General features: G+C 51.1%; 4 protein-coding genes and 1 pseudogene across 18 annotated transcripts; 1 reads left to right on the top strand and 4 right to left on the bottom strand.

The window, feature by feature from the left end:
• Window positions 1-8,626: 8,626 nt before the first annotated feature.
• Window positions 8,627-85,588, top strand: APBA2 (amyloid beta precursor protein binding family A member 2). 5 transcript variants are annotated; one of them, XM_045824752.1, is made up of 15 exons: window positions 8,627-8,755; window positions 29,519-29,629; window positions 46,242-46,298; window positions 55,294-56,266; window positions 62,675-62,755; window positions 63,891-63,927; window positions 73,205-73,350; window positions 74,177-74,212; window positions 76,534-76,620; window positions 78,073-78,258; window positions 80,896-81,075; window positions 81,691-81,903; window positions 82,618-82,737; window positions 83,937-84,077; window positions 84,247-85,588. In XM_045824752.1, exons 4-15 carry the CDS (start codon window positions 55,334-55,336, stop codon window positions 84,316-84,318), a joined length of 2,232 nt encoding a protein of 743 aa, XP_045680708.1. In that variant the 5' UTR covers window positions 8,627-8,755; window positions 29,519-29,629; window positions 46,242-46,298; window positions 55,294-55,333; the 3' UTR covers window positions 84,319-85,588. The 5 variants fall into 5 exon arrangements, with proteins under 5 accessions (XP_045680708.1, XP_045680709.1, XP_045680707.1 ...); XM_045824753.1 differs by lacking the exon at window positions 8,627-8,755 and adding an exon at window positions 8,997-9,122; XM_045824751.1 differs by lacking the exon at window positions 8,627-8,755 and adding an exon at window positions 21,144-21,408.
• Window positions 85,589-85,731: 143 nt separating this feature from the next.
• On the bottom strand, window positions 85,732-275,668 carry FAM189A1 (family with sequence similarity 189 member A1). Of its 7 annotated transcripts, XR_006784031.1 has the most exons (12): window positions 275,224-275,668; window positions 194,291-194,347; window positions 129,531-129,641; window positions 113,823-113,957; window positions 105,796-105,903; window positions 96,710-96,870; window positions 95,785-95,920; window positions 92,705-92,780; window positions 90,738-90,956; window positions 89,291-89,350; window positions 86,853-88,385; window positions 85,732-85,872 (listed from the first exon to the last, which is right to left on the bottom strand). XR_006784031.1 is itself a non-coding variant. In XM_045824756.1 (11 exons), exons 1-11 carry the CDS (start codon window positions 275,440-275,442, stop codon window positions 88,078-88,080), a joined length of 1,590 nt encoding a protein of 529 aa, XP_045680712.1. In that variant the 5' UTR covers window positions 275,443-275,668; the 3' UTR covers window positions 85,732-88,077. The 7 variants fall into 7 exon arrangements, 6 of the variants coding, with proteins under 6 accessions (XP_045680712.1, XP_045680718.1, XP_045680713.1 ...); XM_045824756.1 differs by having other exon boundaries at window positions 85,732-88,385; XM_045824762.1 differs by lacking the exon at window positions 275,224-275,668 and adding an exon at window positions 268,371-268,453 and having other exon boundaries at window positions 85,732-88,385.
• On the bottom strand, window positions 134,956-136,612 carry NSMCE3 (NSE3 homolog, SMC5-SMC6 complex component). Its single transcript, XM_045824763.1, has one exon. It carries the CDS (start codon window positions 136,498-136,500, stop codon window positions 135,592-135,594), a length of 909 nt encoding a protein of 302 aa, XP_045680719.1. The 5' UTR covers window positions 136,501-136,612; the 3' UTR covers window positions 134,956-135,591.
• Window positions 275,669-293,067: 17,399 nt separating the features above from the next.
• Window positions 293,068-372,272, bottom strand: LOC123809588 (tight junction protein ZO-1). 5 transcript variants are annotated; one of them, XM_045824734.1, is made up of 28 exons: window positions 371,760-372,272; window positions 354,899-354,955; window positions 344,932-345,056; window positions 344,141-344,243; window positions 338,941-339,217; window positions 335,676-335,779; window positions 334,923-335,091; window positions 333,952-334,099; window positions 325,981-326,120; window positions 324,866-324,971; window positions 322,615-322,765; window positions 320,549-320,657; window positions 319,337-319,556; window positions 318,883-319,067; window positions 318,686-318,781; window positions 315,585-315,667; window positions 314,692-314,902; window positions 314,322-314,422; window positions 311,007-311,357; window positions 310,443-310,682; window positions 308,937-309,809; window positions 308,672-308,769; window positions 307,095-307,322; window positions 302,566-302,735; window positions 299,882-300,359; window positions 298,252-298,469; window positions 297,078-297,221; window positions 293,068-294,612 (listed from the first exon to the last, which is right to left on the bottom strand). In XM_045824734.1, exons 1-28 carry the CDS (start codon window positions 371,784-371,786, stop codon window positions 294,518-294,520), a joined length of 5,307 nt encoding a protein of 1,768 aa, XP_045680690.1. In that variant the 5' UTR covers window positions 371,787-372,272; the 3' UTR covers window positions 293,068-294,517. The 5 variants fall into 5 exon arrangements, with proteins under 5 accessions (XP_045680690.1, XP_045680691.1, XP_045680692.1 ...); XM_045824735.1 differs by having other exon boundaries at window positions 297,117-297,221; XM_045824736.1 differs by having other exon boundaries at window positions 297,138-297,221.
• A 4,616-nt stretch (window positions 372,273-376,888) lies between these two features.
• LOC123809852 lies at window positions 376,889-377,055 on the bottom strand (annotated as a pseudogene).
• Between the last annotated feature and the right edge of the window lie 33,621 nt (window positions 377,056-410,676).

The raw sequence follows: 410,676 nt of genomic DNA, 5'->3' as shown, positions 1-410,676 counted from the left end.
CAGAAATGTGCCCTGGAGGGCAGAGTATGGGGGAAGGCTAGGTATTGCTCCGTTGTTGGTGATAGCGAATGGTTGGAAGTGCCCTAAAGGTCATCGACAGGGGAGAGGTCATTATGCGTGAGGGGACACTCATATCACGGGATTCAGTACAGCCGTGAGAAACGCCGCAGTGCTCCGTGTGCCGGCGTAGGGTGTTCTTTAAGATGCGTGGGGACGGGAGAAAAGGAAGTAGCCCTCGGCGTGTGAGCCAGCGTGCATCCGGTTGTACGCGTGTGTGAGGTCTTCCTGGGCGGGCACACCGGAGACAGGGGAGGCGAGCCGTGGCGAGGGCGTCGCGGGTCTGTGGGGACCTTCCCCTCTGTCCCCGGGTGTCCCGTTACAATTTCAAACCATGTCACTGTGTTACCCACTCAAAAAGTAACTACGTAAAAACCGGTAAGATGCGTTACCTCGGCTCCCACAACACTGCGCCTGGTGCTTAGTAGCTCTTTGGTGCTCGCTGAATGAATGAAAGAAACGTGCGTCCCCTGAAGCGTGCGCTCTGTGTTGGCTCCCTGTGGCTGTGCGGCGAGGCACCCTCAACTTGGCGGCGGCTGAAATCCGTGCAGTGTCCCCTGGTGTCTGTGGGTCAGGGCTCTGGCATGGCCTAGCTGGGCGTCCCCGGTCGTCTCCTGTGACCTTGTAGTTCAGCTGACTCCGGAGCTGCAGTTACCCGAAGGCTCGGTGAGCCTGGGCGGTCTGCTCGCAGGTTCACGTGCATGGATTCGGCAGTGACCTCACCTGGGTTCCTCACCACGTGGCAGCCGCCGAGAGGGAAGGGGAACAAGAGAGAGCGTCCGCTGGGGAAGCAAGTCCTGTCTGGTAACCCAGTCTCAGCAGTGACGTCCCCGCACCAGACCGTTGCTGCTTCTGCTCACCGGACGCCGGTCGGTGAGTCCAGCCTGCACTCGCAGGGAGGGGACCCCATCGGGCATGGGCCAGGAGGCGTAGGCTGCGGGGGCCTTGAGAGCCCCCCCCATCGCAGTTCCAGTGGCTTGACTGGTTGCTCTGTAGGACGAAGTCTTTCAGGAGGCCTGGCCAGCCAGCTGCCCGTACCTCCCCGCCCCTGCAGCCTCCTCTGCACGAGCCTTCCTTCAGTTCCTCAAACGTGCCTGCCTGAGGCCTTAGCACGTGCTGTTCCCCTGCCTGGAATGCTGGCCCCAGTGTCAGGGGAGAGCATGCCCCCCACCCTGTGAGCTTTCATGGCACCATGTGCCTGCCCTCCATTGCGTTTAATCGGTGGCTTCCCTCCACTTGATGGTTGCATTCCCGCCTGCCTCTCCCGGGAAGCTCCGAGAGGAAGGGGTAAGTGTGTGTGTTCACTCTTCACTCCCCCCAGTCTCCTGCCGCTGACTCCCACTGGGCAAACCTCGGGGGCTGCCAGAGGCCTGGGGGGCCGCAGACACCATCCGCAGAGGTCAGCTTGCTGGGCTCAGAGCAGGACGGTGGTAGGAGGCAGCGTCTGGAGGGGCCAGCGAGGAGGCAGTCCCCCCCAACCGACACTGCTTCAGCCTCCTGTCTGTTGTTTGGACGAAGGCGTCTTATTGGCCCCCCATCACTGCAGGGTCAAGGCAGCTCAGTCACAGTCAAGTCACCTACTTCCTAAAACGCTCACCAGCTTCGTCTGCGTGCGGACGTGAGGGGAAAGGGGGCGGGAACGCAGAAAGCAGCCACCTGCCAGGGACTGCTGTTCTGCTCGGTCTGGACACACATCTGGGCCGTCTCTCGCCGCAGCTGGCGCCGCAGCTGCGCCGGAGTCATTACGAGATTAAGTGTGTGACGGTCTGCTGTCAGTTTCCAGGGTGCGAGTGCCATCTACTAAAGAGGCAGAGCACGCGGGCCTGTGACAGGCGGCCCCCCGGCCCCTTCCCGGTCTCCGGCGGTGGCTGCCCTCCGCCGTTTTCTTGTCTGCTGCCCTTGGCCCTCACCCCGGTGGTCACCGAGGGGCCACCCGTGTCTACTCCAGTGACACGTTCCAGAACAGGGAATCCCTGCGGGGCAGGTCACGGGTGTGGGAGGCCTGCTGTGCCTCAGAGCTGGGCCCCAGCTCCACGCCCCCGACAGTCAGCCCTGTGGTCGAGCACGGCGGCGTCCCCTTTTCTCAGAACTTTCCAGACCCTTCCAAAGCATTAATGTGACCTCACAGCCGACGTCGGGAAGTCTCCACAAGGTCTTGGCCTTGCCCCTTCCCTAGTTCACACGTGACCCCTAGCAAACGGCCCGCGGCCCCACTAGGGGAGAGTCAGGGGCAGAGTCACAGCACATGTTTGTGGCCATGCTGCAGCGTGGTCCTCGGGACACTCGGCCTCCCCGCCCATCAAGGGACCCTGGGGGCCAGGGATGGCTTCCGTCTGGACACTTGGCCGCTACTTATTTCATTCTTCAAGGTCCTTTAGCCACTGCCAAGGTCACCACTGTCCTTCTGCTGTGATAGCAAGCAGCCCCCCTCCCCTTGTCTGTAGCGGTTCAGTACCACTGCTTGGGGTCTGCCATCGTAGAGCTGCAGTCCCCCACGGGCCCCAGGGACCACCACAGCAGGGGCGTCACCCACCGTCGGGCCTGGCCAGCAGAGGACAGCAAGCACAGCGTCCCTGAGCAGCAGAGAGAAGGCTGCTCTCCTTAGACACAGCATGGCGGGCCGGTCCCATGAGCTGGGACCGGACTCCGGCTCTAACAGACCCAGGCTTCGGGGCTTCCTGCTCTATCTGAGTCCGTCCAGACATCGCACTGCCAACCTGAGGGTCTTCCTCCTCTCCAGACCATGTGCACGCCGAATGAGACGGTCAAGGTTTTGTCTTCCACTGACACTGTCCTTCTGCACCTTGAAATGTGTCTTAAATATCTTCCACGCGTTTGTGTGGTCAGTCAACCGATCTTCATGGAGGGCTCCCTCTGTGCGGGGTGCTGTGTCAAAGCCTGTAGGGGGCGGTAGGGGGTGGGGAGGGGAAGGTGGGGGAGAGAGAGAGGGAGGGAGAACAGTGAATCAGATGCTCGTGCAGACAAAGAATTGCAAACCCCATGAAAAGTCATGAAGGAAAATGCTAGAATGGCATTTCCGAGCAGCCCCGTGGGGTCGGCAGTGGGGGGGGGGGTGGTAGCAGGGGAGGCTTTTCTGGGGAGTGAAGGGCAGGAGAAGAGAGGCAGCCGAGAAGCTGGAGCCCTTGTCAGGGAGGGGTGTGGGCCCCCGCCAGGACGCCTGGCGTCTCCTGCCCCCAGAAGCTCAGCACCTGGTGTGTGGGAGGGGCCACGAGCCTGCGCCCCCACGAAGGCTGGGCTTTCTGCAGGGAGCTTCTCTGAGAAAGCAAAAAAAAAAAAACAAAACCAGAGAAAGAGTCCAGCCAGAGCGAAAGCAACCCTCTGCAAAGAAACAATGCCTTCTCAGCGTCCCTTCTCTGGAAACTGTGAGGCGGCTTCCCAGAGCCTCTGCCTTCTGCGTGCAGTGTTCTAGGAATGTTTCCAAGACGCTGGACAGGCCCAGGACGGGCCAGGAGCCAGTGCGGGACCGGAGCGGGGGGGCGGGGGGGGCGTTAGGGGGAGGGAACTGGTCGAGGCCGCCTCAGGAGCAGTGGGGTGGGCCCCAGGCAGAAGGGTCCAGAATGGCTTCCCTGCGGCCCTTCTCACTGGGGGCCCATCTGTCAGCCTCCTCGTCCCCAGTGCCAGCGTCAGGGTTTGTCCATCTGTCCATCAGCACTGCCATTCTCCAGGGCTCAGCCAGAGGAGCGGGAGCTCAGGGATGCTGTGGAGGAGGAGCCCTGAAGCAGCAGCCCCCGCTCACCTCGGGCAGGCCCAGCGTTTGCACTTGGACATGGGACGGTCAGCTCTGGGCCTGGGGCTAGCGGGGAGGGGCAGGGCCTGGGCATCACCAGGGAAACTCCCAGGTGCCACTGTGTGATGGGGTAGCCGTGAGGAAGACCCTGCCTCCCACCAAATGGACCCAGAAGCCGGGGTCACAGCCCTGCCACTGGCTGGTTCTGTTTTCTCGTGTCATAGAAGTGTGCCAATGCTCCTTTTCCTTTGTTTGAAGTCGTTCCCTGATTGTGATGAACTGTTATATGCTTACAAGATTTTTCTCCTGTAAATAAATGGGATTAGAAGATACCACAGCAGGGTCGCTCCGTCTCGGCCCTGCTGACAGCTTGGCTTGGCCAGATCGCTTGGCGTGTGGGGACCGGCCTGTCCTATGCACTGTAGGATGTTTAGCAGCGTCCCTGGTCTCTAGCCACTAGATGCCACAAGGATCAGCCCCGTCCGTGACAATTGAAAGGGGCTCCAGACATCGCCAGACATTGCAGAGTGGTCTGGGCGAGGCCCCAAGTTCTGATGTGGGAAACGTGGTTAATCCGGTGTAAACCCAGTCCAGCAGGACCAGAGAAAGGGGAGGGGGCTCTGAGCTGGGGGGGCAGGTCACTCAGACCGGGGTCCTTAAAGCCATCACCTGAGTCCAGGCGGTGTCGAAGGTCCCTGCAGAGCCCAGCGCCACGTGTTGCAAAGCGCTCCCTGCATCACCCCCTCCCTCACCGTCAACCCCCTCCCCCCTGCCCCATGATGCTGTGGCTCAGGCCCAGCGAGGTCTGTGGCCCCCCAGCCACTCAGTCCAGATGCAGAAGGCATCGCCCCAAAAACCTCCCCGAGCCTCCGCCTCCATGGGCTTTATGCATTCAACCCTTTTTGTTTTGTATTCAGTTCTCTAAGTTCCTTCTGAAACGTGCTTCCAAGGTTCCGGAGGTGACCACGGGAGACTGTTTCTGGGATGGAAGGAGGCCCCATGTGACAATAAATGCCACCACTCTTTCTGGAATCTTGTGGCTGTGTTTCTCCCTGTCCTTACTGGTGCTGGCGACAACATAGAAATCGAGGTTCTCACTGTCTTCCTGCCCCCTGGCTCTTCAGGTTACAAGGGGGGGCAGGAACTCAATTCAAACAGACTTAAACATTGGTCTGTGGCCCTCGCTGAATGGTTCAGGTGGTTGGAGCGTCATGCCAATTTGCCAAGGTTGCCGGTTTGATCCCCAGTCAGGGTACATACAAGAGATGAACAACGAATGCATCGATAAGTGGGATAGCACATCAGTCTCTCTCTCAAATTAATTAAACAACAACAACAACAACCGCCTAGCTGCAGGGAAATCAGGCACGGCTGGATCCAGGACTGCCACCCTCAGCCCTGCTGGCCTGTAAGCTGAGCCCCACTCTCCAGTAGGCCCTCCTTCACCACAGCCTCTGGCAGCCCCGGGCTTGACCTTACTGCTTCCAGTCTCAGTACAAAGTGAGTCCCTCTCACAGTACTGCAGTCAAAACAAAACAAAACAATAAATGGTCTTTACTTTTTAGGAAGGAACTTTGCTTCCCAAGCATCAAAGGCATTTCCACACTGCATGTCTATGTCTCCTGAAGTAAAGCCCCAGGCTGTGGAAATACCTGAGTGCGAGAACCGGTTAGTGAGCTTCCGGTGACATCCTGACTGACATCCTGAAGGTAAGAGAGTCAGAGACCACCATGCAGTGGCGTACGTCCCATTTCTTCCTGTGCCTCCTGGGCCTTGGGGACTTTGGAGGGTGACTTCCTCACTTGTCCCCGAAGCCTTGCCCTGGCTCGTGCTGTGCTGGGACCACAGTTCAGACGGGGCCCCAGGCTTGTGGGTCAGAGAACTTGTAACTACATAGGATGGAGGGTGAGGGTTCACCTGCTTGGAATTATCAAGACCGGTGAGCAGCGAGACCCCTCGACGTTTGTGCCAAGCAGCAGCTCTACGGGAGGGGAGCCGTTCTGCCTTTTGCAGAGAGAGCACAATGTCTTTGTCTATCAAACGCACTTATACGCTCAGCCTAGGAGTAAAAGAAAGGTTAATATTCTGCCGTTCAGGAGTTTTGTAAGGGAAAGTCTCCCGGCCTATAAGGCAGAGCATTAATCTTCTTCTGTGTATAAGGAAGGCATGCATTATTTTTTTCAAACTAACCTACGGTGAGCACTGAGGAATTGACAAATTCTTGGCTTCCCTGGACAAGCGCCTTGCAGGAAGTCTGGCCTGGAACTCCTATGGGCTTAACGGGATTGGCACCGTGCCTGCAATTCACAGGTGTCGCCACCAGGTGGCGGCAGGCAGCACAGCCTTGTGGTTCCTTCCACCACGCGGTCACAGGGGTGTCCCCTGTGTTTCGACAGAGGGTCTGTATTTTTTTTTTTTTTTCATTTTTTTCCCCTGCAGAAAAAGAGCAAAGATTTCTGTGTCTGTTACTCCCCAAAGAGTCAAGGACCAGGGTTATGAGTGATCATTTAAAGTTTTCTCTTTGGCATAGATAATACGTATTTCAAATTGTGAGCGCATACAAACATGTGTCTGCTCACTCCTTTGTGGTTTTACACACTTGTTGGCACATGACTTCCGTCTGCTCCTCGTTCTCTGGTTGACAGCACGTCTTCGAGAACATTCCACATCAACCCCACGGTCCCGCGCTTCCTCCTTTTATGACGGCGTACTAGTCTGGTTGTGTGCCCACATTTTTAGTGTCATCATTTCTTACTAGGGATAAGGAGGGACATCTTTTCGGGTGTTGAAAAGTCATTTGTGTTTCCTGTGAACTGTCAGCTCCTTACCTTGGGCTTGTTTTTTGCCTACCGTTGTTTTTCTCCTGCTCTATTTCTAGATGCTATCGACATGTGAGGGAATGAACTACTGGGGATGGGAGTCGCAGATACTCTGTTCCTGGTTTGTTGTTGACTTTGCTTATGGCGATGGTTGCCATGGCATTTTTCTGAAGCCACATTTGCCAATCTTTAAAAAAATTTTTTTTTAATATTTCATTTATTTCTAGAGAGAGGGAATGAGGGGGAGAAAGAGAGGGAAAGAAACATCAGTGCGTGGTTGCTTCTTACATGCCCCACGACTGGGGACCTGGCCCACAACCCAAGCAAGTTCCCTGACCGGGAATCGAACCTGCCAGCTCTGGTGCATGGGGCAATGCTCCAACCAACTAAGCTGCCCGGCCAGGGCTGGCTGTCTTTCACGTTGTGGCTTTCAGTTTTGCAGAATCCCGAGAAAGCCTTGTGCCACCCCGAGAGTCTTTAAAAATTTGCAGAATAGTGATGGTTTGAGCCCACCAGATTTAGGAGGTCTGATTGCAGCCAGGCAGGCCCGTGCCTGGGGCCCTGTGGCCTGGGGACCTGAGCCAACATTGCTCCTGCTTGTGGGATGGGGGCCTAGAGCTGGCCGAGGGCAGCGCTCTCCTGAGGCCGTTGAAGGGAAGCGCACAGAACTGGCAGCTCGTCCACACCCATGGACAGGCAGACCCCTGTGGGGTCTGACCATGCTGGATGAGTTGGGAGGACGAGAGTGCCTGGGCCCCACACTGAACGTGGACGGCCACCGAGTCGCTTCTCCGTTGTTGCTCTCTGGCCACGGGCCTTCGGAGAAAGCTTGGGCGAGAGAAGACAAGATGAAGCTGAAGGTTTTGTGGGCTGGGTGACGAGCCTCAGGGCCAAGGTGGGAGTGGGTGGGGCACCTGCCCCCGACCGGCCTCTGGGCCCTGTCCTTGCCGTCTCTGTTTGGCATTTGGGTTGCAAAGTGGGCCCACCAGGACCAGCCCGCCAACGGGAGAGTCAGGGCCTGTGGATTGGTGTGAGTGGTTTTTGTTTTTTTGTTTTGGATGGGGGCGTGAGGGGGTTGAGGAGTGGGAAGGATCCCCAGAGCCCAAGGCCACAAGAAGTCCACACCGAGTCTGCTGCAGTCCGGCTTAGGGTGCAGCTGTTCCGGCCAAGCCCCCACCCATGGCCTCCAGGCCTCAGCTCTGCCTTCCTGCCACAGGAGGAGGGGCCCCCTCACCCCACCCAGGCCTCCCCTTCTTTTTGTGGCACTCCCCCCCAACCCCCACAGCTGCACCCCCATCTGGAGAACAAAATGCAAATGATCTGGACTGGGGGGAGGAGGCACCTGAGCCCCACTCAGACAAGGCCCCCTGGGCAGTGCGCTTCTCTGGGGGGAACCCACCGGTGACCACGTCGGCAGGCCGTGGGGCTGAATGAAAGGGCAAGAGGGGTCAAAGGTGACACCAGCGTCTGTCTTCAGCACGACCTTCAAGGGCTTCCAGGGACAAGTTGTTCACACTGTGTGGGGTGGATCACCGACTCTCCCGGGGTGTGTGTGGGTCTCGGGAAGAGGACGTAGTTAGCGCCCTCTCCATTCAGGATGGGAGGGACAGAAAGGCCTGGGGTGAGGCCCTGTGGTAGTAGGAGGTCAGCAGCGAGGGCCAAGGCAGCAAAGGGTACTAGTAATGGTGATGAGTGGGACCGGGGACAGGGAGAGAAGACCTGGAATGCAATCCCCCAACACCGGGATACTACGGGTGGGGGATCCTCCCCTCGCAGATGGGGCTTTCTGAAGCTGCAGTCCCCGAGGGCTTCTCCTTGGAACTCCCCACTTGTCTCACGGCACCGCACAGAGCCGAGCAGGGCGCGGTCGCCACGGCCCCTTCCCGCCGTACGCGCTCCCGAACCGCCAGGGGGCAGCGCAGCGCGCGGGGCTGGGTGCGGGCACAGCAGAGCCTCGCCGTCGCCGGCTCTACGCGCCAGAGGACCAGACCCTCAGGCTCCGGATCCGGCAGGTCCGGGGCGCGCCCGGGAATCTGTGTGCTCCCCAGGCCCCAGACGGTTGGGCCCCGCAGCTTCCAGAGCCTAGGCTGGCCCGGGTCCCCGAGATCTGCCCCGCAGGACCCAGCCCCAGGTGCGCCCCCCCCCCCCACCGTGCGACCGATTGTCCCGGCGCCGGGCTCGCGGGGAGGGGGCTGGGCACGACTGCATCTTTGTCCTCCGTTTCTTTACGCCGCGCGGGTGGTCCGCCAGCATTGTCCGACCCGTGTCCCGGGCGGGGGGCGGCGGCAGAGGCTGGTGCGGGGCTCACGGCAGAGGCGGCCCTGCGTGCCGCACGCCGCGTCCAGGGCGCGCCCGCCGCTATCCAGTTTCCCGGGCTCGTCAGCAGGCGCGGTGTGCGGCGCGGCGCGGGCGCTCACAAAGGGCTGCGGCGGCGGCGGCCTCGCGGACCGAGCCGGCGGGGGCGGCCGAACAACCGCGCAGCCCTGTGCCCGGGCCAGGTAAGCGAGGGCCCCGACTGTAGCCTGGGGCGCGGGCGTTGGGGGTACCGGGGTGAGGGGAGCTGTTGCCGCGGCCCCAGTGCAGTCCTCCGGACCTGGCGTGGCTGCGGAGAGTGCAGGCAGGCGCCCTGGGGGATGGGGGCGCGGACCGGCGCCCCCTGGGCCGAGCCGGTGTCTCGCGCATCCCGGGGGACTCCTCGCGGACGAGGGGCGCTGGCCGCCGGCGACTATTCGCTCGGGTTCCGCGCGGCTGGGGTCCCTAGTGCCAGCGGCGGCCCCGCAGGGCTCTGGCACCAAGTCCCCTTTCCGGATGGCTACTCCCGAGTTTGGGGGTTCGCTTCGGGGTTCCCTCGCTCCCGGGAAGCCGAACTCTGATCTCCCCCCTCCCCTCCACCTTTTTCCTTTCTAATGAGGCCCAGCGGGAAAAACTCCTCAATTAAAAATTCCGCACACCTGGTCCTCTGGGCCTCCGGCGCGGGCCCGGGGCGCGGCGGGGTCCTGCCGGTTGGCCTGGCTTCTGCCCGCTGCTGCCGGGAGATCGGAGCTCTGACGGTCCAGGCCGACATCCGGCCCTCCTCCCCGCCCGCGAGCTGGACTTCGCGCCGGGCGGCGGGCCTGTGTGCTAAGGCTGGGGTGAACTGGTCTCGGCGCTCAGGGGTTCTGGGGGGTTCTGGGGGGTTCCGGGAGCTGACCGACCTCCCCTAGTTTCCCTGAGAGCGGAGGCTGAGATGGACGCCGCTAGTCTGAACTTAGTATTTACTTGCAGGAGGAAGACTTCATTTTTTTTCACATCTGAGATTTGGCCTTTTGGGGACCAGATTCAAATCTGTGGCTAAGCCGCCTCCCCCATGGCCTTGCTGACGGCGAGGCGCCCCAAACTGGGGCGTCTCCTTCCAGGGCTGGGGCCTGTGAACTGAGCACTCTCTGGCCTCTGCAGCCTCCCCCCCTTCCCCTCGCCACCCCCCTCCTGAGATTTCTTTTCTCTTGCTCTTGGAGAAAGGACAGTTGCTTTAGAAATCGTGACCTGCAGGCTTTGAGGGTGCACAGGAAACATGTTTTCCCCAGACACACTTGGAGCTGCTCTGCAGGTGCCAGAGCTGGTGGGCGGCCCCATCATTGTTCAGCCTTCTGCTAGTGGTCCCCCTTCCCCTGGCCCCTGAGGTGAGGTGAGGCCGATGGGGGTGCAGTGGGGCGCTTCCCCTCCTCTCCCAGGCAGTCCACCAGGAAGGGGCAAAGCCTGGTTCCCTGCTCCGGAGCTGCTGGGGCACCCTGCCCTGTGTCCTCACTTCCTGGGTGGCTGGAGAGGGCTCCTGGGTGGTGAGAGACCCAGCGTTGTCCAGGGCATTGGGGAGCAAGTCGGAGCTGGCAGGGGTCTGGGCAATGGCGCTAGTGGTGGGGCACCCCGAGAGTCTTCTGTAGGAGCCCGTTTCTCTGATCCCTGGTCTTTTTTTTCCAGGAGCACAGTTGTGCCTTTCCAAGTCCAGGGTCCCGGGTCTCTGTGTGGGGGATGAGTGTGGGCTGGACCAGATGGTGGGGCAGCGGGGTGGGGTGTGTGTGTGTGGGCCTGAGCGGTGAGGTGGGTGCTGGCCGGAGGGCCGGGCGGGTAACAGCCCCCTTCTTACTGTCTCCCACCTGCGCTCGCTGCCTCAGACCCCTCAGGCCCGACACGTGGGCCGTCCTCTCGTTCTTGGGGCTGCCCCTTGGAGTGCGTCTAACCCTTAAACACACACACGGATTCGTTTCCCAGGAATAATCGGTGGGGCCGGGTTGTGAAACGAAGCCACATAAATAATCCAGTTTGCCAACCGAGCGAAGGAGTGCTCGATAAAAATAAAAGATAATTGTGAAAGGCACCAGTCGCACCCTGGGGAGCTGACGGCGCTCCGAGACACCTCGATTTTTCCTAGACACAGCCGAGGAGTGCAGAGGGCGCCCACGCCCACGGGGAGGCCGCCGCCCTGCTGGGCTCCCCGGGAGCCGGGCAACCGACCGTGAGGCTTGTCTGGGGGGCCGGGGCAGGGCGGGCAGAGCCCGGATGCACGGCCCCCCGCCCCAGGCCTCAGCCCCTCCCCAGCTCCCGCCCCTGTCTTTGCTTTTGCATGCCTGACCTGACAAGCACAGGTGGGGTCCCCGGTGGCCCCAGGGTCCAAAGACCTGGAGAAAGCTTTATTGTCTGGGCGAGTCCCACAGGGCAGGGGGGCACAGGGGCCTTGCACACATCAGGGGACTTCCGAAACAAGTGGCGGATGCCTGCATGCTTTGCCTGGCGTCCCGGCCTTAGAGAAGCAGAGAGAGTGGGAGACACGGCCTTGACCTTGCTGGGTGGCTGCGACAAACGGGGACATGTGGGGACTGGCGGGAAGCGGTGGAGGCACTGTCATCAGCTCCGTCCCGACGTGGGTCACGTTCGAGATGACTGCTCACCAGAAGGTGGCCCCGGTGCCCGGCTGCGGGTGGCTGGGCCCCATGCCCACAGTGGGGAGGATTTCTGGCCCCTCCCCGCCCCTGAAGCCCCCGCCCACCACCTGGGCCGGGTCCAGCTGGTGCCTCAGAGCAGCCTGCTGGCACAGGCTGAGTCAGCTGTCGTGGGCGCAGTCTTCTCTCTCCTGTCCTGCCGCCAGCCCTCCACTGGGCCCCTGTCCTCTCTCAGATGCACGAGGGAGCCGGGGGAGGACAGGGACCTCAAGGTCACACAGCCTGTGGGGCATGAGAGTTCCCCTGGGGCTTGGGAACCCTCCGTATTGGTGGGGTGCTGTTGCCGTGTGATTTAGGATTTCTGTCCCAGCAATGGGGTTACCCAGGTGGCACTGCGGGGCTGCCCAGTGGCAGGTGGGACCCAGGCCAGGCCCGCTGTCCCTTGCTCAAGCCTTCAGTGCCTATTTCATACCTACATTCCTCTGCCTGATTTTTGCCAGTTCCCTCCCTCTGTCCCCAGCCGTGGTCCCTCCGAGCTGTCCAGGCCCCGGACAGGCTGGCTCACTGCTCAGGCTTGCCCTGCGTTGTCCCACCCCATCCCCACCTGCCACCATGGCCCCAGGGCCTTCATGCCCATCCGTGATGACCCTGCCGAATGTGGGTTCTCTCCCTCTCCTCCCCGGGCCCTACCACTGGCCAGGCTCACGCTGACCTCAGGGCCTTTGCACCTGCTGCGTCCGCCCCCTGGCACGTGCCTGGGCCAGCTGTCCCCCTGGCTTTCTTCCTCACCTACTTCAGTTTTCTGTTTGCAGGCCAGCTTCCAGACTAGGTGACGAAAACTAGTGTCTCTTCCCTCTTTCTTGTGAACCCTGCGTTCTGTTTCTTCGTAGTACTTAGCGTGCAATTGTTATATAGACGCCATCCTTGTTTGTTTATGGTCTGTCTCTTCCCGCGCCAAGGTAAGGACGTCGCTCACCCCTGCATGCCTGGCCGCCAGAACGGTGCCTGGCTCCTCGTGCGCCCTCAGTGCCACGTGCCCGGTGAAGGAAGGAAGCAAGCCCCGGGAATGTGGTTGTTCCTTCCCGAGAGAGCGTGGCTCCCCGCTCCTCCTTCCCCGGGTCCCCAGGCCGGAACTGAGTGGAATTCACATTTGGAATCCCTCCTAGAACCACGCTCAGTGGGCAGGCAGGGTGGAGCCAGGGGATTGTCCAGCTGAGGTCATTCGTCCTGTGGGCCAGAAGACAAGCCGGCCAGGGCGGTGGTCCAGCCCTAGGAGTGGGCATGCCGATTCTTCACAGAAATTCCCTTTTTGGGTCCTCGGTCACTGAGACTGCCCGCAGTCCGGCTGTCCCCACTGTCGGAGCCCGCTCCGCGTTGTCCCTGCAGTCACCTGGGGCACGGATGCGCTGGGCACGAGGCACCCTCTTGCCCAGGTTCCCTTCCTCCTCCATCTGGATGTTTCTAAACTGGTCTTGTACCTTCTGTCACACCCAGCGCCTCAAGGCTCCCAGCCGCTCTGCCTGTCCCCGGTTGCCAGCCTTTCCTTCCCGGCGCCTCCCCCACCCCACTCTGCCACCTGAGCACCGGCCTTGCCGGGGAGGGTGCAGGAACGGTTTCTGGGGGCGAAAGGCGCTGCCAGTCAGGCGCAGAGGGCGCATTTGGAGTAACGAGAGCTCCGTGCGGACCTGGTGCTACCACTCCCCCTGGGGCCTTGGGCCAGTCGCTGGCTTTGGAGACCCCTCCTCTGCATCTGCCATCGTATGTTGTCCCTACTGCCACTGTCACTTAGAGGCAGAAACCAAACGCAGCATCCAATGGACACGAAATAATAGTTCTGATGGCCAGGGTGGGGCGTCCCTCGGGTGGTGCCCGTGTGGCCTCGGACCTGTTGTGGCCTCTCCCGTCTCTCTGGGAGTTTGACGGGGCAGGTTTGCTCGCTTCAACCGCAGCCTGGCACGGAACACGGAGTTGGCACTGTGTGAGCTCGGCGTGCCGACCCAACTTAAGGCGCCGTCTGGAGTTGGAAGGGTCAGAATGCAGAGGGACCGGCGCGAGGTCGGGATCCCTGCGCCTGTGGACTGCAACGGTATTAGCATCTCGTGGTTTTTCTGAAAATGGAAGCGCCCCCGACGTTCAAAGGAGGCTTTGGATGGAGGAACCCGCCGGAATCAGCCACTCGCTGTCGGGCGCTTTCATGTGTGGAGTCGTGGTCCCCCGTGTTCTCCCGCCAAACCCAAGGGGCGGTCAGGACGCCAGGGACCGGGCAGCTGGCACTGGTCCCAGGTCGCAGAGCATGCCGGGACTTCGGGCAAGCACAGGAGTTTCGGTCCGCACAGGGGCAGGGCCCAAGGCGCATGCGCTCTGACGTTCTCCACGGCCCCAGCAAGGCTCTGGGGCCCCGTTTGCATCGGATTCTTTGATAAACTGGGGACCGGTGGGGGGGGCGGAGGAAGGCACGTGACAAGGACTTAGGACCACTTGTGTGACTTGTCCAGGGGTTCATTTTCAGCACGTGTCCGAGAGCCTGAGAGCTGGTGACCAGGGACGTCAGCACTGGGCGGTGGGTGGAGAGTAATGGACATGTCCCAGATGATCAGGGGACCCTTCCTGGGGGCGGCGCGGGGGCTTGCGAGCGGATACTGCCGGCGGGTCTGTAAGGTGTTCTCCTGTCCCACCGGAGCTGACATCGATCCTTTGCGCTTTCTGCTGCAGAATCAACTGCGCAAAGAGACAGGAGGCTCTGAAATGCTCAGGGTCTTGTTGTGGACAAACCCTGTTAGTAAATAGCCAGCGATTGTTAGATCGATACTGGCATTTAGGGTTTTCAGTTGGGAAATGGACTTCCGTCTGCTGTGTGTGTATATATACGTGTTGCAGCTCTAACTGTGGATTTCTCTGAACTGTGTCACGCATCGCTAATTTAATCTGAAAAGTAATGCGTGGTTTTCCCCAATTGGTTTGCTTCTTGGTCGCCTCGGAAAACCCATTGTTCCCGACACGGGAGCCCTGCTGAGTGAGCGAACACGTGTGTTGAGGAATGATGGATTTCTCCGTCGTCCTGGCAGCAACCCTGTGCCTCGCTCAGAGAAAACGCAGCTTATGCCTCTCCGTGTCTGGGTGGAATAAGCAACCTGTGCACTCCAGTGTCTGTCCCTGTACCCCGGGGCTGGCCACAGCTGTCCCGAGTGGGGTGGAGAGGTGTGGGGCCTGTTCAGGGATTGCATGTGGGTTTCTCCCTAACTTGCGAGGCCTTGGACGCCGGCTGCTACCTGGAGCGCTCTAGCTGGTCCTGGCTGGTGACAGCGGCAGCGGGTGGCCGACTGCTGGCTGACGGATCCTGACCACCGGTCCTCGAGCCACCTGCCTGGCCTGCCTGCTCCCTGGAGTCCCCGAGGCGGGGGTGCAGCAGCTACCCCTGCAAGGAACCACAGGAGCTGCAGTGCCTTTCTTCTGGGTGCGTGGACGGCGAGGATTCTGCCTGTGGCTTTTCTTGGCGTGGAGGGAGCGTGCCCACGTAGGACAGACTGTGCCATCTGCTCCCGTTCTTGGGGGCCGACTTGGGGCTGTTCCTTGGGTGGGGAGCTCCGAGAACAGGCGCCCCTCTGGACCAGGAACTTCTAGTGGTGCTTCTCCTTCGGGTTTGAACTGACTTTTGGTTTTCCATTCATTGCATTTCATCATGAATGGTTTTCTGCTTGCTCATGGCCGGTCTGTGCTGCGTCAGCAGTGATGGCAGGGGCGGCTGCCGTGGCATGGCACCCAGAGGGAGAGGCACCGACGGTGGGGAGCCACCTCGGGGCCCTGAGTGTGGCAGCACCCTCCCACCCCTTGCTGCGGGAGCCCCTGCCCTGACTCTGCGTGCTGTTCCTCCTGCCCACTGGGGAGGGCGGCTCATCTAGTGGTGGGGATGTCGTTCTCTGGGCCCCCAGTGACAGCTCCTGACCCCATCCTGGGCATTCACCTCTCAGGTTTTTGCTGTGCAGGGCCTCTGCAATGCCAGTACTGGGGCTGGTGCCCGTGCCCTGCACTATAGTCCCCCCAGGCCCCTTTACTTTTCCAGGAGCTCATCCACCCACCCATCCACCTACCCACCCACCCACCCACCCACCCATCCACTAATCCATCCACCCACCTCCCCATACACCCACCCATACACCTACCTACCCACCCATCTACCCACACACCCACCCACCCATCCACCCATTCACCCACCTACCCACCATCCACCCATACACCTACCTACCCACCCATCTACCCACCCACCCACCTACCCATCCACTCACCCATACACCTACCCACTCGTCCACCCTACAGGTCTCTCCTGACCCCTTTTTGGAACTGGGTGAGGTCAGGAGAGAGGGGCCCTGGGAGAACGTGGGATGACATCAGAGCCTGATTCTGGCTCAGGGTCCACCCCCCCCGCCCCAGCAAAGCAGCAGCCAGAAGGTGTGAGGGTCCCAGCATGGGTGGGGGCGGGGGCGGGGACCCTGTCCTGGAAGAGTGGGTGCGGTGCCCTGGGGGCAGAGGGGCAGCCCCAGAGTGAGTGGGGCGCACAGGAGGAGGGCTGAGGGTTTGGCAGCAGGAGTACATGGCTTGTGCAGGTCAGAGCTGGAGACGGGGGCGACCATTAGGGCCAGGGCCCCTGGTGGCCCTGGGGGAGCCACTGCTGGGGCAGGGAGCCCAGCGGGAGGGTGACAAAGGCGTGCGGTGCCCAGCGACCTCCAGGGGAGTGTTTTCCACGAACGAGCTCCGGAGCCAGTTGGAGATGCGAGAGGAATGCGGGGAGGAGGGCGGGTAGGATGTGCTGGGGTCTCCAGGTGAGATACACCAGGAGGGACATAGCAAGGGACCAGGCAGGCGAGCCGCATGTAGGGGGCACTTGGAGGGCCTTTGGGGGAGGTGTGTTCAGTTCCTCGAGAGGGACAGGAGGGGAGGAGGGCGCAGCGACGGCCCTGCGGCTCTGGGCCCCTGGGGAGGAGGCGGCAGCTGCCAGCCACCGAGTCGCCGCCTCGCTAGTGCGGACGTTTAATTTTACCCTTTAGAGATTTACAGGCTTTTTGATTAAATTGCCATAGTTCTCCTACAAGAACGACACAATCCATGACAAACCATAAATCACGTTATTAATTTGCTCACGTGGCGTTAACCTCTGCGGCTCCTCCGACTTACCCCGCTGACTCCCTCCGCAGGAGGACGGCGGCTGCGGAGCCCGAGAACCTGGTTTCCGGTTGTCGGTGGGCGGGGGAGGCTGGAGGGACATGGGTCGAGGTGGCTGTGCTGCCCGCCAGGTGGCCGTCCTTGGCCTTTCTGGGTGGGCTGGCTCTCATTACAAGGGTCACTCCTGGTGGCAGTCTAGCTCTTGACTCCTGGCTGGCTGTGCGGAGGGCAGAGGTCACGGGGAAGGGGGGGCGGCCAGAGGCTCCTCCTAGCATGGGCTGTCGTCTTAGGGACCCGGCGAGGGTAGCCGTGGTTTTCTGAGAGTTGGAAGGGCCCACCTGGATGCAGCCTGTACCTGAAGCCCCCCCAGCTTGGAGGCCCCCTTGTGGCCCAGGGTCCTAGGTTTGCTGTGGTGTTTGCACAGGAAAGCAACAACTGGGGGTGGGGGCGGGGAGCCAGCGCTGAGTTTCCGAGACTTCTCAATGACACGGAGGCCAGATTGGGGCTGACAAGTCAGATTGTCCACCTCCTGTGCTGGGGGTGCTGGGGGCACTGGGGCACTGGCCTGGGGGCTGGGCACTCGAACCTGGGCTCACGCCCTGACCCTTATTTACACAATATCGTTTCCTGGTGATTCGGCCCAGGGATGGACGCCATGCCCCCTGTCCCTGAACCCCCGTTCCGCTGGGGCGCTCTGCCCTCCCAAAGGCGTCAGCCGCCCAGAGAATCCCAGGAGAAGCCGTGGAATTCTGCGGCCCGGGAGGACCCTTGTCCTCCTTTTGCAGAAACAATGAATTCATGGGTTCGCTCTGTTGAGCTGCATGGAATTTTTAAAATTCCTCTGGTTGAAGAATCTAAAATGGATTAGTCAATTCTCTTAAATTGGACTTTTAAGCAAGTTCTTGGGGGAAAAAATGGACTGTCTTCTGTGTGTGGAAGCAGATTCCGTGGGAACCTTCTGGCAGTGAATTTCAGAGGGCTTGTTGGTTTAGTTTCCGTGTCAAATCCTGAGTCTTAAAAAGCCAAATGGGCTCTGGCAGGTGTGGCTCAGTGGACTGATCATGGGCCTGTGAATCAAAGGGTTGCTGGTTCGATTCCCAGTCAGGACACATGCCTGGGTTGTGGGCCAGGTCCCCAGTAGGGGGCGATGGAGAGGCAACCACACACTGATGCTTCTCTCCCTCTTACTCCCTTCCTTCCCCTCTCTAAAATTAAAAAAAAAAAAAATGACACCTTAAAAAAAAAACAAATTGGGGGAACGTCAGGCAGGAGACCCACCTTTCTCTGCACAGGACCTCTCCCTCCAGGCCAGCAAACAAGGTAAACATCCTTCCTCACCTGAAGATGCCAAAAGATGTCAGAAGAATGGAATGAAACACGTGTGATTTTGAACGTTTTTGGGGGGTGTATGCTGTCTGCTGGGATGTAGAGTTTGCAGGTATTGTTTCATTATGGAACAGTAGAAGAGCTAATCATAAGAATAAGAGACATGCCATCTATTTTTAAAATACAGCTGACCCTTGAATCACTCAGGGCTTGGAGGCACCGATGCCCCATGCAGTTGAAAATCTCCATGTGACTTTGACTCCCCTAAGAACTTAACTCCTAACAGTGCGCGTAGCCTACTGCTGACTGCAAGTCTTACCAATAACACAGACAGTCGGTGATTACATATTATACATGTTAGATACTGTGATCTTAACAGTACAGTCAGACAAAGGGAAGAAAATGCTACTAAAAATCCCAAGAAGAGAAATTACATTTACAGTACACATTGGAAAAAGTCCGCGTGTAAGTCGACCCCCGCCGTGCAAACCCGTGTGGGTGAGGGTCGCTGTGTTGCCTCCCGGCGTGTTTCTGGCCGCGGAGTTTGGGCTGGGAAGGACCCCGGCCTCACGGACGGGCAGGCGTCTGACGTGCTCGAGATCTCGGATTCCTTGGGCTCTGCTTCCACATGAAACAGATTGTTTTAAATGAAAACGGTTTCTGGTTATAAAGCAGTCATTGTAAAAAGCCCAATTTTATAGAAATAATATAGAAAATGAAAGCTTTCCCTCCACCCCCATTCAACCCTTGCAAAGACAACCATTGTTAACAGTTTGATTCCTACCATTTCTCTTTCTTTTTTTTTAAAAAGGATTCTATTTATTTTTAGAGGGGAAGGGAGAGAGAGGGGAAAGAAGGGAGAGTGTGTAGGAGAGAAACATCGATGTAAGAGAGATACATTGATGGGTTGCCTCTCACGCACCCCCTACTGGTGATCTGGCTCACAACCCAGGCATATGCCCCAACTGGGAATCGAACTGGCGACCCTTTGGTTCAGAGGCCAGCCCTCAATGCACTGAGCCACACCCGCCAGGGCCAGATATGTGGAATTTTTGATGTCGTCCAATCTCTCAGGCTCTTCTCTGATAGCCCCTGAATTTTGCCTCTTACTCAGAAAAAGAACTTCCCTACCCTAAGTGTGTATAAATACTCCCCTGTATAAATATGTCATTTATTCTAAATATTTCTTCTAAATATTGATCATTTAGATTTTTTACCTCTTTTATTCATCTGGAATTTACTTTTGGATAGGGTATGAACTGGAGATGTAAATTTTTTTTTAGATGAACATTCAGTTTCCCAACATGATTTATGAATAACCCATCTTCATCTCTGTTTTGAGATGCCATGTTGGTTATCGATCAAGCTGTTTTGTGTCTTGGGTTATTTCTACCGTGATTCTGGACTCTCAATTCTCATTTACTGGTGCGTTCTGGTGCAAACATCTGTTTAAATTACTCTGGCTTTTTGTTGCACTTTGTTCTCTTGTAGGTTCTCCTTTTTCAATCTTTTCTAGCCTTTCTCCTCTATTTCTTCAACTAGATGAACTTTAGAATAAGCCAAGTTCATCCCGAAGTCTGACTGGGATTGTGATTGGGATAGTTCTCAAGGTTTCTTTGGGGGAGAGGAGACATTTCTCTGTTTTCTCCTTCTCTGGGTGTTTGGATTTACTCAGAGGGCCTTTGCATCTTTCAGCCGTCATTCATGGCTTTGCTCACATGGTCGCTCGGTACGTGTCCTGTGAGACTTAGGGCTGGGTACTTCATAGCTCCAGTGGCTCTTGTCGTGGGGTTGTCCCGCCTCCTGCCTCCTTTCCTACCTGAGCGTGGCTGATAGAGAGAGCTGTGAACTTCTCAGTTCTAGCCCGTCTAGCCCACACGCTGACGACTCTTGGTTGGTTTAAATGGCTTGCTAGTCCTTTCTCTTGGATTTTCTAACTGGGGGCTCATTTGCCAATGCATTGTGTCTCGCCTAAACTGGCGGGGACCCAAGAAACAGTGGTGGCTGTGTGGGTGCACGGGCAGGGGGTGGGGGTCGAGGGAGAGAGGGTGAGGTGGGGCTCGGAGGGTGCAGCCCTGATTCTCAGCTCCCCTCTGCAGGTGGTTTGAGCCCCACAGGTGACTCAGAAGCTGGGTGGCTCAGTGAGGTGGCCTCCAGCAGGAGGGTGTGGATCTTGGCCAAATTTCCACCAGGACCCCTTGGCCCGGGGCAGGCCCTGGAACCTGTGATGCCAGTCACCCTTAGGAAGTGAGTGGGGGTGGGGGGGGAGGGGATCCCTCCCCCTGCCCATGTTCAAGCCATCAGTTTCTTGTCTTTCATGCTCTCACCTTGGCCTTGGCCGGTCACACCCTGCAGACCAGCGGTAGGGAGTTGCTTTGTGAGATTCCTAAGTTATTTGCACGTCATTGAGCTTTTGCATTTCCTACCGGTAGGATCTTTGCAGAGGCGCCCAACCTGCAGGCTGCATGCAGCCCAGAATGGCTGGGAATGTCACCCAACACAAAATCGAAAAGTTACTTAAAACAAGATTTTGTGTGTGTGTGTGATTATGTGTCGCAGTGTATTTAATGTGTGACCCAAGACAACTCTTCTTCCAGCGTGGCCCAGAGACGCCAAAAGGTTGGACACTCCTGGTAGGGCATGGTAGCTCTCAGTACCTGCTAATGAGGTGTTTGGGACAATGGATGCTATCTTTCTCCTTTTATGTGGTAAACCTGCCACCTGGCGCCTTGAGGATGGTCACCCCGTGCTTGGCACTTTGGGGGCTGGCAGGTGCCGGGACGGATTAAGCCTGTGATGGGGCTGGACCTAAGGGGTGACGGGACCCCATGCTGCCCCCTGGCGGTGGTCGGGGGCGGGGGTCCGACTCTCCCAGTGAGATCCGGGCCCAGCAGGTGAGCGTCTGACCAGGAGGCGGGGAGCCTGGGAATTTTTATTTTTACCCTCATCCCACCTGCGGGGAACTCGTTCCCAGGTGAGGCCCCTAGTCTCCCGTTTCTGGCCGGGCTCAGGCTCGCTTCCTGCGCTCACAGGAAGTGACTTCTCAGTGCCACACAGAGAGAGATGGTGGGTGCCAGGGCCCTGAGGGTGTGGCGTCTGACTCCGGGCTGGGGGGTGGGGGTCCCCATTTCTTGAGAAGGGTGTGTTTGCTGGTCACTGGGCATGACTTCTGTTTCGTTGGGGTCCGTCCTTCCAGTTGGGACGGCTCCTGGAATGCGTATTCTCCGTGATGGAAAGGGGCGCGGACAGCTTTTTGCAACGGTGGCTTTGTCAGGTGCCCCTGAACCAGAGAGGTGGCGCCCTCAACCCCCGCGGGAACCCAGTGAGCAAGGCCTGCCTGAGGACTCGTGGCGGCATTCTGTTTTGCCGCAGGGTTCAAATCTGCCGGGTAAGTTCTGGGCTTCCTGGTGCGGGTCGGGTCTAGTTCCTGCGCACGGTTTTCTGGGGGTCCGTGCAGGATGTGCACCTTCAAACCCGTCTGACTCTTGGCCGCAGACCGAGGGCGGCGTTGAGAACAGGCTGCTGTTTACAGAGCTCCTAACGGGGGCGGGTTTTGTTTCGAATGTGCCGACTGTGCCGGCGTTTCACTTCCTCCGGGTGACTGCGCGCAGTGGCCCGCTTTTTTGGCGTTTAATGGAAAATCTGTAGCAGAAACCTGCTTGCCAGCCCGACCCCCCTCCCCCACCCCCACCCCGTGGCCTGGGCGGATCCCAGCTCACCACCGAGACCACCTGCGTGCGGGGGGCGGGGGCGGGGACAGACACAGTCCACTCAGGGCGCACGTGGCTTTGATTAGCCTGCGGTCTGTCCACACGTGTGTTGCATTCTGGGTGGAGTTGTTCAGCTGTCAGTCTTCGGCAGGGGCGAGGCAGAGCGGCACTGACGGGCTTTGCCGCGGCCAGAGATGCTGGGAAAACAGGAGACACGAGGGCTTTTCTCGCCCGTGGAGAACGCAGGCGAAGGGGTTTTCAGTCCCCGGCACTTGGACTGTGCGGTGAACACCTCCCCAGCACACCTCTGGGTTAGTTGTTTGGCTAAGAGAACCCCCGCTGTCTTTCTTTAAAAAAAGAGACTATTTTTAGAGCGGGTTTTGGTTCACAGCCAAATTGAGAGTCCAGTACAGAGCGTTCCCATACGTCCCCGTCCCCAGCGCATGCGCAGCCTCCCCCGTTAACTATAGCCCCCTCGGGGACAATCGTTCCAGCGGATGCACCGCATCGGCACACCACGGTCACCCCAGGTCCATCCCATTAGCGTTTGCTCTTGGGGTTGCACGTTCCATGGGTTCAAGCAAACGTGCACTGGCGTGCATGCACCATCCCAGTACCAGGGTGCCGAACAGAGTAGTTTAACCCCTAGCCACCCTCTGGGCCCACCGCTTCACGCCCTGCCCCAACTCCTGGCCGCCACTGATCTTTGCGCATCTCCACAGCTTTGCCTTGTGCAGAGCATCGTATAGTTGGAATCAAACAGGAAGTAGCTTTTTCTGATCGGCTTCTTGCACTTTCTATTGGGTCGGCCAAAACGTCTGTGTGGTTTTTCCTTTAAATTAAAGACACATTTTTCATGGCCACTGATGACTTTGTTGATTGAGGATATTTGGAGTATGTCTGCTATCTCCCGCTATTGGCTTCTGGTGGGGAGAGGCTAGGGGTGCTGCGAAACACTTTCCTATGCATCAGACAGCCCCACAGCACAGAATTATTTGGCCAAAATGTCAACAGTATCGAGAAGCTTTGCAAACCACTTTAGACACACTCCATCAGTCACAGCACCTTCTCCACACACTGCACAAATCTTTTTTTTTTGCATTTCTGTTGTGTTTTTGCCTTTCTTGAAATAATAAAGCATAATATGCCAAAAATGGTGCATATCTTCTTCCATCTTCAATGTTAAAATGGTAATTTGTTTTTTAAATGCATGCTGATATGACAGCTGTCACACACAATCTAACAAAATTGTTTGGAATGAAGTTAAAGACAGCAAAGCACTATTAGAGCCATCGTACAGAGAAAGCTGAGCGCAGTTTTCAGCTGACCGAATATGACGCATTCTGGGACTTTACATGGCTTGATAACTCATTTATTTTTATTGCTGAATAAGGTTCCATTGTCTGGATGGACCAGAGTTTGTGTATCCATCACCCACCTGGGGACATCCTGGTTGCTTCCAGGTTTCAGTGGTATGAATAAAGCAGTGATAAGCACCTGCGTGCAGGTGTTGGTGTGGACATACATTTTTGGCTCCTTTGGGTGAATACTGATGAGCGTGGGCCCTTAGATAAGAACGTTTGGTTTTGTAAGAAGCTTGAAACTGCCCTCCAGCCCTGGCTGGTGTGGCTCAGTGGGTTGAGCATGGGCCTGTGAACCAAAGGGTCGCTGGTTCAATTCCCAGTCAGGGCACATGCCTGGGTTGCAGGCTAGGTCCCCAGGAGGGGGAGTGTGAGAGGCAACCACACATTGATGTTTCTCTCCCTCTCTTCCTCTCTTCCTCCTTTGTCTAAAAATAAATAAAATCTTTAAAAAAGTTAACTTCCCTCCACACGGCTGTACTGTTTTGTAGAGCTCCTATGGCCCCACATTCACGTCTGCCTGTGGTGTGGTCGCGGCCCAGGTTTTGGCCATTCCCACCGGTGGGTGGTGGAACTGCACTGTTTCAGTTTGCGTTTCTGTGGGGACAGATGAAGTGGAACACCTTTTCATACTCACCATTAGCATGTCTTTCCTGGTGAGATGTCTGTTCATGTCTTCGGCCCCAGTTAGAATCAAGTTGCCTGCTTTCTCATTGTCGAATTTTATGTGTTCTTTGTATATTTTTGGTAATGGTTCTTTATCAGACATGTCTCTTGTAAATGTTTTGTCAGTCTTGTCATTCTCTGGACCTTGTCTTTTGCAAAGCAGACACTTAATTTTCAGGAAGTCAAGCTTGTTTTATCTTGTATGGATTGTGCCTTTGGTGTTGTATCTAAAAAAGTCCTTGTCTGCGCTGGCCAGGTGGGTCAGTTAGTTGAAGTGTCCTCCCATACACCAAAAAGGTCGTGGGCTCGATCCCTGGTCTGGGCACATACCTAGGTTGTGGGTTCGATCCCCAGTCAGGGGAGGCAACCAATTGCTGCTTCTCTCTCTCTCTGTCTGTCTCTCTCTTTTTCTCTTTCTCCCTCCTCCCTCCATTTCCACCTTTTCTCTTCTTCCCCTCTCCCCCCTTCCTCTCTCTCTCAAAAAAAAATCAGAACATATCCTTGGGTGAGGATTAAAAAAAAAAGTCCTTGCCAAACATATGGCTCCCTAGATTTTCTCCTTTGTTATTTTCTAGGAGTTTTATAGCTTTGTGTCTGACATTTAGGTCTGATCCACTTTGAGTTACGTTTTTGTGACGTCTGTGTCTGGATTCCTTATTTTGCACATGGATGTTCAGTTGTTCCAGCACCGTTTGTTGAGAAGACCATCTTTCTTTCCTCCATTGTATTTGCCTTTGCTTTGTTGTCAAGATCAGTTGAGCCCCAGCCAGGTGGCTCAGTTTGTCGGAGTGTCGTCCTGTGCACCAAAGGGTTGCAGGTTCAATTCCCGGTCAGGGCACATACCTAGGTTGCAGATTCAATCCCTGTTCAGCATGCATATGGGAGGCAACCAGTCGATGTTTTTCTCTGACATTGATGTTTTTCTATCTGTCTCTCTCTCTCTTTCTCCATCTCTCTCCCTTTCTCTCTAAAATCAATAAAAATATATACTGGTACTCAGGCAAAGATTTAAACGGAAGGATCAATTGACTATTATTACGTGGGTCTATTTCTGGGCTCTCTATTCTGTTTCATTGATTAATCTGTCTCTTCTTTCACCGATACTGCACTTCTCGAGTAGCGCTGGGGCTTCACTGGGAGTCTTCCAGTCAGATAGGGCCAGTCCTCCAGACTCGTTCTTCTATTTCGTGTGCTCCACAGTCTTCTGTCCCAGTTGCTGCAACGGTCTGCTTTCTTAGTCGTCAAAACCACGGCTGGTTCCAGCCCTGGCTGGTGTGGCTCAGTGGGTTGAATACTGCCCCACAAGCCAAGGACCGCCGGTTTGATTCCCAGTCAGGGCAAGTGCCTGGGGTGTGGCTCGGATTCCCAGTTGTTGAGCGGGGGGGCGCATGTGAAAGGCAACCACGCATGGATGTTTCTCTCCCTCTCTTTCTTCCTCTCTTCCCCTCTCTCTAAAAATAAAAACAAAAAAACCACAACTGGTTCCAAAAACGTCATCCTTGGAAATCCTGTGTATCCATGAAGCGATTTCTCTTTTCTTACATAGTTGCATCCATTTGAAAGTTTATATTGATCCTAATAGTGTATCTGCTTGAGATATTTTGCATTCAATGAGATGGGCTTGATATGTGACATTATTTAAAAATTCAAATATTTAGAGTTCCGAGGCTCTTAGGTCTTGATTTGGGGGGCATGTCCCACTTTCATAAACGTGATTCTTTTCCCCAAAAGGAAGGTCACTAAATGAATCGCTCACGTTTTCTGGTCTTTCAGCAAGAAGCATTGATTAATTGTGTTGAGAAGAGACCCACTAGCTGTTGTGGTTTTCACGGTGACTTCATGTGACTGCCTCTGAGATGCAAGGTTCTCTGGGCACCGCTCCACTGTTTGGCGCTGGGACTCCGGGGCACTGAGGGCTGATCTGGGAGGGAGGGACCCTCGAGCTGAACAGTTTGGGCTCCACTGGCTGCCTTTCGCTCCTGAGCCAGGGCGGCCGGATCCCCGAGAAGGACACCGGCAGTTAGGTCTTGCTGGGGAGGACGGACACAGCCACCAGCCCCAGAGTGTGTGGCTTTCCCTGAGCAGAGGCAAGAGCGCCACGCTGGCCCGGCAGCTCACACGCAGCTGTGCAGCTGCAGGACAGGGACGAGATGCACCAGCCCAGGCTCCTCCGTGGGGTCAGGGGAGGCGTTTGACTCCATGCACGTCTCCTGTCTTAATTACAGTTTGGGGTAAGGACAGTCACTTGTTCTGCTTGCAGCTGCACATGGATTCTCCTTTGTCCGTTTAGTAGCACTCTTAAATCAGAATACATCTTTGCTCGAGCCATTTGGAAGCATTTCACATTTAACCAGAGCAAAGGTAGCTGCCAAGACAGTCCCACGCCCACCCCAATGCCGTGGCCTTGGGGCCCACCCCCTCCACTGTCCCGAGCCCGTCTAGAAGGGTTTGTGCTTCTCATTGGACATGAAGCTGTGAGCCAGTGCAGGTTACAGATTCACGTTATTCACGTTCACTTCGGTGGCCGTGGCCCAAAGGTGGATGTCAAGGCTTCCTTGCTCACCGCCCAGAGAAATGACGAGGCTTCCCTGGTGCTGCTGGCTCCCGAAGGATTAGTGAAGTGGGGCCACATTGGCTTTTTTAAGATTTTATTTATTTTTTAGAGAGCTGGGGAGGGAGGGAGAAAGAGAGGGAGAGAAACATCGATCTGTTGCCTCTCGTGCACCCCCTGCTGGGGACCCAGCCTACAACCCAGGCATGTGCCCTGACCGGGAATCGACCTGGCGACCTTTCAGTTTGTGGGATGATGCCCAACCTACCAAGCCACACCAGTCACAGGGGGACCATATTGTTCTAAAAGAGATTTCAAGACCATCCTCTTTGGAAATCCTACATAGCAAGGAAGTGATTTTATTTTCTCTTTTCAGGCCTCTGAGCTGTGTCTGTTTGAATTTTTTGCTTCATACCCATTCCCTGTCATCATGCATTGGCCTGGGCTGTTTTGAATTCTATTAGAACAGGCTGGATGTGAAGTGATTCTAAAGACTTTTTATTGGCGTTTGGAAGACCAGGAAGGGTTCCCAGTGCTGGTATTTGGGTCATGGCCATGCCACTGTGCATCCGTTTGTCACTGCAAGGGAGGCTATTTTCGGGAAGGGCCCGACAAGAGGCTTCCTGTTTCTGAGAGTCTGCTAGGGACCTGGAGGCATGGGTCACTCAGAGGTCTGTCCTGCTGCGCGTCGGAACCCGGAATGGGGGTGCCGTGACTTCCGCGATGTGCCGATTTGGCATTGTGGGGGACTGACCGGCCTCCCCTTTTCATTCAGGATTGATTGGCTTTGTAAGAAAAATTCTGGCACCACGTCCAGTTTTAGAGACATGTCCTCAAGGTGGGGGTGTCCTAAAAAGGCCCAAGTTCCAGCTGCTGGCCACATGATGCATAGTGGGCAGGAGTGGGGGAGGGTGCCTTCTGGCCCCCGCCCCAGGCCGCCCCTCTACCCCACGCTCCCTGCAGAGGGACCCTCTGCCCCACACTCCCTGCAGACGGGAGCCCAATTTCCACCTTCTCAGAAAATCAGCGCCTCCGAGTGTCCCAGCAGGTGGGCGTCGCCATAACTTATTGAACCCCGTTCCCGTTTATGGGCACTTAGATCGCTCCCAGTGTTTAAAAATATTGCCACAGTGAAATCCTCACACAGACACCCTTTATTTCATAGGTACGTGATCATCCTGGAAATGGCATTGTTGGGTAAAAGGATGTGCATTTAAATTTTTTTTTTTTTAGATTTTATTTATTCTTAGGGAGAGAAACATGGCTGTGTGAGAGAAACATCCACCGATAGCCTTCCGCACGTGGGCCTGCCTGCAACCCAGGCTCGCCCTGACCAGGAGTCCAAGGGTGACCTTTTGCTTTTTGGGGTGTCGCCCAACCGACTGAGCCACGCTGGTCGGAGTGCGCTTTTAAATGTTTTGATGGAGAATGATGACTTGCTCTTCTGAAAGGCTTCCTTGGGACTCTGCCTAAGAAGAAATTTTTTAAAAAGGAGAAAGCTACTGAAAATGTAATGCGTCACCAACAGCCAAACAGGGTGGCACTCCCTGGGGCCAGCAGCTGTGAAATGTGGCAGCCCAGAGAGACCAAGGACCCCGCCCGAAGGTGACGTGGTTTCTAAGGTGTCCTGCACTGTCTGCTTGGCCCCCACCTCCTACCCAGTAGAGCAGTCCTGAGAACAGAAGGTGATGGAACACATCCTGAGAGCTTACTAGCGCCCCTCGATTTGGAGCGAGGGCGACCGTGATGGCAGGTGTGGGAAGGATGCGCCTGGGGCCCAGCGGCCCTCCCCAACTCTGGAGGAGAACGGGTCCTCCTCCGCGGCTGCTGCCCGGGGTCTGTTCGCACTGCATGCTGGGAGAATCCCTTGGCTCCATCGGCCACTTCAGCAGGCGGCTCCTCAGTTGTGTCCAGACTCGTATCGGGCTCTCTGAATATCAAGTACCGTGTTTTCAAAAATTAATAGGTTTAATTTTTCTCAGCAGTTTTCAGTTACCTTTTTATAGGACTGCACAAGTGTCTGTTGAGTGTTGACCGAACGTGCCTGCCTTCACAGAGCTTACCCTCCAGGGAGGGAGGCGGATGATAACCAAGATAAATAAACAATATGCCCCGTGTTAGGCGGAGGCAAGTGCCACAGAGAAGCATCCGCCAGGGGAGGAGGCCAGGAAAGGCGGTGGGCGGGGTGGCGGCTCTCGGTAGGGTGTTCAGGGGGGCGAGGGATGAGCAGGGAGGGATGAGCCGCGTGAGGGAGGGGAAGGCGGGAACCAAGTGGACAGCGAGGGGGATGGCCCGTGCAAAGGCCCTGGGGTGGCACCTGTCGGATGTCCTTGTGTTTGGGGGTAGTGAGAGAGGTCAGGAGGGGAGGGGCCGGACTGCGACAGGATAGGGAGAAGGGGATGGGTGGGGCCTACACCCCAGTATCTTGGTGCTCTCATCCTTCTCTGAGGAAAGGAAACTGAGGCATGGGTAGGTTCCCTAGTCTTCCCAGGCTGTATGAGGCAGAGCCAGGGTAGGAGCCAGGGTGCCTCTGTTGCCTGCGAAGATCCAGGGTGGCGCCCTCTGCGGGCTGAGCACTGGCGCCTCCATGCGTCAGGGAGGAGGCAGTGTCACTCGCACTCCCCATGGCTCTCCCTGTGCACCCACGCAGCGCACGTGGTCTCCCTTTCAAAGGGCCTTGTTTAGCGTCTTTTGTAAGCCCTCCTCCATGTATAGCGCACAGGATTCTAAGATAAGAAATTCAAATGATGGCAAGCCCTTCATCTCCTGTCGCAGTTTGCTGCTTTGGAAAAACAAGTCGGGAACACACCTCGGAGAACGAACGAGTTTCATTTCCGGTCAGCGCAGATGGGGCCTGAAATATTAACACCCCAGGTTCCCCTCATCATTCTCCAAAAGGGTTGAAAAAATACACCCCCACGCTTGGGCCCCAGATCCTCAGTCACCTGTGCCGGCCGCCCTTCCTGAATAAACGCGGGGGAGGGGAGGCTCACGATCCGCTCGGGACTCTGCTTTTCACAATGTTTGGTGGCTCTGCAGAATCTTGCAGTTCCGGTCCTGGAGCTCCGAGCTCCCTTTGAGAGTTACTGCACAGGCGCGTTTCTCCTTTACTTTTGAGGGATCATTTTGCTGGGCAGAGAATGCTAGGTCGGTGGTTTTTAGTATAGCTTCCGTGGTCACCCCGCTGATGCCTCACCTTTCTCGTTCCAGGATCTGAAAGATTTAAGCGCTGCGGAAGCTCGTGCGGGCACACACGCCTGCCGCCAAGGCCAGGACCGTCCTGCGGATGGCCGAGAGTCCTCTGGGGCCTGGAGATTCGGGGTGAGTCGGGCCTGTGGCGGTCACGGAGTGCCTCAGCCAACGTGCCATTCTTCTGTGCATCTCGCCCCGTCTGAAAGGGGGGCTGGGGGACCAGCGGTGCGTTCTGCTGCCCCTACCTCTCTCTAGTAAAAGCCTAACTAAGTGTTGCTGCACTGACGTTTTCCCACCGTTTTCAGGGGGTTTTTTTTGTTTGTTTGTTTTGTTTTGTTTTGTTTTTTTTACAAATCACCTTTGTTTTGGGGAGAAGGACAGAAAGGACTTCAGGGTAAACAACCGCACACAGTGTACACGTGCTTCCAGAGACCCAGGCCCGTGATCGCCCTGTGTGCAATGCCTTGTGTTGCGCTCTGAGCTTTCCCTTGTTTCTCCCACTCGCTTCAGGCTGCAATTGTTCTTCATCTTCTTTCCTGACGCAGAAGCACGGGTTATTGATTTTCGATCTTCTCTCCTAATCGAGACATTTAATGCTACACGTTTCTCTCTCAGCATGGCTTTTGCTCCATTTTGGGAAGTGGGATTTTCATTTTCATTTCGTTCAACATTTTTTTAAAAAAATCTTCACATGCTGTCTTCTTTATAGGCGCACATGTTATTTGGAATTAACGCTGTTTGGTTTCCCAGTCGTTGGGGATTTCCCCTATCTGCCTGGTATTGATTTTTAGCTTCATTCTGTCCTAGGCTTGTGTTTCTATTTTTTTTTTTAAGATTTTATTTATTTATTTTTAGGGAGGGAAGGGAGGGGGGGGCAGAGAGAGAGAGAGAGAGAGAGAGAGAAACAGAAACATCAATGTGCGGTTGCTGGGGGTTATGGCCTGCAACCCAGGAATGTACCCTAGCTGGGAATCGAACCTGGGACACTTTGGTTCCCAGCCCGTGCTCAATCCACTGAGCTACGCCAGCCAGGGCTTTGTGTTTCTATTTTTAAGAAACTGAAGGAGTGCTCCGACGCCCCAGCTGCAGTCTGAGTGCTGTGTCCTGCCCCCACCCCCTTCCGGGGTTGACATCCCGGCCCCCTGGGGAGGGTGGTATTGGGTTAGGAGGCTGAGTCCGCACGATGAAATCAGTTGCCTTATGGAAGAGCTCCCCCTGCCACGTGAGGGCACACACGGAATGTCAGTGAGACTGTCCCATGGCTCTGAGACAAGGTTCTGGTCAAGTCCTCCCCCCAGGCAGCTGGCCTTTGTCACGGAGGAGGCTCTGGTGTGCTTCTTGGTGGCGACTGTCACCTCCCTCTGCCAGAGCCAAGAGCAGACATCAGACGTCTGTGGTCCCTCAGATTTCGGGGCAGAGGACGTGGCCTGTAAACTCAGTTCACAGATGGGTCCACAAAAAGCCACTGGTGTTCAGTCCTCCCAGGTTTGTCCCACTGCACGGGTGGCGGGATGGCGTCCAGGCTCTGGACACGTGAGCGGTGGCGCCCAGGCCTTCCCCTGCTCTGGTCCCCTGTCGCCCCCGGCATGGTGTTCTCTGTCTGGCGGTTCATTCATCGGTGGCCTCTCTTCCCCATGAGAACGTGAACTCTGGGGCACTGGAACCCCATCCACCTGCCCCCTGTCGCCCCCAAACCCAGAACAGTGCCTGGCATGCTCCGAGAGCGAACAGACTGAAAGAGAGAGAGACAGCCAGGCCAAGCTACCTGGTCGCAGGCGGCCAGCGCTGCTCTGGGGGTCTTCTCTCCTGCGCTGTGGTGGCGGTGACTGGGAAGCACAGAGGAGCGGATGTGCCTGGGCGGTTCCCGGGCATCCTCTCAGGGCAGAGAAATAGCCCACCGCTGCCCCTGGAGACGCCCGATGCTGATGCTTGCTCGCCTCTCCCAGGGGCCAGTGGCGTGTCTTTCTGGGCCTCCCCGGCCAGCACAGGAGCACTTGGGCTCCCTATGGCCGCGTCTCAGCTGCCAGCTTTCTAGCCCTCCCCCCGTGGACTGACCTTCGACCCCGCCCCTCCGCCGCCATCCCCCACACTGCGCTTCTGGGGTTGCCTTCTCGGGCCCTCCGCCTGCCAAGAAAAGCGAGAGCGCCCCATTCTCCTTGTCTCGTTGGCGCTCCTGTCACTAGTGCCAATTTTCACGCACAGATTTCCAAACCGTCAGCCATCTGTCCTGCTCTTAATGACAAATGTCACGGATGTTATTTTCCTGGCGCTGTCGGCGGAAGGGGGAAGCTGTGTTTTTCTGAAGTCCACGGTTCTTGCGCGAGGAAGTGTGACTGGCCGCCCACTCCCAGACATGAAGCGGCGTTCATGGCAGTTACTTTTCGAGAAGGAGGGCGCGGCCCACTTAGGTCTATGCAGAGAGAAGCTGGGTGAAGGCAGCAGCAGCAGGAGCTGACACGGAGGCCCAGAGGCCGGTCCCCACCTGTCCCGGAGGCCCTGCCCTGCCAGTGCAGCGTGAGGCTGCACCGGGGTCTGGGGCCACCCCCTCAGGCTGGTCGAGTTTGGGGGCTGTTTTCTACCTTTTGAAGCTTGTGAGGCTGGTGCTGAGCTGTCGGTACCGGGGGGTCTGGAGTCGCTGCTCCGGAGGTGAGACAGGGCCCTCTATCCTCCCGATGGGCCCAGTCCCCCCCAAAAAAGGTCCCCCTGTTACTTTCTCCTGGTCTTACGTGGGCTGGGACTTTGGGGAAACTGGCGTGGGAGGTGGGTGAGTGGGCGGGTGGGTGGTGTCAGTCAGTGGAGGAAGTGGGTGCTCTGGAGCAGCAGGACGGGTCCCACTGAACCTCCTGTCCCACAGCCGGTGGCCTCTGGGGGTGGGGGAGTGGAGGGACAGTGCATCTGTGTCATTCTGGAGTTCCCGGGCTTCAGAGGAGGCCCAGGAATGGCTGGTGACAGGGTGGCGGCCGTTGAGTCAGAATGGACGTCATGCCTCCGTCCTGGAAAGCAGGGCCAACGCAGGGTGGGACCTTGCATCCTTGTCCCCGAGCTGGTGCTGGTGCCCGGGGGTCAAAGCCTCCCCTCACTTTCCAGGCAGCACTGCCCCTTCGGGAGGCGGCCCAGGAAGCACTCCCATCTTGCAGAGCTGGGAGAGTGATGACGGTTTGCGCAGTGTGCTGAGGGCGCTCCGCATGCCGCAGGGCCCACTGCTTCTCTCGGTTCCTGGAGCTCAGTGGCCTCTGAGGGTTCATCGGGACGTTGCCGTCTGCATTTGGCTCGGAGATGAAAGCGCTTTATGTTTATTCAAATTAGGAGTAATTTAAAATTACAATTTTCATCTTAATTGTATGTACTTGAGGATCCCACTTAAGTCTCTGGAAATAATTGCAGAGTAATATTTTGGGAAGTTCTATGAAAATGCACAGATGTTGCAGCGGAGGAAGGTCCCCGTGGGTGAGCTGCAGCCCCGACGGAGAGGGCGTCTGGGACAGGTGCGCCTTCCCGCCCCTGCCTGGCTCTGGGCACAGGGCCCCTTTCAACACCTCCCTTCCAGGGCGGGTGCTGCCAGGTCCCAGGAAACGGAGGTCGCACAGTCACTGCGGCACCACCAGTCTCTACGCTCTGGTGCGGCATCTGCGGGGAGGCAGAGGGGCAAGGGAGGTGGGAGTAGCTAGGGAGGGGTCATGTTGGCAGGTTTCTGGAGGTTGCCCTGGTAGGGATGGGAGGTTGCCCTGGTGGGGATGGGAGTTTGCACTGGCAGACAGGGCAGCAGGTTTTCCGGGAGCTTTTCTGCAACCTGCAGCTCCCAGTGGGCCTGGGGGTCCCGCACAGCCCACAGGGCAGAGGGCGCTGGCTTCTGTGTCCCTGTGAGAGTGCAGGCTCTGTGCCCAGAATTTGTGGGCATGGTGGGGGGCTGACCCGTTGCAGAGGGGTTTAAACTCGGAGGGCTGCCCTCCCTGGGCACATCCCAGAGGAGCGCCGAGGGCCCCTTTCCTGCTCACTCACAAGACATGGGTGCTGGCCAGCCACTGGGTGGCCACGGGGCCTTGACCAGTGTGCCCTGGGACCTGGTAACCCAGAGGGAGGGTCCCGAGGGGCTTCGTAGTCTCTCAGCTGTCAGTCCTGGGCAGTTCCCGCTGTCCCCTCCCTCCTGCCATCCTGCACAGCAGCTGAGCTGGGGCAGCCTTGGGAGCGGGGAGACTCTCAGCCCGCTGCCCAGGAAGGACCTTGGGGCCAGGCCCGTGACTCCCAGTGACAGAAGTGCTTATGTCTTGAATTCGTGGCTCCATCACTCAGCCATACTCTCGACCCAGCTCAGGGGAGCCGTGGCTGCACGTCCCGGAGTGGAGAGGAAAAGCTGGACGAGCACTTTGCAGAGCAGGACAAACAAAACACTTGGAAGTTCACAGGAGTATGTTTAGGTATACAAAAAATACGCCTGGACGCCTAGTTTAGGGAGTCAGATGTGCAGTTCACATCACCATGAACGTGCCTCCCCGCTCAGCTCCGTAAAACGCACTGAAGTGCAATTACTGTTTATTACTTTAGGGCATGTTCTGAAAGCTTTGCTCTGTGTCTGTGCCTAAATGATATTGTTTTGCATGTTGTCAGGCTCCATCAAAACCATCTTTTACTGTGTTCCTGCAACTTGAGTTTTCATTAACTGAGAACTTTTCCCTGCGTTTATCTTCTCAGCAATCCCGAGGAAGGCAAGAGTAACTATTTCTGTCGTTTGGATAGAGAACAGGAGGACTTACAGCAATAATGTGATTTTTTTTTTCTTAAAGGTTTTATTTATTTTTAGAGAGAGGGGAAGGGAGGGAGAAAGAGAAGGAAAGAAACATCCATGTATGGCTGCCTCTCCCGCACCCCCAACTGGGGACCTGGCTTGCAACCCAGGCACATGTCCTGACCAGGAATCGAACTGGCGACCCTTAGGTTTTCAGGACAGTGACCAACAGTCAGGACTGATTTTTTTTCCCCTAACTTCAAGGAGCTAACCAAAAAAGGCTCTAATTTGCCATCTTCAGAGCCCCAGTCCATGTGAACGGTGAGGTTTATTAGGGATGGGAAGACGAAACTGGTCTCTCGGTCACTTCGCGCCCCTGTCCCTCCCTCCCTTTGCTGGGAGTCTCAGAGGCCTCCATCCTGCTTGGCAAACTGCAGGATCTTGGTAGGGCGAGGCCTCCCGCGGCTGGCTCAGGCCCCGCCCCCTTCACGCCCTGCCCTCCAGCGTCTGTGCCCACATCCTCCACGCTCCTCCTGAGACTGGAAATAACACCCCCTGCTCACAGCCTCCCCCGCCGCCGTTCTGCGGCAGATGCCACCCCTGGAGCTGCTCTCTGCGCCCAGCACCACTTCCCGCTCCGCCTGGGCCCTTTCCTGCACAGTCACGGACGGCACGTTTCTCTCCAGCTGAGGAAAGTGGGGAATGGTTCTTGCTCCCCTCTCCTCCTCCGCTACTGGCTTTTTTTTTTTTAATCTTTGCTGTACAACTTCTGCAAAGAGACATCACTGTGGTTCCTCCAGCTCCTCCCATCCCGTTTGCTCTGAAACCTACTTCACTTCGGTGAGACTTTGGCCCCTTCTCAGACACCCTCCTCAGCAAGGTCACCGAGCATCTGCAGGGTGTCTGAGCCAGCAGTCAGGTCTTGGCACCCCCACACTTGACTCGTCGGAACATGTGTCTTCTGGCTTCCCTAGGAAATGCTTCTGCCCTTGCCTAGGATTTCCCTTCCACGTCACTCGCACCCCTCAGGGACCTGTGATTGCTGACGTGTCTCCAGGGTCAGTTCGGGGACCTCTTCTCCGTGCGAGCCACACCCACGCCCTTGTTGATCTCCATTCTTGTCTCATTACATCCGTCCATCCATATGCTGAGAGTCCCAAATGTATATCTCAGCACAGACGTCTTTCCCGAGCGCCAGACTTGTGTGTCGAACTGCCCACAGGATGCCCCCTCCCCGGAGGTCTGATGGACGTCCCCGTGCTTCCCGTGCCAAGCCATCCCCCAGGCCCCTCCCAGCACTGGTTTCCCGACTCATTAAATGCCAGCCGCATCCCTCAGGGGCCTGGACCGGACTCTGAGTCAGCCACCTGTGCCACCTGCCCTTTCCCCCCTGGATGTCTCATCAACCCCCGCCCCCTTCCCCCGGACGTCCTGCTTCTACCCTGACCCCACCCCTTCCCACCCAGGCCTGTGTCCCCTCAGCAGCTTTAACACTTAAGTCGTGCCTCCGTCCCAAACCCCCAACACCCTGTCTCACTCACAGTACAAGCTGGAAGCCCCTCGGCTTCATCCGCGTTAACTCTGGCCTGCTCATTGACTCTGGCCTGCGCCCCCTAGCGGGGACGCCTGGAAGCTCGGGGGCTCCGCAGGCCTCGTTCAGCCCCGGGATCCCAGCCGGCACACGGCCCAGCCTGGCCGGGCCGGCGCAGTGGCAGGCTACCCTCAAGGGCGGTCCGGCCCTCGCTGGCCTCGCCCTGGTCCTGGCCGCACTGAAACAAACCCAGGTCGCTTCTTGCTCCATCTGCTCTAATGTTGCCACAACGCCCAAACCTATCCAGGACTTGGCTGCTTGTGGGTGTCCACCCGGGAGCGGTCCCTCACCCTGGCCCCCACACTGGCGTGCACGTGGACACCGTGTGGTCGCCGGGTTTCCTGCAGAGTGAGCTGGGCCGAAGCCCCAGCCGCCCCACCAGGCACCCCATGGTGGGCTCAACCCCCCCGGGCCGTCCTGACTTTGCTTACCTGTGCGGCCATGTCACAGTGACTAGACAGCCTAGCATTGCAGGTCTTTGTCGGACATCTCGATTTTAAAAGCATGTTAAAAAAATACATTTTCCTTCAAAAACACATCTCATTTCACTACCTAGGATGTAGATACATTGTAGATCTCGAACAGAAGTTTCATGAGGCCATTTTTATACTCGCGAGAGCTGATGTATTCTGTACAGGGTCCGACTTCATTGCGAAAGTTCTGGTCGCTGCCCAGTAAATGCACCTCGTGATTTGCCTGCGGGTCCCTGGCGGCCTGTGAGCCGGGGCTCCCCTGCCTGCTACAGGTGACACTACTACCCGGGCTAGAGAGAGCCCCGGTCTAGCTCAGGTCACACGGTGCACCTGCCGAGGAGCCGAGACCAGGGCCCCGACCTCCGATTTCCATCCTGTGGCTTTTTTTAGGCTCATAATCAGTTTGGATGATGGTGCCAGTGTGGCTTCTTTAAGCTGCCCCGGGGGAATGGCAGCTGGAGAAAAAAACGGCATGGCAGCCGCCCACCGGCCCTATTTAGGGAAACGCACCTTTTCTGGGATGAGCTCTCCTGGGTAATTGATAGGGTCTAAGAAGCTGGTTGCATAGTCACTGATTCAGCTGCAGGTGACAATGAATAAAACATAAAATAGGCGATTCCGTCTGCAGGAGCAGGTGAGCTATTTGAGGGAGCAAGTATATTCCCCAAGGAGACACCCAGGGGCCTCGGGAGGCGCGCCAGCCCTTGCAGAGCCAGGAGCGGCTCCCACGGCTCCCACAGGGTGCCCCAGGGGCAGAGCTGTAGTGCGGGGGAGGGGCCACGGCCGCCCACCCACTAGGCGGGCTGTCCTCAGGCTGGGAGGGAGCACTGTGGGGCTTGGCCCATGTCCTCTCTGCACCAAACCATCCCCAGGCCTGTGCTCCTGCTGTCCCGCAGGCGGGAGTTAGAGGAGCTGAGATGGTGTGGGAGCCTGTGAGAGCCATCTGCAGACTTTTTTTCTTAAAGATTTTATTTATTTATTTTTAGAGAGAAGGGAAGGGAGGGAGAGAGAGAGAGAGAGAGAGGGGGAGAGAGAAAGAAACATCAGTGTGTGGTCGCCTCTCGTGTGCCCCCTACTGGGGACCTGGCTCACAACTCAGGCATGTGCCCTGACTGGGAATGGAACTGGCGACCCTTTGATACATAGGCCAGCACTCAATCCACTGAGCTACACCAGCCAGGGCTACCTTGCATTTTCCTAATGACTAATAACATTAGACATCTTCCCACAGGATTATTTGCCATCTGTGTATCCTCTTAAGTGAAATACCTTTTGTGCCTTTTACACATTTTCCAATTAAATTTTTTTTGTTAATTCTGAGGGTTCTCATGTATTCTAATTGCATGTCCTTTTGTTGGGTATATAATTCACAAATGTTTTCTCCCTGCCTGTAATTTGTCTTTCCTTTCTCTGGACATGACTTTCGTGAGACAGAAGCTTTTAATTTCCACGAGGTGCAATTTATCAGCTTTTTGTGAATACGCTTTTGGTGTCAAGGATAAGAACTCTTTGCCAAAACCTATGTTTCAAAGTTCTATGATTTTTTTTCTAAAAGTTTTAGGTTTTATATTTAAGTCCATGATACATTTTGAGTTAATTTTGATGTTAGGTGTGAGGCTTAGGTCAAAGTTAATTATTACTTTTTTTTTTTTTTTTTGCCTGTAGATGTTCAAATGCTCAGCACCGTTTATTGAAAAAGCTCTATCTCCCATCCACAGAATTGCTTTTGGTCCTTTGTCAAAAATTAGTTGGGCATATTTGCGTGCATCGATTTTCCTGCATTCTCTATTGTGTTGCATTGATCTATGTGTTTAGTTCTCTGCCAATTCCACACTCTTTTTATAAAAAAAAAAATCCTCACTTGAGGATGTTTGTTGATTTTTTTTTTTAGAGCAGAGGAGGAGAAGGAGGGAGGAGGCGGTAGGGGAGGAAGAGAGAGAGAGAGAGACATCCATGTGAGAGAGAAACATCGATCAGTTGCCTCCCATACGTGCCCTGACCAGGGATCGAACCTGCAACCTTTTGGTGTGCGGGATGACGCTCTGACCCACTGAGCCACCCGGCCAGGGCGCCCCAAGGCTCTTGATTACTTTAAATATACAGTGATTATGCCTTCATATCAGGCAGAGTGCTTTCTCCCACTTTATTCTTCTTTTCCAAAAATATTCGGATACCATAGGGCTTCCATCTTTCCCCGTTAATTTTAGAATGCTTGTCTGTAGTCACCAAGAAAACCTGGCTTCTGGAAAACCGTCGTAACTGATTAATTGGCCTGGAAGGCATTTAAAGATTCCCCGACCCAGGCGGCTGCCTTCTCCTTCAGAAATACCCGCCGTCTCTGTCGTGCGCTCCGGTGATCTGGGCCGCGCCCCCCCACCCTGGACCCTCGGAGCCCCACGAGCTCCTGGGAGGGTCCTGTCTCGTGCCCGGTTTTGGAGCCTCGCGCGGCGATGTGCTTGCTTTCCAGCTTTTCCTGACACGCTCTCCTCCAGAGTCTCCTCTCGCCGACTGGAAACACCCAGGCTTGACCTGGACTTTTTCCCACGGAGGCTGGTGTGGGGTGTGGACGCCCCAGGGTCTGCAGTGCTGGAAGGAGCGGGCTCCAGGAGGGCTGTCCCCTCAGTGACCTTCTCCCCCAGCAGCACGTGGAGAAGCCGCCCTGTCACCCTGGGGTGGGCTGGTGGGGCCTGGCCCGGGGCCAGCTTTGGGGCAGCTTTCGGGCAGCTGAGCTCCTTCACCCCCTGGGTGGGGGGACAGCCCTCCAGGACCCCCAAGACAGAATCCTGCGTCCTACTGGGAGCCCCATGTCTGGGGGGTATGGGCCCAGGGCACTTGTAGGAAGGGGCCCCACTCCAGGCCAGGGTCTGAGCGGTGTGCAGAGGCCCCTGAACGCCCCAGGCACCTACCTCCCGTTGGGTTGCTGAGCCTGCTCTCAGAGGCGCAGCATTTGGGGAGAGCAGGCAGGCTCTCCGCAGGCCAGAGCCTGGCTGCTGCGTCCAGGGTGCACGGGGGGCCGTGTGGGGGTGCAGACTCAGAGAATGGAACCGTTCCTGGGTGCCGGTGCTGGGCCTGGGCCTGGGGTGTTCCCTCTGAGGGGTGACCGTGAGCAGGAGACAGGTATGGGTGTCACTGGGGATCCGTGCTGGGGGCGTGGTGGAGAGCGAGTGGGTGGTTTCAGGCTTGGTAACCAGAGCCGGCCTGCGCCTGCCATTCAGAGCCTGCCAGTGCCACATTGTGCCCCAGCGCAGCCCCTCACTGTCCCTCTTGCACGGGGGGACACGAGGCCCAGGTCTGCTGAGTCCTGAATCAGCGTCCCCCTGCTGGCCTCCTGGCGTGGCCTCTGGGCCGTGGTTTCCGCCCTAGGGCATCAGCTGTTGCCCTGAAAGCCGGGGAGGACTGAGGAGGCCGTGGGGGCCCAGCACAGGGCGGGACACTCTGGTCACAGCATGCGGGGGGAAAAGGCAGGCGGGGCTCAGGCTGGGTCTTGGGCTCAGAAGCCTGGAGAGTGGGAGGGGCCCTGGGGTTGTGGTGGCCATGGCAGTGGGGGCGCTGAGGGACAGGGTGACTTTGGGATCGTGTGTGAGCTGGGGCTCCACTGGCCAGGAGAGGAAGAGGCGGCAGAGGGAGGCCCTCGGGCATCCTGGTCGTGGGTGGCTGAGCACAGCCTCCCGGTCCCCGTCCCGCCCTGCACGGCGGCAGCTGAGGGTGGCTGGGCACGGGCCTCTGCCGCCCCTGCACCACTGACACTGTCCCACTGTCCCCTTCCCACTCATGTTCATCCCTACCCCCTCCCTCCTGCTCGGGAGGGCCAGTGGAGAGCTGTGGTCTCAGCAGTCGTTTTCCTAAGAAGTCAAGGTCAAAAGGAGAATGCTAAAAGGGTGGCTTACGCTCCCCTGTCACCTCAAATGAGTGTTGTTGTTTGTTGTTTTTTAAGGAGAGCAAGCCCTGGCCAGGCAACTCAGTTGCTTGGCATTTTGTGCCGCACACCAAACGGTTGGGGGTTCGACTCCCAGCCGGGGCACATGCCTAGGTTTCACATTTGATCCCCGGCCAGGGCATGTGCAGGAGGCAACCAATACATGTTTCTCTTCCACATCAATGTTCCCCTCTCTCTCTCTCTCTCTCTCTCTCTCTCTCTCTCTCTCTCAAATCTATGAGCATGTCCTTGGGGGAGGATATTTAAAAAGAAAAAGGAAACTGCTCTTGGAATATGTCAGGCATCACTGTCGCTTTGGCAGTCACTGCACGGCAAGAAAAGCGATTGTTTCCATTAAGTTGGATTTGGGACACAGTCCTTTCTGAGCGAGTAAATGGAGGACAGCAGCAGCCCACGTGGCGATATTCTGGCTGTCGGCTCTTAAAGAGGATTGAAACTAAGTTGTCTTAGCCATCAACAGTTCCGTGGGGCTTCTTCAGGGCTGACAGAGGCCGACTCTGCGGGACCTCCCTGGTTCCGACTGGGTCAGCGGACTCAGGCCAGCTCACCCACCTCTAAGAACTGGAAGGCGCCCTTGCCATTCCTGGAACCTGTAGGAGACAGGCAGGCGGGCGGACAGACACACGGACGTGGTGTGGACCGGGCCCCAGCTCCCGGGCAGCCCCGCCCTTGCCCGATGGCCTCAGGGTGGGAAGGGCAGTGCAGGGGTGGGTCACCCTGGTGCTGCTGCGCCCCACCGGGCCACACACCCACCTGCCTGCCAGGCCCACCAGGACGGCCCCTCCGCCGCAGGCCCATGCTGCCTGAGCCCCAAGTCTCCCTCGTTCCATGTGTAACTAGAGTCGGTCCCTCTGCCCCTCCTCCCCGGACCCTGCACCCCTTCTATGGACCCGTCTGGAGTTCCTGTGTCCCTGAGGGGAGCAGCCACCCCCGATCACCCACAGGGGTGACGTGCAGGCCTATCCTGTGTGTCCCCATCTCACTGTCCACCATTTGGGACAGCCAACCAGACTGTTGACCTGAGCCTGGTCTTTTGGATTAAATTTTTACCTTAAAATACTTGCCCTACACAGGAAGGTAACCCAAATAATACGTACCCACAACCTGCTCAAGGTGGAGATGGTTACTGCCTCGGTTCTCTTCCTGTGTGATTTGGTGGCGGAAAACAGTCAACATTTATGATCTTGTGCATAGATCCGCTGGGTGAGGGGTCCCGGGGCAGCTCCGAGGGATGATCCTGGCCGGGGCCGGGGCTGAGACACAGGCCAGGGCCACCATTGGCTGAGGGCGAGGCCGGGGGCTGGAGGGACCACGTGGAGATGGGCTTCCCAGGGCTGTTGGCAGGGGCCTCCGCGGCGCCTGCGCCAAGTGCTCTCTCCGTGGTGCTGACTGAGCGTCCGCACGAGGCGGCCGCAGTGGCTTGTGTGACCAGCTCCCCCCAGTCCCACCTCGCCACTTCCGTCTTACCCTGTCGCCTACAAGCACGTTGCTGCGTCCAGCCCACAACCCAGGAGAGGGGGACGTTCACCTCCACGTTTTGAAGGCAGCGTCCGAGAACTTGTGGAAGCGTTTTAAAGTTTTTCTTATTCACTGATTTCAGAGGGCCACCAGGGTAGACGGCGTCCGTGCCACATGTTCTATGACTGGTGCTGCTTCACAGAGGGGTCCTTCGGTCCTCCCAGCGCCACTGTGAGGCTGTGGCACCCCCATTTCGTAGATGTGGACACTGGGGCATCGGCAAGTCCTTCAGGCTGCACAGGAAGTGCAGGAGCTGGCGTGCAACGCCCCCCCCCCCCGCCCCGCCCCGGGCTCGGTCAGCACCGCGGAGAGCTCCACACGCTCGGCGCCTAGGCAGTGCTGGTGGGAGAGCGGGGTAAGATGTTTCCAGTGCACGTACCACAGGAAGGCTCAACTGATACACAAGGAGATCCCACGACGGCGTGAAGAGTGTGAGGTGGTGATGCTCAGAGTAATAAGTACCTGGGAGAAAGGGGGGCGTGCCTTACTATCCCCACTTGGGAAAACGATTCGGCTGCTTCCAGTAAGTTTGAGGAGGCGTGTGCGCTGTCCCCAACAGTTCTGATCCTTGACACATGTTCTGGGCACCTCTGGCTTTTGGCCACATAGAAACACACGCAGGTGTCCCTCACAGTCTTGATTGTGGCAGCGAGAAGCTGGGAACCGTGGGAACCCCCAGCGATGGAACGTAGCAGCTGTGTGGTCCTGCAGTGAAACAACACCCAGGGGCGAAAAGATTCGAACTGCAGCTGGGTGTTCACATGTGTAAATCTCACAAGGGTAACATGAGGGGGAAAAGGGCAAGTTTCAGAAAAGCACACGCAGTTCAATGTCACCGGCACGTGCAGAAGTAACACGTGCAGGCAAACCCACAAGCACAGTGAGTTACAAACATGCTAAACCACAGCCAGAGTTACCCATGTGGGGGGGGACAAGGGGTGCAGTCCGCCAGGGGCTTCGACTCCCCTGGGAGTTGTGAGGGTGTCAAATGCGTCCATAGGTGCTGGCCGGGTGGCTTGATTGGTTGAGGCATCATCCTGATCCACCAAGGTTGGGGGTTTGATCCCCGGTCAGGGCTCAAACAAGAATGAACTGATGAGTGCGTCAGTAAGTGAGGAGACCTACGTCCTTATTTTCCAGCCTGGAGATGGATACAGGTTGGGAGATTATTCCCCAAATGACCGTGCATCGCCGGAAGAGCATGCCCTGGGGTGTGTGTCGAGAGGGACAGGGGACGCAACCTGGCCCCTGGTGCCTCCGGAGTGGGGGTGGGGGGGTGGGGACGTGTCCTCCTGGGCAGGAGGTGTGGCTGGGCCATCTCGGCTGAGAAAAGCCCCATGTTCTGAGCCGTGTTTGCCTTTCTGGGTTCATTCCGGCGGCAGGGAGGGAGCAGACCTGTGAGGTAGGGAGACCCCAGGGAATCCCAAAGGGCCTTTTCCTGTCCCTGAGTTCACGTAGAGACACAGGCCGTCAAACCCACGCAGCCCTGTTGGAACCGAGGGGTCGCGAGAGGCCGGGAGAGGGCTCTGCAGCCCAGAAAAGCCCTCCTTTTCTTTGGAGAGAATGAAAAGTGGTGCTGGGCCTGAGTGGTACTGCCCTTGGCCTTGAGTTACACTTCTGCTGCTGCCTCCATTGCCTCAGGGAAATTGGAGACAGACGCACTTGCAAAGAATGCTAATAGAGGGCGGAGGACAGGGACCCAGAGCCCCGATTCCCCTGCTGGCCACCAGGGGCGCTGTGGGATGCCTGCCGATACATAGACATGTCAGGGCAGTGTGTGAACTGAGCTCAGACATGGGCCCGCTTCTGCATGTGGAAGAGCGTTGTGTAGGGGGCGATGCTCTGCTGTCCTCCCAGAGCGGGCCGAGGACTCTGTGCGTTTGCAGGGGGCCTCCGAAGCATGGGGGCTGCTGGGGCTACAGATGAACAGGACTCTGCCCTTTCAGGGGACCTACAGACGGAGGGCCGGCGGAGGAAAAGCTGGTTCCTTCCTCTGGGGCGGGACACCCAGGGGGCAGCAGGCGGGCCTCAGCACGGGGCAGGGGAGCCTGCCACGCCCACAGATGGGCTCGGGGCTCTGGGGGAGGAGGGAGGAGCTGGACTCCTGGGCAGGTGGGCGTGCTCGTGAGCGCTGGGAGGTTCAGGCTTCCGGGCTGGTCCCTGCTGTCCTGCTTGGTCACAGCTGCCCGGAGCTCTGGACAGTTGCCCAGAGAGGACAGCGTCTTTCCGTCTGACCCGCTGGAGCCTGCGGACGGAGGATGCATCTGAACCTGCAAGAATTTGTATGGGTTCGCTTGAGCCAAACTGGCGGCAGTTGCCGGGAAGCAAAACACCTCAGTGGGTTGAGAACATGCCCCAGAGACCAGGAGTTCTGCACCTGATTCCACACGTCAGAGTCGAAGGGGACGGTGGAAGGGGTTACATGAAATCCACTGGTGATGGGGGAGGGGGGCGGGAGAGAGCAAAGCAGGGAAGCCTCTGAGATTGGGGGAGAGGTAAAGTGGACACACAGGGGCCTCTCTCACGTGGGCGGGTGCAGGACCGTTCACAGTCAGCATCTCCAGCACGTAGAGATGGTATGCGGGGGACCAGGTGACAGCGCGGGGCCCCGTGGTCTCCGCTCTGCGGGGAGGCTGTGCCCTGAGGGGTCTGGGCAAAGGAGATTCCCCTGACATTGCAAAGGCGTGTTACTGTGTTAGCACAGATGCAGAAAAGACAGTAGACAGGCTCGCTTAAGGTAAAGGGTGAGCCCTCGCCGGTGTGGCTCAGTGGGGTTGGGCGTCCTGCAAACCGAAAGGTCACAGGTTCGATTCCTGGGCAGGGCACATGCCTGCCTGGGTTGTGGGTTCAGTCCTGGTTGAGGTGCATGCAAAATGCAACCTATCGATGTTTCTCTCCCTCCTTTCCCCTCTCCCTAAAAATAAAATAAAATCTTAAAAAAATAAAAGGCGAAGACTGACCACTGTCAGGGGAGATACTGGCCTAGACAGGACTCCCCCCCATGACTCTGGCTTTAGGTAGGAAGTTTTCATGTCAGACCATCCGGTGCGGTTCCCTTGGTCTCTGAGTTGGTGAGGCCGCCGCCCAGGCCTGCCCCGCACTGGTCAGGTCTGGCATGTGGCCCCATTTGCAGCCACAGGGTCCCAGCGCTGACTTGTGCTGGAGGGAGGAGTCGAGGCTTCATCCCCCAGCTCCCCGGGTGGCAGCATTCTTGTCCCTGGACGCAACATTTGGCATCTGCACCCTGCCGGTGTGGGTGCCGGGGGATCCCCCCAAATTCCATAATTAAAACCCCTGCTAGAAACGTCTGTCTAGGGACACGGGAGTGATTGTCGGGCTCCGCTCGGCAGGGACAACCCAGAGTCTGTTGTCTGCCTGGGCCGATCACGGGCACGCCGCCGTGCCCTGTGACGTGGGCCAGGATGAAAGCGGACTTCCCAACAGGCACGGCTGTCTGTGAGGTGCTCTCCGCTGTTGTTCCCGGCGAATGAGCCTGCTGGGTTTGAAAGGAGCCCCAGATTCCTCCATGACTTGCCTTTCTTTAGGCAAGTGGGGGGCAGGAGAAGAGGCTCTGGGATGTGATATTTAAGACCAGTAAGTCCCTCCCTTCTTTTATTTTTTAAAGATTTTGTTTATTTATTTTTAGAGAGAGGGGGAGGGAGGGAGGAAGAGAGGGAGAGATACGTCAATGTGTAGTTGCCTCTTGTGTGCCCCCTATTGGGGACCTAGCCTGCAACCCAGGCTTGTGCCATGACTGGAAATCGAACCGGTGACCCTTTGGTTCGAAGGCTGGTGCCCAATCCATTGAGCCACCCTAGCTGGAGTCCCCCTTCTTGCACTGCCCCAGGCTTCCTGTTCCTCTGCTGCCGAGCCCTGTGAACCCCTGCTCCAGCCCTCCACCTGACCTTGAATCCTCCAGTCCACTGGCCTGTCCCTCCAGCAGTCGTTGGCGAAGCGCTGTCTGTCTGAGAGAAGTGTGGGTCCCCACGGCCTCTCCTCTGTTCTCTTCGTGAAACCGCCTGGTCCGAGAGGCAGGGTGGGCTGTGAACCTGGACGGGGCAGCAGAGGGGCCCTGCCCTTCCCTTCTCCCTCTCCCGCACCCCCTCCAGCCCCCAGCGGTGCACCCTCCTCTGTCTGAACGTGTCCCCAGACACCGACTCTGCCAACCAGTGGGGTCAGGCTTTGTCCTGGGGAAATGAATATTCATGAGGACTTGGAGGCGCTTTGTTGAAACGCTGGGTAGCCTCTCCCCCCTCTGCCTCCCTTTATTGGCCCAAGGCGGTGTCCTCGAGCAGTAATCTTGCAGCAGCGAATGGCCAGAGCAACAATTTAACGGTTTGTGTTCAGGTGATTCCTGGCCACCCCGTTGGAATTGTCCTCGGCTCACCTCTGCAAAGCGGTGCGCTCACTCGCACTCCCACACGTGAAGGAGGTCTCCGCGCGCCTGTGTCCCTTCCGGGACACCAGTAACTTTCTCTCTTCGTTCTGCTTTATTCCAGAGAGATTCCATCCCCGGGAGGCCACCCCCGACAGCCCCGAGCCACGCGACGTCTTCGGTAAGAAATGCAAGCCTCACCTGGCGTGAGGAATGGGATGTGTTTTTGTTTGTTTGTTTTCTGGAGCGACACTGCCCCTCAGGTGGGCGGGGCGGTCCCCACCGTTATTTCCTGGGAAGCCGTGTGTGTGTGTGTGTGTGTGCTCGCGCACGTGTGCGCTTCAGCGCTTGCCTGACCGCTCGCTGGGCGTCTGAGGCCGGGGTTGGATCTGCAGCCGAGGGCCCGGGGAGCCCTGGGCCCCCCGCTGGGTGCCCCAGCACCCCAGGATGACAGCAACATCCCCCACCCCTCCTCCTTACCCCACCGCTTCTGCAGAGCAGTCTCCTCCCTGAATCCGTGTTCGCATCTTCCCACCCAGGTTCCTATATCACAAGTAGGTCCCTGTCTCCAGCGGTAGGTGCCAGTGGACGCCTCTCGCTACCCAATTTGGGCCGCGTTGTCAGTGTGCCGGAAGTCCACCACCGAGAAGTGACCGGGCTCCTGAGCGGAAGGCCGTGACTTTGGTTAAAAGGAGCTTTCCTGATCTCAGGGATGAGGGACGGCCTGTCTGGCTGTCACCCTGCGGGTGAGGCTGCACCGTCACCCCGGTTGCACCAACCCACCTTCGGCGTTTGGCTTTTCCTCCTGCCCCGGGAGGGCCTGCGGGAGCAGACGTGCTCGGGTCTCTGCAGATGGCAGAGAGCCCTGTCCAGGGGAGACCGGTGGGGGGGTGGGTCGGCACTGCAGATGAATGGATACATTCCTTCTTGGGCCAGAGACACCCCGCGGCTTGGTGGTGGGCCAGTGCGGACTGCAGGCGTTTGAGGAAGAGGCGAGAAGGCCTGGTCAGGTGCCCAGAGCAGGCTGGAGCTTCTGACACAGCCCGTGGGTTCTTCTGCGTCCGGGGAGGAAGCCGAGGTGGATCGGATGGGGCGGCAGCGGTGCCTTCATCTGTTTCACTAGCTGGTTCCTCGTCTCTGCCGTGTCTAGGTGGCTGCCCGCACTCGCTGTGCTGTGCCTGGGTTGGCGTCCCCTGCCAGCACACCGGGCAGTGGCCTTGTCACAGAAGTGCTGGGTGGGTTCTGGGTGGCTTTGGGGTCCGGGGCACACGCACGAGGCACTGGAGACATGTCGAGCAGCCAGCCCCACACAAGGCGGGATTCGCAGGAATCGGTGATTTCTGATGCGTTCGGGCAAAAGGATAAAGGAGTGCTTTCCGGTTGTCAGTTTTTGAAGTTAGTGAATTTATTTCCGTGCCCTCCAGAAGGCCTTTCCATCCCGTCTGATTCTCTGTTTCCAGTTGTGAACATCTTTCGGCCTCAAATGCATCAGCCAGCCTCAGTGGTGGAAACGCTCATGCGTTCCCGGGGGGGGGAGTGGTGTCCTGGGAAGGGAGGGGGTTTTGCTCTCAAGTGGCAGGAAGGCTGGCCGGTGCGGGAGCTGCCCCTCGCGGGCGGCGGTCTCACCGGGACAGTGCAGTTCTGGTGCCCGGGGAGCCCGGGCTCACACAGCCACCCCGAACCTCCCACCGCCCTGAAGTCGGCTTCTCCATGTTGTCCCCGAGGGGACCGGGGCCGTCCCTGGTTCCAACGCAGCCACAGCGCAGGGCTGCAGGCACCTCTGAGGCGTGAGGTGTTTTGTGCTTTTTGAGCCCGAGAGAGACCAGGGCGTTCCCGCGTGTCCCGGAGCACCGTTCAGGCGTCCGTGTCCCTGGCGGCAGACAAGTGTGCGGTGCCGTCTTCCCCGTGGCGCTGGCCGTCTGGCCGGGGCTGGGACGTCCCTGAAGTGACGGCGCCCCTCACGGCTCTCTCCGGCCTCCCCGCAGCAAAGCCCATGTCTTCCGGGAGAGAAACACTGCACCGAGACGGACGCTTTTCTGTCTTCAAAACGTATTTAGTTATTTTCCTTAGAGAGAGAGGACGGGAGGGAGCGAGAGTGAGAGAAACATCGATCGTTTGCCCCTTGTCCATGCCCCGACTGGGGGCTGAACCCACAGCCCAGCAGGTGCCCTGACCGGGAACCAAACCGGCGACCTTCTGCTCTGCGGGATGACGCCCCAGCCACTGAGCCACGCTGGTTGGGGCTGACGGATGTTTTCCAGCGTCACTGACTCTGGGAGGAGAGGGGAGACCTGGGTCTGTTTGCTCTGCACTGCAGACGGGTCCCTCGGGTACCAGGGAGTACTGAGACCTGGAGCGTGCACCCGGCGTCCCTCCCGGGGGGGTCTATGTGTGGCCGGCGGCGTCCACAGGGCCCTCGTCAGGGCTGTGAGGCCGATTTCTCATCTGAGGATTTCTCTCCCCCTCGAGAGACAAAGCTCATGGGCCGCCCTCTTTGGGGGCCCCCGTGGGACACTGAAGCCACACTACAGCCTGGCCAGCACCTCCCTGCCTGACCACTGCCCTCTTGGTGGGCCTCACATGCACCTGCCCGTGAGCCAGCCTGTGCGGCCTCCGGTCTGGGGCCTCGAGTGTGGGTGTGCGGGACGGGGTGTCTGTGGTCACCCTGGGGCCCTGGCTGCTTGCAGTTCCGGAAGGTGGCTTGTCGTATCCATGAAGTGGGGCTCGTGATATTTTGGGGGGTGGCAGTGAGAACGAGCCACATGGTGGGTGGGGCGTGCACAGCCCACCGTAGCGCCCCCAAACCATTAGTTCCCTTCCTCGGAGGAGGAGGAGGAGACAGGACGTGAAGCTGGTCGGTGAGAGTTGCATCCGGACATGGTGCGTGTGGTTGCAAATGCTGGAAAGTCCCTGCTCTGCTGCCTAAGTTTTTTTCTTAGTTGCACATTAGGAGAGAAAAAAACTCACCACTGACACCTTTTGTTTTGTTTTGTGGTTTTTTTGTTACAAAATGAAAAATGTGTTAAGAAAATAGCCCCACGAGCTGCTACTAGGCAGGGCCCGGCCTCGTTGGTGTGATTCAAGGGAAGGAGGTCAGCCGTTCCGGGATGCGGCTTTTTATGAATGGCGTTCAGACCTAATTAATTCCCTCCCGTTCTGAGTAGTGGCGACACGAGTGTCGGAGCCGGCATTCTCACGCCGAGTCCCGTGGGGTCCCAGGAGGGGCCCGTGGGCCCGGGAGCCCACGTGTGGCTCAGGCCGGGACCCGCCGTCCGTGTGGGAGTCCAGAGCGCCCTGGGAGAGGCTGCGAGAAGTCCTGCAGGGAAGTGACCCAGCTACGGCTCACTCGTCATCTTCCGAGCTGATTCAACCTTTCTTCTTACTTACTGATTTTGAGAGAGAGAGAGAGAGAGACAGAGATCTGTTTGTTGTTTCACTCACTGATGCACTCACTCATTGGTTGCGTCCTGCATGTGCCCTGGTGGGGGATCGAACCCACGACCTTGCTGCAGCAGGATGACGCTCTAACCACTGAGCAACCCACCCAGGGCCCACACTGCTTTTCACCACACGTGCTCCCAGAACCCGAGGAGATGCCGACTGAAGTCGGAACGATTCTTGTACCGTAGCTGGTGCGCGGGCTGGTTGCTAAGCAATGTGCATGGCAACCGTGAGTCTCCCAGGACGATGCTGCTGGGGTCTCCGCTTGGCCGAGTGCACAGCAGAGGGTCCTTCCCATGCCGTCTGGGGCTGCTACGGGCCCACTCCTTTCTTGGATGACAAGTCACTTAATGTCTGTCAGTCACTGGGCACATTTTCAGGGGAGGACCCCCAGACAGCCCCTTGGCCCTGCCCTGCTTTGCCGGGAAAGGGGCTTTTCACCCCGGGGGCCTCTGTGGTTTTGTCCAATGAAGGATGGCGGGAGGGGCCGGGGAGCTGTGTTCTGTGGGGCAGCGTTCAGTTGTGCAGGGGAGGAGCATCCAGTCTGGGTTTGGATGATGGCGATGGTGGCACAGCGGAATGTCCTTCCTGCGCCCAGACTGGACACTTGTCAAAGTTCAAATGGTCACTTTTTAAAAAAATACTTGTTTCTAGAGAGAGGGGACGGGAGGGAGAAAGGGAGAGGAACATTGATGTGAGAGAGAAACATCAGTGTGTGGTTGCCTCTTACACGCCCCCTACTGGAGACCTGGCCCACATCCCAGACATGTGCCCTGACTGGGGATCGAACCGGCGACCTTTTGCTTTGCAGGATGACGCCCAGCCCACTGAGCCTCACAGCCCGGGGCAGGATGGCCACTTCTATGTTGCATGTCTTTCACCACAATTGCACGGGGAGGGAACCCAGCTCCGTGCCCGGCAGTGGACCCCAAAGGGCATTGCGGGAAGCCCAGGGCCAGGCGCGGGGGCGGCCCTCAACTGTGGGCTCTGCCGCCGTTCTTCCTCGGAGCCCTGAGTGCAGCCCTCCCGCCATTCCAGGATGCGGTTTCCGGTCTCTCCTCTCTCCCACCGCTGTGTGGGTGTCACTGTCACCGGGCCTGCGTCCCCCTGCTGCTTAGTCCTGGGGGGTGGGCAGCTGTTCTCTGGTGGTTTGAGCAGGACAGAATATATATGTGTGTGTGTGTGTGTGTGTGAGAGAGCATGTGAGAATGTGTGACCAAGGGTTCATATATCTGAGTCTGGGTTTGTGTGTGGTGTGCACGTGAGAGTGGGGGGGGGTGTGTGTGTGTGGTGTGTGTGTGTGTATAGGAGAAGCTGGCTGGCCCTTATTTCCAGAAGCAGGGCTGTCAAAAATGACCCCCGCCTGGCGACCCTCCCCAAGTGGCCTTGACCCCAGGGGTCCCTGGGAAGCCCAGTTCACAGACATCAGGGCCGTGCTCCCTGGTCGGGCAGCTCACTTAGAGCGTCATTGACCCGATGTGCCCAGGTTGCGGGTTCGGTCGCTGGCCAGGGCGCCTGCAGGAATCAGCCAGCAGACGCATTAATAAGGGGACAGCACATCCGTGTCTCCCCCACCCCTGCCCCCTCTCTCTGAATGAGCGAGAGAAGCAGGCAGGGTAGTGCTGGTGGGGCCTGGGCAGCAGGCAGGGCTCCGGCTGCAAATGGAATCCGAGGACAAACACTGACCCAGGAGGCCCTGCCCGCACTGTGGTGCCGGCTCAGGGCTCCACCCGGTCGGGTCCCCTCCCTGCAGGGACCCGCCGCACCTGCTGACAGAGTGGTGGACAGAGGGCGGGGCCACGGGGTTGCTCTGTGCGAAGCCTCGTATTGGATACAGGGGTCCCGGGGTGTGGGCTTGTGGTGGGCACCTCAGTGAGCACAGCTGGCCGGCTCGGAAGTGGTCGTGACCAACCCCGTCCCACCCGTGGGTGCAGAAGCTCCGCCTGCCCCTCGTCCTGGCCAGTGATGGCCGCGGTCAGTCATTTCAGCTTTATTCTGGGGGACACATGGGCGGGATCTCTGGCTTTAATTCTTACTTCATTGAAGACTAATAATAAATGTTCAGTGTCCCTTTGGGTATTTTTATTGTCCTTTTGGTCTTTTTTGTGTCGGGTTCTTGGCGCTTTGAACAGTTTCTTTACGTATTCGGTTCCCAAGACGTGGGCTCGATGGACGTGCCGCCCATGTTTTCCCATCTCTTTGCTCCCTCTGGGAGGCAGCCTTTGATCAGGAGGAGCCTGGCTTGTGCCTCTTTCCTTCCATGTGGTTGCGCCCGGCGCCCTGTTTGGGGGCCCATTCACAGCCCAAGTCGGCTTCTCCCGCGTCAGCTTCTCCCGCTCCACTGTGCGAGTGTCGCCTCTAGGCCTGCCGTCCACGCAGTGTGGGGTTTGTGTGGACGGCGTCACTCACACGCCAAGACTCGTTTTCCTTTCATTTAAATTGTTTGGTTTGGTTTTGTTTTATTCCGTCACCATGTGTCCCCTCACACCGCCTTCTGCCTCCCCCCGCCCACTCCCCCCCCCCCGTAGTCACCGCACCGCCCTCTGTGCCCAGGAATTCTGTCTCCTTTTTGCTGTTTTTGATCAATTCCGCCACAACCCCCGCAGCTCCCCCTCAGAGCCGTCAGCCTGCTCCCTATCTGTGAGTCTGTCTCTGTTTCACTCCTGGTTCAGTGTGTTCACTGGATTCTGCATACAAGTGAGACCACATGGTCTTTGTCTGTCTGTCTCTGACGGGCTTGTTTCACTCAGCACGATGTTCTCCAGGTCCCTCCGTGCTGTTGCAGAGGGTGACATTTTCTTCCCTTTTACGGCCGAGCGGTGCTCCACCATGTGAACGTCCCGCAGCTGTCCCATCCACTCCTCCCCCGACGGGCACTCAGGCTGCTCCCAGATTGTACCTGTTGGAAATACCACGGTGGCAAACACAGGGGCACGTTTATTCTCTTGAGCTGGTGTTGGGGTTCCTTCAGACACACTCCTGGGAGTGTTGGGATCACCAGTCGTAAGGCAGATCCATCTGTAATAGTTTGAGGTAACTCCGTACGGCCGTCGGTGATTATTTAGCTGGCCCTGCGCCGTTCGTTTCCGGTCTGCCTTCCGTAGCCGAAGGTCTGATTCCGTGTTTGGAGCTGGCCTCCCGCCTGCCCCCCCTTCCCCCGCCCCCCGCCCGTGCTGGAGGTTCCAGTATTCAAGTCACCTGAGCCATGCCTGGCTGGTGATGGGATACAATGTGTATGCATAGCTTGTTGGATCTGGTAATTTTTCAGTAGTTTCTTTGCACCTCTGTTTCAAGTTGAATGGCCTGTAATTTCATTTTCGTTGAATGTCCAAGTCTGGTTCCGGCACCGAGATGACGGCGGCCATTCAGAGCACGTCGGGGGGGGGGGGTGGCCTCTCCCTCCTCCACGCTCCCCGGGAGGCTTGGGGTGGCACTGGTACTGGCTTTTCGTTGCTTCATTTGCTTCAGTGCTTGGAAGAATTCCCGTGGGAAGCCGCGTAGGTGTGAAGTTAGTCGAGAAGAAGGTTTGTAATTAGAGATTTACTTTCCTTAGGAGATAACAGAACCACTTGGATTTTTACATTTCTTCTAAGGTCAGTTTTGCTAAAACTGTATTTCAGTAATTTGGTCACCTCATAAAAATTATCACAACGATTAGCGTTAAATTCGTAATATCCATTCTTGTCTTTTACACGTGACGGCACCATTTGCTCTCTGATGCTGTAATTAAACGGGAGGATCGTTCCCCTCCTGCCCCCGTTTTCCTGTCCGGCTGGAGATGTCTAATATTAATTTCCCCCAAGAATCAACATTCGAGTGTGTTGATTTCTTTCTATTATGCATTTTTTTTCTTCCCTGCCCTTGCCGTTCTTATTTGCTTCCTGCAGCTTTGTTTGGGTTTCATCTGCTGTTCTTTTCAAATTACTTGCGAGTGAGTGGCTCTCCAGAATGTTCCTTTTCCCAGCCTGGTCTTCTGATGAAGGAATGGGAGGTTAAACATTTCCTTGTAGGCCTGCTTTGGCTGTCATACACTTTTCATAAGAATTGGGATTTACCCTGGCTGGCATAGCTCAGTGGATTGAGCTCGGGCTGGGAACCAAAGTGTCCCAGGTTCGATTCCCAGCCAGGGTACATTCTGCGGTTGCAGGCCATAATCCCCAGCAACTGCACATTGATGTTTCTCTCTCTCTCTCTCTCTCTCTCTCCCCCTCTCTCTCTCTCTCCCCCCCCTCTCTCTCCCCCTCTCCCCCCTCTCCCTCCATCTCCCTCCCTTCCCTCCCTAAAAATAAATAAATAAAATCTTAAAAAAAAATTGGGATTAAAAAAAAAACATAACATTTACCATGCTAACCATTTTCGAGTGTACATATCAGCAGTGCTAACAAGATTCGCCTCGTTGGGAAGCCCTCCCCCAGGACCGTTTCTCCTCGCAAACCGGAAACTCTGTCCCCCTTAAACAGCCTCCACCCCCCCACCCGCCCCGGCCCCCCCCCCCCGGCAGCCAGCACCGCACAGCAGGTGGGGTGGGGCAGAGGTGGCACCTGCCCGAGGGGGGTCGGTAGGGCTGTGATACGTGTGCAGCCGTGTGTGGTGTTAACTTGGACACTTCCCCTGAGATGGGCGGTGGCGTGCTCGAGCGTGACGTTGGCGTGTTGCAGAATGACCTGCCAGTGGTTCTGGGATGAAAGACTTTGCAATCCAAGGGGGCCCCGCCCGTTCCAGCCGCCCGAGTGGGCGGCGTCTCTGTTCCCCAGCCCGGACGCACACCTTCATCGGTCGTTCTCTCCCTCGAGTGGCGTGAGAATCTTCCTCAACTCTCCGTGAGCGGCAGAAAAAGCAGGTGTTCGTTTGTGGGGTGGAGGCCTGCGCGGTCGCTCTCCCGTGTGACCCCCCGCTTCCGGCCCCGCGGGCAGGCGCTGCCCCCCGCCCCCGGTGTCCCGCCCGGAGCCCCCCTTCCTCCGTGACGCCGCTCCCCCGGGGCCTGAGCGTGAACCAGCTCCGAACTTACCCAAGGGCCTCCGGTGTTCCCCTTGAACAGAAGGGCCCTCTCTCTTCTACCCAGAGTGCCCCGTTTCCTGTAATTCTGCGCACCCTCCAGGGGTGGGGCTGTGTTCCGGGGGTCCGCCTCCCCGGCCGGACCTCACCCGCAGAGGGATCGAAGGAGTCGGAGGGGGCGGGGGCTCAGCACCAGTCTCTATGGCGCTCTGTCGGAGGGTCCCTGCCAAATGTCCTCTCGCAGCGAGTGCTGCTCCGTTTGGGGTGAGGGGGGCGGAGAGGCCTCGTGCACCGGGGAGGGTGGGGCGCGTGCCTGCCGGGGACAGGGAGCGCGTGGTGGCCTTCGAGGGTCCTCGGGTTTAGGCTCGGGAGACGTAGAGCATCTCCTCGTGGGTCTTCATCGTGTCTTCTGGAAAAAAGCTGCTCTTTGGTGTTGAGAAACACTCCCTGACCCTTTGACCGGTTTCCTGGTCACGCGGGCCACCCAGACGTGGGGGGGCGGTGGGGCTGGTCGGTGCCGCCCGCTGCGTCCCCCTCCCCTCCCCTCCCCCTCCGCCGCGAGTGTCCCCCTCTCTCTCTGCGGCCTGGCCCTGCCTTGTTCCCCACAGACCGCCAGCAGGTATGGGACGCCGCATTGCGTGCACAGAGGCGCGCTCGTTACCCGGGCTCCGCAGCGCCGCAGCGGGTCCCCGTGGCTTTGTCGGGTGCTGACGCTGTTCTCTCTGTCCTTCCTCCCACAGTGGCTGCCTCCCGGTGACGATGGCCGCGTGAGCGTCCGCCATGGCCAACCGCAAGCGGCAGAGCACAGCGAGCAGCATGCTGGAGCACCGCGCGCGGCCGGGCGCCGGGCCCCACGGGGAGGAGCCCGAGAGCCAGGATGCGGAGCTGCCGCTGGAGGCCTACGCGCCCCCGGGCCTGGACCTGGCCGCCCTGCGGCCTGAGAGCCCCGCCCCCCTGGCGCAGGACGGCCTGGCGCACAGCCCGGATGGGGACTCCAGCTCCGACTACGTGAACAACACCTCAGAGGAGGAGGACTACGACGAGGGCCTCCCCGAGGAGGAGGAAGGCGTCACCTACTACATCCGCTACTGCCCGGAGGACGACAGCTACTTGGAGGGCGTGGACTGCGACGCGGACGCATACCTGACCCGCGGCGCACGCCCCCTGGACACGGATGAGTGCCAGGAGGCGGTGGAGGAGGAGTGGACGGACTCGGCCGGCCCGCACCCCTGCGGCCGCCTCCCCGTCCCCGAGGACGAGGCCTCCGAGCTGGGGGCGGCGGACCAGGAGGACGGCCTGCCCTACGGCCCCGGCGAGGAGGCCTACCAGGACTACTACGCCCCGGAGGCTAACGGGAACGCGGGCGGCATGTCTCCCTGCCGCCCGAGGCGTGGCGCCGGTGACGCGGAGGACCAGGAGGAGGACATCGACCAGATCGTGGCCGAGATCAAGATGAGCCTCAGCATGAGCAGTATCGCCAGCGCCGGGGAGGCCAGCCCGGAGCACGCGCCGGTGCGGGGCCCGGAGCCGGGGCCCGGGGTTCCCTCGGAGGCCTGCCGGCCCGGGGAGGCCAGCCGCGGCCCCAGCAGACACGAGGGGAGGCCCAAGTCGCTCAACCTGGCCCCTGAAGCCAAGCTCCCTGGGGACGCCCAGAGAGGCTTCAAGACCAAGCCCAGGACACCCGAGGAGAGGCCACAGTGGCCCCCAGAGCAGGTAGGACTCCGGCTGTCCCCAGGGAGGGGGCGGGGCCCCCAGACACAGAATGTTCTGACACAGCCCGCTGTTCCAAACATGTTCTCAGTTCCACACGTGTTCCATTCCATGCACGCGTGTGTGTTCTGGTCACGCAGGGTCACCTCTCTGGGTTGTCAATAAACACTGGGAAAGGCTCCCCAAGGGGCTGATCAGTAGCTCATGCTGCCCAAAGGCACCCCCTCCCCCGACCGGGAAGGGCTCCAGTCCCCAGCCCGCTGTCCCAGACCTGCCCATGGTGCGGGGTGGTCCCTGAGCCCGCCACTCCCACCAGGCAGCTCCTCGGGCCGGTGGGACGTGGGTGAGGGAGCGCGTTTCCCAGGGGCCGTTCCACCCGGGCGGAGCGTGGGGTGTGGGGTGTGACAGACAGTTAGCTGCAGGTGACCGTGTTGAAAGTAGTGCTGTGAAGGGGTGACGGGGTCCGGGAGAAGCCGTGCCTGCCGGTGAGCCCGACGGCATTGAGCGGAGCCCTACTTTTTAATCACACCAAAGTCCAGTGCGTTTTCTCATAAACGCACCCGGAAAGCTGTGCCTCTCAGACCCGTGTAAAGAGATATGTATGCGGCTGCTTCTGTGGGCCCCTGCAGACGAGCTGCTCTCGCGGTGTCTGAAAGCCTCGTCGTGTGTGTGGTTCCCCGGAAGAGCGTGTGCAAGTTTGAAAAACAGAGACAGAGCTAGTGTTTGGGAGACGAGTCGCCTCAGGGTCCTGTTAGATTTTCCGTCCAGGCATTCGATGCCTTCGGTTCTTTCTAAAGGCTGTTAAGCGTAAATTATCATTTGTGGCAGTTCTGCGTGTGCTGTGGGCCCGTGAGGTGTTGGGGGGCTCCCCCCAAGGGCAGGCAGCTCGGGGACCACAGACTTTAGGCCAGAACACCGCCGGCCCCCTGCAGGGATGGGTGGAACCGATCTGGTCCCCCCCCACCTCGCCCCCGGCAGTGACGAAGGGCCCCAGGGTCGCCGTGGCTGCCCGAGGCGGGTGGTGCCCTGCTCTGTGCTGTGACCAGCAGTTTCCGTGACGAAGTCCTTGTGAAGAGAGAAGGGTCCTCAGAGCGCGCTGCGGAGCGGGTAGGCTGTTCTCTGGCTTCCAGCGAGCCAGATGCCGACAGGAATGAAGGGCGCAGGACTCTGGTATGGAGGCGCCGGGGACGGATGGGAACAAGTGAATGGGGTTGGTGGGGGTGGGGGTACATCCTGGGCCATCGCTGAGAATTCGGGAGGAGGTCCTTTCTTCCAGAAAGGCCACCGAGTGGGAGAGCAGGTGCCTTCGGCTCCTAAATTCTGTCGCCTTGAAGCGAATGTTCTGATCCAGCTCCCAGAAGGGCGGTTTGGGCAGGTCAGCTCTTGCAGAGCTTTTCGGTTCTATTCGCTCCTTCATTCGCAAGTCCCTTCCTCGAGGGGAGAGCCTGGCAGTGTCCGGGCCAGGGCGGGCCAGGCCCTAGCCTGTGCGGCCGAAGCCTCTTCTGAGGGCTCTGGCCTGCTGGGCCCTCATATCCCGCAGACCCGGGGGGCTCTTTGGAGTCTGACCCAGAAGAGCCGCTGGCCACAGGCCTCATCTCCGAAGCAAGGTTGCCTGACACAGGAAGCACCCTGGGGTGCGTGCTGGTTCCCGGCTTCATGCCACAACCGGCCTCCCCGAACGGAACCCCCTTCTTTCCCTGGTAGAGCCGTCCAGGCCTTGGGCAGGTGCCCTGAGTCCTGTGCCTGCCTTTCCGTCCCCACTGCTGTCTGCACGGTGAGTGCGGCACTGCTGAGAGTGACGGCTGCTGTTAAAACAAACAACAAACAAAAAAAACCCCTGGCCCCCTGGCCAGTGTGGCTCCATTGGCTGGAGCGTCTTGTCATGAACCAAAAGGTTGCAGGTTCGATTCCCGGTCAGGGCACATGCTTAGGTCGTGGGTTTGGTCCCTGGTTGGGAGGCAACCGACCAATGTTTCTCTCTCTGTCCGCCCCTCCCTTCTCTCTATCGAAACAGCAGTGGGCGTGTCTTCAGGGGAGAATAAAAAAAAAGTCACATCATCAATATTTCCGAGTACTCGCAGTTCTCTCCGTGGTCCCCGCCACCCCACAGCTGGCCCTTCCCCTTTCCCAGCGTCCCTCCGCCCCCGCGGCCCCGAGAATAAAGGACGCTGTCGCCGTCGTTGCCCTGCAGACGTGGCTCTGCCGCCCAGCTCGCAGAACCTGACGCCCGTGCACTCCCCACGCGCCCCACGTGGTTTTTGTGACTCCCTGACCGTGGGGAGTTCTGCTCGGCCGCGTGGGCGGCAGCACCTGGTCACCTGTCTGTGTGCACGCTGGGCACACAGGCGTGGAGAGCGTGTCCTCTCCCACACGGGAGCTGTGTTCGCCCACGGCCATGGGAAACGTCCGCGTTGAGTTGGCATTTTTGTGCCCAGCTCTGTGGTCCCCCGCTAGCCGGCCCCCAGGTGCTGAGCGTGGACGGAAGACCCTGGCCTGGAGTGACACCCCCCAGCTCTGAGACGTGCTTTGGGGGCCTGGCTGGTCATCGGGCGCCTGCATTGTGGGGGGTTCGCCGAGCGGTGCCCTCCTGCCCCCGGGGGCGCTAGTAACGGCGAGTCCGTCCAGCACCAACAACCCCAGTCCTGCAGGTCGGTGGCGTGGCCAGGGCCGGCGGCCGTGTGTCCGGCTCCGGCGAGGCCTGGATGGGTCCTTTCAGAGAGGGGCCTGTCTCGTGCTCCCCTGTGGCGCCCGGCTCGAGGTGAGGCCCCCTGAGAGCGCCCGCTCCACATCCACGGTTCTCCCTCCCGGTGGGCGCGGGACGCTCTGGGCCTCGGCGAGTCCACGGGCCGCGCCCCAGGGGGCCGGCCACACGTCCGGCTGCAGAACAGTCGAAAGCATTCGATGTTCGTGATGTTCGGGGTGGCACATTGTGTGTTTTGATTATTTGGGGTTTTCGTGGTTTCCGCTTGTTCTTGGCCCCGCCCAGTGCTTTCCAGAAAGAGCCCGCTGACGACAGGAAACCAAAGAAAAATCAACGCATCGTGGCCGCCTTCACACACCAGCGGAAGTGCGGTGGGACCCAGGTTCTCCCGGGTCCCGGATGCCGTCCGAGGCGCTGCCCTCGCCTGGAGCTCGCTCCCACAGCCCCGCAGAGCCACCCCTGCCCCTCCCCCTCCCCCACGCAGATCGGCGCCTGCCGCCTGCCGGGCACTGGGGGTGCACGGCTGGGAGTGGCACAGGCCCGCACGGCAAGCCCCGTGCTGGGGGAGACAGGCACGCAGGGGCTCCCCGTCCGGTGGGGCGGAGCGGCACCCAGGGGTCCACAAGGTCCGGGCCAGCCTCCGGGGACGGGCTGCAGCGTGGGGGACAAGCGAGACGCTCTGGGGCTCCGAGGGGGGGCTTCGGGTACTCAGCCAACCAGGCGGGACGTGGCGCGGGGCACACGCGTGTCCTCTGCACGGAGCGTGGTGGGGCGGGATCGGGATGGGACGGGGGCTCTGCGGGAGAGCGCGTGGCAGGCAGGGGACCGGGGTGAGGCTGGGGATGGGAGAGGGACGGAGGAGGGGCGTCGGCCGGAGGGGCGGGGACGTCGGGAAGGCCGAGTGCAGCCAGGCGGTTTTGGGGAGACCCTGCAGGGTGGCTCTGGGGAGTCGCAAGGGCAGGGGTCCGTATGTGGGGGCAGGAGGGGCAGCGAGGTGGCACCTGTGAGGACAGGTGGGGGGGACCAGGCAGAGGCCGCCCCCACACGAGACCCAGGAGCCAGAGCCACATGCGGCTGACAGAGCCCATGAGTCACAGGAGGTTCCCCACCGAGTGCGGGGCTCCGGGGGAGGGGTTGGAAACACCCCTATTTGGGAAGAGAGACCACGCTGCCCAGGGCGAGACTCAGAGGTGCGTCATGCCCCCGTGGCTCGCCCGCCGGCGGTGTGACACCGTGGCGACGGCAGGCAGCGGGTCTGCACCCCAAAGCATGGAGGCTGAAGCCCAGGCTGGTCATGGGCTCAGGAGGACACGGGCCTGAGGTGCCAGGAGGCTACCCAGGAACTGGCAGCCCTGCCTCAGCCAATCCCGGGGCCGGCCGTCCATCCGCACGGCCGAGGGTGGACCCAGAACCCGCCCAGGCCTGGTCTGCTGGTCGGTGCTGCAGTCGCTGTCACGGAAGAAAGGCTGGTCCTTTTCCACCTGAGCTCCCTCTGGGGCCTGGACTGTGGGGGCTGGAGGACGCTCGGATGGGGCTCATGGGAGCCCTCTGCCTGGCTCCGCGGGGTCAGCAGGGAGTGCGCGGGCTGGGCTGGTGTCCGATCCAGGCCTGCATCTGGGCTCTCTGGTCGCTGTTCGTGTTAAGAGACACCCCGCCCCCCCAAGGCGGCGCTGTCCATGGTGCTGACATGGCGCTGTCCCTGGTGCTGACCCGCGGTCAGCTCCGCTGCAAGGTTGCCCCCCCTGCCCTGCTCTGCGTGCAGGCCAGCGAGCCTGAGCTCGAGCTTGGACGTGGGGTGCCGCTCGGCAGACAGCTTGGGGCACAAGGTCGGGGTGTGTGGGGGGTGTCGCTGCCTGTGTGTGTGGGGGGGGGGTGGTGCCCATGGGCCCTCCTCCGTCCGCCTTCACTGGCCCCAGCACTGGCTAAGGCCCCTCTGATGGTGCCCCTGGGGCCTGGTGGCCCAGTCTGACACTCCCCACCTGCACCTCGGCTCTCCTGCCCGCCGTCCCCAGAGCAGCCGCAGCAGGAGACATCTGTTCCCGACTCCTCGCCCAGCCCGGCTGTGTCTGCTGGCTCCTGACGGTCAGGCACAGCAGCACAATCCCCCCTCCCCCGAGAGTCCCCACCAGGTGGACTCATACTGGGCCCCCCCTCCCTGGCCGGCCACCCAGGGTTCCGGTGCTCTGGGGCACGCCCCTGCACGTCCTGTTGCAGTCATGGAAATGGACCCCCTTCCTTGCCGCGGTCCAGTCCCTGCCACGTCCCTTCCCTCATTCATTCGTTCGTCCATTCAGTCAGTCATTGGAACCCCGGCACACCAAAGCTAGCACAAGACGTAGGAAAGGGAGCCTTCCAGAAGGGAGGGGCGACCCAGCTGCTCACCAGCCCGAAATGTGCTCCGGAGCCAGGACACGGGCGGCTCAGGGCGCCTCCTGCTGCGCGAAACTCGCACATCTGCTGCCTCGCACCTCCCGCGGGGTTCGTCCCCACTCCCCCCGTCCCTTCTGAGCACCAGGAAGAATGGAAAAGAGCAAGTGGGCCCAAGTGGGTCCAACCCACTAACTCTGGGCACTTTGGCCCACGTTCAGAGCTCACGGCCTGGGCTGTTTTTGTTTTGTTTGTTTTTGCTGTGTTGTGTTTCTGGTGTCTGTGGGATTTGTGCCGCAGCTAGTGATAAAGCAGGAGAGAAAGGCTCTTAGATAAAACGGAGTTTCACCCATCCTTTAAAAGGACGGAGCTCTGGCCGGTGCCCCAGTCTGGAGGAAGCTTGCAGACACCACGGGAGGCAGACCCTGCGGAGTGCGCTGTGGGCAGTGTCCAGGGCCGTGGAACCTTCGTCCGACATGCCCAGAGCCCCAGGCCCCGAGCCCCCCATCCCTCCCCCAGGGATGAGAATTAGAGCGGTAGATGGGGTCCCCCCGGGGTGGAGCAGCACAAGCCCACCCCTTGCCTCTTTGGAAACAACCCTGGCTCTTCAGCCTGAGCCGTGGTTGTCATGGTGACGAGTGGTCCAGAGGGAGTGCGAGGAGATGCCGACAGGGAGGGAAGCGTGGGGCTGGCAGGCGTTTGGGGCCAATGATCCTGTGACCCTGTGTGGCCCGGGAAGGGGCACCTGTGCCATTTGCCGCAGGGGCACCGCGCGCCAGGGGAGCAGCCGCCCTTGCCTGGCCTCTTCCCCGGCGCATCCGGCCGCCCCGATGAGAATCTTCTGTCGCCGTGTCTGATGCCACTTACATGAGGCTCCTCCGGTGGTCAGATTGGTGGAGACGCCCCGGGTCGTGCTGGAAACAGAGTTCGCTTCGGAGGGGCCGGCTTTTCAGCTCCGCTGGACGAACAGAGTGTGGTGTCGGACGGCGGGGGTGGTTGTGGGACCGCGTGCACGCACCTGGTGCCGGGACCGTGCGCTTTAACGTGGTGCAGGTGGCAGAGGTTATGTGACGAGTGTTTTACCACAACCAAAAACAACACATTAGTGAAACTAGAAAACAGGACTGAAATAATATTTTAGAATGAAAGGGGGGCACGCGTCGTGAGAGAAAAGGCTGACTAACCGCCCCTGCAAACGCGCCCCCGCCCCCGCACGTAGACGCACGCACCGGCGTGCACCCGCGGCTCCCGGGATCGCGTCCCCTCGCACCCGGGTCTTGCTCCGCGGCCCGCGTTCCCGACGCCGGGAGCGCCGTCCTCATCTTGCGCTCCCCCGTTTCCAGGTCTGCAACGGCTCGGAGCAGCCCCGGAAGCAGCAGCGCTCCGACCTCAACGGGCCGGCGGACAACAACAACCTCCCGGAGGTAACTGCGCGGGGAGGAGCATCCCGGCCCCGGGGACTGGGCCCGGGGTGGGGCTGCCCGCCTGTCCGGTGCCTTCCAGCGGGATCCAGCCCAGCTGGGTGTCCCTGGAGCCGGAGGAGGCGGTGGCGAGGGCAGCCGGCCCGCCGGTGCGGACTTGCACCACGCATGTTCATGGGTAGGGGGTCGTCAACGCCCCCAGACTGGACTGAAGCTCATTCTCCCCATTGTCTGACATGCTCTAAACCCCAGTTTTTTCCACCATGGTACTGCCAACATCGGGGGCCAGGTGGTTCTGTGTCGGGGGACTGCCCTGTGCCTTAGGGGTACTTAGGGGCCTTCCTGTCTCTGACCACTGGATGCCAGTAGCAGCCCCTCCCCAAGTTGTGACAATGCCGGTGTCCCCTTGGGGAGAAAGCCATCCTGGTTGGGAAGGAACCCTGTTCTTCCCAGCAACATGAGTTTACGAAACAGCCCCGTACAAACAAACACGGCCACGGCAGAGGCTACGCCAGAAGTAGTAAGGTGGTTTGGGTGAGACTGTGTGACGCTGATGCAGTGCCGATGGCCCCGTGGGGTGGTGTCCAGTCCCCTCCATCTTGCTCTGACAGCCGGGCCTGGCAGCTCTCACGCCCCCTTACCCCTGGCGGGAGAGCCTTTGGGTTGGATGGCCTCTGGGTGCCCTTCTGGCAGTGACACGCTCATCTGAGGGTCCCCAAGGGTTAAGATGATGGCCTTTAGTTTTCCACAATTAACTTACTAATCCTCACCCCAGGATTTGGTTTCCTGGATTTTTAGAGAGAGGGAGCGGTAAGAGGGAAACACCAAGGGAGAGAGAAACAATGACTGGTTGCCTCCCATACACGCCCTGACCAGGGATCGAACCCGCAAACTTTTGGTGCACGGGATGACACTCCAAACCACTGAGAAACCTGACCAGGACTCTCTCTACTTAAGTTTTATGCATAACTACGGACACTGGTTTTCCCTTGGGCGCTGGTTTTCCCTGGGCAGTAGGTTCCCCACGCGCCCTCCTGCCCATCACAGTGAGACTTCCCGGGGAGTCCGGTTGTCGGGGGTGCGGCCTCCGCCTGTCCTGCAGGCCGCCCGCTCACACCTGTTGTTTCTCTCCTGACAGACGAAGAAGGTGGCCTCCTTCCCCAGTTTTGTGGCTGGTAAGTGACTTTGAGTTTTCTCTCTCGGGGACTGGAGGAGGGGCGGGGAGTGGGGGGCAGCTGCACTTTCTGTCAAAGCAAATGATACTGTTAGCTTTTCGGGGACCGGGGGTGGTGCAGGTTCCCCTGCAAAGCCTGTGTGGAGAGCGCAACTCCGAGGTGGGGAGGACGCCGGGAGTGGAGGTCCATGCGCATTTGTTTACGCAGCGCCGCTGAAGCCTCTCTCTGGTGTGTGTCGCGGGTCCGGTTAGTCGAGGCACAGCCCACCGGGTAGGCCACGCCCTCCGATTACTCCGCCGCCACTGCGGGCTCGCACACACGGCCGCCGAGGGTTGGACTGAGAGACTGAACGTGTCTGCACCAGCAGCCAGCTACGATTGCGCACTTCTGATGAGAGTGGACGCCGTAGGTCTGAGTGCGGGCTGCTCCTCCGGTTTCCGGCTCTTCCCCTCCACCCTCCTGTCCTGTCTGTTTGGAAGAGGTTATTGTTGCATTTCAACATTTCTTTAAAGCCAAACGGATTGACCCATTCTGTATCAACCTGGGGGGCGTGGAGCGTACTTGCTGGGCTTTGGGGTGTGCCAGGTAGCCTTGGGGGGCCCCACAGGAGGTTCCCCGATTCCATGGCGAAGAATCCCCTACGTAGGGTCTCTCTCTCTGCCAGAAAGGTGTCTCCTGCCCTTGCGACTGCATTACCTCAGACAAGGTCACCTTGGTTCTTTCAATAAGCCGGTCATTCATTTTACGGAGGCAAATGGATCTGCAGAAACTGCAGACCTTTCTCACCCCGTTTTTTGTTTTTTAACCTCACAGCAGTGCGTTTTCTGTGGTCACTCCTTTCCTGTGGTCCCCACCCCCAACCCTGCCCCTGGGAAGTGTCAGCCCACCCTCCATCCTTAGGGCCCGTTTCTGTTCCGTGGTGTTCGTGCACTGGTTGTGGGTTGTTTTTAGACTCCCCATGTGGGTGAGATCCCCCAGTGTTTGTCTTTCTCTGTCTGGCTGACTTCACTCCATGTGGTGCCCCCTCGGGCCACCGTGCTGTTGGGAATGCAAGATTCCATTCTTTCTTGGAGCGGGTAACACCCCTGCAAGTATGCGTGTGTGTGTGCGTGCGTGTGTGTGTGTCTGACTCCTCCCTTCGTTCCCCTGCGGGCACTCACACTCCGCTGTCACTGGTAGCGCGGCTGTGGGCACTGGGCTGTGTCCGCCGTTCTGAGTGCGTGTCTCTGTGTTTTGATAAATACCCAGAAGCGGCGTGGGGTGGGGTATATGGTGGCTCTGTGTTTGACTTTGTGAAGACCCCCCGTACTGTTTTCCGTGGCTGCACTAATCTGTAATCCCGCCAGCCGTGCACGGAAGTTCCCCTTTCTCCACGTCCTGGTCAGCACTCGTCTGTGGGTTTACGGGTGGTGGCCACTCTGACGGGCGGGAGGTGACAGCTCAGCGTGGTTTTAATCTGCGTCTCCCTGATGATCAGTGACACTGAGTGTCTTTTCACGGGTCTGCTGGCCGGCCATGTGTCCCGTTTGAAGGAGCATCTACTCAGGTCCTCTGTCCGTTTTTAAATGGGTTTGCTTGTTGGGGTTTTATGTTTTGCATTAAGTTGTATGTTGTACATTTTGAATACTAACCCATATTCGATGTTTCATGTGCAAACATCTCCCCCCCTTCAGTGGCTGTCTTTTCATTTCGCCAACAGTTTTCTTCACTGTGCATAAACTCTTCAGTTTGACACAGTCCCCCTGGTTATTGTTTATTTTGTCTCCCTTGTCCAAGGAGGCCTACCAAAAGGATACGGCTGAGTGTGATGTCAAAGAAAGGCGTTTTCGTCCACTTTGAGTTTACTTTTGTGTGCAGTGTGGGAAAGTGGCACAATCTGTCCTTCCCTCCCCTCTCTCTCTTCCTTGCTTGCATGCATCTGACCAGCTCCCTCTGCACTGCGTACAGAAGAGACCCTCTCTGTTCCCCCGTGTGTTCTTGCCCCTGCTGCCACAGGGGGACTGATCGCAGAAGCAGGTTCGGTCGTGGGCTGTCTGTCCCGTGGGCCTGTGCATCTGTCTGTGCCGGGTCCCTGGCCTGGGGATGACTGTGGACCTGTCGTGAGTACACACCAAAGCGGCTCTTCTTCTCCGCAAATTCGGCGCGTGAGCCCGTCTCTAGCGCTCCACTGGGCATGAATAGGTTGAGACGTGTCTTAAAATAGTGGCTTTTATTCCCTGGTAGGGGTTTGTTAGGGTTTCTGTGGCTCGTGTTTGGGTCAAGACAAGAATGAAAAGTGAATTCGACCCTGGAAGTCTCCTTGTCTCTGTGCATCCCAGACCTGGAGTCCCTCCCCGTGGAGGAAGCCACTGTGAGACATCTTGTGAATCCTTCCAGGAATTTCCTGGACGCATGCAGGCCTACATACAAACCTTTTGCTTAGACTAGACGTCTACCTGGCCTCTGGGGTCTGCACCTCGCTTTTTCATTTCCCAGTAGATCTTGGAGACGACATATCGACCCCCCAATTGTTTCCGTGACCGAGCAGGGTCCCGGGACAGGGACGAGTGACGGTGGTAATTAGTCTGCAGTGAGAGCGGTGGTGAGTGGCCTCGCGGATGTGTCTTTGCGCTCAGGGGCGCGTCCTGTTAGAGCCCCAACAGGCCAGCAGCCGCGGACTCAGACCCAGCTGGCCGGGCTGCCCCTCCAGAGCAGGGGGCGGGGCAAGGGTGGGGGCCGGGCAGGTCCCGCCCTCGGTCCGTCTCAGTGCGGCTCCCCGACGCCCAGCACCTTCCACCTGCTGGGCCTTCGCCCCGGCGGACCGGTGACAAGCCGGGTCTCGTTCCCTCCAGGTACCTGGCTCCCGTCGGGGGTGAAGCCAGACTCCTCACTGCACGTTTGCACGCGGTTTGCGGTTCTCTTCCTGGGCGGCGTCGGTTTCCTCTCCTCTGTCGGGTTTCGGTTTTTCGTACTGACTTGTGCTACTCTTTCCACAGAAAGGAAATGAGCACTTTGGTGTTTTTTGCTAACATTTTCCTCAGGTTACTGTTGTCTTTTATGATTTTTTTTTTGGGGGGGTACATTTTCTATCTTGCTGAACATTTTACGTAGTCAAATAGACTTGTCATTTTTCCCTGCGTTTTTGAGGGTAGTGTGACCATCACGCTTCTAAGATTTATTTCCTTAAATCCTTATCTGAGGACAATGCTTATTGATTTTACAGAGTGGGGGAGGGAGGGAGGGAGAGAGAGAAACATGGATCAGTTTTCCCCCATGCGCGCCCCCCTCCCCCCACGGGGATCCCACCCACAACCCAGGCCCGCCCCCTGACCGGGACGGAATCCTTTTGGTTCACAGAACGATGCTCCAACCAACCGAGCCACACCAGCCAGGGCAGATTATTTTTTGAAATAAACTTTTATTCTAGAACTCTTGTGATTTTATTTTAAATTACTTAACTGTTTGATTTATGTGGAATCTGTAGTCGCCCGCACCTAGGTCTGTTTCTGGCCCTGTTGCCCCCATGCGCCCGCTCAGGGGCCAGGCCCAGGCCGCGGGGGTCTTGCAGGGACCTCAGCGCCCCCGTGTGGCCACCCGCCCTCACCGCGCCGCCCTGCTCATGGCGGCCACGGGGCCTCGCGTGTAGTTATTTTTTTCTAGAAATTTTAGAATCAGCTTACCTAGTTACACAATAAAAATTCCTGTTGTTTTATTTCATGCCATTTTATTTCGGTTCAGTTTATTTCATTGTATTTTACGCGCGCCATGCATTACCATGTCGACGCAGGAGAAAGCACCTGCGTGACTGTATAGAATGTTCCATCCCCAAAGGGACTTCGCTTTCCGTTTATTCTGGGTTTGTAATCACTCAGATTTCATTCATAAAAATTCAGCTTATACGTTGTGAGTTTATTCCTTGCAGTTTTATTCTTTTCATTGCCTTTGTAAACCTTATTATTTTTGTTTTACTCTTTTTTTCTAACTGGTTGCTATTTATAGCTCCAAAGAAAGCTATTGGGTTTTTTTTATATATTAAATTTGAAACCATTGCCTTCATGAGTTCTTATTTTTTAAATGGATGTTTAGTTATTTTCTTATTTTTTTTTAGGGAAACAAACTTATTTATTCTATTTCTCTACGAGTAAGAATGGTTTGTGCTGTTTCCCGTCTTGCTCTCTGTTCTGTTTCCCTCTTCTGTACTTGGCTTAGGTAGAGTGCGAGGAACGGTGTAATACATAACAGACAAGAGTGACATTAAAAAGTGACAGGTTTTTGAAGGACCCACCCATTTAATTACATCATAAACAACTTCAAGCATATGCAAAAGTGTACCTGACTAATGGACCATGTTTAAGGCTAATGCGTTGATACATACTGGCCCTTTCTCAGGACCACACATAGTTTTGACATTTGTCCCAGACCCTCGTTCTTGAGCACACAGACATAATCCCGCCTTTGTGTTAATCCACGATTCACACAGCAGCCTCAGAGTAACCGTCCCAACACCCAAGCGCACCTGACTGCAGGTGCCGCAGAAGATCGGATGGCCCTGACCTCGGTCTTTGGCCCGCAGCCCACGAGGGCGGACCCTCAGACCGCCGTGCGCTCCGAGATCGTCTGAACTAGTTCTCCTCCGCGTGGGCTCGCCCGGCCTGGACGCGCCTCCGGATTCACGCTCCTTTCAGCGCCCTTGACCTCCGGTGTGCGGCTCCGTGAACCGCGTGGCTCTGGAGTGAGGTCCCCGTGGCCGCACGTGCAGCGACGTCTCCTCCTTCCCACTGTGGACATCGGTTTTGATGTTTCCCACGTTTGTTTTCTAAGCCTGTCTTCTCCTTTCTTAGGCAGACGGGAGTGAATTAGACGTCCTTGTCTCCGTCTCGGGTTTTGTACTCAATACGACATCCCGGAGATTAGACGCAAGGCCCACACAGGCAGTGTATGCAGGTCCCACCCTGGGCGGTGGTGGTTCCCAGTGCGGGTGACTGGGGCAGTTCCCAGGTTCTTTCCCCTGTAGTGAGCAGCCCCCAGCATCTTCCTGTTTGTGCCGGGTTTGCGCTCCCTCTGCTCCCGCGACCCCCGCACGCCTGTGCGCAGGGCCTGTCGTGGGCAGCCTGTGCGTGGTACTGAGTCTGACTTCGACTCCGTGTGATTGCTTCTCTCCCGCCTGGCAGCCAGGGGCTTTGCTGGCCCGTGGGGTGTCAGCAGCCCATGCAGGAACTGTCAGACCCTTTCCACGGGGGGTCAGCCAGCCCGTCCTGCAGACCTGGGCACAGCCTCTCGCCGGGGACCGTTCTGTGGGTCTGCATGTCCAGACGGCGTCTTCTCTCTCCTGTCAGCCTTTCAGCGTCACCAGTAACGGGGGGCTTCTCGGAGGCACGCCGTGTGGCGGCGTGGGGGGCAGGTGGGACCCTTTCAGGGCCTGGACACCACGCTCCGGGGCTGTGGGCAGCAGGCCCCCCACCCGAGGGCCTGTTTCTCAGCCCTGACATCCCCCACTCCTGCCCCTCTGCCCCTTCTAGTCCACCTCCCCAGGGCCAGCTCTTGCGCCGATCTGGTGACCTCTCTGACGTGTGGCCTCCACGCTCCTCTGGCCTCACCTCCAGATGGGCCACCACCAGCGGCCCCCCTTCTCCTGGTCGCGCCGAGGCCCCCCTGCGTGCTGGGCCCTCGCCCCCTCAGGCATCTTCTCTTTTCTGTCTCACCCACTTCCCCTCCACTGGCTCCGAGCACGTCTGTCCTGTCCTGGGTCTGTCCACAGCCCCCAGGCTCTCCTTAACCGGAGTTTGGGAGTGGCTGCCCCAGGGTCCGCACCTCCCCCCCCCCCAACCCCTCAGTTCACCGGAGGCTTCTGCCTGGTCTTCTCTGACGGCTCTCCAAGGTCATGACCAGCTTCCTTGTCACCCTGACGGGAAAACAGGAGGGCTCTCTGTTCTCCCACTGGCAGCTGGGTGTGCGCCCCCACCCCCACTCCGTGCTGAGGCTCTGCTCTCCTGACCGCTGTCTGTCCCCTGTCTGTCTCCCGGCTTCTGGGCTGCGGGTTTGCCGCCCTCTGCCTGCCCATGGGGCGTCACTGCTCCGCGGGGCTGGCCCTGGGCCCCCGCCTGCCCTGGGCTCCCGCCTGCCCTGACCATTCGGCCCAGTCTGCAGCCCCACTGGGCGCCACACCCCGTGCATTCCGGCTCCCAAGTCCGGCTGCCTGCTGAGCTGCTTTCGAAGGACTCCCGGCTCCTGCAGCTGAACCTGCCCGGAATTCCCGCCCCTAGCTCAGCCCTCTCACTGGGCCCCTCCCCCATGAGTGGCAGCTCCGTTCTTCCAGTCCTGATTCCTGGCCCTCCTTGTCCTCTCCTGGCACTGCCTCTGGTCTTCCGGTCCTGTTGAGAGCATTCAGCCTGTGGTGCCTCACAGGTCTCATTGCTGTCACCGTCACCGTCTTCATCGCCATCATCATCACCACCCCACCACTTGCCAGGACCCGTAGCAGCCTCAGCTGCTCCCCTTCCTTGCTCTCTGCTGTCCGCCTCTCTGCAGCCAGGGTCACTTTCTGAAGCCAGTGTAGTCGGGCCACTTCCCTGACCCACACCCCGTAGGGACAGCACTGGCGAGGCCCCAGGGCCCTCACATCTGGCTGCTGCTTTGTCTGTGGCCTCGGCCCGTTGCAGCTGCCGGCCTACGCCTACCCAGGCGTGTGCATCTTCTGTGGCTCACCTACGGCACTGTGCTCCCCGTGACCCCAGGGCCTTTGCGCCTGCTCCTGCTTCAGCCCAGAAAGCCCTCCTGCTTCCTCCTGTGGCTTGTTGGCTCCTGTGCGCCCTGCAGACCTCAGCCCCAAGGGCAGCCACGCGGCACCTCCGAGGGCAGGTGTCCCTGTCACTCCTTCCCCGGCATGGTGCCCTTCCTGGGGTTCGCCACCGGCCACCCTGGTGCTTTCACTCGGCCCCAGGGGCCGGCCTCAGCCTGTGAGCTCTGTGTTTTCCATGGAGCACCACCCGTAGACGGGGCCGGGGCTCCGAACCGCGCAGTCCCTGCACTGGCGAGGGCGATCCTGGGCAGAGCCACCGACACGACTCGGGCTGTCCTCGCGGGCGCAGTTGGGGCACGGAGGCCCGCCCCGTGGGCTGGAGGACTGGGCGGAAGGAACTGGGTGGGGCTACGCCTGGAGGCCCTCCGGGGGCACGCCACACTCCCAGCCGCCCCCTCGAGCAGCCTGGGGGGAAGCAGGCACTGGTCTCGGGGCTCATGAGACCCCCCACCCCGCGGCCAAAACAATCATTGGAGACTCTGTCCACACCCACCTTCAGGGGCGGCAGGGGCGGGGCTCCACACACTGCTCTGGGGGTCCCCCACCCTCACCCCCTTCCCCGAGAGAAGTCGAGAGTCTGCAGGCCTCGGGCGCTCAGCCGAAGGCTCCATGGGGGGGGGGGGTCCGGGCGCCTTATTCTTCCCGCAGACACATCCCACTCACACCCGTGCGAGTATGAATGTCGTCGAAGGGAAACAAAAAGGAGGGACCACCACCCTCTGGGGAGGCTGTGTCTCTCCCGATCCTCCATCTTCGGTCCTTTGACCTCCTGACCCCCGCTGGCGGTCCCGGCTCGGGGGCAGCTCACGAGCTGAGCCCAGTGAGAACAGTTTATGCTCTAAAGGGCCGGCCGGCTGCTTTCGCGCAGTGACAGAGCCGTTTGACTTTTGCATCCGCCTTTGTGACCGCAGCTGAGGGCTGTGTCTGCGGGACCCCGCCGCCCTCCCCCCACCGCATCGGCTGCCCTGCTGTTCTCTGCCTCCTGGTTTTCTGCCCTGACATGGGGGGGCGCCAGGTCCGCTGGGCAGGCTGGGGCACCTCGGGCCCCCTTTGCAGGATGGCTTCCTGTTTGAGAATGAGCAGGACGGAATGACAAGCGCCCCCTGGAGGAGGGCTGACTGCTGGGTGCAGGTGTAGCAAAGCCCTGACCCCTCACTCGAGTCTCCCCAGGGAGCAGCTGCCTGTGATTGTGGGGTGGGCACCCTCTGCCCACACGAGTCCGTGTCCCCAGCTGGGCCCAGACCTGGGGAGGCTCCCTGCAGGGCGCACGGGGCCCAGCTTAACTCAATCTATGGGGGATGGGGATTGCAACGGGTACGGGGACTTCAGGAAGGGCCAGTGAGCTGACCGAGGGGCTGGCAGATGGCAAGTTCAAAAACAGTGGCCTTGGCAGGTGGAGGTTGATCGGAAGGGAAGGCCTCGCCCCCACCCCAGGGACTGGGGGCCCATGGGGTGCCATGCCAGCCTGCACTCCCCAGATAGGCCATGGGGACGCTTGCCAAGGCCTGGTTCTGGTGGCGGCTGAGGAGAGGGGGCAGTTACCCCAAGGCTGCTGGGACTACCAGGCCTTTCCTGCAAAGTGACGCCATCTACTGGTCAGTAGCAGTCACTGCAGGGAGGAAGTGACTGGCCCCACCACAGGTGACTGCTGGCAGATGACAGACTCCAGGAGCTGACTGGACCCAGGGCTGCAGGGGGGGTGGGGGGCATGGGGAGGGGTTCCTTCTGCTCTGTGCTCCCAGCCCTCCTCAGCTGGGGGCGGGTCTGTCACCTCTAGAGCGAGGACCGAGGCACAATTGCTGTGGTGACTGCTTCCACGCATCCGCAGAGCCCGAGAGGGTTCTGATCTGTCCCTCACAGAAAAGCCCGCTGACCCCTCGCGGCAGCAGCCTGTCCAGTGCAGATCCACTCACCGCGGCCGGCTGTTTGCATGTACATGAGTTAATTATGCATGAAGTTCAGAAGTTCAGTTCGTTCGTTGCCCTGGCCACAGTTCAGGCGCCCAAAGCTGTGTGTGACCTGCGGTCCCGTGTGGAACAGTGCAGAGATGGGACATTCCCTGTCGTGGCAGAAAGTTCCGGGGACCGCGCAGGCGTGGAGGCAGCGGGTGGGACCAGCACCGCGTGCACTGGCCGCACCGGGGGTGCGGAGGATGGCAGGGCCCAGAGGGCTCCGGGCCAGCAGGAGCCCCGAGAGCAGAGAGGCAGAGAAGGCTCTAGAAGAATCAGAGGGTGACAGGCCGTTTCTGTCACCATCCTGAGTTCTACAGGGTTCCGGGGAAGGCACAGGAATGCTGCCGTGTTGGGGAACGGTAATCTTCTGGAATGGGAGGCCCTGGCTGTCGCCTTGGAGGTGGCAGAGCCACCTGGGCTCCAGAACTGTCGTCCTGACAGAGTTTGTGCACAGTTTTCTGACCCGAGGGCTGGCTGCGCCGCGGGCCGTGCAGCCGCCCGCCGCCCTCCTCTGTCCCGCGGGCGGAGGCTGACCGTGCCCCTTCAGTTCCAGGGCCCTGCGAGCCGGAGGACCTCATCGACGGGATCATCTTCGCGGCCAACTACCTGGGGTCCACCCAGCTGCTCTCGGAGCGGAACCCTTCCAAAAACATCCGGATGATGCAGGCGCAGGAGGCCGTCAGCCGGGTTAAGGTAGGGGCGGGGCGGGGCGGGGCGGGGCCAGGGCGCAGGCAGCTCAGACCCACCGCCCTCCGCAGGAAAACCTGAGGCGCCCGGCCAGGCTGGGGTGGGCTTTGGCCTCAAGCAGGAGGGCCCTGGGCTAGGGCCACAGGGCAGCTCGCTCCGTAAAGAAGAACTGCCCCGGTCCCTGCCCCCTGGGCAACAGGACGTGGGGGAGAGGGTACTGGGAGGTGTGCGGGTCATACGACATGGTATGTGGGGTTCGAGTTCCGGTCCGACAGCCTGGGCCCTTAGCGCCTGTTGAGGTGCCGCCCGTGGAAAGGGAGACAGACGTCACCTTTCATTTCACTTCGTGACCTCCAGGAAACTGGGGCCTACTTGAGCTCTGGGTGTGGCCGGGCTTCTGGCCAAGCCAGCGAAAGTCATGGGGTCGGGGTGAGGGGTGCGGTGGACTGCGGTTGCTGCGCCCCTGTCGGGTGACGAGCTGCGTCAGCCCCTCCCCTGTCCTCCCTGTAGACACGACCTCTTGTGAGCGAGGGGAAGGGATGTGGCGCCTGAGCCCACCAGAGGGCAGCACTGAGCCCGCCCACGGGCCCTACGGCTCTGCAGGCGGGGCCACTCTGCCCGGTGCTCAGTCCCGGGGGTCGGCCCCGGGGGTCGGGTGCTGGAGGGATGTGAGAGGGTCTCTCCGCGGCGTGCTTGCCCGCCGAGGGGCTGGCTGCTCACCTGTCCCTGGGCCGAGGTCTGAGCCCTGGGCTGTGGACCCCAGAGCTGCCGCCCTCTCCTCCTCCAGGCGCCCACATGTTTGTCTTTGTTTTCTCTCTTGCACGCTGCTCAGAGGATGCAGAAAGCTGCTAAAATCAAGAAGAAAGCGGTGTGTAGGCCTGCGGGCCTTCCTGTGTTTCTGTGGCTTGTGCTGTGTGGGTGGCGGGGCGGGTCCCCCCGGAAGCAGGTACCATGGCGAAGGGCGTTCCCTCCGCCCTTGTGGGTAAATGCTAGACTTTCGAGTGAAACCACACTTTTTCTTTTAAACCCTCTGCTGACGGAAGAATGCAATCACGGCCCTTTTGTCTTTCTCATCTTCCTTTGAGGCTCTGAGTGCCGGAATGTGCTGGAACGTGGTTAATGTGGCGCTGTTACTGTTTTGCATAGGCGTTTTTAAGTGTGGCATTTGCCTGGGCCTCCTGCAGAGAGTTAATTAAATTGTTCCGATATTTAAAGACTCATTAAGTTTAATTTACTAAATCTGGTGGATGAGAGGTTCAGTTCTCCCAGGAGACGCCGTCTCCAGTGGAAATCTCCGGAGTCCGGACAGACTCTCAGAAAGCGGCCACCTTCCCTCCCGCGTTTGCAAACCTGGTCATGCAGTCAAGGCCGGGCACCTTCTCACTGCCCCCCACGCACACCCGCCCACCCCTGCACCGGAAGTAGCAAGTGCCCTGTGGGAGAAGGCTCCCAGCTCCGGCTTCTGGCTTGAACAGCGAGCCAGGAGCCAAGTTGTCTGGGGGTGTGGCCAGAGGACCCTGCCCGGGGCTCCCTTTGCTCTGAGGGGACATTTCTGTCCCAGTGCGACAGGTCTGGGTGCAGGCAGACGGGGCTCCGAACAGCCTCAGCTGCAAGGCCGGCCCATCTCCCCCCGTGAAGGGCTGGCTGTCCCTCTTCCAGGCAGGGAGGTGCTCAAGTTCATTGTCAAGGACCCCTTTTCTGATCTGCCCACAGCTGGCCAAGCGAATGACCACAGGAGGTGCTCCCTGAGCCCAGGGCCCCAGCAGAGCGCCCACCCCCCCAACACTCACTGGTGACTCTCGGGGCACGGTCCCCACCCACAGACGTGCCCACCCCATTGTCTGGGCCCCTCTGTAGGATCCGCTCTGTCCCGGCAGAGAGTGTGACCGTGACCTGGCCTGGTCCCTGTCATCAGGCAGGGCTCAGCTTCCCACGGTCGCTCCCCAGTTTGAGCGCAGGTCACGTTCCCCCCAGAACCATCAGGACGACGGAAAACCAGAGTCCCCCTGCCCCTTCTCTCCTTCCGTCCTGACCTGCTTTTCACCAAGAAGGATCTGGGCTGAAATGCCAGGAGATAACCTTTAAAAGCATCCGGATGCGGAGTGTAACCCGGTTTGTAAGACCGGGGAGAAAGGGACCCCCCTGCAGTCCCGCAGACTGGTTTGCATGGGCATGTTGTGGATGCTCTCGTCTTTAGAGCCGTGTAAGAGCAGTGCCACCCCGTGGCGAGCCCAACGGCCCGGAAGACTCCCCCCCAACCCCGAACACAGCAGAAACGCAGATCTGTCTCGGTGGCAGGGGGCTGCCGCCTGCCACCCGCCAGACTTGAGGAATTGCTGGGAGGGGCCTTTCTGAGTCTGGATTTGCCAGCGAGAAATTAAGTCACAGCTTCTCGCTCTCTGGAAGCGGGGGATGCAGTACTGCAGGCCCCTGGGTGACCACAAAGAATGGCTCCCCCCCATCGCAAACCAGAGGCGCTCGAATGGCATCGGCGCCCCGAGGTAGTAATCAGGGTCCCCCGGATGCGCCGACCCACTGGTCGGGCTTGGGGGGGACCCGAGTCCTCCCCAGGCTGCTGGGACTTTTCCTGTGCTCCTACGAACGGCCAGGCAGTGAGCATACTCCAGGAGGTGACAGAGCGGGGGCCCTTGCGTGACAGCGTCCCTAGGAGGGCCACATGCAGCCCGGGTGGGGGGCTGGCTCCCCTGAGGGTGCTCGGAAGGCGGGGACCGAGCCCGCTCACGGGGCGTGGGCACGACTGGCTGCTTCGATTGGCAGGAAATGCTGACGTTGGAATGCAACTTCTTTGAAAACGTCTCCCCCGTTTCCCGGGGATACGCAGAATCCCAGATCCGGGGCACGGAGTCTGGGGGCGCAGAGCATGCCTCTGCTGAGTCTGTCCGGTTTCGGGGGGCGGAGGGACTGCCCTCTGGCCGCTGCAGCGCGGGCCCTGGGCGCCGGGTCCCCCTCCTGCTCGGCTCCCGCCCGCCGTCCCTCCTCCCTCCTCCTCCGGCTCCCCGCCTCCCAAGCTCTCTCGCTGCGGAGCGCACGCCAAGGCGCTCGCACCGGCTCCCCGAAGGCTGCCCCACGCCGCGTGTCCCCGTAGGGGCGCTCGGCCGTGCTGGCCCCGTCGGGCTGTGTTCAAGCTGGGGCTCCTGGTCTGTGACCGTGTCCACTGTCCGTCCTTAGAACTCTGAGGGGGACGCGCAGACCCTGACCGAGGTGGACCTCTTCATCTCCACCCAGCGGATCAAGGTGTTGAATGCGGACACACAGGTGAGTGTGTGGAGGCTGCTGTCGGGATGCGTGCAGCGGCCTCCCGACGCCCCACGTGGGCTCCAGGGCCGGGTCTGGCTGTGGGGCAGGGTGAGTGTGGGTGGCCGGGGTGGAGGCCGGCTGGGCGGTCCTGCGCTGTGGCCCAGCTGCCCCTTGGAGGTGCTGGGCCGCCTGTTGGGCACGGGCCACTGCCAGCCGAGAGCGTGTCCGAGGGAGTTGCCGCAGGAAGGTGGTTTGACAGCCTTGCAGCACCAGCCCAAGGGCTGAGGAAGGGACAGGGGTCAATCAGGGCGGAGCAGGGACTGGCAGCCACCTTGGTAGGAGCCATATTGTCCCACTGTTGTGTTGGTGGGCGGCAGCCCTGCTGGCGGGTGACCCTGCTGGCAGGTGACCATGCTGGCAGCCGTGTTGGCGGGTGGCCCTGCTGGTGGGTGGGCAGCGTCCTCCTGTGAGGACAGTGGCCGTGCCATCGGCCTGAGCTGGGTGGGTCCTGGAGAAGCAGCATATTCCCGACACCTGGAGATGGATTCGGGCACCTCTCGTGGTGGCCAGGGATCGGGAGGTGGTGAAGAGCCCCCCCGCCCCAAACTGTCTGGTTCTGGTGTCTTGTCCTGAAATGTGGGCCCTGTGGCCACAACACCCCCCCCACCCCACCCCCATAGCTTTGGCTGGACAACAACCCCGCTCTGTGGAGACAGACGCGGAGCGGTGCTCTCTGCAGAGACGGATTCTCTGAGGTGGGAAGGGGCCTCGGGGGCTGCAGAAACTCCGGCCTTCTTTTGTGGGCCGGGGACAAAGGCGTGACAGACTGAGCGATTAGTTTCCCAGCGCCAGCGCCGGGGCCGGCCGCCTGGTCAGTGGGGAGCGGGGTGAGGTGTCAGAGGACAAAAGCCATCGGGTGACGCCCCCCGGGGCCAAAGAACTGAGTAGGAGTCCGGTGCCATGGTGTCCCCTGGCCGTGCCCAGGCAGCCTGGGCGCACTTGAAGGACGCGCCCATGCACAGCACCGGCCTTGAGGTGTCCCCTCTACTCGCCGGAGGTCCGGGCCAGGCACACACCTTGCGGGGAGGGGACCCTCCCCCATAAGCACAGGTGGCCTCTGCTCGGGTGGGGACTGGCTTCTCTGTGGGGCAGGCCCCCCGCTCCTGACGACGGCCCGTGCCCAGCACCCTGCTCCAGGGGCATCCCCTCGGGAGCTGTGAACTAAGGCCTGGTCCTCAGCCTGGGGCGGCTCGTCCGTCCAGGGGGTCTCGCAAGGGCTGGAGGTCTCTGTGGGTGTCACATCATGAGGAGGTATCGGTGCCCCTGACTTCTCGGGGGCGGAGGCTGGGGATGCTGCTCAGCCGCCACAGTGCGCGGGGCAGAGGTTCACGTCCAGAGTGGTCCGGCTGCCCCCCACCTCCCCGGCAGCCTGGCGCGCTCCCTGACTCGGACCCCGCCCCGGCCCGGCAGGAAACCATGATGGACCACGCCCTGCGCACCATCTCCTACATCGCGGACATCGGCAACATCGTGGTGCTGATGGCCCGGCGCCGCATGCCGCGCTCGGCCTCGCAGGACTGCATCGAGACCACGCCCGGCGCGCAGGAGGGGAAGAAGCAGTACAAGATGGTGTGCCACGTGTTCGAGTCGGAGGACGTGAGTCGCCGCGCCAGCGCGGTGGGCGGGGCGGGGGCCGCCCTCCCCGGGCTGGGGACCCGGGGCGTCTCTGGGGGCGTGGCCCGCGGGGCGGTGGTTTTCTAGCTCTGAGTTGGCGGAGGGCGGGAGCACGGCTTTACGTCGCGTCCTGACGCCAGTTCGTCGGGCGCTGGGTCTGGGCTGGACCGCGGTCAGACGTGCGGGACAGCAGCGGGCAGAGACCCCCACACGCCTCTTCCCTCCTAACACAGCGCGGCCGCGGCTCACTCTGCCGCTGTTGGGACGCGGGACGCGGTGTCGGCACCTGCCCGGCCACTGTGGCTAGCTCTGCTTTCGCTCCAGGTCACTTAAGGTCCTAGCGCGAGGAAAAGCTATTCGGAAGTTTAAAAGGCGGTAGACTCGCTTAGGGACCGGAAGGCCTTGCAGGCCTTGCATGGGGGCGGGGCGGGGCGGGAGGTCTTTCTGGGCCTAGAGGCAGCACAGGGACAGAGAGGGTGCTGCAGCCGGTCCCTGCGCTGGCCCCGCAGGCGGACCCGCCTGAGGACCCCGGGAGGCCGCTGCCGGCCGTCCCGCGGGGAGAATGTTCATGTCGCTCTCCCTCCAATGCGGACACGCGGGAAGGGCGTTCTTGCTCGCGTCCGGACTGGAGTGTGTGTCCGGGACCTGGCACCGCGGGGGAGGCGTGTGTGAGGGCAGGGCAGGCACAGGCAGTCACCAGCCTGCTTGCTGGGACATTGATGTCACCAGAAGCGCTCTGAGGCCGTGGCCCATGTACAGGAGAAGTTTAAACTCAGACCCCTGGTTCGCCCACCCGTCCCCTCCCCCATGTGCGGGTGTCCGGGACACTGGATGGCGCTTTGCTGTGGCTCTGGGCTGGGGGGGCAGTGTAGAGACCTGGTGGGAGGGGCTGCGGGATGCCGCCGCGCTGAGGGTGCGAGCTGGGGACGCTGCTGTGGCCGCGCCGTCAGCTTGGGGGGGACAAGGCTGAGAGCTGGGGGTGGGGGGTGCATCCTTGTCCCTGAAGGAGCGAGAGAAGGCCCACAGTGGGGTGTGAGGGGCGAGAGTATGGGACCCGGCTGGCCTGTGACAGCAAATGGGACATTTGGGGGAAATGGGGGACAGCATTGAGGGCCCCGGCAGGGCTCTTCCAGCCTTAGTTTCCCCTCCAGGCCAGGGGAGGGGAAGGGCACAGGTGACCTCCCTGCAGGAGGCCACCTCTCGGGCCGTGCAAGGTCCCCACCTGCAGGGGCCAGGCTCCGGGCTCTGGCTGGGAGCTGGGGGCAGGGAGCCAATGGCATGTGCAGCAATGCTTGGGGTCCTGGGCTGCCCCCCGCCCTGGGGGGCCCTGGGGTGGTGGCCTCGCTGTCTGCAGGAGCGTCCTGGGGTGGGGCTGGCTGTGCCGGCAGGACCCAAGGCAGGTTCCGAGGACAGTGGAAGCTGCACTCCCACCCACCTGGGGCACTCCCAGACCACCCTTCAAGCCCGGGTGCCTTGATGTAGACGGGCCCGTGGCCCAGACAGCCACCAGCAGCAGCCCTGTGACCCCAGGGAGGCAGGGCTGGTCCTGGCCTCCTGGTCCCTGCTCTGCCCTCCCCAAGGCCGTGTTCTCAGCGTCTGTGGGGACTTGGCGGTTCTCAGATGTGTGCAGGCTGTGGCGTCCCCGGGTGCTGGCCCTCTCAGGGCAGCGACGTCAAAATGCTGGTCTGGGGAGGGAACCGGGCGGGTCTGCCCCCCACCCCGTGGTCGAGGTCTGCTCAGGGAGGCAGGGCCGTCCACCGCAGGGCCTGTGTGGGGCCTGCTGCCCTTCTGTGCGGGGCCCGAGCACCTGCCACACTGTGTGGGGTCCCATCCCGAGTTGTCACTGGTGTTCGGGCCCTGCTCCCCCGGGGTTTGCTGGGGGTGCCCATGCAGGGGCCCCCTTGGTGGCACTGGGGAGGTGGGTGTGGGTAGACCGGAGCTGCTGGGTGGGAGGTGGCCCCGCTGGGAACTGAGAGGCCACTGAGAGTCCCCTGCTGTCACAGGCTTCACAGCTGTGAAGGTCCCCAATGCATCCCAGGGGTGCGGGTCCTCAGCTCGCGCCTCCTGCCAGCCTCCCCATGCCTGCGGCAACAGTTGGTGTCGGACACGCGGAGGCGTCCACACGTGTGGTCCTGCTGACGCAGAGCGACTTGCCCGTGGGGCCCCCACTGGCCTCAGCCGTGCAGGAGGATGGACTGGCGGTTGGGCAGCTTCCCGCGTGCAGGCTCCCGGAGAACCCGGGCCCCGTGTGCTTCTGGAGGAGAGGGGTGCAGACCAGGGACGGGGCGGTCAAGAGGGAAGTGGCACCACACTGATGTCCGGCAGATGACGTATCGTCTCTGCAGGCTTTATTCGACTCTGTGCTTTGTCCGGGAGCCTCTGGGGCTCAGAGCAGCTCCGGGGGGTGTGTGGGGGGGCAGGCAGGATGGGGCCCTGGCAGGTGCAGGCCTTGGATGGTCCCCCCCGGGGAGCGGCGTTGGTGGGAAGGTGGCTTTCCCCCACAGAGGGTCCCAGCTCCTCTCCTGGGGGCCACGCAGGCTCTCATGCACGCCGTGCTCCCTGGGCCGCAGGGCCTGGCTCCGTGCCGGCCGCTGAGGGTACCCCACCCGCCCCCCGCAGGCCCAGCTGATTGCCCAGTCCATCGGCCAGGCCTTCAGCGTGGCCTACCAGGAGTTCCTGCGGGCCAACGGCATCAACCCCGAGGACCTGAGCCAGAAGGAGTACAGCGACATCATCAGCACCCAGGAGATGTACAACGACGACCTCGTGCACTTCTCCAACTCCGAGAACTGCAAGGAGGTGAGCCGGACCCGGGCGCGGCGGAAGCTGGGGCGCAAGCAGGCCGAGGTGGCAGGAACCCCCCCTAGCCCCCCATCTCCGCTGAAGGCTGAGCTGCTGCCCGACCTGCCTCTCGCTCCTGCCTGGGGAGGGGAGCACTTGTGTGTGAAATGAGGTGTTGCTGCAACAATCAAACTGATTACCATCAGCCTTAATGACCTTGAAAACGCGCCTGCCAGTGCTGGCTGTGCACCCGGGGGAGGTTTCTGAGCAGCGCAGGAGGCAGCTCGCAGCGGAGAACGGGGTGCTCTGCTGGTAGTGGGGGCCCCCAGGGGTCTGCTGAAGCGGAGGAGCTCAAGCCCTGGGGTGGGGGTGCGCATGCGCCCTGGCGCTGTGGGATGGGTGGGTGGGGGGTGACCCTGCTGAATGCGGGAAAGGGGCCGGCTTCTCGTTGGGCGGCCTGGGCGGCTCCGAGAGCATGACCCTGGGAGCCGAGGGGAGGGAGGACTTCTCTGGACGCATGCAGGCTGGGTCTGCGGACACGCCCGTGTGGGGCGGGGGCCCATGTGGGGCAGGGGCAGGCAGCAGTCTGTGCCTGGCTCACCCGCCACCCCCACTGCCGCCGCCTCCTCGCAGCTGCAGCTGGAGAAGCTCAAGGGCGAGATCCTGGGCGTGGTGGTGGTGGAGTCCGGCTGGGGCTCCATCCTGCCCACCGTCATCCTGGCCAACATGATGAACGGCGGCCCGGCCGCCCGCTCCGGGAAGCTGAGCATCGGCGACCAGATCATGTCCATCAACGGCACCAGCCTGGTGGGGCTGCCCCTGGCCACCTGCCAGGGCATCATCAAGGTAGGCCCCCGCGCCCCGCCCTCCACCGTGCAGGTCGGAGAAGACCCCAGGATGCCCGGACCTGGGGGGCACGTTCAGTCTGCCCAGGACTTTCCCAGGAGCCCTGGGTCCCCGTGTGGATCCAGGAGGCGGGCTGTCAGCGAGAGGGGCCGCACTGAGGGTCTGACCTGTGAGCCTGCAGCTGCAGACCCTGTGGAGGGTCAGTGGAGGGGGCACAAGCCGGTGGCCCCGGGGCTTTGGCACCTGGTCACTCTCGGTCTCACGGAGCCTGGGTGCGGGGGTGGGCGGACAGGGGGCCCCGGAGTGCTGTGCACAGCGGGCTGCCCTGTGGTCCCCACCCCACTGCGGCCTTGGTGCCAGAGCCTGGCCTCATGAGCTGGCCTGTGGGTGGTCTTGTGGACAGCGGTGCCGGAGGCTCGGGTGGCCGCCGCCCTGGGGCACTTGGTCACCACCCTTCCGGGGGTCACACCCGGCCCACAGAGCAAGCAGAAGCTGCAGCCTCGGGGAGCCGTGGCACCTGACCCCTCCCCCAACCCCAGGCTGCAGCTGGCCACGTCTCGGCGTGGACACCAAGTGTTCACTGAGCCACGTGACCCTGTCCCCACCCCAGCCAGCACTGGGCCATCACTGGGGGACTCAGTGGACAGGGGTGCTGGGGCAGGTTGTGCGCGGTGTCACAGGGGGCCTCAGCCAGCTCTGTCCCCGTGCTCACAGGGTCTGAAGAACCAGACACAGGTGAAGCTCAACATCGTCAGCTGCCCGCCAGTCACCACGGTCCTCATCAAGCGGCCAGACCTCAAGTACCAGCTGGGCTTCAGCGTGCAGAATGGAATTGTGAGTCCGAGCTCCGGCCTCGGCCGCCTCCACCCTGGGGTCTGGTGCAGGGCGGCGGGCCCCACCTCGGCCGCCACAGCGGGACACACACGGCCAGTGGTGGCATCAGGTGTCCATGCACTCATTTGTGCGCCGTCGTGCCCGACTGTTCAGACCCGAGCTTGAGGCTCCGTGCTGGGCGCTGAGGGGCTGGAGGGCTTCCTGGAGGAGGTCGCCTGGGACTTGAGAGCACGTTGGTCTGCCCCCAAATCCGAGCCTGCTGCTCAGCCCGGGGCGCTTTAGTGTGGAGCTCCCAGATTCGCTGTCCTGCGCTGGGCCAGGGTTCCGGGAGGACCCCAGGAGGACCCCGAGGGCGGTGGCACAGAGATGGAGCTGGGAGAGGCGCAGGGCGAGGGCGGTAGGCCCGTCTGTCCCTCCGGGTCAGCGCGCACTGGCTGTCGTGACAGACGGCCCCCACTTCCACACACCTCTGGCCACGGTGGGCCCCGCTGCGTTTCCTGGCGGCCAGCGCGGCTAGGCCCCCAGCTCCTCTGCCAGGGATGTTGGTCCAGTCAGGGAGTGACACTGTCTGTCACTGTTGCACGGGGAGGTGAAGTCACTTGTCCCGAGGCTCCCAGCGGCCAGGGGCAGGACTGGCCCTGGGGACAGCGCCCGCCGGCTGTCATCAGACCCTCGTGCACCGGTCAGGGTGTCAGCAGGCAGGCAGGCGCGGGTGCGCTGGCTCCGGGGAGCAGCACTGAGGCTGGTGCGCCCTTAACTGTGCCCGGGAGTGCCCAGGGCCTCCCCGGCCGGCCGGTCTCTCCTCCGGCTGAGCCCACAGGGACCACAGACCACGCTGTGCCATGCAGCCAGGCTCCCTTGAGTCCCTGGGAGAGTCTGCTGACGTCTGAGTTAGTCTGGCTCGCGTGCCTCTTCCACTTCCGGCTCCGCTGCACGCAGCCCACGAGGCGTGCATTGGAGGACAGGCCCCGGGGGGCCCAGCGCTCGCTGCCTCTGTCTTCCCACAGCACCAGCCAGTAGATAATACCTTCGTTCTGAGAGGGGCGCCCTGTGACATTAGGGCCCCGTGGCTCCGGGTCCCTACCACACACGCCCGCCCCCAAACTCCCACCGGGGAGCGGGGGTGATGGGAGGTGGCTGTGATGGGTGGGGGGAGCCCCCGAGGGGACGGCGAGCTGACCTGACAGTCTACTGCTTAGATCTGCAGCCTCATGCGGGGAGGCATCGCCGAGCGAGGGGGCGTCCGCGTCGGCCACCGCATCATCGAGATCAACGGGCAGAGCGTGGTGGCCACGGCCCACGAGAAGATCGTGCAGGCGCTGTCCAACTCGGTCGGCGAGGTGAGGCTCTGGGCCCCTCAGTCCAAGGGGTCACCTCGGTGCGGACCACGGTGGGTGCTCCTTCCCTGGAGAGGGAACCCCTCAGGGTGGGGCTGGCACACCCACGGGTGGTGGGGCCGGGGGAGGTGGCAGGGAGGGGGGATCACAGTGCGCCTCTCGTTGCCGGCAGATCCACATGAAGACCATGCCCGCCGCCATGTTCCGGCTCCTCACGGGCCAGGAGACCCCGCTGTACATCTAGGCCCCGAGGAGCAGGGGCCGGACTTGCCCCCGCAGCCAACCCGAGGAGGCTGGCTCCCCGAGGGGCGCCCTTGCCCCCCTTTTTCATGACACGAGGGGCACGTCTGTCGGACGAGCGTCGCAGGAGCCCGTCTCCGCGCAGCAGCCCAGGATCTCACCGCGTTCCGACCCGTCTCTCCTCGCGGCTGACCAGGTGTGTGGGTCCCTCTGTGGCGTGGCGTGTCTGTGCTCCCGGAGCTGGGCCGGGGGTGCCTGACGGCCCCTGGAAGGGCTGATGGTACCGCTGCCACGCCCGCGGGAGCGAGGGCGCCGTGACTTGAGGTTCCGGGCTGCGACCGTGTGGAACTTGGAGGAAGGAGCCGCTCCTGGGTCACACAAAGGGTGACAGCCACGGCACTGCATCGCTGTCGCTCCTGAGACACCACCGCAGGGTCCACTTTGCATTCCGACAGGCCGCTCTTCGGACTTGAGGGTCTCCAGGTGGCCCGAGCTCACCTGCTCCCTGGACCCTCCTGGGCACACCCCACCTCCAGGGACACGGGGGCGGCCCTCTACCCACACACACGCGCCCCCCCCAAACACACAGCCCTCCACCACCCCCGGGCGCCAGTATTGGAGCGCGTGCAGGTCGCCGCCGCCGCCAGCCTAGCACGGCCCCACGGGGCGGCACGAGCGGACACCACGCTGCCCGGGTCTCCGCCCTGGCCCCGGCCTGGGAGATACACTGTGACTAAAAAGCCTTACCACCCTGAAGCGCTAGGACCCCCGTGTCCCAGGACGACCCGTGTGTTGCATGCAGCCGCCCTCGGGAGACTCGCTCACGTCACTAATAAACGCGAACTCACGATGAGGAGCCGTCTGCCTGGCTGGTGTGTCCACAGACAGGGAGGGGGCGCTCCCAGTGGCAGGCTGGTCCTGGTGACGGGGCCCGGACCTGCCCCCCGGCCCACCAGTGTCCCCGGAGTGAGACGGGCTGCTGACCGGCTGCACGTGGGTCACCCTGGGTGAAATGGACACTCCTCCCTGGAGTGCTGCGTGCATACGCGTGTCTGTGTGCGTGTGTGGGTGCACGTAACAGGCGGACCGCCGTCCCCGGCGGTCTCCCTACCTGCAGGTCTGGGCAGCCTCTGGGCGCCAGGGGCCTCTACGGCTCTCGCACAGCTTGTCTCGGTCCGGGGTCACCTGGCGTGGGGCAGGGCTGAGTGTGAGCCTGGGGGCCTCGGGCGGCCGCACTCCCTGCTGTGGCGCCCCCCAGGAGGTGGGGGCCCCACACAACCACACACGCTGGACAGTCCACATCTGTGAGCTGGGAGGCTGCACGCCTGCCCTCCCCGCCCCGGGGCCCGGCTCCCCTGCAGGGCCCACGGGCGCTGAGCCGCCGTCTCTGCCCCACTGAGACCTCAGAGAGACGGGGGCCGGAGAGAGTTTTTATTAAAACACCGACCATTGTGAAAACACCTTGAGGTACATTAAATAAATACAACCTTCCAGTGTACCGATGGCCCTCCTGGGGCTTGGAAACCATTTCCTGTAAATTGTGCCTCGACAGCAGCATCTGTGAAGCGATACGGCAGGGGAGGGGCAAACGTACGTTTGAAATGAGCGTTCCGTGACTCGGTTTCTCGCAGGCAGGGAACTCGCCCCGTGGTGGCCAGCCGTGGGGGGGACCTGAGGCCCTGGTGGAGGGAGTGCCCCCACCCCCAGAGCGTCTCCCCGTCCCCAGGCCGGGGTCAAATAGAGTTCACACAGGCTGCGGTCCTCCCCTCTGGGTCATGGGAGGGGGCCGCGAGAGCACCCAGGCCTGTGTAGACAGGGGTCCCTGCGGGTGGGGGTCAGCCATCCCTTGGTGCCCCACCCACGTGGTCCGGGGCTCCGGCTCCCAGTGCCGCTGAGCAGAGCAGGGCTGAGGGTTCCAGAGCCGGTGAGTGGGGTCCCGGCCTGTTCTGACTGCACCCCTCTTCCCAGGACCTTTCCCAGAAGCCTGGGCCCTCAGGCCACAAGGGACCCGGGCTGGGGGAGCCTAGCTGTGTCAGCGCAAACCCAGACCTGAGCCGAGGGCTGTGGGCGGGGCCCCCAGAGGGGCTGGGAGCGTGGGCTTCCGGCCAGACACCTGCTTTGCCTTTAAGGGGCGGCGGGGGCGGAGGGCAGAGAAGGAGGGAGAAGCAGCAAATGACAGCACCAGGCCAATCTCCTGGGGGTCCCCTCACCCCGGTGCTCAGTAGGGACAGTGTGCTGGGGCGAGCCCGAGAGGTGGGGGTGGGAGGGGTCAGGGCTGGCCGCCAAGCACACAGCCCCCGGGGGCCCGGCCCAGGGACCCTGGGACACAGGAGGCACCGGACAGGGCCTCCCCCAAGACCAGGGTGTCGGGCGCTGCCGGCAGACCTCAGGGGATGCCCCTTGGAAACGTCGCCGAGGGACTGGCTTTGGGGGACTTGAAAAGCCCTCCACTGAGGAAAATTAGAGAACAGACTTCCCGTGTCATCCTCTCAGTAAAGTGTCCCGTGTTGTATCTGAATAAAGTGCTCTGAAGTTTACCTCCGGGCCACCTGTCTGGTTGTCGTCAGAAGGCGGGACCCACAGCTCCGGCTCTCCTGCCCGTGGGCGGCGGTGACAGGTCAGTCCAAGTGCCCACTGCTGAGGGCACAGCGGCGTCCTTCCCGCCTCCATGGTCCCTGGTGCCACAGGGGGCTCAGCGTCCCCTCCTCAGCTTCCAAGGACACAGACACGGACACCAAGCACAGCGGGCACCGGCCAGCCCTCCTCCTGCCAAGGCTCGTCGCCTTGTCCCTCCAAGGGTCCACTGGCTGCAGCGGAGGTCCAGGTGCTGGTGGCGGCTGTTGTGGGTGGTGCAGCTGCAGGCGTGCCCCTGGCTGCAGAAAGTGCTCCAAGGCTACCGCTGGGCAGTGGCCACCACTAGTGCTGCCGAAGTGCCCAAGTTCAAGGTGCCCCAGCTGCCGGCCAGAGGAGGCTGGGCCTGCCTGCTCCCGCAGACCCGACCCGGTAGATGTGTGCGCGTGAAGACACGGCCGGGCCCCCAGAGACCCGCTTTCTCAGGAGACGCACAGGTCGGGGACACCAGGCCTCGTCCCCCGGACACCGAGAAAACCCGGAAAGTGGGCTTCTCACCAGGGCTCGCGACTCTGAATTCAGTGACGTGCATCCGCTGCTCGGTAGCACTTGAGCCAGTTAGTGCAGAGGGCGCTGGAGGGGGAGGCACTCCACAGGGGGTGGCACTCCACAGGGGGTTCCCACAAACCCCTCGCCACACCCGTCACTGCCCGGCCACAGCAGGCCCTCCCTACGGTGGTGCGCGCGGCAGCCTACAGTCCCTCGGGCGGCGCGTGGGCCCAGCGCAGACGCGAGGCTGAGGACCCAGGGAGAACAGCGCACGGGAACACAGCCTTGTCACTGGATGTCACCCCCGTCCCCTTAATGCCACGGCAAACGGGGGTCGGGGGTGAAGGGAGTCCGGGTTCCACGGCCCTGGGTTTGAAAACACTGTGTCTCCATTCCGTGACTGTCACCTGCCACCAGGTTCTCGTGGCGCCGATCAGTGCAAAGTGCCGCCTGCTTGACAACCGTAGAGTCCACGAGGGACAGGAGAGGACCCTCCTGCTCTGCGTCACCCCCAGGAAGACAACTGAGAGCGGCAGCAGCAGCCCCCAAGCCACCCCGTGGCCCCCTGGGCCGCCGGCCTCTCCCCACACGCGCACTGGTTTCCAGCAAGGCTGCTCTGCTGCCCGCCTGTCCGAGGCCCCGTCTAGACTGGTGACCGCTTCACACCCGGTCCAGAGCAGCCGCGTGGACGGTGGCACTCCTCGGACGTTACTGCCGCGTGCCGTGTCTCGGGGGGTAGGGCGTGGCTGGCGTGTTCCAAAAACTTAGCCACCGAGACCCTGGCGTCTGCATGGGCTGTGCCGTCCGCCGCCGAGCGCGGCCGCTCTTTGGAGACCACCCGTGAGGCCTCCGGCACCACGTGCTGCTGGCTTTTCCAGGCATCTGGCTCCAGGGGAGGCACAGGCCGGTGCCGACGGGCACAGGCAGGCGCGACAGAGTGAGACCGGGAAACTAAAAGCCAAGGGAAAAGATAAAAACCTGAAAATGGCCGGAACAGAAACAGCACAGAAGGCAGCCGTTCAATAGTCTTTAAAAAGCTGACGCAAGCATGCTAGGATTTCGGGTCCTGGGTTGGCGACGGGGACATCCCTGCTTCCTGTGTCCCCTCTGTCCCCCTTGGGGCCTGGCCCCTCTCAGTACTGAGCTAAGGTGGGATTGAACTAGGGGGCTGCAGCTTCCCGGAGCTGGACAGGTGGAGAAGGGCCATGTAGAGCAGGGTCCCCCTCCTGACCCCTCTCTGCTAGAATCTTCGAGCTCACGGGGGGCCGGGGTCCCTCTCGACCTTCCCGGCTCTGTGCCCTTCACCCTTGTTGGTCTGATGGGGTCTGCAGACAAGTCTGCCTGGAGGCCAGAGCTCAGTGAGAGCCCCGCCGCGCACAGCGGGCAGATCTGAGGGCCCCTCCCAGCGCCCACCAGGCCAAGGGCCCACGGACGAGTGCTGGTCTCCACTTTCCCAGGGGCAGCCAGTGGTGGGCAGACGGCGGCGGCCTACTGGCCAAAACCAGATCAAAGCCCGACTCGCCCCGTTTCAACTCCCACGATAGAAGCGCTTGCTGGTGGGCTGGGCGTTTCCGGGTGGCAGCCAGCCAGCCCGACCGCTGGGCACGAGACCCTGACACCCCGCAGGTGGGGACAACCGCCCCTCAGGGCAGAGCCTCACAAGCACGCAAGGCGGAACATGCGGCCGCGTGCGTGTGACCTCACAGCCTCTGGTGCGTCCCACGTGGGCGGGGCTAGTGGGGCCCTGCTTCTGGTCAACGCTGTGAGGAGCTGGATGACCAGTCGTACCCCCCAGCATCCCCGCTGCCCCCGATTCACAGCAGGTGTCACGCTGTTTTAGAAAAGAAGCGTCTCACCGGTCCCCAGAGCAGCCGGAGACGGTCCTGCGTCAGGGTCCTGGTGGCGGCAGGCATCGTCTTCGACACAGAGCACGCAGCGCACGCCCAGAAGGGAAGAGGAAATTCCGGGTCACGCCACACCTAGCCTCCCGAGGCTGAGACGTGCACTTGCGATGCCAGCCCAGCAGAGGGCGCCCCGCCACGGGGCAGGCAGCGTGGCAGAGAAGGCTCGGCCGGCCCACCCGGGGCGTGGCGCAGCAGGCCAGGGCCACAAAGCAGCCAGGACCCGTCATGGGGCACCACTCGAGTCTGGGGGCCTCCCGGGGCCTCGGGGGACACAGGCCTTTGCCGTGCAGAACACTAACCATCCCACTGGCAACAGTGTGGGGTGGTGGACGCAAAGGTGGCGCTGAGACAACTCGTCACTATACCACCTCTTCTCACCATCCCTGACACCTCCTGGTTTGAGGACAGCAATGTCACCAAGGGGGGTAGACCAAAGAGCTGTCGGGGCCACAGAGCAGGGCTCCACGTGCGTGGGGACCTTCCTGCCCCTCCGGGAGTGAACCTGGGCTCCAGTCTGCTCTGGGGGCAGGGGCTGGGCCTGGACCACAGCGTCAGAGGGGCCGGTTGGGGCGGGGCTTCTCTGTGGGAGCTGCGAAGGCGGGGTGGGGGGGGGGGTCGTGGCAGACAGGACTGCCGGCCTGCGGGGGCCGCAGGGGCAACAGCAAGCGTGTCCAGACCATGACCGACTTCTGCGGGCTCCCGACCCCTTTCAGGGACACAATTTTCCGGGGGCCTATGCCATCCAGGGTTGAGGGGGGCAAGACAGCTCCTCAGGTGAGGCTGGTCCAGCACCCACCGGACTTCCCCTGGGGTCATTTACTTCCACATTGTGACAAAGTCCCGCGACAAAGGCCACCAATCTCCACAGCAAACACACGGCCATTGTCTCCACCCACAGCAGCGACCCAGGACCAGGTGCGGGCTCTCCAACCTCAGGGGCGCAAGAACCCCCACACCACATGGCCCGGGCGTGGTGCAAAATACGAATTCCTGGGATTTGGAGCACAGGGCTTCTGGGTCACGCCCTACAGCCCCAGGGGGACACTGCACACTCCATGATTCCAACCCCAGCTAGGCTGATAGCCACGCATAGCCTGGCTCCCTGCCCTTCCTGGGCCCCAGGTGGGTGTGCGCCTGGAGGCTCATGTTGAGGCCTGGCTCCCCGACCCCATGGGCCCATCACCCCCAACTTCCCACCTCCCTTCCAGGGCCAGAGCAGCTGGGGCCCCAGACTGCCCACCTGCCTTGGGGATGGAGAACATCAGACCACGGTCTCAGTGTGGCCCCTGGGCAGGGCCCCCAGGGCCAGGCCTCGACTCTTGGGGGTTACTGAGGCCTGAAGCATCCAGGGCAGAGCCAGACGCATGCTAGGGACACGGGTGGGCGGTGTCAGCCATACCTGCTGCCCAGGATGAGCATGAGGTGGGGTCGCTGGTGGAGCGGGTCACGCGACTAGCACCCAGACGTGCCCGTGCACCCCGGTCAGGGCCTTCGGGGCATGCGAGGCTGGGGTGGGGGACTGGTGGCGGGGCACCCGCAGGGCCATCAGGGGACAGGTGGCTTGGGTCTGGTGCGGTGACACCCTCAGATGCTGAGAGGCTCGTGCTGTTGGCAGTCACTGTAAGGCAAGGGACACCGAATCGGCACTGGCCCGGGTGACCACAGTGCCACCCAGTTCGGGGACAGAGCCCCATGCCCCTTGGGGCAGAGGGTGCAGAACAGGTGGAGCCCTCCCCGGGACACACCCAGTTACAGGGGGAGAGGTGACACTGAGCAGGGCAACAGGTGCCCCGTGGTGCAGGAAGGTTGGGGGACCAGACCGTCCCCCAAGAATCATTCTGGGAGGCATGTGGGTGGGACTGCACAGCCCACGGTGACTAAAAGTCAGACGCCAGACACAGCCCTACCCAGGCAGCCCCTGGCAGACCCCGAGTTCAGACAGCAGGGCAACAGGATGCTGGGCAAATAGGGCCGGTGCGGAGAAAGGTGGGGGCGCCAGGGGTCCCAGCCAGGCCTGGTGGGCACAGAGCCTATGCCCTATGCCCCCCATGGGGGTGCAGCCCTGGTCAGCAGGTGGGGCCGGCTGCCCACCTGCCTGCCTGCCCACCTGCCCTGGGGATGCCTGCCTGGTGCTCCAAGCTGAAGGGCCGGCGGCCTCAGCAGGCTGAAAATGTGCCAGCACGGCAGACCCCCTAGAAACCCTGCGGGCGGACCTGGCTGGCAGGGCTCGGACAGGCCCACAGGGAACTCGGATGCTGCCAAATGTGGGAGCACCACTGTCCGCCTGTGACGACGCACGGGCCGGGTCTCACCCCTCACTCTCCGGAGTAGCACCCAGGGGAGGAGAGGACAGACCCCGAGTCTGTTTGAACAAGATCCCCAGCAAACCCGCTCACCCGTTAGGGCCCAAGCAGCTGTCCCCTACCCCGTTCTCTCTGCCCCGCTCACTGTCCGCCTTGGCCCCTCGCAGCAGATGCTGCGGACAGAACAGGGAGCGGCCGTGTAGAAACTCAGAAAGGTGACCCGGAGGTCCGATACATGTGCGCAGACAAAAATTCTTCAGGACAGTCACTCCCCTCCTAAAACACCGCACGAACAGGAGGAGGAAATCTACAGACACAGATGCACCACCTCGGGTGGAGAGAGCCTTTGTAAGCGCTAGAAACTACACGGGAAAAGCGTGATGACTTCGACGACGACAAAGATGGGGACCTGGGCATGGCCAGCACATCCTGGGGGCCAGGCACGTGCACACTGGGCATGTTCGGAAAAGTGTTGCTCTTGCACAAACTCTCACATTTCTGTTTAATGTTTAGTTTGGTGTTTTTTTTTTTTTAAACAAATCTACAAGAAGAAGAAACTGCAGGAGTAAAAAATGGACCAAAAACTGACATATGAAAAGTGCTCAAACTTTAAGTAGAGTGTACGTCTGTATACATACACCCAGGTTAAAAACCAAAGTTTGCCCTGGCTGGGTGGCTTAGTGGGTTGCAGCGCCATCCCATGCACCAGAAGGTTGCGGGTTCGGTCCCCGGTCGGGGCGTGTACGGAAAGCAACCGATCAATGTTTCTGTCTGTCTTTCTCTCTCTCCCCCCTGATTTCTCTCTTAAAAAAAAAATTAATAAACATATCCTTGGGTGAGGATTAAAAACAATTTTTTTAAAAAAATTCAACTGAGAACATTCTGAGACCTCGCTGGCCACGTTTCTCCAGCGGGAACTCGGGGGTTCACGTGGCTCACAAAAAGGCGGCAGCGACCTCCGTGCCCGCGAGAGTCAGACCCGGACCCAGCGGAACAGCGGGAGGAGGAGGCGTCCTGTGAAGACTCTCAACTTACTACTCCCAATGCTGATGGGCAAGCTTACCTCGGGCGCTGCAGCCTCCAGTGGCGCCTGGGTGCCGGGGACTGGTCTCGGCGCCCTGCTGGTCAGCACTCGGGAGCTGGGGGTACAGGCAGAGGCGATGAGCGGTGAGTGGGAGTGGGCCTCAGAGCTCAGCTCCCGGGGAAATGCTGAGAGACGGGCACTGAGCTCTCCCCTTCTCCCCTAAAGGCGCCGGGTGTGCGGCTGAGGATGCACCTTCTCCAAACCTTGTTCAACCAGCACACGCCCGTTCCAGGGCCCTGTGCACCCTCAGCCCCTCGCCTTTTGTGTAAGGGCTGTTTGGGGGCCGCACAGCATCCTCCAGAGTGACCGCAGGCAGGAGGTGGGACAGTCCCCGTCCTCAGGCATAACCCTCTCCTCTCAACCACTGTCCCCTCCGGCTCCCACTCCTGGAAGACGGTGGCCACAGGAGAGGCACAGTGATGGCCTTGTCACGCTCCGGGCCACCATGGTTGGGACCCAATGTGGGCACCTCACAGTCTTGGCCCCCTTGGGTGTCCAAGTCACCCAGCACTCGCATGGGCCGTCTGCTCCCTGGGTCTCTGCCCCAAGGCCGCCCCCCTGGCTGAGCTGGGGCTCTGCGTCCAAGTTCAAAGGGCAGGGGGTGGGGGGGTGGGGTTTCCGGGTTGAATGCAGCCGGAGGCAGCCAGTCAAGGCGCTCGGGCAGCTCCCTCCTCCAGTGAGTGGGCCCCTTAAGCCCAGAGAGGCCGCGGGAACATGAGGGGCCTGTCCTCGCCTCTGGTCAAAAAAAAAAAAAAAGCTCAATCCTCATGCTATTCTGGGCCCGTTCTGGGGACACTCTTGCAGGTCATGAGCTCTGGGGGACGGCCGGGGAAGGCCAGGTGACCAGCCAGTGCCCGCTGCCTCTGCTGCCACTTCCAGGGGCCCACAGGCACCGGCACCGGCCCGGGGTCTGTCTCCACCTCTCCTTTCGTTCCCAGGGTGCCGCCGTCCGTGGCAGGCGTGACCGTGCCCCCAGTGCCCAAGGGGGAGAACCACCTAAAATGATCCCAATCACACACGAAACACTGCACGAGCACTCGCCTCCCTTTTTACCAAAACCGCTCCGTGCCAATAGCCAATTCTGGAAATCTCTGCCCACAGCGCCCTCCAAATCCCCCCAGAAGAGAACAGCGCCCTGAGCTCTGTTTCCCTTCCATGGAGGCTCCCACAGCTCACCTCCTTTTGACTTTATTGATTGATCAATTGATTTTTGCAGGGGTGGGTAGTGACTTCAACAATCGCTACCCCAGAGAAAGCTCCTGGTAATAAAGCGACAGGGAGAGAACAAGAGGAACGCCTAGCGGGCCGGGCCGGGAGGTAACGGGCTGCATTTCAGGTTTGGGGGGCACGCCCCCGGCTCCCGGCCCAGGGTGGTTTTGGGAGGAGACCGCCTGGCTCCCGGAGGTGCGTCCCAGCAGCTCTCGCAAGCAGGGTGAGAGCGAAGGTTTCGTTTGAACTTGGCCTTCCCCGATGTCCAAAGCCACAGAGCCGTGCAAAAGCGGGGGGAGAAACAGCTATTCGGTTCGTCCGGCATTTTTCATTAAATATAAAGACAGTGGACATGGTGGAGAAAAAAATACCCACTTTTGTGGCCCAGAATTTAAGTTGAAACTTGAGTTTAGCAACAGAGGCTCAGGATGAAGCTCTGGCAGGAGGGCGGGTGACGGGCTGTTGAGGAGACAGGCCCCCTGCTTTCCCGGACAGTCTCTTCTGACCAGGTACCGGGACTAGAACTTCCACTGGGCCCTGGCTGGGTGGCTCCGTGGGCTGGAGCGTCACCCCGTGCACCACAAGGTTTCGGGTTCAATCCCCGGTCAGGGCGGGTTCAGGAGGCAACTGATCGATGTTTTCTCTCTCAGATTAATGTTTCTCTCTCTCCCCTCTGCTCTTAAGTCAATAAATACATGCTCAGGTGGGGGTTGAGAAAAACAGAAGCCGACTGGCACTGAGATAAGTGAGCCAAGCTCTCCTCCCCCACTTCTCTCAGGAAGCTCCGTGGCCACACACCCCTGCACAGGACGTTCTGCCCACAGGGCGGGACCGCACTTGTAGATGCAGCCGTCGCTGAGGCTTCTGGAGGCGCTGTCCCTACTGTGGGCGTGTAAACCCCTCCACACCTGCAGAGGTGGGGGGAGGGGCAGCACCTCCCCAGGGGGGCGGCTGGGCAAAGGGCAGGCACTGCCATCCGCCATCTGGGTACTGGATCTCAAAGGGCAGCGACAGGGGTGACGAGGGAGGCCCTGGGCCGGGTCTGCGGCCAGCACCGCTCCCTGGAGGTGACCCGGGAAGGGACGTGGGTCAGAAGCACTCCCCGGCTGCCGGGAAGCCCGAAGGCGTGCGCGCCTGGGCCCCCGGGGACCTCGCTGGTGGCCGCAGGGTCGCCTCTGCCTGGCGTCCGCCCGACCTGGCCCGGCTCTCAGTGTCTCCTCAGTTCTCCGCACACGTCCCTGTGCAGCCTGACCGCCGTGCTCGCCACCCCTGAGGCCGCCCCGAGGGCCACCCGCACGGCCCTGACCGCCCTGTCCTGTGCTGGCTGCCGTGGGACGCTCCCAGGCATCCGTGTTTCTCTGCCCTGGCCGGCGCCCTTCGATATTCAGCAATGACCGTGACGATGATGAGAGTGCCAGAGGCAGGCAGGTGCCTTTCGGTGACTGGGGGCCTACGATGTGCTGAGTCCCAAACACCCTGCTCCATGCCCGCTTCACAGATGAGGCTCCGCCCACTTATCCCCCCCCCAGGACCCACTGTGGGCTGGGCACACCAGGCCAAGGGCAGGGCCACGGATCCCTCCGCCACCAGGTGACCATGACGACTCGGAGCCAGGACAGGCCAGAGTCCCCTGGGTGTCTGTGGCCAGAGCCCCACGGTTGGAACCTGTGCCAGCAACGTCTGGGCAGTATCCCCAAACATGGGCTGGTGGGAACCCCGGACCCCCCTGCAGGGGGCCACGGGGAAGAGGCACAAATATTGGGGCGGGGTCCCCAGGCTGCCGGAACCTCTGCAGGTTCCACTCTGCAGGCCTGGCCTCCTGGGCGCAGGGAGCCGGCGGGTCCTCTCACCTGGCTGGCTGGGGCCGGGCCCACCACGGCCTCGTAGGGCGGCGGGAGCTCCGCGGGGTAGAGCAGGCCCGGGCTGTGGATGGCCACGTCGTACAAGGCGCTGAACGGAGAGGGGGCGAAGTCCAGGTGCAGGCCCCTGCGGAGGCGGAGCCGCGGGGCGGTCAGGCTGGGGGAAGGGGCTGCAGCCCCTCTCTCGCAGCCGTCAGCACAAGGCTGGCTCCTCAGCCCCCTCCTCACACCCCCACTGTGTTTGGGAAAGAAAAGCCTAGTTCACTGGACAGCGTTAGCTTTTGTTTTCTGGAAAGACAGCACCGTTTTTGTTTTCGGTCAACCCGAGGGCCCCATCCATTCAAATTAAAATGACCCTACAGCTGATTCCATCTTTCATTAAAATTTGCACTTTACGGTCATTCAGTAGTGGTTCTGGGTTTCTTTCCTAAGGAAACAGCGGAGCCGCTTCTGGCTGGCTGGCTGGGTTTCTGTTTCATGAGTCTGCAAAGATGCCAACAGAAACTTCTATCTCTGAGCTGCCATTCTCTTCCGGGCCCTGCTCTGTTCCCCAGGCAAACTTTCGTGGCCCTGGCCAGTGTGGCTCGGTTGGTTGGAGCATCGTCCCACAAACCGAAAGGTCGTGGGTTCGATTCCCAGTCAGGGCACGTGCCTGGGTTGCGGGTTTGATCCCTGGTCTGGGGCGTACCAGAGGCAACCGATTGATACTTCCCACTCGCACCCATGTTTCTCTCTCACTTCCTCTCTAATCAGTAAGCATGTCCTCAGGTGAGGATGGGGAAAAAAAAAAACATGCTTTCGTAGCTTGCTTTCCTGTTCTCCACTGAAAATGGCGAGACCTTTGCCACTTCTCTCTCCCCCAAAGGGTATTTCCCGGCCCCCCTCACGTGGCACAGGCATTGGTGGACAGACGTACCTGTGGGCCTCGGCCGTGGGCGTGCAGGTGTACTCGGGAGGGTAGTAGGGGGGCGGGGGCAGAGGCGGGATGAACTCCTCGAAGTCCAGGGTCTGGTGGAGGACAGTGCCGTGCGGGGTCGCGCAGGCCGGGCTGGTGGAGAGCGCCCTCTGCGGCAGGAACTGAGGGGGGGATGGACAGAGAGAGTCAGAATTACCGGGGACACCTCGTGCGGTTTGTGACTAATGGCGCTAATGGCGCATAAGCTTTAATTTGGAACTTGCGTAATTTAAACAGTCAGGCCTCGGTGGCTAAACACACATTTTAAAATGATGGCTCTGTGGGGAAGGCCTCAGTGCCGGAGCCTCTGTGTGCTTTGCTTCCCACGCGGTGGCGCAGGAGGCCTCTTGTCGGAGGGGAAGCACAGCCCGGGGGGGGGGGGGGCCTGGATTCCACTCCCACCGCTGAATCTGACACCGTCAGAGCCCATGGGCCGAAGGTGTCTCATGTCCACAGTTTAAGACAGCACTGCCACCCTGCCCGGAGTGGCTCAGAGGGCTGGGCATCATGTCACAAACCCCAAGGTCACAGGTTCGATTCCCAGTCAGGATACAGGCCTGAGTCATGGGTTTGATCCCCAGTTGGGGCACGTGCAAGAGGCAATGGATCGATGTTTCTCTCACATCAATGTTTCTCAATCCCTCTCTTTTCCACTCCATTCCCCTTCCGGCCTTGCTTTAAAATAAATCAGATTTTTAAAAAGGAGAGAAAAAAGACAGCACCTCCTACAGTGCAGTCATGAGAAAACACCAGACCTTCAGTGTGGTTGTCTCTGTCGCCTCCCAAATTTCTACAGTGAAATCAATTCGGGAAATGCCACCCACCCTACCCCCGCCACCACCCCCGAGCCCCGCAGCGTCCACTAGTGAGTTTAAGGCCCTGAGCAGACCTGCGCCAAAAACCCCGCCCAGGGGCTACCCCAGCAACAGCACGATTCCCAAATACTTCATCACTCGTCCCTTTCGGCACATGGTGCCCATAATACTCTGCATTTCCAGGGCACCTGCACACTTTGTAAAGTTCTGCTTGGAGGGAAAAGGACCCTTCGTGTGCTCCGGAATGTTCCGCAAGGGGCAACCTTAAAACAGAGACGCTGCTGCTTGAGGAGCAAACTGAGGTCAAAATCAAACTGAAGGAACGCTGTCTCTGTCCGGTTTTCTGTATCTGCCCCTCGAACGCAAGGATCGATAACTGTTTCTCTCTGCACCCTTTGGTCACGGGTCCCCAGAGGTTAGCTGGTGCCTGAGACGTCCCTCCAGGTCCAATCTCTAGGTCACTGTGAGTGATTACAGGTGCAAGGAGGCCCCGGGCCACGGAGGACCTCCCGCTGCCCAGGAGCGAGGCAAGGCCTCCGGGTCAACAGCATTGAGTGGAACAAGTGCAGTCCCATGTGGACACGCTGAACTCTGCCAGTGCCATGCACGGGATGCAGGGGCCCAGCCAGGTTCACGAGGAAGGTGCCATTTGAATGGGAGTAAAGATCAGTGGGACTTCAGGAGGATGGCTGGCGGGCCTGTGCTCTGGGCGCGAGGAGGACTGGGGAGCTGGGGAGAGACGTGTTGAAGAAAAACACGTCTGCATCAGGCTCCAGAGGTGCATCCCTAATTCTGGGGGCCCTGGGGAGCCAGCAAGGGTTCCGGAGCTGGGGGGAGCCACACTGTTAAAGCTGGGTGGTGGGAAGGGCCCTCTGGGTGGGGCGGCCTGGCATCCACAGAGGTTGGAGGGTCGAATGCTTATTTATGCACGAGTGGGGTTGAGGTCTCGGTTCTGAATACGATCAACTGCTAGGGTGTGGAGAAAGGGTGGTGGCCTGTGTCTCAACGAGGGGCATGTCAGGCTGAAATGGCTCCTGCGGGTCTTCTGCACACCCAGAGCACGTCTGGGCCTCTGCTGCTACTCCGACCCACAGCTCTGTTTGTTTAATCCTCTGACACAGCCACGTGCTGAGGGCACCGGGAATGTAGCGCTGCCGTCCTCCGCCTGGAAAGCAGGTCACCCTCGCGCTCCTCACACAAAGCAGAGCAGCCAGCACGAGGCCAGATGCCTTGAAGGTCCAATCGGGAACTAGCCTGCACTGGGCTACCAGAAACGGGAAGAGTCACTGGCATGCTCTGAGTGCTCCAGCGTGACACGCAGAAGCGGAAAGGCCATCCCGTGAAAGGTGCAGTTCCCCCAGAAACGAGGGGAACGAGCGTTGTCACCCGAGCGGGAGAAGTGCCGATGGTCCCATTAGCGGGTTGAAACCAGCCAATGCCGCTGCCCAATGGGGGCTTTTAGAGGTTAAGCGACAGGCCCTGCTTCTGCTCTACACGGCAGGTCACCTTCCCGATGGTGTGTTGGCCCCACCTTTGTGGAGGCATCTCAGGCCCAGTTCATTCTGGACTGAGCCTTTTACCCTGGCTCCTCAGCCCATGCGGTGGGAACCTGCAAGCCACACCTCCCCCCCTCCCCCCATCAGTGTCTGTTTGGCGAGGCAGACTCTGTCTGGAAGCCCCAGATCACCAGCTCTGCACTGTACTCAGAGACCCTGGGCCTGGAGGTCTGCACACCGCATTTCCCGACTCCCTTGCAGCTAGCTTCCTATTAGGTTCTGCCAGCAGGGGGCGCTAGAGGGAGTCTGGAAGGCAGTGGGGGGCAGGGAGTTCCTCCCCGACTTTTCCCTTTCTGTCCTCCCAACCCCAAAGGATGGGTGGCAGCTGCTTCCCCAGTTGCTCAGCGCTACGTGACCTCAGGCCTGAACCCGGGTAACCAGCTCCCCACAGTAACTGTGCTGAAGTCCCAGGGGCCTCAACCCGATGGCTGGGGTCTGTCTGTGTCGTACCCACTCCGTGTTCCCAAGGCCCAGCCTGCTCTTGCAGGCACAGCAGGTGCCCAATGAGCACCAGCTCCCCAGCGGAACGCCCCCTCCCCGCCAGAGCCCCTGCCGTGCCTCCCCGCCTGGGTCTTTGCCTCTCGATTTCAGCCTCCTGTCCCCAGAGACCCTGTACTCAGAGACTCCAGCAGAGCTATTTTTAGAGCAGTCCCTCACTGAAAAACCTTCCACGAGACCTCTGCTCCCGGAACCCCATCGGTCCCCAGTTCCCGCTGACCAGACTGTGCTGAGAAACGTCTCCTCTGCTCTTTGAAGCATCATCCCCAAGTGCCAAACACACCTTGTTCCTCCTCCCAGATCCCCACAAACTGCCCCCCCCCCACCCCCGTCCCGGCTCCACACAGAACACCCTTTGGGAGGCGTGTTCTGGCAGAGAGCGGGCTGCCCGGAAATTCCAGCCCGTTGTCTCTCTGTCCTGCCTGCCTTCCCTCACCGGCTCCATGCCCCTGGGGCAGGAGCTGGAGGTAGGGGAGGGAGAGAGACAACACTGCATGGTCCTTTGTGTCTCACCACATTGTCGTCTGAGTGCCTGACTGCTAAGTGCTGTTTCTCAGTGTGACCCCATCAGGCTGGGGTGGGGTCAGGGGTCAGTAATGCGCTCACGGTCCTGCAGGCCCTCAGTGGTCACGCCACACACTCCCCAGCCTCACGCCCATGCGCCCACCACCGGGCTGGGGCCCGAGGCTGCACTTGGGCGTGATGGCTAAAATATAAGCCTCTGAATCGTGGCTTCTTGCCCAGCTGGCTCTGCCTGCCCTGGGCCATCTGTCAGAGCCTCGTGTGACCCCTGCGGTGACCAGGGACGCCTCTGCCTGGCCAATGGAGCATCGTCCCTGGCCTGTCCTTGTCATCTGCTAAAGGGGAGCGTGAATTCAAGACCCTGCTGGGAGAAGCCCCTTCTCATGCCCCTGCCCCGGAAAGGAGGAAACCCCAGCTTAAGTGTCCACTGCTCTCCACGTGCATCCAGGACCAGGCTGGGGCTCTGATGGGACCTGGGGCCATCTGGCTGCAGCAGCTCCCCGAGGCCCAGTTAACAGCATCTGTACAATGTCGTCCCATCGGGACAGTGCAGAGTCTGGGGTCCGAGGGGCAGTGTGCAGAGGTCAGCGGCCCTCGGGCCCGGTCTCAAGGCCCTGCCTGACCACTGAGGGCCTGCAGGACCGTGAGCGCATTACTGACCCCTGACCCCACCCCAGCCTGATGGGGTCACACTGAGAAACAGCACTTAGCAGTCAGGCACTCAGACGACAATGTGGTGAGACACAAAGGACCATGCAGTGTTGTCTCTCTCCCTCCCCTACCTCCAGCTCCTGCCCCAGGGGCATGGAGCCGATGAGGGAAGGCAGGCAGGACAGAGAGACAACGGGCTGGAATTTCCGGGCAGCCCGCTCTCTGCCAGCTCCAGGTCCGGCCCTGGCCTCCTCTTCCGCGCCGCTCCAGGCCCCTGGCTGCCTCTCTGGTTCACTGGGGAACAGAGTGGGAATTCTCCCCACGTTCGCGCCTTTGAGATTTTCTGTAATAAATGCAGGGGGAAACCCCTTCCTGTAGTCCCCGAGCCTCAGAGGGAGCTGGCGGGACTATGACCACAGGAGGTTTCTTAACCTCTCGTTGCCCACCCACCGATGAGCCCGCCAGGGGCCCTGCTGCTTCCTGGTCCTGCCGCCACCCCCGGGCCAGCGCCGCACCACCCAGGGCTGAGTCTCCAAGCCAGTGAGAGTTACCACTGGAATTCATAACCATCTAGGAGTGCAGACAGGACAACCTGCTTGATCTGTAAGAGCCAAGTGGTGTGTTCCGGAAAGACCCTTTAATAGAGGGCAGCTCAGCAGAAACTGCTGCACGGCGGTCGTCACGGAGGAGCTCCCCAGACAACCGAGGGGAGAGCAGTGAGTCTCACTGCAGTCGGAGGGAACGGGACCTGGTGCGGTTTCTCTGAAGTTTGTGCAAGAAATGCAGCCCGGTGCACCAAGTGGCCAGCAATCAAAGAGAACACGAGGCCTCTTGACGAGACGGGTGGACACAGGCTCATGTGCATATTTAGAGCCAAAGGAAGATGTCCGTGCTGTGGACACATCACTGTGATGACCGTCTGCTGTGATTAGTTTTCTGGGCTCATCAGCCCCCAGCGGCCCCTGTCTGATAGGTGAGCAGCACCCACCGCCCAGAGACCCTTCTGTTGAACCCGACCGCACGGAAGGAAGACGCGGCCTCCATCGGGGCTGGACCGGCACTGGGGTGACCTTGGGAGGTGAAGATACGGGTGAACTTGACTGACACTGAAGCCGCTGCTGGGGGTGGGGGCAGGGTAACATCCCTCCCTGACCCCTAACTAGCTCTGTGGGCGTGACCTCGTCTGTGAAAGGCACAGAGTCCCACCTGCCTTTTCAGAAAGAGTTCTAGTTCACAAAGCGCACAACGAGAAGCAAGAACACAAATGACGATACTGAACATGAACTTCACAAGCTGGTGCCCGATGGCGGTGAAGGTTCGGCGGGCGAAGGTTCAGCCTGCAAAAAGGGTTCACCCCAAGGTGCTGACCCGCAGAAAGGGGAGGGGAACTCGGGTCCTTCCCTGGAGGGTCAGCCCTGCGCTGTGAGGCACCGCGTCGCGTCTGTAGGGGGGAGCTCCTGTGGCCTCTCATGCATGCGCCGTGCCGGGAATTCGTTCCCTGACTTCCCATCTCTGTGGGTGGAGAGCGGAGCTGAAACTTGACGGTACTCACGGCGATGTGTGCAGAAAATCCCTAGAATGTTCTCAAGTTTTCACCCCAACCCCTTGCACTTGCCTCGCCCCCGATCTCGACTGACAGTGACAGACTCGGTGACGCTCTTTGCCCGAGTCTTTCCCGAGTGCTCCGTTCTGTTGCGGTAGAAATTAATCACCTTTCCGGACTTGTCCTTCCTGGGTTTACACGGAATATGCACTTAGAATCCGAATACCACTGGCAAGAACTGGTGTGGGGACAGACAGACTGGTCTCCTGGACGGCTTGTGACCAGACTGCTGAGACAGTGAGCCACGGGGGCTTCTAGCAGGGGACAGTGTTGAGGGCGGAGGCGGCCGGTCGCATGGGTGGGCAGAACCCTGCCACCTGGCCCGTGGGCCCACCACGGCTGGGTTAGGAGAACTGCGACCGCCTTCACAAGGCCCTTGCCGGAGCGCCACTGGCAGCGGCATGGCCAGCACCCGAAGCCAAAGCCAGGGAACAGCGCCCTGGAGGAACCTTTGCTCGCACTACGCACTGGAGAAAATGACCCGTGTGAGGCCTCAGGGAGCAAGGCTGACGCTCGCTGCTGCTGAGGGGCTGCCTCCCGGAAACCCGGAGCGTCCACAGAGAGAGAGAGAGGCGGCCCAGTGACGCGCCACGTCTCCGTGAGGGTGCGGCGCAGCAGTGAAAACCTCTCTCTACACAGTGACCCCGAGGGGGTCTGTGATCACCGTGGGTTGTGAAATCATGTCACAGAGTAACAGGCACGGTGTGCTCCCGTTCTGGCTGAAAGGAAGGAAGAAAGGGGAGGAAGGAGGGAGAGGTGGAGGGAGGGGAGGAAGGAAGGAGGACCATTTATACGTGTTAGTCACGAAATCTCAGAAATCAGGGAACGCAGGGGAGGGGTCGTGGCAGAGTTTCCTTAGAAAAACGGGATGGGAGAAGGGAGACCATTAACTATGTGTATCGCTGTGTTTTCCTTGTTTCACTGATTGTATATTACTTCTGTAATTAAAGAGTCTAATGAAATGAAGTAAGGAAATGAAAGTCAAGTACATCTCAATAAAGCTGGGTAGGAAAAAAAAATGTTTTTAATTAAAAAGAGCTTCTCAGGCATCTTCACGAGCCACTCAGTTCCGGGTCCTAACCCTCAGGGTGTGACCGTGATGCCGTCAGCTGTCCCACTTCTGGGGTGCAGCCTGGGAGGCCAGCCCTGCCCCTGACCCACGTGGTACACAGCGACTCCACGTGGCCCCCATGCCTGCGCAAAGCCCCACCACACCTACTATCTCGTGCGTCCTCTCAGCGGCCCTGGGAGGACCGCGCAGCATCAACGGTCTTTTTAGAGCCAAGGAAACTGGCACAGATAGGCAGTGATGTGCTCAAGGTCACGCCCCTGGTCCCATTCGCGGCCACGGTCAATGTCACCAGTTCTCTCTTGTATCCCCTGTGGCTCTGCAGGTTGGCAGTGCAGCCAGGCCCTTAGAGCCCTGCCTGTCCCATGGCCCAAGGTCACAAAAAGGGAGAGGGACTCGCCAGCAGGAATCTCATTGATTTCTACTTCCAGGCCAGCGTTTAGCAAACTATGTATTTATTTATTTATTTAATTTATAAAGATTATATATTTATTTATTTTTAAAGATTTTAATTATTTATTTTTAGAGAGGGGAAGGGAGGGAGAAAGAGAGGGAGAGAGACATCAATGTGTGGTTGCCTCTCGCACACCCCCTACTGGGGACCTGGCCCACAACCCAGGCATGTGCCCTGACTGGGAATCGAACCCGAGACCCTTTGGTTCACAGGCTGGCACTCAACCCACTGAGCCACATCAGCCACAGCTAACTTATCAACCATTTAGCAATGAAACAAGCTGCAGCTCTGAAGCCGCTGGTGTAATTACGACGACACACGACGCTCTGCTCCCACACAGTGCTTCACAGTTGACGACCAACCACCACCAGGGACCACGGCGTGTACCGTCATCACTGCAGTGGCCCAATGACAAACTGACGCTGCCTCCACGTCAAAGAACAAATTAGGTCACACTTATGGGGTGCTCGCCAGGTGTTCCCTTAGGTCCGCATCATAGCTGAGGACACGGGTTCTGGGAGTCACCTGCCTCACAGGACGGGTGGGACTCTGCCCCGACGCGGCTGGCTTCAGACCCACGCTCCTGGGCCCAAAGGACCCAGACCCCGTTATAACTGTATCCGCTATTCTAGCTGCGACAGCCTTTCTCCTTCCTAAGCCGGCAATTTCCACGTTAAAGCTTCAAACCTGGGAGTGCAAACTTGTAGCACTTCCGACGCTCTGGTTCTGTCAGTTTGGCAAACTGACGTGACATTTACAGATCGACAGTAAAACCCACGGAGGTGGCGAGACCGCGGGGCAGTTAACCTTTCCCCACGCTAGGCACTGGAGAAAAGCCCCTGTGGGAGGCCTCGGGAGCAAGGCCGCCGGCTCACTGCTGCTGAGGGGCTGCTCAACTAGACGCCTCCGGGAAAACGGAGCCCGCAGGGAGGCCAACCGGCAGGGAAGGCCGTGCGGTGCGCTCTGCGCACAAGCAGAGTCAGTGCGGTTTCAACGTCAAGGTAATGACGCCCGCGCCCAGCCCCCACGGCCCCGAATCTCGATGAACTGATGTAGCGCCACCAGGTGGATGAGAAAGGACACACAGTACAGGCGACTACAAGAGCAGCTTACTTTTTCTTTCATGAGATGCAGGAAACATTGGAGGGGGAGCTGGGGAGGTCCTGAAGGGCAAGTCCAGAGAGACAGAGACGGAGAAAGAGACAGAGAGAGAGAAAAACAGAGACACAGACAGAGAGACAGGCAGAGATGCAGAAATCGAGAGAATCCCTACCCCTAGCATCACAGAACACTCTCTTTCCATCAATTCTCCTTATTGTGCCAGCTTTGGCGGCAACACACTGAACAGGGGGCTGTGCCCGTCATTGCTGAAGTAACAAAGGGCCCTCTTCAGTTGTTGAGCGTGTGCTTACAAACGTGTACTGGGAAGAGTGTGCCCTGTGGGCGGCCTCTTTGCCACCCTGGAAGACCCTGACCAGAGGGTCAAAGGGTGGCTGACCAGCAGCCTGCTGCTGGGGTGTGAGCTCAGGGTTAAGGAGCGTCTCTAAAGAGCACAGGTGAGCAATTTCTTAGCTTGAGAAGCCTTCCTCTTCAGAAGAGCCTTCCTGTATCAGGGGGCACTGCGGCTGAGGAAGGAGCCTTGCCCTGGAGGTGCGGAGGCCGGAAGATGTCTAGGCCTGCAGAGCTGTCCCTACAATTAGGGCACACACCCAGGGGCAGGGCTCTGTCAACAAGAAGCTCCCACAACACCTCAAATAAATACATCATGGCACTAAACGTGCTAGTTCTCTGCAGCGTGATGGGGCCTCTCAGCGTCTCCCAGCACCAGGGGCTCAGGGCGGCCGAGCTGCGCATGCTCAGGAGGGAAGGGGCCACTCACCATCTGCAGGACGTCGGAGGAGACCATCTGCATGCAGCACATGGCCGTGGCCAACGCGCACACGATGGTGGAGAGGACGTTGAGGGCGCACACGCTGAAGAGGAGGTCCTGGGAGAAAAGACGCGGGAGGGAGATGGTCAGCCTCGCCGTGGGGACCCAGACGGCAGATCTCTGGCGTTTCTGTCAGGGTCCAGAATCAGTCTGCCAATGGCCTCCACGTCATGGAGGTTTGGTTTTGTGATTTCCTTTTTTTTTTTTTTTTGTCTTCAAAACTGGCCTTTCCATGCCTGGGTAGTGAAACCTCCGCAGAAGCCCAAGCACAGGGTTGGGAGAGCTTCCGGGGTTAATAATGCACCTGGGACACTGGGGAGAGGAGTGCCTGGAGGGGGCACAGAAGCCCTGCCCCTTTCCCCATGCCCCTCCCCTTCCCCATGCTCCGCCCCTTTCCTCACGCTCCGCTCCTTTCCCATGCTCCACCCCTTTTCCATGAGGCGGGGCCCAGGCATCTCTTCCATCTGGTTCCTAAATTACAGCCGTTTATAAAAACTCGGTAATCTATTGAATAGTAAGTGAAACAAAAACAAAAAAACTGGCCTTTACACAGAACCATTTTTTTCCTACAGTTCTAATCAAATTCTTCTTAGACCCTAAATCATGTATTTTACAATTTTGGTAATTATTAGGCAGACACTAAGAAAACCTCGAAATGGCCATTATTTAAGGAGGCGGGCAATCTTTATGAATCACACAACATAACTGAAAATCTGATAAGTATTCATAATACTTATGAATATAAGTATTATATTCATAATACTTATGAATTATGTATTTCATAATACATCGCCACGTTTTTAAAATGGAACTTTCTATCTTGAGACGACAGAAGATCCACATGCAGTTTTAAGGAATAATCCAGGGAGACCCTCTGCACCCTCAGCTCACCGCCCCCACCACCCCCTGGATGGAAACTCCTCACAAACCATGACGAGGGGTCACAGCCAGGACGGACAATAGTGTAGTCAAGAGACGAAATACTTCCATCACCACAAGGACCCTCCACACACACACTCTGTTGCCTTTTCTAGATGCCCCTACCTGTCTCTCTGTTCCCACCCAATCTCTCCCCAACCCTGTCCGCCATGCGTTTGTCTCTATTTTTAGAATGTGTCATCTCAAGAATGGCAGGTAGACTCAGAGAGCACGTAGCCTTCCAGAATTAGATGTCTTCACTCAGCGAATTCCCTCAAGATTCCTCCAAATTTTTGCAAAGCTCATCCCTTTTTCTTGCTGAGCAGTATTCCACGGCGTTAATACACCGCAGTGTAATCATTCACCAGTTGAACAACATCTGGACATTTTTTTTTACAGTTTGGGTTTATTACACATAAAGCTGCCGTGAACATTTGTTTACAGGTCTTTGTGTGACCATAACTTTTTATTTCTCTGGGATAAACGTCCATGGGCACCACTGCTGGCTCCTGTGGGAGCTCACGCTTAGTTTTATGAGAAACTGCCGAATTATTGAACAACAATAAAAAAATTTTTTAAAAACCTGCCAAATTGTTTTCCAGAGTGGGGAAACCATTTTACATTCCTGCCAGCAATGTGTGGCTGACCCAGGCTTTCCGAATCCTTGCCAGCATTTGGTGTCCATGGACGTTTATCCTAGAGAAATAAAAAGTTACGGTCACACAAAGACTGTAAAAAATATTTTTAAAAATATTTAAAATATTTTAAAAAATATTTTATCTATTTTATTTTATTTTATAGAGAGGGGAAGAGAAGGAGAAAGAGAGAGAGAAACACAGATGTGAGAGAAACATCAATTGGTTCCCTCCCGCACACCCCCCAATCAGGGATCGAACCCACAACCCAGGCTTGTGCCCTCACTGGGGATGGAACCTGAGACCTGTCACTTTGTGGGACGACACCCGACCCACCTAGCCACACCGGTCAGGGCAGCGTGCCTGCTTTGTGGCCCCGTGATGTTAGACTCGGGCCCTGGACCGTGCCCTGACACTGCGTGGGAAGAGGCAGTCTGCCAGGGCCCCAAGCGTGCCGGCCACTCTGGCTGGATGTGCCCAGGACCGGGGTGTGCCTTGTCTGCCCCTCCCCTCGCCCATTTCCCAGGGCTGGGTTTGCAACCACAAGCAACCTTGAGGGAGCAGGTACCATCTCCTCAGACAACGTGCAGTCTCACCGCAGGGCCGAGGCTCCCCAGGCTCGGTATCGCCGCCTGGGAGCAGCCCAGCACACGCGCAGGCACCCTGAGGGGCCCTCCGCACCCTCCCCTGGGATGTGAGGGGCCTGGGGAATTGGCTCAGACCAACGTGACGTTCTGGCTACTGCTGCTTCCGTATGTAAGGAAAAGTCTTTTGTCTCTGAACCAGGAGTCTCGTGCCTTCAGCCAGGGAAGCCACCGTCAACTGGAACAGGCTAGTCCGTTAGCTTCAGAGCAAGGAAACAAGCTCAGACTCCACACTGTGTCCGCCAGTGTGTTTCCATCTCCAGCTTGAGCAGCCACGCAGGGCAGACACGCAGCTTCATGCTCTTCTCTCTAGTAGACTGTATCTCACTAGACACAAGTAATGGGTAAATATCTGTCTGAAAATTTATAAAATATTCCACTGTTGCCCTGGCCGGGTGGCTCGGTTGGTTGGAGCATTGCCCTGTACACCAAAAGGGTGTGGGTTCAATTCCTGGTCAGGGTACAGGCCTAGGTTGCGGGTTCAAGCTCTGGTCGGGGCATGTACGGGAGGCAACTGATCAATGTTTCTCTCTTGCATTGATGTTTCTCTCTCTCTGTCTCAAAATCAAGAAGCATATCCTTGGGTGAGGACAAAAAGAAATATTTCATTGTTCTCTTCTGCCTTTTAAATTCAGACTAGAAGGAGATGATGTGTTTAATTTCCTCATTTCCAGCCACACACAGAGAACAGTCCACCATTGCCTTTAAACAAAGGAGCGCATGAGCAAGACTCTTCAAGAACTCTGAGCAGGCGTTCCGGTCGGCAGTGGGACCGGCATGTGTGTTCAGTCTGTGACTTGTTTTTCTTTAAATCAAATTTCTCGAGTTATGAGTACTTCCTGGAACAGATTCCAGGCCATGTACTCTGTCTCTGCAGAAAGCCGCTCTTGCCCGCGGAGGTCTCTGCAGCTGACCTGACTACTGATCCTATGAAAGGAGCTAGAATGAGGCTGTCCTGTGGGGAAGGTTCATGAATCGCAGAGGAATCTGTGGAGCTGTCATTTCAAGACGTAAACGCCCCACTTAAGATCTCTGCAAATGTAAGTCCATTTGGGACTTCCTTTGAAGTCTCGGGTGCCATAAATCACCCAAACGCTACCACAAGAGGACAGCTTCTCCTGCAACAAGTGCACTTTTAACGTTCAACGGCACTCTGAACTTTGAGAAGGACCCACGAGGAGATTAACACTCTCTCCACAGCGGTGCAGAACCAGGCCTCACCGGGTCAGGTGGCCTGCCCTCTGGAGCGGCAGCACTTAGCCTGCAGCTGATGGGTGTAAACTGCCTCAGCTATAACCCATACAAATAATCGTAATTCATAGGCTACATATTTTCTTACTGTTCCATTAGGTTGTTTGCTTTTTTTTTTAATCCTCTCCCGAGGACGTGCTGGCTGATTTGAGAGAGAGGAGGGAAGGGAGGGAGAGACAGAGCAGGACAGAGGAGACATCGGTGCGAGAGAGAACCATCAACTGGCTGCCTCTCGCATGCACCCCGACCAGGGACCGGACCCATGACCTTCCGGTGTACAGGATGGCTCTCCAACCGAGCAAGACTGGCCAGGGCCAGTTTCATCCAGTTTTTTAAGATCAAGAAAACTATTTGCGCCTGGTGCAGAACTCAGCATGCCATGACTCCTGGGAAGCCACGGAGAAGTGGGGTGGGGACTGGGGCCCAGACCACTGTGGCTCTGGGTAAGTGGGAATAAAGGATGGAGCTGACCCCGTGGGAATCAACCGCACTGGCTACACCGACACCACGCAAGAGCTGGAGCATCACCTGGATCAGGGGCAGGCAGGACAGCCCCATCCCCGACAGAAGAAGAAGAAGAAGGCTACTACCCCCCTCTCTCCACCTGCCCTTGCCCCAGAGGGACCAGACCCAAGGCGGAGGGGACAGAAGCGCCCCGGACCTCTCCCCACAGATGGAGGGGCGGAAAGAGGAAAAGTGGGACTGAGGCCCCTCCCCCGGGAAGGAAGCACCGAAACTGCACATGGACACAGCTTTGAGTGGGACGAACGTCAAGAGCTGAAAGTGACCAGAAGGTCAGAGAGACAGCCCGAGCAGCTCCTTAAGGAAGGAGAAGTGCCCTGCGCAGCCGGCGGCAGCGACGGAGGGACGCCAAGGACTCAGGGCACAGCGGCGGGAGCTCTGTGAGGCACGGGGGCCCCACGCCCATGAAGGCAGAGTGAGGGGTCGCCGGGAGGAGGTGACTGGGTGCTTATGAAAGGTCTGCAGCCCTGGCGGGTGTGGCTCAGTGGACTGAACTCTGGTCTGCAAACTGAAAGGTCAGTGGTTCGGTTCCCAGTCAGGGCACATGCCTGGGTTGTGGGCCAGGTCCCCACACTAGGGGGTGTGTGAGAGGTAACCACACATTGATGTTTCTCTCCCTCTCTTTCTCCCTCCCTTCCCCTTGCTCCAAATATAAATAAAATCTTTAAAAAAATTAAGAAGAAAGGTCTCCAGTGCTCCAACCCAATCAGTCACTGGTGGAGAATAACAGTGGGCCATGAATTGTTTTCTCTGTTTTCACATGGAATAATTTGCATTAAAATTTGTTTGGTAATCCTCACCCAAGGACATGTTTATTGATTTTTTTTTAGAGGGACGGAGGAGAAAGAGAGAGAAACATCAATTGGTTGCCTCCTGTATGCACCACAACCGGGGATCGAACCTGCAACCTTTGGGTGCACAGGACAACACCCAGACCAACTGAGCCACTTGGCCAGGGCAGAAATTTTTTTTGGAAAGACAAAACCCAGCAACTCTGCAGCTTTAAGATGCTGAGAGACCAGTGGTGACCCAGGCGTGGGAAGGGGCCCTCATGTGGTGCTATGGGGACGTTCACTCACTTAACCGCCATTGGCTCCCATGACTGTGCCCCGTCTCAGACCAGCATGGTCCCCGAGCGGGCAGAGAGCGGTGCAGGGTCTCCACTCGCAGAGCCGCCCCTCATGCACCTCCTTTGTGTGGGGACTGAATGGCAACTTGGCCTGAGCCTGCTTGAAAGAAAGTCAGAATCAAAGGAACTGACTGGCAGGCCCTGTAAACCCACACAGTAGCAGGCCAGGGACCACGATGGACTTCAGGAACTGGGTCCAAACAGCAAGTGACTGCCCTGTCGGTATTTACTGATGTGGCTTTGATTATGCGGGGCTGCCACTGATGAGTCATCAATCCAGCCGCTCAGCACCCCTCTTGTCGAGCCCCAGGGGCAGTGGCTGCCCAGACGGCCTGGGGGTGTCCACCTGTGCAGACGGAGGTGGGCCAGTGAGGGCGCCGCAGAGATGAGCCCCCAGACGGCCCGTAGCCCTTTCCCCCAGGACAGCTGGCGCCTGCACGACCTTCCAGGTTTCCGAGGTAGCGAGGGCGCGGGAGGGGGGTGTAACAGGAACACAGGTGGGGGGCGCCCCCCCAAGATCATTCAGTCACTCACAGAAACACAACTAACGTCAAAGAGCTCAGACTCCCAACCAACCCCAAGGGTACCTTCCCTGGCACAGTGTCCACGAGACACAAAGTGTGGGTAATTCCTAACTTCAGGCGGAAATCAGGCACGGAGTAGTTCTCACCAGAGGGCTGGAGCCTCGAATCAGACCATGAAGAGGCCGATGAGCATGCTTTGGCAGTCGACCCAAAAGAGCAAGCACGGGAACAGAACCCCAGGGTCACGCCCCCCTGCACCCTCTTCTGCGAAGCGTCGGGAGCATTTACGCGCTATAGGAAGGGGCTGCCCTGGAGATCTGTCCCGCGGAGGAGCTGTGCGTGTGTGTGTGTGTGTGTGTGTCCTGAGTTTTAACACTGAGAAGCATCGCCAGATCCCTCATTATTGCGGGGACAGCGAGGCTCAAATAAGTTTAAGAGCAATGATTCCATTAGAACGTCCTCACCCCTAATTATCAGAAAACTAGCAAGTGAGGCACTTGGATCTGTAGAAATCTCAGAGGCACTGGTGTCGGACCCATCAACTGAGGTTATATTGCAACCAACTACCCGCAATTCTAAGGAAGGACAGACGCCCCCGTGGACAGACACGAGGACCAGCCCATTTGGGGCAGACGCGGTCAGACACCAGCTCTAGGGGCCGAGGTGGACGATGTGCAAGCCCCTGCGGGTGACGGGGCGGAGACACGGAGGGGGGAGTAAAAACCTCGGCTGCAGAGAGGGAGTGTGTCTGTGACGGGCTCCTCCGCAGACTCGACCCCGCTGGGGGAAAATGACCAAGGGCGGTTTGTCTTTGAATGCAGGGCTGGTTCACCCTTCAAAAGCGATCGGTGGGCTTCCCCGGGCCAGAGACCAAGGGAGGAAAAGCCAGATGAGTATCTGAGCACAGGGGAAACTACTCTGACAAACCAGACAGCCCTGGACAGCCCTTCACGACAGAAACCGCTGGGAAACCAGGAATAAGAGTGTGGCCTGTGGCTCCATCCACGTGAGTCTGCAGAGCTGTGAGGTCCCCGGGGAGGGAGGGGGTTGTCAGATGATTTTAGGGGTAGCTGCTGCACTCTAAGCACAACGACCTGTTGTCTGGTTGTGCTTTCACACATGGAGAGAGGTGGTCCCGCTGAGCACGTGACTCCAGGGTTGTCAGAATGAGAGCTCGGGGTGAGCGCTGCTGCCAATGTCCCCACCCCCGGAGGGTGGGAAGGCGGGGTGGGCCCTGGGCACTGGCCGTGAGCAGGCCCAGGGTGCAGAGGGCCAGAAACCAAGGCTGTGGAACATCAGAAACCAGCTCGCACGGAAGAGAGTGGGCCCCTGCATGCTGCTCTCTGGGGCCCTCTGACCCTGCCGGGCCGGACTCCGGCGGGCTGCTGGGGCCACTGAGTTTGGGCCGCTCCTCCCTGAGAAACAAGGCAGGGTGCCCACTGTCCCCCAGAACTTCAGGCACATTCTCTGCCTCTGTGCGTCACTGCCGGTTCGCCAGTGGGTCTCACAGCACGCTGGAGTGAGCAGCGAGCTCACCGGGACCGAGCTGTCACCCTTGCCAGTCACGCCGACGGAGGACCTGCCCCACGCACCCAAGGACACAGAGCAGCCCTGTCCTCCTCTCTTCCCAGACTCCAGGGCGGCTTTCTGGGGGCTCCAGTCCCCCCACACACTGCATTCCCTACACACGTATGACAGAGCTCGGGGCACGTGACTGCAGCCACATCGTCTTTAAAAAAGTGGAGTGCACTGTCATTCAGGGAAAAGAGAAAAACTAGGTCCACTGTTCACATGCATTGTTAAGCAGTCAGTTTTGATTTCTGGGAGTTAAAAAGAGAAACACTCGCAGAAAGAGAAAGAAAGGAACAATACAAACAATTTCCTATTGCATTAGAAAAATCAAAGAAACCAACAAGAAAAATAAGAAAATTTCAAAAAATCAAATGCTGTCCATAAGACTAGGTTGCCAGGGGAAACCATACCACTTCCATTTCCAGATTTTTTTGAAAAGGCGAAATCCACAGCCGCCTGCTCCCAGCTGGCGGGGCAGCGAAAACGTGAGACAGGCCGTGGACTCCACCTCACCCACATCTGCAGAGCCTTTCCCGTCCATTCAGGGCCCACTCCACACACGTGGGAGGCGGGACGGCGACGTGGGAAAAATGGGAAAACCAGACCCAGCAAAAACGACACCCTGCGAGTGGGAAATCGACACCCCTGCAGAAATGCTCCCTGGACAGAGATTCCCGCCCCTTACCCAAAGGAACACGCGCATGAATCAGATTCCCCTCCCCCCCCCCACGTCTGCAATGCCCGGGGGAGACATGCACGGGGGCGGGGCCCGTGCCGTCACCTTGAGGGTCAGCCGCACGGCGTTGCAGTCCTCCCGCAGCGGGTTCAGCTTCAGCGTCTCCCCCAGGTTGCTGCAGCCGGCCGACTGGTGCTGCGTCTCGCAGCAGACGCACACCTCCACGCTGTCAAACTTAATCTGGACAGAGGAACACAGAGCTCACAGTTACAACGGCGTTCCGCCCCGGCGGGTGCCCGCGAGCCGCGAGGGGACGCACAGGTGCCCGCGCCTCAGCTCAAGGCATCCCGATGCAGCGTACATCGTGAAGCCAAAGTGACTTTTGTCGTCGTTGCTGTCGACAACACCATGGGAAACACCGGGAGGAATGCCTCCAAATTCCTGTTTTAAAAGCAATTGATACAAAAGAAAAATCAGTCGATTGGAAGAAACCTAAGCTGGACTGTTGGACGAGATTACAGATGCATCACAGAAAGAGATCGAGGTCCAGGAACAGAGAATCCCTCACGCGGAGAGGCCCATGGGACGTGTTATCCTGGCTCTGTGCCCTGGCACATTCTGCTCCCGGGGTCAGCCAGCTCCCGGCCTGCTGCACCACCCATCTGGGATGAACTCCTGTTCATCCCAGAGTCTTTCTCCGGCTCTCCCTCTCCGGGGCTGCCTGCCTCTCCTCAGAGCCCCGCCTCTGTGGGAGACTTCTGCTCTCTCTGGCCGCACTTCCTCGTGCCCCCTGGGCCCCCCAAGGGCAGCCACCACATCTCGGTATTCACGGTGTCAACGAGCTGTAGGCATTTGAAAATGATGAAGAAATAAAAGTGCCATGAAAAATTTAAAACCATGGAAAGATGAAAAGAAATGCAATTCAGGCCCTGGCTGGTATGGCTCAGTGGATCGGGCACTGGCCTATGAACCAAAGTGTTGCCAGTTCGATTCCCAGTCAGGGCACATGCCTGGTTGTGGGCCAGGTCCCCAGTAAGGGGCACTCGAGGGGCAACCACACACTGATGTTTCTCTCCCCTTTCTCCTTCCCTTCCCCTTTGGTTCGCAGGCCTGCACTCAATCCACTGAGCTACCAGCCAGGCTCGTTCTTGCATGTTTAAATGTCGGTCACCTTCAAAGCACTCTCCATTTGATACAACACACCTATTGAGACAGTTTTGCCCACTGCTCAAAAGTTTTGAACTCATCAATTTTAAGTCTTTTAGTGCTTTTGGTACTTTTTGTTTCACCTCTTCCACATCGGCAAATGGTTTCGCTTTGAGGACTTTTTCAAGCGGGGAAACAAAAAGTCACTCAGGGTAAGTTCGGGTGAACAGGGAAGGTGGGGCAGGAGCGTCAGGCCATTTCTGGTCAGAAACTACTGAGCACTCAGCGCGGGGTGGGCATGCACACTCGTACATCACCCATCATGAAATGAGCAAACATGTTCAGTCTTCAAAAACCATTCACTCAAGCCGAATGCAGCCTCTCACAACAACGCCAGCTGATGCACTGATCCAGATGGGTTCCTAGAACACTCACCTAGATGGGGAAGCCTGTCCTACAAGGGGCCCGCCCTCCAGGGGGTAATTCCAGTATTTTTTGGGTTCCCTCCACTCCTTTTATACCTCATTTTTGCTCTTTTAATTTCCTAAAATCGCTCTGATTTTTTTTCTGGATTTCTACATGTGTTAGAGTAAGTGGGGGGTGGGCACCGCAGTCTGAGGAAGAGAAGTGTACGGGCTGGAGGCCGAGCACGGGGAGGTGGGCCTGCACAGGCACCGGGGTCCGGGGGCAGTGCCTACAGCTGCAGGGTCAGCAGGGTCAGCTGCAGGCTGGGCTGCACCTCAGCCCAGGGCTGAGGACGGGGCTTCTCTCAAAGCAGTTCTGAGATAGGACCTGGGCCATCTTGCCTCTCCTGGTTGTGCGGCCCTCCACACTCAGCCATCCTGAAGACTCCGTGAGCTCCGTGGGGTCCTAGGATCATGCCTTCTAAGGGAAAGCTACCTCGAGTTGGGTTTCTTCACAGCTGAGGACCCTGCCTGGACAGGGGGGCATGCTGACTGCACCCCCAAGAAAAGCTGCGGTCCTAGAAAGGCCAGTCCTTCCCGGGGAACGCACCTGTGGGCCGGTATTCCCGTCACAACGCCAACAGAGTAGGTGGAGCTGGACAAAAGTCTTTTAAAGAAGGTATGGAAGAATAAGTTACTACTATTCAGAAAATTTGAAAATGAGTAATATTAGGAGGACTAGATGCCTTAACCGATGTTGAATTTATTTTGAAGGTGCTTAATCAAAACATTAAGTGGGTGGTCTTGGCCCAGTGGTTTAATCGGTTGCAGTGTGGTCCCGGACAACCAAGGGATGTGGGTTGATTCCAGGTCAGGACACAGGCTTGGGCTGCGGGTTCCGTCCCCGTTTGGGGTGCAGATGGGAGGCGACCCTTCGATGCTTCTCTCTCTGTCCCTTCCTGTCTCTCTAAAATCAATAACTATATCCTTACGTCATGATTAAAAAAACACATTATGTTAATGGTTTAAAAATAGCTAAAAAGTTCAATGAGATAGGACAGCTTCAGAAACCAAACCAATAATCTGCAGGAACCTAGTAAATGAAAAATACAGTATTTTAATTCAGTAGGAGAGAGAGAGTTTACATTAAAAGGGGGGCTGGTAAAATAGGGTATTCATCTATGATTGTCTCCAGACATGTAAGACTAAAGTATATTTGACTAAGACTCTAAATAAAAACAGTAAAAATACAGGAAAATGAAAAAGAATGGTTGCGTAAACATGGAATGTGGAGTTGTCCCAAAATCTCAGAACTGATAAAGTCTCAGAACGAAAGACGGACCCGGACAGTGTCTCCAGCCAGCCAGGCCCGCGGCTGGAGCTGTCAGGAGACACGCCTTTCTCACCGAGGCCTCTACGCTTCCTGCTGGGGGTCTGCAGCTCAGGGCGTGTTCTTACAGACGGACAAAAAGTTAACGTCTGCTTAGCAGCATTAGGCATGAAGGGATGAGAAATGAGAAGAACATGCAAATAATAACTTTGTGCCAGTGAATCTGAACACCTGGGAAGAAAAATAGATGATTTTCTATGAAAATAGGAAGTAATAAAACTGGCAATGCAAAAAAAAAACAACAAACCCAAAACAAAAAAACAACAAACAGGTTTACAATTGAATGGACTACAAACCATAGAAAGGCTCTTACCAGCCAGCAGCCGGGGACACTGAGGTGGCCTAAGCTACCTGCCCTCGCCTTGAGATCCACAGCGAGGGTGAAGTCCCCGCGTGTCCCCCACCCATCAGTGGCTCCACTGAACAGCCCCCCGGGGCAGAGTCCCAGGCCCTGGTTCTCGGGCCTTCCCCCGGGGGCCGAGTGCGTGCTGGGCACCCACAATGCACACAATGGGGATTCCCTGCCCAGAAGAATGCTTCTGGCTTCAAGGCTGATCAGCTCGTCAAAAGCAGCCACGAGAAAAGCACAAAATGGCCGTTTTCCTTTCCTTCTTCCCACGGGACTAATTAGCACACGGGAGCCCAGTTCCCCTTGGGCAAGTTCATGTCTCACATCGCCCAGGGCGAGCAGCCAGGGCTGGGCCGCATCACCGGACTCTGGACCTGGGAGGGCTGCTCTTGGCTTCAGGGGGTCCCTTCCTTCCTCTCATCTGCTGGACAAAGCCCAGCTCTCCTTATGTAGTCTGCTCTCCCACGCCTCAAAACACGCAAGGAATTGTCTCAGACGGTCACGCCTGGCCCTTGGAATTGACGAAGAAAGGACCCAGTGTAAGTGGCAAGCCCGCCTCCCTGGGGGGTGGGGGGAAGGAGGAGAGAGACTGCACTCGGCTGGAAAGCACAGCCGATCACGTCCCATAACCCTTCAGTGACCCGGGCAAACAGACATCCAAATAAATCTTCCCCCTCAGTATTTCACTGAACTGGTCATTAATTCTGAGAAAAAGTCTGGAAATCTCCCGATGAGTTCTCTGACCCCGACGTCTCGGTGTGCGGGAGGGCTGACAGATTTATTTCGGGGATGGCTCTCAGGGTCCGGGGCGCCAGGAACGACGCAGCCAAGCTTTGCAAATGAAGCCGCTGTCATTTTTCACGGGTCTCGTCGGGGCATTTCACAGCCAGGCGCCCCTCTTATTTATGGCCATCAGCCTGTCCAGGAGTGAGAAGGGCTGACACAACAGGAAGAGGGGGTGCCCCCGAGGCTCTAACAACAGCATAAATGAGACAGACGGGTGACCTCTGGGGAGTTCCCAAAGGCAGGCAGGCGGCCGGGAGGCAGGACCCGGAGGGAGGGAGGCGGGGCGGGGAGGAGGAGAGCTCAGGGGGTTGGGCAGCGAACCCCAGGGACACCCAGTAGGCATTCTGTCCCTGAGGGTCACTAACTGGCCGAGACACAGAGGAAGCAAGGCACGGGGGACAGAGTACCTTACAGGGTGGCTGTCACCTACAGAGTGACCCACGACAAGCCACAGGACCTCTCCGGGCTTCAGGTTCCCGGGGTCACGGTGAGAGCATCAGACGAAGTTAAGGAAGTAAACACAGTGCAAATGCTGTTCGGTGTTAGTGTTATTTTATTATCTCAACTGTGAAATGGGTTTGCAAAAACTTGCCGCTGTTTTCGAATTCATCGAGGGTTCTACCGCTGTGACGGACCTTCTCCTTCATCCGGTGACACCAGATGAATCTGCGCGCTCGGTCCAGGCCCAGCCCATCCAGAGGGACCCCTCTGTCCCGCAGGGTGCCTGCCAGCGGGATCCTGAAACACGCGTGGGCCCCGAGGAGGTGGGGTCTGACAACCTCATGCGGGTGGGCACTCGAGACCCCAGAACACCAGTGATGGGTCTACACCACCACGACGCTGAAAACATCACGCCGAGTGACGGACACGAGACATGAAAGGCCACACGGTGTACGACGCCATTCCCACGCAGAGTCCAGAACACAGAGGACCTCCAGAGACAGGGAGGGGGTCTGTGGGTGACGGGGTGGGGTGGGGGGATGGGGACCCGACACCTGCAGGTGATGGGGTTTCCTCCTTGGGGATGAAAAGTTCCAAGATGAACTGTGATGACTGTACCAATCAGGGAAGGTGCTAAAAATGACTGAACTGCACACTTAGAACAAGTGAGTAGTATGGTGGATGAATTACATCTCAAAAAAGTCTTAAAAAAAAAAAAAAGAAAAATTGCAAGCACATGGAGATTACCGACTAACAGTTTTAAGGGTTCCAACCTCTTTAACATTCTGCCAGATATTTACTCTAACACAGGAAGTCTGGGAGCAATGACCTCTGCCTCTGCCACAGTGGCCTCCTGACTCGGACACTGGCCCACAGCGCCCACGGCGTTGTGGCTGAGATACAGGACAAACCCGCGCAGATGACCAAGTCCTGTGGAGGAAAAAGGATGGTGTGGCTTCTCTCTCACGGGGAGAGCGCCCCACCCTTGCCTGAAGAAGCTTTTATTGGATTCAAGTTGCACAGGAACATAAGGTGTATACGTAAAGCTCATTAATCATTATCAGGCAGTCAGGATCAAACGATAGATAATATACAAAGAACTCTGAGGGCCTATTCCGAGTCAGGGTCAGATAGTTAAATGGCCATAAAACTTTGGGGAACAAACTCCCTTCCTGCCGGGATCCTTATCATTTAATCCAGAGCATTCTAAACAAAGCAGGTTTCACAGGATTTTACAAATTCTTTCTTAGGCCTGATCGCCTGGGGAGCCCCTGCTTCCCAACACAGGGCCGCACCCACAACTGGCATTATTTCAGGCTTAAGTCAGGCAGGGGAAGTAAGGCAGCGAAGAGATTAGGAGACTTCTTATAGATAGAATGAGGACTCAGGCTGTGTCAAAGCCAAGGGGCAAGGGTCCATCACCCATTTTCTATAGGCCCCAAGTCCTTCCCTGGGGGGCCCCATGATCATGTCTGTCTTAGGTCATCCCTCCCTTGAGGGATCTTACCCATCTTACACGTGATTCCCGGCTGATACTCATGTAAGAGGAAAGGACCCTTTAACGAGGAAGCCAGCCAGGACACCCGTTGGTTTAGAACGTTTTCTCTGAGAGATAAGAAGATAATTGGTAATGGATTTCTTACCAATTTTTATTTCCCGGGAAACGTGGATTTTAAAAAACTTCATTAGAATTGAACTCTCCACCTTTAAACTGGTTTTTGGTTTGGCTCTACATTGCTTTCCTTCTATTTGACTCTGCCACAGTAGCTTGGCAGTCACGACTGTTCCGTGTCTCCCCATTTCTCTCTCCGGGCACTTGAGCGCATCGGAACACAGACGCGTGTGGGGGAGAGCTTCGCGTTGCCGATGGGGGCACACGGGTGCAGCGCTGCTTTAATTCCGCTCCGAAACGGGCTTTCTGGGTCAAAGGGCGACGTCCATTAAAGAAAAACCCCCTTCAAGCCCCAAATCGGCTGAGAAGCTAGGGTTCTGTTTTGCATGTGTACAAAACATCTAAGGGAAAAGTTATCTGATCCAAAAACTAGATCTTTCAGTAGAGCGCTTGTTACGTAAATTATACATTTAAGCCTGTAACCTCCCCTGATCTTTGTGTTGAGGGGGGATAATAAATGCTTTCCATTTGTGGCATCAGAGATTTCACCCTGTTTGTCTCTTATATCACTGCATTCTTTCTATTTGCTCATTTCGCTGCTGCCTCTGCAACAGATGCTCAAATTAATTGTGGAGCGGTAAATCTATCAGAGGAACAGGCTTTTCATCTCCGTCGTGCATGCGCCATCCCGAGAGAGAGAGAGAATCTAAGGAGCGTGGGGTCGTGAAGGTGCCAAGGGCGACACTCCTGCCAGGGAGGGCACTGGCAGGTGAGAAGGCCAAGGCCAAGGCCAAGGCCACGGGTCCTCTTCACAGGGCATGGGGACTGGCCCTACAGTCCTGGGAGCGTTTATGAGACCTTTTTGTTCAAGTGACACGTTCGAGGACAGCACGCGCTGGTAAGCTGGCAGTGCTGGCAGCAGCCTCCCCAAAGAGTATGACAATGAGGTGGCTCTCCTCGAGACAGTCTTGTCCCCCGAGAGGCGGGCAGCTAGCTAGCTAGGAAGACTCCTCTTCTGGACCCACACGGGCGGGCTCTGCCTTCCTCTCCTGAGATTCCTCTGCTTTAATTATGCAGATGTGCATTTTTAGGCCAGACTCTGAAATTTCATTACTTTGTACTATAATCAAAGCTGGGGAAAAAAAAAAAAAAAACCTTAAAAAAGCCAAGCAGAGCTCTACACGGCTGGCAGGAATAAGAGAAAACCGTGCCGGGTAGCAGGAAAATGAAGGGCCAGTTGCATTGTTCTTCAGAGAGACCCAAGCAGGCACGCTGGCCCCGCAGCTGTGCTCGGAGTAACAAAAAGATTGGAAAAAACCTGCATGAGGTTCTGGGCGCAAATTAACTCGGGGAATGGTGTTTTAAAAAATTAAACAGGCCTCTCTCCTGAATGACTCTTCAGACATATCACAGGCCAGTGCAGGGTGTTGTCACTCTCCAAGAAGCTGAGGGACCACAACCTTCTTCCCCTCCTCCCCTCCCCCTCGGTCCTTTCTAGCCTCACACCCCTTCGCATCTGGCAGGACTAATGCTCAGGAGCAGCGCCCAGAGGGGTGGGGAGGGGTTCGGCAATCCCTGTGGGGTCCTCGCTTTGCCCTCCCCACCACCAGTTTTTAGGGGCAGCCCAATGGACCCCCCATCCCGAGGCTCAGCCCCACTCCACAGCATCGCGGCGCCCTTTGCAGGTGCAAATATCTGCCAAGGAGTACGTGCTCCCTCCTAGAACACAACACACACATCAGCCAATAAACTACACCTTCTTACTCGTTTTTTTTTTTTTCTGGTCTCTAATCTAACCTAAGAGACTGTGGCAGCCTGGTGACCTTCAGAAGGATACGTGAAAGAATGTTACCCATGGCGGCCTGGTGTGTTTCTGGGTGAAACTGAACACACTAGAGCGCTAGGCCCCCAGCTCGGCCTTTGAGAAATGATCGATTTCAGAACTGCGAAAATGTCCACTGGGGGGCGCTGATCAAATGAGGACTGAGGGAGGAAGGACCTGGGCAGGGCTGCCCAACGCTCAGTCACCCCAGGGCTAATGGACACATTTGGTATTTTTACTTTCTTTTCATCTTGGGGATAAAAGAGGGGACCATCACACAAAAAAAATCTCAGTTCCTAGCTTTCTTTGAATAGGTTCCAGGTTCACGAGGCCTTCGCGAGGAGCTGTTCCCTCAAAGCAAGGCCTCCGGCTCCGGGCTCCAGTGAGTTTGAGGCTGGCTCCGCCCCCCGCGGTGCAGGGGTTCGTTTTCTCCCCTCTGGGAAGTGAGGCGTCCTCCTCCCGCTTTCCACCTTCCACGACGTGGACCCCACTCCAGCCCCGTCATTTCGTGCCCACTCCTTGTGTTCTTGCGAGTTTGCTCCCTCTATAAATGAGCCTTTCCTGGCATGCCAGTGGGGTCTTGGGGGACGCAGATCCTAGGTGCAGCTGAAGCAGCTGCGTGTCACTGTGCTACTAAAACCCTGGGTCAAGGGCCGGTTTTTCAAGGGCCACTTTTCCTTCTAGAGACCCCCCTCCAAGCAGATTTTAAAGCCCTGTTCAATACAGCATGGGCCCAGCAGGCCGGGAGGCAGAGGGTACAGAAAGGTCACCTGAAAGGCTGGGCCTGGAGACGGGGCCCCCAGGTCCCTCCCCAGCCTCACCGATCCACACCCTGCACAGCTCGGCAGGAGGAAGGCAGGCCTTCGGGGAGGGCACACATAGCTGACGGAGGGTGAAGAGGGGGGAGGTCCCCCAGGATGAAGGGAAGCCTGGAGCTGCTGCCCAGGCCTGGCTGGCTCCCTCCCTGCTGTCCCCAGGCACAGGCGACCCCAGCCCTAGGCTCAGAAGACAGGAGGAGTCCAGCCCAAATGGGAACAAGGACATCGGGTGTCTCCCGAGGAGTAGGAGCCCCTAGATCTGAGTCTATGATGTGGGGAAAACGACGGCGAGCCTTCAAGTCCCTGTTAAACTTCTGCGACCAGATGTTGGAAGTCGGGTGGCAATCAGGTCTTCCCACTGCCTACCCGGGTGGATGTGCCATGGGGAGCAAACAGCACCCGACAGGCGACCAGAGACTGCAGAGACGGTGAAACGTCACCGAGCGTCCCGACCACGAAGTCGCATCGACAAAACCCCCGGAGGACAGCACGGTGGTGTCCCTGGGAGGCAGGCGACGAGTCCAGGGGAGAGAAGTGTAAGGGACGGAGACCCTGTAGTCACGGGGTCCAGGGAGACTGAGGGACACAGGCAAGCGCTGACACTGCGAGGTCCCCGCCCGCAGGGCCCCAGCTCCCTGTGGCCTTCCTTGGGGCCCTGTCCCTGCTGCTCTGCTCCTGAAATCCTCTCCCTCCGCTGCTCGCAGGGCTGCCTGCTTGCTTTTGCTCAGGTGGCAGGTCCCATGCTGCTCTGAGCTCATCGCCCCTCCCTTGCTTCTGGCCCAGTCCCACTTCCTGTTGTCTGAAACCACCACCTCCGCCTGTCTGTCATCGACCTCTCCTCTAGGAACACACACGAGCTGCACACGAGGAAGGGGCGGAGCCAGGGCTTCCCACTCTTGTCCCTGACACGTTCCTGGCATCTAGGGCATGTCAGATGTGTGGCTCTGCCTTTGTACAGAGTGCAGTGAACCAATAAATTTAAGAATGAATGAACGTACATGGGACTGAGAAATATGCATATGGACCCGTGATTGGCTTTAAACACACCAATTTTCGAACTGGCTGGGTGGCTCAGTTGGCTGGAGCATCCTACCATACACCAAAAGGCTGTGGGCATTCAATCCCCAGCCAGGGCACATACCCTAGGTTGCAGGTTCAAACCCCGGTGGGGGTGCTTATGGGAGGCAACCAACTGATGTTTCTGTTTCTCTTTCTCTCTTCCCTCCTACTTCCTCTCTGCCTAAAGTTAACAAGCATTTCCTTGATTAGGATTTTTCAGGAATACCGGATGTGGTTTTGCTGAGACTGTTTCCTTTGCTGAGAAACTCTGGGGTTTGGAACCAACGTTCAAACGGCAGCTTTAGCTATGAAACATTTACCGATGACAATGGCAAATCCATGTGAAAATGAATCCGAACAGAATGGCATTAGTACAAAAGGACAAATTCTGTGTGATCATGATAAACCACGAAGAGCAGTTAAAACGCCAAATTGGCTACAAAGCCAAGAGAGGCCAGGACCCCCCTCGCTCCATGATGAGTAGAATAAAAGGCTACGTCTCTTGGCAACAACGGAAGCCACAGTGAAGGGGACGACCCACCGACAGACCAGCCTCGAGAGGGGCTGTGGGCCTCCAACTGTGTTTCCCTTCATCTTTTAGCCAAGCGGTTCTGAGAGTCCAGCCCAGGGCCGTGTCCTCTTGTAATTCATTATTCATCCCAATGAAGCTAAATCAAGGTTGCCCTGGTGACAGTGGGACTCCTCTGAGGGCTATGGCAACATAATTAGCGTTGGCTTGGTTACCAGATGCTTTCCATTCTGAGATCAGAGTGCTGGCCATCCATACGGCTACAAGCCTCAAGAAGAAATTCTAACAGGCTATGGGAAGATGGAGGTAGTTACCAAATCCGCACAGGTGCATTCCCAGCAGACTTACGTGTGATAACCCGAAACGGTAGTTAGCTCAGGGGGCCTTTGGCAGGTCGGCCGATCAGACAAACGGTCACATGTAGGGACCACGCAATGCCACCCAACAATGAAAAGGAACAGACTGATATACCCAGCAACTTGGATGGATCTCTATGGAATGACGCTGAATGAAAAAAGCCAGTTCCAAAGGGTTGCAGACTGATTATTCCATTTGCGTAACTCCTTGGAAACGACAACATTCTGGAGACGGTGCACAGATTCGTGGTCGCAGGAGCTGAGGTCAGGGTGGAAGGAAGGTGAGTGTGGCGTTAACAGGATCAGCCGGAGGGGGGCCGTGGCACTGACACAGTTCAGGCCTTCGGCTCAGGTGGTACGTACACGAACCTACGCAAGTGAGAAAAGTGCCCCTAACTTGGTGCACCCACTCACACAGGCAGACACGTCAAGTGAAAATGGGGCAATCTGGCTTAGATGGGCTGGTTGTACGTACCAAGGTCCCTGTTGTGGCTGTGACACTAACAACTTTGGGCAAATCTACAAGTGTCTCTGCAAGAGTTTTCCATTTCAGAGGACTGGCCACAGGTGCCCAGATTCCACACTGTTGCTGGGTGCGTCTGGGAAGGTATTCGCCAGTGGGGTTGGCATTTCAGTTGGCAGACTCAGTGACGGGAACAGCCCTCCCCAAGGTGGCGGCAGTGTCCAATCCCCTGGAGGCCCGGATGGAACTAAGGTGAAGAAAGGAGGAATTCACCCTGAATCTCCTGCCTCGCTGTTGGGCTGGGCCACGGCATCTCCTCCTGCCCTCAGGCCGGGATGTAGTCCTGAGGGGCCTTCGGCTTCCCTGGCTGCCAGGCCTCAGGCTCAGACTGAGTGAGGCCGGAGGCTATGCTGGGTCCCCAGCTTGCAGACAGCAGGACATGGGACTTCTCAGCCGCCGTGGTCCTGTGAGCCAACTCCTCACATAAATTTCCTATATAGTTCTGTTTTTCTGGAGAACCCTGACTAATATAACACGTTATATTGTGTATAAGGATACAATAGACGTAAACAACCTCAAGATCAGGAAAATAGTAAAATGTATGTTTAAAGAAAGAGGTACTGAGTTCTAATTATACATTACCTTTGTTTATAAAATAACATATTTAACTGTAAGTTCTACAGTTGCATTTTTCACCATGTCCATAAGCCGGTCCCACAGCCTGGCCATTCCTGCCTCAGGAGACGCTGGGGCACACCACAGCGGGGAAGAGCCCCCTGAGAGAATCAGCAGCCCTTCTATGTCACCCAGGTGAACTTGGAAAAAAGAAGGTGGGGATTAGAACTCCCAAGTACATTGACCCTTCTTCCTTTGCTACCAGAGGCTTTTCTTTATCACCGGTTCTCCTGGACCTACGGACAGCCCTTTGTTAAGCTGCTTTTAGGAAAAGGGCCGCATGCTGGCCTCCCCTCCCAGACAGCGGGTGCTGTGCTTGGGGGTGCACGCCAGGGAGAAAAGCAGACGAAGCCCTCCGATCAGAAAGAGGCAGACAAGGAAGTAGCAGGTGGGGATCTGCTCTCCATCAAATCGCCTGCCCAAGTGTCAGGTCCCCTGAGGCCACCCTTTTTTTGTTCTGGGGGACACAGGTACGCAACACGCAGTGTGGGCGGAGACTAGAGAGACGCACAATTAGCCTTCAGATCACAGGTACAGTGGGATCAAGGGCCAGCCAGGTGGCCCAGCTGACGCGGATGAATCGCGCTGTCCCTGCGGGGTGACGCATCTCACGGGAAAGGATTTGGGGTCAGGAGAACACTGGTGTGCGCACGGGGACCCTCGACGTAAGCCACGTCGGTACGTACTTCACAGAAGACATTTCTCCAGTACATAAGCCACGTTGGTACGTACTTCACAGAAGACATTTCTCCAGTACATAAGCCACGTTGGTACGTACTTCATGGAAGACTTTTCTCCAGTGATGTGCCTGATATGGCTGGACAGAAGAGCTCACACTTCTCAGAAAACTGCCTACTGTGTTCACCTCCTTTTGTTGCGATATCAAAGCTGTGGATCAGGTTCCCTTCAATTCTCTATTTCAAAAGAGGTATTCAAAGATGTGCTTTAACTAAAAATGAACGGGATATAGTCTTTACCTCTACTGTCCAAGGCTTCTCCTCCATCTCCTTCGCTCTCTCTCCCTCTCTTTTTCTTTTACCCTCACCTGAGGGCAGGTGTATTGATTTTAGAGCGAGGGGAAGGGAGGGAGGGGGGGGGAGAGAAACATGGATGGGAGAAACGTGGATCGGTTCCCTCCCATATGCGCCCTGACCAGCACCGAACCCACGACCCAGGTACATGCCCTGACTGGGAACTGAACCCGCAACCTTTCAGTTTACAGGACGACACTCCAGCTGAGACACACCAACCAGGGACATCTCCTCTTTTAATTGTTAGCATAATTCTACAGTTCCACTGTCATGTGAAACAAAAACTCCATGATTCATGGAGGGTGAAGAGCACAGGGCACAATCTGATGCCAGCACCTGCCAGCTCCGCGACTTCGGGAAAGTTATGTGACCCTCAAGGTCTCCGCTTCCTCACCTGGAAGCAGGGATAACAGGCGGCCTGCCTCCGAGGCACAGTCGTCGGGAATAAATTAGAGAGCCTGTATCACGTGCTCAGAGGTAGCACTCCTCGCAGCTCTCCTCCATCACTCAGGGGTCCAGAAAGACCGATGGGCCTATCTGCGCATGTGCGTGCGTGAGCACGTAAGCACGTATGATAATGCCGGGAGAGCAGGCGCTGGCTAGCCGTACTGTGACCACCCAGCACACATCTCCTGCTCCCCCGCTCCCTTAACTTTCTGTATGACAATTACTTCTTGGGTCCCATTGCCGGGACAGAGAAGCCGATTCTTTCTGGTCCTGGCCAATCAGAACGCCGCCCTCTGGCTTCTGCGGACAGAGCGCGAACGAAGAGGTTAAGGACCGCTGGGACGTTTCACGGCTGCAGACCTGCACACCGGTGAGGCCGGGACTCCTGCTACCGGAACATGGGACCCCTCTCCGGCTCAGGCCTCACACCCATGGCTTCCGAGCTTCACCTCTAGGCCTCGGATAACCTACAGGCCCGCCGTCCTTCCAAGGAAAGCCTTCCGGAGCTGTCCATTATTGTACCTTGTCACCAAAGAATAATTCTTAATAATTCAGGTGGCATCTCAAATCACCAGGGAAATACTGGGTTACTCAAGACATAGTTTTAGGAAAGCTAGCTACCCACTTCTTGTGTGTGCCGGGGGGAACTTAAATCCATCAAATGAATTCCAGAATATTAACAGAATTAACTATATGAAACGGCACATATAATTGGGGGAGATTACTCGGGTCACGTGATCTTGGGAAGGAGGAGATCTGGTGATTGGTTCCAAGGGACGCCCCCAAAGGAAAACGTTCATAGGTTTGAATACACAAAAATTAAAATTTTTCTAGGTTGAAAAGGCGAAAGATTTATACGATCTGAAGAGAAACCAGAGTATAGGTCAAAAAATAAAATTAAAAAACAAGTAACAATCCAGGACACGTATTTGAGCTATATAAGCTGCCGGACTCAGAACCGTAATAAAGAATTCTTACAAATCAATAAGATAAATTATGAAATCTAAAAATGGGTAAAGGTCCTAGTCGATTCACAGAAGAAAAAACGTAAATGGTGCATATGTATGTATATATATATATTATACATAAATATAAAATTGTGTATATAAGTCGCCCCTTTCCTACCCTTTCATGCAGAATAGGGAACAGGGAAGCAAGCCCTGAGGCTAAGGCCAGGAGAGAGCCTTTCCAGACTGGGCACTGGGCGTTCCTTGGGATCTGGACCTGCAGGCTTGTTGATTCATCTCCCCAATCACTCTGCCTCCCTTGCACTGGAAATAGAGGGTCAGAGAAAATGGCCAATCCCATGGACATGGCCAGAGTTTACCATATTTATAGCATTTAGTATTTCGGAAGCAAGAAGCTGATTAAGTTGCGGGTATAAGCAAGTCACCCTTTCTGATAGAGCTGGGGCTCCAGGTTGTGAGAGTTCTTAGCAGTCTGGGGCATATACTGCACACACAGGACACTCTGTGTACATCATGTTGGGATGCAATCTGGTCAGTGTGGTCCAGGCCATACTGAACAGCAAATGACAAGATGAAGCTCTCACAGTTCGTTTTTGGAATTCATAGCTGTTTCAGCACCGAAACTAGGCCAACTTATACTAGACCCGCTGGCTTTGGTAGGTAAGGGATGTCAAAGCAGCAGCTGCCTGTCTGGACCCAGACAGCATGGCCCTGAGAAATGGAGACCTGACCTGGCTACAGAAAAGCTTCGGTGAAATGGTGTACAGCCTCTCAGAAATGAGAGCCACAGGCTGAGCAAGTTCATGGGCGGCTGGGAAGGAAAAGTGTGGCTCTGAAAGGGAGCCCTGTGTTGTCTCCAAGATACAGAAACAGATGCTCACGTCCCCATACTCAGCAGCCAGTCCAACTAGACCCTTACCAAATGCAACCAGGCATATGTCAATTTCTGCCCCAGCCGGATGCACGTATTACTGTAACAGGAGCCAAATCATGGTATGGAATGATGATTCTATGCAACAATTTTATGATCCCCTACAATGTACGTAGCACACTGTCTACAGTTATCCTAGATCTAAAAGTTAATTCTCTTTTAACACTGAAATTCTGAGACCAAAATTGTTTTGATGCACTTCTCTCATATATATATATAGTGGTATATTGGCACTTAAAATGGACTTACAAAATTGATTTCTAAAAACCCAGGAGCGAAAAATCAATGCAACAAATGCTAGAATAGGATTGTTACTAAAGAGATTCCTTCTGCAATAGCACTACACTGTGATCCTTAGAAATATGCTGTTGTACACTTATACAAAATATGCTATTAATACGCTTGTACAAAGGCTGTACAAGTGCTCATTTGTGAGAATTTTTAGAAAGGAGTCAACTTTAATTCCCTGAGCAACCATGAACTATCCTAATAAATCCAAGGATGCAATCAAATGATGTTCAAAATTACCTTCGTGCAAAATGAAAGCCTGTGACCTTCGTCAAAAGGTTTGCGTTTCATTACTCACCAACTGACAGCCTTCTAGGGAGCTGACAAGCTGAGCGTTCTGACAGGAGAGGATGGAGCCGGCCAGATTCAGCATTACGCACACTGCAGAGAGCAGCATGAAAAAGGTGATCTGGAAGCGAACCAAAGAGAAAATTGATTATTCACCAGGAGAGGCTCCAAGGAAAAAGGATTTGGCTGTAAAAAAAAGAAACCCTTTCCGTTGATCAAATAATTCCACGTGCAACCTGTTTTAAAGGAAAGCCTTGTTTCTCAAGAGTTCAAAATCTTTTCCCTTAAATCAAATGGAAAAAAAAAAAAGCCATTGTCCGTGACCAAGATTTGATCTGAAATCTGTTGTAAAAATATTTTAGAAACTAAACTTGAAAATACTATACATTACAGTCTCAAAATAGTTTTAGAGTCTCAAAAATAGCAACCTATAAATTACTTAAAAAAAAACAAGTGAAAGTTCATTTCTTAGAATGCCTTCGGTATTATTTTTTGTTACTCAATTACAGTTGTCCCACTTTTTCCCCCTTTGCCCTCCTCCGCCCAGCCCACCCCCTACTCCGTCAGTCAGTCCCCACAGCTGTCCATGTCCATGGGTCATTCATACATGTTCTTTGACAAATACCTACCCCTTCTTTCCACCATTATCCCCTGCCCCTCACCCCTCTGGTCACTGTGAATCTGTTCCAAGTTTCCATGTCTCTGGTTCTATGTATTTAAGATATTTTTAATGGAAAATTTCATACCTACGTTTTAAAGCCAGAGAGAGCCGCGTACTGAAGCCCCAGGTACCCATTAGCCACTCTCAACAATTAATCAACTCAGGATCAGCTGGGTTTCATTTACACCCACTACCCTCCAGGAATTTTTGCAGCAAATATCAATACTGTATGATTTCATTATTAAATATTTAAGTGTCTATTTCTAAAATAGCAACTTTTAAAAAACACACCCACTGTCAACTTTATAATTCATTAGAATCAAATATTCAGGTTTTATATTTCTTTAATTACCTCAAAAACTGTTTCATACTCTGAACCAGGTTGCATCAGATATAAAGGAGTTCCGTACTGAATGTTAGATATTTTTAAATTTATGGGTGTTCCCCCTCCACTGTTCTTTTTTTCTTCCTTGAAATTTGCTGAAGAAACCAGTTCAACTGTCAGTTTCCTGTGCCCTAAACTTTTCTAATTGTCCCCCACCATTTCATCTATCTTCATCCTCTGTATTTCCTGAAATTTGGTTAGGTCTACAGGCTTAATCAATGTTGTAAGGTGCTACACACACAAAAAAACACAGCCCGTACAAAGTAGAACACTGATGATTTTGACACATTAATATCCAATCATCTGTATGACAAAAATAAAGTGGAAATGTGAGAAGGCATTTGCAGTAGATGTAACAGAGGAACACACAGAACAAATCAGTGGGAAGGTCTAGCAGATTTTTAAAAAACCTGATGGCAAAAAAAAAGAAAGAGAAAGAGCAGAAGATGCTTCATAGCACTAGTAAGCAAGAGGTTTAAGTCAATACTACAATGGAGTGCCACTTCATACCCACACAATAGCCATAGAGACTAAATTTGCTTAAGGTGCAGGCGGGCAGGTCAGTAAAAAGGACTCTAAAACGTGGGCAAGAGTGTAACTTAACGCACCCTCAAGAGCAACTGGGCAGGGAATGCCTCAAGTCTGCTGCTTGTTTTTGGCTGGAGAAACTCTCACCCAGGCCTATGAGCTGTATATGCCTGCAGATAGCAAAAGATTAGAAATGACCTGTCTAACCTTTAGGGGACGAATAAGCAAACCGTTCAACTTTCCCGCATGACAGAACAATGAAAATGAATTAATTAGATCTACCTGGCTAAATCTCAAAAACAATGTCAAGTAAAACAGCATGTTGTAAAAGGATACGGTATAGGACCAATTTTTAAGTTGGAAATGCTAACAAACCACTACCATACAATGTTCGTGTGTATGTACATATAAAGTATTAAATCACACAATAGTATGACATCCACCATCTTTAGACACCTCTGGGAAGGGTGAGAAGAAAAGGTTTAAGGGCTTGACCTGGCTCTGTAAAGTTTTTTATTTTAAAATCTGAAACAACATGGTAATTCACCGATAGTAAATTATTAACGCCTCTCTGACAAAAGTGACACAACAGATAAATGACATAACAGATAGTGGGTGCTGGGTTATGATTAACTTTCACCAGAAAGATGAAAATATACCAGCATTAGAACTCAGCAGAGGGAAGGCAGGCAGTCACCCCCGAGGCAAGGGGGGCAGTAAGCAGGATGCTGAGCCAGAAAGAAAAGGCAAACAAGGAGGGTTTTTCTTCAAGAACCAGGTACATTCCACCGATTAAATAAATGCAGACTCTAATTCAACACAATTAAATAAAACCCAGTGACCTATCACACCCCTCTATCCCACCACATACCCACCACAGACTCTTCTAGAATATTTCAAGGTGAAGGTGTTGATCAAGTACACATATTTTTTCATGGTTAATTTGCAATATCTTCCACCCCCCAAGCAATTACACTTACTCACCCACTGAATATTTATTTGCTGAATGCCTGTAAATAAACAGTGTTCTGCCAGAAGCTATGGAGGAACACAGGAGACCACGAGCTGTTTTCTGCAGGTTCATTTAATCCATGTAACTATGATGTGGTCATTATTTTCCCCATTTTACAGACACAGTGAGATTCAGAGAGTGTATGACCTACCCCAAACCACCATGCTGACCTAGCACGGGCCACAGTTCAAATGCAGTGTGTCAACCTCAAAGCCGAATACCCTTTTCACTACCCTACAGTGACCTCTCAAAGCTGGAGGGAGACCTAACATCTACCTTCCCCGCTCTTCCTGTTTTATATGCGCTATACCCACCATATACCATGAATTATGTTTTTTCATAAAACCATATAATAGATTAAGAGAATACTGTCATAACTTTTGAACCAGTGATTCTAATTCTAGGAATTATCTAAAGCAAGATAATGAAAGAAAACCTTTAAATTTTTTTCAACTGTTCCATACCAAAATAAATTTATTTTTTTTTTTAATTTAAGGAACAAAGTACCAACTAAAATCCTGGGCCAAGATGGAGGTGTAGGTAGACACACTGTGCCTCCTTGCACAACCAAAACAAGGACAATAACACATTCAAAAGCAAAAAGAACAACCAGAACTGACAGAAAATCGAACTGCATGGAAGTCTGACAACCAAGGAGTTAAAGAAGAAACATTCATGCAGACCTGTAGGAGGGGTGGAGATGGGCAGCCAGGTAGGTAGGACTCGCAGCAAGGAGGTGGCTGGAAGACCAGGGGGTCCCACATTCCTGTGCAGATAAACCGGGAGGAACAACTGGGGAGACAGACTGCGCAACCCAGGGTCCCAGCACGTGGAAATAAAGCCTCAAACCTCTAATTGAAAACACCTGTGGAGGTTGAGGCAGCAGGAGAAGCTCCCAGCCTCACAGGAGAGCTCATTGGAGAGGCCCACAGAGTCCTAGAATATACACAAACCCACCCACCCAGAAGGGCCCAATTTGCTTGTGGGTAGCAGGGGAAGTGACTGAAAACCAGCAGAGAGGGGAGCAAGAGCAAGCTGCATTGTTCCCTCTTGGACCCCTCCCCCACATACAGCATCACAACCCTGACCCGTGGGTTACCCCGCCCTGGAGAACACCTAAGGCTCCTCCCCTTACTATGTAACAGGTGTGCCCAGACCAAAAAAAAAAAAAAAAGGCCCAAATGAAAAAACAGGTCAAAGCCCCAGAAAAAATATAACTAAGCCATGAAGAGACAGGCAACCTATCAAATGCACAGTTCAAAACACTGGTTATCAAGATGCTCCAGGAACTCACTGGGTACTTCAACAGCATAAAAAAGACCCAGGCAGCAATGAAGGTTGCATTATGTGAAATAAAGAAAAATCTACAGGGAACCAACAGAGATGGGCAGGACATCAGGACTCAAATCAACAGTTTGGACCAGAAGGAAGAAAGAAACATTCAACCAGAACAGAATGAAGAAACAAGAATTCAAAAAAAATGAGGAGGGGCTTAGAAACCTTCAGGACATCTTTAAACATTCCAATATCCAAATCATAGGGGTGCCAGGAGAAGAGGAAGACCAAGATATTGAAAACTTATTTGAACAAATAATGAAGGAGAACTTCCCCAATCTGGCAAAGGAAATAGACTTCCAGGGAGTCCAGGGAACTCAGATTCCCAAAGAAGTTAGACCCAAGGAGGAATACACCAAGGCACATCATAATTACATTAGCCAAGACTAAAGGTAAGGAGAGAATCTTAAAAGCAGCAAGACAAAAGGAGAGTTACCTACCATTAGACTGTCAGCTGATTTCTCAAGGGCAAGAAGGGGTGGGAAAGAAATATTTGAAGTCATGAAAGGTAAGGACCTACATCCAAGATTACTCTATCCAGCAAATCTTTCATTTAGAATGGAAGGGCAGATAAAGTGCTTCCCAGATAAGGTCAAGTTAAAGGAGTTCATCATCATCACCAAGCCCTTATTATATGAAATGTTAAAGAGACTTATCTAAGTAAAAGGTCAAAAATATGAACACTAAAATTACAACAAACTCACACCTATTAACAACCAAACCTAAAAAACAAAACAAAAAACAAAGCAAACAACTAAAATAGGAATAGAATCACAGAAATGAGTATCACATGGGAAATTATCAGGGGGGAGTGGGGGGAGAGAGGGGAAAAAGGGACAGAATAAGTAGCATAGATGGTAGGTAGAAAATAGACAAGGAGAGGTTAAGAACAGTATAGGAAATGTAGAAGCCAAAGAACTTTTATGTACAGCTCATGGACATGAACTAAAGGTGGGGGAATGTGGGTGGGAGAGGGTGTGAAGGGCAGAGGGGAATAAAGAGGGTAATATGGAACAACTGTAATAGCATAATCAATAAAATATATTTAAAAGATAAATATTATTCCTGCTCTGATAAAAGATAAAATAAAATCCTCCACACCAGGCACTGTGCCAGGAACTGTACATATACTTCCATCTCCAACTGTCACGTGACAGCACCAGACAGGCATCATCAGGCCACCTTACAGATGGGGAACCATCTGTGAGTTAAGTAACCTGCTGAAATTCCTGTGGCTAATTAGGTGGGGGGGGCAGAATCTGAAGCCAGGTGACTACCTGCTTCCCAATTAGTTGGTCACTAAAGGTTTTAGCAACTTTCCTGTGACCACCCCCCCCCGTCAGAGAAACATATTTTATATGAGGAACCAACCTGCATACACACATATATATAGAAGCAAAACTTCTACAAAACACTACTTACCTGAATATGCAGCATAAACTGCCTTTTTTAAAAAATGCTGGTTTCGAGTCATGAAATTTCTCATGACTTATGATTTTAAAAATGCACAAGGCTTAATTCCTTCAAAGATACAGTATTTATTATAAGTATAGTACAAAAAAAATCTAAATGGAACTACAAGGTTAACCACAGAGCTGAATAATTATGCATGTAAAAAATTGTTATTTGGCTAAAACACATTTTTTTGAATGATGTATGTTTATATAGGTAAATAACATATAAAATAGTTGTGTTGACCAAAAAGGATATGAACAATTATATTTTTATTGTTAAGTTATAAAGCTTTTTGGTTTTCCTTACAAACGGGGGTAGTTAAGAAGCCATGTAATATCCACTTTGCTTTTATTTTCTTGGCACCAAAGCACTTGACCGGTGTCTTTTGTTCTGATCACGGTGCAGTTTTCCAATTAGTTCTATAACGCTAGCCAAATTTTTACACCAAAAAACCCACACACAGAGTAAAACAAAATAAATGCTCTCCTCGTATTTTTATAAATGAAAATTGGGAACCAAATACTTTTTACCAGTAAAAAAAAAAATCAAAAAGTAAAAACCACACACGAAAGTTTGCAAACATGTCCGAAAGCTACACAGATGTACGCGTTACAGAAATGCGCTGCCTCCTGCCCACACCCCTCCAGGCCTGGGCTCTCTGACCCCTGCCCAGGGACTCCCCGGACTGTAAGATTTCAAGAGGAGGGGGCCGGGGCGCTGGCCGCAGGTCTGGCCCGGTCCTCCTCATCTGCCAAAGCCTCGCAGTACTGGGCCGGCCAATCTTTGGGGTCCTGGTTGTGGACTTTGGCCACGAACTTGAGCACCTTCATCTTGCTGGTCTCCAGGTTGGTTCGCGGGCCCCACTGCAGCTCGTAGTCCACCGGATCCGTGTGGGGTATCCGCCGGTACTCCAGGTAACGCTGCCGCACAAACTCTTCCGTAATGAGTTTCTTTGGGTCTCCGAAAATCAGGTGCTTCTTTGTGGGGTACACCCCGAGGCGACGCAGGAAGTCCCAGACTTCCGTCTCCTTGACGGTGTTGCCCTTCATGAAGATGAGCCCCAAGACGATCATGAGGAGGCCGGTGGTGGGCGTGCCCTGGTCGCCCCTCACCTCGGCGTCCTCCTCCACGGGCTCCAGGGTGTTGATCAGGATGTAGCTGTTGCTCTTGGGCTCCAGTTCCACCAACTTGTACCCGAACACGTACTCGAGGCGCTCGGCGGCCAGTCTGAGGAGGTTCGGAAACACATCCTTGTAGTCCCCGATGACGTGCTTCAGGATGTCGGACCGCTTGATGGGGATCTTCTTCTGGTCTTTGATCAGCAAGAACTGCACCAGCTCCGCCACCTTCAGCTCCAGCTGCTTCTGGGTCCTGGGCCCCACCGCGGGGCCAGCCTCGGCCCGGCGGGCGCCCTGCGACGAGGACCCGCGAGGCTCCTGCGAACCGAGGGCCCCCCGAGAGGTGCTCGGGGCCTCCTCGGCGACGCCGCTCCTCGAAGACCGGCTGTCGCCGCCGCTCCTCGAAGACCGGCTGTCGCCGCCGCGGCCCCAGTCCCGCTCGGCCTGCGAGCTGGGGCGGCCCCGGCTCCGCGGTTTCTGCAACATGACGCCAGCGGGGGAAGACCGGGGCGGACTTCAGCGGCCGAGCGGGGAAGCTCTCAGTAACGGGAACTGGCAACTAGACAGGGGCGCGCGGCGGGAATTGTGGGCCCGCGCCCCGTACGTCTGGGCGGGGCCACAAAGAGCGCGCATTGCGTCACAGAGACTGCGCGATGCGTCGGAGGCGGAGACTACGCGTTGCGTCATGGAAGCGACGCGAGGCGGGCTCGGCGTTTCCGCGGTTGCAGCGCGTTCGCGCGCGTCTCTGCGGTTAACCGCGGTGGTACTTGTTAGGCTGGAATTAAAAGTGTCGCCTTGACCAAACCATGCCCGTGGAGGACAGGCGCCGAAACTCCTGAACAAATGTGCGGCTAGGTTCAGACCCAGGACAGTGCGATAGAGGACGAATATCAGTAGGGTTAAAATCGGGAATGTTTTTAGATGGAACGCAATGAATGGGAGAAAAATAAGGTAGAGAGGAAGGCAAGAGCCTGAAAGTAGAGTGAAAGCACTTCCTTCTACACAGAGCTGGACGAACGTGAAGAAAAGACCTAGGGGACGCCCGGTTTGCTTTGCTTTGGCCACTCCCTCCCTTGCTCAAGTTTAAACCCTCCCAACCATTACCACCAGTTACCTTCTCATGCCACTAAGAGTCTATTCTTGGCTCGCTAACAGAACTTTTCCCCATCTTTTCATTGTTTCGGTATTTATGTTTTTGCATTAAACTCCCATCAGCTAGACAACTACAACCGAACCACCGCTTAAAGTACATTTCAGTGAAGTGTTTTTGCTTGGTCAAATGAGTTTATCTTTCGGAAAGCACCCTATCATGTAAACTGCCTTGGGCCCACAACCATAATTATTGCAGAAATGGGTAAGAAGGATGCTACAGAAACTCGCACTCAAGAGATTACCATTTAATGTTGGGCATTGCTGATCAAGTATTGCAATGATGTGGATCTCTTAAATTTAATTTTTACTATGTCAGCCTTATGGGTCGATGAGAAAGAAAAGGGTACCAAAGGGTATCATCTCTCATAATCTGTTATGTGTGCAGGTGTGTGTGTGTGTTTTAATTGTCAACTCGAATAGCCAATATGAGCCATTTCATTAACCCAAACTATCTGGAATCTGCTATTATGAAGATCTTAGCAAATGTGTTCCTCTTCTATTTTCTGACTCACAAAGAAGAAACTGAATTTCCCTGTCTTTTTTTAAAGCTACCCAGAAAGTGGGTAAACTCTTTAATGAACCAAATCAAACTCAGTTCCTCTTTAATGCAAATATATTCAAAGGAAAGCAATTCAAGAACATATTATTTGAATAACAGCATCAAAACACAATCTTATTACAAATTTCATTAAATGTTAGTCCCCTAAGTTTTTGTTTGTAATTCAATATGAAAATGCAATCTTATAGTGGCACTAGAATTGCAATATGAAATGCAAGATGATATTCTATGTTATCATGCAAGTATGCTAGCTAAAATCTGGTAAACAATGAGTAATAACTTTCTGTTGTACACAAGATCTAACAATATACCCCCAAGCATCAGTCTTTATGACAGAAGCCTACTAAGAAAAACAAATATATCATCACAACATTCTTTTTTTTTTCAATGAGAAAATGCATCTGCTTCAATTTACTTGCAAATTAGAATTTGGACTCAGGTTCAAAGAATGCTCCCGCAGTGAGAATTCTGTGAAAACTCTCCCCCTTCGAAGGATCAGTTTAAAAAAAAAAAAATCAGCAACCAGGAGATAACAGAGAAATGGAAAATAAGATGAAAGCCAGTGCCCACCACTGGGCTGGTATTTTTTTTTTTTTCTTGCTGAGGTGTTCACTTAAATTACCACGCAGGCTCTGGGTCAAGCTACCCCCTGCAAGTGTGTGAATGAAAATCAGCAGTGTCTGTCAATAGCATCTTTAGCCAGACAGCCGATCGTCATACTGGACATGAGTGAGAAACGGTAACAGTTTTAAGTCTCTAAACGCCTCTCTTCACTGTGTCCAGAAGAATGTGAGGGAGACAATATAAACAGAAGCTGACTGTACTAGAATGAAGGTCAGGCATTGCATGGAGGAGTCATCCAGATGCACAGTCCACCTCAGACACACGAAGTCTTGGGTGTTTGGGAGAAAATGGTTGTGGCGATGATGTTAATAACAATAGGAACACTAATAATATAACAATAGCTACTGATTATTACAAAGGGAACTGTGGTTAGACCCTATTCTAAGTGGCCTTCATTTAATCCTCACAACAAACTTAGGAGACACATGCACTCCTAAGGTTAGGAAACAAACCTTACTCCTTTCTGGTTCCAAATCAACGAAATAAGAGCCAGGCTTCAGGGCACTAAGTGAGACAGGTTTGCCAAGTACCTAGTACAGGGCCAGGACACAGCAGGTGATAATGATTTGCTTCTTTCCGGGGGGGTTAACGTTACGGAAAACGTCCATAGGCTCCACAAAGCATGGATACACAAAAATCAGGGAAAGGTTTGAAAATAAATATATCATGGTATAAAGTTATCTTCTTTTAATTTTTATTTTACTTATTTATTTTTAGAGAGAGGGGAAGGGAAGGAGAAAGAGGGAAACATCAATGTGTGGTTGCCTCTAGTGCTCCCCCTACTGGGGACCTGGCCTGCAACCCAGGCCTGTGCCCTGACTGGAAATCGAACCAGGGACCCTTTTTGGTTGGCAGCCCTCACTCAATCCACTGAGCTTCACTGGCCAGGGCTAAAGTTATCTTCTTTTAAACATGAAATTCAATGTTTATTTTCTTGTTTTGGAAGATAAATGAAAAGGCATATTTTGAATCACTGTTAACATCACAGTTACGCCCTGATGCCGCAGTTATCCACACGCAAGTTTTCAGTAAATTCAGCGTGATTTGAATATGACATTTGCAACTTTTCATTCAGCATGGAAAGTAATAAAGACGAGTGGTTAAAAAGAGAGAAACATTTTCAAAGACACCATGTTAATGACCTTAACATTTTTATTACTAGACCCAAAAGAAAAAAATTAAACGTTCTTTGAGGCACTCTGGCCAGGTAGCTCAGTGGGTTAGGGCATTGTCTGGATATACCAAGGTTGTGGGTTCGATCACCACTGGTCAGGACTCATACAAGAAGCAACCAATGAGTGCATCAATAAGTGGAACAACAAATCAATGTTTCCCTCTTCTTCCCTCTCGTCCCCTTCCCCTCTCTCTCAAATCAATGAATAAATTAAAAAATTTAAAAATTCTTTGAGGCAAACACTAAAACTAGTTAAGATTTCAAATGCATTGAGCAAAGAAATGCCTATGACCAATTAATTGCCCTTCAGATGTCTCTCCGTAATTAATTGCTTTATTCCCTCGCCTTGATCGCACACGCCTGCCAAGAAGCTCTGTCTTTATTATCTACTGAATCCTCCTCTTCATTCCCTGGTATTTCTTGCAAAACTGAAGGAAGGTTTTATATTTTCTGACATTAACCTAGTGGGAGAAGCAAGGACTTCCCGGGAAGGAAAGCAATGATAAGACCACGCAGCCGCCGTGTGTGAAGTGGCTTTGCTGCCTGCCCCGCAGAGCAGACCGGACAGCACGTGAGCAAAGGGGTCGGAGGTCTGCAGGGAGCAGGTGCTCTCTGGGTGGGTGGATAGTAGGAAAAGCAATCCAGAGTTTATGTATATATATTGTATATACATACACACATATATTTTAACCTCACTTAAGGATATTTTTTAAATTATTGATTCTAGAGACAGAGAAGGGAGAGGCAGGGAGAGAGGAGAGAGGAGAGAGAGAGAGGGAGAGAGGTAGAGAGAGAAACATCAACAATGATCAGTTGCCTCTTGTACGTGCCCCGCCCAGGGATCGAACCCACAACCTAGGTATGTGCCCTGAGTGCGAATCAAACCCTCAACCTGTTGGTGCACAGGACTAAGGTCCAAGCAACTGAGCCACCCATTCAGGGCAGCCATCCAGATATTTGAATGGTTACAATAAAATCCCTGCATGAAAACTGTACTTCAACAACAATTAAAATAAAAATAAATAAATAAATCCCTGTGTCCACTCACTCGTAACAAAGACCCATTCTGGGGAAGTCCCAGATAAAGGGCTGCCTAGAACGACATGCTGTCCTGCCGAAAGAAGACTAAGTGGCCACAGAGCTGTCCTTGGCTGGCGGAAGGGGGTGAGGAGGTGGGACTTAAACACAGCTCTTCCCGAGCGACCATGGCAGCCGCCTGACCTACAAGCCTAATCTTACTTAGACTCTCTTTTCTAGAAGTCTAAATCTGCCAATTACCCAGGGCCTTTGCCTTCTGGAAATCACTAAGATCTTTTAAGTTGTAGAATTACCAACACATAAAGTCTCAACAGTGGCCAATACGTTTCTTTTTATTTGCTTCGTTTTTACCCCCTGGGAGACCCAGATTGCTGCTCTGCCTGGCTCTCCTGCGTGCACGTGATGCAGGCCAGCCACCGAGACTGGTTGAGCACTCTCTTAGGGATTCGTATAGTCTCGTTGAGCTAATAAGCTGAAGGGTGGGAGCCCAGCCACCTCTGCCTTGCCTTGGAAATAGTCTGCCTCAGGGGGAAGCCACCTCAGAGGCGACTGAAGAGGCGGAAACGGTTCCGATGCTGCCAGCTGAGTCCCTGGTTCCTCACTGCTTAGAGGTCGGGAGGCTGGGGCTGCCGAGTTTCTTGGAGCATCTATCTGCTGGCGACACGAGGTTTTGAACCTGGCTCTGTTATTCTTTGAAGTGACACAGCTGTGTGACTTCTAGGACACACGGAGGTCTCCACTTAAAACCACTCTGTGGCAATGAGTCTTCAACAGTGGCTGAACCTTTGGAGGAAATGGGGGCTCTGGCCATTCCTGCTGTTCCCTGAGTGTCGTCCTGTGCACCAAAAAGGTTGCAGGTTCAATTCCTGGTCAGGGTACATCAATACCTAGGTTGTGGGTTCATCCCCGGTCCAGGCACACGCAGGAGGCAACCAGTCCATGTTTCTTTCTCTCCATCCCCACCTCCTCTCCCTCTAGAAACAAAACAAAACAAAATTGACACTGTCCCGGTCCCTACACCACCCCTGCCCTATCAATTGTAAAATGAGACAACGTGGTTGGCCAACCCAGTTGCCCCTCCCCCACAAGGGAAACCGGTCCACACTGTCTGCTTCCGTCTCTTCTGGTCGATCTTCCACAGCCTGAAGGGGTCTACAGCAGTCCTGGCCACCAGCTGGCGCACGCCGGCACCGGGGAAACCCCTGCCCAACAAAACAACCCAGAGAAGCACACTCACACGCCGCCACCTCAGAAGTGCAGGGGTTGGAAGGAAGGAGACAGCCAAACTCTAGAACAGATGGCTACTCTGGAGCAGAGCTGATAGAGGAAAACAGAAATAGGCTGTACAATAAAACACAGCGAGAACAGAAGGAGGCATTATTGCGGCACGACAGAATGCTTCTAGAGCAGAATAATGCTTTTTAAATGGAACACGTTCGCAGAGGTACTGCAGCGGAGCACCGCCCCTGCTGAAAACCAAATTACTGTTTCAGGAGGCCCCGCTGAAGGCTGTGTCCCACAAGATGGGGACCAGAAGTTCGTGAAATAAAAGTCACAAGGGAAATAGCAACATATAAAGGGTAGAAGCAGGAGGCATCATTTGCAAATGATACAAGTTGGGGAATAAGAAAACATACGACAGAGCGAAAAAACCACATCAAAGAAAAAGCAACACCAGGCCCCGGCCAGGTAGCTCAGTTGTTCCCGTGGTCCCCAAGAGGTCCAGGTTATGGGTTTGAGCATAGTCCCCCATGGGCCAAGTTTGCGGGTTTGATCCCCAGTCAGGGCACATACAAGAATCAACCAATAAGTGCATCAGTAAGTGGAACAACAAATCCATATTCTCTCTCTGTCCCTCTCTCTCCCCCTACCTTCCCTCCCTCCCTTCTTCCCTCCCTCCTCCTCTCTCTCTGAAATCAATGAAAAAAAAAATAATAAAAGCAACTCGCATCTTCCATTTGAAAAGGGCTCTGAAATGGCAGAATTGACATGCAGCCTGGCAAAATTTCTGAATGTCAAGAAGGGAAAGAAAAATCATACAAGCTTCCAGACAAAAAAGAACAAGCTGTTTGCAGAAACAATCAGTTTAATGTCACATGTCTCCACGGCAATCCTGGAAACTAATGGACAAGGAAATAGCACTGAGTGAGTAGGGAGAAGAAAAGAACCGCCATCCACGGATGTTCCCCCAGGGCACGATATTATTATGTCCGTCCACAAGAGTGGATTATTGGACGTGCCGAGTGGCAAGCGTCTCCCTGGGGGTCCAGTATATGCTTGCCCAAACCTGACTAAACAGGAACCCAAAGGGAGGTGGAGACAGTGTTGGGAGCAACTGTGAGGATGATCTTACAATGTTCATTTTTATACCTTAATAGACAACGACAATGTAAATGTAAATCACACTATCATTGTTGCTAAGGATTTTTTTTAAAAGATCTTATTTTTAAGAGAAAAAGGAGAAAGAGAGAGAGGGAAATATTGATGTGAGAGAGAAACATCAATAGGTTGCCTCTGTTACAGACTCCCAACCAGGGACTAAACCCACAGCCCAGGCATGTGCCGACTGGGACTCGAACCGGTGACCTTTTGCTTTGCGGAAAGATACCCAACCCACTGAGCCACACTGGTCAGGTTAGGATTTTTTTTAAGACTCTTTTTATGTTTCATTTACATTAATTAGTTTTTTTTTAAAAAAGATTTTATGTATTTATTTTTAGAGAGGGAAGGGAGGGAGAAAGAGAGAGAGAGAGAGAAACATCAATGTGGGGTTGCTGAGGGCCACGGCCTGCAACCCAGGTATGTGGCCTGACTGGGAATTGAACCTGAGACACTTTGGTTCGCAGCCTGCACCCAATCCACTGAGCTACGCCAGCCAGGGCTAGGATTCTTGAAATAGAAGAAAAACCTGGGTTCAGCCTGTACCCAGCCCATCTCAGCACACTCCAGGAACAGGGAAAAAATGAGGGAGATGGAGTGAAAGAAAATTGGTCCTCAGGGTCTGTTCCAAGTGGGGCGAGGTTAAGGAGGCACTGCAAATTATTTAGGGTAGGGGGGGTGCTGTTTGTCAAGCCCTGACCCCTCGGTCCCAAATCCACCGCTCTCCCGTGCTGTAAGCTGCTTGTCTTTGGTCCGGTGCCCTCCTGTTGGATCCTTCCAATGAGAGGCATCGGGAGGGGGCTGAGAAGTAGGGCAGGGGGAAGGCCTTGCTCCTTGCCGTGTGCTTGCGATTTCTGCAGTGTGGGCCCAGCAACACCCCCGCCTGCCTCCAGCCTCTATCACCACCAACCCTGTGCCCTCACAAAGGCAGGGACAAGAGCTAGGCATGCTCCTGCAGGTGTCAAAAGGACAACAAGAGAATCTCATGCATGGCGTCTGCTGACACTTGAGAACAGATGAAACGGGCAACTTCTTAGAAAAGCGCAATCCAACAAAACCGGTGCAGGAAACACAGGAAGTGTGGGAGGCTATGGGATCAGTCACTCCCAACCTCCCTGCAAGGGAAACCCCAGGCCCAGACACACCCACGGTGGAGTCTCCCCGACACTTAACAGAAGTAACGCCGGCCTTAAATAAGTGCCTCTGGAAAAGAATGAAAGGGCCTACTCCCACTGTTTTATGAAGAAAATCTAAGCTTAATATAAAAATCTGGCACGGACGTTTTGGAAATGAAGATGCAGGCTGAACCCCTGAGCCTCTGACAGATGAAACCAAGAGATGCCGCAGAGGAAGGCGAGTTCGACCTGGGAAAGCAAGCTGGTGCAGGGTCAGTGGAGAGGATTCATGGTCTCCACAGAAGGAAGGACATCTCTCCAATGGTTATCTCAAAGGAGACAGGACAGTCATAAGAGAAAACACAACATCTATCCATGATTTTTATTTTAAAAAATTTTAACTTTATTTTTAATTGTATTTTTGTTACAGAACAGACCTGTGGGTGGTGGGAGGGGGTGGGCAAGATACTATTACCGAATGGGACCCCCTTCTCCCAGGGTCCCCCTGTACTAGGTTCGCCTTGCCCACTGCCAGGCAATTATAGCTCTCAATGTCAGAGATTGGTGAAAAGGAAAGGAACTATTTATTCAAAAGTTATATAGATCTAGGAGTAATGACTTGATGTCTTCATAATAATCCTAAAGTCTCTTAAAACACCCACAGACACACACAGTCCTTCCTCCCCCACTTTGCCCAGTACAGGTTACCATATCTCAGGGAGAAAAAAGAACTCCGTGGCTCTGGCAGCCCCTGGTTCTTCCCAGTAATCCGTGCTCAGATGGCGGGCCTCCCGAGGTTCCCAGCACCATCCACTGTGCCACCGGGATCTCCAGTTCTCAATCCAAACCCATGTGGCACCTTCTCCTGGCCCACCAGCAAGAGCCCTGTCACCCCTTCCCTTCCTGCAGCGTCTCTCCTGCCTTCTTCCAAACTGCTGAGAGAGAGCTCTGCACCGCTGCTACATCTTGCTTTCCGGTTTCCTAAGCTGTGTGATGAAGGGAGCCCCAAAGCCGCTTGGTTCCAACTCTCACCAAACCCGAGTGGTCCCCTAACTTTGCATGGCTGCTGAGTCTGGATTTAAATCTCAGTGCCAATCTTCCTCTGCAGCCCCATTTCCGACTCCTCCCATAATCGGCTACACCTGCTAGCATTCCCTTATTTTTCCAGCCTTTCTGGGCTGCCATAGTAAGTCAGGGCAGGCGTGGCCCCATGGCACGGAGCCAATCATCTCCAAGCTCTCACGCAGGCGCTGTAACCAGAGGGAGCTGCCTTCCAGTTGAATCCTGGGTGGAAGCCACTGCCCTCTCCCTGGCTCAAAGCAGGGCCATGGCTATTTAACTATCCATGAAACCAGTCAAAAGTTACAGATCTGTTTAATGGCCATTCCTGAGGTTATTTGCAAAACTGTTGCTATGCAGAACTGCTCTCAATGGCCCTGCTCCCTGTTCAGACATGTGGGGGTGAGGATATCCTACATTTTTAATATTTCCCGGATACCCTGAGTTCTAGACCCCGTTACAAATTCCTATTTGGGGCCCCCCCCGGCTGCACCATGTTACACTTCTCCATCACCACTTATTCCCCCCTTCTAACCTCCTTTCCTGCATTTCCATGCTTTTTAAAAACCCTAACCAAGCAAGAAACTTAGCAAATCAAGACAGAAGGACATTGAAACAATCACTACAGAAATAGCTGCAGGAAACCTCACGCTTTCTTATGAAATATTGAAAATGCTCCCTCTGAGATCAGGAACAAGACAAAGCAATCTGCTATCTGTCGTTTTACTGGAGGTCCCAGCCAGGGCAGTAAGAAAAAAGAAATACAAGTTAGAAAGACTGAAAAGAAAGAAATAAAATTATCTTTCCCCCCAACAAATAACATCATTTTATATGCAGAAAATTCAAAGGAATGTACAGATTAATCATGAACATTAATCGGAGAATCTATCAAAGTAGTTAAATGCAAGGTCAACAGACGTAAGTCAGTTTTATTTCTATTTTATGACAAACCGAGAATGGAACTAAAATACACACCACATGTGCTACATTTCCTCAAAGACAGCTGTCCCACTGCGTCCCCTCCCATGTGTCCCGCTAGACTGCAGCGTGGGCGGCTGCTCCGCCCCCCCCAGAGGTACGGATGACTTCTCCACCCCCTCAAACTCGGACTGACATTGTGACTTGCATTGAGCAACAGAGTGTAGAGAAGTGACATCCATGTCTTCTGCTTTTGTCCTGCTGGAACAGACCCTTTCCTAGCGCTCTCCTCACCCTCCTCACCGTGTGCAGAAGCCCCGCCCACCTTAGCCTGCAGCCACGTTCTGGATATAAGAGTGAGGCCATGTGGACTGGCAGGCTTCCAACAGCCATCATCGGGGCCCTGTGACAGGGGGGACTCCAGGCAAGGGCAGCAGAAGTAGTATCCGCAGAATCATCAGGAGTGAGAAACTCTTGTTGTTCTAAGCCATTATGTTATAAGGTGGCTTGTGGCAGAGCAACAGATAACTGACACACTCACTATGCACAACTCGCCGAAACAATGATATACACACATGCGTATTTTATCAGACTAGAGTCTGATAAAGGACATGCAGTGCCTCTATTCGGAAAATGAGAAAGTGAAACCAGGTGAAAACACCAGGAAAAAAAATTAAAAAATAAGAGAAAATGATAAAATGATAAAACATTATGGAGAGACACTAAAGATGACCTAAATAAATATTCACAGACTGAAAGACACACACACCGGTAATAAGTATGTCAACTGCCTCCGTATTGATCTACAGCTTTTACAGAATCCCATCTAAAATTCCCACAGGATTTCTTTGTAAAATTTGACAAACTGCCTATAAGTTTCATATGAGAATGCAAAAGGCCGTGAATAGCCAAACAATCGTGAAGAAGAAGAGCAAAGTGCTTACCCTGTTGGACACCAGATTTACTTACAAATTTATGGTCATTAAGGCAATTTGGTACTGACGCAAGAACAGACAGAAAGGGTGGAGGATCCAGGAAGTGACCCATCGGCACAGGAGGATGACATCACACCGGCACAGGAGGATGACATCACACCTATGCAGGAGGATGACATCACACCGCAGCAGGAAAAGGACTATCCTTTGGATAAACGGCCCTGGGTCAAGTGGATATTCCCCTTGGAAAAGTAAGACTCCATTTCCTGGTTATAAAAGTCAGTTCTCAGTAAATTTATAGTTCTAGGTATGAAAGGGAAAATAATAAAGCAACTTAAAGATAATGCAAGAGAAAAATCTGTGACCTTCAGGTAGCAAAACTTTTTTCTTAAGATGCTGAAAGACCATTATGTATGCAAAGTGTATATGTGGGTATATCTGCATATGTGTGTTATGTGTGTATTGTATGAACATGTGTACATTGTGCATGCACTTATCTGACAAATTACAGATAACTTGGCAAAGGGCTCGTTTCCAGAATGTATAAAGAACTCCTGAAAACAAATGAGAAAAATGCATACAACACGAAGGAAAATGGGCAAGAGTTCTTATTGGTCCCCGACAGACAAAGGTATCCAAATTCCTAATGAAATGTGAAACGGTGCTCACATTAATAATCAAGCAGGTGCAAAATACAACGGCGATGACGTACCACGACTTGCCCGCCACGTGGCTGAAACGAAATGACGGTGACACAAGGTACAGGTGGTGTGGGGAAGGGGCAAAGCATTCGGACGCCGCTGGGGATTATGGGAAGGGCAGGGCCACTGTGGAGAACTAATTGGCATTATCTGCTCAAAGTCCCTGATCTGCATCAGGTAAAAGCCAAAACCCTTACGATCATCCACCAGCCTGCGCTCGAGGCAGCCCCTGAGCCACCTCTAATGTCAACGCCTCATGGGTCCCTCCCAGGCTCCCTCCAGCCACGCACCTCCTTGCTGCTTCTGGAGTGTGCCCAGCACGCTGCCACCCCAGGGCCTTTGCACAGGCGGTTCCTGAGGCCTGGATGGGATGTTGCTCCCCGGGTAGGTGGTCACACGGCTCACTCACCTCCTTCAGGTCTCCAGCACAACGGAGTGCCTCTCACATTCTATTCAACAGCACCCCATTCCTCCTATTCCCTATGTCCTTCCCAGCTTTCCATTATTATTATTATTATTATTATTATTAATTAGTTTAAGTCCTCACTTAGGGATATGTTTCTTGATTTTAGAGAGAGAGAGGAAGGGACAAAGAGGGAGAAAGATTGTCCGGTTGCCTCCCGTATGCACTCTGACCAGGAATTCAACTCACAACCTAGTCATGTGCCCTGACTGGGAATCGAACCCACAACCTTCTGGTGCATGGGACGATGCTCCAACCAACTGAGCCTCCTGGCTACGGCTCAGTTTCCTTGTTTTTCACTGTAACACTTACTGGCATGTGCCATGTGATTTATCTACCCATGTTTCTATCTCCCTGAACTAGACAACGGTTTCGTGAGAATGTCTATTTTGTTCATTGCTCTATCCCAGCACTCAGGACATTTCCTGCCACACAGACGGGGCTCAAAAACATTCTGTTAAAGACTGACCACCTGAGAGACACCTGAAATGCTGATTGACATGCTCTGTGCTCAGCTGGAGCTGGTACACTGGCTTGCCTCAGTGGTGGGTACCTCTGTGTCCCCAAACCTATGGTATTTTTCACGTTAGCCATGCATTTCTACAGAAAGGACTCCCTCAGCCCCAGCCAGAGGATGCTTGAGACCTGCAGCCAGTACTCTGGGAGCTGCAAGGAGCAGGCAGAGATGCAGATGGAGGCGTGGCCTCCCCCTGCTCTCCCAGACTCTCCCTCAGCCCCACGTGACAGAGACAGCTGGTGGTCACAGAACAATCATGTGCATGTGCGTCCCTACAGTTCCCGCATCCCTTGCAGATGCGAGGGACCATGTGGCCGAGTGTGGCAAATGGGCCAGTAAGCAGCAGGATTTTGTCACCTCTGGTCGGAGACGCTGAGCAGTGGAGAGGCATTCTGCAGCTTGTAGGAGACATTTGGTGAGCAAGAAATGAACAGTGGCTGTGCGGAGCCATTGACATTTCAAGGTCTTTGTTATTGCGGTGTACAGTATCTCATCCTGACTCTTTTCCGTATGTCCTCACCTTCCTGCCTGAGCTGCAGCTGCCTTCTCTGCAGCTTCCTCTAACTTCTCTCTTCTCCCTTCTTTACCTCTGGGGGGTAAAGAAGGGCAATTTCTTAAGTGCACAGTCTCAGCTGGGGATGCTGATGGGTTGGACTACTTATCACACAGCCTGGAAACCAATGCTCTCATTTTGCCTGGCCCATATCCTGCCTTCAGAGACATCCAGTGCCTCTAATTTCTGAGACTTTCTCAGGCCATAATGTAAAAGTCAGCCTGGCCCCCCTCCATGCACCTCAGAACTCGGCAGAGGGGAGAAAGCAGAAAATTCAGCCAGCTGCCAGCCAACGACACACTGTCCATCCTTCGGAAATGCTGCCCACATTTCCCATCTGCTCGTTTCCTCTTTGTGAGTTGGAATTATTTTTATTCTTTTTTTTTAAAGACTTTATTTATTTATTTTTAGAGAGGGAAGGGAGGGAGAAAGAGAGAGAGAAGCATCAATGTGCGGTTGCTGGGGGCCGTGGTCTGCAACCCAGGCATGTGCCCTGACTGGGAATCGAACCTGCGAACCTGGGTTCGCAGCCCGTGCTCAATCTACTGAGCTACGCCAGCCAGGGCTGAATTATTTTTATTCTTGTACTTTCATTTTACCGGTGTTTCAGGAGGAAGGCTGATAAATGTATATTTATTGACTACTTATTTACTTTGAATATTTATTGTGTCCGTAATGTATATAATTATACTTAGTCACAAGACAAAAGGCAAACGCATATTAAGTAAGTTTGTTCCAGGTTGTACGTAATCACTTCTCAAAATGATATCACAATTCATATTCTTCAATTTCTTTGACTCGACTACCACACTAAGAAATCATTACTTTCCTAAAAGTAATTTTAAAAAATATTTTATTATTTTTAGAAAGAGGAAGGGAAGGAGAAAGAGAGGGAGAGAAACATCAATGTGTGGTTGTCTCCCACATGCCCTGTACTAGGGACCTGGCCTGTAACTCAGGCATGTGCCCTGACTGGGAATCAAACCAGCAACCCTTTGGATTGCAGGTCAGTGCTCAATCCACTGAGCCACACCAGCTGAAGAGATCTTTATGGAAAATATAAAACGTGCTCTTCTCTGTCCTCTGGCCAGCGATCCCTGCTTCTGTCCACCCTGCCCAGTCTCGTTCTGTATTATGTTTATGGGTATTCACATTTTTTTCTAAAATGCATAGCTTATTTTCCTTTTTAATTAATTCTATTTTTATTAATTCAAATTTCTTTTGAAACCCATGTTCCTTAGAAACCTAATTTCTTTTGAAACCTAAAAGGCATACACATGTCTTTTTTTTTTTTTAATCTCCCGATATCTCCTCTCCACTTCCTCCTACTCCATCTCCTCCGGTAATCGCCAAAGTGCTGTCCATGTCCATGAGTTTTTTTCTTTTTTCCTTTTCTTTTCTGCTTATGCCTTAAGATATGTTTTCTTAATTAAGAATAGCCATAAGTCATCTGAAAAACACTCTCTATAGAGTCTAAACTCAAAGATCAGTTTTGGTTGGAATTATCCCTGAGAAAAATTGAGCGTCTCCAAGCATTTGCCTGCCCTGACCAAAAAACAAACAAACAAACAAAAAACAAACCAAACCACAGTAACCTGTTCGGAAGATGTAATACAAATCTAAAAAACCAAATTGACTGCACACAGACATGGAGTAAATGGGGGATAATAATGACATTCAAAAGGGACTTTTTTTGCCTCGTTTTCAGTGAGGACTCAGGGCCCCTGTTCCACAGGACAGCAAACGACGCAGCCCCTGGCAGGGACCCCCCTGGAGGGCCGGGTGGGTTTTGGCACCTCTCAGAGGTCTTGGGTGGAGTGGGGGCAAGATGAGTCAAAGTCAAAGCAAGCCCCCCTAACTCTGCTCAGATGGTCTGCCCTCCCAGGATAACCTAGAGTCAGGTCAGCTGGGGTCACTGGGTCGCCCTCAGCCCATGAACCCAATGCAAGGGGCCCTGCAGACAAGCAGGCACCACAGGAAGCAATCCCGGTGCGATGCCGGTCTTAAGATCGTGGAAGGGCAGATAAGGCGCTTCTCTGATAAGGTCAAGTTGAAGGAGTTCATCATCACCAAGCCCTTATTCTATGACATGTTAAAGGGACTTATCTAAGAAAAAGAAGATTAAAAATATGAACAGTAAAATGACAGCAAGCTCAGTTAATAACAACCACACCTAAAACAAAAGCAAAAGCAAACTAAGCAAACAGCTAGAACAGGAACAGAACCACAGAAATGGAGATCACATGGAGGGTTAGCAACAGGGGAGTGGGAGGAGGAGAGAGGGGAAAAAGGTACTGAGAATAAGTAGCATAGATGGTAGGTAGAAAATAGGGGGAGGGCAAGAACAGTATGGGAAATGTAGAAGCTAAAGAACTTATGACACATGGACATGAACTAAAGGGGGGAATGTAGGTGGGAGGGGGTGTGCAGGGTGGAGGGGGGTGAAGGGGGGAAAATGGGACAACTGTAATAGCATAATCAATAAAATAAAATTAAATTAAAAAAACAAAATCGTTCTATCACTGAAAAAAAAATCGAGGCATTTGGAAATCAATGTGGTATACTTGACTTGGGGAATAAATGACTGGTAAAGTAGATAAATAAACATCAAAATAGGGAAGATTCCAAGACAGAATGTTCTGGAATTGCAAGGCTCCCAGGTTGCTCAAAGATACCAAAACCTTTCTTCTTCCTTCTGGGAAACACCCTACTTGCACCAGCCCCCTTTTTCCATTTTCTGTGATAGGCATTTAAAAGATTGGCAGGGGGGCAGGGGAAAGAGATGTACTTATTTCTGGCAAGCAGGAGAGGGTTATAAATATGCCCATTCTGAAACTATTATGAGAGCGCTTCGTTAATTTCTCATTCATTTGAAGATCGAATATAAAGTAGTCTGGCTATGGATGCGCTTAAACTTTATCACCTTCCAGGAGAATTCTTATTTGCCTTCAGTATAAGTGACCTGCGAATGCCCATTAAAATAGCAAATTCTCATTTGCTGCCGTGTAAGTGAGCCGTGTGTGTTTTCAAACCCGAGCATCTGTATTTCCCCCCGCCCCAGCCGTATCCTACTTTAAAATGTTGGTCAATGAGGATGTTGTATCTCAAACTGCAAAATGCAAAGATGGATGAAAAGCTCGTTGTGATACATTTAATATACTTTTGGATTTTTCTTTTTGTCTTGGTAATCAAATGCATTTCCTAAAATGGCTTTTCTTGACTTCAAGAAAGAAAGAAAGAAAAAGGAAGGAAGGAATTTTCTTTTCATTTTTCTTGTGGGGTCTTATCAGAAAACAAGCCTCCAGCAAAGCCTGTGTTATCTGAGGCATCTGCAGAATACAAATGGAGCCGACACCACACACACACACAGAAAGCTCGGGGAGAATGGACGTGGGTTTAGAGAGAAACACACAGTCAGACAGAGACGCAGGGCTACCAAACTCCAGCTCCCACGAGGAGTTCTGGTTTCACGGACAATCACACCACCCTCTGAGGCTCCAGACTCAGATGTGACCTTTAGCAGGAAAATTGTAGAACTCTGCCCACTTGCTGAGAGTTTTTCTGGCCATCTGGTCTACTATAAATAATAGTAAGATCACAGAAAAGCAGACAGGACAGGGAACCAAGTCCTCTGATTATCAGAAATTTGTGTTGCCAAGAACCTGGAGGGCCCACGTAAACGTTTTTCTGCCTTGGCAAAGAGAAAATACTGAGAGCCATCTAATCTTTGTTGGATGAAGTGAGAACTTTCTGTGCTTCAGGGAAGTCCCTAAAGATTAGCAATGATTTTTCTCAAGTTTTGTTAAATGAAATACCTTTAAAATTTTTTATAGCAGTTATTTATTTCAGAGGTGAGCACTGCAAAGAAAAACTCCTTACGTAGTCCATAATCTTACCACCAACCCTCGCCCCCTGAAAAACCTTCTGGTATTTTAAAACAAAAAGGAGTAGCAAAATGAAAAGATTCTAACTGTGCGGAAAAACACTAAATGAAAAGGGGAGGCCTACTGAGTTGCCTGTAGTCCGACCAACACTTCCATCGTGGACAGTGTCTGCTGACACCACGACTGTGTGTCCACACAGAAATACTCATCTATGTAGAAATTATTTTCCAACAGACAACAAAAGGGCATACTGGACTCTGTCCTGTACCTCGATCTTCCTCATAATAAATCTTGTGTAGGTTGATGGGTAAAACGCTCATCAAAAACATGTGTATATCAACAACATATGTATCTACAGCTCTGGCTGGTATGGCTCAGTGGATTGGGCACTGGCCTGTGAACCAAAGGGCTGCCAGTTCAATTCCCAGTCAGGGCACATGCCTGGGTTGTGGGCCAGGTCCCCAGTAGGGGGCGTGAGAGGCAACCACACATTGGTGTTTCTCTCCCTCTCTTTCTCCTTCCCTTTCCCTCTCTTTAAAAAGTAAATAAAATCTTTTTTTTTTTTTAAAGACAAAGGGCATAACCCTGCCTTTTCTATACACTGGAAGAGTTCGTGTTCAACGGTACAATTTCTTCCTTCAGTGTTCAGTAGAATTCCCTGGTAAAATCAATTGGGCATGAAGTTTTCTTTCAGGGAAGGTACTTAATTATGATTCAACTTCTTTAATAATTAGTTGATTGATCCCTGGCTGGGTGGCTCAGTTGGTTGGAGCATTGTCCCATACATGGGACGTGGTTGTGGGTTCAATCCCTGGTCCGGGCACATACCTGGGTTGCAAGTTTGATCCCTGGTTGGGGCGTGTATGGGAGGCAACCAATTGATGTTTCTGTTCCTGAATCTCTCTCTTTCACTTCCCCCCTCGTCCTCCTCCTTCTCTATTAAATGAATATATCCTTGGGTGAGGATTAAAAAATAATAATTAGTTCATTGAAATTTCACATTTCTCTTGTGTCCGCTATGGTTGCTTGTATTTTTCAAAGCATTCCTCACTTAAAATTTTCAAATGTATTGTCATAAACAGGTTGATAATACCCTCTCATTATCTTTCTAGTGTCTCTGTAAGAATCTTAAGTGATATCTCTTTTGCATTTCTGACATTAGTTATTTATGCCTTTGGCTGGCTTTCTTCATCAGTCTTATGATGAATTTATCAAATGGAAGAGTCAGCAACTCATCTTCTTTTGCCTTGATTCATCCCTTTCATTGCACGTTGAAGTCTCAGTTCATTACTCTTTGTTCTTTATTATTTCTCTGTCCTCTTTTCTGGAGATTTAATTTGCAGTCCCTTTTCTAACATCTCGAGATGAATTGTTGCTGTTAATTTTCAGCTTTGCTTCTTTTCTCTTGGATACTTTCAAGGCTATGAATTCCCTCGACACACAGCGTTACTCGTGTGTCGTTAGTTTTGATACGATCGTTCCATTCGAGACATATTCTAATACGGGCTGACACTTCTTCGTTGATCCGTGGGTGATTCAGAAGTGCAGTACTTAATTTCCAAGCACAGGCGGGTCCTCTTACCTTTTGGTTTTTATAGTTCTGGTTGAATTGCATTGTCCTCAGAGACCATACTCTCCCCCTCTCTCAAACCTTTGACATTTGTTGAAGCTTGATTCACTGCCCTGTGTGTGGTCCATTTTTATACACGTCCCCCGTCTTTAGAAGCCACACGCTGCTGCATCCTTTCATGGTTTCATCGCTAAATGTGCATCTCAAGACACTGCTGTTTATTCTTGCTCCTTCAAAAAAATCTTAACGCCTGTTGGTCTCTTTCAACCTCCACCCCTCCTTTTGCCTTAGAGTGTACCTGTTGAAGAACCTCAGGCATTTCTTTCTTTTTTAAAGATTTTATTTATTTATCTTCAGAGAGAGGGGAAGGGAGGGAGAAAGAGAGGGAGATAAACATCCATGTGAGAGAGATACAACAAGCAGTTGCCTTTTACACGTCTCCAAATGGGGGCCCAGCAGGCAACCCAAGCATGTGCCCTGACCAGGAATTGAACCGGTGACCTTTCGGTTCACTCAATCCACTGAGCTGCACCAGGCAGGGTAAACCTCAGGCATTTCATATGACTTATAATCCCCTGTATGGACTCACTGACTGTTCATTTTGGTGCCATTCACAATGTACATTTCTCCTGTGTATTTCTTGTAAATAAGCTACAGGACCTAGAGGCCTGACCGGGCTCAGCGTTTTTTCTCTTTGGTAAGATATCCTGTTGATATGTTCATTCACAAAAAGACATGTCCAGTCTGCCTGCCAGTGCCCAGCTTCCTTAATACACTGGAGGTTGCTAAATCCTGATATTCTAATTTAATCATTGCACCCTCATTTATTAGCCTGAATTCTTTCATACAGAGATGGGACTACTTGTCTCCTCTACTTGCTTATTTCCCTTTATTCTCTTCAAAAGAATAAATCGGTCCTCTAGCATCCTCTAGGGGTAGCAGTTCATTTTTTGTGTGTGTGAAGATCATTATGAACTCCTAGATCAAAACACACTGAACATGTTTCATTCCTCTGCGATTGTATTATTCTTTTTGATATACATGCTGTCTGCATTTAGCTGGGGAAAGCTTACCATCTGTCTTTTGTTGTGGTCTTTTTGGTCATTTTGGTTGTGGGAGACTTGTTCTCTAGTGAATTCATCTAGTAAGTTTTGAGTGTATGCTGGAAATCGTGAATGCGACGTTGAGTCTGCATTTTAGTTTTCTGCTTCAGAGAATGCTGACTTTTGTTCCACCAGGCAGCTGATTTACTAGTGAATCAGCTCAACTCTTCCCAACTGGTTTTGGAGATTTATTATGATGCGTCTACAGCAGAGGTTCGTCAACTTTTCCTCTATAGGCAATATTTGAGGCTTGGTGGGTCACATATGGTCTCTGTTGCATGTATTTTTTCATCGCTATTTTAAAAACATATTAACACTTTCAGCCCTGGTTGGGGACTCAGTTGGCTGGAGCCCCGTCTCAATACCAAAAGGTCATGGGTTTGATTCCCAGTCAGAGCACATACCTGGTTTGCAGGTTTGATCTCTGGTTGGGGCGTGTATGGGAGGCAGCCAATTGATGTTTCTTTTTCACATTGCTGTTCTCTTCTCTGTCTCTCTCTTTCTCCACCCCCTTCCATTCCTTCCTACCTCTCTAAAATCAATGAGTGTATTCTTGGGTGAAGATGTAAAAAATAAAAAAACACAGCACTTTCAAAACATAAAAATCATTCTTAGCTCATGAGTTGTACAACACTCCCACCAACTGAGCCACACCAGCCAGGGCAGTTCTCTCCATTTCTGATAGTCTTAATTGTGAGGAATATACAAGTGTACGACAAGAAAACATTTAAAAACCAATGTTTTCAGCCACACAACTTTAGAACTGAAACATACTTAAAGAACTGAATCCTGGGGGCAGCTGGAACAAAAACTTCCATAAGCTGCCCTGGCTAGTGTGGCTTGGTGGATGGAGCATCGTCCCACAAAGCTAAAGGTCGCTGGTTCGATTCCTGGTCAGGGCACATGCCTAGGTTGCAGGTTCTGTCCTGTCAGGATGCGTGCACGGGAGGCAACCAATTGGTGTTTCGCTCACATCAATGTTTATCTCCCTCCCTTCCCTTTTCTCTACAAATAAATAAATAAAATCTTAAAAAAACACAAAACTTCCCCATTTTCCGTGGGCCCTCACCAAGCAGCTTTGGTTCAGAGCACCATCCTACTATGATGAGTACCAGACCTTGCTCCCTGCAGAGACCCAGGCCGGCACCACCAGAACCAGCCTCTTTGGAGTGCTCTTCGTGGAGCCTGGGTGAGGGGAGTCCCCAGGCTACCTGCAACCACCCGTCAAACCCACCGCTGGGACGTCAGTGCCCCACAGCACCCCAGCTGGGAAGATCCGAGTCGGCCAATCCTCTACTAATGGCGCTTTGGTGTTTTAAGCCACCCAGCCCGGGAGACTCCGTCACAGCAGCCCTAGGGAGCCAATGCACTTCTGCCCCAGGCGTTGTCGTCATCGGCACCCACTAAACTCATGTCCTATTTTATGGCAAACGGACACCTTTGTAATACTGAGTATTCGTGTCTATTGTCCCATTTTTTTAAAAAAAAATCATGTTTTACGGTTTTCTGTAGAGCTTCGGAGTTCTTCCTTTCCTACAGGTTCATAATACTTCTTGTTAATTTTAGGACTAGGTATTTTACAGTCTTGCTATTTCAAGAAAAGGATCTCTTTTTATAACAGGAGAAGCCGCCTCCACAGCTTCCGCCCTCTCACCGGAGCTCCGCCAGTGCGCGAGGGGAAGGGGGAGGCGCGGGAGCGCGCCGGGAGGCTGGGATCAGGAGCGCGCTGAGCCCCGTGCAGAATCCTAATAGTTCAAAGCTGTGCAGTTCAGGCTACTTCGGCTTGAAGGCTCACCAGGAAGCTACAGGAATCACTACAGTGTGGTATCCACGAAGGGTAGACACAGATCATTGGAAGAGAAGAGAGAGCCTAGAAGAACTTTCACACACACACGTGACCGGTTGTCCCTTGCTAAAGCTGCATGGCGATTCAGTAGAGAAGGAAACACGTTTCAAAACAAAACAAAACAAAAAAAAGTGCAGGAAAAACTGGGCGACTGAAAGCCAAAAGATATAAACCTCAAGGTACACGTGACATCACATGCAAACACTAACTCGAAAAGGTTCATAGACTTAAATGTAATATGCAGGGGTGTGGCACAAATAACGCCCCTTTTTAAATTACAAACTTTTATTACAAAATCATAAGCATGCCATTCTGCAACAGGACAATATCACACTCAAGCACACCATAGGACATTTTAGGTGACATGTTCAAATTAAAACTATAAATTATCACACCCCTATTACTACCCTACCGACCACACTCAAGCAGGCCTCGCTTCTGCAGGACCCTGCATAAAACTAAAAAACTCTCAGATAAAAAAAAACCAGAGAATCTTCACAACTGTGGTGAGGCAAAGAGTTCCACACTACAATACCAAAAGCATGGTCCTTAAAAGAAAAGAAAATGTTAATTCCTTGGAAAAGAAACAATCAAAACATAAATTTCTCCTCTGAGGAAGACAATGTTAAGGAAAAGAGCACAGATCTGGCAGAAATGCTTTCACATCACATAGTTGAGAAATGACTTATATCAAGAAAACGTCAAAATTCTCAAAATAAACCTCCGAGTATAAAAATGAGATAAAGCTACACAGGTAAGAACACAGATAAGAACACAGATGTCAGTGATGGGCAAAATATGCAGATTACAGCCACAAGGACCCACTGCCACACACACTTACTCGCATGATAAGACAGACTAAACTCAACGAGTCTGGGAGAGGAGGCGGAGCAACTGGAACCATTAGACACTGCTAGTAAGAATGCAGAACGGCCAGGATGGCCTAGCTCAGTGGATTGAGCACGGGCTGCGAACCAAAGTGTCGCAGGTTTGATTCCCAGCCAGGGCACGTGCCGCGCATTGATGTTTCTCTCTCTCTTTCTCCCTCCCTTCTCTCTCTAAAAATAAATAAATAAATCTTAAAAAAAAAAAGAATGCAGAACGGTGCAACCACGGGTCAACTGTTCTGGCAATGTTTTACATGATTTAAGTAACCTTTACAATCCAGAAATCCTACTCCAAGGTATGGAATTGGGAGAAGTGAAAATGTATGTCCATACAAAAACCCACATATACATGTCTACAAAAACTTTATTCATCTTCACCCAAATGTGGAAATAACGTAGCATTTTTAGAAAGATTTTATTTATTTCTTTTTAAAAAGAGGGGACAGGAGGGAGAAAGGGGAGAAATATCAGTGTGTGGTTGTCTCTCATGCGCCCCCTAGTGGGGACCTGGCCTGCAGTCCAGGCCTGCGCCCTGACTGGGAATCAAACCGGTGACCCTTTTGTTTGCAAGTAGGCACTCAATCCACTGAGCCACAGCAGCCATGGCAAATGTACTGTATTAATGAGTTAAGGGATGAATGCATAGTACCTAGCAATTAAAAAAACACAATTATTCATGTACACAGCAGCACGGATGAGTATCACATGCACTGTGTGAAATAATGGAGTCTCGCGAGAGTTCATGCTGCATGAGTCCATTTAGATGGTGCTCTGGAAGAGGGCAAACTATAGGAATGGAGAGAAGCTCATTTGTTTCCGAGTGTTAGTAAGAAGGTCAACGTTTGACTAGGAAGGGGCAACAGAGAATTTCTTTAGATGAAATTGTCTATATTCTGCCTGTAGTGGTGGAGGTTATGCTAATTCATGCATATGTTAAAATTCATGGAACTGTACACCAAGAAAAGGTGAATTTTACCATATGTAAATTTAAAAATATTTTACATTCACTGCCATAGTTATAAAAATATTTGATATCCTGCCCTGGCCAGTGTGCCTCAGTTGGTTGGAGGGTCATCCCGTAGACTTAAAGGTTGTGGGTTTGATTCCCAGTCAGGGGAAATACCCAGGTGGTGGGTTCGAATCCTAGGCAGGGTGCGTACAAAAAGGCAACCAATCAATATTTCTTTCACACTGATGTATGTCTCTCTCTTTCTCTCTCTCTGCCTGCCCTCTTCCTCTCTCTCCAAAAGAAATGAGAAAATAACCTTACAAGAGGATAAAAAGATTTTTGATATTCTGAGACACTCAAGACCCACAGTGTCTGACCATCATTGTAGAACTGCATATTCCTGGATGAAACTGGAGAGCACAAAGAAAATCTCAATACAATAATATTTTCCCCATATTTTTTTATGCAGCAGGAAAGAAAAAAAGCTACTTCAACTCTTAACCTTTTAGCTTTGAAAATGTAGCTTTATGATTTTAGGTGTCCTCACTGATTTTAGGGAGAGACGCCAATCACCTGAAGGAACAGGCTTGTTGTTTTAGAAGAAGCAGTGGTCTCTCTCCTCTGGTGCTCCCACTAGGGAACAGAGCCCCTCCCTCCCGGATTCTCACCTCCACTTCCGCTCACAATCTCCACTCATTTCAGGAGGAGGAAGCAAAGGAGAGCGAGGATCAGATTTTGGTGCCTAAAAATAACTCGGGGTAGGGGGCCATTGGGCCATTTTCAGGAGAGGTGGTTGGGCGGTCAGGCGGCCTTTATGTAGAGCTGCCATTTGAGCAGCGGCCTGCAAGAAAACAAGGAGAAGGGCGGGGTAGAATCCCGTGAAAGGGAGTGGCGGGTGGGGAGAAGAGGGCGCACCCAGACTCTCAGGAAGCGCGGCAAGTGGGTGCCCAAGGAGGAGCAAGAAGGTGGGCGTGGCTAGTGCAGAGTGAGCGAATGGGAGGGGCTTTGGGGATGGGCGGGGGACAAATCCCACAGAGCCTGGTAAGGCACGATGAGGCGCTCCAATGAATAATTAATAATAATTTATGAGACTAGCAGCCACAAGACACTTTTGAGTTGGGGAGTGATGTGATGTGACTTGGGTTCTTAAATGTTCACCAAGGCACCCATGGGACTCACTGGCTGAGACCAGAGCAGAATTAGAGAGACAGCATCATGGCTGCGTTGTTCCAGCTAGAGATCATGGTGCTTAGACCAGGAAAGTCAAGGTGGGATGAGGAGAGGTGGGGGGGTGCTGGACATGTCCCGAAGGTGGAGCTGGGAGGGCTTGCCGACGGACCTCGCTGTGGGAAAGCGAAAGGGGGACAAGAACAACTGTTGAGTTTTTGGCCTGGGCGACCAAGTAAACAAATGGCTGTATCAGTGACCAAGACGGACATGGGTCAGGAGGAACAGAATTGGTTGTGAAATGAAGAAATACGCGTTGGGTGCGTTCCATGTGAGATGCCTACCAGACATTCAAATGGAGACTGCGGCTGGATACAGGAGGCTGGAGCCGGAGGAAGAGGTGGGATTAGAGATGGGATTTCAGGAGAAGGGTCTGGTTGAAATCACAGCAGCGAGAGAACGTGGGTAAGGAAGAAGACTCAGGACTCAGCTCTGGAACACACTGCCCTTTAGGGGAAAATGCCAGCAGAGAGGCCGAGTTGGAGGCAGTGGGTGAGGTAGGGGCCCCTGCAAGACTACTGAGCTGGAAACCATGAGCCTGAGACTTGACATTGAACTTGGCAATGTGGTGATCATGGGGACCCAGGAAGAGTGCCAGGACGTCCAGGCAGCGTTGCAGGGACCCTGTGGGCTGCTGCCGGGACCGGTGTCGGCATTCCTTTGGGAGGGGAAGTGGTGTCCAGGCACAGCAATCTTGGGGACGGAGGACAGGAACAGACATGCCGGGTTCCCCAAATACGGGGTGCTGAGGTGCATGTCTGTTCACTCGACTAGGAAAGGGAGTGAAGATTCTGTGTGGCTGGCAGACTTAAGAAACCAAGATAATTATATTTATGGAGAAGAAAGAGGCATCATCTTTTCAAGGAAAAAGCTAAATATAACAGGTTCAGATTACCATGTGACACGTCCTGGCTTTAATTAACTCTCAGAATTCAGCACACTTCTAAAAAGATAGACTCTTCTTCCGATCACATGCAGAGCCTATTTTTTAATACTCATCTCACGTTTCTTTCCCCAACAGCGAGTTCTATCAAGGGCCCTACGGCCAACCGGGAAAACTGACAAATAATGTTTTTTTTATTTTTAAGTTCATTTGTCAAGAACCCAACTGTTCAAAGTGGCAGCTCTCACCAGCTTTCTGTAACTAAATGAAAACAGTGCATTTCACATGTGCCTCTCCACTAAAACCGTACAGGACATTCTGTTCTTTCTTTTATACAAAAACCAAAAACTAAACAGGATGACCCCTGGCCGGTGTGGCTCAGTTGGCTGGAGCATCATGTCGTAACAGAAAGGTTGTGGGTTCGATCCCCGGTCAGGGCGCATAGAGGAGACAATGGATGCTTCTCTCTCGCATCAATGTTTCTCCCTCCCTCTTCCCCTCTCTCTCTGGAAAAAATGAGGAAGTGTCCTTGGGTGAAGATTAAAAAACAAACAAACAAACTAGATGATTACCTGATCCAGAAGAATAAAAATGCGAACACCCACCATTCATAAGTTGATCACGTTATTTTTGCACGTAAAATACTCCAAGTCAAGAGACCGGGGCCTTTGGCAGGGCTCAGCCTGCTGGGCCTTGCCCCGCCCTCTCCTGGGGGAGGAAAACAAGGCTGGCAGGCAGCAGTGTCTTCAACAGGGAACGACACACCAACGTGAAGGTCGTCGGGTAGGAGTGGCACGCGTGGGAGCCCAGGGACACTGCTGACTGCGTGACATACAAGCGAGCCAGAGCGCAGCAGGGCGTGTGGGCAAACAACCCGCCCCTCCAGCGAGCGCGCAAACAAACAGAACCAGAAGGACCGCGAGAACAGCGCTGGACGGCAAGGACGGAAACAGAAGCTCCCCGAAGCACTTCGCGGAGCCCGAGGTCCTCATCGGAACACACGTCCAATACCAGGAGGCCTGGGGGTGATAATCGGGCGGATGACGATTACAAGAGACTCGAGACGGAGCTGAGGAAAGCAATTCCGAAGTGAGAATTAAGCCCGCGCCGCGGCACATCTGACACATCGTTTGGAAGCGGCGAGGATCCGAGGAGACAGGAGCGAAAATAACAGCAAAACCCCGGGGGGGCGGGGGGGGGGCAGCCTGGGATCGCCATGGGGATTCTCTGGAGGAAGAAGGGGACAGCAGCCAGAAGACAAGGAAGGGGGTCCGGGGGTGGGGGGGGGCGGTTGGGAGTTTCTGTCCTTAGTTCTAGAAACCAGCGTGTCTCATCATGAAGGACACCCATCTGAAGTTTACAATTAGGTTCCGTTTCACTCCGGTGCTGTTCCTCTGTTCCTTTCAAATTCAAAACAAAACAAAACAAAAACAAAAACAGTCGTTTAAAACACACATTCTGTAGCTCGTGTCTTTTATGACTACACCCATCAGGGGATTTCTGCATTTACGGCCGCGCCCTGTGAAATGCCTCCCATTTCTGGGTGGTGCAATTCTGTCAATGCATTGCTTCCGTTGCTGCAATTTTCTGTATCGCTTGGGTGCCCGAGAAATGCACTGTTTTGACATTTAAAACTGTGATCTTTCCTGTAAAAGGAAGAACACGCACCCAACATTCCTTCAATAACTCGTACACCGAACACACCTAGCACAGTATGTTACGCAGCAAAGAGAGTTCAGCCAAACCAAGACCTCGCCCAGCAGCAGATAAACCCATGAAAGGCTGCAGCTTGGAGAAGACCAAGGTCGATCCAAATGACCCCCAGGATTCAGCAGTAGGTTCCCAATCAAGGGCTGGGACAGTGTGTATAGTCTGCACACTTATGTGGACAAGCATGCATGCATGCCTGTAATTTTAAAAGGAAAGTATAAAGCCCAAACACACAAGTGGAGGTGGAGAAGAGAGGAAACAGAAACTGGTAAAGGGGGGAGTGGACAACTAGAATCCTCCAAAAATACTCTATGGTATGGGTCTGACCTTGTAACAGCCAATGCTCTATTGTAATCATGAAACAAAATGAGACCAAAACTTAAAAAATACACCCTGGCTGGTATGGCTCAGTGGATTGAGTGCCAGCCTGCGAACCAAAGGGTCGCTGGTTCGATTCCCAGTCAGGGCACAATGCCTGGGTTGTGGGCTGGGTCCCCAGTAAGGGGGTGCTGAAGACGCTACCACACATTGATGTTTCTCTCCCTCTCTTTCTCCCTCCCTTCCCCTCTGTCTAAAAATAAATAAATACAACTAAAAAAAAAAAACAACCTTAAAAATACATCCTGAAAACCAAGAGCAAAATGAAACAAGCTGGTGCACTCGGTTGTTGGCTTTAACCATGGACAGTGGTTTTTTTTTTTTTAAAGATTTTATTTATTTATTTTTAGAGAGAAGGGAGGGAGATAGAGGGAGAGAGAGAAACATCAATGTGCAGTTACTGGGGGTCATGGCCTACAACCCAGGCATGTGCCCTGACTGGGAATCGAACCTGCGACACTTTGGTTCGCAGCCCGAGCTCAATCCACTGAGCTACACCAGCCAGGGCTGGACAGTGGTTTTAAAGTGGCCGTAGTAAGCTCAGTAGCCACACCGTGTCTGCCTCGTGGCAGGTATCCCAAGGCTCTACCGAGGGATGTGTGGGCTCCAGCAGCCCCCTCGACGGGTCCGGGAAGGAGAAGTAGAAAGAGAGAAGAGGCGTAAGAGACGCAATGACCGAATGCAGAGAGAGGAGAGAGAGGAAGAGAGACACTGAGAGACACACAGATCCACTCAGAGAATTCCTAACGGGGGCGATTTGATCAATGGGCAAACTGCAGGTATTTAGTCCACAGGACAATGGCATGGTGACTACAGTATTTTTTTTTTAAAGAATCCTTTCTTTTAGAGATACAGACTTTAGTATTTTGAAATAAAACGACATGATGTCCCAGGTTTGCTTGAATAACCTGTGGAAGTGGTGGGGGAGGGGTAATGTTGGTAAGACAAGAATGGGGGGTGGGGCTGAGCTTGGTTGTAGCTGAGCGGCTGGGGCATAAAGGTCCAATGCATTCATTCCCTTACCTTTGCACGTGCTTCGAGTCTCCACGGGTAAAAGTTTTAAAAAGGACGAAAGATGTAGGTTCAGATCCCAGCTCTGCTCCTTAGTTATGTATGTACCCAATTTTTTAAAATCTCCGGTGTTTGGGGAACCTCACTTTCTTCATGCTTCTTTTTTTTTATTTTTTAACTTTTCTTTTTCTTCCAGTTCCTTCTTTTTTGAGAGGACACCTACACCCAAGTCATAAGGCAAATCCACACCTTGACAAAGGCCCAGCACATGTTCAGAACTGAACAAAAGCTCGTTCTTCTTTATACTTACACAAATACAAATCAAAGAAATATGTAAGTATCATTCAGTCAAATTACTGAAAAGTTTATTAGCCCTGGCTGGCCTAGCTCAGTGGATTGAGCTCAGGCTGCGAACCAAAGTGTCGCAGGTTCAATTCCCAGTCAGGGTACATGCCTGGGTTGCAGGCCATGACCCCCAGTAACTGCACATTGAGGTTTCTCTCTCTCTCTCTTTCTCCCTCCCTTCCCTCTCTAAAAAATAAAACAAAACAAAAACAACAACAATAACAACAAAAAACCTAAAAAGAAAATAGTTTATTAAACACAAAATCAAGGTAAGACTACAAACGATGCTTTAAAGGACAAGAAAAAAAAGAAGCATTTCAGTTGGATAATTACACAAAATGGCAATGTTAGAATGAAACTAAATCTATGCCCAAGTGGATCCTTCACCTATTGCCACACTCAAATACTGGATACAATGGAGTTGCTTTTTAAGATTTTACCTATTTATTTACAGAGAGAGGAGAAGAGAGGGAGACAGAGAAGGAGAGAAACATCCATGTGTGGTTGCCTCTCATGTGTCCCCTACTGGGGACCTGGCCTGCAACCCAGGCATGTGCCCTGACTGGGAATCGAACTGGCAACCTTTTGATTTGCAGGCTGGCGCTCAGTCCACTGAGCCACACCAGCCTGGGCACAATGGAGTTATTCTGAGTAACATTCATAAAACTACATATAGTTACTTCCATATATAACACTGAATTAATTTGTGGGACCACAGATGTTATGCTGTCTCTTGTTCCTAAAACTTTGCTGACATATTCAATCTGTTGTTCCATAAAAAAACACACACAGTAATCAGAGTAGGTTAATTAGAAAGTCACAGGCAAAATACTGGTCCTTTTAAAACACCCTGGAAAAGAAGATCATTAAAAACGAAGAAATATTTTCATACAAATAGTCAGGGACAGACCTGAAAGCATTAGAAACTCGATCTGTATACCCTTGAGATTTACATTCAAAGACAATCAAATTTAAATCCACCACGTGTGCGAAATGGAACAAGACTCTCCCATTAAAATTACCATGACTGCTGGTTTGTTAAAACGTTCGTGCATTAGACAGACCAGCGGAAAATTCGATACTATGTAATTCCGGTAATGTTCCTGCCCAAAAACACACGGGTTTGACCACAGAGCAAGGAGAGATGACGCTGTGGACTACTGTGGGTCATCTGCGTTACTGCATCAGAAGCCACGCCCCCCCCAAGCGGCAGAAAGCGTCAGCGTGCGGAGCCCAGAAAAGCCACGTGGGATGCAGGGGAGCATTTTCAGCACGAACCCCCAGAAAAGACCTGAGGTCGAGGGCAGATGAATAAACTGGGTGACGTGACCAAACCAGAAATTGTCACACAATGACGTGTGTCACGGGCGTGGCTTTTCTACGGGGCCACCTGAGTCATTTTGATAAGAGTGAAATTCTTTTGAAAATGGGTACTCACTGAGTTCCCCCGACAGCACCCCCTGAACTTAGCTCTTGTAATTAACAAGCAACTCCAGAATCGAGGTGTGAATTTTCCTTGGTTCTTGACAGCTGTTCATTCATTGATGGCAAAATCCTAGCCACACACTTAATCATGTTCTATGGGTTGGCTTTAGCGCAAGAGATGCAAACTGGTCATTTTTATTAGGTGGAAACCCATGTCTGCAAACGGAATGTTCTCTCTCCACGAACACGTACTGCCTGGTAGCCCTTCCCGCTACAAAACTGGTCCGAAAGAGACGCCCATTTGCTAGAAATAACACTTAAATTTCAAACCTAAAATGGAACTGTATGTCCCCTAAAATACCTACCCCCTTTTTTTTGAAGCTATGAAAAGTAAGAATGCCTCATTTCTACACCTGCTTTGTAGTCTCCAGCTGTTACAGAGCCCTGCATGGAGGTGCCAGAGGGCTCCCTCCGCTGCTGTGCGGATGCTGGAGACAGTCGCAAGTAGTAACGCAGCTGCCTTGTTCCTCCCTTTGAAATGAACGGAAATATGAGAGACTGCGCGAGGGCTTCCACACCAGACACAATTAGCATACGAAAGGTACCCTTCGAGTTCTGGAAACTGGCAAGACTTTAGAATCTCAGTGCCAGGAACCCGGAACAAAGAACGAAAAAGCATGTGTTTGTGACACCGTCCAGGTCTTCCAAATTCTAGTCACTCTGGCTTTTCCAGGGCCTCACGTTAGGGAAAGCAGAGCGGGAGCGAGGAGGCCTGGGCCAGACCGCTGCTTTAGAGCACCAACGAGCCGTCTTGGACAAGAAGCTCAGCCAGCCCAAGTTCCTTCTGCAGCCACACAGGGATGCTTAGATCGAATGAACTGCGAGATTGCCGGCTGAATCCCCAGCTCTCCCCTCTCATTGCCGAGAAACAATGATTTGCTCAGTCACGCCTACAGAGTGAAATCTTCTTGAAAACCCTAAGCAGAGGGGTTTGGAGAGCGTCCAGGTTGCTGAACACGTGCACCTGGAGAGGCAGGTGATGGGGTTTTGCTGTTTCTCTGATTTATGCATTCATTGGCTGATTCTTCTATGTGCCCCAACTGGGGATCGAACCGGCAACTGTGGTGTATGGGTGTTACTGGACAGGGGCCTGGCCCTGAGCGGGGCTGCCCAGGGCCACCTGCAGTGTGTGGGTTCTTGACTTCATGCAGGAAAGATTTCACAACACAAGTCCAGGTGACCATGAGGATCCGTTTATTGAACCTGAGGACAGTGAAACAGGGAGGGGCTTAGCGTGGAAGCTGCATCGGGGGAGCCCAGGCGGGGCTGCCTTCGCCCCCTGGGACGTCAGAGAAGAGGGGCCTTGGGGACAAGCTCAGGGGGTCAGCCTGGGACGAGCTGCTAATGGCCCCTGCCTTAGAGTGTAGGAGACGCTCACCTGTGAGGAAAGACGTAAGGGCAGGAGAGGGGGGAGGGGGTGGGGGCTGCCCCCCAGAGGGAGCGCCTTCCGCCTTGGGGACCCTCTGCCCTGGCTGTAAACTGCGCGTCCACTGTGTCCCGCTACCTGCCTCAGTTTCCCTATTCCACTCGCCAAGGAGTGTTCCTAGCTCCTCCCTGACCTGTCTCGTGGGGACCGCACTCTCATGGACCAAGCTCCTCGGCCAGGCCGGAGCTTTGTCTTTTTATAATCAACGCGTGATATAGTAAGTAAACTGTTCTCTTGAGCTCTGTGAACAATTCTGGCAACTTCGAAAACTTGAAGAGGGCGGGGGGGACCCCTAATTTGTGACTGAATTGCCCACAAGTTGTAAATAACCCAGGACCCACTACTCTCGACTGGCCTCTGAAGTGGGGGGCTGAGTGGTTAGCCTATGGGGTCCGCACTGACCCCGGGAAGTGTCGGGACGGAACTGAACCGCAGGACACCAGCTCGTGTCCAGAGGGGCAGGGCTGGCTGTGTGGGAACCCCTCCCCCCACATCTGGTGACCCGAGGTCCAGCACTGAGAGAGCAGAGAGAAGCAGCCGAGTTTTGCTTTCACGTGCAGAAATATCTACAGGTGTGAATACATGCACGTGTTAGTACACACACACACATAGTTCCATGTGTTGTTAGCAAAAGCCCCTAGAAGCACCGATCCCCAGAATCAACAAGCATACCCCAATTTCAGTCCCTAACACTACTCTCCAATAAAAGGGCTCCTTGGAGAAACAGCTGCTTCTAGGCCTGGGGCAGGAAATACAGAAGATGATCCCGGATCATTGTGTAGTAACCAGAAAGTAAGGAACTGGATGGACATCACCTCGCAATAACACTGTGCGCACGCGACCAGACAGGGGGGCTAACTAGAACAATTTCGGCAACGTGATGAAGTAATATTAGACCGTAACCCAAAGTACGAAAGAAATGCCCATGCGTTCACAGGGATATAAATAAATCATTGAATAGATACATAGCTGAGCGAGAAGAGACAAGTCTCCCGTGCAGAAGAACTACAGTTGCTTTATGGGGCTGGTCTGCCTTCATAAGGTATAACCCCCCCTCCTTACGACTGAGCTGCGTGTGACAAGGGGACACTCCCAAAGCGGACGGTGTGAAGCCGAGAGAATGGGGCAGCTTTACAGGGGGGAACCCTACAGCCACGCAGCCCCGACAGTGCGAACCCTCAGTAGCAAGTGGTGAATGAGGGCGGCGCTTTCCTCTCCAAAGCCACCGCCCCCGGCTGCTCGTGAGAAAACCTTCAGAGGCATCGCAGGAGAGGGTCGCCCTGCGAAATACCCCCGCGGAGCCCTCGAAACCGTCAGGGTCACTGAAAACCAGGCCGGACGGAGAGACGGGCACAGGCGAGAGGCCCCTCATGCAGACATGATGCCGGGAGGCAAGCTCTGGTCCCGAATGTGATCCCGGAGGGAAAGGAAGTGGGTAAAAAACGGAGGAAATCTGAATAAGCCGGGGACTCGAACTCGTGAGAACATATCGGGATTGGCTCGTTGATTATAAAAACAGAGCGCACGGTCTTCATGGAAGATGTCGGGAATTCTTTACACGCCGCCCCCCACCCACCCCCGCCATTCTTCTGGGAGCCTAAGACTGCTCTCAGAGACTATTTCTTTATTTTAAGAATGGAAACCGCCATCGCGAAGCGGCGGTGTCTCGGACAGCCACGCCCCACTTCGGGGGTGAGCTGCGTCTGTAAACTGTCTGTTGCTCGGGGAAACCCTGGGACGGTGTGCCCACGACACGCGCACGGGGCAGGCGGGTGAGCGTGAGCTGCCTGCGCTGGATCCAGTCCCCAAACGCAACGGCAGAGCGAATGCTCGCTGGATGGAGGGAAAAAGAACCTTAGGGAGCAGGTTAAAGCGGGGGAGGCTCGCTCTCTGTAACAATGACATACCCTGAGGGTTCCACTGTGACCTCTCGGCGTGACCCCTGAACTGGGCACACGAGAGGAAACACGGGTGCCCCCGCACGGGCCAGCGACAGGGTTGTGATCGGTGCACGGGCCGGAATGCAGGCCGAGCCCCCCCCCCACCCCCCGCCCCATGTGGGAAAACCTCGTTCCTCCCCAGGTCCCGTCTTCCCACCTTCACCGCTCAGCGAACACAAGCACGGGAGCTTGGGGGCCGCCATGGCCTACAGTCCCCGCTCCACGGGAGAAAGGAAGGGGCCCCCAGGGACCCAGCCGTTCGATCTGTGCCATTAGCTTCCCTGTGCCGCAGGGAGCTTAGCGCTGGAGAAAGTCTAAGTAAGGGTAGAGACTGCAATACCTAGAACCACGATAGACTGTTCTGGAAAGAGCTTCTCCAACATTGTTATCTCTCTTCTTCCATCATGACCAAGTGAATATGAAAACCTAAATTGCATTTTTGGGCAAATCTACTAAAAAAATAAATACTTATCATGCCCTGGCTGGGTAGCTTAGTTAGAACATTGTCCCGACACACCAAGGTTGCAGGTTCGATCCCCAGTCAGGGCACATACAAGAATCAACCAATGAATGCATAGATAAGTAGAACAAAAAATCAGTGTTTCTCTCTCTCGCTCATCAACAAAATAAAATAAGTGAAAGTGAGCAGAAAACTCTGAAAGATAAGATGCTATAAAAATTCAGAGAAAACACAATTAGAACTTAAGACTCCACTATAATTCTGCAGCTGTAACACTAGGTTTAAAATGCAAGATCCGTGGTTACCTCTAGACTCAATTATTTATACTGATTATTTACAGGTAGCTCTTAATGGAAGTGGCCATCAAATGTTTTTAAGGAAGAAAAACAAGGAATAAATTCTCATTTGGCCGAAGAGCTTTGGGGTAGTATTGATGGGCCCAGCTTCTGTTCAGTCTGTGATGCTGCAATGAGCAAACAGAGCTGGTAAAAAGCCAGACCGCTAACAACCCCGCCCTGCACCACGAGGCTGCACTTACCCGCCGTGGTTAGACACGCTAAGTGAGCGTGCCGCACTTTTCTAAAAAACTCTCATGCTTGGGTTTGACTCGAGAGTCTCTCCAAAACTCATTCTAATTAGTGCACATGGGCAAGGTAGGGTTCACGGCTAGAAATTGGGAAGAAGGTCGAAAAATGCCTCTGATGAGACCCACTAGGGGGACATGAAGAATGACATTAAGAAAGGGTTGTCGTCCTGGCTGGTGTGGCTCAGCTGGTTGGAGCATTGTCCCATAGACCTAAAGTTTCCAGGTTTGATTCCTGGTCAGGACACATACCTAGATTTTGAATTCCATCCCTGGTCGGGACGCCTATGGAAGGATACCCAATTGATGCTCCTCTTTTGCACTGATGTTTCTCTCTCTTTTCCTCTCTCCCTTTCCCCCTCTCTAAAAAAGCAATGAAAAAAAATGTGCCAGATGAGGATTGAGAGAGAGGGAGAGAGAGGGAGAGAGAGGGAGGGAGAGGGAGGGAGGGGGAGAGAGAGAGAGAGAGGGAGAGGGAGAGAGGGAGAGGGAGAGAGAGGGAGAGAGGGAGGGAGAAATGGCTGTCAGTGTGATTCTGAGAAACCAGGAACTGTCTGGGAAAGTGGTCACAATCTGCCTTCAGAACAGAACTATAATGAATATCAAAAAGCTATGAGAAACAGGAAATGGAATTCTAACCTCAGACCTGAAGAACGTGGGTCCACCCAGGAGCCTGGGAGGCACCTTAGCAGAGACCAGCAAAGAAGGAGGCATTGGTGACTGTACCTTCAGCACTGGCTGCCTGGCCAGTGCCAGCTCTGCCCTGATGCAGGCCCCCCCCGCCCCCGCCCCGAACCTTACAGAAGCCCTTGATCCCTTGGCTGACACCTCATGGGTGCCTGGGGTGCCCAGCCTTGGGGATCGGGGTGCATGTGCGCAGGCAGCAGGCATAGGACCCCACTCCCTCCTTCCTGATTAGTATCACTACTTTCCCAATTTCCCTGATTTGATAACATTTTATCCCTTTTCTCTTATTCCCAAGGAGAAATCACCAAAGTTACTAGTGTTCAGAGGCTGGCCTCTGCTATGGGCTGAACTGCGTCCCCCCAAACTTCTTGCGTTGCTGTCGTGACCCCCGGGGCCAAAGAATGTGGCCTCGTGTGCAACCTGGGCCTGCAGTTGGTGTTGGTTGAATGATGCCAGAGCGGGGAGTGTGCCTTGATCCAGGTGTCCTTTAGAAAAGGGGAAATTTGGACACAGAGACAGATGGTCACACAGCGAGAAGGCCATGGGGACATGCAGGCACATACTGGAGCGACGGTGTACAAACCAAGGAGCCCCAAAGGTGGCAGCAAACCAGCAGGTGTCAGGAGAGAAGAAAGGAACAGATTCTCCCCCACAGCTCTCAAAGGCGACCACTCCACTGCCACCTTGACATCAGACATCCGGCCTCCAGGACTGTGAGACACTCGATTTCAGCTGTTTAAGCCGCTCAGGTTGTGGTACCTCGTCATGGAGCCCTACCCAGCAAAGAGATACAACCAACAAGATTGACTTCAGTTTCAGAGGTGTTCCAACAACTTCCCCGGGGCACACTAACCCAGCAGACAAGAGGAGAAGGCCATGGGAAGACCCTGTCACTGCCACACCCAACAGTACCTGTGCAGCACCCCTGGGAGGCCCCCAGGCCTTCAACGCAAGAGGAAAGGACTCTTACAACAAGCTCAGAGGGGTATACAGCGCCCCCTGCAGATACACTGCATCATCTCAGATGTGCCAGAGTTTTACAAGGTAATAAGCATCTCATAGTGGTTTTCTTTCTCCTATCAATTATTCTAGAAGGCCTGTTTTTGCCATTAGTGATTTCTAAGGGCCAGGATGCTATATAGCCTCTGCTATTACATTAAGCATTTGAACAATCTTTTAAATATTAAAACAGAACTTGAAGCTGAATTTCAACGTAGTTCATTAAAACACTTGAATGCTACCATGTAAAGGCATGTTTTGGAGTAACACAGAAATGGCTGCCTCTCCCCCGATGGGTGGAGTCTAATTCCCATCCCCTTGCATGTGAGCCACGCTCTGTGATTTGCTTGATCAAGAGAATGTGACGGAAGTGAAACTCTGGGACCCAGGAGGCTGAGTCACAAAAAGCCTGGCAGCTTCCCCTTAGTCTCCTAGGATGCTTGCTCCTGCAGAAGCCATAGAGCAAGTTCAAACACCACAAGACCACCATGTTCTGGGGAAGCCCAAGTAGCCACATGGAGAGGCGACGAGAAGACAGCAAGGCAGCTTCTTGGATATTCCAGCCCCAGCAGACGGGACATGAAAAAGAACCAGGAAACCCCAGCAATGATCAGAACCAAGCCAGCAAACAAACACACTGCCTGCTCCAGCCACCTGGTCAGGCTCCAGTCACCGTTAAAACGCTCCGCCGTGCCCTGCCTAAATCCCTCACTCACAAAATCATGAGCAGAATAAAAAAGGGGTGGTCATTTCATGCCACTAAGTTTCCAGGTGGTTTCTGGGGCATCCACAGGTCCCCGAACACCCTTCCCGTGAGGTGTTTTTCTTTCCAGACTCTAACAGATGTCGGTGGGTTTATCCAGAAGTCATGGGGTAATTGAAGTTCCATTTAAGATGCTTTTTAAGGAGTGAGTGGGGCTAATACACCTCCTTGCTACAAAGGACAGAGCTATCTTTGTCCATCTGCATCTCACACTGCGAGGTTGCCTGGTGCTACACGTATCTCGTGTTTATACTTTCTAACAGCTGCCCACTTACAGGAGAGACGAAGGCGGGGTCTGAGATGAGCGTTCCTGCCGCCCTCACCAGCCAAGTGTGACGCAACTCCAAGGCGGCAGTCAGAAATTCCAACGGAAATGCACGCGGGGGTCATTCATGGGCTTCGGGGCTCTGATTCCCACCAGGCGTCAGACGCGCCGAAGAAAATGGGGCCAAAGACCACAGAAACATCAGTTCTTTGGGCTCAGCAGGGCCACAGGTCACCTGCCCGGCCACCGCTGCAAACACGACAGCGCCACCTGAGCCAGTAGCTGCCTCCCCAGCCCCTGCCGGTGGTCTGCACAAGCTTTAGAGGCAAAATGCCTTCCTTCTGTCTCCTAAAAATATCCCTCGCTCAAAAGTCGCCCATTTTCCTACCGTCACGTGTCTGAACCGTACAACCAATGGTATGGGGACCGGCGGGATCGGCTTTGCAGACAATCTGCACCACATTGTTTTCCAAGCAGCAGCGAGACCGGCGGTACCATGACCGGAAACTGAAACCTAAACCACCAAGGGCGCCTGGCAACCTGAGCGCGCCTGCGCATTGGGGTGTGCTTGTCTCCTAGGCACCGCGACGCAGTCTCCTCGGTGCCTCACGCCCAGCCCAAGTCATTCCCACTTCCGCAGACCTTCGAGCCTCTCTCCCTGGCCCTGCAGCGGGTGTGTAGCAGAGCACTGCTCACAAGGAAGGTCTACCAGATGTCAGAGCCTAGGAGAAGTTCGTCTAGAAGGCTCCGACCTAACGCCGCCACCCCCACAATGCCCAGGCTCTCCCACCGGTACTGTGGTTCTCTCCCCAGCTCCCACCCTGGCCTCTCGATCTGCATCCTAGACCCGTCTTCCCGGGTCTTGGGGCAAAACGGCCAGGATTCGCAGGTCGGGGGCTGTGCGCTGAAGTGCTGTTAGATTTCTGTTTTTCCGTCGGTAGGGAAAACTGTTTTCAATTGTGCGCGGCAAGGGAAATTGATTGGAGATTATGAATTTCCTGCAGCCTTCAGAGAACGGTGTTCTGTAGCTGTGAACGGCAAACTGGCCAGGGCTCCCCGGATCGATCCGGAGTAACGTCCAAAGTGTTAAGTGAAATCACAGAGCCGAGATCGACTGGATCGTGGAAGTTCTCGTCTGTTTACAATGAGATCAGAAAACAGGAATCCCTCCCACTGGATCCGTGTGTCTGCAGGCTCACCAACCTAGGTTAGCGCGGGAGGGAGGGAGGCTGGGTTGGCGCCAGGGGGAGAGATGCCCGCCCCCTTCTGTAGACCCTCCCTGCTGTCTGGTCACAGGGAGACTGTGTTATGTTTGTAATTCACAGTGCAGGGACAGGGCACACAATGCAGAGAAATAAATGGCACCAGCATATGGCCAAAGAAGTCAGCGTCCACCTTCCCTGTGGATTTCCAGACTTTGAGATTGACTCTGAGGGAGAGCAGTTTCCGAGTTGAGCCAAGTCGCAGCTCTGCCTCATGGAGGCTGTTGGCCAAGCTCTTCACATAGATTGACATTGTTTCTTAAAAAAAAAAAAAGATTCTATTTATTTTCAGACAGAGGGGAAGAGAGGGAGAAAGAGAGGGAGAGAAACATCCATGTGCGGTTGCCTCTCCCATGCCCCCTAGTGGAGACCTAACCCGCAACCCAGGCATGTGCCCTGACTGGCACTTGAACCCTCGACCCTTTGGTTTGCAGGCCAGCACTCATTCCACTGAGCCACACCAGCCAGGGCTGCACTCAGTTTCTCCAACTGCCCTGTGAGGCGTGCCATGGACTATGTCCTGTTATAGGTGGGAAACTGATGCACAGAGGGAGTGGCAATTTCCCGGTCAATGGTAGAGGTGCGACTCTGACCCAGGGAAACTATGATAAAAAACACGAGGTTGTGACACTTAATAGGTATGCTGACTTGGAGGCAAGTCACTCCATGTCTTCAAGGATCATCTTCCTTACCTGTCCCATGAGACTGCGAGAATTCTGAAAGGTGTTATGGGCACCTGCGTGTGTGGGCACCTTGCCTGCGCCAGCGCAGACGTGCTGCAGAACCAGGGATGCTGTTACTGCCACGGGTTGAGCTGCTCAGACCCACGGGGAGGGAGCCAGCGCTGCTGGTGGCACCAAAGTGGCTGGCATGGGACGGCTTAGACAGAGAGGTCACGGCAAGTGCCACAGGTCCCCTGTGTCTAAAGAGTACAGGGAAGGTGGCTGTGAGCTGGGCAGGGCTTAGAATGGGAGATGGGGCCAGGAAAGCCGATGGGCATGACCTCACTGCTGGAGGCGGCAGTCCCCAGCCAGGACCCTGGGCACAGAGGGGAGCCTGAGGCAGGGAGGTGAGTGGCTGTTTCTCCCGGTCACTTCCTGTGCAAAACTGCCCCACCCCTCGGCTCCCCCCATCGCATCAGGCATCCATGCGACCGGGCTGACTCACAGCCCGGCTGCCGGCTCAGCACCGGCCCTGCTTCGCCAAACTGTCCGACTCGTGTTCTTAAAATAGACGCAAACTATTCTTCTTTTCACACACGTGCAAAACGTCCTGCCCTCCTCTGTCATGGCAAAATGAAGGGGTTCCAAAATATCGTTTTCCAAATAAAGCAACTGCGAGGGGCACAGCAAACGTTTGCCACTCACACTAGAACGTGGACGACTGAGTCCCAGCAGACGCTGCTCCCCGATTACTCAGCTTCCAAATTCCTGCTGCGTGCACCCCCATGGCCTCAGGGCCTGCAGCCAGCCCGTCCCCGGTATTTGAGACCAGGTAGGGGCCTGTGGCAGTGATTCCAGGGCCGGCCTCAGCAGGTCGGGTCCTCTCCTGTTTCTCCAGCTCTGTCCCGAGTCCATCGCCTGCAGAAACCTTGGGGCCAGGTGCCACGTTGCTGACTTACTCCGATGCTGCCCGGGGCCTCGGTCCAGCCCCGGTGCAGCGGGGAGGGGGCCGGTGAGTGTCAAGCCCTTCTGAGAGGTGAAAGCAGGAAAGCAAAGGGGAAAACCAGGAGGGAAAATAAGAATGTGTTCTAGAGCTCGGGGAAGGGGAGAGGCATGCACAGGGACTGAGCGCATGTGATGAGAGGGAGCCCCTCCAGGAACCGGCCCCACAGCTCTGGGACGTGGGACGACCTCTGAGGCGAAGACAGGAAGGGGAAACGTAGGCCCTGCAATGCTCGGTCCTTCCCCCGCCATATGTCACCGGAATATTTCAGTCATTAGACCCGAACTAAATAGAGACGTAATTTACCAAATAATGTTTTAATGACAACGGCAGTGGCACCCAGCCGCGCTCTGATTTCTGCGCAAGTTCAAGATAAATGACAGCTCTGGACGCTGCGGAGAAAGATGTCTCATTAGGACGATTTGCAAATGTAAGGAACTGCCAGGGGAAGCCGTGTAGACTCAGCGCTGCAAAGTCAGTCATGCGCTGCGGAGATGACACCACTGAACAACAAACAGGCGACAGAAAAGCCGGTCCTGGTATTCATCCCCCCAACACAGATGGTGTCTGCCTCAGTCCTGCCCTGACTAAGGCAGGGAAGGCCATGTCATTGCCATGGCCATGTCTTTGCCTTTATGTGTTTATTTCTTTAATCCCCGCCCGAGGATATGTGTATTGATTTTAGAGAGAGAGAGAGGAAGAGGGTGAGAGAGAGAAACGTGCATCGGTTGCCTCCCCTTCGCATTCCGACCAGTGATGGAACCTACAACCTTCCCGGTGTGCGGAAGATGCTCCGACTCACTGAGCCACCCGGCCAGCGCTCTTTCCCTTCAGATGCAGCCACGAGACCGTTATTTTTTGCCAAAAAAGATCCTCTTTTAACTAAGATTTTATGTATTTATTTTTAGAGAGGGGGAGAGAGGGAGTAAGAGATGGGGAGAAATAAATATGGATATGTGAGAGAAACATCGATCAGGAGCCTCTCATCCACACCCCGACCAGGGACCGTACCTGCAACACAGGTGCGTGTTGGGAAAAAATACCTGTGGTGAGTGGCAGGGCATAAACGAAAACGCAATAAACCTTTTTCTTTCCACATAACTGTTAACGAGCCTCTTAGTTGTGCTCGAATATTTTAACATAAGGCAGCAAGATCATTCGGCATCTTAGACCTGGAGACCCACAGCTCAAATATTTATCGACTGCAGTTGCAATGAAAAAAAAAATATCAAGCCAGAGGAGCAAAGGCTACGGGATGGGATGATGCGTAGCCGAGAGGGCCACTCGCAGCGTTCCCCTTCGTCACGGACGGAGGTGGTGGCCCTGCTGAAGCCAGGTGGTCGGGCTGGGGCTGCTATCCTTCCTACAGGGCCGGCTTCCCCGACGTTCAGCAGGTCCTCACCCTTGGTCTGCAAAACCTGCTCCTGCCAGGAGACACCAGGAGGGCGTGAAATCCTGATCCGGGTCCTGTGGTCGATGATGGGACATGAGCAGGCCTGGTGTCACGTCCGCCCCACTGCAGACACCACACACGAGTGGGACTGCGCCGTCCTGAGGAACATAGCAATCGACACGCATGGAATGGCTCAGTCGGACTCGTGCCCCAAGCTACACTGTACACACACACACACACACACACACACACACGAGCCTCAGCCGTGCATGCGTGCATTGGGGCTTTGCAACTCGGCGAGCACGGCACCTGTTGGCAAGGGCGCGCTGGCGGCCCGGGATGTAAACTCACAGCACAAGTGACAGCACAAATTGGAAGCATCCCCCAGCTGCCAGGGACGGGAAGACAATGTTTCAGCTTCCTCTGATACGACACGCTTTTCAGGGATAACAATGAATTCACAGCAAGGCAAATTGAGAGCGCAGTGCACCGACCCGGAGTCAATGAACATGGGGCTGTTTTCCATTTCCCGCAGACACCGAAGGCAATCTCGCCCCTGGCCGGCGACACTTCCGAGGGGCCCCCACCCCCATATCAGGAAGCACAACACTCTGAACCAAGCTATACATGATTTATTATTTTACACAACTTTTCGAATTAAGGGCATTATGTCAGGTGAAATAAGCCAGTCAGAGAAAGAATCTCATGCAGGAAATGAACTAACAAGCACAAGAGAGACAGACTCATAGACAGAAAAGGGTCAGGGGGCCTGGGGGAGGTGGAGGGATTGGCTGAAAATAAAAAAGAGAGAAAAAACTCATGGACACGGACAACAGTGTGGGGACTGCCGGGGAGGAGTCGGGGTGGTGGGGGAGGTTACGGGGGATGAATGGGGATGGACGGAGACCTGACTTGGGGTGATGCACACACAGTACAGGGTACTGATGACGTGTTGTGTGGAATCGTGCACCTGAACCCTATATAATTCTGTTAACCGGTGTCACCCCCATAAATTCAATGAAGAGGAAACAAAAACAAAGACCAAACTAATTTATCCATTTTACAAAATTAGGTGTGACGACAGAGTGTCTAGTTGATGAATTAAGGAACTGAGATTTAAGTATAGTACTTGATATTATGGAGGTAAACAGTGGAAGCGAAAAAGCATACGGCTGCATTAGAAGACAGTCTAGCCTTGACCAGTGTGGCTCAGTTGATGGGGCATCGTCCCACAAAGGTCGCGGGTTCAATTCCTGGGCAGGACCTGTGCCTGGGTTGCAGGTTCAATTCCCTGTCAGGGCTTGTGCGAGAGGCAACTGATCGATGTTTCTCTCTCACAGTGATGTTTCTCTCTGTCTCTCTCCCCCTACCTTCCTCTCTCTCTAAAAATAAATACATTAAAAAAAAAAGAAGACAGTCTATCTTCTAGCAAATAAAAGGTCAACCCATAAATGTGTAAAGGTAATTAAATTTTTAAAAAATGGTAATACGGTCACATTACCTGGTGACATGGATGTAACCCCCAGAAAAAATTTAAATAAAATTGTGAAATTTGAGCCCCCAAGGAATGGAGGCGGCAGGGGCAGAGGACAGTGACCTTGTGGCCACCTGTTTGGGACTGGCGTTTACACCTCATTTCCTACTGAATCCTCTGCCTCTTACTTACTCACCTGTCGCAATTTAGAACATTCTGTCCACTAAGTCTTTCTGGAATGCACGCTGGCCATCCATCTTCACCCAATCTGGGGCCCGACTGTTGCCTTTCTGATACGTTTCTGAAGCAGCAAGTATTGCTAATTCTACTATTTTTCTTGGAGGGGTATCTTTTCCTTAGGCGCTTTGCCGTGTTTTACTTTTCAAATGTAAATCTTCAACCTACAGGGAACTTCCTTCCCCATCTTGTGTGCGGCACGTTATTCTTCCTCTTTTCTCTCCTGCAAGGCCAGCTGTACACCCGGCTTGGGTTGAAGAGCTGTCCATCCTGGTGGAACCAGTTTAAGTAACATCATTTCTGCAACGAACCAAATGCCGACACCTGTGAGTCTGCTTCTGGGCTCTTTACTCTGTCCAGTGGGTCTGTGGGGCTCCCCCTGTACTAGCACTGAGCCATTGTAAATATTATGGCTCCATGATAAATCTCAGGACCTGGTACCCGAGTCCCACTTACGAGATCTACTTCAGAATGGGCTTGGCTATTCTGGGACCTTTTACTCTTCTGTATGCAAACTCTTCTGTATGCATTTTAGGAGGACCTTATGAAGTTTAGAAAAAAAAAAATCCCTCGGAGGTTTTGGCAGGAATTGCATTTAGTTTAGGGGTTCATTTAGAAGGATGTCATTTTCCTCACACCCAGCTTACTAGCCTGGAATATGCTCTGTCTTCATTTAATTGAGATTTGTGTGCCCCTCAATGAAGGGATTTGTATCTTTTATTACATTGAACTTTAACTTTTAATTAAATTTTTTAATTACAGTTTTAAATTGGTTTGTATGTTTACATGTAAAAGCTACTTGTTTTTTTGTAATTTAGTCATATCTAATCTTCTTATGGGTTCTAACAGTCCGTGGGTTTTCCTAAATTTCCTACGGAGATAAAAAGTTTGTGAATAACGATAACTATGTTTTTGTTTTCTTTTTTAATTCTCATACTCCTGATTTACTCTTTTCTTGGCTAATGGCGTTGGCTAGTGTCGCCAGGACAAAACGGAATAGCAGGAAGAACAGCAGGCCTTCCTGTCTCGCTCCCAATTTAATTTCAAACATTTACGAAGTTTAATACGGCATATGCCACGGGTTTTCTGTGCACACACCCTACCAGGTTACAGCAGTTTCTTCCTACCCATGTTTTCTGCGGGTTGTTTTTATATTATGAGGTTGACTGAATGCTTCTGCAACATTTATTGAGAAAAATCATATGGCTTCTCATCTTTAATTTTTTAATATGGAGAATTGGTGGATTTTAAGTCAATCCACTCTTTTTTCCTAAAATGAAATGTATTTAAGTTATAATACATTTTAATGTAAGTCTCTAGAATCGATTTTATGTGATTTTTTTTTTTTTGCCATCTTGTTCATTAGTGAAACTGGCTTATAACTTTCTCTCCTCTACTTTTTTATATCTAGTTTTGCTACTTGTTAAACCAGATTAAGAAAATAAGTCAAGTAGTATTCTCCTCTTTTTCTATTACTATTTCTTAAAGTGTCATTAAAATTCACCTGTATAAATAAGCCTGATGTCTGCCAGGAAACAGGGAGATTTTAGATCTGAGTTCTTTAATGCTTATTTCTCTATTTCAGTTTTCTATTTCTTCTTACATTAATTCTGGCTCCTTATATTATTTATGAAACCTAGCCATTTAACCTAAACTTTCCAATATATTTGCATAAGATTGCTACTTATATAAGGTCTCAAATCCCTTCTTTAGGTTATGTTCCTTTTTAATTCCTCTATTCATGTTCTCCATTTTATATTAATCTGTAACAGAGATTAATGTACGTATAACTCTCCTCCAACAATTTTTGGTTTTTTGACTGTCAGGTTTCTTGGCTTTTAATTTCATTACTCTTCTTTTAATCTTAAATTGGGGGTTTTTTTGGTGACTTGATTACAAACAGGAATTTAAAGTTAACTCTGTTGTTTTTCAATTTTGAAAATTAAACTCTGAAAAATGAAAAAACAAAAAAACCTGGACACCCCCTTCCTGAAAAAGTTGTCAACCCTTACTACTTATTCAGTAAGAGACAAGGAAACTCATCAGTATTTCATTTATTCAACCATCGTGACATCTTTAGGATGATCCCTATACTGATTTAAACACTGAGGGTGTGTGAGATAAAATCCCACTCCAAGAAGGATACAAATGCAGAATTTTAAAAAATATGATTAAGAAGATCAAGCAGCATCTAACAGTCATTTCTTTGTTACTGAAAATGTGCCAGGCACCGTTCTAAGTCTTCCACATGGACTTTAATCCTCAAATGATCTGCCATAGAAGGATGAAAGGTACCATTATCATTATTCCCATCTTATAGGTGAAAATCCCCAGGAAAGAAGAGGGTAACAGCTAGCAAGCAGTAGGCATATACCGCAAATCACTATTAATAGCAACGAGCACATTACGTGTAATCTTGTGTCTTTCATGGGAGTTTCGTTATGTTATTAACAGTTATCAAAGCAGATCAAGTGCTGTGATTATTCGTTTCATGACTCTTTTTCGTGCGTGTAAGATCACATTTTAAAGCCCCCTGGTTTCAGGAATGCAGGCGTTCTCTGCTCCTGGCTGTCTTTGCTGACTGCCTCTCCCACGTGGCCTCTCTCTGTCAGCCGTCAGATGTGTATCGTCAGCTCATTCATCATCTGACAGATTTACTCACTCGCTCATCATCTTGCCATTTACGAGCCTGTCCTTCCGCATCATCCTCCACACCCCAGCTGTCGCTCATTCTGACATGCCAGCTGCCTGCCAACCTTTGCCAGCCACACCGGCACTTTCCCTCGGTCGCTGCCACTCTCTCAATGGGTCAGGTCATTTTATGCCTGTTTCCTTATTAGCTGGCCTTCGAAGATTCCCTGGATTTTTTTTTTTCTTCTCATTCCACTACAATCACTTGGTTCATTTTCTTATTATCAGAGGAGATTACCCATCCCTTGTCATCTGACAGCTTTTCCCATCCCATTAGTCAGGAGGCATACGCTGGGTTCTAGCTCTTGTCTCACTAGATTAAACGCTTCCACGTTTGGCTCTGTGTTAACTGGCTGAGAATTTGCATGAGGGTGACATTTAAATTAGCATGTATTCACTGCGACACGTGGCTATCTGGAATAAAATGCCCATTTCCCTTTCCTAGGGAGGGAGACCTAGGATATCAACAGCACTTTGCAGAAGATCGCGTAGCAGCCTTGAGAAAGCATGTTTTAAATATTTAATGCATTTCCTCTTATTGCACAAAAGTGGGGGTATGTGATCTCCCAGGTTGTTGAAAAAGACTCTCTCTTCAGTCTCCCGTGCACTGGTGCACGTGGCGGTGCGTGTATTTCAGAAGGCGAGACAGAACCAAGTTCCACACGCAAAAGGGAACTGGGCATGAAGAACACGCCCCTCTCCCACGTGAGCCCCTGAAGGGTCCTGCCTGGATAGGCTGTGTGTCTATGCATGTGTAACTGTGTATGTGTAACTGTGCACTGTACATGCATGTATATATGTAAGTATGTACGAGAACGTGAACGTTATAAATATTCCAGTTTTCCCCATGAGTGATTTCTAGTTTCATACCACCGTGTTCAGAAAAAGTTCTCGGTATGCTTTCCATTTTCTTAAAACTTCTAAAACTTGCTTTGTTATATATATATATATATGATTGATCGTGGAGGTTGTTGGATTTGTGCTTGAGAAGAATGCGTCGTCTGCTGCTGACGGACGGAATGTCATGTGTACGTCTGGTAGGTGCCTTCGCTCTGAGTGAATCCGTTTGCTCTACGTTAGGTTTGTCTTGGTCGTCATGTATATGTTGGTTAGGTCCATTTGGACTTAATTCAAGTCCAATGTTTCTCTATTGATTTTCTTTCTGGATGACTGATTCATTGCTGAAAGTGCGGTTCTGCCCTGGCTGGTGTGGCTCAATGGATTGAGTGCCAGCCTGTGAACCCAAGGGTCACCGGTTCAGTTCCCAGTCAGGGCACATGTCTGGGTTGTGGGCCAGGTCCCCAGTAGGGGGCATTTAGGAGGCAACCACACATTGATGTATCTTTTCCTCTCTTTCTCCCTCCCTTCCCCTCTCTGTAAAAATAAGTAAATAAAATATTTTTTTTAAAGAAAGAAAGTAGGGTTCTGAGGTCCCCCACTATGACTATTGTATCGGTGTCAATTTCTCCATTCAGTTCTGTTAGGATTTGTTTAATATAGGGAGGTGCTCCACTGTTGGGTGCATACATATTTTCAATCGTCATATCCTCTTGATGAACTGACCCCTTTATTCAGATGTTGTCTCGTGACACTTCTTGACTTACAGAGTATTTTGTCTGATACAGTGTATAGCTACACTCTTGTCTCTTCTGGTTTCTACTTACATGGGATGTTGTTTTCCAGCCCTTCCCTTTCAGCCTACGCGTGTCCTTAAAGGTGAAGTGAGTCACTTGTTGGCCTTATTGTTTATATAGTGGGTCTCACTTTATTATTCACTCATCTATTCTATGTTTTTATAAAGATTTTATTTACTTATTTTTAGGGAGAGGGGAAGAGAGGGAGAGAAACATCAATGTGTGGTTGCCTCTCGAGCGCCCCCTAATGGAGAACCTGGCCCACAACCCAGACATGTGCCCTGACTGGGAATCGAACTGGTGACCCTCTGGTCCGCAGCCCACACTCAGTCCACTGAGCCACACCAGCCAGGGCTCACTCTATACCTTTTAATTGGACATTTTAATCTATTTACATTTACAGTGATTATCAATAGGTAAAAACGTACTAATGCCATCTCACTAGTCATTGTTTTTGGCTGATTTTTTGTTGTTGTTCCCTTGTTCCTTTCCTCCTCCCTTGCTGTCTTCCTTGGTTCCTTTGCAAATTTTTTATTCTCCATAGTGGTATGCTTTGATGCCCTTCTCTTTGCTTTTGTGTATCTAATGTGGGTTTTTGCTTCGTGGTTCCCAGGAGGCTCACATAAAACATCTTACACATATAGTAGTCTATTTTAAGCTGATATCAACATAATTTGAACCACATACAAAAACCCTATCCTTTCATGCCTCCTCCCAGCATTTTGCTTCTGATGTCCCAATATACAACTTCTGTACTGTGCACTCGTAACGAATTACTAGCCTTGGTTATTTTTAATACTCTTGCCCTTTAAACTTTATACCAGAGTTCAGTGATTAACACACCACAGTACAGTATCAGACTGTCCTGAACTTGACCGTACACTTGTTTCTGCCATGTGTTTTATGTTTTCCTATGTTTCCACGTTACTAATGATTGCCATTTCATTACAGCTTGAAGAGCTTCCTTCAGCATCTCTTACAAGGCAGATCTAGTGGTGATAAACTCCCTTGGCTGTTGTCTGTCTAGGAAAATCCTCCCATTTCCTTTACTTCTGAAGGACAGCCCGGCCAGGAAAAGTATTCTCGGTTGGCAGTTTTCTTCTTCCGGCCCTTTGACTGCATCACCCTGCTGTCCTCTGCCCTGCCCAGTTTCTGCTGAGAAATCTGCTTATGATGGTCTGTGGCAGTTTCCTTGTACGCGAGAATTTTTTTCTCCTGCTGCTTTTAAAATTCTCTCTCTACCTCCAATTTTATTGGTTTAAATTTATTTTTAGAGATAGGGGAAAGGAGGGAGAAAGAGAGGAAGAGAATCATCCATGTGTGAGAGAAACATTAATCAGTTGCCTCTTGCACGCACCCTGCCCAGGGATCTGGTCTGCAACCCAGGCATGTGTCCCGACCGGGAATCGAACCGGCGATGTTTTTTGCTTTGTGGGATGATGCCCAACCCACTGAGCCATGCTGGTCAGGGTTCCATAATATGTATCTGTTACTCACATAGCGGGTAGGTACAAACATCAAGACCTGTGTTTGTCGACAATGCCAGATGTGTGAGAAAGGCAGATCGTTTCATACCTTCTCCTGACATCAGTCTGCCAATAATCAATGTAATCGATTTAAAAATTTCTATTAGTCCTTAGATCATACTGTGCCTACACAGTGCTGTCTTAAATCAATTTCAATCCATTTTTCTATCAACTGTTAAAGTGAATACAGCAAAATAATCAAATTTGATACCTTTGCACCTACTTTTCACTCCTACTCAGAATTTTTGCATTTTAATAAAAATTGAAACCTATGATAATTTAATACACAGAAAATCAGGGTAAAAGAGGAAAGTTCCAATATTACCATCACTTACTGCACAGCATAAAAGAATTCAGAGAGCAAAGACAAGGTCCATGAGTAATATGCTTCATTAAAAGAGGCTGGACATTTGAAAGAAGATCTGATAACTAATAGCCTATAAGTTACAATGTTTAAAACCTGGATAAGTACAGGCGGTTCCTCAGAACAGCACATTAATTTCACTTTCAATTAGTACAGTTCAGCATTTTAGTCTTATGACTTGTATGCTTGGTAATACTTTGAAAATGAACTGTGCCACAGACATGTACATCACATACTCCAGAGCCATAATAATTTTTCTAATGCTACATCTTTATAACAGTAATTGCCTTCTTTCTGAAAGAATACGCATTTTGAATCTAGAGACACTTCATTTATTACTTTTCTCATATTAGAGCTACCTCAGCGTATGAGATTTTTTTTTTTTTTTGGTCTTAACGACTTTTTTCTATTAGGAGCACATGAAGGCTCCAGGGCAAAGGAAGTGCATTAGGAAGGGAGGCGTTTTCGCGGCGGCGGAAATTTCTAGGCCGGACGTCGGACCACTGTCTCGTCAAGAACAGGCCACACAGGGAGAGCCACCGTGCGTCTGAACGAGCGATGCTTTCAACACACCGTCACGTGCAAGAGGCTATGAAATCTGCAGGACTCGTCATGACTAAAGTGAGCTAAAGTGCCGACACAGCAAAACACATACAGGAAGCACATCACCAGTCATCACACTTCTTCTCAGTAAGGAGCCGCCCTGACCCTCCTCCCTGGTCCGCATCTGCCAACCACAGCATCTTGCTTAAACCACTTGGACCACGAGACAGAAGGCCTTCCTTTTTTTTTTTTTTTTAATCTTCATCCAAGGATATGGTTCTTGATTTTAGAGAAAGAGGAAGGGAGAGAGAGAGAAACATCGATGTGAGAGAGAAACATCTATTGGTTGCCTCTCGTATTGGGGATCTGGGGATACTGGGGAGCTCTGACTGGGGATCGAACCCGCAACTTCCTGGTGTATGGGATGATGCTCCAACCAACTAAGCCACCCGGCCAGGGCGAGAAGATCCGCTTGCTCTGAGAGTACTCCCTCATTTCCAGACCATAAGCATCAGGTAGGTGATCAGGTCAGTGTTCAGACAAACGGAGGCCCTAGAACCCGTTGGGGTTGAGGAGATGGCTACTGAAGTATCACCAGGAAGGGCTTCTCAGAAGCCGCCCCCCCACACAGGCAGGGCTACCGGGGCAGCCGCCCCTGTCCCAGTGCTGGCAGTGCGCGAGCACTGGCGGGAGAGGAGATTCAAGCACCAGCGGGTGTCTCAACCATCTCCGCTCCTCGCTCCCCAGAATGTCTGCAGTTGGATTTACTCCCAGACCCTTGGACTTGGCACTTTTCTTGCTTCTTGGATTTGCTTTATGTTGGTCCACGAGCCTACAAGGACTCCCCTGAGCAGCCCACCTGCCCAAAGGCCGCCTGCCCAACAGGTAGGCTGACCCCTGTTCTCACCGGCAGTGGTGGTCTCTCCCCACTTCAACTGCAGTGCAAACAGGTCACCAAGCACAGAGCAGGCCCTCTGCGTGCAGGTGGACCCAGAGCGCCCTGTGCAAGCTCTGCCAAGTCCCGCCCTGGCAACTGGGGCCGATGACCTGTTGCTTCTGGAAAAGACGCGCCCTTCACTTGCCTTGCAGGTCTGTCGTGAGCTGGCGTGTACAGATAGCACCGGGGCGGCGCGTCTTCCCTTCACCTTTCTAAATAAAACACTGTGACCCAGCTCACTCCCTGACCTGCCAAGTTCTAACCGGCAGCTATTTCCTCTTATTATCTTCTATTGGCCTTTTAATACTTGGTGGCTGTTCAGATTTTTTCCAGCTCGGCCCACTCCCTCATCTGGATCCTACACTTCTCGAAGGCGAGACCACGCCTGGTGCTTCTTTGCTGCCACCTCATCACCCAGCTCGGGGCCTGGCGCAAGGTATGATAGTTTTCTGGAGGAGGATGGTGGCACGACGGGCTCTGAGCTTTACCGTGGGACCATTGTGAGACCTATTATGTGCTGGCCACGCCCCTCACATGTCCGGACAGACAGAACACACTGCGGGCTATGGGGCGTGCTGCCGGGTCAGCGCAAGAATACACGCGTCAAGCTCACCCACTGAAGAGCCCCAGGAAACACATCAGCAAAGCACCAGTGACCAGTACCGGTGAGCTCTTCTCTCCTGGAAACGTCCTTCAGCTGCGCTGATGCCCACACTGGAGAGACTAAGGGGTTTGTCATAATCAAGGAATGCATCAGGGTTGGGGGTCCAGCACATGCAACGCGCCTCATGGCATGTGGACCAGTCCGCGCGGATGAGGAGCAGACCCGCTCCATCTGAAATATAGACACATGCGCAGAACAAGTGCACGCCCCCATCCGGAGGCGCGCACAGGGATACCTATACAATGGACACCTGGGTGCTCCTGCAGCCTCCTGAGCACCCTGAGATGACCTCACCCAAAGAGACCTCACCGCCCTCTGGTCTCTTCCTCTCTGCGGAGAGTCATTTTCCCCAGACGGGGCCAGGGGAGTAATTCACATTTTCTGAGAAGGGTCTCAACAGCCATTCAGAAGCAAGAACCAGGGAAAAGCCTATTACAGTCAGTTCTACGTACCGTTCAAAGAAATGCATTTCATCCATTATGCTTTTAAGCACACGACGACCTCATTAGGTGTCTTGGTTTACCTTGGTTTTTAATCTTCTTATCCAAGCTCACTGACCCTCGCAAAGAAAATGTTTTGTTTTGTTTTTTTTTTCTGTACTGAAATGATTGGGGTAACACTGGTTAATAAAACCCCGCAGGTTTCTCTGCTGTTGCTGTTGTTGAGTTTAGAGAGAGGGTAAGGGGAAGAGAGAAACAGTGATTTGTTGTTCTACTTATTTATGCATTCACGGATGGAAACTGCAGTGTTGGCATATCGGGACGATGCTCTAACCGAGTCACCTGGCCAGGGCCAACCACACAGGCTGCAAGTGTAGAATTCCGTAATTCATCATCCACACATCGCATCGTGCGCTCACCACCCAGACTCAAGTCTCCTTCCCCCACCACGCATCCCCCCTTTGGCCCCTGCCTGCTCCCCCAAAACCTCCCCCTCCCTGCCACCCCACCTGGCAATCACCAAGCTGTTGTCTGCGTCTTTTCCCCCCCCAAAAATAATGTCTCATTACATTTTCAATTAAATATAAGCCCGATGAGCCAACATAAAAGAACTGACACTTAGAAGCTGTGACTATAAATGACTGTCATGTTGTAAGAAAAAGGGGTCTTTCATCAATGAGCATTTTCAGTTTCACTGGGCCTTGAGTGGTTTCCCTATGTCATGTTTTAATTCATTCATTTTAGTCTCGATTCCTGGTTAGGCTGTCTTTCCCTGATGAAATTTAATACTGTTGGTGAATTTAAAGACAAGCATATTAGTCTATTTTTACACATGAGATGGGGGTTTTAGAAATTCAAGCTGCTTTCTTTGCAAAGAAAAACTCTGGCTTGTTTGTTTTCTTAACTTTTAATATATATTTATTGATTCCAGGGAGAAAGGAAGGGAGAGAGAGAGAGAGAGAGAAGCGTCAATAATTTGCCTCCCATACATGCCTTGACCGGGGACCAAACCTGCAACCGGGGCACGTGCCCTGACCAGGAATTGAACCCACGACAGTTCTGTTTCCAGAATGAAGCCCCAACCCACTGAGCCACACAGGCCTGGGGCTCTGCATGCGCACTCTCCTTTCTTGTCCTCGTCAGCACTTAATGAATGGAGCCTTCGTCTTCCATGCGCTCAAGCAAAACACACTCTCTTGAAGAGAGGCCACATTCGTGGCTATAAGAAACCCCCAGAGTAGATTTATAACGAATTTTCTGAATAAATAATGATGTTGAATACATTTACATGAAATATATTAACCTTTCACTCATCTCTATTTTTCAGTAGCGTATTGAAGTTCTACTTGCGCTCCATTCATGGGCTTGAAAGGAAGCCCTGCGGGCTCTCTGCGACTTGTATTAAAGGTTAAAGTGATTCAGAGTCCCCCCCCCCCCCACAAAATATGGCCGACTAGATGAATGTGCAGTGAGACCAGGACCGGATTTCCGATGCCACGGCAGGAAATATATGTGAGCGCAAAAATTCAGAGACACTTTAAAAAAGAAGTTAATGTATGCTGCAGAAGATTTTTAGCTTCCTTCCATTGGAAACCGATCAGCATATCAATGAAGGGGGGGAAGGAAACCCGTCCCAGCCCAGGCCCTAGTCCATTTGTCACACGATCCAACCCCTCGGCATCTGCATAGGTCATCAAACACTGCTGTGGAGGAAAACAAAACAGAAATAACAGAATTCAAGCGGAATGGAAAAGCAATCAAAGCTGGTTTTTTCCCCGCCCCCCATCGGTTGTCTTTAGGTTTCCAATCAGGCTGACACTATGGTAAGAATCGGGCCTGGTTTCTCCAAACCGAGGACTAAGTGTCAGACACTTGTCCCCACCGCTGCTGGGACAGCCCCAGTGACCTGAGCTGCAGGGGGCGGGGCACGTCCTCAGGGGCACCCAGCATGGGGATCCTGGGGCCGCCCCCCTGGGTCCCTCAGGACGGCCCCTGCCCCTCCCAGGTCCCAGATGTCTGCTGGAACTAATTCAAAACTCTGCAAGCCCCCTTGTTTTGAGAGAAGGAAGTAGAAAAACAAAAACTCTTCCCCTCTTTGCCTGCTTCTTATGAACAAGGAAAGCAGGAAATAAATGGATTGGACGTGGAAGTGTTTTTTGTAGCCTGGACCTCCAAGGAAGCTGGATGTCTGCCTCAGTAAGCCACAGAAAGACGGTTTTTGTCTGTTTGTTTGGGGGGGGGTTTGTTTTTGTTTTTTTTTTCCCTGTTAAATGTGAAGTCCTCAGTAAGGAAGACTAGTGCAATGATTAATGCAGGGGCCCAGGAAGCCAGTTGGCCTGGGCCGGTGACCCGCTCACCCTTTACCCCCCACACGTGTCCTCTGCCTTGGTCCCTCCTTTGGGTGCGAGGACAACAGAGGGACGCCACCAGGGTGTCGTGACAACTAAGTGTTAGCAGGTGCTCCTCAAGCCTGTCCGCTCTCTCCCTCCCTCCAAGAGTGTGCTATCCCTTTAAGAAATCCCGCCACTGCCTCTTGGGGGGGAACCAGTTAAGTGTTGAGACTATTTCAAAAGGGCCGGGCACACAGTGTGTCGTACATTCATGCCTGCCTGCATGGCAGCGTTCTGCCGGGTACAGTGCGCACTTGTCTGCCCAAAGTGTTGAGGGAAAAATAAGGGTGCACGTTATGCACGGATAGTACTGAAATACCTGGTATCTGTTCTTATGTTTTGTAATTATTTCCTATACCACAATATGTTGAAAAATAAATACTAAAATTCCTTTATAATGCAAAAAGCAAGTATCTAAATAAATAAATAAGTGAATTAAAAATTAAAACGAAAGATTTTTTTTTCCTGGAAGTTTGGGCCCAAAATGTGGGTGTGCATTGTATCGGGTAAAATATGGTAAACAGAACTGACGTGATAGCTCTGGGGTCGTACGTGTTGTAATGACTGTGGTGGTTCTGGCAGGCAGGCAGGGTGCAGAAACACCAGAAGAGCCTGGCTGGCATGGCTCAGTGGATTGAGTGCTGACCTACGAGCCAAAGGGTCGCTGGTTCAATTCCCAGTCAGGGTGCATGCCTGGGTGGCAGGCCAGGTCCCCAGTAGTGGGTGCTCGAGAGGCAACCACACACTGATGTTTTTCTCCCTTTCTCTCCCTCTCTCTTTCTCCCTCTCCCTCCCTCCCTTCCTCTCTCTAGAACTCAAGGGCGCCTTCCGGGTCCACCTAGGAAACCTAAGGAGGTCCCTCCAGTCAACAGGGACCCCCCAGTCCCACAGATCCCAAAGGCGGCCTTCACATCGCGGGCAGAACCACTCTGGGTGCGGTGCGGGGCAGGGAAGTAGGAACTGCAACACACATCCCCTCCCGGGGGGAGGGGGGGGACCACCAACCACACAAACTGCCCACATCACCCACATGGCACCTCTTCCTCTTCAATAAATGTGAGCAGAGTAATCACGGGTGGGCTAACCTCAGAGCACAACAAGTATCGCCAGTAAGGACGTGGGCGAGCCAAAAGACCAGCTGACCTGGGGGTGGGAGGGCTCGAACACAGCTCAGAGAGGACACCTGACGTGGAAAAGGTTCCCATCCATGCCCTTGTGGGAGACTGCGCCTGTAACACCGGTGCTTCGAGGGCCTGGAACCCAGCGCCATGAAAGGGGGGCGATCAGAGAACAGCTGGGAGGCCTTCCGGAGTGATGCCGCCGTCTGTCACCACAGAAACCTGAACAGAGGGGGCCCACAGCCCAGGGCCCCCACTCTCTAGGTGGCCTGGAAATGTCGGCAGAGCTGGACTCACTGGTCGTGGTGGGAGAGCCCTGCGTGGCACCAGACCGATGGCAATGGGCCCACCAAGCAGAGGTCGTGGCACTCCCTGTGTGAGCCAGGGGGGACCTGGGCACAAAGCTCCCGGTGTGTACGGGTGAGGACTTGGCCGACACACAGCCCGGACGGCAGACTGACACCGAGTGAAGCTGAGATGCCAGACGGCCGTGGCATCTCACCACAGGGCAGGCACCGGAACCGCTTGCAGGGGTGTCCAGCCCCCTCGGCCCACGTGCGGCCCAGGAGGGCTGTGAATGCTGCCCAACACGAAATCATAAATTTACTGAAAACATGATGAGATTTTTTTTGCTTGTTTTCGCTAGTGTTTGTGTATTTAATGTGTGACCCAACAACTCTTCCTCTTCCAGGGTGGCCCGGAGACCCCAAAAGGTCGGACAGCCCGATTTCCATGATTAAAATACAAGCAACCACAGGATGTTTCGCTGGGTCTTTCAAGAAGTTATCTAATCGGAGCTACGTAACCTGGTGCCTAGCAGGCATGTGGCATCATCAGAGCCTTTTATAGTGCAACGTGAGGAAGACAGTGGTCTCAATCCCAGGAGACACCGAGCATGTGGGGGAAACGGCCATGGGAGTGTGAAAACACACGTCCCTCACTGGCCCGGCTACCACTCATCCCAGCACGCAGCCAGGCTCCGACGGAACACCGTGGGAGAGAAGTCACAGCATCTCCCTCCTCCTCCTCCGTCTCTCCGCTCACTCGCCAGGCTGGAGAGGGCAGCGTCCTTCCCTGTCCTCATTGCACAGACTGCTGCCTCCTTTCTCGTCCTCACTTGAGGATTTTTTATTTTTCATTGCTTTTAGAGAGAGGGGAGGAGAGAGAGAGAAGCACTGATGCAAAAGGGAAGCAAGGATTGCTTACCTCCCACATGCGCCTGGACCAGGGATCAGTGCCCGGACTGGGGATCGTATAAGTCTGGACCTGGTGTCACAGGTGTCCACACCCAGAATGGAGATCGAATCCGTAACCCAGGTATGTGCCCTGACCGGGAATCGAACCTGTGACCTTCCGGTTTGCAGGATGATGCCCAACTAAAGTGAGCCACACTGGCCAGGGTGAAAAATTCTACTTAAAAACATTTTTTAAGAGGGAAACTGCTCATCTGAGCTGACACAGTGTGGGAGAAGAGTCTCCACAGAATTTATGCCCAAACTCTCTTCTCGGTACCTGGAAGCCATCACGGTGGCTCGCATAAAGCAGGAGGGATTTACAACCCGCGTATCTGAGCTGTTTTCTATTTCCATTACTCTCTGGTCCGTGTCCTTATCTCCAGGTCTAATCACTTCAAGAAGAGATTTTAAATAATTGATCACTACAAAAGGAGGAAAAAGCCACGCCGTCTCTTTCACCATCCATCAGGGAATGGGAAAACCTCTCCCTTTAGTACCGACGCGGACACATAAATACATTAATGTAGACACCGAGGAGAACACGCCGGTGAATCTACAGACACGCGTCCGCCCGGGGTGCTGCTGGGAGGGAGAAGCCACATCCTCTGCCCAGGCCTCCCCAGCGTGAGGCCTGAGCAGGAGGAGAACCCATCCTCAGCAAGGGCACTGCTTTCTTCACCCCAGTAAACGCCACCGGCACTGAGCGGCACAGTCTCCAAAACACACACAAAGCTGACATCTCTTGACCTCTGTTCAGACACGTCCTGTGTGTGATCACCCACAAGCGTACGTAGGTGTACGAATGTGTTCACGCGTCTAGATGAATCGCTTCCATGTGCACATATTAAAAGGCCTGTGTTCGCGGGGTGTCCTTGTCCAAGGGCCCCCAGACGGGACAAAGGGAAAGAAGGAGGCACACAAGGCCTTAGGCAAACCCCCGAGAGCCCCTCTGGGAAGTAGAACAGGCTCGGGGCTCATTCCCGACGACACTTCCAGAGAGGCCCGAGTTCCCCGTCGTGCGGAGAAGCCAGAGTGCTCTGCCTTCACGTTCAACGCACTTCCCTCTGCAGCCAGAGCCCCATCCCAGGCCGCCGTGGACACGGGGTGCGACTTACCACAAGGGAGAGGGGTCTCTTCCAGGAGACGACGCCAATGAGTCCTGACAGCAGCACCTGGAATGACAAATGGTACGGGAAGGTGAGATGCCAAGAAGCCTCTGGCAACCAATCAAAACAGGATCTCGTGTTCCAGCCTGGAGAAGGATCGCTGCCAGGCCGAGGTACCCACACCTGAGCAGGTGATGAGGAGGAGTACAGGCTACCTGATGCACCCAGCCTGCAGCCCCCAAGGTTCCTGCGAGGCGAGTGCTCGGGCCCACACGCCCCTGTGCTCCAGGAAAAAGGCATCCACCAGGCCCTTACGCCACTCTGGCCCTGGAAGTTATCTGGCTGCACAATCTCAAAATCACAGACAGCAGAGATATTCCCACGCTCGGGTCACTGGGCCACCTGCCTTCTCTACAGGGATGGGGACACAGGAGGACCCCTTAGCCAGCCCACTAATGCCTCCTGCAGTCATTCTCCAGCTCGCAGGCCAAATAGCACACCTGCTCTCACCCTCCCCAACCCGGCCTCCCTCTCGCCAGCTCTTCCTTCCACCTACAGAAGCACCCTCCTCCTGGTCACTGAAACCCTGGGGATGGTCCCCTTGCCCTCACCCGACATCCCACCAGGCACGGTGCAGAGGAGGAGGAGGAGGCTGTGGCTCCCCGCCCCCCCCCCCCACCAGCCGCAGGGCAATACTCTAGGAGACCTGATCGTAAGGATCGTCCTGGTCTTTTCATTCAGGGTCTCCTTAAACATAAATCACCCAGCTTTCCATGGTGGGTGCAGGCTAGTCAGTTGGGGACCAAACTCGAGGGGCTTGGGCATGTTTCCCTGGGAGGCCCGATGGACTCACCCCAGACCTGAAGGGAGAGCGTGCTACTGAACTGGCCCACGAGGATCCTTGGTGACAGACGCCACTCATCCCCAAACATGTCCGCGTGGACCTGTCGCCCCTACCCCACCCAGCACAGCGCTGGTCTCGGAGGCTCCCCGGAAGCTCTGGACAATCTCTTACACCTTCACACCAAGAGCTTTCGAACCAAACTCACACAAAAATGAAACAAAACACAAACGGAAGAACCAAAGAGAGCTCAGCAGGGCTCCTTCCCCTCCAAGCATGCACACATGCATCCTTCCTCCACCGCACACCGACGCCCAAACGCAGTCGTCGCTGACTCAAGGCACTTACGACCATCTTGCCCACCTCCCCAATCTCTTGCCATGGTGCCACCCCCCTCGTATATTTCAGCTCCAACCCCCCCCCCCCGCAACCCAGGGAAGTCAGTTCGTGTCTCTCTGAGTTAAGTCTCACTTGCACTTCTTCTACGATGCCCTGAAAACCTCTCTTCCCTTCTGTACCTCACACTTGACCTTCAAAAGAGATTCAATTATCATTTCTGCCCTGGAGACGATGCTCGGCCTCTTGCTGTCTCTCATGTTGGCCACTTCCAAGTTCAGGAACTCACCTCCCGACCCCCCACCCTTCTCTTGATGAACTCCAAATTTCTGCCCATGACACCGTCCTGCTCCAAGCTCCCCATCCAGGCCAGTGGGCCGGTTGTGGATGAAACTGGCTCAGGCCTTCTCAGCATCTCTCCACGTGCCTGTTCCTCTCCGTCCCCTCGGCCGAGCCAAGGCCCTCACCTGCTCCCTCACCTCTGTCCCGCCGTGGAAGCTGTCCTGGACACGCCAGCAGCTGAATCTCAGCTCCCGGGACTGACCACCGGGCCTGCAAGAATTCGGCCCCCGACTTCCCACCAGCACCTCCCTAAACAATACTCCAGTGCATCCAGGCCACTCGGGGCAGCTGGGGTGACCTTGACCATGGAGAAGACCTGCATGAAAACCACTGCCTTTGTCCCTCAGAAGGCATCGAACTCTTGGAGGCTGTCTGTGCTCGGCATACCCCTTCCTGAATATCTCAGCATCCCGTCCTGGTACCCCAGCCCTCCCCCTTTCTCTCCCCTCAGACTAATGGCCCTGGCTCTGACGCCACCATGTCCCCAGGAAAAGTCCCCCATGGAGTGCCCCCTTTATGCTCCCTGCACACCAACATCAGCCTCGCTCAGACTGAGCCAGGGCGGAGGGTGGGAAGGAAGACCTCCCAGGAAATGTCCATGCGCTGCCGTCTGCTTCTCCATGTCTAGCGCATGAAACGTGACCTTCTCTTCCAGACCCCTCGCTCATGAAGGGCCTGAGAGTGCGAGAGTGCCCGGGGCCCCACCACGTCCCTAAGCCGCCACCAGACCCCTGAAGCCACCTTCCGTGAGCTCGCTCGGAACTCCGTGATCTCTCCTAAACTGAAGTTTACGAAACCATCAAAACTCCACAGTGGCCCAGGCGCTTGTAACAGGGATGTCATTAGAAACCCACAAACCTCTAAAGAGCCGGCATTTTCTAAATGCGAAGGACGTTAATGTCACCGATTTTAGGCTGCGGGTACGAATCCTTGACTTTCCCCACCTTCACGACAAAGTCATTATTCAAGGGACCAACCCCCTGAAATCATGTTGCTTCCAAGCAACGCGGATGGTTTGCCCGTTGAAGACAAGTGACACGTTTAACTATCATCGATAACTGTCATTGGGATTGCACCCAATCCCCTACACAATGACACAGAAGCCCATCAAACTCAGTGTGGTCTGCAGGTTCTCAGGTGACCCCTGACGACCCACGGCCTTGTACAAAGCCCCCCCTTCAGTGTGAATACGACGGGCTCCCTAGTGACACCTTCAATTGGCGCTGGCCCGCCAATGTCTTGAACGCAACCTTGTGAGACTCTGGCCAGTCGAGCCCAATGTGCCATGTCCACGACCCGAGAAAACTGCAAAATAATAGACGGGTGTTGTGTTAGGCTGCCAAGCTTGTGGCCGTTGCTACACTTTGATGAAAACTCATGTCTGTGGAAAGGACGAATGTCTGCGTCCTTCCCAAACCCACCTGTTGGAGCCCTGACCCCGCCCCCAGCCCATGTGACCACATTGGGAGACGGGCGGTAAACTGGGATGGGAGGCGGGGCCATCACGAAGGGGTGGGCGGCCTTACGGGAAGAGAAAGAGGAGGTGATCTCTGTCTCTGGCAACGCACACCCTGTGGACGGGCCAAGGGAGGACATGGCGAGGAGGTGACCGTCTGTGAGCCAGGAAGACACCCGCCCGGAACAGGACCCAGGCGGCGCCCTGGCCTCAGGCTTCCAGCCTCCAGGGCTGTGAGCAGAAACTCTGCTGTTTAAGCCGCCCAGGCCGTGACACGCAGTCAGGGCAGCCCAAGCGGACGAACCCACCGATGCATCCAGAACGGAACCCTAGTTTGTTGGCCGCAAAGATCCGCTCCTTCCCCGTGTCTGCCCGGACTTCCCCGCCCCTCCGACCTAGCCACACCGGCACGGGCTCTGAGGGCAGAAATCCTTCTCAAAGCCCAGAGGATGGTGCGCCTCCACCGGGAGGACCCCGGCCCGATCCTGGCGACTAAGGGGAGCAGCGTGTGCCCCACTCTGAAACGACCAGGTCTTAGTTTGTGCTATTTTTGCTCCAATCCAGCGACCAGCCAAGGATTCTCGGCCTGTGCTGACGTCTCGGCCATCCCGCGGGTTCATCCTGGTCCGCTCCTGCGAGGAGCCGAGAAATGGCCACACCTCACAAAACCTTTCTCCTGCTTCCTCTGCCAGGACCGTTATTCAAAGTCCGCAGTTTGCAGAGAACAAACTCGAGGAAACGGAAGGCAGTCGGAGAAGAGGAACGTATAATGAAGTGGCTGGGGAAGAAAAGCCAGAAAGAGCGGAAAAGGCTGACAGATGCTCGGAGGGAGGAGGCCTCACTTTTCAAGCACCTGCGAGCTGTCCTGGGGGCAGCTGACTCACTGCTTTCTCCACTTGTCATCTGGCCTTAACAGAGACAGGAGATGAAATTAGAAGTCAGGAAAGACTTCCCGCTCTGGCGGCTGATGCAGGGGGACCAGAGACGACCGGGAAGCAGTGGCCTCTGTGGAGCCACAGGGCTGCCCTTTTCGGGCGTGCCACAGGACACAGAGGCTTGAAACACATCAGCTCTTTGAACCTGCTCCTCTCCAACTGAGAAGTTCTTTCGCTGCCTCATGTCAAGAGTTTCCTTGAGCTCAGAGGCACCGTTTCAGGCAGGGAACTGCGTCCTTCAGAATGCAGGCTTGAGCGCGCTAATGACATTGCAGAGTTCGAGAAACATCTGGCAGGCGTGCCCGGTGGCTACAGGGGGAGGCGCTTGCCACCGAGAAGCCAGCATCTGGGGAAGGAATTACGGGCGCAGACATGCAGCAAAGAATATTCTGAGCTTCCCGGATGAAAGAGAGTGGATCATCAGCCTGTGTCCCCCAAAAGCCTCTCACCCTGCAGACCTGTCCGTGTGCCAAATTCTTTGTCCTGTTTCAAGGAGTGGGAGACCCTCCTCCTTTATCCTGCCTCGAATGTGTTTTCTCTCCGCCTGGTTTTCTTTGTCTGGGGCTCCCTGGGGACCACAGCAGGGCTCACTCAGGTACCTGGGCCCTCCGTCCTCGGTGGCCTCATAGGCTGCGTGCTGGGACATGCACAGCTCTGTGCGCCCACCTCCTTCCGTCAGAACCATTCCCCGTGCGCCCCACGCCCTCCCAGTCGCTCAGGGCCAGCCTGGGGCTCCGATGTCCTGTGAGAGGGGTTCCACCGCAGGCTGCGCTCCCTCCTCAACCTCGGAACCTCCACCAGAACAGGCACCTGCCTTCTCAACCTGCTCCCTCCGTGGGAGAAAAAGATCTCCACCGCTTCCATGCATTGTCCAGGAACTAGACATCGGTGACAGAGACAGCCCCGCAAAAGGAAGCAAAATTACTGAAATGTAAAATGTTTAGAAACACAGTTGACCTTGGAAGAACCCGGGTTTGAACTGTGTGGGTCCACTTATACGCTGGGTTTTTTCAATAAATACTGTAAAAGTATTTTTTTCTTCCTTATGATTTTCCTTTTCTTTTCTTTAATCCCCACCCAAAGACATGCTTGTTGGTTTCTTAAAAAGGGGAAGGGAGGGAGAGAGAAAACCATCAATCAGTCACCTCTCACATGCACACTGACTGGGGACCGAACCCACAACCTACGTATGTGCCTTGACCGGGAATCGAACCTGCGACCTTTCAGTTTACAGGACGACACTCGACACAATTGAGTCATACCGGCCAGGGCTGGTTTTTTAAATATTTCAACAAAATTCAGACTCTATTTTTTATGAAGAAAGAGCTCTCCGTTTAACAGCACAAGGCAAAGATGATCATGACCACCCCACATATTTACAATGATTCTGGAAACACTAGAATGGGATGCGGAAGAATGAGATGTCCCCACCACAGTCCCCACCCCGTGTACGTCCCCTGCAGAATCGCTGACCCTCGAGTGTGGGCGGGGCTACGATGGATTTCAGGTCTGGTGTGGCTCAGCTGGATGGACATCACCCTGCAAACAGGAAGGTCACAGGTTCAATTCCTGGTCAGCGCACATGCCTGGGTTACGGGCTTGGTCCCGAGTTCAGGCGCATACAACAGGCAACCAACTAGTCGATGTTTCTCTCCCTCTCTTTTTCCTTCTCTTTCCCTCTCTCTAGAATCAATAAAAGAAAAAAATTACTAAAAGAAAAGGACGATTCTCCCATGTGGGCCTGGCCTCACCAGGGGAGCCCGTTGGGTCTGGGCCCTTCCTTAAGTCAGAACTTCGAAGCCCAAGGGAGAGACAGTGCTGCAGACCTTGAAGGAGTAAGGTGCTGTGGCATGAGAGGGTCTGTGGGCACTGAGAGTTCTCCGGAAAACAGGGACCTCAGCTGTATGACGACACCAATGCCTCCCCCCCACACACACACACAGCCTGAGGGACCGTGGAAGCAGATCTTTCTCCTCTGCAGGAGGGAACAGCACCCCCGCCCCACCCCCCGTGACTGCAGCCTTTACGCCCAGAGCAGAGGACCGAACTCACACGTTCTGGTCTCCTGACCGGCGGAAACCGTGAGGCAATAAATCTGCCATTTTAAGCCACTCTGCTTGTGGCAGTTTGTTATGTGGCAACAGAAAACCATCACAGCTGGCTAATCAAATTAAACAAGATAAACAAAGGCATGTTTTCAGGATTGGAAAGAGCGGGCAAAGGTTATTGCCGCTGGAAAGTGATTCAACTATTGAAACTAGAAAACTCCAGGAAATTAGAGGAAAAGAATAAGAAGTCATAAGGGAATTCGGTATATCACCTGGCTACACGATACACATGTTCAAAAACTGTAACAGCAGTGGCATTCATTGAGCACCAAGTGTATGCCGGACACTTGGCTAAGGTTTTACACTTTAACTCTGGGTCAACCCTCAATCTTGACAACCGTCAGAGGACTGTGTGATCTGGGGGCCCCTGCACAGATGACAAATTAAGGCACAAAGTCTGCAGGGGCTCGCCCACATCCCCTGCGAGGCAAGACTGGTTAGAAGAAGAAAGAAAATTAACGACCTCACTGACAACACCAAGCAAAAAGCATAATGTCTTAGAACAGACAAGACGCAGAAGAGCAATATCAAGAAAATCTTAAGCATCTAGTGTAACAGACATCATTATTAGATGCAAAAGAATTCTCTTTTTTAAATAGAAGGACCAAATTACTTTTAAAAGGGTAACTTTCTGTGATCTTCATCTTTAATCTATTAAACGTGCTATGCAAATGCACTATGCGTGTATGATGTTGGGAATGACTTTGAACTCTGCAAACCGTCTGAACCAGTAGTGACACAGTTGCTGAGAAGTCCAGCTCTTCATCAAAGTGTCCTGTATAATTTTGAACCTGGGAAAGGACCTGGGTGTGTGTGTGGCTTAAGGGAACTGCCCGCATTGGTCGGGCCCCTCCCGACGGCTGCCGTGAAGTCACGTGATGGGAGGCTCCACGCCAAGGGGGAACGCTGTTCACGCTGCACAAAAGGAAGAGAAGCAGCACAGGAAAAGCAGGCTGCAGCGGGGGTAACTCCCCTTGTGTTGAGTGAGTAACACAAATGCCAGCGCAGAGGTGCATCAGGGAACCAGCACCGAAGCCCAAAGGAGATGATTACCTCCGGAGACTGGCATTCTGATTTCCAACGTGTACTTCTTTTTAAAATAAATTTTTGTTGACTTTGGAGTGAAAAAGGAAAGGAAGCAGGGGTTGAGAGAGAGAGAGAGAAAGAGAGAGAGAGAGAGACAGAGAGATCAATTTGTTGTTCCACTTATGAACCCATGCATTGGTTGATTGCTGTATGTACCCTGACCAGGGATCGAACCCACAACCTTGGCACATCAGAATGACACTTTAACCAGCTGAGCAACCCAGCCAGGGCTCCTCCTTGTACTTTTCCATTTCCCGTGTTTTGCACAGAGAAGAGAAAACCTGTGGTTAAAACTCCAGCCCAGGACAAAAGGTTCTGCCTTCTGAGGGGCCGGCATCTATATGTCAGTGGGAGAGAACTCCCTGCCACGGGTGGGGGTGGGGCCGGGGCCGGCCAGTCCCCACCTTGCCCTGGAGGGCCCTTGGCTGCAGAACTGAGGTCACGGCTTCTGCAGGCCTGTGGCTGCCTGGCTGAGGGAGCAGGCAAGAAACACCAGAATCCCACACAGTGACAGGGTCCAAGGTACAGGTGGACTGGTCTGCCCAGAAAGGTGCCAGCCAGGTGGCCCTGGTCAATTCCACAGGGGCTGCTGCTTCTGGCTGGAGAACAGTGAGGATATAAGACATACATGCATGATTCAAAGCTGAAGTCCAGCCGGCACCCACACGTACGCACGAGCCTCCTGCCCTCTCCTCCTCTCCAGCCGGCAGGGGACAGGAAGCACCGAGCGGGCAGGTGTATCGCCCAGTCCCAGGAGGGAATGGTCCATAAACCACCGGCACGCCATTTTGATTCTCTTTTTTTTAGAAGTCTCCTCTTGGCACAATAAAAACAATGTATTTGTTGACACAGGACATTAATTCCATTAAAAGCGCGTTAAGTGTAATGAAAAGCTATCAGAGAATAATTACGCCTGCGAATTCGCAGACCCGCATCAACTTTTAAATCCGCTGGAATTGCAATGGGAAGTGTACCTGTCTGGTAGACAAATGGCTCCTCCACTTCCAAATGATTATGAATAAAAGCCCACTGCACTCCTGTGATAAACCACACATTACTTATGCAAACTGTGTTCTTTAAAGGTGCCTTTGCCTGGGTTTTCCTGCAGCCTTTCTTGGAATCCCTGCCCTAAATTCACGAATATTCACAGTTACCTCTTGGAGCACCCTCTGCAGTCCAGACCTGGCCACTGCAGGGCCCACAGGCTGCCTTCCTTGCCTGGTCCCTGAACTCAGCCATCCGGAGGCCCTCAGCATCCCACTCCTGGCTTTCCAGAACACCCTCCTGCCTTGGCTGTCCCCACCTGACCTCTGCAACTGCCCCTTAGCAGGAGCTCCCTCACCCCCCACCCTAAAGTCCCATCCCTTCCCCTCCCCTCCACATACCATCTGCCCTGGGGGAGCTGGTTTCCTCCCACCTGTCCGTCCTTCCGTCTGCCCATCCTTCTGTCTGCATCTAAACCCCTTGTCCCAGCCCTAGTGGAGACCACCTACAGGGAGCCTCGTCAGCAGGTCTGATTCCAATACGCACAACGGTGCCACCACGTCCCCTCAGCCAACCAGGACCCATCAGAGGCCCATAGTTCCCACAGGTGTGCTTGTCAGACACCCGGAGCCCACCCTACCTTCCCTGACCCTGCGTCACTCTCAAATCCCACCTAAGGCAGGGGCATCCTACTGCCCAACTCACACGGGGCCTCATCTCCAGTCCCCAGCTCTTCGGCCCACCCCTCCCTGGCTCCCTGGCACCTCTCACCTACAGCAGGTATCCTGGCCCTGGCTCCTGTCTGCACCTCTAACCTGTATTCCCTACAGCAGAATCACCTCGTTAAAATGCAAATCTGACCACATCACTCCCCCCACCCCACACTCTTCCCTTCTGTGCTTTCTTCTGCCCTGAGGGTAAGTCTCAAGTCTTTCAGGATCAGAGTGTCCCTGCCCACCTGTCTCCCCTCATCCAAGCCCAGCCATTGCCACTGTGGTGAGTCAGCTCCGTCTCCCCTCTTCATGGCGAATCACCCGGAAGTTCAGCCTCTACGAGCTCCAGGACTCCAGAGCGAGGCTCTCAGGGCCCAGGCCCCTGCCTGTCTGCCCACTACACGTCTTTCTCCCATGGGTGGCCCTCACACTGACCGGGGGCCCAGGCCGCAGTGAGTTTACAAGTGATGTCGCCCAAAGGTCCAGGCGCAGCTGGACCAGCAGCCTGCTGCCGGCACGCATGCCCAGCTCTGCAGCCACGCAGGGGCGGCCTGGCCAGGGCATCAGCGTCCTGACTCTTTCCCCTTTCCTGTGTCACCAAAGCCATGCCAGTCCAATGTGTAAAAAAACCAGGAAAGTCAGAGAAGCCAAAGGAAGAAAATGAAACCACTCACTTCTCGCTACCTCTCCGATTTCTCTGTCCTAGATTGGATGGTGCCAGATTCTGTTTAAATAGGCGCCTCTAAAAATGGGGGCCCAGTGCTGTCCCTAACCTGCCCTCCCTAACACTGTGAAGTCGCCTGACCGTGACATCAAGCCCTGTTAAGTGTCCACGCGCATTACTTCCAGGGCCGAGCGGCATCCCATTCATAAACACGCCTTCCCTGGTTTAAAGAGCCAGCAGCTGTTACTCTATAAGCCTTTGAAACCACGAACATTAGAAGCAAAACATTTTTGAACAAGCGTATCCATATACGAATACTTAATTTTCCCGACCTAAGTGATTCTTTTACATAATCTGACAAGCCGTCCTATTCCCTAGAGAGGCTGTCGGCTATAACTGTGGTTGTTTCTCCTAGTATTTACTTTCAAACTCAACTTGATGTTCCGACTGCTCCCCGTGACAGCTGAGGATTTTCACTTCCCCGGCAGACCCCGCCCCCACACCCGGCAGAGCCAATGCGGCTCAGTTTCAAACCCCGCCCCCACACCAGGCAGCACCAATGCCGCAGCTTCTCACCCTTTCTCAAACCCCGGCAGTGTGGTTCTGCTATTTCAGCACCAAGGTCTGCATGGTCACGACCGCGTAAGTTCTATCCAGAACAGAGCCACGAGGAGTGTTAGGATTCCAGTGCCTTTTAAAATCACAGACAAGATGTAACTGCCGCTCATGTCCCCCGTCTCTTGAGTCTTCTGTGTCTCTGTTGTAAATCCACCCCAAGTCTTCTACACACCTGAGCCTCCTCCCTCTGCGTCTGAGCAGTTTTAAGCGTCCCGTCTACTTCGGTTCTCTTGCATGCGTCTGCCACCCGCTCCTCTTCACCGAGCCACCACCATGGCCTGGGCCACTGCGGCTTCCAGAAACTCCCCTCCACCCTGGACTCCCTTCCTCTGTCCCCTGAGTGGAGCCAGTGGGGTTTTGTTGTTGTTGTTGTGTTTTGTTTTTGTTTTTTTGCTCCCATGTCTTTCTGGCTCGTTTTTCTCACAAATGTACTAGCAGACCATCCAGTAACTTTCAGAGAAAGGGTTCCTAGCAGGTAGAACTTTTGGGACTCTGCACAGCTGAGATACAGGGACAGAATTTCGAGGCTGTATCGAAAATGAATTCCCCTCCAGACTTTGTTAACGTGTCTGGTCTTCACAGCCTCTTCTGGAATCTGTTATTTCAACATAGCTTCACGCCCACGCTCCCAGGTCAGCTCAGAGCTCCTCAAAGGCATTTACATGGGGGAGTGGGTTCTTGTTCAAGCGGTATCTCTCACCTACCCTACCCTGCTGTCTGTTTCTCTGGATTTTGTCGTTTAAATCCCTACACAAGAAGCTACAGTTTCCAAAATACACCGCGCCCAGGCTCACCCATCACAGCCCCCACAGGCAGTGCTTGCTCATGAGCCATCTCCCCCCGCCACCAGATTTCGTCACAGCCTTTAAAGCTTTGCCTAGACTTCCTAAAACAGTGCTGAAGGGCACCTGGTTAGCCTCACGGAGTACAACGCAGGAGACAACTCGCAGCGTAAACTCGCATGATGAGTGTCTCCTTAGGCATCGGCAGCAAGGTACACACTGTCTCCCCTTCCTCCAGACACAGAAACCAGGTCACTGAGATGGGAACCAATCTGTTCAAGGAAGCGCCTCTTGTCCATTGTAGAGTCAACACTGGAAGCCTAACCGATTCCATGGAAGACTCAACACTGATAAACTGACAGGCTATACCATAGAATCAAATGCACACTGAAGGGCCCTGGCCAGTGTGGCTCAGTGGGTTGGGTGTCATCCTGCAAAGCAAAAGGTTACCAGTTCGATTCCCAGTCGGGGTCCATGCCTAGGTTGCATGTTTGGTCCCCAGTCGGGGTACATACAAGAAGCAACCGATGTATCTCACATTGATGTTTCTCTCCCTCTCTTTGACTTTCCCTTTCACTCTCTCTAAAAAATAAATAAAATCTTTCATTTGTGATTTTTTAAAAGCTTTTATTTATTTATTTTTAGACAGAGGGGAAGGGAGGGAGAGAAACAACAATGTGTGGTTGCCTCTTGTGCGCCCCCTACTGGGGAGCTGGCCCACAACCCAGGCATGTGTCCTGGCTGGGAATCAAACTGGTGACCCTTTGGTTTGCATGGCCAGCACTCAACCACTGAGCCACACCAACCAGGGCTAAAAAATAAATAAAATCTTAAATAAAAATCCACACTGAAGATTGTTGTAAGTCTCCAGGCCCACATGCAGTAAGCTGAGTTAAAAAAAGAAACTTTTATGTGGGTAAAATATATAAGTAGTGTGTATTATCTTGCAAATAGAATTCAAACGTATTTTCCACATAAATCATCTCAAATCAAGATTTGATTTTCCCTAATAGCTCTGGTCTGAAAAGAATACTTTTGAACAGGAGCAAAAAGACACGTGCATTCACGGCTTCTTTAATTGCATTTTCCGCAAAAATCTGCAGTTCTATTTTTAATATTTGATTACCCCATCAATAGAGCTACGTTCCACAAAAGCAATTACGTTTTGCTCAGCAAAAAACCAGAATGGAATAGTACGTGGCATACTAAGAGCTGTAAGAATAGAGGCCATTTAGAACACTTTCGAGTAACGATTCAGACAACAGAGTCGGCATTTTCTGCAAACACTCTTTAAAGACATACTATCGCGGGGTCTGCTGCAAGGTTTATGCGATGCAGTACACAAACTAAAAACGCACAGGGAGCCCAGTATTTCATCAAAACATTAACGACAGGGTTCTTATCACACACTTCCCCCTCACCAGCTCACTCCACGGCTGGAGCGGCATTGAACTTAATGTGCTTTCCTTTTCCTGAAGGGCTCTTGTCCCGACGTCTACAGAGCAGTCAAGTGGAATCGCTGAAATAGCACAGAAAAGGCACCCAGGTGGCAGCCTGCTGCTGTGACCCCAAGAGGTGACGCTCATCTGCTACATCGCCACTCCCAGTCAAGTACACGTGGGACCCCAGGACCCTCCTTGATTCCAGGCACCGTGACTTAGAATTTGTGTTGGCATGCCGTAGCTGCCCTGCGGGAAGGCCCCACACAGACGGGCTAGAGAAGGCAGGGATGCAATCATGCTTGATTTCTGCTTCTAAAAGGCGGTTTGTGGTTGTCCAGGGCTTCCACTTCTGGGCAGGGTGAAGTAGTTAGCAACATACCAGTGTTCTCATCAAGAACAACGCAGCCATGGCTGGGTGGCTCAGTTGGTAGGAGCATCATCCTGTACACCAAAAGGTCATGGGTTCGATTTCCGGTCAAGGCACATTCCTAGGTTGCGGGTCTGGGCATGTACAGCAGGCAACTGATCGATGTTTCTCCCTCACATTGATATTTCTTTTTCTCTCACCCCTTTCCCCTCTCTCTAAAATCAATAAAAACATATCCTTGGGTGAAAATTAAGAAAAGAAAGAGACAACTTAGAAGCCAGTACAGAGAGACCATCTTTTACTATTTAGAGAACAATCGAGAAGGGGGTGGGGCTAAAGGAAGGAAGGAGGATCGCAAAGGCCTCGTGAAGACAGATCCCTAGATTCCCTCTCCACTTACCCTGGCAGAATTACGTAGGTTTGTTCCCTGAAAAGGTTAAAACATAAGGTCTGTAGCATGGGGACCGACTAGCAACAGTTCACACTAAGCAGTGTAAGCCACGAGGGCACCTGTTGAAGCCACGCCCTCTGCCCCTGCAGCATCATTTTAGAAAAAACTAACACAGGATATGTGCCACCAAAACAAGGGAGGAAAGCCAGAAAGAGGAAAACCTGAAATCCAGAAAACAGGCAAATGCAATTCCAAAGAAGATGGCAAAGGAAGCTTCCAGGATGACAGCTGTGTAACAGGCCTGGGGAGTCACCAACTCAAGGGAAGGGAGTGAGGTGTCCTAGAGGACAAAGGGAACAAACAGAGACATACCTGCTGAACCTGGCTGTGTGCAAAACTGTACTGAGAGGCTACAGCCAGGAGCGGCACTGAATGGCTAAGCACATGAAAAAGCAAGGCAAGTATCCACTCCAGGAAAACGAAAAGTGAGTTAGGCAACAACCACACATGCCACATAGTTCTTCTGCAGTCATATCTGCACTCACGTGGGAGTGTAAACCCAAATACTAATTTAACTGAACTAGTAATATACCCTGTCTGGAGAGTGAAGAAAAGGGAAGGAGAAAGGGCAGTGAAGTAAAAAGGTAAATCCTCGTTGCCCTAAGAAGTCGCCTACAATGACGTCTGAAAGTGATAAATGGAAAAGAGGAGGATTTGTACCCAATCAGAAACGTGAAGGTGTAGTAAGGGCCCGGGTAAAGATATGAGTCAACGGTGTTGCCTCTGGGCTGGTTAGAGTAGGGAACACCTGGGTTTTCCTACTTCTAATTTGACTTTTTTTTAAATCCTCACTTGAGGATATATCCATTGATTTTAGAGAAAGAAGAAGCGGGGGAAGGAGAGAAAGAATAAGAAACATTGATCACTTGCCTCCCATATGTTTCCAAATGGGGCCAAACCCACAACCTAGGTACGTGCCCCAACTGGGAATCGAACCCACCACCTTTTAGTTTATAGGATGACACTCTAACCAACCAAGCTACACTAGGCAGGGCCCAGGGCCAATGTGACTTTTTTTTTTGTTTATTTAAACTATGTCCTTCTTTTATGAGATGACATAAAATTTGAAAAGAAGTATATACGTATTTTTTCTTTTTAGTAACGTAAAACTTTAAATGTTCAAACCATCTAAAGTTAACACCAGCATCTATAATACCTCCTAAATTATGCCCAAATGCCCCAATTTCTCCAGTTTTCATGACACCACGGAGAAAAGCAAATCTGATTTTTCTTCCCCCGAACACCAAAAGGATTAAGATCAGTTGATTTCCTCAATTATTATATCATGCGCAATGTACTAAGTTACTGGACAGCAGCCAACACCATTCCAGATGCTGACCACAGCTGGCATGAAGCCCGGGAAAACACCTCAAAGTGAGGCCACGCCCACTGAGTGGCACCTCTCACCTGGAAGCAGGACCCCCGCAGACCTAACCTCTGCTCTCCCGCCTCTTGCTGGGTGTTTGCAATCTTGTGACATTCTCAGGGGGGCTGCTAGGGCTGAGCTCAAGTCCTTGAACTACAGAGGGGAAAGAAACGTTCAATTCTTGTCTTTGGAAAGAAGAGGCAGCAGGGTGAGATCCAGGAGTTTAGAGGAAGAAAAGCCAGCAAGTTGGTGCATTATATCAGAGAAAAAAAAGAAACTAAGATCCCTGGCAGCTAGAAAGCCGGAGAACTCTAGAGATTTCTAACGTTAAAGTTGGTGGCTCTCGGCGATGCGAGGGAAAGCCACCAGCCACTGCTGTCTCCCCTACGACACCATTAGGAGATTTGTCTTTTGGATGTTCCCCAAAATATGCCTTCATATGGATAGACAGGGGTGGAGGGAAGGTGACAAGACTCTCAAAGGTTTTTTGAGTGTCCAAATCGGATAAGACAGGGCAGTGCGGAGACAACCCCCAAGCGTGGGGATTTGAGGGGTTGGGCCTCCTAACCTGGGGGAATTAGAAAAGAAAATACAGAAAAGCTTAGGCCATCTTGGCAGGTCCCAGCCAATCGTACTGGACCTTGGATGGAAACAGAGCTACGTAATCAAATGAATACTTGGGGGCTAGATGAGTGAGTGTATCTCAGCATGTTCCCCACAGGATACTGGTTTCTCAACAAACGCACATAAACAACGGGTCCAGAGTCGATGGTATCTGAATGCACGACACCGCGCACCTTGCTCGTGAAGAGGCGACGTGCACTTCAGAACAGCGAACCCTCTGAGTTCTATAGGGTTCAAAAACGTGACCTTAGAATCTTTTTTAATGTAAAATACATATTCAACACCTCGCAGAAGCCGCCCCTCCCTGCACACGCTACAGGAAGTTCTGGTGTAGGAAATTGCAGTGAGAATTAGCAGAGAGATATAAGGTAGAGTGGATTTTTTTTTTCCAAAATGGAAATAGCTCTGACTATATAAATAATACATATCCATGCTGCTAAAATTAGAGAATATGAAAGATTATAGGAAAGAAAGTGAAATGTACCCACACTACCACGGGCAGACACAGACCAAAGGCGATATTCTAGTGTGTTTATCCCCAGCTCTTTTCCTATTCATAAAGTTCATATAAAAAAAAAAGACCAGGTTCACGGGAAGGTTTTTCATTTCAAAATGTTTCGTGGACACCTGTGGACAGCTATCCTCCAATGGTGGACACTCAGGCTGTCTCCAGATGCTCTTGGTCTCGGAAACCCTAGTAGACACTGCAGGCAGCCTGGACAATGAGGAACCCACGCGCATTAATAACCGGGGTAACTGCTCCGTGAACCGTCGGTTTACTTGGTTTGCTGTTAGTTAACCACGAGGCAGGCCACAAAGCGGGCCGGTGCCCAACCCGGTGTCTCGGAAGCTCACAGGCGCAGCTCGAGTCCTGTCTTTCCAGCTGAAGCCTTTCTGAGAGTTGTTCTCTGCAGAGTCCCACCAAATCCTTCCCTAGTCCCACCGTCACTCGTCACAAGAATATCATCAGCCCTGGCTGGCGTAGCTCAGTGGATTGAGCATGGGCTGTGAACCAAAGTGTTGCAGGTTCGATTCCCAGTCAGGGCACATGCCTGGGTTGCAGGCCATGACCCCCAGCAACCGCACATTGATGTTTCTCTCTATCTCCCACCACATCTATCTCCCTCCCTTCCCTCTCTAAAAAATAAATAAATAAATAAAATCTTTAAAAGAATATCATCAAGTCTTTTTCGTGTCTGTGTCTCCAGGTAGCTGCTTGCCAACCAACTCATGTTCTTCCGATGCGACCGACTCGGTGAAGTCTACGTCCACCATGGAAACCCGTTTAAGATGTTTCCAAATACCTCTGAGGATGACCATACTTTAATCAATAGTCTTAAACCCTCTTTATTCTGCTTCAAATTATATTTATAACACATTCTATTTGATCTTATGTTCATAGTGCTCCTCTCTTTTTCTTGGCCCTGTCCATATATATTTATTTCCAGATGCCTCGGCCTGTTATTTTAAGCATGTTTTCTTGCTCAGCAGCATCCGACTGACTGTGGCTTTTGCCCCAGTCCAAGAGCACTGTCTTTTAGAATGGGAATGTAATGTAAGCAACTTACATTTACTGGGATGTAGCTAACATATCTGCTGTTTTCCCCTGCTGCCTTATTTTTATGTTTGCTTACTATAGTTTTTCTGTCTTTTGTGTTTCTAATTTTCCCGTCTTTTGCTATTTTGGTCAGCTTTTCTACTGGCTCCTTCTTTTCTTTGTCTACTCACTTGGAAATTATATATCTCTTTTCTATACAAACTTTTAAATACCTATTTGGAATTATATACCTAACATGTATAAATCAACAACATATATACCTACAGCCCTGGCTGGTGTGGCTCAGTGGATTGAGCACCTGCCTATGAACCAAAGGGTCACTGGTTCGAGTCCCAGTCAGGGCATAGGCCTGAGTGGCAGGCCAGGTCCCCAGTGGGGGCCACATGAGAGACAACCACACATTGATGTTTCTCTCCCTCTCTTTCTCCCTCCCTTCCCTCCTCTCTATAAGTAAATAAATAAAGAAGTAAAATAACATATATACTTACAGGTTTCATATAAGATGGCAAGATTTTTCTGCTCCACCTTATCTCCCAGATTTTCTTGAAATACCATGTTATCATCAACTAGTCAAACTTAACTTTACATTTTATTGCTTTGATGGCTTACTGCTGCATTATTTATACCAGTACTCCTCATTTCTTGATTTATTGTTATTGAAAAGGTTTTACATTTGGCTTATGCACATCAAGTAATTTCTTCTTTCAGAAACGGAATGCAGAGACTTGGAATTATATTTCCAAAGATATCTATTGTTTGCTCAGTTACATGAACAAGCTTAGCAATCCCACATATATAGAAAGCCTAGAGAAATTTACTTCAATACTGTTTTCTTTCTAAAACAAATACATGTTGCCACATTATCTTCTAGCACTTAGTGTTGAGGGTTCTAGTATCGATCAAATCCTTCCGAACGTGGCTTTTTCCTTATGTAATGCTTATCTGTGATTTTTTCATCACTGAGATTCAGAAGATGTACCAGAATCCAGACTAAAATACCCACTATACGTCAACCCCATGCCTTGTGCGTACCCTCTCTGTTCCTGGGTTTTCCCCCTATAATTCCCCTTCTCATCCAAAGCTGATCCTGCAGCGAGTCTTCGAATCCTCTCATCCAGCCCCGCCCACGGTCGCACATCCACATTGTCTCTCCGCCTCCCCTGCATTTCACAGTCTCTTCTTCTGCCACGTGACTTCCTCCTGGACCGCACGGAAGCCCTGAATCAGAGTCGTTTTTTCATTTGGTCCCATTGCTGCGTTTCACTGGGTGCCGTTTGCTCCCATTGCTTTCTGCAGCAACGGGACGCTCACAGACGGGCCCCCTCTCGGGGTCCCGGGTCAGACTCTCAGGGGTGGAGGCTCAGGCGGTCTGCCGTTCTAGCCCCTGTCCCCACGGTTCCTATGACCAGCGGAGTAGGGGAGTCGTCTGTTCTCGAATTGGAAAGTAGCTGCAGGATAATGATTTGGGCCTGGAAGGCTTTGAGAAGGGAAACATGAGAAGAAGAAGAATAGCACACAAAATGTGTATATAGACACTTATAAATATACCACAGCCCTGGCTGTGTAGCTAAGTTGGTTAGAGCAGCATCCCAATACACCAAGGTCATGGGTTCGATTCCCAGTCAGGGCAAATACAGAAATCAACCACTGAATGCATCAGTAAGTGGAACGATAAACCAATGTCTGTCTGTCTGTCTGTCTCCCTCTCTCTCCTTTCCTCCTTCCCTCCCTTTCTCTCTAAAATGAATAAACAAAAATTATTAAAAATATATCTACACACAACAGAAATTTCTAGTTCATTCTATCACATACAGCCAAAGAACAAAAAAAACCTGGAACACTCCTGAAGAAGTAAGTTCCGCTCTGCCACCCCTGCTGGAGACCCACACGCCCACGGACTTGGCTCGGTCTTCCCTCATTGCTCAGTTTCAACAGACGCCAAGTCAAAGCCCTTGTGGTTAATCCCGATTGCTCGATTCTGTTCCACCTCAGTACAGAAGGCTCGGCCTCTGACATACGTTGACTCTTTGGTGCTCAGTGCACACGGCGTTTTGAAGGGTTTGTTATTGTTTAGGAATTGAACCGCCAGCCTTTTGGTTTGCAGGACATCACCCAACCCACTGAACTGCGCCAGTGAGGGCCCGAAGTCCTTGATTGTGGTCCCCAGCGCCCTGCCCTCTGCTTCCCTCCTCCTTCTCTGACTCCCTGCCTCCTTCTTTCCCATCTGAGAACCTTGCAATGGCAGAGCACACCCCAGTCATCCAGGAAGATGGCCCCATCTCAAAATCCTTAGTGTAATTGCACTCACAAAGCGCCTTTGGCTGTGTAAAGTAACACATTCACAGGGGCCAGGGATTAGGAGGTGGCCATCTCCTAATCTCCAGGGACCTGCACCTTTAACCAGAACCACCAGAAAACCCAGAGACAAATACCGAACTAGACGTCACCATGCGGGCACCAGAATGCATTGTCTAGGGCCTCTTCGCGTTGGAAGTGCAAAACCAACACCAAGAAGAAGAAATTCACCATCACGTGAGCAGAATGTTTTCTGGGTCATTACGATGGTAAAGTACAGATACGCACCTAACCTACTTATTATATGAATTAACTTTCAAACAGAATATCAAGTGAGAAAACAAACATGTTTAAGGCTCGGTGGGGTAAAATAACAACCAAAGCCAAAACCTGGGATGTGATGTTCCTAAAGTCCCTGGAAGTCTGATTCGAGAAGGGCCCCGTAGTTAGCTTTGTAAATTCCTAATCAGTTCTTTCCTGGGAAGCTTTTGGACAACTAGAGTCTCATGCACCCCAAAAATATTATTTCCATTTTTGAAAGCTTCGCCTCCCCAGTTTTCTTAAGCTATTTTATTTTACCAAAAGCAAACTTTCTGCACTGGGTACATATGCGTGTTTGGGAGACAGGACGTGGAACAGTCAGGGTCCTCAGTCCATGCCCACGGTTCCCAAGGTGTCACTATTCACGTTGTAAAGAGCACCCAGAACGGACAGACTTTATAGCACGAGGGGTTCCTATGCTGCCGTTCACCTGCTGATATAAAAGTTAGTGTGATGAACAGGTTAAGAAACAGCGTCACATTCAGAAACCATGAAATGCAAAGACGGAGCCGTCAGCCACCCCTGATACTTGCCAAGTTCAAAGTTTTAAATACCGTCGTGGGGGTGGGGGGGCGCAGGATGACAGGCAGCCACCTTCACTGTCCAGGGAGTCGCCGAGCTTCGCTGGGTCAGGGGGCCACGCTGAACTCGCACTTGAGGGATGCACCCTGCTCTGTGTTCACGCTAACGGCCCAGGGGATGGGTCTCTCCATCTCAGGCTTACAGTGTCAGCATTGACTGCGGGGATTTGGGCGTCCCAGGTTAAAGCTGGGATATGCTGCCCTGACCAGTGTGGCTCATGGGTTGGGTCTCGTCCTGCAAACTGAAAGGTCACCAGTTCGATTCCCAGTCAGGGCACATGCCTGGGTTGTGGGTTTGGTTCCCAGTTGGGGCATGTACAAGAGGCAAGCAATTGATGTTTCTTTCTCACACTGATGTTTCTCTCTCTCTATCTATCTCTCCCTCCCCCCTACAGAATCAATAAAAAGAACAAAAATTAAATAAATAAATAAATAAATAAAGCTGGGATATGTTATTTATATGCATACTTACATAGCACTTTTTAAAACTGATTTGAGAGAGAAAGAGATTTGTTTCTCCACTTACTGATGCATTCATTGGTTGATGATTCTTGTATATGCCCTGACTGGAGATCGAACTTGTAACCCTGGCATATCAGGATGATGCTCTAACCAGCTGAACTACCTGGTCAGGGCCTCTGCAGCACATTTAACCCATGGAAAATGTCACCTTCTTTGTTGGCTTCAGCCCTTCCTCCCCCTCTGTCCTGATTCGGACGAGATCTGGTGGGAGAACAAATCAGTTTGTGATTGAAACCTATAGAGTGCAAAGGTCAGAAGCTGTATTTGCCCGGGTCTCCCCAGGAGTAACCAGGTAACAGCTTCAGAACAGCACTGACCAAAATACCCAATCCCATGACTGAGGGTGATGGGCGAAGGAAGAAGTCCCATTAAAGAAGCCAAAATGAGGGGTCACTGAAACCAGCGGAGCTGCTTCAGTCCCCCACACCTGGTAGAAGGAGGCCATGAACCCCCACCTGCACGGAAGCGGGACACAGACTTTCCAGTCCTGTTTCACCCGCACTGTCTCTGACCCAAAGAAGCCTGCGTTACAGACCCCAACCGCCCTGGACACACTCTAAGGAGAAGTCAATTTGGAGGGAAAGTGGAGGAAATGTAGAGAGTGGGAACTTCCGCTGACCCCCCTGTCCAGGACCCAAGCCCACTCGAGACTTGGCGAGGGGCCACGGGGAGTCACAAAGATGGACGTTGTGCCCAGGCTAAAGGGGCACAGACAAAGGTGGCCCCTGATGTCCCTAGATCCAACTGATGACCGGGCCAAACCAACAGCAACCTGGAACTGACTTCCGGTGATCTCAACGACACAGGAAGTAGGGAGGGACAGGAAGTTTTTGTCCCCCGGAGGTCGAGATACTAACGGCTTGTCCTCCTTGACAGATGGCTCTTTCCCTGGCTGGCTCTGTCCATCAAGCAGGTCTCAGTTCAAAGGTCACCTGCTCACAGAGAGACCTTCACAGAGCCCCCAGTCCAAAGCAGGGCCCACATTCCTGTCTACTGCATTGCAGTTCAGTTTCCTCTTCGACACATTTCTCCGTACGAAACGGCTTCCTTAACTGTTGCCTGCCCTCAGGCCCCAGAATGGACGCCAGCCAGGCAAGACCTGGTCTGTTGAGTCTGACACCAGGAATCGCCAGCTCCTATTGTAGGAGCAGGTGCTCAGACCATTATGAATGGATGGCATGGGTGGGTGGATGAATGGATGGATGAAGAAATGACGGAAGGAGAGATGGATAGATAAGTAGATGGGCGACTGGGTAGATGGAGGGGTGGATAGGTGAGTGGATGGACAGATGGATGGAGGAAGAGATGGGTGGAGGGATGATGGATCTATGCACGGGTGAGTGAATGGGTGGACGGGTGGGTGAGTAGAGGGGGTGGGTAGATGGGTGGGATGGGAAGATCACTGGAAGGAAGAGAGGGAGGGGGGCTGGGAAGAAGGAAAACTGCACAACTCACTCTGACCAGACCTACCTCCACGTTCCTGGAGTCCACCAGCTCCCCCCAAATACCCAAGGATCCACTTTGAGTCTGGGTGGACTGACACACGGACAGATGGAAAAACAAAATGGAACTGTGCTAGAGGTCACTGGGGTCGCCCCTATTCCTACTCTTCTGAGCTCGCACCCTCTCCAACATCCTTCCAACATCCTTCCAATCCCCCCCTTTTGCTTCAGTTAGCCAAAGCTGCCTTCCGCTGCTCGCCCGCGCATCCGCCGCTTCCAGCGGTGTAAATACAGCTAAGACTCACTGATGCGCACAATGGGCCTGAACTGTCCTTCACTCTTTCTGTCCATCTGCAGCTCCATGTAACCACCACAAGGCTCTGAAAAGGGAGGTACTGTTACGACCCGGTGTTTGAAAGAGGAAAACCGGGTCTCAGTGGCCAGGAAGCCTGTGTTAAGGCCACACTGGGTAGGGGCAGCGGGTGGGGCGGGGTGTGAACTTGGGCCATCTGGGCCTAGCACCGCTGGGTGCCAGAGGTCCCCTCTGGCTATGCCACTCTGGCCCCTGCCGCTATGGTTTCGCTGTGCTGACACCGAGTTGCATAAAGAAAGAATTCCACATATCGTTTTTTACAAATCTAAATTTTTATGGCATGGGTCTACTGGGGTGGGGGGGGTCCAACTCTGTGTCATTCTGAATCATTTACAACCACTGACAGTTCGGGGAATCATTCCCCTAACAATATAATTTTACAACTCTCCCCAGAGAAATTTTTACAGGCATGGATTTAACAGAAGCATAACCCACAAAATAAGTTATCTCGTGGAAACCTCTCCCCAAAATTTATATCACATTAATAACCACTTTTTTGTTGAAGTCATTTTAGACTGAAGCAAGTAGCCTCATCAGCTTGGTTCTCGTCTTACAATTCCTGGTATTTCCAGGAGCAGGACAGAGAGAGCACAGCCCAGGAAAAATCAGTGCACGGGTTTAAAAGGAAAATAAATCTCATAAGCCTATTTTTACCCGAGGGGAAAAAAATACTTAATTACAATTTTTTTATAAGGCCAAGGAGTGGGAGGTGGAAGCAGAGATCAACCCATCTCCTTTCACGCTCGGTCTCAGAATCCTCATTTTCTATTCCCCGAACTAATGAAATGAACACAAAACGGCTCTGATTAGGAAGTCTGAAATAATGGAAGCGGCGAGGCATTTGCATTTTCTTTCCATGCGAACAGCTTTTTCTTTTTCTTTTTTTTTTTTTTTTTGCTAGTTAGAAAACCCATGAGAAATTGCAGGAGGGTTCACCCTTTGTGGCTCCCACGTGGCTCTCTGGCTGTGAACCTGCCGCCTGCCTGCGACACGCCCCCTTTCCAGTGCGCGGGCGGAGGGGCTCGCGTCACCAGCGGAATCAGCGTAAGGCTTTCTCAGCGCCTCAACCCTCGTTCCAAATGCAAGGCCCTCTGTCAGTTAAAGGTGGACTACTGCCTATTCCCGCACACTGCCTCGATGGGAACTTTTTGTAATGAGAACCAAACACACATCCAGCCCCGGATCTCGCCCTTCCCCTCCAGTCCAAGGGCACTTGGCCCGGGGAGCCCCGCCCTCTGTCTGTCCAACCGCACGAGAGTCCGAGCCTGTGTTTTGGTTTTGTATTCCGGTTTGCCGGTCTGTGCTGCCCAGAATGCCGTTCGCCGGGTCCGCACGTCCCCAGGTCTCCGCTGAACCCTCACCTCCACTGGGCAGCGGCCCCAGTGCCATCGTGTGGGTGTTGGCACCACCTTAGGTCATCTGCCTCGCGCCTGTGTGCAGTGTCCGGTCCAACCCTCCCCGCCAGGACTGTCAGCCCCACTCAACTTGGGGCTCTGAGTCTCTGGCACACATAGGTCTCCGGAGACAGTGGGTGAGTGAGGCTGTGGGTGTCACACGCAGGACAGCAGCCCTGAAAGTAGGCTGGAAACAGCGTAACAGCTTGCGCCTACCGGGGTCGGGTATGTCCTGTTTGTCCAGCCCTCCCCTCCCCTCCCCTCCCCAGACCCTGGGATGCATGCTGCAGCGGGGAGGCGCCCTCAGCGATCCCCACAGGCCAGGAATCAGGCTCCCAGACAGCTGGTCCACCACGGACCTCCCGCTTCCTGCCTCACACCTGGGCGTATGCCCCACTGCTCACACCTGCGGGTGACCCCTGCAGGTAACTCAGGCATATTCACCTGGGCACTGCACCCCAGGCTGGCCTCCGGCACCGCAAGGGAACATCCGTCCTCCACCTCTAATGAAGCTTCAATGAGCAAGGACACCCTGTCTTACTCATACTGAACCCCGGCACACATGAGTCTCAGCCATGCCCGCAGCTCCCCACGCCTGGCCCTCTCAGAGCCTGAGGTGCCCACCTGCCCCCCCCACCATGCTCCTTTCTTAGGGTCCTGGCCCCTGGCTCCTGAGACCCCTCCCCCCAATATCACTAGCATGAGTATCTAGTTCAGCCAGCCCCAGTGACCTGGGCCTCTGCGGGACATTTTCACTACAGTGACTGACCAGAATCTAATGAGGAACTGAACCTGCTCCTGCCTTAAAGGGTCACAGGTACCCCCTTCCTTTCTGATGTCCTCGTCTTCTTCTAACACAGCAGCCAAACTCTCCTCTGCCCTTTGAAATCCTAGACAGCAGAGGCAATTTGTCTGCGTTTTCTTCTTCTGACCCTTCGGGTTAATTCCCATGTCCACAGAGAGCGTCTGGTTTATTTAATGATGTAAGTGTAACACACACAACGAGATAAAAAAAATGCATTCTCTCAAATCAAGAGAAAATACTAACTCCCAGAAAGTTCCTTTGATTCCAATTTGGCTCTTGGTGACCTCAAGGGAGGACCCCCAACCCCCACCCCCGATGACGGGTTCTGCAGGCCGGCCCACAGCCCGTCCCAGCAGCCGCTGGAGGTGAGGGGGAGGCTCCCCGTGTTTCCCCCCCGCCCCATCCCACTGCCCGTACCCGGGGGGTTGGCATCGGAGATACCAAAGGAATCTGTCACACAAAAGCCGGGGACTCCTCCCCAGGGGAAGGTCCAGCCCCCCTTGGACCCTGAGGCCTGTACATCCTCCCCAAGTAACTACTGGGCCCCCCTCCCCCTTTCGTAAAGAATCAAACAGCAATCCCTGTACCCTGTGGCCTGAGCCACCGATCTTGTCACTCTGGCCCCACCCCCTGCCTTCTTCGTCATCACTAGACTTGTTACTACTGGACATTCTGTTGTAGATTCATCTGACTTCTCGCTGTCTCTCCCAGGGAATGTGAGCTTCAGGCCGCACTGCCTAGAGAGAGGTGGCCCAGAAAACCTGCAGCATGTACCGACAACCGTGTGGTCGCTGTAGCTCTGGCTCGCGTGTCGTTTTAGCGGGGGACCCTGATCTCTTAGGACGTCTACAATGCCCGGCAGGCTTCCAGAGAGCTCCGCTGGGCTGCCGCCACGGCAGACTTCTGCAACCCCTGAGCAAACAAACCTTTCCAGCTTCGCTGTTTCCGCCTGGGAAGGGACTGGTCGTCTGAGGCCGGTCTGGGACTCGTTAAGCCTTTTAAAAAGCCGATTCCCTGACACGGAGGTCAACACCGTACATTGTTTCCTTGGCCGTCCGAAACGGGCCTCATGTAAGACATCGTATGATGGCTGGGTGTGGGGGTGATTAGAACCGCATTCTTGCCTTTCATCGATATCCCTTCTCCAGTGGCCCCCCGCAATCCGCAGTTTGGGTGACGGGCCGTGGAGAAGACTGGACATCCCTGAATGGATCTGGTGCTACAGCAAGGTACCCGAGTGCATGCAAGACACCTCCACGTCCCGCTGAACAAGACAGACAGCCATAGAGAAAGCAGTTTCCCTCCTGTGAGTTCGACCTGAAGTGTAAGTGACCAAATTATTGGGTTGGCCAAAAAGTTTGTTCAGATTTTTCTGTACGGTGGCTCTAGTAGTGCTTAGCTCTCTTTAACTTCATTCAAAAACAACTGTTAGATTCGACTGTGACAGCTGTCTTATCAACATGCATTTTTTTTAAAAAAACCACCAAAATTGGTGAATTTTTGTGCAGCCATTTTAATATTGAAGACGGAAGAAAATTTGCAACATCTTTGGCGTGTTGTGCTTTATTATTTTAGGGAAGGTAAAAACACAACTGAAGTATAAAAAAAAATGTTTTGTGCAGTGCATGGAGAAGGTGCTGTGACTGATGGAACGTGTCCAAAGTGGTTTGCGAAGTTTCTTGGCACTACTGACATTTTGGCCAAGTAATTCTTTGCCGCGGGGCTGTCTGATGCATCAGAAGGTGTTTAGCAGCACCCTGGCCTCTACCCACTAGCAGCCAATAGCAGGACAGAGCCGATATACTCAAAATATCCCGAACAATAAAGTTATTGGTGCAAATGAAAAAGGTGTCTTTAACTTTTTGGAAAAATCTAAATAGACTTTTTAGCCAACCCAATACTTCCGACCTTACAGCTTATTCTTTGACCATCAAGCTGAGGTTTGAGGACACGTGGGTGGTGGCCCAGCAAGATGCCACATTTGAGAAATGACACCTCCCACGGTGCGAAAGGCTTGTGTCAAAAATGAACACTTCGGAGTGGAATCCAGGTAAACGGTTCAACCAGCAGGAATGGGGCTGGGGAGGGTAATGGGGGTGGTCAGCAGCCCTGTGTTTCTCAGAATGGGAATGGTGGGTCCCAGGGCGGCTCCGATGGGGCCCAGGTTCAGAAATGGCTCTCAACTCCGTGATGCCTGCCTCCTGCCGCCCTCGAGCTGCCGCCTGTCGGGGGCGCTGAACAGCCTGGTTTCATTCTTCCCCTGTTTTCCCGACTCACTCCACCCCACTTCATGAACACGTGTCCCCCCCGCCTTTTTTTTTTGAGAGAGAGAGGAAAGGAAGGATGGAGAGAGGGAGAGAAACATCAGTGTGATTGCCCATTGTGTACATGTCCTGACCAGGGACTGAACCCACAACCTAGGCATGTGCCCTGACCAGGAATCGAACCGGCGACCTTCTGGTTTCCAGAACGACGCTCCAACTAATTGGGCCAGGTCAGCCAGAGCTGTTTTCTCCTTTCAGTACTGCGATCCTTCCCCATTTCCCTTTTTGGGAAGATGACCTCTGTTTGGTATTGGCAGGGGTGGGGCTGGTTTATTTGTTTAACACAGTGATTTTTCCACCGTGATGCTGCAAGAATTTTTAAAGTATGCAGTCCCTGACTCTTTCGTCCTGGGCACTGACCTCTTTTTCTCTTAGATGGTCAAGGTTAAAAATGTCAACAGCCAACACAACAATAGCCATCTGGTATGAATCAATCAGAATGATACCTATTTTTTTTTGTCAGATTGGCAAAAAACATTATCTATTTTTTGGTGTGCCACAGAATTTTAGTGATTGGTTCATGTGTGCCTATGAGATGGAAGAAGTTGAAAACCGCTGCCCTAGAGAAATGAAAATGTGTTCACAGACAAACTGGTACGTGAATGCTTATAGCAACGCTATTTGTGGTTGCCCAAAAAACGCTGGAAATAACCCCAATGTCCTTCAGCGGGTGAGTGGGCCAACTGTTACATTCCCGAGATGGAACTCTACTCAGTAAATAAAAGAAAGAAACCATTTTGCACAGTAACAATCTGGACGAATCTCCAAGGCATTATGCGGAGCAAAAAAACCGAGTCCCCCAAGGCTGCATACTACAGCATCTCATTTGCATGCCTCTGCAAAGCTCTCTTTTCTGAGGACATGAGCCCAAAGGTCTATATTTAAAGGGGGAAAAAGCACCATAATTGCGATGTGTGTGCAACTAACTATAAAACATACAAGTTAAATAAGTGAATGCTCACATTCCAAAATAAGCTGATTATTTGGATTCTAAGAGATTAGTCACCGGTTGTGAATACGGAGGCAAATGAAGACATGTCGAAGGATCGTCTTGAAAACACAGCCTTCAGTCTGTCGCCAGCGGCCTGTTCTCGGAGTGACGGGAGAGGTGGTATTACATTCCTGCTCCGCCGACTCACAATTCTGGAACTAAAGCTCGGGTCTGGATAATTAATAAAATCACCCCTTCTGCTCGCTCTTGAGTGTCATTCCTCAGGGTCACACCCGCGCTCGCCAGTTGTAATCATTTACTGGAACCAGCGTCTCTGCGGCTCATCAGCCCTTCATGAGTGCCTGGGGGTTTCCGAGGAAGGCAGTTCCCTCTCCAGACTTCACTTGGGGTGTTTTCCTGATGGCAGGAACTCACGCCCTCATCTAGTAAACATTTAAAAGACTCTTTAACAATCCCTGGCAGGTGTGGCTCGGTGGGTTGGGCTTGGTCCCGCAAACCAAAAGGTCGCCAGTTGGATTCCCAGTCAGGGAACGTGCCTAGGTCACAGGTTTGGTCCCCAGCCAGGGTGCACACAGGAAGCAACTGATCAATGTTTTTCTCTCACATCAATGTTTCTCTCCTCTTTTCCCCCTCCCTTCCCCTCTCTTTAAAATCAAAAGTAAAATTTTAAAATATATGTATTTAAAAGACTCTTTACCAGTTCGGTAGAAACCCCTCCCCCCTGCAATAAAAAGAAAATAATTGTTTTAACTGGCATTTCTCTGATTGCTTGTGAGGTGCAGCACCCGTCTGGTCATATGCCTTTCCTGCCGCTTCAGGGACTCGCCCAGCGAGTTTCCACGGGAGTCTGCTGCACGCGGCGCCTTCGGATGTGCGTGCCTGGGCTGTTGATTAATGACCGCTCTTAGTGCGATGGGGACGGGCGGGCAGGGCGGCAGTGCGATGTCCTGACTCGCCGGTTCCGGTTCCGGGCGCGGCATCTCACACACACACACACACACACACACACACACACACGACGCTAATGGATTGTGGTCGGCTGTATCCGTCCTTCCCCTGATTGCACCTCCCGCTGCAAGTGGGGTGTGGCGGCCCTTCCGCCGGGGATCCAACCCTGGCGCCCCTGCTTGCCATCTGGGGGACCCTCTCTCCACCTCGTTTCCTTGAATAAAAGTGGAAGATAACGAGCGTGCGTTTACAGTTGCCCCCCCATCCAACCCCAGTCCACGGGGGAGACGTTCTAAGACCCCTGTGGATGCCTGAGACCTTGGGTAGCACTAAACCCTGTGTACGCTACGTTTTTCCCTACACACACATACACCCATGATTAAGTTTCACTTATAAATTAGGAACAGTAAGAGACCGACAGAAATAATCATAATGTGTAATTACAGCAACGCACTGTGACAGGAGTTATGGGGCTGTGCCCGCGCTCCCGCGCTCCCGCTCTCCCTCTGTCTGACAGCGGATCTGGAGACCCAGCCGCCAGCGGAGAGAGTAACAGGCAGGAGGCGCAGACAGCGTGGAGACGCTGGACAAGGCGGGATTCACGCCGCGAGCAGGATAGAGCAGGACAGCGAGAGAGTCCACCAGGCTACTCGGAATGGCACACAATGTATAACTTCTGAGTTATTTCTGGCTTTTCCCATTTAACATTTTCAGACCAGAGTTGGCTGCGGGGTAACAGAAACCGCGGGTCCCTGGCACCGCACGAACCAAACCCGCGGAGAAGGGGGAGATGCCGCCTGCACAAGGCTGGTGTGTGGCAGGCAGCCTTGGCCCTGGCGCCCAAGGACGCCGCCTCCTGGTCCAGCCAGCGAGGACCGGGATCCTGCCCACAGCTGCTGTGTGAGCTTGGGCCCAAACCTCCCCACGGCGCCATGAGATGTCGCAGCCCCAACAGACACCTTCACCCGGGCCCCGACCAGAGACCTGGATGAGCCGTGACGAGACTCCTGACCCACGGACACTGCGAGGGGATAAACGTTTCTGGTTCTAAGCTGCTAGTGCACAGGCTGACTGGCCACAAAGCAGGAGATAAGTAACACATAACATACGCAAAGTACTTAGCATAGCAATTATGGTAAGGCTGTAAAGAATAGTCTAACACTCGGCCATTCCTCCCATGAAAAGCTGGAATCTCACCCCCACCCTGACCCTGGGCTGCTGTGTGACTTGCTTCCCCTGAAAGAGCAGAGGTAAGCGGGACACAGGGGGAGAACAACACGGAGTCCCACCCCCTTGCCCCAGGCATCCCCGAGGGGTGCACTTGAGGTAAGCCAAAGTCATGGGCACGGCCCCCCGGATCCGGGTCTGCCCTGTACCGGTCTCACGGTATTTCAACAGTCCTAGCCAGAAATATGCTTCTACACAGAAGGACAAGTTCTCCACTGAGGGTGACACCCTATGTGACAACGTGACACCATCCTTTTACAGGTCACGCTCTAGTTCACGGTCGGAGGGACGCGTGCCTCGGATCTGCAGGAGACAGTCCCTCGGTCCCACGAAGAGCACAGTCTGTCGCTGACCCCACTGGGCGTTTTCTCGGTCTGCTCTTCATCCGGTCAAGGGGACGGACCCAGACCCGGAGGCAGCTCACAGACGGGGCGCGGGATCGCCAGGCGGTCTGGTGCTTCCTGTCGCACTTCCTGTCACACCTTCCCGGATGCACAGCTGGAGGACCCACTGCCTCTCTCTCTGATGCACCCCATCGACGGGGCTCCCAGGAAACTACCATCTCCCCCCCACACTGCCGCAGGCTCGGCCCGCCTCCACCCTTCTCCGGCCAGAGTACCAGCCTCCGCCCCTCAGGGCAACCCGCCACAGTTGGGGAATACAGTCTCAAAACAAACTCGGAAGCTGAGATGGGAGGGACAGGATCTATGGCCAAGGAAACCTATCACATTTCTGGTGCGGCCCTCCTTGCGGGGAGAACAGGGATTTTCTTCGGTCGCCTCACTGAGGGGAGACCTCTGCTCCCAGGGCCGCAGGGAGCTGGGCCAGCCCCACCAGGCCAAGGTGGGGTGCTTTTCACAAGGCAAGGGGCTAAGGACAGCCCCTTTCCTCAGGTGTCCATAGCTGCGGTATCTTGATCAAAGTAGAAGGCATACGTTAGGTTTCATGTGAATCACCGTGTTGATTCGGGAGCTGCCATTCCTGGGCAAGCTGGCGAGACCAGGGCAGGGGGGGAAGCCAGGGGTCCCCATGGAGCCTTTCCTTCTGATCAGCCCTTGTTCAGCAACTCTCCCATCAGCACAGTTCATAGTCCGTCACTTGACTAGAGAAGCCAGTCCCCTTTGTTAGTACAAACGCCGCAGCCTGGACCTGTATTAATACGACCGCACGGCGTTCAAAGTCTTCAAGCGATCCGCTTCCTCGTTTCCACTGGAAGCACCCGAAGACAACTCTTTCATGCCGAGTGTTTCATTCCCAAAGTCTGAAACGACCTGTGTGTCCCTTCCTGTTCTGAAATGATCGTGACCGGCTAGGGTCAAGGCCTCAACATGGTTGGAGACACATGGCAATTGCACAGAGATCACTAGGATTGCCCTGAGCTTACAACGCAGACCAGGGAGCCCAAGACGCCGGCGGGCTGACCACCTTGAAAGGAAATGGCCTCCACGCCGGCATCCCATGTTTTCCAGGCTATGTCATGAATGACACTGAGAAGCCGGTCTCTGGTAAGTTCTAAATGGACAAGAAAAAAAAAAGCTTGCCAGCTGTCCGGCGATTTCCTGGTCACCGTCTCGTCCTCATTTAATGGGAGACTTTCGTGTGTGCCTCGCTGCCGGGCATTTCCGCGCAGACGAGATTCTCTCAAGGCAGTACCGATCCCGACAACAGCCGGCTGGACTCTATTTCTTCCTGTTTTCACGGATGCGGCACATGCCTGACACTGCCCTATGGTGGAAATTTATTGCCTGGTGCCGTGTGAGCTTCGTGATGAATGTGTTGTCACAGAGCACGTCGCTGACCAGCCTGTCTTTGCGTTTTGTGAACACCAGGTTTATTTAACCCTGCTGCCACTGAAGGGTGTCGCCCCCATACAACGGCGGAAACTGCACTCTCAGCCAAGGCTGATACCGACAGCGATGCCTCAGAACACGAGCTGGTTCTCAAACATGTTTCTGATGGTCCAAATATCCCAATAGTGTACCCCGAAGCGGGTCAATTATTCATTTGGTGCTTTTTTAATTGTGGCACAATACATATATGCTATAAAATTTACCACTTTAATCATTTTTAGGGGGTGGGAGCGTTCGAAAACTGGGTGGTGGAGTTGACCGCGCAATCACATAATTTATTAAACCCATCAAGTCTTACACTTAGGATAAGTGAATAGTGCAGTTTGTAAACCATAGCTCAATAAAACTGATAGATAGATAGATAGATAATGGATAATAGACAGAAGTGGCCAAAATACCAAGATAACACTGATTGGCAAGTTTCCGATTTTTTTTCCCCTGACACCCAGTGGAAGATGAGTCTGAGAACAAGATGGGGCCAGTTATAAAAAAAAAAAAAAGTAAAATAAAAATAACCACCACATTTGAGACCCAGCAAGCCCACTTCTGGAGGCACACCCAAAAGAACTGAAAGTGGAATCTCAAATAGGCATTTGCACACCCACGTGCACAGCGGCATCCCTCACACCAGCGGAAAGGCAGAAACCACCCAGGTGTCCATCCACAGACAAACAGATGAGCAGAATGTGACCTACACATACAGTGAAGTATCATTCAGCCTTTAAAAGGAAGGGTGTTCTGACACGTGCTTCAACACGGACGGACGTGAGGCCGTTAACGCCGAGCGAAATGAGGCAGTCACTAAAGGACGGATGCTGTTCAAGGTTTCCCGAGTCATCAGATGCAGAGAGACCGAGAGCTGAGGGGAGGTCCAGGGATGGGGGGAGGAGGGATGGAGGAGTTAGTGTTTAAGGAGGACAGAGTTTCAGTTCTGCAAGGTGAGAAAGTCCTGGAGACGGATGGTGGTGATGGCTGTTTGACAGTGTGAACATACTTAATGCCACCGAACTGTATGCTTAAAAATACGGGGGAGCCCTGGCTGGTGTGGCTCTGCGGAATGAGCATCCACCTGTGAACCAAAGGGTCACTGGTTCGATTCCCAGTCAGGGCATATTGCCTGGGTTGCTGGGCCAGGTCCCCAGTAGGGGGCGCATGAGAGGCAACCACACATTGATGTTTCTCTCCCTCTTTTTCTCCTTCCATTCCCCTCTCTAAAAATAAATCAATAAAATCTTTAAAAAACATAAAACATTTTAAAAATATGAAATAAGTTAAACAAATGGGGGGGGCAAGGTGTAAATATGATCTGAAATGAAAATAAACTGTTTTATCAACATGTCCAAAATAGAACTTCTCTTTTTTCTTGAAAAGATGGTGAGTTTGGTTATGGATATGGTACCACAATAAAAAAAAAATAAGATTTTTTTCACACACACACAAAGGAATAAAGCCAACGAGCCTAGCTAGCTGCCTCTGTGGACGTGGGTGTCCCCGGGGTCGAGGCGTCGTGCCCGGGGGGCAGAGCACGGATAGCCGTTTTCATTATCAGTCCCCCCCACGCTCCGTGACTTCGGCCCTGTTGTATACGAGATGGATTTTTTAATATTAATTCTAAAACATAACGGGGAGCCGCGGGGATGAAAAGAAATGCCGACAGAGGAAGCCGGGCCTCAATAAGCCTGATGTCAATCATGGGCCAGATCTGCGGGGATTATCTGAGCCGAAGACTCTGGAAGGAAGTGCCAGGCCAACTCGTCTGGGTTTCTCTTTAATAATAAGATTACTGCATTGGTGTCTTAGAGGAATGCTGAGCAGATGAGGGCCTTTATTTCAGCAACGTGCTAACCCATGGGGCAGGGCAAGCACCCGCTGGGCAGCCTTGGGGGGCGGGGCTGGGGGGCCAGGGCACGAGGCCTGCATCAGATCAGGGGCAGGTGACTAGTTCAAGGCCAGGAAGGGCTACGACACCAAAACCGGGCCTGGGCCCTCCAAAGCCAGGACCAAACTGAGAAGAGATCATCTCAACAACAGGCTGGAACGCTCACTTTCAAAGCGAACAGATGAATTCGTCTGTGTGACAAATGTTCTGCATTTTGGTACGGAAACTCACGAAATTCCATGAAAAGCAAGCAGACCATGGGGCCCTGGGGGGGGACGTTGGAGGCTTTAGGGGACCACCCCCCCACCTACGGCAGTGGGCTCTGCTGTGGGGGGCTGCCCAGAGCACAGTGAACACAGTTCCCCTGAGGTCCCTCAGCCCCCTTAAGCCCAGTGCTGTGTCCAGAGGGACAAGACACTTAGAAGACAACAGTTGAAAACCGGTGATAGGCCTTTGGATGTGCACGGTGGACCAGAGCTGTGCAGGGAACGGGGTGCAGAAGGGTCCCCCCATTTCAAGGGGCCTCCGTGTGGGAAGGGGAGCTTGGGAACCTGGTTCTGCAGGAAGAACCAGGGAAGTTGAGTCATGGCGCAAAACTAAATCTGGGGCCCTGACTGGCGTGGCTCAGTGGGTGGGGCATCATCCCACAAAGTGAAAGGTCACGGGTTCGATTCCTGAGCAGGGCACATGCCTGGGTTGTGGGTTCCGTCTCCAGTCGGGGGTGTGTGTGAGAGGCAACTGATCAATGTTTCTCTTCTTGCATCAATATGTCTCTCCTCTTTCTCTCTCCCACCCTCTCTCTCTAGAAGTAAATGAATAAAGTCTTTAAAAAACAAACAAACAAGCCTAGATCTGGGTAAAGTTACTTCTGTGAGCACTTCCCACACACACCCTGACCTCCCCACACACACCCCGACCTCCCACACACACCCTGACCGGGGACCAAACCTGTAACCTTTTGGTGTACGGGGACAATGCTCCAACCCACTGAGCCACCTGGCCAGGGCGCATATTTACTCTTTAACCCCTTGCTTCCTGAACTGATTGTCCCCTATAATATAATCAATAATCAAACTCAAAGAAAAGCTATTTCAAACAAACCATGAGTTCTTTAAAGATGACAGTCACACTTCAATGGTTTTACATTTCAAAGAAAAATGCCATCTGTTTCAAACAGAAATGAACCGCCTCACACTGACACCTAACTCTTGCAGAGAGGCCGGTGGGCTGCCTGACGGTTCCCGGAGTCAGCTCTCAGGTGCGTAGCTGCTCCCTCCCCATGTGTGGCGCAGGGTCACAAAGCCGGACGGGGCCCAGCCTGGCTCTGCCCAATACTGACGAAGGGCCTGGTTCGTTAGTTTGCCCAACAACTATTGACCAAGTATCATCTCAGTGCCGGGCGCTGTTCTGTGTCCCGGAGCTTCTGCTATAACCCAGACCGATGCACAGTGACTCCAGAGACACAGGTACTGAACAGCCCAGGAGGAGACAGACAAGGCCGGCCCAGTGTGACCCATGGAACCAGGGGCTGGTGGCTGAGGGTTCCTCTAGGCTGCGGGTTCCTCTAGGCTGCGAGTGCCGGAAGGGGAGCTCTGAGAAGGGAAGGCAGTTCAGAGGGAGGCCGGGGGCTGGCTGTGTGAGGCTCAGGAGCTGTTGGTGGGGGGCAAAGACCCCCGGAGACAGGAAGAAGCTGGTGTGAAGAGCAGGGCAAAGGGCGAGGAGAGCCAGTCCCGCAGGGCAGGACTGCCAGGTGCAACAGAAAGACAGAAGGCAGGGAGAGAGCACTCTCGAGGGAGCTTATGCACAGGAACAGTGAGGGCGGATTTATGTCTCTGTGGCCACGGCTCGGGCTGCCAGGCGCAGGAGGTCCGCAGAGGGGCAGGCGGAGAAGATGCCGAGGCCCTGGGTGCAGAGCAGCAGCAGCAGGATGGGACAGATGGGACAGATGGGACAGATGGGACAAGGGAGGCCGACTGGGTGCGTCCAGCAGGCAGAGCCCAGGGTGGGGGGCAGGGGGAGGAAAAGGGGGAATCCAGATGCCTCTTTGGTCTCTGAACCATGGACAAGTGGCGAAGCCATTTTTTGAAGATGCACCAAGAAGTGTCCCGGACACAGCTGAAGTCCAATCAGCTGCTAAGATGGTTGTTGCCAGACTCGTGGTCCATGCGCGTCCCACTCAGCAGGGATGGGCGACGGCAGGACGGCACCGTCACCTTGCAGACTGAATGTTCTGAATAAAGCACGTTCAGCAGTCTGCCCCTCACCCCAGGTGTCGCTTTCCACGGTCCCAGTTGCCCACAGTCAACCAAGGCGCGAAAATATCACATGGAAACTTCCGGAAACGAACAATTCCTAAGCTCTAAATTGCACGCTGTTCTGAGTGGTGGGATGAAATCGCACCCCGCCCGGCCCGGGACGAGAACCACCCAGCATCTCCGCGCTGCATGCGCTCCTGCCTGCGGTCACCACGTAGCCGTCTCTGCTACCAGACCCACCGCAGTGGTACCACGGCGCCTGGCCGGAAGGGGGCCCACCGCACGCGGTGCGATGGCTGCGCCATTCACCTCCCCTCCCCTCCTTGCTAGGGCGCTTCCTCCTCGCTCATCATCTCAACAACCAGGGTGACACGGAGCAGTAAGATATTTGGGGAGGCATCCCATTCCCACGGTTTTTATCACAGTATATTGTTACCAGTGTGCCTCTCGAGTATCAGGTATTGTTAACCTCTTCCTGCACCTCAGCTATGCATGAAACTCTATCCGAGGTAGGTTTGTAGGGGGTTGGCACTATCTGTGGTTTCAGGCATCCTCAGGGAGTCTCAGAACATGTCCCCTGAGGACAGGGGCGGTGATGGTATGATCCTGTTTGCACGGAGGCAGCTAAAATGCTAAGGAGAGGTCCCCATGGGCATTCCCGCCCCAGTTATGGGCCCTTCTGGAGGCTGTGTCAGAGAAATGAAATGTAGGGACCGCACTGTGGGACGACCACATTGTCCTGTGTTCATCACGTCACTCCTTACAGGATCACCCACGTTGCCCTTAAGAGTTCAAGTTGAAAGGCCAGAAACAGAGCTACCCAGCCCGGCCTCCCTTCCAGACTGCTCAATCTGCAGGGGGAGTCATTAGCTTTTTTCCTTTTAAGATTTTATTTATGTTTAGAGAGAGGGGAAGAGAGGGAGAAAGAGGGGGAGCAAAACAATGTGCGAGACAAACATCAATTGGTTGCCTCTCTCAGGCGCCCTACTGGGGACCTGACCTGCAACCCAGGCATGTGCTCTCACTGAAAATGGAACCAGAGACCTTTCAGGTGGCAGACTGGCACTCAATCCACTGAGCCATACCAGCCAGGGCTGGACTCACTAGATTTGAAATACATGCTGCTTGCTCCTGCTCCTGCCTCCTAACTCGGGGCACCCACATGCTTCTGTCCTGCCCCACCCCCTGCTCAACAAACCCCAACCACCTACCATGCCCGGGTCCAGCTTGCCTCCTCCTAGAAGCCTTCTCTGATTGTTCCTGCCTCCAAACCATTCACCTGTCCCCGTGCTGACGGAACCAACACCTAGAGGACCCCACATCACCCCAGACTGCTCATGGCTCCTTCTCATGAGTACAGATGGCACATGCCAGACAATACAAACAGCTCAGAAGCAAAGATCATTTCCCCAAAGAACCTAGGACAGCGTTTCTCACTCGGGGAGCAACCCCCTCCCCCAATACTGACTGACTGGTAGGCGCTTACAAAATGGGGAAGCCATAAATACTCCTGAATGTATATTGAACATAACCGAGAAGTTCCAATCTGGCAACTGTTCCTGCTACCAGCTGGTCCGTGAGGGGGGATCTAGCTTGCCGTGGTGGACCACCCATCACGCCCAGAGTGAGTGATTAATACAAGGGAAGACAGATAAGTGACGCAGGTGGGTGTTTGCACAGTCCATTAAACTAATTAGTGTGGCTTCAACCACATCTAAAGTTCTTTCCCCATTACTATTTGGGTGCATTTTTATTAAACTTCTGAACGTAATTTTTAAAATTTAGTCCTAATCATTACCCAATAAATACATTTTCTTTACCACTATATGATGATCAAATCTGTTTCTGGAAGTGTAAAAGGATAAAGGTTTTCTTACAGAACCCTAGTTTTCAGGGTTACAGCAAAGATGTGTAAATATAGTTTTTTTAAAAAGTTCTTCTAGCACACAGTAATGTCTCTCCAAGGACCTGCAGAAAAGGCCACGTGAGCAACCCTGTGAGGCTGAAGGCTGGGAGATGTTTCTTTCCCCAGGCTCAGGGCTCAAAATAAGTCTGGCGCTCTCATTGAGTGAGGGCGAGCGTCTCCAGTGGCCGCCCCGCCCCCTCCCTCCCCCTCCCTCCCCAACAGAGTGCCTTCCGGAAACTCTGGCTCCCGCTGCAGCACGGATGAGCCTGGGAAACGCTGTGCTAAGTGCAACAAGCCAGTCACAAAGGACAACTCTGACCCCACTTCTCCGAGGCTCCTAGAGTTGCGTTCCGTCCTAGAGACAGGACCGAGAACGGTGGCCGCCAGGGGCTGGGGGAGAGGAGGACCGGGAGTTAATGCTTCACAGGCGCGGAGTGTCAGCTAGGCACGATGCCCGGCTGACGGACTGTGGGTGCGGCTGCACAGCAGTGCGAATGCACGGAGGTCTGTGCACTTGGCCATGGTTAGGTTGGCAGTTTTGCTCTGTGTATTTTACCATCATCAAAATTTTTAAAAAATAAAAAAGGGCCCTGCTCGGTGGCGCCATTGGTTGGAGCATTGTTGGTGCAACGAAAAGGTGGTGGGTTCCCCGCCCAAGTCAGGGCCCGGGCAGGAGGCAACCAATCCATGTCTCTCTCTAAGGAAAAAAAATCAATAAATATATCCTTGGATGAGATTTTTTAAAAATAAAAAGTTAAAAAATTTTAAAAAGGCCTCCCAGCCCCCAAGGCTGCCTCCACCAGAAACCTCCTGGCAGGAGCCCAGCAAAGCCTCTTCCGAGACCCCGCCCACGCGGGAGTCTCAGGGGAAACCATCCGCCTCCGACCTCTCTGCACGGCTGCCTTCTCCTCACCACCAGGAAGTGACGGGCTCTCCTCTTCCGAGATCAGTGCCCACGGGTGTCAGAAGTAAGAGCCAACACCACTGATGTTCTACGGGTGAGCAGCAGGAAGTCGATACTATGTATGCTTAGTACAGCTTTAAGAGCCCCAGAATGGATTTTTTTTTTAATCACTAAGACAAGCCTCAGACAAGAACCAAAGATTGGCGATGAATTCCACAAACCTTAACAAACATGCCACAGAAAACCACAGCGTGCCTGTGAACTCTGGCAGAAGAGGGCACAGCCGAGTGGGGGTGGGGGGCAGGGGGACCAAGGGGGTGAGGGAGGTGGCGGCGTTTCTGGTGTGGGGCCAGGCAGAGCCAGTGGACTGACTGGCCCCAACCCTGGGCCCCGCATGCCTGGTCCCCGGCTCCATTCCACTCATGGGCAGGCGAACGGGTGGGTCCCTGGGTTTAATCTCAGAGCATTTCCCCAGCTCCTCTGCAGACTCTGTCTCAAATCGCTGCCTCCCACACACATCCCCTTGCTGCAGACCGCCTTTCACTGGAGCCGCCAGGTGCCTCTCCCTTCAGCCATGGCTGACGTCGCTCGATGACGGTGTCGGAGCCCAGCTACACCTCAGCGTCCTTCTCGATCCTTCCAGGACCTGCTGGAAGCCACTGCCAACTGATGAGCGACGGCACACAAGGTGACTGGTGCAGGTGACTGTCCTGAACAGGGAGGCATGAGATGGCCAGCTTGGTCAAGGAGACACAGGAGGGTGCTTTGCCTTCAAGGTGTCTGAGATGAGACAATTCCTCCAAGACGATGCTAACCCTGAGAGGCTGACCTATGGCTGCCTTTGACCCTCGTCCTAGGTCATTTCATTACTTCACTGCTAATTCATGTTCATTTCTGGACACCCAGTCAGCATTAGTAATTGCTGTCGCTCATAGAGTCACTTGACAAACACCCTGTTAGCAGCCATTGTTAGGCGTGATCTTACAGTGTCTTAACATATTGGCTGTTGTTGGTTGGCTCCTGGTGACTGCCAGCTGGAAATCAAGCCACGGTGGGGTGGTGGGATTACTCTGCCTTTTCCCACCGAATCCGGAATCCACCAGGCAGAGCTCAACCCAAAGCAGCGGCTCTGGGGGGGAAAAGTCACGGGAACCTGGGGCTACTCAGGGCCTTCCCCACAGGGCGTGGGTTCATCCTGAGACACGTGCAGCGTTCGAGAAGCAGACACCAAAATGAAAGAGCGGCCTATGAGATGGAATATAATATTTGCAAAGTACGTGTCTGATCAGGGGTTAACATCTGAAATACATAAAGAATTCATCCAACTCAATGCCAAAAAAACAAACAATCCCATTAAAAGTGGGCAGAGCGTCCGAACTGACATTTGTCCAAAGAAGCCACACAGAAGACCCCAACAGGGTCATGCAAAGGGGCTCAATGTCATTGACCATCAGGGAAATGCAAGTCCAAACCACAGTGAGATGTCATCTCCCACCTGTCAGAACGGCCGCCATCAATACATCCACAAACAATAAATGCTGGCGAGGATGTGGAGAGAGGGGACCCTCGTGCACTGCTAGTGAGAATGTCTAGTGATGCAAACACTAGAGAAAACAGTATGGAGGTTCCTCAGAAAATTCAAAATAGATATGATCCACAATTTCCATTTTGGGGTATTTGTCTACAAAAATGAAAACACTAGCTCAGATATCTGCACCCCCATGTTCGCCGCAGCATCATTTACAATTGCCAAGACACGGAGGCAGCCCAGGTGTCCATCAAGAGACAACTGGATAAAGGAGTTGTGGTCCAGATGGACAAGGGACTATCACTCAGCCATAAGAACTCGTGAAACTTTGCCGTTTGTGACAGCACTGATGGACCTGGCAGGTCTTGTGCTAAGGGAAGTTAAGTCAGAGAAAGGCAAGTACATGTGGTCTCACGGATACATGGAGTTTAAAAATGAACAACAGCCAAGATCATGGATTCAAAGGTCAGACCAGCCATTGCCAGAGGTGGTGGGTGGAGGTGGGTCAACACGTGTGAACCTCCAGCTACACAATAAATCAGTGGCGTGTGACGTACAGCACGCTGAGATGGTGAATACTGCACTGCATACTTGACAGTTGCTGTTAGAGGAGATCTTAAAAGTTCTCACATCAAGAAAAAAAAATTATAACTGCGTGTGGTGTCGGATGTTAACCAGATTACGTGCAGTGATCACTTCGCACTATTTACAAGTATCCAATCCTTATGTTGTACACCCGAAACTAATGCATTATAGGTCAGTCACACCTTAATTTAAAAAATAAATTAAAAAATAAACAACAGACAGGCAGTGTGGGGCGGGGTCGACAGGCCAGTGTTGACCGGCGGCGGCCTGCCTGTGCCCCAGTCCTCACCGGCAGGAGGCCAGTGCTGACTGCTGCTTCTGAGCATGGGGCTGGGACGGACACGGCTCTCCGGCCAGCGCCAGGCTCACAGTAGGCGCCTGACCCCTGTGAGGTCTTCAGATGAGGGTTACGACCCCTGAGCTGAGCGGGAAAGCCCACAGGACCAGGCTGTCCGGCACCGCCCTGCGCTCCGCTCAGCCTCCCTGGCCACCTCCCGCGCCAACTAGACACCCGCAGGGACGCAGAAGGACTGTCCACCCCCCAGCTCTGCGGACAGCAGTGCACTCGGAGGTGTTCTGCGGCTGACTCCCGCGGAGGCAGCCAGCAAAGCAAAACCGCCAGGAGAGGAAGTGTGGGAGGCAAGGCGCTCAGTAGGGGCCACAGCGGGGAACTGACACCCCACCCCCCCACCCCCCCACCCCCCCACCCCCCGCCCCTAGGGCCAGACGCAGCCCTGGGTGTCCCAACAGGGAGTGAGGAGCAGAGCACCCGGGAAAGGAGGGCCCGCCCTGGACCCGAGGGGACAGGAGGTCGTCCTGGAACAGAACGGGAGTCCTGTGAGATCTGTTACGGCTAGGGACGCTCACCCTGGTTCCCCCACGCCCGCGTCAGCCGTTCCGCCTCCCCAGGAAAACCGTGTCTGGAGGAAGGCAGGCTGACCCGGTAAACCGGCATCCCATTTCACTTCTCAGGAACGTCCCTGCCCGAGTGTGCGCCTCTGTCCCCCGCCACATCGATATCTATCCTGGAGACAACGGCCTGTAAAGAAATACTCACAGACGAGATAATCGCATTTGGGGAAATGGGACGGATCAGCAAATGAAAACAAATGAAGCTTACAAAATGTCAGCAAGCAGGAGCCTGAATTCCGGGGATTTCAGACACGCCCCTTTTAGACAGCAAATCACACTGTTCGGGGTAAAATGCGAGGTCTGTCATTTGTGTGACTACAGTCTGTCATTCTGTTTATCCTGGAAATAGTGAAACTGGTTATTTATATAATGGGTATTTTGATAAAGCATTGCGAGCATTTTATTATATGCTTCCAGACTCAGAAGCCAATGAAGAGGTGAGTTCTCAGCCCATTCCTTCCACAAAAAAAAAGTCTATGTTCACATTTCTTAGACTCACAGTTTCCTTATTCTCAGAAGGTGTTCTTAGCTGCTGTTTCTCCGTCTCTTCACCAGCAATGGGTTTTACCATTTTTTTTTTACCTTTTTGACTTGAGAAAAAAAAAATCAATAATAATAGCAGTAGCAGCCTCTCTGTATGAACTGTTCACCATGGTTCAAGCATTGTGCTAACAAGTTTTGCATAAATTATCTGTTTCCTTCACAACAATCCAAAGAGAATCAGGGATTACTGGGCCCACTTGCAAGCAGAGGCTTGGAAAATTAACGACCTCGACATGCCACAGACCACATGCTCAGGGCTGTCAGGGGTGACAGAAGCTTAAGTATGCAAAGTGCGGGGGTGTCTGGAAAACAGGGTGTAATCTTGTCATCAACTTCACTGACTCAATTCCCAGGAGTGTTTTATCTGGACTCAACCTATATCTCATGTTTATTAGCCGTTTCTATCTGTTTTTTTTTATTTGTATGTTTGTTTTTGAGGCAGAGGGAGGGAGAAAACAGGGAAGAGAAACATCAGTGTGAGACAGAAACATCAATCAGTTCCCTTGATACACACCCCCCAACTGGGACCAAACCCAAAACCCAGGCATGTGCCCTGACTGGGAATCGAACCGGCGACCTTTCAATTTGCAGGAAGATGCCCAACCAACTGAGTCACACTGGCCAGGGCTGTTCTTTTTTTAACTGTTCATTCATTATACTTTTACTGATTTTCTGCTCACATATTCATTTTTTTTCATATTGTCAAATTCAACATTTTAAGCACTTGAATGCATTTCCTGTCATAGGCAAATTTTTTTTGTTCTGAGCTTTCTGTTTGTATTTAAATTTGTTGAAGTACCGGGAACACAATTAATAGCTAGCTGGGACCATTTCCCTTCATTTTCTTTTAATAGTTTCCTTTATTAAAATTTCCTTGAAAGCTGTTTTTTTTTTCTGATTCTCCCTTGGATACAAGTCCATTTAGTGTTTTGCTTATTCTTAAGAAAGTGTGATGGTACCTTTTCATAAAAACATCAATTTCATAAGATTTCAAATGCATCAAGGCTGCACAAACATTTCTTACATCTAAATGCTTTTCTCTGAATTACATACTCCTCCTTTCAATATATTTTACTTGTTTCTCTGCGTTTTGGATAAGATTTTTCTTAAAACACGATTCTTCATTTTACTGGCCCTTTTGAAGCACAAGATGTTAGGTTTATTCATCGATTTTGTTGTGTTCCTGTCTCCTAATTTTGTTCCCTTTTTTTTCTTCCTTTTATCCTCACCTGAGAACATGCCTATTGATTTTAGAGAGAGAGGAAGGAAGGGAGAGAGGGAGGGAGAGAAACATCCATACGAGACAGACACAGCATTCATTCGGCTGCCCCCCGGACAGGCTCTGACCAGGGACCGAGCCTGCAGCCCAGGCACGTGCCCGGACGGGGAATCCAACCCATGGCCCTTTGGTATTTAGGACGAAGCTCCAACCAAGTGAGCCACATGGGCCTGGGCCATTCCCTGATTTTTCATCTCCAATTGTAGCTGTACTCCTCCCTCCTCCTATTTTTACTTAGATGTGGATTATTGCTGCTGCTGCTTCTTTTTTTTTTTTTTGGTCTAATTTATTCAAGAGGCATATTTGATTCATTTTTTGCAATTTTTCTTGTTTCACCATAATAGCACTGAAACCATCAATTTCCCTCTGAGGACATATACAGGTGGGGCAAAAGTAGGTTTACACCTATTTGTATGGGAAACAATATAATAATTAATAATACATGAAAAAACACTGAGTTTGGCATACTCGCAACTGTAAACCTATTTTTGCCCACTGCTACATATACGTTTGATAGAGAGTATTGTTATTTGTTGTTTTTTAAATTTCATTCCCTATTTGGTGTTTATTATTTCCATGTATTTTATATTTACACTGCAAAGGAAAGCTTCCTAAAACAATATTGTTTTGTGTACTTTATATAAACAGTATGGTGCTATTTTTTTTTTTTAGTCTGAAATGGTGTTTTAAGATTTTGTTTATTTTCAGAGAGAGCGGGAGGGAGGGAGAGAAACACTGATGTGTGAGAGAAGCATCAGTTGGTTGCTTCTTGCACGCCCCCAACCAGGGACCTGGCCCACAACCCAGGCAGGTGCCCTGACTGGGAATTGAACCGGTGACCTTTCGGTTTGCAGGCCAGTGCTCAATCCACCAAGCCACACCAGCCAGGGCTGAAATCTCAGTTTTGATTTCCCCTTTGACCCAAGGGTAAATAGGGCTTAATGGCTGCTGTTGTTTGTTCATTTTTATGTGTGGGTTTACCTCTTTAAAAAAGACAATCGGCTGTTCATCCCTTGATTCAATTCTAGCTTTATGGCAGGAGAGTCACAGACATACAATGTCTGTATGTTGGAATAAGCTGATGTTTTCCTTGCGACCTAGAACGTAATCAATTTTTAAATGGCTCATCAATACTTGAAATAAATGGGTATTTGTCTGCTGGTGGAACAGAACATGGTGTAGAGCCATTCAATTGTCCTTTGCTGTCGTAAGTCATTTACCCGCACTCATTTCATTGTATCTGCCAGAGACAGAAAGGCGCACCTCTCAGCCCACAACTGTGCCTTTGTCCACTTCTCACTGCGTTTTCAACAGTTTCTCTCTCATGTGTTTGAGGCTGCATTTTTGGTGAAGGATCAGGGCGACTTCATCTCCGTTGCAGAGTTCACCTTTGGCTCCCATGACGTAACCCTTCCCGCCCTTCCTGAGGCCTGCTGCCCTGACGTCATGCTGGTCTTGCGTACCTGCGCCCATTAGGTTGGACCTTTCTTGGTCTCTTGCTTCCCCCCATGTCGCTGTTGAAAGCCAATGGCTCTGGCCATCACCTGCCTGTGTTTGCTGCATTTCTGGGCCCAGAGCTGAAAGGCAACTGAGGCCCGGATGTCATCTCCAGGGAGGAGAGGCCCAGGACCAGCTGCAGGGTCTGACGACCCCTGTCCTGTCACGGACCCATCAGTGGGGACCAGGACCTGAAAGGCACACACCTGGAGAGCTGATGCGCATCCCACTAAAACCGCCCCTGAGATTCCCGCCTGCAGGAGAGAGATAAAAGCCTCAGGACAAAGGGCCCAGCCAGCCTGTCCCTCTGGGGAGCAGCTCGCACCATCCCCTCACACTCTCTCTCCTCCACGTCTTTCCTCACCGGCGCGAGTCTCCTACACTCTAAGGCCATGGGGAGCTGGCAGCTCGTCCCAGGCTGACCCCTGAGCCTGTCCCCAAGGCCCCCTCTTCTCTGACGTCCCAGGGAGGGAAGGCAGCCCCGTCTGGGCTCCCCCGATGCTGCTTCCACACTAAGCTCCTCCCTGTTTCACTGTCCCCAGCTTCAATAAATGCATCCTCATAGTACCCCCCAAAAATAAAAAAACTTATCTCGACATGTTATTGTCTGACTAAATCTGTTGGGGAGCTTAAGCCATGAACTGCAGGCAAATCTACTCTATGTAATACACTCCTCTTCCTTCTGTCAAGTTTCATACCTGATTTTTTTTTTTTATTTCCCCAGATTCGCCATTTGTAACAATGTTGACTTTCCTATGCTTGCCTTTCCCTTGCTGGCTGTAGTCTGGGTGTGTCCTGGGAATGACCCCCCAACACTGGTGCGTGATTTCCCCCACTCCTCACAGCAGCTGAGCCCAGGCCTGTGGGGGCCAGGCTGGGCCACTGGGACTCCCTCTGGACATCTGCCTTAGCAGAGTGGAAGGACCCGAGCGCCCCAGCCGCAGCGCTCCGGCAGACGGTGGGCAGGGCCTGGGTTCTGTCCGGCTCCATACCTGCCTGTCCAGCCCGGGTGACCCGGGAGGGGGCAGGGCGCAGAGGATAGGTCTCCTGCTGGAAGCACAGCCCCTACTGCCTGTCCCCTGCCTTATCCAGGGGCTCCCCCGTGGGTGCTGGGAGGCTGCAGCGTTAGGGCACATGGTAGGCTAAGTTCTGCTGGTTGGCCTCGGTGGGCTACCTTCAGTGACCCCCAGAGCATTTCGGGCAGGACCCGGACCATCAGAACACAGGAAGGGACAAGAAGACTTCAGTGAGGGAGAAATAATCCGGTGCGCTTCAGAATCCAGCAATCTTACTCTCCTGGGACCAGGCAGGCTCACTGCTCAGGCAGATTTAAAGTTAGCACAGCCCTGGCCGGCTGGCTCAGTTGTGTGGAGCACTGTCCGGTACACCCAAAGGTTGCGGGTTCAATTCCCGTGAGGGCACATACCTGGGCTGTGGGTTCAATCCCTGGTCAGGGCGCATACAGGAAGAAACCCAATCAATGTTTCTCTCCCTCTTTCCTCCTCTCTCTCTAAAATCAATAAACATCCCCTCAGATGAGGAGTAAAAAAAATAAATAAAATGAGCGCAAAGAGGTAACGAATGAGATCGGAGTTTGGGCCACAGGAAGGAACACGATGGCCGAAGTCCCTCTGGAGCCAACGCTGCCCCTCAGTCTCTCCCCAAGGGGCTGCAGCAAGGACGGGCTGAAATGCCCCCTGGGGGCAAGAGGCAGGTGGGTGTCTCATTTTTCCTGGGGGCACAGGCCATACAACGACCACTGAGGGCTGAGAAGGGGCAACCAGCACCCTCGCACACCACCGGAGGGAGGGGACATCAAGACGACACCAGGACACTGGCACTAAGCAGGACAAGTGCACGCCTGCACACCCTGTGCCCCGAGGTTCCGCCGCCTCCCACACTCCTTCCAAACGGGGGCGCGTGTCCACCCAAGTCCACCCATGAGCATGCCACAGGCGGCACCAACCTGAATCGGAAACCCCCCAGACGCCCGCCCTCAGCAGCCTGGTAAATAAATGACGGGGTCGCCCCACAGCGAGGGACATTGCCGAACCACAGCCCCACCCCACACGGTGAACACATTTCACTCTCACACACTGCTCCACGGGGAAAAAAACAGACGCTAACTAACACGTTCTCTGAGTTTCCATTTCTAGGAATCTCAGAAACCGGCAAGACTGACCTAGGATGCCAGAAATCAGAACAAGGGCTGACCTTGGGGTGGGCGAGTAACAGAAGGGGGGCTCCCGGGGACTGTGTGAGGGTCTGCGTCTCGATCTGGGCGCTGCTTCTGCAGAGATGTTCATCTTGTGAAGAACACACCCAACAGCTGGCACCGTTCTCTGCGTGTGTGTTAGACTTCCACAAAACTTCAACAAATAATAATAATAATAATGAAGGCTAGGAGAGACCCTGTTGCTAGGAGACCAGGAAGCCAGGATTCTGGCTGTGGTTGTCGGCCCTGGGAGCTCAGGGAACGCACAGGCTCGGATGTCTAGAAATGTCTCAGGGGTTCTCAGTGCCAGAAAACCCCCGGTCTGGCCCATAGTGGCTTCCTCGGTCACCTGACACCTGCCAATCGCCACCCTGAGGGCCACGGGACGTGGTTGTGAGAGACATCCGGGAGGGACACGGCCTGCCCATCTCAGACGTGTCTGCGGAGAGCGCTCACTGCAGGCAGGGCTGAGGCTGCTGAGGACCCAGCCCACACCCAGAGCTGGGGAGATGCACGGCTGTGCCCTCCTGGGGAGGGGGTGGGCACACTTCCGGCAGGTACGCACATTCTTTTTTTTTTTTATCCTCATCTGAGGATATTGTGTTCATTGCTTTTAAAAAGAGGAAAAGAGAGAGAGACGTCGACTGGTTGCCTCCCGTACGCACCCTGACTGGGGATTGAGCCCACAACCTAGGTGGGTGTCCCGACCAGAAACCAAACCCACAACCTTTTGCTGTACAGGACAACACTCCAACCAACTGAGCCACACGGGCTCAGGGCATTATGGACACTCTGAAGGTGCACACTGGGAAGAATGGATGGTGTGAATCTCAGGTAGCCAAAAAGGGACATCTCTTAGAAACACCCGTTTCTACCGCACTGGATCCTTCCTCTTCTTCAGCAAAGCCGCCTGCTTCCTCTGCTCTGTCCAACGAAACCTCAGTTCACCGTCATGTGGAATTTACAGTGTCTTGGTTGCCACTTAAAAAAAAATAGTATATTTTCCCCAACAGGATAGATCAAAAATATTATTTCAATGTGTCCATGATATAAAAAATTATGAATGAGATTTGTACACTTCTTATGCACACCAAGGCTCTGAGCTCGGGCAGGTGCTTTACGCACACAGTACATCTCCATGTACGGTTTCAGTTTCACGGGTTCATCCGGGGACATAACCAAACAAGTGTCAAAAATGTATATGTAAGGCCCTGGCTGGTGTGGCTCAATGGATTGAGCATTGGCCTGTGAACCAAAGGGTCGCCAGTTCGATTCCCAGTCTAAGGTACATGCCTGGGTTGTGGGCTAGGTCCCCAGTAAAGGGGCTCATGAGAGGCAGCCACACATTGATGTTTCTCTCCCTCTCTTTCTCCACCCCTTCCCCTCTCTAAAACTAAATAAATAAAATCTTTAAAAAAATGTATATGTAAGACTGTATCCAGGGAAATAAGCAAGTATTGAAAATGTACACACAAGAATGTTCACTACAATAATAATCAAACAAACAAAAAGTGGAAACATAAACACACACTCAGAGAAATAACCAGGTGTCCAGCCCTAAGGGTTCTGCGAGGAAAGACAGCAGGACCAAAATGGAGTCACTTCTGCTAAGCCCCACGTCAGCAAACAGAGACCGAATTACATTTCCATCTCTGTCATAAATAGAATCTTCAACCAGCCAATCAGGAGTCACCTGCTCAGCACTAGCAAGGCCACCTGCCTGCCAGACCGCTGCCATCCCCTAAGGAAAGTGACCTTGAAATTCACCAACCTGCTTTCGTGCCCAGGAAAACATCCTGAGACCCGCCCTCTCCTGCCCATAAAGGTCTTCCATGGTACAGCCCCCCGGAGCTCCTTCCTGCCGGCCAGACTGGATTCTGCCCGATTCACGAGCCCCGACATAAGACCCTTAACGCTGACTCCACTGGATTTTGTTTTTTAACAGTTGCCTTTGGCCCATCTGGACATCTGACTCTCAGCGTTCTTCCCTCTCCGGGTGGACAGCCTCTGGGCAGCGCAGGGAGGCCGTGCGGCTGGATGGGCTACACCGACCCTGGGACTGAACGTGTCAGAGCTGATACTTCCCAGGCCATCCCAACTTCCCAGGGTGGGGGGGGGGTGTGAGTGGGACCCAGACAATCCCACAGCTGCAGTGTGTCAGCTGGGCAACTTGGAAGGGAGCCAAGGACCCTGGCGCACCATGACAAGGAGGCGAGGTGCCCCAAAGGCCTGATGAGGACGTGCCCAACACAGGGGTCCCACGAGGAGCCAAGGGGAGCTGAGTCACCCAGGCCCGGGGGACCAGTCTACATGCAGCCCTGCCTAGCCTTGGGCGTGGGGGGTCAGCAGTGGGACAGCAACAAGCAGGTGGAGAAAGGGGTGCTGCCTTGGGGGTCCTCAGCACCCAAGGACACCGTGTCAGGCCCCTGCTCCCCACCTCCAGCAAGGCCAGAGAGCCAAAGTGTCCCTACAACCTAATGCCCTTCTGGGCAGGAGCCTGCCTGCAAGGAGGTGGGAGGCTGCTGAGAACTTGGAGAAACTCAACAGTCCCTGCCCGGCAATTTTCAAACCCAGTCCTGCCTCAGCCTCCCCGGGGGGCCTCATTCAAATGCAGACCCTGACTGCATCTGTGTGGGTGAGGCCCCAGCCCCTGCATTTCTAGCAGATTCCCACCAACGGGAGACACTCCCAGTCTACGGGCCAGAGACACTCTTAAAAGCCACAAGACAGAAGAAGTGACTCATCACAGGTCGGTGATCCACAAAAACATTACCGGTTGATTTCTTATCAAAAACCACGAAGGCCAGAAGGCCATAGGATGAGGTTTTTTTTAAGTGCTGGAAAAAGAAAAAAAAATCTGTGAACTAAAAACTGTATATCCTACAAAACTATCCTTCAAAATAGGAAGGAGAAATTAAGAGCCACGTTGTGTATGATTCCAACCGTTTCAAAACATCCAGAGCAGGTGCGGAGGGACCGACCGCCGATTGGCGGTTTCCGGGGCTGGGGGCGGGGCAACGGGAAGAACGTGCTTATTTATTGGCAGGTGCGGCGCCTCCCCTTGCTGGGCGGCGACAGTGTTTTGGAACTACGCCGAAGTGACAGTTTGCCCACAAATGTGAACGTACTCAATGCCCGAGAACTGTTCACTTCAAAATGGTCAATTTCAGGCTATGTGAATTTCACCTGAAAAAAAAAAGTGACCACTGGAAATAACATTCCGGGGGCTTCGGAAGGCTGGACAGAAGTTTCCAGGACCCAGTCTCGGCTGGGGCCCCACGGACGGGCCTCTGTTCACCCCCCTCCTGGGTCACCTGCCGGCCTGGGGGCGTGTCTGCGAGGAGGACGCTGGTCTAAGGCAATACGCTCGCTGGGCGTTTCGGATAGACCAAAAAGCCACAGGATGTACCCGTATTCTGCCGCGTATAATGCGCTCCTGTGTATAATGCGCACCCACATTTTGGGCCCAAACGTTCAGGGGAAAAAAAAATCTTTCATTTTAATGCTTTAATTTTTTTATCTCTTTATATTTAGATACTTGATTATTGTACTGTAAAGGCATTTTAGCATTTATTTTTGAACATATTATGGTCCAAGGAATTTCATGTAACAAGTAATTACCAAACACGAGAACAGACACAAAGTGTTTCGGGTGTGACCCATGTGTGAAGCGCATCTTTATTTTTCCACTCAACGATTTGGGCACAAAGAGTGCATTGTACGTGGCAAAATAGGGTAGATGACGCTCTGTGAAGATCAAAACAGTCCAGGATAATTAGTGGAAGTCTTCAGAAAACTTTGCAATCCCCTTAAATATGTTGAAAGTAAACGTTTCTGGATTATTGGAAGACCACGCCGTTGAGCAGTGGCATCCACAAGCACCCCGCACTGCAGAGTCGCAAAAACCTGCCCCTCAAGGAAAGGCAGGGGGAGGGAGAGCTGCCCACACGGTCAGAATCGACGTTCTAGGAACTCGACACACCACCAAAGGCTCACAGAGACCCGGGGGCTGTCTGTGCAGGAACAATGCCAATGGCCGTGAGAACAGGCATCTCTGGGCCACCCCTCACGCCCCCGAGGTGGCCTTGCACAGAACAGAAAGGAGACCTTTTACAAAAAGGAGTGTCGTTATTTCTCCTGCCACGCCTGGGGAGGCTGTCTGGAAGACCAGATCAAAAGGCTATTTTTAGCTCCTCTGCCTGGGAGGTCTCCCAGGCTAAAAGCTGGTCCCCAGGGATGCTTGTCCGAACATTCCTAGGTGGGCACTTCATTCTCTGCTTCCTGCGATGATGTGTAACAGTTTGGGCAAACGATACACTCACCAGAAAGCTCCGAACCAAAGGCTGGGGGAAGAGATGTCGCAGGAGTTTCGAAAGGTTTTGGAAGCATTCCTGGGGACACTTTGTGCTCACAGCTGCCCTCACAAAGAAAACTTGAGAAGGCACTAAGCTCTCACTCCGGGCTGACCTCGGGGCTCTGCAGGAGCAGGGCATGAAGGCTAGGTCAGAGTCCCCAGCCATCTGGCTGGCTCCGGGAGGCATTCCCCAGCCTGCACGCACAGTCCCTTGGCAAAGGCTGGGAGGCTGTCTTGGTTGCAGGTATTTAAGGAAACTGACATGCCAGCGGCCACACACAGTAAGAAATAAGAGGTGTCACAATGTATTCAGAAAAATGACAAAACAAAGAATGACTGTAACAAGTAGCTACCACAACAAACCCCGGCGGGAGGGGAGGATATGATTTGCAGAGTTATGACGTGACAACATGAAACACTGTCCACTCTTCAACGAAAACATGTGAGGCATGGAGAGAGAAACAAGAAAGTATGGTCCAAGCCAGAAAAAAAGTTGATTAAAAAAAAAAAACAACAAAAACCTGTGTCTAATGAAGCACAGACCTTGGACTTACTAGACAAAGACTTTAAATAAGCTATTTTAAATGTGAAAGCACTAAAGGAAACCCATGACTAAAAACAAAACAAACAAACAAACAAACAAAAAAACTAAAGGGGCCTGGTGGGTGTGGCTCAGTGGAATGAGCACCAGCCTGCAAACCAAAGGGTTCGTAATTCGATTCCCAGTCAGGGCACATGCCTGGGTTACAGGCCAGGTCCCCAGTAGGGGGTGTGTGAGAGACAACCACACACTGATGTTTCTCTCCCTCTTTTTCTCTCTCCCTTCCCTTCTCTCTAAAGATAAATAAAATCTTTTTAAAAAACTATAAGTAGCAGAACAATGTCTCACCACATAGATAATACACTAAAGGTAGAAAATGTAAAAGGAAATTAACAGAAATTCTGAAACTGAAAAGTACACCAATGTTCGCAGCAGCAGGCCTCATACAGCGAATAAGTGGGGACAACATGAATGTCTATGAGTTGACAAGTGATTAAACAAAGTGCAGAATGTCCACGGAATGGAATGTCATTTGCTATTAAAAAAGAATGATATCTTGTTTCATGCTGTGACAGCGATGAACCTTGATAACACCATGCTACATAACAGAAGCGGGATATGGAAGGCACCTATTGTATGATTCCATTTATACGAAATGTCCAGAAAAGGGAAAATCCACAGGAACAGGAAGTAGATTACTGATCGCCCGTGGCTGGAAGGAGGGAACATCAGAGGCGACTGCTAATAGTTACGGGATTCTTTTTGGAGTCGTAGAAATGTTCTGGGATTGGAGAGCAGTGATGAATGCACAGCACTAGAATGCACTGAAAATCACTGCATTGTACACGGTAAAAGGGTGACTGTTGCGCTATGTAAATAACACTTCAATGATAAAAAAACAAGATCATTTTAATCAGCCATGCTAGAGGGAAGAAATTAAATATCTCTGAGAATCGAGAGAAAACAAAATGACAATCATTGTCCTATGATTAGAGAGCGGAAGAGTATATGGCAACATAATATAGGAAAAAATGTAGAAATATGTATCACAGAGGCATCTGGCAATTCTTTTAATTTTTTTCAAGTGTTATTTTTCTGGATTGCATAATGTCTTTGGTACATTTTAAACATGTTTTAAGTTTATAACTAGAGATTTATTTTCTCCTTCTGAATAAATACCCACTTTCGTAACTGAATTTGTACGTATAATGTATTCTTCTTGTTAAAAGATCTGTAAGCACTGGGTCCCACAGAACAGGGAGAGGAAGTGGAGAACAGTGACTCTTCTCGGCCTCTAAGGGGAGCACAGACAGATGAACCACCGCCCAGATGTGGCTCATCCGATCAACCACCGATGAACAACGTGGGGGTTTTAGTGGTCTTCAAGTGCCCACCACCCAGGACCCAGGCCTTCTACATCTGGGTACGGGCTCTGCTGACCCAGTCCTCCACCACCACACATGCTTCAGGCCCCCAAAACTATCATTTGTCTTGGAATCAACAAATACAGAGCATCTAACAAGCCTGTGCTTACTGCTTTAAAAGACAGAGAGGAATGGAAACATTTTCAGCTTAGGGGAGGACAAAAGCAAGCCTAGGTAATCACACCCAGCAATAACACCTACATTCCCCTTCTGCCTGTCGCAATGATCACCCCTGCTGCTCTGGACTGAATGGTGTTCCTCCCCCCTCCCCCAGGGAAATTCCCTTGTTGGAGCCACATCCCCCCAGTGTGATATTAAAGGGCGACTGGGGTTAGACAAGGTCAAGAGGGTGGAGCCCCATTGTGGGATTAGTGCCCTTGTCAGAAGAGGAAGAGACCATGCTCTCTCTCCCTCTCCCCACCCCCATCACGTGGGCACAAAGCAGGAAGGTAGCCATCAGCAACCCAGGAACGGGAGCTGACTGTGGGCTCCCCGACCTTGGCTTTCCAGCCACCAGGACTGTGAGAAAGAAACACATGTGGCGTAAGCCCCGCCCTCCCATCCGTGGTATTCTGTACGGCCCCTCGAACTAACTGGTACGCCTGCCGCCCTCCGTGATAACTGCACCAGGTCACGCACGCACCCACCCACCCACCACGGGGGAAACTCTCAGCACTGTAAGCCACTGCCGATCTCCGTACTGCCGAAATTTTGCCCAGAAACAGCGAGCCCCCGTGTTTTATAAGAGCTACAGGGGACAGCCAGCCAAGAACAGTCTTTTCTCTGAGCTATGAAGTCAGGTTCTCTAAAAAGTCAGCCTCTTTTCATCTGCGGTGAGATTTTCTTTCCAGACCCCTCTTGAAACCTTTCCTTCTGTGTGATGTCTTAGCCTCAAGTACCAAACCTCACAGAAAAGCTGTTTTCCATTTGCCACTGGGTTTCAGATCTGCTCTCCGTGACCTTTGAAAAGGGCAAACGGAGGAGCCTCGGGCCACCTGCTCTGAATCTCACAGCAGCACAGGAGCCAACTGACACACTGGGTTAGGATACGTGGCCCCCGGTACCCTGGAGCCACACGTGACAGACATCTCTGCCAAAGTGAACACACAGGCTGAAACTTCGAAACATGAAGCCGCGAACCTGGAGGTGCTCTGCCTGAAAAGGGATAGGAAACCCCGGGGTTCCACAGAACCTCGTCTGAAAACCACTGATCTCCGCTACCATCAGGCAAGAGCCAATCAGAATGCAGGGTTTTCCCTCTGCAAGAGCCAGGCCTCCTCCACCTTGTCCACGGGGTGCAGGGTGGAGGGGCGGCTGGAGTACGCCCAGAGTGACGTGCACACACCGGTGACACTACAGGGAAACGGTGTGACACAGCTTGAGGATGTGGGGTGAACAGGCAATTCTCACTTGAGGGACACTTTCACTACGTTCATTCAGAAACAGTGAATACCAGGTCCAGTTCACACACCAACAACGTACTTTCCATACCCAGCCCTCAAGCTGTCATCCTCCCCGGATGCAGATCCTCAGCCTCACACACAGCCACCTCCAGGAGCACCTCCAGTCCACGTTCAGGTCTCTGGGGAGCGGCTGCGCCGAGACCTGGGGCACAGTTATGTAACCGACACATTTATCCAGGGCCTGCTTGGGGCCCAGCGCTGGTCTGGACAAACGGCGAACTAAACAATCTCACCTCCCTGGGGTGTACATTTGAGCGGGGAGAGCTCCTGGATAAGTAAGGTAAGCGCATGAGAGAGTCATGAGTGCTCCAGGGAAAAGGAAAAAAAAAACAACAACACAGCACCACAGAGGTTGGGGGAGGAGGCACAGAGTGATGGAGAAAGTCTAGGTTTGGTTTTTTGTTTGTTTTTTTGTCCTCACCTGAGTTCACGCTTACTGGTTTTAGAAAGAGGGGAAGGGAGGGAGGAAGGAAGGGTGGGAAAGAAACAGCAATGTGGGAGGAAAACATCAAGTGGTTGCCTTTTGTACACACCCCAACTGGGGACCAAACCTGCAATCTAGACACGTGCCGTGACTGGGAATCGAACCCACGATCTTCTGGTCTATAGGTGGATGCTCCAATCAAGTGACCCACACTGGCCGGGGCAAGTTTTGTTGGGGTTGTTTTGTTTTTTATTTTTTAAATAGTGGTAAAGAACACATAAAATTTACCATCCAAACCATTTTCAAGTGTCCACAGTTCAATAGTGTTAACTTTATATATTGTTGTAGGACTTTTTCATTTTGCACAACTTAAACTCTGTACCCACCGAACTGGCCCTTGCTCACCGGACCCCCCAGCCTGGGAACCGCATCCTCCTTTCTGTCTCTCTGGCCTTGACTGATGCAGGGACCTCCTACATGGCGGAATCACCCAGTATTCGTCCTTCTGTGACTGGCTTACTTCAGTCAGCATGTCGCCAGGGTTCATCCAGAACGGCCTTCCTTTTTTAAAGCTGCATAATATTCCACCGTATGGACCTATCACATTTTCTTTACCTGCTCATCTGTCAGGGGGCACTTAGGTTGCTCCACCTCTTGGCTATTCTGAATAATGCTGCCATGACCATGGGGAGGAGACACCCCCTCGGACCCTGTTCTGGGGAAGGCGTGGCTTAAATGCAGCAGCCAAGGTGGTTCTTATGGAGACGCTGGTATCTCGGGAAAGACTTGGAGGGACAGAGAAAGAGGGAGCCATGAGAACACCTGAGGGCAGGGTGCGGTGTGGGGTGGGCCAGGGCCAAGGTGAGAGCCAGGAGCCTTCTGGTGCAGTGGGAAGACCACCAGGAGGCCTGAGAGCCTGGGGGGAGGGGTGAGAGTGAGCACAAGCGCCCGGGTGAGGAGACCTGAGGTCGGAGTGGGCAGATCACACAACGGGAAAGGGGGCGGAGCGCCGCGGATCTTGAGCAGCAGTGACCTGCTGATCTGGATATTTTTAAAGTTTTCCTTATCAATTTGAGAGGGAAGGGAAAAGAGAAACGTCAATTTGCTCTTCCACTCACTGGCGGATTCCTGTAAGAACCCTGACTGGGGATTGAACCCGCAACCTTGGGCGACACTCTGATCAACTGCGCTACCTGTCCAGGGCGAATGTCTGAGTGCAGAGCGTGGAGGAGGTCCTGCACTCATCAGACGACGGTGACGGGGGCTTGGGCCCCCAGTGGCAGGGGAAGGAGGAGGACCTCGTGTTCGCACGACAGAGTGGCTGACGCAGGTGCGGGCACAGAGCCCGGTGCATAGCCCGCGTGGGTGCAGTCCCCACCGGCCGGGGCAGGGAGCGGTCAGACACAGCGCCCAGTCTGGGGCGCTGACACACGCCCCCCTCGCTCCTGCCCCTCTTCAGCCACCTTTCTCAGGCATTCACACCTTCTCTGTCCTCCACCCACTTTAGCCTCTTTCCTGCCCCTTGGTTATCAGTAGCTGTACCACCCACACCTGCATTTTCGGAACGACCCCCACGGACATCTGAGAACTCAAAGCCTCTCTTTTCGGAGGATGGGTCTCTTCAGGGCCCAGGGCTGTGCGGGGCAGAGGGCACTGAAGGAGTAAGGGATGCCATGGCAAAGCTACACACACACACACACACACACACACACACACACACTGTCCCAGGCACCTGTCATTCCCCCCACCCCTGCCCCAGAGATACCTCCTCCTCATTTCCACCTGCCACCCCAGAGGGCCATGCCCTCCTCGGGGGGCCCCACCACCCTGGTCTCCCAGGACGGAAGGACGCCCCCTCGGAACTGCGAGGTCAGCATGAAAACCCACCTCACGGGCTTCGTTCAGAGTTCTGGGAAGAAAAGTCTGACACCTGCTTCGGGACTCCTAGGAATTCAGTGAAGAAGGCCATCCTGAAGTCCTCAAGGAACACGACACGACCCTCTGAACTAACTGTCCCGTGAGTGTGGACGGAGCTGCAGGACACCGGCTGGACAGTGCAGAGGGCCCTGGCCTGCTGACCACAGCTCCCAGCTGCGGGCCAGGGAGCCTGCACCCCGACAGTAAGATTCGCTATGAGGCGAGTGTATAATGAATGTCAATGAGGACTGCTTAAAGCAGCATCTGGTGTTCTATTCAACCTCAGAGAACTGTGCACCCCTAAAGCCAGCGCATTCAAACCCAACCACAAGCAGAAAGGAAAGAGACAGGAATAAGTCTCCCCTCTCTGAACAGGCTCCTTCTTCAGTCATTAATTGGAAGACAGTTTTGCAACTCAAAAAACAAACAAAAAATTAATTTACAGAGACTGATTTCAAAAGTGAGCTCATCCCCTCCACATTTATTAAACCCAAGTGCTTCCAGCGGGCAGGGTCAAGGTGCTCAAGCAGGGCAAAGGCCGTTCCAAGTACCGAAGTATGAGAATTAATTGTTCAAGTTTGGATGCCAACGGCAACATTAGAATTCCAGGTACGTGATATAATGCTACACTGCGCGGGCGGCAACGGAGGCAGTATTCTTACAGATAAAATGGAAAGACCCTTGCAAACATCTCAATCACCTGATAAAAGAAGAAAATGGGTCGCCACTCAGTTATTACAGGGGCAGGGTCCCTCTTCCAAAACCGAGGGTGGCCCTTGGGCTTCTAGGAGGTGGTGTCTCCCTGAGGCAGCCCCTGTCTCCCTCAAACAGTCCCTCCAGCTCCCACTGACACACTCCGGGCTCCAGGGCAGCCCCAGACCAGGGGCTACCCCCTCTCCCTGCCTCCCGAACAGAGCCAAAGGACAGCGACTCCACTGTCAGCAAGCGCCTCTGCTCTCCCTCCAGCCTGCTGGCTTCCAGTCCTACCCCAGTCTCTGTCTGTCAGCCCCACAGCCCCAGGGAGCCCCGGCAGCCCCAGCCTCCCACACGCTCTTCCACCCCTCCCGTCGGGCTGCATCACCAGCCTTCTACAACGGTCACCAGCGATCTCTGTGTTGGGAAATCCGAAAGGCACATTGCTATTCTTTTTTTTTTTTATCCTCACCCAGGAATACATCCAATTTAAGAGAGGAAAGTGGGTAGGTAGAGACAGATAGACAGACACCAAGAAACATCGATTGGTTCACTCCCACGCGTACCCCTACCATGGATCAAACCCACCACCTAGGTATGTACCCTGGCTGGGGATCGAACCTGCAACCTTTCTGGCTGGGGATCGAACCTGCAACCTTTTGGTGCACTAGTGTACAGGACGATGCTCCAACCCACTGAGCCACCGGGCCAGGGCTGCAATGCTATTCTTTTGCTCAGCTTCTCAGATGCCATCAACGTAGTTGCACACACATGCCTTTGGGTCTTATTTTCCGCTCTCAACCTCCTTAACGCCCCATTCTCCTGCTTCACCCTGATCTGGTCGCACCTGGTTGGTTCCTTCGCTGGCTCAGCCTGCTCTCGGGCCTATTAAATAATATTAGGATCCCCCGGGGGCGCTGGCAGAGCCCCACCTTTCTCTGCTCCCTCTCTCTTCCTGCCCATTTCTCCCCCTGCTCTCACAGGCATCTGCTCACCTGGTTCCACCAAGCCCACCTTTCCTGGCTCTCAGGACACTTCTGATTGGCCCGTGAGAACTGAGGAAACGATGCATTAAAAAGAAGGTTCTGTGGGAAAGCCAGCTTGACAAACACCGCTTCCCACGACCCTCTTCTCAACGCCCTAGTAGACAAACAAACATGCCTACAACATCCTTAGGAAAACAGCACCAGGCCAGTCAACTGGTTCTCGCTCCTGTTTCCACCCCACTTATCTAGCACAACTTCTTCTCATCCTCCCTTGCGGACATCAGGCCCCGAGTGAAATGAAACCCGGAATTCGCTACTTGACTCGCAGGTAGTTCCAAGGGCACCTGCTTCACCTCCTCACCCAGGGGCGGATTCGGAGAAGTGCCAACAGGGGGTCTGCAGACCCACTGGCCTTGCAACCTCGGTTCTTCACGGGCTGCGGAGAAGCTGATGAACGGCGCAGTCCTCACGCTGACCAGTGTAACTCGGGGGGTCAGCGTCTCATTCCGCAAAGGGAAAAGCTGTCGGTTCAATTCCTGGTCAGGGCACATGCTTGGGTTACAGGTTTGGTCCCCTGTCAGGGCGTACAAGAGGCAACTGATCAATGTCTCTCTCTCATATCAATGTTTGTCTCCACCTTTCTCCGTCCCCTCTCTTCCCTCTAAAAATAAGTAAAAGTCTTTTTTCCAAAAACAGTGCAGTCCTCTCCTCTCAAAAACACATAAGCTTCTGTACATAATTTTAGCGGTCCACCTCTCAAGCTCATTCCCTGGCCTGTGGACTCAAGCTCAGCCCCCAGACTGTGGGTTCTTAAAGGCTCCCCTTGACTCACAGTAACCTCTGACCTTAACCTCTGACCTCTCAGCCTTCCCAGGGTCACTAAGGAGACAACAAAGGAGGCCCGATGCCATGACAGCGTGCATTGTGGCTGAGGCCCCTCAGCCCACTGATCAGCCTGTAGGAACCCCGGATCCATGCACTGAACACACGTTTACTGAGTCTACATTCTAGGTGCCGTCCTAGCTGGAGAGGACAGATGCCACGAGCCCCGCCCTTGGGGCGCAGGGAGCCCGGTGAGGGGTCAGCCTTGACACTGGCGGGCCAGTAGTATCATCTTTACAGCATCTGACATTCCAGTTCCTAAAAGTCCCATCAAGACTCAGAAATGCCTCCTTTGGAATAAGAAGTCACAGTCTCAATGTCAAGGGCTAACAAAAAAAAAAAAAGGATGAGTTAGAAGAGCAGCCACATGTCCTTCTAAGTCAGTGAAGCGATGCTCAGCCTCCCGCTGTGGTGGAAATCTAGCCTCTGTTACTACCCAAGTGACAGCCACACACTCCTGCCGAGCATGCCTACAGTCACCACCATATGGCACGATGGCCCAGTGCCCACTTCAGAGATGAGGAGCCAGTCTCAAATGGTAAAGGACCCAAAAATAAAGATGTCAAAACAGAGCTCTGAGAGCGTGCCAAACAGTACTTCCGCAGCAAACTCATCTTCTGATGGCGAAGCAGGTCCAAAGGTCCCCTTGCAGAGAACTGTGACTCTCGGAAGTCGGAGAACTAGTTCCACAATGACGCTTCTGTGCCAGAGCTCTTTGGTAATGCACTTCATAATCCATCTCTGCATTTGAAAATTACATTTTGTTTCAAATAGCAAAAAAAAAAAAAAAAAAAAGGAATTGTCTCAACTCCATCCATAGGATGATTACATAGATTATGTTCATAAAATAGAGCACTATGTAGCCATTAAAAATAACTGGGTATGCCCTATCTGGTGTGGCTCAGGGGATTGAGTGCCAGCGTGCAAACCAAAGGATCTCGAGTTTGATTCCCAGTCAGGGCACGTGTCTGGGTTGCAGGCCAGGTCCCCAGTAGGGGGAGTGTGAGAAGCAACCACATGCTAATGTTTCTCTCCCTCTCTTGCTACCTTTCCCTGTCTCTAAAAATAAATCAATAAAATCTTTTTAAAAAATAACTGGGTAAAAACATATTATTCAAGTGATGTGGACTGTTGTGTCTGCCCACAACTCCAGTTTTATCAATTCTTGTTTATTCCGTGGGGTTCTCCTTGGAACTTGCAATTATACTCTTTCGATCCCCACCCTGGCCGCTGCGATTGATCCGGGGAGAGAAATCATGCTAAGAAACAAATGCATTACCATCTCCCTAGGTTTTCCAGCTAGAAAGCAAAAGCCTCTTGCGTGTCCAGTTATACGTTGCGGGCTTGCGAAAGCCTCCGGGACAGTAATCCACATGAATGTGGGCTGCGTGCTCCTGCTCGTGCGCATGCGCACAAAGCGGTCCTGGTGGGGTGCGAGGGTACGTGCGCATGCGCACAAAGCTGTCCCGGTGCAGACGTGGAAAGAGGTACCTCACCCGGTTTCCCATAGAGTGGAAAGCAGAGGAAGTTCCACTTCATCGTGAAGTTCCAAAGAAGTGTTAGGATTATTGGTGCTATTTTCCTTTCTCTTCTGTAGGTAGCAAACGAAAGCAACGGCACCACAGTCTCTCACCGACAATCCCCTGAGTTGCATTCCATGACTACAGTTATGACTCAGCTCTTTGGAACGGGAAACGCATTTTTCCAGAGAAACCGTGCTATCAATAGCTGAGGTTCGAGCCCAAGCCAAACCCGTAGACGCTTATTTAAACCGTAATTTACTTTTGGGAAGTCACGTTTTTGTTCAAGTCCTTCCTATGTGCCAGACAAGATGTCTTCCAAAGACACTGACTCACTGAATTCTCAAAACAATTACCGATGGGGTTTTATTTCCTAACCAGACACTTACCCACCGCTCTGCTTTCCCAACTTAAGAACCCCAAGGGGAAGAGCGAGCAGGGGTCCCTTCCGGTAGAGCCACCGCTGTGCCCGCCACCACCTCTATCATCTGCGCAATAACACTCGCCGCCATTAAACCCCGCCCCGTCTCTCCCTGAGGCTGGGCTCCACTCCCACCCACTCGTCTCCCACCTCCCCACCCAGCTCCCACCAGCTTCTGCCCCCCACTGCTCCCACCGATTTGTCCTGGTGTCTGTCCTTGCCGAACGCAGTGCATACATTTCCGTCCTCTGGTGTGCTGGCCTCTCAGCGGTGTGGGGCCCTGCTGGTCACTCCCTGCCCAGGCTCCTGGGACACGTCTCTCTTCTCCTTCTCCTCCCACTTCTTGGTCCTCTCCTCCGCCCTCTTCTGCCCTCATTTCCTCTTCCGGTTTTCCTTAAAACACCCTTGTTCTCTGGAGCTTTGCCCTCAGCCATGAGTCCTGCTCATTACATGCGCTATTTTTTAAAAAAATTTTATTTATTTATTTTTAAAGATAGGGGAAGAGAGGCAGAAAGGCAGGGAAAGAAGCATCCATGTGTGGTTGCCTCTCACGCACCCCCTAGTGAGGTCCTGGCTTGCAATCCAGGCATGCGCTCTGACTGGGAATCAAACTAGCAACACTTTGGTTCACCATTGAGCATTCAATCCCCTAAGCCACACCAGCTGGGGCAACACATGTGCTTTTCTTGGGTAACTGCATCTACTTCCTCAGCCTGAGTCACCACCTCTGAGCAAAGGTTCCCAGATCTTCATCTGGAGGAACTACCGAGAAAGACCCACGTGGTCTCCCCAGGGGCTCAGCCATCTCAGCTCTAATGCTCCCACACTGAATTTAACTTGCATTCGCAGCCATTCTTCCCAGCTCCACTCCCAGCCCAGCGAGAAGGGCCCCACGATCCTCGCTGTGCCAGACTGCACTTCCGAGTTCCTTCCTGCACATCCTTTTATGACGGGAGATTGCCCCCAAGCCCAGAATTTATTTATAAAAAATTGTGTATTTATTCTTCCATGTTTAAACTTCAGCCACCTTCAAAGGACTCTCCATTTGACGCGATACACCTATCGAGACTTTCATGCACTGCTCAAAACAGCTTTTGAAGTCATTGACTGATGCCTTTTAGTGCTTTTGCCATATTTTTTTTGTTTCGCCACTTCCACATCGGCAAAATATTTCCCTGTGAGCTTTTTCATCCAGGGAAACAAAAAAAAAAGTCACTTGAGGTAAGATCGGGTGAATAGGGAGGGTGGGGCACGGGGTTTCATGCTGTTTCTGGTCCAAAACTGCTGAACACTACGTGCAGGGTGGGCAGGTGCACATGTAAATCACCCATCATGAAATGAGAAAACGCCTTGAAAGAGTCCTCAAAAAAAATTCACTGAAGCTGAACGCAGCCTCTCACAACAACGCCAGCTGGTACACTGACACAGATGGGTAGAGGGGAGCAGGCAGTCTCGCCTGCCACTGATTCGTTCAAGGAACCCGTTTTAAATGCCTGCGCTCTCTTCCAGCAGGGCTCTGTCAGCCACTGCGCACTCTGAAACGGACCAGGGAGACGTGAAGCAGTTCAGAGTTTCATCCTGGGAGCACTGAATACTTGAAAAGTGGGCCAGCCCTGGCTGGTGTGGCTCGGTGGATTGAGCACTGGCCTGTGAACCAAAGGGTCGCTGGTTCGATTCTCAGTCAGGGCACATGCCTGGGTTGCAGGTGAGGTCCCCAGTAGGGGCTGTGTGAGAGGCAACCACACACTGATGTTTCTCTCCCTCTCTTTCTCCCTCCCTTCCCTTTTCTCTGTCTTAAAAAGATAGAGAGGGAGGAAGAGAGGAAAGGAGGGAGGGCAGTCTACCTTGATGAGAGCCTGGGAAGTCAAGCAGACTCCTGGCCTGACCTCCAAGTTCAAGTTCAAGTTCCAGAGCTCTGGAACTTGAAAGAAAAAAAGCAGGGCTGACCTGGGAAGGGCTGAGGGATCCAGTGGCTCTCTGAAGTGTCCCCTGTTTAACGTTTATCCTATAGGTATGCAGAGCGCTTTTGAATTCATTTCACTACACCGTGACCTGAAGAAAATAATTTATTCAGAAAGCTCCGCTGGTAAACAAAAGGCTCAAGGAATGATCTGTGTTTACTGCAGCTCGCCAGTTCACTTTCAGTGCCTTCTGCGGGAATGAAATGTAGGTATGTGAAAAGGAGACAGTGCTTCCCGACCCGCAGTATTCACGGCTGAGATACACGACTAAAAAATTCGCCGGATGATTTAGGCATCGATTCAGAATCGTGGGCCGAAAACATGGTCATACCTTCCCGCTGGCAGACGCACAAAACTGCTTCCTCCCACGCACTTGTTTCAGCGGCCACAACACCGGCTGTTCCCGAGAGAAGCTGCCGTCGCGAGCTGACTGCTGGTCACTGATGTGCCAAACGGCATCATCATCTCACCGAAAACTAGAACCTCACTTCGACAAATAGGCTGCCCAAATGAAGTTAGCTGAACCAATGCTTCAACCTCAGTCTCAATTTCGTTGCTTACTGATTTGAGAGAGAGAGAGAAAGAAACACTGATCAGTTGCCTCCCATATGCAACCCGATGAGGGATCAAACCTGTAACCTAGGTACAAGTATGTGCCCTGACTAGGAATTGAACCCTCAACCTTTTGGTGTAGAGGACAACGCTCCAACCAACTGAACCACCTGGCTGAGGCCCTACATCTCAATTTTTAAAACTTCCTGTTTGTACTATACTAGCCAAAACCAGATTTTGATTATTTTAACAAAAAAAGAGCTTCGCCTGTTCGATTCCCAGTTAGGGCACATGCCTGGGTTGCAAGCCATGTCCCCAGCAGGGGATGCACTAGAGGCAACCACACACTGATGTTTCATTCCCCCTCTTTCTCCCTCCTATCCCTCTCTCTCTGAAAATAAAGATTTTATCCATTTATTTTTAGAGAGGGAAGGGAGGGGGAAAGAGACAGAGAAACATCAATGTGTGGTTGCTGGGGGCCGTGGCCTGCAACCCAGGTATGCGGCCTGACTGGGAATTGAACCTGCGACACTAAATAAAATATTCTTAAAAAAAAAAAAAAAAACTGGGGGGGGTGGAGATACCACCCATGGAATTTATCCCTACTAGATTTAAAGCCTACAAAGTCCAAGATCTCCTCCCAAATTAAAAGCAATTCTCAGACTGAAATACTACTTATCAAATATAAATCTCACTGGCATTTCATAGAAAATAAATACACAGCATTCAAGAGAAGGGTCAAGATTGGAACCAAGATTCTCAGCTATTCCACTGAAACTCAGTTACACAATTACCAGCTGGGATAGCAGACCCTTCCACGATGCTCCGGTCCTTGTGGACAAGAAGGGCTTCACACGTGCTGAGTGTGTGGTCTGGGTGCTGTGGACGGACCACATTAGTGAATTCTCTCTGACTTTGGACTTCCCACAGGACCAGCTCCATATCACCACTCAGTTGCAGAAAATGAGGCTAAGTGGCTCACCCAAGGCTGCCCAGGGAAGGAAAATCCAGCCAGGTCTAAAGAGGGCTCCAGCCCAGGCTGGGTGGCTCAGATGTTTGGAGTGTCATCCCATAGACTGCAAGGCCATGGGTTCGGATCCCAGTCAGGGTTCCAGGTACCCAGGTTGTGGGTTCGAGTCCCAGCTGGGGCACGTGCAGGAGGCAACCAATCGATGTTTTCTCTCACATCAATGTTTCTCCCCCTCTCTCTCTCTCTTTCCCTTTCTCTCTCTCTAAAGGCAATGAAACAGTGTCTTTGGGTGAAGATTAAAAATAGTAATAATAAAGAGGCCTCCATTCTTGCTAGTGTTCCTAAATCCACAGCACACCAAACTTCAACTCTCCGGAAAATTTTTAACCAACCTGTCTACGTTTTCTTATATCATAAATATTACATGATTTGGTCTTAGGAACTTGAGGAGAAGATAGCTTCCATTTTCCTTTCAAAGTTACCTAGTGGGGAAAAAGAATGCCATGTTTGACTTTTGGGGGAAGAATTTTAAATCCAGCTTCATAAACCAGTTATACGTCTCACGCTTAGAAAAGAAAAACATTTGCTTTCTTTGAATCTGTAATCTGTCTTTAAAGTTTGTAATGAAGGTGACCAAGAAGGTTGGCTTGATTCTATTACCAAAATAGTCTAAATTTTTCTCTTTTTTTATATTATTCAAATTTCCTGTAAATGGTGGTTAACTTTAATTAGAGGTGTTTACAAAACACTTTATTAAACATAACTTCTACATTTTAAATTTTTATTTTATATGTTAACTTTATATAAATTTATATTTTTATTAAAATGTTTTATTCGGAGTAATTTTATTCTGTACATTTAAATATTTAAAAAACTGATGGATGTTCCTCTAAGGAGCTTATTAATTTTACAAAATACAGGAATACCAGAGAAAGAAAAATCAAAACATTCTCCTAGTCAGATAAGTAGATATTAGAGTAAGGACGTTTGCACATTCAAACGTGCTAACTGGCACGTGGAACAAAATAACTCATGGTTAGTAATCAATTTCGTACAGACAGGAATTGGAATGGGGGTGCCAGGGGTCGGAGGCAGGAAGAATCAGGGGTCACCATGTAAAGGGTCTGTAGTTTCAGTTTTGCAAGATGAGAAGACTTCCGGAGGTTGGCCGCACGACCGTGCCCAGTGGATTTAACACTACTGAGGCGTACCCGTAAGTGGTAAAGATGATACATTTTATGGTGCGTGTATTTTACCACAATTATAAAATTTAAATAAAATTTCAAATTTAAAAAAATCTACTGTTAGGTAGGACGGACCACTGGTCGTCAGGAAGAGCCTGCTCCCGAGTCGGCTCTGGTGAAGGAACACCTCCGCCACAGTTACTCGTCATTCCCCAGGCAGGTGAGCAGCTCTTCACTGGCACGAGGTGTTATGTCGGCAGCGAAGCAGAAGGGGGCAGCACTGAACGAGGCACTGAGTTTCCTTCAGTCCAACACGTGCGTTTCTTCACGTGCTAATGGGTCCTGACCTTGAGCGGCCTCAGACGAACAATGTCAAAAGCAACCTGTGGCCAAGCAGGGGTGTAAACTGAGGAACGGCCGGGACTGCCTGAGCAGGTATCAACTTAACCAGGCAGGAAGGTTCCCAGGGACACGTCTGCATGGGTGGTGGTTGGGGAGGGGGGGGTGCATTTGAACTTGAACACCTACCTGTCCCATGTCAAATGTCTTCAGAAACGCTACACTATGATATGTATCGAAAACTAACTGCTATCGTGTGGGCAGAAGGCTGCCCTTCACATGGCTAAGTTGCACAATGAAAAATAAGCCACAAGCGCCGAATCTTCTGGACAGATCGGAATATAACCAAGGTCAGGACAGGCTGATGAGGCTGACCCATACACTGTAACAGTTTTCTGTCCAGAGTTCCAGCGGACTCTCCTGAAGGGCTGCTTAATCTCCGCAGATACATAATGCAAAGCGGAAAAAGTCAAATTCAGAGATGAACCACAGAGAAAACGCAGCCACCCGGTAAGTTTTAATGTGCCTTGACATTACGCTGTCAGTCCTAAAAGGGCATAAAAGGTCAAGACCACGAGCATGGATATGACAAGTATCCTGAAGAAGGCTGCCAACGCAATCCTCGACGGCCAAGAGAGATTAGAGAAAAAACTGCACCGTGAGTGAGAAGAGAGTCTAAGACTCAAACGGAGGGGCCAAAGAAGAAATCTGTCCAGGGATAAACGTAACTACCTCTGGTTGGACATTTTATGGAAGGTTAGGGTTATTATAGTATTTCTTTTTACCAGAAAGATGATGCTTAATAGAAGGAGGTCTTCATAATAGAGGTTTTATTCTCAAGTAATTTATTATGTGCTGGGCCAACTCATTTATGGCACAATGACTTGTAAAGGCCACCTGCTCCCTCAATTTTTATTATGAACCCAGTGCAAACTCTTCTGATAAAGGTAAAAGACACTTTTTTAAATTAGTCAAATATGGGCACTGTAAATTCAGTTGAATACTCCTAACAAACAACTGAAAACGTCTCGCAATATAAATGCTAAATAGATCCTAAGCATTGTTTAACATGTTCAAGATGGTTGCCTCTGGTGTTGCTCAGTAGATTGAGCACCGGCCTGCGGACTGAAAGGTCGCTGGTTCGATTCCCAGTGAGGGCACATGCCTGAGTTGGGTTGCAGCCCAGCTCCCCAGCTGGAGGCCTTCGAAAGGCAACCAATGCGTGTATCTCTTGTACATGTCTCTCTCCTTTTCTTTCTCCCTCTGGTTTCTCTAAAAATAAATAAAATCTTAAAAAAAAAAAGATTGTAGATTGTTGCTTCCTTGTTCTTGCCATAGATGAACTTCCCTTAAAAAGCTAACATCTGAAGACTTTCCGGGACTTTAAAACCACTGGACTGTAAGCACATTGCAATTTCAAACAAGATTCAAAATCTTCTCTGTCTCTCGGTGCATCTGTCTTTCTCCAAGGCCCAACCACTAGCAGGTTCATTCAGTCATTCAGGCAGCAAATGTCTCTCCTAAGTACCTCACACATGCCGCCGGAAGAGATCTGAAACACCTCGCTTCCTGAGCCTCTTTTTACAGCCGAGGAAATTGAGCTCAAAGGGAGTAAGTGGCCGGCCCGGGTCGCAGAGCGAGTAACAAGGAGAAACCGCAGGAGTGACCAGGTTTCTCCAGCTCCAGCACGATGCCTTCCCCACCCCGCGTGCCTCCGCCTCCACGCTCCCCCCAGTACAGAATGCTGCCGCAGCAGGTATTTTTGTCACAGGGGTGGTTCAAACATCCCCCCACCACCTCTGGGGAATGTCCCCCCAGCGTTCCTTGCAGCTAGGGCTCAGGCTGGTGACGGCCGTGCCAACCCGGGAGCCGTGTGACACGCTGGGCAGCAGTGGGGGGAGGCAGAGTCCACAGCATCGGGTCCCCAGGAAGCGCGGGGGCGGGGTGTGGGTGGCAGGGGATGCGGCTGTGCTGCGCTGGTGGCTGCAGAGCTGCCTCCGTTTGTCATGGCCCAGAGCTGCCAGGGTCTCCACCACGGCCCCGCCACCTGGGGTTTTGTAACATTAGCTAAACTGGACTGTTCTCTGCCACGAAGCGCCCTGGCTGGTACCCCACTTGTGCACTTTATACCCTCCTATGCTGCGCAGCGATGCCTGGGAGCTGTATTCCAGGTAAACGGAGACCGGTCCTTTTTTATGACTGAGACAGCGCTGGGCCTGCTGTGCGTTTACCAACCTGTCCTGAATTGTCAAGTGCCTCCTTACTTTGAAGAAAATAAATATTAAGAAGGTGGCACAGTAGGAACCAACACTGAAATATCCTTTCCCCAAAACCTAACAGAGTAAAGCTGCACAGCAGGACCGCGTGGCCCCCAGCTCTACCCTCCTGGGAGGCAGGAAGCGAAGGGGAAGAAAATAAAATCTCACTCAAGGTCCCAACTTAGAGAGGGGCCGGGATGGCAGCTGCCTGCAGAGAAAGAGGAGGGTTTCCTCCAACACCTCCATTCCGGGCCCCCCCACCCACCACCCAGACGGAGACGAGGCTGCCACTCCTGCCGGGGACAGTGGGCACGGAACCACACACAGAACGAGGACTCACCCCGGGTCTCGGGGAAAGAGGGACCGGGGTGCCGCTGGCCCGTATGCAGACAGGCGCGTGTCCGGAGCTCCCCCAAAGCTAACAGGGGCCACTATACCTGCCCGCCCCCCCGTGAGACAGCAGGGCTTCCCCAAGGACGGAGAGTCGTCCCTTCCCCAGGCACCGTCCTCAGCGGGGTGCCCACGGGCACAAGGACAGTGTGGCCTGCGGGCCAGGAGGAGGGCCTGTCCTGGCCTTTGCCCCGAGGAGCACGGTCCCTCCTTCCACGGCCGCCACCCCAGACCCCTGCTCTGCCAGCGCCGAGGGCCACCCACGAGGCTTGAACACACCGATGATAAGAAAGGAGTAGGTAGGAGTCCTCAGTCGCTGTCACAGGCTTCCTGCCATGCTCTTTGCTCTGATAAAACCGTAAGATCCAGGACTTCTTGGCCTTTGCATAATTCAACCTCAAAATTTCCCGATAAAAGGCTGAAGTATGAAGCAAAAAAAACAAAACAAAACTATCTCTTGCACACTCAACTTAAGTAAACTACTAGTGTTCGAAGTCCATTTGCTTTTGAACAAGTCTTTCAAAATGAACCAGAGACAGAAAGGTTCCAAAGGTGTCTTCCTGGGGGTCAGCGTGGGGGGGGAGGGCAGGTGACGGGGTTGGAGTTGGGGGGGCATGGGTTTCATGTTCGGGATCAGGGGAGCAGGTGATGGGTTCAGGATGGGGGGGGCTGGGGTGGGGTGGGGGGTGACCAGGTAGGATGTGGAACTGAGGCCTGGGACAACTGGTGTCATCAGTAAGACGCATTCATAAACATTTACACCCCATACCACACAAAGGTAAAATACATAAAACAGCGTCTGAGAAATACAAGAATTCAAGAAAACAAAACAGAGGGATGATTTTAACGCACCTGCCAAACCCTGTAATATATTACACAGACAAAACAATAAATAAAATAGTAAAAGATTCAAACCTGAAAAAGTGAACCATGTACTGATGTCTTTAAAAAACCATTAAATGATGAAGAGTAGAAATTTCACAGCCACACTCACCGGCCGTCATGCCGCCCAACCTCCACCTCTCAGAAAGGACTACAGACTGATTAAGAAACATTCCTCCACGGAACCCCAGGATCAAAGAAAAAAATAAAACTAACATTATGGCCCTGACCAGTGTGGTTCAGTGGGCTGGGCACCCTCCCACAAAGCGAAAGGTCATGGGTTCAGTTCCCGGTCAGGGCACAGGCCTGGGTTGTGGGTTGGTCCCCAGTCAGGGAGCGTGTGGGAGGCAATCCATCAATGTTTCTCTCCCTCTCTTTCTCCCTTCCTTCCCCCGTCTCTAAAAGTAAAAACAAAATATTAAAGAAAAAGCAAACTATAAACATCTAAAAATTAATGAAAGTGGGAGAACTCCATATAGAAATATATGTGCTACAAATATACCTACACGCAGAATAAAACTTTAACTGTACACCTGCCTTTATTATTTTAAAAATATGACTATATATTAAATACACAACTGAAAAATCCATGAAACCAAAGAAAGCCAAATAAAGCAGGGGTGTAGCAGGGATCAAAAGTGAAAATTGATGAAGTAGAAATTGTTATAATAGGAAGCAAGTGACAATTTTTAAGGAGAAAGAAACATATAAAACAGAAAATCAAAACTCGCCGAAGAAGACAAGTTAAATAACATGTAAGACAACGAACGGTCACCAAGGATCTAGCATTCAGAATGACTCCAGGTTTACAGATGAGCTTTCTGCCTTGCAGAGCACACACCTTCCCTCTGCTAGTGCGCGGAGAAATATGGAAAGCTCACCAATTTCTGTTTTAATCCTCACCCGAGGACATGCTTCTTGATTTGAGAGAGCGAGACAGGAAGGAAGGAAGGAAGAAAGGAGGAAGGGAGGAAGGGAGGGAGGAAGGGGGGAGGGAGGGAGGGAGGAAGGGGGGGAGGGAGGAAGGGGGGAGTGGGAGAAGGGCAGGAGGCGGGGAGAGAGAGAGAAAAGAAAAACATTGATTGGTAGCCTCCTGTACTTGCCCCTACCACAGATGTAACTCAAAACCTAGGTATGCACCCTGACCAGGAATCGAACCCGCTCCTTTTGGTGCATCGAACAATGCTCCTACCAACTGAGCCACCCAGCCAGGGCAGGAAAGCTCACCAAACTAGTTTACAAAGCCAGCACAACCCAGGTCTTCATAAAGATAGTGTATGCTTATGTGCCTGCATGCACACAGACTCCAGGCCAACTGTTCTGTGGCTGTGGAAGCGAAAATCTTCACACCCTAGCACGTGGTTCCGGCAGCATGTTCGAAGAATGTGATAAGCATGTTTCCAAAGATCCAAGGATAATTCAACCCGAGGAAATCTATCAACCTCTTTCGGCACGTCAGTTACCGAAACAGGACAACCAAGAGATTCTGTACATGAATGGCTGCAGACATCTGCAAAATTCAGCAGTCAGGTCTTGTAAGGATTCTCAACAGAAGGGAACTGCCTGATTAAAGCACATGGAATTGTTCCTAATTTGAAGACTGGCCTGGAAAGCTGGTGGGGAAACGGTCATGGAGAACATCTGGGGGACAGCTCATAGCATTGGAATACGGGCCGTGGATAATGTTGTGTCGATCTTCATCTCCTGACTTTTGCCATTGCCCCGTGTTTATGTCATGCCCCCGGAGTTGGGAAGTACTTCGGTGTGAGAGGCCAAGGGGCAACAGGTCTGCACTGCACCCAAAAGCGATTCAGAAAAAATACGTGGATGGATGCATCTGTCGGCCAACCCTCCGATCAGTTTAGGAATCTGGAAACGATACAGGGAACGGGGCACAGAATGTTAATAGCTGGTGAACGTGGTTTAAGGAGAAATGAGATTCTTTGCACTTGTGTTGCGACTTTTCTGCATGCTGGAAATGACAGCAGAGTTGAAGTCATCAAAATTATCTATTAAGAAATGAAAGCAAACATCAGATGAAAGCAATGAAATTAAAGCTATTCCCACTAAAATCAAGAGCTAGACAGCACCGTCTCCACACTTTCAACACTAAGGTTTCAAATAAGGAAAAGGAATAAGAATATGAGACAAATATTGAGATGTGAAGAATATTGACTCTAAAGAAACAAAGCTATTTGTCGACAATGGGAATATAGATATGGAAAGCAGATACATTTACTTAAAAATGGAGGAAATGAGCCCTGCCTGGTGTCACTCAGTGGACTGACCAGCAGCCTACGAACCAAAGGGTTGCAGGTTCGATTCCCAGTCAGGGCACATGCCTGAGTTAGGGCCAGGTCCTCTGTAAGGAGCACGTGAGAGAGGCAACCACACATCGATGTTTCTCTCCCTCCCCTCCCCTCTCTGTAAAAATACATAAGTACAATCTATTAAAAAAATTAAAAAATAAGAATGGAGTAAATGAGACAATTTCTAAGGAAGGGAGAAAGAAGTAAAAGTCAGTAGTTTCTTTGTACAGACATAGTAAGTACTCAAGAAGGGGAAAGTTCCTGAAGAAGAGGACACGAAGCTACACAATGCAACCTGGATACCTTTAACCAGAAAGGTACGGCCTGAGCCTTGGCCGGGCGGTTCCATTGGTTGGAGCATCCTCTAGTACACCCCATGGTTTGGGGTTCGATTCCCAGTCAGGGCACATACGGGAGGCAACCAACTGATGTTTCTCTCTCTCTCCCCCACTTCCTCTCTCTCTCAAATCAATAAATACATCATCGGGTGAGAACTGAACAAAAATAAAGGCAGAGACAAGAGTCTTATGATGAAACCTGAGAACACTTTATCCATTCAAGTAGTTACTATTCACGCTGAAAATGCTCATCAGGAGATCCAGAATATGGACACACAGCATTCTCGTATATTGTGAATAAGCAGGATCACATGATATGTCTACCTTGTCTCAAAAGAGGAAGCCCTGTGTTCTGTTTATTCAAATTTGCCCGGTATGGGGTTTTCAGTCCTTTCCTTTTCAGCCTTTCTAAATCTCTTCAGTTTAGGCCCATCTCTGGATCTTGCCTGGTTAGTCAACCTGAAACGCTTTTTTTAAAACTAGGTTAATTCAGCCCATTTACATATTAATACTGTCTATATGACTGGCATCAGCTTTGCCAGGGTTTTAACTGTAAATTTAAAACCACAAAAGAAACAGAATAAAGAATCATGATGCACAAAAGAAAAAGAATAAAGAATCATGAAACATTGATGCACAGCCCTGACCTGTGTGGCTCAGTGGGTTGGGCGTCATCCCTCAAACCCAAAGGTCACCGGTTCAATTCCCGGTCAGGGCACGTGTCTGAGTTGTGGGCCAGGTCCCCAGTCCGGGTGCGTGCAGGAGGCAACCAATCAGTGTTTCTTGCACACATCGATGTTTCTCTCCTTTCTCCCTCCCTTCCCCTCTCTCTAAAAATAAATAAATTTTTAAAAATCTAAAAAAAAAAAACCCCAAAAACCCCACACACAGACACAAACCCCTTTAGAATGCAGGCTGCTGTGTGCTCGCTCGTCCTCTCTGCCCCCCTCTCTAGGTACGTGGGAAGGCCCTGGTGCTAGTTACTACTTTTACATTATTACCTTATATAACCGCCTTAGCAACCTCTTCTTTCAGACAGTTACTTGTTACTATGAGCAATAACGCAATTACCTGGTGACTGCTTCTTCTTCCCTCCCTCCCCTCGCCAAATCACCGGCATTATCCTGTGTCCAGCTTCACAGGCTCAGATAAGCTTGCCCTTCCTCCGCTTGCTCGGTCCGTGTCAAGACATCCTGTTTGGTCGCTCCCTAACACCCACGGCACAACCACAGAGCGTGCTGGACTCTGCCCTCGTCTCCTCCCATTTCTTTTCCGCTCCATAATTCTATGGAACCAGAGCATGTAACACTTATGTGTCCATTTGCCCTCCTCCCCGCCTTAGCACTATCGTTTGGAGATAAATCTAGTCATGGTGCAGCCCCGGAACTTAGGAAAAACTTCACCACTTATCTCCTAGTTCTCTGAGGTTCATTCTCTGGTAAACTCCTAAGAAAGGGCTCCTGGGGGTGGGGGGGCAATAATCCTAGAGTTCTTGCAAACTCAGAATCAGTGTCCTTTACATGGAAAGGATGGTGATCTGGACATAGGACTCTTGCTCACTTAGTAACCACATTAAAAACAATGAAGCTCCAGCCCTGGCTGGTGCAGCTCAGTAGATTGAGTGCCGACCTGTAAACCAAAGGGTCACTGGTTCGATTCCCAGTCAGGGCACATGCCTAGGTCACAGGCCAGGTCCCCAGCAGGGGGTACATCAGAGGCAACCACACCCTGATATTTCTCTCCTTCTCTTCCTCCCTCCCTTCCCCTCTCTAAAAATAAAATCTTTTTAAAAAGAAATGGTAAATACAATGTGGACTATTCTTCCACAGCTGAGTTCTTTAAAGCAAAAGCACAATGCCATCTGAGTTTTCAATATAGGTAGACGTGATACATGAAATAAATTATATGAGATATAACACATGAAACAACTACAACATAAGTAAGGGACATAACTGGTGATGAGCTTTCTATATCCCACTGGAAGTGGTAAAACAATGATTCCGTGAAAAGTTAAGGATATGCACTGTAATCTGTGGAGCAACAACTAAAAATACTGCACAAAGAAATACAGTTAAAAACATGAGACATGAATTAAAAGGCAGTGATTAGATAAGATTCCAAATAAACCAAAACAAAGCAGGAAAGGGGAAACAGAACAACAAAATGAGGAGGGAACAAAAAGGAAAAAAGGTAGATTTAACTTACAACATATCGGTAATTGCATTCAATATATCAATAGAGACTGGCGGAGTGGGTCTTTGTACAAAAAGACCCAACTATGTACTATCTATGAGGAACTCATCACAGTGATTAAAGTGAGTTAAGAGCATGGTAAGCGCTTTAAATATGAAGGAGATACACCATCGAACAATAACCAAAGCAAAGTCAGAATGGCTATTTTAATATCAGACGAATTAGACGTCAGAGCAAAAGAGAAAAGTGATCGGGGATAAAAAGAGACATGATGTAATAATAAATGTGCCCATTCACTATAAAAATATATATAACTACGTATGGTGACTAACGTCAACCAGAGTCACCGTGTCCACCCCTCGACAACGCACACAAACACCGAATCACCACTGCATACCTGAAACTGACATAATGTTGTACGTCAGTTACACCCCCACTAACAAAAAAGAGTAAAACGGAATGGCGTCCCAAAGCAGAACCATACATAGATTTGTCTGAAGGCAAATAAACTGAGGGTGTTTTTTTCATCCCATGTGCAAAATCAATTCTGAATGAATTAAAATCTGAGTATAAAAAAAAGCAGGGAAAACACTGGAAGTAGATTTAAAAGAATCTTTATGAAGCCCTGGCTGGCATAGCTCAGTGGACTGAGCGCAGGCTGCAAACCAAAGCATCGCAGGTTCGATTCCCAGTCAGGGTACATGCCTGGGTTGCTGGTCATGGCCCCCAGCAACCGCACATTGATGTTTCTCTCTCTCTCTCTTTCTCCCTCCCCTCTCTAAAAGTAAATAAATAAAATCTTTAAAAAAAGTAAACAAAATGAGCAAATTTGTTAAAAAAAAGAATCTTTATGGGACCTCTATAGGGACAACCTTCTGAACTGTAAAAGAGTACAGAAAAAGCTCTGAAATTTTCCAGGTGGCCAAAGACAGCAAAAACTAAGCCGATTTAGAAGTGTAAAACTGCAAGAAAATATTTACAACACAGATGTAGCTGTGACACTTCAGATCCAATGAAAACAATGAAGTATTTGTCTTCCATCAGAAAGAGGAAAATCTGAAGGACAGCTAACATCCTTTGCTGGGGAGCAGGTGCACAAGGGCACTCTTGTAGCGCGTAGGAGTGGCCGCAACGCCATGTGGAATTAGTAAATCGAAACCTAAGGACATCCCAGATTTGAACGCGCTCTGACTAGCAATTCCACTCTGGGGAATTTTACGCCCAGAAAACAAGCGCTGGCATCTGAGGTTCGAGAAGCAGCATTGTTTGTAGAAACACAGAACCGATACAATCGGAATATTCCCAGGAGGAGAATACATGAATATGTTATAATAATAATTCATACCATGGACTCTTACACAGTCATTAAATATAATGGGAATAATAATAATAGTGGGCTACAGTGGGGAATATCTCTTCCATTCTAAATAAAACAGAAGTCACCCAGTAAGGAGTGTGGTGTCCTCTTCGTTCTAAATTGTTTTTTAAAAAAAACATATTCTAGGTATACGTACATTCTAATATATTTTTATTATAAAGGGAAGTGTGGATCGCAGCGAACACTCCAGTGATATAGGTGACCTCTGGGCACAGAATCAGAGTGGAAGGCACTTGTCTCTGTAAGTTTGTGTGTACACGTCTTTGATTTTTGTGATTGCGACAGGCACAGGTTGCTTTTGAACTATGAAAAAACCCACGGGCGTTGCATCCACTGGCGTTGCATTTAAAGGAAAAAGATAGATTGACACAAACTCACACAGACACACATACCCCTAACGCCAGTGTCGCTATCGGCAGGTGAACCCGGCAATGTGAAAAAAGCCCAGTGTGCTGGCCTCGGATGTCCTAGGCATTAGAAACGTTTTCAAAGGAAAATCATGACGCTGCTCCTTTAAAGGAGAATCACGCAAGATTGTTATCCACCCTGCTCTGTTAACCTTCCAGTCTGCCAACAGAGCCATCACCTCTCCAGAGGGGTCAGGCTTTCAGCCCCAGCGTCCCTGGCGTGAGTCCTAGCTGGATGGCAGCTCAGGCCAAGGACCCCATTGGAAGGGGGTCCTCCAGTGACTGAAACAGCGGCTGTCCCCAACTCTGCCAAGGTTTCTCCCCCATTCCTCAGTCTTCCTCAGCTTCCCTAAGGTAACGCCTCCCCAAGCTTCTCTCTGACTCTGCCCCTTTCCACATGCGTTTTGCACTGTCCCTAAGAAACTGGGGATGTGACCTCCTTGCAGAGGCTTTACCTTGGACCCTCTCCCACTGGGCTTGATCCAGTCCCCTTCTGCCTGCCTGGGGTGGGCAGTTAAGCCCAATGGTTAGGAGTACAGCCTGTCAAATCGGCACAACGGAATTCAAATCTGACACCAGCCGCTTCGGAGCTGAGTGACCTGGGGCAAGTGTGAGGTCAATTTTCTGTGTCCCCTTCACTGGGCTGCGTGGGTAGATGGTAAGACATTATTTTGAGTGTGAGTGGGAGGGTGCCCAGGGAAGAGATTAGCACCTGCATCAGGTGACTGGGTCAAGAAGGTCACTCTAGCCGTGGTTGGTGTGGCTCAGTGGACTGAGTGCTGGCCTGTGAACCAAAGGGTCGGTGGTTCAATTCCCAGTCAGGGCACATGCCTGGGTTGTGGGCCAGGTCCCCAGTAGGGGGACGCGTGAGAGGTGACCACACATTGATGTTTCTTTCTGTCTATTTCTCTCTCCCTCCCCCTCTCTCTAAAAATAAATAAATAAACTTTTAAAAAGGAGAAGAAGGTGGTCCTCAGCAGAGCGGGCTGGCACCACCCAATCCTTCAAGGGCGTGACTCAAAGTAAACACAGAAGAGCAAATCCCCTCTCCGATGGAGCGGGGACACCCGTCTCCTCCTGCCTTGAGACATCCGGGCTCCTCGTTCTCAGCCCCGGACTTACACCCCCGGCCCTCTAGCTGGTGGCCTCGCTCCAGGCCAGCTTCCTGGTTCCCCAGCCTGCAGACGGTGGAGGGTGGGACCTCCCGCTGCCCTGCCACCCCAGGCCTCTCCTCCCCCTCCTGTGACGTGCGCACAGGTGTATACATCCCACAGGTCGTTTCTATGGAGAACCCCAACTTACAGGAACTACTTAAGCCCTCGGCAGCGCAACATATTCCACAGAAGATGCCAAGACTTCTCAGGGCCTAGGCCCAGCGCCGACACCACCGCGAGTGTTCATGGAACGTCCCCAGGAGCGCGAGCACCAGGAACCGCCCAGGAAATGGGCGGCTACCCCATCTGGGCCCTGAACCCCACCGAGCAGGGCTGGTTGTGAAGCCGGCCGCCCTGGCCACCATCCTTACGTGAAACATCTCCTTCCCAGGTGGTGTCCCGGTGTCCAGGCGCAGCGGCTGGTGTTACCACTCACAGCCACACGCTGACATGAAAACGTGTCCCGACCGCACTGGAACCAACCCCTACCTCTGCGAAGGGCAGAGACAATCAATACTCGGGGAAAAAAATGGTGTTTGCTGGTATGAAAGGATTTTAAAGGTGCCCGCGGCAAATCCAGTTTGAAAAGTGAAAACAAAGCCCTGGCTGGCGTAGCTCAGTGGATTGAGCACGGGCTGGGAACCAAAGTGTCCCAGGTTCGATTCCCAGCCAGGGTACATTCCTGGGTTTCGGGCCATGACCCCCAACAACCACACATTGATGTTTCTCTCTCTCTCTTTCTCCCTCCCTTCCCTCTCTAAAAATAAATAAATAAATAATATTAATAAAAAAAAAGAAAAGAAAAGTGAAAACAAGCCCAGGAGAAAATGAAAGGAAAGGCAGGGGCCTGGGAGGTGGCCTGAGGGCAGAAGGGATCTGAAATCTCTAACAGGCCAGCAGAGCCCTGGTCGGGGGGCTCCTTTGGTTGCGGCTTTGCCCCTTGCACCGAAAGGTTGTGGGTTCGATCCCCAGTCCGGCCTCGAACGGGAGGCAACAACAACAATATTTCTCACATCGATGTTTCTCTCTGCCTTCCTCTCTCTCTCTAAAAGTGAACCAACATATCCTCGAGTGAGGACTTTTTTTAAGAGTTGGGTTTTTGTTTTGTTTTGGTTTTTTAAAGGTAAGCAGAGTCTTCTGTGTTCATTGCTGTTCCCCAAAGCCCCGAGGCACGTCCGCGAAGAGCACACGTTTATGGAATCACTCTCAACCACCGGAAGCCAGAACTGATTTCCACCAACAGCTGTTGAAAGTACTAACATTGGGAACGCCAGTCGAATTCTCGTTTCACGTATTTCTTTTAACTCTTTAGAACGAAATGGAGCGAACGTACATTTTCCCACAGGAACAGCCTTCCTGTGCTGTCCAATGCACGTTTTCCCTTTCAGGTTTATCATCAAAAGGCAGCCCTTTGGGAGCCCCGAACCCTCGGCTGAGGGTCAGTGGCAAGAGAGCAGCCGGCAAGGGACCCTAGCCAGCCTGCCCCCTGGAGGCGGGTTCCAGCGGCCACAAACCTCGGCGCCCACGAGGCGGACCACACGGAAACAAGACATACTAAATCGTGCCAAAACCCGAGCAACAGATGTGTGAAGACCAGAGAGTGGCGGGTCCGAACGCCAGCCCCCGGCCTCCCCTCCCGGGTCCGGACGCGCACAGCCGAGGGCGCTCTCCCTCGGCGTCTCCGCCGCCGCCGCCGCGCGAGCCTCTCCCCGCGGGTCTGCAATCGGCTCGGGAAAGCGCCGCCCCCATTAGGCTGACCCGCCACCCCTGGGTCGATCGGCGCGCCCGAGGGTCCGTGGGGCTCCGATCTCCTTCTAAAAGCCACGCAATGGACTCGGAGAACAAAGGCCAGCGGCGCCAAAGACGGACAGCACCCACCGGCAAGGCCGGGGCCGAGTGTTTAAAAGGCAAAACTCCAGAACGAAGAGCAAACACTCGGCGCCCAGGCCGGGTCTGCGTCTCCCGAGGCGCCGCGTCGGCACGGACTGAGCGCGCCGGGAAGCCCGCGAGGACGGATGGGCCCCAAACGCGGGGACGGAGGTCGGGAGTGCGCGGGCGCGCCCGTCTATAAACACCCGCGCCGCGTCTCCCTGTCCCGTTTGCACGGGTCCGATCCTTGTAACACGGGAGGGAGAGCAGCTCTCACCAAAAGGCTGTAAATGGCGAAACACTTAACTGGTGGGGACCGTCAGTTAACGGAGGAGATTCCTGGTGGATTTCTCCCGCGGACGTTCGTCCGTCGCAAGCTTCTCCGAGGTGGGGTCCGCAGCCTGAACCCCGCCACCCTGGTGGTCTCCGCGCACACGCCCCCGCCGCCGCTGCGGGTCGGCTGCCGGGTCCCGCCGCCCGCGGAGCCCGCAGGCCCGACGGACGCGGGAAACGCGAAGTCCCCGCAGCCGAGTCCGTGGGCGGCCGCCGGGGGGGCGGGGGGGGAGGGGGGCTGCGGCGGGTCCCCGCGCCCTCAGCAACCCCCGGGCGAGGCGCACGCGGGGCCACAGCCCCGGACCCGGTTCACACCACCCCCCACCCCGCTCCGGTCCCGGCCGCTCGGCTGGCGCGGCGGGTCCCCGGTCCCCAGCGCGCAGGGTCCCCGAGGGTCCAGCCGCCGACCCACGCGCGCCCGATGCCCACGGTCTCCCGGCGGAGGGCGGGCGCCCGGCTTGTTCCTCTAAGAAAAGTAACTGCGGGATCCGCGACGGGGACGGGAAAGGACGCCTCGCCAGACGCGACGGGGGTCCCCGGAGTTGCTGCGCCCGGAGTTGTGAAGTCGCCCGCCCGGCCGCGACACTCACCGAGAAGCCGGCCCAGAAGGGGCAGGAGTGGCGGACGCGGGCCGAGGTGGTGAGCGCCAGCGCGGCGAAGCTGACGGCCACGATGAGGCAGCCGAGCGCCATCTGCGTGGCCCCGAGCGCCAGCACTATGCGGGAGCGGCCCGGGCACTGGCGCAGGCGGGACAGGCTGCGGGGCAGCGCGGCCGGGCGCGGCGCACGGGGACCGCCGGCCGGAGGCATCGCGCCCGCGCCCGCACGCCTCGCCCCGCTCCCGCCGGCCGGCGCCGCCTCTCCTCACAGAGGGTCTGAGGCAACTTGCGCCGGGCGCGGGGACGGGGACGGCCTCCCTGCGGGCCCCGGGGGCTGCGGCGGCCGCTCACCGGGAACCGGCTGGGCCGGGCGGGGAGCCGCGCGCCCGCAGCCCCTGCCGGCGCCCGTGTCCATGCCGCCGCCGCCGCTCCGCAGGGCCGCCCGCCGCGCGGCGCTGCGCTGCGCCTTCTCCCGCCCGCCCGCGCGCTCCCCGGCCCGAGCGCGGGCGCGAGCCCCGCCGTCCCCGGGCGCGAGCCCCGCCGCCGCGCGCTGCGCCGGCCCCGTGCGGGCGGGGAGCGGATGGGCGCAGGTGCGGCGGCGGCGGCGGGTCGGAGGCTCCGAGTGGGCGCCGCAGGCGGGTCAAGGGCGAGAGCGGGGCAGCCTGCGCGGCTGGCGGCGATGGAGGGGCCTGGGAGCTGGGCCCGCGGGCGGAGCCGGAGGCCGGCCCAGGAGGGGCGCGCGCACTTGGGGCGGGGGCCTGGGGGAGACCGCGGGGGGGGCTGGCGGGCAGCGCAGGTGAGGGCAATTCCCACGCGCTCTGCCCCAGGTGTGGAGGCGCACCCTGTCCAACGCGTAGCCCGGAGGTCCGCGCTGCCGCAGTTCCCCGGCGTCCGGGCCTGCCCCTGGGCGCCGGGCCCTGAAGGACGCGGCTCTGAAGCCTCCCCGAGTGCACCACGACGTCTCTCACCCACCTGTCACTGGCAGGGCTCCGGATGCAAGCAAAAAGTTTGGGCCTAAGACGAGTGACCAGGATAAGGCTTTAAATACCTGCTTATCGGTTTCCTTGGAATGCCAGGAGAGCGTGCAAGCTCTGAGGGCCACATTTCGCCTTGGGGCGCGGTGGGGGAGACGACTGTGAGACTGCACGGCCGGTGCGGGAAAGGCCGCGTGGACCCCCGCAGAGACCCCGGAGTGTTAGGAAGTCGGAGGGATGAGACACAAGGTGACAAAGTTCGCGGCGCTGCTGCGGGGAAATGGCGGGCTCTCCGTCCGCAGCCCGAGGCAGATCTCTGACAGCGCCCGGGGTGGGTGAGAAACACTGCAGCCTCCGGGGGCTTGAAATTCCCCCGTTAGAGATATGGATTCCTTGGGGGCTTGGAGAGCCTCTATTAAAATGCAAATTCCTCTGGAAGGGGCGATAGCTCAAGTCTCTATCAGCCAACACCTTGGCGGGGATGGGATTTATTTTCCAATTTAATGGGATGGCCGAGGGAGGCACGGGGTGGTGGGGGGGGGGGATTCCGCAGATGAAGTGGCTGACCTCGAAAGGCTGGCCGGAGGCCAAGGCCGCTTTCTCCTCCGGTTCGTCTCTACAATGTGGCCGAGCCCCTCCCGGCGCCACTTAGAGCACGGATTTCCTGGAGGCGCTTTCCCTCTAGAAATCCGCAGGGCAGCGAGGAGGGCCTGCCCGCCAGGAAGTTCTGTTCTCCTCGTGGTTACCTGGTTGGTTCGTTCATTCATTCATTCATTCATTCATTCATTCATTCATTTGCACCTCCTACAAAAGACCACAAAGGGCCCTCTGAGCACCGGGTACTCTTTCAGATGTTATGAAAAATAGGAAGGTGCCTCCAAAACTTACACGGAGAATTTACCGTATGACCTTTGTGATCCAGCAGTGGCACCTCCGAGTTTGTGCCCCAAAGGTAGAGGGACTCAAAGAGATACCTGCATTCCCAAGCACTCGTAGCATCATTCACAACAGCCAAAGGGTGGAAATAGCCCAGATGTGCATCAGTGGATGAGTGGATAAACAAGATGCGGTGTGGTAAAAAGGTGGGAAATTCGGACACAGTCTGCTGAGCGAAACCAGTCACAAAGGGACAGGAGGTACTAGTGACTTTCACAGACACGAGAAGGCCCCCGCTGGCGGCCAGGGGCTGCAGGAAGCGGTGTGGGGAGTCAGTGCTGGAGGCGGACGATGGGAGAGTTCTGTGGGTGGATGACGACGATGACGATGGTTGCACAGTGTGACCATCCTGAATGCCACGCCACACGATTACTAAACACTGGAAAACGGTTTTCCGGTGGAAATTTTTATCTTCTATTTTACCGCAGGGAGAAAAATACACAATGAAACACCACTTCCCATCCACTAGGATGACTGTAACAAATTATTTTTAAGAGCCTGCAAATGCCAAGTGATGGCAAGGATGCAGATAAACCGGACTCCTGTTCCGTGCGAGTGGGAATGGAAATGGTGCAGATGGAAAATAGTCCAGCTGTTCTTCCACACTAAGTACAGAAGCATCCCATGACCCAGCCATGCCACTTCCAGTGTCCTCTGGTCCCCTCCGCCAGGTCCGGGGCGCATTTGTTCACACGGTTGTACATGGATGTCTTGGAAGCAGCGCAGGTATCTCTGGACTTTGACAGAGAATAAAAGTGTATGAAAACTTGGACTTGCCCTGACTGGTGTAGCTCGCTCCACAAACCAAAGGGTCACCGGTTCAATTCCCAGTCAGGGCACATGCCTGGGTTGCAGGTCAGGTCCCCGGTTAGGGGTGTTCAAGAGGCAACCCATCCTTGTTTCTCTCTCAGGTTGATGTTTCTCTCCAGCTCTGTCTCCTTCCCTTCCCCTCTCTCTAAAAATAAAGAAAATCTTAAAAAAAAAAAAAGACGAACTTGGGCTTGTCTTTGTCCCTTGGGTAATAAATTGTGTAACTCATTGCCACCTGGGAATCAATTTAACCAAGGAGGTGAAAGACTACATTGGAAATCATAAAACATCGCTGAGAGAAATGAAAGAAAACCTAAATAAATGCAAAGATACCATGTTCGTGGATAAGAACACTTAATATTAAGGTGTCAGTACGCAAGGTGTTCTACACTTAATTCGAGGACAATTCAATGAAGAAACATAAGAAACCTAATTTTTAAAAATCATCACCCTAGAATGTTTCGTTGACTTTTAGAGAGAGGAAGGGAGAGAGAGGGAAATATTGATGTGTGAGAGACATCAGTCGGTTGCCTCCCACATGTTCCCTGACCGGGGATCGAACCCACAAACTTCTGGTGCACAGGACAACACTCCAACTCACAGAGCCACCCCACCAAGGTGGAAGAGATCTCATTTTGACAGGCTTTAATACTTACCGTGATAGTTTATAGGTTCTGTGATGACATTTGAATAAGACTGTGATGATAGAGAAGCATTTTCGAACCACTAAGGCACTTTGTGAGTGCTGGGTGACATGATTCTGTTAATAACGAGTTCCTTACAGACAGAAACCGCTTTATCCATGCCTGCAATCCCGTAATGCACCTGATGGGAGTCCTCAGCAGGATGTGGGCTCCAATTACTATCCAGTCAATTGAATTCTCCATCTTACACTCTCTGTTAGAATTGAAGTTTTCAATACTTCTGAGCTACTGATGAGAATTTTGCGAGAGGCCCCTGAGAAACAATAATTGCTCAGGGGAGGCACGAGGCTAAGAAGCGAGTTCCACTTAAACCCACTCGACTAGCAGTACTGTTACATCAGGTTCCCAGAAACACATATATAATAATTTCATTAGACTAAGCAGTTATGCACATTCACACACACTGACGCAAATGTGATTATACAGGGGAAAAAAATGTTTGGCCTTTAGGGAAAATGTATGAAAATTATGAGTCAAGCCACGTGAGAGTTGATCATGCTCATCCATCAACTGCACAGAAAAGAGCGGAGCAGAATTTATCATTGGGTTTTGAAGGGTGAGAGTCACCTTCAACCGGAAGTCCTTGAAGAGCTTCTTCTTTTCTTTTAAAGTAAGAAACGAAAGGAAAACACTTTGCTCACGGATAAGTGGGACGTCTCTGGGAAAATAAGCATTAGTGTCGATTACGTGCTGGTCCTCACTTTTCCCAGCAACAGCGTGCTGCTGAAATGTAAAATTCTTAGGGGTTATGCTGGCCTCTCTCCTGCAGGTGAGCCGTGTGCGGTACGCAAGTCACAGGGGGGCTTGGACCTCGCAGCAAACCCCTCTTCCCTCCCTGAGCCCGCCGGCGTTTCCCCCAGGCCCCCTGCTCCAGCCAAACCCTGGCCTTCGCTTTCTGAGCTTCCGCACATTAGTGGGTCATTCCTGCTGAGCGCGACCTACTTCAACCCCTGTGCAAACTTTACACAAATGCACTAAAATTAATGGTGGTGGTTGCACAGCTCTGCGGACACACTAGAAACTACGGAATGGCACGCTCCCCAAGGGTGAATTTTGTGGTATGTTCTGTTTCAATAAAGCTGTGATATTTAAAAAGACCCAGTGAGTATTAGGAAGAGTGCAGTATGTACCAGTTACGTACTGCGCTATAGAGTAAGCAGTTGGGTTCCTTCAAAATTCTTTTGTTGGAACCTAATCCCTAATGTGATTGATATTTGGAGGTGGGGTCTCTGGGAGGCCCCTCCCCTCATGAACGGGATTAGTACCCTTCAAAAGGGGACCCAGAGCACTGTGCCCTTCTGCCAGCTGAGACAGCAAGAAGAGGGCCATCTACGAACTGGGCAGCTACCCCCACCAGACACTGAATCTGCTCGCACCTCCCTCTCGGACTTCCAGCCCCCAGAACCGTCAGAATTATATAAATGTCTGTGGTTTAGAAGCCGCCCAGTCTGCCGTGTTGGACTCTAGCAGCCTGAACGGACTAAGGCCTCGTCTCACGATGTATATATAACACGACTGTCTTTCAAATCGGAGGCTGAATGCGGAGAGCAAATGCTGCTTTTGGTGATTAATTGGCTGTAGTAGTAGTATTCATGTTCCGATAATTCATGTTATTATCACAAGGCTCTTGGATGCATAATAGCAGAGTAAGCAAACAAGGAATTATGGGATATTCTAAATCTGTCATCCCGCCTGTCCCGGAGAATCAGGATTCTCAGTATAGAAGAAAGGAGTTGGAGATGTAACACGGGCCAGGTTACAGGAAAATCCCACCATTCTGGCTTTGAATTGGAAATAGCAGTATGAACTCCTGTGATAGTTTCTCTACCTGTGTAGGGATGTGTGTTTCTTACCTCTGTGCACTGAAAAAAACACTAAAAAAAAAAACCAAGTAGCAAGGAACATCCTAGGGCCCCAATTAATGGTCTTGATATATACCATGTCTCAGAATAAGAAACGTGTATTTCCAGGTTGGACCGTATCGGACAGCAGAACGCTGTGAGACCACTAGAGCTGCGCCGGCAGATGCAGGAGCCAGTGTTAGGTGCTCCTCCTTGCCTCACTGGTGTGTCAGTAAGGATGCTCTCTACAATGCGCCAGACCTAGCACCTATGTTTAAATCCGTACGTTCCTAAGGGTACTTAAAAAATAAAGCTCATCGCCCTGGCTGGTGTGGCTCAGTGGGCTGAGTGCTGGCCTGTGAACCAAAGGGTCACCAGTTCGATTCCCAGTCAGGGCACATGCCTGGGTTGCAGGCCAGGTCCCCAGGAGAAGGCGTGTGAAAGGCAACCACACACTGATGTTTCTCTCCCTCTCTATCTCCCTCCCTTCCCTTCTCTCTAAAAATAAATAACATTTTTCTTAAAAAAAAAAAAAAAAGCTCATTGATTGTCCTCAGATGAGAGGAAAACAATTCATCACTTTGAACACTGGCAAATGGCAAGCACATAATTAGGCATTTATCTTGTCTTTTCTATATGGAGTGTGTGTACCACTGGGTAACCAGACAGTGGATGGGGGGAGGTGTCATTGTATAGCAATATCCCCACCAATAGTTGAACAAGAAATACTGAATTAAAGTATCACCATTTTGCAACTCAGAAGGAATTAATAGAGGGACTGACAGCTGCTGACATCAAAAAAAGAGGGAGGCTTGTCCGGGTGGCTCAGATGGTCAGAGTGTCATCCTGTATACCAAGAGGTTATGGGTTTGATTCTTGGTCAGGGCACACATGGGAGGCAACTGATCAATGTGTCTTTCTCTCTCTCTTCCGCTTCCTCTCTAAAATCAAGAAACATATCCTCTGATGAGGATTGAAAAAAAAAAAAAAGTGAAGACAGGACCTGGTAGGCTTCCGGATGAAACACAACATCACTCATATCCTGTGAAGGGGACTCAGCCTGACTCCCATCCAATCTCTGGACCCAGCTGCCGATTTGCAGAAAACTCCGAAGACAGATTCACCGTGTTCAATGGCACCAAGGGACTTAGCAAAACCGAGACTGCCAGATGGCCTGGGTTCTTCAACAGATCAACTGGAGAGAAAAGAAAGGGATAGAGGGAAAACCTACAGAATAAGAGATCAGAGAGCCTGGCCGGGTTGCTCAGTTGGTTGGAGTATTGTCCCGATACATCAGGATGGTGGGTTCGATCCCCAGTCAGAGCACATACATGAATCAACCAATGAATGCATCAGCAAGTGGAACAACAAATTGATGTTTCTCTCCCCACCCCCCTAAAATCAATTTTCTTAAAAGAGATTTGAAAGACACACTTTTTTTAAATGGGCAAGAATAACTACAGTGTCAAGGGATAAACACCAGAGTGATAAAACTATAAAGAACTGAAAAGCAGCGATTACTGAAAGTCAGACGGTGGTGATTGCAGGAGAAGAGGCTGCTACTGCAGCAGGCACAGACAAAGGATTCTGGGGTAGCTGGCCAAGGTCACCTTCTTGACCTTGGGGAGTAATTCCAAGGCCACTCACCTTGTAATAATTTATCTAGCTGTCCACTTGATTTGTGTGGATTTGTAGATGTTTCGCCTCACCTTAAGGTTCTGAAAACCTCTCCCCCGAAAGTGTGATTATTTGCAATTTCTGATGAGAGCCTCACCTTCGTGGCCTGTCCACGTTCGCCATGACAGTCCCATGCCAGGGCTGTGGGGCCTGCATTTGGGAGCAAGTTCTCCAGCAGCTCAGTACTGTGTCTGACATCGCAGAACGAAGACGTGTGTGCTGTTCTGGACCGAGCTCCTGGACGACTTCATCCACCTTGGACAAGTGGCTGCTTTTGACAAGCCGTTGCTTTTGACAAGCCAGCCCTCTGTGTGATGAGCAGAAGCCGAGGCTAGAACACCTATTCAGCTGCCTCTCCACAACCTTCTCAGATGCTGACATATACCGCCTGCCCGCTGTGGATTTATCACGATTAGGATGTCAATGCTATTCCTTCCAGACTTAATCTACAGATTAGCCAAAACAGGCAGCCGTGATGTGGGAGACGGGGGGGAGACAGTAGGCTGGGATTCCAACCACCTGTCTCGACCAGCAAGTCTTCCCAGCTACGGGGGTGGGGGGCGGGGGCAGGCCTGCTCATGTTCCTGCATCCGGTGCCTCCAGCAGGAAGCGGCGTGATCCACGGGGTGGCTGCGCAGCTCCGCGCAGGCGATGGGTGAAAGAGCAAGCTCTACAACCGACGCAGCTCACACGCCACCCATTTCTTTCTCTGTGTCATCACCTATGACTTCATAACAGCTGGCGTGACAGCTCAGCCCCATCAAACACAAAAATGACCCAAAGACCTCAATGTCCCTGAATGTCCTTGCAGCCAGGCCACTAGGAAAGGGAGAATCGGAGAGGTCCAGTCTTGAAACCTGAGGGTCTCAGGGAGTGTCAGAGCCATTGGTACCCAGACTGTCGTGCTGTGGCCCTTCTGAGGAGCCAGGGGTTCGAGGCCAGCTCCAACAGCTGCCTGCGGACCAGGGAGGAGGACAAACCGGCAAGACTCTACCCGCTTCCCCCGTGCCCTCCGGAGCAGTCTGCATTTCCCAATCTACTCCTTGGTGCCCTGAGAGTTTATTTTGCAGGTTCAGAAAAAAACAGCAAACAGACAACCACAGAAACGAACCTGTTTTAATTCTCATGTTGCAGGTGGGAATAAAGACCCAGGAAATGTAAGAGACCTGTTCGATGTCTTTCAACCAGAGACGGGCAGGTTCCACACCTCTGCCCTCTCCAAGTCTCTCTGGGGCGTCTTCTGGATAAAAACACGGAACCAGCAGCTGGGCACCCCGTCATGCCCGTCACCTGTGTAAAGGACATCCCATCAAGGGGGCACAGCGAACGGGGGGGGGGGGGTCTGCACATTTTGCACCTTCTACTCGGCACAACAGTGTGGTGTGGGCTGACCTCAGCCCTGGCTGCAAGGAGAACCAACTCTGAGCGCCAAGTCTCATGCTTTTGTCCTCTGACCCCTTGCAAAGTGCCCCGCCCCCCCAGCCCCATTCAGCCACATCTCAGCTCTGCTGGAGAGACTGCAGGGAGTGTGTTTCAATACCTACAGACTGGTGGGGCCCCGAGTTTTTCCAGTCTGCTGCGTCCTCCACAGTAGGTGGGATTGGAAACTGTAGTAGCGCATCCAGGCCACTAGGGTACCACTTAGGAAATGACTTCCTCAGCAACACGGAGTAAATTACCGCGTTAATATAGTAAAAGTAGGCTACGCTTTGGCAAATGGGTGTCTTGGGGCGGTGGCGTCTTTTGCTGAGCAGAATTTAGTGAGTGATATCCTGGTGACCCAGAATCCTAATGCCCCTTCTATGGATACATGGGGCTGTGAAAAGCACAAAGCTTGCATGTAAAAAAACAAAAACAAAAAAACCCCCAAGACTCAGTTGAATTATAATTTTTGGAGACAGGAGACCAAGGATTTTTAGGAGGTCAAACTTGCCCTCCCTGTATTCTTGACGGATGACTGCTTAAACCAATACAGCTGCACGTATAAATGTCTCTGGAATTGCATACAAGATCCAGAACATTCCACAGCCTCCCAACTTTCAGGAAAGATCAACTTGGAGGAGAGGAAGAAGGAAGGACATTTTTGTGTGTTGCTACTCCAGGACGTTTAAAGACACCACACAAACGGTTTTTAAGGGATCCAAATATTCAAAAACACGCAGATAAGAAGACTGACTTTATAAATGCGCCAACGTAAATTCTTGTTAATATGCAAGGAACGCCCCAGGGGACCTATAATGTGATTCTCCTCAGAAGTTTAACAAACTGCCGTGTAAATTACTAGCTTTAATACTTTCTACATTAATCTTATACATTAATTAAATCTTCAGTCGGTACTTTTTGTTCTCTTGGCGATCTCCCTTAGTCACTATTAAATAAAATGTTGTTTCTCTTCCTAAAACACCCTTTGAAAAAGATCTTTCACAAATGTTCTAATCTACCAAAAGATTCGAGAAAAATCTGTCTCTGAGAGACACTGTAGCAAATCAATTCCTTCTAAAAGAATTTATGTTCTTGAAATCAGTGTCTAACTAGTTTTTTAATCTTCCTTTGAATGTACAAGGGTGAGTGGATGTGGAAAAGGGGATGGGGGGATAAATGGTGATGGAGAAAAACGCAATAAAATAAAAAAAAATCCACCAATGAATGCAACCATAAGTGGAACAACAAATCGAGGTTTGTCTTCTCTTCCTCTCTCTCTAAAATCAATCCATTGATCAATCAATACAACACCCACTTATTACCTCACAGTATGTAGGTCAGAAGCCCCGCTGGCTCAGCTGGGACACTGCTCAGGGCCCCACGGGCTGGCACCAGAGGGCCGGCCGGGCTGGGTTTTCATCTGAAGGCACGAAGAAAGAACCCACTTTCCGAGCTCACACAGGAAGCTGGCAGGATTCAGTTCCATGCGGTTGTAGGACTGACATTCCAGGCTCCTTTCTGGTTCTGGGCCAGGGGCCGGGGGCCACCACATCCCTGCATATGTGGCCCTCCCCACCTTCCGCCAAGGATGGCACCTAAATTCTTCTCACTCACGTAATTTTTTTGTAAACCCTCGCTTGAGGATATGTTCGTTGACTTGCGAGACAGAGAGGAAGAAACATTGATGTGAGAAACATCAATCAGTTCCCTTCCATACATGCCCTGACCGGGAATCGAACCCACAACCTTTTGGTTATGGGATAATGTTCCAACCAACTGAGCCACCCAGCCAGGGCACAAATGTTCTTTCTAAATGAGCAAGGTCATTACCACTGAGGTTATGCAGTGACTACATGAAACTGTGTAAGAGCAGAGGTAACATTCCACTCAAAGCTGGGGCAGCCCAAGTGGTGGAACTTGAAGTCATTACAAGCCTCAGTGTCAAAGAGTAAAGGTCAGAGCACAAAGGGTAAGGGTCAGAGCAATAACAAAATAATACATGAGGCATGCCTGTCATGAACAAATTGTATCAGTGTTTCTTTGGATTTCTTGTTGATAAATAGTGTTAAGTCTTGTGGGTAAACGGTTTTTAAAGTACCTTATTTTTATCCTTTGCCATAAGAATCTCATGATTGTAATTATTCTGAAGCATTAATATTTAAATAATTAAGAGTGTGGTTGTGATTGCAGCATTTTTTTTTTTGCTGATTTGTAAAGAATTCTTTGTTTAATGAAAATTAGCAATCAAGTCCAAAAATGTTCTTAGGTGTTAATTGAGGGAGGAAATTAAAAGTCCATTCAGAAGAACGCAGAAAATTATACCCTTTGGGAAGAAGAAACTTGATGTCATAGAATTCAGACACCTTCCCTGTGGTTTAATCTAGCTGACCTAACTTGTCTGAGATCATGCTTTAACATTGGACTGCAGCCCGGACCAGGAAGGCTCAGTGGACTGGGCACTGTCATCCCACAAAGCAAAAGGTTGTGGGTTCGATGCCCAGTCAGGGCATATGCCTAGGTTGCAGACCAGGTCTCCCACTGGGGGCGTACAAGAGGCATCAAATTTTTTTTCTTTTTTTTTTTTTTTTTTGCACAGGAGGCATTTTTTGATGTTTCTCTCCTTCTCCTCCTTCCCTCCCCCATTCTCCAAAAATAAATAAATAAAACCTTAAAAAAGGAACAAAAAAAGACCTGAGTATAAATGACAGAGGACCGTGTAATATTAGGGTGCGTATTCGACTCCAGCAGGACGCATAATGAGCCACGAACATCTGCGCAGGTTTCCAAGAGTCTAAGGCTGCAAGGCACAGAAGTCATAAAACCATTAGTGGCTTAGCGTCTCCATTTTCCTGTTAATGGTTAAGCTCAGGGACATTTTTAAATGCGTGTAAAAAGTATCGCCCAACGGAATAAACTGACCTTATCCACCTGAACATAAGTGTGATCAGTGACACACTCATCAACCTTGGAAACACTTGTGTTTTCATTTACTCCTTATCCTCACCTGAGGACACGCTTATTGATTTTTAGAGAGCGGGGAAGGGAGGGCAGGGAGAGGCATGGGTCAAACCCACAACCCAGGCAGGCCTGTGCCCTGACCGGGAATCGAACCCATGACCTTTCTGTTTACGGGACAACGCTCCAGCCGAGCCACCAGGTCATGGCAAAACACTAGTATTTTCCACGTCCATGGCTACTTAAGAGATCAGAACGCTACTTACCTAAAGAAAACACAGATGCACGACTGGGCGCTCTCAAAGCTAGGCTACACACTCAAGTGAGAAGCCCTGGCTTCCGTGCTCAGCCTCCATCCTCTGGGCGCCCGATCGCCAGGGGAAACTGCCCGACCCCACGTCCTCTCTCATTTTCCACATGGTCGTGGCTCGTCCTTGCGCACTGAGCTCCGCACAAGGAGTCCTCAGGAAGCAGAGCCTCGTTCAGCATTAAGGACAAACACAGCAGCTTCAATGCCCAAAACGCCACTTCCAGAGCAGCTGCCAAGCGCTTTCAATCTAGCCCAAATGCAAGTATTGCTCAAGCACCTGGGGATCGAGTACCTTCTTTATTTTTATCCTCACCCGAGGGCATTTCTTCATTGCTTTTAGAGAGGGAGAGGAGAGAGAGAAAACGTTGACTGGTTGCCTCTCATACACACCCTGACTGGGGACTGAACCCGCAAACTTTGGTTTGCAAGATGACGTTCCCACCGACTGAGCCACTCGGCCGGGCCCTGGGTGTCTCCCTTCTCTAGCCACTACACTCCCCTACAGGGTGGCACAGAGCGCCCTCTCTGGGGAGCACAGAGCATCCGTTTGGGACTCCCTTGCTTTAGGGCTGGAGATGCTGGAGACCCTCGGGGGGACACTCACGCCCCTCTGACCCCACTTCACGGGAGAAAAACTGGGTTGTGTTGTCAGACTGTCACTGAAGTCCTGTCTGCAGAGCTGCAGAGACGAGCCATGTCAATGCTGGGCCCCATGAGCTGGCCAGGTTCTCTCCCTGCTCAAGAGGCGCACCAGCCACCAGGCCCACCTTCCCTTACACAGGCTGCATCCCCCCTGTCCTTTGGGTCAAAGGACCCGCTCTGCATGTTTGAAGGTTCGAGACGGTCCATCTGCGTGATGCAAGTACAGACATATGCGTTTAAGGAACGTGAGGAACACATTTCAATCATCTTTTGAGAGGAAACAGAAGTTGTTTTTGTACTTGGATGTCTAATCAGCATTTTATTTATTTTTTATTTTTTTAAAAGATTTTATTCACTTATTTTTAGAGAGAGGGGAAGGGAGGGAGAAACAGAGGGAGAGAAATATCAATGTGTGGTTGCTTCTCACGTGGCTCCCCTGAGGACCTGGCCCACAACCCAGGCATCTGCCCTGACTGGGAATTGAACCGGCGACCCTTGGTTCTCAGGCCAGCACTGAACCCATTGAGCCACACCAGCCAGCACTCCCTACGGTATTTTCAACTATTATATGCCTTTGGCCATCCCAAACAATAATGGCAGCTGTTGAAATGAGACTCTCTACCCATGCAGCTAAAAACTGTCCAGATAAGCAAAACCACCCACTGGCAGAGAAAGAAGAAAATAGCTAAAAATAAGAGCTTGGCTGAAACAAGACTGCTCCATACTAATAATGTGGCAGAAAAAAAAAAAGGTGTGATTTCTTAAACAAACTGCCCATCATTCTATGAATAGAAGAGGGAGCAACTGAGCTACAAAACCAGGCCCCCCCCCCACAGCCACCTCCCTGCCTCCATCCATCCGGGTCATCTACGGGCAGGAAAACGCAACATAAATAAACAAGAACAATAACCAAAGGAGCCCAACACCCACATCAAGTTACAATAAAACTAAAACAGAAAAGGAGAACCAAACGCTTTTGGCCACGTTGGCAAATAGTGTGGCAGTCCCTCAAAAGACTGGACGTAGAATTACCATATGACCCAGCAATTGCACTTCTGGGCATGCACTCAAGGGAAATGAAAACACGCATCTGTGCAAACACCGGTACCTGGGTGTTCACAGAGGTGTTACTTTATAAAAGCCAGGAACTGGAAGCAACGCCAACGGGCGTTAACTGGTGAGTGGGTAAACAAGACGTGGCACATATCTACACATGGAAGTCTATTTGGCAGTAAGTAGGAATGAAAGACTAATTCATACTAGGGTGTGGATGACCGCATACTGCATGATTCTATTCATCAGACGTGTCCAGAAGAGGCAAACACACAGAGATAAAAAGTAGTTACATTAGCGCTTGTCAGGGGCTGGTCAGGAGACGGAATGGGGAGCAGTCGCTAATGGGTGGGGGCTTATTCTGAGAGTGACGGAAATGTTCTGGAGTAAGACAATGGTGCTGTTTTCGCAGCTCTGACTACACAAACCACTGCTGAAGAGCAGACCTTACAAGTAAATGTTGTCACCTGCAAATACGGTGTGAAAAAACAGTTGGAAAAGACCTTCACTTACAAAGAAAAACGTGTTTGGGTAGATAAAAACCCACCCAAACAAATGCAACCGCTGTGTCTGCCTCTTGGCTGCAAACCCACCTCTTTGCCTCTGCCTTATTAAAGGTCAGACCCTGTTTCTGGATGCGCTGCAGAAATAAGGGAGTTTAAGTTGTAATTTCCGTAACAACAGTGAAAGCTTATACAGCGGGTGGGTCAAGTACTTACTTCACTCACATTTTATCCTTTACATTTCCACAAACCAAACATTTCGAAAGGTTATAGTCTTGTCCCAGTAATTTAATTTCTAAGAATTTATCTCAAGAAGGAATAGAAGGCACACTTCATAAAACTGAGAAAAAGATTACTTACTTAACGGCATGGCATTCGGTGAATCATGACGCGTCCACAGGAAGGAACCCCGGGTGCCGAACGCTGGCTTAGGAATGTGTTTAATATCTCAGAAAATCGTGGAAGATCCGAAGTGGGAAGTGTCGTTACGTTCCCGTTGTCATAAAAATGGACATAAAGAAGGCTCAGTGGAGATAAAAAAGACTCAACAGAGATACACGAAAATATTAACTGCGGTATCTGGGGATGGGGAAGTAGATGCACGGATTTTCCTTGTTGATGCTTTCACTCAATTAAAGTGTTGTATTTTGTAATTAAAAAATAAAAAGCTCTTTACGAAGACAAAGAAAAAAAGAAGTGTTACCCAGCGTGCACACGTATTGTGGATTTCAGGGCGAAGCTGCTGGAGCCGGGAAGAGTCAGGTTCCACACCCCACGCCGGTGGTGGCTGCAGAGGCCCAGGCAGCAGATGGTGGGAGGAGCCGGCCCCATGGAGGCCCCTCAGAGGCTGGCTGATGCTGGGCACCTGCCACCCCAGCTGGGCAAACGGGCCTAGGGAAGTGAACGGGAGCCGGGCAATGTCCCCCAGCTCTGGGGCCCAGGCCTTCCATTGAGTGAAACAGCTTTACTCACATGCACACTCACACACACACACCCACATGCTGCCGCACACCAGCTTCAGCCTGCCCTGCAGGAGGGCACGCACTGCTTTTCAGTGGGGCTCCCCACGGACTCGAGTTCCCTCCAAACGCACAGGAGTTGGAGGCTCTGGCGAACTCTCGTAGGATCCCTTCAGGAGACCAGCAGGTACTGACTGGTGCCTAAGGGTTTGCTCAGCTGTCCAAGGTTTATCCAGGAGCAACCCTTGGTGGGTTCCTTCCGGGCTCCTGCAGAAGGGACGGGACACCGCCCCCTGCCCCACCCAGCTGACCCAGCCTGGGATGGGGCTGCACGGAGAAGGCATTGTTTCCCGATTGTCTCATTCTGGACTGTGCTGGCTTCAGCGATGTGTCCCTCACCCATCCCCTGTTCCCATCAACAGCACAGCCCTGGCTGCACCTGGGAAGTACTCTCTGCAGGACCGGGAGCTGAATCCCATAATGCCTGGTGGGCATGAACCGCTTTGCTGACAGCCATACCCCAGCCCATCCCAGAGTACATGGGACACACACAGTCATCGTAAGCTGCCTTGCAGATGCCACTCAAAGTCACACCAGCTCTGCTGTCGACAAGGGGGCTGACAGCATCTACTTGTGACAGGCCTGACACTCGGATTTTCAATGTCTTATTTTGAAGCAATTTTAACCCAGGTTAAATGCAGCTTGTCAAATTCAACTTCAAGTCAGAAGCCCAGGCTGGGGCCGGAGCTGAGAGTGAGGATGGCAGTCGGGCTGGCAGGCAAAGGAGAGGGGACGTAGGTGACAGGGAAAGGGGGCCTGAGCACCCAGACAGGGCTCCAGAGCTGAGCCCGCTCTGCTGCAAGAACAGGAACCCTGAGGTTGGATGCACCAAGGACTTGCTGGGGGAGCACAGAATGGGGGCTCCAGCGTCAATTCCCAGCCATTGGCTTGTTTGGGGAAGACCCACCGAGTCCTCAGGGTGGAGGGACAGGTCGTCAACGCAGGATTTGGGTCTTCACAGGGACACAGGATGCCCCTTTAAAACTGAGTATGCCCTTGACCTCCCTTCCCCTCCACTAGATAGATGAAGTTGCTAGACTGGGCGTCTCTGTGTTAGAAGCCAAATGAAATGACCCCGCCCTGAACGAAGAGTACCAGGGAGCCCTCTCTAAGAGAGTGAGAAATGATGGTATAGGAAATAGTGGGGGCCCGCCGAGGGGGCCCGTGGAAGGGGTCTGCCAGGCACTGAGGATGCTCAGTGGCTTCCTGCCCATGAAAGGCTGGCATTGGGGGCGGGGGGCAGTCTCCGTTCGCAGCAGTGCGGCTTTCGTCTGCTTTGCTGTTCAACACCCCCCGCCCCCGTTTCATCTGGGCCTTTAGTAGGGAAATAGACCTTTTCACCCACAAACTGGTTCCAGACCCGAGTCCACGTTCTCATCCTTCGGGGGCGCCTGGCTCGGTTCAGATGGGAGATCCCAGGGGAGGAGCCCACCACTTCAGGGCCCGGGAACCCGAGACCCCCCTCTTCACAGGCAGCGCCTGGAATCCCTGGTGACCCTTGAATGTTACCAACAGCACGCCCACTGTGGCTTCGTGAGACCTCACCACTGTCCCCAAATAGCACCCACTACTTAAGGTCTTTTCTTCAGAGGAAACCAGTCATCAGCTTTTCAAAGGGCTCACTGATCACCCCACCAAGTTCAAAGGAGAGAAACCGAAGAACAACACTGCTGCATCCTTCCTTTCCCTCGTAAACGTCAGACCACGTGGGAAACCCCAGTTCCAGAAAGGCTGCACCAAGGGGTTTCCCGGCTACTTGATCAGAGTTCCATCAGATGTTGCCACGCCCGCCTTGGAAGGCACTACACTAAGGGAATGAACAGAGAAAAACCTTTGCAAATCACACCCCTGACAATGGATCTGATTCTACACAATGGCTCTCCACACGGTAGGAAAAGCCCATGGTAAGAAACGAGGAAAGACTTGAACACCAACGAAGAGATACGGATGGCAAGGGAGTGAAAAGATGCTCAGTGGTGCGAGCCACTAGGGAGACGCACGTCACGGCCACCACGAGCCCACGGGGCGGCAGGGAGACGCCACTGGTGGGGCGCTGGACCCTCGAGGGCTGCCGAGCGAAGAAAGGTACCCCGGGGAGCAGGTGGAGCTTTCCTACCAAGTCAGCCACCCCTCCCCATCCGAACTGGTGATCCTACTCAGGTGTTTATCAGGTGAAACAAAAAGGCAAGTTCACACAAAAACTTGGAAGTGAATATTTACGGTGGCTTTTTTTCATAATGGCCAGAACCTGGGAACGACCCCGAAGGTCCCCAGCTGGGGGATGGGGACACTGTGACGCGGTCACTGTGTCTGTCAGTACCTTAATAAAATGAAACAAAGCACACTAGGGCACAGGTGGCAAACACAAGGCCCGTGGGCCGAATCCGGTCCTCTACCCTGTTTTATCCTGCCCGGCACCTTGTTTCTACCTGGCGGCAGCTACGAGCTCTTGCTTACCTGTTAAGAAGTAGTTACATGTATACAGCCCTAAAATGACATTCAGCCCTTTGAAGGCAACCTCAAGGCTGAAGGGGTCCCCAGGAAAAATGAGTTGGACGCCCTTGCACTAGATTGAAGTTGACCGTACAGCAACGTTAACAGGGGTGGCAGTTAAGTAAACGTGGCAACCACACTGGAATAGTTATCACCATTAAAAATCACTTTCTTCCTCCCAAAGCAGCGACAAGAGAAAAAGCCCATGTCCATGTTCTAAGGCAAGAGCAAGATAGAGAACATACAAACTGGTCCTAAGGAGCGGACACCCCCCCAACACACGCACGTTTACAGACACTGTGGGATGCCTTCGCCCATCCGCAGGCTTCTCCTCTTGCTCCGCGTCCAGGCTTCCGTGACAGGCCCTGCCCACCAGACAGGACGCACCGGCCACGGACACACACACACTCCACAGGCGCCCCACCAGGCCTTGGCGTGGGCAGGTTCATGAAGTTGCACAAAACCAGAAGTAGTGGGCAAACAGACCAAACCAGCACTTTATTTTAAAAAGTTTTATTCTGCAGATTTAGAAATTTGAGAATTTTTTTAATAACCACAAAAGAAATTCAGTCACACCTAATGATTAACAGAATGTAGTGGTGTATTATCCAATCAGAAGTCGTGCTGATGTGCCATAATAAATTGTCTATTAGTAAAAAAATACACTTTAGGGCACAGCATTGTATCACAAATTACAGTAGGGATATTTTGCAAGAATTTAATCAAACTAGAGAATTCTGAGTAACTTTATCTTTTAAATGCAGCACTTAAAAATGTAACAACTCTGTGCATTCTTTTTCTTAAAAAAATGACCTTGTGTGTGTCATAAAAATGCTGCGTTATTGCTGCAGAGGTCAAAGTTCAAGGCTCAAGAGGTACAGGAGAGAATACAAAGGTAGCCTTAAGAAACTTGGTTTTGTTTATGTATAAAAAAGGTCAAGTTTATAAAAGTTAATTTACAAACCAAGAACAAAAGTGGTATGCACGCATTATGTACAAGCATCCTTAAAACATCAAAATTTTCAAATGCGTAGCCAAAAAACAAAACCACAACTGCCCGTTGCCAAAAAAGAAAAAAAAAAAAGATAGGAAAAAGCAGTTACCTAAATCACACCATTATTTCCGTCTGGGCGATCACACATGTCTGAAACCACCAAATCCACAATTTACTCAACCTGTTTCATGATTCAGTATCTGGATGCGCACAAAAGCCATAAAAACTTAGTGATACATAGAGAGAACGACCTAAGAGTTAAAAACAGGAGGGTAAGGCATTCCTGCTGGTTAGTATGTCTGGTGACACGGTTAATTTATAGAGAGATCCAGAGAGGCCACGGAGCCAGTCCCGCGCTTTGGTGTCCTTCCCTAGGAAAAATGTGTTTTCACATACAATCAGTAATTGTCTTCACTTGACCCCCCCACCCCCGCCCCAAAGCTGTAAATTCCCCTTGCTGTACATTTCTGTTAAATCCACTACTCTGGTTATATATTCCAGGTGCATTTTTAAAATGTGTGCATATTGCCTCATGCATAACAACATAAAGTGTGGACGCCAGGCCAGGGCCACGACGGAGTGGAAGCAGTGTACTTTGGAAAGAACAGGACTCAAATGCACCCCCTTCACTGGCTGGTATTTTAACGGAAATCAATTTTGTGAAGTTAAGCAGTGACCGTAAAAAAGTACAGTAATCATTGTGTAGCAAAATGTCTTTGAACCTCGCACCAATACCAACAGTCCTTCGGGCACAAACACGCAGGTCGCGGCACGCCGTCTGCCCACGTCTCAGGAGCGTGCGCCGCATCTTCATCAGTTTGAACAAAATGCTTAATAACAACAAACCGCAGATCGAGTCTAAGGAGAGCACAATACTTGATAGGGGGGTCCGTGTAGATTTAGTAAGTTTACCCCAGTTCACATGATTGAATCACGTTCCTACAGGCTAGGAATTAAAAGTGGTCGATCAGGACAGAAACGCAGTTTGCTCCAACAAGGTAATTGGGGTCTCCAGGAAGACACTTGTTTTGCCAGGTTTTAGGGTCACCTGTGAGAGAAAAAAGTTCACGTCATTTATAGTTGCTGGCTGCAATGCTTTGTAACCACAAGGCAAAGATAAATACACATATTTAGGTACCAGTTTCTTCTACTTCTTTATCATTTTGCACTGACATCCCAATTCTACATGCTAGATGATGACTAGAATTAGTGGGGCACTCACACAGTAAGACATTAAAACACTGAATCATTACACTGTAACCTGAAACTATTTATAACTAATATAATATTGTATACAACTTGACTGAAAACAATTAACTCCTAAGTGCTGTATGTCAATGAAGAACCACTGGAATCTAAGGATTCAGAACTTTTGGATTTCCCTTTCAGTATATTTTCACGTTCATGCTTCTTCAGAAGATGAAGAAAGCGTAGGGTCCACGTGCCGGGGACGACTCCAGCTTGCCCGAGCCCGCCTCATTATCAACAGTATCCTCCTTTCACTTTCCAAAGTCTGGACAATAATTTATATGATCGCCCATTTCAGCTGAGTGTGAGGACACATTTCTCACACTCTACTACACACCAACAAATGAAAGACCCCCCCGCCAAAAAAAATCAGTAATCTGGACCATCCTGGCAGCCAAACTCCGCGTGGAGCTGTGTGGCCAAGGCCGACGCTGCGAGCCTGTGGCAGGGCCTGGGTGCTGGCGGTGCTGGCGGACTGACACCCGCAGCTGGAGCACAGAGTCCCGGGAGGGGGACACTGCCTGCGACAAGGCCAGGATGGCTGTGTGTCGCTGGTTTCCAAGGTTAAGTGGCTTTGAAAGAGGCTCACTTCTGCTTCCCTAACAGCATCAGCTATCAACCAGGAGCTCGGGACAATGGCTAGAGGTGATTCAACTTGTCACAGCTAGCAGCCAGTGAGTGGAAGCCGGGGAGGCCACTAAACATCACACAATGCACAGGGATAGTCCCCACAACAAAGAATTCTCTGGCCAAAATGTCAACAGGGCCAAGGGCAGGAAACCCGCCCCCAGCAGGTCGCAAACCACCTGAGTGACACCTGAGTGGCACCCGGCTCAGCAAGAAGCCAGAGTTTTGCGGATCCCATTTCTCAGATACATGTGGGCTCACACAACACTATAGATAACACACTCTTCAGGCAATGAGCTGGAGCTATAACTCCTTGGAAGTAAATTAAAAACCTTATCTTTAGGCTCAAGTTTTCAAATAGCCTAATTTGTACTGGGATTAAGGTAGTAGTTATCAAAACCCACCCTTGACTTCTTGAACAGAATTTAGAGTAGCGAACTATTCTACAGCCACATGGCATTTCATAACGGTACATTCCTCTTCTGGGTGAATATGCTCAGATTCGAAACAACTTCTTCCTGTGTTAATCTAATAAAGTAACTCATGTTTTGTGGCATAAAACACTGGGGTAACAAATGGAAGAATCACTTAGGCTTCATATAATAGCTAAAAAAAAAACCCCACTAACAAACAAGGGGCTACCACAGACAGGGATCTGAAGGACCCTCACCCTAATTTGGCTTAGAGGACAATCAGAACTCATGCTACAGCTCGACTTTCAGAATATACTTTAAACACCATTGTATTAACTCACTAATTCAAACTAATAAAATGTTTCTCAGTGGAGTCCCTGAGGAAATAGCTTTTCTATCAAGTGTGTTAAAATTAATTCTTCCCAGAAAATGGGGTTACTTGGGAATACACACTTATATAATCTTTTGTCTTGCATAGGATTAAAATATTCTCCTATAATCTTTACACTATAAAACCCTATTTCCTAGTGCCCCATGCTAACACTGCATAATGCCCCCCTGATTTACCAAAAATTCAGAAGCGGGATTATAAATTCATATTTTTCTGTATCAGCTCAATTAAAGTGATCTATGCCAGAAACACAGGCAGCTCCAACTGGTCACTGCACAGTCACCCCCAGGAAGCAGGAAATGTGAAAGTGCAACAGAAGCTTTGATATTACGATCGGAAGGACAAAAGCCACGTGGAAACAGCGTGGACAACAGAAGTGATTTAGGATTTTGCATTGGAAACCCGGGGCCGAGTGCAAGCACAGTGGAAGGTCTCCTGTCTTTCAAGCTGCCCTGGGACAGACAGACTTTGCAGGCTGAAAAATTAAACAGTAACCAGTAACAGAAATGAATCAAATCATTGTAGCAAGAAGGTGAAAATGCCTGTGTTATGGAGGCAGTGTCGATTCTCTCATTGCACCACAACTGCGACAGAAGAAACGCGTGTGTCAGCCTTCGGCCACACCCTCAAGTGTGAGAGGCAGAAATGCCGCCCTCCCTGTCCGTTCACCGCTCAAGTACACGCAGCACAGAGGGGTGTCCGCAAGGACCGAGATGCCCACGGCTGCAAGGACAGAGGCAGAGGGCTGCTTCCCACACCGGGAGCTCCACCAGCCCAGGGACTAATCAACGACAGCACCCAGAGCCCCCAAAGGACAGAGTGAAGGCAGCATACCCGACGAGGAGTCGGATGATTTTAGAGCAAAAGACCAACCGTCAGGAGTCATGGACGCACAGTGTGGTAGGCGCAGCTCCACGGGCTTCAGGAACTTGAGGCCATGGGGCCCACACATCACCAGTGGGCTCAGCAGGGTCTCACCTGGAAGCGGGGAGGGGAGGGGCAGGGTTAGATGGCGTCTTCCTTCCCCAGCACTTCGCCTATGGCAGAACTGACGCAGAAAAACGGAAAGGACGCCACGTGTATAGTGTTAAATTTCCTCGCAGCCACTTGAGCCCACTCTATCCCCAAATCACGCCGACGTGCCATCAGTACACTGCATGTGGGAGACCCGGGCCTGGGGCACTGCTGGCACACTTTACTTCAGAACGGCCCCATTTCACGTAGCCACAGAGCTGGGGACACGTGCATGAGATCGCAGGTTCTGACAGCGTAAGGTACTGCCAGGCGTACTTCCTATACATGTTACTTACATCTCGGGTTTCTGAAGCTACAGGCTTGGTTTACGGGGTTGTCCAGGACCAACATACATTAGCATTCTGGCAAAATGTGAGCAGGTGAACCTAAGTAAGGCAGGGAAGCACCGCTTGCAGGTTCTGAAGGAAGTCGTGGCATGGGCCACCGTGTCACTCTGACCGGTATGGGCAGACAGGGAAACCCCAGCAGCCCTGAGTTCCGTAAGGAGCTCCGAAACACGGGCCGTTGTGCCTGACAGGGGCCCTGCATGCCTCTGTTGAGGTTTCCCTAGTGCTGGGTCTGGGCCAGTGAGTCAGACCTGCCCCGAGAGGCTTACATTCCACAGGCACAGAGCAAGGCCACACTCGGTGGGTGGCACCTGGCCCCTCTCTGGAGATGGAAGGGATGAACAACTCACAAAGCTGGGGATGTCGGTGAGAACTGCCCGGCACACTGAAGGAGGAATGGCCAACGGCCCACCCCCGGCCACTCTCAGGCAGGAAGTGAAGCACACTGTGGGGAAGGGCCAGGGAGCTCACCTTCACCTCCCCGGCCTTCCTGTGGGACCCCCACCACGTGCCACCATCAGGTGCCCCCCCCGCCAGTGCTCTGTGGGGCCAGCAGGCAGGCAGAAATGGGGTCTGGGTGGTCTGCTCAGCAGAGCCCGACGAGAGCTCACTGGCCACCCACACCCTGAAGACACGGGCACCGTTACCTTTCTCTTTATCGAGAGGCGGCAGGATGCTGTTGTCCCGGCAGACCTTGAAGTAGATCTCCTGCTCCACGCCCTCCGGGATGGCCCCCTGTGGGATGATGATGCTCACTCCCGTCTCTATGGAGCTCAGCACCCCACCGTTGCTGTTGAACACGCCTCGGGCCGTGGCCACCACCGTGTGACCGTCCTCGTCGTCGTCCTCCTCCACCGCCGAAGGGCTGAGGGTGCAGAAACGCCCCGTGAGCAGACTCCCGGCACGACGCAGGCACGCTCGACCACTGTAACCGGTGGTGCCATTGTATTTCCCTTTCTCCATCTGATCACCGAGTTATTGGAGCTTCTCCACCAAAGTGCACAGAGCCCGATCCGGTGCTCACCCGACTACTACAGCTCACAGGCAAGGAGCAGCACATTTAATGTCCACACAACTGGCGTTTGGAAGGACAGGATGGCAAGCCACGGTTCCCTCTTAGCATTACATGAGAAAATGGTGCACCTCACAACCGACGGCACCCGAGGCCTCATAAAATGTACTCATTAGGTAACAAACCCCCGGGGACCTGAGGAGTGCACACCGTGGCCTCTCCCTAGCACCCGAGGCCCACACGCCCTTGCTGGCAAAGAGGCACGGCTGCCACGGTTCCATGAGGTGATGAAGATCAAGCACCCACAGAGAGTAGCACGTTAACAAAGAAAACCAAGGGCGGGGGGATATGGTAGCATGGCCACTTCGGCAATGGAGACTTTTGAGATTCACTGAAGTGAAACTGTGAGCCAGGACCTAACAGGGAGCAGAAGATGGACGGACAACATCGAGGTACACGTGAGCAGGACAACTCTGCTCCTGCACTACCGGGGCATCAGGGACGGGTACCCACACCCGAGGGAGTGCTTTCCCCCAGGCCCCCTCCTGGGAGGGAGGCAGCCCTGCTTAGGGCGCAGGCCATGGGCTCCTGGCTTTGGGTCCTGCCTGTGAGTGCTTCTGCTCGGTCAGTGGGTCTGGGGCTGCGGTGAGCTCGAGTGTGGCCGCTGGGCCTGGTCCACACCACAGATGACAGCACAGAGGGAAGCTGCAGAGTGGGGCTCCTCACAGGCACCCCCTCTCTTGTCTGCTGAGACAGCTGACTCCTTAAGACTCTAAAACAGGTGCTATTGCTTAACAACCACTTTGAGCTTATTATACCTTCATTTCTGTTTAATATCAGTGCTGAATACACAGTGGATGAAAAGCACAGACGCTTGTGTTTTTGAGGTCAGAGGTCATGGGAAGCCATGGGTGTTAAGGGTACGGCCTAGGGCTGGAGGACCAGGGCCCAGGTCTAGGCTCCTCAAACCCTGGCTGTGTGAGCTTGGGCAAACTGCAGTGTCACTCAACCTGAGTGCCTGGTAAAACAGGGCTAATGACAATACCCACTGACCACACAGGACCCTCAGCTTCATTATCCTACTGGCGTCGTCCTGGGCCTCTTATAGGACCTACGCATCAGCATGTGTGGCGGCACTGTGGTCAACAGCGTTCGGTTTAAAGTCTGAGTAAAAGCTGAGTCAAAGTCAACTCCCCAACCAGAGAAACCACACTGACTCACGTCAGACAGATCACAAGGCCAAGAGCAAGGCACAACCCTCTTACCTCACAGGAACGGCCTTCGGCCCCGAGCCGACATTGTTTATTTGGTACTTCGGCTTGTCTGCGTGGAGGGAGAAGGCCTCGACGCCGCCGTCGAACTCAGGAGGCGGTGCGGAGCTGTGCGTTTTCATGAGGACTTTCGGAGAAGAGGGGACTTTTGAGGACAAGTCGGGCTTGTGTGCAGTCTCACTGGGCAGAAGGTTGTGACTGAACTTAGGGCTTTCAAACTTGCGCTCAAACGGCCGTGCGGAACTTGTGTATGGTTTGGGGGTGAATCGGTTGTATGTTGGGGCAACTGGTTTCTGAGTCTGCTCAGTTCCGTTCACTGGCGCTTTCTCTGGGAAACTTTTCTGGGGGTAGAAAGTGGACTGAGCAGGATCCTCTCGGTTCGGTGCTCTGAACGTTGCTGGCTTATTCTGAGATGGAGGTGGATCTGGTTTGGACACTAAAGAATTCTGAAAATCCAACGACACTAAATTACCTGGGAAGAAAAAAGAACATATAAGCCTTTTTCAAACTTCTTAAAAGGAGGTCTTATAGGCCCTCTGGCGTCTCCTCATCTTGACTTGCCCTGGTGCAGAAGTCAAGGCCTAGTTCAGGGCCACCACAGTCGGAGGGCAGCTCGTGAGCACTGGTGGCTGTATGTGACGCCGAGGGCCCGGCAGGTGGCTGGGACACACGGTGCTGTCAGTGCACCCTGCTGCCTTGGGATCAGGGCCACGCTGCTGAGGGTCCTGGCCCCTCTCTAATGTCCATAACAAATTAGAAGCAGAATGAAAAAAAAGGCTATGTTAAAAAAATTAGTACTGAAAACTCACCATAATTAGAGTCATGAGAAAAGCCACAGTTTGAGAGAAGCTATTAACAACAACATGTAATGGATAAAGAATTAAGACCCAAAACCCATGAATACCTAAGAAAGACACAGCCTAACAGGAAGATGGACAAAGACACGGACAGAAGTGAAAACCAGAATGCCCAGTACTCATGTAACAAGACTCTCACCCTCGCTAGGAATTAGGAAAATGCAAGCCCCGAACAAAGAAACATGAAAAACGATTTCACACTCATTAGATTAGTGAAACTTAAGTCTGGTAGTGGCCAGGGTTGGCAAGATGCAGAACAGAAAGAATTTCCACGTCCTGGGTGGGAGTGTGCAACAGTCCCAACTGGACTGCAAGAAGTAATTAAGGAGAAAAGACCATCCACGCTCTACGAGCTCTTTCAGAAAAGAGCAAAAGAGGGAACATGCCCTTGCTGAACACACAACCTTGATACCGAAATCAGGCAAGGACATTGTAAGAAAAGAAAATTACAAACCCAAATTCCTTAGGAATGCTGTAGTGTAATTTACTCCATTAACAAAATAAAGGAGAAAAATCTTATGAGCCTCTTATTACAGGCAGAAAAAGCATTTCACAAAATGATTTCAGCAAATAAGGACTAGAAGGGAACATCCTAAACTGAATAAAAAGGAAGCTACGAAAAACCACAAAAAACCCACGGCTGACACCATAAAAGTGAAACAGTGAATCCTTTTCTCCCCGAGACAAGGAGGCAGCAAAGATGTCTGCTTTCATCACTTCTACTCAATGTTTCAGTGGAGGTCCCAGCCCATGCAAACAGGCAAAAATAAATAAATAAATAAATAAATAAATAAAAGGCGCGCACACTGTAAAGTAAGAAATGAAACTTTATCTGCAGAGGTGACAGTGTGTAAAGAAACCCTAACGTGAAGTTATGTAAATCTACAACTACAGCTTGTCTGGTTGAGACTCGGCCTAGAATCTGACTCCTATATAAATAGCACAAGTACTGTTTGTTTCGTCGTAGCAAACTGTCAACAGAAGGATAAATTGCGGTATATTCTAGGGGTAAAATATAGCTTATTTATTCTGGGGGAGGGGTTGTGGGTGGAAAGACCAAATAAGAACAGGGGTGTCGGGAGGTGGAGGGGGCAGTTTTCATTTCAGGGAGTGTGATGAAAGGCAGAGATCCCAAGGTAGTTCCGGGAGGCAGCAGGGTCAGAACAAGGGGTTACCGAGGGAACAGGCGGCCTGCATGAGTCTGAAGCAGACGGAGGAGTTCTGTGAAGGGGGTAGTGCTGCAAGAGGCCAAGAGAAGGATGAGGGGAGGAGGGAGGAAGAGGAGCTGGGCCCCGGCCCAGGAGGAGGGTCAGCACGAACAAGGGAGATGGCTAGTGCTCGGAGAGAGGTGGGGGAGAGCGCACAGGCCAACGTGCAGCGCCACGGCTATTACAATGAACACCCTGGGGCTCTGTTCCCCACCCTGAGGTTCTGCTACGGGACATACATGTAAAAGGCAAGGAGCAAGGGATACATGTTAGGTGAAGCTTTACATCTTTCCTGTCACGTGTGAAGAGGGAACAAACAGTAACTTTTACAACACCATTCAAGTATTTAGATCAGACATACTGGAAAACACTACTTCCAGAAACTGAGCTATGCTAATAAACCAATAAAATCTATTCGGCAAAGGATTGTCCAATATAATGCTCACAGTCGTAAATGCAAGTGATGCACTTTTAGCGAAATCCTTAGTTTTCCTTGTTCCCAACCTAACGATTTTAGGTATTATGTCTGATATGAAAAACCATCAGAAACAAGAACTTAAGTTTGTAAGTATTACTCCATGACCGAGGTGACGCCAACCTCCAAGGGCCCTACCTTCCCCGTGGGCTCCCTTCGCATGTGTGTGCAGCAAGGAGCTGGCAGCGGGCAGGGCAGGCTGGGAGTACTGCGCAGGCAGCGGGGGCGGTGGGGGCGTGGCCTGGCTGGGGTCGTAGCGTTTCTCACCAAAGGGCCTATCCACGGCGTCCGCCTCGGTAGACTTGCCCCTGCAAAAAAAGGAAGACAAGGCCAAACCCTGAAAACGGATTCTCACTGACAAAGCAAATTCTCATTCTCTAAGTATATCCAAGTTTTTTTCTTTAGTCCCGAAATTTCACAATTTAGTCTTATGATATGGGTAGCTCCTCTACCAAACTAGGTGAACAAATTCAACCATTCGTCAACACAAGAGATGCAGAGACAGCACAGATACTTTGAGAATATCAGGAAAACATCCAGAGATGGCAACCGAAAGGCAGATGAAATTCTGGGTATACTTGTAATAGTTAACTGTGTCGTTCACAATTTAAGATCTTGCAAATATTTTGGAAAATACTTTATGGCCCAAATGGTCCTTAGGTTCACCGCTGATTTCGTCTGTAAGGTGCCAAGGCGTGGCCCCTGGCTCCCTCAGAGCATCAGACAGGATGTCGGACGGGGTCAGCCAGGGCTCCTAGTAAAGGGCTGGAGAGTGAACGGCTGCGGCTCGTGGGGCCAACAGGTCTCAGCCGCAGCTACTGAAACTCTGCCCGAGAGCGGCCAGGGACCATGTGGAAACGAAGGAGCGTGGCTGTTGGGGCCACCAAAGAACGGGCAGCTTCCACTTTACAGTCTGCCCTGGAGGCACCAGGCCCATTCTCTAGTAACAACAACTAGGGGAGCAGACATGCTTCATTGTTCAAAGCTTACTGAAGTCCAACTGGGCCATGCTTGCGTATTCTCTCACGGTGCCAATCGTTCATACAGGACGTGAAATGCACACACAGGAAACCGTGGAAATAGACCCACAATTGCAACACTGCCATCTAGCCCTTTGCAGAGAGCCAGGCCGCACTGGCTTTATGTGCACGAACGGTGACACGGACATGTGCAAGGGCCTCGCACAGGAGACCTTCACTGAGGAAGTCTGGCTTTATCATGAGCTTTGACACTGAGCTGTTATCTCGCTTCCCGCACCCAGACTGAGCATTTGAAGACAACGTTCCAATCCGGAAGTGCACATAATGCCAACGACACGGCGAGAGACACCTCACGTAACAGCCTCACACGAATGCCAGTCTTACCACTTGATGCTCCTTCTCAAGTAGTCATAGCTAGTGTAAGAGCCCAGAAATCTAGGCGACGGCAAAGTGAGCGCAACAGAAAAATGAAAGAAAACGGTCAATCTAACTAAGAAACTTGCAGCAAACGCGACTCAATTGTCATTGCAAAGTATCAACCAAAAGACAGGCACCCACCACTTCAAAATAACTTGACCCATAAATGAAACTATCCCTACCTCCATTTAGCTAGGGAAAGGACCAGTAAACTCAACCACAGTTAACTTGGGTCCTGCCCCACCCCTACCTGGTCTAACTGGTGTTCTGAGTACTGGTCCACTGCCCCCTCTGCCCACTGTTGCTGTAGCTGCCAGTGCTGACCCAGGAATGAACCCAGTGAAGGAGCAGTACTCAGGATAACTGGCACGTTCTGAGTAAGTGAGGATGAGATGCTCCTTTAAAAGTAAATGGCTGCCCTGGCTGGCGTGGCTCAGTGGACTGAACGCTGGCCTATGAACCAAAAGGTCAGTGGTTCGATTCCCAGTCAGGGTATAGGCCTGGGTTGCGGGCCAGATCCCCAGTAGGGGGATGTGAGAGAGGCAACTGATAAACACATCTCTCACACACTGATGTTTCTCTCCCTGTCTTTCTCCCTCCCTCTCTAAAAATTAAAAAAAGAAAAATTAAGGGCTAGGGAAAAGAGATCCCTGAAGTGAAAACAAAGGAAGAAGTGATAGTCAGGTTCACAGACCCCCAGCAGGGAAAGGAGAAACGGGCAATGGGAACGTGCACCCCTCTGAAACGCACTCCAGTTCCCACGCACGTACTCCTGCCCCGCAAGACTGAACCCACCACCAGCCCTCAGGGTGGGGGGAGCCTACCTGCGGAGTTGCTGTGCTTGGATGTCACAGCTTCTCTCGTTTAGTGTCACACACACACATACACACACACAAACAACCCTATGCTACTCTTACACTTAGTTCCTAAAAAGTTGGAAACTACCAATGTTTGTTTTAAGGCCTGGAAGTCCCACAGCAACCTGACCCTGGAGAGAGAGGGGTCCGAGCATCAGAACCTGCAGCTTCCCTGGAGGAGCTGACACCATCTCTGGGCCAGCACGTGCGCACAGGCCCGGCCTGGACTCCGGGGGGCCCTGACCTGCTTGGAGACGCTCTCTCCCAGCGTTCCTGCTTCCAGCCCAGCTCTCCACACTGTAAGGCAGGGCAGTGTCTCCTGGCTTTCTGGGGCGCCTGTCCTGCGCCAACAGAGACTTCTCCGCTCTCTAGTTCCCACCACTGGGGGTGTGCTTTTAAGATGAATACAAGCATATATTGTCCAGAAGATAACTTGGCTGTTTTGCTTTAGGAAATAAAGGCCTGTAGGCAAAATGCTGGTAACGGTAAATAGTCTTGAGGTGCAGGACAAAGGCAATCCCATGTGCTAAACCATTTTCCTATTGTTCAAGTTGTACTAACTGGTCAGAAGAGCAGCAGCGACAGCAGAGAAACTGCCCGTGACCCGCACAGCACCGCTGAGGAGGAGGGAGCGCACACCAGTGCCCATCTCGCCCTACTCTCTCCCTGCGTCCTGGGAGCCCCCGCCCTGCCGGCGCCATCCCCTGCGCCCTGCTGGCGAGCAGCTAGTGGTGGCTGACACGCTAGGGCACTGCGCCATGCGCTGAGCCCCGTTCACTCGGCGAACTGTCCCTGAGCCCCCGGCCACCAAACCTGCTGTGACAGTTTCCCATCACAGACGCCTGGAGTCTTCTGCCTGGAACACCAAATGAACACACAGCCAAAAACGCCTTGCTAACTGACTTTCCGGCAAACCTTTGTAGACCTAAATGTATTTTTTAATGGTATATGGTATTTAACAAGTAAGTAAAAGGATAAATAAAATCTCTCTCCTTAAACTCCAGTCCCCGGACCCTCTTCTGACAGGAATGAATGTGTTGAATGAGTTAAGCCGAAACAGTGACAACAAGCGCACCCTCCTACCTTACCAAAGGGGAGCTCCGGAGGCTCAGGGCTGAGCCCGCCTCGCTCTGCACGTTCGGGACACACCAGCGTTTCCCTAGCGTGCTGTGAGGGGAGGCTCACGCCACCGGCCTGAGCCCGTGTGCACAGGCTCAGCAGGGGTACGTGTGCGTTGTCATGAACTGCTCCCTCTGTGGACGAGGACTTAGAAGGATGACAGTGCAGAAAAGGTTTTAAATCCTCACTTCCAAGGATGTCTCAGGAAAAAGGGGCCGGTGACGGCTTGTTGATGTATCCCCTTGGCCCCGCTGGACCACACACGGTCACAGAGTCGTTCGAACACTAATGCAGTGGCAACACTAATGCCACCAGGAAGGAAACTTTCACACGTAAGGCCTCGAATCAGTTTTTTAAGTTAATTAAAGAGATGGGGTCTTACTTGACAGGGAACTCGGGTGTCCCTGAGCTCAGATGCTGATCCCCTCCCTCCTCCAGCCCCAGGGACTGTCCCCCGACTCGTCTGTCCTCCGTTCTTGGGGGCTGCTTTTGTGGATGCATGAACCCACCTGTGCCTCTGAGAGCTCACCCCCTGCACTCAGCACCAACCTCTCTGTCGCTCGGGGCTCAACCAGGGAGACAGAAGCAGCAGAGACAGGGACCCAAGCAGGCGCACATGCGTCTGTGCCCTGACAAAACCCACAAGGAAGAACCACCGACCAAAAACCCAAGAGATGAGTAAACAGAACGAAAGGAAAAGGGAAAGGAAAGGAAAGACTGGGGGTCAAAAACGGGGGTTCAGTGCCAGCTCTGTGCGTCACGTTGCCTCACGGAGCTCGGTTTCCCTGTGTGTAAAGCTGGACAAGAGAGCTCTGAAGTGCCCCCAAGATCCAATAATAAAAAAAGACAAGCTCTCTCTCTCCTTGAAAAAATATAACTCTATTCTCTTCCTTCCAACAATGTTTCCTCAATACATCCATTTTTATACAAAAAAATAAATAAATTAAAACATAAAGAAAAGAGCCAGCATTAACTGTGCTGCACAGAAGGGAGAAAGGCTTACGATTCACCTAAAAACCAGGGTCTTCAGTTTATTCTCTCTTCAGGTTTCACCATCTTTCCCTAACGCAAAAACTTGCTGTATCTGCTGCCAGAGCTTAAGAACAAACTCCGAACGCATCCTAGAGCTAGAAGCATATGCAGTGCTAACCTGCCAGAGTCTACAGAAAGTGTAAAGTACACTTAAATATTTCCTTCAAAATATACTGAACTTCAAGAAATCAATTCCTCTTTACCCAAACCTTTCTGTGCCGTCTTGTTTTCAAAACGGGAGGTGTCCCGTGAAACAACTCACTTCGAAGAGTAACTGGACAGGGCTGGCGGAGGCTGAGAAGGGAGCGGCTTGGCCGGCTCGGAGAGGTGGCCGGCAGGCATGTGCACAGGAGGCTTGTTCTCAAAACTCCTCCGGTCGAAGTAGGAGAGCTGTTTTCGGTAATACTCTTCATCCTCCTCGGGGTCATAATGGTTCGACCGGACGATATCTTCGGGGGGCTTCGGCTGAGGTTTCTGAGGTTCTGGGATCCTGACAAGGAACGGCAAACAGAACAGCTTTCTCAGTGCCGATTTCACAAGGAAAGTGGACTCTGCGCATCGTTTACCTCGACCCTCCCGAGCTGCGACTGCTCAGGACCCAGCCAAGCAGCACGACCGTCGAAATGGACACTTGCACTCCGTCTTCACACGCCGTGCGCAAAAGGCAGCCCTCTTCCAGCCCGCGAGTTCACGACCACCATCCAGTAAACCCAGTAACTGTCTGGTTGGAGGCCTCACAGCAGGTTACAAGCAGTTAGTCAGAAAGAGAAGAGGAAGTGGGCTCCACCCAGGGAAGACCCTCTCGAAGTACATACACCAATGGCAGCGACAAGTAATAACCGAGAGGGTTTAACAACTTTTTAAAAAAGACTTTTTAGGAACTTTCATCTGAGATCAAGGAATGATCCTCACATAAGGACACAGCTCTGTACAGTCCGAAGTTCCAGAGAGCACAGGCAGCAGAGGAGAAAGTACATCATTAAGCACGCTAGTACACTGTTACTTGCATTCTGTTTAGTACATCTCAGAAACTTTGCATCAAAACAAATGAACTTAACTAGGTTTTACACCAAAAAAAGGGGTAAGCGTCAGTTCTTACGTATTTATTTTATGCGACACAGATCATATGCTAATGAGACTGGCCAAAGGAGACACCACAGCAGCTCACATTTTGGTGAGAAACACCCCCGTCGTCAAAAACAGAGGACAGTGTCTATGTGCGAGTCCCTCTTCGTCACAGGCACAAATGTCAGCACGTAAACACACGAGTGAGGCGGGCGCCCGTCTCCACACCCAACCTTGGGAGCAGTGCTGAGGCCCCCGGGGAGAGCGCAGCGGGCCAGGCCTCTCTCCCTGGGCCCACCCTGTTCTGCAGGTGCCCCAGTGCAGCTTCTGCCTCCCTCCCCTCGTGGTGCCCCCACAGCAAGCACATAGCATGTGCTCACTAAACAATGAATGTGTTACTTCCACCAATCTGGGCTGTTTCCTTACCTCTCAAAACTGAGAGTTTGTATGTCTGAAAACACTTTTAAAACTAAAAAACATGATGCAAATATTAAGGCTTTAAAATTCTCATTTGAATGATCTGCTGGAAAAATGTGTTTTCACAACACTGGTTCCCCAAAGCCACGATGTAGGCCTGTCCCAGATGCGTAACACGGACAGGCCTTCCTTTCTCTCCCCCAGGGCCACTGCGCCATTGGGAAGGCTGGCAGTTTTCACATGAGGACGGGAGAGTCCTGTCGTTCCTACACGGGCACCCTGAGAGGCTTGCCCACTGACTGAGAGGGGTGGACTCCTGGCCAGCCCCATCCCACTCACACCACCAAGGGTACCCACCTGTACAGGGTCTTGTCGTGGTCACTGAACTGGCTCTGGGGAGTGGCTTTAGGGCCAATGATGGGAGCGCCTGGAGGTTTGGATGCTACCTCTGGAGGCTGCAAAATAAGACAAACACGCCGCAGGGACAGCATTACCAAGCAGGCTGCACTGGGGGGGAGGGAGGGCCCCCGTAATACTGCTTGGGGGTGCTGGGAAGCATTTAGAACTGCCTGTCACCAAATATGCTGGGTACCCTGGGCAAAGAGGCCCCAGTCACAGTTACCTTAAAGCTGGCCGTGTGGTTTTCATCCTTCCTGCTCTCCAATGATTGAGACCTTTTGTTTTCAAACATCTTCACCCTGGTAAGCACAGACTGGGGTTTCATGGCCGGGTCTTCCTCCTCTTCGGTCAAAATGGGGGGTGGAGGCAGTGGCTTGGTAGAGGACGGCGGCACTTCCGGCTTGTGCTGAGATGGGGGCATCAGAGGAGGGACCCCTGCAGCACCGTGGACAGGCTCGTACTGGCCTGCTGTAGGGGGAAACCCCTGTGCCGGAACCTGCTCGTAACTCCGTGGGTACTGGTCGTAATACTGCTTGGGCTCGGACGCCTTGGGGCCTGCAGGAGCGTAGGGCTGTGCATCCGGCCTGTATCTGCCGTGCACGTCATACCCAAGAGCGGCTGGCTCCTCGTGTCGGAGGGTGGAGGTTCTCGGGGGCTGGTCGTAGCGCGGCCTGCTGTCGTAGGGCAGAGGACCTGGTTCTTCAAACCGTGGGAAATACCCTCGCTCTGAGGACTCTTCGGGGTGCGGCCTGGAGTCCAAGTCTCGAGAGTGCTGAGTGTCAAAAGGTGGCCGAGGCTGGTAGGGCTGTTTCTCGTCATAGTAAGACCAGTGCTCTTCATACGCAGGGACACGCTCTTCAAAGCGCAGGCGGTGGTCAAAGTGCCGAGAAAACTGGTCTGTGTAGCTGGAGGAGTCGTATCTGTACGTGGGCTGCTCGAGGTCTCTGCTGGCTTGCTTCTCCAGGTAGTGGGGCTGTGGCTCGTAGCTCAGGCTAGGCTCCTTGTCCGGCCTCTGCCCTGGGTGACCAACCACTGGCTGCTTCAGAACATGGTTCTGCCTTATCATGTCCTCGGGATATGGGTCCTTTCTGTACACCTGTGTAACAAGTTCACAGGTAAGTATGCAGTCTTGGTTCTAATTTGGGTCTATTTTAATAGACAAAACTATGGTTTAATATGTAAAAACGATTATGTTCTACCATTTATTACCAGGACAGAAAGAGATTAGTGGAGAAAGCCAGTTTACATGAAAGCTCAAAATTTACAATGCAGGTAAGGGCTTTTATGTTCTAGCATGTGCTAAATGAAAAGGGAGTGAAAAGCAATTATTCAGTTTAGTTGAACACTACTAATGCACTAAAACACTGATTCCCCTTGATTCTCACACTGAAAATAAAAATCAGAAAGAAAATTAACAGAAGCAATTTATAAAACATAAAAATGTCTACGATGGGTATCGATGACATCGTAAGGAAATCTGGTAGATACAGAAAATCCCAAAATAAAAATAACAGAAACATGAAGCAAAACCCCAATTAAAAGGCCTGTTTCCGAATCATGTGTATGCCACCAGAAGCCATGCAAACTACGAGACGCAGACGCTCTGTGCCGACGGCAAGCGCTCTGGTGTGCACGCCCACGGGGACACAGCGGAGGGACAGCGGCGGGGGCCCAGGCGACCGTGGGCCGGCGGGCGGGGAGCGCGAGGGCGGCGCTGCAGCACAGGTACCTGTGGCGGGTCTGCGCGCGGCGGCAGTGCGGCTCCGCGGTCTCCCGGCACTGCGTGGGCCGCCTCGGCACCCGGTGCTCTGGGAGGGTCGGCCTGTGCTGAGTGAGAGGCGGGGGGAGCAGGGGCGGGCTCCTCCAGTCTGACATGAGTTAATGTTACATGAGGGGTAACGGCAGAGGCTGATGGTGCTGGGTTTGTTTCAGGCGAAAGGTAGGGGACTGGAGATGAGGCTTCTGCTTTCTGTGAAGTGTTTAAAATATTTTAAATGCTGTTTCATTTACCACTAACTTCCCACCTCTGCTTATCATGGTTGGTCAACATACATTTTAAGTGTGCAGAATGATGAAACTATGACTTTAGGTCCTACGTTTCTAGAAAATTCAGTATACTGTTGTGTAAGAGGAACACACAGAGTTTAGAGTTAAATCCTTGGTGGTCTCATCGCAAAATTAAAAGTTAATTCTTAATCTGGAGAAAGGACAGAATATATTCTTTAGCTAGACCGCCACTCTAAAATTCCGTAACGCACCTCTAACTACAGAACGCTGGGCGCTTGCTGCTTACCTGTTGAGAGGCTGTTTTAAATCCGGGGGAGTCTAGTCTATGGATGGGCTGTGGCTGCGCTTGTGGTGAGTAAGGAGGGTGTGTCTGGCTTTCGTGGTGCACTCCAGAGGGGTCCTCTCTCACAGGCTCAGAGGACCGCGTAATGGCAGACTCCGGGGGAGTCCCCACCTCATCGTTAAGGGTTTCGTCTAGTTCTTGATCAGTGTAGGCCCCGCCTTCTGTATCTGTGTCTTCATAGTCAGAGGTGTGTCTACTGTCCGTGCTATACATTGAGTATTCACTACCTGGGGCTGACAGGTAGGACAGACGGTCGTCATGCAAATCAAGGTCATCGCTTGTCGCACCATCCGCCTGGGTCAAATAAAAGTAAATTGAAAAATTTATTCGGCAGTTCTGTAAGAGATGGCCCTTCTTTACAAGGAAGATGGAACAAGGTATTGCTCTGTGAAGAAATCACCTAGTTCTCGAAGCTTCTGCGGAGGAAAGGTCAAGAAGATTGTACAAGCACACATGCAGACACACAGAGCGGCCTCGGAGACCCGCGGGGCGGGGACGAACCAAGCGCTGGCTGGCAGGTCGGGACCCAGCGGGGCTCTGGGGCCCAGCCCGGAAGACAGTGAGGTGACCCCAGCACCACTCAGGGTCATGAAACCTACAGTCACCGGCCTGTCTGCCCACAGCCAGGCAAGGAGACAGTCAAACCAAGCGCACAGGAACAAGGACACACTGACAGAGCACGCACAGGAGGACAGCCATAAAAGAAATGCCCCGGTTCACGCTGGGGAAGAGCTGAAGCTTTGGTCAAATGCAATGGAAAAGCGTCGCCTCCGTGCTGGCTGCCGCCCTGACAGGGTCTTTCTGCCACTCGTCAAAGACGCAGCAGCCCACGGAAGGCGAGAGGAAGGCAGTTACGCTTCTCTTTCACAAGTAATTGAGAGCTGAGTCCGCGTGTCCCAGTCTTCGCCGTCTTCGGAGCGGGCCAGAGAGAGAGGAGCACTGCAGGGGAGGGGAGTAAAGAGCTGCGCCGACAGGCTGGTGCTGCGCACTGATCTGGAACTAGCGCCTGGGTGGGACACCATGGTCCCCGAGACCCTGCTGGACACGGTGTCCGGTCAGGCACGAGAGCTGAAGGATGTGGAGCCCAGAATTCAGACAGTCTTTCCTCCATGTCAGCATGGACTGAAGGACAAAGAGAAGACGGGAGCCACCTAAATGGGGCTTCCCATGCAGTCCCACGCTCGCTGTGTAAGAGCAGGACCCTGACCACGGCCCCCGTGGGAGGGAAGGCCAGGCTGCGTCAGGCCTCCCTCGGGCTCTGGTTTGCACCTGCTGGGCTGGGACAGTGCGAGTCCAGGCCACAGCAGAGCGTGTCCCCTGAGGTCTCCATGGCTCTGACTCCGAGATGCAGCTGCAGAAGAGAAGCCCCGCTGTCTGCTGGGGTCTTTACCTTGCAGGGTTCTGGGGGGGCTGCTGCCCAGCAGGCAGCCAGGGTAGTAGTTAAGGCATCAGGAAGAGTAGCTTGGAACTCACCAGAGCACTTGGCTCTTGCCCTGGTACGAGGTGCAGAAGCAAGCAAGAACCACAGGTCGCTGTGGACCAGGAGATGGCCTACGCCTACATGTTAAGAAAGTTTCAGGATGACTTTTCTTGGTTTAGTGGGGATCATACAAGACTGTACCAGACCGTGCACACAGGAACTCTTCCTAGGCACTAATTAGATCAAAGCAGTTAGCTCAGGAAAGTCAGCGTGAAATGAAGTGGTTTTAGTTGAAAAATCTTTTCAGGTAAAATATACTTGAATGAAAGAGGGTGGCAGAAATTAAGCTCGATTTAAATTGTAACAACTTTTTCTGACTTACAAAACACATCAATCTCTCCTTATAATAAATAACCTACTTTCCTCATGTAAAAAGTTGGGAGACTTAGACCTTTACTTTACATCTAAGCCAAGAAAGGAAACATCATCTCAAAGAGAAATGATAAATAAAAAAGATTTGAGGATTTAAAAAACCTCTCAGGTAGGCAGGCAGTAGGCTTTGTGCTTTTACGAGCCAATTTCACGTCGGGAATCGCCAGCGCAGGCTGTGGGCAGGCTGCCTGACAGAGGGTGCGGACGGAGCTGTGCTGCCGCGGGAGAACAGCGCGGAGCGGGCTGCGGAGCGCAGTGGCTGGCGTGTTCCCACCCTCATTTCCCTCTCAGGTGCCCCAGCTGATGTGTCAGCTATTCAGAGTGCGCTGACAGGTCTCATATGCACAGTTCCCCCACCCCCGGGGTGCTGACGAGAACCAGGGTTCTGGCGCTTTGCCGAGGGCGGGAGGAGCAGACGCCACCTCTAGGTGTCACAGCATCTGTGCCTGCAGCGGCTGTGTGCGTTTGGGACAAGGGGACGGTGGCTCTGAGCATGCAGCATGCACCGTCAGAGCACCTGTACCCACAGCCAGGCAGAGGACAAAGGGGTCATGCGGGGGCAAAACACAACAAAAACCAAGCCAACAAAGAAATGTGAAGAACAAAATAAAAAAGCAGACATTCTCAATCTCCCCTAGCAACCGAAACATATTAATATTGTACTGATCTCAAGGTAAAAGTAAAATCAAAAGGTTCATTCAAATGTCACCTTCGAGAAACCTATTAACTGTCCCCCAAAATGAACACACCTTTCCCATGAAGATGGCTCTCAAGTCACAAGGAGGGACAGCAGAAATTAGATATTTTAGAGCTGGCCATCTGGACACATATAAGCTAAGTTTAAAGCCAAAAGGACGTATTGCTTTGTCCAACATTTCCTTGGCTACGTTGTGAGAATGTTAACAGGTGCTGAGTGAAGAAATAAAACCCACAGGTGAGGACGCGTCCATCTGGAGCACGCAGGGGAGACTGTGCTCCCGCCAAGGGCTGCGGTGGCAGGCCCTGCCCTGCCTGTGGCACCCCCCTCTCCTCGTGGCAAGCCCTGAACTTATCGGCCGAGGACAGCATTTTGGGAAAGACTCACCTAGTACAGGCGACTCCCCTCCTTGTCAGAGGAGGAACCTGAAGCCAGGTTCAAAGTCACTCCCCAGGCAGACAGGGGCCAAGCCAGAACTCAACCCTGCTCCTTCTGTTCAAGTTCAGGAGCTCTCTTAAGGGAACACCACTTAAGTGGTCATTCAATAGTTGGGAAAATTTCTGAGTATCTTGTTATCAAAAGCAACTCCCATAAGCCCTGCTTACGAATTATAAAAACCTCACTAATCAGAAAACAAAGTAACTCACAAATCTCTGATCAGCCGTATAATTTAGTAAAGCAGTTTAAACAGCAACAGGAAATCTCTCACCTTTCCCTCGGAGACCCACACCAGCTGGTTCTGCTGTTGCTGAATCGCATCCTTCAGGGCGCCGTACCACCCGTCGTTCATCGAGTTTAAGTTGATGGTAGCTGAAAACGAGTGAGCAACAGCACTTTACAGTTCGCACGCTGCCTAGAGGCCAAACTCGCTGAGCCCTGCCAGGGCTCCGCCACCAGTGCTGGGCGACATGGAAGACGGTGTTCGAGGACACAAAACTGAAATTTCTATCAAGCACAAAACATTTGCTCTCAATCCAGGCCAAGGTTACGTAAGTTTTCATACTGGGACAGCACAACGTTGGTGTCTACAGACTGCTGCCCAGACGCTGAGGCCGAAAAAAGGCCTTTTAAATACTCACTTGTAAAAAGATGGTGATTATTTTTACGCAGTTTATGAGACCGCTCATATAACTTCCTGGCGCTTTTCCGAGACTCTGGACATAACCTCATTCTCATCGTCTTCACACCCTGCTTAGAATCGGGGTTAAGGAACACCACAATTGGGTACCACTGGGCGTAATTCAGACGATCAACTGCATTTGGTGTTACATCTAATAACGCGTGTTTGTCCTGGAGACAGAAGGAAGGAGAAATAAGGAGGTAAGACACACCTAATTAAGAGTCATCGCAGGACAAGTCACAACCTGAACTGCATCCCAGTGCAGCGGACCTTCACGTGCGCTCCGGGGTCTCAGGAGCACATGCCAGACGTCTGTACTCAGAAGGTAATTCAATTACAACTGCTAGCCCAAATCAGAAAAAGACAAACAGGTAACTAGCTCACTTTTAAGATAGCCCTGGGGCTGTGTTTGATTAGATCAGTGATTTTCAACCTTTTTCATCTCATGGCACAAACTGATTACTAGAATTCTGCAGTACACCAAAGAATATATTTTTTGCTGATCTGACAAAAAGCAAGCATAATTTTGATTCATTCACACCAGACAGCTACTGTTACATTGACTGCTGTCATTTTTTATGTGATAATCTAAGAAAAAAGAGGTCATGCAATATAAAGAGAGTCTATTAATATATACGAATATTTTAACTTTTTTGTGGTAATCAAAAAATCACCTTTTGATGCATGTACTACTAACCCTTGAAAGTGGTTATTAACAGCTTGAGGTATGGCATACCAGTGATAATTTTAGAAAAAAACTACTTTCCACTTTCAAATTAAACAAACCTCATCCCACTAAAAAACAGAACATTTACAGCTTATAATGAAATGGGTCAGTGTTTAGTAACTTACCTGATCTATGATTTGCTTTATTGTATGAAGGCGAATAATGCCCGAGCTGCGCTGGTCCGTCCCAGCATCGCGTGGTTCACTCTCTGTTCACAAGGTCAGGACAAAGACAAACATGCGAGTTCCACTGGTTAGATCAGAGTTTCTCCATGACAGTGCTCTACCGACACCTGGGCTATGTAATGCTCACTGGGGGAAGCCCTGTGTGCTATGGCCTGTTTCGCAGAACTTCTGGCCCCCACCTCCCTTTTGCTCCCACTGTGACAACAGAAATGTCCCCAGATGGCCAAATGTCCCCAAATGGGGCAGAAATGTCCTGAATGAGAACCACTGGTTTGAGCTCGATGCTTTCCAATGATGCCCGGGATTCAGAGAAGGCAGGTGAGGCATGTGACTCAGGCACAAAATTTAATGGGGTTCCTCCAAGACCTCAGTAATCATGGAGTATTTGGATACAGTAAGTTCAAAAAAATCAAAATTAATTCTCTATAATAAACAACATATCAAAATTTCAAAGAAAATCTGGAAATGGAACTTGAATGAAAATTATTTAAGACTGTCACTTGGCTAACAGAGATCGTCAATTATGGCAATTATCTCAATTAAAAATGAGATTAAAAAATAGATTTATAAAATAATATTAAGCTTCCTTCCATTAAAGCCAGGAAAATGAAATTATATTCTGTGTTTCATATAAATAAAGTAGACTTACAATAATGACTTTTAATATGAGTATTATTCATGTTTTACAAAAACTTTCAATCTACTTAGCTGTTCTAGAAAAAGAAATTAACCATTAGAAAAATGCAAAAATGTGTATACAGAAATGCATTTTGTTTCTTTTGCCTAGGGCTCTAATATGGCTTGACACAGCTCTGCTTCCAAACCTTTCCCACACTGTGCACACACGAGGAAACGCCAGCGTCTGTAGGGCAGACTGAGATGCACCGAGACAGCCCCTCCTGGCCGCGGCCCCCAGCCCCAGCAGGCTGAGTCCAACACCTGGGCAGGTCCATGACCCATCGGTGATAATGCTACCGAGGACTGGCTGGGCAGTCCAGGGTTAGGGCGAACGGGGAACAGAGAAGGCTGCTCATGGTTTCGTGTTGGCACCTGTCCCTCCCTGCTGGTACATCACATGCCCCCTGGGGCTTGAGTTGATGTGGCACCTAGAATCTCAGAGGTCCAATTTACATGAATTTCTTCACTAAAAAGGCACAGCAATGTTTGTGACCCTGGTGACAAGCAACGTGTGAAAGAAAAATCAGATCCAACAAAGGCAGCCATTTGGAAGGACAGAGGTCACACTGCGTGGTGAGGGGAGTGATTCTAGGCAAGGAGACTATGGTGAGACCAAAGTACACTGGCGAGGAGGGCGGAGCCTCCTATCTGGTGGACATACAAGAATACAAGGGAGAGATCAGCTGGGAGTTTGGGCTGGAGGAAATCTATGAATTCCTAAACTCAAGGACTCTCTTAGATCCAAAGATGATGAATATAACTAAGCCATCTGAATCCCTTTTCTAAGAGCCTGGCTGAGGAATAAAACCATTAAACCAAGCAATTTCCCCTCAAGGGAGAGCTCTGTAAATCTTCACACTTGCTTTCCCTACACGTAAAAACCCGACGTCTGGTCACAGGTGAGGTTACCACCTACTTAAGGCAAAACATCATCTACAAACAAACCATGGCCAAGAGGAACTGCGTGGGGAATGAGAAAGAAACGTTTTCTAACTTGCTCAAATTTTACCATTATTTGTTTGCAAATCTGAATTTCAGACAGTCAACACCCTCATTCAACCTTACCAGCAACCAAATGAAAAGGAGCTCAACAAGGCAACATTCTCATTCTCGGAACTAGCGCTCACGGGTTTAGAACAGTGCAGTGGGAACAGGCCCGCCCCTCCGGGGTGCAGTGACACCACACACAGCAGCAGCCCCGGAAAACATGCACGTCCTACGGCTCACCCCTTCCTGTCTGTGGGAATTCTGTCGGGAAAAGCATCACCAACACGGGAAAATCTACCCTTTAGAAGTCAAATCCTTCAGAACACAAGGCAAAGTACACCGAGCAAATAAAACATGGGCAGCTTTCTACACCCTTTGTGATAACATAAATTTAAAACAAACTATACAAACAACAGAAGGCTGACCACACCATATATTAATTGCAGGATAATAAAATATGATTATTAAGAAGGAAAACGGTATAAACTTTTAAAAACAGTCTATATAAAACTTCAAAAAATAGGTCTACAAAGGGCGGGAAGGATGGAAAAAATACAATAGGGTAAAGTTTAGGGCAATGGTAATTTATGTCAAAATTAATTTTTTAACTTCTCCAAATAGAGAGCAATACTCTATAATTAGAAAATAAGTTTAGGCTTTTACATGTAATTTATGCAATGTAAGTTATATATAAGTTTTTACATATAATTTATGTAAGCCTAAGTGGTCATACGGAAGTTTGCATACTTAAACCACCATAATAGCCAAACTATACAAAACTACGAAAGAATGTGCAGGCAAAAGCACTTAAAGCACTTCATGCTCAAATGTTTGCACTTCTCACTTACTATAAATGTCTGCAACAACAACTGATAGCATGAATCATGCTTTTATTGCCCTTTTTAAATATTTGAATATTTCTGTTAGCTTAATGGCCACAAGCACTGGGCTGGGGCCAGAAGGGCTGGGTTCAAAGCTGAGTCCCGTGGCTCAAGGGCCGGGCGTTGCCAGGGAAGGCTAGACCAAGCGATGGGTGGCGTCCCACTGTATCCCCGAGGGCTCAGGCTGCTCCCCGTCGGCAGGAGTACTCATCCAGGGGGGATTCTGTTAGACGGGCTAAACAGCATCGTCTGCTGGGCAGTTTTCTTATAAAGCCCAGAGCTTCGGAAATAGGAACTCATTATTAAAGGCAAATGGACGAATGAGGACCCAGTCACTCGGGTTTCCCTCCAAGTTAAATAAAATGGAGTAAACTGCAGTTTCTCTTACATCAAGTTCTACCTCCCTTAAGTGAATGGATCAGACCCATCTTTCAGAGGAGTAACTAGCAGAGGAACCCCTCCCCCTCCCCATCAGTCAGCTCTGAAGCTACTCACTCGCAATCTGATAAACGTCTGGCTCTTCTCGGGCCAGCTTTTCTCTGGCCACGTCAGCTATGGGTCCGAAGATGGTCACGGGCCTCAGAAACCCAGCTGGGGAGAAATGCAAAAGAGAAGGAGCACAGCTTACACCTTTTCTTTCTCGGCACGCTGACACTAAAGGGTATTAGGTTAGTCTGTAGAAGACAAACCACCTTCTCGAAGAACGACTCTCTCATAGGCCGGAAACTTCGTCTGAACTGGCTGAGCTGACAGATCCTCTCTGCTTTTCCGGAGGTTTCTCTTGGAGCTGCGAAGACCTCGGAATCTCCAGAAGTCAGCACGGTCTCCTCCTGCGGTTTTTGGGAGGGTGTACTGCACACTGGCTAACTGCTCAGCTCTGGACAGGAGATTAAAAGAAAACACAGGTACTTTAAGAACACAAAATGGAAAAAGACCCACAAAGAACGAGATGGCAAAATTCTGGACAGAACCTCCCATGTAGTTTACATCTTAATGATGGAACTAAAATAGAGGAGGCTGGAAAACAATTATAGCTGCGACAAATACAATGAAATCTAATTCTTTACATTACCCAAACTTCCCAGTGGGACAGAAATCTGTCATCGTCATGCAACTTGTTCTGAGGAGCATTACAGATATCCGTACCTGTTCTTGTTAGGGATGATGCCTCGCTCTACCTCCTTGTGGTTTTTGCCGATTCGAATCGCCAGCCAGGAGCCCAGTTTTCCATTGTACAAGGTGTCCACGACGCGGAACACCTCTCCTTTGTTAAAACTAAGTCCATAGGGAGATTCCTTCTCATATTCAAAGTGGGTTCTAATGTAGAAAGAATCTCCTACATCTGACTCTACGATGCGACGATAAACTAAAAAGAATCCAGAGGAAAACAACATTATCAATAGCTGGAGGGGTAAGAAATTAACCTGAAGAGGACCCGTGACGTGAAGACGCTGTCGGCAGTGTTACTGACAACAGCTGCAAGAGTGGCTGGTGAACGCTGCACTGCTGGGCACGGCACTGTGCTGAGTGCTCTGCCTCAGGTGCGTCACCGTGACCTCATGGAATGCAAACTCCCAGCACCGCCGCTTTGCCCCTGACAGACTGATGCACAACCGGATCAACAGCTTGTCCAAAGCCACACGTGCTTTCTATTTGAACCACCTTATTTAAAGGTGCAGAGATACAGGTATCCCATTTTCTAAATGAGCTGCTCCCAGATGAGGGGCAGTGTTGCCCACCCCCAAAGGGGGTGTGTGTTTCCTGATTGCTGTCACTGCAGGTGTTGGGAGGAGGGTATGGGCACTACTGGCATCTAGTGGGTAGAGACCAGGGATCCTTCTAAACGTCCTGCAACGCACAGAACAGCCCCATAACAACAAACTGTTTCACCCAAAGCATCAACACTGGGAGGGTGAGGAACACTGTCGTGAATGAACAGTGCCTCCGTTTAATCACAGAGAGGATCCAGCATTCTCTTGAATTAATGCTACAAGCATCAGAGACTACGGCCTGGAAAACACCAGCACAAAAATCGGAAGCTGCCCATACACACTGCTGTGTGGTTCTGACGGCTGATAAACAGATGGGACTCTCCCGTGCCTGCACTGGGCTGGACAGCACCCTACTTCGTCACAAAGCCATGGCAGCTGGGTGGTCCCTGTTGCTGTGCTGTGCTAGTCAGCACGGTCAGGTTGTGAGCCTCTAGGGACTTACAATAAACTCTCTGTGAGATGAGCAAAGTCATTTGTCCCTCAACAATGACTGACTTATTTAAAAAAGCTGAAATTAAAATCCCTACTTAAGTCCCCAAACTTCTTTCTACAGGCTTATTTCCACCCTGTCCTGGCAGTCGCTCACCGTCCTTCTTCTTCTGGGCCAGTATGGTCACCTCCTCGCCCTTCGGGAGGTCGAGCAGGAAGAGGACGGCCTCCTCTCTTATGATGTTTGTGAAGTCCACGTTGTTTACCTGTTGAAATGCATTTCACAGATTACTGAAATATCTGTGCCCACAGGAAACAAAGACTCTCAGCGTCCACCTAACTTAAAAATACCACAACTTCAAGAGCGTAAAATGTATTTTACTTTAAAGAAAAGAATATACTATAATTCAGAACTAGCAGAAACCAAGTAAACAAAATGAGTAAAGGTGTAAATGCATCTAAAGAGTAGTCACCATGCATCCTGACATTCAAGACTGCCCACCGCAAACTCTAACCCATTTAGACCAAAAGACGACTTCTAATTCCAAGTATTTGTTATCACTGGGAAATCTCTGGCTTTAACATTTAAAATTCCAAGTTCTGTAAATGTGAAAGAATCCTACATATCTGTTATCATTGGGAGATCTCTGACTTTCAAATTTAGAAGTTCCAAGTTCTGTAAATGTGAAAGAATCCTACTTCGCTAGTCTCTGCAGAAGCAATGAAAAGGAAACCAGATGGAGGGAGCTAGTATGTGCACCTCGGCACCTCCGAAAGAGCACCTGTCAACACACAGAAAGAGCACCAAGTGGACAGCCACTTGTACCAGAAGCTCCGAAGGACCGACAGGGACTCGTCCACATGTCACGGGCGAATGTGTACATAAGTGCAGGTACATGTGCTGCTTTTCATCTTCTGGAAGTTTCCCACATTTAGGAAAAAGTCAACATGCACTGCTTTTATGATCCCAAATAAAAAGACGATTAAGAACTATTTTAAAAACAATGCATGCCCTGATTCCCTTGAGTGTAGAATAATCATCAGAGAAGGTAGGAAAAGAATTAGAAAAATTAGAGGAAGACCAGAATGGCAGAGTCAGGGAGTCCAAGGAAGAAAAGCACTTCAAGAAGGGTAACTTAAGACCTTCAAAATGCAGCAAAGAAATAAGAACAGCGAGGGCTGCGGCTGACATTAGGTCTCTGACTGCTTGTTCAGTGGCAGTCAGGGTGGAAGCCAGGCTATGCAACGGTGTGACAGTGCTGGCTGGAAAGAAAGTGGGGGAGGGACTGAGGAAGTTCAACAGTCAAAGGAGAGACTAGCACGGTGGAGGAGAGATGAAGAGCCAGCGGAGGAATAGAAAAACACACCTCAGCAAGACTCTGGGCCGGGAGACCACACCCAGGATGCGGGTAGGAAGTCGCCAGAAGAGAAGGGCAATGACAAGGTGAGGATGAGAAGAAACAGAGCAGATGCAGAAACGCACACTTGACAGATTTGACCTTCTGACTGAAATGGCTTACCCACCAAGAGTTAGGCTATTTTAGAGAGAGAAGAGATAGGTAAAGATGTTCGCATGTTACTGGCCACATGGCCACGAAAACAGAAGAAAGGAAAAGCCCCCACAGGTAGGCTTGCATCTCCACAGGGCTCCTCTGATGAGTGTGGGGCGTGAAGCCTCAGAGCCAGGGCAGCCCCGCACTGCCTAAAGGCAACCCCACCTCCTGCGCCTGGGCCCTCAGCGGGGCACATGGGGAGGCCCCCCCCGCCCCGCCCGGGGCTGTGTGGACAACTGCCACAACCATGCGGGGGGCGGGGGGGCACGGCGGTGGGGGGAGCAACACCTGACTGCTGGCCTACCGGTAGGCAGTGGCTCAGGGCGGAGTCCTGCCAGCCTCAATGCTGAAATGAACTACAAAAGATGCATATCACAGGGTCTAGGGCTTACTTTGTTTTGTAGGTTCTATACCACCAATGACTAAAATGAGACCAAAGCATCACAACTGTGTAGTAACACAAACACAGCAATTTTAAGAGCAAACGTGGGGACAGGAAGTGACAAGCCCAGCACACCTAAGACCTGATGGATTCTTAATCTGAATGTGTCAGCGGTTCAGGAGACTGCCACGTAGGTTACGCTCTACTTACTGTCGTAGATTTGCTATGTGAGGCCCTTTTCTGCAGACCGAAGTATTGAGACCCATGTGAGTCAGTGTGCGGACATACCCTGAGAATTTGATCACCCTCTTCTAAGCCTTCTTTGGCTGCAGGGCTATCTTCTAGAACGCCAGCTACAAATATTCCGACATCATTTCCACCAGCCAGCCGCAAACCCACACTATCTCCTTTTCTGAATTTTACCAATTTCATGCTGGGCCTGTTGAAACAAATATCTCGTTTGAAACAGTTGACAGATGCGTGAGGAGCTCTAGCAAAGGGCTGCAATGAAAACCACATTCAGACTGGAACAAAGGGCCATCATCTCTGTGCTTTCCCGCACACCACCAGTTTGCTGGGTACAATGGAGTTTAGTGTCAGAATTCCAAATCAGATTTAATTGCATTTTCTTTTATTTTCTGATTAACAGAGTAAGTTTCAAAATATCCAGGTTTGATGGGCAAGCATTGCTTTACATACTCATTTCTAAAGTTACTTGATAGAAACAGTGTTGGCCAATGTTTCCCAATACAGGGTGCATTCCCAACAGCTAAAACCACTCCCATTTTTTAACAGTCCCAATTCATACCATACCATCTCTACCGAGTAACTGAGAGGTACTGCGTTTTACAGGTAGAACCTGAAGCATGAGCTGCTGCAAATGTCCCCAACACCAGGGAGTAGGACCCAGGCTCCACACACTGTGATCTCCGCAGCCAAGACACAGGGGAGTGGAGACTTCACAGCCTGTGGACGCTCTCGGCTGGCCACAAACAGCACGCACTTGGCAGCCCTCTGCATCTGCAGTGAACGCCTGGTCATCGCTTGGCGTTCCCGGGCTAGCCCCGTGTTCAGTCTCCACCCCTCTGTTGCTAGAGGCAGTGGGAAGGAAGTGATGCACGCACGGCCCTCTCTAACTGGTGTGGGGTCAAAGGCCTCTGACACCCCTATGACCCAGCACTGAAGGATGCTTTAGGAGCACGGCTGGGCAGAAGCAGGTCCCAATTATAAATTTCCGAGGGTAATTAATTACAAATTACATACATAACTACAAACTACCCTTCTAGGTTCCATAACTGTCCCACATTTTTCTGCCTATTTTGACGTGAAGTATAGAAAAAGTTCCTTTCCTCTTCATTCAGTAAGTGACAATGAGCTAATTATCAGAAACTAACAGAATCTAACTAAAAAAAAATCCCTCCCCTGAAATGAAATGAATGGATGAATGGGCTGAGGAAAGAGAAGTCTAGTCCTTCAACCCCCTGCAGACCACCTCAGCTTTCAGAACCGAGAAGGCATCCACGATTGGTGTCCTCATCTGGCCTCACATCAGCTGGACACAACCCCGTGCGGCTGTCGCTATGATGCAATCACTCACTGCCCAGGCTGGTGGCACCTGGTCTTACTGTGAAGGGTGCGGGGCCCTTGGCCATGAGGCTGTCCTTGCTTTCCAGCGAGCCAAGAGCTCATCGTAACAGACTCATCTTCCTTATGACCTAAGTCCCCGGAAATTCTCTTCTAACACAGACCCATCTACTGTGCCTCAAAAAGCAAACAGGCGCACTGCAGCCTGCCCCCTCACGCACAACCTGGCCGTGAAAAACCACTGTTTGAGGACTGCTTTAGGCTCAGCCTCACAGTGTTGTGTTGGGTCCCTTTTACCAGAGAGGCGACAGAAAACTAACTTGATAATCACGATGGTTTGAATTTGGCTATTCAGTTTACATCTCAATCCCATCAACCATAAACTATAAAGCAATACAAGGTGCAGAAGATAAAACACCTAGAGATGCCAACTAATCTGGAACGGGCTCTCAACCGGCTGTGACTTTGCTCCCAGGAAACATCTGACAGTGCCTGGAGACATTCTGGTTGTCACAACTGGGGGTGGTGGGTGCTACTGTCAGTTAGAGGCCAGGGATGCCACTGAACAGGCCACAATAAACAGTTCTCTGGACAAAATGTGAATAAGGGAAATGGAGAAGCACTAGGATTTTTGTTTTGTTTTTAACGCTAGGGCAATAGAAAGCTTGTGAAAAATCTGATGTCTAAAGAGACAACAATTTTACAATTTTTTAACTAATGACCTAAAAACTAGGTAGGAGATGGTGGTAAGAAAAAAAGTAACATCCAGGAAGCTTCCTTGTTGTTCTTTAACTTCTGATTCTATCATATAAATAGATTTTTAAGCCTCCTAATCATAGTATTAATGGTATACGGTATTTTTAAAAGTAGATGAACACGGTTTGCAACTGAACTCTCACTTTAAATAACACTTAACGCTGCGAGAGAAGACGACATGAGTTTAAAACCACATTACCGAAGAATCCCATCCTCATGGGTGGAATTGGGCAGGACACCGTCAGACGGACTGACCGGGAGATCCACATCCGGCTGTCCAACCTGAGCATACACAGGCTTCGGTTCTGGAAGAAAGAAAATTTAAATTGTGTAGAAGTCATTTATTACAAAATGGAATAATAATGTAAGCAACCAGTAAACAAACAGAAGTATCTACAAAACACGTGCGTCCAGAGAACCTGATATGGAACATATACACTATACGTGTTTGGTTGTCAATTCTAGTGTCTTTATAATAAGTATGTGTGTTACACAATCACCTGTGACTTCCACAGAAACAGCTGTTCTGAAAAATGGTCTCAAAAATGTATTCCTTTTCTAAAAAATATTTTCTTTATTTTTAGAAAGAAGGGAAGGAGGGGAGAGAGAGAGGGAGAGAAACATCAATGGGTGGTTGCCTCTTGCGAGCGCCCTACTGGGGTCCCAGCCCACATCCTAGGCATCTGCCCGGACTGGGAACTGAACAGGCAAACCTCTGGTTTGCAGGCCGATGCTCAACCCACTGAGCCACACCAGCCAGGGCTGAAAAATGTATTCTTGAGAAGAGTAACAGAAGAATAAGAATGTGTGGGAACCTACATTTCAGTTAAGGCTGTCAAAGCAGACTTCTTTCTTCCCTGTGGTAAAATTTATTTCTAAATATCTACATTCCCGCCACTGAACATGCAGATCAAAAAGAAGGTTGGAGAAATGGAACAGACAGTACCAAAGTCTTCAGGCCTTTCAAGCAAATCTTGAAACCTTGCAGATTCTTATGTCCGATCTCATACACAGCACCACAAGTGTTCATGACACTTTCAGTAAGCAAGTAACTTAAATTTTTTTCTGAAACCATGAACAATTTCTACCTCAAAAAGAAAAGTCCATGCCTACTGACCCATGCCAACCTTCCACCCATGAAGAAAATGCCGAACGTCCGATACAAAAGAATTCAAACACAGGCAGCAGTAGTTGCAATAATAATAATATAATAGTAGCGTTAGCACTAGCAGCATCTTTTACATCTCCCGTAAGTCCCATGAATACTTTAGTCTGAGTGAAAATGCCTTTGGACTCAGTATCTTGAGGGCTCACCTGGAATAGTAGGTGCTTGCTTCTCATTTCTTTCAACTACGGCTTCCTCCACTGCCTTAGGCACATGGTCATCCGCATGCTTGACAGGAGTTGACGCAGTCCCGGGTTTAGAAGCTCGCTCCTCCTCTCTGCTCCGGAGACTACACATTCAGAAAATGAAAAAATCATAAGCCTGAAGATGGGTGTGAAAATCATTTGTAGGAGAGCTTTAGAAAAAATGACACGGGACTTGCTGTAACAGTTCAAAACAGTATTACAGACTGGTCATTAAAACTAGAGCGGTGCTGCCAGAGAAGCAGAAAAACAGATTGATGCGACACACAGAAAACGAAGAAGTTCACCCAGAGCAGCAGCTGACTGGAGCGGCAGTGCAGAACTGCTGGGAAGAACGCACTGCCTTTCACCATGTTAGGACAACTGCCCACCAACTCGAGAAATTAGATCTCTGTGCCCACTAGTGACAGAAATATAATTCATTTCAGATGGCATAAAGTCCTAAACATAAAATAGTTTTTAGAAATTTATATCACTGAAAATAAAGAACTTCAAAAGAAAGACTCAATGCACAAAAGCTATGATGCACCATCAAAGGTGATTACATAAAAAGTTAAAATGCATGCAAATAATTGGTAAAAATATATGTTTTGGGTTAAACCAAATGAAATGAGGTTGGTTTCTAGTGCAAACAGCTGAATATCAGCAATTGCATACAGTCTGACTTAACAACATACAAGGATTTGATATTTAAAACACATAAAAATCTGTAAGTCAGTTTAAAAGACACAACTGATGGTTAGATGAGGAAGCACTAGAAAGAACGGGTGCACAGACAGACAACACATGTGCACATGGGCTTGGCCTCAGGAGCAACTAGGGAAATGCCGGTTAAAATCACTAGACTCATCTTGTCACTCCCAAGAGCTTTCCCGTGACATCAACGGCAGGGAAACACATGGAGAAGCAGGAACTCATACAAGGAGGGTGAAAACCAGTGTAAATATGTGTAACTGTGCGAGGGTCAATTGGTAGCTATTTATCAAAACAAGAAACACAAACATGCAACACCTGTAATTAATTCCACTTCTAGGTTTATCCTAGAGAAATGCATACATTTCTACAACATTTACAGAAATAGTTACATGGCTATCAGTTCTATTAGCAACAAACAAAATAATTAAAACTAAATCTCCATCAACAGGTCCCCCCCAAAAATATACAAGTTGAGCCAAGGAAATCCATACACTTTTTTAAAAGAGGCCAATAAATATACCTCAAATAAAAATGTAAATCAAGCCCTGGCTGGTGTGGCTCAGTGGATGGAGCGCAGGCCTGAAAACCAAAGAGTCACTGGTTCAACTCCCAGTCAGGGCACATGCCTTGGTTTCGGGCCAGGTCCCTAGTTGGGAGCATGCGAGAGGCAAACATACACTAATGTTTCTCTTCCTCTCTTTCTCCCTCCTTTCCCCTTTAAAAATAAATAAATAAAATCTTTTTATTTTTTTTAAAAGATTTTATTTATTTTTAGAGAGGGAAGGGAGGGAGAAAGAGAGAGAGAGACAAACATCAATGTGCAGTTGCTGGGGGTCATGGCCTGCAACCCAGGCATGTACCCTCACTGGGGATCGAACCTGCGACACTTTGGTTCACAGCCTGCGCTCAATCCACTGAGCTATGCCAACCAGGGCTAATAAAATCTTTTTTAAAATATTAAGATCTACAATTTAAAAAGGTATCAGGTATGGAAGGTTTTACAGCCAAGACTTCCCAACCTCTGAAAAATAAAGTATTTCCTATTCTTCCTAGTATCATTGATCACAGGAAAATATAGAAAAGTCGCTAGTTCAATTTTAAACACTTCGTATTATGGAAAATTCCAAACACACATAGCAACACAGAACAGTATCACAAAAACGTATGTACCCATCTTTAAACATTTTCAACATTCTGTCAATCAGCAATTCAGTGTGAAGCTAACAGAACCCTAACACCCCAACCTTGATAGTGACAATACAAAAGGGAAAACAAGTATTTTAAAGTAAGAACGGGGAAAAGTTCTAAGCAACATAATACTTAAGGGAATATAACAACGATTCAAAAACTACTGTACTGTGACCACACAGAAGGGTGATTTCAAGACTTTGTGGCTCCTTCAACATCAGGAATCAATCGCAAAATTTATTATTACATCCAAATATTAAAAAAAACATTTTAGTGTCAGTAACACAGGCATGTGAAAAGTTTAAGTCGTTCCTAATAAAAAACATAAATAAAGCAAGCTGGCAATGCAAACGATTATGAGACTGTTTTCCAAAACCAAGAGCCAGCACCGTGTGAGAGAGGGAAACGCCGGGGTGCGCTGAAGCCAGGAACGGCGCAGCGCAGCCTGCCCGCAGCAGGTATTTACCACCACAGTGACGACTCAGATGGTATGACCAGGAGACAACAGGCCTGAAGTACCGGGGGGAAACTTCAGTGAGCATGAAAGAATACTAGAAAATTACTTGAATTAAGAGAGTATTACTTAATTTTAAAAAATCAGATTTTTCTCAGTATCCTCAACAACCAAATAAAAATGGAAAAAAAATTGCCAGAAATGATACCATCACAGATCATACAATTTCTAGATAAAATTTGGACAATTTTAGATTGGGGAAAGCTGCCCTAAATAAGCAAGATAAAAATTGAGAAGTCACAAAAGAAAGATAAAAATATTTCACTAGATTCGATGTTAACTGCACAAGATACCATGAGGACATATTTGCAATACACTCACAAAAAGAGCTACTGCTAACTGGTGAACAAACAAAAAAGAACAGCCCAGCAGAAAAACGAGCGACAGAAACAGACAAGCACTGGACTGAGGAAGCGAGACAATGAAGGGTCCACGGTGCCGTGGAAAGGTGCTCAGCTCCATGCGTAGTCGGGGGGGGGACGACCTCAATTTACAGTAAGGAGATGATGCCGTGCAACCATCAGATTGGTAAACAAGGAATTCTGAGAAACAAGTCATCCGGAGTTACAAGTATTTGAAAGAGTAATCCAGTACAATATTATCCAGGAAAATGTTAAAGGTAACACCAACACCCTCTTTGATGACTTCAGAAATTGTTTAAAAGGGCCTGTCTGTAAGTTCACGGACAAGGATGATTATGCAACGTTGTCTCCATGGGCAAAGACCTAAAAATGGCCTTTCCAAATCATGGGACGTTTCTCATCAAAAGAACAAGCGGGAAGATGATCACCTCGCACTGCTAAGTGAAATAACTAGCTGGGAAATAATGAGCAGAGCCTGACCTTTTTAATTACTAAAACACACACACACAAACTCTGCATGTGATGCCGAAAGTGTCTGAGGGTGAAGAAGGCTTAACTCGAGAGCAGCGAGAACTGGTGATTTGACCTATTTTCACAAGCACACATTGCTCTTTAATTGAACATAAAATCTAAAATAGTAAAGTAAGTTACGAGTGTGCGCAGGGACATGAAAACGGCTCCAGGACACAACGTGAAGCAGCACAACTACAACTACACACACCGTGCCACGCCCTGAAGTATGAAAGAAAACCCGCCCTAGAGCAGGCTGACACGCGTGCACACTTATGTCCCCACGTGCAACGCCCTACATGGATACAACCAAGCCAGCAACAGCGGCTCACCCTGGTGGGAGAAGCAGACGAAACAGCAGCCCAGTGGAATTTTAGATTTATCTCTGATATTGCTACTTTTATAAAAGACTACTTACATGTTACTTACAAAGATCAAAACAACTTAGATGCTTAAAGAGTAAAATATTTTATAACAACGTTGACTTTAAAGTGACAGTATTTTTAAATGGAACTGTGTTACTTTCAACAAATAATCTGGCTCTATTCTGGCACACTATTAGCAATCTCTTATCAGGAAAACGTTTCTTCTCTGCCACCTGCCTGAGAGAACAAAACATAAGCACTTTTTATAGTTTCTGTTTTCATATTCATTAACTGCTCTGGGGAGCATGCTCTAATTTTAAATTGCATTTACTAAATGAGCGGCACGTAAGTAAAAGTTTTTTAGGAAAAAACTCTAAAAGCCAAGCTATTTTTTAGTTCAGATCAGAATGTACAACTTTTAAATGATACAAGGTAAAAAATTTTAGCCACTGCTTACCTAATAAGCTCACATACAATTAGTCTAAGAATAAACAAGTACGATTAAACTTTATCCCCAAACTAATCTGGGTGCCTCAGAATATAAAGGGCAGGATAAAACAGTATATTCTCCCCGCAGTCTTTGTGTTAAAAAATGCAAATGCTATTTATACCTATGAACATTTTGAAGAGAATGAGATTAAAGAATTACATGATTTTAACAGTTCAACAGATCTCTGCTGCCCTGCAACAAGGAGACTAAACTATATAAAGACCCCAAAACAAGCATTTCAATTAATTTTTTTCTTACCTGCAATTAAAAAAATAACACTTTAAATTTAAAATGTGACCAACATTAGTTGACAACCGCATTTCAAGAATGTAGAGTCAGTTATAAAGTTTTAATCTGAATGTCCTCCCCACAATGACCAGTGTCATTTGTGGGACGACGCGGCTCTGGCCCCGCACCCCACAAACCCTGCCAGCACTTGCATCTCCGACTCATTTTCATACCATGCTGCCTTTCACCTTTTCCCCCTTGTCATACAATTATTGTAACTTAGCATTTCAGATGATGGAACTCACATCATTCTGTTAAAATTTTTCATACAATTAATACTTGAAACATCAATGCTGTTTTAGTGCATTTCTGTTATCTACCAAAAGATGGAGGCATTATGCAGCCATACACGCAGGCCCAGAGCTGTGCTATTAACAGAATTATGAAGCACGTCACTTACATAATTTGAAATATTCTAGGAGCCCTATCAGTCCTTCGTGTTCTTCACACAGGCACAAGGGGGCTCTGAAACAGTGCTGAATGAAACACGAAACCACCATCAAGGTGCACGGAAAATCAGTATAATTGTTCTCTCTACACATACATTGTTTTTTACTTTAAACACAAAACTGTTTTAACATTCCAGACTAGGGCTTGGCAAACTCCACCCACTGCTGCCACCTCTTCGTCATGTTCCTGAAGGACAGGCTCCAATAAAAGTTTATTTGCAGAACTCGGCAGCGGGCTGGAAGTGGGCCGCAGGCTGGGGTTGGCCAGCAACAGCGAGGGTGTGCGGCTCAGAGGGCAGCAATGTCAAACAAGCTCCTGTGTTTTTCTCGGACCTCTGTCCACGTAACTGTTGCTCTCTAAGAACATCACACGAAGCGACGTAAGTAGGTCATGACAACAATGGGACGCTTTGTGGACTTTCGTCCCTCAAGGTTAAATGGCAGTTAGCCGTCACTTTCCTTCTCTCTCTACACCAGTAAGGTCAGAGGCCTGAAAAGCCTGAAGTTTTAATCCTGGCACCAATCTCTCCCATGAACTACACCTCCCTGGACTTCACCACTGCACCACGGCCTGAGTTCACCTGCCGACATGAGGAAATCTTACAAGTATTAGGTACTGGCAGATGTGAAAGGTCACTCCTCCTCCAAGTGATAACAGCAGCTAACACCTGGGTCGGGCATTGCAATGACTCATTTAATTCTTGCGACTCTGTGGTGCAAGGCCATGCGTACTTCCCGGCCAATGGGAGAGCGAAAGCACCCTGAACAAAAGTTTCAATGCCCTGAAAGCACGCACAGCAGGCGGGCCTCTGACCGGGCCGTCCAGCTCTGACGCCCAAGGACATCGGCACACTCCACTGCCTCTGACGAAGTGAAGGTGTTATCCTCCACACAGACCCACATGGCCTGGGAACACACAGAAACCTAGGAAGAGATTTTTACCCAGCCAGACCTCTTTACAGTCTAAACTGAAACTTCTCTCACAGAGGGCAAGTCACTTTGTATCGCTTCTATAAAAAGGGAATTTAACTAGCATTTATAAAACAAAGACACCCGTACAAACAAAACCACAAAAAGTGAAAACCTGTGTGACAGTCCTGCAGTGTTTTTACACTAGCGTCTTCCTGTTCTCGATGCAGGGTGCCCCGAAAATGAAAACGTCAGCCACATGGATGTGGACTTCCACACTAACTTGTGGAGAAGTGCACCCTTAAAGAAAACAACTGGCACTATTTTCATCCTGTCTACAGGCAGGTGACTGCATTTTCAGGACTTAAGTCCCCAACGTGAAGGTGTGGGAAGAATACAGAGACTGCTGGTCCTCGGCAGTGGCAGTACTCTCTTTCCTGCAGCGCATGCCACGTGCTCTAATCAGAAGTTCCCAAACCTGGAAGCGCACGGAAGAGGATGACACCAGAAACTTAAAGACACAGGCAAGTGTCCCTTGCCTGTGTGTCAGATGAACTGAGAATGGGGCCCAGGATTCTGTATTTTTATTAAAGAACTGCACGTAACTAGTGTCGTCCATAAGAATACTTGAGGTTCCCAAGAGAAGTAAAACATCCTACTATAATATGAGAAAAGTTGATTATTTTAAAAAACCTCTTCAGCTTTAAAGTTGATGTTCCAGTTGCCAAGTGTTTAGAAAAGCTAAATGAGAAGGAAATGTTGAGATCAAGAAGAACTTTCTAAGATTTAGAACTAGCTTACGATAAAAACAAGTGGCCAAAATTTCTGATGAGTATTTCTTTCTTTCTTTTTTTTTTTTTACCGGAAATTCCTGCCCAAACTGCTGGAAGCCAGCATGGCTCCCAGGGGAGAGAAACACGCAGGGCCGGGGCCGCCGCCCGAGGCACCAAGGGCCCCGGCCCCACCGCTGGGTCTGTGCTGTGGCAGCCAGAGCTGGGCAGCTAACGCAGAGCCCTGCAGCAGTCCATGTCAATCGACTCCACGAAAAGCCACTTTTGCATGTAACACACTGTACTTTGAAAGAAAATCATTAAAACCAGAAAATAAAAATCAGGTTTAATGTGATTTGTGAATCTAAAATTTGAAGTGTAGAGAAAATCAGCTACATGCACACCGAAACACAGCAGTGTACGGCGACTGTGCCACTGCAGTTCCCGACAATCTTAAAGATACACTAGGCGCCTCTGCTTCCTCCATTTACCGCTCCCTCACCTCTGGCCTCCTCGCCCTGAGATCTGGTCCTCAGCCTTCTCCCCACCCTGTTTCTCCCAGCACGGTGAGTGACGTGGCCTGGGGTGATACCTCTATGCAGGTAAGTCCCCCACCACCAACTCTAATCCTAAACTGGTCAGCTCTGCACTCGAATTTCCAAGTGCCTCTAGAAGATCCCCACGTGGGCTGCTGTCAAACCACAGGTCCACAGGAGGCCTACACAGCCCCGGGAGTGCCCAGAAACTGTGTAAAACACTCCATGTATGTGTGCACGTGCACTTTCTGGAGATAAGGGTCGCCACTCTCTGTTCTCGAAAATGTGTGTGTGGCCCCAAAGACAACATCAGCTCAGGTAAGCCACGTGCTACCAGCACAGCAGACCCCTGGGCATGAACACCGCTGTATTCCTGAAAGGGAAAACTGCGTCCAGGTTCATCTGCTAGTCAAGGACCCCCGCTACAGTGAACATTCCGAGCAGTGAAGCACGGAAGCTCACTGGCTTCTTCTAATGCAGTGGGTCGGCAAAGTGCAGCTGGGGGCCAGCTTGTTATAAAGAAAGCTTTACCGGAACACAGCCATGCCTGTTCATTTCTGTACTGTCTCCGGTTACTTCTGCGCTACAAAGACAGAGATGACTAGTGACAAGAGAGAGTATGGTTCACGTGCCCAAAATATTTACTATTTGGTCCTTTCAGGAAAAGTCTGACTGACTTCTTTCCCTAGATAGGAAATACCTACACTGATAAAGAAAAACAGACATGATCTCCAAAAGAAAATAACCAGAAGAAAACCCACCCTCGCAGCTTTGTCAGCAAGACCAGGAACACATGCCAAGCCCCCGGGACCCCTTGCTGTGGCCTGAGGGTGTGATTACCTGCCACTGCTGGGCCGCTGCGGAGAGTGCCGGGAGCGGTCAGAGGGCTCCGCCCGCTGGTCCGGGGATCGTGACCGGCTGTGGCGGGGAGGCCTGTCATGCGAACGCCCAGAATGATCTGATGCCAGTGACTGAATTTCTGAAATGTCTGTGAAATGAAGTAAAAGAGTACCATTTATTTTCCAACGAGCGTAATAAAATATTCTACAAGGCATTACTCCAAAGACAATGGAGATAAGTAACTAAATGTAATTCCATGGAAAATGGTTGATTCAAGCAGTAACTTCACTGGCCACTGATCAACAGTGGTGTGCTGTCCGCAGGAAAACATCTGTGTCATGACAACGCAGATAGACCTTGAAGGCATTCATTAAGTGAAATAAGTAAGTCAGACATAGACAAATACTATCCAACCTCACTTACATGTAGACTCTTAAAAACCAACCCCACGAAACACAGAGAAAAAGAGACGAGATGTGTGGTTACCAGAGCTGGGGGCAGGAGTAGGGAGAAATGGAGGACGGTGGTCAGAAGCCTCTGCAAACCTCTAGCTAGAAGGTAAGTCACTACAAGGGGTGTCCCTGTGCAACACAGTGACTGCAGATAACCCCACCGAGCGACACACAGGAAGTTCTCAGAGAGCAGCTCTGAGAGTTCCCTTTACAAGGAGAAGCCTTTTTCTTTTCTTTTTATTGGATCTAGAGGATCATGGATGTTAACATATTGTGGGAATCATGTCACAATATACACAAATCAAACCATCATGCCATATACCTTAAACTTATTCAGTGACATGTGCTTATTATTTCTCAGTAAAACTGGAAAGAGCGAAATTAACCACACACGTTTGTAATTCTTGGATTTTGAGGGTGGCTTGCATGCAGAGAACCAGTTCACTCCAGCACGTCCAGCCTGCTGGCCCTGTAAGGAGGGGTCCCTTTCAGGGTCCTGCCCACCCGAACGGCACTCACCATCTCTCTCGGAGGCGTTGGCAGAGTGGACGCTGTCGGACAGGTCAGGGACGTTCAGCAGGGTGGCCCGCTCGTCTCTCTGAACCACCATTTTCAACTTGCCCTTCGACCTTTCTATCAATGTCTTCGCGTCTGTCAGTGACATGTTTTCTGTCACGGTACCATTTATCTGCAACAGAAAAGGAAGTACAGGCTGACAGTGTATGACACGAACATGGATGTTCATGTAAGTCTATTGTGAACAGGAACAGCTACACTGCTCCCTGGCTCGCTGTGAAACACAATGCATTCTCTTCACACTTCCCGGTATTATGGAAGTCCTCCTCCTTCCTGAAATACTCAAATCTTTACTGCACTTTCTCTGCCAGAAAGCCCAAACTAGCACCCACCGTCCCTCCCCCAAAAGCCTGTCACTTTCCATTAGTTAAAAGTAAATTAATGAAGTCAACATTTCAAAAGTATCTAGAGCAGCTGTCAGAGCCACTTACTGTGTAAGAAACGTATCCACAAAGCAGCTCCTACTAGTGACTGATATAAATCTGCGGCCATTAATTCTCTCGGGATGGCTCTGAGCCAGAGAGAAAGGCATCAGTGGTGACAGAGACAGATGGATCAGGGCAAGTTACCCAGCCCCCAACACTGATTTTTAGGTCTTTTTGGAAAATTGCTTCAAACGTCAGCAGAAGCTCTATGGTCCTGCTAGAACGTGTTTTCTGTTTCGGTTCATTAAAACTCAAGAATAAGAGCGTATACCTTCAGTACAACATCGCCTTCCTGGATATTGCCGTCTCTTGCTGCCAAACTATCTTGTGAAATCTCCTTTACAAATATATGGCTGGCCAACCGAAGACCGTATTCTGAAATAACACATTTAAATGTCCTTAGTGTAATATCCTAAGCACTTCAATAGAGCTGCAGGACGAACAATCACGGCCGGAAGAGCTCTGAAGTACAACCCATGACGAGGTCATTCTCAGCCGCCCGCAGAGATGCCGCTCCCTCCCATCACCAGAGCGCCTGCGGTCTGCGGTGTCCCAGGAAAAGCCGAGGGCCAGCACGCGGCTCCACAAGACTGACACGCCGTGCTCCGCTCTCCTGACTGAGGGCAAGCCCCAAAGAGAAGGTCATTTCCGTCCAACCAGCTTCTCAAACTTTAATGACTATAATTCTAAAAAGCGCTCTGGACAAACTCTGGAAAGGCGGACGATTCTCATGCTGACCGGCATTACCAAGCACAGACCGTTTTTGTTTCCTAGCTCCTATGGCAGAAGTCTTCCCTTCCGCCCCCAGACCCCTGCGGCACCAGGACGACTCCCAGACGGGGGGGCCTGTGCTGCAGTTAGAAATGCCACTCCTTTCCCTCTGACGACCCACCAAACAGCCCACAGTGAGGCCACAATGGCTGCACCCGTGGGTGAGGGCGCTGGCTGGAGTCGAGGAAACTGCCGGGAGAATCCAGAAAACTCTCCAGAACAACAACTGCAACCTAACGTCACAGGAAAAGGACACGTCCCGTCTGCCAGGAGGGAGAAGAGGACTCCTGAGTCTCACCACATTTAAAACAGAACAAAAACCAAGATTGGAAATAGAGAACCTTTTAATATGAGGTAAGAGACCTGCTACTCAAACTCATGGAAGTTCCACCAGGTAGTTCAACTTATGGAAAATATACACAGAGTGCTCACAGCAGGGACAGAATCAGCGAGAGAAAAGGATTTTCTGGGGGATCCAGGCAACTAACCACACGCTTTAGAAATAAATGGCTGTTATTCCACAGAAGAGTATGAAAAAGACTGTCCATATTCAAGATTTAAAAGTTGTAAATTATCAATACAGAGATGACTCCCAAATACTCCTTATGTATTAGTTTATTCACTTATTTGAAGTACTCCCTTGAGTAAATATGGAACTGTGGCTAAAACACAGCAAATGAGCGAGACAACAGCTGCGCCCTGGTGAGTTCCACCGTCAGCAGGGGGAGATGTCAGCACAGCAATTAGCAGTGTGGGGGGGGGGGTGGGCAGCACAGGGCTCCAGGAAGGCCCCCCACGGAGGACTGCTGTCCTCAAGCCGAAACTGTACCTGAGACACACTCAAGGGGAAATACACCAAACCTGGAGGCTGAGGTGCATGTGTGTGCATGCAGCATGTGCTGTGGCATGCGTGTGTGGTGGGGAGGTGGTAAGACAGATGGGTATAAACAAATGCACCAGAAGACATGAAAGAAAGCCTTAGGTCTGCTGAAGTCACAGGGCAGGGCAGCTGGGACTGAGAAGTCACGAGAGGGGGGCAGGGAGGGAGAGAGAGGGAGAGAGGGGGAGATATGAAAGGAGAAGAATTGCAGAGAATATCGCCTTTGTGGGCAAGTCTGCAGAACCCACTAAAAGGGATCCAGAGACTACTTTATGAGACAGGACGAGCCCACCAAAGAGATGATGGTGCTCAACACACGGACGTGCTACCTATGTGAGACGTCAGATATGTCCGTTAACTTGATTGTGGTGATCATTTCCTAAGGTACATGTACACCAAACCATCACGTTGTGCACCTTGAGATATACAATGTTATAATTTACATACAATGTCCATTAAGCCTCAATAAAGCTGGAAGAAAAGAGAGAACACTAGCTTGGATGAGGGTGGTGGTGGAGGAGAGATGCAGAAGCAGGGCAGTTCACAGTTAAGAGTGGTGTTTAGGAAGCCGGACGTATTAACTGGACGTAGGACAGTGAGGAGAAATGTCAAGAATAACTACCACGTCACCTGTGACGGGCTTGAGACACCAGGGAGCAGGGAATGTATTTGGTGGAATGCTCCATAGGAAAGACTAAGACACACTGTAAGAGGGAGATGTGTGGAGTCCGGGGACCTACGCAGACACCTGGAGGATGCGCCTGGCAGTCAGCTGGCTCACAGGGCACACACACAGGCTCGGGCTGCAGAAGTCCCGTGTTGCCGTTCTCAGAAGCTAAGCCAGAAACGGCCCAGATGAGACTGCCTAGAGAGGCTCTGTTAAGTGGAGAAGATTCTAGAACAGAAATCTAAAAACATTAAAGGGTAGGATGAGGCGAATGAGCCTGCCAAGGATACAAAACAAGGGAGGACCCCAAAAGGATGCCGTATCACAGAAGCCAAGAGAAGACGTTATTCCAAAAACCAGGGAGCGGTGAGTGTACAACATGACTGAAAAGGCAAGTGAAGTAAAGACTGACCATTTCCACTGGTTTAGCGCGAACAGTTTAGGGAAGAGCACAAAACAGACCCAGAGAGGGGCGCAGAGGGAGTGTCTGATGCAGAGTGTGACTGCGGAGCCCACTGCAGAGGCGGGTCGGGGAGCAAGCACTAGGAAGGGGTGCATCAAGGTCTGGCAAACCAGATCAAGGTGAGCCTTTGAGTATTCTTGCTCTAACACCTTGCCGTCAGAATGATCGGTTGTAAACGCTTTCCTGCACTGGCCAGATGTGCCCAGAGCAGGAAGAGGCCACAAGTTATGCATTTCTAGCAAACGTGACTGAGGGGAGGCAGCTGGCCTTCGCTCCTGATTTTTTTGAGACCTGCATTATAGAGAAATGCCCTATAAGGGGCTCCTTCCCCCCAGTCTCTCTCCATTTTAAAAACACTTGCCACCCACCCCACCTCCAATACACAAGATTTCTCGCCAGGGTTCTGCTACTACTTAGCTGATCCTAACAACTAAGTAAAACACTGCATTTCAACTTGGTCACAGTGTGATCTTTCTTGTTAGCCTGATCTGTACTTGGCTGTTCTAAGCACAAGAAATCCAAAGTCCAACCATGGACCATCCATCTGAAGTACTATCCACTACAACAAAACGCTTCCAGAGGAGAAAACAGGGGATTTCTGAAGCCTGACGTAACAGGAGCTGCCTTACAGCAGCAGGACACGAGAGCGAGGGCAACAAAAGGCAACAGAAGCAGACACGACGGAAGGACAGCGTCCACTGAAGCCAGCATTAAGCTTTCCCCGTGCAAACGATCACCAGGTTGGGGGAGAATACCTTCATTCTTCCGGGACTTCACCAGCGTGACTTTGGTGGGCTTGGCAGGCTGGCTGGACGCCACAGACCGCCTGTCAGAGCGCGGGGACAGACTCCTCTCCCTACTCGCGCTTCTGTCCCTTGCCCAGCTCTTCTCGCTCCTTCTGTTGCCCAGCCCCCCACGGCCACTCCGTGGGTCGTGTGCCTCCTCATCATAACTGTCTTCTTCGTTTTCAGATGCTGGTTCAGGGTCAGGACGACTGACAGGTATCTGAACTTTCTTCTTCCTTCGAATGGTCTACAGGTAAAAGCAGATTATAAAAGAAGCTAATAGGTTTGCATATCATAGAAGCTTTCAGGTCCTAACAGAAAGGAAAATTACATTTTTCTGGTGCCATTTAATTAAACCAATTATAAATCAGAGATATAGTGCACAATTACGACAAATAACTAAGGAACACATTCTCGTAATGGTTGGGTTTTCTTCTCTCCAGATCAATAGGGCTGCTGAGGAACCAAATTTGAAATGGTGGACTGAATGAAGTCCTTACTTTAATTAATTCAGAAAGACCTTCCAGATGTAATTTCACAAGCTTGAAGGAAAACTAATAATTATTGGTGGTCTCCATAAAAAATGGGGCATTATATTCCCAATACCGAAAATATACTGCAGCTGCTACCAAACCACAGCAAACTTGCAAGCCCAACTTGATTTTTTAAAAATCTGAGAATCCCTCCGTATCGGAGCCCATGATGGTCCTGCTGGACCTCCAAGAGATCCTTTTATTTCTACCTCCACACTCACATTGGACCTAGCAAGCTGGAGCTAACACCCCATCACATCGCACCAACACAAACTGCTGTCAGTCCTGCATCCCTCCAGGCTGTGATTTCTGGTCTCCGTGTCAATGACTTCTTCAGGTTTTCTTTCCTCAATGACTCCAGTAACTGGATCAATTTTCCCTGTCCACGTATTTCCTTCACTTTCTGTAGTTCAAGGTCTACATGCATGACTTCCTGATTAAGTGGCCTCCCGTGCCCGGTCTGCACTTGGCCTCCTCACACTGAGCCACGCCGGATTTCATCAGGGGTCTCTGAGACCTTGGGTACCACTCCTTGTCTTTCACTTCTGACACCTTCGCCTCCTGACACCCTTCTCTGTCTATCTCATTTCTGGTCCCTCCGTCCTCTCCTGTTCTCTCAGCCCATCAATCCCCCTCCTGGTTTCACCACCTCCCATGGTGGCAGGTGATGTCACATGCAGTATTTAAATGGCTTCCTCCTGACCCTCAGTCACCCGCCACGACAAACTCCAGTCCTCAACTACCTTCCCGCTCAGATGGCTGCATTTCCACACTTTTCTGATCAGCTCCTCTACAAACTCACTGTACTGGACAGGATTCCCCATACCCCTGAAACGCTGAGCTCTTTTGTTTTCCCCCTCCAAATACTCAGACACACCCCACCTGGACAACGCACCCAAGAAAATTGTATTTCTACACCCCAGACTTCCCCGTAGAAATGATGATGTAGGACACAGGTCTAAAACCTGTAGTGTATTTGGAATAGTACGTGAGTACGTGTAAAAAGGATCTGGGACAGCTCAAAGGATGGATGTTCCTCTCCATCAGCTGGAAAGGTAGAACTCTGGAAGCTTGGCCAAGTATTTTTTGCTCTGGGGCGGGGAGTTGCACAGGGAGGTTGGGTAGAAGGGTATTTCAATCAGTAGAGAACAGTTTGTTCATCTCTACACTGGGAGAGACTGGACCATGTCATTAATTTATGTTAAGTTTTCACTGTCATATGATGTGTAGAATAAAACCCCAGGGTGGCCTTTCATTGTAAGATGTCTTTCTTAACTTATCCCTGGCCCTCACCAGAACCTCAAGGTCCTCAGAGATGGGTTTTGGTTTTTGCAGTTCTGAGTAACCAGCTTCCCCTTCCCCTCCCTGGCCTACTAATCTTTCTTCTTCCCTGTGCTCTTACAGTATAATGGTGGTTTGTTGATGTAATTATTTTTTTCATAAGCTTAGAGCCCTTTGGGCATTAAGCTCAGTAAATGATTTCTTTTCCATTGAACTAAAATGTTAGTACTTCTTCACTAATATAACTACCATAAATATGCTTAATTTTGTTTTAATGATAGGTGAAGATAGAAATATTGCTTTTAACACAGTGAGCATGTGTAACTTTTACTAAAATTCTGAACATACTAAAAATCATTACAAAGCAAATAAACGGGCCCAACACCTTCCTTGAGATGCCTCATCTCTGTGAACACGTTGGTGTGCATGTACGTGGGGGCGCAGCAGCTCACTGGGCTGCACGTACTGCCCACGCCAGTCGTGGCGGGCGTCTCGGGGTCCAGTCTTCAGAGTTAACTTCTCAGGAATGGCTTTGCGCAGTCAGAGGGTGTGAATGACTGTTGATGTGTGGAATGACAGATGGCCCTTCAGAAAACCAGTAGGGCATTTAGATTCTAACTTCATCAACACCCTTTCATCTTTGCCAAGCTGACAGACTAAGCATAATATGCAAATCAAATAGTTTAAAATGGCAAGTGAGTGTGATCATCTCATAGTGTATACATCGCCCATTTGTGTTTCTTCTTCACTTATTCGTATCCTTTGCACTTATATTGTGAAGATCGGCATACCGGAGTGCTGTTTTGTTAGCCTTTTGTCTGTCCAGGAGGTATCCAGTCATGTGACATGAAAAAGAGACATTCATTGAAGAAGATACAAAATACAAGAAACACTGTACATAGGACAATGACACCTCAGTCCCCTTCGAAGTAGGCAGCTTGGGACCTCATGGTTCTCCCAATCACCATCAGCTGCCCCCTCATATTTTCCTGAATCTCATCAATGGTCTGAAATCTCTGCCCTTTCAAAGGTGATTTTAGTTTTGTGAAAAGCCAGAAGTTGCAGGGCACCAAATCTGGGCTGCAGGGGGGGCCGAGTCACCTCAGTGATTTGATGTTCAAATCACCGCACGAGATGTGCACGAGATGTGATGCACAAGCGGGCATGCTGTCGTGATGAAGCTGCCGATATCCAGCTGCCCGTAACTGTGGCCTTCTGCATCATCTGAACAGTCTCCATGGAGGAATGTTCAAACTTCATGCAAAATCTGATGCAGATTTGCTGCTCTCCTCGCTCAGTCACGTTGACTGCGATGGCCACACGGCACAACCCCCCACTCAATGGCATGTTCCGCCCCCACTAAGTAGTACAGTGAAGTCGTCAGTGTTCACACACGTGCATTCCAGTCCACTCTCCTTGGCTGCCAGGCTACATCCTTGTCACGCAAATTGTTCTCATTATATTAACAATGGCTGGACTTTCACTGGACAAATCTCATGTACTGCATGGGTATTTTGCCTATTTGCTTTTGTGGTGTGTATAAGTTGTCTGTGGTCATTTTTTGTTTTTTGTATCATTTTGTTTGAAATGGGAGTTTTTTTAATTTTTATGTTGTCCTGTCACTTTCACTTATTTGGTCCTACCTTTGGTATTATGCTCACGAAAGCATTTACTTTCAATAGATTATAAAAGCACATACCCTGTATTTTATTCTGGTAATTACATTTCACTGTTTTATCTTATACTGATTCTTTAATTCAAATAAACTGTTTTGAGGTAGGTATTTTTTCCCTAAAATTTGCTTCAAAATTTTAAGTGTTAACATCAAGCATCATTGCCACACTCGTTACACAGAACAGTATGGGGGACGCTCACAGCCGCACACACAGGGAAAACACCCAATTTACCTAAGCTGCTCGCCTCGGAATGCGTAGCCACCGTCTGAAAACACTGTGAGTCATGATGATAATTCAAGGATCAGCAGTAAACTCAAGAAAGCTAAAGCTTATTTGATTTATAGAAATTAGCAGTTTGCTTCTGTAAATACTAAGCTCATGTTACAAAACTGCCGAGAACCTCTACCACCCACTAGCCAGTCTGCGTGTGCACCGCAGTTTGAAAATCGCACTGATGGTGTAAAAATGCGAGCACACGAGGCTGTGCGAATGTGCCCGACGGGATGTCTGTCACTTGTAATGCACTGACTGAACACGGGCTCCACTGGGGCATGAGAAACGCAGCACCCACGCTGGGCGGCACCCTGCGCAGACAAGAGGCCCCCAACTGTGCGGCACAGTCTCAGGGAACACCGCTGCTTGACCCCTGACCCCCAACAGCTCCCACAGGTCAAAGCACAAGGCACTCCCCTCTCTCCCTCCAGCCTCTCCTCTCTGCTGGGTTCTGAGTGTCTGCTGGGAAGTCGAAGGTCATCAGTAGACAAGGCAGGCCAACCACCTAGCCGCCAGCCTCCTCCTGCTCTGTGCACCAGAGCCGAGGCCACTACAGGGCCTCACTCAGTCCCTTCAGAGGCCACACGGGGCAGAAATGGGGACGAGCAGAGTGGGCGAAGCAGCGACCATGCTTCTGACTGTGGACGGCATTTGAAATAGGACCTTTACATGGCATCCACCTACTTTACTTCTGTCTGGAAGCCAATGTCAAGAGCTAATTGAACTTCTTTTCCCTTACTTAAAGAGAAAATTCTCAGAGAAACGCTAAGCAGAAGAGCCTACCTACAGACTGAACCAATGTCATCAAGAGCACCCTGAAAAACTCCACGAAGAAACCCTTACCACTCCCCCTCCCGTTGAGCTGCCGCGCAGTGACTGGGAAAGCAGCCAATGGAACTGTGTCAGAGGGGAATGGAGACCCTGCCCATCCCACACGGCCTCCCACAGAACAGAGCTCTCCAGGGCGGGTCGGGAGCAGGCTTCCAGGTGGCAGTATGCGAAACACAGTTTATTCTCGTCTCATTCTTTATTAATTATTGAATCACTTCCCATACGAACTGTAAGCCTCCTTTTTCCCACCCTTTATATTTCAAACAGGCTACATGCCAGGATTCACTCCAACTTAAGGACCTAAAGAGAAGGAAACCTGAAGCCGTAGAGGACAGTAACCACTCAGCCTCTCCTTCAACTGAAAAAATCCTGGTATCTGAACTTTGAGAAAATAAACACACCAGTGACAAAACATATCGCCAGTATCAGAAAAAAAAAATTCTTATAAAGACAGCTAACTTCAGAACTCCTGGCCCAGATTTCACTTTCTTACAGAGGAACAATACAGCCAACACCAGGCACGTTACCGACAACAGAGTTGGCACCTTTACTGAATCAGAGGTAGAGGAGACTTACAATTTTTGCATTCTTCCCACTTTTCCTTAGTTGCTGAACAGCAAAAGCATGTTCAACGTTATCCATTGAAACTCCATTAACCATCGCAACACGGTCATTTTCCCTAAGGAAAGAAGTCACAGAAACAACACATTAGAGAGAAACATACAGATAAATTTGTAAAGATATTTTCAGTGTGCGTACTTCTAAAAAATATTCCAATTATGGGCTAATTAATCTATTTGTCTTCAGATCAAAGATGAAATGTCTATTTACTTTCAGATCTCCCACAAGCACGTTTAGCAAGTAACTAACCACAGATCACTGATTTTTTTTAAATTAATGTTTCCCCAAAGGACTGAACAGGTACCAAGATACACAAAGTAACTTTGGCAGTACAAGAACAGGGCGTAAGTGATACTGTATCATAAAGCTGAAAGTGGTTTTCTCCACTCAACATAATAAACACTCTCTTTCCAATTTCCTTTTAACCTTTCTGATGCTACTCTTACATTTTTGCTAATAATGTATCTTTGCCTCTTCTTATTTGATAGTCTTACTGAACAACAAGGGCAGAACTCTAGACGAGGCGCTCCTAAAGGCTAGATTCTACCCCAAACTGAGTAAGGGTGCTCTTGTCCCCATCTTTCTTTTGACAGGGACCTTCCTTGTACAGTAAGTACTCTAACTTCCCACTCAGGGTCAAGGTAGAATAAACGTGCATGAATGTCAAGGCCTCCTCGGGCAGTCATGAAACGAACAGCGTGCCAGCAGCCTGCCCCCAGCTGCCCCGGGGGAGGACACCCACTTACTGCAGCTGCCCCTCGGCTGGGCCCCCTTTCAGCACGTCGGATATGACGATCGAGGTTTCCCCGCTCTGAAAATGGGGGTTATCTCTTCCACCGGATATTGCGATTCCAAATCCAAATCCAGGAGCCTAGAGCAATAATTACAGTAAAATGTTACTGTTAAGAAAAGTAACTTCATTACGTCATACTCTGCAAACTACAAACACTGAAATGGAAAGACGACAACCTCGTTACATCCGTGATGCACACACTCACCTGTAAGACTACACGACGGAATGACCTATCCTGGTGCGGAAATGCATGTCTCTGATAAAGTAAATGGCACGAGACAACAGTAAAAACTGCCAATCACATGAATGTTCTTGAAGAACTAACATATATTTTAAAGTTCTGAACGCCGAAATGCCGAGCTGTAGCTCTGATGATCAGAAGGGTTCCTGAGGGGCCTGGCAGTGCCCCAGTGTGATCCACACACACACAGGCCACTAATGCACAGAGTGACGGCCTTCTCTTGCGCACACAGCGGTGCCACTTTACATAGTAAAACACCAACAGCTGTGGAAATCGGGTGCCATTTCAATTTCCTTCAATTACACCAAAATCTCTTTAGAAGTTGTATGCTATAATGTTTTATGCACATTGTGTACAACAGAAAGAATACAGTAATCATATCGAACATTTTAAAGTATATTTTCCATTAAAAATGATAATAAAATATTTACTTCTAAATGAATTGAAAATCTTTACCAGAACAACTGACAGCCCTGCAACTGAAAAAATTCAAAATATTTCCAGGTTATTCCTAATCTCAAAGAAATCCACACCATCCCCTAGAGTGAAATGAAGAATTCAGCGTAGTCTAAAGAAACACCAACTTCCCCGGAAGCACTAAACCAGATAAGGTTTTTCTACGGTGTATTCTACACATGCCAAGGCACCTGAGGACAAAGGCCATCTAGTCGACAACAGAGGAGACCTCCTCACCCAAAGGGGACTGGGCGTGGGTCACAACCTTCACTTCCACCCTAAAGCCTAATGAAGTGACAAAAGAAAAAAACTCTTCTTAAAGAAGAAAACCAGCAATTTCGCTCCTGCATGCCCAAGAAAAATGGAAGCATGTATCTATACAAACACACCCACATGTTCATAGCAGCAGCATTTACAGTAGCCCCACAGTAGAAATAACCCAAATGTTCACCAACTGATGAATGGATAAATAAAATGTGGTATGTTATTACAATGGAATATTATTTGCAATAAAAAATGGAGTACTAATACATGCTATGCAATACACAAACCTTGACAACATGCTATGTGAAAGAAGCCGGTCATAAAAGACTGTATGTAGGGTAATTCAATTCAGATGAAATGTCCAGAAAAGAAAGGTCTACAGACAGAGCAGATAGAATGAAACAAGACCGCTATCCTACACCACACAAAAATTAACTCAACGTGGACTAAAGGCTTGATTGAATGCAGGACCTGAAACTGTAAAATGCATAAAAGAAAGCACAGGCACTAAGCTCTCTGATACTAGTCTTAGCAACGTTCTTATAGCAAAGGAGACAAAAAGAAAGTAAACAGATGGAAGTTTACCCAACTAAAAAGATTCTGCATGGCAAAGGAAATAATCAATAAAATGAAATGACAACCTACTAAATGGAAAAAGATGTTTCCAAATAATACATATGATAAGGAGTTAATATCCAAAATATATATTTTTAAAAAAAACTTCACACAACTCCACAACAAAAAAAACCCTGATCAGAACAATGGCTGAGGATCTGAATAGACATTTTCCCAAAGACGACACAGAAATGGCCAACAGGCACATCAAAAGATGTTCAACATTATTAATTACTAGGGAAATGCAAATCAAAACTACAGTGAGTTTTCACTTTGCACCTGTTAAAATGGCTGTTACCAAAAAGACAAGAAACAACAAGTGCTGGCGAGGATGTGCAGAAAAGGGAACCCTTGTGGACTGTGGGTGGGACTGCAAACTGGTGCAGCCACCAAGGAAAACAATTAAGGAGATTCCGCAAAAGATTAAGACTAGAACTATCATATGATCCAGCAATGCCACTTCTGAATAGCCAAAGAATTTAAAAACACTAATTAAAATGCTATACGCACCCCTGTGTTCACAGCAGCAGCACTATTCACAATGGCCAAAATATGACAACAACCTAAGTGCCTATAGAGGGATGAATGGGTAAAGAAGAAGACACACACACACAATGGAACACTATACTCAGCCATAAAAAAAAAGACAAAACCTTGCCATTTGTGATAACGCAGACAGACCTCGAGGGTATTATGATAAGGAAATAAGCCTGATGGAGAAAGACATACTGTATGATTTCACTCGTATGTGGAGTATTAAAACAAAAACAAACTCACCGATGTAGACAACAGACTGCTTTTTTACCAGAGGGGGAGGGGTGGAGGGAGGACACCACGGGGGAAGGGGGTCAACTGCATGGGGGCGGACGGACACCAGACCTTGGGTGGTGAGCACACTGTAGTGAATACAAATGTGGAATTACAATGTTGTACACCTGACACTTATATAATGTTGTGAACCAACATTACCGCAATAAAAATAAACAAAAGACAATGAAACAATTTACCAAGGCCACATGAGATGTTGAAACTCATACTTGGAGAAATTCCAATTGAAAGCGCACAGAGAAGGGTAAGAATCAAAGCCGGGCAACACCTCCCGCTGGGGTGCTGCAGAGAAGTGGGTGCTCGCACAGCCTGCGGATGGGCACCGAAGGGCCTACAACTCTTCAGGAGAGAAATCTGGCAACACCTAACAAAATCACTACACTCACCTTTAGACAGTGTAACCTGAAGATACACATCTCTAACGATATGAAAACCCACATGCACACAATTATTTATTGCAGACTGTCTGTCAGTGCAGATACTGGGGGAAAAAAACCTAAATGCCCACAGTCGTGGACAAGGGGACTGTTCTTTTGCGTTCTTTTGCTTTTTGAAGGCTGCCGGGCTACTCTTTCACTCCATACACGGGTATACTGTGCACTTCTGTCTGGCCCAGATCACTGCCTCCACGCTGCTCAAGCACTGAGTGGGGCGCATAATCTGCTGAATCAGTGTTTGCCACAGCTCGTTTAGCGACTGACTACCCGGGAAGCCTGGTTTCCCACCCTGGCTGCAGAGAACTATCGCTGCAGAACGGTTTCAGAAACGCTTGCTGGTGCCTGAACCCCTGCCCCACACCCACTAAGCTGGTGACTGTCACAGGCACCCAGGGCCCAGAGCTCCAGCCTTAAATGTCGTGTGAACAGCAGAGCAGGGCAGTGACCAAAACTTCAAAGGGTCCAACGACTCCACATTCCCCCACCCCTCAGGCTCTGTCTGGCCCCTGCAGACCACTGCTCACTGCCACCGCACTAGGTTTCCCCTTCACGTCTGAAGAGCTCTTCTGAAACCCACCGGACTCTGTCATTCCACTGCCCAGAGATCCAAAATCCCTCGGTGTCAATATCCTGAAACAGAACTCCAACTTGCTCCCCAGCACCCTTCTTTGCTCTCAACAACCTTAAGTCCAGATCCCTGCTTAAGCAGCCCATGCAATATATCAAACTATGCTTTTGTGTCCTCTCGGCCTAGGACTTCATTAGCACCTCAACAGTCTTGCAAGCTTCAGCTCAGCCTTCAAATTCCAGGTTCAATGTCATCTCATTCATAAAACCATCCCAGCTTTCCTGCAAGCTCCCAGAGCGCATGTACGCACTTCGGCCACCTGACACACAGCACTGCCGGTAAAGCAGCCTGGGGTGAAGGCTGCACTGGGGAAGGATTCACGTATTATCTATGTTTTCCAATAGGCACATCCCTCCCTGCATGTGGGGGCCCCACACAAAGCATTTCATTAACGTCAGTGAACTAAAAAACAAGTATTTCATTTTAATTCAATTCCCCTTTATAGAGAGTTGCCTTTTTTAAAACGAACATTAATTTAAGCATCAAACACAGACTTCTGGAAAAATCTGCAACCATGTTAGTAGCACGGATTTGGAACTTTCCTGAATTCCCAATAAAGACAAGCACGGCAACCACACAACAAACCAAACCACCGTGGCCGTTTACAACATAGTCAGGTAAACAGGGTGTCCCCTCCAGGTGCAAGATGCAAGCAGGCGGGGACAAACCAACTAACCAGAGACTTGAGGAAAGCCCTAAGGTGTCTCACACACCCAAGACCTGAGACCTGAGACCTGAGAACCCCAAACAACCGGTCTTCTCTGGGAAGAAGGGCAGGACACCCTGGGAAGGGCAGCTGAACTGGGAGGGGCTGTGCCCACTCCAACAGCAGGGGAGAAGGAGGAGCCGGCAGGGTGACCCCAGGGAGTCCTCTTGTGGCCCTGACAGGCCCTCCCAGCACGGGCCCTACAGAGGACGCACTGCTGGCAGGCGTTGCACTTCAGCGGGACCAGAACAGCAGGGACAACGTGAAGAGAGGAAAGTCCAGATAAAGTGTACACAGGGCACAGAGAGAGCCAGTGTCAGAAAGCAGAGGTATGACTTGTAGCATACACATGCACACACACACACACACACACACACACACACTCACACGTGCGCGCGCACCCACTAGGAAACTAAGCCAATTTCCAAAAACTCAAAGAAACTAATTTCACATAAAAATAAGCAGAGTATCAGGATCAAATCCCTTACAAAATTACTATGAAAATAATGAGGGGTGGAATAATTTCCTTATAGAAAATGAAAGCATACTGGAATGAGTGCTCAAAAAAAAAAAAAAGGAACAAAACTGTTACTATTACAAAACAAACTAAAAGGCGTAAGAAAATATACAAGACATGAAACAACATAAATAAGAATTATAAAAACTCAGAAATGAGGTGACGGAATTCAAGAGCTACTAGAAACGTTAAAAAGTGAGTTCTGATGGGGCACAAGACCAAGCAGGCAAACAAGATACAACACATGGATAGTGGGAGTCCCTAAAAAACAAAACTATGAGAGGAGAAAAAATAAACAGTAAAAACTGTAACTAAAAAAATAAAGACAAAATAACAGTAAAAACTATAATTAGAAAATAAAAACTTTCCCAATGTTTTTAACTGAAATTACACTGTGCTCTAAGAACACTCATCTCTGTAGCTGCCTGTTATCTGATATGTCGGTTCACAGGGACTAACACCAAGATATATTCAAATAACACGACTAGGTTTTTAAGAAAAAGATTTTTCTGACATCTAGGCAAGAAGACCTTTTAACTTATAAAGAAAAGAACCTTAGATTATCGCCGCATCTGGGTAGCAACATGTTATGCCAAAGATGATACAGAGATACTCGAGGGAAACAGTGAGCCAGGACTTTGTGTCCAGTAGAACTGACCTTCAGATACAAAAGGACACAGATAAACGAGTAAACACGCGAGGAGACAGAGGATACTGTTTTCATGGTCCCTTCCTATGGAATCTAATCAAGGACGACATTCTGACAATCAAAGTGACAAGGGACACAGGTGAGGACTGGTGATAAGCATTCAGTATATTCTTACTTATAGCAGTAAGATGAAATAGGAGTTAGGGTGAGAGAATTACAGTGTGATAGCTGTATCACAGAGATATAGTAAAGCCATTTTTTTAAATGGGTAGAGGGACAGGAACAGCATGTGTAAAAAATTTTTAATGCTGTTTCCAGCAATCAAGACAGAGTGGTGGAGTTATCACCACGTTGAGGCCATCGGAGGCTCTGCACTGGACTTACTGGAAGACTAAGGTGGCGCCTTCCCAGGGAATTTTCAACATACATGCAAAATATTCTATTTTTCCTCATGTATCTTGACCACACAAATTTTTAAATGTGTCAAAAGATAGTTAGTTTTTCTATGTTTCCATGAGAAGATGTCCCAGACAATGCTTATTGTTATGGAGGTGTGTGTGTGGGGGGGGATTTAAAAGCCATACGAGCCCTAGCTGGCGTAGCTCAGTGGATTGAGCGCGGGCTGAGAACCAAAGTGTCACAGGTTCAATTCCTAGTCAGGGCACATGCCTGGGTTGCAGGCCACAACCCCCAGCAACCGCACACTGATGTTTCTCTCTCTATCTCCCTCCCTTCTTCCCTCTCCAAAAAATAAATAAATAAAATCTTAAAAAAAAAAAGCCATACAATATGACCGTGTTTGCTCGTACACGCACGCACATACTATACGGTTGTAGCTTCTGAACAGAGGGAAGAGCATCAAAGGATTTCCTTTCACCGTGTTCTCCTTTCTGAGACCGTAAGAGCCATGAGCAGCAGTGACCTCTGTGTTTGCATCTCTGCCTGGGAGTGAGCTGAGTTTATGGCAAACGAGAGACGCATGACTCTGCAGCACGGGAATGTGACTGGTCTCACCAGAGATGCGCTGCAATTGTGAAGCGTGCGTCAGCTTTGTAAGACTCTATGGGGGAAAGGTAGAGTACATCGATTTTTAAATACTCACCAAATGCTGAAAAACGGTATTTTGGATATACCGAGGCCAATAAATAAGATCTACTGTAAAATTAATTTCACCCGTATTTCATTTTTTAAGATGAAGGCTAGACAACTGTGACTTGCACGTGTGCTCCGCACTGTATCGCTACTGGACAATGCTGCCACAGAGACCTCCTAAGACAGAGACCTCCTAAGAGTGACCATGCTGACCAGAGTGGCCTCTAGGAAATGACGTTTTATCGGGTTTTAACCAAGCACTAAGCAGGAAGGGGATGTCACAATGATTGAGATTTCTGACGCTGGAGCCAGGGTGGACAACCACCTAGTATACAGAGCCCCGGCGCTGAGGCCCTGCAGAGAGAGCAGAGTCCACAAGGCAGGCTCTGCCTGTGTTTGCTTTCTGATGGAATTCCAGGGCCTGTAACATTGCTTGGCACACACTGGAGCACCAGAAAATTACTTAGCCTTGAAGAATGAATAGGAGTTCTGTAGTTTCTAATATTCTAACATGAAGAAAGTGTCCTCTGGGAATGCAAACAGAAGACTGAAGCAAATCATATTATTTATTATTCTTGATTAATAGCAGAAAATGTTGAGTGCTAATCCACAGACTTTTTATACCCTTAAAAATGAAGTTACCTCCACCTTAAGTGTAACTGACCATCCAGGTCAAAGAATATGGATTTGTGCTTATTTGGCAACACGTGGTATCTATACTGCAGGTCACTGACGAAAGAATACAGCCTCGAATTATCTCCCTCGCTTACAACTGTTACCAAAAGCCCACTTGGTCGCCTCAAGGAGAATGCCTTTCACATTCCCATCAGTGTTTCTCCAAAATCTGATGCCAGCGGCCATGGCCTCCCATTTCAAAGTAAAACATTTCTTAAAATCAATGTTAGGGGCCCCAACCCAGACCAAGTGAGTCAACTGGGGGTGACCCGGATGATTCCTCTGTACAATAAAACTGCTCTGCATCAGTGGTCAGAAGCCACAGCCTCTAGGCCAAATTGGGCTGGCTGCCCACTTTTGTAAATAAAGTTTTATTGGAACATAGCCATACCATTTTTTTTTGGTCTATTGTCCGTGGCTGCTTTTGCAATACAACTGCAGAGTTGCAGCACAGTGAGAGATTTAGCCTGCAAAGCCTGAAATACTATCATCAGGCTCTCGACAGCCCAAGTTTGCTGACGATGCTCTAACTGAGCTAACTTTTATTCTGGATCAACTCAGAACACCAAAGGACTGTGCTGCAGCCTCAGAGAATGAAATCAAATGAATTCTGGTTTGACAGACAAGCCTCTCAGCTTGCTCTGACAGGGAGGGCTACTTTCAAAACCCCTCAAAACCATTTCCTGGAGGGATGGCTGCGGAAGACTTCCCCTCTGCCCCAGACTCCCTCTGATGAGGCCCAGAGGCAGCACGGCTCTGTGCCTAGCACGGCAGTTAACTGTCTAAGGACAGCAGCGTTGTGAACGGCACACTCGCCTCATCCCATGTATCTCCTGACAACACTCTCGGGGCTGGCACCCTTCTCGTGGCAAAAGGAGACTGAAGCTCTGGAAGAGGCCGGCTACTGAGTCAACTCATACTGACCTTCTGGACAGGAGCTCGCAGACCTGCCCGAGTATCATCCCTACTATGAGGTGTGACACTTAACACATTCAGAAAATCAGGTTCTGTTCTCTCAGCATCCAAGATATTTCCCTGCTTTACTTAAGCTAATGATCTATAGCAAATACACCATTTTCCCACACCTGAATTCCTAACAAACCAAGGCACAATCAATAGTAGAAAGGAGAAACATTTCGCCTGATGTGTCTTATTTTGCCTATTTAAAAACTAAAAGGTACTAGGAAAAAACAAATGCAATGTGATGATAACACCTACAATCTCCAGAGAATGATCTGGCTTCTACCTTATGAAATTACAAAAAAGAACAATTTAAACCCAATGTCAGCAAAAAAAAAAAAAAAATACTACAGTAAGAGCAGAAATCAATTAAACAGAACACAAAACAAAAAATATTAATGAAAACAAAAGCTGGTACTTTGAAAAGATCCATCAAAATTGTTAAACCACGAGCCACACAAACCAAGAAATAAAAGACACAAAAGAAAAAACAAAACACCCTCATTGCAGATCAATAGCAGTAAAATAAGGGAACATTGTTAACAATTTTATGTTCACAAATGAAATGAAAGAAACAAACACTCTGAAAGATACAAACTATCAAAGCTACCTAAAAAAAATCTAACTAACAAAAGAAACACATAAATGAATACGTCCATTTAACATCAAAGAACTGGAATTTACACTTAAAAGCCTTCCCACAAAGAAGACTCCAGGACCAGATGGCTGGCTACACTGATGAACCCAGGGAACATTAAGGAAGAAATAACATCAACTGCACACATGAGAGGAAGGAATGCTTCCCAACTGCTTGCTAGTAGCTAGTGGCTAGCAGCTTTCCCTGACGCCAAAACCAGATAAAAACAATACTCGAAAAAAGTACTGACCAGTGTTTTTTATGAGCATAGAAACAAACACCTTCAACACATCAGCAAATCAATCCAACGATATATAAAATGGATGCTACATCACAACCAAGAGGAATTTATCTTGGGAATGCAAGGCTATTCAACACTCAAAACGCAAGGAAATGACCATACCAATACACCAAGAAGAAAAGTTATGGTAACCTCATTTCTTTTCTTTTTTTAAGGTTTTATTTATTTATTTTTAGAGAGAGGAGAAGGGAGGGAGAAAGAGAGGGAGAGAAATGTCAGCATGTGGTTGCCTCTCACGTGGCTCCTACTGAGGACCTGGCCCACAACCCAGGCACGTGCCCTGACTGGGAATTGAACTGGAGACTCTTCAGTTCACAGGCTGGTGCTCAATCCACTGAGCTACACAAGCCAAGGCAACTTGCCCATTTCTAAAGGGAAGGAGGCAGACCAGGACTCAAGGGCAGGGTGGACAAAGCTCTTACTCTTACCCAGCTTGCTACTATTTGCTCTGTGCCCATCTGTAAGTGTTTAAGCAATAGCTCAGGGTCTACAAGTTTCAAATCAACAAGTATCTTTTACGATTTTATTACCCACACGACCTGGTTTACTTTAAATCACAAGCTTACAATGCATGTGTATGTACTCAGAAAGGCTGAAACAGTTTACAAGTTATACAACATACAGTGTCTCTTATCTGATCACTCCGAATTTTTAAAATAACTTCAATTTCTTCACGCAGGAATGAAAACAGCAAATATACAAATAACCACACCAAAAAGGATATTTGAAAAAGTAATTATGTTCGCTTCTGACCTTAATAAAGAATTTATTGCAAGTCTAATTTTAAACAAAGGAATATAGAAAAGTTTTTCCCCTTTCTTTGGGCTTCCTGACATCTGGCTTTCCTCTATTGTTTCCAAAAGCTGCCGATATCCTGAGTTACACACGGATTATTTACTGCAGCAGAAACTCACCCTGTGAAGCGTCACCGTGTGCTGTTCCCATATAGCAGTTTCCTCCATTGCTGTGCTCTGATAAAGGAAAAGAAAAACAAGTCACTTATCTTTTAAGAAAATGTCTTTAATAAAGCGAGCGAGAACATCTAGAGAACAATTTAGCACATTAACATCCATACTATTATATTAGGTACTCCAAAAAGAGCTTAATAATTATGGAAGGGTTTTTTTGTTGTTTGCTTTTGCTGTAAGAGACAGGAAACTACACACAGGAACTTCCTTTGTTTTTAACTTAATTTGGACAGATGCCGCTCTGTTCCTTTCTTGCCAGCTAAAATCAGTATTCCAGCTAATTCTGCAACTTTATACTTAACATGAGGTAGAAAAGAATAAAAGTTGGAATAATATCATCTTAAAATATCTATTGACACAAAACATTTCGAAGCATTCCTTACACTGTGCAAAGAAAAGGAGAAAGTCAAATACCTCTGAACTCAGCAATTATAAATATCCATGTTACAGGAAACAAGATGGGACCGTTTGATAGGCTTGGTCAATGGCTGCTTGCATATCACAATTAAACGCTATTGGCCTACCTAGTTAAGGTTATACTACAAAACTGTCTTCAAGCTTTTTTTTCTAGGGTGGAAAAACAGCTTTTCTAGTATACTATTACACACACACATCCACACATGAAACAAAAAAAGAAAAACAAACAGACAACTCCATAAAAACTCCCCAAGGATCACCATAAAGTAAGAGCAATACAAGCTCCAATGAAGGTCCTACTCAAACCACTGTGTAGAGTTCAGGTTCATCTACAGTCAAGAAACTCTTACTAGAGAGGGAAATAAATTACTACCCGAGAGATGAGCACTAAAGAATTCAAAATAAATTTCTTATAAATTGTGTTATGCTCTTGAAGGCTTTAAGTAATTCAGCTCCTCTTACTGCTACCCCTTTATGGAACTGGGGCTCCTAAAAATAATGCACCGATAAACAGCTTCTTTAAAGGCCTTTGCCTAGGCAACCAAAAGTGGGGGGGGGAGGGGAGAATGCTGAGCAGAGTTCTGTTGTGACTGCCCACGTCACAAGCGCCAGCTGTTTTCCATCACACCCTGTCATCAGCATCACGGGAACGTGCCCATCAAGGTGCCAGGGGCCCAATTCTCCTTTCCCACAGCAACTTTAATCGAAGATTAATGCTACTTTAGAAAATGAACCCCTATGAAGAAAGCCTGCTTCCCTAAACTCAAAGCAACTAGATTAACTTTCCTGCCCAATGAATACGAGAGGGAGAGAAAGGATCTCTCTGTTCACTCCCACAGATAAGAACTGCCAAGCTTACCAGTGTTTTGTTTCAACCTTCCAATCGAGTGCAGCAAGCCTCCCTTTAATGAGACCTCTGCTGGAAACAGGGCTGTTTTGTTTTAACAAAAATTGACCAGGATTTAATGTATTAAAAGAAAACCCCTCCATTGGTGTGAAGCAATGATGATGTAAGTAATTCTGCTGACAAGCATTAGTTCTCCTAAGAAACACTCATGATCACAGTATCTGCCCTAAGTGCCCGTCCGCCCGACCCTCACTGACAATGAAGACACAGCTGCTCGCACAGCCCAGCTCCTCTCTCCCTGACCCCTCTCCAACCGCGGCACTGCCTCTGGCCTGTTCAATCCCCTTCCCATCGGTGGGAACTGAGGGACCCGCATGCAGGCAAAGGCCTGGAGAGCCTCCACTCGGGTATGAAAGGGTTCACCACCCTCCATGTGGTTTTAATGAGCACAGTTTTCCATTTTGTGAGAGAATATCGATCAATGGGGAAACTGACTTAATGTTAATTCTGTGGAACAGCTTATAGGTTGTTAGCCTCACTCGGTTGAAACACGAGTGGGGAAGGCAAGGCTGAAAGGACGGATGGAATGCTGACAGTGATCACATCCGAGTGAAGGGATCGCGGGTGACGAGTCTTCATTAGTTCTTTTATCTCTGGGCTCTCCTTTCATCATTCCCAATCTCAACACAGTGCCAAAGTCTTTTAAGCCACATTTACCAAATCCTGTCTGAAGCTTCAGATATCTATTTTTAACTTAGCTTTTGGAAAACCAAATATTTAAGAAGACTGTTTTATAGTTAATTAGAAAAGACATTTAATCTACTGTTACTAAGGGATTTACTATATTCTTCCGACTATAAGACACACCCTCCCCCCAAAATTTGGGAGGAATAATGGTTGTTAATGCTGCTGTTGAGTTCTGTTTACATTTACATTGGCGAAATATTATGTTATTTATGTTATTAAATATTTTACCCCATTTTTTGCTTCAAATTTTTCCCCTATTTTCCTCCTCTAAAACCTAGCTACGTCTTATGGTCCGAAAAAATACATACAGTAAGGTCTTACAGTGCAAACTTTAAGGGGAGTAACCGCATGAGAAACTTCCACTGTTTTGTTGGTATAAGATAAGGGGAAAAATTAAAATATTAAAACAATTCTTCTCAGCAGTCCAATCAAAATAGGTTTCTTCTTTGGAGGGATTAGAAAAGTACACATCTCAACTAACTCAACAGCTTCCCCCAAAACGGTAATGAAATGCAATGCCTCACTTCTCTGTGCAGGCCAGAGCTAGTCTTCTCAGCTTGGTTTACCAGATGGGGGACTATGCACAGGCAGGCAACAGAGAATGAAACATCAGCGAGGTAGGCAGGCTGGCTCTTGACCAGCACACTAAATCAAGTGAATCCACAATATGAATGAGTATTATGCCTTGCCAATACTTATCACTTAAAAAAAAAAAAAGAAGAAAATGTATTCCTAGGTTAAACAATAAGCCATGTCATCTCTCTTCACTCTCCAGCCCTTGGTTTCCTTCAGTAGAAAAAGCAGCAAAATTCTACCCACGGTTGTTTGTAAACCCAGCAGACCCCAAGGAGTCCTGAACACACTGAGGGATGACCGGATGGGTGGACACACCGATGTATAATATGCAAATGCAGTAAAATAGAAGAAGAAAATCTCAGTTGTCAGGACTCAAGGTTATTCATTGTAAAATTCTCTCAACTCTGCTATACTCAAAAACAACTGCCATAAACTGTGGAGGGGTGAAGGGGAAGGAGCTTCTTCCAGTACATCACTCAGACACGAAGGCTAAAAGAGAGAGAAAACACGCACCAGTGAATTTATCAGCACTCTTTTCGTGAGCACTACATAAAGACGAAAGGAGAAGGGGGCTTCCTTTGGAAGATCTAAACAAGGGGCCTCTGGGGTGCAGCAATGGAAATGGGGGTGGGGTGGTGAGAATCTTTTCACTATGAACCCTTTTGCAGTTTTCATCAAGTTCATCTTTTATCTATTAAAATAAATAATTTTTAGAACACTGTTATTGCAAACTTGCTTGTCATTTTTCCCATGACCAAGCTAGCGTTCTCCAAAAAAAAAAAAAAAAAAGCAGAATGCATAATTGTGTGACTTGGACCAAGACCTTCCAGAAATCTATACTTCTCAGTCCCCGAATGTTCAGGTCTGTGGGAGACCAAGGAAAAAGTGTGATTCCTACAGCGGGATTCCAGTACTATCCCTCCTCAGTAACTCTGAAAAATGCTGTTCAATGGAAAATGAGCTAGATCAGAAACAGCAAGACCAGAGCCCACACCTGCCATTAACCACTAGACGGTGACCCCAGTTGTCCTATCAAGTTAGGGAACTGGATGAGATTTTTCTCAAGTGAAAACGTCCTCTGGCTCCAAAATGCCATCAGACCGCAATTCCAGCTGTAGTTAGTCCCCACAGGCCCCGACTCTGTACACAGTGACGCACCCCAGAAGGCATGGAGACATCGTGCGGTCTGTGACTACTGGGTCCTCAGCCCTGCATCCATTTCTCCGTCAGCACCAATGGACTAGAATCACAATTTCTGAAGAAGCAAAAAGCTGCATTTCAGAATCTACCAAGAGCTTCTTTGGTTTCTTTGTTCCAAGCTCCAGCTGGCAAAGACACTACTCAGATCGCCAACTCGGAAGGGCTTCCTGCCAAAACTTCAGATCCCCATTCTAGGCAGTTTCACTGTCCTTTAGGGCGGACGACAAATCAAATGGAGAAAAGACTGGAGAACAGAAACTGAAAACACAGGGTGAACCTATAATTGGAAGAAGGTCAAATAAAAAATAGAATAAATAAAGCTAGTGTTCTCCAAATAATCTTAGCGCATAAGAAAAACTTTATACATTATCTAAATATATAAGCAGCCAGTTAAATTTTACTATCCTTATGGCTATAATAACAAAAGAATTCATTCATTCATTCAACAAACATTTACCAGACATGCTAAGTGCTGTGGAGACAAAACGAGGTCCCCCCTCCTCCTTCCGGCCCAACGAGGCTTGGAACAATACATAAATGGTTTGTGCGCGGCGCTGTCCTGGGGGATGGGAGGACTCTGTGTGCTGTGATGATCAGAGGCTGAGTCTCTGAGGAAGCAACACTGGAGTTCAGGCTTGAAGGGTGATCAGGAAAAAGTGCGGAAAGTGGTTTTGGAGGAAGAAACAGTGTGTCAGCAAGGTTATGGATGTTGTACACGAAACTGGCTTTGATATGGCCACCAAGCTCCACCTGTGGACTAGGGAAAGGGCAGAAAGAGAAGCTGCCCAAGCACCATCACCACAGGTCCAGCAATGCTACAGACTTGAAACTCCAGGGGAAATCACTAGGGCATGTGAGGCAATCAAATGATAAAGCCAGAACTCCTGAAGGCCGCTGTGTGGAAGCTGGTTTTGCAGCAGGGAGATCAGTTAAAAGTTTAAGTGAAAAGGGGGAGGAGTCAAAGAGGGCTGGTTTCTGAACTAGGGGACTGAAGGAAAAAGCAGATACAAGATTACAAATTCAGTTTAACATCCTTAATTTAAGGTGCCATCGAACAATTGGCAAGAGTAACAGGCAATAGGCAGGAAGATCAAGACCAAGACTGGAGTAAATAAGGACCCCGAAGTAATCAACAAAGTAGTATTAAACCCAAGAGAAAAGATCCAATTACCCAAGGACCAAGATGACAGATATTTCACAGGGAAAAAAGGAGGAACCAAACTAACTTGAGAAGGAGCAGCTAGTGAGGATACAAGGTAAGCAACGGAGGATACAAGAAAGCGCAAGTTTGAGGAGTAACAGGATTAACGCAGCCTCAGGTAAGTATCAATGACAAAAACATTAACCTTAGAGAGGAGACCCACCGCCTTCGCCAAAGCATCAAGGTAAACATCATCAGTAACAAGTCACACCAACATCGTGAACCCCATGACAGGCTGCACCAAGGCCACAGCAGGATTTCCCAAAATGCATCACCTATTCCAACGAGGAGAGAACATCTGATAAACTAAATGGAGCTGCATTCCACAAAATGATCAATCAATTCTCTCCTAAACTGCAAAGGTCATAAAAGACAGAGAGAAGGCTTGAGGGTCTGTGACAGATTCAGAGACACCAAAAAAAAAAAAAAATGACCAATTCAATGCAATGTGGAATCCTCAAACAGAAGAAAGGAAACTGGCATAATCTGAATACAGTCTGTAGTGTAGTTATTGTGGTACTGATGTTCACTTCTTATTCTCGAAAATTGTTCTATGGTTATATAAAATGTAAGAGGGATATATGGCCACTCTAAAATTTTTGCAACTTTTCTCTAAGGCTGTGATTTATTCAAGATTAGGGGTTTTAAAAAATCCTTTCAGTTTAAATAATAACATGTATGAAAAATCATGAGACTTACACATCAAAGCACTCAATGAAAAACAGACCAAATCTGTAGACTCACCAGGCCATATTTCTTTACTACTGGCCTCCTTTCTTCGCCTTAAATCATAAACTAGTTTAAACAAATCATGACATACCTAAGTAAAAAGGTGACAAGCTATGTGTCAACTGCGGAGTTCACTTAGGTGCTCCCATCAGGTCAGGGACTCCCCCTTGGTGCCAAGCCCAGCCACCTTGAGGCTGACAATCTTACTGCTCAGGTGGCAGCAGTAATGGGTCAGGTTCAATGGTAAGTGGGCTGATTTTAATTCATGCCACTTAGGCATTACAATTGTTGATTAGGAATTTCCCATCCACAAACAAAGAAGAAACATCCTTTATTTTCATGTAAAACCGAGCTGTTTAAGTAACATGACAGATAATACCTATCCAACACAGTACCCTAGTAGAAAAGATGGACTAAGAGGCCAAAGACACAAGTGTCAAAAGAGGCTATGAGCACAGCCACTAAACCCGTGGGGAAAGCACTCAAATTCACTACTCGGCAGGGGAGTACAAACTCGTAGGAGGGACTAGAAATCAATTATTCGTCTAGGAAAGACCCACACCAAGACAGCTGCTAGCAAAACGCCAGGTCACTGAGCCACTTCCCCAGGAGCTGCTGGCTGGCTGCTCCAGCAGCCTCCTTCCCTTGCAGAAAAGGAACACGCAGCTAGTGCTGCAGACGCACTGGGATCTTCTGGGCTGAATTTAAGCTTTAAACTCATCTGCTACCAGGAAGGGAGTAATCGAGTAAAAAAGGTAACTCTGGTCTAGGAGAGATGTCAGATATTAAGCAAATATCCAGCAAGCAAACTAGCAGAAGCTGTAAGTGCTATACAGGGAAATTCTGGGGAGCTCACAGCAGAGTTCTGATATAGTCTCTGGCTTCAGGGCAGGGTTCTCAAGGAAAAGAACTGGACAGGGGCTAGGTGAAGGAGGGACAAGCTTTCCAGGTAGATAAAACAGCATATACAAAAGCCCCAGGGTACTGACATGCTTCTCTTGTTCATTCAAACAATATTTGAGTTTACTAAATGCCAGACCCTGTGTTTAGCTCTGCAAATAAGAGGACACAATCAGTTTGACCTTGTCCTCAAGGGGGCTATAGTCTAGCAGAACTGGATGACCAAAAAATTTCACAACCAAGTGCATAATCACAGGCTTAAATACTACAAAAAAGAAAGAAAGAAAAATGGTGCCACGAGGGAGGCTCAAAGAGGAAGCTGGTAGGAAAGGCAGGACCTGGTAGGAACAGCAGCGAGGACAGCACAGTTTGGGAACAAGGAGTACGAAGGAGAAAGACGCAAGGGGAGGCCAGGGGCAGGCAGAGGCCAAGTAATCCAGTAGGAGCTCAGCGACCACATTACGGATTTTGGCCCTTCATTCCTAAAGGCAATAAAGACCTTAGCAGTTTTAGGATGAGTTGGGGTGCAGGGGGGAGGGGACACTAATCAAAAGTGGATTCTGAAAAGATCATTTTAGAAAAACAGATTGTAAGTGGGGAGAAGGGGTATGATACTTCTTAGGAGGCTGTTACAGGAAAACAGAGAGATTATAATGGATTATAGTGGTGTGTATGTGCGTGTGTGTGTTAGGGGAGGGGGCTGTAAACATTAGGAAGTACAGATGGAACAAGCAGAAAGACAGGAGGTAAAAACTGAACAGAATTTGCTGATCATTCACCACACAGGATGGATACCCCAAACTGGGCCAGGTGCACTGGATTTGGCATAGTCTTGAACCTCTATTCCCCAACCCAGCAGACTACACACTGCCTCTCTTCTTTAATGCTATAGTCATTTTTAAAAACTAAGGAGTTCAAGGGTCTTTCTGAAACCACAGCATACCTTGTTGGGCTGGGACTCCTCATCTACAGGCTGACATTTGTCCAGTATCCAATAAATACATAAATACAGACACACACAAATTAGATGTTTGTACAAGTGTGCACACATGCAAACACAGCTCCTATACGCCTCTTCTCTGGTATTAGGATGGGCCTCACTTAAATGTTTTTAAGAGATACGGCTAATGTAATGGCTTATGAGGCGCTGGGCACTGCGCCAGAGCCCAGCCACCCTGAGAGGGGTGCTGCTCCCTTCCACTGCCTTTCAGATAAGAAAACAGCTATTAAGTGGTGGCCGCAACATTCAGAGTCCAGAGCCCAAAGTCATAAAGTAATACAGACCGAGGGCTCCTCGACAATCGTTTTTTCAGTACTTTTGTCACCTGACCTCCCTCCGTGCAGGACCCAGTCTGCTGCGGGTCCCTCTCCTGGAACTTCCCCTCGCTGACCTTTCTCTGTGCCACTACCCTCAGCCTACATTCAAATGAAGAACTTGCGGTCAGGAAAACACCAGTCAGAGACCGCCACCAGGTGGGAAAGTGTGGCTACAGGACATACAATCAACCAGTTTTGGTCCAAGAAGGTATGAGGAAAATCAGGAAGAAAAATGATCCCCAAGAAAAGCAAGCAAAAGACTTGAACAGGCCATAAATATAAAAAGTTGCTCATCTAGTCAAAGAAATTCAAATCAGAACTGCAATGAGATTATACGATGGACCCCCTGTAAGGGCTGACATTACAGCCATTGATACCGAGTGCTGGTACAACTCAGGGCAGCAGAAATTCCTTCACAGAGGGTGAAGAGTGTAAGAGGTACGGCCTCTTTGGAAAAGACGCTACCTACTAAGACTGAAGACGCATTAAGCAATCCAGTAGCAACACCGTCCCTAAATACATAAACACATGCAATGTTCACCAAGAGGCACCTGCAAGTCTTCGGGGAAGCAGTATTCTTAACAGCCAGCCTTAGGAGAGAACCCGAGTGCCCGTCCCGGCAGACTGAGTCCACTGGCACAGTCCTGCAACACCGGACAGAGGTGCAGACGAGTCCGAGAATACACAACAACACAGGAATCTTAAAAACCAAGTCAGAACAGTGGCTGCCTTGGGGGAGGAAAGGTGTTAACAACAGGACAGTGGCCTTAGCATTTTGCAGGGTGATGTTATTGAGAAGAGGCAAGTGGTGCGGGAAGCTTCTGAGACGTTGGCAATATTCTACTATTTGGCCTGGATCATGTTTACATGGGTGTTCGCTTTAGAGTAATTCATTCAAGTCCGTTTGTTTTGTGTACTTTTATACAGGTACTGCATTTCACAATGAAAAGACAGAAAAGAATGAAATCAGCTGACAGCATTTAAGTCGAGGTAATTTACATAAAAATCCGGATTGACAGCCTGCTTGAAAAAACTGGCAGATCTGGCCCGTCTTCCTCCTCGCCAACGATCAGCTGGAGTTGAGCAACAGCCACTTCCTCCAGCCCAGCTTGTGCTCTCTGACCGCCAGGGCACTCTCTCCGCACTTTATGATTCATGCTGCTGGGCTGGTCGAAGACGCACCCAACCCCATTCCACAGGCAGCTCCCCGGCACTCCTTTAGAACACAAGCACATCTAGGCACATGCACATGGGAATGATGAAGCGTGTGAGCAGGAGCAAGTGAACTGAACCTCAGATTCCTCACTGATTAAACAGAGATACCAGTAGTACCTAACAGAGGGGACATTAAATGAAATGACACACAAAACACTTAGCTTAGTGCTTGTCACAGAACCAGTGTCCAGTATCATGGGGCCATTATTTATTACTGACACAGTTCTCATTTTTACGACAAGAGCTTGAATCTGTCTGCCATGGGCACCCTATTCTGATTGTCCAGGCACTACAGCATCAAAATACAGGTTTGTTTGTTTAAATATTCTAACACTCAGCACTGTTAAAAACAAAAACCACCGGTAAATAAATCTTCCAAAGCTTCTTTATGTGCCACAAAGGGAAAGATTTCCCACAATTATATTTTGAAAAGTAGACTTGTTTTCATTGTTTTTTTTTTTGTCCAACACACGTATTTTGTCTGATTGTGGCTTTTACTGGTCTGATCAGTCAAATAACATGGACGCATACAGATGATAGACTTTAAGACCTTAGTCATAAACTGCCCTCAAAACTAAAACCGGCTGTTCAAGGTGAACACCGGAAGCAGCCTACTACCTTTCACACAGTCCTTAGTACCCCCACAACTGACGAACATGCTTCATCTACTCCTGCCCCTCAGACAGAGGCACACCAGCATTTTCTCCGCAAACCGCAGAAGTCTAATTCAAACTATTTTTTCCCAGCCAGTCTGGCAGTAAGCCCTCATACAATGGATTACTGGGAATTTCATCCCTGGATACAATGAAAACGAATGAACTATAGCTACCCACAACATCAATCATCTAAACACAATGCTCAGCCAAAGCAGCAATACACAACAGAACCCACACTGCACGGTTCCATTTGTGCAAAGTTCCCAGGCAAAACTACAGTGCTTATGGAATGCATAATTAAGTGGTGAAATTGTGAAGAAAAGCTACAAAGTGGGCACCGCAGAAAACAAGATCGTTGCCATCTTTGGGGGAAGGACACAATCTAGAACTGGCACGGTAGGGAGCCTGGCATCCGGCGTCACGTACAGCATTCCACCTGTTGCTCCCCATGTGCACCATGAAAATGTGCCAGGAGTGCAGACGCGTGTACGCTGCTCTATCTCCAGCACCTGAAATGGTGCCTGGTACGTACCAGGTTTGCAATAAATATCCATTGAGGAAGAACTCCAAACTGTTAGGCATTTCACAGCTTGTTACACCCTACGTAAACAGTTAACGGCTAGCAGACTGTACATTGTCCACATCAGTTTATTCAAGGAGTTATTAATTATGTAAGTAAATTCTAATTTCTCCATAGTTCTTAATCTTTTCTCCTATGGAGATCCTTTTACAAAACATGTGGGTTTATCCAGATTTAATTAAAGCACTTTTCTGTTAACCAAAAAATATGCAGAAAATCAACTCTTACAGCAAGCCCAAGGTTTAGCTGTAATCACACCACTTTCCCAACCACAAGTCACCAGCATGCAGTGCTATTAAGGAGGACCATAATCATGTTCATATTCATTTTTCATGAGTAAGCAACACAAGTCCTTGGATCTTAAAGGGAAATCACACATTTCACAACTGACTGTTATAGTATACAGCATTGAAAACTGCAAGCTTCTACAGAGCAGGGATCTAGAAAATGTGCTCCATTTGTGTTTGCTGAGCTAACCAAAAAAAATTAGTCACTACTGATATCCTTCTAGATTTGATAATTATGTCCTGAATTAAGAGAGATAATCATAAAATAAATTGAATTCAGTCACCGGAAATGGTAAAACCCTGCATGGGTGTCCAACCTTTTGATGTCTCTGGGCCACACTGGAAGAAGAGTTGTCTTGGGCCACATATTAAATACACTGTGACACATAATCACATAAAAAATCTCTGAATGTTTTAAGTAACTTTACAATTTTGTGTCGGGCCGCAGGTGGACACCCCTGCAAGGTTACTACTGACAATTCCAAGAGAGTGAAAAAACTCTGAAGATAACCAAGAAAAAAATGAACTTTCACTCCTTGAGAATGTACATTATTAAAAAAAGCAAACAAAACAAAGAAATTTCAGCAAATTAATAAAGGTACGTGTGCTAATCTTATGCCCTGATAAATGCCCATAGAAAGTACTGTCAGCACCTGTTTCCACCTCCCTTCTGGGCACGAGAAACCAGAATGACTGAGGTCTTTCATCAGTCAACTCACTTGCCAACATTCTCCTAGTGAGAGCAGGTGGTTCCAATACAGTAACTGAAAGGTGTAATTCACACTAGTAAGAACTCATCTTTGGACGCATCCCGAAGTCAAGGGCCACGTGAGATTCAGTACTTAACACAACATATACAGCAGCCAGGACATTGTTATTGAATCTCAAATGGTGAGTTTTATGGTAATTTTGGCAACGTTGGTTTTCTGATGTTTTAAAGTAGTGCTTCTGTGGTGTAGTTGATCATTCAGAGTCAATTATTTTCATCCACTTTTATGATGTAAAATGAAATTTCCTACCCACATGCTCACCACACCCTTCTCATTATTAAGAATTTATCTGTTTAAGAAGGAATGGAAATAAAGCACCTGGCTAACCCATAAAGGAGCAACCCGAAGCCACCCTTCTCTGCAATAAATAAATGAAGAAGCACTCTAGGTCAGAGAAGGCAAAAGGCCTATTTTTATTGCTGCCCTATACTGCAAATACTGTTCTGAAACATGCCAATTTGAGATCAATTTAAAAATCAGTAAACTATCCTAATGTCTCTTCCTAAAAGATTCGAAGTTGTTAAACTAGTAAGTTTTAAGATTGTCTTTCAAAATTCAGAGATTCAAAGTATGTTCCAGTCAAATATTTCAGAAATATCATACTAGACACAAACTATCTTTTAACCTTATTCAGCATTTGATCAAGAACTCCAGAATTAAAAAACCACTTTGCTCAGTCCCCTCACTTGTCCTCGGTCCCCCCAGTGCTCGGTCAGTGCTCAATACTGGGTCCCTGCATGCCTGAGCACGTGACCCTGGGGCTAGGGGTGCAGGGCCATCAGGGGTGGGTGGCAGGCGCTACACATGAAGGGACAGCCAGACTCACAGTCTTTCAGAAGACTGAACTTCAATCATGTCAGGGTTATGTCCAAAAATATAATGTAATTCATTACACTTCCCAATTTTTCACCAAAATTATTATTTTTAAAGCCAATTTCCTTGGCAGCATAGTGATCTGTCTTATTTATACTTGGTTTTATTCTTAGAACTGTACTGAGTTTACATTTGGTCTCTAAATAGAAAAAAAGATTAAAGAGCAAGTAAAAGTCAGAGCCAGTGCATTGTTTCCAGGACTGAAAAAATGAGTGAAACTACTGTAATCTTTGTCCTTCAAACCAAACAGGAAACAGTACTATATACGCTGTATTACAGCCTCCAAGTCACAGATTGCTTTCAACCTCCTCATTTGTTGGTGTAGATGGCTGACCTCCTCTACCGCTTGCCGAGAGCATTCAGTGGGCAGCATGATCTCCCTTGAACGTGAAATAAAGGTCCGCAAGTCCCTAACATGAAAACATCAGTATTCAGAGAGACAGGCAGGGGTGGGGGGTAGGGGGGAGAGACAGTCTTTCCTGACTCTGCAGTACAATCCGCACCACCACACAACCTGGGGAGAAGGCCGTGTGTGACCTGAAACGCAGCTAGCTATCCAACAGAGCTGTCCTCAAACAAACTTAAGCGTTGTAAATGTGGTCAGGATAGTCAGCCAAGAAGAGTGCAAGTTACAGTTTCAACCATGAATGTCTAAAATGCAAAACAGGCTAGCATAAGTTAAAAGCCTTTTGCCTTAAATACTATAGGAATAGTTCTAGTGCAAAGTAATTATTGTACAAACACAACAGGTTCAGAAAAATGCACTACAGTAAAGCCTGTTGAAGGTGGAAGCCCATTACATTAAGCACAGTGAGTTTTTAGTTTACCTTTAAAGCAACATGAAACAAATAGACATTGATCAGTAACTACCAGAATAAAAGCTACATTACAACAGCCACTCAGGACACAATTCCTACCTGTAAAGAGTAATTTTCAATTACTGTTGGTTATTTACTTAGCTACCATATTTTGCCATGTATAAAGAGCACATTTTTCCCCAAGTTTTTGAGGGAAAAATAGGGACACTCATTTTACTTGGGTGTAATGATTCTCTACCATGAATGGGTATAGTAATCCCATGTATAATGCATACAAAACATGGGCGCATATTATATATAGCAAAACATGTAGTATCTACAGTTATCTTTCAGATGTTTTACTATTTAAAAAAAATCCATTGTGCCTTAGTTGACACAATAAATAGATTCCTAAGAAGTAGTGTAAATAATTTTCATACTAAACTACACTAGAATTTTACAGGTAATCGCAGGGAAAAAGATATGGTCCCTGAGACATAATGAGAACATTTAAGCAGAAAATCTAATAAGCACATATAACAGTACAATTTTAAATTTTATTGCTTCCGCCACAGTGAAACAGCTTGAAAATCCAGAAGCCACTACAACTTCCTTCAGCCACTTTCCATGATTCAACCAATGAAAATGTTCCTAATAATTGTTCATATCATTTTCTCGTGTAATTATTTAACAATTCTCCGGTGAGACAGAGAACCACCCTCAGGTTCCTGATGTCAACTGTTGAGTAATTTTATGCCAGGGACACTAGTTATGGTGCTCACAAAGTCAGGCATGTATCATGCACATGAGAACAGTTTCCTTTATTACTTCTTAAGTTATTTAGGTACAGAGGAGCCCTTTCCAACCGGAGTATATATTTTTTAAAAGTGACTATACTGTCTTCTAAGTACTCTATGATTTGCCCTTTTCCAAATTTCATTTCCATTTTTTTTTTGGCCTGAGGCATAAACCCAGACAAAACAAAACAAAACAAAGTTAACCAAGAGTCCCAGTACTGTTTACTAAATAACCTATCCTTTCTCTAATCTACGTTATTTTAACCATATATCCCTGCTTTTCCTTGTTGCTGGCTAAATGAATTTGGGTAGGTTACTTTCATTATCTGTTTCAGTCTCCCCATCCATAAAGTGGGAATAACAGCATCGCTCCCTCCATGGGCTACCCCGAGAATTACATGGTTCATTCGTGGTAAGCTCTCAGAACAATACCTGACGCGCAGGAAGCGCTGACAACCACAATCACTAGAAGCTCATAAACACACAGACGTTTCTGGACCCTTTGGTTCCACTGCCTGCTGCTGAACTGACAGACTGCTTTCAATTACTCTGAACTATAACTCATTAGAGGTTCTGATAGGACCTTCTTTCAAAATTCCGTGACTATCCTTCATTTATTTTATCAGATAAACTTTCTCATCCATATATCAAGTTTTCTATAAGGCAACACTGAAATTCTTTCTGAAATTGTATTACATTCATACATCACCTCTCAGGGAAAACTGGTATAGTCTACAATAGCGACTCTTCCCATCCAGCGAGTATATCATCTCATCTCATTTATTCAGGGTTTATTTTATGACCTTCTTTAAAATTCAGGTAATTTACCACTAATTGTTATATTTATTCCTAGGTTACAACCTTTTTGGAGAAAAATGTACTGGTATTTATCAGAACTTTAAATGCACATACCCTCTGACCCAGGAATTCCATTTTAAAGAACTAGAAATATATACAATATAAATACACAAATACAAAAACATGATGCTACTTACTACACTAGCAAAATCCTGGGAACGAGTTAGGCAGAGCTGATACACAGCATATTCCCGGGACAGAAAGCTATTCAACCATCACAAAGAACACAGCCTCACAGGTATTAGCTTAGAGGAGAGTTCTACAAACCATCAGGCAAAAAATAAAACAGCAGGCTGCCGAATTAATGTCGTATTTTTCTAATTGAGGGTGAGGTTAACAAAAGCATCACATGTAAAGTATTAAGTACCAAAGCCTGTCTCTCCGTAAGCACTTGAATCACCTTAAAAAATTAAATGTGACTTGAAAACAGAGGGTTGAATATTATTCCCTTTCACCTATTTTTCTATGGCCTGCTTTGCTCTACATAAGATTTCGCAAAGACCTCATAATACATCATTCAAAATAACAAGCTTTTTCACTCACATTTTCCTCATAAATATTTAAGAACACAAATGCCCTTAACAATACAATATTTACCTCATGATGCTTTTCATTATGGCATAAAATCTCAATACCATACTGCAGGAGGAAAAGTATTACTCCTTCTAAATCATCTTACTATGGCAATCCATCAAAAACTTAACTTCTCTCCAGTCTTGAAATCACCTTTTTAAGAGTGTGCTGTCTTGGCCACCAAGTGAGGGAGATCACACTTCAGGAACAAAGTGACTTTCTGTGTCACAGGCAAACAAAGCCTGTCTTCCTAGCAAAGGAAGCCCCAGAAAAGGGAAATAATATGAGCCTACTTTAAAATCAAAGCGAACTATTGCCTTTTTTTAAAAAAGCCACTGGATCAAGTTTTATCTTTAGATTGTTTTTCCAGCAATGTAAAGTCAAAAAAATACAAATTCAAGTCTTTTGAGAGACTACTGCATTCCTTAAAAGAATTCACTTGTATTCACCACTAAACAGAACCACTCTCGGGGAGCATGCCTGCTCCCAGGTACTACCAGTAAACAGTTCAAACAGAAAAATAAACACATAAAAACCGCAACCTGCTTAAGTACTTCAAAAATGATTCAAGTAATGGGTTTTTAAAGGGCGAGATTTTTTACTCTTCGCATTTCTGGATTACTCTAATTGCTAAAAAGGACAAAGGCTACTTTATGATGACAAAGATTTAAAATCTGCAAAAGTAGAGGATTTTAACTGACTTTTAGAACTTCCAACTTTTTGATGTAATACACAAGTAGGTTTCAAAGCACAGAGGAAATCTGATAGGAAATAGTGCTCCTTTTTTGCTGAACCCACAGATCTTGGTTAATGCTCATTTTTAAGAGTTCCTCTCATTGTCCACTTGTAGGGGCACTTTGTATTACTTTCGAAAAGTTTAATTCAAGTTAAACTATTAAAAAGTGTTAAGGGGGGGTTGGCTTTTTTTTCTATGTTGCCTTAGATAAATAATACAGGGTGGAAAAAAATATCCAACCTACTACACAAGCTGAGTGTTTTACTGTATCAATGTCTTATCGCTGGCTCGCGCATTCCACGAAGAGTGACATCAGATCGAAACTACAAGGTTTCGCCGGGACCAACCACTCCTCCAGATACAGCAGCCACCGGCTAAGCTGGAGGTGGCACCCCAAGCCCCGACCTCCGGCCCACGGCAGGCTCACGTCCCGGGCCGTGCGACCCACTCCCGACGCCGAGTTTCCCGGCGCAGGACCTGTTGCGCGTCCCCGCCGGCCGCGAGCCAGAGCCAGGCGCCGACGCCGGCAGCGATGCACCTGCCCGGGACGGCGGCTTTGCGCGCCAGCAGCCACCCCCCGCTCAGGCCCGCGCGGTCCCCGCCTGCACGGCCGACCCGCCGCCGCCGCCCCCGGGCAGCCGCCCGCGAGGAGGAGGGCGGGGCGCGGGCCCGACGCCGGCGGGCGGCCGCGCTCGCTCGGGATGCGCCCTGGCGGCCGCGGAGGCGCTCACCTTGGCGGCCGCGGCTCTGGCAGACATCTTGTCTCTCTCCGGCGCCGCGCGAGGCTCCTCGAACCCAAAACACCGTGCCCCGAGCCTGCCGGCTCCTCACGCCACAGCACAGATAAACATCTCCCGGGAGCGAGCGGGGCTGGGGGCGGGGGAGGCCGGACAGGCCCAGCCCACGGGGAGGGGACTCAACTCGGACAAAAGTCCGGGGAACGCCCGCCTGCCCGCCCCGCCCGGGTCTTCTCCAAGGGGCGCGCCCGGCCGGCGCCTCCCTCCGAGTGTGGCCACTCGCTCGTCCTCCCGAAGCTTTCGCTGCCCGGCCACGTCGGCCTCGCCCACTCGCCCCTCGGCAGCACCGGGGGCCTCCGGCCGTCCACGTAGCCCGCCCGGCGGCTCCTCGGAAGCCGTGTTCAGCACGTAACTTCCCTGGAACGAGTCGCGGAGAAGGGACGCGGCTTCTGAGAGAAGAGCCGGCGCCGGTAACTGCAAGCAGCCACGCAAACCTGCCGGCCTGGCCCGGCCCGGCCCACTGAGCATGCCCAGCTGGGTGGGGGCGGGGCCACGGTGGGGGCGGGGCGAGGCGAGCGGCCCGGGCCCGCTTCCTCCCGGGATACGACCCCCGTTGCGGAAGGAAGACCAGTTTCCGAAGTAACTTGTAAGGCTGAGTTTCCGCTGGCGGGGGAGTCTTCCTGTTTGTTTTCGTAAGGGGTCCGGCGGAAATCGTCCCCTAAGAGAGCAAGCTCCTGTGCCCACTCCCTTTTGATTTTTATCCGACTTGCCCACTTTGCCCTCCACCAGCCACGCTGGATTAGCCCCACGCAGGAGGGCAGCTCCTGCAAATACCTGACCATCCTTCCTTAACGTGGCAGATAAAGGTGGTCACAGTTGCACAGTTCCACGTGCTTGGGCCCTGCTGCCCCACTGAAGACAGAACGCCTTTTTTCTGTAAAGGACGTCGGGGCTTTCATCTCTTGATGAGCTCCTATCAAGGTCAAAAATAGTTGCACTCGTTCTCGACAAACCGACTGACCTAACTAAAACTGGTAACGAGGTCACGGGCACTCCGGCCAAGCACTCTGAGAAATACCCAAGAGATCCTGTGGTATCTTGGCTCACCCACATTAGGCCTCAAGATATATCCAAAGTCTCCTTCTCCAGCCCAACTAGCCAGATCTTACAAATATTTTTTTGGCATCAAAAATGCTGACATTCTTAGGGGCGAGTTGAAGGGATCTGGCTGCCTTGCAAATTCCAAACCCAGTTCCTCCAGCTCATCCTGGGCAGAGAAGTATGCAAGAAACAATATCCTACACTTTGTAACGCTCTCCACACGTATCAGAAATTCTTAGTAACGTTAAATGATAACATCCTTAAAATACCTAGCACAGAACCACAAAAGGTACACAAAAATGGAAAAAAATCATAAACATCGTTTTAATCGATGGTTTTCTCTTTAGAATTCAACAGCATGGAAAAAATCAAAGCTAACCAATAACTATCTGTATATCATACATCGATATCAGTTAAGATTTTCAAAGTACCATGTATTTTGCAACCCGAAGCTACCTGACCTAGAAAAAAGCATTCTGCAAATCAAAACCTTTTTTTCCCCCTTGCATAGAAATGGTTAAAATCACTTTTTTTTTAAAAAAGTCATGTGTGTAATTTTTGGTTTTAGACAAAGTTTTACTTATAAGAACTCATTAAAATTTCCTTATGAGCAAATGCTATTTTTTAAAATAAATTTGGTATACTTTTATTTTAAAAGGTAGGTATGGAAGCCCTTTTACGCTATCTTTATTATCTTATCATAATAAGATGTGCAGTTGGCATAACCTGCCTAGACTTGGGTGTACTTGCTGCCTTTCCTAGCACCTAAACCAGAGACATTTATCTACAAATCCATGGAAACCTTTCCTTTTTTTCTCATTTGTCATTTTCCATCAAGTCTCATGTATATAATTTAAACACTAGATTGCACTAATTTGTCAAAGATCTACTATATTTAATTATAGTTTTATAGTTTTTTACTTTTGCCATAGTTGAAAAAATAATGAAAGCAAGCTAAAAATTCCAGTTTGAGAATACTAAGATATAAAAACTACATTAATAAAAATATTTCGCTGAATAATATCCTTTTTAAATTTTTCATTGGTATTTGCATCTAAATTAAACTGAAAAATGTGTTTTATGTATCTCCTTTGTTCTGAAGAGAGAGAAAGTTTTTATCATTTGGAAAAAATGGTAAAACACTTGTCAAAAACTAAAAACACAGCTCCATTCCTTCAGTTTATTGGGGGAGATGCTTTTATAAAAAGTGGCAAGCCTTGCCCTGACTGGTGTGGCTCGGTGGACTGGGTGTCCTGCAAACCAAAAATTGCCAGTTTGATTCCCAGTCACAGCACATGCCTGGGTTGCAGGCCAGGTCCCTGGTTGGCGGTTTCTCTCACACATCAATATTTCTCTCCTTTTCTTTCTCCCTTCCTGCCTCTCTCTCTCCAAATAAATAAATAAAATCTTTTTTTGAAGTAGCAAGCATAAACCATAATCTCAGATTATGCCCCTTTAGAAACAAAGAGCTTATCCACTGAACACCATAAAAAAAGTTCAAGCCCTGGCTGGCGTAGCTCAATGGATTGAGCATGGGCTGCGGACCAAAGTGTCGCAGGTTCGATTCCCTGTCAGGGCACATGCCTGGGGTTGCAGGCCACGGCCCCCAGCAACCGCACATTGATGTTTCTCTCTCTCTCTTTCTCCCTCCCTTCCCTCTCTATAAATAAATAAATAAAATCTTTTCTAAAAAGTTCAAATTATACCACAATTTTAATGCTTACATATGAAAGTGGTCATAGCTCCTCTGGACTTCCAAACGGGACAAAACACAGCAAATTTGAGATTCTCATCCTGAGTTAAAATAAAGTTTAACCAAGAATCTCTTTCAATTGCACAGTTTTATCTTATCTGATCATTTAATGCAAACTGAACGGGAAGCTAAAAACCACAACACTCAAAAACAACTTCCTGTGGGATTTTTGGTGTCTGCGGCTCAGAACGGAAAAAAAAAAAAATCCACTGTGTGTGCAAAATCTCTGTCTCAGAATGAACCATTTATTAAACAGCCTTGACCAAATGAGCAATTAGATCCACACCCACATTTTATATGTTTTATGTTTTACATGTATATGTTTCCATTACCAAAAATATCCCTAGAAAAGCACACTTACAGTATTTCCAGTACAAGTTATGAGTTTATGCATGCAGTGCAAAGGGGAAGTACAGTACTGTGGTAGAACATGAAACCATCTGGATTATGTTACAGAAAAGAGAATATATACAAAATACTAGAATGAAGAGAAGTTTATCAAGGCATTGTAACAAAAAAAAGTAAGTAATACGAATTTCACTCTTTGCCATCGTTTAAAAAACTCTATTAACTCGAGGAACCAAGATGGCGGCAGAGTAGGTGGAAGTTAAAAATTCTAGAAATTGATTCAGAATTTTCCTCTGCCAATAAAGTCACATAACATTAAATAAGGAAGATCTTTTTGAGGTACAAACAGGGAATATATTTCCAGATCAGTTTCTATATATTTATTTACACATATATATTGGGAGGGGAGAGATGTCCAGATATACAGGAATATATACTTTCGAAACACGAATAGACTATATTTATTATTTTACAATTATTTTTTCACACGATATTTCTGTCTTGGAGGTTATGTTAAACAATGAAAATCTACCCTTTCATTTGAAAATCGCTAGCTAGTATTCCATAAAATGGGTGCACTGTCGTTTAAGATGATTCCGATGTTGTAATGTTGCAATGAAAATACTTATTTGTGCCTTCCTTGTGCACGTGTACAAGTATTTTTCTAGGAGAGATATCCAAAAAGGAATTTCGGGGGGTGAGGTCCATGTTTATTGAAAATAAACATTTTTTAACTGATACTATCAACTTGCTCTCCAAGAATACCAGGTCAACTTACCCTGGTTCCCCGCACAAACACTTGATAACATCAGTTTGCTATACTTTCCCGCAGAGGGTAGATAAAACTAGTATGTCACGTGCTTGCTTAGTTCATTTTTTTCTTAGTTCCCCTTTTTTCTGTTAGGCTATTTCTCTCACTGATTTGCTGAAATTCTTTAAGTATCTTTTTGTGTTGAATGCATTGTGAGTCTTTTCAGTTGGCTCTGTGTGTATGTGTTAAATGAAATTTACTTTGGCATAATTTTTGCTTTACAGAAAAGTTGCAAACATAGTACAAAAAGTTCCTGAATACCCTTCACCGAGCTTTCCCTAAAGTTAACATCCTACATGGTAACTATGGTAAAGTTTGTTAAAAACAAACAAAAAAAAACCCAACCCTAACATCGTTACAATATTATCTAAACTGCTTCAAGTTCTGCCAAATTTTAAGTCTAATTTCTCTAATATTCTTCCAGTTTTGCCAATTCCTCCTCCTTTCCAACTCTTATAAAAACTATTGTACATGTGTTAATACTGCACCTCTAGACTTTTCTGAAGTTCAAGTTTGTGAACATGAATATGAATGAGGTAGAGTGTGAATCACCAAATCCAGGGGACACCTGTACTTCGCAGTTCTTACTATGTTCCATTACTTATTTCCTAAAACTCATCTCTGTGAAAGGGCTTCTGTGGATATTTTCTCAGCCTCAGACAGTAAGTGGAGATCAGAAGAAATCTATCAACCCCGGTTTAGTTTGGAAATTGTTTTCCCAGATGACAGACAGCACCATACTCATTGGATGAGGAAGAGACAGCCAGACCGCCAGACAGAGAGACAGAGATACAGATTGAGAGAACGAGATGGATTCCTTAAACAATGGTCCAGTCCTTGAAACTATGTTTGCTTTTCTTTTTACAATGTTTGTGCATCGGTGTGTGTATTTGTGATAAAATATTTACATAATAGCCTTTTAAAATAAACAAAATATAGAAAAGCTAGTAAAACTTCATTTAAAAAGAAATACATATTTATAGTTAAAATAATTTTTAAAGGGGAGTAAAACACATATATATGTATTTTTATATATGTATATGTATTTTATATACATATGTATATATGTATTTTATATGTATATTTTAGATATATATTTGGAAAAGAAACATCAGAAGAACAACTAAAAACACACAACATGAGCTACCTTTAGGAGAGGAAGAGGACATCGATAATATAACACTTTTCTAGATATATCCCGTGATACAGTGTTCAATTAGCAATACTCGCGCCTCGGATAAACCTCATTGGCTACGATACTGCCACTGCGCAAAGCTACCCATGATACAGTTTTGACTTTGGAGACATAAAAGTGCTTTACAAGTTTTTTAAAAAATAAATGAAATCAAGGAAAAGAGGCAATCTGTAAAACCTGAAAACAAGGCAAGAAAATATACAGTAATTTTGTGACCTCACGCACAGAGTAAAGAATTATTTCCACAAAGTGCTTTAACTATATGTTCTTAGTGAAAATATATTCTAAGAAAAATAGCAGTGCAAATCTTAAATTTCATTCAGTAGTCTGTTAGTAATGACGTCACCATTATTACTTTGAAATTGTTACATATATGTATGTGTATATTTATTAAATATAAACTTGTATATTCACTAGTCTAATAACTGATATATAATGATTAGCTGTTATATATGTGTATTAACAAATATATTGGTATATTTAATATATATTAGTATTAACATGTATATTAGCAATATTACATTATATATAAAAGTTTCAAAGTTACATATAAATAGAACAATTTCAAAGTAATGATGTTAATATTACATATAAGTATTTATAGTATATGCTAATAATGCTGATGTTATAAGTTTTTATACTAGCTTTATATTAATTAATACATCAACACATATTAATGTATGTTAACATTGTTAAGAACCAAGATTTCCCATTTAAAAGAAAAGAGAAAACTGTACAAAAATCAAAGAAGATAAAATTTTGCAATTCTAATCTAAGCTTAAAAAATCAGTAATTTTTCTAAAGAAACTCTAACAAAAGGAACTATATGGAAATAGATGTTCTAGCTCTGTGTATCTGTATGCATGTTTGAGATAAAACATTTATAATGATAGTCTTTTAAAACAAAACATAGAAAAGTTAGTGAAACTCCACTTAAAAAAAGTAAAAACATTCTTATATTTAAAATAATTTTTAAAGGTAACAAAATATAAACGTATTTGCAAAAACAGTGGACGAACAAATAAGACCAAATAACAGGAGTTACATGGAAAAGGACTGGAAATAATGAAAACTCAATAGCAATGAGCATGTCCAGTTCCCATATGGTAATTTCCAGCCAGGAATGGAGCAAGAAATACATGGACTCATCCTGGGATATCTTGTGCGAGGGAGCAAGGACATTTTCAAACAACAATGGACCAAAATGTACAGGAGCCAACAGCAGTTTCCATTGGCCGAAGACGAAACTCTTCGAGCCTCAAAAATGCAGTTGATTAAAACCTACTGAATATCTAAAACCCGTGAATTCATAATAATAACAAAAAAAAAGAGAGTAAGCAAGAGAACCCCAAGACAACTATCTATTGAACAGTCCTGCGCCTAACCTGGGTCCCCACTCCTCATTCTGCAAGCTACAGATCAGAAGGACACAATACACAGCTTCTGGCAGAAGGGAGGCCTGCTGGAGTGTGGCTGGTAGGATAAGAACAGGGGTGCAACAATGAACAGTTTTAATTTGAACATTTCACCTGAAATGTCCTAGGGTGTGCTTGAGCATGATAGTTAGGTTACAGAATGACACACTGATGACTTAGTAATAAAAACAGGGGCACTATTTGTGCTGGACCCTGTATTTTGTAGGAACTCTACTGCAGGTAACTAAATCACTCATGGATGAGAGAAAGCTTCTCATTCCAGAACTGCAGCTAACAAATCTGGGAGGAACCAGCGAAGGAGGCAATCACCATCTCGTAACACTTACTGAAATAACAGACTCAGGCGGGGATCAACCCACCGATCGGAGTTGCTGTCAGGGGCAGACAAGCAAACATTTACGTGATGTAGTGGGAAGCGCACGGCACTGCCTACGAGGGTTGCCAGCCCCCAAAGCAGCCCGTGAATGAAACCAGAGTCTGGGACTAACTTTCATGAACAGAGAAACCCAGCAGGTGAAGATGGACATTCAATGGCCCCACAAAGAAGCGAATGGACAAATACAGAGTGTGGGAGGTTCTACACGGGGAAAACTGACCCAGTTTTCAAAACAAGTCAATAGAAAAGAGAAAAAGAAAAGAAAAGCGAGTCGGGACAGCTACGGACGTTATGTGGATGGCTTCCTTTTCAACTCTATTGTGAAAGGACATTTTTGCAATGACTGGGGAACCTGAATTATAGACTGAGCGTTAGATGAAGTCACGATGTGATAATGGCACTGGGGCTACCTCAGGGAGGTATCTGTTTTTAAAAGATGTGTAACTAAAACAGATGGAATTGAAATAGTGAGATGTTTGGGACTTGCTTTCAAATATCCTAGCAAAGAAAAAAAAAAAACAGAGGCAGCAAATGCAGTGAAATGCAGTGAAAATTGGCGCATCCAGGTGATGGGCCTCTGGGAGATTCATTGTGTTATTCTGCCTACTTTGGGGTATGTCTGAATGTTGGTGCACATTTGAAATTTTTTATTGTAAAAACGAACGTTCCTGTTCGCGAAGGCAGGTAGACTGTAAATACCTGTCAGGAACTCTTGCTGCCCTGTCTGGATGTCCCATTGCAATGGGACACTTCGGACCTCTGAGACCACCACGGGGAGAAGCCCAGACTAGCCTATGCTGGAGAGGTCACATGGAGAGGAAATGAAACGCCCAGGCTGGAAGTTGGCCAGTCCTCAGACATCCGAGTGCGGGAATTCTAGGCCATCTGGTCCCAGCCAAGCCACAAACGGACTGCACCTGCATGCAAGAGCCTGGGCAAGGCCAGCCAAAGGGCCACTCAGCTGATCGGAGTCCAAACCACCAGCCCGCAAAGATCCTGATTGATTTTTAAGTACCGGGGTGGTCTGTTACATAGCCAAGGGCAAACTGATACAGAGCTAAAGCTATAGGAGTACTACAGAAACATATACAAAAGCTTAGCTTTTTAGCAATGCGGGGTATGGCCTGTATGCAGTATGGGCATCTGAATGGGGATTCCACATCCCTGGGGAAAACGGTACATGTGAAAACTGCTCTAAAGGGAATGGAGGCTTAGCCCGCCCTGTGGTATAGTTGGTTGGAGCATCTTCCCATAAACCGAAAGGTCATGGGTTCGATTCCTGGACAGGGCCCATACCTAGGCTGTGGTAGACATGAAGTCTTGTGGCTGAGCCCAAGGCTGGTGCAGCAGAAACTGGGACCCCAGGGAGTCCCTGGGGCAGGGAGAGGGGTGCATTGTTGACGCCCCACCCCCCCACACTCCTGCCTTCTCCTTTGGACAGGGCAACTCGAAGGGCTGAGGAAAAGCCTCAGGTTCGTTAACATCCTACCCAACGCTGAAATAAATGTTCTCTTTGGTCAACAAAGTGTGGACACAGATGGTGAAAACATCAAGCAGAACGTGCTGGAATAATCTGGGAACCGTCTTCAGGGGCAGAAGTTTTCTCATGGACACAGCAGAAAAGGGGTTCCATGGGGGGCTGATGTGCGGGGGTTAGAGGGGTGGGTTAAATTCTAAGACCCTTTCTAGCCATAACTTCCAGTGATCTGAATAGCCAAAGCTGATGATCTTTCTTGTCCCTGACATTATGAGGCCAGTGTGGGATGTGGTTATTTGTAGATCTTACAGATTTTGGAAAGCTACATATGATAAAACTGCGTTCTTTGTTTCTCTGAAAAGCCCTAATTTTAAATGTGATTAATACTTCTACTGGAGACGGCGTGTTACATAAAAAACGAAAAGCCGCATACAGGCTGGGCACGTTTAAAAAAAAAACCATAAAAACCCAGTTAAGCTTCAATCTGTGCTCGCGCAAGTGTGTGTTTTCAAAGGGTGTGGTTTCCTGACCCTGGATTGTGTGGAAACATTTTCACAAAGCCAAGTTCACTTCTCCGATATCTTGAACGCAGAAAGAAACCGGTGCCTAAAATAGCAGAAAACATGATATTCTACCCACATAATCAATGCAAGTCAACTAAGAAATGTGCTAATCACCCCAAAGAGTTCTCGTCTTAATTCTTTTTTTAGAGGTAGTCTGCGTAGTCGGCCGGACTGGAAATTGAGCAACACGGCATCAGTTTCGCTCACTCGTTCACTCATTCATCTGTCATGTGTTCAACATGCATTTATATTATCTCTTACTATGTGCCAGAAACAATGTCTTCTACATTTTTCTTCAGGTTTGTTTTTTCAACATCATCCTCCTTTACTCTCCCCCTCCTGCCTTGGGTAGGTGTGAGCCATGTTCTGATTCCTCAAAAAGAAAAAAAATTGAACCCTGGCCAGGTGGCTGAGTTGGTGGGAGCATCATGTGTACCCCAAAGGGCTGTGGGTTCGGCCCGCAGTCGGGGTGTTGCGTGGAGGGCAAATGATCAATGTTTCTCTCTCACATTGATCTCTCTCTCTCTCTTTCTCTCTGTCAGAAAACAACAAACATATCCTTGGGTGAGAATTTTAAAGGAGAAGATACTGAACATGTGGTACTAAAAGCAAACCATTCTTTTGCTAAGGGAACAGTGCAACCCACGCGGGTCAGCACCTCCCACGGTGGGGTCTTGAGGCATAAACAGACACAGGAGCAGATTGGTATTCCTCCCATCCCCACCGCACCTCACGGGAAAAGAGTGCTGCACTGACTTGTGCTTCTCCCACTATTGTTACAAGAAGTTACTCATAGGATGCCCAGCTTTCCGAGAGTCAGCCCAGGACACAGCAATAACACGGCAATAATAATATAACACGTAAGTAACTATACACGTGTTACTGTTTTAACATAAAAAAATAGGAGCATAGGAAAATTCGATGTTACTCTGTGCTATTTCCCTTTCTGTTACACAAGTGTTATTGTTTAAACAACCACAATAGGACTAGTTAATAGTGGCAATCAGCAGTGATTACTAGTTGGACTAAGGAAACAATGTGTGAGGAAAATACAGTATTTTAAAATATGTTTACTGATTTTAGAGAGAGAGCAAGGGAGAGAGAGAGAGAGAGAGAGAGAGAGAGAGAGAAGCATCGACGCGAGAGAGAAAGATTGACTGGCTGCCTCCCATATGTGCCCCAACCAGGGATCGAACCCACAACCTAGGTATGTGCCCTGACTGGGAATCGGACCCTCCACCTTTTGATGTAGGGGACAATGCTCCAACCAACTGAGCCTCACCAGCCAGGGCCAGGATATCTTTACTCTTTCCTTTCCCTTCTAGTAATACTTCTCTGAACTGCCTGCAGCCCATTAGCCGTCCCTCCGTTCTTGAAGTGGTGGCAAAACTGAACACCGTCGTAGGCAACATTCACCTTGACTGGCAGCTCTGCCCTTCTGCAGCCACTGATCCCTGGTGTCAGCCCAGAGGGATGACATTAACCTAAGTATCCTCTCCACAAAAGCATTTGAGCATGGAATACTTACCATTTCATTTACTAGCAAGAGCGGGTTTCTAAACTTATGGGAACTTATCTCCACCTGTCCAAAAAGTTCCATCTGCTTGGTATCTGCAGGCTCATTGTTGATCAGGTTGTTGACATCTATAAAGTCTTCCTATGGGCTATGCATGTCTAAAACACCCACTGTTCTATAAGACTTTGTGTCCTGAAATAGCTATTCATTCACAAGAAATTGCAGAGAAATATACAGGGACGTCCTGCTCTCCCTCCACCCAGCTGCCCTGACATTAGCTTCTTACACAACTCGAGTACAATATGGAAACCAAGGTACTGACACTGGGACAATCCAAAGACCGTATTCAGATGTCACCGGTGACACGCGCACTTGTGCGTGCATGCCTGTGCATGCGTGTGTAGCTCTGCAGCTTACCACAGTGCGGTCCTGAAAGCCACCAGCACCACCACCAAGAGACTCGCCAGGCCTCCCTCCTGCTCTCTCTTCATAGTCACAGCCACCTCTCTCCCCAGTCCCCAACCCCTGGCAACTGCTACCGTATTTTTCAGACTAGAAGACACACTCCCCCTGAAATTTGGGGGGAAAAGGGGGGTGCGTGTTATAGTCTGAATGTAGCTTACAGGGCTCACTGGGGGGGTGTGGCGGTGGAGCGGGGTCACAGGTTATTAAATATTTTACCACATGGTTTGCTTCACAATTTTTTTTCCTATTTTCCTCCTTTAAAACCTAGGTGCATCTTATGGTCCTAAAAATACGGTAATCCATTCTCCAACACTACAATTCTATTACTTTGCAAATATTACATACTTGGAATCATACAGTGTGTAACCTTTTTGCACAATTTCCTTGAGGTTTATTTCCACGAGCTGTTGTGCCCCCTATCAATGGCCCCTTCCTTTTCATGGCTGAGTAGTATTCCTTGGTGTGGATGCTAACACAATGTAACCATCACCCACTGGACCACATCGGAGTAGGTCCCAGTGGGTGCTTATCATCACGAAAACTGCTGTGACTATTTGTGTGTAAACCCTTGCACAAAAATAACTCTCCATGCCTCCGGGACGAATGCCCAAGAATCCAAACACTGAGCCCTATCGTAAATCCAGTTTTAGTTTTGAAAGGAACTGCCAAGCTGCTTTCCAGAATAGCTGCACGTTTTACATTCCTACCAGCAACGTGTGGGCGACCCAGCGTCTCTGCATCCTGGGCAGCATTTGGCGCTACCGGATCCCTGTTTCGTGTCAGCCATTCTGACAGGCGTGGGGTGATGTCTCATGGTTTTCATGTGCATTTCTCTCGTGGCTAATGATGCTGGACAGCGTTTCAGGTGCTTATTCACCACCTGTATGTCATGTTCAGGCACATGTCCATGTCTTCTGTCTATTTTCTAATAGGACATTTTTTTTTACTATTGAGTTTTGACAGTTCTTTATAGAGTCTAGATACAAGGACTTTGTTGGATATGTGCCTTGCAAATATTATTTTCTGATTTATGTAGCTTGTCTTTTCATCCTTTCAACAGGCTTTTTCCCAGAGAAAATGTGGTTAATTTTAGTGAGTTCCACTTTATCAATTTTGCCTCATATGGACTGCGTTTTCAGAGTCAAGTCTAAGAGCTCTTAGCCCAGTCCTAAGTCCTAAAGAGTTTCTCTTATGTTCTTTTTTTTTAAAAAGATTTTATTTATTTATTTTTAGAGAGGGGAAGAGAGGGAGAAAGAGAGAGAGAGAGAAACATCAATGTGTGGTTGCTGGGGGCCGTGGTCTGCAACCCAGGCATGTACCCTGACTGGGAATCGAACCTGCGACACTTTGGTTCACAGCCCATGCTTAATCCACTGAGCTACGCCAGGCAGGGCTCTTATGTTCTTTTTTTTTTAATGTTTTATTTATTTTCAGAGAGAGATGAAGGGAGGGAGAAAGAGAGGCAGAGAAACATGGATATGAGAGAGCAACACTGATGAGTTGCCTCTTGCACACAACCCATCCTGGGATCGAACGCGCAACCTAAGCACAGTCCCTACCAGGGATTGAACTGGCGACCCTTTGCTTTGTGGGACGATGCCCAACCCACTGAGCCACACTGGCCAGGGCTCGTATGTTCTTTTCTAGAAGGTCTATAGCTTTACATGTAAGTTTGTCTCTCATTTTTTTAAACATCACATAGAGAAGTTAAACCTTTCTTTTCCAGGGAAAATAGTTTGAAAGCAACGGTGTAACTTGAGTTCATGAGATCAAAGTTTTAGTGAGAGGAGAAAGTCCTATTGAATGCAGTTACCCTTTTGTGATGAGTTTTTGAAAATCTGAAGTAATCATTTAAGAAAAAAAAAAGAGTCACTTTCTCACCCTATGAGTTTTCCCCACAACCCCGACAGCACATTAAACCACTCACATACTCGCCTCACACGGAGGCTGTCGTGGCCTCGTCAAAGATCATGAAACAGTTTTGAAGGGACTGCAGAGAAACGCCTGCTTCACTGTGCTTCTTTTCTCCATTCTCATCCTGCATGTATTTCCACATCAGAGAAGGACGCAGCTTTTGTCCCGAGCTTTGAAAACACGATGTGATGCCAGGCCGACACTTGAACAGCATTTCATGGCTAACAACGACAACGGCGCAAGCTTGCAGTCCAAGGGGCCAAGGAGGCTTTCTCCTTCCACTTCTGTTCAAACATCTCATTCGTGTCCAACCAAAACATGACCAAACGCTTGCATTCCGAAAGCCTCACCATCCCAGCAAACAAGTCGAGCTTCTTTCTGAGAGCATCGTGGATGAGGTGTGCAGGATTCTGCGGCTAAGATCATTTTCCGTTTCTTTGGGAAGAAGTTTATGGACTGAATGGAATTTCCCTAATTGACATTGCCCTGACTTCCAAATCCACAGAGACGTGAGAGGAGTGGGGGACAGCATTTCAACAATCTTGCCGCACTTTTTGTTTTCCGAGATTCCAGGAAAATCTTCAATGAAAATCCAGATGATCTGCAAGGTCAGTTTCCGAATCAAAATACCTAGTCGCTGGGCAGAACACGCTGGTTGTCTTGACCTGACCTGTCACTGGAGAGACAGCAGGACTGCTGACCAGGTGACAGAGTCAGCTCTACACTGCCACTGGGGACAACACGCCTAGTGTCACACCTCCTGTTTGCCCCCAGGGCACTTCCCTGCAACCTGAGTCAGGAAATGCAACCTGAGTCAGCTTCACAGAGCAACAGGGGGACCAAAGCGTCATGCTTCCAGGTGGTATGCCCAAGGTCAAGGTCAGTCGGTGGAAGCTATTTTCCACTGGGTCTTGGTGTCATTTTAAGGGTGAAAATCCTTTTTTAAAAAAGATTTTATTTATTTTTAGAGAGGGGAATGGAGGGAGAAAGAGGGAGAGAAACATCAGTGTGTGATTGCCTCTTATGTACCCCCTACTAGGGACCTGGCCCGAAACCCAGGCATGTGCCCTGACTGGGATCGAACCGGCGACCCTTTGATTCCCAAGCTGGTGCTCAATCCACTGAGCCACACCAGCCAGGACAAGGGTGAAAATTCTTTTGATGGACTTAGAGGTACGTGCCTATTTCAGCCCAACGTAGTGAGATTCAGTCTCCATATGAGCTTCCGCACCGCCTTCTCCATACTCCATCCCAATTCCTGTTCTGTGTACAACAGACAATTATGCTCTGTTTTGGTCATTTACCTCCCCACTCCAGTTGCACGCAGCCTCCTACCTGCCGTGACAAGGTCACGGTCACTTCGCCTCCTTTTCCACGGGGTCTGGGCCCGGCTGGCATGGCTATTCTCACTGCCTCCGTGTCCATGGACTGAATTCTTAGGCAACACGAGCAGAAGATACACGAGGTGAACAGTTTAACTCTCCTGGTATGCAGCACAACCGTTAGCCAACAGGCCCCATCAGAGCTGGATTCTGGATGCTCAGGCTGACAACGCCCTTAATTACACACTGACGTCTCCTGACGCAACAACAGAGGATCATTTCTGTGGCCTGCAAGTCACAGGCGCCATCAGTGGTCCAGGTCAACAGACGGTGACTGCAGAGGTAACCGCTGACACAGTGTCCATAAGATGCTAATTGGGGGGGGCCACCTTATGGGGTTTGGTTCTTCTCCCCCCAAAACCTTCAGGACCCACTGCCAGAAGCCAGCTCTCTCTGTGTCTCAGGGAGTGGCTTTCTGGGACATGGGCTTGTCCGCACTAGAATCGTTCGTGAATGATTCTTCACTAGGTGCCATTCACGACATGAGGCGTTTGGAATACAAGAAAGGACGAAAGAAGGTCACCGTGCTCAAAGAATCTACGGTCTAGAGAAGGAGATAAAATAAGAGGTAAGCACCAGAGAGCGAGCACAGGGAAGGGACGAGGAAGCAGAGAAGACAGGGAGCTCCCTACCCTGGGCTGGGGCCTTGGGGAAGGCATCCCTGGGAGATGGCGTGGTGGGATGTAGATGGTAGAAATCTGAAATAGAAAACAATGGCCTTGACCGGTATGGCTCAGTGGGCTGGGCGTCGCCCTGTAAAGTGAAGGGTCACCGGTTCGATTCCCAGTCAGGGCGCATGCCTGGGTTGCAGGTTCAGTCCCCCGATGGGGTGCGTGAGAGGCAGCTGGTCGATGTTTCTCTGCCTCTCTTCCTCCTCCGCTTCCCCTCCCTCTACAAATAGATAAATAAAACCTTAAAAAAATAGACCTGAGATAAGAGATCCTGTATTTCAAAGTCCTTGAAGTAAATTTTGAAGGGTACCCCCAGTTAGTGGGTGGCTCTTCTGAAAACAGGGCACTGGCGTTTCCCATGAGCATCAAGAAGACCCCACACAGGGGGAGAGAGTGTGACGGCCTGAGGGTGACGAGAAGGAGAGGCGAGCCTGACCCCTCCCCACTAGCCTGGAAGGCCGGACCTTAAACGTGACGGCCAGAGGCTAAGCCCAGCATTCTGACACAGTCTGGGCCAGACTGAAACGGAGTCTGGCTGGTTCAAGACAAAAAAGCTGACCAAGCAGAAGGGGCAGGGGGAAATATTTCAGCAAAAATATTTAACCCACCAAAAATAATTTATACTTGCGTGCAAACAACCTGCTGATTGAAAATGATTCTTAACTACTCATTAAAAGGAGACCCATCCTTCAGGATGTATACTTTGCCACACTCAGGTACCACTTAATTGGAGCTGCAGTATAAGCAAAATATAAAAAGGGTGCATTCCTCTATATGCTGTAATTTTACTTTTTGGCTAATTCTAACTTGCCCTGGTCCCAACAAGTCTAACTAACCTGGTGATGTTCTGTTGTGGATAAGCTGTAAAGCCCTGACCTGTCTCTCAACTTTCTAGCCAGAAGCAGCAGGTTTAGTAAAACCTCAAAATTTTATTTTTTTAAGATTTTATTTATTTATTTTTAGACAGAGGAGAAGGGAGATAGAAAGAGGAGGAGAGAAACACCAATGTGTGGTTGCCTCTCACACACCCCTACTGGGGACCTAGCCCACAACCCAGACAAGTACCCTGCCTGGGAATTGAACCAGCGACCCTTTCATTCACAGTCCCGCGCTCAATCCACTGAGCTATATCAGCCAGGGTAAAATCTCAAAATTTTAAAAAACTCAAACATAGCCCTTCTTTTCCTTTATTAATTTCAAATGACCGTGAACTGTTGGGAAAGCAATATTTATCACCAAAAATACAATCTTGACCATAACAAGGTGTGATTAAGAATCAAATTGGAATTTGTGGTCTCTGTCTTATAATGTCTTGAATGCGCTACACATAATAAAGGTTTACCTGGGGCTTCTGAAGTCACGAGACCCATTAAGGATTCCCGTAACTGGACATTTCTGGTAAACTTTTTTTTTTAATTTTAAAAATGTTTATTGATGAGAGCGAGAGAGCAAGAGAAAGAGAAAGCTCATTTGGGTGCCTCCCATATGTGATCCAGCTGGGGACTGAACCACAACCCAGGAATGTGCCCTGACCGGGAATCGAACCTGTGACCTTCTGGTGTAGGGGATGCCACTCTCAGTAACTGAGCCACCCGGGCCAGGGCCCTCCTGGTAAATCTGAACTGGGAAGCTCAAGTTAGGGTTTCTGTTGTTGCTTTCAGAGAGGACTGCAAATCCAAGAGAGTGCCAGCTTCCAGGAAGAAGTACAAAAGGAATACTAAATGCATGATCGGAAGTGCACATTTCTGGCAAAGAAATGAGAAAGAGCCATTTTGCTGTTCCCTTAACACCTGGGCCCACAGCAAGCAGAAGAATAAGTTTGCTTAAGTTACACATTTTTCTCCGTGTGTGAAAAGGAAATTTACTTCTGAAATGCTAAACTGGGGGTTTCAGACAAGCAAAGCTCCATAATTATCCTGGCTTTCCTAGCTATATGTTGTCTACACGTGGACTAATTGCCTCACGTTTCTGAGACTCAGTTTTCTTATCGATAAAAATGACGGGGAAACACTGATTTTTATAAGTCAGTGCCATGAAGAAGAATTAAATGAGCCCAATAAACATCTACTCATTTTTTTAGCTGTATTATTCTTTGATTCCTTTTTAACTTCGAGCTGATGTTTGCTGTGTATTGGTGCTATTTTTATTTTGAAAAGTCAAAAGAGTTAAGCAGCCATTCTGAAGGTGACAGGAGTTATTTTCTAGACCCCACGCAGTGATTGAGTGCCTCCTACGCTGGGAACTTTGCAGGTAAGAGCAGACAAAAGACCCTCCCCACATGCAGCTTCTACTGTCATGGAGAAAGACAGAAGCAAATAAAATAAAGAAAAATAGGTAAATGTTAGATGGTAGTAAGTGCTAGGGAAAAACGTCAAGTGAAAAAAAAGTAGGGACTCGGTGGGGAAGGCAGGGGCAGTTCAGTTTGTGGACTCAGAAAGGGCTCATTAAGAAGGGGACATCTTAGCACCCTGGCTGGCATAGCTCAGTGGATTGAGCTCGGGCTGCGAACCAAAGTGTCACAGGTTCGATTCCCAGTCAGGGCACATGTCTGGGTTGCAGGCCACGGCCCCCAGCAACTGCACATTGATGTTTCTCTCTCTCTCTCTCTCTCTCTCTTTCTCCCTCCCTTCCCTCTCTAAAAATAAATAAATAAAATCTTTAATATAAAAAAAAGAAGGGAACATCTTGCCATGGCCAGGTGGCTCGATGGGTGGGAGCATCATCCCGTACACAGAAAGGTCCCTGCTTGGGGCACCTACAGGAAGCAGCCAATTGATGTTTCTCTCTCACATACGTGTTTCTCTCTCTCTCTGTCTGTCTCTGTTTCTCTCTCTGTCTCTCTCTCTCCTTCCTTTCCTCTCTCTCTAAAATCAATAAACATATCCTTGGCTGAGGGTTTTTAAAAAAATGCAACATCTGGGCACAGGCAATGAGCCATACGCTCATCTGGAGAAGACTTTCCAGGCAGAAGAGTCAGCAATGCAAGGTCTCTGAGATGGGAAAGGACTGGGTGTATCTGAGGAACTGGGGCAGAGTGACAGCCACAGGGAGCAGGTCCAGGAAGCGAAGGGGCCATGGGCGGTGGGCGGGGCTCGCTGGGCTTCTTCCAGTATTCAATGGAGCGTCACTGGAGGAGTCTGAATGGGGAGTGAAACTGTTTGAATGGGAACACTGCTGCTGTGCAGACAATAAAGTGAAAGAGAGTCAAGGTGGAGCAGGGAGGCCCATCAGGAGGCACCTACGGTGGCCTAGGGCCAAGGTCAGGGTGGCCAGGACCAGGCAGCACTGGTGGAGGGGCTCTCTGTGCGTCCCCCACAAATTCTAAAGGGAGAGCCCACAGGGGGTGCTGATATGGTCCAGATGCAGGGTCCAGAGAAAGAGGGTGGTGAAGAAAAATGCTAAGACCTTTTTTTTTTTTCATTAAAAAATACTCTTATTGATTTTAGAGAAAAAGAAAGGAAGAGAGGAACATTGATGTGAGAGAGAAACATTGATCGGTTGTTTTCCATACTCACCCTGACCGGTGGTCGAACCCACAACCGTCTGGTGCACTGGACGATGCTCCAACCACCTGAGCCACACCGGCCAGGGCAAAAATGCTAAGATTTTTTATCTGAGCTACTGAAAGGATGGAACGACCCTCAAAGAAGATCATCCACACTGTGGGAAAGGAGGTTTTGGGGGCTGAGTCAAGAGCTAGTCTGGGGCCTGTTCCATGTAAGGCACATGCGAGACATCCAGGTAGAGACGCCGAGAAGGCAGCTGGAAAGGTGCAGCTGGACCTAGGAAAGAGGTCCAGGTTGGATATAGTAAAAAGAATTAATGTGAGATGGTGGGTCCTCAGTGGAAGATGCCAGAGGCGGGTGAGCTCACCAAGGCGTGGAGGAAAGGCAGAGAAGAGACCCAAGACCTCGCCTGGCGGCACAACGACCTGTAGAGGTCGGGGAGGAGCAGAGGTCAGTGAGCATGGTCAGCCAAGTTAGGAAAACCTTTGAGAGAAAAGGAATCACTTGACGATGAGCTATATCTAAGCTGTTTTTAGGCCAAGAAGCTAAGAACAGAATGGATCCTGTCAACCCCTCAACAAAAGAATGCGTGAAACCAGTTTCTAATGCTCCCATCGGTCTTACCATGAAACAGGACCGTGTACATGTGTGTTTGTCTGCGATCCTATGTCTCACTGAGATGGCACTAAGGACGGGGAAGTTATAAACACACAGGGACAAAGAGACAGTGCTGGTCAGGATGTGTCTCCTTCCTCTCCTTCTCCCCTGAACTGTAAACAGATCCCGGAATCCATTCGGAGATGGATTTTCCAGTTACCTCTGATCTTCCCAGAAAGTCCAGAAGAACAGAAGCCCCGGGGACATTGAAGGAAACGCAGAAACGTCCCTGGGACTGCCGCGGGCCTGTCAGGAGGTGACAATCTGGGCAGGTGACAAGAATAGATAGGTCCAAGGGGACACGAAACTAAAGACCAAGAACTACATTCAAACAAAAAGCGCAATGATCTACCGGTACCCGGTCGTCACCACAAGGCAGCAGCGTCTGACACGGCCCGTGACATCTGGAAGGCTCTGGGTCCATAACTAACTTGTGCTCTCATTCGCAGGCTTGACGCCAGAGCCCTGATGGAATGAAACACCGATCGGGTCAACTTGGGCAAAAGGGGAGAATGAGGAGCAGAGGGAGTGAAAGGGAATAAAAGGACCATTTCCCACACTCGGTGCAGACAGGTGTTAAACGGGTAAATCGGAACAACAGGATTTAAAGAGCCAGGGTTCACTCACGTCAGACCTAGAAAGAGGTGCAAGGAGGGGGAAAAGGGGTTAAGTGTCTGAAAACCTACAAATGCCTAATTCACAAAAGGCTTTTTAAAGACATTAGTAAACGTGTTTTGAGCACGTACTATAGGCGGAGTGACACGCCACTGAAACGCGATGCGTAGCACAGCTGACCCTGGAGCAGTACCAGGTTGAACAGCGCACGTCCACTCAAAAGCAGATTTTTTTCGCTACACATGCCGTCGGCTCTCTCCGTTTCCCTGGATTTCGCGCCAGCAGATTCAATCAACTGTGGTTCAAAATGAGTATTTTCAATCCTGGGTTCGGAATCCACGGTGATCTAATAGGCCACTTTAGGGACTTGAGCATGAAAAATGTTGGCATCCGTGGGGTGTCCTGAAACCCCACCCCCACCCACCGTGGCTATCAAGGGACTGCAGTGAAATTTGGGGAGAGTCAAGGTATCTGTGGATTTCCATCTGGGCAGGGGGTCCAGGGCCCCAACCGTCAGGTCGCTCAGGTTGGTCCCCTGTAGTGATCTGCTGCTACATAACAAAGCTTAGTGACCTCGGATGACATGTGAATTACCTCCTGCAGTTTGTCAAGGTCAGGAGCCCGTGAGCAGCTTAGCTGAATGGTTCTGGCTCAGGGGCTGTCATGATGGGGCAGTCAAGGTGTGGACCAGGGCTGCGGTCATCTGGAGACTGGACAGGGCTGGCGGATTCACCCTTGAGGGACCTTCACTCCCCACCAGGTGGACGGCTGCATAGGGCAGCTTCCACGCCCCCGTGACTTGGGGTATATTATACTCTGATCTGTAAAGTATTTCCATTGGGGAAACCAGAGGAGGTATAAAAGAGAATTCTCTGTATGGATTCCTACAAATAAAACGTACTCTTATTATGTAAAATCACAATACATTTTTCACCATAAAGACATAAAGAGAAAGAGAAATATGCCCTTTAAATGGGGCTCTGTTTTTTTCCCAGCAGCTTCAGATTTAACACAATGGCTGTGCCATAAAAATTGAATAAGAGGAACTGATACCCCGTGGTTACTTATCCACACATCAAAACTAAAATAAATACCGGTGCCTCTAAAAAAATTCAAAGCCGTATAAAATGTGCTTTTACGAGATTGCTGAAGGCGCTTGTTTTCAGGATCAGGAAAGCAATTTCCTTTTATTAAAACCCAAACCTTCCGGGAAAATATTCTTTGAGAATGACTTACACAGTGTTGCTCTGCCTTACGGGATCCAGAGACGACAGGGTGTGTTTTTTACAAAAGAGACGCACAACACACGGAAGGAGCGACAATGCCCCTGCATTTGGGGGCCAGGGGGTCGCTGCCCCCCAACTACACCACCACTAGGTTCCCAGGAACCACGAGTAGGAAACCTGACCTCTCACTCGGTGTACAGAACACGTGGAAAAATGGCGGGACCATTCTCTTGCCACGCTGTTTGCAAAGCAAATCACATCATTCCTCGGAACGTATGTATTTTACCAAACTCTAACTCCACGTGCGAAACGTAATATTCTTTATACACAGAAAATGTAGAAATACAGAAATCTACCAATACAGGTGTCCAAAAGGTGCAAAGAAGAAAGATAGTCAGTGTACTGGCAACGGCAGGGTGGCTTCTGCGGGAGGAGGAGTGGGGGCCCCCAATGCGGTGTCTCCACGTCCCCATCCCCAAAACCTGTGAATGTGACCTTCTCTGGAACAAGGGCCTTTCCAGATGTAAGTTAAGGATTCTGAAGCAGAAGGACATCATAGCTTACGCCGGTGGGCCCTAAGTTCAAAGACAAGTGTCCTTCACAGAAGCAGGCAAGGGGAGGTCTGACAGGTAAAGCAGAAGGGGAGGAGAAGACGTAGGCAAAGATCAGAGAGAAGAGGCCGCTAGCCAAGGAATGCTGGCAGCCACCCAACACTGAGAGAGACGAGGACTGGCTTCTCCCTGGGTCTCCCAGAGGGAGTGCGGCCCTGCCAGAGCTGGGACGTCGAGCCTCCAAAACTCAGGTAATTGGTTATGGCAGCCACAGTAAGCTAACACGTGCCCTCTACACAGGAATGCAACCCACACACCTGCCAGTCAGAGCAAAGCGTGAAAACCACTGTCTCCGAAATTCAGGAGGAGATAGATCTTAAAAATACTTCAGGACACGAGCTGTCCAGAATCTAGCTTATGTAACCATGAGACTTCCACACTAGTTTTCAATCTGGAATGAATAAGAAACAACCAAACAAAGATACTGAGCAGACCAAAAAAAAAAAAAAGCTTTGAAACAATTAATTTTTAATCCTTCAATAAATAATTCCTTTCATTAATAGGCATTATGCAAAGAATGAGAATAAAACTGATGAATATGAGTTAAACTGTTATCTTTACTAGATACCAGAAACACTTGTTTAAAATATAATAGATAGCTCTGGCTGGTGTGGCTCAGTGGACTGAGTGCCAACCTGCAAACCAAAGGGTCGCTAGTTCGATTCCCAGTCAGTGCACATACATGGGTTGTGGGCCAAATCCTCAGTAGGGGGTGTGAGAAGCAACCACACGTTAATCTTTCTCTCCTTTTCTCTTTCCCTCCCCCCTCCCTAAAAGTAAATAAATACAATCTTTAAAAAATAAAGTAAAATAATAAAATATAATAGATAAACACTGCATTTATGAAAGCATGAAAATATGAAACATAGTACCAAGGAATAATTTAAACTAACTATACAGTCAAAGAAACACAACAATTATTGTATTAAATAATTTTTTTTATCATTTATTAAATTTTATTTTTATTCAAGAAGACTGGAATAAGTGGGACATGCCCAGTTTATTGGGTGAAAGACTATATATTGCAAGATGCAAGTTAGTCTCAAGTTTGTTGACAAGTTTGACACAATACTTTTAAAAATATTGTTTATTAATGCCCCTTTTCCATTTTCTCTGTTTTCTGGTGTCCTTTTCTCTCTAAGCAAACTTACTAGATATGGAGGATAGCAACCCCTTTTCTGTTTTAATTATTGCAAATATTTTCCCAGCTCCTTTGTCTTTTTTATAGTATAAAAAATTTGGCACGGTCAGATTTAGCAATGTGGGGGGTCCTTGTTCTATTGCATTTACAAGTCCTCTTTTCTCCCCCACACACTCCCCCCGCCCCCGCCTGTCAATTTCCTCTTCTATATCCTTCTGGCTTATTGCTTGGTTAATTTTTAACATCTTAAAACAGGCCAAGGAAGCATGAGTACATTTCATAAAAATGTGAATTGATGCATTTAATATTGGATATCAACTATAATCGAAAGCAAATTATTATAAATAATTTTTTAAAGATTTTATTTATTTATTTTTAGAGAGGGAAGGGAAGGAGAAAGAGAGAGAGAGAGAAACATCAATGTGCGGTTTCTGGGGGCCGTGGCCTGCAACCCAGACATGTGCCCTGACTGGGAATCGAACCTGTGATGCTTTGGTTCACAGCCCGCACTCAATCTACTGAGCTACGCCAGCCAGGGCATCAATAATTTTTTAAATTGTTAAGTTCAATAACTTTCAAGTGGCTTCAACTGTCCATAATTAGTCATTTCCTGACAGCTTCCTGTGACAAAGATTTTAGGCATAAGTAGTCTATATATAATGATACAGGGTTTTCAGCACTTATCTTCTCAATCTTTTCGGTTCTCAGAGCCTTTAGAAGCTTGCCATCAGTTGAGAAGTGGGAGTATCCAAGTCCCTTCTACAACTAAGGAAAAAGGAACCGGAGGTTAAATGACTTACCCCCTGTCTTGGGGGGACAACAGCCAGGCCTGGAAAGCAGCACCCCCTGACTTCGGGGGTTTGTCCCATGTTAACAGTGTGGGTTGGGACCCCAGTCAACTGGCTCACACTCTGATCCTCAGTTTCCTCATCGATAACATGGAACCAGACCTGCCCTTTGGGGTTACATGGAGGGCTAGAAACAACACAGCCTCCTCGCACAAACCCTGGAACCCGAGAGACGGTTAGTGAATGGTGGGGATCGTGATGCTGCACCACTCCCGAGTCAGCGTTACACCCGATGGAGTTCCTAGTTGTACTCATTTTCCACTTAAGACAGCTGAAGTTCACTGCCATTAGGCATGAAAGTGTGTCTTATTATAAAATGCTCTTTTTAAAAACATTGATTTGAGAGAGAAAGGAAGGGAGAGGGGGAGAGAGAAACATCACCTTGTTGTTCTGCTTACTGATTCATTCATTGGTTGATTCTTGCACGTGCCCTGACCGAGAATCAAACCCACAACCTTGGTGCCTTGGGATGATGCTCTAACCAACTGAGCTACCTGGCCAGAGCCATAACATACTCTTTTCAGAGGAATATATCATTTTCTCAGTCCTAGCCTACTTTGCTGAATTTGGTTATAATCCTCATTATATATTGCATATTTTTATCATATCATTATGAAATAAAATAATTTTTTAAATCTAACAGGACGGGAGGGTGAAGGTGGAAAGGGGGGATAAATGGTGATGGAAATAAACAAACAAACAAAATCTAACATGATAGGAATATATGTTAACATCAGAAGAAACAAAAATACTATGTAATCATTTTATAGACAAGGTTATTAGGCAAAACAGCCTCAGGAAGTGTCAAAAGGCGGTGCTTATAACACACGGGACTATATTACGCTGCATTACAATTTAAAGACACTTCACAACACACACACAGGCAGGAAATTCTGTCGGGAAGGTCACAACATGATAGACATGATTCATCTGCTCTCCCTATTACAAATTACCCTAAACTATAAAACGCTCTGTTTTCAGTTAGTGGCTCTCACTAAATGTTGCTTCATTTCCCAGATTACTATTATTAGAAAATGTTCGGTCATCAACAAGGGTTTCATTTTTCATTAATGTTCAAATTGCCAATGTTCATGCCTCTCCCCCTCCCGCCCTCCCCCCGCCGCCCGCCGGTGTCCCAGTACAAACATCCCCATTTCAGATGGAAACAAAAACACACAAGTAGCGGTCCCTCTCATTTCCACAGGAACAGGTGGAAAGATTCTGAAAGTGTGGAAAAACGGCTTCAAAGTACAGGGGATGCACGCACACACAGCTGAGACACGCTTGCAGAGTTCACACCACAACACGACGGAAGGGCCAAAGAAAATTCAAACGGCTTTATGGCCAGCATGGTGCTTCAACGTCCATCCTTGGGGTTAGGGCGTTAGTTACGCCAACATCCCAGCACACCCGCATGTCAGGAGAAACCAATGCAGTTCCTCCTGAGAAGCTATGCAGCGGACTGTTGGACGTTTTTAATCAGTTTTTTTTTCCTACAGATTTTTAAAAATGGATTTTTCAACGATACGATTGGCATACATTATTCTATCAATTTCAGGTGTACAACATAGTGATTAGACCCTCACGTACCTTCTGAGGCGTACGTCCGGTGCCCACTGGGCACCACACGTAGTTACGACGACACTACTGGTTGTATTCCCTGCGCTGTACCTCGCATCCCTGTGACAACTTCTGTAACTGGCCATTTGGACTGGGAGGTTTTCAAGGTAAAAATGAGGAAAGGTGGCATTGATCTGAAGCCCTCCCACGAAGCTCAGCTCCAACCGCGGACTCAAGGGGAAGACCAGGTTGCTTGCTGTTCCACAACCTTGTTCTCGGGTCTCGTGGCCCATCGAATTTAAAAAGCGAACAGTTTTGTCCTGCACATTTCTCCCTGTGTTGAAGATTACATGAGTTTTATGGTTGATGTTTAGTTTTACAATGATTTTGTGTCCAGCGAGGAAATACCGCAGCGGGGCAAAATCAATTACAGAGCTATTGCAAACATGTCTGGGCCACCGATAAATGAAGCTTCGGGCCCGCGTGTCTCACCGGCAGGTGCCTTGTCTCATCCTGCTCCACCCTCCGCCCTGCCCGGGGGACTGTCGCAGATACGACCCCTGTGAAGGTGACCCGGAATTTACACCCGCATCGACGTCCTTGCTCCCGGACCAGCCCCGGGACTTGCTGCACCCTACGCTCTGACCTCCGCAGGGATGCTGCTTCCTCTCACGCTCCCTGGGAGTCCTGGCGCCCGAGTCACTGCCCTGCGCCTCCCTGCCTGCCTTCTGTTACCTGGCTCCACACAGAACAATGACATGACGGTCACCTCCGAGTCCCAGTCCCGCTCCTAGCTGTCCGCAGGCACCCTCGGACTTGCACAGCGGTGCTGAGGTACCGAGAGAACACGTCACTCGTGCCCTAGGGTGACGCAAGCATGTCCACTGTTAGTTGTGGCTCTAGGTTTATAAGATGGCAAGAGGCTTGCCGGTGAGTGACAGCGGCCCTCCAGTTCTACTGAATCTGAATCACAATAGGAGAATAGAAGATGTCATGTGGGTATTTTCATTTTTTTAAGTCCTCACCCAAGAATAATTTTTTATTGATTTCAGAGAAAGAGGAAGGGGGAGATAGAGATGAAGATATATATATATATGTATATATATATATATATATATATAGAGAGAGAGAGAGAGAGAGAGAGAGAGAGAGAGAGAGAGAAACAGTGATGCGAGAAACGGTGATCAGTTGCCTCCTGTATGTGCCCCGACCGAGGATCGAACCTGCAACCCTCTGGTGTGCAGAATGACACTCCAACCAACTGAGTCACCCGGCCAGGGCCAGAGTTTCTTTTAAACGACAGGCTTTGACTTCCAAAGTCATCCAGAGATTCTGGGGCAAGTCAGAGACGTGGTGTCTACTCTGATTTCTCTTAAACCGAAAACTCTCGAATGATTCCTCTCTCTGAACATTGAAAAAGACGTGTGCTAGTTCCGAGTAATAACTCTGCCTTCTTCTGAACATCGTTTACCCAAGTCCTTCTTTTGGAGCGTAAGTTCCTTCAAAATAAACAAATGAACAAAACTGAAACAGAAACACAGACAGCAAACTGGTGGCTGCCAGAGGGGAAGTGGTTGGGGGCTGGGGGGAAGGAGGGGAAGGGATTAAAAAGTGCAGGATAGTAGTTACGGAAGAGTCATAGGGATGTGAAGTACTGCACAGGGAATATAGTCCATAATATTGTAATAATTCCGTACGGGGCCAGGTGGGTGCCGGGAATATCAGAGGGGCACGCTACGTAAAGTAGATGATCTTCTAACACTAGGCCACAGGTGGCAAACACTAGGCCCACCGGCCGAATCCGGCCCTTCACCCAGTTTTATCCGGCCCAGCACCGTGTTTCTACCTAGCGGCAGCATGGAGCTCTCGCTTAACTGTTAGGAAATAATTATGTGCATACAGTCCTAAAATTATATTTGACCCTTTGAAGGCAACCGTGAAGCTGATGTGGCCCCCCCGTGAAAATGAGTTTGACACCCCTGCACGACTAGGCTGAAACCAAGGCAGAATGATGCTGATGTGAACAGAAGGTGAGTTCCTGGAGAGCAGAGACGGTGCGATTCGCTAGGTTCAGTAACCGGGGAGATGAACCAGGTCCCAGCCCATAGGAGGAGGTTGTTACAGGGGACGGTACCGTTCCCTACCGTCCAGACCGTTACTAGAACCTCTTTCTCAGTTCCCCCTCCCATCAGGCCCCAGGGCCAGGTTCCACTCCACGGGGCTCTCACCCAAACTAGAGGGACACACAGAGAGGACAGAGGAACCTGGGATCTGACCCATAAGGGTTTCAAGACCTTTCTCTGTGGCTCTGGCGCTGTGTCCTGTCTCATCGCTCTCCCCACGTTCCTTATTGGTCAGCTCTATGAGGTGCTTTCTCGCCTGCAGACGCTTTGCATTGGCACCCACTTCCCTTTGTCTGACTGGATCCCGAGCGGTAAACATGTGCAGGCTGTTTATTGTTCCTCTTAACTTTTTGTTTTTATAAACACCGGTGTTCTGTTTGTAAATCTGTTTCTAAAATTAAAAACATGTACGCACTATAATAAGCAAACATTCAGTTAAATGTAGAAGGCTTGAAAGAGCCTCCTTCTCTCCTTCCCTGGGAGCCCCCCGCCTCCGACTCCGTGAGGTGAAGTTTCTGGAAACTACGAAGGTGCAGGCAAGCCAAGCTCTTCTGAGTGTGCTCGAGTTGGAATCGACATGTGAATTTTTGGTTCTGGCTTCACAGATCAACACCAATCCCTCTTCGAAGACAAGGGTTACTCCGTTCTGCAGTCGCCGAACTGCAAATGCCGAGAAGCTATGAAAGAGCCTTATTTTTCCTATGCATCCCAATGTTCATAGCAGCACAATTTACAATAGCCAAGTGCTGGAAGCAGCCTAGGTGCCCATCAGTCAATGAATGGATCAAAAAACTATGGTCCATTTACACAATGGAATTCCATGCAGCAGGAAGAAAGAAGGAGCTCCTACCCTTTGCAACAGCTTGGATGGAGCTGGAGAGCATTATGCTAAGCGATATAAGCCAGGCAGTGAAGTCAAATACCATATGACCTCATCATTAATAGGAACCTAATCAACAAAACAAGCAAGCAAAGTTTAGTCAAAGACACTGAAATAGAGGACATGCTGACAGTGACCACAGGGGAGAGGGGAGGGAATTTCAGGGGAGAATGGGAAGGGTTTACAGGAACAAATATAAAGGACACATGGACAAAAACTAGGGGGGGTGGAAATGGGAGGGAGGAGGGGAGGGACGGGTGGGTGGGCTGGAATGGGAGTAAAGGACAGAAAAATGTACTTGAACAATGATTAAAATAAAATTAAAAAAAAAAGAAAGAAAGAGCCTTATTTGAAAGCCCACATTCATGGGGGAGTGAAGCAGGTAATCCTTACAAATCTTGGTGTGAATTCTGCAGTGGACACATGCCATCTTATCGAAATATTTTGTTCTGCCATGCCCAGGGTGACCGCGAAATCCAGTGTTCCCAAAAGCACGGGATGCAGCTTCCTGTGACTTCGGAGTGACTTTTACGTGGAGAGGTATCCTTAACAATTGGGAGTGGGAGAGGGGGGCTTTTAGAATATGATCACGTGTGGAAGAAGTGCATGTTTTATTTGTAAAAATTATTTTAATATATGCTTATGAAATAAATGAATTAACACGCATAAATATGACAAACATCTGGAAACCGCTCGAGTGTTCCCTGAAGGAGAATTCACTCCTGCAGCAAGGCAGCAAGGAGGGCCGGTAATGACGTCACACTCCCGACAACGTCCTGTGCAAGGGCAGAGCTAGATGTCATCACCAATACCAAACAGTAAATGCACTTGGCCCTTAAGAGCCTTAGCAGCCGCTGGAGAAAGAGCTGCTACAATAGAAAGAGGTATAAATGTAGAAAAGCAGTGAATTAAAAAGACGTACAGGAAAGCTAAATAGAAAAAAGCGGAGTGTTGGAGAGAAACACATATCCAGTCCTCTTCAGATCAATTTCAGTCGCCAGGCCCTGTGCTAGGAGCTGGGGACACCAGATATTTCCCAAAAGGAGCCTGCTGCCCTTGACCGGGAATCAGACAGAAATAAATTCCGAAACAGCAGCTGTGGAAGCAGGCGTTCACCCTTCGCACTTTTGGAAAAAAGGAAGCCGAGAAACGGCATAAACGTTGATGTAGATACAGCTTTAAGCTTTTCTTCTCCTTTCAGAGATCTGACACCTTCCCCCTTTCAAAAATAGCAGCGTATTAATTCTCTGCTAAATCTTCTCTTTGAAATGTGCGCTGATGTCTGGCATGACTCCACCCCCCGGGCCACTGAGTCCTGGCCCCCACATCCCTGCCTCTTGGGGCGACACCCACCGACACTTCAACACATTTTCCATCACCGATTTAGCATCAGCTTAAGTCATGAACTATATTTAGAGCGTGCCTTCACCCTCAGCGAAATAGAAAGGTTGGTGCGACGGGTGTGTTTTATTTATGAAGAAAAAGTGTCCGTTGTGCCTAAATGTATCGCTTCTGTACTTGAACGTGGCTTTGATGGGCATGGGGTGTCACCACCCTCCACCCCCCCTGCACTGGCCGGCAAACAAACACGCGGCATTCTTCATCTTATTATGGGAACTCCCCACACGGTATGCCGTGCGGAATTTGTGTGGGATCTTACTGACTACATTACAAAGCCATCCTTAGCACACATTATATGCAGCGGGCGGGGCGGGGGGGGAACAGGCTGTTTTTATGTAAGTCAAATGTCACGTCAGAAAACAGGACTCTGGAATGTCTGGCAAGCACTCCGGTGTTTTTGATCTACTGAAAAACAGAATCTGCCTTTTACAACAACACAGTCCCTGGCTGGAACTAAGGCGTGTGGACGGAGTAGAGTCAGACCCTCCATGGTCTTTCTCCGGGGCGGGGGGGGACCTCGTGGGGGACAGCCTGGGAGGCAGCGGGGGTCCCAGGAGCATGGGGCCCTGCAGAACCACCGTCAGGGGCGCTGAGCCCCCCGGGAAATGGGGAACGTTCGAGAGCGTCACCACGCAGCCTGTTTTCTTCAGTGGATGGTCACAGGTGCCGGGCATTGTGTGGCTTCTGAGTCCCCTGTGTTTCCCTGCAGTCACCACGGAGCTGTATGTAGGCTGTTTTCTTAGAACAGGAAAGACAAGGGATGTCCTGCAGCAAATGTCAAAGCTGGACGGTCATTTCTGACTGGCACTGGAGGCCCCTGGACACAGGAATGGCCACGTCAGACTTGTCGCCTGCGGCCGGTATCAGAACGGAGTCATTTAACTATACAACCAAATGGCACCTGATGAGCAAGACACCGGTCTCTGTGACAGTCATCAGAAAGTGACAAGGGCGACACGGAAGGCTGTCTGTCCCAATGTCAAAGCCGACATCTCTGCAAGCAGGTCACCTGCCTGACTCTCCCATCCCCCGCACGGCCCACGTCAGGGGCGAGAGTGGCTTTCTTTTGTTACCATGGGGAGTTTAGAATGCAGTTCTCCACTCTTTCCACAGGCTCCTTGGCTGTGGATATCCCCTCAAAAATCGTCTCAGTATGTAAAAAATGTGTTTTAAAGGCATTTTTAAGAAGAATTAGCAGAGGATTAGCGCGCAATCACTCCTAAATCCCTCTTGGTAATTTCCCAGGCATTCAGGAAAACTCGTCAGTTACAAGGTTGATCATTCTGCCCCGCGGATGTGGGAAGGCTCAGGGTAAAATGCAGAAGTCTCCCAGGAGGCCTCTTTCCCTTTCTTGACACTCTGGCTTCCTATGAAATCTCCAGGAGCTCCAACACTGGCCCGTGTGTGTGTGTGTGTGTGTGTGTGTGTGTGTGTGTGTGTGTGTGCAGACAGAGGGTGGGGGGAGTGCTCCGTCACAAGGCTAAGCTGGCTGTGCCAGCACGAGGTCAGAGCGGATCGAGTCTCTGGTCAAGCCACCAGCCAAGCTCATAGCAACAAGCAATCAGGCTGATGGAAATGAGAGTGGGAAGAAAACAATCATACCAGGAGAATGAAAAAGCAGCTAAGCACGTCGGTATGGGCATGTGGTTCCCAATATTTGCTGAGAAAGTGAACCCTCTAAGCCAAGGAACCCCAGTGGTTTTCGAACCTCCTTTACAAACTGGCTCTGAAGACAGAAGAGGAAGATTTGGTTCCTGCTACCAAACTTGGCAAAACTTTGGAAAGAAGTTGTTAGCAAGGAAAAAGATCTGAAAAAAGACTCATCAGTAGAAACTAGCCCTAGCAGATAATAATACAGATTATGAAGCTGCAGTATCAAAACAGGTTGGTATTGGAGAAGAAATAAACAAGCCAGATAAGTGGATCATAATAAAGGATTAAAATGCCTAAGGGAATTTAATTTACTGGAAAGGTACATGGTGGTGAAGGTGTATTATATTGCTATACAGGTGGCATTGCAAGAGAAGAGATTACTCAATAAAAGTGTTTAGTGCAAGTAGGTAGCTTTATCTCCAAAAAACAAAGCCAGGTTCCTCTCATCCCTCATACCAAAATTAATTTCAAAGTTTCCAAACATAAAAGGATCTAAGTTTGTAAATGCAAAAAACTAAGCCATGAGAGAAAGCGTGGAGGAAGAGTAACTATGTGGATTATCTTAAAAATGGGAGGGACGCAGTAACTTTCTATGCAGGACATAACACTCAAAATCAAACAGTAAATAAGGAAAACACGAAGAGCTCACTTCCCTAGTTTAGAAAGTGCTCGTACAAACAAATAAAAAATAAACAAACCTACAGAATAGGGAAAACACACGGAACACTCACAGGAGCAGAAACAGAAATCTCCAAAACAAAACAAAAACCATTAAGAAGACGCTCCACTTCACATGTACTGCAAGAGGTAAAATCGAAGAAGCAACAAGACGCTGTTCGTTCTCCCCATCACAGTGCAAACCCTGGGGGGCGGGGCCGGGGTAACTCACCGGCACGCTACTGAGGGAGGCGTGTGTAAGATAAAACATTTCTGGGGCATCTGGCCATGTTGATCAAAAGTCAGAAAGCTCGTATCTCAGCAATCTCTGGACCACAAAGAATTTACCCTATAAACATACTCCCAGGATCAGAACTTCCGCTCTGAAGTCAAGGTTGCAGAAGGGGCAGTGTTATCTCCAGATCATCATCACTCAGGATGTCATCATGTCCAGCCCACCCTGACAGTGCCCGGGACCCGCACCCAGGGTCCCCGCGCTGTCACATCAACCGTATAGACATCGAATGATTATAAAGCTCACCGCAGGGCACTGGGGACGTGGGTGCTGCTCCCTAGGCTCGAGCATCTTTAATGACATCCTTCTGTCTGCCCTACACAATATTTACACAGCCCAGGGGAGGCTTGTTGAATGAATGAACCCATGAATGAATGCATGTGTAAATGAGGTTACTCAGCGAACTGGAAATGCCACTGGGCAGATTAGAGATGGAAACAGAGCTGAAAGGTTAAAAAAAAGAGAGAGAGATAAAAATCTGACAATAGTTCTTGAATACATTTAACATGTCTTCTGTGTAAAGGTTACTTTTATAATAAGTAGGCAGAAGAATCTGAGGATACATAGTAATGCCGCGATGAACGTTACACATGTAGCAGGTTGGGTTAGATGTGATCCAAGGGGAGACAGAAGCTGGAGGGCCCCCACTTGCTAAATAGCCATGTTCCCGTAAACAGCCAGGCTGGGTTTACTGGGCCCCAGGGAAAGTCTCCGGAATGAACAGAGAAAATGCCTCTGTAGCTGGAGCCTGGCCCGCTCCCGCTCGCAGCTGAATGCAGCTGAATGCCGACCCACAGAGAGAAAAAGCCTCGCCCTGCAGACTTCACATAATGTGCCTGATGGACTCCTGTCAGGGAACTGTCTGTCCCTCGCAGGGAGGTGCGCGGAGGCCAAGACTCTGCCTCCCTAAGACGTCCCGTGGTAGGGTGGGTGGGCTGGAGGCAACGATTTCACATTGAGGGTGAGGGTGAAGACAAGGGTAAGGAAGGATGGGGCAAGGAATGCAATGAGCGCCCCTCGTGACTGATATATTCGCACAAAGGGAGGAAGCGAAGGTCGCGAGCGTGTATGATAACCCTGTCCAGGGTCACGCGGGACCACGCGGGCTTTCCTCCTCCGGCTGGGTCTCCTCCCAGAGCGCCGCTGGGCTGGCAGGAGGAGGCACTTCCAAGAGCGCTGCTCTGAATGCCCTGCACTGTTTCCACCGGACAAAGAGGACTCCTCTAAGGGAGGAGACACTGGGCCCTCATTGAGAGCTGGTCATCGGAGCCTGCCTGCAACTCCAGGGTCACTCACCCAACTTTTGGGTCTCTTCCCGTACAGTTACTGAAGAAGTTTGCAAAACAAGAAAGGAGAACAGCCCTGGCCAGGTGGCTCAGGTGGTTGGAGCGTTGACCTGTATACCAAAAGGGTTGCAGGTTCAATTCCCAGTCAGGGCACGTGCCTAGGTTGTGGGTTCGATCCCCGGTTGAGGCACATTGGGGCCCTGATCGGGGCACCTCAGGGAAGCAACCAATCAAAAGTTCTCACGTCGATGTCAATGTCTGTCTCTGTCTCTCTGTTCCTCCCTCCCTCTCTCCCTAAAATCCATTTTTTACAAAGCATGTCCTCCTTTGAGGTTTAAAAAAACACACACAGAAAGCGAGGGCAAAGAAGTACTTCAGATACTGTGACAGGAATGGTAGAATCAGAAGACTGACTAAAGTACAAAATATTACAGAATGTGGAAATGTGTGTAGTTGGTTCCTGGCCAGTGGAGCAAAGCGCTGGAGATGGCCCCACACACCCTTTCCCCGTCGCCACAGAGGGACTCGGTGTCGCCCCCTCCCCGGGAACACCGTATGCAAAGCTGGGCTGACTCGGGAGACTGAGGTCGTAAGAAGCCCTGCACTTGCCACCTGAGGCTCTTGGAATGCTGCCACGGGAGAAGCCACATGCCCTGGCGGGGGAGGGGGGGAGAGTGGGAGGGAGGGGGAGAGAGAGAGAGAGAGAGAGAGAGATGACAGCCTGCCGCTGGCCCCGCCCCACACCCCGCCCCCCCAAGCACCAACCAAACAGGCACTGGGACACGTGGCCTAGCGAGCGCTGACACGCACCCAGGCCAAACACCACCCGACCGCACCCCATGAGACACCCTAGTGAGGACCCTCAGGGAACCAAGTGATGGGAAGAAAACTGGGACTCAAATCAGTGGAGTGGACCAGAAGGAAGAAAGAACTAAACAGAAAAGAATGAAGAAATAAGAATTCAAAAAAATAAGGAGAAGCTGAGGAACCTCCAGGACATCTTTAAACGTTCCAACATCTGAATTATAGGGGTACCAGGAGGGGAAGAGGAAGAGCAACAAGTGGAAAAGTTATTTGAACAAATGGTAAAGGAGAACTCCCCCAATCTGGGAAAGGAAATAGACTTCCAGGAAGTCCAGGAAGCTCAGAGAGTCCCAAAGAAGTTGGACTCAAGGAAGAATACACCAAGGCACATCATAATTACATTAGCCAAAGATAAAAATGAAGGAGAGAGTCCTAGAAAGCAGCAAGAGATAAGGGGCACAGTTACCTACAAAGGAGTTCCCATCAGACTGTCAGCTGATTTCTCAAAAGAGATCTTACAGGCAAGAAGGGGCTGGAAAGAAGTATTCCAAAGTCATGAAAGGCAAGGACCTCCATCCAAGATTGCTCTATCCAGCAAAGCTCTCATTTAGAATGGAAGGGCAGATAAAGTGCTTCTCAGATAAGGTCAAGTTAAAGGAGTTCATCATCACCAAGCCCTTATTATATGAAATGTTAAAGGGATTTATCTAAGAAAAAGAAGATAAAAAATATGAACAGTAAAATAACAGCAAATTCACAATTATTTACAACTACACCTAAAACAAAAACAAACTAAGCAAACAACTAGAACAGGAACAGAACCACAGAAACAGAGATCACATGGAGGGTTAGCAATAGGGGAGTGGGAGGAGGAGAGAGAGGGAAAAGGTACAGAGAATAAGTAGCATAGATGGTAGGGAGAAAATAGACAGGGGGAGGGCAAGAATGATATGGGAAATGTAGAAGCTAAAGAACTTATGACACATGGACATGAACTAAAGGAGGATAATGTGGGTGGGAGGGGGTGTGCAGGGTGGAGGGGAGTTGGGGGGGAATGGGACAACTGTAATAGCATAATCAATGAAATATATTTAAAAATAATAATTTTGTGTAAAGCAATAATAGATGCAAAAGAGTTTAGAAGATTCAGCTTAACATTTGACTCCAGGACATGAAATGGAGGATGATAGCTTCATTAGACTCAAAGTTATACAACAGAGCAGACATTAAATATGAAATGTCCCTCACCCCGGCCAGGTAGCTCAGTTGGTTAGAACATCATTTCGATATACCGACCAAGGTTGTGGGTTTGATCCCTGTTCAGGGCACATACAAAAATCAACCAATGGGTACATGCATAAGTGGAACAACAAATCGATGTTTCTCTCTCTCCCTTCCTTCCTATCAAAAAAAAATCAATAATATAAAACAAATGACCCTCACGCCCTCATTACCAATGTCAACAATAAAGACTCTCTGGTAACTCCTGGAGATTTAGAGACACTAATAACCTTTCTAAAAATGACTTTGTGACTTTCATTATAAATTGATTCACTCAGTGGACTGCAGACGTGGCCAGGAGCCACGTGCGTGACATCACGCACAGAAGAGGGAGAGGGCCAACGTTCACCTTGTGAGCAGGGCTAAGTTCCTAAGAGACTTAGAGCGACTGTGTCCACCTGTGTAGCAGAGAGAGGCCCTTTAACTGCCCTTCCCAATGTCAGAGTCATTGGTATAGTCGGGATGAGGCACTCTGAAATATTAGAAAAAAGCCCTGACTGCTGTGGCTCAGTGGGTTGGGTGTTGTCCTACAAACCAAAAGGTTGCCAGTTCGATTCCCGGTCAGGGCACATGTCTGGGTTGCAGGTCAGGTCCTTGGTTGGGGGTGTGCAAGAGGTGATCAATTGATGATGTTTCTCTTGTACACCATCATCCTCACTGTTGTTTTAAATTCTTTTAAATTGGTTGTTTCAAAGAACTGATTTCATGTACAACATCAATGTTGTTTTTCTCCCTTCCCCTCTCTCTAAAAATAAATATATAAAATCTTTTCTAAAAGTTAAAAAAAAATCCTGCTGGATCAGTTCGGTGGAGGATGTTTCTGAGACTAGAAACAGTTCAATAGACCCAAGATTTGAGCCACTGACGGCTTCCGCCTCTGACCTCCGCGATGACGTCACTGCCCGGCCTGGCCTTCCTAGGGACCCCTTTGATCCTTCCTTCCCCAAGGACGTCTGGAAGGAAGGAGTATGAAGACGCCCAGAGTACTTAAGTTCTTTTAAATTGGTTGTTTCAAAGAACTGATTTCATTAATGAAAAAAAAAAAAAAAGAAGCAGCTTCCACTTAAGCTCCAGGACTATTGCTCTTGCTAGAAAAGAATGTCTAACAAATAGGCTTTCCGGCCTCACGTGCAGAGACCTCAGCTCGGTCGCACGCAGCCTGCGTCCACCGCAAGCCTGTCATTTCCGCCAACTGTTGTCAGAGGAATTTAACTTGGAATCTAATAAAGTGAGAGCTTTCTTCCAGTCTCTAGGCTTGCCTGGGACGTGGAGCAAGGCGGGCTGTTTCTTGCAGCCTCGGGCGGGCGGAATGCGTGGGTTTCATGGGCAGGGGTCTCCGGGAGGGGCTTGGTGCCCGTCTGGTGCAGGACGCTCAGAGAATGCGTGGAATGCAGAGGGCTCTTTGACTCTGAGTTGTTTAAACTCTCTTCAAACACCTACACTCACTCCCCCTTTGCAGGGGAACTCTGTGTCATGATGGAGGCATACAGTTATAAAACGAATGGAATCTCAAACCTGCCTTCAACTGTTTCCTGACCTCCCTCCACAGGCAACGTTTTAGCAATGGCATGGCGTCCCCCCCCCTTTTCACCCTGAGACCATGTATTCTACCAATGCCATTGAAAGCAATGACCAAAGGACAAAGGGGGGGGAAAAAGATACTTTGAGGAAGGGTTTCATTTTTGGCTTTAATTATGAGGATAGAGCTTTTTGCTAAAAGGAAGGAAGGAAGGGAGGGAGGGAGGGAGGGGAAAAAGGAAAGAAAGAAAGAAAGAAAGAAAGGAAAGAAAGAAAGAAAGAAAGAAAGAAAGGGAAGGAAGGAAGGAAGGAAGGAAGGGAGAGGGAGGGAGAGAGAGAGGGAGGGAGGGAGGGAGGGAGGAAGAAAGAAGGAAAGAAAGAAAGGGAAAGAAAGAAAGAGTGAGTCCTGGCCACTGTGGCTCAGTCCATTGGAGCATCATCCTATAACTGAAAGGTTGTGGGTTCAATTCCCGGTCAGGGCACATGCCTAGGTTTCAGGTTCAATCCCCAGACAGGGTGCTTACAGAAGGCAAACAATCGATGTTTCTCTCTCCCATCGGTGTTTCCTTTCCTTTCCTCCTTCCCTTCCTCTCTCTCTAGAGGCCATGAAGGGATGTCCTCGGGTGAGGATAAAAAAAAAAAAAGAGAGAGAAAAGAAAAAAGAAATTAAAAAATAAAAAGAAAGGGATGCTTTTCAATGAATGATAACTTTTTACAAATGTTTGAGAATTTGTGGATATATTCTATTCATAAAATTTTGATGGCACAAGTATTATGAACATACAAATTACATATCCAACCACAGTCTACAGCCACAATGCTAGAAATAGAGTGAAGACATGACTATGGAAACTTCTGGAAGGTAGGATGTCCAGGGAAAGTCTTGAGTCAGAAAGCCTTATTAGGGCATCCCACCAAAGCAAGGACGTTCTATCGATTGCTTTTGTCTGGTATACAAGTTTAAGGCACGCCTATCTCTACTAAATTATGAGGCAGATGCTTCTTATTTGTATTTGTTGTTATACTGAACTCATCACAAGAAACACAAATTCCACATCTTTTGGGAGAAAATGGCTTTACAAGCACACATCTGTAATGTCCTAAGAGTCCTTTTAAAACAGAGCTGAGACGCTATAGAGATCACCTTGCTCAACGGTCCTCAGGAGATGCCCGCTGGACCACCCTGGGTGCATCTGACCCGCAGGTGCTGGCCCCGCCCCAGGCCTGACAAACCTCAGACAGCAAAGCCTGGGCATCTGCAAATGTTACCAGGCTCCTTATTTCATTCTTCTGATCCTAAGTTTGGAGAACCCCTGTCTTCCTGCCTCTGCTTTCCAAACACAGAAACTCTAACCCAGGCCGTCTGAGTTCACAGTGGCAATGCAAGTGAGCGCGCGGTAAGGGCCACAGACCTGGGCTAACCGGAGGGAGCTCAGAATTACCTAAGCCCCTGGACGTTGCTTCTGGTTCAGGTAATCCAGACTTCACAGGGGAAGTGTTACAGGGTACAACCAAGAGGGGGGCCCCAAAAAGGGATTTGGAATGGGGTCCAGAACTCAAGGTGTCCAGGAAATATTAGGATGTCGTCACTGCCCACCCCCCACAGATGTGGGTTGGGGAAAGGAACATAGGGAACAGAGCCATTGAGAGCTGTTTCTTACAGCAACAGCTTCGCAGCTAACCTCTGGTGTGGTCATTTAACATATCTATAACCTTTAACTGGTTGCATAGATATGTTAAATAGCTGTGGCCATGCTCTGAGCCAGGGGAATGGAAGTAAATTCCACACCAACATGTAACTGGGGTGCAGGTCCCCCGAGTCACAGTGCCTGCAAGGGAGC

The sequence above is a fragment of the Phyllostomus hastatus genome, unplaced genomic scaffold (genome assembly GCF_019186645.2).
Source record: "Phyllostomus hastatus isolate PE091 unplaced genomic scaffold, TTU_PhHast_1.1 phas_scaffold_555, whole genome shotgun sequence".
Lineage (NCBI taxonomy): Eukaryota > Metazoa > Chordata > Mammalia > Chiroptera > Phyllostomidae > Phyllostomus > Phyllostomus hastatus.
Note: the sequence above shows the minus strand (reverse complement) of the source record. Positions and strands in the feature narration are given on the sequence as shown.

Bases quoted from the DNA above. Each gene is read 5' to 3' on its own strand.
- APBA2 (XM_045824752.1), top strand. From the start codon at position 55,334: ATGGCCAACCGCAAGCGGCAGAGCACAGCGAGCAGCATGCTGGAGCAC. The intron at 73,351-74,176 runs GTAGGGGCGGGG...CACGCTGCTCAG, and splicing joins AGGCCGTCAGCCGGGTTAAG to AGGATGCAGAAAGCTGCTAA. The intron at 81,076-81,690 runs GTGAGCCGGACC...GCCTCCTCGCAG, and splicing joins ACTCCGAGAACTGCAAGGAG to CTGCAGCTGGAGAAGCTCAA.
- NSMCE3 (XM_045824763.1), bottom strand. From the start codon at position 136,500: ATGTTGCAGAAACCGCGGAGCCGGGGCCGCCCCAGCTCGCAGGCCGAG.
- FAM189A1 (XM_045824756.1), bottom strand. From the start codon at position 275,442: ATGCCTCCGGCCGGCGGTCCCCGTGCGCCGCGCCCGGCCGCGCTGCCC. The intron at 194,348-275,223 runs GTGAGTGTCGCG...TTGTCATTCCAG, and splicing joins CCTTCTGGGCCGGCTTCTCG to GTGCTGCTGTCAGGACTCAT. The intron at 96,871-105,795 runs GTGAGTGGCCCC...TCCCCCCCTCAG, and splicing joins CCTCCGACGTCCTGCAGATG to TTCCTGCCGCAGAGGGCGCT.
- LOC123809588 (XM_045824734.1), bottom strand. From the start codon at position 371,786: ATGTCTGCCAGAGCCGCGGCCGCCAAG. The intron at 324,972-325,980 runs GTGAGCCCTCAA...TCTTTCTTCCAG, and splicing joins GCAAGCACCTACTATTCCAG to AACCGAAGCCTGTGTATGCT. The intron at 298,470-299,881 runs GTAAGAGGGTTG...CTGCACCCTCAG, and splicing joins CCGAAGGCCGTTCCTGTGAG to CCCTTCGGCGGTGGAGGAGG.